Source organism: Zootoca vivipara, chromosome 2 (genome assembly GCF_965207765.1).
Source record: "Zootoca vivipara chromosome 2, rZooViv2.hap1.1, whole genome shotgun sequence".
In the NCBI taxonomy this organism is placed as follows: domain Eukaryota; kingdom Metazoa; phylum Chordata; class Lepidosauria; order Squamata; family Lacertidae; genus Zootoca; species Zootoca vivipara.
Window position 1 is genome coordinate 31,836,501 of NC_142584.1, and position 574,837 is coordinate 32,411,337.

Below are 574,837 nucleotides of genomic sequence, written 5' to 3' on the forward strand. Positions count from 1 at the left end.
GAAAGCTTAGCAATTTCTCTAAAACTTGGATATCTGACTCTCTAAATGTGATTTCGGGCATAGATGGGTATAAACAAACAAGCCTGCCTTTATGTTGTCCTTATTTTATCCTTCTTTTCTGCGTGCCCAGTGCTGTCAAAGGTACAGGAACAGGGCTAGTTAAAAAAACCAAAACCCAAAGGGGTCATGCTATGATATCCCTTTTCAGAAGTTCCTGATTATGTATTGTTCAAATCATGTGAGTTTTGCTGTTCTGGCTTAGCTGCCACACAGAGAGACACGCCTTGCATGTCTTGTATGGCCCCAACATCAACATGTTGTTGACATGGATGTTCACATGTACAGCTGTAAGCATGAAGACGTCCATGGTATTGGGAGCTCTGCATGATTGGAGTTCCTGGGAATCTTTGCTAACAGGCGAGGCTGGGGCTGTGTTCACCCAAACCTATAAAACACATCTCAAGCACATTCTTTCCATTCAAAGAATTCTGGGCACTGTAGTCAAGCCCACAGAGTTTCAGTTCCTAGCAACCCTTAACAAACTACTGTGCCTAGAATTCTTTGAGGGGGGGGGGAAATGTGGTTTGAATGTGCTTTAAAAGTATAGTGCGTGCACAGCCATAAACACAAACACAATGGTGGGTGAATGGAAAGTGCAATGATGGCACAGCAAATGTTCAAAATCAATCAGTGTTTGAGTTTGAAGACAAAATGGCTACTATCTCAATGAAAAATACAGTGATAGGAATGTTTTCTTTGAAAATTATTGTTGTTGACCCCTTTGAAGAATCTTAAGAGTTTTGAAGACTGATGCTTTTAAGCCAATACAAACCTGGATATTTGATTCCTACTGCAACTGGCAGTGATACATTTTGCTTTTTGTGGTTATGCATTTTTTTTATTTGCATAGTATATGATCTGCCATCTGCTTTCCAATGTTGTCAGATTATTGAAAGCTTATGAGGAATGGTTAAGGGATTACTTTGGAATAATAATTACTTCTTCTTCTAGAATATATCCCCCCCTTCTTTTTTAAGCTCATAGAGAACACTGCCCAGATGTTGATTTTCTTTTCTTGCACATTTCTAGTCTGTCCAGTTAGGCTGAGCATTTTTAATTGTAGTCTAATGGATTTGGCCAGAGTCAATTATTCTGAAGTTATCCTATGGACTTTTAGAGCTGCTCCAGAGCTAGGACAATTTTGCAAAAGCAGCTCCCCCATATCACACAGTGTGTGACATGAAATGCATGTCTAAGGCTGCACCGGGGAGTTAGCCCATTGAGGTCAATGTAACATACTTCTGAGTAGACAAGTATAGCATTGCACTGAAAAAGGTGCTCTTCTGGTAACAACTCACCAATGAATTACACACAAGGAATGGGACATATTACAATATATGATTCTGCAAGTTATTGGAAATTTCCATTAATGGGCTTTTCGTGTGTTGTGTGTGTGTGTGTGTGTGTGTGTGTGTGTGTAAATCACTGCTTCAGACATGGTATTTGTAATTTGAGAATTGGCAGCCTGCATATAGCTGGAAGTAAATTCAGCAATGTTATGTAAGGTAACCCTGCCAGTGGGGAATTCTGGGACATTTGCCATTGACTTTTATGGAGGCATGATATACTTACGGAGCAAAGTATACTTTGCTACAAAAATGGTTCAGCTCTTCTAAATCTTTCTCATGCTAAAGGCCTAGCTCTGAGTGGCCTTAAAGAACCTTTTGGTTATTAAACACACAAATAACACAAGCAGATGCACAATCCCCAGTTGTGGGTTGTAGAGAGAATATTGATAGCGCTGCTTTTTCGCACCTGTGGCTTCACGGGATTATTTTCAAACTTTCGCCATACAGCGGCTTGTGTGGTAGATGCATTACAACAGCCACTGCCAATATATTACAGCCTGAGACCCTAATTGTACTCTAACTTGCTTAGGTGTATCTCCTTCCCATATCCCTTTGCTAAAAGGATCCAGCCTATGGTGTGTTTGTGCTGGTTGTGTATGAACAAGAACCACACTAGCCCTGACATGCGTTTGATGTTTCAGTGTCAATGCTGTCTGCATTGCCATTTTAAAAGAGCAGAAACATGTCCTGAAGTGCTGAGACGTGCATGATCCTTTTCACTGACGGAATACTGTTGAGATGCAGCACTTCAAAAGAGGAAAAATCTAAAAGCATCCTGCTGACAATGGCTAACAGATGTGGCTGGCTTTCATGAGCACCCCCTTCACAGAATATAATGGATGTCCCATATGCCAGAACACTACAGCTCTGCAAAGCATTACCAGTTGTACACCTGGCAGGGTACTTGCACCTTTTGTGGCTTTCAGAGGGGCATCCAAAACAGCAGAGAGACCCATCGGACCTGAGAGAATGACAAATGCATCCAGAATCAAGATAAGGTTTTTATCCCTGCAATCAATTAGCTTACCCACGCACAGTATGTGTGTGTTCTCATCAAAACGACTTTGCAAATGGACAATGTATTTATTTAAGCTTTTAGCACATATCCTGCATTTCATTTTCTTCTCACCTCACTGCTAACATTTTCTCATTTGCACACACCTGGCAATTAGGATAATGGGGCGAGATGCAAAAGTGGACAGGGGTCTTGCATCTTTTAAGAGGGAGTTGAGAATCATAGAATTGTAGGATTGGAAGGGACCTCAATGGTCAAGTCCAAACTATCTGAAAGACTGTATTCTCTCATACAAAACTGCCTGGGTTTTGAAATCATTGGGGGACGCCCTTCTCTTGGTCCCACCAACCTCACAGGCACATATGGTGGGGAAGTGGTACAGAGCCTTCTTGGTGGCTGCTCCCAGACTCCAGAGCTCCCTCCCTGGCAAAATTAGTAGACTGGCTCCCTCTGTGTCGTCCTTCCGCTTTCTTGTTCCAACAGGTTTTGGGAAACTGACTGCTTTTAATGAAAGGGTTGGTGCTGTGCTCTTTATTTTCCCTTTATTTTTTCAGCGCCCATCACATTTATTGTCACCAAAAAATAGGATATGAGACAATGATTAAAATCATGATTCAAGGCTCAGGTCAATTCTGAATTTATTGGATGGCTTTAGGCTATGCTTAGCTTGAAACCTCAGTGTGTACCATGGGATAATAATGCTAGCCTATCTTATAAAGCTGTTGTAAAGATTCCTCTGATAAGATACCTGGAGGGGTTTAAGCAGGCATCCCCAAACTTCAGCCCTCCAGATGTTTTGGACTACAATTCCCATCATCCCTGACCACTGGTCCTGTTAGCTAGGGATCATGGGAGTTATAGGCCAAAACATCTGGAGGGCTGAGTTTGGGGATGCCTGGTTTACTAGAAAGCGGTGGGTGGAACCAATCAAAATCTACCGTAAGTTTCCCCCTCAGATGCTGCAGTTCTGCAGTTCACCACATGGGGCAGCGGTTAGCACTGAGACCAACACCTTGCAACGTTCGTTTCCAATTCACAGGTACGCTGTCTCTGAACATGGATGCTCCATTGAACATCATATCCGATAGCCAGTGTGTATATATGGGTGGTACTGGAGCCGAACAGGAGGCAGGATATATGGTTGGGTGGAGCTAGAGACAGAGCAGGGTGACATGCTGGAATGGACTTTTTAGTAAGTACACTCGCCTTCCTTGGAGGTTTTTAGTCGAGGTTGGATGACCATCTGTTATGGATGCATTAGTTGTGATTCTTCCCTTTCCAGGGGGTTGGACTAGATGACCCTCGGGGTACTTCCAATTCCACAATTCTGTGGTTCTATTATGTGCAGGGCCAGATTTAGGTTTGATGAGGCCCTAAGCTACTGAAGGTAATGGGGCCCTTTATATGTCCAGTTGTCCTTTGTCCACAACAAATTGTCACTGTTTTTTGTGTTGAATATATGCTATATATAATAATATAATTATTATTTGTACCCCCACCCATGTGGCTGAGTCTCCCCAGCCACTCTGGGAGGCTCCCAATGAGTATTAAAACAATACAGCATTAAATATTACCGGTAAAAGCTGCCTTCAGATGTCTTTTAAAAATAGAATAGCTGCTTATTTCCTTGACATTTGATGGAAGGGCGTTCCACAGGGCGGGTGCCACTACCGAGAAGGCCCTCTGTCTGGTGAGTTATGAACCTAATAGGCCCATACACAACACAAAACACTGTTGCTATATGTAGGTTTTATTTTATTTGTTTTTATCTTATATTTTGAAAATATACATCCAGTGGTTTTTTCCCCTTTATTTTTTTTTTTGGGGGGGGGGTCCTCCAGGGGAATGGGACCACAAGCTATAGCTTGTTTAGCTTATACAGTACGTAAATCCAGCACTGATGTGTATTGAAGGGAAAAAAAGCAACGTCTCCCCACAGCATCCCGATCCAGATCTGGAGTGGACCTTTGACGGTCTCCTGTTAAAAATGCACCTGCCCCGGCCCCTCCCCACCCAAAAGATGTTGCGTGTGCGTATGTGCCCCAGCCCCCCCCCCCACCGCAGTCTTGTGTGAGCATCATTGTTCCCACGCCGGTTTGGAGAATCCGGAGGAGAAGCATCGTTGCTTCGCTAGAAACCTTTCCGGCGCTAGGACCCAGGGAAGGAGAGCGGGGAAGAGTCGGCGGGCCCAAGTGGGCGGAGCGAGTGGAATCCATGGATGCTGAGCTACGTCTTGCTGAGGGTCGCCGTTTGCTCAGGTAAGCCGGGCCAGGTGCGTGGCGGGGCGGGGGGGGGTGCGTGCGAACTTATAGGGGCCGCCTAGCGCCCGGCCGGGGCTCCCTCTTTCCCCGGCGTGAACGGCCACGTGGGCGCGCCGGCCTGCGGCTCGGGCGGAGGCGGAAGTGGGAGGCTGCAGCCAGGAGAGTTATAAGCCGATGCTATGAAAACAGCGACACATGAATGCATGCAACTTTAGGTGGCAGGAGACACGATCGCGGGAGCAAGGGGTTCCTCCCTGTCCTCCTGGTCAGTCTGCCCTGGACTCTATATTCTGGGGGCCCCTCCCTTTTTAAGAAGGAGCTCCGCTGCAGAAAGTAAACGAGGCGTATCGCGGTGGCAGGAAGCGAATTCCTAAGCCTTTACTGGTATATCCGCCTGAAAGTTATTAAATCATTCAGATGTGGGAAGTGCTCATATTTTACGTTGGCTTCAGTCTTTTGGAACTGCATTGGGGAACACCTTTCCGGTTTCCCAAGGTTTAATCTTTTTAGTTGTGTGGCTCTCTTTTTTTAGTGATTTTGTGCAGTGCTGAGTGGACTGGCTCTACTAATTTTGTATGACTGGCATCTTAGAAAGTTATTCCAGAAAATGGGAGATCTTCTGGCAAAAATATGTTAACTTGTCCCCTAGGTCTGAGGTTTGTAATGGCAATTTTTTAAAAGGGGGCCTGGGAAATTGCAGGCTGGTTAGCATAACTTCAGGTAAACTGTTAAAAAGCACTTTTGAAGTTAGCAAGCATATGGAAGTCACAAGTCTCACTGAAGCAGTGTGGCTTCTGCAAATATAAGTCCTGCCTCGTTAATTGTATGGAGTAAGTTGAGAGTGTAGGCAAGTGGATAGAGGTGATCCAGTAGACCCGGCCTTTATCAACCTGGAGCCCTCCAGATGTAGAATCATAGAGTTGGAAGAGACCACAAGTCCAAACCCCTGCCAAGCAGGAAACACTACCAAAGCATTCCTGACAGATGGCCTCTACTTAAAGACCTCCAAAGAAGGAGACTCCACCACACTCCTTGGCAGCAAATTCCACTGTCGAACAGCTCTTACTGTCAGGAAGTTCTTCCTAATGTTTAGGTGGAATCTTCTTTCTTGTAGTTTGAATCCATTGCTCTGTGTCCGCTTCTCTGGAGCAGCAGAAAACAACCTTTCTCCCTCCTCTATATGACATCCTTTTATATATTTGAACATGGCTATCATATCACCCCTTAACCTTCTCTTCTCCAGGCTAAACATACCCAGCTCCCTAAGCCGTTCCTCGTAAGGCATCGTTTCCAGGCCTTTGACCATTTTGGTTGCCCTCCTCTGGACACGTTCCAGCTTTTTAATATCCCTCTTGAACTGTGGTGCCCAGAACTGGACACAGTACTCCAGGTGAGGTCTGACCAGAGCGGAATACAGTGGTACTATTACTTCCCTTGATCTAGATGCTATACTCCTATTGATGCAGCCCAGAATTGCATTGGCTTTTTTAGCTGCTGCATCACACTGTTGACTCATGTCAAGTTTGTGGTCTACCAAGACTAGATCCATAGCTGCCAAGTTTTCCCTTTTCTCGCGAGGAAGCCTATTCAGCATAAGGGAAAATCCCTTAAAAAAGGGGATAACTTGGCAGCTATGACTAGATCCTCTTCACATGTACTGCTCTCAAACAGCACTGCTCTCATGTACTGTTTTGGACTTCTGGATGGGAGTTGGAGCCCAAAATATCTGGAGGGCTCCAGATTGCCCTTGTATTATGCTCTGTGGTTTTCCCATAACTGGCCACTGTAGGAAACAGAATGCTAGACCAGAGGGGGCCCTGTCCTGATGCTGCAAGGCTCTTTTGTGTTGATAGCACTGGGGTATTGAGTGGTTGCCCTTCTTTAATTTTGCTTCTCTTTACAGCCCAGCAGAGCTGCTGTCTGCTCGCACACGTGATCACAAGGTCCCTCAGCGCTCGCATGGCCAGAAGGATTTCCTCCCCGATGGATCGGAAGAGCAAGAGGAGAGGCTGCGCCAGTGCCGGGAAGAACACTGGCAGCTTTTGGAGGAAGAGCGTGTGGAGCGTTTGTACGTAGTGTAATGGCGCAATAAAACATAACAATAACAAGCAACAATTAAAACTGTCATTTTTTAAAAAAAGCATTCAGACATCAGGGAGAGATTAAACCACATTGTGCACGCATGTGTGTAAGCCTAAAAACCGCAAGAGAATGGGCTACACAAACCCATCTAGGGAGGTTGTTTCAGAGCCAGGGTTACTGCAATGGAAAATGTTCTGTCCCATGTCTCAGCCAATGATAAGTTTGAAGGACATGGAACAAGGCATTGGATGATGAGCTTTGTATGGTGTGCAGGTCCAAGGAGGCAAAGGCAGTCTGTCAGATTGCATGGTTTCAAACTGTTTAGGCTGCTGGCCTGACTTAGAGGGTAAAGAAGCTATAGGGAAGTATAGTGCTGCCTCTGTGACTGAGCACTGTCAGCCCTATTCTGCAGATTGAGAGACGGAAGCGTGTATACAGTGAAATAACTGAATGTGTTAAAAAAAATTGACTCACAGTGCCTGCTTTCTATGCAAGGCAATTTGAAGCTGGATACAGGAGAAGCAGTTTTTACATAAGGATTTTACATGACAAGAGTTGCCCCTTGATCTATTTTCAAAAGGTTGTGCTTCCAGCTAAGACTAAAATGGTTTCTTAACCCCTTTTCAGTTAAGGTAACAAGATGTAGTTTTATTTAAACTTCTTTTGTAGGGGAAGTCTGGTGACAGCTGAGTGGAAGCCCCAGGAAGGTATTGTCGAGCTGAAAACCCCTGCTGTAAGTCTCACTGTTCATCTTTATGCTATTGTTTCCCGCTCACACAGGGTTGAGTTTGGATTGGGGTCTAGGCCTTGCCTGGTATGGCTTTTCCTTCTAGCACAGCTCGGTGTGGAAGCTGCTTTTGCAGTGTTCAGCTTGGGAGCAGCCATGGCAGAGGGCTGGGTTGGTTTTGGAACCTGCTACTCTCCCTGGAGAGCGGCTACTCTGATGGGGCTGGCCAGTGCAGCGCTTAAATGATGAGGGGGTGGCGGGTGGCTTCATGAAATCTACATGCTTCACCCCCAGTTCCTCCCAGTTTCATCCACTTTTTGCTTCCCTGTGGCATTCTAAGCAAAAGATAAGGCAGGAAGGCAGCCACTGTAATTGAAGTATGGGACATGGAGAGAGAGAGCCTGAGTAAGTAATATAGAGCTGCACAGCTACAAGAACGTCGTGCAGAGATCTAGATGGGGGAAGCTGTGGGTATCCTTAAATAGAGAGTTGGAAGGTAGAGGATCCAGCCTTTCTGGGCTTGCCTCGCCTTGCAGAAAACCATTTTGAAGGCTTGTGTATCTGTCTAGAGCTAATCCTAACAGCTGACATTTTCTTTTCTTGCCAGGGGAAATTCTGGCATACCATGGGGTTTGCAGAGCACGGAAAGCAATGCTTGCATCCAGAAGAAGCCCTGTATCTCCTGGAATGCGTAAGTAGACTGGGCTTGCAGGCTTAAGAAATTTTGATTTCATGTTTTTTTTATCAAGTGCTGAGTGGGATTTTGCACGGGCAACTGCCTTCCCCTCCTCATTTGCCCTGCAGCACCTCGCAGAAAGGTCTCAAGCTCTATGAAGCCACCTGTCGCGGAATAAATGATGATCGTTTGCAAATATGCACATTTATCTGGGGAGCACAGGAGTAGGATGGGGACAGAGGGGGAGGGAGAGTGCAGAATGCACACAGGGGTAATTGTGCACTGCTAAGAGGAATTGATGTAACAAACCATGCCTCGTATTAATGCCGTATTCCACCCTAGCTGAAGTAAGGAGAGGATGATACCGTGTGCTTAGAAAATAGCTGGCATTGCCCCTTTGTTTTTATGGTGCTCTAAGAGAAGGGGTCAATATACCCTTGCTGCAGTTTGCTCCATTGTTTTCTGCTGCTTCCGTTGCCCGGTTACCTCTTCTTGGCACAGACTGAGAGCAGACTCTGTTACACTAGTGTCACCTTCCCCAGTTGACTCCCAGCTCTCATCACTTCTAGCCAGCATGGTCAGTGGTCAGGGATGAAGGGGGTTGTCATCCCAACAACATCTGGTTGGGAAAAGCTGCCCTCGTTCTTTGTAAAGTGTTGGCAGTGTATACCTGTGCATATGGATCTGTAAGCACCTGGGTGCATGTGTTGGGATTGGACCAGGTCCCCAAAACCTTCTTGCAATAGATGTTAAGGATCCTATTCAGCCCAAATGGGACACACCCTCTGCTCTCCACCTCAGTACATGCTGTTGCCCTAAATCCACAAGAAGGAAGGTTAAAGAAAAAAAGCAATGTACTTCTGAGTTAAAATGGGCTGGCTGGCTCCTGAGACCACAGAATATGGTCCCCACATTAATGCAGGCTTTAATTCCTAAATGTTATGCTCCTGTCTTCTAGGGATCCATTCAGCTGTTCTACAGAGGCCTGCCTATGTCAGTTCAGGAAGCCTATGAGAATCTGCTATCCCAGAAGACAGTGAGTCTGCTGAAGTACCAGGTACGTCTCCGGATTTGGGTTCGGCTGCAGGTATTCAAACTTGTGGACGAAGCCCAAGCTCACACGTACGGCACTGAATCGGAATGAATGAAAATGGCGAGAGTTCTCCAGAAAGCACAGAACCACATTTGGAGACGTATCAACCTGTGTTGGCGAAGTATTTAGTTTCGGAGTGATGGCAGGAGTTTCTCTCATTCCCCGGGGACTGGGAGTTGCGTGGAGGTTCAAAGCAAACAGCCCTGTGCCAAACAGGTTACCGCAATATAGTTAGCAGATGCATTTACTCTGGCAGCTAAGGATGTGTGTCAATATGCTACCAGTGTTTTGGGCTTTCGGTTAAGTAACGTAAGAGACTTAAAATATTTTTCATGCTTCAATATTCTATAAAAGCATAAACAATAATCTGCTGTGGTATCTGAAAGCTCTATAGTCCTTTTATTTTTTTAATTACTTTTTATAAAAGTGTAAGAGAGAGAGAGAGTATACACCTCCTCTTTTTCATAATGGGAAGTTAAGATCTGTGAGTCTGGCGATATATGTTGGCATAAGGGCTCTTCAGCTGCTGCGTGGCATTCTCCACAAGGGTGAATGGTGCCTGTGATTATGTTTGGAAGAGAAGTATAAGCCTCTCTGGCGTCTTACCAGGTGCTGCAGCACAGGCTGTGAGCTACTCTCCTTATAAATAACTAGTGTATTTCAGCCCGTTCAATAACGGGCTCTAGAAAATCCTGGGGTTCGGAGAAGCGCTTGCGCAGCGCTTCTCCGAACCCTGGGACCTGTCATTGCTGTCGGCGGCAGGGGGACAGGAACGGAGGAGCGCTTTCTCCTCCTTCCTTCCTCTCCCCCAGCCGCCGACAGGAAGGACGCGTGCACTCTCTCCCCCCCCCGCCTCCTCCAACCGCCGCTCCTCTCACGGGCCAGGGAGGGTTGTGAGGAGGCCTTCGCCGGCCTCCACCCTCGCTTCCCTGACGTGCCCTGCAGTGAGGCAGTGTCCGGCGGGAGCGGCGGTTGGAGGAGGCAGAGGGGGGGAAGAGTGCGCGCGCGCAGTCTCTGCTGTCCAATCCCTGTATCCCTGGGGCACATGCGCAGTACCCCAGGGACACACGGGACAACTGGACGCAGGGACACAGGGACATTATTATATAGGATAATAATAATAAGAAGAAGAAGAATAAGTGCTTTGGGGTGGCAAAGCATTAACATGCAAAGCAAAATGAGTCACGATCACTCTGCAAATACTGTTTTTGTTTTGTAACGTGTTTTGGAAAAGCTTATATGATAAATGTGCGTTTGGCGGCGGATCTGATACAGATTTTTATTGTTGCTATTTTACTTCATAAAATTTATACACCGCTTGATTCTAAAAACAACAACACCTCAAAGCAGTTAACACAAAGATAAGGCGATAAAATCAAGCAAAATTACAACCCAACTTCAAAACATACTAAAATTAAAATACTAAAAACTGCTGAAAATCACCTCAACTTTCTAAGCATCTGGGTAGGCTTGTCAAAACAAGAATGTTTTTAGCAGGTGCAGAAAGGGGTGAAGGTGCCTGCCTGCTTGGTCTCAATAGGTAGGGAGTTTCAAACTGTTGGTGCTGCCAGACACACACACACACACACACACACACCCCTACACACCTCTGCTGGAGAGGCAATAGCAGCAGCTGAGCAGAATGGCTTTCCGTAATGGATAACGTTGATCCAAAAGTCAGACTTCATTTTCATCCCCGTTTTAAGGTATTCAGCCACTTGAAGAGACTGGGTTACATCGTTCTGAGATTCCGTCCCAGGTAATTGTTTGATGGTGGTCTTTCTCCCTCCCTTAGAACACCCTTCTCAAGGTTTTCCCTTAGGCACCCCCTTAGCATTGCATGTTGGTTCCTTCTGTCTCTTTCCCACTCCCTCCCTTTCGGCATCCCAACCTCCCAAGGTTGATGCATACCTTCCCCATCCTTTGGGTCAGTCATGAGACCTGTATGGATTTTGCCTCCCACTTCTTCCTTCGATTTCAAATGAGTCTGTGGATTAATCAGCTAAAGAACTGATAACCAAGAAGAAGGGAGGTTTCCTATTGCCATTTCTGCATTGCTAAAAAGGCTTTTGCAGCTAAGAGTGAATGGCATGTCCTGGTTTCCATTCTCTGGTACCCCCTTTTTATATAATAGTTTTTATTAAATTTTCTGTTTTGCAAGTTCGAATAAACATTGTACAAACTTTAAAATATCCAATGACTTCTCTTCTTCTCCTTCCATGGTTCATTTTACATATCTTACATCCCTGCATATTTTACAATAACCATTCAAATCAATTTCCCACTATTAAATCCATCAAGAATGTAAGAATTTATTTTAATACTGCCAGCATTTTCAGCTGTACACAGTTATTTTCCATATACAGTACTCAATAAACATTTTCCAATCTTCTTTAAACGTATGTTCTCCTTGCTCTCTTATTCCAAATGTTAAACCTGCAAATTGTGCATATTCTGTCAACTTGAGTTGCCAATCCTCTTTAGCTGGGACCTCATTCACTTTCCATTTTGGGGCTAAAGAAACACAGTTGTTGCATACATGAATAACCTTTTCTGACGCCTGGGGATTTCAGTCTGGGTTATCCCCAGCAGAAAGGACTCTGTGTTTTTTTTGGGGGGGGGGAAGTAATTTTAAACATTTTCCCCAGTTAATCATAGATAATTTCCCAATACTCTTTACCTTTGTACATGTCCACCACATGTGAAAGAATGTTCCCGCCACCTCTTTACACTTCCAGCACTTATCTGATTCTGTCTTGTAAATCTTAGCCAACCTGCTCAGAGTTTAACAGCATCTTCTGATTCCCCTTTTAACTCCACAGCACTGTTCCAACGCCATATGAGAGGCAGCTGAATCTGGATAGCCATGGCCGGGGCACAGAGAGAAGCCGCAGCAAGAGGCGGAGGAGCTCCAGCCCTCGGTAAAACCATACAGATGCTGGGAGTGGTGCCCTTGACTGGCTAGCCCTAGGTGGGCATGTTACAGCATATCATGAAAAGTATCAGTTCTGTTTCTGTCCCGGCCCCCAGCAGTTTTCATGTTTGCCACTTGCCACAATGTAGGGGTAGCCAATGAGGGTGCTGGACTCCAGCTCCTATCATCACTGATCATTGGCCATGCTGGCTGTGGCAGATGGGAGTTTGGTATCCCAACATCATCTAGAAGGTTGCAGGTTCCCAAAGGGTAGATGAAGGTAAAGGGATCCCTGACCATTAGGTCCAGTCGTGACCAACTCTGAGGTTGCGGCGCTCATATTGCGTTATTGGCCGAGGGAGCTGGCGTACATCTTCCAGGTCATGTGGTCAGCATGACAAAGCCGCTTCTGGCAAACCAGAGCAGTGCACGGAAACATCGTTTAACTTCCCGCCGGAGCGGTACCTATTTATCTACTTGCACTTTGATGTGCTTTCGAACTGCTAGGTTGGCAGGAGCAGGGACCGAACAATGGGAGCTCACCCCGTCGCGGGGATTCGAACCACCGACCTTCTGATCGCCAAGCCCTAGGCTCTGTGGTTTAACCCACAGCGCCACCCGCATCCCAAATACTTCAGTGTAAAGAGTCAAGAACACAATAATAGCAGTTATTGCTTTAGGTAACAGGTGGGGCCTAATGGATTCCTTTGAATAATGTGTCCTTGCTAGTTTGTGATGGTAAAGGAGCATGCCCATGTTTTATTTGTCTGCTGCCTTCATTATACATCTTTAGGTGCCAGGCGAGAATGTTGTAAGGGAAGATAGTAATTAGTTCTCCCAGCACACCAGATCTGAAACTACAATGTATATGAAGGGCTACACACATGAAATGGATTTTATATTTATAAGATGTAACAGAGGCACTGTTTGTAAGGAGGAAAAAGGTCAGCTGCAAGAATGGACTAACAACTAGTGAAGGATGATGACTGTACATTAAATAGTTGATGCAGCTACGGGAGGAAATGGATCAATATATGTTTGCAACAGGAGCGGGAAACCTGATTTTAAGAAATTGTATTAAATTAAAGTACTGTATTTTTCCATGTATAAGACTAGTTTCCCCCCTAAAAAAAAATGTAAACAATTAGGGGGCGGATACATCTCCCCCCGTTTTCTTAAATCTGAGTCCCCAAAAATACATGGGTGTGTCTTATAGACCGGAAAATACAGTGATTTGGTTTGATTTGTAGTAATTTGGAAATAATTTTTTGAAAAATAATTAAAGAAAAAGAAAACGTTCCTCTTCAACCATGTCTTTGGCTGATTAATATTCTATGGCCTTTTAAATGTGTTTGTGGGAGGGGCATTTTTGTTTTGTTTTTGTTTTGTGTTAATTTTGTGCTTCTATCCTTTTTTTAAAATCTTGTGAACCACCCTGAGATCTTCAGATGAAGGGTGGCATATACTACTACTACTACTACTACTACTAATAATAATAATAATAATAATATAATTTTTCCCCTTTTTCATTTGGTTAGGTTGTCACAAGACAAGCAACCCAAAGCATCAGAGAAGTCTCAGGAGTGCAGAGAGTCGCCCCAAAAGACCAGGAGGTATCACGAGAGTTCCAGGCACCCAACATCTGATGATTCATCCAAGGAAAGCGCGAAGGCTTCAGATCCTAAAACTGCAGTTGTGGAGCCAGCCCCATCTTGTAGCGTCCCAAGAGAATCTCCAGCTCGTGCTCAAGACGACAAGGAGAGGTCTAGCAAGACCTTTCGTGGGGACCGCAGCGACGTTGTACCTTCCCGCTGGGATTACACCACCATTGCTTTCCCCAACATGGGTGCCGATTGCCCGCAGACCCTCCTGGCGGAGCCTGATAAGAGGCTCCTTCCAGAGAATGTAACGGCCCGGGAGGTTGATGCGACCCGTTGGCGCAGGAAGCTCAACCGGAAGCACGAGAGGCTGACCCGCAAGGAGCGGGAGCAGCTGAAGTGGGAGAGCAGGTACAAAAGCAGCGTCAACGAGGATAGAGAAGTCCGGCGCTGCTCCACGTGGCAAGAGTATAAGGCGCTTCTGAAAGAGAGGAGGCGGTGGGAGGAACGGAACCGCCCTGCACACCTCTGGGAGCAGGCAGTCACCCCGCTTGTGAAGCCAGACCAAGAACTTTCAACAGGTATTGTTGAAAAGAGGCTTTGTTCCCTTTTGCGGTAGGGTGACCGGCTAGAATTCAGGTTTCCCCAGAGGCTCCTGAAAGGCAGTTCTTACATCAGTCCTCTGGACGGAGCAAATCCTTCAGAGGGATGACATTCCCAAACAGGCCAAGGACCAGGCCAAGAAACTATCCATTGCATGCACCCTTCAAGCTGATGCCTCCACAGATGCGATGAACATCCAGAACCATTGGGGCTTGGTAACCTAGTTCATCATTTCCCCGTTTAGATTGCCTTCACCACATCTTTTTCTGTGCCTTCCCCCACTGCCAGGCTACTATTTATTTTATTTATATATTTATTTTAATGATCATAAATTAATAAGAATAAAAATGCACCCCACCCCGAGACCATTCCATTGTAACTATCCAACCTCCCAAAATATCAACACCTCTTGTGATGGTTTGACCCCCTTTCCATTTTAACAGTACAAATTATACAAACACCCTCCATATCGCCTCAAAAAAGTACATATGTACACCCCGACCACGTGTGAACATAATTCCCGGTTTCCTGGCATCCCCTCCTGCCCAGCTACAGTGATACCTCAACTTACGAAGACGATCCGTTCTGCGGTTGTCTTCGTAAGTCGAAGTGCCGCTACAGCGCATGTGCGAAGCACAATTTCACGCTTCTGTGCATGCGCCAACCGCACATGTTGGGCGCGCATGGCTAAAAGACTTCCAGAGGCTTTGACTTTGGAAGTCGAAGCCTTCGGAAGTCGAGGCATGACTGTACTTCAATTGGAAAACCTTCTTGTACTTTGAGAAAATCAGTACATGCTTGCCTACCCTCTTTCTATTCACCGAATTTGCATTTTATTGCTGCGTAGACTTCATTCTCTTTGCATAGATCTCATCCACAGATCCTCTGGGCAGAAGGAGAGGAAGGTGCATATAACTTGGTTGGAGTGGGGTGTGGTGGGGTGGTCAGAATGATGAGAATGCCTAATTGGGGCAGATAAGATCTTGCCCCTAATCCAGACCTCTCTTGTGTTCTCCCCACAAGCGAGTGTGCTCCAACAGATCAGCGTGTTCCAGCCCTCCCATATCCTGGATGAGGCATCTCTGTAAGTATCAAAACTAGAAAGCTGGCCAAATGCTTTTTAATCTCTCTCAGTGGTTCTAGGTGTTAGCAGCTATTCTACACTTTATGTACTGACTTTAAAACATTTCACTCCTGATTTGAAATTGAAACATAGCTCAGTTGGTTAGACTCACAGGGGTCAGCAAACGTTTTCAGCAGGGGGCCGGTCCACAGTCCCTCAGACCTTGTGGGGGGCTGGACTATATTTTGAAAAAAAAATATGAACGAATTCCTATGCCCCACAAATAACCCAGAGATGCATTTTAAATAAAAGCACACATTCTACTCATGTAAAAACATGCTGATTCCCGGACCATCCATGGGCCGGATTTAGAAGGCGATTGGGCCAGATCCAGCCTCTGGGCCTTTGTTTGCCTACCCATGGGTTAGAGCAGGGGTAAGCAACCTAAGGCCCGTGGGCCGGATGCCTCAATCCGGCCCGCAGATGGTCCGGGAATTTCCCCCCCTCAAAATATAGTCCGGCCCACCACATGGTCTGAGGGACGGTGGACCAGCCCACGGCTGAAAAAGGTTGCTGCTGACTCCTGTGTTAGAGCATGGTGCCGATAACACCAAAGTTGCAGGTTTGATCCTTGTATGGGATAGCTGCCAATCCCTGCATTGCAGCGGGTTGGACTAAATGATCCTCGGGGTCTCTTCCAACTCTCCAGTTCTGTGATTCTGTGGCAGCTCACAAACTTTGAATGCTGTTTTATATTATGTGCCAGACACATGCTTACCAAAGGACTAACATCCAAGCAAACTAATCATCATGGGCAAAGTGCAGTGTGTATTATTATTATCATTAGTAGTAGTAGTAGTAGTAGTAGTACCCCGCCCATCTGGCTGGGTTTCCCCAGCTACTCTGGGTGGCTTCCAACAAAAATTTAAAATACATTAAAATGTCCCTGCTTCTTCTGGTCATAGAAATGGGAGGATATCAGTTGCAAGTCCAGTTCAGATTTATCTGCTTGCCATTCATCCTTGTCAGTAGAGAACATCCTCTGTGAGACGCTCTCGCTCATGAGTTTCAGGTGGTGGCAATGCTTGGAATATTGAAATCCAGATCCTGTGGTTCCGTATCTCATAGGGAAGCTTTGTAATTCTGGGTTGTGTAACGACTGCATAAATCAAGTTAGAGGCTTGTTTGCTGTTAATGGAGAGTGTGCAAATGAAATCTGCTATGTGTGGTGGTTGGGGAGGTGGATTTCAGAGCCCCGAGGAAACACAACTGTCTGTTTAAAAGCTAATGTCTAACCTACTTAGCAGTGGAATTAATCTGGATATCTGTTAAAAGTATCAGAAACTGGAAGACCAGAGTGTGGCTTTGTTATCCTGCTGAGTTCCCTGGCCTCATTATGATGCCCACTCTCAACCCCCTCTCCCCACCAACTCTTTTAACACTTTAATAAGTTATGGGTTCCCCTTCACTAAATTCCACTCTAGATCCTACCAAAATATGCTGTAGCTAAAGATGTGCTTTCCTGTTTTTCCCTCCTCTGGTACTTCTCTGTGGGTACAGGAGACCTTTCAAGCTTTGTACTGATAACTAACCTCCTCAACAGACTGCAGAACGATACCAGGGATATGAAGATTGATTTTGATGTGTATCAAGCAGATGTGGCCTCCAGCTTCAAGAAGAATGACCCTGGGAAGCCCTACGCCCGGATGTGTGTCCGGAGGTACTAGGCGCTCATAAGTTTATTGATCGGCAAGCTTACAGTTTTGTCATGGAGAGAGCCTAAGCCTTCCTTCAAAAAAGTGGAAGTTTTACCGGTAGCTCTAATGGGTTGCATTAACAATTGATTTTTAGAGGACTGTAGTTGAATGGTTTGAAGTCCTTAAAAGCAACGTGCATGCTGAGAAAGTGGAGCTCTTCCGCAGTCAGTCACCAAGGATGCCTGCATTTAGAGGGGAGATCATGCCAGCTGGGCAGCTTCCTGCTGCAGTCCAGGTGCGGGTGTGAGTGGGTGTAAGTATAAGAGAGTCTTCCACCAACCCAGGAGACACACAAGGACTGTCTTGTTAGTAGTGCTCTTTGATTTGGGGCAGGAGCCTGGTTGTGGAGGCCATGTGAGGACTCTGAATCCCAGCTGCCGAATTCCCTAGCCCCCTCTATACTTTCTGGTTCTGTGGCCAATCTTTTAGCCCAGAGGTTTTCAGTCCTTTTGAGTCCACGGCTCCCTTGACCAACTACATTCTTTCTGCGGCACCCCTGTGGGGCTCAGGAGCCCAGTTACGTCACCCCTTGCTTGCAGAGCTGGCAGCCTCTCACCCTTTTTTGAACACCCTCCCTTGTGGGGTGTTCCCTCAGGCTCCTCTCCTCTCCCCTCTCCTTGGGAGTCCTCCAGGAGACCTCTGCTGCCACCCCTGGTCTCTGAGCTGCCCCCTCTGCCCAAAAGAGAAGTGCCTCCTCACACTGCCCCACAGGGGCCTGAGACTTACCTGTCCATTTCCAACAGCAAGGGCTGGCTGGCTGGCTGGCTGGGCTCCTTACCTGCTTGCTTGGTTACTCCAAGGCCACCTCAGCTCCTGGCCACCAGCACCCCCTGGCCAGCCCCCAGCAGCAGAGCGTATACCCACACTGCCATGGCACACTGGTTGAAAACCATTGCTTTAGCCAATACTTAAACCCCTAATCATGAGGACTTGAAATTCCCTGCCCCCCACTGAATACTAGATTCCCAGGAATTTACATATGTCACCAGACAGCTAGATCATGGCAATACCAATTTCACAACCTGCTCCAAGTTAGATTATCCAGGACAGGCACCCCCAAACTTCGGGCCTCCAGATGTTTTGGACTACAACACCCATCACCCCTGACCACTGATTCTGTTAGCTAGGGATCATGGGAGTTGTAGGCCAAAACATCTGGAGGGCCGAAGTTTGGGGATGCCTGATCCAGGATGTCTTTTTTTAGAAAATCAAGCATGCATGTTTGATAAGCATTCCTCCCTCCCTCCCTCCCTCTCATAGGTTTGATGAGCCGATCCCATCCCTGAGGGCAGTGAAGCAGCTTGCTTGCCAAAGTGGAGATGTCACAGTGGTCTTTGCGCTAGTAGACAATGGAGACATCGCTTTCTACTCTTTCAAGGAATTCAAGCTGCCTGTGGACATTCATCCCTGATGTTCCTGCTGTCACATCGGGAAACATCTTTGGAACTGGTGTGCGCTTTATACAAAATATTACTCAGGACTATATAGAATTTAATAGCTACCTACCTTGTGTCGCCGGTAGATGCATTTTTTAATGCAGCAAGGACCTGCCCATTTCATAAAAGCAAAGACTAGTTCAAACAAAACAAACATTTCTGGACAGAAACGCACAAATGTATTTTGTTTTTGCCTGGACATGGCATAGTGGTTCTGCCAATCTGGAATGATTTTCTAGTTATTCGATGCCAGGGAAGTGTTTCCATGATAAATAATGTAGCTTGTACCACCTGGAAGCCTTGGCAAACATAAACTCTAGAAGCCAACATTCAGTATCAGTGATTCAGTGAGTGACGCGGAGCAAGCTATTCTTGCAGGGATAGCCAATGTTGTTGGACTGCAACTCCCATCATCCCTGACCATTCACCTTGCAGGCTCTGGCTGATGGGAATTGTAATCTAACATCTGGAGGACCATATTGTCTTTCCCTGTGTTATTGCATGGTTTTCTTTCTAGTCACAGAACAGCCAGTGAAAACCTGAAAATAGTCTTCTGTGGTTGGGCAGATAGATGATTCTTCAAGTGCTTTCCCCACCCTCTTCAACAGCAATGATCTTCCAGAGGAAAGGAAACTACAAAACATGGAGATCTTGCAGAGAGTCCATGGAAAAATGCACCACCAGTGTGTGTGTTATTTCCATAAAGTTAGTGAACCTTGAATTATTCAGAGCTGGAGTCATTATTACTGGGCTGCCATACTTCTGCTTTCCAGCTGACCTCCTGGATGCAAATTGATATTTCCTGTTGAGAATTAGCTGTCTGTATTACGAAGTTTATTTACAACCCTTGCTGCTATGGAGTTTCTTCTTCTTCTCCAGATACCAAATTTCTGCCTCTTTCTTCCCTATGAACTTGCTACAGTAGTTGAAGCCAGAAAGCAGTTCTCAAAAATAAAGGGCTTGTGTGTTTTTTTCCTAAGAAATTTTACAAGTCATTTTGTTTATGAAGGTTGGGGTGATTGCCAAGTGTGGAGGCTAAAGCAATAAAATAACAATTAGGTTTGCATTAATACGGTGTCTTGTGGTCCTTTTAGGGTGCCTTCATATAGTGCATTTCTCCTAGGCAAGATATGATTGACAGCAGTTAATGCTTTCTGGTCAAATACTTCAGGGCTTTCTTGCTTGGCAGTGGTTTGCTGTTTGCTACTGCCAGCATTTGCTAACAAGTGGATTCCCAAATGATCTCCCAGAATGCACTGCGTTTCTTTTGTGCCCAAGACAGAGAGAAGCAACCAAAAATTGTTAGCAGTTTTGCCTACTCAGTCATAGTTACCTGGAAGAAGAGACAGTATCTGTATGATCAGAGCTGTCCTAGTGTTTCAGTTAACTTGGGACGTGGGTATTTCCTACAACAAGTATAAGGGGAAACAGAGACCAAAGTTTTCATGCAGAAAACCAGTAGTCATCCCAACACAACCCAAATACCATCATGTTTATATGATGTCAACATTAAGCAGCAAGCCTTGCCCTCTATTCTCATAAAGTGTATTTGTTCCACCCATTTGGATGGATGGCTGAAAATGAGTTCTTTCTGGAGCAGCTCTTCTGACATGGCTGATATGTGGCTATCACCTTGTCTGGATTATGCGGGTTGAGCTGTCAGAGGGCGGAACACCCTGGTTTCCTATAGAAGACTGGGCATCATCATAATTATTTATTTCATTTCTATACTACTTTATATGTTTAAGAAAAAAATCTCAAAGTGGTTTGCAACACACTAAAACCGCAAATAAAACAGTCCAGAATAAAGCATTACTGAAGAAAGTCAAATGTAAATTATACATTCAAACATAATGAACAGGCAACTAAAATAGTACAGTATTGTAAACATTTTAAAAGGCTACATTACAAAGGAAATCAACAATGGTATGTACATTTAATGCGGCAAAGTTAACCAAAATAACCTTAAAACATTTCAAAAGAAAACATTGCTAAAGGAAGTCAAATATAAAATGCAGATTTAAAACAGAATAGTGAACAAGAGAATAAAATATTGTCTTAAGAATAGAACATATCTGCTTCTGTTGCTGCCAATCCTGCCAAAGCTGGTTTGTGATGGAGGTGGCTGTGGAAGCTCAGGGTCGAAGACCTGGGACTGCCCTAAGAGACAGCCAAGATGGTCTCTGGCTTCTTTGGCAGCCTCATCTTTTGTAGCTGGAGTCAATTCCAGGGCCTTTGCCTCCCAGGCCAGGTGGGGAAAGGCCTGCAAGGCAGGAAGCAGGTCTTCCAGGACTCCGACTTCATTTAGAAGTATGCCTCAATGAATTCGTGGGAGATTTTTCTGGCTTTTGTTTCCTGATCTGGTACCAAACCACTGCAGGGGGAGAACTTGTGGAAAGAAACGAGAACTTTCGACTATGATGCTGTGTTGCAGTTCACAATTCTCAAAGGTGGCTTTCTGAAATCTGAAGACCCTAATGGGGAAACTAGTCAATCCCTGCCCTGGACTCCAGGATAGTACATCACAAATCACAGCAGTTTTGTTTCCATAGGTAACTGATGGATAATAGCACTCCAGCCACCTCTAATGGTCTACTACTCCGCACATGCACAAGGTTGTCGAACAATGTCCCAAACTTAATTTTTTTATGCCAGTAGAGGGTTTTATACAAAATTGTTGGGAGACAATAAACACTACATTTCTGCCACTCATCCAGTCTATTTTCATTACTTTATCCCTATCTGAGAACCACCCATTATAGTTGGCTGATCAGGGGATGATTTCCTGACAGTACAGTATGAAAATACAAAATAAAATACGCCAGAAGGACTGCCATTTCTTGCAGCCAGTCCAGCAGGAGCCACTAACATCATTGTGTCTTACCAACCCAAATGCAACCCCATTCTGTTTTGGTGACAGAATGACATTTGCTTGCCTTCAGCGATATATGGACCAAAATTCTGATGAAACCAGGAAACAAAAAGGGGGGGGGGGGGAATAAGTAGCAATTCTGGAGCTTCCAGTTACTTGCTGCTTAAGAATCTGTTGTTATCTGAACTGTGTCACAAAAAGGTGAGTGTGGTAAGGTGACTCTCGGCTTAGTTTCAGCCTTCCTTGTAGCCAGGCTTCACAGTACCAGAGTTGTTTGCTGGAGGGGGGAAACCAAGATGAAAGATACAGAAAATCCCCTGAGGCTGAATTCACAATCTTTGTCATTCAGCTGAAACGAAATCTGTTCACTTTTTTTTTTTTTCTGCTGTTTAGCCCTAGTTTTAATGATGCACAGGGCGGCTTCCAGTCTCTGATTTGTGGCATCATAACTCAATCACAAGCCAATTGGCTTGGGCAATTCAAAACAATGAACAAAAGCAATTTGATTGCTGCAGCGTGGCTTTTGGGTTTCTTGTTTGTGTTAATGGTGAATAATATTTGAAAGTTGAGTGTTTCATTGTGGGCAGAAAGACTATGAACTACAAATGAAAAAGATCACTTTCACAACTGCTAGATCTGAAAGCTGTATGGGATGCAATCTAAAAAACGATAAAATGATCTCAATATCCAGTGGAAGTGATGATATTCCAGCTGAACTATTTAAAATTTTAGAAGATGATGCTGTTAGGGTTCTACACTCAATGTGCCAGCAAGTTTGGAAAACTCAGCAGTGGCCAGAGGATTGGAGAAGATCAGTCTACATCCCAATCCTAAAGAAGGGCAGTGCCAAAGAATGCTCCAACTATCGCACAATTGCGCTCATTTCACACGCTAGCAAGGTTATGCTTAAAATTCTACAAGGCAGGCTTAAGCAGTATGTGGACCAAGAACTCCCAGAAGGGCAAGCTGATTTTCGAAGGGACAGAGGAACCAGAGACCAAATTGCAAACATGCGCTGGATTATGGAGAAAGCTAGAGAGTTATAGAAAAACATCTACTTCTGCTTCATTGACTATGCAAAAGCACTTGACTGTGTCGACCACAGCAAACTATGGCAAGTTCTTAAAGAAATGGGAGTGCCTGATCACCTCATCTGTCTCCTGAGAAATCTTTATGTGGGACAAGAAGCTACAGTTAGAACTGGATATGGAATAGCTAATTGGTTCAAAATTGGGAAAGGAGTATGACAAGGCTGTACATTGTCTCCCTACTTATTTAACTTATATGCAGAATTTGTCATGTGAAAGGCTGGACTGGATGAATCCCAAGCCGAAATTAAGATTGCCAGAAGAAATATCAACAGCCTCAGATATGCTGATGACACAACCTTGATGGCAGAAAGTGAGGAGGAATTAAAGAACCTTTGAATGAGTGTGAAAGAGGAGAGCGCAAAATATGGTCTGAAGCTCAACATCAAAAAAACTAAGATCATGGCCACTGGTCCCATCACCTCCTGGCAACGGAAAGGGGAAGAAATGGAAGCAGTGAGAGATTTTACTTTCTTGGGTTCCATGATCACCGCAGATGGTGACAGCAGTCAGGAAATGAAAAGATGCCTGCTTCTTGGGAGAAAAGTAATGACAAACCTAGACAGCATCTTAAAAAGCAGAGACCTCACCTTGCCGACAAAGGTCTGTATAGTTAAAGCTATGGTTTTCCCTGTAGTGATGTATGTAAGTGAGAGCGGGACCATAAAGAAGGCTGATTTCCGAAGAATTGATGCTTTTGAATTATGGTGCTGGAGGAGACTCTTGAGAGAGTCCCATGGACTGCAAGAAGATCAAACCTATTCATTCTTAAGGAAATCAGCCCTGAGTGCTCACTGGAAGGACAGATCCTGAAGCCGAGGCCCCAATACTTTGGCCACCTCATGAGAAGAGAAGACTCCCTGGAAAAGTCCCTGATGCTGGGAAAGTTTGAGGGCACAAGGAGAAGGGGACGACAGAGGATGAGATGGTTCGACAGTGTTCTCGAAGCCACCAACATGAGTTTGACCAAACTGCGGGAGGCAGTGGAAAACAGGAGTGCCTGGCGTGTTGTGGTCCATGGGGTCACGAAGAGTCGGACACGACTAAACGTCTAAACAACAACAACAACATCTCTTTCCTGAATGGAATATGAATCCATCCGCTCTTGTCTCTCCCTCACCTGCTCCAGAGCAACACACAAGAAAACGCAGTCAAGATTGGAGGAAATGCAATCTGGGAGTGCAACGTTCGAGTTTTTGTTCTTCGCAAGAGCTCCTACTTGCTCTGAATCAAGGGAGCAGCCCTAATAACGAACTAGCACCAGGAAAGGAGCACCCGCCGGAATCCTATCTTTGCTCATGCCCTTTGTACCCCTGCTTGCACACCGCCGCCTCCTCCACCGGAAAAAAGAAAGATAGGTGCGCCCAGAACCCGGCGGATATGGGGCGTGACCACGACGTCTTAAGAAGCCACGATAGTCATACTGGAATTAGCCTACTTTGATCTCGACCCCCACCCCACCCCCCGCGCCAATTTCTATTGGCCGGATGCAAAGTGAGAAGAATGCAGGCAGAGGTTTGCTGATTCCCGATTGGCTAGGCGGGTAGCGGTGAACGCGATGAATTATTCACGAGCGGCAGAGTTGGGGTGGGGGGAGAAAGGGAGGCACCACGCCTCCTTTGTGATTTGCATATCCGGCGGGCACGCCCCCCTGCTGGAGGTATCCAGGAAGGAGAGGTGGCGCCGGCGCCGGCGCAAGGAGGAGCTGGGGCGCGTCGGGGGACATTGCACGGTAAGGCTCAGCCTGGCTCCTCTGCACGCGGCCCTCCGCCCCGGTGAGCGAGGGGCCTAGGGGACGGGGAAGGGGCGGGGCTGAGGCGGCAAAGAAAGCGGGGCGGGGACGCCAGGTAAAAGGGGGCTTTCCGGGGTGGGGGAGAGGGAGAAGCTCCCTTGGACGGGCGTTGGGTGGAGTTGAGGCTTGGACTCCATGCTGGAAGGTGAGCTGGGTGAGCAAATATGAGACTGCTCTGAGCTTTGTCATGGATCCTGGAAAGAATGGGCAAGGCTGGTCGGGGAGTGCCTTGCAGGGCGGGCATCGGAGGAATTCTTTGGTATGATGGTTAGGGGGCGTGAAAGCTGGTCGGGTTGGTGGAAGGGTGCCCTCGATGGGCTGAGAAAACGTGTAGGGGGCATCCCTTTGGGTGCGCTTGGCCTTGAGAATTATGTGGGCGGGTGTCTGCCAGAAGTGTGGGGAGGAGGGTCTCTGTGGGTAGTAGATGAAGTCTGGACTTTACCTTGGCCGAGTTAGTTGTGGGTTGTTGTTTTTGAGGGGGGGGAGGTGAGGTTGCCAGCATTGAAATCTGGCACTGGGGAGTCAGGTACTGTAATAGGTGTTTGTTTTTTGTTTTTAATTTTTTACCGGTGAAGCAAGCAGTAAGTTGTTAGGACTTCTGTTGTTCTTCTGATGACCCTGGTTAGCATTGCCTTGCCATGTCGGTTGTTGGCTGGAGGTATTTCAGAAAGGTTTGCTTTTGTTCAAGTACTGTACTTGATACTTTTTGGCAGGCTGTGCTGTTTGCACAGGTGCTCGGGGACTACAGTATGGCAGGCTGGCAAACCTCTGTGAGGGGGCTTGATTTCCCCCCTGACTATTGTTGATTCCAAATGGCTTTTTATTTCTTTGGTAGCAGGTTTGCTTGTCATTTCCTTTTCTTTGAAGGTCAATATGTCTCTGTTGACTGAAATTCAGTATAATAAGCTCTAGGAGGTATAGGCCAGTAATTGGCATCTTGGCGCCTATTAGTTGTCTGAACCACTCCATTAGCCTGTATAGGGTTAGTAGGGAAAATGTGTTGGGCTCTGACTTCTATCAGCCCCAAGCATAGTCAGTGGTTAGGAAGGATGTGAGTTGTAGTCCAATAGGGTTTGGTGGACAACATGCTCTCTATCCCTGGCGTAGGCCAAAGGTTGGCTCTGGAATTTCATTGAGGAAATCCAAGATGGCAGATCCTCTCTTACAGAGCAATGTGGTATGTGTGCTTTGGGGCATTTGGTGTTAGCCTTGGGCAAGTATGATAGTATCAGCCCACATTGATGGAAACCTGTCCTTCATTGTGTTAGATAACAGTTTGTGGTACTGAAATTACCACATGAACTGAGCCAAATTTACCCCTGTTCCCAAAACACTGCTGACATCTGAGGTAATGAATGCCCCTGCAGATAAGCCTGAGGCAAACTGAAATCTCCATGCAGTCTTCAGCAATATGAGTGGACACCACACCCTAACTAGTAAAGGTACATATTTGTCAAGTATCACAACTGAGAATAGCCTTGTTGTGTTCCCCAAAGGCCAGTCACATGAGTAACAGATCAGTTTAGGCTTCTATTGCTGAGAAACTCCCCTCCTGCCCTATTCCCCCTCCCAGTTTAATTTGGACTCCATGTGTAACTTCTAAGACAAGCTGGATTCTTCAAACAATGAAGCATTGCTAGTTGTTCAACCTGAAATAGTAACTGCTTTGGAGGCTGGGAAAACTTACCGGGTCTCATTAAATCTGAGTTGTTTCAGTGGAAATTGGAGCCCTTTGAAATAATTTCATTGTTAAATAAATCTCTTTGAGGTTGCCTTATTAATGGTCTTTCAGCAGGTTTTCATTTGAAGCTCAGACAATGGTGTATTATTGCAGAAAAAAATGGCTTTCTACCCCCGCTCTGCACCTTTTGCTGTGCTGAAGTGAAACATGTCATCTTTACCTTGGAGGTGGGACAGGTGACCCTGTAGGTGTTCATGCCTATTGTATTGTTGAAACTGGAACCCCGGGGGGAGGGGGTTCCTTGAAGTTACCTGTCTGCTGTTCATGGTTGAAAATTGTGTTGATATTCAGAGTCTAGAGTCACCTATACAGCATAATGTTTCATGAGCGGCAGCAAGTTTGAGCTGTTAAAGCTGTTTACATTTTCAAGGTCTGTATAGGAAGCAACTATGTATTGTTGATGCTTCTGTTAAAATATTTTTTGCCACAGGTGTGTGTTTCACCTTAAATGAGAGCTTGTAGTCCAGAGTGTGCACAATTTTAATAATGTTTATTCTGCTCCTATGTGATCTTTTGTGTGGTTTATTGTTGAGGTCTGCTCTTGCTTTGCTGCGGCATCAGGTGTTCCCAGACCATCCCTGGTTCCCTTGAGCGTACGCAATTACAATAATGGGATTGCCTTCTGAGTAAACATGTTTAGGGTCTGTGTAGTAGGGTATACTTCCAGAAGGGAAAATCAGCAATTATTGCACTTGACAAACCTGTAGGATGAATGGCAACTAGTATTGGTATACTGTACAACCAAATGTAAACGGAGAGCCACTTTTTACAGTCTTTCAGCAGAGTTGGGGAACTTCACTTGTAACTTCCGTCATCCTGACCATTGACCATGCTGACTGGTAGGTTGAGAAACACCTGAAAAGCAGCATCCCTGACTTACAGGCATTATATATGTGGTATGACAGCAATGGAAACTACTTGCCATTGCTTCATCAGAGGCATGTGAGCAGTCTCCGTCACAGAAGACTCTCCATGTAGTATCACACTTAAAAATATCTCTGACTCTTTGCTATGGAAATACTTCTCACAGAAATTAACACCGAAGCTGTATCACTGGTGCATATACTGTAGTACAGCATTTCCAACTCCCAGGAGTCTGTGATCTACTCCCAGTATATATATATAAAAAACTGGCAGTGATCTACCCATTGTCATTGGAGGGAGGAGGAGTGTGTGGGGTGGGTGGATTGCCCAGTTGTTGAGCTTTTTTATTTTAGGAGTGAAGTGCCTAGAGTTGTTAAGCTTTTGGGGAGAAGGATTGCACAGAGTTTTTTAGCTTTCCCTCCACAACTTTTTGTACACGATAAGGATCCTGTGATCTACCAGGATCAGCCGGTAGATACCACGATCTACTGGTAGATCACGACTGGTTGGACATCGCTGAGTGTAGAATATTTTAAATGGACAATCTTTTTTCCAAGTAAGTTGGGTGATTAAAAGGAAAGATAGCCCTACCTCCTTTTGCAGGATTATGGGAACATTTTTGTGTGATATGTGGTATTTTCTATCTCAAACATGAATCAACTATCATGGAATGTCCTTGCCATCAAATAAAGTGGAAAATGGAAAATACTGACCTGTCTATTATATCACTCAAAGGATTAATTAAGTGATCTTAAGAATGTTCACTGCCACTGTTGCCTTTTTCATGTATATTCTCTGCAGTAACTTATGTGTGGTATAACTTCCATAGTTTAAATGTGGTGTTGTGGAATTATCCAGAGTGTGATTTTTACTGGTGTCTCGTATAGCACAACTATGAATTGAGAAGTTCGCTTCTGGCAATAAAATGACTTGGTGGTGCATGTATAGTAATAAATTTAGTAAGCAACACAAAGTTTTTATTGCTGTTGTTTTTGTTCTTACAGACATCATAAATGCCATTGGTATTTGGAGTGGAGTTTCAGATTTTGGGATAATCTTGATTCTGTATGGAATACAGATGTGCTTCAGTGGTATGCTCTGCTGCAGAGATGGGAAATATGTAGCCCTCTAGCTCAGGGGTCAGCAAACTTTTTCAGCAGGGAGCCGGTCCACTGTCCCTCAGACCTTGTGGCGGGCCAGACTATATTCTGAAGGGAAAAAAAGAACAGATTCCTATGCCCCACAAATAACCCTGAGATGCATTTTAAATAAAAGGGCACATTCTACTCATTTAAAAACACGCTGATTCCTGTACCATCTGCGGGCCGAATTTAGAAGGCGATTGGGCCGAATCCGGGCCCCCAGGCCTTAGTTTGCCTACCCATGCTCTAGATCAGGCATGTCAAACCTGCGGCCCTCCAAATGTTTTGGACTACAATTCCCATCTTCCCCAACCACTGGTCCTGCTAGCTAGGGATCATGGGAGTTGTAGGCCAAAACATCTGGAGGGCCGCAGGTTTGACATGCCTGCTCTAGATGTTGATGGAATATAACTCTTATCATTATGACCATGCTGGTTGAGACTGTCTGGAGCTGAAGTCCAACATCATCTGGTCATCTTGCTATGAGGGTTGTAAAGAAGGTGGCTTGTGTGAACTCTAAATGCTGCTGTTCGCTTGCACAACAGACTGCTTCTTGTGCAATGGAATGTCCCTTTGCTCTGCTGTTGCCTGCAGGCCTCTCCCACACCCACAAATCTGCTTCAGAGTGTCAAGGGTCCCTCGATCAGTTTTTGGAAGCATGCAGGGAGAAGAAAGGGGAAGCTCCATTGTGGGAGTGGAATGCTGTTCATGCAGCGCTGGATACAAGTCTTATTTTGGATCAGGCATAGGCAAACTCGGCCCTGCGGCTGTTTTGGGACTACAACTCCCATTATCCCTAGCTAATAGGACCAGTGGTCAGGAATGATGGGAGTTGTAGTCCCAAAACATCTGGAGGGCCGAGTTTGCCTATGCCTCTTCTGGATCCTGTCCTATGACCTGGCCATCTACTTGGCTGTTTAGTTTGTCACATTTGCAGCAAGGTCTGACTGAGGCCTTATTGAAATGTTGATCAGTTAATCTGAAATATTGCTGCTTTGTGATTAGTCTCCTATAAAATTTGCGTTGAGTAGTGTGTTATTTCTCCAGATCTTACATCTGATCTTTTCAGATCTCACAATACAGATTGAAAATTCAAGGGTTACCTGTAAAAGGGAAAGAAACCCTGTGTTGATTGTGCATCTTCTAACTCAGTCCTAAAAAGGCTTACTCCAGAAGAAAATCACACCAAGTTTGGAACTTGCCTTCTGGACATTCCATGTTTAGAAATGCAAGCCTTATTCCTCATAGCAGTGAATGGAAACCGTCTCTGTGCTGTAGAACATACACCAAATGTTCTCGGATATGACCAGGGCTTTTTTTCCAGCTGGAACTAGCTGGAACTCAGTTCCAACACTTCTCAGGTGGGTGCCATTATAAGAGAACAAGGAAGATGTTCATGGCGAGTTTCGGCAGCTCTTTTTCTAGAAAAATATTGCTGGGTTTGATGCTTTTCAGTGTTCCTGATTATGTGTAGACATATGATTATAATTTTAAATGTGATTTTGCCTAGTTTTCTCAAAATTAACTAAAGTGGAAACAAATTTTGGAGAGTTCTCAAGTATGCATGGATAAACCCACTTTTCAAAAGCTGCTCTGAGTTCCTGAATACTTTACCACTGCAACATTTTATTCAAACATTATGTTTAAATTCTACTTGGAATAATTGGCTTAACTTGTCATCTTGTCAGTCTGTATTAATTTCTGTTTGACTTTTTGCCAACTGCACATATCTCTGTTCTTCTCAAATTTGATTGTGGGCTCTTTAGTTTAGAGGCAGGAAACTTGTTAACTGCAATACCTCAGGATCAGAGGTTAGTTAAGAGCAGGGGTCGGCAAGGTTTACCTTGCCTGGGCCGGTTCATCCGTGGGCCGGATTGCGTGTGTGTGTGTGAGCGTTTGTGCAGATGCAATTTCCGGCGCTGTGGAAGCAAGTCCCCGTGCCGCGCTGCACCGGTTTAGTGCAGCACGCGGGGAATAACTGAGCGGGTGGCTCAGTTCGGAGGCGGCTCATGGGCCGCTTAAACGACCCCCGTGAGCCGCTTGTGGCCCATGGGCCTTAGGTTGCCTTCCCCTGGTTAGAGGCTACAAAATATGGAGTATTTTAGTCTTGTCACTGCAGGGAAGTTCAGTGATGACCTTTAAAATAATATTCACAGTTCTCCCTTATTGGCCAAAAGCAAGCCTGGTGGGTTGGGGATGGCACAGAACAAAAGTCATAAACATGCAGATTACCCTTCCATTTAAGACAGGATAAACCACTTCCCAACTGAAGAGTCTTGCATATGGTATCAATCAGAGACCTGCTTTAATGAAAGTGATAGGATAACAACCTTTGCTCTTGTTATGAGAACTGATTAACACATTCTCTGGTCTTCATGTTGAATAGGTCTGTTGTAAGCCTGCATTGCTTTCTGAATACCATAGCTGCAGGGAGGGACATAAGTCTCTCTCTTGATCACTTGTCAAGCCTGTATCTCTGCTACCAGCAACTGGGCTACTCGACATGCATGGCTGACTGAGTGCTTCAGATTCTGGGTGCCATAATGAAATTTCTTATGCATCTGTGGCCCAAACCAGACACATTCTGCTTTATCTTCTCCCTTTCTGCCTAATCCTCAGATTGAGAGCAGGGCTGTGTGGGAAAGGAGTTTGTTGGGGATGCAGAAATGGTGGAAAGGGTTAATCAGCTCCTTTTCCTGCTGCTCTTCAATTTCTGATGCTGGAAAAATGCAACCTGTGCTGTTGATAAAGATAGTGCAACCCGTACAGCACGTTGGCGACAAATATTCACACAGTTCAAAAATAATTTTACACCGTTTATCAAATTTGTGATAAAGAGACAATTACTTACAAAGTGCCATGAAAACTTACAAACTACCTAAAATAAGGTGAACTTGCAATATCAGATTTTACTAGGTTCTTACAAATTCTTGACTCAGTTTTTCATTTTTTTCTTGTTTTTTTTTAAAAATAAGTTCAAGAAGAAGGTAAGTTTTGTTCCCGGTAGCTGTGAGGTGCAGATGAACCCACGTATGAGGTTGTAAAGAAGACAGGGTGCCAGCGTTCTATCCCCGTTTCACCCTAGCAGTCCATACAATTGAGAGGCTGCTGTTTCGCCCCTGGAGGGGCCGATTTGTTGGGGTTGGCGGATAGCACACTCCCTGAGCACAGTTTTCGGGGCTTCTTCAGTAGTCTCGTGCCGTTAATGCGTCTACTAGTGATAGTTGAAGAGACAATTTATTGGCTTAAGCATAAAAGACTGAATAGCTTAGCACTTCAATTTCTGATGGCAACCTCAGTTGTTGTTTTTTTAAAGGAACCCACAACCATGTAACATGTAATTTGGCCCTGAGATATACCTGGCACCTGGGTTTCATTTCCTTCGTTTCAGTACAGCCATGGTAAAAAAAACAAAAAAAAAACACACTAGCAAATACACCTGAAACTTATAGATAAGACTGTGGACCAAAATGAAAAGAGCATCTTTGCAATTTGATGGGTTACTATTCTTCCTATATCTTTCCTGTTGTTGAGATTTTTGGAGACAGCATTTATCGAAAGTTACTAAAGAAAGAAAGAAATAAATAAAGAGAAAGAAAGAAAGAAAGAAAAGAAAGAAAAGCATGCCATGATGTCTGTCTGTTTCTTTTTTTCATACACACTGAACCACTGCTGTTGACTGTCTTTATAACTTGTCACGTGGGTGACAATAGCTACGTAGTAAGAAGAGGGCCAGGGCTGTTCCATCATAGGATTATTTTCCAAATTAAACCTTTAGAAGTAATGTACTTAAATTGTTGAAGTTGGCTGAGCTTTAATCATCATCCCTAATGTTCTACGTCCCTTTAATCAAAACAGCCTTGAAAACACTCACATCTTTATATCCTTCTAAGAGGCCTCAGAGGAAAAAAACAACACTTGAACATACTTGTTCTGTGATGGTGTAGTGCTCTTTCATCCATTTGAGTCAGCAGTGTGAAATTATACATTTCTCGAAACCTATTGGCCACTTCAGCTGTGTCAAGTAAGTATTTGGCAGCTTTGCAGTACTTTGGATGCTTAGGCTGCTGCCACAAAAGATTTTCAGGGATAAAGTTATGCATCCTTTGAAGAAAGTGGGTGGAGAGGGGGTTGTTCCCCTCCCCCAGCTCCATCTCTCATAGCAGTAGAACCCAGGGTCATCTATTTATGCTAAATATTGGAAGATTCAGGTAACAGCATATTAAATGATTGTGGCCACTCCCACATTATATAATAGTGGCCACCAACTGTGATGGCTTTAAAAGAGCCAACAGATGAATTGTTCAAACTGTGTGTGCCCTGAATTGTGCTCTGTGGAACTGAGGAAGCAAAGAAATTGGTTGGGATCCAGTATGTTGGAGTTTCTCCACCACTGAAGACTTTTCCAAAATGTATATGTTGTTTTCTATGCATTGGTTTCATCCTCAGGCTATCACAGCCCTATTCCATCCACAGCTGATAAAGAAATGGAAGTTGATTTTGTGGATATTGTGTGTGTTGTAGCTTCAATGTTTGTAAAAAACGTTTTAAATCAAAAGGAAGTTGGGTGCAGTCTTCTGCATTAACTTTCAGTTTTGTAGTGGGTGTATTGGAGGGTAAATCATTTCACAAGACTGGAACAAGAAATCTAGTTGTTCATTCATTTTAGCATTATGTTGAAAGCACCACATTTCTCTCCTGTCTTTTTGCGACAATGGAGGTTAAGTGTAATTTGACCACATAAACCACATTTATGAGCATCTTACTTTATTTACTACTTCCTTCCCTCTTTTCCTCTCTCTGTTGTTTTCCTTCTTGCAAAAGTTTCCATGGCAGACAACTGGGCACTCTTTCCTTCACACCTGTTTTTGCTAATCGTCTTTACCAAGTGCTCCTTGCCCTGTCAAGTTAACGCACCAGATAGTTGCAGTTTTTGCTCCTGTTGGTATCTCAATACTTGAAGAGGTTAAGAAGCCACAAAATGGATTGTGAAGTCTCAGTGAAATAATTTGCTCAGGGCCTGAGGGTTACTTTACTGAAGTGGAAAGTACGTACAACTCCCAGCTTGGAGGAAGTGGAAAGTGAAAAGAACTCATGAAAATTATACCATACATTTCTGCCCAGCGGCTTCTAGGTGGTTGGTTTTTCAAGCAGCATTGGGCTATTGTTGAGGGACATATTGAATAGTCATGCCTGATACTGCATTCTGTAGCAATTGGTTGCTGCCAGACTTATCAGGGTCAGTATGTGCAAGGCAGTACTGTATCAGAAACAAAGTCGTTGTCATGCTTAGTCTCCATGCTAGGAAGCGCTCCCTCTTCCATGAGGCATTTCCTTCATTCTTTTGCTGGTTGTTGGAAGAGCTGCCATTTTGAAAGCAGCCTTGGAAATTATCAAATGGATTGCTTATGGGTGGCATCCCAGTGTCTGAATATTTGGATTGTTGGTTGGTTATACATGGGAAAGGTTATGATGAAATAGTTACTTGCCCAAGATAAGATCTTCATGGCTGAGGTGGGATCTAACTTGGGTTTCCCAAGTCCTAGTCTAACATATTAACCATTACAGCTTGCTAGATAGGTGATCGTTTTCACTCCCATCTGCTGAACGGTCCTGCTTTGATGCCTACCCGCTTCTACAAGCTTCTACAAAAGAAGCCTTCTAAATTAGGGATGGGAAATCTGTGGACCTGCAGATATTGGTGGACTCAACTTCCAGCAGCTCCATGGCTGGTGGTGAGAGTTGTCGTCCAACAACATCTGGAGAGCCATAAGTTCTCCCTCCCTGTCCTAAATTCTTCTGTCACAGTAAAATGCGTGAATGTACTGTTCTCTCCACAGATGAGTATGGAGTATTGGGTGTTAATACTTTAGGAGAAGAAAGCTTACTCAGTCTCTGTGCACTAAACTGGTACACATCGGCTGCACAACACCCTAACATCACTGCTTGTGTATGGAGACGTTGAAGAATTTGTTACAAGAAGGGGAAATAGATCCAGTTGTATGTGGTTTTACTAATTTGTTCTTTTTTGTACAGTCTAGAGCAGCCTTTCTCAACCTTGGGTCCCCAGATGTTTTTGGACTACAACTCCCATCATCCCTGACTACAGGTCCTCCTAGCTTGGAAGGAAGGGAGTTGTAGTTCAACAACATCGGGAGACCTAAGGTTCAGAAGGGCTGGTCTAGACAGTAAGAAGTGCAGCTGCGTGGCAAATACTGAATTAGCTGGAATTGGTAGTTTTCTACATGGGAAGCTGCCTGTGTACCAAATCAGACCATTGGTCTATCTAACTCTGTATACAGCAGCTGTCCAGGGTTTCAGGCACAAATCTTTCCCAACCATACCTGGAGATGCCAGGAATTAAACGTTGGACCCCTTTCCGTGCTACTGAGCTGCATCCCTTCTGCTAGTTGGGTGTAAAATATGTTCATCTTGCAACTTCTGTCCCTTAATTTGGCTGTCTATCCTTCACTCTTGCGTGGTGGCAAAACTCATGAAGGAATAGTTTGATTTATGACATGCTGGGGGGCGACCTCATTACTGGTTGGAATGCAGAGAGAATGAGCCCACTTGTTTATATAAGCATAAAGTAATAGAAACATCCCCAGCTGCTGTAGTCCAAGAATTTCATATTGGAGTGTGTGTGATAAGTGGCCTCCCCAGGGTAGCAACCTTTATGGTGCTCCTCAGTACAAAATAGTAGTAAATTGTTTTCTGCTTCTAAGTTGTACTGTAAGTAATATAGCTACGTTTGCAAATATATGGGACTCATTTCTAAAACTAAACATTCCATGCTTGTCAGAATACTGTGCTGATTTATGAGAATCCTTGTATTTTCACATTGCCCTGCTTGGCTAAATTAACTGGTACCAAAGCAGCATATTTAGAGGCAACTTACTTGTTCTGGCTTTAAGCCTTTATGGTCCACCTTTCCACCCAAAATTCAAAACTGTCTTACAATCCAAAGTTGGACAACTATTAGATGCATCTGCAGGGGTAAACTGGAAATTCTTACCTGTGGTCTGCCACAGAATACTGTTCCAGTTGATTTGCTCCTTGGCAGACCACCATATTTTATTATGTCATTGCTTTTATGTGGGGTGAACAGTCCTGAGATCTTCAGATGAATGGTGATATAAATTCAATAAATAATAAAGTAATAATAATAAGGAGGGTCTTAGGTTCCAGTCCCAGTTAATGACATGGCTGTCCAAACAGATCTCTTGATAATCTTGACTCTTATTAGAAAGCAGCTTTGTATGTTCAGCATTAAAAAAACCCCAAACCCTCCTTAATTCACATCCAATGGTTGCTAGTAATAATGGCTATGTTCTCCTCCTACTGTCGGAAACATTATGCTTCTGAATAGGTAAAAAAAGGTAAAGGACCCCTGGACGGTTAAGTCCAGTAAAAGGCGACTTAGGGGTTGCGGTGCTCATCTCGCTCTCAGGCCGAGGGAGCCGGCGTTTGTCCACAGACAGCTTTCTGGGTCATGTGGCTAGAATGACTAAACTGCTACTGGCGCATGGAGGTCTGTGACGAGTGCCAGAGCGCACGGAAACATCGTTTACCTTCCCGCTGCAGCGATACCTATTTATCTACTTGCACTGGCATACTTTTGAACTGCTAGGTTGGCAGGAGCTAGGACAGAGCAACGGGAGCTCACCCTGTTGTGGGGATTCGAACCGCCGATCTTCTGATTGGCAAGCCCAAGAGGCTCAGTGGTTTAGACCACAGTGCCACCCGCGTCCCTTATACTTCTGAATACTACTTGCTGAAACCGCAGAGTCGGGGAGAGTATGGTTGTGCCTCAAGTCCTGGTCTGCTTCCCATAAGGCATCAGGTTGTTGGCCACTGTAAAAACAGGCTGCTGGACTAGATGGGCCACTGGCCTGATTCAGCAGGGTCTTTTTCATGTTCTCACTCCAGCCTAAAGAACACTATGTGGTTTGATAGAACTGGGGAAAACTTATCCAATATGCGTTGCACATAGAAAACATGTCCCTGCAATGATTGTCCACAGCAGCAGTGGTAAAACTTTCTTCTGTTGGGGGCCACATGGGCTTATTGCTGTGACTGAGAGCCTTAAAGATGTTATTATTTGCTATTGTGAGATACAAAGGTGGTCCACAAACAGCTCAAGAATAATTGGATACAGCTGCTATAAATGACAAGATGGGTGGTGTGCCAGCCATCGTTTGTTTGCAAACTTTTCTAAGTGGGCTGTGTGAACTGCAGATTTTCTTCTGCTCTACTGGATCTTCCTTTTCCTTCCCTCAAACTCCCCCCCAAAAAAACCCCCAACATTTCCCTAAAACATGTCTGTTCATCTTGGATTTCTCCAACTTCCCAGGCCTTGCCCTTCTTAAACTGCTTTCTTCCAAGGCTTAATGTTTTTCATACCTTGTTTTGTGAGTGAAGGTAGTTGAACACTTGGCTTTGCATTTCCTGCTCCAATTGCTATTGTTTGTCCAGTTGCTTTGGGAAATTCCTGTATTTAATATTTTATTAGCTTTTGCAGGGACGTGGGTGGCGCTGTGGTCTAAACCACTGAGCCTAGGGCTTGCCAATCAGAAGATCGGCGGTTCGAATCCCCGCAACGGAGTGAGCTCCCATTGTTCAGTCCCAGCTCCTGCCAACCTAGCATTTTGAAAGCATGTCAAAGTGCAAGTAGATAAAAGGTACCACTACAGCGGGAAGGTAAACAGCGTTTCCTTGCTCGCCAGAAGTGGCTTAGTCATGCTGGCCACATGACCTGGAAGCTATACGCCGGCTTCCTCGGTCATTAAAGTGAAATGAGCACCACAACCCCAGAGTCGTCCGCGACTGGACTTAATGGTCAGGGGTCCCTTTACCTTTATTAGCTTTTGCAGAGGCATCAAGCAGCTAGGTATCTGCAGAGGTGCCAAATACCTTAAGGCTGTTGCATCTTCCATGGCAGTTGCTGATTTTTGTAGAAACAGATTAACAATTAACCTGTCTCCACACCAGATCTTGATGCATCAACCAAGGACCGCTGAATATTTTTCACAGCGCTGTAAACACCAGGTAGACTCCTACTTGCAACCGCTGTAGAAAGCATCAGTGTAATATGTAGAACTGCATGAACGATTGTGTGTTCCCAGGAATATGGCAGAGTGGCTCCTTTCATGAAAGCCTTGCTTTCCATTTGCTTTACCGTATTTTTAATAAAGGCTTCAATCCTCCATGCAGCAACAGATTATTTCACTGGAACCTAAGTGCCTGTTTTGAATTAGAATTTCAGCTAAAACCTCTAGGCTTTCATAGTGTCAGGGATTAATACAACCCCTTTGAAGAGATCAAAAGAGAGAATTGGTGTCTCTTGAACAGAGCATAGTCTCTTACTGGTGGTGCCTTATGTGCCACAGCCCCTAGCCTCACCTACACCTTCCTCTAATCACCCGAAATATTCTGTGAAAATGCAGATATTCTAGCCAGATACCAAAGTAAGTCTCTGAGCACAGGTTGCGCATAGTCAACATCACAAAATTCTAGGTAGTTGTGTTGGTGCACCAGGGAGAAAAAAATAAGAAGTTACAATAAGCTATTGGTTTTTATTAGTACCTCCAAAATTTGACAAGATAGTGAGCAAGCTTTCAAGTTCTCCAGAACTCTTCTGGGCACGATGTTGGAAGTCCCAAAGTATGCAGTTCTCACGAATGTTATTCTTTATATATTTAACAAAACAGTCGGTGTAGATAAAGCTGGGTGATGTTTTCTGTCCCTCAGGGAAGGGGAACTTTTTTCAACTTGAGGGGTCTCCCTCGCTCCTGGGCAACCAGTGGTGGCCAGATGCAAAAGTAGTGGAGCAATGCAGGTGGATGTTACTTTAATATACTAGTAGGCTACATACAGAACATTGGTGGCTCTGTGGCCTAAACCACAGAGCCTAGCCCTAAGGCTTGCCGATCAGAAGGTTGGTGGATCAAATCCCCGCAACGGGGTGAGCTCCCGTTGTTCGGTCCCTGCTTCTACCCACCTAGCAGTTCGAAAGCACATCAAAGTCAAGTAGATAAATAGGCGGGAAGGTAAACAGCATTTTCCGTGCGCTGCTTTGGTTCACCAGAAGCGGCTTTGTCATGCTGGCCACATGACCCGGAAGCTGTCTGCGGACAAATGCCGGTTCCCTCGGCCAGTAAAGCGAGATGAGTGCCGCAACCCCAGAGTCGTCCGTGACTGGACCTAATGGTCAGGGGTACCTTTACCTTTACCTTTTACATTCCACCCATGCAGATGCAAGAGGCTTCTGCATGCACCCACATCTCTTCAACCCTGGTTCATATTCCAGTCACATGCAACCACTTAAGGAGGTCGTGAAGCAGACTCAGTAATAGAATAGAATAATAGAATAGAATAATAATTTATTGGCCAAGTACTAATATACAGTACAGTACAGTACTTGGAATTTTGTTTCGGCTACATTGCAATGTAAAAGTACTTTATAAAAAGTGTGCAGAACACTATTTCAAGATCACCAGCAGAGTGACTTCAGAACAGGTTGAGGTGGTTGTCAGTGCCTCTGGCGCCAACTGAATGGAACTACCGGTAGTTGATAATGCTTGACTTTCGAACCTACTATAAAATTGATTCAGGGCTGTGGTTTGGCTGTGGCTGGGAGAGAGTCCCAAGCACTAGACTGGGCCCCTGGGTTTTCGGTTCCTCACTCCTTTCCTACCTTTTTCACTTGCTGCTTACAGGTTGAGTGTGGATCCTAATCCTGGTTTATATACCCTGGTTGGCCACTGTGACAACAGGATGCTGGACTGGATGGCTTGATCTGGCAGGTTGTTCTTATGCTTAGCGATTTGTATGTACCAGGATGGTGCAGCTTCGGAATAAGTAACGCTGAACAACATAATGTTGTATTCCTGTGCATGTGGCGTTACTGTTTCTTGTGACACAGAATAAGCTTAATTCTATTTAGTCTCATGAGAATAATTGAACTCCCTCTTCCTCTGTCCCTCTCATTCATTTAATATGAGACTGGTGTGAAAACAGATCCCAGTCAGGGTTGCCAACCAATCTGGGAAGTTGGGAGAGTCTCTAGAATTGATCTTTTAAAATGCTTATCTGCTGTGTTGTTGCTCAACTGTAGCCTGACTTCTGGTGCGTTCTCTTTTCTGCTTCTAGTCAGAGAAAATCGACCTGAAAGATGTAAGTTATTTCAGTTTTCCTCATGTGGAATGTTCTAGGTCATGCGTAGGTAAACTAAGGCCCAGGGGCCGGATCCGGCCCAATCGCCTTCTAAATCCGGCCCGCGGACAGTCCAGGAATCAGTGTGTTTTTACATGAGTAGAATGTGTCCTTTTATTTAAAATGCATCTCTTATTTGTGGGGCATAGGAATTAGTTCATCCCCCCCCCAAAAAATAGTCTGGGCCGCCACAAGGTCTGAGGGGCAGTGGACTGGCCCCCTGCTGAAAAAGTTTGCAGACCCCTGTTCTAGGTAGGTTGCACACAATCCTTATCAAATCTTCTTGTTCTTCCTTAGGTTTAGGGGCCAAGCGGTTAAAGAGGAAAATGAGAAGATTTTTGAGACCTGGACATGACCCAATAAGAGAGAGGCTCAAGCGTGACCTTTTCCAATTTAACAAGGTAAGTTTTGGACGTGAGTGCAGCCTAAGCGGAAACTAGTATGAACGCTTTTAAAGAGCAGCCTTCCTAGGCAAGCTGGAAGGTGTGGGATCACTTGTAGTTGTGTGGGACAATCCTTCTTCGGCCTTCAGGTTAGCTAAACAAATATTTGGTAAACTGGCGCAGGGCTTGCCAACAATGTGCTTTTTATGTATGTATGTGCCTTAAGCTAACGAATTATTTCCTGAGTTCCAGATGGACGGTCAGATCTTGTGACTTTTATTTATTTATTTCTTAAGGCAGAGGGGGCCTTTATCTCTTGTTTAGCAGTATTTTCTCCTTTGAGGAGTTAAACGGGAGCTATTTTGGTTTGGCTATAGCACTGCTGTTAAATAAACATGTATGGGGCGGTGTACAATTCTCGGGCTTACATGCACTTCCGTATGCTTGGATGTGGTTGGGAGGAGTGTTAGAATATGCTTCTTTTAAAAGCTTAAAAGCAGTCTCTGTGTGCTGCTGATCGCCGAGGTTAAGAACTGTGGGAAAAGTGCTGTATGTTGTGTTCTTCCTTTGGCAGCAGGTGTGTTATGAGCCAGCGCATTAATTGCTAAACCACGGTAACGGTAAATGGATCTCTCTTAGGATGTACAGAAGCTTGACCTTCAGCTAACATTTTGCTGCTTCTAATCTTCCATCGCAAAATGGTGTAACTATCAGCTCGGATGTAGTAAAACATTTATAGAATTTGTGTGGTGTATATTGTATCCTGCAAACTCTTTTACGTGAGTGTGTGTGTGTGTGTGTGTTTTGCAAGTGCTCAAGTAGTAATTTCCACAGCTTGATGTTCATGAAAAGGAGTGTCATGTGGATAAAAGGATGGTGTTGGGGAAAAAAACAGGAGGAAAGGTATGTAGGGCTTTGGTTGCCATGTTTAGCAGTGGCAACCGTAGCTGGACATGATTGCTGCATGTATTTTGTAAATGCTGGGGAGAGCTAAGATGATTTGATTGCTCAGTTGGATGCCACACCAAAGCACTCCTATCTTTTAAGAGGTTGAAGCTTTGCTTTTGTTCCATTTTGGGAACGATAACTTGAGACACCTCTGTGTTGGAGTGTGTGTGGTTTTTTTCATGCGTTGAAGCTATACAGTGGTATCTCGGGTTACAGACGTTTCAGGTTACAGACTCCGCTAACCCAGAAATAGTACCTCGGGTTAAGAAATTTACTTCAGGATGAGAACAGAAATTGCACGGCGGCGGCAACGCAGCGGCAGCGGGAGCGGGAGGCCCCATTAGCTAAAGTGGTACCTCAGGTTAAGAACAGTTTCAGGTTAAGAACGGACCTCCGGAACAAATTAAGTTCTTAACCCAAGGTACCACTGTAATCTAAATAACACCCATGGAAATAACACCTAGGAAACCCTGGACAGTAACCAAGTGCCAGAGTCAGCACATTGAAAGGTTCACTGTTGACATCTGAACCCAATTTGCTATTATCCTAGGAGCGCATTTCATACTTTGATCTGCTAAAGTGTGAACTAGGTGTATAGGAAGTGTGCCTGTTTAGACCCCTTTTTCATATTGCTCTACTGTATGGGTAGGCAAACTACGGCCCAGGGACCGGATCCAGCCCAATTGCCTTTTAAATCCGGCCCACGGACAGTCTGGGAATCAGCATGTTTTTACATGAGTAGAATGTGTCCCTTTATTTAAAATACATCTCTGGGTTATTTGTGGGGCATAGGAATTCGTTCATTCCCCCCCCCCAAAAAAATAGTCCGCCCCACCACAAGGTCTGAGTGAGGGACACTATACTGGCCCCCTGCTGAAAAAGTTTGCTGACCCCTGCTCTACTGCTTAAACTGAAATCTGCAAACGTTACATTTTCATCAGGTGTCCTGTTAATCTATTCTCAATTTCTCTGGTGTATGTTGTGTATATTCGTCAAAGCAGTAAGATTTGGTGGCAGGGAAAGCAGACAGCTTGCTTAAAAAAAAAAAAAGCCAGATGCTTGCAATTCATGTACAACTTGAACATATCCCCTTTTAAAATCTGTGCACGAGATAGGGAGAGGGAACAATTTATAACGGTGTCATTCGCCTGTGATAGGCTTTCCAGTGTTTTTCAAGGTAAGATTAAATACTTCGCAGTGCTGGAGTGCCTTGCATACCCTGTTTCTCATATTTTAAGACATACCCATAAAATAAGACATAGCAGGATTTTTAAGCATTCAAGGAATATAAGCCATACCCTGAAAATAAGACATAGTGATAGGCGCAGCAGCAATGCTGGCCGCAGCAGGAGGAGGAGGAAAAAAATAAGACATCCCTTGAAAATAAGCCATAGTGTGTTTTTTTGAGGAAAAAATAAATATAAGACATGTCTTATAATATGAGAAACACGGTAGTTAACCATTGACTCAGTCCCATATCTACAGAGCAGTACTAACTTACCTGTTCTTAATTAACTATTTGTGTTCCATATGGGAAAGTGTTTTTCTCGGTGGTGTGCTGCCTAAGTGGAATGTTTGCTTTTCCCGTGTGAAGGACCCTTGTAAGTAGTGTAAAACTGTCAGATTAATTGACATTTTCATGGGGGAAATTCCAGAACCTGGTAATTTAAAGCATGTTGAATCTAATATTCAAATTTTCAGCGTCTTAGTGAAGGTGGTAGAAAAGCTCATTAACTACAATCTTAGGGATATGTTCAGCTCGCTGTGTGGAGTAATGCGGTAGTGACTCAGTAGAATGCCACTTTTCTCAATGAGTTTATCAAACCTCCTTGGTGATGAGAAACCGCTATTTCCATTTTTAATTGGCAGGTTTTGTGTGTGCGTGCACATACACTTTGCTTAGAAACCTTTTTCTTGTCTCACCCCCCCCCCCCCTTTTACTATAGGTTTTATTCAGCTAACTTTTACCTAGAGTTAACACATGGAAACTAATGTACAAATGGGAGGTTGAGGTATAATTAGGGATGTTTACTTTGGGGTGCATAGTTCATGTGTGGGGCTTTTAAATCAGGAAATGGTGCCTTTTATAATTAAACCAACCATTTCTAAGGCTTGTGCCTCTTCCTGCACCAGCGTAAGTCTATCGTACTGTAATGATAGAAACCTTCTATCCGAAACTGGTGGAATGCTCTGTCTACCTCGCCTTTGCTGTGAAATCTCATCCACCCAAGTACCGTAGCACAGCCAAATTCATGGCATTTCTAAGTCAAATCCATGCCCTTGATGACTCATTAGTAGTGACACAATGCTGGCAACTTTTCTATGCGTGCATGTACATCGTCTAAGCAGTTCTGTCCTTGCTCAGTTCTATAATTATTATTTTTTTCCAGGTTGGCTGGGAAGCCGGTATAAAATCTTGGCTGGTATGGAAACACTGGATTCCCGCTGCACCTGCAAAGGCTGAACTTGTAGATGTGGCTGTCAGTGCAGTGTGTGGTTATAGCCACAAGCTGTTCTTAATTGTTTCTGGGATTTTCCACACACCCCCACCCCCACCCTTTCTGGGACTTTTGTTCATGCAGTACATAAAAAGCAGTTTCTCTGTCTGTGTATATTGAATAGCATGACAAGGGAAGTGATAACTTACTGAGTGCAATTTCGGCTTCTTAAAAAAGAAGAAGTTGCCAGACTCTACGGCATGTTTGTCTACAGAACAGAATGGAAAACAGAACTTCCTGATTGTAGATTCTGCTTTTCAGCTATAGCCCCTCAAAGTGGCTCCTGCGGAGGGAGACAATTCAGCTGGAACAGAAGCCAGGTGTCTTCTGGTGGTGGTGTCTTTGCCTCCTTCCCTCTCCTCTGCATCCCTTGTGGCTGGGTAGTCTGTTGGTTGTTCACCCTGTGTCAGGGGAAGAGGACATATTATTGGTAACCCTTGGCTTCTGAACGGAGAGACGAAAACTTCTTGGAATTTTCCCTTGCGCAGCGCTTAACTGTTGGGCGGTTCAACAGTACAGTACAACAAATCCAGCATTGCAGGGGTCAGGCAACCTGGCTTGGCATATCCCGAGAATAAAATCCCCAGTATTTCAGCAGTTCCTTCTTGCAAGGTGTCTGCTCTCTGGCTACAATTTTAAGTGCCACCCATGCTGGATTAGGCACTCCGCCCTGGTTTTGAAATAGTGTAATAATAGAATTGTGGAGGAAAAGAAAGAGGTGATGCATAGCACAAAGTTTGCAGAGGGACTGGGGATGAGAAATCCTGAGCAATTCTCCTTATATCATTATTTCACAGAGACGCTCTTCTAGTGGTGTCTTCTCTCTTATTTCAACCCCCTCTGCTTTTTTATATTTTTAACCCCCCTCCTGCTGGACAGTAGATAGACAGTGCAAAAACAAAACTATGCCGTGATAAATCCCTGAAACGAGATATTGATAAGGTGAATAATATTAAAACTCAACTAATGGTTACTCAAAGAAACACAATAGGTTTCAATTTCCCAAAAGAAACTAGGATATAGAAAAGACATGAAAATCTCAAAATAACCTCTAAATAAAGTAAACCTTGACGAGGTGCTGGCATAGCTGCCAAGTTATCCCTTTTTTAAAGGGAAATTCCATTATGCTGAATAGGCTTCCTCGCGAGAAAAGGGAAAACTTGGCAGCTATGGGTGCCGGCTAAGTGACTTGTTTCACTGGAAAATCTCTATCTGTTTCCTCAGCGGGAAAATGTTAAGGGGCTGAGGTTTCCTTCTAATCAAAACTCAACAGGAGCTGTAAGCTCTGAAAAGAATTGAAAATTAGATAGCAGTCAGGGATAAACTTCCCCAACATAAGGCTATAGTTGTTTAAACTAAAGGTTAGCTAACCTATGGGACAATTCAACTAATGAATATCATTGCTCTTAGAAAAGATTAAGTAAAGGGCTGGGAAAGCTCTCCTAGTTGTGATGGTGTGACGCCATTGTTCAGACTGCCTTTTTGGACATTAGATAGAGGCTGTGCAATAAGGACTGGGGTTTATGATGGCAGCAAGGGAGCTATGACACCCACAGTCAATAACGTTTGGGGTGGATGTGCGGGTGCTCCAAGAGACTGAGCTGTGAATCAGAAAGTCCCCAGTCCAAATCTTGCCTCTGCTAGGAACTCATAAAGTGGCTTTAGGCAAGCTGCTCTCTTGGCTTCAGTCCCTGCCTCTGCAATACAGGGGATAATAATACTGACATGTAGAGTCGTCGTTTTTTGGTTGAGTTTCAAAACTGGATCATGCCCGCAAAGCGCTTCAAACACTTAAGACTTTGTATTGTTTAAGTATCACGTGGGAAGAAGCTCTTGGTGGTTTTCAGCAGATGCACAGTGTAATGTTGAGCCTCCAAGCCTTACAAATTGCATCAGATCCAAGGGTTAGGATTGGTGGGTTCTCTGACTGCAGTTCCCATGTATTACTACTGCAGCAGGGAAAGAATGCTTTGAAACTGAACCTTCCCCCCCCTCCCACCCCAAATGGCATGACCTCTTGCCCTTCCAGCTGCAACTGTTGAGCATTTCCCACTTCTAACCAAAATCTAGCCCCTCCAACATTCTTTGCCTTTTTTTTTTTGCTATTCTAAAGACAAGTCTTAAAACCTGCTGACTTTCAGGTGGTCTTTAAAAAATAAAAGAGACATATTAAACGCCCTGTTAATGCAGCTCCTAAAAGCCAGCATTTTATTTTCATACACTTGCAGTGCTGGCAATCTGGAGTGCTGTCCAGCCTTCATTTAAAACAGGCACCCCCAAACTCGGCCCTCCAGATGTTTTGGGACTACAATTCCCATCATCCCTGACCACTGGTCCTGTTAGCTAGGGATGGTGGGAGTTGCAGTCCCAAAACATCTGGAGGGCTGAGTTTCAGGGTGCCTGATTTAAAATGTCCATCAATTATTGTGAAGGTTCCTTTTTAAACTAGGATTTAAACCTGCCCATTTCGTTCTTTGTTTTAAGGATTTCCCAAAGCAGCCAGCGCTTCCAAGACTCTTGTCTGGATGTTGCAACATGCTTTTTTAACAACAGCAATTCCTGAAAATTGGAGGGAATGCTCCAGTTTGGATCCCTGTTCGACCCTGGAAGGTTTTGTTCTCATGGCTGTTCTTTCCTTCTGATTGTCTCTGTAGGTTCCTGTGTGTCCTTGCTTGGCTCTCCACATTGCAAGAAGCCCAGCAGAAGCAGCCTGCAAGTATTGTGCTCCAGGCTGGAGTCTAGGCTGAGGTGCTTAGTCATAGGTTTCTGCTGCTAGGTAAGGCAGCATCACACACACACTACTTGAGAGGCAGGCTGGAGTCTTTGCAGCTTTATTAAAGCTCTTTCCAGGTTGATATATTTTGACGTTCCTGCAGATAAAAGCAAAGCAAAAATTAAAGCAGATGTGAGCACTTGCAAAGAAGCCATATATGATGCTTGGTTTTACTTAGAGTAGTTCCATTGAACCTAATGAGCATGACTGAGTTAGATGCATTCATGTCAGTAGGTCTGCTTTGTGTAAAACACAGTGGAATACCACCCAATGGCTTTTGAGTTGAGGTTGAATTTTATAGGTCTATAAATATTTGCCAGAGTAAATGCCAGCATGTACCAATTTTAAAAACAAGGCTCTGAGCCCACCTTACTTCTCTGAACATACTGGCCTTTAATGGCTTCTTATCTTGAGTTGCTTGCTAGGTACTTCTGTGTTTAGTTTCCTCCCTTTAAATTGTGTCCACGTTACGGGTGGGCAGACAAATTTATTGAAACAGTTTTATATTGATCTCTTTTTCTGTTGAGCTGGACAGCTCTGTTGGTAGAGCACGAGTCTCTTAATCTCGGGGTTGTGGGTTCAAGCATCATGTTGGGCAATTCCCAATAAATAAATTGCTCTATTAGAAGGGACTTGCCAAAAGTGTTTACTTTCAATGCCAGGCTGAAGTCCTGAATATCCTTTGGTGGGAAGATACTAGCCAGTGTGCTGCCTGAAGAGCAGTTCTGTTTGGCTCTGTTGTCCTGTTTACAATGGCATGTTTGCTGAGAGCAGTATTCCTCTGCCATTCAGACCATTACAAGGAACATTGAGGCAAGTGAGTGCCTTGCAGGAATCTTCTGTTAGACGGATGGGGAGGTTTAGGATGAAACTCTTCAAGGAAAAGAAAGGAGTGGTACCTCCCTCTTAGTTTGGCTCATGTAAAAGCTCTTTGGGGCAAGCATGTCTCAACTGGCGGTGTTAAGTTCGCTGATTGGCAAAGCTCAGCTACCAGACAGGCTGGTTCACCTGTGTTTTACCTAACTGGAAGCATTCCACTTAATTCATACCTAAGAGGGGTTCCTTGCTTTTTCCAATGTCTCCTAACCTGCCCCGTTAATTGATGTAAACACAGGCTGTGTCTCATTGACTAAGCAGTTGTGAAAATCTGATTCACCACTGGCTAGACTTCTGCTCAACGCTCTCTCCCTTTCTAAAGGAGAATTCTGCAAAGCAGCTGTTCTCCTCGCAGTTGTAAAGAAAAACCCAACAACAATGGCAGAAGTGAGTGAAACAGCTGCCAATGTAAATCCTTTCAGTTTTGTGCTGGAGTTGGCCTGCTGGTTTACCACTGCTGCTTATTGCAGGCAGAACTCCCAAGCAAAAAGTGGATTTCTGTGTTTTATATTTTCCACCTGAATTGAAAAGGAAACAAAAACGCTCTTAAAAAGTGAAGGTTGCTGCTGATCACCTTCTGAGGTTTCTCTCTCTCTCTCTCTCTCTCTCTCTCTCTCTCTCTCTCTCTGTGCTAAGGCAGTATTACAAGAAGTCCATTGTTCTATCTTCTTCCCTTCCCCCACCCCCTTTCAAGGTACACCTGCTCCTCTGGTCTCTTGGTGCATGTGATGTAAAATAGAGCCAGGCATGCAGTTTCTGTCTGTCTCTCCTTTTAAAATCTGAAATGAATGCATGTAAGTGCAAGCTAAAATGTGCAAATAAATCTTGGTAATTGGCCTCATTCATTATAATCAGTAATCACACCTGCTACGCTATAAATAGCTGGAAAGCTGTGGTCAATGTTCATGGAACTAAGAAATAAGTAGTGTTAGATGGAATGTAATGAAGGTAAAGGGACCCCTGATCGCGGACGACTCTGGGGTTGCGCCGCTCATCTCGCTTTACTGGCCGAGGGAGCCGGCGTTTGTCCGCAGACAGCTTCCGGGTCATGTGGCCAGCATGACTAAGCTGCTTCTGGCGAACCAGAGCAGCACACGGAAATGCCGTTTACCTTCCCGCTGGAGCGGTACCTATTTATCTACTTGCACTTTGACTTGCTTTCGAACTGCTAGGTTGGCAGGAGCTGGGACCGAACAACTGGAGCTCATCCCATCACAGGGATTCAAACCGCCGACCTTCTGATCGGCAAGCCCTAGGCTTTGTGGTTACAATAACACAAATATTGTTTGTGTAGCTGAAGCCATTACAGAAGATTGGGGGGGGTAGATAGTCTCTCAAATGGGGTGTGAATGATGCAGCACTGGGAGGAGAGGGGAAACTGGGGGACAGGGGACGCTTTGTGCAAGCAGAGGAGCCTTCCATTTATGTGGCATGCTGTTTGGATCCAAGCCATTTTTCCTATTTAATGGCCTTCCCCAAATCTGGAGGCAAAGGGGCAGTTAAGAACTGTCTTTATGAATCCATGTTCCTTAAAGGACATGGATAGAAATAGTTTTTTTAATTAAAAAAACTGGATTTTAAATGGTTGTTTTTAACTATGTTTACTATTATCACCACCATCACATAGAAAGCACCTAGTATTTTGTAACCACTGTAGAGGGATTAAAAGATAAGGTGCTCCCTGCCCGTAGGCTCAATCTAGTTGATATGACACAGAAGGAAACAAGGAGCTGGGTGGGAAGAGGAAAGCTAGCAAACTGAGGCGCCAGTTATTGAAGCTGCATAGTTGCAGCAGCAGCATCTGATGTGGTCAGTTGGGCCTTCCTGCCTTTAAGTACAGAGACATAATACCTGCAGCTCTCTGCCACCCAGTTGATGGCAGAAGCTAGAGTATGTGACCCTCTGCAGCCTGCAACTGGCATTTGGAGCCAAGTGTTCTTTTCTGGTGGTTGGGTAGGGGCGAACCAGGTTTCCTGTAGCTTCTGCTGCTACAGCCAAATTATGAGGCTAGTCTTGTTGTGTTTTCTTTCTAAAACTCTGATTTAAAGTGTCATCTATATTGAACCTTTTAAATTGAAGCCAATAGATTGTGTTTTCCTGTTAAAAACAAAAATGGAGGGGGAAATAATCTGATACAGTCAAGTACAGTATTGCAAATATGGCCTATTCTCATTGTAAGTTTTTTTTCTGCTGGGCCCATGTTTTGACATATCATCATCATTATTTATTTCTATACCGCTTTTTATTCAAATAAATACCAAAGTGGCTTCCAAACAAAAGATAAAAATAACATAATGGAACATCACAAATACAGCATAAATTGTATAGAGTACTTTACAAATCATTAGTGAAACAATCACAAATCACAAACAAAAAACAACTACCATCTATATAACACTATTAACAAAACAACTAAGAAATAAGCTAAACATCACAGTTACACCAAAAATCATACTATAGGATTCACAAAGGTACTACAGCATTCATATCTATGAAACAATATTAACAACATTAACAAAATAGCAACAAAACAAACAAAGCCCTGTTGAATTTGTACGCATACTTGCCCCACCACCATGACTCATAAACTTTCATTCTATTCAATGCATCAAAATACACTTGCACATAATGTTCCTGGCAGCAATTCCCTTCTGAAGGGTTCTTGCGATGGAGGTAGTCAGCACAAAGACACACTCCCCTCACATCCTTTCTGCCACTATGACACTTCTATCTTCATAACAGAAAAATGGAATACCAGAATAAGACCAGGCTGCAATTTGGAGGTTAGGTGATACTCGTGACGTGTGTTCAACTATGATTAAAAATATCATCAGTTAACATATCTACATGATCTGTGTGGGAATGATAACATACTTGTAATATCACATTAAACCCTTGAAACCCGTTTCCAGTTTTCTTAGGGAAAACGCCTTAAAATTATTACATTATCATCACAGGCACTAGCTTCTCTAGAGCCTTGGAGATAGCAAGCGTGTATTTCACCAAGATCGTTTTGCTGAATCTACCTTTTTATGCCTTAAAATTACCAAAACTCTGCAGTGTGTAAATTCCTTAGATTATTAATATTTATGACTCTACCAACCCTGTATTGACATTTACTTCCATGGCGTAGCACTTACGGGAAGTTCTGGGCTCTTGGGCTGCAATCCGAAAAGTCCTATTGAGTAGACATGTATAGGATTGCTCTGTAAGTCCTTAAATCTTGCTTAATGCATAAATACAAATAATCCCTTACAGTCACAACTGCCCGTTTTTCAGTAAGCATACATAATTCTGTACTGTGATAAACATGTGATTAAAGACACAGACTTTAATTTGTTACTCTAATAATAAAATCTTTAATAAATATGTGAACTACAAAATAAGCAACTTTGAAAGATTAAGAAATTAGAGCACTTCAGTATCTCAGGACTCTGAAGACTTTTCAGATCCGCACTGTATTATTCTCTTCCTCCAACAATAAAATCCTTGAAAGACAGACTACAGTGTGAAATTCCTGAAGTATAATTGTTATCAGCTAGTTTGAGCCCTGAATGAATACAACCAGGATAAGGATTTTCATGAACGTAACAAAGCTAGGAAGATCTATTGTCACAAATAGCTGCAATTCTGTATGGTTACTGTGCTTGTTCTGTTCAGAGATGAGCTTTGTACGGAGACACTGCAAACTCTACACATGATCTTTTGACCTCACTATTTATGTTTTTCTGCCTCTCTAAGCCAACAGAGGATAACACTTCATGCAACTAACCATGTAAGTGGGCTCTAGTCTCCAAAACCTTAAGGCACCGTGAATCTCTAAAGGGTCACAAGACTCTTGCAGATCAGCTTGCTGCAGCAAACTAGCATGCCTAGTAGCCCTCTAGATAGAATATGCTGTGGGATTATCTCACTTCTGAGTCACTGCCTTCCTCTTTCCAGCTGAACTTCAACATTTCCCCCCTTTTAAAGGGAAGCCAGGGTTTTACAGGCCATGCACAACAAGTACAGTACTTGGGGAAGGGATTGGCAGTTGTGCTTGCTTGCTTCTTTGTCTATAAACTAGCATGTGGATATATGAACAATCAGAATATTACACGTTTTTTTCTGTACTGCTAAAGCTGTCTTTTAATTGTCACAGATGACAATATTCTTGCACCTTTAAAATCTGTTCAGGGCTTTCTTGTGTGTGAATCTAAAGCAAGGCCGAGGAGATCAGGAAACCAGAACGGGGGCCTGAAGCACATTGCTGCTCTTGAACTGTGACAAAAGTACAACAGAGATGTTAGAGCGTAGGTCCTCCGTAGCGATGAGGCATTCCTCCAGTCCACATTCCCAAGCCCTTCTTAAGGTACCCAGTGCCAGCTCTACGGTCAGGCTGGGTGGCGCAGCTGCTCCCGCCCGCCCACTGCCCGCTCCGCCACGCAGCACTAAGCGCTGCGCGCTAAGCCCGCCCACCGTGGAGCAGCACCCTCAGCGGCCGCGCTGCGCGCTGATCCCGGCCGCCTGCCCGTCACGCTAGAAAACGGGGGGGCGGGGGCGGCGGAGGGATCAGTCGCACCATGGCACCAGGGTGCCAAAGGTGCCTAAGACGGCCCTGAAGGTACCGGTAGCATCCTTGGCTACAGTACTGGGAACAGCCTATTGAAGAAGGCAATGAGGTGAAAATGGACTCTTCCCAACTGGCATAGTTGTGCTCGGGCTTGGCTTAGACTGCTCAGGTGGTATATGGGAAACTGAAATGGAACCAGTGCCCCTCTTAGGCGCTGGAGATGGAGAATTTGCTGTCCCTCCAGATAATGTTGTTTGACTCCCATCAGCCCCAGCAGTCATGGTCAGTTGTCAAGGGTGTTGGGAGTTGCAGTCCAACAGCGTTTGGAGGACTCTGGGTTCCCCACCTCTGCCTTTGATACTCAAGGCCTCCGCCTTCGCTAGCAACTCCCATCAGCCCCAGCCAGTACGGAATGATGGGTGTGCAGGTTCCTCATCCCTGCACACAGGGATGATCTGTCAAACCTCTGCCTTGTAGTTTCCTGTAGTGATCCTGAATGAAAACCGCTGGGTCAGTTTCTCTTCAAGTCTACAGTGCTTGCTCAGCTACTCCTCTCCTGTACCAGGCTGACATTTTTACTGAGGAAATGTTGACTTTATTCTGGCACTCAAATAGCTGCTGTCCCTCAGGCGTGGTCTTAGTGTTTGGCTGCCTTGTGGCCTTTGGGCTCCTTTTGAGAAACGAAGGGAAGAAACACTGCATGTGTTTTATTGGTGGCTTCTCAGAAATGCCATGCCGGGTGAGGTCATAGTTCTGTGGTGAAGCATGTCTTTGGAGGCCACAATCTGGGGTTCAGTTCTTGCTGTCTCTGGTTAGAGGACTTTTGGCAGCAGGGAAGACAGAGCTTTTGAAGCACCAAGCGGCAAAGAAGAGTGTGGCAATATTCAGAAGGCCAGCTGCTTCTGTTTACATTGAAAGGACCGCTTCCTCAGAAGGAGACCCTCACGGTGCTTCTGAAATAAAACATAATGTTTGTTCCTACGCAGCTGGATCTTTGTGTGCTTGTTTTGTTGTCTTGAGACATTGCAATTATGGGGTGCTGTTGTCAAGGAAGGCTTGACTGGGCTATGTGGGTTATTGATCTGACTCTGTGTAAGATGGCAACGGCAGACCTTCCAACAAATAGGTGTCAGCTTTTGTGGCTAGCTGTGTTTACAGAGCAGAGGAAGTGCCATGTAAGGTGGTTGCGGCTTTGTTTTATCAAATAATGCAGACTCTCTTCTGCCTGAGAAGATGGATTCACATAAACAAAGCGAAAATGAGAGTACAGGAAATAGCTCTAAGTTACTTGGAAACCAATCTCTCTCCTGCTCATGCTGAAGCCGTGGTGGTTGGATTGCAACCTTTGAAAGTCTGTACCGTTCAGCACACCTTTTAAAAACTGGTTTAAAATGGGTTCCCTAAAACTAGAGGTAAAAATTCTTGGTGTAAACCCCTTCTGATTCTGCCAAACTTAATCCGAAAAGGTACCTTATCTTGACTATAATTGTCTGACTTCACGATTGAGGTACAGGTGAAACTCAGAAAATTAGAATATCATCGAAAAGTGCATTTATTTCAGTAATGTAACTTATTATTTTCTATTTTTCTTTTAATTTTTACAAATGCTTTCTTTTGGAAATTCCACAGTAATAAAACAAATAGTTACAATAATACAAAAAATAAAAATAAACATCGCCATTACATTTCATTAATTACATTCCATTTATAATTGACCCGCCTAACGACAAATAATTATAATTACAACAAATAAAGGCTTGACATACGTATGTTGCTTTGCATGTCATGCATCTATCTCATATATTGGTTTCACCTTTTAAGTTGCATTACTGAAATAAATGCACATTTTGACGGTATTCTAATTTTCCGAGTTTCACTGTATATTAATGATGGAAGGAAAATAGTGATTGCTCCGATGCAAGTAAGTATTATTTGGCCTCAGCTGCTTTTTTGTCTGCAGTAAATGTCTTTTGTGCTTCCATTCCCAACAGACTGTTGAACATGGCTTCCCGCACCAGCCCAGCGCACTGGGCTACAGCTCTTTCCTCCATCTCATGGCTATCGGGACCCGATCAGGAGCCATCAAAGTGTATCCTTTTCATTCATTTCTGAGCTGCATAATGGCTTTTCAGCAGCAGTAGGTATGCCAAAATGTGTGTAGTATTTATGTGGTGCTTCCTTCAAAGGGCTTTGCATTTGTAAAATCAGTAATCCTAACAATCACATTATCCCCATATTCCTTTCTTTTCTCAGACTACCTAGTAGGTTGTCGTTAATGTAAGTTTTGAACCTAGATAATCCGTTCAATTGCATCTCTGATAATGAGGGCCTCTGGTGATCAGCTCTTGTGAAATGTACTAAAATCGTTGTGGAAGCTACTCTTGAGCTAATCTGGTCTAGTGGAAAGTGGTGCCTGTAGATAAATAGCTTTATCACCCACATTCCAAGTCTGTTTTAAATATCCTGACGCAGAGGAAGAGTTCATTTTTAGCACAGTGCAATATTTGTGGTTTGAATTTTGAGTCATAAATAAATCTTTGGCTTTCCTGTCTAGGTAGTCCTAAAATACTGGGCTAAGCAACAAAGTGCTTTGAAGGTGCTTTCCTTTTATCCAGCTTCAGTACAGAATATACATCAACACAAATCTAATTCTAGTGGCGCTGAGCCAGCTAGGGTAGGGGAAGTGAACTGTTCCTCCTTCACTGAGGGACAATCTGAATGCTTTCCAATGACACTGCCATTTTCCGGCAACACTTCTCTCTGGAAGACTCTTGCAAGCAAGCATTGGGCCATCTGTCTCCTGATGATGGATTTAAATGGAATTGCAGCACCCGGAAGACAAGAATAGATGGGCTCCTGTCACTCCATCTTGCACAACTTCCAAAAGTGCTGCATAAGCAGGCTCTCCCAACTTTTCAATTTAAAATCAAGTAGATGTCTGTCTGTGATACAGTAATCGGCTAATGAATTTCAGAATGGGTTCCCGGACAACTCTTGTCTCCTTATCTGTTACTAGCAAATGTTTCAGCAAGCCTTTGTTGCGTGGTACACTTGCCTCTTAGTCTATGCCAGGCTTCCTCAACCTCAGCCCTCCAGATGTTTTGAGACTACAATTCCCATCATCCCTGACCACTGTTCCTGCCAGCTAGGGATCATGGGATTTGTAGGTCAAAAACATCTGGAGGGCCAAGGTTGAGGAAGCCTGGTCTATGCCAACAGTAAATGGTTGTCTTCACTCGATTTGCTTATTATTCATTTATTAAATTTCTATACTGCCCTTCATCCGAGGATCATAGGGTGGTTTACAATATAAAAACATAAAATACATAGCATACTAACAAATGAAACAATAGCCCTCATGGTTTAAAAGGCCATAGATCATTTAATTAGCCAAAGGCCTAGGAGAAGAGGAATGGTTTTTTCCCTTGCTCCTAAAGATATGCAACGAAGGCGCCAGATGAGCCTCCCTGGGGAGAGCATTCCACAAATGGGGAGCCCACCCCAGAAAAGGCCTGTTCTCGTGTTGCCACCCTCCAGACCTCTTGTGGAAGGGGGCACATGAAGAAGGGCCTCAGGTGATGATTGCAGGGTCCAGGTCAGTTCATATGTGGTGAGTCAGTCCCGAGCCATTTAAGGCACTTTGAATTGGGCCTGGAAAATAATTGGCAGCCAGTGCAGTTGGGCCACTGCAGTTAGTGTAATATGCTCAAGCCATCTTGCCCCAGTGAGCATCCTGACCACTGAATTTTGCACCATCTGAATTTTCCAAACTCTATGCAGAGGCAGCCCCAGATATAATGTATTGCAATAGATGTTACTAGAGCATAGGCAACAGAAGATAGGTGTCTGCTTCTTCTAAGCAGTGATGATGGAAATTACCAGGGGTAACTTGAGCCTAATACTAGTGCTTTATGGGGAGACATCACAATTATTCTAGGATAGAACTAATTTGCCACAAAGCGAAGGCAGCAAAAATTAATGTACACATAAATGCTATTGACCTCAATCAGTCATCCAGCTATGGCGCTCCAGGGGTTGAGTTCATGGGCTTGCACGAAGAGACCAACACTGTCATGCAAATACATTTCATTCCTGGCCAGGTGAGTAGAATTCTAAATTCTGTGCTTCATACATCAGATATGTTTTCAACTTTCTGGGGTCTGTTCTAGGGTTTCGGGGACTGAGATGGACTTCACTCACTAGCCCTCTGTAATGTGAAAACATGATAGATGCCATGATGTTTTTGGCAAAGGGATCCAAAACTACTAAACATTTTAATTCTTGTTCCTACTTTTGAGCACCTTGGCAAACTCTTGAATGTGTAGATGTAATTGCAAATGGAGGATAGAAGCCCACCTCCCCCAACAGCCTGCAGTTCCTTACCCAATTCCTCAATATCCAAGGGCAAAAGCTGTTTATGCCTCCTGTCTCAGCACTGATAAGAACCTGGCCGAATCAGACCAGTGGCATCGTGAGCTGTGTGCAGGTGGCGTGTCGCTTGTTGGATCAACGTCTTAGCAGTGCTTACAACTTTGCCACCCATGACCCTTATTTGGGCGCTGTATTGAATTCCTAAAGGAAGCCTTTAAATAACCTTGCCGTAGTGAAGGTTCGAATCCTGTGTCTGACGAGGGGAGCCTGGACAAACGAACTTTGAGAAGCTGTTTGTCATTTTAGCCAGCCTTCAGGGTGCCATCTCCGATCTGCAGCAGTCCTAGAATAAAAGGCAGAAGAAAAACGATGTTGGAGCCAGGGAACTGCTGTGCACAATTCAACCAGCATCCTTTATGATAAATGCAATTATTGTGGCATAAGCTTTTGTTGGCCAGAGTGTAGGTTCATGCAGGAATAAATGTGTTCTTTAAAGTATTATAGGACTCGGTTGTTTTCCCTACAATATACTTTAATAGACTCTGCCTCTACCATGTGGCATTGCTTGTAGATTGAAGATCGTTTTTGTGTTCATTTTAAAAACTGGATATACTTGAAGGGGCAAACATCTCGAGGGAGGAGAGCACATCAACTAGCCCTGCACTTAGCAGCCTCAAACCTGATTTTGGTTCTAGACCACTGGGAGTAGTCTGAATATATTTCAAGAATGCTGCTGTGTCACTCTTGCTCATAAAAATAAGCCCCAAATCCTACTGCGGCCAGACAGCTTTTAATTATGCTGGAGAGGATTTGAAATTTGGTTACTGCTTTGGCATTTGTCCTGCATGCACTTTTGTACAGAGAGATGGCTCTCCATTTAGGACAAGTGGATGTGAGTATAAAGGGACCCCTTCTACTTTATTAACAAAGTAATTTCATAAAAGTTGTAACTCAGCTGGCTGACTCTCCCCGAAACTGATGTTTAGGAAGCACATTTTCATGAGTACAAACTCCCAATTACCCTGCAATGTTAGAAGAACCTTCAAATTATTTAAAAGGGTTTTGCCTCTAAGATTAGGAAGGAAGAATTCTGTGTTTGTGAGCATTTTTATTTTAGCATGCTGCCTTATTCATTTGCCAAGCCTGGGCTGATCTTCATGCCTTAATGGAATCGCAGAAAGAGAGGACATTTTGAATGAGCAATAACGCAGAATACTCATGGGAACTGTTACCTGCTCTACTAGGTGTAGCTTCAGCAGACAGTGCTTGATTTTAAATACTTAAATATTGGCCAGGGTTGGGCTTGTAACAAATATTCTGGGGCACCACTCCTTTAGGATGAAGTCAGGTGAAAAGAATGCAAGGTGAGAAAGAGAGTCACAGAATAGGAGCCACTCGCTCCTAAACAGGGTGGGGATGTGTTTTTCACTCAGCGCTACAAGGAGTTCAAATTATTAGCCCAGCAAAGCTGACAATTGAACAGGTACTTCAGACACTTCAGAACAGGTACTTCAGAAATTGCCAGCAAAGCTGACAATTGAACAGGTACTCCTCTGGGACGTGAAGTGCAGAATTTTAACAGGACAAAAGAGCACAGAAATGATTGAGTCTCTACATAGAGCACTTGACTCTGTGTTAAGTGAACAAAATAGAAAGAGAGGGCAGGGCCAACTGAAAGATTTTGGTGCTCTTCAAGCACAGCATCCTCAGTACTCCCTCTCCCTGACCTAAAAGAAGCAAGACATGGAAACAGAATTCCCAAACTGCATTGGATCTGCTTCTTTACTCTGTGGAAAGTAGTAACGATGGTCTCTTGGGCCCTGGCAGATGCCCAGCCTTGCCACTGCCTGGAGTTTGCTCTGGGGAACAGGAGGTTGATTTAAATAGCGGCCAAGGTGTGTGAGAGTCATGGAAAGTAGTGGCTGATTGTATTGTGGCTCAGGAAAGCTTTTACTAAAGTGGAGTTGGAGAGGCGCTAAAGGAGTGACTTAAATATAAGAGATGGAGGTAGTATTTCCAAACATAGAGAATCAGCACAGATGAAGGCATAAAGGTCCTGATTGGAGAAGGTGGAATAGGCCAATTGCTGATGAAGTAGTGCATTACAAAGAGACTCATTTTCAACTAGAATAAGCAATTAAGTATACATGTTCAGTTGATTTGTATGATTGTGATATTTATTGGGGCTTAAATTAGTCGCCTCCCCTGTCCTTCTCGTCAGTTCTCCTCTGAAAATTCTCACATCAAATATGTGCTGGATGTTCAGAGGAAATTCACTATATCAGCATCTGAAATTGATTTTGCAATAGCATCCAACATTCAGTTAAAGCATCCTCTTGAATGGACAGAAGGAGATACCAGTTGCACTTTCATGTCACACAGGGTTCTGAAGTAATATTTTAAATAATTTTATTTAAACAATATTTAAGCATACAACAATCTAAGCATATAACTTACCAGTATAGGACATATAAATAATATAATTTACAAAGTTACATAAAAACCTGAAACCTCTATGCCAAATGTCTGGATATGATTTTGACATTAGAATCCAAACTGCAAAAATATTGAAGATTGTTTTGACATTTTGATTTAGCTTTGCTTGCAAGGTGCTGTCTTACCGTAGAGTCCCTCCATAAGGACCTTACCCTATATAGGGGTTTAATATCTCCTGGTCCTGTGCTGAAATGGGCTACCTGTTTCTATTGATTCCCTATTGAGTCTCTTGAAGCAAAAAACCACCGGAGCTCTGTAGCATCAGTTTTGTGGTCTCATGCTTACTTTGTCAGATGTGTTTATTTCTATCAAATACCTTCACATTAATAGGACTAGTACAAACTCTTCTGACAGCTAAAACTTCATTCTTGAAGTGGCTTAATAAACATAACTACTGCATAATGTGCCTCTTGAAATGTTGCTGCACTCTGTACTGCTCAGATGCTTGCTCATTCCTCCTTTTGTGTGTCTAACTTTCAGTGCCGCTTGTTGACATTGCTAGATGATAACAGCCTGCATTTATGGACCCTGAAACAGTCCCACAGCAATATGTCTGAGCTGCAGGAAGAAAGACATTTCACACTCCGAGGACCTCCTGGGTAACTGGGATACTTATTTCTCCATCAGAATTGGGCCAGGAGATGCATTCTGATGAACACAGCTTTTTGTTTTGTTTTTATTGTTTAAGCAAATGCCTGCTTTGTTACAAGTTCTGTGCGCTCTGGAAAGCCTGTTTCTCATTTCTAGTTTGGGAAGAAAGGTTGCGTGCGTGTGTGTTACATGGCTTTCTACAAACTAAGGGTTTATTCAGAAGTAATATTCTCCATCCTTCATGTTGTGCAGGGATTAGGAATGTAGATTTGTGCTTTCCTCTGACTTAATGGAACTGAGTTCTTCCATACATCTTTGAGCAAGCCATAGTTTGCTGTTACATCTGAACCAAGCAACTATAGTTTGGTTCAATTAAGGGAGGGAGAGAATCTTGAGTGAGCAAAGGGCAAAGAGACGTCTGATCCTAGCCAGGGGTTTGTGTGCTTGGTGAAAAGGTTCAATGCCATTGAAAAAAATGGGGGGGGGGATTGCTGCATATTTTGTTGCACAAAATTATTCGCTGGTTAGCTTGAAGTTTGAGTGTGCACTTATAAAATGTTTAGTACACAACCTGTTCATTTGTTTTCCCTTTAAACCCTGCTTAAAATATTCTATTGATTGATTAAATTGAATAAATTGTTTGCTCCTGTAGAGCTGTGGGACAGCTTACTAGCAAGTTTCTGTTCCCACACTAATAGTATGCATTAGCCCTTTTTGTATCATATGTCCTCCCCCCCCCCCCCCGAGAATTGTGGGATGAGAATTTATTCTTAAATATCTGGTCTTGAGTAATGATTTCCGAAGCCCTTACAAGCAGCTGTTGGATCAAGTATCTGCTTTGTATTACAGTATATACAAGCTGCCTGGGCAACTAATTTCACTAAGCTGTAATTTACCAGGATCTCTTTTCCCTTCCACTTACAGTTCCCCTCCAAGTGCTACCCAGGTAACAGCAATCCTCGCACACTCCTCGCAGGAACTTCTTTATCTTGGCACTGAGAGTGGCAATGTCTTTGTGGTGGAGATCCCATCTTTCAGAGTGCTAGAAGACCGGACCATCAGTCCAGATGTTGTGCTGCAACGGTAAAATGAGACACTGGAGTTGCGCTCCTTAGTGGTGATTTTGGGGTGTTGTGTTATACATAGAGATGTAAAATTTCTGGAAATTTTGAAGCTCGGAAAATTTCTGGAAATTTTGAAGCTCGGGGGGAAATGGAAATTTTCGGAAAAATTGTAAAAAATGCTACATTAGCACTGCTTTTTTCTTTTCCAGTTTGAAAGTCATTTTGTTACTTTAGAAACATAAAATATAACTATGGACAATTTTAATGGGCATAAAATTATCACAACTAGCGTATTAAAAATATAGTGTATCCAAACAGGAACTGAAATTTAACGTGCCATTCATCACTGTTTGCTATGCAACATGCTTACTCTACCTCCCATGTTTTGCCCATGAGACCTCACACTGATGTGCGTGGTCTGTTAACCACTTTAGCTACTACTATATGCTTAAATTGGTTTATTTCACTTTTTAAAGACTGTTTTACAGCATTTAATGTTTAAAATATTTTCATTTCTTTTTTTCTTTCATAACACTTCTCTGTTTGCCACGACAGCACATATACTTTCAGACCCTTTTTGTTGCTCTATATTTTCTTCCAGTGCTTTGAGGCCCAGTGAAGAGGAACAGAACCAATGCATACCACATGTATGCAAAAACAAAACTGAAACCTTTTTCTTTTCTGGTGACAACAGCACCTCCTAAAGGAAGAAATGTTCTTGCATTGGAGAGCTCACTTTTTTAACCTAGGACATGCTTGTCCTCACAGAAATTAGAATAATCTGATACCATACATATTTTTAAAAAATGATTTATAAAATATTTGAACCCCTTATCTTAAAATATTTTATTCATCGTGTTAAAATAAAACATTCCATAATCTATTTTTTTCTTTCTTTTTTTGGAAAAAAACAAAACAGGCTTCAGGAAAAAACCCCGTTTCCCCCCTGAATTTTTCCGGATTTTTTTCCGGGCCGTCACATCTCTAGTTATGCATATGTTACCATGAGGGTAAAAATCCTGCAAGACCTTTGAACGCTGGTTATCTTAACATATTAACCTGAAGTAGTAGTCTTAGTGCCACCTCCATGGTTGCTCTGGAAATGTATTCAAGTTCCTGCCTACATGGTCTGACTCGAACTCTTTCTTGTTCCTGGGACTTGCATGTCGTTTTGGTTACACGGCAGTAGCTCAATTCCAGTGTTCTATGCTGGTTTGTTGGTGTGGATGAGCACGTCTCTTTCTCCTGGCAGACTGAGCTTCATAGGTAACCAGGAGCTGTACTCAGCCCTTCCCCCCCCAGTGGTTTGAGGGCATTTTTTAAAATTTCCCACTGTGGGTGTGGCGCCAGGAGGGGAGTGTAAAAGTCCAAGTAAGGTTGAGGAGCTTGTTTTTGTTTTCAGTATTTTCAGGATTCAGCTTTCACCCTTTAATAATTTAAATACAGTGGTACCTTGTCTCCGTTGACGAACGTTTCAGAACTTGAACGCTGTAAACCCAGAAGTAAATGCTTCAGTTTTCGAATGTGCCTTGGAATTTGAACATGTCACGTGGCTTCCGTATTGAGTTTTCCGTACTGAGGCTTCCATATTGAGTTTTCGGTTTTCAAACGTTTCAGAACTCAAACAGTCTTCCGGAACGGATTACGTTCGAAAACCGAGGTACCACTGTACATTAGTTGTGACTGCCTTTTAAATACTTCATAATAATTGTGGTACCCTTCCCCAACCTAGTGCTGTCCAAATGTTGCGGTCTGCAACTCCCATAATCTCTGACCGTTGGCAATACTGGCTAAGGATGTTGGGAGTTTGGAGTCCGACACCACCAGGAAAGTACCAGGTTGAGCTACAGCAGTGTTGTCCGTATAAGTCAAATTGACACTTCTGTCGCTTAAGGAAAAAACCAGAATGAATAGAATTATTTAATTGTAACAACAGTGACTCAGGACATGGGAAACAATTGCATTGACTGGAGATTTCGGTGCTTCTATGGAAGAATCACAAGGAACGAGGAGTTGGTCGGAAATGGCATCAAGATCTTTTATGGGAAGCAGTTAATAAATGGAATAAAAAATGAATTCTCAGGTGCCACTGGGCTGCAGTGGCACATATAGAGGTTAGGGCAGCATAGTTAGGGTGGAGGCTATGAATCTTCAAGCAGGTGGTTTTAGCCAGGCTATTTTCCAGGATGTCCAAATTGACCCCTGACATGATAGTGCAAAGGAGAATTCCCAACTGTTTCTATCCTTCCATATATTGGTGGCTTCATTGGCATTCATAATAGTTCATAACCTTTTTTTCTCCGCATTTCTTCGCAGTGTGCCAGAGGAGTACCTCAACAGAAGGTCCCTTGAATTGGTGGAAGCCATACGGGAACATCCCCAGAACCCCAATCAGATATTGATTGGCTACAGCAAGGGCCTCATTGTCCTCTGGGACTTGATAAATAACAAAGCGACACACCATTTCCTTGGCAATCAGGTACAGTACTAATACCTTCTGGGGCTGTGAGTTGCAGCCAGGAAAGCTTTTCACTCCTGGAATAAACAGCAAGGTGCAGGGGGAATTCCGTATAGGAAAACAGAACAGGGAAGCTTACTTGAGCAATTAATTATGTCTTCTATGTAGCATGTTGTAATGGGCTCCTGGAACCATTTTTTAATGCTGGTGTGGAAGAGACATACCCGGGACGTGGATGCTTAACCCTGCAGGGTTCATTTACACAAAGTCACCCTGAGCTGATACACATGAAGTTAGCCCCTAGGCTACGGATCTTTAGTCCTCAGAATAAGATTGCATCCATAACTGTGTATAAACTGCACATACCACCCCTCTCCAAATCCAGTTCTATGTTTGGAATAAGCTTTAAGTCAGGCTTGCCAGAGGCCACCTTTTAGTTTCTGACCCTTCATCAGGGTACTGTAAGCACAGGTTTTTCATTTGTTCCCTTGTAACCACGAGGGCTAAGAAACTTATTTCCATTCTCTGAGACTTGCATGCAATCCCATCCTCATGATGGTCAGGTGCTCGAAATCTGTGACTAGCAGAACACACACAGTTCTTGGTGGGGTGTTTCTTCTGAATTGGACCGCAGTGGTGATGAGACCTTTGAACTTTTGTTTGCTGTTTCTCCCTAGCAACTGGAAAACCTCTTCTGGCAGAGGAACGGCCGCCATATCATCAGCTGCCATTATGACGGGAGTTATGCCCAGTGGCCTGTCTCAAGTGATGATAGGCAGCCAGAGCCCATAGAAAGCAAAGTGCCTTACGGTCAGTATGGGTAGGGGCTGGCAGTTTATGTCTTCGGAACCGTACATGATTTGACGTGCGTTCCGAGCAGCAAGTCTTTACAACACCCACCAAGCTGAATGCCGCCCGCTTGAGGCTCAGACATCTGAATTGTGCCTGCCTGAGGCGGCAAAAACAAGAGAATTGTTATGCATTTGGGCAGGCCACAATATATGCCAATATTTTGTGTAGGCCTTAATTAGAGCTCCACTGAATTGGAGCAGTGCCCTGGGTGGGTGATGGCATCTGAGGATCAAAGTCTTGCTAAAGTGGTGGTGGCTTTCCAAACATTGGAGCTGCAGGAGCCAGTGGGAAATAGTTGGCTTTCTACTGTTAGGGCTGTCTTTAGTGAGTGACTGGTGTGTTTTTAGTACAAGTAGTTTCTCTAGCGTTTGATTCAAAGAAGAAGAAGAAGTTTGGATTTGATATCCCACTTTATCACTACCCTAAGGAGTCTCCAAGCGGCTAACATTCTCCTTTCCCTTCCTCTCCCACAACAAACACTCTATGAGGTGAGTGGGGCTGGGAGACTTTAGAGAAGTGTGACTAGCCCATGGTCACCCAGCAGCTGCATGTGGAGGAGTGGAGACGCGAGCCCGGTTCACCAGAATATGAGTCCACCGCTCTTAACCACTACACCACACTGGCTCTCTAAACATAAAAACATAAACAACTTGCATTACATGGGTATTCATGGTGCTTCTGATTGCACTGTCTTTGTGGATAGCAAGACGAGGTTGTCAGGATAAAGTTATGTAATGAACACCTTCTCCTTTATTTGGGAAAATCAGGGGCGTGCTGTCATGCCATGTCAGGTTAAATGATAAAACTAAAAGATTCTCCAGCTACTTTCAGTCATGTGGATTTTTGACTAAAATAATTGTCTTGGATTTGAAACGGTTTTTATATGTGCAATTGTTTTTATATCTGTTTATTGCATTGTGAAATTGCTTTGCGGTGCTTCACAGGTAGCGATATCTAAAGAAATAATAAATGGACAACAGTATAATAAAATAATAAGCATGTATTTAAAACATGGCATCTTCTTTAAAAATCTGCCCTTCTAGGTCCTTTTCCTTGCAAGGCCATCTGCAAGATTTACTGGCAAACAACGAAGAACGGGTAGGTACTTTGGCAGATATTACAATGCTGCCCATTCTCCTGAGATTCTAGAGTGACCTTTTAGTAACAAGAGCTGAGCTGCTGCTTGCTAGAAATTCTGCAGCTGACTGAGGTGTCAGCAAAAGTCCTCTCTTTATAATCTGAACACTGAAAGCTGATCCACATAATGGAAGGGAGGTTAGAAATTGCTTGCTCTTTTCAATCCACTCAGAAATAATACTGCCATAGTTTTTTTATATAAAAAATTTAGGATTTATATCTTGCATTTTACCATGAATTCCTTCCTAGGTGGCTTACAAACAAATAATCCTAAAACAATAACATTCTATATCTATATATCTATATAATTAAAAAGGAGATAAAAGCAGCAAATAAAAGCAGCTAAAAAGCAAACACAGTAATATTAAATATTATGAGAGAACAGGTGAACTTCTTGAGGCATCTAAAAATGATGTACTGTATTTGGTTCTAAGTGATCCCGCTGAAGGAGACTGTTCCACAGATTGGGTGCCACCTTGGAGAAGGCCCTCACTCTGGTGACCACGGTTCTGGCTTTTTGAAAGAGGGAAGGGGGGCACACAGAGAAAGGTGCTTGACAATGTTAATTGGTGGGTAGTGAAAGTTGGCCTTGAGATCCCGTGCCCAGGCCACTTAGGACTTTAAAGCAGCAAATTTGTGCTTCTCTGATGGCTAGAGACTTAAGAGAAATTCTAAAGATTCAGGGGGATGTATTTTGCCACAAGAGAGAACGATTCTGTCTCTGCAGTGGTTTGGTTAGCTTGTAGCATGAAATGCTTTTAAGTTGGAGGAAGGTACCTAAATTGTATATCTGTTACATTTTCTTTTTCTCTAAGGCTTCCTTACATTATATTTCAAGGAGGGATGCCACGGGCCAGCTATGGTGACAGGCATAGCATTTCTGTCGTTTATGGCAATCAGCAAACTGCCTTTGACTTTACATCGCGGGTGATAGACTTCTTTGTTATTGCCAACGCAGATCCACTTGCAGGTATGTGGCGGATTTTGATTTCTCGGGGAGCTTTAGTTGGAACTACATTTTACTTTGAGGGTTCAGATTCTGGGTGTTGCTTGGAGTTGAAATACCCAATGTGTTGTTATTAGTGCCTAGATTTGGGTGGTCATTGTGGAATGCTAGTTGTGTGTTGGATTTTTTTGTTTTGTTTTACAGTATTTTACTTTTTGGTAAACTATTAAATGGAATGATGTTTTGTATTCATAGGCTCCGTCTTTTGGGAGCTAAAAACGTAACGCATTTTGATAGGGATATAGAGAACCTTGGTAGCAATTACAGCTTTCAGCTGTGAAAATGACCATTGGAAATCTTTCATGGGGGTAGGATGCTGTTTCATAGTGCTAGAGCAAGTAGATGCTACTGAACTACAACCCTATAACCCATATAATTTAAGCAGGAATATAAAACAGGTGTAAAACCATATATCCATTATAAACACAGCAACCCTAAGTCTAAACTCCAACCAGCACCATAATATTCCCTATAAGTTGGAAGTTCAGCAACATCTAGAGGACCACAGATTACCCACCACTACACTAGAGATTCTTCATAGATTGCATTTGCAGTGCTGCCCTTAATTACACTCCGAGATGTGTATCAATTTCTTGAAATTATTTATACACTGTCTGTTATGAAAAGTGCTCAATGTGGTTAACTGTAAAATCCATTAAATACATCAATAGAATCCAGCGGCATTAAAAGTCAGCACAAAGCTTAACTAAACAGATTGGGACAAACGGCTGGCATCCATAGCAAACACTTCAGTAAACAGGTACGTTTTCCATGTGTGCTGAAACTACACCACTGTAGGCATATGTCTCATTTAGTTTTACAAGGAGAAGGAAGTCAGCCCAGTTCTCCTTGTCCATGAAAATAGACTTTTAAGGTGAAAGGACAATATTTTACCTTCCTGCCGCTGCGGTACCTGTTTATCTACTTGCACTGGCATGCTTTCAAACAGCTAGGTTGGCAGCAGCTGGGACAGAGCAATGGGAGCTCACTGGGATTCGAACCACCCACCTTCTGATCGGCAAGCCCAAGATTGCTTCCGGGCAAGAGGAGTGGTGTTAGGTGGAGTTCCTCAGCATTTGGGGTCTGAGTGATTGTCTCCCAACTTCTTGTTGCACAGCTGCTCACACTGGCCATGTGTGCAACAGGGCATACAGGAACTGAAGAAGGAAGTGCTACAACTGCTGCATGCTTAGCCCAGGAAGTTGTTCAGTCATCTGAGGTTTCTGTGGTTGGCCAGCTTCCCTGTAACTGACCGCGTAAGCCTAATGGGAATCTGCCTTGGCTCACCTCACACGCTCCTTCCTTCGCTCAGCAGAGTGTGAGAGTGGGCCACTCATTGTGCACCAAATCCACTTAGGTTAATGTGTAATGCTTACGTAATGGCTCTGGTGGTGTTGGGAAGCTATTCTTTCACTTACCGAGTGTCCGTGCTGCTGGGCAGGATGCTTTCAGAGCTGATCATTGTGGGGGCGACTTCTTACAATGCGTTATGTAACTGGAGGTGGAGTACAGAAGTGCTTTGTATCGTGTCAGTTGTGAAGGGTGCATGGGTGTGTAAATGGCTGCTTTTCCTGTCCTCTTCATTACACAAGAGCAGGGCTTCTATCTTTTCCAATAAGTGGGGCTGGAAGGGCAGAAAGCAGTCCTTTTTTTTGCAATTGGTTTGCTACTATAAGTGGAGTACAATGTATGCCTGGTGTCTCTGCCTCAGTACTAAATGCACCATTAGAAACAACCCTTTGAGATTGCTTAATGCTGCTACTTGGCAACTTCCAATGAAAGGATACAAGATCAACAACGCTCAGCAAAGATGACTTTGCTGGCAACATCAACTTTCAAAGCACTTGGTGCTTGGGAATTTTGCAAGCAAGGGGTTCCAAATAAGTTGTCTTAAGCTTTTATCCCTCCCTATGCTGAAATGTGAAAACTGTGGGCAGTATCCAACTAATCCGTTCTGTCAGCACAAGGGTTTCTGCTTTACAATATAGGTACATACATCAAAAGAGGCATTCTGTCCTACCAGTATGTGCTTTTCTTAACATAGTGGTTCATTGGCACGCTGTATAAATACCTCTTTTAATGTATATAATCTGCTGTGAGGTAAGTGGGACCATTTTTTTAAAAGTCTTATCAGAAGATATTAGTTGCTTTAAACCATGCAGTCCTACTCCCTTAAAACCTACATGTGGTTTTAAAATGACAAATACTGAAATGATAAAACATAAAGGGAAGTTGTTTAGGGAAGTTTTTTAATGTTTGATGTTCTATCGTGTTTTTAATATTCTGTTGGGAGCCGCCCAAAGTGGCTGGGGAAACCCAGCCAGATGGGCGGGGTATAAATAAAAAATTATTACCGGTAGTTACAGGTAAGTAGCCGTGTTGGTCTGAGTCGAAACAAAATAAAAAAATTCCTTCAGTAGCACCTTAAAGACCAACTAAGTTTATATATATATATATATGAAAGCTCATACCAAAATAAAAACTTAGTTGGTCTTTAAGGTGCTACTGAAGGAATTTTTTTATTTTGTTAAACAATTGTTGTTGTTGTTGTTGTTGTTGTTGTTGTTGTTAAAGGTAGATTTAGGAGGGGGCTTTTTGTTTCGTTTCACAGAACAGCCTTCTGGAAGCACAACACACCCAACAGTATGCATTAACTTGATGCAGACAAGCGCTTTCCGAACTGCCTCTATCCATTTTAAATTGCTGTAATATTTCAATTAGTTTAAAATGAACCCTGACCTTTTGTTGTTGTTGTTGCAAAGGTGCTGTGCACCTCTATTTTGGAGGAGCCACCTTTTGCCATGTTCATTTATAACAGAGAACAATATAACATGTGATTCTGTGACACATTGTGCATTTTGCTTTCCAAAAGCAGAGCAGTGATGAGTTTCTGGAGCGGCTGCAGAAGCGGCTTTCCATTTGTAATGAAATTCTTCTTGTTCTCAAACGGATCAACCGCTCTCAGAACCAGCAACGCTGCTACATTTTAAGCAGCTTACTTTGCTGGGATTGGCCTAAGTTCCTAGAAATGGTCTAACGTACAACTAACTGGGTCACTGCTGAGCATGCACAATGCAGCCTGTCTTCAACCCGTTAAAGGATAGCAGGTGAAAAGAGCCACATAGCCCACCTGCTTGCATTGGGTCATTGATTTCCAATTCTCGGTCATTTCACGTGACATTTTTTACTCCATAGATAATCTTGGATAAAGCACATAAATGGCCTATTAGGGGTGTCGGCGATTTCACCACAGGAACTTGGATTGGGCAGAAAAATAAGACGTGAAGTCTGCTTCAGAGACATGCACTTTGTTGTTGTTTTGGATGAATTTATACCCTGCCCTTCAGCAGGTTTCCAGGCAACTTTCAAAGGGAACATTTCAATACAGCAAAGATGAAAGCAGACATGAAAACACCGTAATATAAAAGAGCAGCATAAAGGAAGCGGGAGTAAAAACAAAAATTCAAAGCAGCTTAAAAACAAAGCACAGATGATTGCAGGGTGGGGAGCCCATCGGCTAAGTTTGACACAGAGTAAAACCCACTGGAATTAATAAACATGCCGAAGTTAACGAATTTCAGTGGCTCTGAGTAAAGCTTTTGAAACTACTTTTTGGCTGGGAAAATATTTTTGCCTACTGCCAAAATGACTCCAGATTAAGCTCTAGTCGGGCCTCCCTTCAGAGCCAGATTTAGGGCAGTGCGCAGTTGGTTTCCCCGCACTGGGCACCGAGCCGAGGGGTGTGCTGTAACTATGATGCAGTGCATGCGCAGAATGGAAGGCGAAAGGTAGGGACACCGAATTTTGGTCTCACACAGTGCACCACTAAAATTTGAAAGACTGCCCTTGCTCCCTTGAAGAGAGTATTCTGCAACTGGGGTGAACCACTGAGCAGACCCGTCTGTTTCCCCCTTCATGTGGCCGCACATGAAAGCAAATTGTTCTGGTGAAGGGCTTTGAAGGCCGAAAACCAACACTTTGACTTGAGCCCTGAAACAAATGGGGGCGGCGGTACAATTGACGAAGCGCAGACATAATGTGCTTTTGCAAAGATTTTATTTTGTATGTTCTTAATCCGCTTAAAGTGTTTTACAGGCGAAACTCGGAAAATTAGAATATCGTCGAAAAGTGCATTTATTTCAGTAATGCAACTTATTACTGTATTTATTTTTCTTTAAATTTTTACAAATGCTTTCTTTTGGAAATTCCTGTACATACATTTCTTTCTTTTTTATTGTATTGTTTTGCTGCTTGGTTATTTACCTCCATTGGGAGAAAGGAAAAGATAGAAATTCAATAAATGAAATGTCTATAGTACCATTTCTAGATTTTCTTCTTTGCCAGGAGCAGGTCTGACTGGTTTCTTTTCCAGGGGACTTGCGGTCTAAACTAAACCTATGGAAGCAATGGAGGAAGGATGAAAATGGAGACAAGGGTAGAGAGGGGGAGGAATTGCGTGATTATTTCAAGATCATTATTGTAACTAATATTGCTGCTTAATTGTGTCCACTGATGAAAGTACTTCACAGTCGTTTTCTCCCTGCTGCCTCTCCCCCAGTTAAATGATGGCTATTTATTGATTCCTTTTCCTGCAGAATTTGATGACCCATCTGCCATGGTGGTGCTAGCAGAGGAAGAGCTAGTAGTCATAGACTTGATGTCTCCAGGCTGGCCATCGGTGCAACCCCCGTACCTGGCATCTCTTCACTGTTCAGCCATCACATGTTCCCATCATGTCTCCAACATCCCTCTCAAGTTATGGGAAAGGATCATCAGTGCCGGGAGTAAACAGAACTCCCAGTTCTCTAATATGGTATGACTTGCCTGCATGAACGTTGGAACGGAATGAACGAGTCCTTTTCACATTAATACTGGATTTCACACTGCATCTGAAGTCCCGCTTGAGAGAGGGGGGGGGGACAAGCAAAGGATGAGGCCATTTCAGCGATGTAATCTTGCATTCCAGCCTGAGTACTCAAAGATAATCATGGCCCCCAGACCCAAATCTGTTTGTTAACCTGCATTTATAATCCTGCCTATCTCTCCAAGAAGATCAGATTGGCATACGTGGCTCTTCTCCCCTATTATCTTTGTAACGAACCCTGTGAGATAAGTTAGGCTGTGAGAGACTAGCCTAATTTCACCCTGTGAGCTTCATGACTGAGTGGGAATTTGAACCCGATCTCCCAGGTCCCAGTTCAGCACGCTAACCATTACACCACACTGGCTCTCTTGTCCAAGGGCACTGTCAGAGGTTCTTGTGGCTACTCTTGAGTAACAACACTCCACACCTCCTTGTCTTTAAGGTGTTTTTATTGTGCATATTATTTACAGTGCAAAGAGTCTGGAAAACATGTCTGTTTAGTCAGAGTCAGAACCTCACAATGGCTTCTTTCTGTTTTGCGCCCAACATAACAGCTTGGGAACCCCAAACGCCTCCCTCTCGCCCTACGGGGTGCCGTGCGCCTCAATTCAGGCGTGGGGGGGGGAGGGCCTTCCTTCTGAGTGCTCTCCCATGGCCAATCCCGTCATTTCCTCCCCAGCTGCTTCCTTCTCTACTCGGTGTTGAGGCTCTCTCATGCTGTCAGAGCCTCTCTCCTCCCTCTCTACTTCCTGATTCTTGTAATCTGATCTGCTACTGGACTTGCTGCTCTGCGAAGAACTCGACCTGATTTTTTTTGGGGGGGGCTGTTCCCTATAAGCCCTCCCCCTTACAGGCACTGTAGGAATAATGCATTTTATAAACTCTCTGCCTTCCTTGGGGAGCAAGGCCTTCTCTGTACATCGACTCCAGAGGTCCTGGGGTGCTCCGGCGAGATCTCGCAGGTCCTTCCAAGTTCCCACGACATCTTGAACAGGAGCATCTCAGACCTGGTGCTTGGAGAGGGCCTTGCTTCCCAAGCAAGACAAAGAGCTTAAATGCTCCTTTTGTGCTAGGAAAACGCACCACAAAAAGCTCTCTGCTTTGCTTGCTTTTAACTTGCGGGATTGCAACCAGCAGCCTTCAACAGCATACGTTTGAAATTGCTTTAAGTTAAACATGTGTACAATGCAGTGCACTGCACAAGAAAACATGCCGAATTATATTGTAAGTTTGCCTGCGCAACTTGTCACAGAATTCAGGAATTTAATAACTTTAATTTGGGGGGAGTTTTTGGCTCAGGGATCAAGGACCTGTTTTGCATGCAGAAGTTCCCAGGTTCAGTCTTTGGCATCTCCTGGTAAGACTGAAAAAGGTCCTTCTCTGAAACACTGAGAGCCACTGCAAGACAGTGTAGCTAGAAGAACCAACCTTCTGACCTCTGTTTTAAGACAGCTTCTATGCACCCCACCCTAATCTAGATTTCTGGTTCCCTCCGTTGCAACAGACTCTGGCTCTGAGCTCACATCTAGATGCAGACAAGCAAATTGTGCACATTTTGTACACTACTGAGAGATCAGAACACTTGAAGACAATATTCTGCACCCTCACAAAGTTGCAGTTGCTATGGGTTTGGTTTCAGAAAGCCCCAGTAGTTACCGTTTGCAAATATTTACAAGCTTTCCGCAGCAGCAGCAGCTGCTTACAGAAAAAAATGTAGGTTAATGGATTCCTCCCCATCTTATATTAAACCTTAAAGGTAAAGGTAAAGGGACCCCTGACCATTAGGTCCAGTCGTGTCCGACTCTGGGGTTGCGCGCTCATCTCGCATTATTGGCCGAGGGAGCCGGCGTATAGCTTCCGGTCATGTGGCCAGCATGACAAAGCTACTTCTGGCAAACCAGAGCAGCACATGGAAACACCGTTTACCTTCCCGCTGTAGCGGTTCCTATTTATCTACTTGCATTTTGACGTGCTTTCGAACTGCTAGGTTGGCAGGAGCTGGGACCGAGCAACGGGAGCTCACTCCGTCACAGGGATTCGAACCGCCGACCTTCTGATCAGCAAGCCCTAGGCTCAGTGGTTTAACCACAGCGCCACCTCTTAGCATAAGGAAATTGGCTAGTAAAACCTTAAGAATGTATGCCTTAATCCAAACAAAGCTTAATCTGCATAGATTAGGTGTTCAATGCTTTCTTGCTCCCTCTGTGTCTTCATTGCATATGTACGTCCAACTTTGCATCCATTCTGTCCCAATTTCTGTTTTCCTAGCAATGGCCAATTAATGGAGGCACCAGCAAGGCTCCAGATCCTCCCCAGAGAGACTTGCTGCTTACTGGGTAGGTATGAAAACAGACGTTCTTCCTCTGGTTACCATTCTGGAGGTTCTGATCTCACGTTTTGTTTCCACCTCTGCTTAGTCACTCCAAGGCAGCGTGAGGATCATCATTCGTGCAAAAGCCGTTAAACTGATTACCATTTTGAACTTGGATATTTAACGCTTCAGTGGTAATGAACTCTTTTAAAGGCAGAAAGTTCCAAAACATTACCTGTTTGTGTGCGCACATGTGTGCAAAAAGTCTCGCATCAAGTGGATGGGATGGATCAACCGTTTTGTTTTGCCCCTCCACGTGTCTTTCTCAGTATGCTAAATAGGTCTACGTTGCTGCTTTTCATCTGGAATTTAAAATGTATGTATCCTTAATACTCCTGCAAGGACGAAAGAGGTTTCCTGTCAAGATCCCTGATAAGATTCTCCCAATTAATGGTCCCAGGCATCCTGCCAGCCATGCTAAAAGGATAACTTTAGCATACAGGAGCTAGAATACTCGGTGTCCCTGAGAACCGAATGTACTGATGCTCCGGAGAGAGGATTAAACGTAAGAGCCCGTCACCAGACTTTGTAAAACCCAGTGGGATACAAGCTAATTTTTGGAATGTCGCTTGGTGTATTGCAAGCAGCAGTGATGCGGGGGCGGGGTGGGGGCGTTATGGGTTATTCACGTTGATTCACCCAAGCAAGCTTGGTGCGGCAGCATGATGTCTGTGTTACTTATTTAACACTTTGTATACCACCCCGCAAGTTAACTTGGTTTTACAGTTTCGGAATAATGTCTGAGGATCTAAGAGGCATGATACAATAGAGCAGTGTTTCCCAACCTTGTGCCTCCAGCTGTTTTCGGACTACAATTCCCATCATTCCTGACCACTGGTCTTGCTAGCTAGGGATGATGGGAGTTGTAGTCCCAAAACATCTGGAGTCACAAGGTTAGGAAACACTGCAATAGAGGACAGAGGTGCCAGCTTGCCCCGCAAACTGATGGAGGAGGCAGAGTGCTCTGGAGGAGCCAGCCACTGGAACTGCGACACATAAGTCGTCACACATTGTGCACAGGGCCACCTCAAGATCGAGAGGGCCTGTTCCCCTTAAAACAAATACTGAGGGAGCCGAGGTGCCCCCCCCCCCCGTTGGTGTTCCTGATAGGCAAATGGTGGGAGGAGGGAAACCAGCTCAGGTGCCAGCCGTTTAACACTGTTAAAGAATGACCAGGCCGAAAAGATACCACAGAAGTTTGTTGTTTGAGGAGAGGGGAGGAGCCCAAATGGCAGCTGGTCCCAGCTGAGCTGATGGAGTGCTCCTTGCTGTCGACTTGCCACTGATGGGAGACAACGTGGATCTAATTAGGCTGCTGCGAACGCATTTCTGTGGCATGTCCATCAGTTTATTCCTGTCAGATTTATTTTAAATGCTCGCTGCAATGCATGTATGTTCCTAGGGTTGCCAGACTCAACAGAGGACAGGACTTCTGTGCCTTTAATCGCCCTGTTCTCTTTTGAGTCTGGAAACCTTAAAGAGAAACCAGCAGACCCTTTGTTTAATTTCCAAGCAAAGGGTCTGCTGGTTTCTCTTTAAGGTTTCCAGACTCAAAAGAGAGCAGGGCAATTAAAGGCACAGGAGTCCTGTCCTCTATGGAGTCTGGCAACCCTACATGTTCCTTAAGTTGACTTCACTAAGCTGGATGACCCAACAAGAGCCCTTTTAGAGCGGTAGCCACAAGGAACAAAAGCTCTTCCAGCCTGACAAAATTATTAATAGCTTACATTTGTGTGGAAACATATATGGAGAACAATTAACTGCCTTGGGTGGTAGCCTTCAAACTGTTCCAGGAAACTCTAGTAGATAATAGTAGTAGTCGTTGTCGTCGTTGTCATCATCATCATAATTTATCTGTACCTTGCTCATATGGCTGTGTTTTCCCAGCAACTCTAGGCTGCTCCCAACAGAATATTAAAATCACGATAAAACATCAAAAAATTAAAACTTCCCTAAACAGGGCTGCCTTCAGGTGTCTTCTAAAAGTCTAGGCTTCCCCAGTGGGCTTGGAATCATTGGCATTTCAGCTTCCCTGAAAGACCCTTTGCCCACCCTTGCAGGTATTTCCTTGCAATGTGCAGACACATGGGTGTGGTTCTGGGTATATAGCCTTCCTTTGCACTGGGCCTCATTGAGGTTCTGTATATGTGAGTTGGCTATTCACCCCACCGGAATCCTCTTTGGTGTGCATCAGTTCTCCAGCAGTCAAGTCAGCGTAGAAAGGGGATCGCGAAGGTGGGAAGTTTTGTAGCGGTCTGGGCTATCTATATTTAAAGAATTAGTCCAGAAGGATTTCACTGGCTCATGTGTCAGATGTTCAGTGTGTTCCCTTACCTGGAAAGTAAGCTGTGCTGCTGGTGTAATCTGCTTGGCCCCTTCATTTCTTCTTTCTCCCAATCAGGCATGAGGATGGCACAGTACGATTCTGGAACGCGTCCGGCGTTTGTCTGAACCTCCTGTATAAACTGAGCACGGTGAGGGTGTTCCTCACGGATGCTGATCCCAATGAGAATCTGAACCAGATGGGGGAGGATGAATGGCCTCCGCTGCGCAAGGTGAGGAGTCCGTGGCCCAGCTTAAACCCTCCGAAGCCAAGGCCTGCTGAACTGAGCAGCAGAGAAGCTGCCCCACAGAAAACCTTGCTTTGTGTTGATATGATATTTTCTTTCTTGCCTGTCTGCCCTGCTAGGTTGGCTCCTTTGACCCTTACAGCGATGACCCCAGACTTGGGATCCAGAAGATCTTCTTGTGCAAATACAGTAGCTACTTGGCCGTGGCAGGAACAGCAGGGCAGGTACTGAAATGCGCTTGGACAGGCTGTTGGACACACTGCATCCAGTAGCACAGACCTTACTTTTATCTTTTGCCCCCATCAATTGGGAAATGCAGGAGTTTAAACTCCCCTACACGTTACGCCCTTTGTTCTACATTAACTTTTCTCCAATCCTAGTGATTTGCGGAGTGTAGGAAGCATTCTGTACATGTTCAGATACCGTCGTGTGCAAATATTTCCGCCGTGTATTTTGTACAATCTACACCGTTGTAACTGCCAGCTGTGCAGCCGATCACCAGTTAAGCTGTTGTTCTGGCTTGTTCATCTTTGGGTTTTCAGTTACAATTTGTTCGCTCTCTAAATTATTGTGTTGTTTTGGCCAGCTGGATCCTGGTGGTATATATAGTAGGAATGTGTGTATATATGTCTGTATATGCGGCAATGTCTGTATACCAGAACAAGTAGGGAAGATTAAGTCGCTAAGTTGATACTAGGCAAACCATTCCACTAGTCAGTGGGCTGTGTTGACAATGCAAACTTTCTGGGCTAGTTTCCAGCTTGCTACTTAATTTTTTTTCTATCTCTGCTCTTTAATTCCCTGTCAGAGAGCACCAAGGAGAATCCTTAGTTTTGAATTACTGATATGGGATATAGTAGCCCTTTCCATGGAAGACGTTTTGACAATTCCTGCCTCAACACCACTGACCTATTGAAAGCCTTTGTTGCTGTTTAGACTGTGGAAGGCCAGGGCATAGACAGTGTTCACAGATGCTCTACCCCATATAATTAGATAAAGAAGTTCATCTATGTTAACCGGGGGTGGGGGACACACAAATATGCACGTCTTCTACTGTGAAATGCAGAGCTTTTCAAAGAGCATTAATTCAGGTTATAAGATAGTTACAACTTGCCCTTGGGCTCTCAGCTGTGATGCGCCCACTCCTCTTCTTTTTGGCTTACTTAACTTTGAACTAGGGACGCGGGTGGCGCTGTGGTCTAAACCACAGAGCCTAGGGCTTGCCAATCAGAAAGTCGGCGGTTCGAATCCCCGTTACGGGGTGAGCTCCTGTTGCTTGGTCCCTGCTCCTTCCAACCTAGCAGTTTGAAAGCACGGCAAAATGCAAGTAGATAAATAGGTACCGCTGCTCTGGTTCGCCAGAAGCGGCTTAATCATGCTGGCCACATGACCTGGAAGTTGTCTGTGGACGAACGCCGGCTCCCTCGGCCAGTAAAGCGAGATGAGCGCCGCAACCCCAGAGTCCTCCACAACTGGACTTAGTAGTCAGGGGCCCCTTTACCTTTACTAACTTTGAACTGTATCAGATCACTTTCAAGGTTGCATTTTTAAATTGCTGCGACCTGTTCTGGAACCTTAAGGTCAGGGCAGGTAATAAATCAAAATAAATAATAATAATATACACCGGCTCTTGGCATCCGAAACATACTCTTCAGAGTAGATTCCCACTGCACTTGTGGGAGTCAAGCTGCTCTTTCAAAAAACCAAAACAACACGCCTGCTTGAGTCATGTGGGCATTGGCCGCAAACGTCAGTTCACATTGGATTGCCAAACAAGCTGCTTTGCCTCAGGGCTAGCAACTTGCCCAACCCACCTGTGATGAGAAAGGAGCAGCATGTAGTTTTCTTACTCTTCTACTGCTCTTTAAATAGACTTCGAATGGGTGAGTGCAGATCACGATGAACCAAATGGGTAACTCAGTCTGTTGTGCATATAACTGCTAGGCCTCTCAAGCAAAATGTCCTGCCAATGCTGTGGGCAGAGAATCTTGTCCACATTAGGTCAGAAATAAATGAAAGCAGTGGACAGATTTAGCATTGCTGCAGGGCAGAAACATAAGACTATTTTTGCCAGATAGTTAAGTATGATATTCCTGAATGGTGGTTGTTACTGTTGTTTTTCTTAAGTGGTGTTGTTCTTACATTCCATTGTATTTGGGTTTTGATGCTGCTTTTGATCATATGTTGTGCCTATCACTTTCAAAAGCTGCCTTGAAAGTATCTGAAAAGGTGGCGTATGAATAAATTGAAATTAGACTGCTAATGCGTCTTAGATTCCACAGTGTGCTTACAAGAGCCACTTGGTAAATGACTGCCTCTGTTGCATAATTACATTAGCCTACAACCTCTTTTGTTTTGTTTTACTTCAAAGTACATTACGCTGCAGGAGGGTGTTAATACACTTAATCAGAAAGTGAATTGAGTTAGCTAGAACTCCCCTGCCGCTGACGTGATGTTGAAAAACCAGCAAGGAAGGATATAGGTGAAATGCAAAAATACTCCTCAATGCTTTCGAGGGTAAAGGCCCAGAGGTGGAAATGCATTTGTCCTGGCCTTCGTTCTTGCACAAACTCTGTGGATTTTGCAATGCTAAGGTTTCAAAACACAGTTCTGAATGACCTTCTCCCTTTTCCCTACCCTGCCCCATCCAGGTACTCGTAATGGAGCTAAATGACGAGGAAGCAGAGCAGGTGGTTGACCATTCAGAGGCGGACCTCCTCCAAGATCAGGAAGGCTATAGGTGGAAAGGTCACGAGCGGCTCAAAACTAAAGATGGGCCTGTTCGGTTTGAGCCAGGCTTCCAGCCCTTTGTCTTGGTCCAGTGTCAGCCGCCAGCTGTGGTCACTTCGCTGGCCCTTCACTCGGAATGGAAACTCGTAGCCTTTGGCACAAGCCACGGTTTTGGGCTCTTTGATCATCAGCAGAAGCGGCTGGTCTTTGTCAAGTAAGGGGGTTACTTCCATATTTAAATTGTATTCCTGACACAGTGTAGGGTTTAGGTGAAAGTCTTGCATTGAATGCCCTGCCATTTTCAAAAGCCATGTGCTTAAACAGGCCAGACTGGTGAGGCGTAGTGCTAAGGGTTCAATCAGTGAACTGGAAGTCCTAGATAAAAATCTCAGTTCGGGCAGGAAATTACTTAGGCAAAGCATTTTCCTCCCAGCCTTAGGCTTAGATCTGCAATAGCTTCTCCTGATTGTTTAAGCGGGTTCTCACAGTGGCCCACCAGATGCCATGGGAAGCTTGAACACAGCAACGCTCTCTCCGCCTGCAGTCTCCTGAAAAGTGGCATTCAAAAGCATACTGCCTCCGACAGAGGAAGCAGAGCATAGCTGTCATGGCTAGTAGCCACAGACAGCTTTATCCCTCTCCTTGAATTTATCTAATCCTCTTTTAAAGCTATCCAAGTTGGTGGCCCTCATGGCCTCTTGCCAGAGCAAGTTGCATATTTTTAAGTACGCACTGTGTTAAGAAGTTGTTTTGTCTGTCCTAGATCTTCCAGGATTCAGCCTCTCTGGATGTCCTTGAGTTCTAGTGTTATAGGAGACAGAGAGGAAAAACTTCCTCATCCACTTTTTCTATACGGATACCATGCATCATGTTGTACGCTTCTATCATATTGGCTCTTTCCTGACTTTTCTCTCAAGCTACAAATCCCCACTTGTGTGGGGGTGGGTAGGCAGCAGGTACCCACAAAATATTCAGGAATTGGGGAGTTGGAGAGAACTCTGCCTTCCTCCTAGCCCCCACAAAATGCTGAGCTCCATCTCTGGCGGCAGAGGATTGTTTAGTCGTTTAGTCGTGTCCGACTCTTCGTGACCCCATGGACCATAGCACGCCAGGCACTCCTGTCTTGCACTGCCTCCCGCAATTTGGTCAAACTCATGTTCGTAGCTTCGAGAACACTGTCCAACCATCTTGTCCTCTGTCGTCCCCTTCTCCTAGTGCCCTCAATCTTTCCCAACATCAGGGTCTTTTCCAAGGATTCTTCTCTTCTCATGAGGTGGCCAAAGTATTGGAGCCTCAGCTTCACGATCTGTCCTTCCAGGGAGCACTCAGGGCTGATTTCCTTAAGAATGGATAGGTTTGATCTTCTTGCAGTCCATGGGACTCTCAAGAGTCTCCTCCAGCACCATAATTCAAAAGCATCAATTCTTCGGCGATCAGCCTTCTTTATGGTCCAGCTCTCACTTCCATACATCACTACTGGGAAAACCATAGCTTTAACTATACGGACCTTTGTAGGCAAGGTGATGTCTCTGCTTTTTAAGATGCTGTCTAGGTTTGTCATTGCTTTTCTCCCAAGAAGCAGGCGTCTTTTAATTTCGTGACTGCTGTCACCATCTGCAGTGATCAAGGAGCCCAAGAAAGTAAAATCTCTCACTGCCTCCATTTCTTCCCCTTCTATTTGCCAGGAGGTGATGGGACCAGTGGCCATGATCTTGGTTTTTTTGATGTTGAGCTTCAGACCATATTTTGCGCTCTCCTCTTTCACCCTCATTAAAAGGTTCTTTAATTCCTCCTCGCTTTCTGCCATCAAGGTTGTGTCATCTGCATATCTGAGGTTGTTGATATTTCTTCCGGCAATCTTAATTCCGGCTTGGGATTCATCTAGTCCAGCCTTTCGCATGATGAATTCTGCATATAAGTTAAATAAGCAGGGAGACAATATTTAGGCGCAGGATTACTATACTCCAAAGCAGGAAGTTGTTTCCTGACCACAGCTTAGTCAACACTATTAGGCTCAGGCAGGAGTGCTCTCTTGAAGTCCAAAGGTCTTCTCTTCCCCCTTTTGTTGCCTTGGGGACAAAGGGAGGCTGAGCCCTCCCTTCCTCCTGATCATTATGGGGAGAAGGTTTTCCCCACAAATGTTACAGGGCGGAGTACGCTTCCGCAAAATTAATACTGGTGTGTCCTACAGAGTGATAAAGATCATCAAAGCAATGCATTTAAAGTGCTACGTAAATCCTAAATAGTATAATCCTTGTGGAATGTAAGGGCAAGGCAGCGTGAAATCTTACATGTAGCTCTGTTTTGGAAATGGAAAACAAAAACACACCATCAGATTTACTTTGAATCCTCATGGCTCTTGAGGAACACTGAAATGGATTTTACTGATGGAATACCTTTAGAGCCTTCTAGGAAAACTTTAGTAATTGCCAACATTCCACAAAAGCAAATACTGTGAACAATATAAAGTGTGCAGTTTAGATTAGTTCTGGTTTTCTGAATGCTCTCTTGCCTGGTTTGAGAACTCCAGGCAAAAAGCAGCGGCATTGTCCCATGTTGCTTTACATCTGGGGTAGCCACCTCAGATGTTGTTGGGCTCCCAAGTCCCATCAGCCATAGCCTATGGGCAGGGATTATGAGACCTGCAGTCCAACAAGCATTTGCAGGACTACAGTTTCTTACCCCTGATGCAAAGCAACGAAAGGCCTTGCCTGTGCATGGTATTTCAGACCTCTCTGCTGCAAAATGCGGTAACTCTCTAACTGGGCTTCCAATGTGTGGCTGCAGCTTGACCAAAAACAGTTTGGTTTAAAAAGGGAAACTGAACCAGCCCTGTTGGTTTCCTCCTAGGTGTACCCTGCATCCCAGTGACCAGCTGGCCTTGGAGGGCCCTCTTTCCAGGGTGAAATCCTTAAAAAAGTCCCTTCGCCAGTCCTTCCGACGGATGCGAAGGAGCAGGGTGTCTAACAGAAAGCGACGAACTGCGGAGGTGAGGGGCTGTGCTGTCTTGGCTTCACGTATTCAGCAAAGCCACGCATGACTTTAGAAAAAGCTCCCTTGTACAGTATTGGATCTCAGGCTTGCCACTCATGGCATTGATATGTCATATGAGGAGGAGATTTGGGCAGCTATAGGCTGTTGGAGGAGAATTGTGCTGGTTTCCTTGAGTAAGGTGAACTTAGTCTTCTGCCATCATAAAGAGGTGCAAAAGGATTCATTACATGGCCTTAAAGCAGTCTCTTTTTCAAAAATAGTTTCTCTTCTTCAAAGCAAGCATCCCTATAAGAAACGGCTTTTTTTGGAACTGGCTTGACTTCTTTTTAATAAAACCACCTGACGCCAGCTAACATGCATATTACCATATAACACACACACACACACACACACACCACGTATAAGACAACCCACAATTTTGAACATCATTTTTAAATTAAAAACCAACAACCCTAGTCTTATACACGGAAAAGTATGTTATATATAATGCCACTTTATCATTATAATCTCATTATCGGCCCACTTGAGAGATGCTAAATTGAATCGGGCCTTTAGTGTGGTGGCCTCTACACTTTGGAATGGTCTCCCTTACGTATTAGGCAATGTCCTCTGTTGTCTTATTGGCACCTACTGCAGACCTTCCTCTTCTGGCCTTTAAAGCCTTTGAAGCACAGATCTTTATCTCAGCCTGTGCCTATATTGGAACTATTTTAACTGCTGTTTGCATTTTCTGTATGGATGGTTTCCATTTTCTGTATGGAATGGTTTCCATTTTCTGTATGGAATGGTTTTTATCTGTTTCATGGCTGTAACTGTTTTATTTGCTTTTATAAACGTATATTTTTTTTCTGTTGCAACCTGCCCTGAGACCTTACGGTAAAGGGCAGGTATGAAATCTAATAAAACAAATGAAAAGGGGTTGTTTGCTTAGTTCTCATTTTTGTTTTGCGGGCAGGTCCAAGAGGGAATTTCCAGGCATGATCACGATGCATTGCAGGAGATAGAGCTAGCTCCTGTCCAGCGGAAGATTGAAGCGCGGTCAGCAGAGGATTCTTTCACTGGCTTCGTTCGCACCTTGTATTTTGCCGACACCTTCTTAAGAGACAGTGAGTAAGACCAGCTTCTATGTGATTGAACAATATATTACACCCACAAAGTTATGTACATGGATAGATAAAACCAGCAAAGTCCGGCATGGGGGGGGGGTATAAGGAATGGTCTTGCTTGCTTTCCCTTGGTGATATGTGAAACTTTGGCTTATGGGCTTTGTTATCTCTGGTCCAGGTTCCCGGCACTGCCCCTCCTTATGGGCAGGCACCAATGGGGGCACGGTCTATGCCTTCTGTCTGCGTGTTCCTCCAGCTGAGAGAAGAATGGATGAGCCTGTTCGAGCAGAGCAGGGTGAGTGAAAAGATGACTTTCGATTTAGATGAAATAGCTGCCCCCCAGATTTAGGATTGAAGGTACCTTTGTAAAATGCCCTGGTGATAAAACCACGGAGACTCCAGATGTTTCTAGACTCCAACTCCCATCATCCTCTGCCTGTTGGCCATGCTGGACCGGGGCTGATGGGAGTTGGAGTCCAACAACATCCAGAAGGCTACATGCTTCCCACAACCTGACTCCTGAGAAGCCTTAGTGCTGAATGTGGAGTGGGGTGTCAGAATCTGTGTGTGCATTCTGGAAGAGCAAAACAAGACACATTTCACTGCAGGACTGTAGCAGCCCCCAGGTATGTGCACTGATTATTTTAGGAGGAGCATTTTTTGGTAAATAATGTGTTGTTCTGAAGGAAATGGTCCTGTACACACACACCTACCGAGAAATGTTGTGAGCTTTGGCAGCAGTTTTGACTTGATTTTAGCCTCTGTACTTTCTTGGAAAAGTCCTTAAGACACCATAAAACAAGCCCAAGTGCTGTTTGTAAATGTTTCTCTCTGGTCACAAAAATCTGGAAAATCCTTCTCCCAGATAGGATAGGTGTTTAATAGCAGACACATGAGATGGAATTCATTTCCGTAACCATGTCTATAGGATGGTTATGTGTATTTTCCTTACGGATCTAAGGAAGCTTTCCCCTTTGGCATCATGTGCCATTAATCACAATTTATCCTCCAATACAGGGGTAGGCAAAGCACAGAGCTGCTTTGTCTTTTACAGAAACCCACCAAGCAGAGCAAAGTGTAAAAGACATGAAGGGTTAAAACACGAAACAAAATAGGGCTTCTTTGAGCACATTCTCAGCCTAGGAACCTGTTTTTAGTGCTGGAATGGAACTGAGCTCTCAGCGGTGTCACAAAAAATGTCTCCTGGTTTGGTTTTCTGCATTTCACAGACTTATTTAGCTGGAAATAGCCGTTTTATGTTTGCTGTGAAGCAACTGGGAGCCAGGAACTCTTGTTTATCACCGCTAATCATCTAGAGATCTACTACTAGACTCTGACCTTCATTTTGCCTCCCCTACCCCACTCTAATACCTACAGGTAAAACTCGGAAAATTAGAATATCGTCGAAAAGTGCATTTATTTCAGTAATGCAACTTAAAAGGTGAAACCAATATATGAGATAGATGCATGACATGCAAAGCAAGATATGTCAAGCCTTTATTTGTTGTTGTTTTTTTTAAATATATTTTTATTAATTTTCCAATTAAAACCAATTATATCACATTCATTATTTCAAATTATACACATATATATCAATCAAACCGAATGTTATGCCAAATCATATAGAAATTTTTTTTTTGGGTTCCCATGCTTCAAGAAATTGGGGATTCCTCGCAACCGTCCACTGCCATCTTTTTTCTAAAGTTCAAATCGTCTCTCCGAGTTCATAATAATCCAGATCTTTCCCTTACAGTCACATAGATGTTTTCCTCTTTCAACCGATTATTTCCCAGCTGCTGAGATAAATGTCAAACAAAGTTTCACAAATGTTCTTTCTCCTGTGTGAGTTAATCAGTCCAGCCTCCCCATAAATCTTCTTGGTCTGGAGCGTCCCTATTGCGTCGACTCTCAACACGAAGCAGCGCCATCTTAAAAAAAAACTCAAATCACTTTCGTTTTCTCTCATAGATTAACGATCTTTATAAAATTTACAGCTTTCCAGGCAGAAGAACCAGACCTCACACCATGCATAGACTCTTGGTAAATTAATGGATCTCCTTGCCCTATAGCTGAACTTAGCTTCAGGTCGCTGCTCCAATTCAAAGTGCGTCACAACTCATAAATCCTCCGAACGCGTCCAGGCACTCCTCCATCCAACTAGAGGGGGGCTTTTCTCGTCAGCAACTCCTCATCTTCAAAAAATATACTCAATAACAACAGTTTATAAAGTTCAACTCACACAGTCTTTTGCTTCTCTTTCACTCCAAACAAGCCAGGACATCACGTCTGGGAAGGTACGAAGTAACTCATATGAAAAAAATAAAAAAGAAAGACTCGCTTCCCTTATCGCTCCGTCCCCATCAATCCTTCTTCCAGATGAAATACAGCCTTTAACTCCTCACCCTCAGCAGCATAGATTTCTCGGCAGTAAACAGCGCTTCTGCCCCTCCTTCTGAAGTATGTCCATAGATTTAAGCCTAATTATCTTCTTTAATCATGGAAATCCCCGCCATGCAGATTAGCGTCCAGGAGTCCTGGCCCTCGTAAGTGCTTCAGCCCAAGCTCCCCCCACTCCATAAACAGTCGGAGTGGGTCTGGGGGCATCGCGGGCCAGCGGCCCCTCTCCGTAACCCCCGGAGAGGGTAGGGGGTTGCCATTTACTCCCCTAGCAACCGCCAAATTCCTTACGAAGGTCAGAGGGATGGAAAACAGGTCCGCCATTCCTGCAGGCGGAAACCGGAACCAAGCCTTTATTTGTTGTAATTGTAATTATTTGTCGTTAGGCAGGTCAATTATAAATGGAGTGTAATTAATGAAATGTAATAGCGATGTTTATTTTTGTTTGTTTTTGTATTATTGTAACTATTTGTTTTATTACTGTGGAATTTCCAAAAGAAAGCATTTGTAAAAAAGAAAAGAAAAAGAAAAAATAATAAGTTGCATTACTGAAATAAATGCACTTTTCGACGATATTCTAATTTTCCGAGTTTCACCTGTATACTTGCCTTCATACAGTGTAAAAATTTGCTTTTTGACTGCACCCAAAGAAATAATTATGCAGTTTCCATGCGGCATCACCGCTTAAATACTTGTTCTCATTCTCTTCTAAACTCAATCACTTTTTAATGCTTATTTATGTATTGTATTTGCATCCCACCCTTCTTCCAATGAGCTTGTGGTAGCATATTGCCACAACCACCCTGTGTGGTAGGCTAAACTGAGAAGTAGTGACAGGCCCCAAGGCAGCCGATGAGCTTCATGGCTGAGTAGGAATTTAAGCCTGGGTCTCCCCACTCTTAATTTGAATCTCTAACCACAATGGATTGTGTCCAGTGCTGTCATGCAACACTGGGTTCAGCCCGATATTTCTTCTCCGCTGTCCGTTGTATGTCCAACATGGTAGCTGGGTTCTGCGAGAAAGAAGTGTGCCTTGTCGGAACACTTTGCTTCTCCCTGGACCAAACCTCTTGCCTCATTTGGCGTGTGCTTTCTGCTGTCTCTCCAGCCAAAGAGATCCAGCTCATGCACAGAGCTCCTGTCATCGGGATCGTTGTTCTGGATGGCCAGAGCACTCCCCTTCCAGAGCCGCTGGAAGTAGCCCATGACCTTTCCAAGAGCCCCAACATGCAAGGGAGCCACCAGCTTCTCGTGGTGTCGGAAGAGCAGCTTAAGGTAACACAATAGAGTGCTTGTGTATATGCATGCTCTTTGCTTATTGGAGTAGAGCAGCCAGAGAAATTATGGGAATTCATTTCCTCTTGCAGATCCTTACTGGAACTTGCTTGTTTGGTAATGGTACTCGGTTTTCACCTCAGCTGAAGGGCATGTTCAGATTTGGAGAGGTGGAAAAGCATACTATACGCTTGGAAGTTTGCAAAGATTCCTACCTTCCCTGCCACCTGAGCAGGTCATGGAGTAATGTGCATTACTAACCCTATGTCTGATATACTTTCCCTACTCCTGAATTTGATATTCTGCCCATAGATGCTTCTATAGAAAGAGGCAGAGTTGGGCTAAGGAAAAAAAAGATTCTGTTCAGGGTTGTTGACTGCAAACCAGCTCTCTGCTTATTTTTTTATTTTATTTTTCGTATCTGAGGATAGATATTTGCAAGCCCTGATAATCGGACTTGATAAAACCTAGACATGTGAGAGAACCTAACTGCTCGCACATCCCCTAATATACAGCAGCAAGCACCAGCAAAGTTTAGCTACTCTCTCCCTTGCTGTTGTTTGCTTGTTTGCTGCTGAAGGAGGGAGAGAGAGACTACGCAGCTCCTTTTTGGCAGCTAGACTTAAGCATGCTGCCTTGCTGCACACCAGCAGGAAATTCATTACGCATCAGCTGGAGATTGGATGGGGTGGCTCTTGCATGAATGAAGGGTTTATTATGTAGCTTGTTTACGTTGGCAGGTTTTCACGTTGCCCAAAGTCAGCGCCAAACTGAAACTGAAATTGACGGCCCTGGAAGGCTGCCGGGTCCGGAAGGTGTCAGTGGCCAACTTTGCCAGCTGCAAGAGTGAGCACAGTGAGAATGACCTGGCTGTTCTGACGAACCTGGGAGACATCCAGATTATCTCCCTGCCTGCACTCAAGATACAAGTGCGCTACCCCTGTATCCGCAAGGAGGATGTGAGTGGCATTGCCTCCTGTGTCTTCACCAGATACGGGCAAGGTAACAACATGGTCATCCGCAGGTTACCAAGCTCCACTGTGTTAGGTCTTGGAAGCCTTTCTGTCTATTGTCCAAAATAGATAAATGTGGGGTGGGGGGAGTTATTTTGTTCTTCTATCCATAATACTGGGAAAGCAAGCATGAAAAATATTAGTTGGGATAGTTTTATCTGCTTTTTATTAATTATAATAATTAAATTTGTATACCACCCTTCATTCAAAGATCCCAGGATGGCTCACAACATCAAAATGAGAATACATAATACAGTGGTACCTTGGTTCTCGAATGGAATCCGTTCCGGAAATCCGTTCGACTTCTGAAAGCATTCGAAAACTAAGTCGCTGCTTCCGATTGGCTTCCTGCACTCAAGTGGAAGCAGCGTCGGATGTTCAGCTTCCAAAAAAACAAATGCAAACCGGAACAATCACTTCTGGGTTTGCAGTGTTCAGCAGCCAAAACATTTGAGTTGCAAGGCATTCCAGAACCAAGGTACGGTTGTAAAATGAAAACAAACCAATAACCCCCCCTCCCACAAACACATAAAAAACCATAGAATGTTAAATCAGCCAAATGCATGGTTGAAGAGGAACGTTTTTGCTTGGTGCCTAAAGATATGCAATGAAGATGCCAGGTGAGCCTCCACAAATGGGGAGCCACTGCAGAAAAGGCCCGTCCCCATGCTGCCACCTTCTGGACCTCACGCTGAGGAGGCACATGCAGAAAGGCCTGAGATTATGAATGCAGGGTCTGGTTCAGTTCATATAGGAAGAGGCAGTCCTTGAGGTATTGCAGTCATGAGCTGTTTAAGGTTTTGTAGGTCAAATCCAGCACTTTGAATTGGGCCTGGAAACTACTGGGCAGCCACTGCAGTCAGGCCAAGATTGGTGTTATATGTTCCAAACCATCTTGCCCCACTGAGCAACCTGGCCCCTGAATTCTGCACCAGCTGAAACTTCTGAACCCTATTCAGAGGCAGCCCTATGTATAATGCATTGCAGTAATCTAACCTAGAGCATATTAAGTTTACATAGGTGTCTGAAAGTATGTGCATGAGAGAACACTGCATGAGAATTAGGCAAACAGATACATACAGTATTTGGATCTTTCCATGCACAGGAGTCCCAGAGATCCAGCTGAGAAATATTAAATAGTAACATAGGATCTCTTTAAAAAGTGTGTCACGAGCACCAAGCATGACTTTGGAAAGTGCTCACGCAGCTGAGCCTTTGTATGTTTATGCTAAAGTTAATTCCAGCCCCCCTCCCCCAATTGCCCTTGCTCCAAAATAAGTGTGTGTGTGTGTGTGTTTGCAGCTTTAAGCTTAGTCTTCTGAGTAAGATTTGTAAAAATGTATTTTGGGAAACTCTTGTGGGACCCTTTCTGCATCTGTGCATGCACAACTTGCAATTTCTCCATCTTTTCTCCTCTGCAGGGTTCTATCTCATCTCCCCGTCAGAGTTTGAGAGGTTTTCACTTTCCCCAAAGTGGCTGGTTGAACCACGATGCTTAGTAAAAGTACCTGAAAACACAGGCAACAGCCATGTGCACAACACACCTGGTGTGGAGAAGGCTTCAAGGATATCAAAGTATGAATGATAGTGGCATTTTCGTTTTGTGTATTGTGTGGATGATAGAAAGGGTGCAACATTCTACTTTGTATTGCTGGTTTTGTGTGCGGAATATGACACACTTCACCATGGGAACTGCAACAAAGGAGGCCCATGGTCACTCTGGAAAGGGGTGAAGGTTGCTGTCCTGCCACCATATGCATCTACATGATCTGACAATGCCTCTGCTCTTCCCCTAATGCAGGCATAGGGAAACTTGGCCATCCAGATGTTTTGGGACTACAACTCCCATGATCCCTAGCTAACAGGACCAATAGTCAGGGATGATGGGAATTGTAGTCCCAAAACATCTGGAGGGCCGAGTTTGCCTATGCCTGCCCTAATGCCATCCCAGTGTTTGCTTGTCTGCCACCCACCATTCATTGGGCTTATTGAAAAGAGAAGTGGTTTTAAAAATGCTGAGGTTGTATATTGCTGGTGCTGAGGTTCTACCACCTGTGGAATGACTCTGAACAAAACAAAGCCTTCTGAGCTGGGTACAACACACAGTCCCCAGGCTATGTAATCATTTTTTGTGTGCACTAGGTGGGATGGTTAAAGGGTAGCAGCAAAAGATGTCAGAACTGGTACAGGTCAGTTCTAGCTAACCACCTAACCATCTCTTAGTTGCCATAAGAGGATACGCCTCTGCCTAGACTGCTGGTGGGGGTTCACATGAGGGAATATATATCTCCCTATTGGTCTGTTCCTTGGTGTAGAAAATCGATCAATCGTTTTATTTGTATGACATGTTTCCAAAGCTAAAGCCATGCTCAAGGCAGAATACAACATGTACAAAATTTACAAGCATAACAAAAGTAGTCTTAAAGAAAAAAAATCAAAACATAGAGAAAGGTTCCTGTTGTTTTGCTTGCTCTTCTTCTTGATACATTAGTCTTCAATATGCAGGGGAATTTTATAAGGATGAGCATTCAGTCATGTGAACCCACACACAAATTTTGAAGTGACTTAAAAGCTGAAGGTTTTTTAAGAGGCAGTATGTACCTGTCAAAGTAGTGCAGTGTAAACCAAGGGTGCATGACTTTCTGTGGGCCTATGATGATTGCATCTGACTTGCAATGTCTAGGGGGTTGGAATTGGTTTATGATCTTGTCTAATTGACTCTTCTTTTTATCTTCTGCAGTAGCAAGGAATCGGGATGGAGTGCCGGTGATCCGGGTGCAGATGGTAAGAAAAATGTGAATGTACAGAGAGAAATTGCTGGTCCAGTGCTGCTTGCTTAGTAATGTAACGTAACACCCAGTTTGGATTACTCCAGTAGTGCAGACAGGAAACGCCCCATGAAGGCAGGTCAGAAACTCAGATTGGCTTAGGATCTAGCTCAAAGGCTATGTGTTGACTCGTTTCAATAGGAGGGATAATGTCTTAAGAGCTTCATGGACTACCAGCTTGTTTCTGAACACAATACAAAGTGCTGGTTGTGACTTGTAAAGCCTTCAGCCTGGGACTTGGGGTACTTATGTCCCATGTCAACCTACAAAGTTAAGTTCTTCAATTGGAGGCCCAGTCTTCTGAGAGTTTCTGCTTGTTTCCTTTTCAAGGTGGGGAACTTTAAAAAATGGGAGAAGGCATTCTGTGCCACAGGAGCATGGGTTGGTGGAAGTATATTTGGTACAGCTGCTTGTATGTTGGCTTCAAATTCTAAAATAGGCTCTTAAAGAAAAGACCAGATCATGATTTTCATCACTCAGAGGAGTAATAGATTGTCAGAATCATGTTAACTTGGCATTTTAAGAACTTCAGAGGGTGGATATGCTAAGTGTAATGGGTTGTCTTCAGCTATGTTTTACCCAGAGTAGAACCACTGAAATGAATGGCCCTAAGTTAGTCATGTCTATTTATTTTATTTTATTTTACTTTATTTTTTTAAACATCTCTTTATTATTTTAAAAACAAAGCGAAAATACGATGATATACATAAACATACATATATTTAAAGAAATTAATACATAATATCCAAACTGAAAATAACAAACTTAGCTTGATCTATACCATTTATATAGCCGTCCATGAAATAATTTAAAACCTGAAAAGAAATGGGTTAAAAATGACTTCGTTAATCTTACTGTGTTTTGCCTAGTCATAATCTTTTACCGCACAGTTACATCTTTCATATATAATTTCTTTGAGTATTCTATTTATTTTAATGGCTCTACTCTGAATACAACCCAATAGATGTAATGAATTTTTGGGGGGGGGGGGCATTGTGAGTTTCTTTGTACCGTGGGAATTGACCACCTCTACATTTGTCTGATTTGCCTTTCAGAGGGGACACATGGCAGATTGATGGAGCATGCCCTGCTCAATGATGAGAGTGAGCCAGACATAATTTCTTTCGTGCTATAGGGGTGGTGGAATGGGCATTCTGTGGAAATTGGTTTGAACCACTTTATTCACTTGCTTCTGCTTATTGATTCTTCCCCCCCCCCCACCTCAATACCAGCAGCCATACAACATTAGGTAGATTTCTCTTTGGGATGTTGTCTTCATGGGTTTGCCTCAATTAGGCGGGCAGTTTACCAGCAACATACCTGAACATGTCTATATTTGTGTACAACTGCCCACTGGCATCTCATACTTGCTCTTTGGTGCTTAGCACTTTAGTATCCAGCAGACATTCGGAGTTCTGTGGCTATTGCACTAGGAGGACCTGATCTACACATTGGGCAAATGGCTATCCCAACATCATGTCCACATCTGTAAAATGGGAATAAATTGTGACCTATCTCGCACGGTTTTTCGTGAGGGTGAACACAAAGCTTTCAGAAGCATTTTGCCATTTTAAAACTGATACATTTAATAGTGAGTAAACTTGCTATGTGTTGTTATGTTGTTGGGTGCTTCCAGAGCTGGCAGCTCCCAATCATTGCTGTTCTGCTTTAAGGTGGAAGTGGGATAGCAGATTTCTAAACACTCTATAGCCAAGTGGTCAGTCCCTCTTTCCCCAAATGTTGGAAAGGAGCAATTTACATTGGGATCTTTGTATGTATAGGAAGAGTTAAATAGCCCACTGCACCTCTGCTGCAATGGGAGATAATAACCAGAATAGTAGCTTAATAGCAGCTATATTGACTATAAGTAGGTTGGATTTGGGGGGGAAGGAAGTAGAAGCCTAATGGGGAAAATATGAGAGGGGGTGTTTCAATCATAGTATCATGCCAATGCCCTGTAAAAAGCGACTGAACAAAATGTGGTTATTCCACAGTAAATGTCTAGTGTGGAAGCAGCAAGTGTTTCAGTGTTTAATTCAGCCATGAGTGTAGGGTCTGTGGAGAAACTGCCCCAAATAGAGATACCAGAAATGCTATTATTTGTGTACATGGTTGCCAAAAGAAACATCCTACGCATGTTGGCTTCAGCTGGGGTGAACCATTTTGTGCACATCTGCCACTCTGCACCAGTTTTCCTTTTGGAGATGGCACTACAAATGCTGGCATCCAACTTTAAAGACTTTGTTTGGCGAAATTATGGATTTAAAGAAAAACCTAAACTCGAGACCTAAGCGACTTTGAGAAATACAAAGTATACACATCCTTTTCTTTTTTGAATGCTAGCTGCAAGCTTTTATGCCGCATAGTATTCTTTCTGAAGTGCAACTGAGGAAGCTAAAATAATATCGGTATGTCTGTGTTTGGTATCCTTCTTGGCACATTGGTTGTGATAGGCTGGCAATTGTTTAGCGCAACAGGATTTAAATATATTCAGTTACCCTGAATCTAAACAAAGTTATTGCCCAACTTTTAATCAAATACATTCCAGGCATAGATCTGTTATATTAGACAGTAAGTTGAACCCAACAACATCAACTAGATGTCATCCTTCCTTAAGGATAAAATATGAATGTTACATCAGCTCTGTAGGAATGGTTAAAGTTTGTTTATTTATTAATGGTACTTATCTGCTGCCCAGTAGCAAAGTTATCTGGACAGCGTAATAGCCATGAAAGCATTAAAATATAAACCGCAATAAGCGAAAATAAAATGAATTCTGCATGAAAATTCCAGCAAGAGAGAAGGAAATCAATAATTGAAAAATTTATCTTTTAAAAGTCCTGTCGGCTCAATCTTTGGAAGATGGGGCTTAAAAAAAAAAACAACTGTTCCAACAGTGGAAGTTGAACTGCTTCTTGAATACTAGAGATTGAAGAATATACTGTATGCACTTAATTCACATGAATGTTTCCCCCCCCCTTCCCTTTTCAGAAGTTCTAAAAGAGATCCAAAGCACTCTGGAGGGTGGAAAAGGGTGAGTGTCCATGGTTTCTTTTAGAACTTGGGAAGTTGAACTGTTGTCCTTGTAATAGAAGGGAAGTGACATAGTGAACATGTATTTAGCAACCCTGAAACCTGGTGGCTTCCTTCACATTCTCAAATATTTAACCTTCTATTACCGGTAAGTCTGCTGCCAACATTGAACAGATTTTGTACTTCTCTGTACGTTCCGATATGAGGGTGGTTGTTGTTTTGCTTTCTAATTAAGATATTTTCACCCAACTTGAGAGTTAAGATACCTACTATCCCAATCTTGTGAATAGCTCAGGGCAGACTTAAGTCAGCTGGTGTCGAAGAGGAGGGTGTATGAATTGGGTCCCATGTTTTTACTTCCTGGCACTGGGGAGGCAATTCTTCTTTTGCAAAAGGAGAACCAGTAGAATACTGGTTGTCACATAAGACTTACTTTTAGGATTTGACCAGGGTGTGTGTGTGTGTGTGTGGAAGTGGGAGAGAAAGCGCCGCTATCTACAGGCATATGGAGATTTTGGTGTTGAGAACCAGAATGGTACAAGTTGTCGTGTCACAGTTTCCATATGGTGATTTTGTCTTTGCAGGAGTTTTAGTGACAGAAACTCAAGGAGAATTCAAGTAGGACACAGACTAAGCAATGGAGGAGGTATGTGGGTATATATGCTATAGGTGTATTTAGAGAAAACAGTATGGTTTGTTATAAAAATACATCTTTATGTAGCTTCCTTATGCAAAAACTGGTGTCTTATGAACCATGAACAGAAAACCTGAAGCTTCTGCTCATGGTTTGTAACAGATCAGTTTTTCATTTTGTCTGAATATGGGAAACAGTAGCTTCCACAAATAATACTTTGTTCAACAAACAGATATTTGACCTCAATGCCGGGCTGGGCCTCCTTTGCTGTCTTCACGCAGTTTTGTTCTTGAGATGATGGCTGCTGATGTCTTCGAGAGTATTTTTATAAGTCTCTCCCATTCCAATTCACCACTGCAAAAAAGTACTTGACAAAAAGGAGGAAGTAACTTCTCACTTTTCTCCCAGTTTCTGCAATTTTCATCCTTAAAGGTAGACTGCAGCTGGGAACCTGGCCAGAGTTCACTCTATAAACCAACATTACTTAAAGCAGAACTTGATGCCCCCCAGCTTGGGCAGCATGTAGACTGTTCCTCAGCCAGCCCCCACCAATGATAGGGAGATAGGGACATTGCAGAAATTACCGTATATGCAGCCATCAAATGTTGGCTGAATGCCTTGCTGTTGTGAGACTGGCATTTTCGAAACATTAGTTTGTGTCCAATTATATATATAAGTCCTACCAGGCTGGGACGGACACACACACACACTCTTCACCAAAAACATGCCCATGCAGTTTCACAAAAGTGCACTATGCATTAGACAATGCACAATAAAGCAACAGCCTCTTCAGGTTGTGTAAAATAATTCTGCCCTTTTCTCTTCTTAGCAGAATGATTGGGCTCCTGCAGTGTCTCCGTGATGTCTGACGTTTGGAAAGAGTGCCATAACACTACTGACTACAGGCCCACTGTCCACTGGAAGAGACATCCACTGACCATGGCCTTGGATTCAAATGCAGGGCTGAGTCTTGCCTGGCTACTCACCTGCTTGTCATCCTCTTCACTGTGCCTCACCTGAAGCCCTCATTTTCTCTTTGAGATGCCAGCCTTGCACCGAGGCTGGAATGATTCCCTTGGCCTGTTTCCCTTCATGCCTCTGGATATGTTTTTGCAATTCTTCAATTGTTTGCACAATTTCTTTTTTTAAAAAAAATTCTACTGGGATGGGTTTTAAATTATAAATATTACTGCCTTGGGTGCAGAGATTTTTTAAAAAATAAATACTGTTACCTCTGACTAAGATTATTTTTTGTACATTTTTAAAAAAAATCATACTGGGTGTTTGTTCAATAGATATATTTTAGAAGAGTTCTTTTTTTAAAAAAAATCTTGAATGAAATAATATATGTCACTTTAGATTCCTGTGGCTGCTGTAACTTTTTTCTTCTTCAAATGAGAAAATTGCAAGGGTTTTGTTTTTTTGTCATGTTACTGTTAAGTAGTTTTGCAGACTCAGGTAGATTATTTTTGTAGCTGATCAGATCTGGAAAAATTAATCAAATTTAACTTGATTTGTGTGTGGACACTACATTGAACTGTTGTGAAATAAACCCATACTTTTAACATGCTTTTTAATTTGACCAAGAAGCTCTCTGTTGCCTCATTTTGATGCCCTCTGAAATGTTTAAGAGCCTTGCAACTGCAGCACGGGAAGTGACCCTCTTCACTTACATGTCTATAGTGCTTTCCATGGTCACATGAAACTACTTCTGTAAGGCACGAGTTCCCCACATTCTGTGAAAGGCAGACACCTGGACGGGGATATTATCAGCATAATTGCCTAATGCCTTTCTAGGTTGTTTTCCAGTGGATTTTACCAATTTCCTCAATCTAGTCCAGTTTAGGCGGAATCCCAACTGTTTCTTAACCTTCCGAAGATAACAGAGCATATTAATTTAGGTTTGATTTCTATGCACCAATCAACAACACAGTGTAACACCCAGAGAATGAAGTGTGTGATAATGACAAAAATTATCCTTACTAAACCAACAAACAATCTGCTTTGCTACAAGGCAAGGTAAAAAAAATGCCTTGTAGTCAAATGAATCTTGTTTTTTAAAAAATATTCCTCCATATATGAAGAATTACAATAGCTGATGAAGGGGCCTGTATAGTACTGCTAGGGAGACTAGAGCTAGGTTTAGATTCTGCAGGCAGGGGACTAAGAAAATCTTGGGAAGATAATTGATCAGTTCCCATTTTGGGAATAGCAGCATGAACCACCAAGAACTTGCTCTTTAGTATGTGTGGAGAGACGAAAATGACGAAAAGGCACCAGGAAGTAAATATACAAACATTAAAAAGAGTTTATTTGAAAAGTACAAAATTAACTTACTTTATTAAATACCTCAGTTAGGGACTATGCTAATATATATACTGTATACATATACATATGGGGAAGGAAAATCCTCCCCAATTTAAAAACCCTGTGTACTGGCTGCTCCTAATACACTGCCAATATTGCAGCATCTGTCCCTAGAAGCAGCCTTGGGTGTACCGTTTCTTTGGCGGAAGGTGGCCGTTTTGAAAAGAGTCCACAGACCGTTTGGTCGCCACCGTGAGCTCAGACAGGGGAGCACCCCTCTTCAGGCTCAGCTTCCGGTGTTGTGTGTATCTCATCCTGGTGGTTCTTCTGGCACCCTGTTGGCAGGAAACAGCTTCTGTGGCCCTGGGAGGTATCCGGCACTCTGCCTGTGGGAGAAGCTGCCCGGCCCTCCTGGAAGATCCTTGCCGTTTCTGCCTGAGAATGAAACTCCGATAAAACAATTCTACCTCTGCAAGGTCTGCCGGATTAGTCATCTCTATGGTATCGAGCAGATGGCTGTACTCCAGGGGGACAGGACTTCTCTGGCACTCCTGCAGTGGGGGCGAGTCCTGCCTCTTCAACACCTCCACGTGCATCTTCCGATTAGGCGGCAGCAGCCGTGGCCTCTTCCTCTCTGCGGACTTGAGCAACAAATCCGAAGCGCAGATCTGCAGGAATTCCTCTTCGGGATTTGCTTCCGGATCCAAGGGGCTGCTTGCCAGCTCTTGGGCCACATGATGAAAGTCTCTTTGCCGGGGGCACTGTGCCGTTGTCCAGCTACTTGCGTACAATTGCGCCTGAGGGGGAGGCACCACCATCAGGTAGTAAATGGCGTGTGGCAAGGATGTGTCCCTTGTCCAATTCTCCTGGCTTGGAGCACAAACTGGTGACCCACACCCTGACACCTGAGATGACACGGTGGGGGTGTGTGTCTGGGGTTTCAGCTTTTCATACCATGCTTGAAGAAACTTCTCCCTGCTTGATTTGGGCCCTCCTGCGTCACCTGGGCGCATGGCTTTCTCCCCTGGAATGGCTGCCGTTTCCATGTTAAGGACCTGAGATTTCAAAGAGCGAGACGGAACAAAAAATAAGCGAAAGAACTTTCCGGCGTGCAATTTAATAAAGGGGGTGATAAAATGGGAGTGCTGCTTCTCCCCCTTTTGGGTCTCTAATTGACCTGCAAGGAATAGCTGTAGCGTTGCCAGGCAACCCCACACATTCTAGATCTCACCAGTCTCAAACAAGCTTCTTGGCCTAAGCCATCACAGCAATAGCAGTTGGGACAAGAGGGATCAGGCTTCCCGATGTCATAAGCACTCTGATGTCAGTAACTTGGATAGTTGCTCACAACTGTTCACAAACCTACGGTGTACTATTTATGTGACCTGACCACTTGCCAAAGCTGCAGCTGGCAAGTCTTGACTACAGAGTGTTAGTGGGTGGCTGGAGTCTTGGAGGCGTGGCCAATGAAGTCACAGGGGCATGACCAGTTGTTCTGGTTTTCTCCCCATCCTGCCTTTTCAAAGATTCTGTGGATACTTAAGCATTGTAGTTGTACAAATACTTCGCACCTAACTAAACCGACAATTGTCTTACAGGAATGCAAAACCTCCATACTTATCACAAACCCTACAGTTGCAGTAACACACAACTGCTGAAAGTTGCAACACACAGAGAGAAGACACCCACTTCCAATCCTCTTACCCATTCACATGGAAAATAGATATTACAAAGACACACACTGTCCACCATTGCTCTCAACAAATATTAATTTAAAAGCAAGCTGCTCAAACTAGTAACCACACACATTCTTCCTGGATAGCTATGAAGAATGTGTTTTGAGGTGTGGCTTTCAAGAAAACCGTTCTGAGCAGGGTGGATAGAAATTAATGATTTTTTTTTAAAAAAAACAACAACTCGGATTTTTAAAATAAAAGGCTTTTGGAGGAAACATCTTTCTAAAGATAGTTTTCTATTTAAGTTACATTGTAATCCAAAGGCTATTCATCAGGAAATAAGGATTTGTTTTAAGTTTTTCATATGTGCTAAAACTCAGTCTAAGTTTTTTTTTTAACCGTTTAACCACATCAGTTAACAAACATGGATACATATGCTATGTTATTGTTTTAGTTAAATAAATTGTTATTAAGGAAATGATTATCTTTCTCCTTCCAATAAAGTACAGCATAAAAGTTGTCCAAATATAAGCAATAATCTCATAATCACCTGTCCTTGTATTTCTAATAGTATAACCAAATCAGTAATTGTTGATATAAGTAGTAAAAACTACTCTGAATTTTTTTTATTCCTAAAATGAAATCTTCATCTGGTTGTAAATATTAAGATTAAACCAGCAAGAATGAGTCTTTCAGTAAAAAAATGATTTAAATCAAGCCTTACTGACTAGGGATTTAAATTGATTTGATTTAAATCAGGCATCCCCAAACTGCGGCCCTCCAGATTTTTTTGGCCTACAACTCCCATGATCCCTAGCTAAGAGGACCAGTGGTCAGGGATGATGGGAATTGTAGTCCAAAACATCTGGAGGGCCGAAGTTTGGGGATGCCTGATTTAAATCAAATCCTCCCTGGTTCTGAGCATGCTTGGACCACCCTTCAAGGCAACCTTACTAGGCCAATACTGATAATGCTGGTCAACCCTCACACAAAAAGATGGGGCAGTCACCTTCTCTGCAAGGGCTGGAGAAGAGGCAGTTCCCCTTAGTAATTCCAGTATCAGTCACCGTGGGGACTTTTTAAAAACATAGCTACACTTTTGGATTAGCGGTGGCTGAGTGCTGCAAGAGACCAGAGAACAGTATTTATTTACCGGTATTTGTTTACAATTTATACACCACAATTTTTGGGGGGTGGGTAGGTGGGATCAAAGCAGCTTACAAAAAGAGTAAGAATAAAATTATCAGTAAAAAGTTAACAATGTTTGAAGAGCTGCTCTGAGTTAAAATGAAAATACAAAATGTGTCTGGGACAGGAAAGGTGATGGTTTTGAGATTGGGGAGGGATTTTTATTTTTTTAAACATTGCTTGCCATTCGTCTCAGGAGGAAGGGCTGTGCCGCACTGACCAGCCTCCACTGCCCAATGTGTGTTTATAGTAGCAATACTGATTCTGGATGCATAATTTTATCTGGCGCCAACAGCTTTCATAAGCGAAGAGAGTATCGTAAAATAATGGGTATGCACCGCTTCTGTTTACAGTCACTAGGTAAGTCTCTCCGCGCCCCCCCCCAAAAAAGAACTCAAGGCCATTGCAAGTTTTCCAAACTCCTTTTGGATAAGATGTCCCCCCCTTCTAGCGTTTAGTGATAGAATAAGCATTATATATTTCCGCTGCTTGTCACATCCCCTTGTCTGTGTGCCACCGTTACATTAGGCCCCAGGCTGAAGAGGATCCGATTTGATACCCTTGCATTGTGCTGTTGTTAGATTTGGCCTTGGTGGTTGTAATCCTATCTCTCCTTATTTGGGAGTAATTCAATTGGCTCTGCTTCTCAGGACTAAGCTCTCGTGCGCTCCCAACCCACCGCAATCCCCGTTTCCATTTCCTGCAATCTTGTCCTATGAAGTGTGCGCGTTTACCTATGGCACTGTGCCAGCCCCCTTCCACACTATTTGAGCGGATGTTCTTGATGCAGATCTAGGAGGCAGGAGAGAGCCCAACCGAGCCACTCAAACAGCAGCGCTGCAGGCTTGTGTCTTCTAATTACATCAGTGAAGAAGTGTTGTAGGCAAATAACTCCTCTAGTAGCGGAGCGTTGCAGTTTAATGTGCAACATGAGCTCCTAACCCTCAGGCAAAACAACACTTCAGCCAAGTTGGCCGGCCCTATGACCTTGGCTGTGTTGTGGGTGGGAGGGAGAGACATGGCTCTCATTACAGCAGGATTACTCCCTTGAACCTTACAGAGCAGCTGACAATTAGGCAACAAAGAGCAAGTGAAATATTTAGAGGAGGACTTTTTCCAACCTGTGTTGCTTAATTGGTTTGGTTTTCTTTCCCTGGACATGAATATTTTATCATCCCACCTCAGGTTTCCTTTGAGGAACAAGTGACTAAGTGACTAGAACCTTCTCTCTCTCTCTCTCTTTCTGAGTAGCATTATTACCCTAGTAGCTGCAGGAATTTTTTTTGGGGGGGGAGGGCAGGGCAAGCATGTTTCTTACACAAATATGGGAGGAATAGTGCCTGAACATTTTGTCAGGTATCTCACGCCCTACAGATGCTAGAATCATAGGATTGTAGAGTTGGAAGGGACTATGAGGGTCATCCAGACCAACCCACTGCAATGCAGGAATCTTTTGCCCAACATGGGACTTGAACCCACAACCCTGAGAGTAAGAGTCTCATGCTCTACCGACTGAGCTACCAAAGATACTCCTTTTAAATGAAAGCTGGGAATCTGGTGATTATCATAGCTGCCAAGTTATCCCTTTTTTACAGGGTTTTTCCCTTATGCTGAATAGGCTTCCTCGCGAGAAAAGGGAAAACTTGGCAGCTATGGTGATTATGCCACCCCCAATGGATGGTCATGCCTGAACCTGAGAAGTAAATCCATTCTGAGCGATGAGGCTCCTATGCCTTTAACTTCACAGCAAGCATAAACTCAACAGAAGGGGGAAGTCATGTGTTCCGAATGTGCATTAAACTTATGGTGTGGATTTCTCCACCCCCACCCCCACCCCTCCTTTTCTATAACTGCATCTTGATGGCAGAAGTAACAAACAAAGCTTTCTCCACTCCTAATAACACCAGTCAGAGGTAAGGAAGGATTTCTCTGCCCAGACCTGGTTTTAATAACTCTGAGAGGCATTTAAACACTCTGCTTATATTCAGAGGCACTCTTTTTAGCAGTGTTCAAAACTCCCATTGCTCTAGACCAGGCATCCCCAAACTGCGGCCCTCCAGATGTTTTGGCCTACAACTCCCATGATCCCTAGCTAATAGGCCCAGTGGTCAGGGAAGATGGGAATTGTAGTCCAAAACATCTGGAGGGCCGAAGTTTGGGGATGCCCGCTCTAGACACATTTTGCGACGGAATTTCATTAATGCGAGCAGTTTCTGAGCTCTGGGTGCAGTACTGCGCTTTCATATCTCAAGTTTCTAACACAGATATGAATAAGTACTGTATTGGGAACTTTGGGCTCCCCAGATGTTGCTGAACTTCAACTTCCCATCAGCCCCAGCAAGCACGGGCAATGGCCAAGGATGACGAGAGTAGTAGTTTAGAAATATCTGCAGGGCCAAATATCCCCTCCACCTGTTCTGGAGGCAGCCTGAAGGAAGCACAGATTAAGGCAGTCATAAAATGTATATGACAAGCAGGCGCACAATTTTAAAATGTTTACGGAGAAGGAAAATTATGATGAATGGAAGAAAATTGTTATTCTAGTTGATGGAGCCCAGTGAACAAGGGGACCCAGGGAAGGCTGCTGATTTCTTGCAACAAGACTGCTTCCAAATAATTGCCTGCTTGTTTCTTTTGGGGGCAGAGGATACACTGAGGCTTGTTTCCATCCCCATCTCCCCCAAAATTGGGCCTGACAAGAGTTTTGAGTACAGTAATATTTTCTAGCTAGGACACTGTTCAACACTGATCTTAAACCTTGTCATTTACTTATTTGCCACCTGCCCTTCATCCTAAGGTCCCAGGGTGGGTTACAGAATTAAAAACAATATTAAAAGTCAATTTAAAACATCTTATATGTTTAACAGAATTTACAGCTGTTAAGTTTTATTTGGATAAGTATCCCTCATCATTTAAATCTAGCCTAGGGTTGGGGAGTTTTAGAGAATTCATTTTAGCAGATTTTGTCGATATGGGTGTCTGCATAAATAAAGTGCGTATCACAGACTCGGTGGGTAGCATGGGCCTAGCGGGTGGCGGGGGGGGCAGACAGTTGCCTCCCCCCCCAGATCAAGTAAACCAATAGAAATACTTAACTAACTGAACAATCATGTCAGTTCTGCCCCCCCCCCCCAATGCTGGCTACACCCATGGTGGATAGCTTTGGAAAAGCCAACTTTTCCTCCTAGACAGGGCTATAGATTTAGGTTTGATGAGGCCCTAAGCTACTGAAGGTAATGGGGCCCTTTATATGGCCAGCTGTCCTTTGTCAACAATAAATTGTAGCTGTACTATGTGTTGAATATATGCCGTATGTTAATTTATGGACCTAACATGTATCTAAAGTCATTTGCATATGTTGCCATGCAACCAGTCCATGAAGAATATATACAGTATAGAAATGAGCAAACCAGTGGTATTTTAGGGAGCAGACTAGCAGACGGGGCCCATTACTTACATCATAGGAGCCTACACGACACAAAACACTGTTGCTGTATGTAGGTTTTATTTTGTTTTTTATCTTAAATTTTGGAAAGGTACATCCAATTTTTCTTCCCTTTAAATTTTTTTTGGGGGGCCCTAAGCTATAGCTTGTTTAGCTTATACTGTACATAAATCCGGCACTGCTCTTAACCTCAGTTTCCTTATCTGTTAAAAGAAACCACAGCGACTTGAACCTGCCCTTACACACCCAGGACCCAACTGTGTGCCGCTGTTAGAAAAACTCCTAGAGCTGCGTGGGTTTGACAAAGGTCCCAGGATTTCCTTATTATCATACAGTACTTCTTTCGGAAAACTGAAGCGGAGAAACCTTGGTTGATGGGATGCGACTGGCTCAAGGTCATCCCAGGAGCTTCAAGGTTAAACATAGCTTTGAACCGCTGCTGGCCTCTTCGGAAAACCCCTTATCAGACCTTATCAGCTGGGAAGCGCGAGATGCTACTCAACCACCCCCCTCTCTTTCCCCTCTATGTCCGCGTACTTTATTTGCAGGTGGGTTCCAGGCATTGCACTGGAGAAAGCGAGAAGGCGCTGTGGAAACCCCCAGCGGCCCCCCCCCCACTCTCTTCAGACCTCCCATCGAGTTGTATGGAGGTTGGGAGCGACGGCAGCCTCGGTGTAATCCTGTTCCCCCCCCCCCACCTCAGTGAGAAAACGGTGGAGGGTGAATCATTTCTACCGATATTAAAGGAAAGCAAAAGCCCGACTCCATTCTGGCTCCGTGGCCAAAGCTGCCACGTTTGCTTTAGGATGGGGCCCGGGTAAAGTTCTTTTTGCTCCCTTTTTTTAAAACTGGGCCCAGTTTAAACTCGTCTGGTGTTTTTTTATGTGCAAACCGCATTCGTGTTTTGGTTTAGGGTTTTATTTGGGGGGAGGGGTGTCTTTTAAATGGTAGGAATAAAATAGGAGCTGGAGCCCAGGCCTCTCCGAAGGCCTCTCGAGAGGGAAAGTTTGCAACGAAGCGTAGCCAATCTGTTATCTTAAGGCGGTGCGGACGAGGCGCAAAACCCCCGATAAGGGGTGGGGGTGGGGGACAAAAAACACCCCTTACTATGACGGCGGCGGCATAACGCCGTTCTGGTTCCTGCTCGGTTATATTTATTTATTTATTTATTACCCTTCCTTGATCTGATTATGTTGCTCCAGCCGCTCTGGGCGGCTTCCAACGCTTATAAAAACCATCTCAAAAGATGGAGAATCGCAACATGCCTGGGAGGAGGATTGTATATGTTGCGTGTTTTCTCCTTGGTCGGACTAGGTGGACAAAAAGCCCTACTACGCTTACTCTCCACTGTCTCCCCTATAGAGAAGCTCCTCTTCAAGGGTGCGCTTTTGCTACAAGGCGGCGCCTTGGCTCTCCCTCTTCTGCCCCTTCCTGCACTTCCTGCGCCCACCAGTCTTAACACGGATAACAAATCTTGCTGGACAGCAGCGATTGCCGCAGCGAGATTCTGCACAACTTCGAATTTTAGTGCTTGTAAAACCGCAGCAAGGCGATGTCTTAAAACAAAGGCACACCCGCCGCCAACCCCACTTCTAATGAATGCGCAAAAGGGTGTGCAAGATAATATTTCCAAGTTCAGTTATAAAATGAAGATGACTCGGGTGGTGTGTGGAGAGGAAGCCAAGGCTCGCTGAGTTCAATGGGGCTTGTTACTCCCAGGTAATTGAGTATATAGAATTGCAAGCTTCACATGCTAGCTGTCCCGTCACAGTCCACACACCCCTTCAAATCGATTTGGAAAAAATATCCCGCTGGGCCAAATCAATAATTTGGCCTACGGGAAAAGGGAGAAGGGGGACTTATTATTTCGGACGAATTAGCCACCCGCCTTTAAGTATAGTGGGACATGCAAACAAACAAACACAAATCAAATGGGATAGTGAACTAACCTGTTTCTTCTCAGCTACCCGTTGTGTGATCCCACCTCTCCTGACTGGAAAGAGTCGGCAGGTAAAATGCAAGTCTGGCTTTTTTCCTTTCTCTTTTAAAGATTCCCTCTAAGCGGAGGTTGGCTAAGGAACCTTGTTGGGCAGAAATACCGGCCCCACCCCACCCCACCTAAAGTAGGTCATGCCTATGAAAGCCTTATCTTAACGACCCTAATGATCATTTTGGGGAGGGGTGGTGGCTATCCTGCTTGACCTTTTAAAAACAAAAGTTAGCTCCGCCTAAGGTTATTTCCTATTTACCCCTTTTCCCTCCCCCTAGCAAGTAGACAAGTTACTTTGAGAAAGGAGCTAACTCCTGAAAAAAGACCAAAGTACTGTAGTTAAGGATGTACAGTATGTTAAGCAAGACGGATGGGCTTGACAACTTGGCCCCTATTAACTTACTGGACACAGACATGGCATGATTACCTCTAAAAAGGTGCCACCATCTGGGATATTCTAGTACAAAGAAACAGAATCATCCCTATTTGAGGTGGAAACTTTGCCCCAAGGAACAGAACTTCTACTCTATTGAATCTTTTCAGTTCCCCAAATGGAAAGGCCAAGAGGGAAAGAGCAACATTTTGTTTTGAATGAAAACAGTTTGGATTTTGCTTTTCCAGTCAGGATTTAGCTATCTGTCCTTTTCATAAACCAGAATAAATAAAATGTCACTCTGAAAGTCTGCAGGATTCAGGATCCCCTTAGTAAGCAAGCATGAGGAGAGAGGAGAGACTCATGCTTCCTGGTAGGGCCTGAAACAGCAAGGCCGCCTTTCAAAGCAAGCAATTGGTCTACTTTGTAATATTTTCTCAGACAGTTAGCTATATTATACAAATGCTCCCATTGTATAATCTGCCAGAAAGACTACAATGCACAACTTTTTTTTTTACTGTTGCTTTAAGCATAAGCCAGGGGTGTAATATCTCCTGTAGTGCATGTATGTCCCCGGCCTAGGCAGTAAGACTATCATCTATCCATTTAGCAGGGACACAATATTTTAATTTTGGGGACCAGTGTTCACATCTTCCTGTTGATTTCCAGAGAGAAAGCCATGCTAATCTCTTGCAGCAAAACCAGCAAAAACCTTTATGGTATCTTTAAGGATTCGCACGTTTGTCATGCCACAGTCTAGTGTCCATAAAAGTTTATGCTATAATAAATTTGTTGTATTTATAGTGCTACTAAATTATTTGTTTTTATGCTACTGGTAAAATTGTTGAGGCAGTGGAAGACAGGAGTGCCTGGCGTGCTATGGTCCATGGGGTCACGAAGAGTCAGATACGACTAAACAACAACAAAAATGTTGAAGCTTCCCTCCCCCTAATCTGGAATGTCCAATACAGCAGTAACAGCTGAAACAAAAACATTTCTCTATTTTTAAAAAATGCATTAAGGTCCCTATAGTTCAACTGACAACTTTAACAATGCCCCAGTAATGATGTTGTTAGCTTGGAATTCATATGTAGATTTGACACTATCAGACTGAGCAGAAAGAAGATGATTGAATTTGTACCTCCACAAGTGCTTCAGGTTCTTTTCCTAATTAATTACCAGCTGGGCTCACTTTAATTGGATCTTATTCTCCATTTGAATGGCCATTGTTTGCAATAGTAATGGATCACATGACCTTTTTTTTTTTTGCTTTCTAGCCTTCCTTTCTTCTGTCTCCTGAGGATTTCACTTTATCTGCAATCTACAAGCTACTATTGTAGTTACACTGATTTACACTTCACTCCCAGTAAGTAATACATGTGTCTTTCAGAGCTTCATGTTTTGCTATTGTGTCTGACTCTAGCACATGCTTTACTCAGGCAAAGACCGTTGTCTCGGTTTTCCCAATGCCACTGCTAACCATCTGCTGCCATCATTGGTTGAAAAGTTCAGCCATGCCATTGGGAATCTTGAATTATTGATGCCATCTTTCCTTCATACTCCCTGTTCCCTCATGGCATAGGTATCCTGGCTGAACCCAAGTTTGCTATGAAAGTGGATGTACTGGAAATATCAAGAAGGGCTTCTACAGGCTGTTGAAGAAGAAAGGAGCACGCTTATTAAAGCATTAGGCTGCACAGAACAGTGACTTCTGATCTCATCACTGCTAATCCCATTGTTGGAATTGGGAGGGAGGAGACTGGTAAGTTGGATAAGGACATTTAGACTAAACTGAAAATGTAAACAAATTGGCTGACTTTGAAATGGAAACTTGAAAAAGTATTCTTAAAAGTAGCGCCTCTAAAATATTGAAAGCTGCTTTATATTTAGAGCCCACATAATTGCTGTGTTAACCTCTAGCTATAAAGGATGCAAAACAAAATAATGTATTTTATTGGACCAAGTTACATTAACATAAGATTAACATAGGCAAGTGTTTTTAGAAGATTTGCGCTGCACCCATTCAGACAAGATTAAGGCAGTGTCTGAGCCTTAGTATTCAGTCTAGGTAACATGTTATATTGCAGAATTTTGAGTCATTGGACTCAAAAGCCAACATATTGCAGTCCTGTTTTCTTAGGAGCTCAAGTTCCTTCTCTCTTTTCCCCCTTAATTTAATTTCCCCCACAAATAATTTTGAGGCCACTGCCTTTTCTACATAAAAAGGGTAAAATGAAACAAATCACTCTATAAATAATAAATCAGTATAAATTCTATCCATTAAATGTTTTCTGATGTTAAATCTTCTTCTATTCCTAACAATCCTTAATAAGCTTCCTCATATCTGGCATGCTGGAACAGAATCTGATATTGAGTTATGCTGGGTGCACAATAGTGCTTCTATGAGTTTGGAACACAAATAGTACTTCCCAGTATTCCTCTTATCTTTGTAGACATTTTGCTGCTTCCCAAACTAACTATGATTTGTGGAAAACACTGAAAGCACATGAGAAGTAGTTGACAATGGTCTACTGGAAATTTGTGTCTGAATACTAACTTCAAAGCTATGGGAGTATAGAAGTCTATTTTTCTGTATCGGCTAAACCAAGTGAGTCTCAAATTTCCTTAATTGTTTGAAATATATTTGCACAGTGATGTAAATATATCCCACAATGCATGGTATATAAATTAAGGCACATGGTAGAGTTTATGTGCCCAATTTGTATTGTATGCCTTATTTAACAAGAACAGAAACTGCATTTTTGGATGCCATCAGAGTTTTCTCAATGTGAGCTGAGCAGAGGTGTGCAAAGTTTTGTCTTTCTTAGATAATCAGAAAGGTGGATAATCAGGCTGTAAATGTGGTAAAATCAGAGGTGGCTAAGCTGTGGCCTTCCAGATGTTAGACTACAACTCTCACTGTCTATAAACATTGGCCATGCTGTCTGGGGCTGATGGGAGGTGGAGTCCAACAACATCAGGAGGAACACAGCTTAGCCATCTCTGATATTACCACATTTGATTATCCATCCCCCATGGAGTTCAGGGTAGGTTGGTGCTGACCTTTAAAGCCCTAAATGGCCTCGGTCCAGTATACCTGAAGGAGCGTCTCCACCTCCATCGCTCTGCCCGGACATTGAGGTCCAGTGCCGAGGGCCTTCTGGCGGTTCCCTTGCTGCGAGAAGCCAAGTTACAGGGAACCAGGCAGAGGGCCTTCTCGGTAGTGGCACCCGCCCTGTGGAACGCCCTCCCACCAGATGTCAAAAAGAAAAATAACTACCAGACTTTTAGAGGACATCTGAAGGCAGCCCTGTTTAGGGAGGCTTTTAATGTTTAATCAACTATTTTATTTTATTTTTCAGTTGGAAGCCACCCAGAGTGGCTGGGGAAGAAATAATAATAATAATAATAATAATAATAATAATAATAATAATAATAATAATAATAATTGGAGATGAAAGCCCCCCACCCCCAAACAAGGAGTGGCAAAAGTTTTGTATGCAGCTTCACCTGGAATGGAAATGCAGTGGTACCTTGGTTCTCAAACTTAATCCATTGAGGATTCCGTTCCAAAACCAAAGCGTTCCAAAACCAAGGCACGCTTTCCCATAGAAAGTAATGCAAAATGGATTAATCCGTTCCAGACTTTTAAAAACAACCCTTAAAACAGCAAGTTAACATGAATTTTGCTATCTAACAAGACCATTGATCCATAAAATGAAAGCAATAAACAGTGTACTGCAGTCACACAATCAATCAAGCAGTAGGCTGAACTGGGTTCCACACAGTCACAAAAATAAAAAAAGAGCCGCAGTGCCGCAAAATAAATAGCAAAAACAGACAGACCTCAGCGTAACACTCAAATCGGAAGCGTCTCAAGACGGAGTACATTCAGCTTCTGAAAAAAGTTTGCAAACCAGAACACTTACTCCTGGGTTTGCGGTGTTTCGGTTCCAAGTTGTTTGAGTACCAAGGCGTTTGAGAACCAAGGTACCACTGTAAATTTGTGTGCATGTGAGAGAAGTTCCATACTTTTGTGTAACATTTCCGTGTCAGTTTTGTTTGTGATGCCATAAGCATGTCTGAGGAGTTCCATAATTGTGGTGTCCTTACTGCTATGTGACATCTGTTTTGCTATCAAGCTGCCCACATCAGCAAAGGGGTGTGACAAAATACAGATTCAGGTCTTAAACCAGGCATCCCCAAACTTCGGCCCTCCAGATATTTTGGACTACAATTCCCATCTTCCCTGACCACTGGTTCTGTTAGCTAGGGATCGTGGGAGTTGTAGGCCAAAACATCTGGAGGGCCGCAGTTTGGGGATGCCTGTCTTAGACCATTGGAGAATAGAGAATAAGAAATCCAGAGAATAAGAAATTGGCCACCCCTTCTGCAGGTGATTTGTGGATTAAAAAAAATTACTTGCACATTCATTGCACATAGAATATGACATCTTTCCTCTTAATAGATGATGTGCTTACATATATAGGAAGAATGGCACCTTCTCGGTCTAAAGCAGAGCGCAAAACATCCAGAGAACAGAAAGCTGAGCATGGCAGCCAGGAAATAACAGCACATGTTTCCCGAAAAAAGAAAAAGCATGTTGAAGAATCAAAGAGCCAGGACAGAAGGCTGAAGAAAAGAAGGAGCAATGAGAGAACTAATTCTGAAGATTCATCCTCTGATGAGGATGGGGTTCCTGTTGTCTCAGTGCAGGGCCCAGCAAAGGGCAAGGGAGAGGTGAGAAGGCTGAAGGAAGGAAGGAAGAGTAGCTGCAAGAAAGAAGGAAAAGAAAAGAAATGTTCCAAGGTAAGAGAATGTCATTCTGATAGAAGATATGGGGAGCAGTTAATGTGCAAGGGAGAGAAGAATGGAAGAAGGGTGGTGAGGCATGATGATCAGATTTCAGGACAATGGCCCAATGCCAACGCGAAAAGCTGTGAATCAAAGGACACTGAAGACAATGAGAAACACAACTTGAAAAGGAAACGTAAGAAGCAACCAAGCAAGAGAAAGAATATTGCTGATACTGAGTCCCTCACACTAGAAAATGAAGAAGGTTCCCCTTGGAAGAAGCAAGAGTCATACCAGAGAAGTCATACTGAAAGCAAGGAACAATATAAGAGGAAGCCTCGCTATAAGGCTAGTGGTAAGACTACCAGAGAAAAAAATGAAGGGCACAAGAAGACACATACTAGGAAGTCAGCTAGAATACTTTCCAAAGCAAATCCTGAGGATTCAGAAGGTTCATCATCATCATCTTCAGACTCCCAAGATAAATACAGTTTGAACCAAAGAAGGGGAGTTAAAGAGACTGGAAAGGACAAATTCAAAGCCAGAGAGTGTAGACAGAACTCTTTGGAAGGTGATAATGAAGAGCTCTGTTCTAAGAAATTGTTACCCGCTATCGGGGAAGATCAACCTGCAGGCAAAACTAGTGACTGCCGAGAACGTCAGGAAAAAAACAGTGAAAGTGAAGGAAATTCAGAGATTATAGTAACAAGACAAGAGGCTGAGAATGAAGAGAGTCACTCTGAGATAGATGAGAAAATAAAAGGGAGTGATAAAAGATATGTGGCAAGAACAGTTACAGCAAGTGATAATGATGAGCAAAGTGGTGACTCAGACAATTGTAGTAGTAGCCCTACAGAGGAAGAGAGCAATGATGCGGAGCATGAAAATCTTTCAGAAAAGGGGAGTGGCAAAGAAGCCTCTGACTATGAGCAGAGTATACTTGGAAGTGAAGAGGAGGAAAGTGAGACGAGCAGCTTTGCAAAAAGAAAAAGTAGAAACAAGAATAGATCAAAGCTCCTCAAGTTTGGCTCAAACAAAATTCCTCAAGAGAACCACCAGACGGAAGAGAACCTGAGTGTCAGTGGCAAAACAATCACGTCATCGCTACAACTAATAAAGCACAAAAGTGAGTATCGTGGTAAGACTGACCCATCCAAACAAGGCATGCATTTAGAAGAGCAAACAAGCCGAGATGCATGTTCAAGAGTAGATGCAGTGGCCTTGCTCGAAAAGAGATATAGCCACCTGACTTCACAATCCCAAATTCTGCTAAGCCTAAAAAGCAGGCATAAGGATGCTAAAGCCAAACTACTGACAAGTGGCGGCAAACTTTGTCCTAAGGCAGCAGAAATTGGCTCTGATTTGAAGAAGGCTAGAAGCATTCATCCGAAGAAGAGTACCAAAAGAAATGACAAATTGGTTTCTAGAGCCAAGGAGATTAAAGAATCAAGTCTCTCTACTGCTTCAAGCTCAAATGTTAACACTAGGAAGCTTTCTGTTGAGAAGAAAAAGAAAATTGGAAAAGTAACTGGAAATGTCAAAGTGGCTTCAAATCAGGCCCTGGAGACAAGAGAGGAAGAGGAGCTAGTGGAGGAACAAACTGTTGAAGATGCTGCCGGAAAAGGCATAATCTCTTCTAAGCAAACGAGATCCAAATCTCTACAAACCCTTTCAGCGTTTAAGAAAGTAACCCATTGGCTTAGCCATAAGCCTCCCAAGAAAGCAAGCTTGAAAGATCGCTTCTTACGCGTGGCACGTGCAGTTGGCCTCTCTGAATGGCTCTTCAAGAAGTTTGGCAAGAAGAAGAGGAGCAACAAATCATTTGGATTCAGGAGAAGAATGGCCATCCGGATTGTTGGCAGTGTTGGGCTGGCCAAGAGATGTGGCAGGACCTTCCATGACTCAACGGGGGAGCAAATGAAGAAACACTTGTGTAAAAAAGGGTCTTCCTGTTCCTTGTTAGAATGTGATCAAACCGGAGATGAAGATACATGCGTGAACAAAGAACTGGAGGAAGGGGCAAGGTCTTCAAGGAATTTCCCCTGTAATGAAGGCAACTTAAAACCTCTGCGGATGAATCCCAGTGGACAGCCCGAGGAAGAGAAAAGCAGTATCACGGATGCCAAGTTTGCCGTTGTGTTCCCCAGGGTTCATCAGTTGGTGAAGTCCAAAAATGCTTCTCTTGAAATTGACTGTAGTGGACCACAGCTGCAGTCATGTGATCAAGCAATCAGGAAAACAGTAATATCTGTCCAGCCAGAAGCTAAATTGCAACATGAATATTCTAAGCCAAATGGCCAAAGGAATAGTCAAGTGCTTCTTTGCAGGCCTCAAGCTGATGTATCTATACCAGGTATGTAAAATCAAGCTAATCCTAAAGTAAAGGTAAAGGAACCCCTGACCATTAGGTCCAATCGTGACCGACTCTGGGGTTGCGGCGCTCATCTCGCGTTATTGGCCGAGCGGCGTACAGCTTCCAGGTCATGTGGCCAGCATGACAAAGCCGCTTCTGGCGAACCAGAGCAGCCCACGGAAACGCCGTTTACCTTCCCGCCGGAAGCAGTACCTATTTATCTACTTGCAGTTTGACGTGCTTTCGAACTGCTAGGTTGGCAGGAGCTGGGACCGAGCAAGCCCTAGGCTCAGTGGTTTAACCCACAGTGCCACCCACGTCCCAATCCTAAAGTAGAAGAGTGAAAAAGAGCCATTAAGTTGCTCATGCCAAATAATAAAGACTCTTTAAGAAAAAGATAAAGGCAGGTCTTTAATTATGGTCCATTTCCCCCAAATATAGTCCTCCATGTACCTTCCTCTCAGCTTTCCTGCAGTACCTTTTTCCAGTCAATGGCCTTGTCTATTCTATAACTTCAGTTTGTAATCCAGGAAATGGGCCATTAGCTCTCTCTTACTCAGCCTTACCCTATATATCCCCCCACTTCATTTCTCTCATTTCATAAAACCATACAATTTAAAAAGGGGGAGAAATCCTTTGGGCATTTGTAATAATGATTTTGAATGTTCTTCTGATTTTTTTCTTTTAACTCTAGCTGTGGTAAGAGCTGTTACCACTACATCAGGAGGCAAGCATTGCTCTTTGCCATGCTGCCATTTTGAAATCCCATCCAGTATGCTTTTACTGTTGAGCTGCAATTCTTGAGGGGGAATGGTGGGTCAAAACAGTGCTTTTGGTTTTCATTAGTATACATTAGTGAAGTTTTTAATATTTGAAGTTTTATCCTGTTTTTAGTGTTCTGTTGGGAGCCGCCCAGAGTGGCTGGGGAAACCCAGCCAGATGGGCGGGGCATAAATAATAAAGTTATTAAACTTATTATTATTACTGTGATGTTCCTCTAGTGATGTGCCCTTGATCCAAGAGGAAAGCAACATCTGGTTCCTTGGATAAGAGTGAAGCATTCATTTGCAAACGTCAGACTTGGATACCTTCAAATACAACTAGAAATGGTTGATGCAACATGTAACCTGCTCTCTCTTTTTTCTAAGTTGAAGGAAGAGTGTTACAAGACTCTGTACCTTCCAGCTTGGGAGAAGATGACAAGGCAGGCCTCACCCAGAGGAGCATGCCAGAAACCATGGATCAAGTCCACTGGACTCAGCATCAGGCTTTTACATGCGACCCTACCGCTTGGCTGAATTCTGAAATGCTGCTCCCACGGCTCACCGTTGAGAACTTGAGCAAGTGGACTTTCTATAAAGAGCAGGATCTGGCCAAGTCTCCTAGGTCAAAAAAAGCATTGCAGGGAAGGTGGGAGGCAGAAGATGTCACTGAAGATGTCCTTGAGATGGACATGATGCAAAAGCAGGTTGGTGTATTCTGTGCTAGAGACCATCGTGTGGGGATGTGGTTGAACTGATGTTATGTATCTCTTTGAAATGCCATTGTCATATACCTTCCAGATGTATAAAGATGATGATTGCTGCATGGAATTTGAAAAAGTGGAGGACCTTTCCAGGTTGGAGTAAGTATGGTGCAAGGCGTTTTCTGATAGAAGTATACGAGGAAACCCAGTATCATCAGGGTCGAATGCAGGATTCAAAGTGTAGTTATGTATTGATTTACTTCCAACATCAGTCGTAAACATTTCTTCAAATTAGCTGCCAAATTTTGTTTTTTTGGGGTAGAAAAATAGGTATGTTATCAAATCAAAACCCTCAAATAATATTTCTCTTCCCTCCCTGTGGGATGCAAAGGGTTAAGTGCAGTCAAGTCACAACAATCCCTAGATAGTCCACTTGGAGGACTGAGGAGGAGGATATGACTAAGCGTAGTTTCCTCTTCCTTCACATGCAAATGAGTTGAGGAAGTGGCAGATAAATCCTGAAGGAAACAGCCATTTTCCCTCTCTTGGACCAGACCTCTTGGACTACACACATCTTAGTGAGTCTCTCCCTCAAGGCCTCCAGCCTAGAGAGAGAGATGAGATGGAGTCTCACTTCTTATAAGTGAACTTCACAATGTATATATTACCTTTTAACTAAGCAAGTCTACCTCTTGAGTGTGCTGTACCTCGAGATGCTTGTAAGTAAACATCTTTTATACTTTTAAGAGCATTGTGTTGTGTCTTTTCTTTTAAGAGGGAAAAAGGGGAAATACCAGGAAAATACACTTTATTTTAGTGGCTTAAATCAAGCCTGCGCAAACGTTCTTCTGCTGTGTATTTTGCAAAAGGGGAATGTTTTACTCTGCTAAAGTTTTGTGCTTGCTAGCGCAAGCGGGGATAGGATATATTAAACAATATCTCCTCATCCACATTCCTGAACATTCCCACATAGGGTTATTGCGGCCCAGAGTTGCGTATTTTGTGTATTTTTGAAGGATTGATTTGGATTGTGATTTTGAACTCTGTAGGATTTTTCCAGTTAAGATTTCCTGGTTGAGCACATGGTCTCTTTGTTCTGCAGTGTGCTTGGGGGATTAACTACCCCTCCCCTCCCTCAGAGTTTACAGCACTGAGAAAGCTCAGAGGTAGTGAAGATATTTTTGAGATTTTGAATTTGATTTTTGAAAGATTTTTGAATTTTGGAAATTTTTGAAGTTTTAAGATGGCAAGCTCCAGTTTTGATAGTGAGGCAAGACCAAGTTTTATGCTGCTGGATGACAATAATTTTGTGCAGTGGAAGCAGCGCGTTTTAGTTTATCTTGCTGCTAGGCGTGTTCTGCAGGCCATTAAGGAAGAAAAGCCTACAGGAACCGATGCAGAAGCTTTAGCTAAGATAGAAGCTTGGAGTATTAAAAATGATGAAGCCAAGCACATAATTTTGAGCAGTTTGAGGAATGAGCATCTATCAATGATAAATTTTGAAGATGATGCATCTAAGATCCTAGAGGACATTGAACGCATTTATGCACAATCTACAGAGAGTTCCTATAGATACTTGCTGGATAAGTTACTCAAGTTGAAGATGAATTCTAGAGAAGAGTTTACAGAGCATTTTAAGAATTTTTCTGAGATTGTTCAAAGAATTGCCCTTACTCCCAGAGCCTTTGATGATGTGACTAAAGTAACGTTTATGCTTGCATCATTGGGACCTACGTTTGCTCCATTTAAAAGTATAATGGATCACACAAAGGATTTAACTTTTAATGAGCTTATCAACCATTTAAGAGAGGAATGCAGAGATAGCCTTGATTCTCAAGAAAGGAATCCAAGGAGGAAGGATAGCAGCTATGCATCCAAGCATTTTGGAAAGTCCAGACAGACATCTAGAGAAATAATTTGTTTTAAATGCAATGGGAAAAACCACATAGCAAGGAACTGCAAGAGTCAAAATGGGGATAAAGTTGAATCCCACCCCTCAAAACCACAAGGTGTTAAGAAGGGGAGTCATGAGCAAACCATGTTGATGCAGGAGAGGAGTTTAGCTGTCCAGGATTGTGAAAATAAGCGCAATAAGTGGATTCTTGACAGTGGAGCGAGTTCTCATTTCTGTTATGAAAAGGAGTATTTTAATGAGATTAATGGGGATGAAACCTCTGAAATTGAGATTGCTGATGGCAACATTGTAAAGGCAATTGGTTCAGGAACTGTGAATTTGAAATTCAACGTAGATCATGAAACAATTAATACTAAGATAACTGAAGTTAAGTTTGCACCAAAGCTTAATTGCAACTTACTCAGCGTGTCCAGTTTGGACAGGAAAGGTTTTAAAATTACATTTGAAAAAGGACAATGTATTGTGACTAAGCATGATGAAGTTTATGTTCAAGGCACACTAAAGGATGGTGTATATGAGCTTAATGTTTCAGAGAACCAGCAGAACCAGTCTGCAAAGGTGGCGCAACCAAGTCAAAAGGACGAAGGAAGTCTGGAACTCTGGCACAAGAGACTTGGACACAGAGACACCAACGTTATTCTGGAACTACAGAAAGGTGATCTTGTGAGAGGTCTGCAGGTAAAGCAAAGCAACACAAATACACCAACATCAAAATGTATAACTTGTGTTAGTGAGAAAGCAACTAAACCTTCTTTCCCACGTTGTGCAGAGAAGAGAAGCACTAAAGTATTGGACATTGTCCATACAGATCTATGTGGACCAATGAATGTGTCTTCTCTAGGAGGTAATAAATATATTTTGATATTTTTGGACGATTTCTCGAGATTCTGCGTAGCCTACTTTATCAAGGAGAAGAGTGAGACAGTGGAATTGTTCAGGGACTATCTTAACATGGTCAAGAACAAGTTCCAGCGAGCCCCTTCCATTTTAATGTCCGATAATGGTGGGGAATTTTGTTCACATGAGATGCAGGCCGTCATGGCTAGAGAAGGCATATCACACGTGACCACAGTTGCCTACACACCCCAACAAAACTCAATTGCAGAGAGGAAATTTAGATCCATTTTGGAAATGACAAGGTGCATGCTAAAGGAAGCTAACTTGTCACACAGGCTGTGGGGTGAAGCGGCTCGTTGCTCAGTCTATCTTCAGAACAGACTGCCCACAAAAGGCGCAGAGCGCACACCATTTGAACTTTGGCATGGAAAAGCCCCAAATTTGTCACATATACGTGTATTTGGAAGTTTGTGCTACTATCATGTGCCCAAGGAGCACAGACACAAACTTGATTCCAGAGCGAAGGCAGGGATCCTAGTTGGGTACGCTTCTGGAGGAAAAGGATATAGAGTCTTGGATCCGCAAACTGGCAAGACAAGTTCGCAGCATGTAATTTACTTCGATGAGCAAGGCAAAGTTGATACAAAGGACACTGCCATTGATTGTTCCAAGGAGCCACAGGATGAGGAATTTGTGATTTTTCCTTTTGAACCAATACAAAGTACTAATCCAACTTCTAGTGTCGTAGCACCCCCTATAGGTGACACCCGAGAAGACGTGGAGGTCCAGGCCCCTGGCAGCACCAGAGACGAAGATGATGACGAGCAGCTGTATGGGGATATGCCACTGCTGGAGGAGGATGAGGAAGCTGATGCGGTCGAAAGACCAGAGGTCAGACGCTCATCCAGAACCAACAGAGGTGTTCCACCATTACGGCTGTCCTACCTTACAAGGTCGGCGTCTCCACAGGAACCTTCCAAATGGGAAGAGATAGAGAGGATGCCACCAGATGAAGCCAGTCTCTGGAGGAAAGCTGCTCAGGAGGAGATAGATGCACTTCATCGGAACAGGACCTGGACACTCACAGAACTACCTCCTGGTAAGGAAGCAATTGGAAGTAAATGGGTGTTCAAGGTTAAAAAGGGTTCAGAAGGGGAGGTGCAACGCTACAAAGCTAGGCTTGTGGCACAAGGTTTTTCCCAGAAGTATGGAGAGGATTACGATCAAGTGTTTGCACCGACAGTTCGATACAGCAGTGTCAGACTACTTTTAAGTATTGCAGCATCTAAGCAAATGTCAGTTTACCATATTGACATTGCGACAGCCTTTCTTCACGGCGAAATTTCTGAGCAGATTTATATGAAGCAGCCCAAAGGTTTCATTAAACCAAATGAGGCACATCTAGTGTGCAAGCTGCAGAAAGGACTTTATGGTTTGAAGCAAGCAGCGAGGGCTTGGAACCAGAAACTCCATGAAATGCTGGTGCAGCTTGGGTACAAGCAAGGGACTGCTGATAAGTGCTTGTACACCAAACAAAGGAATGGACAGTTTTCGTACATTTTAGCCTTTGTTGACGACCTTTTAATTTCTACGTCAAATGAGAAAGACTATAAAGACATAGTCAAACACCTCAACAGGGAAGTAGAGGTCAAGGAACTTGGAAAAGTGAAATACTACTTGGGAATTCAAGTTGAGAGAGAAGAGGATGGATCGTTCTTACTCAGCCAAAGGCAAAAGATAACTGAACTGATTGAAAGCATGCAGATGCAGGACGCACACCCAGTTGCGACACCGATGGCCACAGACTTCTTGAAGAATCAACAAGGTTCGAAGTTGCTGCCAAACAACACGCAATACAGGTCAGCGATTGGCAAACTTTTGTATTTGGTTACCACATGCAGACCTGACCTGGCAAGTGCAGTGGGGATCCTAAGTAGGAAAGTAAGTTGTCCCACTGAGCATGATTGGGCTGGAGTTAAGAGGGTTGTTCGTTATCTAAAGGGAACCATGGACTGTAAATTAAAACTGCCAGCTGTCAGAGACCCTAAACTGCTTGGGTACACTGATGCGGATTGGGCTGGGGACAATAAGGATTATAAATCCACAAGTGGCTATGTTTTTATGTATGGGGACGGAGCTATTGCATGGGGCAGCTATAAACAGAAATGTGTAGCTTTATCGTCCACAGAATCTGAGTACATTGCGGCTTCGGAAGCTTGCAGAGAGATCCCCTGGCTGGATCAGCTCCTGAAGGACTTTGGCGTGCCAAGAACGGGACCTGTCAGCTTGATGGAGGACAATCAGAGCAGTATGAAGCTGACACAAAGTGAAAAGTTCCTTGCACGCACCAAACACATTGGGGTCAGGTACCACTACATACGCCAGGTGATCGAGGATGGACTTGTTGAAATGTGTTACTGCAACACTGACCAGATGACTGCAGATGTCCTAACAAAGCCCCTGCCAAGAGAGAAGTTCCAGGATCTTCGTGGCAAGCTGGGACTCTTGGGTGGTTGATTAAAGTTATTTATGTATGTTTTTGTGTATGTTGTGAATTGCCTGAGAAGGGGTTTGTGGGATGCAAAGGGTTAAGTGCAGTCAAGTCACAACAATCCCTAGATAGTCCACTTGGAGGACTGAGGAGGAGGATATGACTAAGCGTAGTTTCCTCTTCCTTCACATGCAAATGAGTTGAGGAAGTGGCAGATAAATCCTGAAGGAAACAGCCATTTTCCCTCTCTTGGACCAGACCTCTTGGACTACACACATCTTAGTGAGTCTCTCCCTCAAGGCCTCCAGCCTAGAGAGAGAGATGAGATGGAGTCTCACTTCTTATAAGTGAACTTCACAATGTATATATTACCTTTTAACTAAGCAAGTCTACCTCTTGAGTGTGCTGTACCTCGAGATGCTTGTAAGTAAACATCTTTTATACTTTTAAGAGCATTGTGTTGTGTCTTTTCTTTTAAGAGGGAAAAAGGGGAAATACCAGGAAAATACACTTTATTTTAGTGGCTTAAATCAAGCCTGCGCAAACGTTCTTCTGCTGTGTATTTTGCAAAAGGGGAATGTTTTACTCTGCTAAAGTTTTGTGCTTGCTAGCGCAAGCGGGGATAGGATATATTAAACAATATCTCCTCATCCACATTCCTGAACATTCCCACACTCCCCAGGGAAGTCAGCGAAAGCTCCATGCTGCTGTGCCTGAAAAAGAGATTCCATCGCAACTTTATTTATGTATGGATATTACTTTCTTAATCTCTGTAGTTGATTGTCATAAGGAGTAAGTGCATGTGTGTAAGAATGTTGAGGATGGGAGACACCGATTTCTCACATGGGGACGAATCCGCAATGGAACCCTCTGTGACTCAGTAACGGTGCCATTTTCTTAGTGTAGAACAGGGGTTGGGAACATTTTTCAGCCAGAGAGCCACGTCTTTATCTCTCCCTCTGCTGGTGGGCCAACCTAGGCAGGTGGGCAGAGCTGGGTACTGTACTTGTCTCTCACCTGACATCGTAGTAAGACCAGGGAATGCTTCCTGTTTAAGCCCTAATGGTTGCAAAGCAAACCATGGGGCTTTCAAACAGCCCTTCATAATTGCAGTGAGAGCTGACAGGCAGGTGGGAGTGAGCCTCGCTTGATAAAGGAAGAACTATGAGCTGTTTGATGTCGGGTGTGCGGCAGGTGGATGAAAATGGCCTCATGAGCCAGTTGGGGAGGCCTGGAGGGCCATGTTAGGCCTGCAGGCTGGAGATTCTCCACCCCTGTTCTTTACAAGAGTTAAGGGAGGGGACTTGTGTTTGAAACTCCTACCCTTGCTCTTGAGCAGGGGTGTCAAACTCAAATTCATCGGGGGCCGCATCAGCAGTTTGGTCACCCTCAAAGGGCCGGTTGTGTCTGTAGGACTATGTGTCCACTCTTTATTATCATAAATTATTGTCACTGCATTTAATTATTCTTTTTTATGTAATAATGTAAGCTCATTCCCACCCCCACGCGGATCACATTCCTGCGTCATGGCGCGCGTGTGGGAGGGGATGTAAACGAGGGAATTTTGAACAAAAGGTGGGGATCGACGGCTTGCGGGGGAGGGGCTCAACTAAACCTTCGGCAGGAAGGAGAAAGCCACTGCTGGGATTAAAAACCTGCAGATGGCTTCCCTCTCCCGCCCTGCGCACACCCAAACCCCGCTAGGCAGGATGCCACACGCTGCAGTGCAACCCACCCTATGCTTTGGAGAGGGGCAGGAACATGCAGTGCAGCGCCAACTCCCTGCTTTGCTTTTGCATCCTCCCTCCTCAGCGCCAGAGTCCCTTCCCCTCGCGCTGAGGGAGGGCAGCGGATTTCCCGAGGAGGAAGGCGGCGGCAGCCCCAGCGGACGTGCATATTCGCCTCAGAGCTGCTCTTCCCCCCACCCGCGCTGTTGTCGTCTTCGCCGCCGCCTCTCCCTACCGGGACTGCAGGCAGAGGAGGCTTGAAAACCTCCCCCCCCAAAAAAATTCCCCTCCCACCTACTCAAACCGCGAGGCGACTCCATCTGGAGCCCTACATCACGAGGGGCTGAGAGGAGGCGGCGGCAGAGCGGGAAGAGCAGGAACCCGTGCCGTCGTCGCCGCCTCCCTCCCGGCCGCCCCCCGGGGAGCAGCTCCGCCGGAACTGAGAAGCCAAAGGGCGGCTCGGGGTTGGGGGGCAGAGCAAAAGCCAGGCACCCTCCCGAGTGTCTATGAGGAGAAAACGGGGGAAGAGGGAAGAGAAACCCAGCTCCATCAAGAGAGCGGCTGTTGCGCTTCACCTACTTCCCCCTCAGGCTCACTCTGCGTCCCTTTCGCCCGCTCGCTCGCCCACCTCCCGGATGCAGCCGAGGAGAGGAAGGGAAGCGGCGGGCGGCGGCTCCCCAGTGCCGCCTCACTCGCTCTCGGAGACAACAGCAAAGCCCGCCAAAAAAAAATCCAGCGCTGCTCCGTCCCGGCACCAACTTTGCCAGCGGCGCCTGTAGGGCTTTCCTACCTCCTCGGCGGGCTTCCTCCTCCTCCTCCTGCATCTCACTTCCCCGTCTGGCCACTGTGCCACCGCCTCCCTCAGCCTCATTTGAAATTGAAATTCCCTGGCCAAGGCCGTCAGCGCGGCTCCAGCGACCCGGCCTCCGCCTGCAGCCCCGCCCCTGGTTTTGACCCTCGGCCAATCGCAGGCTCCAGAACTACTGTCAGCGGCTGCTGGCGGCGGCTACGCGGGCCACATGATGAGGTCTGGAGGGCCGGATTAGGCCCCCGGGCCTTGTGTTTGACACCCGTGCTCTTGAGGATAAGTAAATGCTGTGCTTCTTCCTAGACCTACATCGGGCATATCTTGATCTGCATCAATCCTTTCAAGCCACTCAGCCTTTTTTCAGAAGATGTGGTGGTTCAGTACCAGAATGGCCTGCTCTCCAGAAATGCACCGTATGTCTGCATTGTGTTTTCTCCTTGCCTTATTCTGATAATCTTATTCATGCTGCATACAAAATCCTGGCTTTCATTTGCAATCTTGGGCTCACTTGGCCGAAGTGATTGTGCCTCTCTTTGGAATTTAGGAATATGGCACAATTCTTCCACTCATTTCAGTGACAATGTCACTATTGGATTTTATATATGCACACACAACGTTCATCATCTCACTCAGATCGACAGTGTAATTTGCTTATGTATTTGTTTTAGATTTCTGGGACTTGGGCAGCAAATTACTGATTTTTGTCATAGGTCACACACAATAAGAGTGTTCTAGAAACAAAGAACTTTACAAAGTGCTGCTAACCCATTGTGGGTTTAAATTCCCACCCAAACCTTTGATCATGTTTAGCAATGCTCATGCTAGGGTTTTTATCATAGAATACTGGTATTATTTTGAAATAAAGCTGATGTCTTTCTTTTCTTTTTTTAAAGAGTTTTCTGAACTCCATAATGGGAAGCCTGAGTGATCAATTTAACACACACCTTACAAAAAGTTGGACTAGGAAAAGTTATCCTTGCCAAGCTGACTTTAAATGCCAGCATGTTGTTGGTTTTTTAAAAAAGATATTCCATAGCCACTCCACAAATATTCTAATTTGTAAATACTTTGCCAAAGCAGAAATTACTGAAATAAGGTGTTTGGGTGCTGACCTTTGCACCTGAGCAGCTTCTCTAGCCAGCTGTGGCTTTATCTCTTATGCCCTAATGACCCTATGAAGGGTAGTCCCTCCTTTCCTTAATTCAATCAGGGGAAAGAAAGGGGAAAGAAAGGGGAACTGATTGTTTTCACAACACTGTGTGCTTGCCTTGGGGGGGTTGCAGTACACATAGAAAATAAAACAAAAGACAAAAGATTCCCAACACCCAATATATTTATGGTAATAGGTTACTGTAAACTAGGTTGACTTTGAGATAGTAATGGTCAGCCTCATTTTCAATGAGTATACGGTTGTTTGTGTTGGTAAAATCATAAACTAGAAGGTGACCAGAGATCTACAGCAAAAAGCAGCCTCTATTCAGTAGCTCTGTGTGGTAGACAGGCATTAAGGTTGTAGTGGCTTGAACTGAAATAATTTCCATTAACAGTAAAAAGAGTCTTTAAGAACTTCTTTAATTTTTAGATGTAACTCTTTTATTTATCCCTTCACAACAACATTGCTATAAGGTAGAGAGGTTTTAAAATTGCAATGGCCAGACTCATATTAAATCAACAGGGTCTGGCTTATATATTTCCCATTGGGGAGATTTTTTGTAAAAATAATGAAACAGTTCTTCACAATAACCCTCTAGGGTAGGCAACCTTTAAGCAATCTCTGGTTTCAAACAATAATCCTAGGGCAAAAATAGAAAAAATCATGGTTTCTGATTGCTTATGGAAAGGAATATGTAAGTGTGCTGCTGATTTAATCTGAGGCTGGCTATTACAGTCTGAAAGGCCTGCCATGCAGGGTTGGTGTGAAGGGTTGCAGCTAAGAACTAGAAAAATCTACATGTTCAAATGCCAATATAATGGTTTGATCTGAGACTTGCTTGAACCTTAGAACAACAACAAAAGCTGTGTGAGACTCATTTTGCTATGAATACAAATCTATTCTGATCACTCCAGTTTTAAATACCTTCTTATCTCACATGTCTGTGTTATGCTAAAGTGCTCAGGTTTGGGGTTTCCTGCCAACCAAAGTACTTAATTACGGTAGCTTGTGGAGGACTAAGTATAATGTGGGAAAGTTTTTTAACCCTCCTGGCATGCATTCCACTAAATCTAATATCGCTAGGATACTCAAGCGGGTCAATTCCCTCCCAACCTCTCTCCCAATTTCATTCTTTAACTAAAACTTTCCATGGCTCAAGCACTCTCAACCCTAGACTTAATGGCTAGAGTCACAGTGTCTGCACAATTTGGTTCTGTTAGGTCATGGGTGGGCAAGCTGTGGTATAATTTTTTGCAGTTCTTGGATACAACAATCCAGAGAAAGTTAAGCACAATTAAGTTCTACAGAAATATTGCATTTATTGGAATAAGCTGCTCTGGTTTCTTTCTTTTTTTCGAAGGAGTGTGAGGTATGAAATGTTAATAAACATGGTCCAGTTTCAGGAGCTGCAACCCAATGTGGTCCCTTCTGCCTCAGGAATTTCCTTTCCTCCCTTACCTTACTGCCCTGCCAACGCTGCTGCCTAAATGTTTCAATGTGTTTGTACAAAACGTAGCTGTTGATATAGGTGTTGTGTCGATCTCTGTACAAATAAGCTTGAACTAATTTTGATGCAACTGGAATTTAGGTGGCTAAGTAATAACATGGGTCTTCTTCTTTCTCTCCCCCCCCCCCAATTTCTTTTGGTCCCCTTCCAGACATATATTTGGCATCACAGAAATGGCATATGCCTTCTCTCAGAGCTCGGAGAAAGAGCAGTGCATTGTCCTCAGGTAAGAGGTAGATAGCTTGGGACGCGGGTGGCGCTGTGGGTTAAACCACAGAGCCTAGGGCTTGCTGATCAGAAGGTCAGCGGTTCGAATCCCCATGACGGGGTGAGCTCCCGTTGTTTGGTCCCTGCTCCTGCCAACCTAGCAGTTCGAAAACGTCAAAGTGCAAGTAGATAAATAGGTACCGCTCCAAGCGGGAAGGTAAACGGCGTTTCCGTGTGCTGCTCTGGTTCGCCAGAAGTGGCTTAGTCATGCTGGCCACATGACCCAGAAGCTGTATGCCGGCTCCCTTGGCCAGTAAAGCGAGATGAGCGCCACAACCCCAGAGTCGTCCGCGACTGGACCTAATGGTCAGGGGTCCCTTTACCTAAGAGGTAGATAAAGGCACCTTTCCTAAGATGGTATGAGATTTATTCTCCGTCTCCCTATTGCTTCTTCCACAAAGATGCAAAAGAGGCTCAAGTGTTATTAGGGGCACTATTTGGGCCATGTTTGTTGGGTGCTTTCCTGGAAGTAAGCAATTCCATTCAGTGGAACTTACTTCTGAGTAGAAATATGTAGCATTGTGTTGTTGAGATTTCTCTTCAGGATTCTGCTGCTTCTGCAGCTAATCTGCAGCCATGTAATACAGAGGGCAAATAGACAAGCCACCTGCGTGGCCTTGTGAGTCCACCTAGCACGGGGGTCAGCAAACTTTTTCAGCAGGGGGCCAGTCTACTGTCCCTCAGACCTTGTTGGGGGCCGAACTACGGTAATTTTTTTGGGGGGGGGAGGGGGGAAATGAACGAATTCCTATGTCCCACCAATAACCCAGAGATTTAAAAAGCACACATTCTACACATGTAAAAGCACGCTGATTCCCGGACCGTCCGCAAGCTGGATTGAGAAGGTGATTGGGCTGAATCCAGGCCCCAGGCCTTAGTTTGCCTACCCACAGGGCCGTCTCAAGCTGGTCGGGCCACCGAGACTACCCCTAGAGCTGGGCCTGCCTACCCATGATCTAGCACAGGCACCCCAAAACTTTGGCCCTCCAGATCTTTTGGACTACAATTCCCATCATCCCTGACCACTGGTCCTGTTAGCTAAAGATCATGGGAGTTGTAGGCCAAAACATCTGGAGGGTCGCAGTTTGGGGGGTGCCTGATCTAGCACATTCTTTTATTGGGACAGGAGGGAAGGATTTAGTGCTTTGGATATGACTTGCCAGCATTGGGTGTGTTCAGGAGCATCATACCAATCTTTCAAATATGCATCTCATGTTAGGACAGTATGTGGGAATCTTGGTGCATGGAGAAAAAAATCTGCCACAGTTGGTTTTCTGCATGGCTTTTTTTATGGACGAACTGCTTGCCCCTTATGACCAAACCTATTGATTTGGGTGGCCATTAACACCACCGAGGTTTCTCTTGAGCTTCCAACAGTCTTTTCAGACCTGGCACCCACCTTTAGCCAGAACATGTGTTTGGGGGACCCCCTATTAATTTTTTTCACCATATATTTGTGTAATGCTATTGCCATTGATGTGATCCACCTTCTGTCAGGCACCAAACCAGGAGTGGGTAATAACCCTCAAGTCAAAGCCCATGGGAAATCAAAACGTTTTGCTGAAAATACTTAACATTTGAAACCCCAGTTACTTTGAAACATGGTAATATATTGGTGGTTATATTGCCATGAAAGTTGTTGTTTTTACCTTTTTGGCTGAGAAATGATCTTCTTCTTTGTTGCTATTTATAATAAGCAACGGACGATGAGATCTCAATTGCATTTTTTTCCCCAAAAAAGAAAAGGGGGAAAAAAACCAGTTCAACTGGTGATAAACTGCACAGGTGGAGAATGTGATCCAGCAACCTAAATAACAATGCTGGTCTTTGCATTACATCTCCCTTCTTTTTAATGTTTTCTAGTGGACACAGTGGCTCGGGAAAGAGCGAAACTGCCAAAGCGATCATCCTCTATTTGTCCAGGCTATACCAAAGGCAAGAAAGCCATGGGATAAAGCAAGTATGTGTACTATTATTTAACATTTATTTAGCGACAGTAAGATGTTCAGAAGTTAGATTGTCATTGAGCACAATTAGTGCATGTTGCAACCTGAATACTAAATGCTTGGTCTGAAAACAAACCTTAGTGAAATCTGTGGATCATGCTTCCATACAAATACATACAAAAATGTAATGAATTAATTAGAATTTTATATCCGCTTACCCTGGGAATAACCACCATTGAACTCAATGGGACCCGTAGGATTGTACTAAAAGTAATGTTATGTTATTGACTGATTAAGAAAATAATAATGAGGCAGCTTTAATATTAATATTGTCCTTGTCCTCAAAGCTTTCTGATGTGTTACCCATCCTGGAAAGTTTTGGAAATGCAAAGACCATCTTAAATGACAACTCTAGCCGCTTTGGAAAGTTCTTGCATGTCCACCTGAGACAGTAAGTAAAAAAACAAGAAATTAATATTCCTGTTTGAAACAGAAAAAGCATAGATGGGAGGGGGCATGGGATGGAAAATCAACAGTAAGATAATAACTTTATTAGGGATAACATATTTTTAAAAACTTACTGAATGTGTAAAGCTAGTGGATGTGTTAATGGAGGATATAGCCTTATGATTCCTGTTGGCTCATGTTCACATGCTTGGGATAGATTCCAAGGGTTTCCAGTCAGCTTCTCTTTGCTGTTTGAGGATGATTGTATGCTCTTAAGAACCGTCTTGAGCACAGCCTGCCTCTGTTGCAGGAGATGCTGTTCTCAGAATTGTTTCCAGTGAGAGACTGGTTCTCTTGGGCTCCACCCAAAGCAAGGGAAAGGAGACAGATTCCCTTCCAGCAGCAGGAGGCTGATATGGCTTACCTCAGGAATGGCAAAACTCTTGGCCCTCCAGATGATGTTAGACTCCGGTTCCCATCATCCCTGGCCTTTGGATGTTCTGGCTGGGGTAGATGGGAATCCAATGACAACAGGAGGGCCAGATGTTCACCATTTCTGACTTAATGTAAATCCGTGAAGAAATAGTGTGCAAATCAGCTCTGGTCTACAAGCTGGTGCCTCTTGGGAGATGACAGTACTTCTTAATTTATTATATAAAAGAGACTGGTGCAGTAACACCAGATTCATCTTTAGTTTTTCTCACATGAAATCTACCGTGTGCCTTCATTTGTATGTCATGCATTCATTGACCGGGTCTCACTGTGCATTTCAAACAATTAGAGGGATTTGAGAGTCAGCTGGTTTGGTTGATATAGAATAGGGAGCTCTAAACTCCCACAGCTTTGAAATTCCAAACTAGTATCCAGGCGCCAGTTGTTGGTGTGCCTCAGCTTTTATTTGAATCAAAAGACCACTGTCAGATACTTTTCCATGGGATTTCAGTGTTTTCCACAAATCACCGTTTGGGGAGCAGGAGCCTGTGTTTTAAGAATGCTGCTAAACGTCTAAATGCCTTATTTCTTCAATGGTGGGTGTTCAAAAAATTGCCTTGCATTACTGAGCAAGACCTCCCATTCCATAAAGTCTATAGTCAGGGTAGAAAATAAAATGACTCGTCTTACAGGAGTCTCTTCCTCATAGCGGATTTACGGTGGGTACATCCATCTCTCAGTACCTTTTGGAGAAGTCCAGAGTTGTTTTTCAGGTAAGGACAAAAGTGTTCTTGCATGTCAGGTGGCCAATAAATTCCCTGTGTGCATGAGACACACAATTCTATATTAAGTAATCCCACTTCCATGTGTGACCTGCAAACCCACATAGGGAAGAGTTTTTTGGGGTAAAAGGAAATGGGATGGGGGACAGGATTTGTTGAGACCTGAGTTTGTGCTAGTTGTTTGTAGATGCTTTTGATATTTCTCCTTTACCCTGGCCTTTGATGTAAAATTGAGATGTAAAATTTTAGGACCCGCCCTATTCTTGTGATTGCAATTGTTGTACACTGGTACCTCTACTTACGAATAACTCTACTTACGAATGTTTCTACTTACGAACGGAGCTCCATCCGGCATCTTGGATGCTGTTTAGATAGGATTTTTTCTACTTACGAATTTTTAAATAGGGTTGCTTCGACTTACAATTTTTTTCAACTTACAAATGTGCATTCGGAACGCATTAAATTAATAAGTAGAGGTACCACTGTATTTTAAATGGCTGTGATCCACTCTGGGATGGTGATGATTATGATACCAGATGTGGGAAGTCACATCCTCTTGAGCAAAAGCTGCAGCTCCATGTGGGAAGGTAACTAGACTACAGAATCACCTTGCAAATTCTGAAGCTTGAACATGGCAAACTAAGAGATTTTTTTTGGGGGGGGGGGTTCCTGTAAATGTGGGTTATCAGTGAAGTTAGACATCAGTCAGTAGTATCCTACAATCACTGTGTCCACCATCTGTACTGTTCATTTTAAAATCTCAGAAAACTGCTGGCAGTCAGCAACTTTTTTTCTCCCAAGTAGTATATTCCTGTTAAAGAGAACGGCGCTGATCCACACCATACACTGATGGCACATCCATGACTTCCCCTAAAGAATCCTGAGAAGTGTAGTTTGTTAAAGTGGCTGTAGTAGTAGTAGTAGTAGTAGTAGTAAAGGTAAAGGAACCCATGACCATTAGGTCCAGTCGTGACCGACTCTGGGGTTGCGCGCTCATCTCGCATTATTGGCCGAGGGAGCCGGTGTATAGCTTCCAGGTCATGTGGCCAGCATGACAAAGCTGCTTCTGGCAAAGCAGAGCAGCACATGGAAACGCCGTTTACCTTCCCGCTGTAGCGGTTCCTATTCATCTACTTGCATTTTGGCGTGCTTTCGAACTGCTAGGTTGGCAGGAGCTGGGACCAAGCAACGGGAGCTCACCCCGTCACAGGGATTCGAATAATAATAATAATAATAATACTTTATTATTTATACCCCACCCATCTGACTGGGTTTCCCCAGCCACTCTGGGTGGCTCTCAATAGAATATTAAAAACATGATAAAACATCAAACATTAACAAAATCTTCCCTAAACAGGGTTGCCTTCTCAAAGTCAGATAGTTGTTTATTTCCTTGACATCTGATAGGAGGGCGTTCCATAGGGTGAGCCTGGAGAGGTCAGGGCAGTAAGGCCCGCCCTATCGGTGGCCACAGGCCACAGGAGGAGTTTCGGTAGATGTACATCACTGGGCTCCTTACTGGTGGTTAATTTCTCCCAGACGCCAACACACGGGTTGGAGTCAGATATAGCCGGATAGGTTCCAATGCCTAAGCCAATACCGCTCAGCATCCGTAACCCACTTTTAAACTTACCATTTGTGTCTTGTGTCTTAATTTCACAGGGAGGGAGGGACATTGCCACACAAAGCCCTCTGCTTGGTTCCCTGTCTAGGGATTGGTCCTCCAGGAAGGGAAAGTTGCTTTTCCCAGGACTCTTCAGGGCTGAGCCACATGCTTTAAATGTGTGTTGGATGTGCTTTAAATGTATGGGGTGGGATTCATCTCGAGTCCTGGTAACTAGCACAATGGGGCTTCCACCCCCTCCCCTTGTGCACCCCTGATATTGACTCATTGTAGTCAGAAGAACCTCCAAAAAAGTGCAGGGGGGAGGTGAAGGAAGATTGTTCTGTCTGGCAAGCGAAAAAGCCTGAGATGACAGAACAATTGCAATTGTTGTTGTTGTTTAGTCGTTTAGTCATGTCCGACTCTTCGTGACCCCATGGACCATAGCACGCCAGGCACTCCTGTCTTGCACTCCTCCCATGGTGTGGATCTGCAAGGGCTACCTCTTTGTTTTTTAGGGCCAAGGTGAAAGGAGCTTTCATGTGTTTTATGAGCTGCTGTGTGGTCTTCCAGTAGGACAAAAAGAGGAACTTTACCTGCAAGAGGCAGAGACTTATTTTTATCTAAACCAGGCAAGTAAATAGATGGTTTTAGAAACTCAGCTGAACCACAGCAGTGCTTGCCTTGCTTTACAGAAATAGCTTGACTCTGATGCATTTTCCCCACTCCCCAATTCTGCAGGGCTAACCCTTTTATAAGGATTTTAAAGGTTTTATAGGGGGTGAAATTATTGAACTTGAAAAAGAAATCTTGCACTCTGAACTAAAATAACTAAGTGACCCATATAATCTCATGGGCAGGCTGACCCATTCATATCGATGCAATTTCATTTAACCTGCCTCTTTCCGAGGGCTTGCGGAAGTAATAGCGTGGTGTTGTTGTTGTTGTTAAAAATCTCCATACCCGCCCTTCATCCGAGGATCACAGGGCAGCTGAAACAAAATGCGTACAAAAGTAACAAACCAAAACAACTCCCCCAAGAAATTCGCTCTATACCCACATAATCCTGGCTGTGGAACGGCATCCAAAAGAAGACAGTTTTTAGCTCTTTCAGAATGCAGAAGCTTTAACAGACCAGAAGAGGAAGGATGTGGAATAGTTGTATACCCATTGTACAATATGCCACTTATACACCCAGTAAGTCAACACAGTCTGTGGGAGAACCAAAGAGCTCAGAAGCTCCAAAGTAACATGAAGCAGGGCTTTAGGGTGGCTGCTCCCGCTCTTGCACTTCCTGGAAACAACTGAAGACATTGTTGTTCCAACAACCCTTCCCAGGTGGATGAATAGGTCTCTGCCATTGGCGCCTTACCTGTGTGGAAGGCGTTTAAATGTGAGGTGCTCTCATTATGTGAGAACAAAATCTGCTGCTTGGGCTAAAGTTAAGTGGACTTGGAAACCCTTCAATGGGTCTAGTTCACATTGTGGAATATGTTGGCAACCCAGGTCTAACCTCACATGTACATTGAAAATAGCCCCTCATTCACAAAAATCCAGAGTCTATGGGCTTCCTACCAGGAAGCATAAGTATTCCCAATGCAAGTTCATTCCTAACTATGCAAACCTGTGTTGACTCTCCCAGGGCCGAGTGTGTGAGCTTCCAGGAAAGCGGGATGGTCAGGATTTTCTGATATTGATTAAGGCTCTCCAGACGATAGGTCTCTCCAGTGACCAGCTGAACTCCATCTGGGCAGTGCTCGCTGGCATACTGCAGTTGGGAAACATCTGCTTTACATCCTGTGAGGTATGTCACATCTTTGCAAATTCAAGGTGTCATTAGTAATACCACCTGAGCCAAGGGGAAATGGCCCTGGGACATTTTTTTTTTTCATTTAGGGTGCCTCTGAACAGTCAGTATTTTGTGTGTGGCAGCGGGGGGATTCTAGAGCTAACCCAGACCTTAGGTTTGCACAGTTTAAAGTGCATTGAAGGGCTCTAGTGCAACAAATCCACTTTTTTTAAAAAAAAAAAAAAGAAACATACTTTTTGCAGATAGGAAACTGACGAGGAAATGTACTGAAAAGTGTGGGATTAAATAATTGTTAACCACAGGAAGATACATAATGCCTGCAGATCAAGACAGATGCTTATTGTCATCTAACCACCCCACAGACAAACTGGAATGAATGCTCAAAAAAGACCAAATGTGTTGTAATCTCCAGTTAGGCATTTGCAAGAGAAGATGATGAGTGTGGTGTAGTGGTTAAGAGCAGTGGACTCGTAATCTGGTGAACCGGGTTCGATTCCCTGCTCCTCCACATGCAGCTGCTGGGTGACCTTGGGCTAGTCACACTTCTCTGAAGTCTCTCAGCCTCACTCACCTCAGAGTGTTTGTTGTGGGGGAGGAAGGGAAAGGAGAATGTTAGCTGCTTTGAGACTCCTTAGGGTAGTGATAAAGCGGGATATCACATCCAAACTCCTCCTCCTCTTCTAATCCAAAACTAAAGAAGATCTTAAGAGTTTTAGGAATACTGACACTGCACAGTGCTGTCTGTGTTCTTGGATGTCTTAAGGATTGAAATTTTGGTGTAAATAATGTCCTCATTTCATACCTTCCTCTCGCTTTGTATATATGGCCATCTAGAAAGAATCCTCTGAGTTTGCACTCATCCCCAGTGAAACGGAAATCCAGATTGTTGCCAGTTTGCTGCATATTTCAGCAGATCTTCTTCAAAGGGCCATCACCCACCGAGTCACTGTGAGCATCTCTTTTTCTTGTTGGCATGTCTTACGTCTTCTCACCATGCTTTTCACAGAGGAGGATTTTGTGGTTAAGTGACGTGGATTGTGTTGTGCTGCCTTGTTAAGAGTGGGAACAAGATACAAGTACCTATTTGCCTGCCTTCCCTGTTTTTTATCTGCAGTGGGATTAGAAAATAATGTCTACTGGTAGCTGGCTCCACTGTGCCATCTATTGTACATTCCTAGGACTGTCCTATCTTGCAAGCGCTGTTTTTTATATGTCAATGTAAATGTCTTTAGGAAAACAAAGAAACTCCTTGATTTTTCCTAGCTGGAGCAGAATCAAACAGTCAAATTGGAATTTTGGTTTGGTTCAGGTTTAAGCCTTTAGTCGCATTAAGCATGTTTAATTTGGTTCTAGCCAATAAAGCAAAATAACATGAAAAGCACTTGCTAGATTCGATGGTGCATTAGACTCAAGTAAATATGGTATTTTCAAAACAAGGTGAAAAGAAATGCATGCTTTTCATCTTGGTGCAGATTATATCAGTTTATGGGTACAAACATGAGTCCCTACAGATGAGAAGAATGAACAAAGATGCAGAGTCATATTAGAGCTTTTGTAATCCAAAGACTCCTGAGCAGAAACCTTTATTATACAAAGTGATTGAAATTGCCCCAAAGCTCTCCTACTTTGAGACATTAAAATGCCACGAGTCTCCATATCTAACATTTATCTCTCCCCAGGAAACATGTTATGACCGGATATTCACTCCATTGTCAGTAGAAAGTGCTATAGATGCCAGGTAACCTTCACTGTTTTTATCTGTCTGGTGCCTGTCTGCTAGCTTTTCATCCAAATAATATTTTCTGTGGTTTTTTCCCCTTTAAAAATAATATTGCTCTCTCTCCACTTCTTCAGGGATGCAGTCGCCAAAGTTTTGTATTCGCTGCTCTTTGAGTGGCTGCTGACGAAAATCAATGAGTGGCTGGCCCCCTTGGAAATGGACAGCACCATTGGCATTGTTGACATATATGGCTTTGAGGTCATTTCCTGTGTTTACGGTGTCTTTGAGGGCAGCTTTGTGTTTTTGCCCTGTGCTGCTGTGTATGCATGAATGCTGACGACAAGTCTTCTTGAAGTTGCTTGTGGGAAATATGTTGGCAAGTGCTTTTCCATGCAGTCTCCCTTGACATTTGCTATGTAGGATCAGTTAGCAGGTGGGCATTGGAATCGTCTGCAAAGCAGCCGCACGAAATTGGGAGCATTGGCAGTTTGCCTGTATTGAAGGTCTGGGACACAGTGGGCAGCACTTCCAGAGATCTGGTTATGATTGGTTGAATGAGCACTCATGAAGGCTTGTCTCTGGCCACTATGCGGCATACTCTCCCCACAAGTATTTAGGTCAGAGCAGTTTTGCTTCTCCCTCTCCACACCTCTATAGTTCTAAAATAGTACTGGTGAATGGTTCCTTTTGCTACAAATGCACGTATGATATCTATCCCTTTCTCTCTATTTGTCTCTCTGTCTCCTCACTTTGTCAAATATGGAAAATTCAAATGCCCACCAGAAAGAACAGTGCAGTGGAGAGGAGGTGCATATGGACTGTCTCTTAGATCCATAAACTTGTAGTATTTCCAGGGCAAAACTACTGTAACAGCCAGCAGGTTCTGGGCAAGAGTCTCGGCCATTAAAAGTCTCAGCCATTAAAATTGGTTAGCTCTACAGATGAAACTCGGAAAATTAGAATATCGTCGAAAAGTGCATTTATTTCAGTAATGCAACTTACTGTTATTTATTTTTGTTTTTATTTTTACAAATGCTTTCTTTTGGAAATTCCACAGTAATAAAACAAATAGTTACGATAATACAAAAATAAACAAGAATAAACATTGCTATTAAAGGTAAAGGTAAAGGGACCCTTGACCATTAGGTCCAGTCATGACCGACTCTGGGGTTGCGCGCTCATCTTGCATTATTGGCCAGCGTATAGCTTCCAGGTCATGTGGCCAGCATGACAAAGCCGCTTCTGGCGAACCAGAGCAGCGGACGGAAACGCCGTTTACCTATTTATCTACTTGCACTTTGACGTGCTTTTGAACTGCTAGGTTGGCAGGAGCTGGGACTGAGCAACAGGGGCTCACCCCGTCGTGGGGATTTGAACCGCCGACCTTCTGATCGGCAAGCCCTAGGCTCTGTGGTTTAACCCACAGCGCCACCTGCGTCCCTAAATGTAACTGTGTCCCTAAATGTAACATTGCTATTACATTTCATTAATTACATTCCATTTATAACTGACCCGCCTAACGACAAATAATGACAATTACCACAAATAAAGGCTTGACATATTTTGCTTTGCATGTCATGCATCTATCTCATATATTGGTTTCACCTTTTAAGTTGAATTACTGAAATAAATGCACTTTTCGACGATATTCTAATTTTCCGAGTTTCACCTGTATATGCTGAGACCATCAGGGTCTGTTGCCATTTTCCTCTTCTTCATGCAAGGTGCCACCTGCCGCTTTCCTTGTGGACTTTGTGTACCAGAAGCAAAAGAGGTCCGTGTCTTTCTTTGTATCCACAGGATCTCGGGGTGAACAGCCTGGAACAGCTGTGCATCAACTTTGCCAATGAACACCTCCAGCACTTCTTCAGCAGAATAGTCGTCACCCAAGAGGAGGTAAAATATAAAGCTAGGTACATGTAGGTAGGTGTACAACTTGTCCAGGAGCAAAAGAGGGAACCATTGCATTGCACAGAGGCAGCTTTGTGTTATTGCTCTTCAGCTTTGAAAAGACAAGTTGATAAAGAAAAAATTCACAATACATTCGCGGGTCTGAATCCTTCACCTGTTTGCATGATTCATTGTGGCTGGTTGGGGCCAATTTCATGCATAGATCTTGTCTTTTAGTTTGTGAGCACTCGGAATAAAGGCACAAAGACTTGATATGTATACAGGTGGCTCTAACCAGCATCATTGAATCATGAAAACAGAGTCCTCCTTATCAACCTGTCTTCTCATAGCTTCCTACCTCTCATGCAAATGTTTTATACAAAGGGTGTGTTTTTGTATGTATTGTGGGGAAAAGATAGCCGAACCATAGATTAGGAAATATTTACAGCAGAGCTTGCCAAACTTTTAATGTTGGTGACACACTTTTTAGAAATGCATCATTTTGCGACAAAGTAATCCAGTTTTACTAGCAAATCGGAGGCCGAACTAACCCCTTTCCAGCCCCAGGAGGAGCGTGGAGAGTGTTCATGCGACACACCTGCACACTGTAGCCGACGCACTAATGTGTCGCGGCACACAGTTTGGAACGCTCTGGTTTACAGAATGACACATTTGATATTATGGATGCAGGCTTCGTTTGAATTTCCTTTGACCATTAGGAGGAGTATGCAGAAGAAGACCTCATCTGGAGTCCTGTGTCCAAGATACCTAGCGAGTCCTGCTTAGATCTGATAGCTGCAAAGCCCCATGGGATTATGCGCATCCTGGACGATCAGACTTTACTATCGCAGGTCAGGAGTTTTTAGATATCCCTTTCATATTTGCATGTTGGGTCCAGGGGTATTTTTGTTCATAGAGAAGTAGCAAAATGGGTGCTCTCAAAGAGGGTTCATGAGTGCCTCTTCCTCAGAATGTTATTTTTTCTTACACTGGATTTTGTTGAAGTGTTACAGGAGGTAGGTTATACCTAAATCTGGTGAGCAACACACACAAGGAGAGAGAAAGTTTGACAAGAGTATTTAATCAGATTCGCTGCATGTACGTGGGTGACACATGGGTGCCTGTAAAGGTAAAGGACCCCTGAAAGCTCATACCTAAGACAAACTTAGTTGGTCTCTAAGGTGCTGCTGGAAAGAATTTTTTTATTTTGTTTCAACATTAAAAAAAAGCAAGCATTACAACCACAGGCCAGTCAAAACAGCTTCAAACAGCAGCACAGACCTGTCAGCATAAAAAAGCCTTGAAGAGATGCCTGAAATTCAAAAGCAAGGATACCTGCCAAATCTCAGCTCGTCGACAGTTCCACATCATGGGGTTGGTGACACAATAGCTGCATATGCACTATACATTTAAAGTACATGCCGACTCTGTGAGGGCTACATTGCATTGCCAAGCATTCTTTCTTTTTGGTGGTGGTGGTGGTGGGGTTGTTCTTCCAAATGTGCTTGAAAGGTATAGCATGCACACAGCCTAAATGCCCAACTTCTAGTTGTTATTTTGCTGTGTGTGAAGAGTTTTGTCTCCTATCCAGGCCACAGACCACACCTTCTTGCAGAAGTGCCATTACCATCATGCCAACAGTCCTTGGTATGTCAAGCCAAAGCTGCCTTTGCCTGTCTTCACTGTGCAGCATTATGCAGGACCAGTTACCTACCAGGTATATAGGAGCCTGCTTCCCTCCAACATTCCCTGCTTTCCCTGTTTAACCTGCACTTGTTTGCCTAGCTCAGGGGTCTCCAAACCTACCCGGCTTTGGGCCAGATGCCCGCCGCGCCGATTGCGTGGTGGGCCGGAGGGTGGGGGAGCGCGCAGCTGTGTGCGCCCATGTGCAAACGCTATTTCTGGCACACTCCCGACCTGGAGAGCGCCGGAAATAGTTTGTGCGCATGTGCAGAAGCCTCCAACCCGGAAGTACATCGGAAATGACGCTTGTGCGTGCACACAAGCTATTTCCGTTGCTTTTCTGGGTCGGAAGTCAGCAGCTCACCGCACCGGTAAGAGCGAGTGGCAGGGGTCCCTGGGGGCTGCATAAAAGAGCCTCGGGGGCTGTATGTGGCCCCCGGGCCCTAGTCTGGGGACCCCTGGCCTAGCTCAAGCAACACATAGGCAAACTCCGGCCCTCCAGATGTTTGGGACTACTATTCCTATCCTCCCTGACCATTGGTCCTGTTAGCTAGGGATGATGGGAATTGTAGTCCCAAACATCTGGAGGGCCGGAGTTTGCCTGTGCCTGAAGTAGGATATGTTAATTTGCTGGAGAGTGCAAATCTGGAGAGGTTCTGGATGGCAGCATAAACAAGTGCCACTTTACTGCTAGTAATCCAATCTTCCAATCTTCTGTCCTCTTCCAATCTGTTATCTAGAGTAGAATTCTATGTAGCGCTAAATGGGGTATGCATACACCGAATGAGGTCCACTCGCTCAATAAGACTCCCCCTGTCTTATTTCCTTAAATCTGTTCTTGGTTTTTCTCCAACCCTCCAGAGCAGATTTACTGGAAAATAGAGGGAGAAGTCCCATTGTGAGAGTAGTCCCCGTTTCAGGTATGCAACAACTTACTTGAACACTGTCCAGTGTATTGAATGGTTCTTTAGAAAAAGAAGGGCTAGACAACTTTTTTTGGGGGGGTGGGAAAATAGAACTGAAATTATGACTTTGATTATTATTACTTGATTCGGGTTGGGGAAAATTGTTTATTAGACTGGATAGTGGAGCTCCAGCTTCGCAGGCAGCTATCCTGTTTTCCAATCTGCAAAAACAAGTCAAGAGTTGGGGCTGAAAGGGGAGCCATATCACAAACGAACAACCACGTCCTAGGCCAGGGGTCAGCAAACTTTTTCAGCAGGGGGCCGGTCCACTGTCCCTCAGACCTTGTGGGGGGGCCGGACTATATTTTTTTGGGGGGGGGGAATGAACGAATTCCTATGCCCCACAAATAACCCAGAGATGCATTTTAAATAAAAGGACACATTCTACTCATGTAAAAACACCAGGGAGACCCCACAAATAACCCAGAGATGCATTTTTTTAAAAAAGGACACATTCTACTCATGTAAAAACATGCTGATTACCGGACCGTCCGTGGGCCGGATTTAGACGGCAATTGGGCCGCATCCGGCCCCCGGGCCTTAGTTTGCGGACCCCTGTCCTAGGCCCACCCGCAACCTCTTTCACCACCAAAGGAACACAAGCGAATAGCAGTGAACCTGCACAAGTGACGCTGACACAAAACCCCACACATATATTAAGTAAAATAGAAACATCGCCACCTGACCCCACCCCCCACTTGCCTTTCCCCCCTCCAGCTCTCTCCCCCTTTTCTTCCTAATGTAACACTAATGTCTCAACAAATGAATCCGTTCTGTGAAAATCTTCCTTGGAAAATAATAATAATAATAATAATAATAATAATAATAATAATAATAATAATAATAATGAGTTGGGGAAAAGGCTGGAAATCAGGATTGTGAGTAAACTAAGAACTATACTGATAGGAGATTCACAGTGCACTCCTGAACTTGTCTACGAAGAAGTCCCATTGATGGACTTTAGTTTAGTTTACTCCTAGGTAAGTGAGTAGTTTTTAAATGTAGTTAATGTAGTTTTTAAAAACAAATGAGAGTGATGTGGAATTTGGCTTTACAGGTCCACAAGTTTCTGAATAAAAACCACGATCTGTTACGCCCAGAGGTCCTGGAGATATTTTCCCACAGCCACCACAAGGTACAGTCAAATACTTTGGGTTAATTATTATGCTTCTGCAGTGTAGACTATTCCTATGATCTTACATTCAAGAAATGTAGAGCTCTGTCTGGTGCTGATTTCTTTGTGCTGTGGTACTGCTAGACATCAAGAGACACTTAATTGTATGCCAGTTTCCTGGTGAATAGAAAAATCACTCCTGAGGTGTATATGCTTTCACATGACACTCCCTTGTTCCAAGATAGCTCTGTTTTGTTTGTTTGTTTTAGAGAGGAGTTGGTTTATTTTTAGATTTATTTTATAACTGGTGCAAACATCTGCAGCTATGGTTCCATCTTCTGCATAAGGAGCACTCACTGATAAAACTTTTATATATAAAGGATACTGTGCAATTGTAGAACCTCACCTTGCTGACAAAGGTCCGTATAATTAAAGCTATGGTTTTCCCAGTAGTGATGTATGGAAGTGAGAGCTGGACCATAAAGAAGGCTGATCGCTGAAGAATTGATGCTTTTGAATTATGGTGCTGGAGGAGACTCTTGAGAGTCCCATGGACTGCAAGAAGATCAAACCTATCCATCCTGAAGGAAATCAGCCCTGAGTGCTCACTGGAAGGACAGATCCTGAAGCTGAGGCTCCAATACTTGGGCCACCTTATGAGAAGAGAAGACTCCCTGGAAAAGACGCTGATGTTGGGAAAGATTGAGGGCACAAGGAGCAGAGGACGACTGAAGACGAGATGGTTGGACAGTGTTCTCGAAGCTACCAACATGAGTTTGACCAAACTGCGGGAGGCAGTGGAAGACAGGAGTGCCTGGCATGCTCTGGTCCATGGGGTCACAAAGAGTCGGACATGACTAAACAACAACAACAACAACAACAACATGAAAAGGACATCTGTTCTAAGAGGCTATAATAAAATTTTATTTGTTGGTCTATTGTACTGTTTGAAAACTGCCCTTTGCTTTTTTCATTGGCGGAGTATGGAGGGAGCTGTTCCTTCTCCATGCTAACGTTTCAACTAAAGGTTCTAAGTTTATTTTGAAGCTTTGATTTCTTTTTTCCACCTCTCCAAAGCTGGTGTCCCACCTTTTTGAGAAAATAAAAGAACAGCAGATGAACCAAAGAGAACCGGGAAGTGGAACTAGAGTCCAAGGGTCGCCGCATCAAGCTTCTACATTAGTGTCTAGATTCCAGCACTCCTTGCAAGATCTCACAGCTAAACTAGAGAGGTGAGTGGCCTCCCCCCCCTCAATTTGTGTTGCCACCTCACAGCACAGAGCATGAGCCTGTGGGAAGGCGGGACCAAATAGTGAGCTGCTGATCACCCATTCAGTGGGCTGTGGTTCTCAAGATGGAGAATTAGTTTGGAGCCACATCCCATGCTATTTTAAAATGGACACACTTTACTTCTTTTCCCTCTTATCTTACAGGAGCCACGTTTTCTTTGTTCGGTGCATCAAGCCTAATTCCAAAAAGGTAAGACTTGGTCTTTGCAGGGCTGGGACTGAGGCTGTCTTTGAGATGCTACCAAGACAATGCCCCGGCTAAGTTTTGCAAATCAATGAAAAGTTCTTCCATACACATGCTCAAGGATAGCTCAGTCGGTAGAGCATGGGACTCTTAATCTCATGGTAATGGGTTCAAGCCTCACGTTGGGCGAAAGAGTCCTGAATTGCAGGGGGTTGAGCTAAATGCCCCCCGTGGTCCTTTCCACCTCCACAATTCTATGATTCTGTGAAAACATGCTCTAACTCCAGATGTTGCTGAACTACAGCATCCATCAACTTTTGCCACTGGCAGTTCCATGGATACTTGTCCAGTGGCTAGAAGGTCTGCTCCTGAGCACAGTAATGTTTTGGCAGCCCACCCCACGTATTCTGATGGCTAGAAACAAGCTAGAAACTTTCTGCAAGGACGCTTTAGATTTCCATCTAATTCCTCTGCTAGAAACCGTGTCAAATTACATATATTTGGAAACTAGATGAGAAACTGTTTTGCTCATTGGAGGTCTTGTACCAATATTCCCTCTCGTATATCCAAAATCTCAGCCACCCCGTAAATAGTAATCATATGGACTATAACACCTAAGAAGGGCTGGTGTCTTACTCTGCATAGTCTTAGGTTGGCCTGGCACAAGCCATCTAGGGGCCCATGGATTTGCATTAGCCTGTTCCCCCTTTAATGCAGAGGTGTCCATATGATGTCCTCCCCGCCCCTGTGTTGTCCTTGACCTCCCCCACCCTTTAACTAGGGCCAGGGCCTTTTCAGTATTGGCCCCGACTTGGTGGAACGCTCTCTCACAGGAGACCAGGGCCCTGCGGGATTTGACATCTTTCCGCAGAGCCTGCAAGATGGAGCTGTTCCGCCTGGCCTTTGGGTTTTGATTTGGGCCATTTTAAAATGAGGCTGCATTTTAAAACAATTTTTAAATCTAATTTGTATTTTAATCTGCATTTTAATCAATTGTTTTTCTTTCTTTTATGTTTAATTGTAACTTTATTGATGTCAGTCACCCTGAGCCCGGCTCTCACTAGGGAGGGCGGGGTATAAATAAAATATTATTATTATTATTATTATTATTATTATTATTATTATTAAATGTGTTTTTTCTTTAAGATCTTTGGACAGTTGAAATTGGGAAAATACTCCCAATTAAAGGGGGGAAAGGTCCAGGGCAGCACAGGAATATCCACATGTTGTTCCGATGTGGACAAGCCCTGGGATCACAGGTGTAATTTGCGGGGGGAGGTGGCAAGGCACTGGTTCTTTCCAGCGGTCTTTCTGTGTCTTGTTCTTGTCCCCTTCTTTATTTGGCTCATTGAGACCATTCCCTTTAAACTTCAGGTGCCAAACATCTTTGATACTGAATACGTTGCTTCTCAGCTAAGGCATTCTGGGATCTTGGAGGCCATATGCATCAGGAAAGAAGGCTATCCCATCCGCATTCCATTCCACCATTTCCTAATCAGGTAAGCCTGTCACTTGTCCCTCCTCCTATTTTAACACAACATTGTAAAAGAAAGGCACACCAATAACATAATAACAGTTTAAGATGCAATAATGATAGTAGATCAAGCATGCCAAACCAAACAGTTGGAGCAATAAAATGCAGTAACTGTCGCAGCCAACTTTAAAAGTTTTAGAATACTAATTGGAAAAGACTTCCAGGATCAAAATCGGGTGTTATTCCAGACTATAGGAGCCATACTCAAAAGGTACAGCATTTGATCCTACATTTGGACATTCTCTGCAGACTTTTCATCTGACCTTAGGGAGTTGGAGGGGTGGGAGGGAGGTTTCCAAAAGCCTGGAAATTTGTGGTAAGGAAAAATGCACTGGAAAGCCTGGGATAAAGGCGGCGTAGAACAACTTCATAGAATCGCCATGCAAACAAATCAGAATGAATGCTCAATAGACAGGTTGTCCCTGGTTCCTGAAGTGCTGGGATTTGCTTCCTTTCTCTGTAACACCCTGGGCTTGAAGAAGTTTTAGCAGATGGTTCTGTCTCCTTTCTGCTCATCAGGTATGGAGTCCTGGCTGGCCGAGGGCAGAACTCCTTGCAGGAGAGAGATGGCTGCGCCGTAGTGCTTTCACAGGTGGTGGGAGATCTCTCGCAGCTCTATCAGATTGGAGTCACCAAGGTGGTGTGCCTTAGCACTTCTCTTCCCCGCAACTTATGAAAGGCCATGTGCATTCTGTTGGTTTCATAGGGGGTTGCATTCTCTTGGTAACCTCATGACTCTTATCACTGCCATGTGCTCTACACAGGGCTACCCTTGCCCTGGTGCAAAATGCTGTGGGTAGACAGTTGATAGAGACAACAACTCCAGCATGTCACTCCAGTGCTTGAAAGCTTTCACTGGCCATTCACATGCCACCGGGCCGGGTTCTTATATTGATTTACAAGGTCCTTAACAACTTGGGTCCAGGGCATCTCAAGGACTGTCTAATCCAGGCATCCCCAAACTTCGGCCCTCCAGATGTTTTGGACTACAATTCCCATCTTCCCGACCACTGGTCCTGTTAGCTAGGGATCATGGGAGTTGTAGGCCAAAACATCTGGAGGGCCGCAGTTTGGGGATGCCTAGCCTGATCCCTTATATGGCCAAGTGGGGATTTGAACCCTGGTCTCCCAGGTCCTGGTCTAACACTCTGGCCACTACATTACAAAGGCTCTTGATTCCAAAGGGGCAACTGGATTAGAATCCGCTTAAAGCAGACTTGGGGAATCACCAGGCTTGGGGACCAATTTTGGCCCTCCAGGACACTCTATCAGATCATACCCTTCACTGACCCAAATGTTTTTGCCAGTAATGTGTCCTTACACTCTGATAGTGGCTCTTACTTATCTGAATGGAGGATAGAGGGTGTGTGTTGGAACTAACTGTACAGAGATAAAATGAAAATTTGTTGCTTTACCCACTTTCACCACTGGCTCTGCCCACTGGCTCTGCATGTAGTGCTTTTGAAGTTGCCCAAAAGGGATGCTGCCCTTAGGCTGGAAAAGGTGGTTAGCATAAATGGGCTCTTTTAGTTGCTATCTGGTAAAATAAAGATTTGGGTATAAATCAAATATATACACTGACAGCCTCAGCAACATTTCATGCTCGACTGGAGAAAGAAAGTAAATACCGGTATGAAATAAATGCCCACTAGATGCATTTAATTGCATAGTCTTTGACAAATTGGTCACTGAAGACTTGGGCGTAGGTAATATTAGGGCTGTTCACTTGCAAATAACAATACGTTTATTGCCGCCTTTCCCTGCCCAGGTGTTCTTGAAGGAGAAAGCGAGGCAGATGCTTGAGAGAAGATGGAATCAAAAGCTGAGCTGGGCGATTGTTACCCTTCAACGCAATCTCAGAGGCCTCATCAACCGTAGGCGGTTCCAGGTCTTCAAGGAGAAGGCCTTGGTCATCCAGGCTCATTTCCGGGGCTACCTGGCAAGGTCAGAAAGTGCAAAGGTTGTAGTGCTGTTGGAAGGCCTGAAGGCCACAGAACTGAACTGTTTTTAGCATTAAATGAAAGGCCAAACTCTATTCAGTCCTGGTGCAATCATGTGTATTGATTTCAGTGGGACTGGCTAGAAAGTTTCAGTAGAGGTTTCCCACCACCACATTCCCACAGCTGTCTCTTGTTTCCTGACTTCTCCTTTCCTTTGTGATCTCCAGGAAACGGTACCAAAGATTGAAGAAAACCCTGATGCGGTTTGGGGTGGCTATGCTCGTCTCTAAACCACTGGCTCATAAGAGGAGGCAATACCAGGTAATAGGGTTACTGACAATTGGCAATGCAATAGGTAATAAACTTTTCTGCTGTAAGATTTTATTGGAGGGATTGTGTGTGGCATGGGGATTCTCGGCACGTACGTTTTAGACAAGGGTCCCAACAACAGAAAGCAAGGCAAGTTAGCAAGTTAATGCTTGCAACAGTGAATGATAGTAGAGATGGCCGTACTTCGAAGTTTTCCGGAGGTCCAGCAGAAGATATAGAAAAGAGAAGCAGCTTCTCTGTGTGGGCTATCCACATGCTGTTCAAGCACTTCAGGGCATTCTGTTATTGGAAGTAGGACTAGTGGAAGGGGGGGGCAGAGGTGCTGAAACTCACCATGAACACCTCCCTTGTTCTGTTATAATGACAATAGTGCCCACCTGAGAGGTACCAGAACTGAGTTCCAGCGAGTTCTGGCTGGAAAAAAGCCCTGATTGTAACCATTATATACACAGGGCAGAATGATGTGGTCGATTTGAGTGGTAGAAATCTCTTTAGGAGTCATATGGAGTCATTTATTTATTTATTTGAAACTCTATGCATGTAGAAAGTTGTGCATCAGATTGGAATGTTGAATGAAGACCTCTTCCTGATATGCTAAGATCAAGAACAGGCATAGGCAAACTCGGCCCACCAGATGTTTTGGGACTACAATTCCCATCATCCCTGACCACTGTTCCTGTTAGCTAGAGATGATGGGAGTTGTAGTCCCAAAACTTCTGGAGAGCCGAGTTTGCCTATGCCTGGTCAAGAAGCTTTTTTTAATTGAGGAAGCAACTAGCTATGGGCAGGAAATGAAAAACAATCCAAGGTGGCATTTTTAGTGGGGACTGTAGATTGGAGTAAGAGTCCCTGTCATGCATTTCCAAAAACTTGCCTAGGTAGTAGCCCAGTTCGGCCCTGTGTCACCCACATCAGGCTACTGGAATTATCAGGTGTCTCAATCTTTGTGTGAGGTTGGTCCAGACTCCAGAATAATGTGTGCCCAACTCCCAGAACGGCTGTGAGCACTAATCATGTGTATATCTTTTGAGAAACACCCCGAACACACGTCTGCTGTGCTCTGACAACTTCATTTATATCTCCAAAATATTTGTTACCAGTGCCAGGGTATTACTATACTAGAAAATTTCAGCGTTTTCACCAGCAGTCATGACTTGGGAGAAGATGAAACTTGGAAAAGAAACCGAGGCTAGCGCTCATTATCGTTGTTGTTTTTTTCTAATCATGTATATTCTGGCTAAAAAGCAACCCCCCCCACCCCATGGCTTTTAATTTGGGGAGCACCTTCTAACGATAGCTTTGTTTTGGGCACCGGCAAATGAGGACTGCTTTTCAATCCGGGAGCAGTCATGGTAACCCCGTGATAGCCTCATTCTATTGGTGGGTGAGGATGGATGGAGGCAAAAGTGGGTGGAGCAACAGATGTGACTATCACTTTCGTATAGCCAGCTGCATTCCGTCCAGAGGTTTCGATGCATACACTAGGGCGGCGTGTGGACGCTAACAGGTTCACAGCACAAAAACGTCCACTTTTTGCAATCAATCATCCTCATCCTAAACATGCTGCTTTCTGCGTAAATTGAACCGGGATTCTGCCATCCACAGGGACGGGTATGGTTATTGGATACGTGTTTGAAAAAAACCTTCCCTTTGATTAGGTTATTTGGAACCTTTTGTTTGTTGTACATGCCCCAGGTGAATGGAGATGGAAGTGGCCAATGTGAATGTGGTAATATATGCCTACCCACAATGTCACTGAGCGTGTGTGGATACACCTCCCCACCAGAGCTGCCTACATCTGTTGCAAGGGAGCAGGTGGCACTGAACTTCTTGGGCTTGCTGATCAGAAGGTCGGAGGTTCGAATCCCTGTGACGGGGTGAGCTCCCGTTGCTCTGTCCCAGCTCCTCCCAACCTAGCAGTTCGAAAGCACACCAGTGCAGGTAGATAAATAGGTACCGCTGCGACAAGAAGGTAAACAGCGTTTCCGTGCACTCTGGCTTCTCTCACGGTGTTCTCTTGCGCCAGAAGCGGTTTAGTCCTGCTGCCCACATGACCCGGAAAGCTGTCTTTGGACAAACGCCTGCTCTCTCAGCCTGCAAAGCGAGATGAGTGCCACACCCCATGGTCACCTTTGACTGGTCTTAACTGTCCAGTGGTCCTTTACCTTTACATCTTTTGTAAAATGGACTCACTACGAGGTAATGCAGCGTGGATCTGCAATGAGCTTTTGTTTTTGGAATGAAGCCACTTTCTCAGTGATGATTTTTAGGGAAGAAAAATATGAAATAGGCATAGATTGTGTGAGGGCTACATAGAAAATACAAGTACAGTCATACTTTGGTTGTCGAACGGAATCTATTCCAGAAGTCCGTTCAGCTTCCGAAAAAGTTCACTGACCAAGGTTTGGCTTCTGATTGGCTGCAGGAGCTTCCTGCACTCAATTGGAAGCCGCGGAAGTTCAGCCTCCCAAAAACATTCACAAACCAGAACACTTATTTCCGGGTTTGCAGCATTCAGGAGCCAAAACAGACGAGTACCAAGGCATTCGACAACCAAGGTACAACTGTACTCTGTATCCATTGATTCTAAAATAAAATGCTAAGTGTGTACAGCCACTGCACTTTCTTTATCTTAGAAAGTAAGAGGCATTATCACACTCCAGGCAAGAGCAGGGCCAGTGAAGATTGTGGTTTGGGAAGGGACTTGGGAGAGTCTTAAGGGCTGTATAGAAAGGCCTGAGGACCATATTCAGTGTCTCAGCCTGAGGTTCTCCACTCCTGATTGTAAATGAGACTGGTCAGGTGTCTGACATGCAAAGCACAGGCAACCTTATCTCCAGGAACTACGGAGAACCCTGGCTTATTCAAATGTGATGCAATTGATATGGGGAAAGGTACAAGGTCAACATGAGAAACTCTGACACATCTTTCCACCTGTTCTCCGGGACTCCCAGATAAGCAGAGAACATCCTGGTGTACCATCCAACACTACTGGCTAAATTGCTTTTTGACTCGCCCTGAGAAAAGAAAGCTCAGGGGGCCAAAAGCCACGGCTAGGATTGCCTCTGAAAGTACCAGGAAAATGGCCGCCAGATGTGTGATGCTAAGTCCTGGGAGGCTCTGTGATATGCATACACTTAAGGCTTCCTGCTGTTCTGCCTAAGTTGGGCATGTGCTGTGCACCTGTGCTTCCCAGGTGCACCTGAATAGTTCCCGGCTCTTCTTTCCTAAGAACCACAACAAAGCTGTGCTTTGGCTTCATCATTCCTGCTTTCAGTGTTTACTTTATGAATACACTCGGCACTTAGGAAAGAAAACGCAACAGTGTAAGGTCTCAAAGTTCACTGTTGAGACTTGCAGAACCTCCCTCTCCTTGTCATTCCGCACTGGGAGGACTTTAGCCCTCTTCAGCCTTAACCGGGGCTGTGCCCCCTTATAGCTCCTTTTAGCTGTTCACTGGCAACAGCCACACAACTGCGCTCATTGGGGAGGAAGAGAAAGGATACTCCATAGATCACGGAAGAGCAGGCAAGTGCCATTGTACAGGGCTCAGCAAATGTTTCATTTACATATGGGAAAGACAAAGCCAGATAGGAGATTATGATTCTGCCACTCTATATGTCGCCCTGGGGAGAAACACTCAGCTGTGAACCTTCCAGGGCTGGTTTAAAATTGCATTCTCCAGCAGCTGGAAGGACAGGGGGAGAGGTGATTAAAATTTCCAAGCACAGTACTGTATATTTTTGCTGGGAGCAGTTGTATAGGACGTTTGTAATGTTAAATGCTAATGTAGCTTAGAGTTAAACAACTGGGACTAAATAGCATTGTATAGGGAATTCCATTACCCTCTCCCTTTCCATGCTGTTAAAACTTCCTGAAGCATCTGATTTTAGCCACAGTTGGAGACAGTATACTGGATTTGATGAACCATGGGTACAGGGCCCACCTGAAAATAAAGCTGTGTGTGTCCTACCAAGGACGTTGCTATAAAGTCATTGGTTCATATTCTGGTTAAAAATCTGTGGATAATTGTATTGCAGGCATAAAAGAGTTACCGTATTTTGCCGTGCATAAGACAGTGTTTTTTTGCTAAAAACAAATTGGGGGTCGTCTTATACATGGATGGTGAATGCACAGGGGTGAAAGAAAACACTACTTACATTCCCGTGGCTGCTGTGAACAAGCTGCCGGAACCGCCAGAGCCACTGTCCCTCCTGGGTGCCAGGCTTGGGTGATCTCTCAAAAAACACTCAACAACTTTGGCCGATCTTAGTTCCTGGTGGGGCATGCTACCCCAGGTTGCTACGCCAGTGCCAGTGCTTTGAATATTTACTAAAATATCAAAGTTGTTCTGTTTGATGTTTAAAATATTGATTTCTTAATTTTGGGTTCAAAAAAAATGGGGTCATCTTATACCTGGGGGGTGTCTTATACACGGGAAAATACGGTATCTCCTGCCCTGACATTACAATAGTGATGATGTGGTGTGTGCAGGGTACCGATTGTAGCGAGGGGTTTAACAGGGTTACAAGAACGGTCTGGGGAACAAACCAGAAAGGAGGGCAAAGTGAAAGAATGTTAAAGAGCTCAGCCTGCCTTGGCTTCCAGAGATGGGAGTTGCTATACCCTTCAGTGAGGGTACCCAGTGTGGTGCCCTCTAGATATTCTGAGCTACGACTCCCTTTATCCCTGATTGTTCACCATGCTGGCTTGGGCTAAAAACATCTGGAGGATGCCATATTGGCTACAGCTGCTGCTCTACAGTAGGGAGATTTGCATAATCTAGATCAGGCATCCCCAAACTGTGGCCCTCCAGATGTTTTGGCCTACAACTCCCATGATCCCTACCTAAGAGGACCAGTGGTCAGGGATGATGGGAATTGTAGTCCAAAACATCTGGAAGGCCGAAGTTTGGGGATGCCTGATCTAGATCAGGCACCCCGAAACTTCGGCCCTCCAGATGTTTTGGACTACAGTTCCCATCATCCCTGACCACTGGTCCTGTTAGCTAGGGATCATGGGAGTTGTAGGCCAAAACATCTGGAGGGCACACAGTTTGGGGATGCCTGGTCTAGATTGGCGAGAGAATTCAGATCCCCCTGTCATAAGGAGAACATAAGAAGGGCCTGTTGGATCAAGCCAATTGTGGTGCATCTAGTAGTGCAGTACCCTGTTTTTACAGTGGCCAACCAGATGCCTATGGAAAGCCCCAAAAAGAAGGACATGAGAGACGGGTGCCACAGCACTCTGCTCATCTGTGATTCCCATCAGCTGGTATTCAGGAGCATACTTTTCTAACCTTGCCCCTCCGTATCATGTCTCCTCTTACCTTTTCATTTAAACTAAAAAGGCCAACCTTTCCTCATCGAGGAGTTACACCACCCCTTTGATGATTTTTCTGAACCGTCTCCAGCTATACAATATCCATTTTCAGGTGACTAGAACCGCACACAGTACCCCAAGTGTGGTTGCAGCATACATTTGCATAATATCAATACAATACGTGGCAATTTTATTTTAAATTCCTTCCATTAGCATGGAATTTACCTTGCCTCGCTCGGGTTCATCTTCATCAAGCTATTAGGTACGACACACACACACACCCCAGGTCGCATTCCTGGTCAATCATCTCCACTTCAGACCCCTTTTACCCTTGTTTTCATGGAATTGCATTTCCCGTTTTGCTGCCCATTCGTTCAGTTCAGAGAGATAATAATAATAATAATAATAATAATAATAATAATAATAATAATAACAATAATAATAAAATTTATTATTTATACCCCGCCCATCTGGCTTTCCCCAGCCACTATGGGCGGCTTCCAACAGAAATATTAAAATACACTAATTTCTTAAAGATTAAAAGCTTCCCTAAACAGGGCTGCCTTCAGATGTCCTCTAAAAGTCTGGTAGTTGTTTTTCTCTTTGACATCTGGTAGGAGGGCATTCCACAGGGCAGGTGCCACTACCGAGAAGGCCCTCTGCCTGGTTCCCTGTAACTTGGCCTCTCGCAGCGAGGGAACCGCCAGAAGGCCCTCGGCACTGGACCTTAGTGTCCGGGCAGAGCCTTTTTGTTTTAACCAGCCCAAACAATTTAGTATCATCGGCAAACTTGACTACCTCACTGCTCACCCCAAACTCTTAAATCATTTACGAACAAGCTAAAAAGCACAGCCCCTAGCAGCAATCCTTGGGTAATGCTGAATTTTCTTTTGCACAAACAATATATTGTCAGTGAACACACCTTGCAAGCATGCATGATTTTTTTTTATCCTGTCCCGATTACAGAGGAACGAGTCACTGGGCAAAGGTGCCGAGGAACATAGGAGGTGTCTCAAAAATGGTATGTCAATAAAATACAGAGTATAATCTGGCAAAGCCTGATACACATTGGCAAAACCAAAGCTTGTTTCAGAGTTTCATGCTGACACCCCCGGTTTGCATGGGGAAGAACTACCATTCACTTCAATGGGAGATGTTTTCCCCTATGTCAATCTCCAGGATGGAGGCCTCAGACCAGATCGAGACCATAGTGGGGTGAGGTCCTCACATAAGGCCACTAAGGATGAGGTCTAATTCCAACACTGCAGGCTGAAAGTGTGTGATTTAAAAATTGCATGTTCTTAAGGACACGGTTACAGAGCTGACATATTGTCTAGTTTAACCCTTGGTGTCTGAGCTGTGTCAGAGATAGTGTTGGCTGCAGGTTGCCCTGTGCTGTGTCGACTTTCTTGAAATTGGTGCCTGCAATTATAAGATGGATCATGCAGTTACAGTGCCGATACACTAATGCCAAAATATATAGGTGTTTAAGGTGCTGCACGACTCTTTGTGCTTAGTCTGTCCCTCATAGCTGCCAAGTTATCCCTTTTTTAAAGGGATTTTCCCTTATGCTGAATAGGCTTCCTCGCGAGAAAAGGGAAAACTTGGCAGCTATGCTGTCCCTACCAAAGACTGTCTGTCTATCCCTCTGGAATACTGGCACAGCTGTGTGTGTACAGATTTAGCAAGCACAAAGCACAGTTATTTGATGTCCATGCATGCCCAGGTTCTGGCAACGCCCTAATACCCTGAGCATTTGGGCAGATACAAATTGAAAATTCTGGCGTTTCTCTCGCAGTTAATAGGGCCCTGCCACAAAAGTCAACATGGCAAAGCAACCTTCTCCAGGTGGCAGCAGAACTCTGGAAGGGAGGGTAGATGAGGGCAGAGATTGGGGTCTGAATGCTGCAAGAAGACTTCTTAAAACGTTGGCCCTATTGTTGGGGTGTGTGTGCTATTTGAGCTCCACTTTAGGCAGCAAAACCTCTTGGCATTGCCAAGCTCTGGTATTGTCAGGTGACTTTAATCAATGATCTTTCCACTCTGTGGTGATTGATTTAGTGTGATTGTTAATCATTGGTTTAAAGTGATTCACATGATGTCACTCAAGGTAGTGCTTTTGTTAAGGCAATTATCACATTTTGTTGATGCCCATTACATGAAACCTGTGGCACATGAGATGCAACTTCTGCCAGATGCATATGCCTGTTTGTTTTGAAGGTCAGCATTTTAGTAGATATGCTTTTTACATTGTTTTAATCCCACAGATAGCTTCATAGCTAAAAACATATGAAAGCTTGTTGTTTAAAAATTATGTGTGTGTTTTATCTGTATTCATTTTGGGTTTTTTTTATGAGCCCCCTTGAGTCCTGGTTTCAGAGAAAAGGTGGAGTATAAACAAACAAATAATCTTGTCACTGAGAGTGATTCCACTTGGCAGGTTTTTGAGGACCCCCCCCCCCAAAAATGTGTTATGCTGCTGTTGCCAAACAGCTGCCATGTTTCACTCCAGCCACTTGCTGTGTTGGACTGATGCATTAATTTAGTCATTCTTCTGAGCAATCTTTATGTAGTTCATAAAAGAGAGACACCATGAAAGTGAGATTATGGAATTTGTTTGCAACTTTATGGTGTTAACAGCATGTATTAACATCGTAGATGTACATCGATCTTTGCTGACCCTTTCCTTTCCCCCTAATCTGACGTGTGAACACCTTTTGTAATGCCTCTGCTATTTTATGCAACTGCAAGGAATAGGAAGGTGGACCAGGGATGATTGCAAGGACACACAGAAGCAGACTGGGAACTGCAATGATAGGGTTAATTGAAATCTGGGTGGAAGGTATGGCTATGCTAGAGATTTCTGGGATGTGTTCTTTGCAAAAAATCTCTGCCATAATGGGGCAATTGATACCCTATTAGCATTGGCCCTGTGTTGGTTAAGCTGTCAGAATAGTTCACTGGGTGAGTAGTTAGATGAGTAATTACAAAAAAAGGGCTCATATGTTCTTCAGGAGGCCTTCCTGTGACAATTTATTAAAAGGTAATTAAAATCTTGGTTTTTCCATTAAAATCTTATCTTTACATTGTAAAGAACATGTCAAACTTACTGGCACTGAATGTTGTAATGGGCAATAGTTGGGGAGATGTGTAAAATGTGTGCAGAGGTAAGGGTGCCATCTGTGTAGAATCTTTACTGTACGTTCTTGAATTTGATCAGATGCTGTAGCGATTGTAGGTTTGCTTCCCAAACTTCATCTTCAAATTCTTTATTCAAATCCGTTTCCCATACTTATTTTGAGGCCTGACATATCCCCTCAATCTATATCTAGCAAGACCGAGCAGGTAGCAGAGACTATGCCTTTGTTAAGCCCCTTTCATTGATGAGGCATCACTGTCCGGGTATTATTATTATTTTGCAAATATAGTTGCCACTCGGGTCACGATGGGTCATCACACTGTCTTTCTTTATCACACAACTCTGCACCCCACATCACTAATCAGCCGTTAACTGCATGGGAAGTGTTTGAAAATCACATGTTTGGATTTTGTCACACACGCACACCGGCAGGTGCAGTCCTTTGTACATAGAACCTGGTATGTCTTTTCCCGCTTTTCTTTTCCTTAAAGGTGAATTCATACACCAATGCATAAGTATTAAATATGTAAGTTTTTATCAGGTGGAAACAACTATCTTCTGCTTTTAATAACAACGCTTTGGGTGTGCTCAGTGAAGCACCCTGTTGTTTCATTCTAACTGCATGACTTTTGTACCTGGCCCTGGATTCTAGATCTTGGGGTTCTGGGGGCGGGGAGGAGCTCATACAAGTCTACCCACCCACTTACCCTAGTTTATTAAGTTGTTTATGGAAGGGATAGATTGCTGTTGTATTCTTTCTTTAAAAAACAAATGCTAATTTTTAAAAGGGGGAAAAGTTATTCAATCAAACAATCAATCAATAAACCATCCCTTCGATTCTTTTCCTCTGTAGGATGTTCGACGGCTGGAAATCCCTGCTGAGCTTGCTGCCCTACTGCGTTTGGCTGAAGGTGAGCAGAGAGCCTTCAAAGTCCATACCATTGACATGTGTTATGCCAGGCATCCCCAAACTTCGGCCCTCCAGATGTTTTTGACTACAATTCCCATCTTCCCCGACCACTGGTCCTGTTAGCTAGGGATCATGGGAGTTGTAGGCCAAAACATCTTGAGGGCCGCAGTTTGGGGATGCCTGTGTTATGCTTTACAGTAGAACTGAAATAACACCCCCCTCTTGTAAACTTACATTGGGTGTCCTTACATAATGTCCTGCTGCTTGTGGGCTTCCCAGTGGCATCCGGTTGGTTCCTCTTGGAACAAAATGCTGGCCTGGCTAGGTCTTTGGTCTGATCTAGCAGGGCTCTTTGTATAAATATTGTTCCGGCAGTTTGGTTGCTTAAGTAATCACTAGCCAGGAATGTTTGATTTCAATATTAGATATTGACAGACAGTGCTTGACAATTTGTGGTCGCTAATACATGCAGTGGTCTTCCAGGCTTCCACCCTTTGGGGAGATATTTTTGCCATTGATTTGTTTGCCGAAGGACTTGAGTATCTGCCATGGAACCACTGCTTGTCACAAAGGATTCTGGGCATGAACACTGCCGGGCCTCACCATGAACCTTTGTGAACTGAGAATGTGCTAGTCTAGAACCCACCCACCCAGCATTTGCTTCTGGCTATCTGGTTGGCCACTGTTAGAACAGGATGCTGGATAGGCCATTGACCTGATACAGCAGGCAAGCAGGCACTTCTTATGTTCTCTCCCCCACCCCCACCCCCACCCCGTAGCTACAATTGTGGTTATTGCTTTCGCTTAGTGTTGTTTGGACAACCAAAAAAATCCCTGTTGATCTCAGTAGCCACATAAAAGAAGCAAGGGTGTGCCTCACCAACTGAGCTAATATTATTAGTATTTTCCTGTCTTGCAGGTCACCACCATGCCCAAATTAACCAGGTCACAGAAGTCTCCCCTCCGGAAGTTAAAGCAAAGGCTGATCTCTCTCTGCCTCCTGACATCAATAGCTTTCCATTCTCTGCGTTCATAAGGTCGCATTTCCAGGTAGGAGGTTGTCTCGGAAAGTTGGCGTTCTCTAGAAAAGCCAGTGGCCATCACTGCCTCTTCCACTCACTTCATAGAATGTTAAGAGTTGGAAAGGACTTGGGATGCCATCTAGTCCAATCCTAGGTGCAGAATGTAACTACAGCACCCATGGCTGTCTAGCCTCTGCTTAAGTGCCTTAAGGAAAGGAGAGCCTGCCATATTTCAAGGCAGTCTAATTCATTGTCAAACAGTTCTCAATTCTGTTTATTTCCCTGTAGTAAAAGTCCATCTATTTGGTGGGCATCATATGTGTGTTTTGTGGGAAGAAAGGCTCTAGATCAGTGTTTCCTAAACACTGGGTCTCCAGCTGTTATTCGGAGTAAAGGGACCCCTGACCATTAGGTCCAGTCGTGACCGACTCTGGGGTTGCGGCACTCATCTCACGTTATTGGCCGAGGGAGCTGGCCTACAGCTTCCAGGTCATGTGGCCAGCATGACAGAGCCGCTTCTGGCGAACCAGAGCAGCACAAGGAAACACCGTTTACCTTCCCGCTGCAGCAGTACCTATTTATCTACTTGAACTTTGACGTGCTTTCGAACTGCTAGGTTGGCAGGAGCTGGGACCGAGCAACGGGAGCTCACCCTGTCGAGGGGATTCGAACTGCCGACCTTCTGATCGGCAAGCCCTAGGCTCTGTGGTTTAACCCACAGCGCGACCCGCGTCCCGTTTTTTGGAGTAGACCTCCCATTATCCCCAACTAGCAAGACCAGCGGTCAGGAATGATGAGAATTGTAGTCCAAACGCAGCTGGAGACCCAGTGTTTGGGAAACACTGATCTAGGTCTTTCCTCCTTGCACCTGTAGCCCCCCAGTCCACTGGGCTTCTTCACCCTTCCTCTTTACTTTGGCTGTCAACTCTGCTGCTGCCACATGGGAGAAGTGATTGGGGGAAAACAAAAGGCCCTTTGCTTTGCCCTACCTGAACAGTGGTGGCTCTGAGAGCGATGCACATTGCAGTGTGTTCACTTTGCTTAACATTAGTAATGCTGCTTATGAACTCAGCACTTCTGTTCCTCGTCCATTTTAGGAAGAGGGTTTCCCTGTCCTTGGGCAGCCCCTGCAACAGCCTTTGACCAGACTGGATGGTGAGCAGAGGCAAAGTGCTCTGCAGCTCAACAAAGTGGTAAGGAAAAGAAAAAATATGAGCAAGCAGCTAAGTAGCTAGGCCTCGCTGGAGGCAGGAGACGGTCCCGTTCCCCCACTCAAGGGGGAACTCAAGGGGGTGCTTTGAAGGAGGGGATCACTGCCCATGGTGTGTACAGCCATACTGATTTCCCTCCGGTGAACAAGTTTTGCAAAGTTTTAGTATGGCTTCGGAAGCCTGCAAAATCTCTGTGACTCAGACACAAAGATGACCTGTTGCAGTGCTGGGGGTTGGGGTGAGGGGTTGTGTTTCTACACTGTGGTGCTTCCAGTCGGGGGCTTAATTGCCAACGGGTTGTTCTGATATCACAAAGGAGTGGTTGACAGCTTTTTCAGATGGGGGACTGAGAGATGCCAAGAAAACTCCTCCACAAGTCAGAGAGCTTCCTTTGCATTTGTGTGACTTACTGAGAAACCCAGAACAGGAAAATGCTGAGCAATTGAGAAAAGAGGGGAGAAAGGGATTGTACCTGAGGCCCACCCCACCTTTGTTCTCCATTCAACAGAAGCTCTGGGAGATTAAATGGAGACACAGGCTTGGGTATCACTTTTTCTGGAGATGGGGGTGGGAAACTTTGGGGGGGGGGCTGTCAAGGCTCCCATTCTCTTAGGGGTCCCATTTAGTTAGGGGTCACATGCCAGATATGGATTAGGCCAGAGCCACCCCACACTCCTTGGCTGAATACTATACACATTCTGAGCCTGTTTTCCCCCTCAAAGCATTTTGTAGTTTACTAAGGGTTGCTAGGAATTGTAACTCTGTGCGAGGAGTAAACTACAGTGCCCAAAATACATTGCAGGGTGGGATGTGTGTGTGGAATGAGCTTTCCATGCATCGTAAAGGTGCAGTGTTTATGCAGCCTTTCTCTCTTAAGATCATCGCCCCACATTCGTTCTCTGTCCCCCCCCCCTCTGTCACACACATGACAGAGAGAGAAGGGAGACACCAAGTCAAATACCGAAGCATTTTTGCTGTAAATGCAAGGTAGCAGAATGGGTGCTCCTAGACAGGCACAATCTTTCCCTCCCACATACACGAAGGACCCCATACTGGGAGTGGCCAGGAGAAGTGTTTGGGGCCTCCCCCTACTCTGCTTCCTCCTCGCACTTCCACCTGCAGGATGTTGCTATTGAGAAGCAACAAACGAAAAGCTGCAAAGTGAGGGTTGCGGCACTGCTCCTTTCTCAGACCCTGTAAAGGGGAGAAGAATGTAGACTTGGCACTTGGAGCATCTCTGGGTGGTGGCAGGGAGGCGAAAGGGAGGTGGCAAATTATTAACCAAATGTCGCAGGTAGATATCTGGAGTAAGGTGTCTTGCTCCCACAGGCATTGTGGCTTTGTTGATGGACCTTCGCCCCCTCTCACACAAAGATACACAGCCTAACTCCTCCCCACTAACCCCACTAGGGCCACCTGTGCAGTCCCCTTCTCCCCCACCACAGGCCACACTGTTGTCATGCACAACAGTGGAGTTGACGGCATCGGCTTCACAACGAAAGGATGTAAGCTGCTTGCCAGCCTTCCCTATTTCTCACTCTGTGTGCAGAGTCACTGGTGTAAAGGAGTGGGGAAACAGAGGGGGTGAGATGTCCCCAAAACTCAGAGGAAAAGAATGAGCCTATTTCTCCCTCTGCCCTCCAGTCTCTCTGGCTTCCTCCTGCACACTCTCGCCTCTCTCCTGCTTTCACAATGTTCTGTGTCTTCCCTCTCGAATCCTCTTGTCGGGAAGACCGCCGAGCGATTAATATGTTACTTGATGTCTGTTAGCGTGCAGTTGCTCAGGACTTGCAACTCTTATGTTCGGAATCGTTCGGAAGCCTTTGTGTTGGGAAGGCAGAAGCAGGAAGTGACCACAACTGACCGCATGTTTTGCAAATCAGTTCTGGTAACTGGCTTTAGACAGAGGATGCACACTGCCTTCCAGTTAGTCCTTAACGGTCCACCAGTTTCCATTCTTATTTATAGGTTCTGAGAACTGGAAGGGACTGAGCAGTAGGTGGATTATTTTTGTGGCTTTGCTGTGATCACGAAGAGAAGCTATTCTTAGGGAGGAGGCTGAGGGGGGACCAGGGCTATGGAGATAAGAATAAGTTGGACTCATACAATGTGTATGTACTACTAAACCCCTTCACACATTGCTACTTATTTAACAATTCTTAAAGGAAGGCGCTTTTCTTTTTAATTAATCATCTATGGGAAGATAGTGGCTTTTAAGTAACTCTTTTTTTAACAGGGTTTCGTCGTAATAAGAAAAAAAGAAAACCACCATTTAATCCGGCTTGCACATTGTGTGTATCTGCACCATACATTTAAAGCACATGACTTCCCCCCCCCCCAAGAATCCTCAGAAATGTAGTTTCTCCTTGCAAAGCTATAATTCCTCTTAACAAACCACAGTTCCCAGGGATCTTTGGGGAAAAGAAATGTGTTTTAAAATATGCATTGAATGAGTTCTAAATGTATGGCATGGAATGAGAAAGGACGAGGGCAGACTAACACTCAGGGTCCAAGCAACTGAACAAGAATTCCTCCACTCCTAGCCTGGACATATTGAGGGGCTTTTCTGCACAGTGGGCAAAATGTTCTCCCAGCATGTAGCTCGGCAGCAGTGGAGCACATGGAGGCTGAGTGCAATCTAGATCTCATGCGTATTTTTTGCCCCTGAAAAGCACAGATTGAGAAACTAGTTTTGTTCCCAAAAATAAATGCTCATTGCACATTGATTCTGCATTACACTACAATGTGTCCATTTGAAAACAGTTGTAGGTGGTCCTAGAAACTGGAGGTGCGTCCACATTGTGACATTGTGGGTTGGGGTATCCCAAGATCACAATCGCCGCTCCCTCCTCCATTCACCTGGGGCATGTGCAGGGATGATAACCTAATCAAGGGGAGGGTTTCCAAATGCAGATCAAGTAACCACTCCACCCCCTTGTTTAGGGCTGAATCTAGACTAAATCTAGACTGAAAGCAGGATGTTGAAGATGAAGATGAATGACTCCATATATTTTTTAAACACTACATTTTTGTGTGTGCAGCAAAAGCAAAGTAATCTGCTTTGGGCACAGTTCTGCTGCAAGAGCCAACTGCCTCTGTTCCTACCTGCCACTGAAAAGCAATGGTTCTCCAAGAAGGTGATGAATGTGGGAAAGACATGGCGGCTTGATCTTATCGCTTGAGGTCTGCTGCCTGACTCGATCACACCTTTACTGGTTCCCTTACAGATCCTGCGGTTCATCAATGACAAGGACCTGCAGGACTGGCAAGAAAAGCTCCTGGGGAACTATATAGCAAGTCGAGGGCTGGCCAGCCTCTCCCTGCGCAATGAGCTGTTGAGCCAGGTAGCCAGTCAGATGTGGAAGAACCCAGACCTGGAGCAAGGCCAACGAGGTTGTGTGTTGATGGCTGCCCTCCTGGGCACTTTTGCCCCTTCTCCAGCTCTGGAGAAGCCCCTGCTGAAGTAAGAAAAAGTCTCCACACTCCACTTTTTAAAACACCACTCATAAAATGGAGCCGTTTATGGAAGGATTCTGCTCTTTTGGCTTACAGGTTTGTGTCTGACCATGGCCTGGACGGATATAACGGTGTTTGCCAGCGTAAACTCCTGATGTCAATGAAGCAGATGGAAAGCGATCCAGAAGTGTCCCGTAGCTTTCCTCCCACCCAGCTGGAGTGGACTGCCAATCAGAGGAAAGGCAAGATGGTGTTGGATGTTTACACCTACAAAGGTAATAGCGAACACTTAGCGTACTCACAAGGGCAGAATATGCCACCCTGTGTTGGAAGCCACAGCCCTTGTGGCACCAACTTAAGCCAGACTCTGGGAAGGAGGTACAAGGCCCTCCCACCTCCTTCCCAAACCCCAGTAAGCGCTTGGCCAGCTTTAGGAGCGAGGCAGGAGGACTCTAGGACCCTTTTGGAGCCCTACACCTCTTCCTGAAGCAGGGCAAGCGCTTTTGAGAAGGTACCCTCCTTGGCTTTGCGCTTGATGCGACTGCATCACTCACACTGCCCTAAATCCGCCCTTGATACTCATCGGAATTGTTGGGAACAAATAGTATTTCCGGACTGGGCCCTCCTTGATGTTGCAGTTTGCAATTGTAAGGCTTTTTTTTAGTATTCTGTCTTGTTTTTTTTCTGGCTTAGAGGAGAGGCTTTCAGCTGAAGTGGAGTCCTGGACAACAGGAGAGCAATATGCAGGCTGGATCCTGAGTTCAAGGTACACGCAGAAGCAAAAGGAGTAGGTTTTGATCTGACAGTTTCTGTTGTCAGAGCAATTGAACTTTGAGGTCAGCAAAGGCTCAGGCTGTTATCAGCGTGTTCTGCAGCAGCATGAGAAGGGCTCTTTGGGTAAATAATTATGTAAGGACCAACCCCAGGCGGTGTTATTACTTCCTCATCCCAGGCTGTTGGAGTTTGCCTTTAGTCATAAAAATGCATGCTTGAGCTCCCACCCTCCCCCCTTTTTTATTATTGCTGGAAATCCATTTCACGCTTTGGAGAAGTCAGACTGTCTTTGGAGAGAGGAGTGGTATTCATGGGCCTGAGTTCAGCTCTTTGTCTCCAAAGAGCAGCGGCCTCACCCCAACCTCATGTGCCCTCCAAGTGTTTTGGAACGCAATTCTCATCATCCCCAGCCAGCATGGGCAAAAGCAGACGGCTTTTGTTTTCCCCTCTCTGCCCCACACCTTCTTTCTCACCTTGTCTTCTGCCCCCCTGCACTTCCTCTCTATGTCACAATGTCCCCTCCTTCTGCTGATTTCAGGGGCCTGGATACAGTACCTCGCGGCTGGTCTGTGTCCATGTTCACAGGCAAGGCGTGGCAGGATTTGCCAGGTTGTGACTTTGTGCTGGATCTCATTGGAGAAATAGAGGAAGGCAACTGGCCCTCTGAATCCTCCCCTGACTATCCTATAACCCCGGAGTGGGATGAGAGCTATTCCCATCAGAGCTCTTCAGATAGGTAAGTGACCTCCTTCCTCGCCACTTGTCCCCAGCTACAGCCTCGATCGTATTCCCATAAACGTCTGCTTCTGTGACCTCACTGGCTTTCCCCCCCTGGCAGGATGCCCTTGGACATCCCCCCTGCACCAGGCATTCGGGCACCTTCATTCCCCCCACCCTCCCTGCCTCCAAACTTTGACAACATCGCTCATCCAGGTGAGCCCCAATCTCAGGGCAGCGATTGTCCTAAATTCAAAGGCGGCTGGACACCACCAAGGAGTGTGTGAACCTGAGTCTCTGGTTTCCAGGCCTTGAAGCAATGTGGGCTCTGTGTGTGTTCAGTGAGTGTGGGAGACTTAAAGAGAAAATGCTGAGGCTGTGGAATTAGCATGGGGAAGCACAAATGGTGCTAAGAGAGTAGGGAGGAGCTTGCCCTGATTTGTTTCCATCCCCCAACAGAGTCGAGCCCCAGAGGTAGCTCAAGATCCACTGGAGGGCTGGATCACTTTGTGGACGGTCTCTTCATGCCTCTGCTGCATCATGGGACCAGGAGTCAGAAGCCAGTAAGTCTGCTCATTTCTCATCTGTTCAGTTGTTTGGTGCTCCTTTTCTCGCGCACTGTCCTTCCAACAAGTCTGCCTTTCTGTTTCATTTGTTAGCATTTAGATCTGTAGTGACCATTCATGTAATTCATAGTGAATTACTACCCTGTCCTACGTTCAGCTGTCTGATCTCAAAGACCAAATGAGGTAGATAAGCTGTGTACTAAGTGTTGGGCTCTCTCTTGCTTCTCCTGCAGGATATGGAGAGTGAAGGGAATCTGACCGGACGCATGAAAGGAGGTGGAAAAATTGGGCCCACTCACCATGGAGCCTTCTCAGGTGCGACTCAAGCGGGAAAGATCCAGCATTTGTACATTATGGGAAAGGGAGCTCAGGGTTTAGTCCTTCAGGGATAGTGACTGTTCTTTTAGCAAGCATTAAGCTATACATGATCTAAGACAGGGATAGGCAACCTAAGGCCCAGGGGCCGGATGCGGCCCAATCACATTCTCAGTCCGGCCTGTGGACGGTCCAAGAATCAGCGTGTTTTTACATGAGTAGGATGTGTCCTTTTATTTAAAATGCACCTCTAGGTTATTTGTGGGGGCCTGCCTCGTGTTTTTACAAGAGTAGAATGTGTGCTTTTATTTAAAATGCATCTCTGGGTTATTCGTGGGGCATAGGAATTCGTTGTGGGGCATAGGAATCCCCCCCCCAAAAATATAGCCAGGCCAAGCACATGGTCTGAGGGATGGTGGACTGGCCCACGGCTGAAAAAGGTTGCTGACCCCTGATCTAAGATGTGTGTGGAATTATGCTTGTATACATGGCACACACTTCATGCTGTTGGGTGTGAATAACGAGATTCTAGACATGCACACTTTGGACATGTGTAAGCCCTAGGAAGTTCAAGGGTTTGAAATTCTGTCAGGCCTACAAGATCAGGCAGGGACCTGCTTCCACAACCTGCAAAGGTTGCCGTACCCAGAATGCCCAGCAGCACCCTCACTTTTGGGCCAACTACACCAAGGTTATATCAGTGCAACTCCAAGGAGATATAAATGTTTTCAGGGTTTTGCCATGAATGTCCTCCCCCCCCCCCCAAAAAAATAAATAAATAAGCATTCGGGTCCTCCATTTTCTCCATGCCATCATATTTTTATGTGTGGTGAAATAATTGCCTTCCTTAGAGCCAAATGGTAGTAGGCTCCTACTCTGTGGTGGTATTGGCTGCCTAAAGACTAGGGAGAAATTTGGCTTTGTTCATGTTTTAATGCAAACCTGCTTAATTCACACTTCCTGAAACGATATGAAATGACTTCCTGAAACCAAAATCTGTACTTTTCTGACCTTTGGAATGTTGTCCCCCAACAAAACAGTGTCCAGAAATGTGTTTATTGGGGGGTGAGGGTGCATTGTGTAAAAATGAATACATTAATTAAAGTAACATACAAAAATGCATTATTTTAGGGGATATTACATGCAATGATGTGCCTAGCAGGAGAGATAGGAGGCGGAGAGATACACACGAAAAAGTTGACTTTTCATGATGACTTAAGAAAAAAAACTGATATGAAAATGTGATTGAAAAAATGGAGAAACTAAAAGAAGGATGTTGCATTTTGGGCAGGAATTTAAAATTCCTCTTTACCGCTCTCTTCCAGCCTTCCCAGCCTTCTCTAGTTATTCAAGGGGTTTGTACGTCTCTTGTGGTGGTTTGTGTGCATTGTGTACGGTGGTGTTTGCTTGCTTGTTCTGACTTGGGAAGATACTTAGCAGGGCACCCCAAGGATGGAGCCAGCAGCCTCTAGGTTTGCTCCAAAGGTATGGAGTGTGTGAAGATTAGTAGTTAATGGAAACTTGGGGGGCTCACAGTGCACGTGAGCAGGACCATCAGAAAGTTTGGCTGTTTGACTTGGTGGTAACTTTCACACGAGACACAGCAAGCCAGTCTTTCCTTCTTCCATTAGGCTATTCAGGAATGATGAGCATGCCGTCTTACCAACCCATGCCCGTCATGGGCGGCATGATGCCAGCCACCATGCCAATGATGCCAACTCTTGGTGGAATGGGAACAATGCCAGGTAAGAATAATACAGAAAATGTGGCAAGGGTCAAAACAGGTTGAAATGCAGGAGATTTTGAGGGGGGGGGGAAGGCTGTCATTCATCCTTTGCACAGTAGAGCACTGTGTCACTTTTCTTACTGTCTAAACTGGCTTGCTAAAACTGGCTGAGAAAAAAATGTGCAAGTTTTAAAAAAAGTCTTCCTGCCTCAATGCGTTACAAATGACGTAAAAGCATGTGGAATGTACTCTGCAATTTGACACTGTACTTCTGTTTCATGCTTTAACAGTTTTCCAAGCTTTTTAGGATTCACTGAATATAGTAAATATAGTATTGGAAAGAGGAGAGTTAGTATGGAATTGTGTTGAATTTTGCAGTCCTGTCCCCTGATAATATTATCCCCATCTGGGAGGAAGAGCCTCTGGTTGCTGTGCATTCAACAGGAAGTAACCACATACTGTGTGGATCTCGGACTTTAGCTTTATGAGCCTTCATAGATGTCTCTTTCTTTCACTCAGCTATGGCTATGCCTCAGCCCCAGCCCATTATGCCATCAATGGATCCAAACCAGATAGCTGCACAGCAACAAGCCTTCATCAACCAGCAGGCCTTGCTTATGGTAAGTGAAAGGGTTTAGAACAATGGGTGATGAGCAAGTGGGTACAAGGCGCTTTGAAAACATAACTATGCTGTTGCCTTTTGTCATGAATCATGTCTCACTTGCCTGCTTGCCAGTGTTTATTATGCACCACAAGTGTCCAGTTGTTAGGTTTTTAATTCCTCTTTCAAATGTTGCTTTTGTGTTCCTAACTGTTTTTAATTATTTTATGTATAATTCGCCTTGGGATGGCAGTTTAGAAGTCAGTTAATAAATTAACTGTAATAACAAACAAACAAACAAACAAACAAACAAACAAACATATAAGTGGTCTCAGTAGCTTCATCCCTTCTCTTTCCTCCAATATATATCTACTAGTCTCAAAATCCCCCGGGTCGAAAGCCTGAAACTGTCAAGTTGGTCAGGCCAAGGCTCCTGAAATATTGGATTTCATGTTTCAGGCTCAGCAGATGACTCTTCAAGCCATGACAATCTCCCAGCAGCAGCAGCAAAAGGAGCAACAGCGCCAGCAAAAAGACAGGTCTCCTGAGCTTTCAAGGCCAAGACAAACATCACCACAGAGGAGGTCACTTGAGCTTTCAAGGCCAAGTCGAGCATCAGAACAGGAGCGATCGCCTGAATCTTCAAGGCCAAGACGAGCGTCTCCTCCTCCACATCTGCCAGCTCCAACTGCTAAACCCAAGAGCCTCAAAAGCGCCACCAACCAAGATGCATCAGTGCCTGACCTACAAGAATATCCATCTCCACCACCAGCACCGGTACTGGGGTGTCCAGCAAGTATTCCTCTGTAGAATTGCCCGCACAACTTCTGCATCATACCATGGTTTCTGCAAAACCACAAACCTTAAAGCATTGGTCTTCCAGATGCTGCTGATTTGCAACTCCTGTCAGCCCCAGCAAGCAAGGCTAGTTGCCTGGGGTGATGAGAGTTGTAGTTCAGCAACAAAGGTTCCCCCACAGCTGACTTTAAAGGGAGAAAGAACTGAACTCTGGTCTCACTGCTTTCTGATTTTACGCTCCGCTATTAACTTGTTAGAACTCAGACCTGATTCTCACAAACAGCATATAACATGGTAAACCTGTGTCCAAATAGGGGCTCACATGTCTGAATGCTATTCAATACAAAAGAAAGGTTCTCTTTATATAGAAAAGACGTCAAGGTGAAAGCTAGAATGCTTTCCCTGACATCTAGTTTTGTTGGGTTTTTCTTTTTTTAAAAAAACCTTAATGGGGAAGCCTTTAGTCATGTGAGCTCCCACCTGCAGCTTCCAGCGTTAAAGCCCAGGCACGGGTTTTTTAAAAACTAGGTTTGAGTTGGGCATGACTGAGCTGCCACAAAATGCTATATATGGGGTGGGGAGATGGCTCCTCATTTTTTCAGACATCCCTGACTGGGCTCAGTCAGTGAGGCCTAACTGAGGAACATACAGTGGTACCTCGGTTTATGAACACAATTGGTTCCGGAAGTCTGTTCATAAACTGAAGCGTTCATAAACTGAAGCGAACTTTCCCATTGAAAGTAATGGAAAGTGGATTAATCCGTTCCAGACGGTCCGCGGAGTAACCATTCATAAACTGAAGCGAACTTTTCCATTGAAAGTAATGGAAAGTGGATTAATCCGTTCCAGACGGGTCCGCGAAGTACTTAAACTGAAGCGTTCATAAACTGAAACATGGGTGTAATTGGTTCCGGAAGTCTGTTCATAAACTGAAGCGTTCATAAACTGAAGCGAACTTTCCCATTAAAAGTAATGGAAAGTGAATTAATCCGTTCCAGATGGGTCCGCGGCGTTCATAAACCGAAAATTCATAAACCGAGGTGTTCATAAACCGAGGTTCCACTGTACTGGGTTATGTCTTCTAGATCACCCTCCTCCACGGAAACCAGTCCTCAGACATCAGAGAGGACCCCATCTCTCGAGAGTCGTTCCAGAAGAAAGTTGAGTTCTTCCAGAAAATGGGTGAGCCACATCATGCTGTTGCTCTGGGCTTCATCCCAGATGGGGCATCATTCCATTTTTACACATCAGTATGTCTTCATGCTCCACACTTAAACAAATTGCTATAATTATTAACTGCTTTGTGGTACTAATTCATTCCTGAGGAAAGTGCCAGTGTTTTGTAAGAACCCGAGTGCATTCCTGGGGAATAAACATTGTTTTGAGTTCTGCCAAGAAAAGATAAGTATCTCTAGGTGAATGGGAGGCAAGGTGAGGACCTCTATTGACAGGTCAGTTTTGTGCTTCTATGGTTCAACTTTTTGGGTTGAGGAGGAAAATGCCCCTCTTGGTAAATAATAATAATAATAATAATAATAATAATAATAATAATAAAATTAATAAATTACTAAATTTATTATTTCTATCCTGCCCATCTGTGCAGCTCCCAAAATAATAATAATAATAATAATAATAATAATAATAATAATAATAATAATGCAATAAAACACCAGACATTAAAAACTTCACTGAACAGGCCTACTAGGAACATTTCTTCACCACCATCTTTAGCAGCCTTCCTCAACCTTGTGCCCTGTGGATATTGTCCCATCTGCCCCAGCCAGCATGGCCAAAGTCAGGGAGGATGGGAGCTATAGTCCAAAACACCTGTGAACACCAGATTAAGAAGGTTGATCTATATCCGTGTGTATTTTACTAAACTCTCACCTTGTCCAATAGCCATCTAAGGTATGACACGTTTTTATGTCTCTTCTGTTGTGCTTGTGGCACACTATCACTGCAAATAAAGAAATACAGTCGTACCTTGGTTTTGGAACAGCTTAGTTTCCCAACATTTTGGCTCCTGAACGACGCAAACCCAAAAGTGGGTGTTCCGGTTTGCGAACGTTCTTTTGGAACCCGAACGTCCAATGGGGCTTCTGGTTGGCTGCAGAAAGCGCCTGCAGCCAACCAGAAGCCCCGTCGGACGTTCGGGTTCCAAAAGAACGTTCGCAAACCGGAACGCTCACTTTCTGCAGCCAATCAGAAACCGGAACGCTCGCTTTCTGCAGCCAATCAGAAGCCGTGCTTTGGTTTCCAAACGTTTTGGAAGTCGAACAGTCTTCCAGAACGGATTCTGTTCGACTTCCAAGGCTTGTAATGTAAAAAAAACATTAAAGGAGGATGCACAGTCGGCTTAGGGAAAAGGGGTGTTGCTTGGGAACATCCTATGGCCCAGGCAGAGAAGCCAGGAGGGGCTCATTGAGTCCCCAGGCCTGATGTAAGCTGATCTGCTAGTATGGGGCTGAGCTACAAGTTCCTTCCAACCAGCACTTGCTTGTGTTTGGTATTCTAACTGGACTGATGCTGCCAGACCAGACTTAAGAAATTGTTGGCACTTGATTGCCCCTGCTTCTCTACACAGGGCAGCAGAAAAGTCATGTGAAGGAAGCAACTCCTTCTCCAAAAAGGTGGACACCTCCAAGTAAACCACCATCAGAAGACCAAGAGACTAGCCCACAACCAAATTCAGGTAAGTTCTGGTCATGAATATAGTCTCCGCACAGCCTTTTTATTCCTTGCTGGCTGCCTCACTTGCCCATTCTAGCTTCAGTAACGGAGACAGAATGCAGCTAAATAAGGAAGTAGCAAAATACTTATGCATGAGATTGGGAAGGCGCCAAGTAGAAAGAGATAGGCAGGGGTAGAGAAGTTCATAAGGAAGAAACAAGACAAAATCATTTTGCTTACAGTATTTAGAAAACAAGCGCACACACCTTTTCTCTTAATCCTCTGCTGCAGGTTCGCCGCACTCTACGCAGGCAGAAAATGACCAACATTCTCAACCAACCCAGGAGATACGGAGCATCATCAAAACTCACAAGGCTCAGCCTGTCCCACCACCAAAACCCATCACCCCATTTAGGTGAGGAATGGACCTTGGCCTGGTCACCAGGAATTAGAACTCCTTTTAGATATTTGTGCCTGCAGAAGCTTCCATGGTTGCCCCCATGCCAATCAAAGAACATCTAAAGGTTTGGTAGGTTGCCACAATGTTGGGCTTGTCCGCATGTCACATTAAAGCCATAAGTGATGCTTAGTTTATGAAGCTTGGTTAAAGAGGATGTTCGATTGGATTAACCTTGGTTTGTTATGCCGCAGCTGAGTTTATTGGAGTTAATCTCAGTGCCACCCAGTGGCATGTGGTAAAAATTTTCGTAGGAGAACAGTTAGGGCCAGAGGAGCCAGCTTGCAGGGGCGATGGGGGAGAGGGTGTTGTGTGTGTGAGCATCATGCCCCCCTCCCTGTCGTAGCATTGCACCTCCCTCCCTAGAAGAGAAGAGGTTGGATTTGATATCCCTAAGCCAGGCAGAAGCTTCCCAGGCTTTGGAAGGAGGCACCAGGCATTAATACTCTAATTTACCGTGAACATTTAGGAGACTAGCCTAATTCTTCAAGTACACTGACCGCACACCATTGGTGCCACCTTCTCCGTGACTCCAACTTGTTATCAAAGGCCCTTGTGGCACCCTTTCCCTGGCAATGCCTCACTGTGACAGTGGTATCACCAACTTGCTTGCTATTATTGGCTGGTTTGACAGACGCAATGGGCCCAGCCAGGCCAATGTGGTTAGCTGCTTCGCAGACCATGAACTTCCCAAGGGGCTGGATGTTGCCTGTACATGAACCATCTTGTCATAGCAACCCAACATGGGCAGAAGCCTCTAGCTGTTCTTTGGCCAACATGGGAGGAACGGCAGAGTTGTCCAGTTGCATTTGTAAGAGAATGTCTGAAGAAGGGTCTCTGAGGACAGGCATTTTGTTGACTTTTACTGTTGGCCCATACAGCTAACTCACCAGAGCTGGTTTTAAGTTTTTCTTTTCCTATTTGACTTACAGAAACGTCTCTAAACCTTTCGCGAAGAAGAATGACCCAAAGGAGGAAGCTCTGGCAAAGCTGGGGATTGTGGGACACTCGCAGGTGAGTAATAACTTGTCACTTCCAGATGGTTTCCATTGTGACACACCTAGAAAAAACCAATGTGGTCAGTGGCCAAAGTCCTGTTGGGATTCTCCAATTAGCTGTCACGGTGGCAAAAAAAATGAGAGGAATCCATATAAGCCACTACATGCTCCTCAGAGAGAAAAAGTAGGATGCAAGTAGGACAAATAAAAAACAACAAATATATGTACCAAGTGTGACTGGATATCAGAAGGCTCCAGACTTTTATCGATACAGACTTTCTGTACCACCATCACCCCTCTGTCTGCATCTCTGCTTTTGGAGCAGTCTCATGAGAGCCATCTGGTTGAAGCTTATTTGGCTTTTAGAAAGGTGATTGAAATGAGGAAAGTGTCACAATTTCCATTCACCACTAACTCTGATCCCGATGTCCTTAGAAGGCAAGCGACACTGATGCCTCTTGTCTCCTGCAGTTTACGAGATTACTGCCAGCAAGCTTTTCTAAGTGGGTTAAATTAAGCAGTTTGTTTGCTCATCAGCCTTCCATGTTGCTACTCTAGGACTGCAGGTGTGACCCGTGGCCATGTTTAAAATGCTTCTCCTCCGCCTTGCTTTTTCTTTACGCAAACAGCTGTCCTCTGCATCACCGGAGAGGAGCCCCCAAGCATCTCCTCCTCCACTGCCACCACCTGGCAAGTTGTCCAGCTCCATCAAAGAAAAGCAGCTGCCCCTCATGAACCTATTTGCTCGGCCGCCACCAACCTCCCCTCCTAACCCGGTGCTTCCTCCTCCCCCACTGCAACCTCCACCACCCCTTCCTTCGGACTACGCTTCAGAAGAAACTGGCATGAGAGGTATGCGGAGGAGCTTAGATTCTGCAGCCTTGACTTTGTGATGAGTGAGGTGATCTTCTCATCCCCTGTGCCTGCTGATTATCTGTGGCTCATCTTTAGGGTGCAGAGCTATGTGCTCACTGTCCATTCAAAGCACTGACTCCCGGTGGAGCACAGGGTCAGATTTAAGGTGCTGGTTTTGACCCTTTAAGCCCTTCATGGCCTAGGACCCTCGTACCTACAGGACCGCCTCTCCCAGTATGCCCCGTGGACGACCTTAAGGTCCATAAATAGCAACACCTTAGAGATCCCAGGCCCTAAGGAAGTCAGATTAGCCTCAACCAGAGCCAGGGCCTTTTCAACATTGGCTCCGGCCTGGTGGAACACTCTTGTCTCATGAGACAAGGGCCCTGCGGGATTTGATTTCTTTCCGCAGGGCCTGTAAGACAGAGTTGGCCTGGAATCAACTTGATCCCCTCCCCCTTTTTCTGATGAGGCTGCATTTTAATTTTAATGTTGTATTTAATCTTGTTTTAAAGCTGTATTTTAATTGTTTTGTGTTCGGTGTTAGCCGCCCTGAGCCCGGTCTTGGCTGGGGAGGGTGGGGTATAAATAAAAATTTATTATTATTATTTCCTGTCCTCAAAGAATCCCGGGCACTGTGGTTTTCTATTAAGGGTTGCTGGAAATCATAACTCTCTGAAGGTTAAACTGCAGTTCCCATAATTCTCTGGTGGAAAGGATGTGATTTGAATGTATTTTAAATGTATGTACAGTAGTGTGTATGCACCTTGGGGCAGCCTTCCCTGGGTCTGGTGGGAGTTGCAGTCGAAGCATCCGCAGGGCCACCAGGTTGGGGAAGACTGGTATGGGCCACAATTCAAAGTGCTGGTCATTATCGATAAGAGGCCTGTTAGAAATAGTGTCTTCTTCCACATGTCTCTGCCAAAACCCTTCTTTTCATCGCAACGGCCGCCGTTTTTATTATTGTGTGTATCATTATTCTTTATAAAACCCTTAATAAACATTATTATCCAAGGCCATTGTTTGAGTCTCTCAACACCTAAAGTTAGACAAGTGGAGACCAAGGAGAGTTTTCTCAATCCATAGTGCCCAACATATGAATCATCTTCCCCTGAGAAGCTGACATGACATCTACCTTGATATCTATTTGACATCAGGCAGTGGTTCTGGCTTGGACTTTTAGCTGGTCATAAATGTCTTCTTCAGGATATTGTTGACTTTGCTTACTCTGTGTCTTTAGCTTCTGTGTATTATTGTTTTATTCAGTTTCTTGTGTTCGTTTTTATTATTTTAAATCGTACACAGCCCGGGGAGCCTTGTAATATAGGGCAGTTTATAAAATCACCCAACCAGCAAAAACACTTCCCTTTTAGCAAGTTTTTGTTTCAGAAAGGTTTTTACCTACCTTATGGATACAGTCTATAAACCTGAACAATTCAACAAATAATCTACAACAATCTTTACTGAAACCCCTAACGGGAGTTAGGTGCATGATGCTTTATTATTTTGGGGAGAACACGACTGTGGATAGTGAAGATCTTGGCAGTACCACAATATATTGATTTGTAAGCCCCTTTGAGGGCCCCTTTGGTGGAAAAGTGACATATAAATGGTGAAGCAACCGTAATAATAATAAAATCCCTTCTTTTGACATCCCTTTTGTTACACTTAGACTCAGCTCAGACAGTGGTGGAAGACGGCGGGATCAGAACCCAGCTCTTAGGACACTCCGCTAGTGTCACTTTCTCCTATACCAACCCTACTTGGAAGCTCTTCCTGCGCAAGGAGGTATGTCAAGGTCCTTTGTATCCCAGCACTGCTTTCTGGAAGTGGGAGAACTGGCTAATCCAGCTTTGCGATGGGAACATCTCGCAAGAGCTGGGAATCCTGGCCAGGTGACCTGTCACGGACACTGCTCTGCTTTGTTATGCTTTGGGTCCTGTCTTCAAACTGAGCTTGAACCATCTCAGTGTGTTCCCTCGTTCTAGGAAGCGCAACAAAACAAGTGTTGTGGTAAAGACATGCGATGGTACGGCCTCATGGTCTCTCCCACCGTGATAAATTCTGCAGGTTTGGGAGTAGGAATAATCCTGGGAATGGTAAAGGAGGAAAATAAATTCTGAATAGGTGTGATGACCACAAGGCCCGGGGCAGATATAAATCCACACACTGTAATAGGGATTGACTTGGACTCTGTATGTCACGTTTGCATGCCTTGCGCTGAGGAGGACAGGAGATGAAGAGCAAGAATGGGACTGCTCTCTCTCTCTATGCCAAGTGTGTTGGACGGGCGAGTTGTGTAAAGAATCAGCTGTTCTTCTTCTTTGAACTTTAGTCAAAACTGTGTCCTTAAAAAACTAACTCACACCAGTGCACTGGATCACTGGTTGGCTTGGATGGAGAGATAAATGGTTACATGTTTTGAAGACAGCTTTGTGTTTGTTTCCCAACAGGTTTTTTACCCCAAGGAAAACTTCAGTCATCCTTATTGCTTAAATTTGTTATGTGACCAGGTGAGCAGCATTTGGGGGGGGGGGGACTCACTTTCCTTCTTCTTGGTCCATTAACATCTGCACATGTCTTTCTTTCCCCTTTTCCCTCTCCTGGGGTTTTTTGTGCCTTCTTAAATCCACGCACCTGCTTTCTGCTTTGAGCTTCAAAGCTCTTGGACTGACGTTTCCAGTAAGACGTATGTGAGTCCAATCAAAGTCAATCTTCTTTGCTCCCTCTCAGATCATGACAGACACTTATTCGGAGTCATGCATTCGGATCTCCAAAGAGGAGAAGCGTAAGATGAAAGACCTGTTGGGTAAGCAGCCCCCTCTCCAACCACTTGACCCTAACCCATGCCCCATATATCTTGGGGACATACAGCTTCTTCCTGGAATTAAAAGGCTCCTTGGATGCCTCTGTCACAGGCTGTGCATTAGGGATATGTGGACTGTCATGTGCAAATCCTGTCCATAGCAGACTTTGCCTGTGCTCTCTCGGTACTTAATTAACTTATCACAAAACCACCTAAGATTCCTCTTGGTTCCACAAGTATGATTCAACAGATGTTAGAGTTGCCTATGCATTCCTGCAGATATAGTCTTATTACTAAAATCCCAGGATGAGTTACAAACATTTAAAATGCAACATTTAAACAGGTTTTTTTTTATTAAAAAAAAGCTTTTACTGATTTTCACGGATAACAGAGGTACATATAACATCTTTGTCTTCAATCACATTTGGTGTGAAACATTGCTATCATAGGCATTGTGAGGTTTAGTGACGGGGGGATGGAGAGGTGAGAGAAAGAAGTGGAGTGACGATTTTGCTATCAGAATATCAGATTCCTGCTTCTAGAATTTTGCTTCCTTGCTTGAAACATTTGGGGTTTGGTGCTGCTTAACTAAGGGGGCTGACTAAAAATACAGGCCCATTTCTCCAGCAGAGTTAGCGCAGCTTAACTCTGTTAAGACTACTAATGACAAATTGGAACCATTTCCTGCCTCTGCTGATTAAACATTTTCCTTTCTGCATCCTTGCCAGTGGAGTTCCAGGTGGGCATGGATGCCAGCTCCATTCTAGATGATGGGATAAAGAAGAGGATTGTGGTAGCTGCTCGTGATAACTGGGCTAACTATTTTTCCCGCCTTTTCCCAGTTAAGGTAAGCCAGGCTAGCTGTTGCTTGAGGGACCTGGGACCTTATCTCCTGTAGGGGGGAGAGAGAGACTCTCTTGGGTTTTGCTTGCGAGTTGGGTGGGTGATTTGTTTGTGTCTCTCACCCTTTTATTATCTACTTCTCAACCTTGGTGCTGACCCTGCCTAGGTTGCTACTTGGAATGTTTTAAACAGTTAAACATATAATAATTAATAATAATAATAATAATAATAATAATAATAATAATAATAATTTATTATTTATACCCCGCCCATCTGGCTGCGTTTCCCCAGCCACTCTGGGAGGCTTCCAACAGAAATATTAAAATACACTAATTTCTTAAAGATTAAAAGTTTCCCTAAACAAGGCTGCCTTCAGATGTCCTCTAAAAGTCCGGTAGTTGTTTTTCTCTTTGACATCTGATGGGAGGGCGTTCCACAGGGCGGGTGCCACTACCGAGAAGGCCTTCTGCCTGGTTCCCTGTAACTTGGCTTCTCGCAGTGAGGGAACCGCCAGAAGGCCCTCGGCACTGGACCTCAGTGTCCGGGCAAAGCAATGAAGGTGGAGACGCTCCTTCAGGTATCCTGGACCGAGGCCGTTTAGGGCTTTAAAGGTCAGCACCAACACTTTGAATTGTGCTCGGAAACGTACTGGGAGCCAATGCAGGTCTTTCAAGACCGGTGTTATGTGGTCTCGGCGGCTGCTCCCAGTCACCAGTCTGGCTGCCGCATTCTGGATTAATTGTAGTTTCCGGGTCACCTTCAAAGGTAGCCCCACATAGAGTGCATTGCAGTAGTCCAAGCGAGAGATAACTAGAGCATGCACCACTCTGGCGAGACAGTCCGCGGGCAGGTAGGGTTTCAGCCTGCGTACCAGATAACAACAACAACAAAACAACTTTTATTTATACCCCGCCCTCCCCAGCCAAAGTCGGGCTCAGGGCGGCTAACATCAGATATATAACATTAGTATAAAATCAAACAATAATTAAATTGCCTCCTAAAAACAGGTCAAAATCAAATTAAAGTCTAATTAGATGGCTTTCCGCAGGGTTAGGGTTGGGAACAGTAAGTGCTCATCGGCCCAACAGTGAAGCTACAAGCTTCAAGTTAAAGCTCATCCCATCCGTTACCTGATTGTATGGTGTCTTAGGCAAACCATTATCCCCTCAGCATCCTATCTTGAAGCAGTTGGGGATAAGGGTTGGATATGGAGTAAAAAAATAGTACCTCACAGGGCTAATGTAATAAGGAAATAATTGATGTGACTATCTCAGAACGCTTGAAGTGCTCTGTATGTATAGAAGGCAGAAACTATTAAAGCAGGCCTAACACATCCTCAAAGCCAAATCAAATGCATTCAGAATAATCCAATGTATGTGGAGGAGACTCTTGAGAGTCCCATGGACTGCAAGAAGATCAAACCTATCCATTCTTAAGGAAATCAGCCCTGAGTGCTCCCTGGAAGGACAGATCCTGAAGCTGAGGCTCCAATACTTTGGCCACCTCATGAGAAGAGAAGAATCCTTGGAAAAGACCCTGATGTTGGGAAAGATTGAGGGCACTAGGAGAAGGGGACGACAGAGGACGAGATGGTTGGACAGTGTTCTCGAAGCTACGAACATGAGTTTGACCAAACTGCGGGAGGCAGTGCAAGACAGGAGTGCCTGGCGTGCTTTGGTCCATGGGGTCACGAAGAGTCGGACATGACTAAACAACAACAACAATGTGTGTGAAACTTGTTGTACCTTTACAACTTAATGCTGCAGTTCGGAGGTTGCATATTTGAAAGCTAGCCAATGTGTGTATTGAGAGGGGGAGACTCCCTGCACTTAGGAAATGACCTCATTGGCGAGGAGATACTGTCGTGTAGCCCTTTCCCTAGTGAGTAAGTTCTCCAGCCCAGTTTAATCAACAGCTAGTTGAGTGACAATAACTTATCTGCTCAGCATTTCATGCTGCTCCGATTCCTTATTGAGGAACATAGAAAGCGGCCTTAATGGTTGCTCAAACTATATATATCCGCTTGGCCCAGTGTACTGATTAGTGGCAGATCTCCAGGGTCTCAAGTAGAGAAGGGCCTTTTCCAGCATCCACTTACAGTATCCTTTTCTTAAATGTGAGCTGTTGTGGATTGAATATTGGACCATCTGCTTGCACTCCACCACTGGAATCACCAAGGCCAGCAGCTGTTAGGTGTGGAGTGTTAAGCATGACAAGTTGTCTGGGCCATACTTCCACCCACACCAGCATGCCAATGCTATTCACACAAAGTGATGTGACCTGGTTTTAATGAGACATAGGACACCTGGAACACACCACCCACAAAGTTACGTTTTCCTTATACGCCTCCCCTTATGTTTAAATGAGGCTCCCCACCCCCTTTGCAGTGCTCTGTTTCATTATGCTTGAGCATAATGGCTTCTCTCTTTATCCCTCCATCCCATTTGGTCTGGCCTCCAATGGACACATCTCAGAGATGTTTGCTCTGCAGGATTTTCTGACACTTCTTGCTACCTCTGCACTAAAGGTGCCCCTCATGCCACCGCAAGACATTCTCTCAGTCTTCCCCCACCCCCACTTCTCTTTATTAAAGGGAGAAAACGGGAGTGATGTTCAGATTCTGGCCGTTTCTCACCGGGGGCTCAAGCTGCTGAAGAGAGCAAAAGCATCCGGCTTCAATGCTGAGCAGCTGAAAACCCTTTGCAGTTACAGGTAAGAGGCAATAAAATCCAGCTTTAAGGAGGTGGTGGTGGGTTCTGGGTTCATGAGTTTGCTGAGAAGCTGCAACAAGTTGACCCAAACCTGATCCCTTTGTGGTTGAATGCATAATCTAGATCTAAGAAGTTGGCTGCATGGTGGAATGAATCCAAATTTATTAAAAAATGTATACTGCCCTATACCTATAGATCTCAGGGTGGTTCACAAAATGGCACAGCTCTGTAGGAAAATCTATTTGGGCAGAGTTTTGATGGCACTCAAGTTCCCAGTAGGATTCAGAACATGTGTTGGTCTTTATGGCTATAGCAAAACATATCTACCCTTCCTTTGGTATGCCCACTTCCCTTTACGCTGTTGGATTGTAAGTCTGTGTTCAGGGCCTGTCTTGTGTACATTAACTCCTGTGCAGCACCTGAGATCTTTGGTATAGTTATATCTCATTATTCTCTCTCACAAGATCAACTGATTCCCCCCCCATGGCATTTATGTACCAGTCTTAACAATATTTATCCCAAGGCAGTTTACAATGCATATTAATAAAGCAAAAATAAGAATTAGAGATGCAGTGAAACAATTAAATTCAGTAATCAAATAATACATTTAGAGTGTAATTAGAAAATATGAAACATGGCTTGGTTCAGTTGCTTGATTCATCTGGAGCTATTAACTCTACAAACACACTGATTGTGGCACACTGGAGTCTGGATTGGATGAATGGGTCTGTGTGGGAATCATGGAGGGGTGGTCTAAGCAAGGGAATGGGGCAGGATGGCCTTTCCCTCTTCTTTTCCTGTTCTTTGCATCTTCCCTCCTTGCCCATGTCTTGGCACCTTTTCTGCTTGCTATTATATGTGCACCAACCTCGAATTTCTATCGAGAGGTATCAAGACAAGGAAGGTCCCAGGGGTCTTAGTGAGGTGCAGCCACTGAACTTAGGCAGGTATAAAGGCCAATTATGAACCATATTCTTTGGGTTTTTTTCAGTTATTCAGATGTGCTGTCCTTAGAGCTGATGGACCGCAGTACCCTTCAGTTCTCTCTGAAGGATGAGCAGCTCATCCTTCACTCTCGAAAGGCTCGGCAGATTAAGACCATGGTCGAACTCTTCCTGCTTGAACTGAAAAAGGTGAGAGAAAGCGCCTTTGAAACACCTTGACTCTTTGCTTAAGAAAAGTAGAGGACTCGCTGCCACCACCTCCAGAATAACCACAACACCTTAATTGTGCTTTTCCTTCCTCTCTCCGCTCCTCCCCACCAAAAGGACTCCAACTACGTCATAGCTTTGCGCAGCTATGTAACAGATGACAAGAGCCTCTTGAGCTTCAAGAAAGGCGACTTCATCCAACTACTGCGCATGGAGGGACTGGAGCCAGGTGAGAGGGTCTGGCCGTGAAAGACCACATTGTTGTTCAAAGGTTCCTTCCACATTTCCAGGTCCTTAGCAACTTGCATGCCTGCTACAGACATAGTACTTGGTCAGTTGAAACATCCAGATACCAATGATTTGAGCAGAGAGCCCACTGTAGAAATGCACTTAACCAGCTGCTCAATCTTACTCTTAAGCAGGCATCCCCAAACTGCGGCCCTCCAGATGTTTTGGCCTACAACTCCCATGATCCCTAGCTAACAGGACCAGTGGTCAGGGAAGATGGGAATTGTAGTCCAAAACATCTGGAGGGCCGAAGTTTTGGGATGCCTGCTCTTAAGGATCAGGCTCCAAGGAATCCTGGCCTTTCCATTTGCAGCCAGAGTGAGCTGTGCACAGCATGGATTGGCTAATCCCTGTGTTTCATCTCCATTCTGCTTCAGATTTCATAAAATGTTCGTAGGTTGGTTTGTTTTCAAAAGGAGGTTAGAAGCCAGCACTCACTTGAATGACTCTGCAGTGCTGGGCTTAAAAAAAAACAATCTAAAACTTCCCCCCAAAAGGCAGACATTCCCCTAATTCCCCCCCCCCTGAAAACGCCAGGCAGTGGGGGTGGGGGGGGGAATTAGTGGAGAAAACAAGACAACAGATTGAATCCAGATTATTGATTGTAAAAAAACAGAACAAAGGAAAAGGAAGCCAGAATTGTCCTGCTGATACCAAATTCAATTACTGGGTGCTTTTATTTATTTTTGTTCATCTGTGTGCATGCATTCATAACAATATATTAAACATATGTGAGAAGTGTAGGGTTTCATAAGAAAATACAGGCTCGGAAGCAACGTAGCTGGAAGCTGGGCATAGAAAGGGAGGCCTCACAAGCAGCCCCATCCCCAAATGTCCAGGTGTGAATTTCAGGCTCTTTTCCCCACAGGCTGGCAGTTTGGCTCCGTTGGCGGTCGCTCCGGCCTTTTCCCTTCCAGCATGGTGCAGCCGGCGGCAGCTCCCACTTACCACAGTCTCCATCCAAACCGTACAAACCGCCAGGAAGCCATCAGGAAGAGCCTAAGGAGAGAAACACAGCTGGAGAGAAACATTAGCAAGGAGGTGAGGCAGGCTGTGAGGAGGCGGCGGCGGTGGCAAATGATTCTACAGTTTCTCTCATGGGTGGGGGGAAATGCTCTGACAGGGAGTAGGGCCTGTGGATTTGAGAGGTCTGTGAGGAAATACAGAGATCCAAAACAGGTCTGCAGTGGGAGAGAAAGGTTGTTTTGGGCGTTGTTGTTTTTTGCTGTTGGAAGCATTTGTAGACTGCTGTTAATTCTAATTATTTACTTATAAAAATGGGACGTGGGTGGCGCTGTGGGTTAAACCACAGAGCCTAGGGCTTGCCGATCAGAAGGTCGGGGGTTTGAATCCCCGCGACGGGGTGAGCTCCCGTTGTTTGGTCCCTGCTCCTGCCAACCTAGCAGTTCGAAAGTACGTCAAAGTGCAAGTTGATAAATAGGGAGCCCACCCACCATTGCCTTTAGCTCTGCCTGCTATGGCGGGAAGGTAAACACCGTTTCCATATGCAGCTCTGGTTTGCCATATGCGGCTTATTCATACTGGCCACATGACCTGGAAGCTGTACGCTGGCTCCCTCGGCCAATAAAGCGAGATGAGCGCCGCAACCCCAGAGTCGGTCACAACTGGACCTAATGGTCAGGGGCCCCTTTACCTTATGATTTGCTTAGTTATAAAATAATTATTTATGTACTGCTATTCATTAAATAAAAAAACCAGAGCAGTTTTTCCAACAGTTATACATAAACCTGAAGTGATGTCTATATGAAGGTTTTCCCTCCTTGCCCCATCAGAACTTGAGCTCCAGCCTGGAGTCAGAAGTCAATAATACAAGAGCCAGCACTCCTCCTTGCAACTATACTATGACGGAGTTTGCCGCAACACACTTCCAGGAAGCCCAGTCCGCGTGAGTAATATGTACCAGAGAGTCTTAATTATTGTGGTGGGTGCTTCCAGATTGGTATTTGTTATGGGATGGGTGCTCCTCATGTATGTAGCTTTTTCACAGTAGCTATACAACATGGTTGGCATCAAAACACCAGCCAGGAATTCCCCATCCCATTTAATTATATTTTTCTTAAAGATGGGATTCGGATATTTTAAATGAATAACACTCTGCTGACCTCTTCTCTTCCTATTTCCTTTATACAAGAGGTAGGGCACCTTCTTTCCTGCGAAGGACCTTTGACCAATGGGAAAAGTCAGTTGTAGGTCGCAGCCAATAGCAGACGGACCTAAAGGCAATGGTGGGTGGGCTCCCAGATGAAAGTGGGTGGGAAGAGGGCCAAAATTGAGTAGAATTTGCAGCAACACTGCAAGATGTTGTAGCTTTGCTGACTCTTTCAATCTGCCACTCCATCTCTGAGGGCTGCCTGACATTAGGCTGCAGACCACAGGCTCCTTACCCCTCCAGCTTTATGCCATATTTTTTGTCCCACTTCCACATAGGAAGTTGTATGCAAAAGGGTTCCCAAGGAGGGCATGTCTTTTGGCAAGGTCTTTGCCCCCACCCACCCCAAATTTCTTTGGGGACAGATATTCTTCCCCTCCCCTCCTGCCAACCTTCTCTGTACCCACTTATTTTAGGTTACTAATATTTCAGAATATGTAGGCAGGCATGTGGAATGATTTGAGTTTGCAGTATAGTAAGCACACAACTTAGACAGGGGTTACATTCCAGGGATTGCCCCTAAAGCCAAAATCATAGAATTGTAGAGTTTTTTTGCCCACAGCCCTGAGATTAAGAGTCTCATGCTCCTATACCTGCGGGTATAGGCCGGTATACAAATGTAATAAATAATGAAATAATAATGCTCTGCCAACTGAGCTATCCTAGGAGCAATCGTGTATAGTCAAAACATATTGGGTGCAATGGCGGGTGGGATAGCCAAAGTCTTTTTCCCTCTAGACTTCTGCCTCCTTTTAAAAAAAAAAGTTTTCCAAGCACGTAAAGCTGAACACGCACATTAAACACACATAAGTTGCGTGCTTACTGTATTGCCCTAGGGCCCTTGAAACAAGAAATGTACTGTTTCTAGTGACAGCACACACACAAAAGTGGAAAAACATTGATGAGAGTAGGAGAGTCACTGGAAAAAAGAAACTTCAAAGGTAAGAATACTCTAGAACCTTCTTTTTCACGCAGATAACCCGAAGAAAGCTGAGCCTGCTCTTCTCCCTCTATATCACTACATGCTTTTTAAACCAACTTCATGTCAAATTGGCAGCCGAACACTCACTTGTGTCTCTGGAGATATCCATGGAACAGCTACCCTATCAGCAACGAATATTATAACAGCCATAAATAATATCCTCTGAACACCCCTTCTGTAAGAGAGCCACTCTTACATTTGTGTTTGGGAGCTGGACTACTTGGAGAAGAGTCTGGAAGATAATGACTGCATTGCCCATATGAGAATCCACTTGCTACGCTGTCAAAATGAACACAAAGAAGCTACCATATGATGCTTTTCAGCTGATGGTATATAACCTCTCAACTCCTGTGAATACTTCCAAACTCTAACAAACACTTTTGGAAAGAATGTGGACAAATAGGCACCTACTTCCACCTTTGGTGGGAATGCCCTCCTTCAATAAAATGGTTTTGGAATGTCTGACAGAACAGTTGCTCTCCCAGCCATGTGGATGCTAATGAATTGTTTTGAACACAGTCATTCTGGTTGTTTGGATAGAGACTTCCATAAACAACTGTACATGACATCCATCCAGATTTCCCCGGACATATCCAGAATACTGCATTCGGCAGCAGTGTCCGGGCGGAAATCGGGAAGACAAAATCGGGGGAAATCCAGACGTATGGCAGCGTATGCTGTTTTTGCCGTTTCCCCCTTAAAAATAGCTCGAAAATCCTAGTCAGCAACCTTCCCAGAAAAAATATATTGATAAGATATGGAAAATACTGGCTACATGCTAAATTACCCATCCATTCATGTAGCAAGGAATATCACTCAAAAGAAGAGTGCTATGAACCCATGGTTTCGTTTACGTTTCCTTTGCTGAGTCCTTACTAGGCCATGAGCACATTCCCTTAAAATACTTAATATTTAATTTGATGTATTCCATAGAATTTATCATGCCGCATCTTACTGGAATTCTCAACAAAATCCCAGGAATCGTGCAAATTCCTTACTATTCAATTTCTATTTCTTCGCTCCATTTTGTTTACTGAAATCCCTCTTGATGTGCTGTAATGATGTGCTTAATTTTTTTGTGAGTTCAGTAAACCTAAATAAAATATAGTTTAAATTGTTTTTCTTGGAATATAATCAAATTTTACAGATAGCATTTGATCTGCCTTTTGTATATTTCCACACACATGTCAATAAAATCATGTTTAAAGATTCTTCCAACTTTTCTAACTTGCCTGCATTTGTGTTACTATGATGAGGCGGTACCAAGATCTAAAGGAGTTGTGCTAAGATAGCATTACATTTTCTGATGACAAAATTTCCCTGGGTGGGACCTGTCTTGACATTATCTTTCATACCACTTCATAGGAAAGTATGGGCATCATGGGATATTAAGAGGGGAGAAGTTCATCCACATGACTTGACATGTACCTCAAGTGTTGGCCAGACCAAGAGGAAAGGATTTGGAGTTACTTTGGAATCCCCCACTTCCAGAGCTGACGTTGATTAATTGATATGCATCTAAGTTATGCAACATCTACCCTCTTCCTAGAAAGGGCTCTCTTTTCTCTTCATGCCATCTGTTTATTATTGTAGACTGGGAAACTGTGAAGTTTCCACCACAGCAAACAAAAAACCTTCAACTCACTCTTCTTGTTTTTTATCGTTGTTTCCCAGACCATGGACTGCAGCTTATGAATCACTGTTAGAAACAGATAAAGCTGCTCATTACCATTTCAGGGTCTGTCCTTCTAACAAAAGACTGTCAATATCTGGAGCAGGGAACCTCAGGCCTTGTGAGGGGGCAAGTGAGTGGCCCTCCAGGACCAATTCTCAAGGCTCTCCCTGGGCCATTCTCCTCTGCTTCACATCCCAAGTGTCTTTGCCTGGCTGAAATGTGTCGTTGAACTCAGAAAAATTGGGTGAAGGATTCAGAGAGGGGTGTGTGTGTGTAGAACCTAGCCTGCTGTAAAATTTCCATTCATTCCTCCACCCACTTTTGCCTTCAGCCTCATCGACTAATGGCATGTGATGTGGCCCTTGGAAAGTTGCCCAAAACGGAATGTGGCCCTCAGGCTGAAAAGGGTTCCTCACTTCTATATTCACCTGTTCCAGGTCTCCAGGGTCACCTGACACCAAATCTAGGAGATGCCAGGGATTGAACCTGCAACCCGCATGTGCTTTGCCACTGAGCTATGACTGCAAAGCAGCTGGAGAGTAGGGCATATGTCAGACCAGATTCTGGAATGTTTTTTTTTTCCTCCTGGGTAATACCCTGATCTTCTGTCTCTGCTAGGCTGGGATGGAAGGGGATGAGTGCTGAACAGAAGGACCCAGCTCTCATGGTTCAGCATACTAAGGTAAATCAGAGGGAGAGGGGAGTCCTTTCTGGGTAGTTTCTTTATCACTTGGAAAGTGGATAAGTTGAAAGATGCCTGATAGACGGGCAGCTTGCCTTTTGGAACTCAGTGCTGAAGTATCCGATGGTGCTTGTTACATGGGTCACCAGGCAGAGGGCCTTCTCGGTAGTGGCGCCCGCCCTGTGGAACACCCTCCCACCAGAGATCAAGGAAATAAACAACTAACTCAGGGGTCCCCAAACTACGGCCCCCGGGCCGGATGCGGCCCAATCGGCCTTCCAATCCGGCCCGCGACGACCCCCGCCGCCCGCTGCCGCCGCCCGCTCTCACGGCGCGCGGCGCAGCGGCGATCTGAAAAATCGGCAAAAAATCGCCGAAAATCCTTTGTGCGCATGCGTACGGGCCTCTCCCGACCCGGAAGAGGTCATTTCTGGTGCACTTCCGGGTCGGGGGAGGCCCATACGCATGCGCACAAGCGATTTTCGCCGATTTTTTTCCGCCCGTGTGCGTGTGCGCATGCGCACGGGCGCGCACTCCCCCGCCCTCCGGCCCGCTGCGCGCGCACTCCCCTGCAGTCCGGCCCACCGCGCGGTCGGCGCGGCGGGCACCGGCCCGCCGCTCGGTAAGTCTGGGGACCCCTGAACTAACTGTTAGAAGACATCTGAAGGCAGCCCTGTTTAGGGAAGTTTTTTTGTGTTGGATGTTTTATCGTGTTTTTAATAATCTGTTGGGAGCCGCCCAGAGTGGCTGGGGAAACCCAGCCAGATGGGCAGGATAGAAATAAAAAATTATTATTTTTATGGGTGTGCATGCGGGTGGCACTGTGGGTTAAGCCACAGAGCCTAGGGCTTGCCGATCAGAAGGTCAGTGGTTCGAATCCCTGTGACGGGGTGAGCTCCCGTTGCTCGGTCCCAGCTCCTGCCAACCTAGCAGTTCGCAAGCACGCCAAAGTGCAAGTAGATAAATAGGTACTGCTCTGGCGGGAAGGTAAACGGCGTTTCCGTGTGTTGCTCTGGTTCGCCAGAAGCGGCTTTGTCATGCTGGCCACATGACCTGGAAGCTGTACGCCGGCTCCCTCGGCCAATAACGCGAGATGAGCGCGCAACCCCAGAGTCAGTCACGACTGGACCTAATGGTCAGGGGTCCCTTTACCTTTACACTTCTCCTAGACCCACTTGAACTTTGCACTGAGGGTATCAGCTGCCCTCTTGGGCTTTGCCGCCTCTTCTTGACTGTTTGTATTCCGACCTCACAGGAACCAATCAAGGAATCGCTCCTCTTCTACTCTGATGGCAAGATGAATGAGCTGGCTACGAAAAGTTTTTTGAGTAGGTGATTTTTCCTTGTGCTAGCTAGGCAATGGGGGAGGTAGCAGTCGCTGTGTTTCCAGAGCTCTGGGATAGGTCTCACTTATGCAGTTCTGGCACCAGGGGAATGGCATGAGAGCATTTCTGCTTCTCCCCTAATAGGAGAATCCATTATCCAGACATTTTACTTTCCCCCTTAGTTTGCCAAAATTGGCAGAAACAGAGACGACAATTTTCTTAATTTCACTATTCCTAGTGCCTTTTTTTTTTTTACTTTTCCAGTTTTGAAGTAGGAGCAGAGATTAATGCTAGCTCCTGTTTTGCAGCTCTGATGAGATTCATGGGAGACCAGCCAGGCCTCAAGAGCAAAGATGAGGTTGATTATGTCTATGAAATTCTCCAGGTTTGTGGCTCTTTTTTTTAAAAAAATTAATTTTTATTAGTTTTCGCATACCACATATTCCATTATCAAACATTTGGGCTCATTACATTCATTATCTTTACAAATTCTCTATAATTCTCAAATAAAAATACAACTTAGTATAGTAATAATAACAACAACTCTTAAAGTTCAAACCTAAAGTTACAAAAATTTCCGATGTGGCTCTTTTTTTATGATGGGCTTGCGTGGGTGATGGCGACCAGAATGGGCTTATGTTTGGGGAAGGGAAGATCACAATCTCTCCTAAGTGATGCTCGACTCCTATGAGGATGGGAAGTAAATAATCTATCGATTTTTTTAAATGAGATTTTTATCCCCATGGGGCCCCTACATCATTAATTTTTTTAAAAAGAACCCTCAGAGATAAAGCAATTTAAAATACACAATATGGGAAGACGAAACAGAACAGTATCAGGGAAAAAAGTAAATAAAAGGAAAGTGTTGTTGCATCCAATTCCTGCTTGTGGGCTTCACATAGGCATTTGGTTGACCACTGAGAGAACAGGATGCTGGGCCATTGGCCTGACCCAGCAAGCAATTTTTAATTCTTATGTCTGGCCAAATATCTGCTGATGAAAGAGAAGGAAAAGCTGGAAGATACCAAATGCAGGTGAGTGTCAGAGGGACCTTTTAGATGCACGAACGTGCTTATTGAGCCAAATTATTTTCGAATATTCTGGTTTACGGGGTGCTATCTTAAGTACAGCCCAAGCAAATCTTTGGACTCCAAACCGCTGCAAAATTATTCTGACCATCGTCATCTTAGACCAGTCAAGCTAGAGGCATCCCCTGGGACAGCGAGTTCCACATCCTTTGCACTGCATCAGAGAAGGCCCTTTACTCCTATGTTCCTACCAACCACAACTTCATGGGACACACAGAACAGCCTTCTTCACTGACCTCAGAGGGTGGGCGGGATTGCCTGGGAGGAGTTGGGTAATAATATGAATCCACTGATGGCTGCCTTGGGGAGGAAGAGGTGCCAAGTAGGGGTCAGCTTGAAAAAGACGGGCCCTCATTATGCTCCCTTAACCATCGTCCCCCTCTGTTGACCTCTGCATTGCCCAATCCCATGCAAGATAATAAGTCAGGAAGCAGCATGGAGATCTTTGTAAGTTAAAGACGTTCGGAAATGTACCTGCTTTCCCTCTTATGCTTCCCTGCCTTGTACAGCTGTGCAAAGAGAAGGAGAATCTGTGTGACGAGGTTTACTGCCAGGTCATCAAGCAGATCACACGGAACCCCAGTCAGTAAGTACCTCTGCATGTGTGTTTGTGGGCGGTGGAAGCTCTGAAATTGAAGGAATAGGGCAACATGGGTGGGGATAATTGGGATGTCGGTGTGAAGTGTTATGTAAGGGAGCCTCTATTAGAAAAGAGGAGGTGTAGGTGTTATTTGAGTGAAAATTTTCATCATTAGAAAATCAAGATCTTTTGGTGTGTGGGTGGGAGTGAACCCTAATGATGCAATTTTTACATTGATTTAACTGCCTGTTGGCTCCAATCTATTTAATTTTTTGCCAAATTGGAGTGATTGAAGAAAAGCAGCGCTCTGAGTAATGGATTACTGACGAGCCCCAGAGCTAAGGCTCTGGGAATGAACTGGGTGTTGGATTTTAAAGAATTTGTTTCTGTATATTGCAATCCTCGCCCCGCCTTTCCTCAAAGAACCTCAAGTTGGGTCCTTGGGTGTCCCCCCCCCTCACTTTATCCTTACAACAGCCATGTGTAGTTAGTCAGTCTGAGATATAGGGACTGGCCCATTGTCTAAGCACCATAGCCTAGCTACTACAGCACACTAGCTTCAAAAAGTAATAATAATGAAAATGTTCTAAACCAGAAGTGCAGGGAGTCCTTTCCAAATATTATCTGGCTTCTATACCTGTAGTACTACACTTTCAGAAAACTCTAGCTCTCATCAGCCTAAGTCAGGCATGTCCAAAGTCTGTTTTGGGAGCCTAATCCGGCCTGCCAGTTGGTTTAATGCGACCCCTCTGGCAGTTTTATTTCCTGAGGTAAAATCCTTTAAAAAAGCTCAACTTCAATCCTATAAAAAGGTCAACAACTTTGGTTGGCCCTTTGGTTGGCCCTCACGGCCCTTCACTTCATCAAATCTGGCCCTTTTGGGGGAAAAGTTTGGACATCACTGGCCTAAGTCAACAGGACCAGCAACATCTGGAGAGCCAGAGGTCCCCCCTTTCATGGAACTTTGTTGGTTTTCTCTGTCACCCTATTTGGGCTTTTTTTGAAAACATCACCACAAATACTGAGGATTCCACAAATTCAGCACTAGCCCGCCAGGTTCCCAGGCATTGTGGCCACCCATTCAGCTGCACTACAGAAATGTCAGGGTTACGTAGCTCTCATTTATGGCCTGTTATAAATCAGGACTGATCCCATTCATGTGAAGGGAGGAGTCAATGAGAAAGCAGTCTAGCCTCAGATATCAAGTTGGGACTACGGTGCACCCTCCCGTCCCTCTGCTGTCTTCCCCGCTGTCAATCATGGACTGCATGTTCATCTGCTGAGGACTGTAGCTGTGGGCTTGAATAAAGGGAATTGTAATGTTGAAGTCAGGGCTTAAAGGGAATTTATTTATTTATTAAACTGCAAACTGCCCTTCATCTGTAGACCTCAGGGTGGTTCACAAGTTAAAACACAAAATACACACTCAAAACAATAACCTCCCCATGTGTTGATACGGTGGCTTTTGTGCCTTCCAGCTGCTGTGAAGCTGTCATTGCCCCTTAGGATCTTTGTATTGAATCATAGCCTCTGAAACTCAAGGATTTGAAAGTGAACTCTGTGCTGTAAACACCTGCAACTTATTTGGAGCAGCTTCAGACTCTTTGCTCTTCCTCAGGGAAGATGCATTTCTTATGAACTGAGCAGTACATGGAGTACCTTAGACACACATAATCCCCCCCCCCCCCGCTCCTTGGAGCTTCTCATTTCCCCACCTTTCCCTTCCAACTTTTCTCTTTTCTCTCCCCCTCAGTCTTCCTTTCTTCCTGGATCCCCTGCAGCCAACCAGAAGTTGTCTTTTGTATAATCCTGCTCTGTGCTCTGCCCAAGGGAACTATGCCCCATGTTTTTTTCTGTCCTGGCAGAGACAGCTGCCACCGTGGCTGGAGGCTCCTGGGCCTCTTGACTGGATACTTCCTCCCTTCCAGCATCTTGATGCCATATGCCACCAAGTATTTGCAGCAGGCCAGCTCTGATACCAGTTCCAGCACAGGTATTGTCTGCCTCCCACCCTTTGGAGCATATGTGCTGACTTCATTCAGCACCAAGGAGAGTGTGAGAGAGAGCAAGAAGTGGCTGTTACTTCACTCCTGCGGTGGTGGTCCTGGGAGGGATTTTGCTGACTTGAACTGAGGTCACACCACCTGCAGGATTCCATAATTCAACAGGATTCCATACATATGGCTGTTGTCTACACAATGTCTCCTCAAGTTATGATAGCCAGGAACTCCAAACTCTCCTTCAGTAGATTACATAAGCAGTAGGCCCTAGGCCTTGAGGCTCGGCTGGTAGGGATATGAGCATAAGAATAGTCTAGTACTCAGAGTGGCCAACCAGATGCTTGTGGAAACCAGGGAGGAGGAGGAGGAGGAGGAGGAGGAGGAGGAGGAGGAGGAGGAGGAGGAGGAGGAGGAGGAGAGTTTATCTCGTTTTATCACTACCCGAAGGAGTCTCAAAGCAGCTAACATTCTCTTTTCCCTTCCTCCCCCACAACAAACACTCTGTGATGTGAGTGGGGCTGAGAGACTTCAGAGAAGTGTGACTAGCCCAAGGTCACCCAGCAGCTGCATGTGGAGGAGTGGAGACGCAAACCCGGTTCACCAGATTACGAGACTCTTAACCACTGCACCACACTGGGAGCAGAATATGAACACAAGAACACTCTAGCCTACCATGGTTTCCAGCAACTAGTATTTGGGAGCCTTATTAAATCCAACTGTGGAGGCATAGCATAGCCGCCATGACTAGTAGCCATTGATAGCCCTCTCCTCCATGAATGTGTCTGATCCTCTTTTAAAGCCATCATCCTCAGGATACTACCTTCCCAATTGAAAATTGGGCGGGTAAGGGCTAGACTAGGAGGCTGTAACAACCATAATGGACTTGGAGTAACCATCCCAAGAAGTATGGAAATAATCCACTGACCTTCTTTGGTCTGTGATAAGTTAATGAGGTTGGCTGTGGAAGAAGCAACTCAAAGCTTCATTGAATTTAGCTGAGGGGTTTGGTGGGATCTTCCCAGTGCTGGGCACAGTATCACCGACTGCCCCACTCCCGTGTGGTTCTTTGGACTTCCCTCCATTGTCACAAGGCAAGAGATATCCTGTAGGGTTGTTGGGGCTCCAGTCTTCACACCAAATCGGGGGCTAAATTCAGAATCCCAACTGAGCAGAGTTCTCTAGCTTGTAGTACTCGTAAGGCAACACTTGTAAGACTCATGAGGTGACAAGCTCAGCCCTTTGCCCTTTCTCAACTGCAGAAATAGCCAGGATTTGCCAGAGCAACCTGAGGAAAATGGTTATGTATGGAGGCCGTCGACACTTGCCGTTCCGTGTGGAGACTGAAGCGCTTCTGGTAACCGTGTGAAATATGGTTGCAGGGGGTCGGGTGTTGAAGGGGATATTCTACCATTTGGGTTGCTAAGGCAAGTCCCTGAGTCAGTCAATATTTGGGGCTAGGAGGTTCCTTTCCGAGCAACAATTCAAAGTGTTGGTGCTGACCTTTAAAGCCCTAAACGGCCTCGGTCCAGTATACCTGAAGGAGCGTCTCCACCTCCATCATTCTGCCCGGACACTGAGGTCCAGTGTTGAGGGCCTTCTGGCGGTTCCCTCACTGCGAGAAGCCAAGTTACAGGGAACCAGGCAGAGGGCCTTCTCGATAGTGACACCCGCCCTGTGGAACACCCTCCCATCAGATGTTGAAGAGATAAACAACTACCTGACATTTAGAAAACACCAGAAGGCAGCCCTGTTTAGGGAAGCTTGTAATGTTTAATAAATTATTGTATTTTAATATATCTGTTGGAAGCCACCCAGTGTGGCTGGGGAGGCCTGGCCATATGGGCGGGGTATAAATAATAAATAATAATAATAATAATTATTATTATTATTATTATTATTAATATTATTAAATTTGCCTGGGAAGGGGACAAAGATGTCTGTACTGGATTCTCTCAAACCCTGAGTCCTTTCCCATTGGCAGAAGGGACGTGGCTCGCGTCATATATCGGTCAACCTACCTGGAGGTATGAGATACAACACGAAAATCAAGACATTCACGGTGAGTCCCTCTTTGGCATGTTCATCAGTGTCGTGGGGTGGGGGGACTTGTGAGGACAGTGCTGGCCATGACCATTCTCAGGTGAATGAGACTGACTTTTGAAATATTTATGTATTTTGATTTTCATCTCACCTTACTGAGATGACTCAGAGTAGGTGACACAGAGATCAAGAGAGCAAGTTCTGCACCTTCTGCCATTGAAACAGCCTCTTTCTATTGCAGGGGCCTGTGGTCGGTCTCATCACACATCTGAGCCAAGGCTGCTTTGCTTGTGCTATTATTTTCTCTTATTTCCAGGGGTGGAGGCAGAGTTGAGTGTTAGAGGAGCTGCTTTGCACACAGAAAGTCCCAGTCTCCAGATTCATTCCCTGTCACCTCCAGTTAAAAAAAGATTAAAGGACCCCTGACCATTAGGTCCAGTCGTGACCGACTCTGAGGTTGCGCGCTCATCTCGCATTATTGGCCGAGGGAGCCGGCGTATAGCTTCCAGGTCATGTGGCCAGCATGACAAAGCCGCTTCTGGCAAACCAGAGCAGCACATGGAAACGCCGTTTACCTTCCCGCTGTAGCGGTTCCTATTTATCTACTTGCATTTTGACGTGCTTTCGAACTGCTAGGTTGGCAGGAGCTGGGACCAAGCAACGGGAGCTCACCCCGTCACAGGGATTCGAACCACCGACCTTCTGATCAGCAAGCCCTAGGCTCAGTGGTTTAACCACAGCGCCACCTGGGTCCCCCAACTAATATATTTGGTAAAATATTTATTTTACCAAAATAAAAACTTAGTAGGTCTTTAAGGTGCTACTGAAGGAATTTTTTAATTTTGTTTCGACTCAGACCAACACGGCTACCTACCTGTAACTATTTCAATGGGAAAGTTCGCTTCAGTTTATGAACACTTCAGTTTATGAACAGACTTCCGGAACCCATTGTGTTCATAAACCGAGGTACCACTGTAATGAATTTTAGACAGCCAGCAGCAGGGTAAGGACTAAAAGTATTCCTTTCCCATTTTGGTTGTAGGTTGCTGGAGACATGATGAAAGAAATCGCGGAGCAGATGGGGGTCACTGAGCCAGAAGAGATTCAGGAATTTGCCATCCTGGCCAACAAAGATAACGGTAAAGTGCGCCCATAGCAGTGGCGAATGGTCAGCTGCAGGATACTTTCTTATATGATGAAATGTACTAAAGATGACTGCCCAACAGCAGGAGGAGGGTAGATGAGTAAATGGCAACCGAATCAAGACAAGATGGGGCTATTTCTGTGGGTAGTTTGTTGACTAGCATGACCTGGGTAGACTCGCATCCCTACAAAGACTAGCAAGTGCCCACCAGCCCAGGAATGCCAGTATGCAGAGAGGCAGTGTGAATAACTTCTCAGACTGCATACCTGGCCCAAGGTAAGGGGTGGCCTACTGAGGCTGTACTGATGGATGGCTTTCAAACTCCTTCATATGGTGGCGCCACTAAATGAGAGTGAATTTAGATCTTTTATTGTCATCTTAAAAAACACCACCACCAAACCCTTCAAGGTTCTAATGGGGACAGATGGAGACGTAGGTCCAGATTGTGTGAATGAAATGTAGTAGCCGTTGTTGACCAGTCCGTTTCACGTGAAATCGCCTTGTGCAGGAATGTGCAACATGGTGCTGTTAGGGCTGAATCCTGGGGAATAAGGTACCTTTGATTTGATGGGGGAGAGGATGACTTGAAGCGCCACATCTGCTTTACTTTGAAGTGAAGGTTATGTTCAGGTGAGCAGGGTTGTGTCTCTTGTTTTGCCATGCAGGTAAGTTTGTACGTCCCTTGCGCCAGACTGAGTACATCCATGATTATTTGCTTGAGGGAAGTTCGGTAGAGCTGGAGTTCTGCAGAATCACCTGGAGGACACCCTTGCACTTTGAGAATGACATGTATATTAACCTTCACTTCAACCAGGTAAGCTTAAGGAGGCTCCTTTCTTCCTTCTGTGTGTTTTAAATTACAGTTGTAAATCTTTTAGTGGTAACGCTATTATCTTTTTTTTTTAACCGCTTTGAGTTTTTTCTGCAGTCTGTAAAATTTATGTAAAATTCTGTAAATTTTATAAATAAATACATAGTAACAGGATTTCAATGGGAAACAAAGCCATATGTCTGTCCAAAATTTTTCGAAGGCACACACAGTGCTGAAATCAGAACTGCAAATGATCGTTCCAATGCCATTATGAGCAGAAATCACAGTGAATGCACAATAAAAAGGGTGCCTGGAGGAGCCCTTTGCAAAAGGCTGGGGATTCCTCTGAAGATGCTGCACACATTGCCTGTGAGCGTGTGGTGACATCTTGTTCCCATTAGGCTAAATTTGCTGTGACCTGTTTGGGAGACTTTCAGGGCATCAGCTGCCAGAATTTGCTGAATATCTAGAGGTAAAGGTAAAGGTACCCCTGACTGTTAAGTCCAGTCATGGACGACTCTGGGGTTGCGCGCTCATCTCGCTCTATAGGCCGAGGGAGAAGGCGTTTGTCTGCAAACAGCTTCCAGGTCATGTGGCCAGCATGACTACGCCGCTTTTGGCGAACCAGAGCAGCGCACGGAAACGCCGTTTACCTTCCCGCCGGAGTGGTGCCTATTTATCTACTTGCACTTGACGTGCTTTCGAACTGCTAGGTGGGCAGAAGCTGGGACCGAGCAACGGGAGCTCACCCCATCGCGGGGATTCGAACCGCCGACCTTCCGATCGGCAAGCCCTAGGCTCTGTGGTTTAGACCACAGCGCCACAGAGTTACGTAGCCATTAATAGGACTGTGTTGTTCAACCAGCAAAATGCTTCCCTGCTGGTTCCTGCTCAAGGGATTGTAGGCAAAGAGTGAAGTACGATGCAATGCTCTCTTGTGGGTTGTTCCTAGGTGCTGCAGAATTATATGAAAGGGAAGCTGTTGCTGCCAGTCACCAGGGAGCTAGAGAAGCTGGTGTGTGCCTTGGCTCTGCTCCAGCACTGGGCCAAGGGAGCTGGATCAATCCCTTCCATGTAAGTCTCCTGTTCATAGCCTTGGGTGGCTTGTGTGGGCCAGAACCTGATGCTTGGCAGAGACATTTCCCTACATGTGTCAAGAAGACTCATCTTTCAGGGAGGGTGAAGATGTATTCACAAAGCCCAACCATCCTTTAATATAGGCAAGATGAGGGCCCTCATTATTCACATATCTCTCCCCAAGCCATTCTTCTTGTGTTCCTCAGAGCATGTCAGGCTCCTAGTCTACATGCTCATAAGAGCTACTTGACTCCTCCCTGCCATTTGGGGGGTTTAGCCAATGTTGTTTAGAGGCAGAGCAGATACAATGTTTTTCATACTTCTTTGCTAATGGTAACTGTTCCAAGCAAAGAAAGTGGTAACAGGGCCAGTCCGCCTATTAGCCTCAGTGAGGTAGTCGCCTCAGGCGGCTGGTTGGAGACAGCTAGGATCCAGGTGCCTGAGAAATGTGCTGTTTGCCGCCACCTGTGCTTGTAGCCCATGGCCATTGCCTGGGAAGAGTGGATCCACTATTGCCACCTGCTCCTCTCTAGCCTCCTTTCCCTCCACCCCTCCAGTTGCCTCAGGCGGCAGAGGCAGGAAGGACAATGGTGACAGAGGGACACCATTCTCTGTTTTGCCTTAAGTGGCAAAATGTCTTGGGCCGGCGCTGGTGATAAGGGGACTAGGCTCTGTCACTCACTATAGGTTGTGGATGATTCTGTACTCTTACCCACTTTTGCATGCTAAATTCCATCCCCATTATGGTTTACTTCAGGGGTGGTGAACAAGTGGCCTTCCAGATATTGAAGTTCCATATCCCATCGGTCCCGGTCAGTATGGCCAGAGCTGAGGGAGTGATCGGAATTTTAGACTAGCAATATCTGAATGGCTGCAGGTTCACCATTCTTGATTTACATGATCCGTGTACCCTGGAGGTGAGAGAAATGATGCAAGGCGTCTTGCTTACTAGTTTATTTCCTCTCACATTCTCTAATTAATCTACTGAAAGTTAAATGAATCGGAGGCTGAAGTCAGGACCAAACTTGGAGGCACCATTCACACAATCTGAGTACAGAGGTACATTGGTTCTCGAACTTAATCCGTTCCAGAAGTCAGTTCGACTCCTGAAACAGTTTGAAAACCAAGGTGCGGCTTCCGATTGGCTGCAGGAGCTTCCTGCACTCAAGTGGAAGCCGCGTTGGATGTTCGGCTTCCAGAAAACACTTGAAAACTGGAACACTTCCGGGTTTTCGCTGTTCGGGAGCCGATTTCTTCGACAACTAAGCCGTTCGAGAACCAAGGTAAGCGTATTTCTTACTTGGGGCCCTGTGGCAGCAGAGTAATTTCTACTAAACCCAGCCTGAGGGACGAGGAAGTAGTAGTATTCTTGAATTGTTGTTCAAATATTTCTTTCCATGGAGCATAGCTATGCGTCCTAACCATACCGTTATTTTCTGATCACCTAAATAGAGAGGAACTAGTAAGTTACATCCCTGATCACGTTGCACGCCTCATCAACCCAGTCATTGTTCAAAGTTCTGTCACCCATCAGCTGAAAACCACAAACCAACTTGAGCGACAGGAGGCAAAAATCAGTTTCATTGGTAAGTTCAAGTGGGCAATACGGTTGGAGCTGGTATAATCTTATTATTCTGTAATCCCAAACTTTCTGCCCGTTTCCTGTTGCCACATGGTACACCCCCCAAACATCAAGGCATGGAATCCAGGAGCATACTGACATGTTTATTTTGCATTCTCCAAAGAACCCAAGGCAATTCACATGGGGTTACCTTATTTCATTCTTCAACCTAATTGTTATGAAGTACATTACTTACTCACAGGTTACCCAGTGCTTGACTTTCAGTGAGATCTTCCCTGAGTCTGGCTTTTTTATTTTAATTTTTATAAAATTTAATCTTTATTGATTTCAAAAAATGCTTTTTTCTTTTATGTACGTGTACACCACTATTTCTTGAGGGAAAATACATACATATTGCAAAATGTGCTTTCCATTAAGGGCAAGCATCTACAAATCATAGCTGTAAAATAGATTGAGGCATTTATTTATAGTATGTCTTAGTACTTGTGACACTTGTTTTTCCTTTGGCACAGCAAGATCACCTCTAGGTTCCTAGAGGATGGTCACAGGTTGTTCCTAGTTCTCCTTTATGACTGTTCAAGTAATTCTAAGGATATTTTTGTAAATCTGGGGATTATCACTCTTCTGGTCTCTGTTGGGAAAACGCTCTTGGGGAGACAGGGACCCCTCCAGGACCCCTGAGCTTCTCCCGGTAGGCACGTCTCTGGAATGGCATGTCCCTTCATCTCCAGAGTGCCTCTCTGTCACACTTTTCATTTGAAAAGTGCACACAAGTCTTCTAGCATCATACAGCAAGGAGAAACATCCATAGATCTAAACTACATTTTATTTACATTCTGTACAGAAAATCCATAATCACATCTGTGTTCTCTAAGCTCTGGCAGAACAACTGTTGCATACTGCAAAAGTGAAAGTACCCTTACAATAACACGCTCAGACAGAAGATATAAGAGAGTCTTCCGTTCCCATACTCTTCTCAGACATCTCATGTGATTTATACTAATCACACCACCATTGGATGAATAAAAATCTTAACAGTCTCATCAATCGCCTTTTTTGAAACGCACAATAGCCATTCTGATCAGGACACTGGTCTGTGGGGTAGGGGAAATGTGAGTGCAAAATGTTCACGTTTTTATGTAGCGGGACTCTTGGTGTCAGCAAAACGCAACATGAGAAGCATATCTTACCTACAAAGAATGCCCAATCCTTCAAAAACATGATCACCATCTGCAGGATCCTTCCAGCTGAATGTAGAAATGTAGTCCCCAATGTTGACACTTTGCAAACAGCCTTCTTTGCTGCATCAGCTGCACTATAACTTCCAAATAATGAAAATAGGTGGCATCCAATACACTCGTCCCCTTAGATTTACCCTTGTGCAATGGTATTTTCATCCCGTACCTTCCCCAGAAGAGATGGGGTGGGGTGGGAGCAAAATCCTATGCTAACAGAACAAGGGACTTGCGTTCTATACCGGATACAAGCCAATGTGTGTGACTGTAGAACTGTACTGCATTATCAATAATGTGACAAATCACTGCTTCTGTAGTTTTTGGATATGCAGAGTAGTTGTGCCCTATGGCTATGGCAGCCTTGGGAATACCAGGCATGGCACAAAGAGTCTTGCCTTTTAGCCATATTCTTTTTAGGAGATGGGGCAACCCCACTTCTACTGGAAATAGTCGACAGCAGCAATCCAGTGGTTTGGCTTGGCTTGTGGGGTTTGACATCATGACCGCTTCCTTCTCTTGTCCCAGAGCATGTGATCCAGCTGCCGCTTTTTGGCTACAACGTTTACACTGTGGAGAAGATCAGCACACTTGGGGTCCCCACGCCTTGCTTTGTAGGAGTGAATCAGGAACAGATCATTGTAGTGAATGCGAAGTCCCAGGTATGGCTTTAGTAGAAATCCTGGCGTATTGGCAGCTTACTTTATTTTTAGAGTAAGTAGAAGGTGCAGGGTGCCTAATCCAGATCAGGACCCCACCCCCCACCCCCGTCTGCTATCCTTACCTGGATCAGGGAGGCATTAATGCATTTGCATTAAGAGGAAAACTCACATTGGTGTCACCTATAAATCACAAGTGTGGTGGACTAACATGGATTGGGACCTTAAAATAGGGAGCCTAATAGCCATTTGCACAGAAAAAGAAAATTCATACAGTTGTACTGTATCTAGTTTTAACTTTTCTGAAATGTCCATCTGTTTCATAAACTTAACAGTAAGAACCCTTTATGTATCTCATAACGTGGGCTCTGGTCCATGAAAACTTCTTTTAACTTCTTCAGCTTTCAAGATGGCACAATAATCCTCATTTTTAAACAAATCAGTGAGTTTCCATGTGATTGGGCTGAATATAGTAATCAGCATGTAAATGTCATAGCCACCCACGTTGAGTGTTACCCAAGTGTGCTTTGGCGGGCTTCGTACAGCTTCTGAATTAACCTCATTATTTTAATAGTACTTACAATAATTTCAATAACGAATAATTGTGGAGAATGATGGAGCAGAGTAATTTCCACAAAATGTTAAAGTTCTTATTTTTTATTACTATTCCTGCAGCTGCATAATGGAATATCATGAAATGGGTGTATAGAGTGGTTTACATTTTGAGAAAAGAATGTCCCTGAAAAGGCAGTTTCAGGGGGAGGGAGACACTTCTATGAATATTTGCTCAGTTCAGAGGACTGCTGTTGAATTAGAACTCCTCAAAGGCAATTTGAAACATGCATTAAATACTGTGAAAGCTCGTATGGACAAAAACACAGGAATTAACTTCTCATATGATTGGCTACTTATGAGAACAGGATGCTGCAAAAGATGAGCCACTGGCCCTGATCCAGAAGGTGTTCTTAATAGTTATGTGGTGCTTTTGATCCTCCACTGCAATAAACCTGTCCTAATGGCAGTTTCCCTCCACCCTACACCCAGAAACTTCATGGCCTCATTCCACTGGCGACGATACAGAGAATGCGGACTTTGCGCCCCCTGAATGAATCTGGGCTTCCTGGCCTGGAAATTAACTACGGCTCAGCAGCAGATCCCGAAACGATTTGGTTTGAATTTAAGCAGGTAATATTTGTGGTCGTCGCCTCTTAAGTTAAAAGATCCAGATGTAATTTGAGCTTTGTACATCTTGGACCATAACCAAGTTTACAAAAACAGACACAGTTGGGAGATCCAAATCTTACTAGGGTTTAGCAGTATTCTACGGCCTTAAATAACAGTAGTCTTATTTCTGGTGGGGTTTGTGGCATTCTGCTAGTGCAATACACCATAATAAAAGACCGCTCTTTCTACAACCAGTCATTCAGGGCTCTTGGCAGAACTTATTTCTAGAGGTTAAAATCAAGTGAATTTCTAGATACCCCAAGGCATTGACTGGTATGCTACAAAGAGGTATGTTCTGCTGCTAGAAGGCAGCAACTCACAGGATTCAAGGCAGGAAGCCTGTTCTGCAGCATCCCCTTTCATGCTGTATGCTTGGGGATAAGGTACATCTCTGGCCTGCAGGAAAAGAGCATAAAGGAGCATAGTGAGGAGTCCTTTGTCTGGAACTAGACCCACTGTTCCTGCACGCGGTTCCCTGGAGGTGCTACTGCCCACCTGCCTCAGAAACCCGTGTAGCTGAACCACATCTGGCCACAGGACCAGGAAGTTAGATTTGGGTTCTAAAGCACAGGGCAACGTTGCTTTTGAAGCAGGAGAAAGACCGCCATAAGGAAAAACAAGTTAACTACAAGACTTTTGACTACTGCATGTTTCTTTGTTAAAAAAAATTACTGGCACAAGGCACACCAAGCTCTAGTAAGCGAAAGCTCCCTCAGGATCTCACTTTAAATTATTATTTTTAGTTGCTGTGGGCTTCCTTTTGGAAAATTAAAGTAGAGGTGCAAGCACAAAATGAATTGATTTCTCAAAATGAGGGGGAAGTAGAGGTGGCAGATGAGGGACTTTGTTTCATTGAAGTTTCTATCTTGACAGGCTAAAGCATTGTACCACACGATTGCCATCATCCTAGAAGAAACCGAATCTGAGGCTTAGTGGCAGAAATGCCTTTATTGAACTCTGAAATCATAAAGCTTCATGCAAATTCTGTTCATCGCAAGCATCTGAAGTAAGCATTGTTACCTTGGTTCTTGCTGTGCCTCCTATGCCAACCTCACTGCAGCAGATTTTCCCTCTAATCTTTATTTAGGTGCTTTTTTTTTTTAAAAAAAAAGCATGTTTACCCTTTCAGTTCCAGAGAGCAAAACTGGCTTAACAGATCTAGACATGCTTCTTATTACATGTAATGAAGTTCAAGGAAGGACACAGGTATTTACAGTTTGTTTTTGCTAAAAGCAGATCCAGGTTTACCAAAGCATTGCTGACTTTCACTGTTACTGGCGCTGACACACACTATCTAGATGTTCAGGTATTATTAAAGCACTGACATTCTGCCTTTACTGTCCTCAATGGCTGTTGTGACTCTCCTTGATGCTTGTTTAATTGTGGTTCATATATGTGCTCTGAGCAGCCTCAGTACAAATATTCCTTTGAGATTAAGTCTGCATCCCTGCCCTGATACAGAGCATTCAAAAATGCTGACAAAGGGGCAGTTATTGTAGATATCATTCATGTGTGGATCTGAAAACTGGAATATGTCCCTCCCTACAGACAACAGGTGCAGAATGCCCTACCAAGAGACACTAATGTCGCCCTTGAGGGGTGGCAAACTGTTGGCTGATGCTTATGGTGTGATAGATTTTGTAATGGTTTTGACAGCTAGAGTTAGGTGCTACTGCGATTCATTGTCTGAAACTGGTATGGTGTTCATATCGCAGCTCCTGAGCTGCTGTCAGAATGCAAAGGCAGACGCACAGAGCCTGAGAACATGCTTCTCAGGCTCCATGCACTTGGCTGCTGCTCGCCTTTGCCCAAGCAGACAAAGGCAGGCAGGTGCCTTTGAAGGAGCCTGGCTTATGCGAACTGGAGGGGGAGGCGCTTGATGAGCTGTGGGAGGGGGGCAGGAAGCTTGCTTCTCAGCTGATCAACCCCCCTACCACTCTTTCTTGCGAGAGCCAGAGCAGTATGGGACTGGGTGATGTATCTTGGCTGCTGCTTCCTCTCCCAAGGTGGGTAGGAAGATCGATCCTTTGTATATGAGCTACTGTCCTGGCCCCTGTGTGTGATTTCCAGTGGTAAAAATAATGAGATTAAGCTGTATAAGCTCTTTAACATTCATTTTATTAGCAGCGCACCACGAACCTTTTAAAGTAACAAACCCCTAGCTCCCAAGTGCAAGTTATTAAGAAGGGGGGTCCCTCTGCCAGGCCCACCTTTGTCTAGGAGTTCCCACTAAAGGAAAAGGTTAATGCTTCTCTATGGCCCGAGTCTAAGGCACAGATGAACATAATCCCAGCAGGGAATCTACAGTCTATGCCGAACTTGAACAATACATAAATAAAGCAGCATCTTCCTACTAAAACCCCTGGGCAATTTTGTCACAGTAGTCTGGTAAGATGACATTACAGGCACAATGCAGCAATATGGCTTTAAGTGAATACTTGCACAGCCCTCATACCAAGGACTCTGCACAGCAGACTCACCTCTGCCCAGTCAACTGTGATATTTGGAAGGCTGGTTCTCTTAACATCCTGATGGACAATACAAAGTGGCTAATACAAATGGCTACATCTCATATTATAACCTGTAAAGTATTTTGCATATACACCCGAAAAACATAGTTCTGCACATGCAACACACTCATGTTTTCTGCAGGTGCAAATGTCCAGGGCTCCTTACCGTGCATCAAACGCGCCTGTCATCACAGAGCTTGTGAAGCAGCCCTAACATGAACCTACCTGGAATCATATGTCAGTAATAACCTATTTGCAAAGGTCTCTGATTTCTTTAGACTTACTCCATATGCACAAAGAAAAATGCAATTATACATTGCAATGGCAACAACTTTCCTGAAATATGTATTAGGCCTTTCCATCAGAAGGAGGTGCTCCTGGATACAACTGTTTACTGCAAACAAAAAACAGAATATAAACACTGGTAGCCACCAAATAGAATTTGGCAGGGATGGAAGGGTTGCCCCATGGCCTCTATCTATTCCTGAGGTTTCACAAAATATAAAACTCTCCCTCCTAAAGCTGTACACATTTACAAATTAGAGAAACTGCACATTTCAACTTACGTTAAGCAAGGACATGCCCTCAAGCCTTGAAGAAGGCTGTTCTCTCCTGAAAATACATGCATTTGTATGTAACACAACTATGGGGAGCATAGAAGTTGGCAAACATGTATTTTGCAACTTCATGTGCGAGTGGAGTCATTTGGGATAACACAGCTGGCAGGAACTGCCACCAATAACCTCCCCTGCCCTGCTGGTGTTACAAAATCACCCACTTCCCATAGCAGCTTCTCTCTGTTTAAAGAGGTAGCTTTCTGGGTTTTATTATACTGTACATGGATTTCATGCAACCTAAATTTACTTTACTCAAGTCTACACTGAAGAGTCTGTCAGAGATCATTTCTCATTCTTATTGCAATATGCACAGTTTAAAAAATAATTACTCTAGTGCAAGGAGACACTTTTCAGCACAAACAACACAAATCAAAAGGGACCTGGGCAAAGCAGCTCTGCTAGACTCCCTTCCACTGTTATCAAAACGAGAAAGCCTTCCTTAAAGCAAATGTATTCCATGACAACTCTGAGTGAGGCTGCTGCTGCTAATTAAAAAAACATAGTAATGGACTGGGGGTTGAGGGGGGAAATCTTGGGTAGCAGCAAGATTCCTAGTCAGAGAAAGAATCAATTACAGTCTCATGGTATGTCTAAAACAAGCAAAGTTGACTGTATCACAGGGCAGCATTGTAACTTAAAATTGGTGACTTCATCTGCACAACAGACTTTTCCTAGCTAGGATAACACTCTCAAAGGCCTTTTCCCCTGGGCGGTGCTTAACTGGGTCCACCACCCCCCTCCCATAGCTACGATGATTCCTTTCAGTGCTTGGGGTCCAGCACCCACAGGAAGCAGACAAAACCAGTGCCTTTCAGGTGTCATGTTTCCAAGCTGGTTAGCTCCTGCCAGTCTGTCTCATTTTCACACTTGTCACGGGTTTTGAAAAATTCCTTGATCAGTCTCTGTGCTTCTTCTTTTACTACAAACAGAAAGTAACACACAAGACACTGATGTCCAGCCTTGTTCACCACTGTTAACTATAGTATCATTTAACTTTGTCTCCAAGCCATCAACATGTCTACGAAGAAAAGAATCTGCATAAACCTCCCTTTCCAATACACACAAGCAAAATTAGATTAGTTTGCTACTACAGCTCTCTCATGCACATTTGCACAAATGCTCTGAACCATGAAACTATTCCAGTGGCAAATGCTGTTTAAAGAATAGGGGACTTGGGGAGAATGAAATGCCAGCAGTACGGATCCACCACCGAAACACCGAGGAGATACCATGCTAAGGAATGAAAACTATGTGCTGACAACACCAGTCTCATAACATTCCACATACACCACTTGCATATTTCAAATATTTTCTTCAATTACACATATTAGATTATTTTACCCTAACCCCCCAGCCACCTTACACAGCAGGCTGCCTGATCATTTTGTACTGGTGTTAGACAGATCCAGTATCTACTGGTACAAGGCACTAGACATTCCTCCCCAGCCATCACCTGATAACTCACCTGTCTTACGGAGAGGACTCTTGTCTGCAGCCAGTAAGTGAGAGAGGTGCCGGGCAAACCCTTTAAACAAATCCTGCCAATTAGGGACAAAGAAACAGAATGAGCATAACAGGGTTCTCACCCTCACTGACATAGGAGTGCTTTTGTGTACTCTCTGGGACATCTTGGTACTCCTATAACGTTTCCCATATTATAATGACTAGGTGCTGAGACCAACATGTTAGGACCGAGCATCTTCCAGTTGTGCAGCACCCAGGACATGTATCTGACCTAATGAACTAATCACTTAGAATTTTTTTAAAAAACCATCAATGTCTTATATAAGTTAAACTTGTTGTTCTGCTAGAGCAGGCACCCCCAAACTGCAGCCCTCCAGATGCTTTGGCCTACAACTCCCATGATCCCTAGCTAGCAGGTCCAGTGGTCAGGGATGATGGGAATTGTAGTCCAAAACATCTGGAGGGCCAAAGTTTGGGGATGCCTGTGCTAGACGTTCCTAAGGAACAAAAATCACAATTTAAGTACCGTGTTTCTCCTAAAATAAGACACGTCTTAAATTTATTTTTCCTCCAAAAAAACACACCACGGCTTATTTTCAGGGGATGTCTTATTTTTTATTAAGTATTTTTTATTAACCATGCATTTTGTAAAGTGGGCAAGGCAAGAAAAGAAAGTAGGGTACTGTACCGGTAGTGTTTTGAAACTGGGCTTTGGGGCTCGGCATGGTGCGCTGCACACTGTGGCTCTTGCCGTCGGGGCTTGGCGTTGCACACGCTGCGGCTGTTGCCGGCTCCCGCTCGGTTGGGGCTCGGCTCTGTGATTGCTGCGCCTCTTGCCGGCTCCCCTCGGTCGGGGCTCGGCTCCGCGAGCGCTGCACCGCTTGCCGGCTTTTGCTGCGTCGGGGTGGGCTGTTGCTGGCTCTCACCGGGTCCCAATGGTCTCCTGCTCAGTCGGGGCGGGCTGTTGCTGGCTCTCACCGGGTCCCGGGTCTCACCGGCTCTCACCTCGGGGAGGCGCGCTGTTCAGGCTCCCGCTGGGTTGGAGCTCGGCGAGTGCTGCGCCTCTTGCCGGCTCCCGCTCAGTAGGGGCACGGCGCAGCGCGCTGTTGCCGGCTCCTGCTCAGTCAGGGCTCGGTGCGGCGTGTGCTGCACCTCTCACTGGGTCCTGCTGTGTCGGGGGTCGGCGTAGCGCGCTGTTGCAGGCTCCTGCTGAGTCGGGGCTCGGCGAGCGCTGCACCTCTTCCCTGCTCCCGCTCAATCGGGGCTTCGTGCGGCTCGCGCTACAGCTCTCGCCGGATCCCACTGGGTTGCGGATCGGCACGGCGCGCTGTTGTCGACTCTCCCGGGTCGGCCCTCGTGGGGTCCTGCTTGGTCGGGGCTTGGCGCGCTGTACTGCCGGGACCTGCGGCTCTCGCGGGGTCCTGCTGGTCGGCTCCCGGGGAGTCCTGCTGCAGCTCTTGCCGGCTCCTGGTCAGTCGTGACTCCACATGGGACATGCTGCTGGGTGATTTGGCGGGGCAGCAACATCCATTTCAGGGCGCCGACAGGAAACTTCCTTTTCCTCTTCCTCTTCCTTGGCGCCATCCAGACCCGCTCCCCCCCCACCTTATTTTCGGGGTATGTCTTATATTTATTCTACCCTTGAAAAGCCTGCCATGGCTTATTTTTGAGGCCCGTCTTATTTTAGGAGAAACATGGTATTTAAGCTCTCATTACCACCACACACGGTTTAAAAACGAACACAGAATAAGAGTGCTGCTGTCCCACCAGCATTTTTTTCCTGATATTGTCCATCTAGCTCACTGAACATTGGCAATGGGAAAGGGTAATATACCCTGCTCTTTCCAGACATGGTTTACCCTCACCCTACAAGGGAACCAAGACACTGGCCAATACAGTGGAAATGGTCTCTCCATGCTGCCAGTTAGATAGGACAGACAACAATATTTCTAGGCACCCCTTCAAGAGGAGGAAAAAACAACATGGCTCATAACCAACCTTGGAAGCAAATTTGCCACCTTTGTAGAAAGGGGTCAAGTATTTTACAACAATGTCTGCCGTTTCCTTAAGTGACAATGCCTTTGTCGTTGGCTGGATGATTCTGGTAGTTCCTTCTTTATCAACCTGCGACAGATTGGGATCAAACGTGACTTTCTTTTTCATCAGCCCATCAGCTTTCCCCTCTGACTGCAATGTGATGGAAGACTTAGTCATCATCCGTAGCCTCTTTCCAGAAGGGCTCCCCAGATCCTTGAGAGAGAGAGCAAGAGAGGAACAAAAGCTCATGAAATGAATGTCGTGAGAAACAGGGAACACACAGCCTCTGCCAGCAATCTACCAGAGTTTTCTGACTTACATTTCTTTGTGCCTTCCTAATGTCAAGGGACGGGGTAAAGATCCTTTCCAAACACTTTAAACCTTCAAGGGAAAAGCACCAAAGGCAGCAAACTAGATGGTTGTCTCACTGACCCCAAGAAACAACTGCCTATTAATCAACACAAATAGCTTGTATGTGTGCACAGTTGAACCAACAGCCATGTAGTACTAGTAAAAAGGGGGAAATAGGGTAGAATGTCTCGGCTGACAAAAAATGGGGCTATAATGTGGCAGTGCAGAACACTCACACCCTTAGTAAGGCCTGCCTTCCTGGAATAATCACAGTTCAGATACTAATCTGTATATCCAACTTTTTCATTTTCCTATAAGAGAAGTTCCCTTGGACATTTACTGGGAATGCCTCCATGACATCAAAATAGTAGCTTAAAGAGTTTCCACAAAAACTGTCTGTGATGGGAGACCAAGAGACCCTTGGCACACAGCTTTGTAACTAATAAAAGGTGATGGTGTGGCACAAATCACTGCAATGCTCAAGGGGTCCTCCACCATCCAGTGGCTTTGCATCCAAACTACACAGGAAGCGACACTAAAAAGGTCTCACAGATAAACTTGCAGTGTCTGCTCTCTATATATTTAGTGACTCTCCTTGACCTGAGATACACCATTGACCTCTTTGCTACCTGAACCAGACTTGTACAACCTGGTGCCCTCCAGATGTTTTTAACTACAATTCCCCTGTTTGGAGAAGTTTTTTATGTTTGAAATTTTATTCTTTTTTTTTTTTTAGTGTTCTGTTGGTAGCCGTCCAGAGTGGCTGGGGAAACCCAGCCAGGTGGGCAGGGTATAATTATTATAATTATTATTATTATTATTATTATTATTACATCATTATTATTATCATTCCTGAACATTGGCACCAGGCTGGCTGGGGCTGATGGAAGTTTTAGTTCAAAACAGCTATAGGGTAACCAGGTTTGGGGAAGACTGATTTCGACAATGCAAAGGAGACTCCCTCCAGAACGTAAATGATGATTGGCATCTCACTGACTACTATACTATTGACCTGCCATTCAAAGCACACTGTCTTATAACCAAGCCTTATCACAGATCAAGTCCTTTCAACAGAGCCAATTTCAACAATTACTTACATCAGGCACTCTTAAAATTACACTCACCTGGGGAAGTAGAGAAACAGATCAGTAAGGACAGATGGGTCCCTAGGACTCACCTACCATACGGCAGGTTCAGCAGAGACAGTAACAGAATGCCATCCGTCACTTACAACTCTCAGCTAACACTTCTCAAGTATTAGCATCAAGGATCTACAGCACATGCTGGGAAATGGTCTTTTCCTCACAAGCGATACGTGAAAGCTTACAGTCGGGCCCTTCGTCCCCCTATTGAAGCACGCAACAATGGTTTGCCGAACAGATATACAAAACCAGGAATTGGCCACTACAAGAAACTATGGTGCCAACTCTGTCCCCAAAGCCTACTCAATCAATCATATAATCCAGGGTTGGAACATCTTCTAATGTGGTATGTGTCATCTGCCATCAATGTCCTCCTGCTATTTATATATAAGTCAGATAAGTCCATTGCTATGTATGCAAGAGAATGAATGGAAGCAATTAATAAAATACCAGTAGTACTATTCAAGGCAGAGGATTTCCATTCCCCGAAATTAAAAGAGAGTGTGAAGCTGCCAAGCTGGAATTTATCAGAAAAAACAACATTGCAGAACTCAGACTTAGAAACAAGAGTGTGGCTAGCTCACTTAAGAAAGTAAATGTCCCTCTTTGGGTATTTGTGCATAATTGATCTTGCTATGCCTATTCATTAACAGTGGTCCACCTAGTTGGGAGCAGGTCACATCCATACTGATTGAATCTTTACCCCCTTTGTGCTCTGTGTATAAATAGGCTTCTGCATAGTCTTTTCATCTCATTAAAAAAACAAAAAACCTTTCATCTCTTAATACTTGGAATGTAGTTGACCGCTTCATTCATCTACTGCCTCCAGCTCACAAAATCTGATGCCATAATATACTTGTTAGTCTTTAAGCTGACACAACATTCTTTACAACAAAGTAAATCAGTTTCTTGTACAGTGGTACCTCGCAAGATGAATGCCTCACACAACGAAAAACTCGCAAGACGAAAAAGTTTTGTGTTGCGCGAGGGACTCGCAAGACAGCAAGGTTTTCTATGGCCACCGCTTCGTCTTACGAAGCGCAGCCATAGAATGTAGCGCGGGAAGGCGGCAAAGGAAGATCAGCTGTCAGCGCAGGAAGCTGACAGCTGATCTTCCTTTGCCAGGGGGCGACAAAAGCAAAGCACGGCGGTGCAGTGGCTGCCCCTGCCTGTCTTCCCCTTGGCTCGGGGAAGACAGGCGGGGGCAGCCACCGCACAGCCGGCATGGGACAGGACTTTGGAAAAGCGCTGCGCCTTCTCCGAAGCCCCGTCCCATGCTGCCGCCAGTCCCCTGGAGCCCATAGGAACGCATTGATTAAGTAACAATGCATTCCTATGGGAAACCGCAACTTGCAAGACTAATTTTTCGTAGGATGCATTGAGTCCTGGAACGAATTAAATTCATCTTGCGAGGCACCACTGTACAACAAACAAACAAACATGTCTGGCCTCCTGAGATTTGCCCCACACATGCCAAATGGGGACCACTCTTCCTGCTACCCCAGTAATATTAACCACGCATGCATATTCCAATGGCCACACCTTAGTCCCATCCTAAGGACTGTGTGAGCTTTCCCACCATAAGTTCCTGCAAAGCATGCTTCGCCTGTCTCTCAGGGATGTTTTTGTGTGCGCTCCTATGCAAGAGAGAGACGGGGATTTAACAATAGTAATGAAGTATCACCTCAGCTGACGCTGGTCTCTTTCCATTATGGTTTCCGCAACTGTTTGTCATTCCATCTTCAACGAAAAGCTTAACTCTGTGGGGGGATAGGAACAATCAGATACTTTGTTCAAGGATGGTGTATTTATGGTATTCAAAGGAAGCAGTAAAAACAACAGTCTTGACATGTGGTTTTCAACAGGTGAGCTACGGGGGGAGGGGAATAGAGTTGGGGCCCTAATTTTAAAACACACAAATTCTATTAGCAGCTCCTGCAACAGACACAGATGCCATCCACAAAACATCTGTAACCACTTGAATTTTAAAAGCACAGCCTAATAAATATTTGAAATATATTTTAAAGACTGATTCAGCTGAGAATCTTGTGAATTTAAGCAACCCAAGCATACTTATCATCCCTTTGCTGTTCAGAAAGATTTTACTCGAATAGCAATATTAATTATTATTGTGGAAATTAGTTACAGATAGTTAACACCCATGCCTGCTTCTGCAACTCCAAACTCAGTTCTAACCATCATCCTGATTTACAGCTCACTTTGCTTCTGTTCTAAAAGCCTTTGCCAACGGTCCAGATCAGAGGTATGTCAATTCAACGGCTGCCTTCAGCCTGAGTCTTAAATACAATTGTGAAGGCACCGCTTACGAATCATCACTTTTCTTCTAACCTACCAATTGGGTGAGTATCAGTTGGGAGGCTGGGGAAGAGCAACAACAAGGAAAGATACCCCTCACCTCGGTTTTCCAAAGGTTGATCCTGAACATGAGGATTCTGTTCCTGAGCTAGGAATTCTAACAGTCAGACCTTCTGCTGCTTTTTCTGATTCTTCCTCTTCCACATGAGATGAGCTAGCTGTTTCTTCTTTGGAGACCATTTCAGTTTCCTGAAATTCTGCTTTCTCGTCACACATTCTTTGGGAAGGAAACTGAGGTAGTTCATCATGGTAGCAGTTGTTCTCTTCTGCCAAATCAAGCTCTGATGCCAAGGACCCTGCTTTGGGGATGGAGAAGAATTTTGCTATCTTCTGAGAGTCTTTCTTAGCTGCTTCTGCCAGTAGCAGCTGTTTCTTACTGGGTTTGCCCTTCTTGGTGGGACTAACTCCCAAGCAGGCTATAGCATCAGAGGTGCTTTGCTGCCCCTTCTTCTGAGGAACCTCCATGACATTTTGGCAAACTTCTTCAGCCACTTCCGCCTCTCTCTCAAGTGTGCCATTAATGTCCATATGCTTAGGGTCACAGTGGTGGCTTCTCTCCTGGCTAATGTCCTCCTTCAGAGGCTTAACTCCATCATCTCCCTTAGCACCCAGAACTTCTGAAGCTGACTGGAATACATCAGATGATTTCCGAAATCCAATCCCCACCCTCTTGGGTTTGAACTGCATTAGAAAGAAATGAGATGAGATGAGAGGTAGCTAGAGGGCTAGTTTTTGCCTACCTGCCTTCTGTCTTGGAAATCAAATCCTAGTCCAGGCAAACGGTAGATGCGCCTTAAACTCAAAGACCACCTCACACCTTAATGTTTTCCATAGAGAAAAAATTAAAAGCAATGGGACAGGAAAAGGAAGACTGCTGGAAGCCCACATAAAAAGAAATTATGAAAATGGAAACCTCATAGACACCAGGACACAGGTTGCTGCTGCAAAATCACTTAGAGAGAGAATGCTATTTAAGGTTCTAATATTGCCTATTTGCACTTACCGTATTGACCTTGGATGCGGGGATGAAGCCATCATCAGCTGTTGCCACTGGTTCAGTCTTCAACTTGGAACTGCCATTGACTCCGAGGGTGGAATACAGCTCCCCATCTTTGGAAGCTTTGTTAATTTCGGTGACCTTTATGTAACAAGAAAGGGGAAAGTTGTCTTGATAAGCTCTCTCACGCACAGCATTTTTTTGCAACACAAAGCAAGCACAGGGTTCACAAATTCTGCTCTTCTTCTCCAAACTAATTAATGCGGAATTCGCACCACCCTTAATTCTCTCAGTGACCAGTAATGCCTTAATACAGCATAGGGTCCATTCTTGTAACATTCTAAGCTTGGATGAACTTCAGTTATTTACTTCAGCTACTTGCTTCTCATTTGCACTTACAGGCCTGGCTCGCATGTCACACTAAGCCAAACCACACCTTTGCAGGACTTGCACAAGAGGAGCTGGCAGGCGCTTTGTTCCTTCCTGGTACTTTTCGCTGCTGCACTAAGCTAAGCCAAAGTTTGGCTTAGCGTTTGATCCAAACCGGGGCTGTAGTTAAGCTCTCTCTTCACTAAGCATGAGCTGCAGCCAAAGTTTGTTGACTCACAGGAGGTGGAGGGAATGGTAGAGCCAGGCCGCCAGAACCAGATCCTCACTCTGGCACTAAGTTGATTGATTACCGTATTTTTTTCTGTATAACATGCCCCCTATTTTGGGGGGCTCAAAATTAAGAAAATGAGGGGAGATTGTCCCCATGTATAAGACTACCCCCACCTTTTTAACATTATTTTTTAGTAAAACAAAACAAAACTCTAGTCTTAAACACGAAAAAATATGGTAATTTCTATACTGCTTAATGTATTTTAAAATATCTCTAAGTGGTGTACAAAAAACTGCTCCAGGTGTTAGCTGAGCACTGCCAAGACAAGGCAGAAGTGACTGTATATTAGGCAGTTGGAGCAATGGACTTTTCTGTAATGCTTAAAGCCACTCAAAGTATGGATTTATACATCTGGAAGGTCAAGACAATAACTCAAGTGGTTTAGAATTACCACCTCAGTGACCATCAGTGGAAAGCAGGCTATGAATTAGAGCCCATTTGTATTTCTTGAGAAGCAACACAGAATTACACGGAGCCTGCAGAACCATATAGTTTCAAAACCCACTGCTCATTAAAAAACAAACAAAATGCTTTCAGAATGATGTCTTGTCAAAACTGTTGGCCTATTCTCCAAAGTACGCAACTGAGCCTTGCTTGAGTTGAGTTCTACTAACAAATATACCCACTACGTAACTGGCTGTGTTTGACTATATAAATTCTTTCTACATCATATAAACATAACTCACACAACTCTTTTCACATTATCTACTTGAGTAGAAACAATCATATAAATTATGTTTATATGATGTATAAAGAATGTATATAGTCAAACACAGCCAGTTACATTGTTGGTATATTTGTTAGTTGAATTTACGTGACTATTGGTTTGATAGCATTGCATGAGTTGAGTTCTAGCCTGCGGAAATTAAGGGTCTGCCCAAACACCCTCTTCTAAGACAGCAATGGGAAAAGATGGAGTAAGCAGTGTTTTCTCCATAGTACACACACAGAAAATGCCTAGCCACTTTCCCTAGCAGAGTTGCATATTTGAGAAACCAACACATCAGGGAGATCAAATGAAGCCCACTTAGCCCATTAAAACTACCAACTATTTCTTACCTTCTTTAAAACAGTCGCCTTGTACAGGTTTGCCATTTTACTGGCCTGGAAAGCTTCATACTCCATTTCCACGGCATGTATTAGAACATCTGAGCTGAAACACACAGTTTGATCAATTGCAGTGAGACATATTTCTCCAATAACAGAGGAAGTTCTCCAACTCCTGTCAGGTTCATTACTATGGAAGAAAGACTGGAGCACTAACAATTAAAATCTGGGTGCAGAACTATTGGTGGAAACTTATGGTTAATGCGGTGTTTGTGTGTGCAGTTGGGAGGTAGGGCACAAGACAGCGGTCTAAGAGCATATTTCCCCCCTCTGGATTACTTTTACTCTATTATGAAGGTATTTCTACAGTTATCAATGAAGTATCACAACCTCCTCTGTGGTTTCAAAATAATAAGTTGGGTGGTATATTACTACCCTCTAGCAGGAACTAAAGAGAACTGCAAGCTTCACAGAAAAATAGGGTTGTAGCTGTTAAGATTCATTTATGCAACCCCACCTCAACCTATTCAGAAAATATTGCAGAAATGATTTTTGGATTCTAATTTAAAGTATGACATTTAACTTGAAGTGCTCAACTTGCTTTAAGTTTTGATCTACAAGTTTCAAGCAGCTTCCCCATGAACCTGAAGTTATTTATAGCCCCCCTTCCAAAACAAAAACAAAACAAAAAACCTTTCCCAGTGCAACTTTAGAACATATACAGGGTGAGTCCTTTAAAAGAGGCCCCGTGGATACAGAGTACACATGTTCCACGGGGCCTCTTTTAAAAGACTCACCCTGTAGAAACACATTAATAGAACACAACTAATAAAATGACAGAAAATTGTTCTTTTAAAAACTACCTTAAAACAACAGAAGCGTTTCTCATGCTCCCAAAAGCAGTGAGAGGGAATGAGATGTTAAAATGTTGGAACCTGCAGCACAATATTACTGCTGGGTGAGAAAGTATTTCAAACCACAACACTGCATTTTGCAAATGACTGTGACGTATAAAATTAGGTTAAGGTATATAACTTGATCCAGCACTGGCGCAGTGCCTGCATATGCAGGAGCCCTCTTTTCCTTGCTTCCCATCACTACCACTGTATGTGCACAAGTATGCACATGGAAAGCACATGAGCCACTGCAGAGAATGGGAGGCTTGCACAGCTCATGAAGGGAGGGCTGGATGACACATGAGCCCCGAGTGCCACGCACTGGCTTGCATAAATGCCCACTGCTTGCCCTACGGAGATCTATGGGGCTGCTCTCAGACTAGATAATAACTTCCTACCCATCTCTTGTTAGTGCTGCTTCCTGGTTGTTGCTCAGTGCTTCTTTCAGCATGTTTAGACAGTGTTCTCTAGCCTAAAATTGAAAGAGAAGAGATGGGAGCCAATTTCAGATTGCAGAAGGAAAGTGAAGCATCATCTATTCTAACCAGCAGTTCTGGGACAGTACAAATAATGTAAAGTATTCTCAATATAATTTTTTTGTATTGTTATTTTTTGTTGTGAATCTCCCTGAGATCTTCGGAGGTAGGGAGGTATACAAATTTTAAAAATAATAATAATCAAACTTTCTTTCACGACTATATGGACATGAGTAATCTTTTCCCAGCTGCTCTATAATATCTGCTGTTGTCTCTGCATCCTCTCCAATTTATTTGCCTTCCTAAAACCTGCCAACTGAAACTGGACAATATACCCCCGTTACATTCCTATGCTACAATCTAATATAGATCAAGATGCCATCCTTCTCTTAAGGCATTCCACCACACCACACTTTCATGCCTTCATCCCATTTTCATCAGTGCTATTTTCTTGCCAGTTATTTCTCACGCCCATGTCGTAATCCAGGTGGGGAGGGGAAAGGAGCTTCGTTTAAGTAATCTTGTTCTTGCCAAATCACAGCCCCTTCTTACCTTCACTGTGATTTTAGCTATTTTTCTGCTGGCTGCATCCTTCAAGGGACAATCAGCATCTACAATGAGACAGATACACAAACATTTTCTGACATGTTGCCTTACCTATTGCGGTAAATGAGTTGGTACAAGAAGGATATAGCCATTAAAAATAATAAATTAGACAAGTATCCAATGTGGTGATAGTATTTTTTAGAAGAGGTTTTTTAAAAACATGTTTTAGTAGTACTGTATCTCCAAAATCCTAAATACCAGATTTTCTGAAGTATTATTCAAGGACAGGTGCTATCCATGCCATCATTTAGAGCTTTTGTGTGTTTTTCTACTATAAATTCTATTAAGGAGTCAGAGAATGTTTAATTTATCCCCGTATAAGATAAGATTCCTGGTCAACCTTTAGACACCCTTGTGAGAATCTTCTTGAAGGGAGGTCTAATAAACCCACTACTGAGCAGGTGGCAATGTATTTGATGGGCATGTAACTGGTGATGGGTCAGCCAGGGTATTTGAGTGTCCTCTAGTTTGTCCTGTGTTTCCCATACTGATCTAGGGTTGCCATTTTTGTAAATGGTGTGAGGGCAATCTGGCTGCGACATCTATCGCCCCATTGATTGCCAGGGTTGATTCGGCTGATCTGGCTGGCTAGGCGGGTGTCTCCTCCCTCCCTCCCTCCCTGTGCATCAGTGGAAGCTGACAACCGTCTCATACAGAAGGAGTGTACCATTCTTTGGTCAAGGGTATACAATAGCTGCGCTCCTCTGCCAGAACCTCCAAACAAGCTCAAGGTCTTTTTTGCTAAAATTGGTTAGGCGGTATAGGCCTTTGGCTTGCCAGGTCTGTACTTGGATGCTTTGAGATGCATAGTGGAATAGTGGTTGTTGGGCCAGGGGGATTATAGTGGAGGTGAGGTTGGGGACAGTTTCCCAACTTTTCCCTTCTATCCTTTAGCATGGACTGTGTGAACCTGTTTAGTGTCCTGGGGATTTTCCTCAGTTTGTTTTGAAGGAATGGATATGCTGTAGTGGGAGTCTTCCTGATTTCCAATACCATTATAAATAAATATGAGACTCCATCTTGAACTCCTTGAAAAAGACCCAGTGATTGAGGAGTTTGAGATCCAACACTGGCCTCCACTTCTTGTGGCCTTTTTTTTTTAAACCACAAAGAAGATTGAGTAAAGTCCTTGAAATGTCTCCCAGAGTTCTTTGCTCTCCTGCCACCGTCATGTGAAGAGGGTCATAAACCAACCCATCTGATCGCAACCAATTTCGTTAATCAACAACCGCCTGAAATATGTAAATTAACTGCAGCTATTGGGTTTGATACACCCATAATTTTCATGTGCAATGGGAAACAGAAGTAAGAAATTGATTTGGGCAGATAGCAACCTCTCCAACTATTTTTGCTAGAGTCAAGTTTAAGCCCAATTTTTCTGGCAATAAGCTCATCATTGTGGGCCACACTTAACTTTGAGTCAAGCATGAACTCCTAAGCTCTTTAGCTTCATATACAGATAGTGCTATACTGTATAGATTGTAACTTTAGTCACTGTAAAATCCCCAGAAAGAACCATAAAGGTTTTGTCTGAAGCATCTAATCTATGAAGTAAATGCAGAAATTTACCTGGAGGGACAAAGTTGTCTTTTTCAGGTTCCTGGCCCTGAAAGAAATGTAAGAGAGAAAAATCAATGACATAAACCAGGAAAAATGTATCTAAAAGTATAGGCTGGAACACAAGACTAGATTCAGAATCTGAGTTTTTTACACAAAAGACCTTCCACATTTACGCAACAATTTTTAGTCTGAGCCAAAGCTTGCTAAGGCTTTGTTAAATGGTGCGAGTCAATAATAAATTGAAACAACCTAAGTAAGCATTGGAAACATTATAAAAGGAATGGGGGACTTTCACCACATACAGTGGGAATATCATTTCTCAAAAAATATTAAGAACTCAATAACAGGAATTACAATGATATCCCAACGGATCCGGAATTTTGTTTTTCATTGAATTATATGAAAAGTACAGTTAAAAAAAACCCAACAACAATAAATTTAGTCTCATACATGCTGAAAGCAGCAAGAATATTATAAGCTAGTACATAACGACTGCCAACAATAGAAGAATGGATTAATAGAACCTGGGCATTTGCCTTAATGGCAAAATTAACCTGATTTACAAGAAAAAAAGACAGTGGGAAGGTAATTTTAAGAAGTGGAATTCATTTACTGACTATTGTAGGAGAAACACAATACCTCCCTGTTCAGCAGGTGGTTTCACACTGTTTTGAGATGTAAGATCAGATTTATAGTAATGGCTTATTTTATGACATTTCTCATAGTTGTAGACTGAATAAATAAAATTGCTACCTTCTTTTAACAACTGGACTAATCAAAAGGGAATAAAGCAAAAAATATGTGGGGCAGCATGAGAGGAAGGGTGTGTAAGTCTGTATGTGTATGTGTGCACATATATTGATTGCATGGGTGGGCTGCATACATATACTGTATGCACCTTGCATTTTAAAGACATAAAAGCAGAAACAAAATGAATCCATGGGATAAAACATTGGGTCATTCATTTTCTTCCCTGCTGGTTTGAGCAAATAATTAGAGTTGTCTCTATTAATTGCCTCATCTATATGTTTTCTTCTACAATAAAGTGCAATTTTACAATTTTTGTATTTAAAAATGCCGTTTTATAATTTGCAGCTGCAATGCATACCTTTTTGTATGAAAAGGAATAGTTGGCTTTTAAAAATTACTAGTTAAGTCTTAGAAGGATCCTTCAAAGGATTAAGCAGTAATTTAGCCCAGGAGTTCTCTTTTTCTGTGCGAAAATAAGACACCAAGAATAGCCATCCACTTTCCATCCCAAAGTCCCCAATCTGCACATATGGGGTTTGGTTTCAAGATTGAATGGGACTGTATTCTAGTCACATAGGAAGGTTTGTGAATTCAACCAAGAAAATGCTTGGAGACAGAAAGAAAGCACACACAGAGATATGCAAAAAGGGCCACTTTAAGAGCTCTCCTCATTAAGCACCCTATAGTAAAGCATCATAAAAATTGAAAGAAAAAGGTACTATTCTCTAACTAACAAAGAAATGTCAGAACAAGGTAAGTTCTTTAATGTGTGAATGATTTCTCACATATTAACATAAGAACACAATAAAGACCTCATGGCTTGCATCAGTAACACTTAGGCTAGGAGTAAGCATGGACCAATGGTACCAAACAGTATGGGAAACAGCCTTTCTAGAAAAATTAACCAATAAGTTGAAACTGACATGGGGACAAATAGAAGAAGACACCTTCACCTTCACGGTATGGCTCCCCTTTATCACATGCACAGCCCAAACAGACAATGACAAAAATCCACCAACAGCATACAAATCAATATGGCTAACCTGATCCAAAACACTCACCCACCCCACTCACCCACAAAACAAAGACCACCACAGCCAACCACAAATGAACAACCATACCCTAGGCCAACCCCAACATCTCTCATCACTAAAGGAACACAAGCGAACAGCAGAGAACCTACACAAGCGACGCTGACAAAAAAAACCCCACATATATTAAGCAAAATAGAAACATCGTCACCCCACCCCACCCCTCCCCCATCTACCTCTTTTCCCCTTTTCTTCCCAATGTCTCAACAAATGAAAATGATTTGCAAAAATGTTACGAGAGACATTGCACATATTTCTGTAAATCAAGAAAATCTTTAAATTTTTTATTTTTTTTAAAGTAACACTTAGGCTGCAATCCTATACCCGCTTACCTGTGAATAAGTCACGGTGAACTCAGTGAGACTTACTTCTGAATAAGCACATATGGGATTGCGCTGTTACCTACCCTTTCCCCACCTGTCAAGATAGCACCCGTCTCCCGAGAGGAAGTTACCAACATACCTTGCGCAGACTCATCTGCCTCTTATAGAAGTTGTTCCATTCCCTTTTCTGATGGTCCTCATTCGTTTCAGCCACACTCCCACCGTCTTCATCATATCTGAACAATAACCCGGAAACAATTGGAAACTGAACAGGAAGGTTACCCAGAATTACTTCAAACATTAAACTGGCATCAAGGAAATTCGATCTAGCAAATAAGAGTCATACCTCGGGTTACAGGCGCTTCAGGTTGCGCGTTTTTGGGTTGCGTACCACGCCGAACCCAGAGGTACCGGAATGGGTTACTTCCGGGTTTCGGCACTCGTGCATGCGCAGAAGTGCTAAATCGTGCTTTGCACATGCGCAGAAGCGACCCGCACATGCGCAGACGCGGTGCTGCGGGTTGTGAATGCTGCGGGTTGTCAATGTGCCTTCCGCACGGATCATGTTCGCAACCCGAGCGTCCACTGTACATCACAATATCCCAGAGGATTGTGGGCCCGAGTCCCAGTCAGATTTCATTCCAGGGCGAGACTGCCACATTTCCAGGTTTTCTCTCAAATAAATCAATCCATAACTGATCATTTCCTCATAACCGACACGGACTTCTATGTTCCTCTTGCCATGTGTCTTATCGGTTGAATTCAGAGAAGATTGAGTTGAACTCACTTGGACAATAGGGTCTTCCCAGCTCCCCACTACTGTCTCCTGTGCCCCCCAAAATTTGCTCCTGAAGGCCAGAAGACCCTCTCTGGTCTGGCATGAGAAGGGGCAGAAGAGCTACAATGGGACAGGGAAATCAGAGGAATTTGACAGGGCAGAAGTGTTTTTTCCACTCATGCAAACCCTCTCTAGACTGAAGCTGCTTCATTTATGAATTGTTAGCATCAGAAACGTATGTGTTAAATAATAAGTCACTTTTAAAGTTCTGAAGCTTTTAACTACTTAAAAGCGATCACTTTCCTTTAAAGACAACCCTGCATAAGAAGAATAAATTTACAGATGAGTTTATGCAAGATATGCAAGTCAAGTAGAGCAGAAAATTAAATTACAAAAGGTGAAATATATGGCTGCTTTATCTTTGTTTCATAAGAAGTACAGATGTTAAGCGCATGCAATGATCAGGGGATAACAAAAGATAAAAAAAATATAGTGCAAACTTTTTCATTTAACCGGGAAGTAAAAGAAAAACTGCAACTTAACATTTGGTTTTGATCTTTCTGCTGCATACCAGAACAAAACGCAGGTCATGAAACAGAACAAAGTCCAATCTAGCCAAAATTAAGCACTCTCAGATCTTCTTGTTCACAATGGGAAAGTGGTGCTGTACATACACTTAACTTTCCCATTGAAATCAGTGAATCGTTTGCTTACGGTCACTAGTCAAATTCTTCTGAAAACCCCCCCGTCATGCTGCTGTGAGCACTTTCTGGAGGATACCGTAATCAGAGGCAACAGGGCAAGAGATGAATGTCCGGGGCACTTGGAAGCTAAAGAGGACAGTGACCTGCTTCTTACAGCATGGGCGATCTTTCTCTTTCTCTTCCCGGGGTGCCCCCATCCCTCCTTTAAGAGGGATTAGAAAGCACAACATTTAGCCAGAAGCTACTGCTCTCTGTTGTATCAATACAGAACAGGGAGGAACGGCTGAAAACACCAAGGTCTAATTTCACACTTTTCTGCTGTCCATGAGAAGCATGGACAAGCAGTCTCATGGACAATCTCCCTGACCATGCTGAGATGAGAGCCTGGCTTTGATAAGCGAGACAAGTCTGAGGCTTCCCCCGAACCTAGTGCTAAAGGACAGAATGGGTGAACCCTGCTTTCTTCCAGTCCTAATATTCAGCCAAAGCCTTGGATTTGTTTTGGCTCTGTGCTTGCCAGGAGAGGCACGAGTGATTTGGCTTGCTCTTCCATCAAGCCCATAGGAAGAGGAAGGCTCTGTCGTTGCACCTCCCCTCTCCCTGCTGCCAAACCTTCAGCCATCAACTGCATTCTGACCTTCTTCTCCAACTTCATTGCTGGAGAAAGAGGAGATTTCCTCCTGCCTCCGTTTGGAGACAAAACATGAGGTCAGATACAAGACCTTGCTGCTTGAGGGTGAGCCTGCAACAACAAATTGTTGGCTGGCCAGTAAGAACAACATTTGTTGACCCCTGGCTGCATCATGGCATAAAGGCATCTATGCCGCATTTTTAACCAGCATCTTCTTTTTAACCTATTTTCTGTCGGTTCTACTAAGCCCAGCTATCAACTCCCAGGCTCAGCTACACTTCAAGGAGTTATCTACTCCTCTGGCTGATTCGTGAAGTCACAGTGGCTGCTGAGGTCATGGCGCCTGGCTTAGTTTGTAAGCAGCAGGGAGGGGTTCGGGACTTCTCCGCCATAGGGGAGAAAAGTGGAGAAATCCTTATTATTGTCAACAGAACTCACTTCTGCTGGAGTCAGAAGCAAACCCATACCTGCTGAAGCCACCCATGCCTCTTCTGCCTCCTTCATACAGGTCTGGGTCGAAGGCATTCCAAGAGGAAGCAGAGGGTCCAATGCAGGTTCTATTCCAGCCGCTGCCGGTGTGTTCAAGTGCCTCTACGTGCTTTTTCACTGCTGCTGGATTCTTACAGTAATCACAGCACTTGTTGCACTGGGGGACGGCATCTCCAAAATAGTTGGCTATAGCGGCATGACGACAACTAAGAGGCAAAAACAGAATATTATTATTTTGAGGGAAAGGGGCAGCAAAGAGACTTTGCCTTAGATGGTTAAGCAAGCCTAGATAGGTGTCATAACGGTGGTCAAATGAAAAATAACTTCATAATCAAGGCACGCTGCCACAATGGGAATCATTCAGAAAGCAAAGTTTCTAGGTTACTGGAATTTGGTTTTTAATTTTAGAATATTTAAGCACATGGCTTCGTAACCACAAATGGTTTCTTGACGGTCTCTCCTACTCGCTTTTAAACAGAAGGTATGTTAGCAGTTATGACGCTCCAAAATACCAGCAACATTTAAAAGAACAACAAAGAAAACTTTGTTTCAGGGCTGGTTTATACTGCCCTCCACACAACCAGTTGCAAACATAGTCAAGGTACACACTCAAGCTGAAAAATATTGTGGTTCACACTTCACGATCTTCATGTGAGGGCAACAAACAAGTGGCTGAAAATGCATTGAACTCCTTGCAGTATGAAGCAGCTCTTGTGTTGCTTGGGCAATAGTATTCCTCTGGGGAAAGGCTGAGCCATGTTTGCCAAAAACAGACGCAAAATACCAGCTAATCGTCACTTTTCCCTTTCATGCTCACCTTTAGCTCACATTCTTCAAAGATGGCAAACTTTCCATGTGTACTGAAATATCCTGTTCCAGTGTGTTAATTTCCAGGCTCTACTAAATATCACAACAGCTACAGAGTTACCTACAGCAACCAGTTCTTGCATGAACAGGATGACTTGGTTGGATAAAATCCAAAATATTTAGGGCCCAGCTCCATCAAAACACTGCTTGAAAATGCTCCTTCTTGACACCACAGTTTCTAGCAGTGCCCATTTATGTACACCCTAAAGTTCATCTATAGCATAGTAATGACAGATCACTAATTTTTAAAAAAGCAATTTGCCAAGCTTTCCACTCTTGTTGGAATCTTCACTGTGGAATGAAAATGCACAATATTGATGGGAAAACATATTCACCAAGGTCCATTTGCATTCCCTTTTCATATCTGAAGGAAAAACTCCAAAGCTATAAATGACCCCATGTATATATGTTTTTGAATAGGCTATAACTAAATGGAGGTTCAAATGCTCCCAGCAGTTTAAAACTAACACCCCCCCCCCAATTTGAACACAAGCTTGGGTGGGGGGTGGGAGCAACACTGAATCCCAGTGAAGTTTAGAATTCCAGCAAAGCACTTTGGTGGTACAGTATTTAAAATCAGCATGTGAAATGTTTCCTACCACCCTGGCAAAGGGGCAGGGGGCGGGGAGGTGTCAAACATAACTTTCCTGGAACTGGCAGCTTTTGAGACACCACCAGACAAAATTAAGAACTCACTGTGCTAAAACAGGAAGGGATGGTACCCTGGCTCAGGTAGAGAGAGAACTGAGCCAGTGTCAGCCACTGCATGGAGAAACGAGAAAGATGCGACAAAGCTATCTTTATAACCCTTGCAAAATGGCACGGACTCACGCCGACTCTTGAGCCTAAAAGAAAGCCCTCTTTTCACAGCCTCTGAAAGGCTATCGTGTGTAATTCCCCCCCCTATACCCCTCCAAAATCTTGCTAACTCTATCCAGCTGGAAATGCCAAGAGTCTTTGGCAAGTCAATCCTTTGTTTTCCAGAACACGAGAAAGGCAAAACATAATTCCGTCATGCTAGGAGGATAATTTCTGTGTTTCAGTTAACAGGAACACGAACACACACAAATGAATACTCATTCTTCCATTCCCCCAACACTGCTTGCAGAAGAACAGCTCCTCCAAAAACCCATACTGTAGTGGCAAAAAACAAAACAAAACTACTGGCGAGTCAAAGGATATGTAATGTTTCTAACTGGTGTTGAGGGCGAAGGGTATATCTTAAGCTTACAGACTCCTTTATGAAAGGATCTCTGCCAGAGATGATAGGAAAATGTTGGTCTGCCAGAATTACTGTCTGGTCACTTGGCTAGATTGCACCATTGTTCTGACTTGGCATATGGGGAAATCCAGAGCTTTTTGCTTATGACATAAAGGGGAACAATCTCCCTCTAAAGTGGGATATTCATACAGAGACTTAAATAGAAGAAGACAGGGCAGGAGAGGGTAGACACTCTGCACCTGCAGAAAAATAGCAGAGGATTACCACCCCAAATATCCTTCATGGAGAATGAACATGCAGGTTTCCTTCATGACATCAAATATCACCTGCAGCAGAGACAAGCACATAGGGCTTAACCAACACAATCCCTTTGGAAGTGCTTACTCTGGGGAGAATGTCAGGATGTCATCCCCTGCCAAGAACTTTCAAGCAGCTGTCTCGGCTTCCATGGAGTCTTCCTGCCCCTGGTTCTTTCAGAGGCAAGCAAAGCTGTATGTAGCCTCTGGCATACTGGGCTGTATCCAACAAAGTCCTCCCTTAGCACAAGGAATTTCATCTGCACAACACAACTCTCTCTTCTCCCCCCCCCCAATCTGTTCTGGAGTTTCTTTCCCAAACCCCATGGAACAGATTTGGGGCGAGGAAGTCTTCTTGCACAGGCCAAAGTTCTTGCACTAACAGAACAACTTTGTTGGGTGCAACCCAATGTCTCTTAGCCTAGCTCCTCCTTCTCTAACCCTAACCTTCATTCAGCACAAATGTTTTTAGCTCAGTTGGTAAGAGTATGGTGCTGATAATGCCACGGTTGCATATTTGATCTCCGTCCGGGGCACTTGCATATTCCTGCATTGCAGAGGGTTGGACTAGATGATCCTCAGGGTGCCTTCCAACTCTTTGATATGATTCTATGATTATTTAATTAGGTGTTCCCAAAGGCCATCAGATACCCACTCCAGCTTAAAACAGCCTTTCAGGTGATAAGATATTACCTGTTTAAAGAAAAGCCAACAAACAGTCGCTGTCCACAAATTCAATTTAAGACCATTTAGAACACTGACTTTAATGTGAATTAGACGTATTGAAAAATCCAAAGTTATTTTGTCTTTTTGAAGAGACACACTAGGAAAAGCGTAGGAGTTCAAATGTTTCCACATATTTTATGTCCAAGAGGCGCTGCAAGTTCTCGTATTCCTTATCATTGGCTTCTTTACAGAATAGCTGTAGATTTTTTACTGGGAGCTAATAAAGAACTTAGTAGCCTGCAGAAAAGCAAATCACTTTAATATACAGGCAGATAAAGGGAAAGGAGCTCCCTCAACACTCACCCAGGCTGCATGGAAAGAGGTCTAATAAAAATAAGAGAAGAAACTTTATGCACAATCAAGAGTTACACAATGAACGTGTAACAAGTGTTGGTTTCAGGAGCTCTGCACTGGGGAGTTTGTGCTAACTGCAAGTCTCCGTCAGTGATCCTCCCCTCCTTGGTGCACATGTAATATGAAACTTCACATCTCCAGGACGACCAACAACAAAAAAAAGAGAGAGAGAGGGTGAAAGAGAAAGCGCAGGCACAGAGCAGCTGGCTGTCAGCAGCAGGGAAAAGAGGAGTTGAGGGAGGAAAGAGATAGGAAGCAGAGAGGGTGAAAAAATGTGGGGGGGGGGAGCTGACATGAAATGACAACAGAAAGAAAAACACGGAGGACAAAGGGACGGCTGGTTCTGCAACACTACTAGGGTAAGGCTGACTTTTACCTCTTCTCATGCTCACTTCAGCATCTTGGTAAGGGACAATTGGTTTGTTCAACTTAAGCCTGTGCCAAGATTTCATGGTAAACGTTGCAACGTGGGATGTCAGAGGAAAGTGTGTCAGGAGGACGTGTCGGGTGTGAGAACGTGAGACAGGGAGACAAAACGGTTTGTAAGCAGAGTTTTTGAAGTTGCACTGCATTAAGGAGAATGTCAATAGATTCGAGTTCTTTCATCTTCACTTGGATTCTGCTTCCCCTCTGAATCAGGCACAAACACAGTTAGAAACAACAACCTGAAAAGTAAAATTCTAGCAATTCTTTTTTTAACTTCTGCAAATATGATAGCCAGTTGCAGGATAAATTCCATACAATTTTTAAATGCATACAATCCTAGTTGGTTTGGAATGTGTTCGTGTGTTCACTTTAAACAAAATTCCAACAGCTAAATTGCAGATTAGCCATGGGGCGATTTAGGCTATCTTCCCAGGAACTGGCCATTGTCCCAACACTGGGCCTGGCATTTTCCGACTGTCAGCTACATCCTGAAGGAATTCTACGGAAGATGCCAAATTATGTGACATTCACTCAATTTTGTAGCACATTTCCCCAGACAGTTAAAGCCTTTCCTTGAGCAACAGAGCTCTACTGCTGCTGCTGCTGCTGCTGCACACAAATAAGAGTTTGTCTCAAGATTCTGGACTTTGTGCCAGTTAGGAACTATTCAACATTTGTATGCCGGCAATTGGCTCTCCAGCAGAGTTAGAAAGCAACAGCTGCAGAAATAAGGCTCAGGTTTTAATGGAGTATGTTATCAAAGAATTCTGTGTTGATCATATGTATTTGTATTTTTAACCAATTACTAGCAGTGTTGCAGTCAATGGTTTTGGTTCAGAGTACTATTTTAATAGAACATGACATTTTGCCAAGCACAGCATGCTCTAACCATTGGGAAACGCTGACCAGAGTAGAGCACTAAAGCGTTCTTTGAAATCGTTTTATTATAAGCAGAAATGGGCCACTTAATGGAGACAGAAAATAAGGAACAAACCAGGTGCCAACTCTGTGCCTTTTCTCTATGCTGATAACACTACCATCAAGAGCTTGTTTACCTGAACCTCTTCTAAAGCGAAATATATTAACACCAGTTATGCAGGACCGTCCTTATGCAAGAGGCTTAATGGAAACAAACCATATGTTTGCAAAACTAGGAAACCAGTGGGGGAGCTTTTTAATCTCTTTGAACATTCTGTAGCATACACTAAAGTCACCAAACTCCACCCAAGTAGATTCAAAAGAAGTCTCTGGCGTGAAGCTGCTGAGCTAGAATCCACACATTTTACACTGTGACATTTGGTCTGAGCAAGCCCTGGGAACGGATACCTTACTACAGAAAACAGTTGTCCCAACCCTGATTTTTTACTTTTTACGACTCACCTTGTTATACCTGTTCACCACCAGCAGCCTGTATTTGGGAGTGGGGCACACTCATACCAACTGGCTTCACTGAATGTAATAAAAATTATAAGAGAAGTGCTCTTACTTTCTTTGTTCAGGGATATTCACATAGACTTTATGGATACCTATTGGGCCTTAGCCCCTGTGTGCTTATACTACACAATGCTTTCATTACTCTTCAAAGACTCTTCATTGTTTTTGCTGCAACTAACTGTGACATATTACAAAGGCTCAACAAGGAGATCTTGCTAAGCAGCTTTAGGCAGGGATAGTGAGAAGATGAGAGAGTTCCTGTTCCAAAACAGAGGTTCCTGGTTGTTGTTCTTTTTATTTAAAAAAAAAACCAAATCATTTGTTAATGGGGAACATGAACCCAACCAATACCTTGTGCTACTCTGTCTCTAGCAAGTACACACTCACCTATTGAAGATTTACTCTCAGTTTACTTGCCCTACTGACCTCTTGTTGAGGAATGTCATATTTTTCCATGTGCCCAAAATTTAGGAAATGGGCATATGCACTATCTGTGTATAAAACGCCCCCAAATTTTTAACCTTATTATAAAGTTTTTTTAAAAAAAACCTAGTCTTTTACATGGAAAAGTATGGTATGTTGCAACAAAAAGTAATCCACAGCTATGGCAAAGGTCTAGATCAGGCATCCCCAAACTGCGGCCCTCCAGATGTTTTGGCCTACAACTCCCATGATCCCTAGCTAACAGGACCAGTGGTCAGGGATGATGGGAATTGTAGTCCAAAACATCTGGAGGGCCAAAGTTTGGGGAAGCCTGGTCTAGATCTATTAAATCTGAAGCCCACTTTTGAGAGGTGCTTTAAAGCAGTTTTCAAGTCTACCTACCTGTTTGTGTGTGTGTGTGTGCGTGTGTGCGCGCGCACGCACATATGCACACACCACCCATGAAAGAATACCAACCTAATAAGTGCTTCAACAGTGATAAAACCAAAAGCCTAAAGCCCAACATTAACCTCCAAAAGGTCAGCTGTAAAAAGGGTACTCCCTTTAGAGCAGGCATGTCTAAAATCCGTTTGGGGGGCCTAATCCGGCCCCTGTGGCAGTTGATTTCCTGGGGTAAAATCCTTAAAAAAAACCTCAACAACTTCAATCCTAAAAAAGGTCAACAAAGGTCGGCCCTTTGGTCAGCCCTCACAGCCCTTCACGTCATCAAATCTGGCCCTCTTTGAAAAAAGTTAGGACACCACTGCTTTGGAGGAAGCTCTACAAAGATAGGTGCCACAACCAAGAAATTCAGGAGGTGGGCAATGCACTTGCAAACACCAGAGAGAAAGCCAGTTTTATTGCTACCTATCAAGGCTTTCTACTACCAAAATATCTTTCCTCACTTGTTACCAAATAGAAAACTCAGGGATTCCCCCCCTTTTTTATTTGCAAATAAAGCCAATTCAGCCTAATTACTTCCATAATGGTTCTGCAGCCATTTTTGGATTGGTACCCCAGTAAACATTTTCAAACAAGTCTATTGTTTTTTGCCTGCAAACTCCCGGAAAGCCGAAACAGCCCTGAGCCAATTTCGCCTATAAAATAGATTTCTTTCTACCACTCCCCACTTCATGCAATGTGCCTTCATGGAAATCTGTAAATTTGCTTTGGATCTTGCTAACTTGTAAGAGCTTGCATATTCTGACAAACTGGTTGTATAAAGAAATTAGAATATTTATATGGAAGGCCACAATAATTGAACACACCACCCTTCTTCCTGGCAGAAACCTGAATTCCAAAGTTCCTGTTATAACACTTCTACCCCTTTTTTGAGAGAACGGCTGCTTCTGTTATTTGATGATGGAAGAAAAAGTTAAATAAAAAGGAAAAAAAAGCAAGCAGAAGAGTACAGGAGAAAAACAGACCAATGTTTTCTGGAAAAAGAAAAAAAATGCTGTAGCGTTTGGCAGGAGTCTTATGCTGCAGCTATGGGGAAACATGCAATTTGAAACACATGTCTAGGAATAAGAAGTCAGAGCCCTGGTTTGTGTTACCAGCTGTCATACGCTAAAGAGGCCTCTCAGTCTCCATAAAGTACAACTGCTCAAGAGCATTTGCCAGAGACTCTACATTGCATACAGTGAATTTGTGTACTAGCCACTCTTACATTAGGAAACACAGACTGTGTGATATTCTGGAGAAACTGTAACACACAGCTCCAAGTCAAAATTTTGTTTTTAACTTGGTTCTATTTGTTTCCCCACACAGTTCTGGTGGATTTTTGTGCTATTTGCAAACCACTTATTGGCAGGCAAATTCAATTAAAAGGCCTGTTTCAACCTATTTGTTTGTCCTTGCATTTCCGGCTCAATTTTGCTGGCCACCACCAGTTTTTCTATTGGGGGGAAAAGTGGGAAATAATAAATAAAGTAAATACTAACTTGCTCAGACAAATTCAGTAAGTAGGTGAGGTGGTACAGATCGTATTAGAAAAGGCAGGTCACGTGGCAACCTGTCATGTGACAAAGACACATGGGAGGAGAGGCAGCAAGGCAGGCTGTAACTGTCAAATCCCAACTGCCATAAGTGTAACTGTCAACTGCCATTCTAGGCTTGAGACTTTTTGTCCAGTTACTGTAACCTGACAGTCTCTGTGTTTCTGTAACTGAGTATGTTTCTGAAACGATATTTTATGAAGAACAATGTTTTAATAAAGCTTTTGTTATTTAAACAAAAAACTCTGCTAAAATAATTACCGCTGCGAGTCACAACCACTGTGTCTTTATGCAAGTTGTTAAAAAGCATATCCAGTGTGCACAGAGGCTTTGATAAAGAACGTTTTGTATTGCACCCTGAAAATGCTGTTGGAGGCCCCATGGAGGCACATTTGGAAGAGCATGCAGCTAATGAGACAATCTGCACATGAATGCAACTGGAAAAAATTTCCTCCAAAAACTGACTATATAAACACAGTACCAAAACATATTGCTTCCCCAAGCAACATGTAAAAATTCCTTTGTTTCTGTTAGGCCTCTGTAAGACCTAAATATTAATCATTTTTATTGTAAATAAAGTTGGAATAAACTGGTGGTTTAGAGGAAGGAACAACTTTCTTTGGGGAAAATAAATTACTGGAATTATCCAACTTGGATCACTCCATGATCATCGTTTGAGAGGTTTGTTTCTCTGCAATGATTAATGCTAATTCCTTTCAACAGAGTCCCATTTCACAGGACACACACATGCCAGGTCACAAAACCAAAGACAAACCTTCAAAGAGATATACAGAGTACACTAGCTTTAATGACTTGCAACAGTCAATGCTTGCAGAGCAAACATCTGCTTAATTTGAAGGTAAACCATGGCTCTCTGTCATGTGGATGAGGTTTGAAAGCCAAATAACCAACTATTTTCTCAAAGTACAGAGAAATGATAGACTGGTGTTCCAATTCTAAATCTGGAAGCTCTATTATGGTTTACAGATGGATGTTCTACATGTCCCATCAAAAGGTGTAGTTAAAAGTGCAATAAGAAGCGCTTTACAGATCTCCTATATCACAAATGCCTTTGGTCACCATTCTTTACATTTTATGGATTGGGGATCTTCTCCACAGCCTCATGGGTAAACTGTGGATATTTATATCCAGTTCACTTCAGGCCAGGATCAACATTTTGTCCAGTGAATCATACTGGCTGTGGTATTTTAACAGACACTGTGAACAGTGACTGAATATTAGTTGGTAGTCTTGGTACATCCGTCTGACGATAGAAAAAGTGTTCAGCAACATAATATTCTCATTAGTGTGTTTCCAACATACTTGTTTGCCTGCAAGAAAGTTTGGTCTTGCACAGAACAGTCAAACCAACAATTACTTCCAGTATTCAACTTCCACTAAGAGACAGACGCAAGTACTTGCACATATCAATTTAGTCTCATTTGTCAAGCCTGAAAGCACTAAGTAAGTGGCCATGTTTGTCTGTTGCAGCAAAAACAAGAGAATCCTGTAGCACCAGGCACCTTAAAGACTAAAAGCATATATATTGTGACATATGTTCTCAAAGACCAGAGTGTACTTTGTGAGATGAAATGATCTAATCATCTGATGAAATGGACTCTGGTCCACAAAAGCTTTGCCATAATAAATTTGTTAGTATTTAATGTGTCTGGTGCCACAAACTGAATTTATTTGGCATGTAACTAGTCTGCTTTGCTCACTCCTTACCGTAGGCTTACCAAAAAAGCAAACTATCTACTCAACTAGCCATTGATTTCCTATGGGCCTGAAAATAATGATAATCAGATGTCACACAAAAAATGGTTGATTGTGAAGGGAATTAGCCAAGTCTTCCTGCCTCCCCAAGGGTACAGCTGTGAGATTAGATGTTCACTTCAGATTTCAATTAACCAGAGTTTAGCATGTTGTCTGAACTCTAACCTCTGGTTCACTTTGTCAAAGCAAGCCAGTTTCATAAACCACAGTTTGAACTTTGCTTGTTTCCAACAAACCATAGTTAACCACAGTTTATCAGGTTCAGACACAATAAGTGGATGCTAACTGTAATCTGAAGCAAAAGCTTCCAAGTTCCTTCTTGCAGCTGTGCCAGAGGAAGCAAGAGTGTGTGAGACCACTGGGAGGTTAGGATTGTTCCTGTCTTCATGATAACTCATATATTCTTATTAAGTTGGAAAACAGTTACTGAATATCTCGGACACGTAATTGAAAATTCAGTGACTGGATCTCAAAACTACTTCAGGCAGGACTGTGTGGAAATGGAGGCAGAGCAGCTATGAGCCTGACTATTAATGGGCACAAACTCAGCCCATCCAAAGCAGTTCAACAGCTGTCAAGTGCCAGTGGTCTCCTGCCACAGAACATATCTCCTGGGTAAAGTGATAAGAATTTCCTTCTGCGGAGCTTTTTCCTTAGAGGAAGGTGTCTGCTATGCAGTCAGGACTCAGAAAGAAGCCTTTATTTAGCCATCTGCAATTCATCACCAGCTGACAGAGCTGCATACAGGAAAGGCAGGTATGCATCCACAGCTATACCTAAATGCTGACACGGCTCTGAACTGTAACAAGCTTTCACAAGAGCTCAAGTGTTATAGCAGGGATGGGAAACATATGGCCCTCCAGATGTTGTTGGATCCCAACTCCTATCAGCTCCAGCTAGCAAATGCAAGGATGATGAGAGCTGTTGTCCAGCAATATCTGAAGGCCCATGGGTACCCATCCTTGTGCTATAGGATTTGGGTGGGGAGGAGATTATTCAGAGGAACAGCTTGGGCAAGACCATTCGGAACAAGGAAATGGCAGAAGCTAAACTGGAGAACTCAAATGATCAACAGGCATTCTCTTAAGTCAAGGGGAATATATGGCCCCCTGCTGAAAAAGTCTGCTGACCCCTGTGTTAGACCTTTTAGAACAGATGACAAAGCAGCCGGCGTCCAAGCAGCTCTAGAACAAAAGCAAAAGTGGAATAGAACTGAGAATATGGAATGCTACAGCTTTATGCACTTCATGTGGAACCCAGGCCTTGCAACGGTCACTTTCTTCTGAAGGTGAAAGGAGTAGAGACGTAAACCGTTTCTTCTTCCATGGAAGATCAAGAAAAACTTTGCTATAAACTTTGATAATTATTATGGACAAAATAGTTATGGACAAGTCTGTGCAGAAGGCTTACTTATTTACTTTCTCTCTCTCTCTCTCTCTCTCTCTCTCTCTCTCTCTCTCTCTCTCTCTCTCACACACACACACACACACACACTCTTGTAGTGTTTAGCTACTTTAATATAGCAAGAGAGATACAGAATTGCATCCGGCATCTTGCTTAGCCAAAAGAGAAAGTGTACAGAGTACAGTGAAAAACATCATGTGAGCATAGGGAGATAAGGACATCCTTTCTCCTGGGAACAAACCAAATAACTACATTAGCCCGGCTCAAGCTCGCCAGTGCATAGGAATCCTAACAGAAAGATGGAATATACATATTTTTAAAAAATACCTGACATGGACAAATATTTCTGTGGGGGAAGTAATTATTCAGGAAGAGCAAGATTATTGCTGTAACCTCTGAAATGATGAGAGTCAGAATTAGGTAAATCAATTTCTGATGTACATTCTGTTTGGATGTGTCTAATAAGCCTCCTTCTGAACTGCTGTGCACATGACTAGAAAATCAAGGGCAGAGCCCTGCTAAACTTGTTCTGCTGGTGATCTCAATTTAGTTAGCACCACAAAACAGGCAGTTCCTTCTTGGTGTTCAGTTTCTGAAAGTTAACAGTAGAAACTCTGACAAATTATCTCTTTTGTTCTCCCCCCCCCGCCGCCCTGTCCCCCAGTGTTACAAAACGTGGGTTAACCCAAGCAGGATGTCTTTCAAGGAATTTCAGAATGAACTCTATGCTCTTGGTAGCAAGCTATGGCTCAAGCTCACGGAACTACCCAAGGCTGAACCTTTGGAGATTGTGTTCTTCTTCATCATCATCTTATTCATTGGTAAGTATGGATCATGCTTGCAACTTTCTGGGCTCATCAGATGGGTCTATTTTGTCATTCAGGAGCTATGAATAATGTATTCTTCTTTTGAGCTTTTCTTGGTTTCTGATTCCGAAGCAATTGTGATGTTCAGGACAGGCTTTAAGTAAACGTTTGTAAGAATTCAGTGCAGATCTATGCTGCTAAGTTTCACCATGCAATATAAATGCTGTTTATGTATATGAATATTTGTGTGGCAAATTCAGGACTGGCAGCCATCCCCTAGGTTCTATAGCACTTAAAGTTTCAATCTGAACTTTATCATCTGAATGGCATGGGAGCCAACATTTACAGAAAAAGTTAACTCTGGGTCAAATGGTAGTGTTGCTTTGGGCTCCCGTACTACAAGATTACGCAGGAGGTAGCTACAATTTAGAGCTAGCAGCGGAATCTCCCAGCATAAAGAGAACGAGGGCCAATTCACACGTAACTTCTCATCACTTGCATTCTCAGATGAAAGTGTGCACATCCATTGCAAAGCAGTATATCCAAAGCAGTATGAAAGCTCCGTCTGTGATAGATGTTCAAATATGAAACAGTCATCAAGTGATTAACATACATGTGTCCAAAGATACACCAGGTGGCATGGAGCAGTTCCTGAAACAAGTGACAGGGTAATTAACAACCATAGATACCGAAGAATGTTGGTAGATATAAAAGCAACTGTATGTTTTCTTCTGTTGAATTCCAAAAGAAGAAAAGCCTGCTTGTGTACTGCAACAAATCCTCCCCCTGTTGGAATTGGGAAAAAGCCAGATGAGCCTAACCTTCTTTCAGCTTTAACTCTGGGCTAGCCTGAACTAAAGCTTTTTGACTAAACATGTTGAAGATTATTTCCTTTGCCCTTCACCTGCTGGTACTCCAGTTCTTTACATTAGAAATCAGCTGTACCTTTAAGAACAGCTATTACTACGACTCATATTCCGTTTGATTTGCAAAGGGGTTTACAATCATTGTGCCGCTCACACCATCCTTTGAGAACTGTCAATATTATTTCTGTCTCGCTGATGTGCTAAACAGTGGCTTGTACAAGGCTCACAACAAGTTCATGAGAGAGGTGTATGATTTGAATCCAGAGATTCCCAGTTCCAGCGCTCAGTGCCACTCTAGTGTAGGCATGATGTAAAAGAAACAGGGAACACAACCACACACTTTGTGCTCTTTCACCATATAGACAAAAGCCATTAATAGTAATAGTCATTGTACAGCAGAGTGGGTTAATGTTCCTAAGTTTGGAAGCCATGCAAAATCCTTCTCCAACCCATTACAAGAATTTCCTTTCCCAGTCTCCACTATAGCCCAAGTGTTGTTTATGTCCTTTATCCATTCCACTTTCCAGGCCCCAGAGAATCAGCTGCTGCTTCCTTTCACTCCCTCCCCCTGCCTGTATTTTTTAGGAACCCATTACCTTGACAGTGATCATGACTGCCTACTCTCCACTCCAAGCCTGGGTGCGGCTGGGAGAGCAGGAAAGTGCAGATTACTCTTTTTTTGGTAGGTGCCAAAAGCAAAACAATTAAAAACAGTGAGCATAGTTTGGGCATGCTTTTTCTAGAGCTCTTGTTGTTAGCAACTCTTGTGCTCTCTAGTAATTCCAGAGGACACAAGACAAATGTAAAAGCCACAAATGTCCCTTTCTGGTGAGTCTATTCATTGTATTAGCAGGTTGGGTTGTTCTGGCTAGCAAATACAGAAGCTAATATTCTCTCTCTCTCTCTCTCTCTCTCTCTCTCTGCTTTTCAGTCACGGTACTTTCAATGATGATCATAGCTTGCAGTGTTTGCTGTGCCGGCTGCTGTAATGAAGCACCTGTTCACAAGGCTAGGAGGATCCAAGTTCGGCCAGCAGACTGTGTATAAGAATGCATTAAGAAAAGGGTGTGGAGGTACTGAGGAATGTGTGCAGACTGCTGCCAGCTGGCACCACAATACTCTTCTACAAGATAGTAGATGAGAGCACTAAGGAAGAGCAGTGAGAAGGAAACCTCGTCCTGCCCAGGGTTTTATGCCATGGTCACTGTGGGGCACAGATGAAGTGATGGAGTTCAGTATTTCTCTCTATGCCCCTTTGCAGACTGTTTACTATCAAGACAAATATAACTGCATCACGGCTAGCCAGTGAGATAATCCAAAAAAGTGTGCAAAAATGTGATAAGCAAGTTAGCAGGGCTAAGACTGTTTATACGTCTCTAGCTGGAGGAGTTCCAGGAAGACGTTGAATACAAGCAGTTTCCACTGAACTTTGAGCCACGTGCAATGGCTCAGCAGAACAAACGACAACATGAGCAGTGTTTCCTCCTCGCTGTCCAACTGTCTGCAGCCAAGAATACAAGCACAACAATACAAACAATTTTACCATACTAAAGAACTGCTTTGCAACATGGAAACAAGAAAGACTTTTTGAATGAGAAAGAAAACACCCAAATGTGTAATATATATTTTGAAAGAGGAAAACATTCACTTTAAGGTAGGCAAGCAAAACGACATAGTATTGTGGGGGCTCGGCATCCTTTTGTTTTCATCCTTTCACAGAAGATGGCTCGTTGTCTGTTTGCTCTCTTTGGCAGTTTCCTTTTGTCCTGAATGGATGACTTGATCAGACATCACATGCTCTTGTATTCTTGGCACAACAATGAACCAAAAACAAACCCCTGTGTTGCAATAAAAACCAATCACAACACACAGGGGTTAGTTTTTGGTTCGTTGTTGTGCCAAGAATACAAGATGTCTGATCAAGGTAATGCAACATTCAGTTGGCATATGAGTTCAGAGACTGTGAAGAAGAGCATCAGTAACAACTCCCCCCCCCCAAATTCCTCACTGCCTCCATCAAGGAAGGAAAACTGCCAAAGAGAGCAAACAGACAAGGAGCAATAATCTGTAAAAGGATGAAAACAAAAGGATGCTGAGCCCCCACAACACTATGTCGTTTTTGCTTGCCTGCCTTAAAGTGAATATTTTCCTCTTTCAAAATATATATTACACATTTGGGTGTTTTCTTTCATTCAAAAAGCCTGCCTTGTTTCCATGTTACAAAGCAGTTCTTTAGTATGGTGAAAGGGGAACAACATATTGTTTATATGCTTGGGGTTTATAGTAAAATGCATTCTCTTAAATATATGTGATATGAATAGTTTATATTTATAGTTTATAATACATCTTATTTAAGGCAGTTGTGCTGGGAGATCTTACAAAAAGAGGGACAAGGATAAACCCTCCACTTTTAGAGTATTACTTTAGAGTTATTTGTGGAAAGAACATAATAAAAAAGGTTAAATTCTTCTATCCATTCATTAGTCTCTGTAGCTTAAAGTGTGCTTGTACGCAGAGCTAATAAGATACAGCGAGGGCTGGTTTATTTCAGGAAATGTGTGCAGCAGCTGGGCAAGCTAAAGCACAGCCAAGAATGAACTGAAAGGAAACCCATTTCCACAAAGGCAGACCTTGTGGACATTTGGTTTACACTCTAATGAACTTCAAAAGAGTTACATGTGTACAAGGCAAAAGGAATGGAACCAACCACGTGCAAAAGGGGGAGGATTATTGCCACAATGCAATGAACTACACAGGTGTCATTCCTAAAAGATATAAATGTCATCTATAGCAAAGCCCCTACATTTAGGAGATGCACTTATTCAAAAGATCAGATTAGCCCAAGTCGTCAAGACCATGACCATGCACCACCAGAAGCGAACAAAGAATTATGTGAAGGATCTGACAGGTTTCTGCAAGTCTTACAGTGTACTCTTATTCACAACTACTCATTAAGTTCAATAGGAGCTACCCACAGGTAAACAAGTATGAGATTACAGCATAAATAATGCATACCTTCATTTTTGAAAGGGGAAACATTTAATCATTACAAACCTGCACAGCTGTATAAAAGTCACAGTGATTATTAAGCGAGGGACGGTGAAGCTCACAGCGACAAATTAAGCAGAAAGTAGTGGCCGTGTATTATTTAACCATTACTGTATCTAATGTGTGCAGCCTGAAGTGCAATGGCTATATAGGTTCCAAGAGTAGCAAGGGGGAACTGAAGCAGGTCTCTTGCCATTATATTTCAAAAAGAAGAAGCAATAGTGAAGTAAGGGCCCACAGCAAAATGGCAGAGCATTTGCTTTGCACCTAGAAAGTCCCTGGATCAATCTTCAGGTAGGGCTAGGGCTGATTCCTGCCTGAAACCATGGAGAGCTGCTGCCAGTCAGTGTAGACAACACTGAACTAGATGGATCAATGGTCCAACTCAGTAGAAGGCAATTAATTCCCTATGTTGCTCCTGCCAATCTTTTGTGACAGATCTACCTGCTTCCACACAATTGCTGGATCAAGCTCAGTTGTTTCTTTTTTCAACTTATCAGCTGATGCAACTGAGAATTAGACAATTTGTGTGTTTCTACCCTTTCCCACCAAGATAAAGGCCACTTGCCAGATTCTGATTCCTGGGAAGTCTTGCATAAATGTACCTCCCTCGGCTTTTGCAAGACTGAAGATTCTTGACCAACATTTTAGACTTCATTGCATATACGTTTCTGCAGTTGAAACCGCAGACGGAACACTAGCTGAAGTCAGAAAGGCAATACAGTACAGTACTAGCAACTAAAAAGCCAGAAAGCAAGACAATTTTTAGATCTGTGAAGTTTACATTTAGTTTCAGCTAAATTGTAAACCATAGGTGTTAAAGATCTGTTCCTGTCTCTTTGGGTGATGAAGCTTAAGGGCTTACATGTTATGCTAAAAATGCAAAAGGAAAGGAAAGGCAAAAGACAATGAAAAGGTTGATAAAAAAAGGAAAGGAAAGGAAAGATAGGAATTATTTCTTAGCTTTTTTTAAAATGTGAGAACACAGAACAGTATATGTTTCAGCACAGTTTCCCTTGTCTGTTACATTAGTAAAGAGTGTTAAGACCAGGAAAAACGTTTGTAGATTCAAATACAAATCAATGTGAGAGTGTGATTACTCCCAACATAAAAAAAATTCCTTCAGTAGCACCTTAAAGACCAACTAAGTTTTTATTTTGGTATGAGCTTTCGTGTGCATGCACACTTCTTCAGATACTCCCAACATGCAACTCTATGGGCCTATTTGTATGTCCTTTGCAGGTTCTGCTAATGTGACTGACATGGTTACTTCCCATTCACAACACAGACAATCTCATACATGCCTACTGATACTATGTTATAGGTTCCACATGCTTGTCTGGAATAAGTTAAAATATATTGGATGTTCTGGTTCAACGGCTTAACAGGTGGCATTTTTATACTATAATATCTAAGCCAGGACTGCACAACATTGGACCTACCAAGCTGAATGAAGTCCACCAGCCCTGTAGGCGCAGCCAGCAAGGTGCTCACCTCCTAACACATTCTTGCAGTCCCATGAAGGCTGCAAAACCAGATTTAACAAGCCCCAGCTAAGGTCACTAGTTTTGCAGCCCTGTTTTAACCAACAAACAACTTGTTCCTAAAGACTAACTGCTTTCCCATAGATGCACACAGAAAGTCATTTTGTTTGTTTTGATTTTTTAAATGACAGGCTGCAATTAAAAGTCATCGACATATTAATTCCACGTGTGCTCTGTTTCAGGAGGCACTTCCTTGTGGGGAGGGGCCAGGTTGGGAAAGCAGAACCAGCAATCATGCCGGCACAAAGTAAGATTGACTTCAAACACAGCTGCTTCTTTAAAGTAGCAATCCAATACAGTGATATAATCATACTTTGCTTTCTACGATTCAGCATTTTTGTGTCCTAAATCTGTACAGATTCATTCAAGTTATTAGGGTAAAACTTGATAGAACATGGGAGATCAGAAATAGCAAACATCAAAAACAATTCACATGACTTACAATTACAAAAAAATAAAAATGCAATCATGGAAACGGGGTGGGACCTTTGTAACACACAGCAGGTGGGATTCAACATAGCACTAAGTGAAGAATGCATGCACGAAACAAGTTCCACCTGCGGGACAAGAGTTTCCTGGCTTTCCTCCCTCCACGAGCCCCCTAAAATGTTCTGGGGGTTCCCGCCAGTTAGGCTCCTGCCCAGCAAATGTAGTTAAGTAATGTATAGTCAAAGACCAGAAAGAAGAAACAGTTTTAGCCTGCATATGCTCCCATGTGCCTTCTCCAACTAAGCAAATATTACTGAGCTTTGGAGGTGGATCAATCCATAATAGTACAACATGGATAAAATGAAGCCTGATTGTATAATTTAGGCTTTCAGATAAGCCTCACCCTCCCCTGGCTGTGTTAATAATTTGCTAAAGTACAAACAGATATTAGACATTACACACTTTCTCTTTGCACAATTAAGGAGGTCTTCCCAGCCGACAGGTTCTAAAAAGGCAACTACATACAGCTTCAGGTGAGCAGAGAGTTCTTCTCTATTCATACTTTTCAAAAAAATTACTAGAATCATCTGTAGTGGTCTGTTCTCTCTGAACAGACTGCCATGATTATTAAATTATTCTTGTGCCACAATTACTTTAGTCATTTTATGGGAAATGGGTTATTATATGGGTCCTCCAGATTACAGATGAAATTTGTACAAAGTCCATTGCTGTTTCTACTTTTATTAATCTTGCTAAAGCAAACTTTTTTTATTCCAACAAGGAAGCATTATCCAAATATTTTTGCTGTTGGTGCAGACAACTGACAACTGAAGCGTGCTTGAGAGATTCAAACTGAGCATGGCTTTGTGTGGGAGAAATGTTACATTCCCCCTTAATCCCGCCTTGTTTCATGCAGCATGTAGGCAAAAAAAGAGAAAACAACAAAAACCCGGAAAGCAATGATACGAATGCAGCGAAATTTAGCTGATGTTTCATTCTTTCTGCTCTCCAATTACTCCAATCTTTCTGCACAGCAGCAAATGTGAAGCGAGGGAATAATCCACATGGCCTTTTCAATGAGAACAGAACGTAGCAGGGGAATTAAAAGTACAAGCTGCTTCCAAAGAGATGTCAGGCTGCATTTAGATGTCACAACAATAGGCCTGTAAGTACTCCAATCTGAAAGGTGATTGGATAGATCAGTCCTCTACAATTCTAAGAGGCTTTTAAGTGGGCGAGATATTTTTTTCAGCCACAGTTGCTTTGGGACTTTCTATTGGAATCTTCTAAGAACAAACAAACAAACAACCGTAACATATGAAGCATTTGACACTTTGCAGGATGCAAGTCTTTTTGAATGGATGTATGTCATCAACTGAAATGATAATAGAGGCATAGGCAAACTTGGCCCTCCATATGTTTGGGGACTACAACTCCCATCATCCCTACTAACAGAACCAGTGGTCAGGGATGGTGGGAATTGTAGTCTCAAAACATCTGGAGGGCTGAGTTTGCCTATGCCTGTGCTAATATGTGAAATTTCATGGTGAGCTCCAAAAAGAAAGGAACTGTATAGAAATTTTCAAGAAACCTAAGGGCAATTCTGTTTAGCACCACCATTTGGTCACAATAAATTAACAATAATGACAGCTGGGGGGGGGGGAGTCCATCCAGTCTGCCTTCAGTAGAAACCATTTCTGGATGCGATAGGGTAAAAGTGCAGGAACTCTAAGGAGGAGTGGAGTGCTGCTTCCTGTTGATTCTATCCTCTATTAATTTCTTTACTTCATTTCAACATTTATTCTAGCGGCTGCTACATTATACAGTCGGGTACCAAGTTCTGCAGATCTGTTTACAGATAACAAGTCTGAACATACTTAATGTGGAATTCAAGCCCTGTATTCACTTCTATTTCCGGTGACTTAAGACTCACATTTTGAAAACGTTATTTGAGCAGACACCTAGATTTCTCATCATACACATCCATATTAAAGTAAACCCCCATCCTCTTAAATGGAATGGCACTTTAGCTAGAATAATAATAATAATTTATTATTTGTACCCTGCCCATCTGGCTGGGTTTCCCCAGCCACTCTGGGCGGCTTCCAACAAAAACTTTAAAATACATTAAAATGTCACACATTAAAAACCTCCCTGAACAGGGCTGCCTTCAGATGACTTCTAAATGTCAGGTAGTTATTTATCTCTTTGACATCTGATAGGAGAGCTTTCCACAGGGTGGGAATCAAAGAATTGCAGGACGGAACCTGAGGGTCATCTAGTCCAACCCTATGTCAGTGCCTTTTCTGTTTCAGCATCTTTTTATGTACAGAATGCAATGGAAGCTGAGGACTCCCAGTAACGGCACCCAGCTGTTAACAGCAGCAGAATCAGCAGGAACAGCTGCAAATGCAGCAAGGTGCAGATGAGCAAACAATTGAAAATAACCTTGCAGAAAGCATTATAATTCTATATATATTTATGGTCACTAATTCCTGTATCTGTGAATTGATGTAAAAGTCAATTATGTTTCTACAAGGTAAAGGATAGAAGGGTGTGTTTCTGTATCTCTCAGAAAACAATAGCAGCAATATACAACAAGTTGAAACTTGAATCTCTCCATGCCAGGCAAAGGTATTTTTCTTTCCCTAGACACCTTAACCTCTAGTAAGCATATTCAAATATAGGCGAGCCCTTAATAAAACCCACCAACCCTGACTCATGGAAATTAGGCCAAAGGCGGCCCCTGAAGCCTTTTAAAAAGAGAAGCTAAGGGAACCAGGCACCTCTGCTCGCAATGGAAGTTGACACGGTCCTAGTGATGCTGGTCCTATTCCAGTGGTCTATGTACTAAATGCACATATTGTTTTAATTCTCCAGGGCCTGGCAACGATGTCCACTTCAATACAAACTGCTTCTCAAGGCATTCTAAAACATCTGAAAACTCGGATTCTGTCAGATGACTGGGCTCTTGGGGGACTGGTAGTAATAGCTTCATTCGTCATGGTTATCATTGCACTCCTGTTGTTTGCTGCCATCTTTGGCTGCTGCTCAACTCCAAGGAATAAATCAGGCCCCATATAAAACAGCAAGAGCAGCTTTGTCTGCGGAATTTGAAGAATGCTGAAGTGGGACCAAGAAGGGGGAAGTATAGTTGCTTCTTGACACCCCTGTTTCACATGTACAAGTGAACATTCTACAGCGGAAATTTGGCACTGTTCAAAGGCACACGGCCAGATTCCACACGAGGCCTGACACCAACTGAAATCAGCATTAAAGAAGCATGTGCCTGAGCAGGTCTGATTCACAACTAACTACTTCTAGCAAAGGAAGTGACAAAAAAAATGTTTAAGAAATAGCTGGCATGTAAGAATTTGAAAATTCAAAGAATGTTCAGTTTTCCTTGAAATTATACATTTGTCTTTCTTCTTTTGCAACCAGTATAAGCATAGATAACCTAATCAATAGTTAAACTAAATGAGACTAAATGAGCTGTATTTTTAAAATGCATCCACATGAATCCCTTCCCCTAATTCTTATTTTATTTCCATAATCTTCCAAAGGCAGCTGGCTGATAGAGCTGAGCCAAAGGGTGGAGGAATAATGCCCATTTCATTAAAATCTTCAATATAATTGATGATCCTCTTTCTTTTAGAGATGTTTCAGGCTTTCAGAAGGGTTGAAAAATCACTTTGCTTGTTAGTAATTCTTGAATGGAAAGGATGACCAGTATAGAACACATTGCTCTCTCTAAATGAGATTCATCTGTCACTAGAGAGTTTAGCACCTAGCCCACCCAGGCATAGGCAAACTTGGCCCTCCAGATGTTTTGGGACTACAACTCCCATCATCCCTAGCTAACAGGACCAGTGGTCAGGGATGATGGGAATTGTAGTCCCAAAACATCTGGAGGGCCGAGTTTGCCTATGCCTGACTTAGCCGAATCTGATTGGCTACTTAGCATTGTACTATCAGCACATGAACCCTAAACAGCTAGAATATGTCAAGGTTGGGAGGAGTGACCTTGCAGCAACAGTAGAAAGGGAAAACAGTAGCTATTATCATCCAACACTCTCATATGAATTCAGGCAGCCACCACCAAAAACTCTAAGAACTGAACTCAAGGACTGTATTATAAACAACTTGATATAAATAGTTTAGGGATATTTTGTTTCAACGAACACACAATTATTTCAAAATTTTAGACCAGGGACGTCCAAATTCTCATACCACGTGAGCCACAAGAGTACTCTGGCACGGAACCCACGGGCCGCACCCTGCCTTGTCGCACAGGGTGGGGTGGGGTGGGAGGCCAAATTTTGACACCCCGCCAACCCTTGCACTGTCTTCCCAAAGCCCAGCACCTCACTTACCTAGCTTTGGGAAAGCAGCGTGAGGGCCTGGGGGGGGGCATCAAATGTTGTTGAGTGCCGCCAGGTGCTTCAACACCCTGTTTTAGACCATGCATAAGTAAAAAAAAGGTAACCTTACTTTAGAAATGCCTGACCAATTTGTCTTCAAAATTACTGAATACATATTCTATGCTGGGAGAGCTCAGTTGGTAGAGCATCAGACTCTTAATCTCAGAGCCATGGGCTTGAACCCCCCCCCCCCTAAATTCACATTATGAGATTCAGACTATGGAACCAAGAGATAACAGTTATACAGGATAAGAAAATCAAAATAAGGAACTCTGGCCTTCTACCTGTTCCCTTATTCTATTTTAATAGCAAGTTACACAACAGCAGTCTGCATCATAAGAAAGCTATCAAGCATTTTTATTTGCTCCTACCATATGGCCATACCTTTAGTAGGGCATCTGTGTTAGATTATGGGCCTAGAGTTAGCTAAATATATATCACGCTTTTTCTCTCCAAAAATAAGCCACCGACAGCTTCAGCATAGCATTTTGTTTCAAGTACAGAGTTCTCAATTTAGTACAGGTTGCAATTTGTGTAGTGGTTACTTGTCTGTAATTAGGGCCCCCTGCTGGATATGTGCATATTGGGCTGGAGTCAACTAAATAGTTTCACTAGCAGGAGCCGATGCAGTGAGACTCCCCGTCCTCCCCATATCTCTCTGGGAGGTTGGGAGAAACCCCAGAAGAGTGCACAGGGATGGGAGAGGAAATTGTTCCATCTGGCAAGCAGGAAAGCTTGCACTTATGGAACGACCATAATAGTACTGCAATGAATTCCATCTAAAATACCCAATTCTCCAAAGGGCTGACCATTCCAAACTTCTACACAGTTTTTCACAACCAATGGACCACCATACATCACAGGAAAGAACTTTATGACTAAACAATATTCAATTTAAATTATTTCCACATCAAGCCATTAGGTTTCATATTGCTTTGCTTTTCAAAGAAGTTAAAGCTAGAGAGAGGTTCCAAAAATATACCGTAGTAATATGTAGAATAGATTTCCTACCAGACCTTTAGCAGAAAACTGGTAAAGGTAATACAACATGGGCCCTTTGTGCTACCACATACATATAATTCCCCATTATGAGATCAGTCTATCATGTTGCATTTCCACATCATAAAAAGCAAAGCCCTCAAGATTCCAACCACTGGAAAATAAATATATGTTTCTCCAATCTATCAACTATTAGGATAAACCTACCCCAGTTCTTCAGAGAAGGCCACCATAGCATCAAAGTCTTTCAGCATAGCTTTACTGGATTCTTTCCGACTGGAGCCTTGCTTTTCCTGAAGAAAGGTAAAGCCAAATAAGCAAAACCACTTATTTTTAGAATCACTGCGTTCAAAAGCATTCTTTCAGAACTACACCTCTTTCCTCTAGTTACATTTTGACACTATAACCAACTATTCATTCAACTCTGTAGGAGTGCTACACTTAGGTAAAACCACAAACTTTGCAGGTGCACCTTTTGTGCACCTCAGTGCAACCAAACCTTAATGTTATATTTTCATCCTAATGTTGCCTCCAGTACTTCTCTAATGCAGCAACAAATGACTCCATATGTAGCCCCTCTGAAGTGACAGTAGGGAAATCTAAAGGTCTCTATACTGCCATGTATTTAGTAAAATGTATACAGTATCTTGCCCTCTTAATTATCATGTGCAAGGACCTCACAAAATTAAAATTACATACAATTACACTACATCCATGCAAGAGCATAATATATAGTTCATTGTAATCAAAGGACTATTAGCTAAGGCATGTGAGCTGCATTGAACAATGTCACACAAGGCTCTCACCTGCAACGTAGCAAGTTCCTTCTTGATTAGGAAGCTGATTTGATCCCTGTCTTCCCGTGAGTAATAGAGGCGACAGCTGGATGGCTTTCCATCTCTCCCAGCCCTTCCGGACTCCTGGTAATACCCAGCTATAGATTGTGCAAGATTCCAATGTGCAACAAATCTGCATGGTGTAAGACAATTAAGCTATTACTTTCAAATCCCTATCTGAACAAAACTAGAACTGCATACAAATCCAAGACCAACCTAAGCATACAAAAATAAAATAAAAAATAGATCACTCTGTGAGAAGCCCAATTTTTGCTGTTAATTACACCCTTCAATTAAGAGGGGCAGGCAAGGAAATAAAGTGGTATACCAGGTTCTTCCAGATGTTGAGCAAATGTATAAGGAGCAAACAGTATGCATCGGCCATTTGGGATGACTTCACACACCTGACATTAGCTTTGTCAACTCCCATTCCAAAACTGATAGTAGCAACAATAACTGGAACCTTCTCCTCCATCCACTCATTCTGAACCGATGTTCTCTCTGCTACTTTCAGTCCTGAGAAGAAGCAAAAGACAAGAGTGCAATACCAGCAGGAAGAACCTCTGCTCCTACCGTCATCACCAAGGGGCAAACCACAACAATCTTTCAGTCATTAGGTGTCTTTGAATCCATCTACCTGCCTACTTCTCCTATCCTGTTTTGCCAGCATGTGTGAGGAGAATCCAAGACTTAAAACAGAATTCTCATGGTCTGAGGATGGAGTCTAACTCCATAAGCTCCCAAGACTATGTGTCCTCAGATCCCCAAACCTTCTTCAGACACAGAAGGGAATAAAAATGTGTCCATAAAGCACTGTGATTAGCAGGGAAGCAATGAGGCTTCCAGTTTGGCCAGGCAGAAGAATTAGAAGTCCTGCTGGGGTCAACAGAGCAACACCTATGACCTGTGACACTCCAGGACCCAACTCCTGGTGGCAGGGAGCATGTGTTGGAGAATACATTCCAGTTCCTTGTATAGCTGCTTATGATCCCAACCTAGTACTGACAAGAAGTATCATCGAAAAAGCAGTAAGGAACAAGTATAGAACCCAAGTACGAGACTTTTTCCCCCTATGAACTCGTGTGTGGGGAAACTAAAGCAAAGCTGAGTGCAAAGGGCTTCAGGGAAAGTCAATACACCAGTAGTACTCAATTTAGCCACACTTTTGGCATTAATTCAGTTGCAAGCCAAATAAAAGGGGGAAAGAGAAGGTGGTAGCGGATAGAGATAAGCATTCAGAAATGGCAGAAGAAACAGGAGGACTTGGAAGGGAAGAGTGGGAGAGTCATGAGGCAAAGAAAAGCAAGCTGGAGCAGGAGAGGTTTGGGGGAGGTCCAGGAAAGGAGGAATTACAATAAGCACATAGAGAAAAGGGACTAGGAAAAGGGAGCTGGGTTAAAGTTAACTAGGAATAGAAAGGAATGCTGGGGTATGGCAATCATTCATATAGTGATTCTCACATTTTAAGACACTGTCTTATATTTATTTTACTCAAGAAAACAAGCCTATGGCTTATTTTCGGGGGTGTCTTATTCGGGGGCTGGATCATAACAGGGAAATGATTTTTATATGAATTTTACAGATGCTGTACAATTGGCTGTGTTTATTTCTCTATTTAGAAATCACGGTTTCTGTCTCTCAGGACTGATTAGCCAGATGCTACCTGAGATCACAATTGGCTTTACCAAACAGCTGTTAAGTACTTTCCTTTGATGCCCAGATCTCATGGCTATCATATGGTTTCTACCTTTCAGGACAAAGGCAAGGTGATAATAGGAAGTTGTCTTTATCTATCTCCTTAATCTCCTCTTTCATATGCATATCCTTTGAAGCTTAGGAATGCAAGTTGTCTGGGTCTCTCGGCAAAACGAGAGGGGAGGGGATGTCAGTTTTTAAAAAACCGCACGTGTGTCTGCGAGAGCTCTGCACTTTCCTAGCTGCAGTTTTAATTTCAGTTTGCCTGCCTCGCTCTCTGTCTTGGCCATCAAGAGGAAATCAACAGGCAACTCATGGCTGGGCACATAGAATGGAAGGGGGAAAAGGTGAATGGAAGGGAAAGGTGGGCTGTGTGTGTGAGGGGCAGAAAGAGAGAGACGCATAGGGGGAGAGGGGGAGAGGGAGAGAGAGAGAGAGACGCGCACACGGAGGTCATTCACGAGGCAGCGTCTTTAATCGCCCCTCTTTTCTTCTTCGTGCCTTCCTCTCCTCCCCACCGCAAATGCCACTTTTGCCCTCTTCACCAAGTAGAGTTCACATAGCTTGGCTAAAATATATATTTTTGAATCCTTTTATTTTAAAAAAAATGCTCTCAGAAACGGGGAGGGGAAATCACGAGGCTTCGGCAGCCAGCAGCTACGTCTCTTCGGTGCATCTTTACAAGCTTTTCTGTGGAGCGACAGCAAAATGGGGGGAGATTTTTAAGGGGGGGGAGTGAGCTAGCGGGAGGGGGGTTATTGCTACCGGTAGTGGATGAAGGGCCTTTCACTATATCTTATTTTCGGGGTATGACTTATATCGCGCAATTGCCTAGAAATCCTGCTATGGCTTATATTATGGCTACGTCTGAAAATGTGAGAAACACGGTACACATCAGCCTCCCCAAACCCTGTGCCTCCCAGGTGTTATGTATTACAATCCCCATCATATCTAACCATTGGCCATGCTGAAGAGAAGTGCAGTCTAGAACAGATGTAGGACTTTGCCACTCCCTCTGGCCCTGAATTTTGAGTGATCTGAAATCTTACCCCAGACACAATGATCTGGCAGGATAATCAGGCTCCTGTGCTTTGGAAAGGGCTCTATTCAGCAAGGTCATATCAGTATGGTACTGAATTTACTTTCTAAAGAACATATCAAAGAAAAACAAGTCACGACCAGGTTTTGCAACCACACACTGACTGGACCCTGAGGCTAAAATAAAGAACTCTTTTGCATACTTAAAAAATGCTTACGGATCAAAGTAACACAGTTTTTTTCTACCTGCATGATATGCCTTGGAGTTGACTCCTCTGTAGCTAAGTTCAATAGCCACTTGTTCACATACTTCTCTCTTCCTGCAGTAGACAATTCCGCAGCCTGAGTAGCGCTACACAGGGGGAGAAAGAGTAGGCAACATAAATCAAAGTGTCATAAGGAAACCTATTAATGGTATTAAGTGCTGGTATAGATCCAAGGTATCATGAAGAACAAAACAACGGGTGGTATTCAACAGCCACATCCCTGCCAGCAAAAGGATTTCTACTTGTGCAACAGGACTTTCCCTCTCTTCCACACAAACATCCTACACAAACAGAAATCCTTGTGCTGACAGAACAAGAGATTTAGTGCTGTGTTGGATTCCAGCCAGTAGTAATAGCCTTTCATATGCATTTCATATATCATATTTTATGTATGAATTTCGTAGAAGGGAACATGCAATCCAATGAAATCAACTCTCTTGAGAATCTCAGATTTAACTCTTCCTCCTCTCCCTTAAAAAAAAAGTTATTGGGAAATGCTTTAAAAATGTATGAACTACGATAAAAACTAAATCCACAGAAGGGCTTCTGGTTCTTAAATTCTATGAATGACTCTTGACAGATCTCTCAATCCCTCCTTCACGGTGAATGACAGCTTTGCTTTACAAGCGAAGCCTCTGGTCCTTGGGATACCAGGCTGCCAAATCTGTGAGGAATTCTGAAGAGATTAACACTTATCCAGTGGGTGCCCTTACAATGCTTGCTGGCTGGAAATGGAGGCTAGGGCACATTGGACAAAGTTGCTTCAACTCCCCTGTGCAAGGTGTCCATGAGCCCTTGCTGAGGAACATTATTAAAAAATTTGGCCTGCTAGTCCAGTGGCAGAGTTTGGAGCTGGGCTGCCAGGAGAGGTGATGGCATCCTTCTCTGAAGCACCTCAGTGACTGCTAAGCGAGAGAGCATGGTGAGTGCTGCACATGCCCAGTGTGGTGCCCCGTCCCACCCCCGTTGCCACTCCCTTTGCTGGTGAGCAGCTATCTCCCTCTCTTGATGGGGGATGCAAGGGGCTCAGGGAGATCGTTTGCCACCCTGGGCAGCTGTCCCCTCTCAGCTGGTGGAGGATCATACAGCGCTGGGCACCATCACAACGCCCAATGCTCTAAAAGCATTATAATCTCTCCCTGTCCCTGTATACGCCTAAGGTCTATAAAATTAAGTTTTAGGAAATATATTCTAATCCACTTAAAATGAAAGCTGCCTAGAGTCAGATAGGCAGGGGAGAAAACTTTAAAAACAAAATGTTTCCTGCAGATTTCGCTCACCCCGGAGTCATTCCTCTGCCCAAGACACTTCAGACAGAAATCCTTCAGATTTTCATATGGATTCGTTAAGACATCTTTATACTGCACATCATAGAACAGGTTGGACCTGAAGCAAGGTGTTTTGAAGGTGGCGACAGGCCTCTTTAGCTTAAGCGATGCTACAATATCATCTTGGACCTGTTTAGTGGCTGTGGCAGTCAGGGCTATGCATGGAGTGTTGGGGATTTGACCGCGCAAAGAGCCAAGTCTCAAGTAGTCTGGTCGGAAGTCATGCCCCCACTGAGAAACACAGTGAGCCTCATCAACTATTAGGTAGGAGAGAAGGTTTCGAGACACTAGAACCTTCAGGGTGGGCTGAAAGGAAGAAGAAGCTGCCATCTCTGGTGTGATGTAGAGGAGCTTTATCTGAGGCTTGTCACACATCAAGTCAGCTAAGATGGCCTTTTTCTCCTGAGCAGAAATCTTGGAGTTAAGAGAGCAGGCTTTCACTCTAAGCAAGAGCAAATGGTCCACTTGGTCCTGTGAAAGAAAAAAGAGCAAGGTGCTTAGAGGAAAGCATCCTCCTACCAAAATAGCTGTCATACAGATATATTCCTAATCAATCAGGCTTTACCACCAGCCCTGTAGTTTCCAAAACACATCTCTGTGTTATATTTATTTCAAAGACTTAAAATATTGTTCTTTTACAGAAACTGGTTGTAATTAGGCAGTCCAACATAATCAAATGACAAGACTATCAGTCTCTATTTAATTAGCAATGATAATTTCACAATGTCTGGCAATCAATTTGTGTCTCTGAAGTGGTAAAATTCAAGAAACCATATTAGTTTACTTTAGAGAACAGGGGATTGTGTCAATATCTTGCATTTTTAATTGCATACCAGTCAATCCTACAGATACATTTTTTTAAAAACCAGGATAACCTTCTTCACTCAAACATCCAATACATTAAGACTATTAGGAATTATTATAAAAAGGATTATTTCTAACAGGTTATAGCACACCACTGAATTATACAAGAACATAACTATGATCTGTATTTGGTCAACCAGACACCACAGATGAGGTGGATTCAGCTAAAATGGTACCTATTCTATTTCAATCATCTCAGATTTTACTTTTTTGACCATAAGAAAGACGCAAGAGGTTCTTCAAGATTCCTTTCTTTCTTACAAAAAGAGGTATTACCTGAATCAGTGAAATTAAAGGTGAAATGACAATAGTGATTCCTGTTGCCAGGACTGCGGGAAGCTGGTAGCACAGGGATTTCCCTGCGCCAGTGGGCATGCATACAAAGACATCCTTCTCCCCTGCAAAGGCAACAATGAAGCAATCAAGGCTTTTTAAACACAAATATATTTATCTGCATTTCTGGGCTGGGGGCGTGGACACTAAGTGTTTTGGGGAAATATGATAACACTTACAAAATCTCTATATAAACACTGTGCTGGCAAGACAATAAAGTGATTCTTAACAGAAAAATAGAACACTTGTTACACAGAATCATAGATTGTAGAGTTGGAAGGGACTCTGTGGGTCACCTAGTCCAACACCCTGAAATGCTGGAATCTCAACTAAAGCATCCATAACAGATGGCGATTCAACCTCTGCTTAAAAACCAGGAGAGTCCACCACCTTCTGAGAGAGTCCATTCCACTGTCAAACAGCTCTTCCTTGCCAGAATGTTATTTCTGATGTTGAGTCAGAATCTCATTTCTTGTAACTTGAAGCTATTGGTTCAGATCCTACCGTCTAGCTTGCTCCAGAAAGCCCTGCACTAGAAAAATGCAATGGGTACCCCACTTCTGTTCATAGCCAATACGACTGTGAAGGCCAAGAAATATAGGGATGGGAAATGTCCCCTTTCTCAATTTTTCTAGGTTTCCATATCTCTAATGGCCAAGCAGGGGCATATGCCAGCTATCAAATGACAACACAAAACCCAGCTTTGTGTAGACTATGCCTCAATGCACAGCCATACAAATAATGGCCAAATGAAATGGCCAAAATCTGAATGTGGAATGTCTCTTGACTGCCTTTCAACTCCCAGCTGGATAGCACGACACCTGCATGGTATCTTTGGCGGCTTCTACTTCTCAAGTACCAATGCCAGTGTCACACAGTGGATCATGCTTTAAGTTTGGGTGCAACTGTTCCAGGTTTAAAGATTTGCTCAGCTTAAAGCAACTCACTTTCAGACAACATACTGCAAACATAAACACAATTGACAGTAAATGTCAGTGAACAGAATGAGGCTTACTTCCCAGCAAGCACATTTAGCACCATGCTGCAAACCTAATAACCCAAAAAATACAGGAATTGCCATAACCAAAGAACTAGATTAGGACACAGTGAATTTAAAGAGACTGAGAGTGCAAACCATGTTTGCTTGGAAGTATACCTCACTGTTCAATAGAGCTTATTCCCTTGGGCAGCAGCCTTGGCCAAGCATTCACTTGCTCCCTATAAGAGACATCTCACTGAGGAATTTATAATGGATTGTAAGTCCTATGCTCCTTTGGGAAGAAGAGGATATAAATTTAATAAATAAATTAGGGCTGGCTAACTTGTGGCCCCACGGGAGCTGCTGGATTTGCAGCTTCCATCAGTAACACCTGGAGGGCCACAGGTCAGCCACCCCTGCCTAAAATTTGACCAGAGCAGCTTCAGCTATAGGGGAAATATATTTATACAAATTGTATAGCCTTTGTGCCATATAGTGTAATTAATGCAAACTCAAAAGCAGAAATCTAATTTCTGTAAGTATCATTTGTCATCATGTTTTTACATTTAGCAGAAATGAAGGAACTGTGGTGTTTTGAATAGTACGTAGAAAAGAAAGAGACCAAATTATTCAACCCTACTACATATTGCAAAAACAGGTATTTGCAATTTACCTTTCACAACAGTTCTGGTTGCACTTTCCTGCAATGAGGTCTTGAAAGTGTCAAATCCAAACACTTTTTTCAGAGTTCGCTGAACTCTATCTTCTAGTCTTGAGGAAGAGCAGTTACTCATCTTATAAGGAGATACTGGAGATAATTCAAAATAGAGATAAGGAGAGGATCTTTGTGCAATTACCGTATGTTCATCTGCTACAATCCATCATTTAGCCACAAGGGGCTTCTCAGGGCAGGCAGAGTGGAACAGCCCCATTTAGATATCCAGTAAAGATAAAGGGACCCCTGACTCTGGGGTTGTGGCGCTCATCTCGTGTTATTGGCCGAGGGAGCTGGCGTACAGCTTCCAGGTGATGTGGCCAGCATGGCAAAGCCGCTTCTGGCAAACCAGAGCAGCATACAGACGTGCTTTCAAACTGCTAGGTTGGTAGGAGCTGGGAACGAGCAACGGGAGCTCACCCCGTCGCAGGGATTCGAACCGCCGACCTTCTGATCGGCAAGCCCTGGGCTCTATGGTTTAACCCACAGCGCCACCTGCGTCCCTCATTTAGATATACCCAAACTTATTTATGTCCACACTTTCCTTTTGGCACAAACATCTACATTCAGCTATGTTCTCTAATCCAATAAAACAGAGAGAGTTCTCGAAATGCCTGCGCCATCTGAAAAGCCAAATTAGAGAATGCTACCTGAAAACAAAAATACCCCTCATATCAGAACATACTGCTTCTCATTAGCTGCTGCGAGTCACTTTGGGGCTGGTTTTCTTCGCTCCTACTAATCCTACAGCTGCTTTTTAAGTTACGTTACTTCCTCTGAAGCCTGACCTCAAACCTATTTATACATTCTTTTAACCCAACTCATATGCCAGCTCTTTCAGGGGAAAGAAACTGAAACAATTCCTAAGCACTAAGGTAAATTAGCCCCCAACCTTACTGTGTAGCAGAACACTACGATTCTTAACGACCCTCTTCCTTCTGAATTTTACTAGAGTTCCAAGGCCTTCCCTGACCAGTCTCCGTTTCCTTCTTCCCAAATAATGTCCAGCTGCCCAGTAGAACTACCACAGATAAAGCGGGAGAGGGAAAGAGCAGGAGCTACGTGGAGAGCCTCAGCCCGGCTTTCGGCTAGTCTAGGGGGGTAAAAAGTAGCAGAAGCAGACAAGTCTTCGCGCGCACTCCAGTACCCTCCGTCTCAGAGAAGGCAGGCCACTGGCTCCCAGCTACGCCTCTGTCAGGGCGAATGTTTTAAGTTTTACAACATCGTCCAACTACACTCCGGGGCCCTTCCGAGTCGCCGCTTACCGCCCACCCGCCACCCGCGCGCTCAGGCAGTTTCCGGCAACGGCACGGATTTGGCGCGCGTCGAGATGACGTCCGCGACTGCTTCCGTTCGGGAGGATATAAGAGCGGTTGCTGCGGCAACAGCATTTCCCCAGCAGCCCGCGTCGTGCGTCACTCGTGCGCGCCGGAAGGCAATTCGCTCGCGAAGCTCGGATAGAAGAAAATGGCGGCGGCGAAGAAAAGCGTCCTCTCTTCTTTGGCCGTTTATGCTGAGGATTCCGAGCCCGAATCCGATAGTGAGGCCGGTGGAGCGGCCAGCGAGCGAGGAACAGGAACGACGGGTGAGGCCTTGGTGGGACTATGGCGGGGGGCATTAAGGAACGACGGGTGTTCGGGGGTGTCTTTTTTTACGCCGGGGCCTCCACGGCAAGCTTGGGGTCTGTGATGGGAGGATATTACCCGCCCCGCCGCTGTTCGGTAAAAGGGGGAAATAATCACGCTTCTCTGGGATGATGGAAGAAGACGTGGCGTTTCGCCAAGCAGCATCTTCTGCCTAGCGTTACTTGTGTTTAGGGCGCATAGTGAGGCTACGAATTCACCTAGAATTTATCTGCCGGATTTACGTATAAGCTAAACAAGCTTAGGGCCCCACACTCTTGGGGGGCCCCAAAAAAATTAAAGGAAAAAAACCTGGATGTACATTTCCAAAATATATGATAAAAAACAAAATAATACCTGCATACAGCAACAGTGTTTTGTGTTGTGTAGGCTCTTATTTGTTATGTGCAAATGGCTTTTGAGACCTATTAGGTCCATAAATTACCATATAGCATATATTCAACACACAAAAAGTGACTATTTGTTGTTGACAAAGGACAGCTGAACATATAAAGGGTCCCATTACCTTTAGTAGCTTAGGGCCTCCTCAAACCTAAATCCGGCCCTGACCTAAATTATTGTTATTCGCTGCTGTATTGTGGCTGGCAGCGCATCCCAAAGGCCTGGGCCGTTGGCTCTTCCTCGACATTAGTGCTTGATATCCTTTTAAAAGGAGATGCCTGACATTGGGCATTCTACTTATAAAGCATATGTTGTGCCACTGATTTATTTCCCCATCCCAAGCCTACCCAGCCCCCACACATGATGTCTGCCTTCCAGCCGGTTTTCTTTCTCAGAGGTGTATTTCAAATGCCTGTGATTCAAAACTAGCTTCTGATGTGCAGCCACACTGGAACCTTTATATGTAAAATGTGCTGTTAACTTCTTAACAACAACAACAACAACCGTAATATGCAGCTGCAGTGTTTGGTTTTATGAAAGCTGTGAATTGTGTGCCCAAATTTGTAATTATCAGGGCCATCACACAATTTTAAGGACACTTTGCAGTTGTTTATGTGTGTGTTAATTGTTATAAGAATTCTAATGTCTCAAATATAGAATAAATGTTCATAAATGCACAAGGTAACCACACATACATAAGTATATAAACCACATGTCTAAAATAGTACAGGAGAGCAATCCTGAAGCCATTTTGACCCTCCCAAAAGGGCCTCAAATATTTATCTGCAGTTGGAGGAAGTTTTCCAATTGTCTTTTCACCTCCAAATCCAGTTAATAAAACTACCTGTAATGTAGGGGCTTACATCTCTCGGCAGGTCCAGTCTGGCAAGTATCTGTTAAGGTTTACAGACTATCAATAGAGATTCAGGAACTATAGTATTTACCAACTCAAAAGGTAATGCAATCAGAAAGAAAAGGTAATGCAATCAGAAAACCCAGGCAATGCAATCAGAAAGATGTTATCAGGTACCTTAATACAAGATTCAGGAACTATAGTATTTACCAACTCAAAAGGAGTGGCCTGGCTACCCAGGCAATGCAATCAGAAAGATGTTATCAGGTACCTTAATACAGGAGAGAAGTTGCATTCAAATTTCTGCTGGAAGACTGCCTCCTTCTGTGATGTATGTATGATGTTTTGGGGGTGGTCTTGGGCTAAGGGGTGTGCAATTTCAAAAGTCTTTATAGGAGCTTTCTTATCTTCGTTCTGGATCTCTCTCACCTCCTTGCAAGTGTGTGCGTGGGGGAACTCTGTTGCAACAGATAATAAAAGATACTCTTTGCTTTCACTGGATCCTTGCCTCCATCCATTCATCTCTGACCGATCATGGATTTAGGGGACTCAGTCCCTTGGGGAGTTGGGCAGCAAAAGCCAACCCCCCCTATTTTTTTAATAACAACACATACTATTGTTAAATCAGTATCAATCTCTTGCATATGTTTCCATTGGAATGCCAAATGATCACTAACTTGATTTTTATTTTTCCTTGTTTTGGATGAGGTAGAAGAGAAAGGAGGTCTGGTGTCAGAAGGCTACGGAGAGGATGATTTCAGTAAAATGGAGGGAGAGGAGGATGGTTATGATGACGATGAAGATGAAAATAGTAGACAATCGGTAGGTATATAATTATATTAATGCTGAGTCTATACAAACTTCTTTTGTGCCTTCCACTTTGTAATAGATTCGCCTGGCTCCCCACCTCTTATTTCTTTCCCTTATTGTTATGTATGTGCTTATGGAGTTTTAGCTTAAAATGTAAGAGAAGTAAATCTTAACACATCTGGAAGTATGACTTTTCATAGAACTGTAGAGTTGGAAGGGACAACTGGGGTAATGTCCAACCCCTAGCAAGGCAGGAATCCTTTACCCAAAGTGGTGCTTGAACCCACAACCCTGAGATTGAGTCTCCTGCTCTACCAACAAGCCATCCCTTCAGTTTTATAGTGGGCTCTTTGGCATCCACTTGTTACAGTAACATTCTCTATGGCTCCTATTAAGTGGTCTGTACCCTAGATAAGTTGTAAAAATCTTTGTTGTATTTCCTTCCTTCCAATTTTAAGGAACAACATTATCTCAAATGAGCTGTTAAAATGTATGAAGAAAGATGTCTGAGAAGGGTCTATGTAGTCCCTGTATTCCGAGATATGCTGGAGAGGGTGTTTTTTACACCATATATTTCATTAGGGTAGTAAATTCCATTTCCTGTGTTGTGTGAGAAATGTCTAGTACACAATAAGATAAAGGCGCGCGGGGGGGGGATCTACAGTACACTTTTATATTAAAATAGTTGCTTGTTGATGTTGGCAATATTAACATGACAGACATTTGAAATTTAGTTTCCCTGCTGCTTTGTCATATACCTGGTTTGTGTGTGTCTGGTTGTAACTGTATAAATTTCATCCTGTAGTATAACCTGTCGGATGGAGAGGACAATTTGCTCCAGTTGTTTTGCAGTAACAGTTTCTTGCTGGGTTAAGATTGGTCTCCCAATTTTTAGCATTGTGCTTATCATTATCTGTAAAATTGCTAGAGCAGACACTAAGATCACATTTTCTAAGAGGTTACTGTGATGAACATTTCTCCAAACTTTTTTTTCATTTTATAATAATAATTAATAATAATTTATTATTTTTACCCTGCCCACCTGGCTGGGTTTCCCCAGCCACTCTGGGCGGCTTCCAAGAAAGATTTAAAATACATTAACATGTCACAGATTAAAAACTTCCCTGAACAGGGCTGCCATCAGATGTCTTCTGAGTGTCAGGTAGTTAGTTATCTCTCTGACATCTGATGGGAGGGCTTTCCACAGGGCGGGCGCCACTACCGAGAAGGCCCTCTGCCTGGTTCCCTGTAGCTTTGCTTCTCGCAGTGAGGGAACCGCCAGAAGGCCCTTGGCGCTGGACCTCAGTGTCCGGGCAGAATGATGGGGGAGGAGACGCTCCTTCAGGTATACTGGGCCGAGGCCCTTTAGGGCTTTAAAGGTCAACCCCAAAACTTTGATTTGTGCTCGGAAATGTACTGGGAGCCAATGTAGGTCTTTCAGGACAGGTGTTATATGGTCTCGGCAGCCGCCCCCAGTCACCAGTCTAGCTGCCGCATTCTGGCTTAGTTGTAGTTATAGTACTCTTATCACCTTTCACAGCTTTTTTCAACAGAAGTAATGTGCATTTCTGTATGTTTTTACTAGTTTGCAAGAAGCAAAGTACTACTGCAGTATATGTGGCTTCCTGTCTGCATGTGTGTTCCTTTTGTCTGGTGACAACTTTGCATATGTATATTGTTCAGAAATAAAAATTAACAACATCCTTAGAACCAAACACATTAAAAAGTAGATAACTTGAGGACAGTTTTTCAGACTACGGTCTAATTCCCTATTTTTCTGTATGGTATTCACTTTAGCTTGAATAACAGTGCCTATAATTGGTATTATTTTAACTGAGAACAAAACAGGTTTGTATTGAGTGGAATTATTATTTAATGTTCTACATAATACAGTAGCTAAGCTTTTGTTCTTGTTAAAACTTAGGCAATCCTTTTTATTGAGAATGGGGTGAGGGAGAACTACCTTTTTATAGTCTTGGTTGATTTTTATTTTGGAGTCTGTGAAATGTCAATTGTTCAGTATACAAGTCTCATAGAGAACCTGCTAGGTCTTTATCAGATGTAAAAAGATGCACAAAATGGGTGCGGTAATAATTTTGGTGTCTGCTGCTGAAAGGGAATGGAAACTTTGGGACTTCATTGAATTGTTCTTTAGCAATCATCAGAACCCACAGATTGGTAATGTAACTTCAAGGCAATACTTGTATGCTGATCTTCTTAAATACTGTCTTCCCCATTCCCACATTGATTTCAACTTTGCCAACAATTTGGGTTGTCTTCTTCAGAGGTGTGGATTTTGTTGGTTTAAGACAGTGATGGCGAACCTATGACACGCGTGTCAGACGTGAAACGCAGAGCCCTCACTGCTGGCACAGGCCCCATCGGCCCATTCGCGCTGTTGTTGTTGTGTCGCCCCCCCCCAATTTGTTCTCCCGCTCCTTGTCTCCGCTACAGCTTGTCAACCCTTTCTGTGCTGTTTTTTCTGGCGCTTTGGCAGACTATTATTGGGTGTAACAGCGTTAGTTTTTTAACCCGTTCTGTGCTGGTTTTTTGGCGCTTTGGCAGACTATGTCGGTGCTGTGTGTTAGTTCTAGCGAAGGTATTATTCGTCATTTATTTTTGTTCTCTTCCCCCCAAAAAAAGCGCAGCATCTATGGGGCATCTCCCCCCAAAAAGCAAAGCAACTTTTGCACCCCCCAAAAAAACCTCCAAAGGTTAGCAGCTTCCCCAAAAAAGCTCAGCAACTCTGGGCACTTTATGATAAATAAGTGGTCTTTGGTTTGGTTGAATAATTAGTTTTTGGTTTCTTAATTACAGTTATATATTGCAATTATCCATTTTTGTTATTTAAACTATAAATATCGTGAAATTATGGTTTTTTTCTTGAAGTGACACACCACCAGTTATGCTCGGGTTTTTTGGCCAATTTTGACACACCGAGCTCAAAAGGTTGCCTGTCACTGGTTTAAGAGCATAAGAAGAGCCTGCTGGAATGGGCCAAAGGACCATCTTGTCCAACACAGTGGGCAACTAGATGCCTATAGGAAGCCCACTATCAGAACCTGAGTGCAACAGCACTCTCCTAACCTGAGATTCCTCCGAACTGGTATTCAGAGGCCTACTGCATCTGACACTGGAGGTAGAACATAGCCTTATCCTCCATGAATTTGTCTAATTTTCTAAAGCCATCCAAACTGGTAGCTATCACTGGGGATGTGGGAGTGAGTTCCATTGTTTAGGTATGCACTGTGTGAAGAAGTATTGTCCTGACTCTTCCAAAATTCAGCTTCATCCATGAGTGTCATAAGAGAGGGCAAAAAACTTCTCTGCACCCACTTTTTCCATACTATGCATCATTTTATCAACTTCTAATTCACCTTTTCTCTAGACTAAAAAGTCCCATATGTTGTAACCTTTCCTCCATTCCCTTGGTGATGTGTCTCCCCCCCCTTTCTGAACCTTTCTAATGTCTTTTTTGAGATAACACAACCAGAACAGTACACTGGTTTCTCAGCGTGGTTGTACCATATAATGAATGGCATTTTGATACTGGCAGTTCCGTGTTCAGTCCCTTTACTAATGATTCCTAACATAGTATTCATCATCTTCTCAGCTGTCACACACTGGATTGATGTTTTCACCAAGGTATCCACTACATTCCCAATGTTTCGCTAATGGTCAGTCACTGCCAGTTCAGACTCAGTGAGCATACACTGTGTTTTGGAGGTCACAAAATCCGAGAGGTGTTAATAATTGCTAGTTTGTTTAGATCTCATGTTTGTTTGCTCTTTATGAACAGTCTTGGTATAAAAGAGTGGCATTGAATAATTTCCACTTGACACAAATTTCTTTTCCTATCTGTGCTGGCCTTTTTGTTGTCTGTTTTTCGACAAATGTTATATGGGCATTTGGAATCTACACCGACACCTGTTTGATTAGATGTAGATTAGATGTTAATGTCATATTTTATCTGAATTGATGTTATCAGAGGAAGGGAAAAGCATTGCAAGAACAGCTCAGCTGAATGCAAACGTGAAGCTGGGCTATTTAATGCAAGTCCCTTGCTACACATGCAAGAACTTGCTGAGCCCACTCTTTAAAGCTTAATCCTGTAAATTCTTTGTCTTATAGGAAGATGACGATTCAGAGACTGAAAAACCTGAGGCTGATGACCTAAAGGTATTTGGAAGAGTGTTATGATGGGAATACAGTGTAAATGGCATGATTAGTTCATCATTTGCCTCTCATATTGTTGACAAGCTGGTGCAAAATCTTGTTGTGGGGTCTGGGGGAAGAAACTCTTGAAATACTTAGAAATAGCCCAGATTTTGAAAGGCTACTAAAATGACTTTCCAGAACAAATTAGGTAACTCACTACATTATGAAATATTTTGCATGGGTTCTGAATGATCAGATTAGTTCTTGCCATGTGCAAGCATATTTTGCTAAGAGTACATGTGTACTTATTTGAATCTATACAGTGTTTAATACTGCCTTGTGTTTAATAATACTGGAGTATGTGGTGAGCCAAATGCCCACTAGCACGCTATGTATATAACATGAGCCATGCTGCCCAGAAAGTTCTCATGTTGCCAACCTCCAGACCTAATGTGGAGGAACCACATGAAGATGGGCCTCAAATGATGAATGCAGATTCCGGGATGGTTTATATGGGGGAGAGGTGGTCCTTCAGGTATTGCAGTCCTGAGCTCTTTAAGACTTTATAGATCAAAACCAGCAGTTCAGATTGGGCCCAAAAAATAATCGGCAGCCAGTGCAGTTGGGCCAGGATTGGTGTACTATGTTCAAACTGTCTCATCCCAGTGAGTGACACGGGATTTGGTCTAGCAACTGATTTTTGGTGCAGGGGTGGGGAGTTGTGGTAAATAATTATGTGCTGCAGAGTAGACTAAGAGGGTGACACTGGCGTGAGTCCCCCCTTCCTCCTCTCACATGTATGAATTTGCTTATCTTTTCCAATTTTGCCCCAAGTGTAGCATTGCAGTATGTACTGATGCCAAGCAAAGTTCAGAGATGATTTGCAGACCCTGATACAAGCCTGCTGGTTTGTACTAACCTTGGTGAAAATAAAAAAAATCCTTCAGTAGCACCTTAAAGACCAACTAAGTTTTTATTTTGGTATGAGCTTTCGTGTGCATGCACACTTCGTCAGATACACTGAAACAGAATCCGCCAAACCCTTATGTATATTCAGAGGGTGGGGGTGGGGGTGATGGGAATGGGTGATGGGCTGATGGGAGTGGTAAACCTGTAGATGGCTGTTAACAACTGCTCTTAAAGACATTGGATTCTTATCTCATTATCTCAAGCTTTCTTTAGCGCCTCAGCCCTTGCTCTCCCCCCCAGGACCAATTGCAGTCATCAGCAGTCGTTAACAGCTATCTACAGGTTTACCACTCCCATCACCCATCCCCATCACCCCCACCCCCACCCTCTGAATATACATAAGGGTTTGGTGGATTCTGTTTCAGTGTATCTGATTAAGTGTGCATGCACACGAAAGCTCATACCAAAATAAAAACTTAGTTGGTCTTTAAGGTGCTACTGAAGGAATTTTTTTATTTTGCTTCGACTCAGACCAACACTGCTACCTACCTGTAACTTGGTGAAAATGTTAGCGCAAACCAAGGAAAGGAAAAGCAGGAGCAGTTTCACAGTATGCTTCCTGTCTTCTGACCATCATTTAGCAGTGTCTGTGCTGTGTCAGTGTGATCAGCAGCTATCGTTGTATGTTGAATTGTGCTGTGGCCAGAATCTTGGGCATTCATTGCATTGACATGCTAAACTTTATGCTGACTAGGTAAACTATGGTATACTGATGTTACACTAATGTAATCTTTTCCACATAAACTCTTAAGTTTATTTTGTGAATTTTTTTATATAAAGCTGCTCATTTACATAATAGTCTAGTATGGTGTTGTCTGCTCTGTCAGTAGTTCTCCAGAACCTTGGGCAAGCTTCTTTCCCGCTATCCACTAATTTAAGTTGGGTTTTTCATTTTTTTCTGGAGGGGCAGGAATAGAACCTGGGACCTTTTGCATGACAAGGATGTGCTGCACTACATGTACCATATAGATATTACATTGACTGTATGGAAGCATCAAAGTTATGCCATACTAGCAGTGTTAGAAACTCAGATATATAAGCTAGGCGCCAAATGGCTCTTTAAACCAGGGTTACAGTCGCCAAAAGGGAATGCCTAGTGGCCATTTGGGGGCCTGGTGGCTCAAAAGTCGCCCCCCCAATACAACTTTCTTGGTCCCTGAATTTCATTCTGATTGTGCAGATAAAATATAACGAATAGAATTATACAGAATGTGTTGCTAGTGTATGAAAGCAATCAAGATCCAAGGATCCCCAGGGATGCACCTCCAGGTGGTGATTTCAGGTGCCATCCTGGCACCTAGGAATCTTCACTTGGTCGCAAGTGGCCAATAGCCAAGGCCAAAATGTGCCTAGCCAATATCAAATGCTGTGTACCAATTTCCAAAACTACTTCTTGTTTGGCCTCCTACATTCTGTGTAATGTGATGGTGCAATCCTGTTTTTATCTTCCTGTCATAGCCCCTCCCTGAATCAAATGCCACTCAGGTCTCCCACCCACCCAATCTTCAGGAGCTGGTTTTTATAGTTTGTGCATGTGGAGCACTGTGTATGGCCTTTGAGTTCCTTCCTGTCTTGTAGTTACATCGTAACACTTTCTGGGCTGGTTACCTGATTATCTGTTATGCAGTTCAACTTAAATCTCTTAACTGGTTAGAGAGCCCTTCCTTTATTCAAAATCACGTTACCTATTCAATAGTACACCAGAAGGTGTCACTGTTTTTCCAGGTGGATTTATCAAAGTTAAGCTACTATAGTTGTGTTAAGCTGCTGTGTGTTCATAAAAGGCTACCACAGTATTCTTCCATTTTTGGGACTTGTGCTGCTCGATGTTGCTATAGATAATATAGTTGAAACTTGTGCTGCTCGATGTTGCTATAGATAATATAGTTGAAACTTAACAGAAGACTTTACAGCCACATTGCATATGTGAACAGCATGTTCCAGTAAGCTTTTCAAGTTCAGACATTGATGTCAAGCAGTGATTTCCTCTTAACCCTCAGGGCAAGGCTAGTTAAAGTAGGCCAGAGTCTTTAAAAAGGAGGCTCTGGATAGAGCAGAAAGATGTCACAATTCCGTTGACAATATTACCTTGATACAGTAAAAAATTATAAATGCAGCAGTAATAAACTGCAATCGCTGTATAGCATCTATTATGTCTATCTGGGGGTGTTATAGAACCATCTTCTCCCTAGATATTTCTTTAATGTAATCTATTTTCAACTATGGGCAAAGAAATTGAGATAATATTTCAACAAGCACTAATACTGAGATATGTTAAATGCAGTGTAGAGAGCATGTTCTTGAATATAAAAGAAAATTATAAACTGCTTTGTTAGTGGCATATACCGTATTTTCCCATGTATAAGACTAGGATTTCCCCCTTAAAAATATGTCAAAAATTAGGGGGTGTCTTATACATGGCTAGTGCTGAGGGTGGGTTTTCTTAAATCCGAGTCCCCCAAAATAGGGGGTGTCTTATACATGGGGGCGTCTTATACACAGAAAAATATGGTAACTCCATATTGGCTAAATCTGCCCAGATAAGGGTAGTAAGTGTTGGATGTATGGCCAGTAATGGGGCTGACTTTATGGTGGAAATGCCCAATTATCAATCTTTTCAGGAAAAAAATGCATATGTAATTTCTCTCATAATTCATAAGAAGAGTCCTGCTGAATCAGACCAAAGGCCCATCTGGTTTCTAAATGTTCTCACAGTGGCCAAATCCCTATGACAAAATGCTATGATATGCTCCCTGGTTCCCCTTTCCCTGTGGCCTTACCTCCCCCAGAATAGCAGTGACGATGACCTGTCATTCGGAACTCCAGACCGAATTAAGTTCTTAACCCGAGGTACCACTGTAAAAATCTGAAAAGGTAATTGCAGAATATGCACCTTAAAGTGTGTGTCTTGCAGAGGACTCTCCTGAAGAATTCTGGTTCTAAGTTTGAATATAGGTAAACTACAAGAGGTAACAAGTGAGACCATTCCTTCTGCTTAAGTCATCCAGGTAATGTTCACAGGAATAATTACCTTTGCCCATGATTACTAATCTGACTATGCTGATATGAGCAAGTTAATACACAGTGCCCTGCCCTTTTCAAGTGAGCCTTCGACACTTGCTTGTGTGCATTAAAACACTTAAAATCCTTTGAGGAGCTCCTTCTCTTCATACCCCTTTCCGGATTTGGTTAGAATGCTGCCATTTACAATTCTAAATTGAAGCAGTATTGAATTTGCAACACCAAAATACTTTCCCCTGAACATTACTTCAATGGATAGTCTAAGAAGCCATGTTGACGTCTCACTGTAACTTTAGTATTTGGTTTTAGCACTGGTGGGAGTTCAGTGTAAGATTTGAAAGATCAGATTGTTGCCATCCCCTCCCTCTCTCTTCACCGCCCATTTCCAATTGCATGCTGCTTTTGTATAGTATAGTCATGATCTTTGACAAAAAGGCAGAGTAGTTTGAACTGTCTCTTGCCCTTTGGAAAGAGCGAAGATTCTCTAGAATCCTTTATTCTGTTGTCAGGTGCTGTGCCAAGGACTAAAGTCTGCAAATAATGGATCATAAATTGCCACCCCTGGTCTTTAACAGGAAGAGGTATTCAGATGGTTACTTAAAATGCCAAGAGGAATGAGGGGCACAGTGTGAGTCATGCACTGTCTATTGTGAGTCAAGGTTAGAAAACCACTGATAGGCTATAGGGATCACCAACTGCCAGTGTCTGAGTCAAATTATCCTACCAGCTACCAACCCAGATGCAAGAGGAGTACAGTATAGGTGGAAATGGTAGTTGTACTAGTAGAACTTTCTAGCAGGTCATTTCTGGGAGTAGGGATACCACCTTGGCACAACCATTTGCTTCTCAAAGTTACCCTCTTAGCAAAAACTAGTTGGTGTCTGGTCTAGAAAGTAACACATGGTTGTCCCTCATGCATCTAAGCCTAATGTTAATGGTTAATCCAAACAGGAGCAAAAAAAAAAAGGAAACCCAGAATAAAGTCTCGTGTCTCCTCCATTACTACTTTCTGCCCAGTTATTTATACTGTACTATAAAAGTGAATGAGGGAATGAAACTTCCTAGGACCTTTGTAGAACAGCTTTGGTTAGCTGTTTGGAAGATGAGACATGTCCATTACGTGTCTGCTTGTTCTTCCCACAGCAGGAGTGCAAGCTGCAACAAACCCCCGACTCCCTCAAGTGTTGAATACCACAGATTGTTCACATGGGTGTGGTGTGGCTTTCAAAGAGGAGAGAAGGGTATTTTAGATTGTGTTAGCTGCCAGGGAAAAAAGCTACCCTTCCCAAATGCCCCTTGCTGAGAGACCTGATGACTTGAGCGCTGTTCTTTCCTTGCGATTTCTTGACTGTTGACATTCTTGCATTAAAAACAACAACCCCATTTTGTATATTAAGCATGTCAAAGCCTAGCTTAGGACCCAGGTTAAAAGTGAACACTGCATCTAGTCAGTTTCCACATCTCACGTCATCAAAAAAAGTTACCGTACCTCTCTGCAGGAAATGGCTGTCCCCCGGGCTAATTGAGACTTGTCAGACCGTGAGTGTGTTCATCCACATGCCACTAAGCAAAAGTACCATAGAGGTGAGTGCCTCTTGTAAGAAAAGGTCTTGGGGTGAATTCAGTTGTTTTTTAATCCAAAGATGCTCTCTAGTGCTTCCTAAGGAGAGGTGCTTTTCCTTTTCTGTTTAAGCCAGCCACTAGTAGCTATTCAAATACTGCACATTACAGTGATACCTCGGTTTAAGTACACAATTGGTTCTGGAAGTCTGTACTTAATCTGAAGTTTACTTAACCCGAAGCAAACTTTCCCATTGAAAGTAATGGAAAGTGGATTAATCCGTTCCAGACGGGTCCGCGGACTACTCAACCTGAAGCATGCTTAACCCGAAGTATGAGTGTAATTGGTTCTGGAAGTCCGTACTTAACCTGAAGCGTACTTAACCTGACAGGTCTGCGGAGTACTTAAACTGAAAGTACTCAAACCGAGGCATACTTAAACAGAGGTATGACTGTACTAGTGAGTGGGATTTCTGTTCAAGTTATGGAGAGCATGCTGCATGAAGCATTGATAGCAACTAGCTGAAAATTGAGAAACCCTGGGAAGCTGTAGTGTCGGCACCCTGTCTAAAACAGAACTGTGGTACCTCTGGTTATGAACTTAATTCGTTCTGGAGGTCCGTTCTTAACCTGAAACCATTCTTAACCTGGGGTACCACTTTAGCTAATGGGGCCTCCCGCTGCCGCCACCACGCGATTTCTGTTTTCATCCTGAGGTAAAGTTCTTAACCCAAGATACCACTTCCAGGTTAGCAGAGTCTGTAACCCGAAGTGTTTGTAACCCGAGGGACCACTGTAAAAGCCTACAATTCTTAATTATGAATGTTCCTAAACATATTTTACAAAATTCAATTGTAGCATACCATTTTCTGACTAAAAGTCAGAAAGTATCTCATAGAATCTTACGAGTTGGAAGGGACCCTGAAGATCATGTAGTCCAACCCCCTGCAATACAGGAATGTGCAGCTCGTCCCTTACAAGGGATCAAACCTGCAACCTTGGTATTGTTAGCACCACACTCTAACCAACTGAGGTATCCAAGCAGTGGGCTGGCAAATAAACGCTCCCTTAGTCTAGACGTTGAACACGACAAACAAATCAAGCAGGGTACAGGGATAGGATGTTGTTGGTAATTGTATAGTTAGAAACTCCATATGCAACTTATTTAGAAAATCTTAATAAAATTTTCATTGGGGGACGGAAACGATGAGCCACAATTTTTGCAGCTGCTTTCAGCTCTGCCATACTGATGAGCTTCCCTCTAGTTCAGGCATGTCCAAAGTCCGTTTGGGGGGGGCCTAATCCAGCCCGGTGGTCGATTTAATCTGGCTCCCGTGGCAGGTGTAAAATCCTTTAAAAAGCCCAACTTCAATCCTAAAAAAGCTTAACAACTTTGGGGTTAAATGCAAAGAAAAGCTAGTAGTTGATGACAGGTCCCTGGACCTGACATTCAGTGTTAGGGTATTTAAGGACTCTCGTGGGTTTAAAAACACTTTCATGATTCAGTTGACTTCTGGTTTGCCAAATGTTGTTTGTTTGGGTGTCTGCCATAGTAGTTCAGTGGATTTATACAGTGTTAATATAGCTTAAAAGTAAAAGGCAAAATTAAAGACATCTGCTTTCTGTTATGTTAAGATCGAAAAGATTACAATCTGAGGAGTTGACTCTTCATAAATTGATGTTCCTTCCTGTTTGCAGCTGGGATAATATTTTTTTTGTTCTCGCCTCTGCAAAATAAATATAGTTGTCATGCAGGAATCTGGAAAAAGGGATTTATTTACAGAGGTATACATGAATTTCTCCCTTTACCTTTAGCAGAATCCACAGTGTAACCTGCTGAGCTTCCTAATATTTCCCCCCAGAAAAAAATTTGTTTCTCATCTTATGTTTGGCATTTGTCCTACGGGCTGGTCACGAAGCTGGCAAACAGGATACATCCATGGGAAGTGTGGTTTGTTTTGGGCCTTCTCCCAGTATTTTCCCTCCCACCCTCATTGTTGGACAGGAAAACTTCCTGCTTTTACTCTCCCACAGCTCCATGCAGACTGAAATTGGGACAATGTATTGAAGTTAATGTATGCCATATAATTTTCAATACTGTAGATGAAAATAGTTTGTCATGCAATTCTCACCCTGCATGTTTGTTTCCTGAATTCTGATGGATGTCTAGATTGGGTTGGGGGTTCTTGCCCTTCCTCTGAAGTAATAATCTGTTATTAAATTGTATATATGCAAAGCAATTTACATATAGACTAAAGCCAAGAAGTCTGACAGGTTGAGAATATTAGCTACTTACAGGGCTTTATATATGTTCCTCATCTTGTACAGATGTTGCCTTTTAATCAGTCAAGTTCTGAATGTGTAGATTATACAGTACTTTTTAGCATTTTTGATTATCACTTGCTGGCATATCTTCCTTTTTAATAGCAAATTTGCTGGATAGTCTGAAGAACAGCTGCTGGTAACTTAGCAAAGAACTATGTAAACGATAAATATTGCCATTAATAAAGCATCATATCTAGAACTCCTATCCTGTTTCTCCTGTTCATGTGGGATAGTGCAGAAAGCTGTACAACTCCCCGTGGGCCACACTTGATAGGTTGGTGAGGCCACCTACTTCTCAATCACCTATTGTCATAATTTCAGGTGATAGATATCTGTCCATGTTCTAAAGCAGTTGCTGTAACTACTGATCCTTTGAAGACATGTTTTCAGTGCCAGTCAGCTAATTGGTGCTTGGAGCTTGCCTTTAAAGGAGTTCACTGTAACAACCAACCAGCTGTTTGTTGGTTATAGGGAGCCCTTCTTCAGAGAAAGCTGTTTAAATCCCAAACAATGGAGGATGTGGCTTTGAGTCCAAGCCTTTTCCCTCAGCCCTCTCAGCTTCATAAATATAGCTAGCTTAAAAATGAAAAAAAAACCACTAAGTGTTTCAGAAATGATAGTATTAATATGTTGTGATAGCTTGAATTTATAGCTCAGTTATAGATTTGGTACTGTCAGGTGCATAATAAATTCATTTGTCTAGAATTACTGTTATGGACTACCATGCAAATGTCCTGCACACGTGCTCTATAACTTGAATTTGCAGGCGATATTTAACTTACTGGGAATCAGTGTATTTAAAAGTTGTTGTGATAGCTCATGATTGCAAAGAGAAACTTAAACTGCCATTCTGTGACAAGTGGCATTTTTCAGTAACTCCAATATCCTAAAGATGAGATAGTCAAGGCTGACTATGAAGAAGGAAATGATCCAGGTTGCAAGAGCTGAAACAAGTCCAAGCAGTGCAGTGCTGCAGGCTCCCACCCTCCTCTCCTCCTGCACTTCTGGAACATTTGGCTTCACTTTCCATGAATCTTGGCTTGTCCTTGACTACAAAGCAGAGTTTAGTGATTTAAAACAAATCCAGGTTAGTTTTGAAATAAACCAGATTCATAATCCATAGTTTGAAGTTGCCTCTTTGCTTCATACGTTGGGACAAGCCAGGAAGTGAAACAAAATAATACAAGAGGAAAAGCAGGTGGAGGATAGGATTGGGACTTTGGTCATGATAGGGCTAAACCATGATTTAGTGTTAATGTGAACCAGACCATTATTGAGATGTTCGTGTTTGGGGGAGGTGTTTTGGTTGCTTTCCAGTAGCAAACATATAGTAGGAGCACACAACTTCAAACTTGAACCATTTGACCTAAGACTTGCAATGACTCACCACTACCAATATCCTAGAAATCTTGGGCAGCGTGCACAACCTGTACTTACCTGTTTCTGTAAGGTCCTGTCATCTAAAGTGCAAAGCAGCTTTTATTGATTGCTCTGGCCTTGCTGTCATGCCATATCAGTTATCAGATAGGACAGAAGTGCTATGATTGACCTTGGTTTACAAAAGTGCAAAAGGTTGACTGTTCTTACTGTCTGTTTGGGGGTATTTTCCTGATGATGCAAGGTAGCCAGTGGCTGAATAACCCAGCCTTTATTTGCAAACTGATTTGATTAGAGTGGTTGACAGCACAGCTTATTTAGAAGACGTATAGGTTTAACTTGACCCGTTCCCTTCTGCCGCCCCGTCAGACACCCACAACATTCCAGAGCTCAAGGTTATGATAACAAAAGATTGTCTTGTTCTGTACTGCTCCTGAGTGAGATCCAAAGATGACTGATGACATCCTAACATTTGTATGACCTTTCATTATGCTGAGGGTGCTCATGTATATCTGTGGGTTCCATTTGTATCCCTAGGTTTGTGATACCTCTATCTCAGAGAAATTTGGAAATTTGAAAGTACCGGTAGTAATTTAAAAACCTTCCTCTTCTGATATTCGCTGTAGTCATTTTAATGGCATTCTCAGTCCTACTCTGCACTAATACCCTCTCATATTTTGTACCTCTGAATAAGGCAGTGCTTTCCCTTTTTATATGACAGATCAACCTTTATACCGAAAAATCTGAGCCAAGTCTGGGGAAAGTGCTGTTTAAGTATTTCACATTATAATATCTGCACCTTGTGAAGTCCATAGAATCATAGAACTGTAGAGTTGGAAAGGGACCACAAGGGTCATCTAGTCCAACCCTCTGCAATGTAGGAATCTTCTGTACAATGTGGGGCTTGAACCCACAACCCTGAGATTAAGACTCTCATACTCTACTGACAGAGCTATCCCATGATTCATAGGATCATTCATTTCTGCTGCTGCCAGACACTATGTACAATAGTATTTATTATTCCATGTTTTACATAAATTTTGATAGTCTTATTTGGCCCAGGGATACAGGTTTCATGAGGCTTGAAGCCTAGGAGACTTAGCTTTATGCTAGAGCCACGTGTGAGTAAAAAGGAAAAACACTCTTGCCTTGATGAAGGCACCACTTGATTCTGCTGCAAGTGCCCCAGAGTTGGATGATACATTGCAACAGTCTAGATTTGACTGTCCACTCATTTAACAGGGAATCAGTGTATACAGCTCCGGTCCACACATCTTAGGAAAGCTATTGTAGAACTGAAAGAGATGCAGGAAACAGCAACCAAAGTGACTAGGGGCCTGGAACAACTTCTTTGTGAAGAAAAGTTTGGAGCTTTTAAATTCATTGGGAGGGGTGAATAAGGGGAGCATAATAGAAGTTCTCATTTGCTTAATAGTGGGAGATTCAGGAAGTAACGCTTCACACAGCATATACCGTAGCTAAACTATGGCATTTACTTCTGCAAAATTTAGCAATGGCCACCAACTTAGGTGGCAATAAAAATGGATTTGGCAGATTCATGGAGCATAAGGGTATCTAGCTGCTAGTTTTGATGGTTAAATACTACCTCCAGGACAAGAGACACCATGGCTCTGATTTACTGTGATTTACTTAATGTTCTAAAATGATTCCATGTAGTAATGAGAGGCATGAAAACAGCATTGAGCTAGTTCAGTCATGAAGCATTGGGCACACCTCACTCTGCAGTAAGCAGGATTCATATCCTCTGGGCAAAGTGAGCACTTGATGGTTGATTACTCAGCAGGGCCTGTTTACTTCATTGTGACGAGTGCCTCAGATATACCCCAAGGCCCTGAAGTCTACAGCTGCGCACAAACTATACGTTCAAAGCATATGACTTCCCCCAAAGAATCATGGGAACTGTAGTTTAAGGGTGCTGCAAATTGTAGCCCTCTGAGGGGTGAACTACAACTTCCAGGATTCTCATAATGTCCCATTCATTGGTGAAAGTCTTCCTTTAAAACAAGGATTTTGAAGTCTTGGTAGGCACTTATGAAGTTGGTCTACTGGAAAACCATATAACTTTCCAAAATCACACACACAGATACCTATGTATCTGTGTTTTCCTAATATTGCATACTTCTCTGTTTGGACATTTGGTACTTTCCTATCATTTTGGTGCTTCAAACTGAAGCCAAAAGCAAAAGTGCAGGCAGGACACAAGTTTCCATTTTTCCATCAGAAATATTAACTTAAGAGTGTATATGTACAGTACTAAAAAGAGTTCTCTGTGTTAGTGAACTAAAATCTTACCATTAATTAATTAAAACACCTTTACCCATGTTGCAGCCGTATTCCAAAGGCAGCCTGGAGATGTCAGATGGTTCTCTGACATGCAGTTTTCCCCCTAACTTGATCACCTCTTTAAAGTTCAACATCATTATGAACCCACCTCTTCCATCCTATATTCATCACCCCTTTACTTTACTACCATGCCTACTAGCTACAACGGTTATGCTTACCTCCACTCTCCTAGGCAGTATGCCTTTGAATGTCAGTTGCCGCTCAACAAAAGTGGAGAGAGTGATGTTGCGCTCAGGTTCTGCTTTTCGACTTCCCACGGGCATCTGGTTGGCTGTTGTGAGAACAGGGATGCTGAACTAGATGCACCACAGGCCTGATCCAGCAGGCTCGTCTTATGTTCTGGATTTAAATAAACCTTTTGGCAGAAGCCATTCTAATTATTCATCAGTTCATTGTGCATAAGTTTCCACATGGCAAGCTATTTTGAAGAATGCCTTCTCAGCCTTAGGAAGAAATAACAGCCCAGTTCACTGCACTTTTGCAAACAAAAAAACAAACAAAAAAATCTAGACTTGAGAGTTTTATGACCTCAGCATTCTTGTAGCTACACAGTGTTCTTTAGCAAAGGGGCTGTAAAAACCCCTTCACTGTTGCTAGTGATACAAATAAAAACACTAACTTGTAATCCCCTAGAGCTGGCCTAGGGACACTATGGGCATTTAGAAATGTGTATATTGCCATCTTGGATTTGGCAGAGCAGGTTTCCAAACTAGCTAACTGAACCTTGGCTTCCCCAAAGGCCATTACTTTTGCCCACTTAAAATTGAAAAGGGAACTATAGTAGCACAGTTGCATTGCTAGCCAACAGGCAGGCAGCATTTGTCCACTTGAATGAATAGCATCAGTGTTTAAGGACCTGTGGGCATTCAGGCAGAGTCTTGGCAAATTACGAAAGACTTGTTCGATGAAGAGAGGATGGAGCTCCCAATGTCTGCTTCTTTTGGTTTAAGGTTAATTTAATAGGAACTTGTGTTTCTTGATGCTTGCCCTTTCTTTTTGTTTGCCTTGCATCCCTCATCCTGACACTTCTGGCTTCTCATAATCTGCACTGACTTAATTTATCAGGAGTATCCTGGGTATAAAACCTCCCCTTTCAAGACCCCCTTGGTCTGCCACACTATGTAAATGTGAAGGTGCAGTTCTTGTGGGAGTCCCTTTGACTTTGTATTAAAGGAGCCAAATTAATTGGTCTTGAAACCTACCTTTTCCTCTTAGTTCACTTCCAGGTTCACTGTTTTGACTAATTACTGTTTTACCAACAAGAATATGCACATAAAGTTGTATCCAATCAAGTTTTCCCACTGGCAGAGATACCTCTGCAGATGCAACAACACTTCTGTCCTTTCTGCATGCCCCCACAATCTAATCTAATAATTCTGTCACTATTTTGGATAGAAACGGAGGACATCCAATATTTAAATGATGGAAGATTTGGGTGAAGGCAGCCACCTACTTGAAAATACATTGTATTAACTTCAGCCACGTTTCTGACAATATAGTGACATGAGGGCTCTAACCACAATTGTCTTGGAGTAAAAATAGTTCTCTGGAATCATAGGTATTGATTGCTATGAGAGGTGCAGTAGCTAGATATTGGGTTGGCACATACATAATAAGCCAAAATACTTTGAAAGTGAAATGAAACATTAGTGAAGGTGCTTCTTCCATCCCTCAAGAGAGCAGAGGGGGAGCATGCAGGTCCAAGGCAGGCTGTCTCTGGCTCATGGACATAGCATTAAAACATGCTTTTACAATGTGTGTGAACCAGCCCAATGTGCCTTGTTTTGTGACCCAATTTGAAATTGAGTTATAGCATATTGGCAATTCAGTTGAAGTATATAGTGCTCTTCTCAAAGTTTGTTTTTCAGTTGTGTCTTTGTGACACATGCATAATATAAATGTCTTCGTATAATGTAAGTGTGAGGGACAAGGGATACAGGGAAGTCCCTCCCATCTTAAGTTCCAGCCCATCCCCAAGCGCTGGAGAGAGTAGGGAGAGCTCTGCCTCTAGCGGAGAGTCAGGAAGTGGGGTCCGAGGCTCAGGCAAGGTTGCGGAGCCCATGCACCAGGTGGGACAGGAAGTGGGGGGCCCGGGGGGAAGGCCAATCCCCCCAATTCCCGAATTGCGACGCAAACGTAGGGGGAAGAGGTTGGGTCTCCCAAAGCTTCTGTGCTGGAAGAAAACGCGCCAATCGCCATTCGGAGGTTCTGACACCTCACCTTAAGGATGCATATTTACCGCTCTGAACACTGTAAATAATCAGCACTTAATAAAAGACTAAAAAGACCATGCTGGAGTCGTTACTCTAGAGTAGCCATATCAGGCCCCCTGACAGTAAGTATTTAAAGCATGTTCATAGCAGTGGTGGGGAGCTTGTAACCTTTGAAATGTGGTTGGACTCTAATTCCCACCAGTCCCAGTCAAAATGGTCATTGGTCAGGGATGATGGGAGAACGTTGTTCTGAAGAGCCACTGGTTCCCCGCCTGTAATTTGTAGGGTAAGATTGGCTAGTACATACCTGTTTTAAAGGGGCTTATTGTACTTACAACTTTTGCTTTTCTTTTTGTTTAGGACTTTTCAGAACTGGAGAAAAGAGATCCCCAAGAACTAGTTGGTGAGTATGAACAAGCTCTAGCATGCCGGTTCTCATCTATGCTTCCTCGCCCTTCCTGCTCTTCTTGGTTGGCATATGATACAGTATTGGGGATATGCTGAATTTTTGTGAGGTTGCCAGAAGTTACCATTTTGAGAAGAGTAGACCATGGTCTGCTGCTGCTTAGGTTTTGGAGCAGGGGAAAGAGGGAAACCACCCGCCATTGTCAGGCCAAGGAACCTTTGCTTTGGGATGCATGTCCCTTGGAAAGTGCTGCAGCTAAAAGGGAAGGCTTCAGCTTTTGTATGCAGATACCAATCCTCTGTACTGCAATACTTTACTTAAGTGCAAAGCAGTTTCACATTCTTTGGAAATTTGTTAAATGAGGCTCATTTCCCAAGGGGTAAAAATTTCCCAGCAACTTCATTTATGCTCAGCACTCTATAGTACAATCGAACCTTGGTTCTCGAACGCCTTGGTATTCAGATGTTTTGGCTCCCGAACGCCACAAACCCGGAAGTGAGTGTTCCGGTTTGCAATCATTTTCTGGAAGCTGAACGTCCGATGTGGCTTCCACAGCTTCCAACTGAGTGCAGGAAGCTTCTGCAGCCAATCGGAAGCAGCGCCTTGGTTTTCAAACTGTTTTGGGAGTCGAATGGACTCCCGGAACGAATTAAGTTCAACAACCAAGGTATGACTGTATAGGCACATATTGAATTGGTCACATTTGTTAACCTTTTATTCCCATTCATAGGAAATGCTACCTGTATAAACTGTGGTTCTGATACTAGTGGCTGCATCTTGCTTCTTTGAAGGATTTTCTGATGCAGCAACTAAATGTACCTTAAAGCAGGGACTCCCAAACTCTGATGTGTGAGATTCAGGTGTCCCAGAGCATGTCAGTAAAAATGCAATTAAAAATCATACTTAGGCAGCACATAGGACAGCACATTACAATTTCTACAGCTGGCAGAAAAATCATTAGGCGGTCGCCCATGACCCCCAGCAATTTGCAAGTAGTCAGGTGTCTTAGAGCATTATGTCTCAGTGTCTTAGACTTAGAGCATCACATGGTTCATTCTTCACACTACATATGGGTCCTGCTTTACTAATGTTCACTTATCCAAATATGAGGAATTAGTACCCAAACCTTGCTATACACACCACAGATTCAGATATCTGAACAAATTGCATTTTTTTTTACTTCTTTGTTTGCCTTTTGCTGGTTGGCTAAAGATGGAGGGGGAGTGATAAGATTTTTCCGGGGGTGTGTGTGGCTTTTGAGTGTCAAAAATCCTTGTTCGGGAACGGATTAAATTTTTTGCCATAGGAATCAATGGAAATTGTTGGTTCATTATGCAAATGCTCACTTAACAAATGATTTCCCGGGAATTCGTTGTATTTGGTAAGCGGGACCTGTGCATATATGCAAACAAAATTGTATAGCAGTTTTTCAGTTTACAGTGGTACCTCGGTTTACGAACACCTCGGGTTACGAACTTTCGGTTTACGAACGATCGAAACCCGGAAGTAAGTAACCCAAGGTTTCCGAGGCCACGGAAGCGCTCCGGTCTTACCTCGCGGGTAGAAAAGGGCTCCCAGCAGCAGCAGCAACAGCGGCTGCAGAGGAGGAGGCAGGTGGAGACCCCTGCTGCAGCTCCCGCAGCCCCTGCATGACACAGCCTCTCCCCTGCTTGGCAAGCGGCGAGAGGCTTGTTGAGTCGTTTCACTGCGCCGCGGCGGCGGCCGCGGATCTCCGTCTCTCTCGCTCCGCGGTGCCGGTGGGCGACCTTCCTCCTTCTCAGAGCAGCCGCCGCCACCACCAGGCGCCAGGACTGGCCGGGGTGGCTCGCGGTGGCTCGCGGGGTGGCTCGTCGTCGGCTGCTTCTCTTGACCCTGTGCCGACGTCTGTCTCCACCCCGCAGGGGCGCGACTGCGAAGGCCCGGCTTCGCTTCTCTCAACCCCTCCGCGAGGCTGGGCCTTCGCCGTCGCGCTCCTGCGACGTCTCTCCACCTTCTCTGTCGCGTTCCTGGACGGCGCGAAGGTGGAGAGACGTCGCAGGAGCGCGACTGCGAAGTCCCGGCCTCGCGGAGGGGTTGAGAGAAGCGAAGCCGGGCCTTCGCAGTCGCGCTCCTGCGACGTCTCTCCACCTTCGCCGTTGCGCTCCTGGAGGTCGCACCGTCCAGCAACGCGACGGAGAAGGTGGAGAGACGTCGCAGGAGCGCGACGGCGAAGTCCCGGCCTCGCGGAGGGATTGAGAGAAGCGAAGCCGGGCCTTCGCAGTCGCGCTCCTGCGACGTCTCTCCACCTTCTCCGTCGCGTTCCTGGACGGCGCGACCTCCAGGAGCGCAACGGCGAAGGTGGAGAGACATCGCAGGGGCGCGACTGCGAAGGCCCGGCTTCGCTTCTCTCAAGCCCTCCGCGAGGCCGGGACTTCGCAGTCGCGCTCCTGCGACGTCTCTCCACCTTCGCGCCGTCCAGGAACGCGACAGAGAAGGTGGAGAGACGTCGCAGGAGCGCGACGGCGAAGGCCCAGCCTCGCGGAGGGGTTGAGAGAAGCGAAGCCGGGCCTTCGCAGTCGCGCCCCTGCGGGGTGGAGACAGACGTCGGCACAGGGTCAAGAGAAGCAGCCGACGACGAGCCACCCCGCGAGCCACCGCGAGCCACCCCGGCCAGTCCTGGCGCCTGGCGGCGGCGGCGGCTGCAGCTGCTCTGAGAAGGAGGAAGGTCGCCCGCCGGCACCGCGGAGCGAGAGGGACGGAGAGCCGCCGCCGCCGCGCAATGAAACGACTCAACAAGCCTCTTGCCGCTTGCTAAGCAGGGGAGAGGCTGTGTCATGCAGGGGCTGCGGGAGCTGCAGCAGGGGTCTCCACTATGAAGCGGCTCGGGAGTCTCCACCTGCCTCCTCCGCAGCCGCTGTTGCTGCTGCTGCTGGGAGCCCTTTTCTACCCGCGAGGTAAGAGCTTCCGAAGGGAACCCCCCCCCCCCCGGTTTTCAGCCTCCTTAAATGAGGACAGCGCAGCGTTTCCCATTGTCAGGAACGGATTAATCCACTTTCCATGACTTTCAATGGGAAAGTTTGCTTCGGTTTATGAACACTTCGGTTTATGAACAGACTTCCGGAACCAATTGTGTTCGTAAACCGAGGTTCCACTGTATATGAAAGTGTACGCAGTACTCTAGAGCTTGTATACAAGAGTTGCAAATGTATCAGATTAGAAAAGATCAGAATGTGCTGATCTTGTTTTGCATTCTTGAACCCACAAACAGAAGTCAGTAACTGTAGTGGCCTTTCAAAATTGGATGACTCAGTGGCATATTGATGCCTCATATACTGCCCTACAATTCTATTGTTAGTTGCCAGGAAATAACGAACACCCTCTCTCCCAGGCATGAAGTTACAGATGGCCCAACCCATTTGAGACTGAAGAGGATTTAAGTATATAAATGATGCTTCCTTTTGGGTTAGCATGGGGGGGGATGTCTCAGGGTGATTCTCCAGACTTGGCTGCAGTTCAGCAGCTGGCTGTAAATGTGTAAAATAATTTAAAAGCACTATTTATTTGCAGGGTTTATTATTTAATAATAATAATAATAATAATAATAATAATAATAATAAACAAATTTTATTTATACCCCGCCCTCCCCAGCCAAGGCCGGGCTCAGAGCGGCTAACACCAAATATCAAACAACTAGTTAAAATACAATTCAACAACAAGACTAAATACATTAAAATTAAAATTTAAAAAATAAAAATGCAACCTAATTCAAAAGGGAAAAGAAAGGGAAAATGGGGGAGGGGATCAGGTTGGCTCCAGGCCAAATGCCAGGCGTAAAAACTCTGTCTTACAGGCCCTGCGGAAAGAAATCGGGTCCCGCAGGGCCCTGGTCTCAGGAGACAGAGCGTTCCACCAGGTTGGGGCCAGTGCTGAGAAGGCCCTGGTTCTAGTTGAGGCTAATCTGATTTCCTTTGGGCCCAGGACCTAAGGTGTTACTATGCAAGATCAATTGCAGAATGTGTTATTTAATGAAGAACAAAGTTGACCCTCTCTCTATACAGATACTCTATAGAAGATTTATAACTACGTAAGTGGCGAACCTGCAGTAAAATGTGATGTGGTGCTCCTCTTCAAGATAATATTCTATTTCCCATCCTTCAGTTTCCCCACTCCCAATGGTCAGCATTCCATACCCACTGAGCAGACTCAGTTCTTACTGCATTGTTGGTGGGATCTGTCCATCTCTGCTTAAACTTTATTCTAAAAATACTTAAGCAAACCTTGGGGTTCCCCCAGCCTGTTGTTACCTCCCCTTTATGGGTAGGAGATGCTGCTTAGTCTAATGGCAACTAATTATAACCAATTAATAAAAGCAACCTAGTATCAATCTAGTGTCACTTTAATCTATTTAATACTACAGTGGCACCTTGGTTTTCAAACGTCTCTGTTGACTAATGTTTCGGTTTTCGATCACTATAAACCTGGAAGTAAATGCTTCAGTTTTCAAACACTTTTCGGAAGTTGAACGTGTCACTTGGCTTCCGTATTGAGGCTTCCATATTGAGTTTTCGGTTTTCAAACGTTTCAGAACTTGAATGATCTTCTGGAATGGATTGCGTTCGAAAACCGAGGTACCACTGTATTCCAGTCCACGATCTAAAATAGCCCTTAAGAGTGGTGTGAATTACTGGTAATAGTAGGTAAGCTTATGGCTGTCTTAATTCCAAACCCTTGACCTGGCTTATAAAACTAGCTTTGTTCAGTTCCTCTTGTAGCCTGTTGGCAAAAGCATAAACTTCAAAGGAGTTCTCCAATATTGTTGTGGAGACTTCTTCCATTATTCTTCCCTTCAGAAATCCATTGGGATAATAAAAGTAATTGAGAAGCATAATGATAGAATTAGATGAGCTAGTTCCTTCCTTATTTCTTACTGCAGATCTTTGTCTTGTTTTGGTATGCTGGAGGTACTAGCTAAAATTTGTAGACCTTGTTCGGGTCCTTTGCAGTCTATAATCAAGCAAGGAACTTCTGCATTTGTCCTCAAGGCCGACCAGCAGCTTAAATTGCTGCAGCACCTTAGCTGGAGTCAGTCATCCATATTCATGGCATGTCAAATAGCCAACTGTGGACAGTTGTACAATCCCAGTTTTTATTTTCATAACCATGGGCTCAGGACACCTATGGTGTCAAAAGCCTCCCTGCTACACATTTAGACATGATGGATTTGGGCAGCCAAGTGGCCACTAGGACACTTTAAATCTGATCATATGGGATCAATTCCCCATGGTGGGTAATTGTTTGTATCAACCCAATGCAAAGCTTCTGGTCTTCACAGCATGCATGGTTTGGCGTACAAGAGGCATTAAAGGCTGTATTTTGAGGAAGGATTTTAAAGGCAGAAGGATTCCAAGAAAATGTTCGTGTTTTGTGAGGCAGCAAAGAGGAACTGTAAATCTTTTTTAATTGAGAGAAAAACCTGGCCCTGTTGATGGACGGGGAAGTAAGACAATAAAAGTTTTTGGCTGGCCACAAGATGAAAGAACCGGGAGGTGATGTAGTACTATAGAATCCCTTGACGTGGCCAGTAGATTACTACAAAAGGAGAAGGATGCCTGTCCGATTTGTGGGTAAAAAGCCAACCGGGCAGATCAGGTTCCTTATATATACGGCTTGTATTCTAGCAATACAATTCCAGTTGTAGTTTTAGCCCCAGCTTATTGGTATATGTTCCCTGTGACTTCCATTGCCTTAGCCAAGCCCTTAGTCAAACCATAGCTTCAAGGTATGAATAATTATTTACTTCACAAGCCAGAGGTTGGGTGTGCCTATAATGGTGAATCATGCTGATATTCAGCTTCCTGCATTCCCCTTGCAGTACGCCTTAGGCTGGAAGCCAGCGGGCGCACACACCCAGTCAAACGGTACAGCCAATGTCAGGTCACCACACCTGACTGGCACAAAAGTGGATTTGATCTTTGGGGGAAATGACAGGGTGTAGAACGCACAAAATGTCCGAAACATACATTCCTCAGGGGCGTAGGAAGAGGGGGGCAATGAGAGCACGCCGCCCCCGGCAGCGCGATCCCAGTAGGGTGCCATTGCGGATGCCCCCCCCCCGTGCGCCACCCCCACCCCGGCTCTGCCCCGGGGGCCGGAGCATGAAGCTCCACCGCTGACATTCCTTTCCATTTATTGCGGAATTAAGGTGAAGGCAGCAGGTGTAATGTTGTGCATTTCACACTGTAACAAAATTTATTCCTGAGAATACCTCCTTGATTTCAGCATATTGATAAACAGTTGGTTTGTTGTTATCTTTCTGTGTCACTCAGGAGATTATATAGGGGCTCCCCCCCCCCCTTGGGGCACTTTTTATAGCTACTTGATAGCTTTTGTTGCCGTTATTGTAAGAAGCGCCTGACGCACATGTCTATCAACCATTTCCTCTTGGGTGCAGATTGGCATGCGGAGAGAAGGTGGCACATAATCTTACAGTAGAAAAGAGCGAGGCTGAGAATGGGGAGTGGGGTAGTGAAAAGTCCGAATTCTGAAACAAACCTTCAGCCATATAAAAAGCTAAGTCTCAAGAGAATGCTTCCTAGTTCCCTTACACCCTGAGCTCTGGTGTAGTCGATCATAGGAGAGCGACCAAATTTCAGATGTTAAAATATTAACCTATTCGCCACCAAAGAAGCTCATTAAACAGATTAAATTTATTTAGAAAGCACGTGCAAGGATGCAATAAAATCACAAACCAAATTATTAAAGGAAAACATATATAGATGAAACTAACAGTATTTGCTGCCTAGTTGTAAATGCCATCTCTCTAGCAGGCCGCTTCTGGCACTGTTTATTCTGTGCCATTCCCTGAGCTCCCGTCAGTGTCTTCTGTAGAACAGTATTAAATCCTTTTCCTGCCTAACAAGGACCCTCAAGAAAACACAAAAGCCTAATACCTAGCTAGCTTGAAATTGCACATGAGGTTTGGGTATCTGACTTCATGAATCCCACTTTTAAAAATGGTGTTTCACCTTTTTCCTCAGATGTCTGGTCTCTGTTGTAATGAAACATCGGTACCACCACCACTTGGTACTTGTGACATTCTTAATTAAAAAATAAGCACACCCCTCACATCACTGGCTTTGTAACCTCTAACAAGTCCGTAGCTTGTTGTCAAGGGGCTCTGGAGCCAGACTGTGTTCCTCTGGGGATGTTGGCAAGATTTCTATCCTTCACAGAAGCACATTCTCTGGAAATGCCAAAGGACATTTCTTTGTTACTTGTGACTGCTAGCGAATTTAACCCTAAATAGCATCCTAATGGAAGAGCTTGGTGCTGGAGAGGAGGGCATGGAAGATGCCCAAATTGCAGAATCCTGAAGGCAGAACTATAATTTTAAACTGAGGCCTGGATGTTTGTTTGCCTTTGATTACAGTGGATACAAACATGACAAGACACCAGTGGTAAAAAGCTAGAAGCAGATGCACGACTAAGTCTTCAGACTATATGCTCATGTTTGTAGAGCCGTCCTGTCTACAAAAGGCTCAGAGCAGATAAAAGTAATAGGAATATAGCAGAATATTTTGCCCCTCCATCCTTTGATGGACATAAGAGTCATCAGTCCTTCAGTTAATATTAACTGGAAGCAAGTAGTGTAATACAGTTGCTTGTGAACTATAATGCCTGCCTGCAACTGGGGAAATCTTTCTGCCGACACATGCTGTTTGCGATGTAAACATTGCTGCCCTGAAAGTAGGAAAGTTCTAATCATGTTTTTATTATATTGTTTAAAAAATGGAAAAATGCAGTGGAAAAGGGATTTCCAGGATGAATGCCCCCACCCTGCCCACTTTTTAAGTAGTAGCCTGTTTTCAAGCTCAGAGTAAAGCATTTGTTCACAAACGGCATATTGTCTGAGCTTTTCAGGCCAAGACTGAAGGCAGAGCCTGATGCCAAGGAAAGGGACAAGAGTGTGGTACACAGTGTCGCCTTGGAATAATGTCCTTTTGAAGAGCAGCCTTTTTCCTGTACTTGTAGAAACATTGTGTCTAATTCTCTCTATCACCAACAGCCCACATGCATTTAAGAACAAAACCCGGACGCTGCTGCATGTTGGTCAGGTTATGCCCCTGTTTTGGCAGTTGTGATACATTTTAAACCAGAAATGTTCAGCATTTGACCTGTATCTTGTTCCAGTTCTCTCTAAACAATTCTCTACTGCATTCAGTTCTTTGATAAACTTCAGGCTTTCACTTATCCCTTTTAAAAACTGATTTGCCCACATAATTTTAGAACCATCATATTTTGAGATGCAGATTTTGGAAATAATTGCAATGCCAAAATTCTCAGTCATCAATGTTGAGTGAAATATTTAACTGTCAAGAGGCACTGATCACACTTCTCGATGCTCCCGGTGGTGGTTCTTAAACTGAATTGCCAGGAATTACTTGATGCATTTGTAGTTGAAAGTAGCTCTCGGAGAAGATGTATTATTCCCAGGGCAACACTGCAGTCAATTTAAGAAAGTTTAAACAGTAATTGTCTGTGGCTACAATTTGCTTTAAGAATAATCAGCAGTTGTTTTGTTGCTCTTATTGGGTACTGTGCCTTGCATATGAACCAGTTGTCACCCTGGTCTAAACCAATACTAATAATATAAGATGGTAAATATGAAAAACACTTTCCCCCAAAAAATTAAAGCTGAAGAATTGGGTTAAAGATAGAAGCATTAAACTTCCAATTTCCTGCATGTCTGCCAATGCACTTGCTTCTCAATCTTCAGAAACCACTGACAAAAAGGGGATTGTTTCTTTTTTAGATCAGTACAGGAACTTAACATGCTTAAATCTCTTTAATGCTCTTTGCTATTCTAATGGCCTTCTTTCTATTTCTAGCTTCCTTCTCTGAGCGAGTAAGAAACATGTCTCCTGATGAGATCAAAATTCCTCCAGAACCCCCTGGCAGATGTTCCAACCACTTACAGGTCAGCTTCTTAACTTTCCATTTTTCAAATCCTATTTCTGTAAACCATCTCATATATTGTATCTTGTTGAGGTTTTGACTGTAACTCAAAATTCCACAAAGGTTGCTAGTGTTCTTAACCACCTTTTTGTTTCAGCCAGCCTGGCAAATAATTATTGAATTTGCACATTCTCGCTCACCGCTGAGCAAGGCCTTCCTACCTTTGCCTTCCTACTTCAAGCCCCACCCACCCCCCTGAAAAGCCACTCATGAAGGTCAAGGAACCTTCTGGAATGGTGTACAATGTGGTATGGAGAACTGAAATGGGCATGAGACTTAGTGGGAATCTGGTCCTCCTCTGCCTTTGAGCTAGGGCACTGTCAGTGGGCAGTTCCCTAAACCGGATGGATGGAAGGTTGCCTGCTCCTGATGGGGTTACACTCCCTCTGAATGAGTGGGTATGCAGCTTCTGGATCCATTGCTGTCACCTGAGGCTCAGGTGGCAGAGTGCCTTCCATCAGCTTCGGCCAGTGCAGAATTCAGCAGCCAGGTTGCTCCCCGGGGCAAGATAGTTTGAGCATATAACCCCAATCCTGGCCCAACTGCATTGGCCGCCAATTAGCTTCTCAGCCTAATTCAAGAGGAATATAAAGCCACTATCCGTGTATAGGATGACCCCAGGTTTTTTACATGATTTTTGAGTCAAAAAACCTCGTCTAATGCACGAAAAAATGCAGTATTTTTGTGTTTCTAAATGGTAAAGTGCCGTGTGATCCTCAGATGAAGGGCAATATAGAAATTTCATAAATAACAACAACAACATAAGCAACAATCCAGATAAAGGTGTGTATATTGCTTTTAAGTGTAAAAGAACTCTTTTGGGGCGAGGAGAGTGTGCCATTTAACTTCTCTTTCAATACATGTGTGTTTGCTGTGCAGCATTCTGGAATATTGCCACTGCTTTGTATTGATTCTATGACTCTTTTCTATGTAGGACAAGATACAAAAGCTGTATGAGAGGAAGATAAAAGAGGGCATGGACATGAACTATATCATTCAAAGGAAGAAAGAGTTCCGCAACCCAAGGTAAGACTGTCTGGTTGCATCTAAAGGGTTCCACAAGCTACATATAATCCTCTTCTGATTTTGTAACCTCTTCAGTGAGAAGAGGGCCTGGTTAGAAATGAATAAAGATGTGCAACGCTGAAAAAAATAATGTATTTTATTGTTTATTTCAGCATCTATGAGAAGTTGATCCAGTTCTGTGCGATTGATGAGCTTGGCACAAATTACCCCAAGGTGAGTGGAACAAATAACTTGGGTGGGGAGGGGGGATGTTAGATGGGATTCATGATGTCTGTGAGAATAGGCTCCTATTCTCCAGGTTTTTAGACAGGTAGATGAAACAGTCCATTGAATGCAAGCAGTTTCCTGTCTTGTAACCTAGAAAAATGAGTGACCCAAAGAGGCAGTGTGGCCATATCCCTATTTAGACTTTAATACCTCACACCATTAGAATTGATGAGGGGGAGAGCAGGGCCATACTCGCTGGTCCCGTCCCCTCCCATCATCCAGCTCTGTCAGTATATGCATTTGAAGATAAACACGTGGGTTTGGAACTTTGCATGATTTAGGATCCTAGCCATGATGAAGATGCAATAGAGGGGATGGGGCGAGTGAACACAACCCCACTCTCACTTCACACAGTTCTGGCTAAATACCCTCTGCACAGAATTCAGTACAGTCTCAACGTTCTGCTGTTACTGAGTTACTCTTCCCCATAGTTGTGCCAAAGTACATGACCTGATCAAGGCATTTAAGGGATGAACGATCTGTGACAGCTAATCCCCTGGCCATCATTCTCTGTCCTTTAGCACCATCTTTCTTTCCCACTTGGATTCTAGCTGTCAGGATAATGTTGTGAGGTCTATAAACTTTTATATATTGACTCTTTTTTTGAAGGAAATAAAACTGGAATGCAGAATTAAGAGCTTTGTCTTCTAACTTTATATATTGTATATCTTAAAATTCGTATTTACATAACTTTTCTCTCTCTTCTCTTTTAGGACATGTTTGATCCTCACGGGTGGTCTGAGGACTCTTATTATGAGGCACTAGGTATTGCATCCAGCTTTTGTTTCAATACCCTCTCTAGTGTTTGTGAATGATTCTGGAGCTTTAGAGATGGTTTAATTGAACCTATTTATCTGTACGGTGCCTTTTCTTTAAGGAGCTCAAAGCACTGTACATGGGGATCTATACCATTCCCCCCCCCCTTTATCTGAATGGGAAGAAACTAGTTGCTTGTTGACTGTGTCCTGGGGAGCATATTTTTATTGGAAAGGGCTCTACACCGAAAATATTATTTTGGGAAGCAGGCACACTTAAGAATCAATGCTATCAGTTTCTTCTTAAATGTTGTAGTCCTGTTGATCCTCCTGGCATGGGAAGCTCTAATGGGGATTCAGAATTGCTTTGCGTTGTTGAATCTATTGAGTGTGCTCACTGTTCTGTGGTTCTATTTCCAGCAAAAGCACAGAAAATTGAAATGGACAAGCTGGAAAAGGCCAAGAAGGAGCGAACTAAGGTACCAGATTATAACTTCAGAATATAGAGAGATTGTTTTGATCAATGCTCGTTCTACTGATATTAATCCAACTGCTTAACCACCCAGTCATAAAAATTTCTAGTAGTCACACTGAGCAAATCAGAAATTTGCTTTTTATATGGGTTACCAGTATTCTTGAACGTGAGCATGAGATGTTATTTGTGATATTCATCTGTGCATTCATCCAGAGCCACCCCATTGCTATCCATCATAAAACAGAGCAGACTTATAGGAGAGGCCTGAATTTGTGTACATTACCCAAATAGTTAGCAAGACATGCACACCTCAATAGTAGTTGAGAGTTTCCTGGCAGCAGACATTTCTGTGGCTAACTTCTTTGTCTTAGTCACTCAGTTTGCCCCTTTTGTTTTACTTCCTGTAATAAGTGTCCAGCTCTGTGATTTTCTTTTCTCCCATGATCATAGACTTGTAGACATGTGCTCAGACTGTGGTTTCTCTGGTTGCTGGATTGTCATCTGTAACGCAGACTATATAAGTCATGCATGTAGAGACATGAATTGCAGAAGCCTAAATTGTACAGTGAAGGAACTTGAGATTCCAACTTCGTTTTTCGAAGTATCTTATGGGATTAGAGGACTAGAATTTGTCCCTCCAAAATGGCTCCATCTGAGTCTGAAGATGAAATTGGTCCCCTTGTCGGGTGTGTGTGCGCACACACACACACACACAAATATTTTATTAACTACTAGCAGCTAGTTATATCTGTTTTCATTTATTGAATCTCTAACAATTTATACAGTTGTGTGTCTTCCTCAGTCCCAAAAGATGTCCTGCTCATAAACCCTTTTTTGCCATGTTCCTAATGCCAACAAATCGGTATCATAAACACAGAATATGACTTGCTTCCACTTCTTTTCTAGATTGAGTTTGTAACAGGCACTAAGAAAGGAACAACAAACGCTCCCTCTACAACCACCACAACAGCCAGCACTGCAGGTGGTGGTAAGTTAAACATCCTGACTTTGCATTTTAAATTTGGAATCTTAATTCTGGAACACACAAAAGCCATGGAATCTTCATCACATGTCTCTTCCTTTTGGCATTTACTGTGAGAGAGCAAATAAACTGCAAATTATGCAGCCCATACAAATTGAGTAACTTAGAACAGAGTTCATGAAACTGTAAAATTAAGTATCTTATGTAATCCTATCTGCAGAAGTTGAGCATTCTTACCAGAACAAGCATGCTGATAGACACTGATAGAAGTATTTGGGGAAAACAAATTGCATTTTATGTCATACTGTGGAAATGGTCTAATTACGTAGGAATTGTGATGCTCTGCAGGATCTTGCTTATAGGACAGTGGTATTTACTTTTGGCAGAGAGACTGACAGCTGTATTTCTAGGGGGACTGTAGAACAGGGATGGAACACTTTCAGTGGCATATTACAGATTTTCAAAACATAAAGCAGTATATAATTTAGACTGTTTTGCAGGAGGTAGGGTAGAACCACCATAATTAAATAGATGTAATTCTTTGGGGGTTTTCGGTGCTTTTAGGCTGCCTTCTGTCAAAATCTGTGTTCTTATGCAGACTGTCCCACTTCAGAATGGTGGTGGAAGAAACTGCATGTTTAAAAAGTTCCCACACAGAAGATCAGGAGGGAAAATGGATAGACTAGTAGAATCCTTCTCCCTGCTGAACTAGACTCTCACTAATAGGGGGTTACTGATATGAAGAAATTATTCAGATGCATTCTGAATATGAATTCTGCTACCAGAATTCTAAATTGGGACAGTCATAGGAGGACTGTGCTTTCTGGAGCATGTAAGTTGGTTCTGTCGGCATGAAATGGCTGAAAACCTTATCATTTAATGGTTGCTCTTCAATGAATCGTGACAAAAAGCATCTTGTCTGATCAGGGCCATTGAAATTAATGCTTGCTTGTTACATATCACAGATGCACAGAAGAGGAAAAGCAAGTGGGATTCTGCCATTCCTGTGACAACAATAGCTCAACCCACCATTCTCACTACTACTGCAACACTGCCAGCTGTTGTAACCGTCACAACCAGTGCAAGCGGCTCCAAAACAACAGTGATCTCTGCAGTTGGCACCATAGTGAAAAAGGCAAAGCAATGACAAGTGCAGTGAAGAGACTTGACTATAAAGTTTTCCGCCCCCAGACTGATTCATGCCAAAAGCACCACTTGCAGAAGTCAAAAGCGTAGGAGGTACTCTTCTTCTGGTGCAAAAACGAAAGGCTGTTTAAAAAATGGACACACAAGAGGAGGAGGTGGCTATGCATAATCACAACAGATACCTATGCGTGAAGAAGCTCTCTTTGTTGGAGGAGCTGCCCCTTACCGAGTTGCGTGCAATGAAATGTCAGTGTGTAAATATTAGTTCACTAAATGTTGTATTATAATTGTGACTGTCTTAGGATCCTTTGAACTCTGTGAAATGAGAACTTGAGCAAGAAACTACTGAAGTCAATCAGTTGCACTGTGAACCATTTAATACTGAGTAACATTTACTTGCTCTCACTTCTCATCTCTGCCTCCAGCAATTATAGGCAGGGGTGCCTTATTCAGTTTTCCTGCAGATAACTGTAAGAGTCAAAAATAATTGATTGTATATAGGCTCAATTTCATGCAAACCATGATAGAGACTTGTGTGGATTGCCCTTATGTCACCCATTTAGTTTCATTCATCTGGGGGCTTGAAAGACTGGACATTTGAAACTGCAAATCAACATTGATGTGTATGTCTAGCCGTTTGAGAACCATTGCGCATAATTTGGACTCTACTGAGGAGAAGGAGCTTGTGAAACAAAAAGAAGCACCAAATAGTTTCTACAGATGTAAGCTGGTGTTAGCTCTCATTTGCGCCCTTTAAATGTCAGTGTGCATGTTAGTGACATGGGTACCAAACTGTATAATTGCAATAATGCTGCCATTTTCACCATTCTAATGACAAAGATGCTGTTGATTTGTATAAGCTTTCTTACCTGTGTAACTGAACTTTGGAATATAAAAACAATTTTTTTATTTAAAAAAATGTATTTTTTTTTTGCTGCTGGTGTTTAATCTGCCTTCCATTCTAACTGGTAAAAGAATGTGTAACACAGGTGGAGGGGAGAATGCTAGGGGTGCTGTTGCTATACTTTTAACTCATAGAGTCAAATACAGTGGTACCTTGGTTTAAGAAGAGTTTAGTTTATGAACAACTTGGATTAAGAACGCTGCAAACCCGGAAGTAGGTGTTTTGGTTTGTGAACTTTGCCTTGAAAGCAGAATATATCCCGCTTCCTGTCGAGTGTGTTCCATTTGTAAATTGAGTCCCCCGCTGCTACGCGAAAGCACGCCCTGGTTTAAGAACGCTTTGGTTTATGAACAGACTTCCGGAACGGGTTAAGTTCATAAACCAAGGTACCACTGTACTCAGTCATTTCTATTAACATAGCTGACTAACGTCTAAAAATTGGACATAAGAGCCCTGTTCCCACACAGTGGCCAACCAGACTTTGAGGAGGAAGTCCACAAGCAGCATTCTCCTGCTCATGATTCCCAGCAGCTAATATTCAGAGGTATCAAGGCTAGCAGATTTAATTTGTCTGCAACCCCCTTTTAAAATGATCCAAGTTGATGGCCATCTATGGAAAGTGACAATGCAAAAGCTCCAAACTTCAGCTCTCCAGATATTTTGGACTACAGTTCCCATCATCCCTGACCCCTGGTCCTGTTAGCTAGGGATCATGGGAGTTGTAGGCCAAAACATCTGGAGGGCTGCAGTTCGGGGGTGCCTGGCTTAGGCCTAAAAGCACAAGAAAGGTGGTGCATACTGGGAAGTATGTACTGCAAAGGGCACCAAGGGGAGGCTTCAGATGGTCAGAATGCAGCCTCTCAAGTCTTCTTGTGCACTACCTTGTTTTTATCCAGAGATGGTTCATGCTACTGGTTTGAATATGTGAATGGCGTAAGCCTTTATACCTCAGCTAGCCTCTCCCCCATATATGTTAACATCAACAAAATGCCTTTGAAGATTACATCTGTGCACTGTTGGCACAGAAGCTCCTTACTAGTGGAATGAGTTCTCTAGGCATGTCTACCTGTATTCAACCCTGCAGTCTTTTCAGAAGATTCTAAACCAAAACTCTCCTTGTCCCAATAGTCTTTAAAAGCGTCCAATTTATTGCAATCCTCTGCACACTTGCCTTTGAGTAAGCCACAGCTATGCCTAAGAATGAATAATCAGTCCTCTGCTGCTGTCAGTCTTCCGTATTAACTTAGCTGCTCCTCGACCCGGGGTGGAGTTGACTTTTTAAATTTGTTTTTTAATACTTGGTTTTATTATATTGATTTTGTAAATTGCTTTGAGCTAAGAAGAAAGCTTGGCATGGTTTGTTTTTTAAAATAATACAGGTCAACATTCTTGCCTTTGAGCTTATCAAAACAGGAGTGAAAATATAAAAATATGGAGATTTTGTAAAGGCTCAGAAGGGCATGCTCTGGATTGCTTTCCTTTCCACACCCTCCTTCTGAAAAATGATGCTGTTTGTGAGAGATCGTTCTGTTGAGCTTTATCATCTACCCTCTGACAACTCCCTCACTCCCCTCAAAATGAGTCAGAACTGCTGCTGCTGCTGCTCCTGAGTCTCCTGGAGGAGACACTTTATAGTCAGATACAGCTGCTTTCTTGCAGCTGACTAGCTGTTCCTAGTTTTCATATTGGGGTGGTATTCAACTCACAGTGCACCCACTGAAAGGAACATTTCTAAGATCCATGTGCTAAGTCTACTTGGAATAAAACTTAGTTGAATACCACCTTTTGTTATGGTTTTACCTGCTTTTAAATCTTGGGTGCAACTCTGGCTATTTTCATTGCATGCCCACAGTGAGTATGAAACTAATAGCAATTTGCTAGTATTTGCTAAGATGCTGTGGCAAAGTTCCTCCCTGCCCTTGCTACCCCTCCAAGTCTGTTCCAGATTATCAACTTGATGCCATGCTCTCCATGATGAAGGGAACCCTCTGGAAAGAGACCACACCTGCTGTACAATGTAAGAAGTAGGTCCTAAGACCCTTAATCCCGATCCTTAAAATACAATCTGAACAAAATTGGTGAAGCAGCAAAGAGTTTATTGAATACTGTACATACATTCTTGCAACAATGGGTGTCCAAAGTAGGAACACCCAAAACTGACAAAGCATAAGCTTATACCCTATACCCGAAGTGCAACTTCCCTTCCTTGTCTCCCCATGAGCTGGGTACTACAAGGTTTACAGCCTATCACGACCGCCTAATTTTCCTACTAACATTCCTGCCCTTGTTGACATCTCCTGTTCCTCAGATTTCGACCACCACCACTCCTGTTTACCGTATTCCTTATTTGTTCTGTGTTTCTATGCATTTACATACTGACGCAGGCGACAGAGCCACATCCCGACCACTAGTTGTCCCAGTTGCAGGTATATGCGAGTTCTATACCTGCTGAAGCCTACAGACAAACCATTGTTCCAGCTGCAAGCTGTTCTATTTACAAGCATTCTAACCACAAGCTGTTTTCAGGTCCAGCATTGTGGCTTATGTGAAAAAGCAAAATCCTCATTCCTCACACCTACATTCCTTGTAGGCATGTTCTAAGCCTGGCACCCCCAAACTGCGGCCCTCCAGATGTTTTGGCCTACAACTCCCATGATTGCTAGCTAACAGGACCAGTGGTCAGGGATGATGGGAACTGTAGTCCAAAACATCTGGAGGGCCGAAGTTTGGGGATGCCTGTTCTAAGCCTAGTGAGCTATTGGGGGAGGTCTATTGATCATTTAAACTACATGCTTCACAGGCAAAATGGCTCAGATTCTATCTCCGACATCTCCAGGTAGTGGGAAATTTCCTGTCTGAAAACCCTGGAGAGCTGCTGTCAGTCAGAGTTGACGATACTGAGCTAGAGAGGCCAAAAGTCTTGACTTTGTGTAAGGCAGCTTTCACTGTTTCTGTAAGTCAGAGCAAACTAATACCAAAGGAACTGCCTCTCCCTACTGCTGTTTACTCCTGACATGTATTGTTTTCAGCCTTCTGTAAGCTAGGGTTATACGGTATATTCAACTAACTTTTACAGAGAAGTTGAAATAAATGGTCATGGCTAATTTAGGTCTATTAGCTTCAACGGGCCTACTCTGAGTAAAGGTAGTTGAATACAACCTTTAGTGTCTGAACCATCCTTTCCTCTAGAAACACCCTTCCTTGGCATGCTAGAACAGCTCCCATGCACTGCAGCTCTCAAAGCTACACAGTGGAAGCAGCAGCAGCAGGACACACCCATAGCCTCTAGGTTCACCATTTGGAGCTTGTAAGGTGGGGTTGGTAAAGTTTGTTATGTTTACCTCAGCAAGAAGTCCACCTGTGAAGGCTCAAGGTAAAGTCTAAAGGCTTCCTGTGAGGCATGAAACTGCTAAATGGAAACCAAGTTGTCGCTCAGTGACATCAATGGCACTAATCAAACCATTCCTGTGATGTGCATTAAAAAAAAGCACATTGCATTGGTCCTCTTGCTGGCAGGAAAAAGACTGCAGTTTCCCAGCAATAAAGCCATTTTAAGTACAGTAGTGGGATAATGCGATGTCCCTGAATCTCTTTGAAAGCAGAGATCATTCCTATGTGACAAATTGGCCAAAACAGTGTTTATTATTACAACCTGCAAAGGTTTTTAGGTTAAGTGCATCTTGGTTCTTAGGAAAAGCAATCTACACAAGTTCAAAGGCATTCTCTTTATCATGACTCTGCATATCATTTAGCGCAGGCATAGGCAAACTCGGCCCTCCAGGTGTTTTGGAACCACAACTCCCATCATCCCTAGGTAACAGGACCAGTGGTCAGGGATGATGGGAATTGTAGTCTCAAAAACATCTGGAGGGCTGGGTTTGCCTATGCCTGATTTAGCAGAACCCTATCATTAAAGAAAAGAAAAGCTTTGGGACAAAATAACCCTTGACTCAGTTTCAGCCCACCTGTGGAATACAAGAAGTGTTCAGTATGGGGTACTTTTTGCAAGGGAGGGAGAACATTTGCTACTGGGATCAGAAAGCGCTTCTACAGCAAAATGTGGCCAACATCCATTCCCATTTTATTAGTGGGACTGAGTCTCCAAAGCAGCTGTTCAACCAAATCTCATGTGTGTGAGAGCCATTCTTTTACTTATTGGATATTATTTATTAAAAATATTTTCACCGCACCTTTCAATAAAATATTTTCAAGGTGACTTCAACATGTCAATAAACAGTAAAACAGATGATGATGAAACAGCAGCAGCTGAAAGCACTTCAAGTCTCTAAGGGTATGCGCACATCAGAGACTTAAAATACAGCATTGTTGTTTTCACCCCCTATGTTTCAAGTCACACTAGCTCTGCATACCAGATTGCTCTACACACCCCATGGACACTGCATGATTCCCCCCCTGTACCTGGAACACCCCGAGCTCCTATTCAAGGAAGCTGTCATTTGCACATGTGCAGCAGCTGCTGTCTGAACTGTACACACCTCAGCTTAACCACTGCTTGTGTTTTCAAATCAGGGGAAACACAATGAACAGGAGTATTTCTCGAGAAACTACAAGATACAGATAGACTATGGCTTCAAAGACCAGTGGTGGGAATGCACTGGAACCAGAATAAATGATAATGTGCACGTATTCTAAGGCCGTCCAGTTCTATACACACTTATGGGGAGAAAGTTTCAGACCCTATGAAAATAATGTCATACCTATGCCTAAAAAAAGGCTGATCTGGAATAAGGGGTTATGACCCTAAGAAGGGCTGAGGTGCCCCTCTCCTCCCCGGCACACACACGCAAGATTGCAACCTAGGTGCCTGCTTCAGGTAAATGAATAAAAATTAACTTCAGCCCGATAACTACCTGTGATAAGACATCAGGTGTAGTTTCTGTCTCTTGACTGCTGTCCCCAAAGGTAAGGGATCTTTTCCTACGCTCAAATGGAATCATGAACATTGGCAATGCTTATGGAAGCCAGCACTTCAACAGAGATTTCCAACAAAGGCACTCCAGAAATCCACAATGTTCAGAATTACCTGATGCAAATACTGGTAATGCTGGGGTTTCTGTATTCCAGCCGTGTGCACAGCTGTTTTCTAAAGTGGTGGTTCCTAAAAGGTCTACTAAACCTAGCAGTGAGATTTCGTGTTTCCTCAAGGACCCTCCTTTTGGTTCTACCCTCTCCAGCATCCCTTTCTGATGTGCAATACTTGCTATTTCTGCTGCCCTTTGACAAGACTCTCCTGCCAATAGGTCCATGACCACAGTGAGGTTCAAACTCAAGCTTCCTAGATCCCTTTCTGTTGCACTGTTCTGTGAGTGCAAGGATTGTCAGTTGTGCAACACCTCACACCCTCCCCAAATCTGCACCGGAGGGCTGAGATTGGGTTGGGTGGGGGAGTTCCTGCCGGTCATTGCCTTTTATCGCGTACACTGAAAATAAATCCAGCGAAATTAAGTTAGGAGTCTTAATAAATAGATCACCTTGACACATGTATGTTAAAATAAAAATTCCCTGTGGATGTTCTGCCTTATTAATTGGTGCAAGCAGTTTCACTGTCACTAAATCCAGAGGAATATGGTGAGGTGAAGGGTTATTCATTTTGAGGTGGTCAGCCATCTGGTAGCGCATGTTTTGTTTTGTTTTTGAAAATTCTATTAAAGATTTTATTACGTTACAAAAGTACGTGCATTGTCTCTCTTGGTGTGTGATTTTTCAGAGCTTTTTCTACAGATCAGTTACATTCGGTGTGAGGCATTCGTGTTGCAATAACACGATACGGTTGGGGGAGAGGAGAGGTGGGAGAGAAGGAGAGAGGTGTACATTCTCTTACTTAGTGTATGTGTGGGGGTTTTGTAAGGCATGCTTTTAACGTTAAGCTCCCACCCTGGTTATCAGTGTGATGGATCCTAACAATGGGTTGGCAATGGCATCCTCTATTATTTACATTTGCATTGTCTAGAGCAGGAGTGAGCAGACTTCAAGCTTGTGAATCTACTTTGTGGTGTGTTTTTTTTTTCTTGGATGGGAGAGAAATTTGCCTGTTTTAAAAACTTACCTAATTCACTTTCTCCAAAACAATATGTGAACTGAAACACAGCCATCCTTCAAAGTCCACACACCTAATTTCACAGTGCAGTTCTCTAGCCAGGTAATAATGTGTACAGAAATATGTATATACCAGGCTAATGTGCAACATGATGGCTTAGAAATACTGTAGTGGTGGACAAACATTAAGGCTAAGGAAGAAGACACCTCTGAGTTTATCCCAGCTATTTTCATTAGCAGAAGTGAGTTCACTGACCTTTTACACAAAAATCAATTCCTGGTTCCCTCTAAGTTTTGTTCATTTCAGCATCTCAGTTTGGGGTGGGTGGGGGGTGGGAGTTGTTCCTATTGTTAAGCCACCTGGAGTCAAAAATATCTTGCTTATCCACTGCAAATTACCTTGAGATCTACAGGTAGATACTGATCTAGATTCTGTTCACCCTAAACCTTTGGAACTTGGAGCACAGTTTGGCATGTGAAATACATCTATGTGGCCTTCTGGTCTTGAAAAACCCATAGGGCACACAGCTAGGAACCAGCCTACTGATTAAATAAGTGCATAGTTTAAAAGCCTTTTAAATGCTTCCTAAATTAAAAGACGCACATAGCAGCAGCTGGGGGAAAGTACAAAGCAGCCTCTCTCCCTTAATTCCCAACCATAGCTGCATCTTTGTTTACACATCGCAAATTAGCCTGGGGTGGACTTTTATTAGGGCAAATCACAGGACATAAAAAAAAGATGACCACTTCTTGCATGATCCCCACTTAAACACATCTCGTGGCTTAGCGCTTGTACGGACCAATTGCACAAACAGGATTGTGCTTTCAAGTCACCAGTTAGCCGTTTTAGGCTTCCTAAGACTTGAGAAGCTTGTGGGCTTTAGTCTGGGGGTACTTAATCCAGAGATGGTGGGGTCCAATTGTTCTTTCACCTATTTGAGGCACAAACAGAGGATGCCGGTCATTAAGCTTTTGTCTGGCAGCGAAGGAAATAGGGAGCTGGAGCTTGTTGATATTGCAGGAACTTTACTGACCTTTTCTCAGGGGGCTGCGCAGGGCTCAAATACCAAAACACAATGCTCTCTTGACTTCCACAGCATAGGACCTATGGAAGGCCAAGCTCTAAAGAGACAGAAAACTGGGTTGGGGGGGGGAAGGGACTTCAAAGCAGCAATCCAGCCAATTTTCTTTCGTGTGTGTGCGTGGATGAAACACTGAAGGACTGGAGCGAATTGTCTTGTGGCACCATAAAGCTTATCAGATTTGTTTTCCTTCCCCTGCTATCTAACAACCCCTTTTGCAAATCCTCATTGCAGACGTACAGTTGGGTTGGGCTCTGTCTCACTCCTAGCGTCAAACCCTTTTTCCTGTGGGTGGGAGTATATTTTTTTTTCTTCCCTCGAGAAAAGAGCATGTGTTTGGGAAGAAAGGAGTGCAGGCTTGGCTGCCCGAGCTGTTCTTGCCCATACAGGTGTGCGTAACTCACAGGCATGCCAGACAGACCTGAGTCACGGGCAGCCACCCCTCCTCCCCTCTGTGCGCACACCTGACCTGAAATAAAACAGTCTCTTCAGACTCCACTTGCCTGAGAGCTGTTCCCATTACTGCTCTGCAACTCTTCCATATGCTCTTGGTGAAAGAAAGGCAGCCAGAGGGTGCTAAAAAGCAGCAGTAAAGAGAGAGGGGAGAGAGAAGGTAGAATTCAACAGCATTTGATCCGAAGGAACCAGGATCCCTGCAAAGGTATGTCACATCCACCAGCTCCTTCTTCCTGCCTTCCTTCCTGAGGATTTCCCTTTGGCATCTAAAACAAAAACAGGAGTTGGGGGAGCTAGGCGGCGGGGGAAGAGTCAGGAAAAACCCACCACTTTCATTTGGAAATTGCAATGAAGCAGTGAAGTCCTCCCTCGGCACCCCACACAACTCTTGCCTCTAGAGGAATTTCTTGGCTTGGTGTGTGGGTGCCTGCTATTTGGATTGTTGCACAGGATTTGGACTTTGAATCAGACCCAGCACTAATGAGGTTCGTGGAATTAATTTATGTCTGTTCTCAGCCACTGAGCTTCCTTTATTTTATTTTTTTGCCTATCGATTAACCAGAGAGACGTTAAATGAAGCGTGGGGCTTCTCACCCAGGTAGGCACCAGGCAAATTAGGACATCGTGTGTTCATGTATACTTTTGAAAAGTTTGTAATGTGCTTTCTCTTCTCTTTGCGCCGCTTGAACCTGGCACAAGTTGTTGATCAGCCAGTTTGATGTTGCAGAGCCAGGCAAGTTTTTTCCTTCTTCCTGGAGATTCGTTTGTTTGAACAACAACCATACAAAAAAGCTGTACTGTATCTGTAATTCATTCACACATGCCACCAGCACTGGTATGCAACTAGTATTATGAAATAATGGACAGTTTCTAGGCTGATGTTCAGTTTGTGGATACAATCCTGGCATTTTGATACAAATGATTGAAGAGGCTTAACCTGTTTAATGCCTACCTGTCATGCAACTATTAAATTTGTTAAAGGCATAGGAGCCCTTATAGGGCGGGGCGGGGGAGATGACAGATAGAAGCTGTGGTTTTGTAAGATTATTAAAGTGCTTTTGTAAAATTATTAAAGTCTGGGACGATGGACACATACTCAAGCTTCTTATCTAGATAGGAGTTTGTATTTCAGACTAAGAATGTTTAGTAGCACCTTAAAGACCAACTAAGTTTTTATTTTGGTATGAGCTTTCGTGTGCATGCACACTTCTTCAGAAGTGTATCTGAAGTGTATCTGAAGTGTATCTGAAGAAGTGTGCATGCACACAAAAGCTCATACCAAAATAAAAACTTAGTTGGTCTTTAAGGTGCTACTGAAGGAATTTTTTTTATTTTGCTTCGACTCAGACCAACACGGCTACCTACCTGTAATAAGAATGTTTAAACAGTGTTGTGATGTGATTTCTGTTTAACTGAAAATAAAACATTTGTCCTGATTGCAGATTCTGATGTAGCGTGTCTGGGAAAGGAAGGCAAATGTGAGGGATGGAATAAGGCAGGGAAATAGTGTGCATGAGGTTTCATGAATGCGAGAGACAGCTCGGAACAGAATAAGCGGGAAGCGTGATAGAAGGACAAATAAGATGGGGATTATATGTGATGACAGGAGAGTAGAGTGGATGTCAGAGAATGGGTTACAGCGTAATTTAGAGGTCAGGCCACGCTTCACTGAAGCTCAGCCCCGCAGACCCTTATTCAGTGTGAAGGCTCAGCAGTTACACCTGCAAAGTAGCAATAAACAGAATGCCTCTGAGCATGTCCAATGAATCATAGTCAGAAGGGATCTTAGAGGTCCTCCAGTCCACTCCCTGCTCAAAGCAGGATCTGCCGTGCAAGATGCATTTACAGCATCCCTGGCAATCCTGTGCTTAAACAACAACCCCCCCCCCCGAAGGACGGCCTACCACCCTGCTGTGAGGCAGACAGTTCTCCTACGATTTTGCCAAGATCTGCTCCCCTGCAATTTCCACTCATTCGTTTTAGTCCCGCCTTCTGGAGCCACAGAGAACAAGCCTGCTCTACTAAAGACCCCACAGCACTCCAAGATTAGTGAGCCTGGCATGCAGGCTGGGGATCCATTTTAAATCTCCAAAGAGGGCCGAGCAAGATCCAGCAGGGTCCAAATGATTGTTCCTGGTTAGATTTGTCTTTCTTTCTTCTTTTTAAAGGGCAAATAGGCACTGTTTTATTTCCTCTTTTTTTTTTTTTTTTGGTTTAAAAATTTTTATTTCAGAATTTTTAAAATTACATATTAAAGGAACAAGAAAAAAAATAAATACAGAGAAAAAAAAACCAACAAAAAATCACAAAATGAAAAAGGAAAAAGAAAAAAAAGGGGGGATTCAATGCTCCCTCCTTCACGAGTTTACATAAATCATAACTTGTTATAATCATGCATACAGAGCCAATACTTCCACACATATAAAATAATCAAATCATAATCAAATCAAATCATAATAACCAAGGATATATATATGTATGTATATATATATACTAAATCAAAATTCCAAACATTCACCACCTAATTCATAAACATAATTTATAAGGCATAAACACAAAACGAAAAAAGTAATAACAAAAAATACCTGCAAAAATAATAATACAAAAGATAAAAATGCAAAAAAAAGAAAAAAAAATAATAATAAAAAAAAGAAAAGAAAGAAGAAAAATGTAGAAGTACTTCCGATTGTCTGTCCACTGTTATCTTACAGTATACTCTTCCTCTTACTTGTTACATTCCCACTTTCCTTTCCGGCTAATTCCGGATGGTTTTCCCTTACTTTAACCTAACATATATTATCTCTTTGTACGGATCTTAATTTAAACATATCACCAATTCGGAATTTAATCCCTCTTTTATTAAATAATCATCTAATAATTTCCACTCGCTTTGGATTTTTTGTTTCGGGGTATTTCTTATATACGCTGTCATCTTTGCTAAATTCATATACTCTATTACTTTGTTTTGCCACTCACAAACCGTCGGTGTCTCCTCTCTTTTCCATTTCTGTGCTATAAGGGTCCTTGCTGCTACCACCGCATATAATAAAATATTCCTTCTATCCTTGGGTATGTCTTTGGGGACCATACTCAGTAAGAACAGCTCTGGGGATTTCCCAAATGTACACTTTAACATCCTCTTTAACTTCTCATAGATTATGTTCCAGAACCCTTGTATTTTTTTACACTGCCACCAACAATGCATGTACGTTCCAATTTGTTCGTGGCATTTCCAACACTTATTTGAGCCTTCTTTATATATCTTCCTTAATTTCTCTGGTGTCAGGTGCCACCTATATACCATCTTCATTGTGTTTTCCTTAATTGCTGTGCAAGCTGTAAATCTCATACTTTCTAGCCACAAATTCTCCCATTTTATACACTCAATAGTCCTACCGAAATCTTGTGCCCATTTTACCATAACATCTTTAACTAATTCGTCCTTTAGATTCCACTCCAACAAAAATTTATATATTGCTGCCAATTGTTTCCCCTCATTTTCAATTAACAATTCTTGTAATTTTGATTTATTTTTCTGAAAACCGACTTCCCTATGCTTCTTAAATAAGCTTTGTATTTGAGTATATTGTAACCAGCTTGCACAGCAATTTTTCACCTCCTCATATGGTGTCAATGTGTACTGCTTGTCTACCTCCTTTATCAGGTCCTGGTACGTTAGCCACTTTTCCTTATTTCTTCCTCCCCCCCCCCAGGGCCGTTATTTCAAAGGGTGATGCCCACCACGGTGTCTTTGGTTCTAATAATTTCCTAAATTCCAACCATATCCTGAATATCGAATTTTTGATTACGTGGTCGGTAAATTCCTTATATATCTTTTCATTTTCTTGCAGAAGGTATGCGTGCCACCCAAGAGAATTTCTAAATCCCTCCAGATCTAAAATTTCCCTATTGTCTAACACAATCCATTCTTTTAACCAGCACAAATTTGCCGCTGCATAATATAATTTTAAATCCGGTACACCCCAACCTCCCCTCTCCTTGCTATCCGTTAATAATTTAAACTGTATTCTAGGTTTCTTTTTACCCCAAATAAATCTACTTAAAATTCTCTTCCAATTATTAAAAATCTCTAATTTCCCGATAATTGGCGAGAATTGACGCTGCCCCCCCCTCTCGCTTAGCTCTTGGCCGCTTGGATTTCTACGGTCACGGAGCTCTTTCCAAGCGTGTCTCTCCGCCAGCGCGCCTCGACCGGAAGTCGGCACTGTTTTATTTCCCACCGAAGAAAAGGGATTTCTGCATTTGCCATGGATATCATCTAATGCACAGGCCCACTTAGCTTTTAACAGCAGAGTTTGAGCAAACCAGTGAATTGCTTGCCTGTGGGCAAGAATACAAGGCAAGAGAGAACTGGCCTCTCGCCTCTGTAAATGGCAACCAACACCTCCCTTTGTATGTTAAAACATATCTTTCACGTGGGGCTCTGTGCACCCCATACAGCCCACTGCAAGATGTTTTCTAGCCAACGTGTACCCTGTGACTTCATTTGTGATAGGAAGGCTAAGTCGTGAGAGTGTAATCACCTGGAAGGAGTGAAAAAGAGAGCTATCAGATGGAAATGACATTCATGAAGTGGTGCTACAGGACCAAACAAGTTAGCTGAGCACTGGGCAAAGGGAACAAGGACAATGGTGTTAAACTGAGCTGAATCCTCAGGTGTTCAGGTTTTCTGCTGTGTATATTACAAGAGGAAGAAAGAGGCTTACCTCCTAAGTATCCTTCATTGTGCTGGTTGTTCCCCACGGGTTCTTCCATTTTATCAAGATTTCCTGCCATCCATTGTTGGCAATACTGCCTGTCCATGCTTCCTCAAGCAGGCTGGTCTTTGCCAAATGTGCCGTGTGTGTCGCTAACTGATGGGGTGAGGCTGAAGCACAGAATTCCCCCCCTGAAAGAGATCAAACCATGGAGAGGCAGCAAGAATTTAGTGAAAAGGTTGCAACCGCTCCAAATAATAGCTTGCCTGGCAGAACCTTTTGTAGCAGGCACTAAGAATGGAAACAGAAAGCAGAGATTTGCTCCAGGTAAAGAATGTCTTTTCAAGGCCCAAACAGCTTTATCGTTTGCTTCAGAGACCACTGGTCTCAATTCTGGTCTATGCTATCTCCTCTTAGTGCTTCAAATGTATACAATGCTCTGGTGCCATAAAACTACTGCTATTGTAGTTCTGTTTGGGGTGGAGTATTAGCACATGTTTGTAGAGTTCCTTGCACAGGTGTCTCTCTCTGCAAGAAACTTATGGGGATGTGGCTACACCCTGCAGCCCCATTCAGAAAGATGGCAGAGGGTGGTAGCAAAGTATCTACTAACGATACCTGTTACACATATCTCTTTACAGTTGTGTACTTAAAATTATACCTTATATTTGAAGATATCCTCTATCGGCCTATCCCAATTTTTTGCATCTTTCTTTTAAGATTTTATTATGAATTATTATCAAAGTGGAAGTAAAATAAAAAAATTCCTTCAGTAGCACCTTAAAGACCAACTAAGTTTTTATTTGGTATGAGCTTTCGTGTGCATGCACACTTCTTCAGATACAGTGAAGTGTATTCTTCAGATACAGTGAATTCACTGTATCTGAAGAAGTGTGCATGCACACGAAAGCTCATACGAAAATAAAAACTTAGTTGGTCTTTAAGGTGCTACTGAAGGAATTTTTTTATTTTACTTCGACCCAGACCAACACGGCTACCTACCTGTTATCAAAGTGGAAATCATTCAGTTTGGTTCTGGGATGTTTTATGTTTGTATGTTTATGTTGTTATGTTTGTAACGATGTGAATCTTGTCATGTTGTAATTTTTTAATTGTGTGGAAAGGTGGCATACAGATTAAATGAAGGTGATCCTGCCTGGTGCCCTCCAGATGTTTTGAACTAGCACTCCCATCAGTCCCAACCGGTACAAGCAGTAGTCAGGGATGATGGGAGTTGTAGTCCAACAACATTGGGAGGGTACCAAGTTGGGGGAGGCTGCTTGACATGTATCTACTATGGCGACAAAAGCTTATTCTTCTTCTTTAGCATCTTCTTTAGCGTCACTTCAAACTATTCCACAAAAATAGGCTGAGAATTGAACTTCTGCAAAACGACTCACACCATAAATTAGAAATTAAGTTCTGGAATAATTGACTGTCCTTAAGTAGACAAGACTTCTGGTTCCCCCAACTGACTGTTCTCCCTTCTGATCTTAGAATTGTTTAGTATAGTAAATGAAGTTCTCCTCCATGAATGCCCAAATTCTTCTCCATGTGTTCAGATGAAGCCAACTGGACCCAGAGTTCAACTTGGAGTCCAACAACTTCTAAAGGGTCACAGGTGCCTCACTACTTTTTTACAAGGAGGTTGTGTAAGGGCTGAACTTCTACTGAGTCAGACAATACATATTTGTGTGAAGGGTGACCGTGTAAAGATTTGATGTGATGAATGAGAGGCCTGTTTTGTTTTTTGTCTCTGGTGGGAGGGAATAACCAGGAACCAGCTTGTCTGCGACTCAGCCAAAAGTTGTGATATTGACCATTTGGGCTATCTGACATGCCTTCCGTTTTGCTGTCTGTATGCCTGCAGTCTTTCTATCACTATCTCTCAAGCTGCTCCCTTCTCCTCCTCTAAGCCAAATTCTTTCAGGAAACCTTTCTTTCCTGGGTCATTATAACCCCAGTTTCCCCCATCCCTCCCTACCCAGTACTTCCTCATATTGGTTAATCCTTCTCTTCTCCTCTGATTGAAGCTCTGTCCTTTTTCTCACCTTTGCAACATTGCTTAGATCTCATGCTTTGTCTCCAGAGGTGTTTTGTCTTATAAAGCAGTACCAAATAGATGTACAAATGTCTCATCGTCACACCTTTTGGGCTTCTGCTTCCATGTCCAAAGTGGAATTGTACATTTGGGGTGGGCATGTATAGGCTATGTGTCTCTTTCTGTATTCTGCACGGTGCCAGTAAAGTAGGCCATGTGAAATGAAAGGCAATAAGGGTTGAAGAAAGCAGTCAAAAAACATGAAGGCAGTTTCTGCCTCAAGGCTTAGAAACCAGCACAGCTTTTTTGGATACATGACAAGATAACTACCGGTACTCTCAACACAGGTCCATCCCCATTGTCCTAGTTATACATTTATTCTACTGTCATCCTCTCTCTCTCTCTCTCTCTCTCTCTCTCTCTCTCTCTCTCACACACACACACACACACACATTCTGTAAATACATTAACTTTTCTCCCAAAGTTGCTTGCAGAACAAATTTGGAGTTGGACAAACGTTGACATTTTTGCGAACGAACGAACACACACACACACACACACAGAAATAGCAGCTAGATCAAAGTATAAAGGTAAACAGAGATACACCTGGGTTGCCACCCACTGGAGATGCTGGTGCACAAAGGCAAACAGCTCAGAAATAAGACAGATGAGGAAAATCCACGATGGGATTAAGCCTGACCCACCACACACTTGCATTTCCCCCGCTTTAAAGAAATGGTATGTGGGAAAGGGATAAACTCTCTCTCCAACAGCCTAATCCTAGTCCAAATAAGACCCATATCTCACAGCAGTTTATAAGCAAAGAAAAAAAAGATGTTGGATCATGGACCTCCAATATCACATTTAGTTGGATGCTTTGCTGTCCTCAACGTATGTATTGCTTCTGCAACAATTGGCCAAGATGCTACTTCAAAGTTCAAGTGTTGGAGGTGTTCCCAAAATACACATAGAAACCCATGGGTGTAGCCAGGATTGGGGGGGGGGCAGCCAAAGTTGTTAAGCTTTTTTTACTAAAAAGGTGGAGCTGTGGGTTAAACCACAGAGCTGCCGATCAGAAGGTCGGCGGTTTAAATCCCCACGACGGGGTGAGCTCCCGTTGCTCGGTCCCAGCTCCTGCCCACTTAGCAGTTCGAAAGCACATCAAAGTGCAAGTAGATAAATACGGTAGGTACTGCTACAGTGGGAAGGTAAATGGCATTTCCGTGTGTTGCTCTGGTTCACCAGAAGCGGCTTTGTCATGCTGGCCACATGACCTGGAAAATGTACGCCGGCTCCCTCGGCCAATAACGCGAGATGAGCGCCGGAGCCCCATAGTCGGACCCCTTAAAATGTCCTTAAAAAGAGGACATTACGGGGTGCAGCCTTTTTCAATGCTTTTCAATTATTTTCGTGGTGACTACACCCATGTAGGCAGCCACCACTGTGTGTAGAGGGAGGTAAGCCAAATGGGCAGGCTGGTACCTTTATTGGGCCGACGTCTGTTGATGTAAACATGTGCAATCTTCCACATTTCACAAAGCATCTACCTCTGCATTCTACTTGAGAGAAAGCTTTGTGTAAGCCCTGAAATCTTGCATTATTCTTTCACCAACTATCAAAGGGGGTTGGGGGGACCATATCTGTTTTGATTTTTACATATTTGCTTATAGCCTCTCCTGTCACGAGGTTTCAGGATCATGGGTTGTCTGAAACGGCCAATCAGAGAGAGTTAGGAAGTTGATATTAGCATTACATCAGACTCAAGGTGCTGGACCAAAAGGTTGAGAGAACTTGCATTCCACCAGTTCTGTGCTTTGTACCTGAGCTTTCAGGGATGAAGAGGAAGGTTTGTGGGCCTTGCGAAAACAGGATTCTGGAAGGGTGTGTAAAAAAAAAATCCACCACAGAGACAGAAAGCAGCCCACAGACAGACAGAGAGGGGAGGGGAGCAAACACACAGAGTCCTTTCATATATTCTGGGATTTGGGTATAACAAAAGAGCTGTTGTATCATTTGCTTGTGGTAGCACTGGATGATTCTTGCAGGGCACAAGAAAGAGTTCATCTTCCAGTATCACACAAGCTTAAGGGCTGCCATCAAGGGACAAAAACCTAGACATAGGACCCTCCTGAATGTACAAGTGTGGGGGTGGGGAAAAGAGGAAGCACTCACTTCTTCCCTCCACCACCCCACTTTCTCCTTTCCCCCAGTCTTTTAGCATTGTGTGTCAGAGGTTTCACCAAAACAATTGTTTGTTTGTTGCATTTTTATATTGCTCTTCTTACTACATGCAGCTTAGGGTAATGTTCAGTAATGCATCCAGTCTATTGAAATGCATGCATAAAAATATGTTAGAAAATCCTCCAATGAACATAGCATGAAATCTCAGCATCACCAAATACATAGGCAGGTGCTGAACACCATTATCCCACAAAAGCTAGGGTGAAGAAGTAAGTCTTCAGTTGATGCCTGGACTTTAAAATCAGAGAGGAGAACTGGAGTTTCAAGGGAAGGGAGTTTCACAGTAAGGGTGCCACCACAAAGAAGGCTCTGTCTTGTGTCCGCAAACAATAAACCTTAGCAGGAACTTTACATAAATGTAAATGCAACCTGATGATGTCACAGACTCCAGACTCAAATATGAACTTCCTCATTTTAGCCTAGCCTAGCCTAGCCTAGCCTATGAAGCGGCCTTTGTGGACCACACTTATCCACCTAGCTCAGTATTGTTATACACTAAGTAGAGGTGTTTTCTGGCCTTACCTGGATATGCCGGAAATGGAATTTAGGACTTTTGGTATGCAAAGTGTGTGCTTTACTAGTAAGCTATGGCCCCTGTCTCCTGGATGGTGGTATTTTCTCTTTAACTACAGAATGAGTGCCGACAGGAAGGAGCCTGCACTTTGGACTCTTGCAAAAGCCTCGCCCTGGTCTCCCGGAAGAAGTGAAAGTTATTAAGGAAAGCTACATGTCTAGTGTTTTATTGTTCTCTAATCTCAATTATGTTCCTTAACTCATTATGGCTCAGTTGGGTAGCGCAGGGGCTTACAAACCTTTTCAGTGTCCTTAAAAACAAAACAAAAAAAATGTCTAAGCCAGAGGTACACCCGCAAACTGGAGTAACTGTTGTGGGTGCCACACACACAAATTAACTTACCCCTCCCCAGTTGTACCCTTTCCCACCTTGCAATTGTCTCCTTCACCGCAGGAGCCTTCTATTATTTTCATGGACAGCTTCTTTCAAGCCTAATTTCAGCAGGTGGCAGGGAAAGGGAAAGGGACACTGTGGGCATCAAGGAAGGCCTCTCTGCCCCCATGAGCACCCATTGTCAATTCATGGTTTAGGTTAACTAAACAGAATTTACTCTTTCACATTCTGTCTGGAATATTAGGTGAGGAATGTCAAGATTCTAAAGCTGCGCTCAGTGACAACCATAATAAATTACCTAGCCCAAGCTTAGACTGGTGGGGAAAAATCTAATGAACCCTTTCAAGCAGAAGCCCTCCACAAGGGCTTCCACTTTTGTAACGGGGCTTTCTTCCTGCACCACCAAGAACAGCACATAGGGAGGGGAGGGAAATTGTTCTGTCCAGCAAGCTGATGTGCTTGCGCAAGCGGAATATGTAGCATAGCCCAATGTTGAATTCCACCCCTTGTTAGTACCCATTTGATCTTTCAAGATGCGTACCTATGCTAGTGGCAAGCAATTTCTTTAAAGAGTTTTCTTATTCTTATGGAGTATTTAGAACAGACCCACAGCCTGAGAGAAAGCATGACAAAAACAGAATTCAAAACATTCCTTAGATGGAATTGCTCTTCCTTATTAAACTTCTGCCTTCCTCTTTTCTTGTCTTTTAGCCCTGAGGCTGACAGGTGATTTGAACTTCCAAGTATATTGTTGGATTTGTAACTAAACAGCTGAAATCATTCTTGAAATGCTCAGAGTATTTTTCCTGTTGACCGTAGACGTTCTCCCCAGCACAAGGATCATAGCTGTCAAGTTCTCCTTTTTTTAAGGGAAATTCCCTTATGCTGAATAGGCTTCCTCGCGAGAAAAGGGAAAACTTGATAGCTATGACAAGGATGCAATTTTAAATCGTGAAAACTGTGGCATATACAGTACAGCCAAGAACTCTACAGCTGTTTGTGAGAAGGATACAATATATGGGGGGGGGGCGGCGCCTGGAAAATGCACCTCTCAATTGCATAACCCAATATTGTAGGCAACTGCCCTTGAGGAGTCATGCTTTCATATGCCATATTAGGGGCTTTTTCTTTTGTTTGTTTTACCCAGAGGAGGGAGTGATATTGAAACCATCACTATGAGTAAAACTTGACAGCAGCAGAACAGCAGGAGGTGAGGGCCATACAAGAGATGTTGTAAACACAAGGTAGCCACACAGAGAGCCATTGTCCTGAACAATTTGCAGTTCAAGAATGAGAGATTGTTACGCCACGCACTCAAGCTTCCAACGGTTCTGTTGTGCAGCAAGGCAAACATTTATTCAGTATTGCTGATCACTTACATCCCCTGAAAGCAAAATTCACACACACAAACTTTGTACGATTTGGCATTCATCCAAGGCATTAAATAACTCATTCTCTCCTCTAACGGTTGCTTCCTCTCTTTCCCCGTGAACAATCTGGGACACCTTCATTCCTCTGCCGTTTCCAAGCACATAAATATCCAGAGAGCTTCAGGAATGGCCTTAGTGATTTGTTTTCTTTCGTTTCCCAAGATTAAAAAAATAAAAGAAGCAAAGTTGCTCCCTCACACTGATTTAATCACCTTCTCCTAAACTCCATGCCAACTCCAGACTCCTGCTCCTGGTTTCCCTCCTTCTCCAGTAGTGAGGTAATGTCTCCAAGGTGACACTGGATTTGCATACTGAGTGCAGGCTTCTTGTGTTAGAGTCCCAGAGTTAATAATATAGGTTTAGGGTTAGAATAACTGTTGTGGGGAAACTGCAAGGTGTCAAAGAACAGCACTGTGTGTGCCAGGTGGCCTACCCTGTGCCCCCTAAACTAGCCTGCTGTCCTCAAGGAGCAGCAAAGGACGCTGTCCAGTAGACAGCAGCAAAATAAGATTCAACTTGTCCTTCACCTCAGGCAACAAAGTACCTTGGGCCAGCGCTACTGCACACAGCACAGGCTTTGGGAAGAAAGCTGGAGGACTCTAGGTCCCTGTCACAGCCTTCCCGCCTCCTTCTCAAAGTCCAGTGCCTCCTTACCCGGCTTTGGGTAGGCAGTGTAAGGGCTGCAGTGAGGAGGTTGTCAGATGTTGCCAAGGGCCACCCAAAAAAAGCCTTGAGGGCCGCATGCTGCCTTTGGGCCATGTGGTGGACTGCTGTGTGCTAGGCTCTACAAGATGAAGCAGAGTTGTGCCCAGTTGCTGTGTAATTTCTCACATTCTTGAATCAACACCTGGCCCTATCGTTAGGTAGAGTGAGGTGGTTGCCTCAGACATAAAAGGCCATAAATTGTTTTGTGTGTCATAAAAGGCCATAAATTGTAATAATAATAATAATAATAATAATAATAATAATAATAATAATAATGTTATTATGACTGTCATTTTACACTTAAAGAGAGAGACCCTTTGGGGATTTTCTGTTGCAGATGCCAAACTTAGTCAGCCTCGAGTCTGATGCAAATGTTCTGCAAGGCACTATTTGTTGTTCCAACTCAGGCAGCAAAAAGTTGTAGATTGGCCTTGCTGAATCCCCAAGAACTGCAAAGTTCTCAGCCTGATGGTAGTCAAGTTGATGGCTTTGCTGGATTATAAAGTACATTTCGGTATATTTTCCCCATTTCCCAAAACAGCTATCATGTTTATGAGGTGGCGGGACAGACATCACAGGGATATTATCTGAGAGGTTATATGAGGAGTTGATGCCCAGGGCTTTGATAGGGACAGCGTGAGGCTTGGAGCCAAAACTCTGTTTACATCTGGCATTACAATCTTTTCAGTAGGAGATTAAAGACCTTCCTTGTTGACCAGGCCTTCCATATGAAATGTTAAGTTACAACTGTATTCTCTGTTCCTTAGTTTATTGTTTTTAGCCCGCCTTTTATTATGCTAGTTGCTATTTTAATATTGTACTTCTATGCTGTGCCAATTGTTTTCATACTTTTAAACGCAACCCTGAAATTGTTTGATGGGAGGTTAAGAAATATTTTAGCTAATTAAATAACAGTGAGGGTTCCTCCAGGCATTTGCACAGAGCCTTTCATTTCTCAGTTATTATTATCTTTACTGAAGAAAGTCAAAGCTAGCCCAAGATGATCATTCAGCTACATAGAATTAATACTGTAGGTATTTAAAATCAGTTTTGAAGAACACTTAACAAGATAGTACAGTAAATCATTTTAAATGTATGCATAGCACAGATTTGTAGAAGTAAAATACGGTCATATTTGGAAGTCGAACGGAATCCGTTCTGGAAATCCGTTCAACTTCCAAAACGTTCGAAAACCAAAGCACAGCTTCTGATTGGCTGCAGGAAGCTCCTGCAGCCAATCAGAAGTCGCGGAAGCCCTGTCGTATGTTTGGGTTTGCAAACCAGAACAATCACTTCCGGGTTTGCAGTGTTTGGGAGCCAAAACATCCGAGTTCCAAGGCGTTCGGGATCCAAGGTACGATTGTACAGCTGTTTCATACATATGTAACCCAGGCTGTGAGTAGAGTCCAGTGGCATTAGAGGCAATTGTTTTGGGAAAATAGTAAGGCACAGGTTTTTTTAATCCGGGCTGCCAGCGGGAAACGGCTGGAAAAACGGGGGTTTCCCGGGGAATACGGGAGACTTGGCAGCTATGGTTCTCACCCTGGCCAACAGGTATAAAGTATATAGTTTTCACTCAGGTCCACGTCAGTTAATTTAGGCGGGAAACCCTGGGCTGCTGTTGTTGTTACAATGTTGTCAGCCAGCTGCCTATAAAAGCAGGCCAGCTGAGCTGTTCAGTCAGTTCTGTTCCAGCTTACTAATAAAGAGCTGCTTGGAGAATTCACTGTGTTGTCTGCTATGTTTACCCACTATTTAATAGGTTGTATATTCCTAGGTTTGATCCCTGACATCTCTATTTAAACAAAAAATGGGGAGCTGAGGTGGGGAGGAGACCATGAGAGAGCCACTGCCAGAAAGGGCCTTGGTATATGGCAAGCCCACACATTTTCAACACAGTGGCAATTTGATGATTTTATTCAGAGTTGCACACTGAATGAGCTCATTAGCTGTTATCACAAAAATCCTTGTTGGTACTGACAGGACCCAGGGAGTGGGAGAGCTTACATATGATACATGTTGGCTTGAAAATTAAGGGGGACAGATAAGGTATTTGAAAAAATAAAGGGTGCTGGGAACGCAGGCTCTTCTCACCAGCCCTGAGTCCCCCTACAAATGAGAATAAATGATTATGCACCATGACATAATATTTGAGGGCAAATCAGTGAGAAATTACGCCTGCGTTTGAGGGGGAAGAAGTGGGCTGAAAATGGGCTGAAAACTTTCAATCTTCTGAGAGCTCCCACACAATACCAATTGGAGTCAAAGGAAGCAAAATACAAATGCCCCCAAATTACAAAACATACAGATGGTCCAGTAAGGGTAGCAAGGAATGTTTCTTCGTATGCATGTTATATATTATTCAGGGTTGTATCAATGTTTCTCCATGTTGCAGTTGTGAATAATTTCACAACCAATAACACTTCATGCTTATGGCACTGAAATACCCTCCAATTGCAATGGACAGCAAAAAAGAAGTCAGTGGGAAATGAAACACAACATTGTGGCTGCCTATTATGCAGCTTGCTTGTGTATACTGTAATAGGTACATCTTGAGATTTACCATTATAATTGCAGAACAGTCTTGCTGATGTGCAAAAATTATAATTATAGTTTACCTTCTCTCCTTTTCATACCTTCCCTAGGTCTCCAGGAGAAAGGGAGTGATCCATTCAAAGTCAAGCACTTTTTAGCCCCATTGATTTCAACGGCAGAAGCAGAGTTAATTCTTTCATTGGAATAAATGGGGTAGAACTTGACTAGATTAATAATAATAATAATAATAATAATAATAATAAAAATAATAATAATAATGTATTATTTATACCCTGCCCATCTGGCCGGGTCCTCCCTGCCACTCTGGGCGGCTTCCAACACACATTAAAATACATTGTACTCATTGTAGATTGTACTCATTAAAATACATTAAAAGATTGCACTCATACTGTTTTCAGGTCTCCTGCTTGGGGGATAACCTATCCTCTAGAGCAGTGAGCTAACCTCTGCACACTAATAAAACAAATTAAAATAGACACAGGGCTGGAGTGAAGGGAGAGGTGTAAACCTCTCTATCCAGTCCAGAATACTAATGGGGACGTAATCTGCCCTCTCCTTGGTCATGAGATTGATCATTTGGTAAGTGTGGAGTGGGTAATAACACTGGTCTTCAGCTGGTCTCTGTCCTGTGTGTGCATATGCACTCTATATGTGCACATGTGAGAATTGAGGGAGGGGGCAGGATGAGGCAGGATGCTACAAAGTGAATTAATCCTGAAGCACCTTATGGCATCCAGTGAGCTTCATGGTCGAATCTGAGGAAAAATCAATAAGGCCAGTGTGCTTATGGTGAACAGCAAACAGAGGCTTCGGGGGCCATATACTGCCTCTTCTAAGTACCAGTCACCTCCTATCAACACCCCCCCCCTCAAATTACAGTACTCTATATGTGAACAGGAAAGGTGGCTGCCCTGTTAAACCTATATTGGCTCTCACAAGCAGTAGAACTAAACCTATTTAATTGGCAGTAGGGCATCATCAGTGGGCAAATTTATGCTTCCATTCTTGGCAATCCCATTCTTCCACAAGTGGCTGCTGCAAGGATTAGCACAAGAAGCAAAGGCAACTGGAATACACATCCTTTTTTGTGCGTAAAAGTGCTCCGTAACAAAGCATACATCGCAATCACATATGAAAAAGCACCTACACAGATTTGAGTTCCTCCTGTGTTTTTGTCTTTCTCTTTTTCTTTATGGGTGGTAATTTCCATTTTGGAACGTTCCACAACATATGTTGATATTATTGAATGATCAGATAAACACTGTCAAGGCATGTGTATGCCACAGGGGAGCTTGGTCCTTTGCGGTGCCAACGTTTTACAGCCAGCATTACCCCACAGAGTTACAAAGGGTGTGTAGACTTCCTCGACAAAAGAGGCCTGTGAGAACGTGAGCCTTATTATTCCAGAGCCTGTTGCTGACCCAAAGCAGGGCTTCCTATGGAAGCCTGGCATTTTCCACTGCCCCACCCAACATTCTTTTGTTGGCTGGTGCCATTCTGGAAATTATTAGCACAATGGGAAATGGCTGACAGGAGGGGTTTGTTTTGAAACTTACCTTGTTTTTCTTCTCTCAGTTCTTTGATTAGTCCAGTAGGCCCTAAACGCAGGAAAAAGGAGGTGCTTGTTTTGGCTGTGACTCACGTATGCTGAGAGACGCCTGCCTTAAACTAGCAGGGATCCGACTTACTGCAGAACCACAAGCCTGATGGATTGCGTATATACAGTGATAGGAAGTCCCACAGTGTTATGCTTTGGGGTTATTTCTCTTCTTTGAGTAGGCATGGGGAGCAAAACGATTGAGCATGTTAATGTATTATCAGGCTGAGTCTTTTTAGCTACTTCGAGAAGTTCGCTCCTGATTTTGAGGCATGAGTTTGCCTCTCTCATGTTCGCTTTCCTTGTCTGCTCAAGTTACAGAAGTTAATGTGCTTCGCTGAGGTGTCCTAAATGATGTCGTTAAGATAAGGTTTGCATAATGTCGGGCGTGCTACATCGAGTAAAAAAAAAAATACATTCCTCTGCACCGCTGCAAGGTATGAATAATAATCGTTAGTAAATTTGGCCTGTTAGACTGCTTCTTGCGAAAGAAAAAGAATCTTCTGCATCAAACATTGCAAACCTTGAGCTGCTAGATTTAAGCAGACCTCCCTTTAAACACAAGCTGGAATCAGTTCATTATACCAGTGGTTTTCAACCAGTGTGCCTTGAATCACAATAACAATAACAATAACAATAACAATAATAATAAATAATTTATTATTTATACCCCGCCCATCCGGCTGGGTTTCCCAGACACTCTGGGCGGCTTCCAACAGAATATTAAAATACAATAATCTATTAAACATTAAAAAGCTTCCCTAAACAGGGCTGCCTTCAGATGTCTTCTAAAAGTCTGGTACAGTTGTTTTTCTCTTTGACATCTGGTGGGAGGGCGTTCCACAGGGCGGGTGCCACTACCAAGAATGATGGTCAGGGGTGCTGCAGGCAACATTGGCCTCTGTCCCTCTTTCCTCCCCTCCCCTTTTGATGCCCTCTTGCATCTATTTCCCAAAGCCCTGGCTACAAGGTCCGCAGGGGAATGGTGCCCCCTGGGGCTGGCCAGGGGGTGCTGGTTGCCAGGAGCTGAGGCGGCCTTGGAGTAAGCAAGCAAGTGGGCGAGGGAACCCAGCCAGCCGGTCTGCCAGCCCTTGCTTTTGGGAATGGACAGACATGTCCTCGGTCCCTGTGGGCAGTGTGAGGAGGCACCTCTCTTTGGGGTAGGGGTGGGGGCAGCTCAGAAATCTGGGGTGGCTGTGGCGGCTGACCGGAGGACTCCCAAGGAGAGGGCAGAGGAGAGGAGGCTGAGGGAACACTCCACAAGGGAGGGTGTTCGAAAAAGGGTGAGGGGCTGCCAGTTCCGCAGGAAAGGGGTGGCATAACTGGGCTCCTGAGCCCAGCAGGGGTGCCTCAGGAAGAATGTAGTTGGTCAAGGGAGCCATAGACTCAAAAAGGTTGAAAACCTCTGGATTATACTATAAGCAGTACCAGGTAGCAACACACTAGGCCACCCTTTTGGGGTTGCACGCACAGGATTTGTGTGTTTTAATACCACCACCCCCGGCATGAATGAAACTTGTCCACATAAAAACAGCATGTCAAGGAGATGAGTTCAGCATTTTCCCTGAGATGCTATGTTTCTGTGCGAAGAGCAGGATGCTTTTTTTTTTTGGTGGTACAGTTCAGGAAGGCTTTACTGTGATTCCGCTGATTGTATAATCTGACTCTTACAGACATGTCAGAAACAGAAAAGTGCTTACAGAGAAGCCAGCCAACAGAAAGGATGAATTATCAGTGTCTTTATTTTGGGTTGCTTTTGAAGCTTCTTTTAGCTCTCCTAGAGCCATGCCAGCTTCCTACAAGCCAGCTTGGCTGTGCCTCTTTGGTCTAGTAGTAGCTGTGATGGAAGTGAGCAAAGACAGATGGGGTTCTAACCAAACATGGAGCATCAGCAAAATATTTCATCAACATTCAGTACTGAGCTTAGAGTAAAATATGAGCCTTCCAGGAGCGGGGGAGGTAATTTACTTTAATTACTACATAGTAAACTCTTGGTATTAGCATTGACTGATATTTCAGTAGCTTCATAATCAAGTGCCACCGCTTCTTTGCATAACGACTGATGATTAGGGCGTGTCATTTAAGGACGGATTTATTTTATTTTTTTGCGAATTTGCTCAATGAGGGGTTCTAAAAATATGTTATTGCACATGAGGAATCCAAATCTGCAATTATTTTTATGATTGGTTGATGATTAGCTCGGTAAATTGAGATCTGTTTGAAATACACTAAAAAAAGCAAATAACTCGCATTTTGAAGCGGTTAAAGTTTTTAATCATTTTATACAAGCGAAAATATAAAGAAATTTTGTTTCCAGCTGTAACAACATATCATTACTTTATCTTATAACGTCCTATTATTGTAAAAAAAGAAAAAAGAAAAATAAATGAACAACTTCAAGGGCTGGTGTCACATGTATCTGCTGAGGGCCCACATCTGAGCAGGAGAGCCACTGGCAGAAGCCCCCTGGACCATGCTCTTCAAAAGAAGTGTACACTGTTAAAATTTGATTCCTGTAGAATCTAAAGGCCTGCTCTTGATCCTCACAAAGATGGTGTCAGACTTAGAGAAACCATATTCCATGCAGGTCAAGACTTCTGTTCATTTAAGGGTTCTGAAGCAGAATATATAGTATTTCCATCCTTCCATCACTGTGATAGAAGGCTTACCATAATGCTTATTATCCAAGCTACTATTGAAGGAACTAAAATCTTGCCTTTCTTAAAATGTGGCATTCCTTCTCTTAAGATTGGGTGCCTGTCCCAGAACAATTTATTTTCATCTTGCAAGGTACCACTGTATCTTGTAATCAATTTTAGGCACTTATCAACATCTGTTTTCATGAAAATTGGGGAATAACTTAGACGTTTAAATAACAGAAAAATTTTAAAAAATGTTAACAAGTAGGAACTTTTCACATAGATATTTACCAAGCAAGACCTAAATATTTACAAGTAACCAAAATAGATTTCAAATTACCTAATCATACCACAACTTTTTAACACCCCTCAAATCAGGATTTTTAAAGATTGAAAATTCAACACGCCCTACTGATGATGCTTTTCTAAAATTTGGAGTAGTTTATAAGAACAGTAAGCTAAAGCAAAAACAACAAAGATAACATTAAAAACAAAAGGATTATGTAAAATAGCATTATTAGCAGCAATTGAACTTCAAAGCAGCAATTGCAAAAGCAAGAATCACAAAATCTGTTAGAGGGCTACCATATGGAATTTCCCGGAAATTTGGCCATCGGAAACAGTGTCCAGGTGGAAATCGCTGAAAATTGGCAACCCTTAAAAATAGCTCCAAAACTACTTTTTTTATAAAAAAAGTTTTTTGCAAAAAAGCTCAACAACCAGATTTTCACTTTTTGAAATATGGCAACCCTATTTGTCTATGGTAGTCTTCAGGTGTTAGTGCTACATAGGCCTTCGCAATCACCTTAAACCACTCCTTTTTAAAGTATTATCCCCACTGCAGAAGTCTTAACCATTCCCCCATACAACTTCCATGTGGACACTCTGATATTAGCACTTTTCTTGCAAGTCTGAGATAATCACATGGACAGTATGATTCATGTGAACTGGCCCCGTGATTATGTAGTCTCACTGTCCCATGTGCACCATTTTGTATTGGGCCTGGAACCCACCCTTTTATTTCATTTAAAAAGAAGAGCAAGTTTCTAGCCCTTAACACCTGTGAAAAGAGGTTTGCAAGTAAGCAATGCTTTGGGGGGATTTATAGCATAATAAATTATGGAAGATTAGATATAGATATAAAATATGTGCAGGTAAGATAATTCAAGTGATACTTATTTGGCATACACATATATAGTTAGATGAAAGACAGCCTTGCAGACACCTGTGGTTGTTGACTCAAGGTTCTTAAAGGGATTCCATGCTGCTTCAACCGTACACCCATGCTGACTATCTCAGGTTATTCCCAAGTCAATTGTGTTTGTAGCAGGGAATAATGCTCTCTAGACGCCTCCAGACATACCAGTAGTATTAATCCGGCTAGTCTTTGGCATAATCAATTGTGAGAAGGAGGTGAGTCAAACACAGATTTTACCAGTCCCATCCCCCCCACTTTGAACCCACATTGCTTGATTATTGAACACCTACAACAATCATAGACTAAGGTTGTAAAAGGAACACAATGACTCTTGTTGTATCAGACCAAAGGTCAATCTACTCCAGCATCCTGTTTCCAAAAGTGGCCACCCAGATGTTTCTTGGAAGCTCAGAAACAGGGCATGAAGGCAGCAGCTCTCTGCTGTTGTTTACATGTAACACTAAGCCAAACCATTACTTAACACAAATGCTTGAGCATGGAGGCTCCTGGAGAGGAGATTGCAGTTGATTGCAGCCACTTTGCTCCTCCTCTGTTCCTACAGCTGCTTCCCTGCAGTGAGCTAAGCCATAATTTGACATGGCACGTCATCCAAATCCAAGTTTGTCTCTGTAGGAGACAAACCATGAGCAATAAGGCATAGAACAAGCCTTCATCTATACATAGAAACTGTCCTGTGCAAATGTTAAAGAAATATGTGTCCTATATTGCCCTCTATTTTGTCAATACATCCCCTATTTTTCTGGCGGTGCCTAAATGACCAGCTCACCTATAGATAGACCTCCTATCCTCCATGAAGGTATCTAACACTTTTTGAAGTCATCCAAGCTAGATGACTTGTTAGGCTAGTGAATTTTGCAGATGTAAAAAAGTAATTTATTTAGGAATGTTGCTAAAATATTTATGGATAATTTGCCTGTAGTCAGAGGTAGTATTCAACTAAGTTTAACTCGGAGCAGATTCATTAGAATAAATGAACATGACTAAGTTAGTTCCATTAATTTCAACAGGTTTACTCTGATTAAAACATAGTTGAATAGGGAACAGGGACACAGAAATTATTGGCTGGGACTAGGCTTGCTTAGCTCTCATGCTGGTGATTGTGACTCTGACTCTGTTGACTATTGAATTTCAGGAATAAAAGAATGGACAAGGTACTACAAAGGACTTTGCTTCGGCTGTTGCTGTTATCACTGCTTCATACCTTGAGCCAAGGAAACAGAAGTAAGTTCCATATATATTATAGATTTCCCTCTACTGCCAAACAGTATTACTGTTTTCAAACCACTGAGATATAGACAAATTGGTGACATTTTGTGGGATGTGTCTTGATGCTCTGCAAGAAAGATGGTGGAAATATATATTATTGTCTTCCTGAGCAACACTGAGTAGGCATAGTATATCTCATTGCAATGCAGAATAATTACCCTAAACAACAAAATATACACGAGTGGTCTTAATAGATGGTGCAGACAGTACAGGGCAGTGGCTAAAAGTCTATTTTTGGCATTGTATGTAAGGCATTAACCCAGCCTTCCCCAACCTGGCACCTTCCATAAGGTTTGGGCTCCAAATCCATCATCCCGACTCAGCATGGCCAACGGTTGTAATCCAGAACATCTGAAGGGCACTAGGACAGGGAAGGCTGGTACCTATGATTTAGATCAGGCATCCCCAAACTGCAGCCCTCCAGATGTGTTGGCCTACAACTCCCATGATCCCTAGCTAACAGGACCAGTGGTCGGGGAAGATGGAAGTTGTAGTCCAAAACATCTGGAGGGCTGAAGTTTGAAGATGCCTGATTTAGATCCACAGTTGCAAAATGAAACAAGCTTATTCCTGCAGGTGAAATTGATATCTGTATTCTCCTTGTATTACATTTCTCACCTGAAATTCTTCGTATCTGTACCAAAGCCCTGAGAAACTGTATTCACATTGGCCCAGTTCACATATAATACTAAGCCGAACTATGCTAAATGTGAATGAGGGAGTCTGCAAGTGCATGGAGCAAACATCTTGGCCATCTCACTCCTGTCCCATTTCTCCTGCTTCCATGGTACCTGGAGTTAAGTCATGGTTTGGCTTAGCATTACATCTGAACCTGGGCTCATGGTTTGTCTCACTGCTAACAAACCACGAGCTGTAATTAAGATTTGGTCTTGACTAACACTTTGTGTGTCCTGCAAAGGAAATGAGAATAGCACCAGAATGGGACCAGGACAGAGTCCCCTTCTTTCTCCATTGCTTGAGCAGTCTGGTTTCCTGTGTTTCTAACTTGTTGCTCTTGTCTCCTAGATAATCGTTGTGTGGCTTCCAGGGCAAAAAGCTGCACTGAGTGTATCCAAGCAAGCAAGGACTGCTCTTTTTGCAGTGATGAGGTAGGAGCTTTTTATAACTGTTGGATTGTTGTCTTGATGCGTACACATCTCAAAGCTCCAAATTTCACCTGAGTTTTGGCCACAATCTCACAACCTCCATTGCTGCATTCCTGGGCAATTATCAACCCTGATTACACAGGTGATGTGTGTTGAGCCTCTGCTCTTATGGTCCTGCCCACTCTAACATACCTGTATGCTTTGGATGGGGATGCATTTAACCTTTAGTTTCATTCCTCTCACTTCTAAACAGATTATTGCTCAAGGAGTCCTTGACATGTGCATGCTTATCATTTGATAACTACTACAACAAGTACTGATTTCTATGTGTGTATGAGCAAACAGAAGTTTCATATCACTTCAAACACAATTCTCTTCAGTGGGCCAAAAATCTCACATTAAGGCTGCAGTCATAACCACCATACTTAACCTGAGAGTAAGCCTTATCAGATTCAGGGGGACTTATTTCTGAGTACACATGATTTTGGATTACAGCCTAAACTGCTAGTCCTCAAATGTTACAACTTCAATGCAGAGCTAGTTCATACAACGTGTGTAAATTACTTGTGTGTAGTCTTCCCCAGTGTCCAGCACCCCCCAGCCAGCAGGATCAAGGGTTAAGGTTGATGTGGATTGTATTCCAACAACATTTGAAGATCAAAGGTTGGGGAAGACTGATTAGTGCATCAGAGATTAGTAGCTGAATTGCTTCTCCCCCCCCCCATTTAAAAGCACTGTGTGAGAGAGATGGTGTGAGCTTTCCAGCTTTGATGTTCCAGGTTGTAGCCAGGTGGTATGTTAGTGTCATATAGAGTAAGGATGGAGAGCAAGAACTTGGATTTACAGTCATACCTTGGATCTCAAACGCCTTGGCTCCTGATCGAAACCTGGAAGTGAGTGTTCCGGTTTTCAAACAATTTTTGGAAGCTGAACATCTGGAGCAGCTTCCATGGCTTCCAATTGGCTGCAGGACACTCCTGCAGCCAATCAGAAGCCACGCCTTTGTTTTTGAAGGGTTCCGGGAATCGAATGGACTCCCAGCACGCCTTCTGTTCGAGAACCAAGGTACAATTATACTCTCTTCACGCTGTTGCAAACCTACCTCTCTTAAGTTGCAGTTACAGGTAGACATACAAATTTCTCATGGGACTACCACATCCTACCCTCAGTCTAACATGGAGGGAGATAGTAAAGTAAATACTTAAAAATAGATAATAGCATGTATTTTCTCAATGTGTGTGTCATTGTTATACATTTTCCTTTGCCCTAGAACTTCAAAGAGTACCGCTGTGATTTCAAAGACAACTTATTAAGATACGGCTGCAGTGAGGCCAGCATAGTCTTCATGGAAGGAGAGATGCTAACAAAATCGGTGAGTGGAGAGGAAGGAAATCATGTAAAGATGGGATTTGTTGTTGTTGTTTAATCATTTAGTCGTGCCCCTTCTCTTCATGACCCCATGGACCAGAACACGCCAGACACTCCTGTCTTCCACTGCCTCCTGCAGTTTGGTCAAACTCATGTTAGTAGCTTCAAGAACACTGTCCAACCATCTCATCCTCTGTCATCCCCTTCTCCTTGTGCCCTCCATCTTTCCCAACACCAGGGTCTTTTCCAGGGAGTCTTCTCTTCTCATGAGGTGGCCAAAGTATTGGAGCCTCAGCTTCAGGATATGTCCTTCCAGTGAGCACTCAGGGCTGATTTCCTTAAGGATGGATAGGTTTGATCTTCTTGCAGTCCATGGGACTCTCAAGAGTCTCTCACCACCACCATAATTCAAAAGCATCAATTCTTGGGCGGTCAGCCTTCTTTATGGTCCAGCTCTCACTTCCATACATCACTACTGGGAAAACCATAGCTTTAACTATACAGACCTTTATCGGCTAGGTGATGGGATACAGACATAATAAAACAATTCCACGCACCTGAATCACTGTCTAGAATTGCCCAAAGCCAAGTTTGCTTGGACAGCTTCCCTAGCTTATTTTTTTAAGTCAATAGGCTTAAGGAGAGGGTTACATAAATGGTCCAGACATCTTTTACATACATATAAACGGTGTTTCTGTACGCTCTGGCTTCCGTCACGGCATTCCATTGCGCCAGAAGCAGTTTAGTCGTGCTGGCCACATGACCCGGAAAGATGTCTGTGAACAGACACCGGCTTCCTCAACCTGAAGCAAGACAAGTGCCACACCTCACAGTCACCTTTGCCTGGACTTAACCATCCAGGGGTTCTTTACCTTTACCTTTTTTACATACTTATAGGGTAGAGGCATTGTAAATTTAGTTAATCTCTTATTTGTCATGAATCAGTTCTCTCCCTCTCTGATCTGCTGTTAAAACAAAAAATGCAACATGACTGCTAAATCTTCTGAGGATTACTGGTGTCTCCTCTGGCAGGAATTTAAGATTGATACATCTCTGAAGAAAACACAAGTATCCCCGCAGAACATAGCATTGAAGTTGAGAGCTGGCGAGGAAGCTAGCTTTGACCTGGATGTGTTTGAGCCCAGTGAATCTCCTGTGGACCTCTACATTCTCATGGACTTTTCCTATTCCATGCGTGACGACTTGGACAACCTTAAAACAATGGGCCAACAACTGGGTGAGAATTAAAAACTTATAAGCTGTGGGAAACAGCAGTCTGCAAGGTCTGAGTACACATGGCAAAAGACAGGTCTGGCCCTACCATTAGGCTGAATGAGGCAACCATCTCAGGTAGCAGATCCTAAGGAGGGGGGCATCCTTTTCCCTTTGTTGGAGGACACAGGTGTGCACACACACACCATACAACCTCTTTTGAAGCCCCAAACTAGCCTGCTGCCCTCAGGTGCAATGGAAGTGTATTATGCAATCAGACTATGTTGTGGAAAAGTATGTTTCAAACAAAGGACTAAGGCTGCAATTCTAACCCCACTTACCTGGGAGCAACCCCCATCTAATTCAACAGGATTTATTTCTGAGCAGACATGGTTAGGGCTGCAGCTTTAATCTAAGTGTTCCAGGACATCTTCACTTACTTGCTCCTTTCCCACTTTCTTCCTGCCAGCAAATTTTTTGACTCAGCTAACCAGTGATTATACTATTGGCTTTGGCAAGTTTGTGGATAAAGTTTCTGCCCCACAGACAGATATGAGGCCTGAGAGGTAAGTGAAGGTGGTGCACCCAGGGGATATATTTGTGAACTAACTATTTAGGATCCATAGCTGCCTTCTTCGTTGTTTTTAGTGGGTGGGCGTGAAAGATAAAAAATGAATAAGCCTTGTAGCTTAAGCTAGCCTGTTTCTAATACCTAGGATTATGCCCCTTATCCAAACCGTGCTGCCTTACTTCATCATATCCATTCATGACTGAATCTTGTGTAGGTCAGTTGACTGAGTCATGATGAATATCTGTTTTTAATACATGTTCTTTCATTTTTAAACTTATTTTGCAAAACAGTTGTGCACCCCAAATATAAATGAAGGGGATTACATTTATATCCCATCTTTCCTCCAGAACGAAGGAAAGCAGTCAGTGTCTTCCTGCATCTGATGAAATAAACTTATGCCTAAGAACATGCTGGTCAAAACTCATTTGTTAATCTTTATTTTATTTTTATTTTTTTTGCTGTTTCAGATCACAGCACATGACTGTTCTTCTATAATTAATTTTATTAAACTGTATGGCAGATGACGGAGGTCCTTCCATACAAGATAGAGGTGGTGTTTCTGATATCAACTTGCTGGTAGTTGATTATAAAGGCCTTGCTATTTTTTTTACATTCAGACTCCGTGAGCCTTGGACTGGTGCTGACCCACCCTTCTCCTTTAAGAATGTCATCCGCCTAACCCATGATATCAATAAATTCAGCCAAGAGTTAATGACGGAGCAAATATCAGGGAACTTGGATTCCCCAGAAGGTGGATTTGATGCCATATTACAAACGGCTGTTTGCAAGGTGAGCCAAGAGGTCGCTGAAGAAGGCATAGAATAGATAAAGCAATTAACTGAGTGTAGGATGGACCCAGGTGGCGCTGTGGGTTAAACCACAGAGTCTAGGGCTTGCTGATCAGAAGGTCGGCGGTTCGAATCCCTGCAACGGGGTGAGCTCCCGTTGCTCGGTCCCAGCTCCTGCCCACCTAGCAGTTCGAAAGCACATCAAAGTGCAAGTACATAAATAGGTACCGCTACAGTGGGAAGGTAAACGGCGTTTCCATGTGCTGCTCTGGTTCTCCAGAAGCAGCTTTGTCATGCTGGCCTCATGACCCGGAAGCTGTCTGCGGACAAACGCCGGCTCCCTCGGCCTATAGAGCGAGATGAGCGCCGTAACCCCAGAGTCGCACACGACTGGACCTGATGGTCAGGGGCCCCTTTACCTTTACCTTTAGGATGGATATACCAGGTAGGACCTCTTAGCCCCTCATCAAACTGTGAGATCAATGAGAATATTTACGCCAAAGCTTTGCTTTAATGGTAATACTTGTGTTTTGCGAGAACCTGGTTGAGTTTTAGAACTGATTAGCTGTTATCAAGCCATAGCTGGAGTTAGAACATTACAATTTAAATAAACTCCAAAATTTGTAGTTCAACTGGAGCTTGATTGGAACCCACAAAAGTGTGGCAAGTTCTCTAGAAGGCAGTGAGAGATGAATGAGGAAAAATGAAAAACCAAAACCTATAAAAATTAGACTGATGAAGGTCAGCTTGTAGACTCTTTTTCCAGGATAGAGAATGCAGGCTGAATAAGTTCCTCCCAGGTGTAACAGATATCAGGTTGCACACCTGGGATTCTGGGTGTATTTTATGTTTAATTTTCTGGAAGTGTTTTGAAGATATAATTTTTAAAAAATGGTTAATTATTGCTTAACAATAATTATTAAATAATTGTTAATAATAATTGTTATTAAATAATTACTATTGATTTGTTAATTAAAATTTGTTTTAATTATGTACTATGGTTATTGTTTTTCAACTGCTATTCTGTTGTAAACCACTTTAAATACAAACTTGTAAGAAATGTGCTCTTTGCATAAAGATGGAGATAACGGTTTGATTTGCAGCTGAAAGACATATGAAGGTTAAAAAGAAATAAATACCAGAAGTGCCTTAGAATGGAAGCAGAACACATGGTTGAATTCAGGGAGCTATACCTTGTCAATAGTTAAGAGATAAGAGCTGAGGAGACAAGATAAGAGAGAAGTGACCAGACACTGTCAACATCAGCACAAAAACAATTGATGAAGTTTCCAGACCTCTCAGCTAACCTTGGGCTGGTCTGCAGTTGGAAGTGACACCCAGCGGCTGCAAGCTTTATTGACATAGCTAGAGAAGGGGTTGACACAGAAACTTTTGCCATGGTGTGAATGGCTACAGCACTCTCCTCAACCTGCTTCTGGCCAACCTGCTTCATCTTTCGGAGTAAATTAAATCCCTCCACAATTGAATCTACACCCTTTTGTTTTTCTCTTGGCCCACAGGAGCAGATTGGCTGGCGGGAAGAGAGCACTCATCTCCTGGTGTTCTCCACCGAGTCCGCCTTCCATTACGAAGCTGACGGTGCCAATGTCCTTGCAGGAATTATGAGAAGGAATGATGGTCACTGCCACATGAACAGGACAGGAAGTTACACCTTTGACACCAAGCAGGATTACCCCTCCGTCCCCGCACTTGTGAAACTGCTGAGGCAGAGCAACATCATCCCCATATTTGCTGTCACCAACTACTCTTACGATTACTATGAGGTGAAAAATGGCAGTGGGCAGACAGTGGGTGTTGGGTACTTGGATGGTGTTAGAGAAACGGAGAGGTGTGTTTTTAAGCTACTGGCAGTTGACACTGGCCACCATTGCCTGCAGACAATGACCTTACAAGGAAGCCAGTTTAGGCATTTACTGCTGGACAAAAAAACTCCAGCCGCAAAAGGGCTACATGATCTGACTATGGAGAGGAGGCCATCAGTCATTGTTGTTTGGGAAATACAATTTGAAAGTTATCAAAGACTGCTTCAGCAGATGAGCTTTTCTCATTTTTTCAGCATCTCCTTTGTTTCCACATTGAAGTGGAGATATTGAGGGTTTTCACACACTTCTCTAGTATACCGTGTTTCTCATATTATAAGACATGTCTTATATTTATTTTTTCCTCAAAAAAAAAACACTATGGCTTATTTTCAAGGGATGTCTTATTTTTTTCCTCCTCCTGCTGCTGCGGCCGGCATTGCTGCTGCGCCTATCACTATGTCTTATTTTCGGGGTATGGCTTATATTCATTGAATGCTTAAAAATCCTGCTATGGCTTATTTTATGGGTATGTCTTAAAATATGAGAAACAGGGTATGTCCAAATGTGCTTGGTGTGTTTTCCTTCATGTGTTCCTTATCCTAGAAATGTTATTCTGCTGTTCACCTTGTTCTCTGTGAAACACTACAATATGTTCCCACAGGACTACAGTGGTGCCTCGCTTAACGAATGCCCTGCTTAACGAAATTTCTGCTTAACGAAATGATTTTTCGAGCGGAGGTTGCCTCGCTAGACGAATTCGTTTTATGAAAAATTCGTCTAGCGAATCGCGGTTTCCCATAGGAATGCATTGAAATTCAATTAATGCGTTCCTATGGGCAAAAAAAAATTCAATGCATTCCTATGGGATTCACTAGACAAATTTTTTGTTTTAAGAAAAGACCCGTGGAACGAATTAAATTAGTCTAGCAAGGCACCACTGTATATGGGTAGTGTGACTCAGCGCACAGGTGTAGGAATCAGATTACCTTCAGGTACTGCATATCCTCTCACCCAACAACTTGGTAACAGCAGATAACAAGAACACAGCCTATCTCAAAGCAGCTGTGCAATCTATTTTTGTAATGCACTGGGGACACCCAGTGGATAGTTGGAGAATCCCAGTCAGGAATTAGACCAGGATATCTTTTGTTTCACACAACAGATTTCCATCGGCAAATGGACCAAGCTACGTGTTACTCTGAGAAATCCATGACTGATTATCTGATAAGGTTTTTTTAAAAAAGAATGTAGAACAAGCCTTACTGGATCAGACCTAAGGTCCATCTTAGCTAGCATCATGTTTCCTTCAGTGATCAGCCAGATGTTTCCAGGAAGCTAACCTGCAGGGCAAAAAGACAATAGAGCAGGCGTGGAGAACACTTGCTCCTCCCAGAAGTTCCTAAACTATAACTCCATGATCCCTACCCATTGGCCATGATTGCTGGTTGCTAGGGCTGGTGGGAGTTATAGTTCAGCAATATCTGGAGGGGCTTTAAGTTTCCCCACCCCTGCAATAGAGTGAACAAATGCTTTATCTTAAATCTAAGTCCTAGAGGGATAGGGGTTTGAGCGCCAAACCAGACATGTCATCTTTGCAAAGGAGATTAACTTGCATGCTGATTGTTATGAAAATAGCAGTCTTGGGAAAGGCTATGAGGATGGAGAGGAGAGGGTTTAAATATTTCTCTCTCTGCCATGATCCTGGCAAAAATAGCCTCTCCAAAGCTGCTATTTTCACTTCAAAGCAAGTTCCCATTGGTCCCACTGAAATGCGCACTGCAGTTTCCAAGAGACGGTTTTGAGGATTGTGGCAAGAACAGAAAGAGTTAAACTTTCCCTTTCTCCCCAGCCATCATAGTCTTGAGACTGCTCAGGCTCCTCCTCAAGCTACTAATTCCATAATAAAAAGCTGATACCGGTACTTTAATTGCATTCATGCAATTAACATCACAGTTAGCTTGGCCCTAAGAATATTTTTTCTCTATCTACTTTCTGAAGTATCTGGCATCTGAAGAAGTGTGCATGCACACGAAAGCTCATACCAAAATAAAAACTTAGTTGGTCTTTAAGGTGCTACTGAAGGAATTTTTTTATTTTACTTTCTCTATGCCATGGATAATTTAAGTATTTTAAAATTAAAGATGCATAGAGAATGAGGGTATTTTAACTCCTTCCTTTCAGGCCATGTTCCCAATCCAAAGCCCCTGCTAAGCTGCTATTTGTTCAATGGGAGGAAATTTCAGGTGTGTGATACAGATTTGTGTTTTCCTCTTGAAAAGCAACTCACAGCTTGAGGGTGTTGGACAGGGGATAGGGTTTAATGTCCCAGCCTCCACACCACTTTCCTAATCAAATTAGCACATGCACACACTGCTGTGTGTCTGTTTAAAAGACCAATGGGAGAGGAGTCCTGGATCCTCATGGCATAATGTCTGCTTTGGCCCTAAGATTCTCAACCTTCATTGGATCTAGCACTGAGTGTTGGCTTGACCTACTGGCATGAGGCTCCCCAGGATAATCGCTAAGATGCTGCAGCTAAAAGGATTCATTGGCCAGTGTTCAGTTGGTGTTATGACAATTGCACTGGCTGCCTACTAGCTTCCATGCTTGCTTCATGGTACTGGTGTTGACTGATAAAGCCTTCCGTGTCCTATCCCAAACAACTAGCCTCTGCCCACAAAGCCCCTTCTCTCCACCTGTTCATTAATATCAGCTAGGGAGGGCGTTAATGGCCTCTTTGAGACGGGTTAGAATGGGGACAGGACAGAATCATCCCTTCACAACAAGAGGTTTTGCTACTGTCTTTGAAATGCACATTCCATTGTAGAGACTCAACCCAGTGAAAATTAACCATAACTGCATCCTGTTGAAATAAATGGGAAAACACCACAGCTAATATTTGCTGTGTTGTTGTGACCTGTGTGTAGTGTTTCTCAGCAGCGAAAATTCAACTACAGTAGTAAGATAAAGGTATATTCTCAGTTACTGTGTATAACAAGGTACTTAACTATGTTGCTTTCTCTGTTGCCTATTTAAGGTTGTAACAGAACTTAAATATTTAACTAATTCACTGCTTTTTCTTTTTTAATAGAAACTGCACACGTATTTCCCAATTTCTGAAATTGGGAGGCTGCAAGAAGATTCCTCTAATATTGTAGACTTGCTTCGTATGGCTTACAGGGTAAGAAGCAACATCAGGAATCTGTCCTATCTAGGAATGGAAAAGAAATTCAATTTTTTGTGCATTTTAATGAGAAGCTGCATAATTTTCACTTCTCAAACCAATATGTGAACCAAAACACAGCTAGCCTTTGACATTTGTACTTTGTACTGAATTTTGCGGTGAAAATACAACTCAAGGAGCAAATTAATAGAGCCATCCTCTGTGGACATGGTTGGATGTTATAACGTGCAAATCCTATTATTATAATCTAGGGGGAACCTCTGAATTTGGTATGTTTCAGTTCTATTCATTTATTCCCTCCCTGCCTTTCCCAGCGTATTAGTTCCAAGATGGACATTCGAGCTTTTGGCACCCCAAAAGCCATGAAAACAGAAATAACATCTGAGAAGTATGAAAAGACAGAGTCTGGCTCATTCAATGTTGTCCGTGGTGAAGTGGTAAGCCCTACTGCCCCTTTGTCTTCCTCATTCACTCACTCTTGACAGGGACAGGGCCGGCCCAGCCATTAGCCTGGTGGTGAAGTGACAACAGCATTGGCACCAATTTTGAGCGTGATCTCCCCCCAAATTGGCAAGAATTCACATGAAAGCCATGCTGATGCCAGCACTGCTTCTCTGCCAGTAGCAGCAGTGGTAGGGTGGGTGGAGCAGGTGTAAGCAGCAGCAAGTATGGCAGTGTTGGTGGCGGCGGCAGCAGAGCACTTCCTGTTTTGCCTCAAGTGGCAAAATGCGATGCACCATCCCTGACCTGGGCATTCAGATGATGCCACTGAGTCCAATTATTTCCAGAAGAAGGGAAGAGTAGAGCAATCTCCATAGATGCAAATGGCTTTAGAGCTACTACAGTGGTGCCTCGCTAGACGAAATTAATTCGTTCCACGGGTCTTTTCTTATAGCGAAAATTTTGTCTAGCGAATCCTATAGGAATGTATTGAATTTTTTTGAATTTTTTTTTGCCCATAGGAACGCATTAATTGAATTTTAATGCATTCCTATGGGAAACCGCGATTTGCTAGACGAATTTTTCGTAAAACGCATTCGTCTAGCGAGGTAACCTCCGCTCGAAAAATCCTTTCGTTAAGCAGAAATTTCGTTAAGCAGAGCATTTGCTAAGCGAGGCACCACTGTAATTGTTTGTAAATGGTGGAGTTTTGACATGGACGGAACACATATTCAACACATATTCATCATAAGTGGTTGCCGCCATTTTATGACCCTATTTATGTGTGTTTTATTAAATCAAACTTTTAATTAGCACTAAAATACTTTCCTTTTTTAAAATGGAGAAGTATAGCTGTACAATATTATAATGTCATGATGGTATCTATCCATCCCTTTCTGGTAACCATCATTAACCAGGTTGCTAAAAATCTGCTGCTGCTGCTTTGACAATCACTCATAGCTGAGTAAGATGGTTTTCAATGAACATGGTCTTCACAGTGAGTCCGTATGTGACTGTGGAGGCCAATTCTGGATCCACACGTCCTTCCACAGTGGGGACATAGGTTTTCGGGTGTGAGTTGATCATGGTGAGGGTTTGCCAAATGTGCCTTCCTCTTAGCAGGTTTCTCTCTCTTTCGTCGTGAGTTTGAGCGTCTTCAAAGTCCACAACACCTTTGGTAAAGGCTGTTCTCCAGTTGGAGCGCTCACAGGGCAGTGTTTCCCAGTAGTCAGTGTTTATACTACATTTTTTAAGATTTGCCTTGAGAGTCTTTAAACCTCTTTTGTTGACCACCAGCATTACGCTTTTCATTTTAAAGTTCGGAATAGAAATTGCATAATTGCATTGTACTGTTATAGCACTGTAAGACAAGCAGCAACAGCAGCAACATAGCACGGCTGTGTTAAGAGTTGTTCCTCCATTTCAGAAAGTGTTTTACTGCTAATAAAAAGACTGATTTTAAAAACAGGGTTGAAGAAAAAGGCACTCACCACAAGCTGCCCTGGTTCCCTCAGGAGGAAGGGCAGGATATAAACTGAATGAATGAATAAATAGCGAATGTGTGTTGCTGACCTTCAAATGGGCCACGTCACACCTGATAGGATGGGCAGGACAAAGTAGGACTCACACAGAAGCACAATACTCCTACTAGTGTGGAAAATCAATTGCAATTCACTTTTAGTTCAGAACTTGAGAGCAATGATTAGGTAGCACCACCTGGAAGCAGCCATTAACAATAACTGTTCAGGACAGGAAAAGCAGGGCTCCATATCCCAGACTACATTGTGTAGGTTTTCGGGTTGTATCTCCATTCCACAGCTACTTATACATGGGAGGGGGGGCATGCTGCCAGCCAGTGTGGTGCAGCACCAGGAACATACGCTTCATATCCACCTCGGAAGCAAGTTAGCAATATCCGTTTCCTTGTTTCTACGTGTTCAGCTTTGTACCTAGCCGTTCACCTTCCAGATTGCTGTTTAAAGTGGCATATCTCTCTTGTCTTTCTCTCTTTGGATCAATGCAGCAAATGAACAGGACTTCTCTCTTCCATCTAGGGCAGGTTCAAAGTCCGTGTGAAAGCTCATGAGCAAGTGGGTGACAAGCATGTCTGCAGTCTCCCGGAGAAAGATCGGGATGGCATTTTCCACATTAAGCCCTCCTCTTTCGGTAACAACGTGGAGATAGCCGCCTCAGTCATTTGCGACGCCTGCCCCTGTGAAATGGTACTTCTTTGTTCTCCCCTTTGGTTGTCCTGCCCCAAGAATGGCTCCAGATATTAATGTTATAGGAAGCCTGAGTTTTCATACGCCCATGTTCAGCCCGCGTCTTCAGCTGCGCCTGCATGGGCTGGGTGATGGGAGCACTTTCTCCAACCTTCTGATCACAGGAATGCAGGAACAGCAACATAGCATTCCCAAGGAATAGGTCCTGGTGCTGTGGACTCACAATTGCTCATGTGAGCACCTCAAATGCAGCAGAGTAACGGAAACAAAGCTGTGGAAGTTTGTAGCATACCTGAAGGGTATTTCTACTGATTAAACAAATAAAAGAACATAACAAACATGTACGAGAGAAACAGCTCTCATACTGCCATCCTGGCTCTAGACCGATCAAAGAGAAAGGTCCTCAGTACTGGAGGCGGAAGTCTGGAATAATAGCTTCTGCCCCCTCCTTTCTCACAGGCAGAAAGTAAAACAAACATGATCTGGTGGTCCTTGCAATGGGAGGGATGAAAATACTGACAATGAGCTCTTTAGGTTTGCATATCCTGTAGAAGCAAAACTAGAGGCTACCATTATTTATTCTCTAAAGGACATGTGATTAAATCTGATCCCCTAGAATAAAGTTCAGTAACATCTCTTCTCTTGTACTTTGCAGCAACAGGAAGTCCTATCACCTAGGTGCAATTTCAGGGGGAACTTCGCCTGTGGAGAATGTGTTTGCAATGCAGGCTGGTAAATACCTCATCCTTATTTTTTATTAAGTGGGGTGCGTATTTTCTATTTCCTTCAGCAGAAAATATCAGTTGATTGATTGATTTGCGCCCTGCCCTTCCTCCAATCTGGAACAGAGTGCAGCTTCGAATAGTAAGCATACGGACAACTGTATAAAATAAAACACAAAAACATCAGATATCAATAAAATGCAGCAGTGCAGCAGCAGCAAAAAAATAATATCCGTGGGACCAGCAACTTAACCCAAACAATTCATCCTCCAAACTACCGTTAATCCTCTTGGTTAACGGTAACCATGGTTCAACGTTACGTGTAAACCTACCCAGTATGTTCACTGCTTATTGCATACAGAGACAGACCTGATTGACTGATTATGTGGTAACTGGTGCCTTAGGATTATCCTGTTCAGGAAACCACTTCAAAATATTTTGGTTATTGAAAATGTTCACATTTTTCTACTTATTATACTATATTTCTGGACAATACTCCCACTTTTAGTATTAATCTTTATTAGAGTGGCTCCTTTCCCCCCTGCCCCATGGATGCCCTGGGAGTCCACAAAGGGAGCAGTATAGGGCAGGAGAGGTTCCCTACTGATGTTAGACACCCACACCCCACTTAGTTGTAAAATGTGGGGTTGCTGAATAACCTACCACCCTCAAACTCCAGCAATCTAGCAAGGGACGTGGTTATCACGTGCAACCTTGCTTCTGCTGCTGGGAGTATCCCTGGGAGCAGAGGGCAACACAAGGAGCCCTCCCTTTCCCTCCCCTGTGAAGTAGGCAAAAACTGTGTGCCCAAATCCCACCTCTCGGGTGTCACTTTCCTGGCCCCTCTCTTCATCTTCCAAATCCACTATGAATAAGGGGCAGGAAATTTTTAGACTCAAATATATGTTGGACTCATGCTGTCTACTTTTCTGTGAGCCAAAATATCGCCTTTCAATAGTCACCCCATGGGCAAAGAAAGGTTGAGCTGTGGGCCACGTATTGTCATTTCTTTGCACCATGCCTTCTAAGCACAGTGTACCAAAGAAACACAAAGACAGGACCCTGTCCCCCTTGCAGTCACACAGTCTCTACATTTTGTCCATTGGGGTCCTTTCAGCTCTCCAAGATGTCAGACCTCCGAGGCCTTTCTCAGTCTTTGTCTTGACTTCCTTTCTCCATGACAGGCGGGGAGCTACCTGTAACTGCTCTACCACCTCCTCTACTGATGATGCGGCCTGCATACGGCCAGGGGATACAGAGCCCTGCTCAGGGCAAGGTGAATGCCTCTGTGGGCTATGCGAGTGCTATTCTGACGGTCGGACCCAGCGTTTTGAGGGCCGCTTTTGTGAATTTGACAATTTGCAGTGTCCCCGCAGTTCCGGATTCCTCTGCAACGGTGAGTGAGGCCTTCTGGAGCCAGTGGCCAGGCTTCAGGTCTGCCCTCAGGTGGTTACAACTTTCTGCTGCAGGCTAAGGCTACACACCTGGATCCATTTACCTCAGCCTCCTTGAATCTAATAGGCCTTAGTAGGCACAGTTAGCATTGCACCGGTAAACTCTCGTTCTCAGATGCTTTTGAAGTCACACCACAAATTAGATAATAGATTATAGAGGATTCACTATTGTGTTAATGACTGAATGGAAGAGCCTCCCCAAACCTATTGCCCCAGTTATAAAGCTTATGGTGTTTTGAGTTTTTCTGCAGGCTTCCTCATATTCTTTGCCTTTGAATCCCCCTAGGCCTGTACAGCTGATGCCGATAAAAAACCTTTAATGGTTGATCATAGATCTGTCATCTTCTCTTTGAAAGCCTCTAGAGAGGGCATCAGTTACACTCTCAAGTGAAGGGAAAACAAAAGGTGTTTTCGTGATCCATTTCTGTAGAGATTAGCCCAGTGACACAGTGTGCAAAATACTGTGTTTTAAACAGATTCCCTGCATTCACTGTTTCTGGCTGCAGCCAAGGTCAGATTGATGTTGACCTGGGCATTAAGGTAAAAGGGACCCTGACCATCAGGTCCAGTCGTGTCCGACTCTGGGGTTGCGGCGCTCATCTCGCTCTATAGGCCGAGGGAGCCAGCGTTTGTCCGCAGACAGCTTCCAAGTCATGTGGCCAGCATGACAAAGCTGCTTCTGGCAAACCAGAGCAGCGCACGGAAACGCCGTTTACCTTCCCGCCAGAGCAGTCCCTATTTATCTACATAAATAGTCCCAGCTCCTGCCCCCCGAACTGCAAGGTGGGCAGGAGCTGGGACTGAGCAACGGGAGCTCACCCCATTGCAGGGATTCGAACCACCGACCTTCTGATCAGCAAGCCCTAGACTCTGTGGTTTAACCCACAGCGCCACCTGGGCCCCTTAGGACCTGGGCATTAGTGGTTTCCTAAAAACTATGTCTGAATGCCAAGTACTCTGAAGTTAAGCCCCAAGTATGTGTGGTTAGGACTGCAGTGTAAATAGAAACATACTATGGATTCTCTATGGATTCTCTGGTTCCCCTTACCAGGACTTGGCCTTTCTTATTGCAGCAAACAAGACCATGTTGTTGTCTTTGTACATCAACCTTTATAAAATGTAGGAGGCATATTCGATGATTCCATCAAGTAGAAAACACAGTAGCCTAACATTACCCACTTCTTCATCTTGATTACAGTCATTTAAAGCTTCTGAATGGTTTGCGCTTCTACCACATTTGGATAACGGCAGCCTTAAATGCTTCACGACACAGATTTTCTCTACCCCTGTTGTATATACATCTTCCATGGCCTTGTTGTATAGCTGTTTTTCAACAGTACTCACTTAATGACTGACCCAAAATTGTGATCCTTCGATAGATAAAAATGTTAGGACTTCCTCCATAATTTCACATTACAGTACAGTACATACCTTTATCTGACGTCAACATTTGTTTCCCCCTTATAATGCTCCTGCAGCCACAGCGTGAGATGGTCTTATATTTATTGCAATATGTTTTATTGTTTTAATCTTATTCATAATTTTTAAAATTGAGATTGAATCCTGACAAGACAGAAGTACTGTTTGTGGGGGACAGGAGGCGGGCAGGTGTGGAGAACTCCCTGGTCCTAAATGAGGTAACTGTGCCCCTGAAAGACCAGGTGCGCAGCCTGCGAGTCATTTTGGACTCACAGCTGTCCATGGAGGCGCAGGTCAATTCTGTGTCCAGGGCAGCTGTCTATCAGCTCCATCTGGTACGCAGGCTGAGACCCTACCTGCCTGCGGACTGCCTCGCTAAAGTGGTGCATGCTCTGGTTATGTCTCGCTTGGATTACTGCAATGCCCTCTATGTGGGGCTACCTTTGAAGGTGACCCGGAATCTACAACTAATCCAGAATGCGGCAGCTAGACTGGTGACTGGGAGCGGCCGCCGAGACCACATTGAAAGACCTACATTGGCTCCCAGTACGTTTCTGAGCACAATTCAAAGTGTTGGTGCTGACCTTTAAAGCCCTAAACGGCCTCGGTCCAGTATATCTGAAGGAGCGTCTCCACCCCCATCGTTCTGCCCGGACACTGAGGTCCAGCACCGAGTTCCCTCACTCCGAGAAGCAAAGCTAGGCAGAGGGCCTTCTCTGGAACTAGGCAGAGGGCCTTCTCGGTAGTGGCAGCCGCCCTGTGGAACACCCTCCCATCAGAGGTCAGAGAGATAAACAACTACCTGACATTTAGAAAATACCTAAAGGCAGCCCTGTTTAGGGAAGTTTTTAATCTGTGATATTTGATGTATTTTAATGTTTGTTGGAAGCCGCCCAGAGTGGCAGGGGAAGCCCAGCCAGATGGGCGGGGTATAAATAAATTATTATTATTATTATTATTATTATTATTATTATTATTATTATTATTATTATAGCACAAAATATCTAAGATACAAAACAACAACAACACAACGACAAACCCCCAAAAGCTCCTGACATAACTATGGGCATTGTGGCACTTTGCCAAAGATGTGAATCTTGAGCTATATCAGCCATGTAAGTGTAGGCTGCATTCTGTGAAACCGTATCCTTGTTTCCTTCCTCTATGTAGATCGGGGGCGCTGCTACATGGGTGAGTGTGCATGTGAAAGTGGTTGGGAAGGCCCTGGCTGTGAGTGTCCCACAAGCAACGAAACCTGTATCTCCAGCAGTGGGGTAAGTTATTCCCCCCTGCCCTTCTTAGAAAGATAAACAAATGGGACATGAAGCTGTATTCTTTCATGCACAACAGCCTGAAGATCAGAGAGAGTTCTGCTTAAAGAGACAGCTGGGTGACTTCAAAGTTGATGTAGTAGGGCTCATGCATTGCATTTGGATGTTCCCAAATTCAAGTCCTCCGGGCTCTCGGGAAAGTTCTTTCCGAGACCCTGGGCAAGGTGTTGCCAGAGTAGACAATAATGGACTTGAGCTGGTAGACTGATTAATGGATTTAAAGCATCTTCAGAGAGGGGGGGGGGCGGACACACAGAAAACTCCCTTATGCTGAGTCAGACCTATGACTTTCTACATGCAAATGCTCTACCACTGAGCTACGACCCTTCCAGGGTTTTGTTTTTTGCTCAGCATTATGCTGTATAGAAGAGGCAGCGGAAAAGTTTAGCCACAAATGTCCAGACACGGGTGGGAGGTGAGCATGCCTCACTCCCTCACTTTTGATAACCCAGTTTACTCACAGAACAGCCATCTTCTGTGGCTTGGCTTGTTCACCAAACTCCCAGGGAATTGTATCTACCCTGCAAAACTGCATGAAATTGCACCATTCAGTTGCCTCTTTACATCCACCCTCCATCTGCTGATTTGCCCACTAAGGGCATTTCCTACTCTACTTTTGTGCTCTGAGAACTATGAGAACTCAACTAATAAGGGAGATGTAAGGCATGGGTATGAAGTCTGTTTTTAGCTTATTTTGTCAGTATTTGCAGCAGTTGTTAAGCCAGAGATAGTGTTCAGAATATGCAACCTGCTTGTTTTACACACATGAGGAATACGAAGACATTTTAGTTCAAACTCTGATCTGCCATTTTGAGTAATCTAGGCCACCACGTAGATATTATGAATTGTTTGCTTGAGTCCACCTTCTTCCCAAGATACTGACAACTACGTAGAGTATTACCATTTGCCCGCTTTCGAAAATCCTTATCAACTCTTAAGAGATGTAAGGAAAGAGCCCCTTGATTATCCAAAGGGTTCTTTCCCCCATGTTTAACTTTCCTCTTGGCTGTGGGGGGAGGGAAATATCCTCAACTGAATTTGGGTAAGGTTTTGCCATTTCAGAATAGAAGATGATGTATCGCCTGAAAATGGACTTTCAGTACTTGCCCTTGTCCCTTGCAGATTCTTTGTAATGGGCGCGGGAGATGTGAATGCGGCAGATGCATCTGTAGTAACCCCAAGCTCTACATTGAACCCACCTGCGAAACCAGTTATGTCCTGGTAAGCTCTTAGATGAAGCCAGTGACTTTAGGGGGTCAGCATGCTTAGAGTGTTGTGTATCCGATGACCACGACTTTGGGTCAATTCTTATGCTATATTTGAAAGATTATTATTTGTGCGTTTAAAACTCTTTAAAACCGCATTTACTCTTCCTTATGCCTCTCGTGCATATTTGACAAATAAAGATCACTGCAAATGTAGCCACATATGGACCATAGATGTCAAGTTCTCCCTTTTTTTAAGGGAAATTCCCTTATGCTGAATAGGCTTCCTCGCAAGAAAAGGGAAAACTTGACAGCTATGATATGGACACTCCCTTGCTCCTGCTTTCCCCTGTTAATATGAACTTCCCTGGCAGCCCTTACTCAGGATGTCTCAATTACAAGCCAGACCAAGCAAAAGATGGGCACACTCTATCTACAACAGCAAATTTCTCTCTTTTTCCTACTTTTTATTTATGATTTTCAATTTTATACATTTCAATAATTTAACAATCATTTTAACATTTTGAAACTCGACTTCCTTCCCCCTCTTTCTGCGGTTGAAAAAAAAATATTTTCCTCATATTCCAAATTAACTGAACTTGAATCACTTACTCATCTACTTTAAATGTATATAGTCATACCTTGGTTGACAACCGCCTTAGCAGTTGAACGTTTTGGCTCCCGAACGCCACAAACGCAGAAGTGAGTGTTGCGTTTTGCGAACGTTCTTTTGGAAACCGAACATCCAGTGGGGCTTCCATGGCTTCCGATTGGCTGAAGGAAGCTCCTGCAGCCAATCAGAAGCCGCACTTTGGAAGTCGAACAGACTTCCGGAACGGCTTCCGTTTGGCTTCCAAGGTACGACTGTACTCTCATAAAACTGCAGGTTATTACAACAATCCTGCCAATGTTCTTTATCTGTTTACAGTTTATTTGTAAATTTTCAATAAACCATTTCCATTCTTTTATAAAAAAAGTTTGTTATCTTGATTTCTTATTTTTCTGGCAAGTTTTGCCATTTCTGCGTATTCCATTATTTTTTGCATCCATTCTTCGTTCGTCGGGACTGCAACAGGGAATTTCTCGATTATTTATTTGCCACAGTAACGGCTCCTTTCACAAGAGAGTTCTCTGCAACTCACAACACAGTGATTAATCTAGCCCTGTGTGTCTTACGTATTCCACGCAACAACTTGTTCCTTCTCTCCTTCCTGTTCTCTGATGAGATAAATATATGTGTTGCTTTCAAATGCTCTTCCAAAAGTGAAATGTTCCACCTCTGCTGGTCTTTCACTCTGTCTCTGCAATACTTCTATAGACTGATGTCCTCTCTCTGGTGAACAGGGCTACCGGCATGTGTGTGGAGAAGATGTCCGAACCTGTGTTCAGTGCCAGGCTTGGGGGACTGGAGAGAAGAAGGGAAAGAAATGTGACAAATGCCCTTACAAGATCCGAGTAGTGGATGAACTGGAGCAAGGTACCATGATTTCCTTGATGTTCAGCTATAGGCCAAAGAGCATGAGTGGTCAACTTGTGGCTATCCATATGTTCCTGGACTACAACTCCCATCCTCCCTAGCCATAAGGTTTGCTGGCTGGGGTTGATGGGAGCTGGAGTCCAGCAACAACTGGAGGGCCATAGGTTCCCTATCACTGCCATGGATAGCAGTCCTCCTGTTACAGTGTGCTGGTGGAAACAAAATTGTGTTCAGTGTAAGAGATAGCAAACATTAGAGGCATATGCTCCAACAGTCCCAAAGACTTTCACTGTTTTTTGTTACCTTCTCGGGCAAAACCACTCTCCCTATTTTGGTCTTTGGGGGATTTCTTTTTAAAATGTTGTTAGTGTAAATGGCTAGAGTTGACATTCTTCAGGGGTTCAGCTCCCCTGCACCAGAATCTTTAGAAGTAAAATTTCCTCTGTGTGTATGTGCATCTCAAGTGCATGTACATTTAGATGCTTGGGCACAAACACTGAAACACCAGGCAATGGACAGTCTGCTACTTCACACACTGCAAGTATGTTTTGAATCATTAAAATCATGCAATTATATTTTTTGAATATATCATTTTCTTAACCAAAAAGCAGGTGCCATTCTGTCTTTTAAAGCAGTAGAAGGCAGACTATTGCAGAGCAAATTAATACAGTGCAAAATAGACAGACTAAAGCATTACAGCTGAAGCTGAGAGATTGGGAAGTGGTCTTTGGTATGAGACAAATGGGGCATTTCCCCATATTAGCATCCGTGAAATTTCTACAGAGTATTAAACTGTAGCCTTAGAGCGGTGTTGTGTTCATCACAGGGGAACTGCATGATGGCTTAATGTAATGACTCACACATCAGCTGTCCTGAACAGAGCTTCCTTATCAACTGAACCCGCTACTTATTTCAGGAGACATATTGATCAGTGTTCACCAGCTTGTGTATTGCTGAGTCTTGCAGAAGCAACTGTAGGCCATTTCATCGCAAAGTGTAGTAGAGTAACCATGGAATGAGCACAGGGCCATGCAACAACAACACACACTAGTTGGCCTCCTCCTGCCCCATCTTGCACTCACGTCTAAACATGGTGAACACGCTTGCATCACTACCTATGTATGAATAATACACATTATGCTTCCTCCACCTATTTTCAAAGGATAAATGTGTACACAGTTGCACATTGGGGTGTACACACGTTTCACCATATTAATATGGTACATCAAACCAAGTGTGTGTCTTGGTTCCAAGGAATAGCCTTCAGTTCATACGGTTCACCGATAGCGTGAACAGGCAAACCTTAACCGTAGAGAACAGTTGCCTTGTTAAAGGCAGTGCACTGTATCACATCTCTAACTAAGCTACTGCCTTCTGGACAGTGGAACCTCAGGCTGCTGTTTCTCACTGCGTCAAAGACTGGTGTAAGAGTTCAATGAAGCCCTGCCTGATGTGGCTCCCAAAGTCTTCAGAAGAATGTTTTTTCTTCGCTCCTGCGTTGGTGGCAATAAAGATTATCTCAGGAATGTTGAAGATGTTTCGGTAGCATTTTGTAATTTTTCTTTGTCTCTGCAGGGGAAGATCTAAATACAATTTGTTCATACCAAGATGAAGAGGATGACTGCAGGTACCACTACCGCATGGAAGAGGATTCCAACCCAGAGTTTAATGGCACCATTATTGTGCAAAGGAAGAAAGGTAAGGAATGATGTTCTAGGGAGAGATGCAAGAGTGAGGCAGCGCTTTTCTCTCTTTCCGGAATCGTAGTCAGAGTTGCACACTTGCATAGTCTGAGATCTTCTGAGGCATGTTTTAATAATGAAGGCTTAACTAACTCCATTATGCTGATTTCTAGACAAAGTCAAATCTGTGAACCTGATTTCTGATCATAACAGGATCTTCTGCCCCTTAGAAAGCTATCTTAGGCATTTGGTCCATCTAACTTGACTGGCAGTGGGTCTCTGGGGTGTCAGACAGAAGTCTTTCCTAGCTCTTCCCGAAGATCCCAGATCCTGTGAACCTCTGCATGGGAAGTAGGAGCTCAGTCTCAGAGCTTATCTTCCCATCATCTTGCCCCCTCACCTGCAGAGACAGCCCTATGCTTAGGTAAAACTAGGCGGCAGATACTGGAGAGAGGCAGTGAGATTCTGGAGGACACAGCTTTCTGCCTTCAAGCACGATGGAGGACATTGCCTTTTCTTTGTTGTTGAAGTAAGATTAATTTGCCAGTCTAATTGGATTCCGGAAGTGGAGTGGGGGACAATCTTACCCTTTGCCTCAGGCAGAAAATTTCTTAGGCCACCCCTGCCATAAGGAAGGGCCGTAATTGAGTGGTAGAGTATCTGCTTTGCATGCAGAAGGTCCAAGAGAGCCTCTGGGTAGACAGTACTGAGCTAGATTGGCCAATGGTCTCACTCAGTATAAGGAAGCTTCCTCTGTTCTTCATCTGTTTCCCCTGCTGTGCCCAAATTCTGTTGGTTTCCCAGCTATCCCTGCCTAACCATGAAGGTTTTCCTGTTGTTACAGAGTGCCCATCAGGAAGCTTCCTTTGGCTTATCCCATTAGTCATTTTACTGATGCTCCTCCTGGGGCTGCTTCTTCTGCTGTGCTGGAAGTTCTGTGCTTGTTGCAAGGTAAGACCCAAGACTTCCACCCTGTGATGAGAAGGGGGAACTTCAGATGGAGTAATTGGTGGCATGGGTGTGATCTATCTAGCCAAGGGTGGCGAATGAGAGAGAACTTGCCTAATGTAGAGTTCTGGGGAAGTGGAAGCATGTGCTAGGCAAGAGTCTAGAGACGCCAGTGCAGATACAGTTCAGGACGCAGGAAGGAAAGGCAGGTCAAGCAACAGTCAGGTTCCAGCAAGGCAGTGTCAGAACATAGGGGAAGTTCAGGTAGAACAAGAAAAGCTGAGGGCCAAAGGACAAGTAGGCTGAAAATCAGACCAGGCAGGCTTGAATGTTGCTGTGTAGCTTCCTCTGAGTTGCAAGCCCCATCCCTGATCCTCTGGTCTCAACTACCCCAGGGGAAGATGTTTGTCCTCCTACCCATAGTTTTGTTTTTCATCGTCACGTTAAAGAGAACCCCCTCTCTAACTATTGCTGGTTTTCTTTTCACCACTTAGGGTTGCCTGGCTCTGCTGCCCTGTTGTGCACGAGGTACCTTCTTTTGAACTTATATGTGGTCTTTGGGGTGGGTGAAGCATTGCATGGGGACTGGGAGAGAAAGGCCTAGATACTGTAAGGTTGGCAGCTGAGTTAGCCGCTTGTTTTATCTGCCCCTGAACACTGCTAGGCAACCGCTGTCCGGGGTCTTAAGGCAAGCAAGGAGTTTCTAAGCCCATTACCAGATGCCCTTTGGTTTTGGAGATGTGAAGTATTGCTATCTGAAGCCTGACATCATCAAAGCACACACATGGCACTGAATCATGTGATTCCCTAGATAGTAAAAGATAAGGCCTGGGGCAAAATTCTGAAGCCTGTCCTTGTTAGGCAGAACAGAGCCAGGACCACTACTGGAGCTCTGATTACAGTGTCCTGGAACATGGCAGAGAAGCCTCTGTCACACAAGAAGCTACATCAACAATAACCTCAGTTTAAGCCGTTTGTGTGCCGTTTTATTTTAGGGGCTTGCTACACACTAATCTCTTAGCAGGCAAGCTTGTAGAATTTTCTTTCTCTCAGTCATGTTGCATGATGGACACAGGGGAGGGGAGGATGGGCTCTCCATTCATCCCCTGGAAACCAAGCAGCCAGACTTGACTGACATTTGTGTCAGGAAAATATTCCCATATGAGAGTATATACTGTAGGAAACCATGGTCAGTCAGGAGTGCTCTTTACCATGTACCCATATTACCACCCTGAGATCTACAGGTGAAAGGTGGTATACAAATAAATAAATAAATAACTAAATACTTCAATAACTAACTAAATAAAATAAAATCCAGTGTGTGTGTGTGTTTTAAAAAGTATCTCAGTACACCAAATGTTTAGTTTCTGGCATATATAATATGGGTACATGCTAAAAATGTAACATGTGAATCAAACAAAAGGCGTGGAAACAAGGACTATTGTTATGTGAGCATAGAGACCCACAGGTCAAAGGAGGGCAGGTGATTGGCAGCAGTATACAATAATACAGCCTGTAGCCGGCAACCTGAATTTCATTTACCCAACTAGAAGTGGCTCTCATCTAGGAAAAATCCTGGGGAAACCTTGGTAGGTAGGTGACAAGTTGTTTCTGCTTTTGAAGTGAGGCCCTCTTATTCCACTTACTCTTGTGTATGGGAAAGATGTAAAGCTTGAACAGGGCCGTTGGCATTTCTATGTTCTAAGTCCTTTTCTTTCTCCGAAGGCCGCACTGTTGGTTTCAAGGAGGACCACTACCTGCTCAGGAAAAGCCTCATGACCTCGGACCACCTAGACACTCCCATGGTTCGCAGTGGCAACCTGAAAGGCAGAGACACAGTTCACTGGAAGATCAACAACAATGTGCATAAGGAAGGCTTCTCTTCCTTAGCTCTCAATCCCAAGGACCTGAGTAAGTGCCAGTTTTGCAAGATGGAGAAGGGGCTAACTGGAGCCAAAGATGGTGGTGGTGGGGAGTGGTCCCTCTGTCCTCTCAGAATCTGATCCTAAGCTGATTCGAACATGCACATTCCTCTCACATGAAGGCATGTGGGAAATTACTTCTTAGAACACTTCCCCATGTCATAATCTCTCTCCAGTTAGGTAAGCTGTCTGTGTAGCTTGAAACCTTATCCCTGGGGGCTTGAAGCCTCTTCCCCAATGGCTTTCCACTTGAAAAGGGATTTGACACTGGAGCTTCTTCAAACAATGGGCATTCCCTCACCCCTGGCTTCCTTTTTGAGATGATACAGCCATACAAGAGAACAGTATCATTATGTGCAACTGTGCTGATAATTTATCTGTTAGAGATCCCTAGGTCTCTCATGCAACTACAGTTGACTGATGGGAAGGAAACAGGATAACTATTAAATCAGATTATGTGTGTTTGACAGACATGTCCTAAATCAGATTCTAGCCTTTGATTTCAAAATTCAGCTAATAATAATAAAATGGCTCTACTGCTTCTGCCCGCCCACCCCCATTGCTACATCTCATGTCTCCATATGCATGCTATTTGCTAGTAGTGTTTCTTGCTGATTGATTTATTTCCTTGAATCCAGTTCCATACGGAGTGTCTCTGAGACTGGCCCGGCTCTTCACCCAAAACCTTGCAAAACCAGATAGCCGTGAGCATGAGCAACTGCAAAAGGATGTGGAGGAGAATGTAAGGAGCAGGAATAATGTTGCCTACTGGGTTTGCTACCGAGGAATGGGTGGGCAGGGGGAATACATTCAAGCCAATGTAAGCTTCCTTTTATTGGATTTGAGTTAAGAGACAGCATATGGTTGTTGTCTGCTCAACATAAGGAGCCAGCCCCCATCATCCTAACGTCCACCTCATCAAGTACAGAGAGCACCAGTGGTTCTAAAGCAGCCAGAGGGGGGGAGACTCAGAGAGGGAGAGGAATCAGAGTGAAGGACAATGGGAAAGCTCGGAGGCGGAGGGAGGGAGGCAGACGCTGGCAGAGCCAGGGAATCGACTGCTGAGGGAGGAAACTGAAAGGGCACCACTCCTTCCGGCGCCAGAAATGAGGAGAGCACCGCAACGCAGGTCAAGGGGGCGGCGTTTTGGGGTGCCCAGACTACTTTGCTGGCATAGGAACAGACGTACGCTATTGCCGGATTCTGATTCAGAATGAGAGGTCATGTTTTTAAACTGTCTCTACACTGTAAATAATTAGCACAATAAACGTATTTGAAGACAGATTGGACTCAAGCGGAGTTACTCTAGAGTAGCCACGACGACCCTCTGACAGAAATCAAGTAGAATTATCTAAACCCCTTAATCTGAACATTGGGCCAGACACCAGGAAATCTGAGTTAGTGACACTTTCTCTTGCTCTTCACAGCTCAATGAGGTTTACAGGATTATCCCTGGTGCCCACAAATTTCAGCAGACAAAATTCAGGTGAGTTACTTTGGGAGGGGGCAACTGGCATGTAGAGAAGCAGTGAGATCTCTTCCAGTGGGTGCTCCTTTTAAAGATGAGAATGGGTAAAACATGGCTGAACGTCCGGTGTGATTAAGTCTAGGGGGCATCCTTGGAAGAATATAGGGAATATAAAGTAGTAGGATTAGAACTCTTGCCCCGGCAGCTTTCCCCAGGTCAGAGTGTGCAGCAAGAAGTGTATGAAGCTTGAAAGGCCAAACCAGGAAAGCTCTGCATTTCTCCTTGGATTGTGATTAAAATTATGCATATTGTCTGTTTACTCTCCAGGCTGCAGCCAAATGCTGGGAAAAGGTAAGGAATTCATTTCTTGGTTTCCATCTAGGTGTAAATGTGTGGATACTTTCCATTGCTGTGCTTCTTCTGTGAGAGTTTTCACCCACCGCTCAGAAACTGTGATGTCTTCTTAGTACAACTGTATCATTAGCATGGTTGCTTTCTGCACTGCAGAGATCACCGTCTTCTTTGCCAGTTAACTTCACACTGCTTGTGGGATGGGAAGTAGGTCGATGTTAGCCTTTCCTAAGCAGAACTAAGAGTTGCATTCAAACTGCCCCTGCTGTGTGAGCAGAAATTGTTGTTCTGTGGTCCCCTCCCATGCCTTTGGAGTTTTTGATTTGATGTCATGTTTGTATCCCAACAACAATGCTGAACTCAAAGCAGCTCACAATTATAATTTGTCTACCATGTTTCCCTGTGACGAACGATGTAGCAGAGGAAGGGGATCCACATACACCAGGGAACTGTGACTGGCCAATAGTTTTTGCAGACCTGTGTTACCCCTTCAGTGTTGTAGTAGTGTTTATTATATGGATAAGCTGCAAGCACTCCCTATTTGAGTGGTGTCAAGTAGCCTTCATCTGGCCCCATTGCTGTGGAAAGAGTCTTCACACTGACGCTTGTTCCAGATCAGTGGCTGAAAATCATTGTGTGTGCGAGTATGTGAGCAGTGACCTTACATTGCTAATAGCCTAGGTAAACAGATCCTGATCTTCCTCCCCCCATCCCACCCTGCCTTCTTCAGACAGGACCACACAATCGTGGACACAGTGCTCCCTGCTCCCCGCTCAGCCAAGAATGAGATTGTGAAAGTAACAGAGAAGCATGTCTCACAAGAGGCTTTCAACGATCTGAAAGTGTCCCCTGGTTACTACACTGTAATCTCTGACCAAGGTAGGTGATGATGAATGTTACATGTTGTCCTTGTTCTCACCAAGGTTGTAAACCTCTGCCTGGACTTTATCATGTCATACAGCAGGTGGGGGCTCATAAGATGTTAAGTTCTTCTGTACAAAACATTCCCTCCACATATAAAACCAGAAGAGTCTACTCTAGCCTTCTCACTGACATATTGTGCAGGGATTTGTTTATTTTTATTGAGAAGCAGTCAACAAGGTGGGATTCCACCTGCAGTCGGAACTAAGGCCGCCTAGACACAGGTTTACGACCAGCTGGTGGCTAGGTCTCCAATGAAAGCCAAGAGTTGCATGCTTTTCTAAAGAACTCCTTCCCCTCTAAAAGTGCTTTTTTCTTTTTTCTTCCATCCCAACCCAAGATGCTCACGGCATGGTAGAGTTTCAGGAAGGAGTGGAGCAGGTGGATGTCCGGGTTCCCCTCTTCATCAGGGAAGAAGATGATGATGAAAAGCAGCTGCAAGTGGAGGCCACTGATGTCCCTGTGGGAACTGCAGAAATTGGGCGCCGGCTTGTCAACATCACCATTATTAAAGAGCAAGGTAAGTGTGTCTGTAGGCCAATCAGGTAATGACGGCACATTCAACTCAGGCAACATTCTCAGAGAATGTCTCTGGGCAGTCTGAAAACTCCTTGGTCCCCAACAGGATTCCTGTAAAGCAGCAGTAAGCTAACTTCTCGCCCTCCAGATGTTTCTAGACTGCAACTCCCATCATCTCTAACCATTGGGTATGTTGCCTGGGACTGATAGGAGCTATTGTCCAACAACAACATCTGGGTGAGGCACAGGTTCTCCATACCTCTTGTGCAGCCATATATAGAGACAGACATCACTTTCTATGTCCTGCAGATGAACATGGTGACCTTTTGTGGATTGAATTTTAGATATAGTTCATACATACATGCCAATAATAGAGTGGGTCTCTTGAGAGGATACCATGGCAGTGCACTGACTACCTTTCTAGGTTCTAGGGTGATTAATTGTTGTATTGGAACTAGTTAGCCACCGAATGTTAGGAAACAAGTTAGGGCAATATTGAAGTGTGGGTTTTGTTCTATGAGTTGTGGCACTTAGTAGACACGATATCACCATCATCACTGTCTCTATTTCCCTTTAGCAAACAGCATCATTCGCTTCCAGGAGCCAGCTTATTCATACAGCCGCTTCGACCAGGTGGCTAAGATCCCCGTACTTCGTGACATACTGGACAATGGGAAGTCTCAGATAACATACAGGACACGGGACCTCACTGCCCAGGAAGGCAAAGTAAGCACTACAGAGCTGACTAATATGGGGAGGGGGGAGCCTTGATAGCCACGGTTATAGGAAGACCCTTTCATGGTTGTGCAGCCATAATATGATCTTATACACTCAGGGAAGGTATCGGCACACACCACTTGAAAAAGTTAAATGCTGCAGCAATTATTAGAACTGTGGGCTCATTCACACTGTAGTTTACTGCATGTTTCCAGCTGTTTGTGTTCCCATTTAAGTGGTTACCCTCAAACAACACCAATCTCGAGACTTTCCCCTTGTAAATTTGGGTTTGCTCAAAACTGGGATAACACAATAAGTTGGGGAATTCAGGCTCCAAACTGCTCCACCTGCAGGTGATTTGTTTAAGGGTTTTGGGTGAATCAATGGACACTTTTTGCCGCTCCCCTTTCCATGCCCACTACTTCTTCAGTGCTTTAGTTTCTTTTCCACCTGTAATGATTTGTACTCTGCTTCTGAAGGGAGATTCTTTTTACTTTGGAGCCTCAGATTTGCACAAAACCAGAAAACTGCACGTGCAGATTTACCATAGCCTGACTGTTCTTTTACACACTTTGTGAGTAGGGTTTTCTTTAAAACAAAAACAAAAAAACAAAAAGGTGCATGTGCAGCTATTTGTGCGCATAATAGAACTGACATAATAGAATCAATAAATTAGAAGGCAGGAACAAGCACAAAAGGGAATGCCTACTGGTATGGATGGTATGCATATTCGAAGACATCTAATTTGAATGTTCGGGGAATGAATTAACAGCTAAATAATACTCAGATGTGGACAAGCCCCAAGGTGCTGCTGCTAATGCATGGAGCTCTTGCATGGAATCCTGCAACTTTCTGTGAAGGGGTAATTTCCAGCATTTCCAAGCTGCAGGATGGAGGATAACACCTCTTCTTCTCTTTGTGATGCGGAAGGCAGAGCTTTTGGTCCTGCTGACAAGCAGAATTATGCCTCAAGGCAACTTAACAAACTTCCATAAATTCCTGCCAGACATTTTTTTTCCCTATTAAAGACCATGCCCTCTTTTTAAAAAATAATAATAAAAAAAACCTGGCCACCTTTACCAATAACGTTTTTCACGTGATAAGTGCTCCTCCCTCTAACCAAAAAATATGTGCAGAGACTACACTGCTCATGGTGACATGGTTCAGAAATAATGGTCGCATCTAAAAGGTTGTGAATTTTTACACATGCTACCCACCTGTCTTGCCTAGACTATTTTTCACTATGGGATTAAACTCAACTAGATCATGCATGCTAGACTCTTCATTTAAGCAGTATGAGCTGTCTCTTGAGTTGGCAGGGATGCACTTTAAAAAATGCACTTTTGTTGCATATTCGGAATAAATAAATAGATGATTGCACAGCTGAAAAGAATTAAACAGTATTTTTCATATAGGTGCCCTAAAAGAGGCACCCGGTTTTTCTCCTGATTGGAATCGTTTGCTACTCTTTAGAACAGGGCACAAAAAATAAGCAGTGTCCTCCCAGCAGAATCTTCCTCTTGTCTATGAATCAGATTTTCAAATGCTTCAATAATTATATGTTGTAAAAGAAAGAGGCAGTGAAGATTGAAGAAATTGTGCTTTTTTACTTAACTGATATAATTGTGCACCACTTTGTTATGACACTTTTATTACTTTTGGTGACTGGAGGTAGAGAGAAGTAATGGGATAATTAAGTTGCTGAAAGTGGTGGTGGTGGGGCAGCAAAAGGACACAAGAGCCCATAAAGGGTGCCTGCTTAAAACTTAACTTGCTCATTCTTTCTCTGAGTGGTGATGCAGCTATGTTGATTCACTATTCTGAACTATTGTTTTGTGGCTTGTTCTGTACTTGCTTTCAGGGCCGGCTCTAGGGGTAGTCTGGGCATACCTGCCAAGTTCCGGACGTAAAGATCCGGGATCGGCAGCGCGCGCATGACCGGGAGTTGCGTGATGCAACTTCCGGTGGCGCTTCGCCCTTCTATGGGCACCAGAAAATGGCGGCGCCAGCGCCGGAAGTCGCTTCCGCGCATGACCGGAAACACGTAAAAGCGACTTCCGGCGCCGCCATTTTCTGATGCCCATAGAAGGGCAAACCGCAATCGGAAGTCACGTCATGCAACTACCGGTCATGTGCGGAAGCGACTTCCGGCGCCGGCGCCGCCATTTTCTGGTGCCCATAGAAGGGCAAAGCGGCACCAGAAAAATGGCCGCCGGGCCGAAGCTGATTTAAGGGACAATACCGGGATTTTAACCTAAACGGGAGACCGCCGGGAAACGGTAAGAAAAAAGGGGTTTTCCTGGCGGATACGGGATACTTGGCAGCTATGAGTCTGGGTGGCGCGGGGCGGCAGGGCGCCGGCCCGGTAGGCTGCCCACCAGCCACGGCAAGAAACGGAGCGGGGCGGGGGCGCCGGAGCGATCTCCGCACTATGGCGCCAGGGCGCCCGACGTGCTTGAGACGGCCCTGCTTGCTTTGTTGATGTAATTTTATTGTTAATGTTACGTTGTTTGCCAGCATGATTTTTTAAAGGGTTTTGTTTGTTTGTTTTTGCAAATAAATATATTTAAGCTTGCACTGTGTGGCTAAAAAAGGAGGAAGAAGTAGTTATGGTGCTGCTTCCAGCCTACTGTCAAACAGACTAGCCCACCATAGGACATTTTATATACCCAGGTATTTTTGTCATCCCAGTGGATGACAGTGGATTGCTCTCACCCTCCCAAAGCATTTTCATTGGTGAAATGCAGATTCTCACCATCAGAAAGTCATAAAGAAAGTGGTTGGCATGTGCAGACATCCTTCTCACTAGAGGGCAGTTGGAGCGATGTAGAAAATATTTGTGTCGCATCAATACACTGTTCAGCGAGTTGTTTCTCTCTCTTCCCAAGGATTATGTTTTTGCGGAGGGTGATATAGTCTTCCAGCCTGGGGAAAAGCGGAAAGAGGTGCAGGTGAAATTGCTGGAACTGACTGAGATAGACGCCCTTCTTCGCAATCAGCAGTTGAAGCAGTTTGCGGTGGATCTCATCAACCCCAGGTTCGGTGCAAAGGTTGGCAAATACCCTCAAACCATTGTGACAATTGCCGATCCAGGTGAGCTTCAGCAATTTCTGAGGACAAGCACCTTCTTGATTTCTGTTTATCTGCCAATTTGTTGTTCTGTTTTGTATAAAAGCTTTAACTTGTCAGACAAACATCACTGCCGAGACTTCAGCAAAAAAGCTGATGCATAAGGGACACCAAATCTAGATTCTCATATCTGAGCTGCCAAGGTAGTCCAGTGAACAGAGAGCACTGGAGTCCTGGGTTCAAGCCTCCCCTCTACTGTGTTGCTGTCCACTTCAGTGGGATATGCCTTACCATGGCTGGCCAATGATATATTTTGAATGTTCTAGTTCTGCATAATGCATGTGTAACAAGGCAGTGAAGTCCAGTAACCAGATGTGTTTGGTCAAAGACTCAACACTGCTTTCTTGCAGTAATGAATTAGGTGGTTGCTAATATTCTACTGCTTCTCTAACTTCTTCTACACTACTCTTCTCATCAAGTCCCCTAAGGAGAAATTTTGTATGAGGAAATTTGGTAGTTTTGCCCCTTGGCTTAGTATTTCAGCTCTGATTTCCTCCTGCAATCTGTATTGGGAGAACTTCCCATCAGACCAGGCAAACAATGGCTCATGTGATGTTCTAAGAATTAATGGCTGTAAACAGGGTAGCATCTTTTTAGACAAGGACAAAGGCAGACTTGTAAACGTCAATCTACCTGCAGAAATCAATTAAGCTCTGAAAATGCTGTGGTTGTGCTAATCCACATTAGGGGGTGAATTAAATGTTGTGCTCTACCAGTTGTTCTGTGATTGCAAGCACTTCAGTTAGCATAGTGGAGCAACCTCCCCTCTTATCCATCTGCCGCTGTCCTAGGGGGTCTCCTAACTCCCAGCATTGATATGGGGGGGGAGCAGAGGGAGGAGAGGAGGCAAAGTCCCATGGCTTTAACAGGACTCATTGCGCTGCCTCTAAATTGTTGTCTGCATGCAAAAGGTTTCATTTATTTGGACTCATGATAGACTCTGAAGGAGCAACCTCAGCTGCTTTGTAAAATAATAATAAAATGCTAAATTTAGTCTGAAAGGCTACTTTTTAAAATCACATAACCTCCACTTGGATACACTTAAGGTGATTTCAGAAGTGCATCCTAATATGTTTATTATTAGAGTGGCTTTCCCCCTTCTCCTCCCTCCACCCCTATCCCCAAATTGGCTGGGGGGGGATCAGGAGAATCCCCAGAACATTGTGGGTTGGGAGAGGGGGGATAATGTGCCTTAGCACAACATTGAAGTCCTCTCTTCATCTCCTCTGCACTGTACACAACTCTTTATTAATAGGTAAGAGTGCTTCTATGAAAAGTAAACAGCAACAAAGTGGTAAATATTTCACAAACCACAGAAAATAGTAAACAATGAGTTTGATCCAGATATACAGTAGATGAGTGGAACTCACACTCACACAACTGACTTTTCTGGACTTCTTCTACATTAGCCCAAGGACTCTGGTAGCCAGTGATTGATTCCAGCTATCTATTTTTGTCTAATGTTCTGTTCAAGTTTATATACTAGATGGGTGAGTTGGGGGCAGCCATGGTGGTATGAGTTGACAGAGTCACACCTGTGGTACTTGAACCCACAACCTTTAAGGGATGCTTTCAAGCGCCTTTACCATTCAGCCCACATGCCTCTCTCTTGGGACGTAGTTAAAGAGAGAAATGAAGCCGTTCTGCTTTCTTTCTCTTGCAGAAGCTGTGGATGGCTTAGCATCAGCAAAGCTCCTAGGCCAGCAACCGCAGCCTCCCAGAGGCATACTTGGAGCTCCCCTTAATCCAAATGCACAGGCACTAACCTCTAGGAAGATCCGATTCAACTGGTTGCCACCTCCTGGCAAACCTGCAGGGTACAAGGTAACGGACCTGTCAAGCAATAAACCTGATTATTATGAATGAGGGGAGGTTGGTGGGATAGCTAAATCGGTAGAGCATGAGACTCTTGATCTCAGGATCGTGGGTTCAAGCCCACAGAGCAGGCAAAAGATTCCTGGGCAAAAGAACCCACGGGGTTGTAGGTTCGAGCCCCATGCGAGGCAAACGATTCCTGCATTGTAGGGGGTTGGACTAGATGACCCTCGTGGTCCCTTCCAGCTCTACAATGCTGTGATTCTATGAAATTATGAATGAAGGGGGTACAATCTTGCTTGACACTTGCACTGAGTTCAGGGCCTAGAGTGGCTTCCCTGCAGGTCAGTGTAGTCCTGCCCTCCTATGTCATGCCAGCCCAGCATTGATTGCTGCTGCTGCTCTCCTTTCTCATGATACATCACATCAAGCATAGCACTCTGGAGGCATTCAGTATCTCCCAAGGTTTATGAAGATGTGGATGTTCTAAAATGGGGGGCAGTCATGAATTCTGTTCTGTGGATGTCATGTTTTAGAATGGGGGCTTTCCTTAACTGATTACATGATGGTTAATTATTCTTGATGATGCAAGCAAGAGTTCGAAAGCAAATGGGATTCTCTTTGGCCTGCAGGTGAAATACTGGATCCAAGGGGACCCTGAGTCAGAAGCTCGCCTGCTTGATTCGAAGGTGCCATCGGCGGAGTTGACTAACCTGTATCCCTACTGTGATTACGAGATGCAGTCCTGTGCCTACAACGATATGGGCGAGGGGCTTTACTCCGAAGTGGTCCACTGCCGCACACTTGAGGACCGTAAGTAGGCATATTCCATGGCAGACAAGGAGGGAGGAATTAAACATCACACTAAGGTGCTCATTCTGTCGGGCAAGCATTTCAGCTTGCCAGATGAGGCAAAGTGTTTGTTTTAAATGTGGTTTAAATTTTGACTGTATACACACACCATGCATCTAAAGCACATTTGAAACATCCCCTAAATCATCCTGGGACCTGTAGCTTGTTAAGGGTGCTGGGAATGTTAGCTCTGTGAGGGGTAAACTACAGCCACCAGAATTCTTTGGGGGAAAGCAATGTTCTTTAAATGCAGTGCTTTTTTTCCTTTAAAAAATGTTTAGGGGGTACTCTCATTTTGACTCAAGAAAATCACCATTTTATAGTTCAAATCGGGGGGGGGGGGAATAAATACAGTAAATGGACAAAGGTACAAAGATTCACAAAATGTTTAGGGGTATGCATACCTCTGCGTATCGCCAGAAAAAAGCACTGTTTAAATGTATGATGTGACACAGCCCTGCTTTAAATCTATGATGTGAATGTGACCATGGAGCCTTGGGCAGTCTAGGCAAGACACTACACAACAAATGCTGTGTTTATAAAGAAAGGAAGCATGAAAATAAGTGAAATATTCAACATATCAAAGTTAGTCTGCATGTCAACTTCATTCTGAGCTTTCTGGTCCCTGATGCTAAGGGTAACATTGATGAATGAATACTAAGAAACAGGTTCAGTAAGAAAGACTTAGACTGCAATCCTGTACACACTTACCTTTCTCTCATTGAATTCAATGGAACTTGCTTCTGAGTAGAAATATATAGAATTGCACTGTTAGTGATATAAAGTCTCGTTGCTGTGATCAATGTTATCCTAGAATCATGGAAAAGGGACCCTGGTAATCATTTAATCTGATCTCAGTATAGAATCTACAGGGCTGGGTGATGCAAATGCAGCATCCCTGGCAAATGGCCACCTGGAGATAGCTCAGTCTGTAGAGCATGAGACTCTTAATCTCAGGGTTGTGGGTTTGAACCCCACGTTGGGCAAAAGATTCCTGCATTGCAGGGGGTTGGACTAGATGACTCTCATGGTCCTTTCCAACTCTACAATTCTATGAATCTATGAAATACTGTTAAATAAAGCAGGCTTGTTCTCTGTTGCTCTAGAGGGCAGTACTAGAATAAATTGGTGAAGATTGCAGGAAAACAGATTTTGTCTAAACTTGAGGTTGTCAACCATTTTCACTAGTGGAATTTTGAGAAAGTGCCCTGACTGTCAGTCACAAAATGTCTATTGTGAAGGTATGGCATGGCACATCAAAAAGAACAGAAAAGGGGACAGGATCACAAAATACTGCAGGCCACTTCTTAGTCCCCCCATCAATGGGAGAAAGGCTCCTACGTCAGCCACTCATTCATAGAGAGAAGCTCTTTGTACCTCCCCTCTGATGAGAACAGAAGGGAGGATAGATGTCCAAATCCTGGCATCCATTGAAATGTGGGCATGTTCAAGGGGGCGTGTTCAATGCAGGAGAGACCAAGCCAGTGCAAACTGAGCTGGAAGAGCACAGCTTCTTGATCATTGTGGATTTATGAGGACATATTTGCTAAGACCTTTCATGGGCACCAGAGGAGATATTGGTGGGCACAGTGATGACCACAGACACCATGTTGGTGATCCCTGGGCTAAACGCTAGGAAAATGGTAAGAGAGTGGTTCAACAGTGGACTAGACCACCTAGGAAGCAATAGATTTTATGGGATTTGTTTTAAAATAACTGTACTGTATGTAGTTTAAGTTGAGATGTTACTGACCTCATCCGGTGGGGCAATGAATGTTGTTCACATTCCATTAACTGCATGAAGTGTACCCAACTGTTCCCATGTTCTTGCCTTTCTTTCAACTTCACAGTTCCTAGCGAGCCTGGGCGCTTGGCTTTCAATGTAGTCTCTTCCACTGTGACACAACTGAGCTGGGCTGAGCCTGCCGAGACTAACGGAGTTATCACAGCCTACGAAGTCAGCTATGGACTTGTCAACGAAGTCAACAGTAAGCGTGGATTCTGTTTGCTACCCTTATCACGCTACAACCTTGCAAGCTATCCTTCTGGGCTGAACTAGTCAGCATCTTTCTGGCAATTATTCAGTTGTGTGCATTTAGAGAATGCCAACAGTCTCTGCCATTATCGAATCTCATGGTGGTAGAGCTGCAGACAAGGGCGTACCCACCACGGGGCAAATTAGGGCAGCTGCCCTACTCTAGAAGCAGGGCTGGTGGACAGAGGCGGAGCACATTCCCGCCGCGCCGCACCGCACCGCACCCTCCCTCCAGCTCCCCGCCGCGCCCTCAGGCAAGGCCAAGCACGGCGGGGAACCAGGGAGCGCGGCGCGGTGGGCGGGAACGCCAAACTCGCGCTCCGCTGGGCTGGGCTCCGCCTCCGCCCACCAGCCCTGCTTCTAGGGAGGGGCACAGCCCGCCGGAGCGCGAGTTCGCCGTTCCCGCCCGCCGCGCTGCGCCCTCCCTCCAGCTCCCCGTCGCGCCCTCTGGCAAGGCCAAGCGCGGCGGGGAACCAGAGAGCGTGGCGCGGTGGGCGGGAATGCCAAACTCGCGCTCCGCTGGGCTGGGCTCCGCCTCCGCCCACCAGCCCTGCTTCTAGGGAGGGGCACAGCCCGCCGGAGCGCGAGTTCGCCGTTCCCGCCCGCCGCGCTGCGCCCTCCCTCCAGCTCCCCGTCGCGCCCTCTGGCAAGGCCAAGCGCGGCGGGGAACCAGAGAGCGTGGCGCGGTGGGCGGGAATGCCAAACTCGCGCTCCGCTGGGCTGGGCTCCGCCTCCGCCCACCAGCCCTGCTTCTAGGGAGGGGCACAGCCCGGCGGAGCACGAGTTCGTCGTTCCCGCCCACTTTGTGGCCCCTCCCCTTCTGTGCCTTGGCCCCTCCCCTTGCCCCCCCCCTAGTTTTGATCCTGGGTACGCCCATGGCTGCAGACAAACCCCAAATCATGGAGATTAGAAGCAAAACATAGATCTACTCCCCAGCCCCATTTTATCCTCACAACACACCCCAGGGAGGTTGGCCCAAAATCATCCAGTGAGCTTCATAAGCAAAGTGGAATGAGAAGCTTCTAAGGAGGACATGACTACAGCAGTAGCAGTCTTCCCACTTGTGATTCCTGGATGCTAGTAAACCTTGAACTGTTCAAGTCACCTGTGTGCACTCTATGGCATAGATACCCGGTATCTCCCTTTGTTTTGAGTTTTACCCTCAAAAATATCACAACGCTGTTTCAATGGGGTCATCATAAGGCTGGGGGAAAAGCATACTGTCTTTAGCATAAATCAAAGATGGTCAACATGGAACGAGGCAAAAACAGCAATTGAATGGGGAAAGGTATTTACATATACATTCTGTTTACAGGACCCGTTGGGCCCGTAAAGAAAGTCATGGTGGAGGGCGCCAAGAAGCGAATGGTTCTGATTGAAAACTTAAGGGAATCGCAACCCTATCGCTATACAGTGAAGGCCAAAAATGGAGCTGGATGGGGTCGTGAACGAGAAGCTACTATTAACTTGGCCACACAACCCAAGCGCCCTATGTCCAGTGAGTTATCACTATAGCAGTCTGTTTGCATATAGCCAAGCTTGTGCCATGCAGATCTTGTTTTTCACTTGGAATGATTCTCATTTATTCAGCATGCTTGATATGTCCACCACAGAAATTGCATTTGTGTGTGTGTGTGTGTGTGTGTGTGTTGCATGATATATTTTGTTCTGGGGGGGGGGGAGCATGTCCCGTAGAATGTAGTTGCACAGGTGTCATGGACAACTTTTGACTGTTGCATCGTGATGACATTTGGTAACGAGCATCAAACTATTTATGAACTTTTTAAAGTGTGTGCATTAATTAGCAGCTGTCTTACCCTGTCATGCAACCCTAGTGCTGTTGCACACATCCCTTTTTTTAAATAGTTGGCTGTTATCCATCCATTCCTCTCCTCTACCACAATGAAACTATCCCCTGTCACTCAATCTGAAATATCACAGGAACTAGATTTAAGCTTATGCTGCTATCACTTTAAAAATAAAATGTGTTTGGGGTAAAGGTAAAGGGACCCCTGGCCGTTAGGTCCAGTCGCAAACGACTCTGGGGTTGTGGCGCTCATCTCGCTTTACTGATCGAGGGAGCCGGCGTACAGCTTCTGAGTCATGTGGCTAGCATGACGAACCAGAGCAGCGCATGGAAACGCCATTTACCTTCCCGCCGGAGCGGTACCTATTTATCTACTTGCACTTTGATGTGCTTTGAACTGCTAGGTTGGCAGGAGCAGGGACTGAGCAACAGGAGCTCACCCCGTCACAGGGATTCAAACTGCTGACCTTCTGATCGGCAAGCCCTAGGCTCTGTGGTTTACCCCCCCAGCGCCACCCGCGTCCCTTGTGTTTGGGGTACATTAGTTTAAAATGTATAGAAAGCCATTAGTATATAAATGCTTTCTGTTTTCTTGCAGTTCCCATCATCCCTGATGTGCCAATAATTGATGCTGAAGGAAGAGAAGACTACGATAGCTACCTGATGTACAGCGCAGATGTCATGCGCTCACCAGCTGGTAGCAAACACCCCAGCATCTCAGATGATTCTGGTACAGTGCATTGCTGAAGTTTGCAAAAATGCTTTGTTTTGTTTCTTGGAGCCTTAGATGTCTAGAGAATGTAAAACAAAAAAACATATTACCAAGCAATTTTCTAGCCGGAAGTCAAATAGGTTTTCCTATTTCGAGGCAGAGAAACCCCTACTTGTGGAAACTTAAGATGTGCTTCACATCTTCTGCTTCTTCGAGCACATTTGGATTCACTAGGGACTTGTATCGAAGTGCCATCCCATGACATCTGTGAATGCAATGCAGCGGCTTCTGTAGACTGCAGCACTTAAGGGAATGCTGTGATGAGTACCATCCGCTGCCATGTGGCTTGGTTAAGTGCAGAGCATAGATGCACTCGCAGAACCTTATGATGATCAAGTATTAGGCTACGTGAATGCGTTGCAAACAAATAACAGGACTGATTAAGATGTGCCGTTAGTGCACCTCTGCTGAGGAGCACGTTCTATGCAATAAACTCAGAAGGCTCAATGTGAGGCTCAAGGCTCACAGGGAGGGACAAAAAACAGGAACACTTCACCAGCCAACAGGTCCTGTGGGCAGAAGCGGGGGGCGGGGGTGGTCCGCCCTGGGCACTGCCCTGGAGGGGGTGTCACTCGGGGCCCCGCCCCCGCCCCTTTCCTCTGCACGGCAGTCTGGGGGGGGGGCTGCAGGCGTGCCAGCCGAGCGATTGGGCGCCGCATGGGTGCCTGCTGGAGGGGGGTGGCACTCGCGCCGCAATTGGCGCCTAAGCCTGGACACTCCGTTTAGAAGTTACAGGGGGGGTGCGATCCCCCTCTACCTAGCACGCATGTGCAGCATCCGTCGTTACGTAGCAACGCCGCGCCCCCTGGGGGCATGACAATTTGCCACCCTGGGTGTCGTGGCACCTCGCTACGCCCCTGCCCGTGGGAGAGCTACCTTTCTGACATGGAATATGGGGCACTGGTTAACAGAGTCTGTCGTCCAAACTCCATAAAGAAATATATGCAATGTTTCAGCTGCAGTGCACATTTATGTATAAAGTTTGTACCCCCTCCCCACCTTTAGCACTGTTGCTCCCAGCAAATGTATGAGAAAATGCTAAAATGAGAGGAGAATGTTTAAAGTTGCTACTGTCCGGGTGGAGAACAGCTGGCAGGCTGCAGTCCATCAAAGAATCTGGCACACAAAAAGCCCATGGAATCAATGGGCTGACATATGTATCTAAGTTTGTGTTGGACTATGTGCATAGCATGTAATGCCCAGGAGAACTATTACCGACAGGAATTAGAGGCAGCAAGCATCTGAATATCAGTCGCTGTGGGGGGGGGTGCAGGCAGGGCGCTTCTGTACTTACATTTTGCATGACGGCTTCTGTAGGCATCTGGTTGGCTACTGTGTGAGATGGGATGCAGGACTAGATAGGCCTTTGGTCAGATCCAGCAGGGATTTTCTTTTGTTCTTATGAATGATAACTGTATTCAACAATGTGTAATGAACCAGAGAGCTATAGCCTGCTAGTTATAACCTGGATATAATTTTAAGGAAGCTTTCTTAAACCGATGGCAATCACAGCAACTCTGTTGGAACAGCTTTGCCATTCGTTTCACTGCAATGAAGGACATGCACACAAATTTGTGCGTACGTGGTGGATCTCTGGTTCAAGGCTTCTATTCCTCCTGCTCTTTAAATTGACCAAAGCTTCTGGTTGACACCAGCTGCAGTTACTTCACTGAAACCATTCATCTTTGACTATGCTGCGTTACCTTTTCCTTTTTCTTAGTAAACAATGCTTTCAGAAGCTGAGGATGTTGTAGTGAAAAGCCCACTAATATTGCCCATCATAATTGCAAAATACTTGCTTTTTTTCCTGCAGAGGTTAGGCTATATAAACAAAAACAGAAACGACAGCTACTTTTGGAGTCTTGAAAGACTTGTGTACAGTGGTACCTCTACTTACAAATAACTCTACTTACGAATGTTTCTACTTACGAACGGAGCTCCATCCGCCATCTTGGATGCGGTTTAGATAGGATTTTTTCTACTTATGAATTTTTAGATAGGGCTGCTTCGACTTACGAATTTTTTTCTCCCAATGCATTCCTATGGGATTCGACTTACAATTTTTTTCGACTTACGAATGTGCGTTCGGAACGCATTAAATTCGTAAGTAGAGGGACCACTGTACTTGGATGGTTGATTTTTACGAAGAAAGGTTCTGGGCCTAACTTTCTGCTGCACTTTCTGGTCTTGAAACCTTGTCCCTTAATCCTAGACATGTGGGGGTGGGGAGGGGTGTCTGTAGCTATCCAGTGCTTCACATGCTCAAATGCCTTCTATTTAAAATCACATTTATTTATTTATTTATTTTATTTGAAACCGTTTTTATACTGCTTTATATATAAAATGTCCAAAGCAGTGTACAACCGTAAGACATAACAACAATCAAAAGAACATTCTTAAGATAGTCATATTAAAACAGTTTCCAATAAGCGGTAGCATGTGCAATTAATATCAAGTATCATGAAACATCAGATAAGTTTCCAACATCCGTTGCAAACACAGTATATACGTAGATGCTGCATGCTGTGTTCTGTAAGGAGGCTGCTCCTGCTCCTAGTCAATGGTTGCTCCTAGTCAATGGTTTTATTATTATTATTTTGCTGTTGGTTTGGAGATGGATTTCCAAAGCCTGTGGTACTGAACTCAGTGGGACTTGCTTTATAAAAAGGAAACCTGCATAGGATATTGGCATTCTGTACAAACAGGTAGTGCCCAGGTGCGGGCTGCTTAAATGGGCAAGGGGCAGATCCGAGGGAAGCCTACCTCCTCTGTCGGTTCCGCCCCCGGCACAGCCCAAGTCCCCAGCCTACATCCCTATTAGCCAAAGCTGGGTACAGGCTAGGATCCAGTTCCTGATAGGTGGAAGGGGCTTAAGCCCCCACCACCTATCAAGAAGGGCATCACTGTTCCAGTTCCCTCGTTGGGGCCCCAGTGAAGCCTCTGTTGTCCTGCAACGCGGCCACACCAAGAGGGGTAAGCGGTCTTCTTGCATCACTGGAGTGAAGGGGGGGAAGCAGAGGGAAGCCACCCCCTTTATCTTTTGTGACAGCCCCCTTAGCTACTGTTTTGAAAGTGTGTGTGTGTGTGCGGGTGTGTGTGCGGGTGCGCTGCTGTGCAACATAATATGACTAAACTTGGGAGAGTGGGGCTTGTGGATTTCACTAAGAAACCTAACCTCCATATTCTGAGCACTAGTTTAGCTGGTGCAGTACATGAGTGAGGTAGGCCACATACTTGCCTGGCGAGGCAAATGCTGCTGTTGATGAGCTCTGTGCTGTCCCCATAAGTCAGCGCTAGGACTAGGTGAATAACGAAGGGCTGCAGCGGGTAGCTTGCAGGCGGCGGGCTGCCTGCTTTTATTGCGCCCTTCTGACTATGCCAACACAAGTGCTTGACTTGTTCCAAAAGGCTCTCGTTGGAAATATGTGCAGCTGCTAGGGGAGGAGCTGGACCTTCGACGCGTCGCCTGGAGGCTCCCAGCAGAATTGATCCCTCGTTACTCGGACAGCAGCTGCTTTTCCTCGGACACAGAGGGTCTCCTCCATGAGGATAGCACCCCCTCTGAGCTAGTGGACAGTGATGCAGCCAGCCGCAGTCTACCAAGGAGTGGGACTCCCCAGCCCCAACCAGGTGAAGGACGACTGCCTTCTTCCCTCCCTCCCAGTAACTGTTGTGTCTCGTCCTCCTCCAAGGGCCTAGAACCAGATTTTAGCCTTCCCATCGCTACAGTAGATATGTGTTGGTGTTGGTGCTGGAGTAATATATTTGGCCACCTGTAACAGTCTGCTTGCATAATGTTGTTGTGATCTGTCTGTGTATAGTACGCATTGTGCAGTGCCAAGGTCGTCACCTACCCTAGGTATGACTTGGGAAAGTGCTAAGAGGCTGCGCCTGCAAATGGCATGGATCCTTTCAACCAGTGTTATTTTTCTAGAAAAGGAGGTGCCAGAACTCACCATGAACACTTCCCTCGCTCTCTTAGAATGGCAATGGTGCCTGCCTGAGAGGTGCCGGAACTGAGTTCCAGTGAGTTCTGGCTTAAAAAAGCCCTGCATACAGCATAGCAGATTTTTTTTAAAAAAGAGTGTTGTTTACAGCCACCCTCTGAAAGAGCTTGGGGGGGGGGGTTAGCAGTGGTAGTTTGTGAGTTTACCCGCTTTCAACCCGATGACTAAATGGGAAAGGTTTTCCACAGAACAACCCAATTATGGAATGCAGAACCGTCTTTGTTGTTCAAAAAAGTTATTTTAATGCTAAGTAACATTCTGTTGAACTTTGCCGATCTTCTCGCTAACTCCTCATGGTAAGAATCAGTTTCTAATGAGAACAGGAATTATTTCGTTGTTTTGCACAGGGCCACTGGGTGTACCCAGAAACTTATTAGTCAGTATAAGGCAACAGCTCCTCCTAGTTTCGTGAGGGTATTTCAGCATCCCCCAATTTTTTTTAAAAAATAATAATTTTCTTCTAAAACAAAGGTCCATGTAGGGGATGGTACACTGTGTAGTCTATCACTCACCTTGAGTTTAATACATTCCAATGGTCGTTCAGAAATTCTGTTAATTTGTATAGCCATTTGGAAGGAGCCAATGCTTTCTAGTTTTCATTTTCATTTTAGTAAGTTCCTCTATCTAGTCTTGCATTCTGTTTCTGATGGTGGCCAGCCAGATACCACTGAAGAGCTCACAAGCAGGGCACAAGGGTGATGACCACCCTCAGTTGTTTATCCCACAGGTACAATGCCTCTGAAATCAGAGGCTCCATTTAGCTGTTATGGCTGATAGGTATATTTGCCTTAAATGAACTTATCATATTAATGTCATGTTTCTAACCAGCTGCCTGTGGTCATGTCTCGTCTTTTACCAAGGGTCTGAAACTAGGCTTTAACCTGTGGTTGGTTGGTTGTAAAATGGATTAAAATCATGCTAATAGTTTCCTTTGCAGGGTTTCCCACGCAAAGTCAATTCGGTACTAAAATATATGGTGTCACTTCCTTACCCAGGCACCCCCTTTTCTGATTTTAATTGCCTTCTGGGGAAGTCTGTTTAGTTCTTAACAAAATATTGACATGGCTGAGTACTGGAGCTCCCTTTGGCACTGTAGTTTTAAGTGATGTGGTAGCCAGTGTGTGTGTGTGTGTGTGCTGCATTTTGGCTTTTCATGAGGCTGACAATAGTTGATGTGAAGCCACAAAATGACTTGCAGCTAAAGATCGGAATAAAGCCCAGGCACTGGGAACGTTCTGACAGATCTTTTTTTCATGGCCTCTGTTTGGCTTAATTAGCTTGGTCTACATACCCACTGATACTGATCATGAACATTGTTAACTTTAGTGAATGGAATCTTTTCCAGAACACATGAATGGCCGGATGGATTTCGGCTTCCCTGGCAGCGTTGGAAGCCTGACCCGGAATGTGACAACAAGTTACAACCATCTAAGTCCACACATATACCACGAGAGAAGGATAATAGGAAACTCGTCTCAGACAAGGGAGTATGCCACAGTGGCGTCTGGGCATGGTGAGTGTTGGGCTGAACACCATCCCCTAATCAGCTAATCTACTTGTGATATGAAGTTCCCTCCTGTCCTCCACTAGAAGTAGCAAACTGGTTAATGAGGAAACTTTGGCTGCGCACACATTAGTGTTTACTCTGGCTCCAGTGCGCTCCCATTCCTGGTGTTTGAATACGCATGGCATTAGCTGCAATCCATATGCATCCTATAGTTTATTGAGAGTTGCTCCCTATTCGGTGCACTTTCCTTCAAACCAGCTTCCACCTGATTTGAAAATGCAAGCCATGGTTAAGCTGAGATGCATACAGTGCAGACAGATATTGCGCACATGCAGATAACAACACATGTGTAGACGACAACTTCATCGAAGAGGAGTTGCATGGCCAGGGAAACAAACCAAGCAATGCACACCCCCTCTCTGGTGACTTCTCTGTGTTTTAAGCCACTAATGTGTACATAGCCTTTGACAAGATTCAAGGTTTTCGTATCCACATCAGCAAGATTGATTGTCACCTGGCCATCATAGTGTGTGTGAAAAGCCCACTGCAAAACTTATGTCTCTCTGTCTCTTCTACCTGGGCATAGTGGTGGTTCAGGACTTATCCCATGGTGCTAGCACCACAAGAGAAAGGTTGCCCTTGTCTCTCCCCCCCCCCCCCACACACACTATTTCTTACGCTGAGGAGTTTTCTCAGTCTCAACAAATTCCCTGTGCTTCCTCTCTTCCTTACTTGGTGGGCTTGCTATCTGCGACTTTGTCTGTAGCCTCCATGGCTACCTTCTGCCTTGAAATACCCCTAGTGCTAGTTCAGCAGTGGGGTATTTCCTCTGGCTCTGCGCCAGACACTGGTGCTGCAATCCCCTTTGGTGTCTTCAATGGTGCTTGTTTCTTTCTCTCTGTTTTGCCCTACCTTGTAGACCAGTCCAGGAGGATATTCCCTCCCATACATGAAGATGCTGGGAGGATGGTCCTGATGCCTCAGGATGAGGGCTTCAGGAGGGCAAAGGTGAAGGGTTACTATGGCGATAGTGATGCTCGGGATTCTATAGCCATGGCTGACGGGCCCTCTTGGATTTCCAAATACCTAGGTATCGCGAACGACATAGCATGGCTCATTGTCTTCCTGGTTGTTTTCCCTACCTGAAGTGACTCATCCTATAACCAGCTAATCTATCCATGTTATGAAATTTCCCAACAGTCTTCCACCAGCTTTGTGTGCATGTGTGTGCATGCAGCAATTCAGTCTGCTCCCCACACCCAAACTTTCCTGCTTCTTCACCATGACCACTTCCATTTGCAGCCTGCATCACTTCAGTGACTACAGCTATCTAAGCTGAGTAACACACGTGACTTTGTGTGGCGTCCTCAGCAGCACCCTGTGTTTTCCACCCTTGGCAAACCTATTGTTTTATGTCTGTGTCTGTATCCACAGGCCTTTAATTGAGAAGCTGCAGGAAGAACAACAGTGCACAATGTCCCTCTTGAAATTTACTCTCATAGATCAAGGTTCAAGTTTAATTGGATGGCACAACTCTGGATCAGGCTCTGCATACCCTTGAGATACCCTGAAAACCTTATTTTTTCATCTGAAAGTTGTCACCAGTTGCTTAGTTAACCCTCTCTGCAACATTTGCCCATAATTCTTTTGTTGAGCTAGATAAGGGATTCCCAAGGCATGCCCAAGCCTTTGTGTTGATAGCACCGATTTTGTTTCTCTGTGCAGGCATGTCAGGGCAAGGCACACAGTCCAGGGTACATTATGCTGTCCCCCAGAAGGCCAGGGGCCGCACTCACTCCGAAGATGTCCGTGAGGCACTGAGCAACCTGGACACAGTGCTTCAGGGTGAGTGAGCTTAACCTGGCCTCTGCACGGGACCTTGCTGTGCCTGCGGGGATCCAGGTTTTTTTGGGGGGGGGCAGGAGAAAATCGGATCTCCTTCCCTCTTTTTTTCTGCTTCATGAAATCAACTTCATTCTTTGACAGAGGGCCTTCAAGCTACAGCTTCCCCCTTCCCCACAAAAATAAGAATCTTGGAAACTGATTTCTTAAGGGTGCTGGAAATTGTAGTTCTATATAGTGTAAACTACAATTATTTGAGGGGGAAAGTGCTTCAAATCTATGGTGTGTGCATAGCCTTATTCTTCCGCTCAGCTAGCTGCTTACCTCAGCACCTGAAGTCCTTCTAGCCAGATTCTCAATAGGCCTAACTACTAGCCCTTTATTTGATGAGGGGACATTCTGCTTCTTCTCCTGGGACACGTAAGGAGCTTTTCCCATTTGTGGGCAAGGCCTTTTCCTGCCTTCAGATCCAAACCTGTGATTTTTCTGCCTCAGATTCCAGGATGCAGCTGGGTGTTCCAGACACACCTACACGCTTAGTCTTCTCCGCCCTGGGGCCTACCTCCCTGAAGGTCAGCTGGCAGGAGCCACAATGCGATAAAGAAGTGCAAGGATACAGCGTACAGTACCAGCTCCTCAATGGAGGTCAGTGAAGGCCCCTCTGCTGATCATGCAGGGCTGAGTTGCGTGTGTGTGATTCATTCATAAGATCATATTATCAGGTGATCAGTGCACAAGAATGTTCCTTGGAATTAAAAAGCAAAAATATGTTATTCCCTCCTCAGTGTGAAGAAACAACTCGCCATTTTCATGCTCCTTGTTTTTTTGGCTACAGCCTTCCCCAACTGGGGCCTTCCAAATGTTGTAGGACTACAACTCCCATCCTCCTTGACAACTTGCCATGCTGGCTGGGAGTTGTAGTCAACAACACCGCCTAGTGTTATTTCTGCCCGGCAAAGAGCACTCGGCTGTATGACATCCAATAATCCATTGGCAGGACGTGCAGTTTAAGAGCCCATCCTGATTATTTTTTTTGTCCTGTGGATGTGCTGCAAGAGCAGAGAGTTTGCTATGCCCTTTCCCCCCATATCTACAGGAGGCCCCCTCTGCAGCATGGGCTACCGTTCATCTTCATGGTCTTCCCTACACCAGAAAAATTAATGCCTTCTAACAGATCACTCAAAATCTTGCTTGGCTGGAACAAGGGACATCATGTAGATTCTGCCTCTGATGAAGAACACTCAGTTCAAAATAAATAGGGCACTTTTGATTCGCAGTCAAAAAGCAAACAAACTGGCAGCACCCATGGCTTTTATTTTTCCATGATGTCATACAGATGAATGGACAGCCCTTCAGCAGAGCAGACATGTGCATGTTCATCCTGTACAAAGAACGTCACGTGGGAGGCCTCTCACAATTTCCACACAGAAGTTACTTGCAGGCAAGGAGTGCATCTTCTGGGTAGCAGCCCTCACTAGTGTGACCTCAAGGGGACTGCCTTTCCCGCAGCAGTTATCAATTTGCCAGTGGAAACTGCAGGTTTTGGCACAGCAGATGGTGATAAGTGACTGTGGTGTCTTCCTGTCCCCTAGGAGAGATCCAGAGACTTACTATTCCCAACCCTCACCAGAACTCCATAGTGGTGGATGACCTACTGCCAAACCACTCCTATGTCTTCAAAGTGAAGGCGCAAAGTGATGAAGGATGGGGTCCAGAGAGGGAAGGCGTGATAACTATTGAGTCACAAGTGGATCCGCACAGCCCTCTGAGTCCTGTCCCAGGTAACGTGGCCTTCATGGCTTACTAACCATGATGAAATGAGCTCACACAGCTTTTATGAGTTGCTAGTATACAAAACTGCCCCTACATAAATTTTGGTTTTCTTTTGACATTGGTTTTGAGCTAAGAAGAATTGTACTTCTCATGGAAACTATGCATTATGGTCCTTCACTTTCCAAAAACTTAAGGTCTCGTGGGGTTTTTGGTTTTTGTTTTAATTAGGGGCATAAATCAAATGTTAAGATTGCACGTGTGTCAGTCTTTGCCTGCTCGTTCGCTTTGCTTTCTCCTGTGGGATGGTGACCATTTATTTGTTTTGTTCTTGCGGTTGTAGGATCACCGTTCACTCTGAGCACACCCAGTGCCCCGGGGCCTCTGGTGTTCACAGCCCTGAGTCCAGACTCTCTTCAGCTGAGCTGGGACAGACCCCGCCAACCCAATGGGTTAATTCTGGGCTATATGGTCACCTGCGAGATGCTGCATGGTGGAGGTATGTGAAAGTTCCGATGGGGGGAGGAATGCAGTTCAGTTGTGGAACTCCCACTGCATTTCCTGACTCACAGAAGAGGGCAGCCCCTGCAGCAGGGGTGCAGGGGCTACTGAAATAAGGCTACCAGCATGACAAAGGAGCAGATAAGGCAGATAGGTGCCTTCTGATAGGAACTTTTACTACTTATTCTCTAGGTTCTACCTGTTCTTCTTGTTTCTGGTCACACAGGGGAACCCAGGAATATCTACGTGGAGGGAGACAACTTAGAGACCACGCTGACAGTGCCTTACCTGAGTGAAAATGTTCCATATAAGTTTAAAGTCCAAGCAAAGACCACACAAGGCTTTGGGCCTGAAAGGGAAGGAATTATCACTATTGAATCTCAAGATGCAGGTACGCACCCCCAACCCCCGGATACAGTAATAACTTAAGTTGTAACTGGGGGAGGAAGGGCAGGATTTTAGAATTTTAATAAACAATGTTAAATAAACAAGAATCAGTTATACTTTGTGCCACATCTGAGCATGGAGAGACTGGTGCAGTCATGAAAAGGAATGGGTCAGAAAGAGCATTCCTGCACATAGGCCATGCTGAGCAGAGCATTGGAGGTTCTGCTGAGGCCCCTCCATGTAAATTATTGCACAGAAAACAGCTCAAGGGAAGAAACCAAGAGAGATAAACTTGATGAATGATGTGGCTCGTGTGTGTACACACATGTGTGTACATGTGTTGTGCAGTGTGATGTGCAATGCTGTGCCAATGTGGTTAGTGTGTCAGACTAGCACCTGGGGGATGGGGACGGGACAAGAGTTCATATCCCCACTTAGCTGTAAATCTCACTGGGTAACCTTGGGCCAAACAATGTCTCCTAGCCTAACCTCTACCTCACCGGGTTGATATGTGGATAAATTCGGGGTCTCTGGGAGTAGCATATATCTTGAGCTCTTGGGTGGGAAAGGTTGGGATATAACTGTACAAACAAAAAGGTATTTGTGTAGGATGAGGTAAATTTTAAAATGCTTGCGACACTAGAGCTGTCATCTCACTTGCCCCCTGAATACCCCAGTGTGAACATAAGCAGTCTTATAATTTCCTTTCTGGTTTGGTCAAGGAGGTGGTGTGTATGTGTTAGCCTCTCTGGTGCCTTGTATTTAAATTAAAAGGTACAAAGAATTTCCACTTACTAAGCAGACCCTGCGATACAAGTAAACTAATATACCCTTTCTGTGTTCAGGTGCCTTTTCTCAGTTTGGAACACAGCAATTCACCAGAGAGGAGGTCTACAATCTCCCCACAGAATACAGTACCCAAACCAGCATCACTCACTCCCCACTGGATCCTTTATACGCAGGTAAGAAAGAAGCACTATGGGAATAGGGGCCGGTTTGGATCTCAACAAATTCTGTGGGGTAACATAAATGGGCAGCAATCCGGGGTCCATTTGAGAGCAGGCAAAACCTGCATTGGAAATGATCTCTGCTTTGCTTGAAGTCCCTCGTTCAATCTCTGGCATCTCCAGGTGTGGTGCGTGTTGTAGAGAATCCACTCCTGCCAGTCATCTGTGCACAGTACAGGAATAGCTCTGTCTATATTTAAGCCCCATAGAAACACTTAGTTGGTCTTGGTTCATGTGAATGCAGCTAGGACTACCTTCTCAGTAAAGGTAAAGGGACCCCTGACCATTAGGTCCAGTCGTGACCGACTCTGGGGTTGCGCGCTCATCTCGCATTATTGGCCGAGGGAGCCGGCGTATAGCTTCCAGGTCATGTGGCCAGCATGACAAAGCCGCTTCTGGCAAACCAGAGCAGCACATGGAAACGCCGTTTACCTTCCCGCTGTAGCGGTTCCTATTTATCTACTTGCATTTTTGACGTGCTTTCGAACTGCTAGGTTGGCAGGAGCTGGGACCGAGCAACGGGAGCTCACCCCGTCACAGGGATTCGAACCGCCGACCTTCTGATCAGCAAGCCCTAGGCTCAGTGGTTTAACCACAGCGCCACCTGGGTCCCACACCTTCTCAGTACAAGAGGCCAAAAAGGATGCCTGACTGAAATCAACCACATTTAAATCTCATTCCATTCTGACATCAGGCTGTTTGCAGAACCTTTCCGTGGCAGTTGGGGCAAGCCCTACCATTAGGCAAAGTGGGGCAGGTGTCTCAGGTTAGGCAGCAGCAGTATCCCCCTTCTCCTTAGCACCTCCTCAGCTAGTATGCTTCCCTCAGGTATGTTGAAGATTGTTGTCCCATCAGCGGTGCTGAAGCAAGATTCAACTGCCCACCCAGTCAGATTCGGGGGTGGGGTGGGTGTCATCTTGTATTTCATCTCAGGTGGCAAAACATCTGCCCAGGTGGCAATTGCAGCTTCAGAATTCCCAGCTTCTGGCCCAAAACACACAAGCGTCCCTGTATGAGCCCACACTCCACTGAGCGCTGCACCTCTAACCTTGCTAAACAGATTTTGTCTCTACAGGTCTGTTCATAAGTGAGGGCACATGTCACATGTTCCCTTGAGCTGCTGACACAATCTTTGCTTTGTCCCTTTGTTCCAGATGGCATGCTGATGACCACTCAGCGAGTGGAGAGTGGCAGCACCCTCACCAAGCAGGTCACCAATGAATTTGTCACCAGAACCATGATGTCTAACAGCAGTGGGACATTCTCCAGACAGACAGAGAGGCAGTTCTATGAAGCTTGAGTCAGGAAGCAAACTGCCCAAGGGACACTTGGATTTCAATAGCTGGTGACCTCAAGCAGGCCTGCTCTGTGATCAGTTCCTGGACTGAGGCTCATGGTGCCCACTGCATTGCTTCAACTCCAATCAAAGTACTGGGTGCTGCTTTGAGATACCCACGAGTGGAGACTGCATGCATTCCAGGTGGCACCCTAAAGACATTACGAAAAGAGTTTTTTTTTAGCAAGATGCTTGGCTGTGAAGTGTGAAGGGCTATTGGTTAGTTCCATTTTGAGTCGAGCTCCTGACTCTTTTCATGCTTTGCTTGGCTGCTTCCCGATATCACGCACTGGGAGATTTAACTACACACAACTGAATTTGCTTTTTAAATCCCCACGTCTCACCAAACCTTTTTCACTTTTGCTGCTTGTTTCATTTTGATCTGTTCCTAAGCCAGTCTCTCCCCACCCTCCCACCCCATCAACAAATGGCATGCCAGACCTCCAGGGGAGGAACAGAATTGCAACTTTGTCCTCCTCCTTTGTAAGTGCAGAGCAGCAGAAGAGGAATTGTCCTTATTCCTCCTACATTGGTGTGTAGACACCTCTGCTGCTTAGGTGTGGTCCTGTAGGAACTGCTTAGTACCTTAAGTTGCATAGCATCACCGACAATTCAATGCTCCTTAAAATATGATGTGCACTCTTACTTAAAATATTATAGGACTATTTTTTGTCCTACAAAGGCTCCTTTATCCTAGATGTAATAAGGAGCCAAAATCCAGGTGCTAATCCTCTGCTCCTTACTATAGAAAATAAATATTTGGCATGGCTTTATAATCCATTAATGCCTTTGCTGGAAGAACCCCCTGGAATGATACCATTTCATATTGAATAACAAAAACCAACAACATTAAGAGTTGTTGCTGAGTTCCACCTTCAGTCCTCCCTCACTCCCCATTTTGGCAGTGGTAGTTCACTGGCCCATATCAGTAGCCCAAGCGTAGCATGTTGATTTACACCAGGCATCCCCAAAGTTCGGCCCTCCAGATGTTTTGGACTTCAATTCTCATCTTCCCTGACCACTGGTCCTGTTAGCTAGGGATCATGGGAGTTGTAGGCCAAAACATCTGGAGGGCCGCAGTTTGGGGGTGCCTGATTTACATCATTGGCCCATTTCGGACATAGCAAACTTCAGTGATTTCAGATTGCCCTTAGAATCAGGGTTGGAAGGTTAATTAGCCCAGTCCACTGCAGCTACCCTTCCTACCTCTTCGCCAGTGGCCAGGTTTTAATTACAGTGTGCATGCAATTAATCCTTCAGGCCCTGTATAACACAGGCATCACATATTTTTGCACCATGTACTTTCATTCAGCCACATTGCATTGATACTATACAGTGGTGCCTCGACTTACGAATTTAATCCATTCCGAAGGCACCTTCTTAAGTCGAAAAATTTGTAAGTCGAAAAACGTCATTGGAAACAGAAAAATTCGCAAGTCGAAGCAACCCTATCAAAATTCGTAAGTCGAAAAATCCCTATCTAAAACCGCCGCGGTTTTCTTTTGGATGTTGAGACATTCGTAAGCGCGTGGCTATTACCCCCATTCGTAAATTGAAAAATTCGGTTGTCGAGTCGTTCGTAAGTAGAGGTACCACTGTAGTCAAAAACACTACAGTATCCACAAGGCAGTGCAACTGTGATGGTGCTACCACTACCTTTTGCTGCATGTGTAGGCACAGCTTGAGTTGTAGAAGCAGTGGCTTTTGCAGAATTACCTGAGGGTATATCAACAGGGTTGGGGGATGACTACCAGTAGGTAACTAAAGGCAGAATCAAGGTAGGAACTGAATACATGGAATTCTGACTAGAGACACAAGCTGTATGACCACCGACCTGCCTTTGTTTACCTCACTTCACCTTCCTTAGAAAGGGGTGGGAGTGAAAGCTTTTTGCTTGTTTGTAGGTCTTTATTTATGCATATGCAGATTTAACAAAGAAGGCAGACAACTCTCACAATCTGATTGTACCAATTTTGTACCAACATTTTACTCCTTGCTAAAAAGGCATGAAGAAGCTGGAGAGAAATGACTTGAGCAGGCAAGTTACTTTGATTCCTATCAGGGTGATGATTTCTCACACTGTGTGTGTTTAGCATCATTGGAAGAGTATCAATCAACCTAACACCATTATTTGACATTTTGCATGGTTGCCCCCACAATGCTGTGGTTGTCAAACCATGTTCCAGGAAACCGCCAGAAGTCTACCCAGGGATTCTTCAGTGAAAATATCAGTCATGCAGGCAAGTCTCCCTAAAAGACAGCCAGCTCACTTGATAGTGCCGGTTCTCACACAAGGCGACCAGCATTGCCAGTGTGCACCAAACCAACAACATGCCTCAGAATCTTTTGCAATGTGTTATGGTTCTATGGAGGATGTATGTTGTTTGCCACACTGACTTGTTTGCTCACAAAATTGCCTGAAGGCAGGAAGTTTGTAAACCATTGATTTGTGAGTTTCATCACAGCGAGAACAGGTAGCTCTTGCCCTTTGCGTCTATTTTGGCCAGCCTTGCCCCAGGACCCTAGACTCAGCTAGCAGCAGAGGATCAACTGCAGATAATTTTTTACTTAGTTAAACAAGAGAGAACACAAAAAGAATTCAGGGCTGCAGCAGCATAGTTTTAGAAGCTCAGGTAGCTGGCACCTTCAACTTTCTGTCCCAATATACCAAGTCAGGTCCCTTGTAATCTAATGTTGGGTTTTCCTACTGACCCATTCACCGCAACAGGTGAGTTGCTAAAGCTCACTGGACCTTCTTCCCCAAAAGGGATTTCTTTTCATGGGATGCTAGAGAACTCGGCCAATAAAATGTGCTGTTTCGTGGCTTCTTTGTATTCAGACCCGAGCACAGTGTGTTATTAGAAATGGCTGTGTCTCTAGCTCTTGCATTACATCGTTTTGCAAAGTCACTTTGGTCACAGGCTCTTGTAGCTTCTGAAGAGTTCTTTTCACTGAGAGAGCACCACAGGCTTTAATATTAACCAAAGAGTCCATTAAAGGTGTTTGATGGGCCATATTTCAGCAGCACAGTAATTCTAACACAAGTTTTGAAAGGGATTGCATGCTTTCACTTACCTAACAGAAGAACCACAATAGAATGTAAATTATATTTCATAGCCACATTATGGCTTGCAGGGGTTGGTGGCACTTAATACATATGCAGTGTTTTGACGACTGGCATTCAGGACCAGGTGGCTTTCTATTGCACTTATTAAACATTTTCCCTCTACGATTGCAGAAGGCTTTTTTATTTCCAAGTGTGTCTGATGTGAAAGTGGCTAGCAGCTGTGGGTGTTAATGAGAGCGTAGGGCTGCACTCCTATATAAAATTAGGCAGGCCTACACACATTAATTTCAAAAGGATCAGGCTCAAGAAGCAAAATATTGCATAAAATTCTAGCATAGTTTAAAAAAAACAAAAACCAGTTAAATGCTGAAAAGGTCTAAGAATGGAAGACTTGAGCCAAAGGGCACAGGTTTAAAAGCTAATTTGATAACAGCCTATAAAATCAGAGCCCACTGGGAAAGGTCACATTTTTGCTTCAGGGAAAAACAACAACCCTCCCCCGTTTTGCAACTGCAATACATGTTATAGATTCATTACGAAAAGATTCTGACAGTCCCACCTACATGTCCTTGATGTGAAGTTTTGATGCAGCTTAAATGACAGTGGGTGTTTTTGGAATCATGAGGGATAATGCTATGGCAGGAGAGGGAACTGGCCATAGATGGAATGGCATTGCATATAGCTGTTCCCATTCCTATGGACAGCCAAAGCAGTTAGTGGGCCCTAACTCCTGTTGAACCCTACTGGGCAGCTGAACTGTGCCATGTGACAGAGTTCTTTGTTCTCCAAGATCACTATAGAATGCACCGAGTTCTAGAACCCACAAAGTTCTAAAAGTATAATTAGTCTGGGCACTTTTACTGTACTATAGTACCTTGGTTGACGAACACCTTGCGACTCGAATGTTTTGACTCCTGAACGTCGCAAACCCGGTTTATGTTCCGGTTTGTGAACGTTCTTTGGAACCCAAACATCTGACACGGCCTCCGATTGGCTGCAGGGGCTTCCTTGCCTTGCTTTCCAAATGTTTTGGAAGTCGAACGGACTTCCGGAACGGATTCCGTAGCCACTGAGCCTCCATCAAGTCAGTGGGACTTAATTCTGAGAAGACATGCAGAGGATTGCAGAGTTTCTAATAATTAAGGCAGCTCATCCTTGTAGTAAAATCGTAGGTAACTTCAAGAAAAACACATAATCATAAATTTGCTCATGCAACACTGGATTCCATCTGTGGTATTTAGGTTGGAATATGAATAACTTGCCACATTGTGAGGTGTAAATGAAGGACTCTTGTCCTTGAAGCTTCTTATATTACTTTAGTTTACAAAGAAGAGGCTGAACGAACTACCTACCAACCAACCAATCATCAGGGAAATTCAGTTAATCATTTGTTGTTGTTTAGTCGTTTAGTCGTGTCCAACTCTTCGTGACCCCATGGACCAGAGCACGCCAGGCACTCCTGTCTTCCACTGCCTCCCGCAGTGTGGTCAAACTCATGTTTGTAGCTTCGAGAACACTGTCAGTTAATCATACTACAGTATTTGCTTTATGTCAGGAACCAGAAGTAGAGGAAGGGCGATGGCTGTAAAAAAGTGCCATGCATGACTATCCTCAACTCATTTCCAACACAAAACAGCACAGCAAAATACGCCTGTTCTGGCCTCACATGAAGAACAGATTCCCCACCACAAATTGTAATGTAAAACAGTCAGGAGAAGAGACCTTTGTTCAGTAGAGCAGACTGGAAGGAAGGTTCTACATGTAAAAACCAGATTTAAAAGAGAGAGACAAGAAAGAGTTCAAGTTTTTATCAGAATTTGAAAGTCTTTGACTGGAGTCTCAAGCACATGGATCAGGGAAGCTGGCTCTGACCTTTGCAGTGCTCTGTGTCATTGGTACCAGAGCAACAGAAAACCCTTGCTCTGAAGCGGTTGGGATTGGGAGCTGGCTCATTGCAGAGGATGTACTCTGGCTCCATCAGAAGGCTGTGTCAAATAGAAGGTGGCTGTCCTGCTGTATTTTTCCTAATTGATTAAAAAAAACCCAGAAAGGTTAGAAGTTGCAACTGTCTGAAATAAGCAGTGAGTACAAAATACGTCAAAACAAAAAGTCCTCAAGGGCAGGTGGTGGTATGGAACTGTATAATGATGCAATTCCACAGCTTTTCATAAGACTACAGCATAGTCAAAGGGCAGTTGTATGTTTTTGGCCACAGAAGTGCCCTTATGGTAAAGAAAGAAGGTGTGGGCTAGAGGCCAAGTTTTAACAAACAAAAAGATGTGCAGATGAGGGGTGGGGGAGAGGATCAAATGGCACACACAGAAACTAACCAGTTTAGCAATTGAACCTAACTTCAACACTAGTGAAAGGTCAGCATCCTCCACCATCCCAGAGTACAGCATGCTAACTTAGGGGACACTGCCACCTACCTGACACAAGACCCCTCAACCTGTCTAATGGTAGGGCCGGCCCTGCACACAAAGTGACTTCCAGTATTTAAGCTCAGCCAAGGGGGGGGGGAGTGCTTTAAGAGAAACAACTGTGGGAAGATTGGCACTATTCACCAGCATATTCCACCCCTTAAAAACAAATTAAGTTGCATATCTTTTTTTTTAACCGTTAAAGGCACACACCACCCTATATTTGGTGCAGTTCTGTCTTTTTCAATACATGACAACTGTTACCATCACAATTACTTTTGACTATACAGTCGTACCTCGGGTTACGAACACCTCGGGTTACGAACAACTCGGGTTACGAACTGCGCAAACCCGTAAGTATTTTCGCTGCACGTGCGTGCGCAGAAGCAGCGTGCGCATTTGCGCATGCGCAAAGCGCGAAAATAGCACTTTGCGCATGCGCAAAATGGCAGTTCGGGTCGCGTTCGGGTTACGAACTGCGACCCGGAACGGATCATGTTCGTAACCCGAGGTATTACTGTATATGGAATGCAGCACTAAGAAGCTTCTCTCTCTCATTACGTTGTGCTTAACTGTGGAACCGACACAATTGCAAGGGTAACTGCAGTCCAGCTCAAAGGCACTCCCAGGTCAGATCAAAGATAGGCAGAAAATACAGATGAGGCTTATCATACTACAGGCTTCAGGAAGCACTTGTCTGTATTTTGTAGATAAGGGCAGAGCAGCACAGGGATCTGTTGGCAGATCTCTAGGCAACATGCAATACATCAGCAAGACTCCAAATGGTTTACTAACAGCGACAACAAAGAGCTCTCCTTCCCCTAAATTAGACGGCTGAACTGCTTGCAGGAAAACAAAGCAGGTTGTTGTTGTTTTTCCAGTGAATTCTACGTCAGTCCCACTGAGACATTGTTTTGCATGCCAGCGTTCTAGGAGCTCTGATCAGCCTGAAGACTGCTCACCCCATTACAGTCATACCTCCTCATGTTACGTCCGCTGTGGGTTACATCTTTTCAGGTTGCGTCCCGCGGCGACCCAGAAGTACCGGAAGGGGTTACTTCTGGGTTTTGCCACTCGCGCATGCGCAGTAGCGCAAAATCGTGCTTTGCGCATGTGCACAAGTGCTAAATCGTACCACGCACCTGCACAGATACGGCGCTTCAGATTGTGGGTTTTTCATGCTGCGAATGGGCCTCCGGAACGGATCCCGTTCGCAACCAGAGGTACCACTGTATGATAAACACTGTTCTGTGTCTATGTCACATACCTTGATATGCTTCTGGACTTTTTCTGCTACACCAGATTCAAGCAGAGTAACAGTGCAGCCTCCGAATCCCCCACCAGTCATTCTGCTGCCATAAACTCCAGGGATCTCCAAAGCAGCAGAAACAAGTTCATCTAATTCTGGGCAGCTGACGTCATAGTCATCTCTAAGGGGAAAAACAGTGAGTCAGCTCCCCTTAGATGTGAAGGCTATTATTGCAAAACAAAAGTGTGTGTTTGGGGGGGGGTGATTGTTGGAACCTGGGTGGACATCCGTGGGCAGCATTCTTCCAAAGAAATACTGAAATAAGTGTGTGGGGGGGAATTACAGGTCATACTTCAAAAATGGTTTTAAAATGACACGCTGGGCAGGAAGCTAGGCTGTTCATCTTCAGTGACGTCACAGGCGCTGTTCAATCGGTGCTTGCTAATGCATGACATAGTAGACAACTCTCCAAATCAGAGCCCTTTCCCCTATGATATGTGGCTGTGAGCCTGGGTTTGTCATGAAGTGTATGGTTGTCCACAGGCTATGGCTACTCTTTGCTCCATATACGATACAGGTGTCTGATGGTGGTAGTGTTGTATTAGGAGTACACCGAAACAAGGTTCTGCATGAAGCAAAATTCCAATGCCGTTTACGTACAGAAAAAAATGCAACATTCTCCAAGCAGAGGTACTCTACTGACGAACGGATCCTGAATCAATTGTCTGGAATGGCCTTAAGATGCAGCGGCTTTCCCCAGGCCAGCTGGTGAGCTTCGCGGCTCAGTAGGGTTACAGAATCAGGTTTCACAACACTACAGTCATTATACGTAGTTGCAAGGGTGACACCACTTCGCACACAGTAAAATTCCTACACAGAAGTCCCTTCCATGTAGGACCAATCTACACACATTGATATCGCTGGGTGCACTTGGCATGCATGTGCCAGGTAGCTGGAGTCATTTGTGGCTTGTAGGCATGTGTGTGTAATGGGAAAGTGCATGTCTGCAGGACACAGACCTACATGCTGGAATCTAGGATCATGTTTGAAATGGCTCTTGGATTCTGTAATTTTTATTTTTGAAAAATCAATAATCCTAAAATGAACATAAGAACAGCCCTGCCGCATCAGGCCCAAGGCAGTCTGTTATCACAGTGGTCCACCAGGGAAACCCACAAGAGAACCTGAGCACAACGGGGGGAGCCTTTGTGTAATCTTTGGGGGTAATAGCCTACCGCAAGGAATTGTGACTCTCCACCATCAGTTGCCCAAATCTCTTATAGTCCTTGGACTGCAGTGCCTCTGCAGCTCGGGAGGTGCGTTCGATTTCCCCAATGACATGCCTGGCTCGCCGGTACACCAACTCACTTAGCAAGGCCTTAGAAGCTGCAAAAATGGGGAGGGGGAAAATATCAATGTTCAAACAGGTTGGAGAATTGGAAGCAAAGTTTCCGACCATTCAATGCTTCAACAAAGCAGCACGGGAATTAACACTGTTAATAAGCAATCCGTATTACATTTGGGATGAAGAAAAATCTTTAAAAAGTGAGGAGGCGATGGGTTTTATGTTCATGGCAGTGGGACTCATAATCATACATTCCTAGAAAACCCTGGGAAATGCCGAAATAGAGATGCAGTGCAAAAACTCTGGTTTCATGCAGTGTTTGAAAAGATAACAGAAAGTTCCTTTTAGCCGGGGAACAAAGCAAATAATAATTTTCTATGTGGAATTGCTAGATATATAACACATATAAACTACAAAGATATGAGCCCCAACAAAATATTTGAGAATGTGGAAAATCTGAAAGTCACCATCCTCTCTCTTTTTTTGAGAATATTTTAGTATTTAAAGAAACTATGAGTTACACACATCTTAAATATACAATTATTCTTAATTACATTGCAATTTATGAAAATTTATACTTTCTCCTCCATCTGTCTTTTAATAAGAAAAACAGCAGCTTGGTGAAAAATCCAACAAAGTTGTTGAACGAGTGGAACAACTTCTACTTGTGCAATGGAACTTTCCCGCTTTTTTTTTGTTTCTGCACTGCCCAAATCTGCTCCAAACCATTGGGGGAACCCCCAGAACAGATCTGGGGCGAGTTGGGGTTTCAGGAGAGGTAGGGGAAGTTCTGCTGTGCCAGCAAAAGTTGTTCTGTTTGCACCATTATTTTCCTGGATACAACTCAAAAATTCTGCCTGACTATGTTCTCAAGGACCTATCAAGATCACTGTCCCTCTGTTGCCCATTCCCCTTTGCTCAGGGATAGAGAGGTGTTATTTCAATAAATTTTGAAGGCAGGGACCCATTATGTCTCCTACACACACACACACACACACACACACACACACACACACACACACAGAGAGAGAGAGAGAGAGAGAGAGAGAGAGAGAGAGAGAGAGAGAGAGAGAGAGAGAGAGACTTCTGTATTTTAACAACAAAGGTAAAGGTGACACCTGACCATTAGGTCCAGTTGCAGATGACTCTGGGGTTGCGGCGCTCATCTCGCTTTACTGGCCGAGGGAGCCGGCGTACAGCTTCCAGGTCATGTGGCCAGCATGACTAAGACACTTCTGGCGAACCAGAGCAGTGCACGGAAACGCTGTTTACCTTCCCGCTGTAGCAGTACCTATTTATCTACTTGCACTTTGACGTGCTTTCAAACTGCTAGGTTGGCAGGAGCTGGGACCGAGCAATGGGAGCTCACCCCATCGCCGGGATTCGAACCGCCGATCTTCTGATCGGCAAGCCCTAGGCTCTGTGGTTTAACCCACAGGACCACCTGCTGTGGGTTAAACCACAGCGTATTTAACAATACGTACCCTCTAAGTCTGCCATAGTGGCTTCTCTCAGGCTTTCCTTGCCAAGCACCTTCGCTGCCTCTTCACACTGGCGCCGACGGGTGGGGTATTCACTGCCCGTCAAGGTGTGCCGCACATTGGAGTTGGTGATGAGTACAACTACATCTGGGTCAGCCAAAGGCAACAGGGAAGTCTCCAGTGACCTGAAAATCAGACAGCACAACAAGGTAAAAGATGCAGGGAGCTTTTTAAACCTGCATCCTGCATTTCAAAGCTACTATGTGTGTGTGTGAATGTTTTTACAGCTCACTGCATTCCAGGGGAACACTCTTTCTTCTTTTAGCTTTCCATCACACAGGAAAGTTTTAGGTTACACACACTTTAGGGCAGAGACCCCTCTTGAAAGCAGAGCATCTCTTTTTCTGAGTATTTTGCGCCTAAACTAGACAAGACAGCAAAAGATCCATGGCTGGTTCTCCCATCCCTTTACAATATAGAAAATAGCAGCTTTGGGGGTGTCCCCATTCAGATAAGGACCACAGCGCCAGAATGGGGTTAACTCTTCCCACCACTCACCATGCCCTAGCATGTCACCATCCCAGGTTGACTCATACACTATATGCTTTGTTGTTGTTGCCATCTGTCTGTCAGGAAGATTTTGGGTATCACATGGCAGGAAAGAGAGATATATGCTTACACTAGCTGGCCCTGCCACGCGTTGCTGTGGCTCAGTCTGTTAAATGGAGCCTCAGAGTCCCCCTTCAGACTCCCCTCACCTTCAGAGTCCCCGTTTTACCCATGTTCTGTTTACACAGGTGCATCCCTGTGACTCCCACCACCCTGTCCCAACCCATGACCCATCCTGGCCCCTCCTCCCCCCACCCCAGCTCATCTCTATGATTGGCCCCACCCTGTCCTAACCCACGACCTATCCCACCCCTCCCCCCACCCCCCCAAGCGAGCCCCCACCTCCACTCAGCCCAGTCTGGAAAGCCAAGCCGAGATGCTGTGGAGATGGAAGTTTTCCTAGGTGCAGTACCAGTGTAGCTGTCGCTAGAGGGCGCTGTTTTGCAACCTCTCCTGTGCTCCCAGCATGCACTTTGTCTGATTTGTGAGTTCTGGAACACATTTTGGGTTTTTTTTTTACCTGGCCCAGGTGTGACATCTGTCTTTGAAAATGGTATGGGCTTGCTCTCGTAGTCATATTTGACTTTGTGTCAAAATTTGAATGCAATTGGTTAAGCGGTTTCGTTGAACATTGGAGATGAACAGACACACCCAGTTTACATTCATATATATATAGATTTTCTCTAGCGCTATTGCAATGTCCTGACCTGCAGTCTATCAGCAAGGCATGGCCCTCCTTCCCCATCACAGAGATGAACTGGTCCATGATACCACAAGGCATCATTGCGAAGGTGTGCTCCGCTTTCTGGCATACTAATGCCTTAGTTACAGGATCCCCATCATCTGTGTTAACGAAAAGGAGAGACATTCACAGGCAGATTAGTACTTCTGTGCAATGGACAGAGCGCCGACTTTTGGCATCATGTCAGGGCTGGGGGACCTGCAGCCCTTCAAATGTTGTTGGAATACAAATCCCATCATCCTTAACCACTGGCCAACCTAGCTGGAATGATGGGAGTTGGAGTCCAATGACACCTGGAGGTCCACAGGCTCCGTATTACTGCTTTAGGTTATTCCTAAACTACGCTTAACTTCCAGAACTGGATGCAAAACAAAGGCTAGAGTCTAACCAGATTAAACCAAATGTTGAACTAATTCATCATTTCCCAACAGTGGCAAAAGAGATGTGTGAAATAAGGAACATAGCAAGTTGCCTGTTACAAGTTCAGACTGCTTGTCTGTATGGCTGACTTCAGGATCCCAGGGACCGGACCAAAGACATTCTGCATGCGAAGCCTGTGTTCTATCACTGAGCTATGTTCCACTATGCTCCAACTACCAGTAGTTCCCCTTAGCTAACATGGTAGATAGTAAAAGACCCTGGATTTTTTGTGTTTAAGTTCTAGACTAAAACCAGTATTGTTTCCTACCTGGACACAACTCCTGCAGAAATGTGTAAGTAGCCACTTCCAAGGAAGCTGAACTTGACAGACCGCCACCGAGCGGAACATTGCTGGCTATGACTGCATTGAAGCCTGGGAGAGGGCCAGCTATAAAGGGATAGCAAAGCAACAGGGAGAGAACAAAATATTTTAAAACAAGACGGCACACAAAACATTTTAGAATAGTTCAGTTAGGCATACCGGTAGATACTCAAATTACAGGCCTGACCGTGATGTGCCACTTTGAAGAACTGGATTTAAGCAGTTTAAGTAGAGGCGCGATCCAAGAGACATCCTCTTGGTTCGCATTCTCCATCTCCCACCCTCGCTCCCTATTTGCAGGTTTAGTCTTTAATGGTCTTGCTATGGACCTCGGTTGGTCGCCATTGAGGGGGCTGGTAGGAAATTTTCCACTTGGCAAATTGGCTCAGGCCATTTGGTTTTCGCCTACCTTGTAGCAAACGTCACAACTTTGTACGGTTTTGTGGTTAGGCATTGGGTGACCTTCTGATGGGGGAGGGAAGGCCTGGCCATTGCCTGCCCCTCCATGCTTAGGTGTATTCCATTAAAGGAATCTGGGGGTGTGGATCTTGTCCGAAGCCCGGGGTGGGGCTAGGGCCATGCCACAGCTCTTCTGAGAACCCAGGGGGGAGCTCGAGTTGGTTTGCATCGATGGGGCTCCTCTTACCAGTGGTTTACCCTACCAGACTTCCTGCGCAGCGGGCAGGAGTCAAATATAGCCTGGTCTACTCAATGCCTTAGCCTATACCGCTCACATTCTGTAACCAATAAAGTTGTGGCCTAAATTTGCCCAATAACATTAACCTTATATCACGTGCCCTAGTGTTTTTATTCCTCCCTGAGGGGGTGGTTGCGGGGTCTCGACACGCAAATGCATGATTCGGTTCCCATCCGCACTACACATTTAAGGGGATTGTGAGTCACTAGGAGACCCCATCCCCCTAGCAGAGCTGTGATTCCTAGAGTTCCCTGGGAAGAGGGAATGACTCTTTGAGAATTGTAGCTCTGTGAGCGGAATAGGGGTTTCCTAACCACTCTCAGTACCCTTAACATTTTCACAGCATTTTTATATGTGTGTAGATTCCACCTCACTCTCATCATCACTGACACATCTACCATCCACATGTTGTTGTGGTTGGCTTTTTGGGGTGGGGGATTCTTTTCATCTCCAGCAGGTGACGTCATTGGTTGTCTCCATCCCAAACAGCACACCCGCCTCAATTGCTAGCTGAGTCTAGATCTTACCCTGATAATGCTGAATCACCCCTTTGACATAGTTTGCCCAGCGAGGTTCTCCTGGCTCCAAGCTGGCACCTTCCACGGGAACTGGAAATGTCACCTTTTTAGGCTCATCTGCTCCCTGTGCGGTTGTGACTATGGATATGATTCCATCTTCTCTCGGGCTCCCAACCACCATGGTTCCCATCTGCAAGGCCTGAAGGAAGAGTCAATGACTGAATCTCTCATGATACCAAACAGGAACAAGGGCTATGCAAACCACCTACCAAATGGTGTTTTGTATGGTTGGAAATGAGTACAGATAACAGGGAGCAGATGGAAGACATAGCTGTCAAGTCTCCCGCTGAAAAATGCGGGATCAGCAGCATCGCGGCACCGGAAGTAGCTTCTACGCATGTCTGACAGATGAACCAGGCTGGCTGCTCTTGCAGGGGTTTTTAAAAGCCATTTTTTAGCCAACAAATCAAGTCAGAGTTGTGACTGAATAGTGATTTGTTTCAACATTAGGAGTTAGAAATCCCTGGGTCCTAAAGAGCTGCTATTTCCCCCCTTCCTTTAATGCACTTTCTTCTACCTCATTTCCTAGTCCACGGAATCTCTGCAGTTTGTCCAGGCTAGGTCCAGCAGCAGCGGTCAGTCAGGTCAGAGGAAAACTATGTACATTTGCAATTAATACAGTACAGCCTTATTCATCCTCTATGTTCTGGAGATCTCTCACACACATAACACAGCAATCTATTTCAACGGGGATAATGTTTGGAGGTTTGGGGATAGGAAGTGATTTATAGTGCTCTGCATGAACAAAGTTAAGAGTTTGGCTACATATAATCTGAATAGAGGTAGATGTTGCACGTTAAGGTATGTGCTTGATTTCTGGGCAAAGTGACAGTGCTGAAGTGTGTGGAAAAGAGGCAGCTGATTTTAAAACATTTAAGGTTCCCCCCCCTTATTACTGACCATAAGCTGCTCTGGAAGACTTTGAGGCTGAAATGTGGGAGGGGGATGCTTATTCTCTCTCTCTCTCTCTCTCTCTCTCTCTCGGCTGTGTAGTATGTAAAATACTACATGTTGTGTGGATGCCTGATGATCGTCTTCCAAAGCAACTACTCTATTCTGAACTTAAAAATGGAAAGCGTAATGCTGGTGGTCAACAAAAGAGGTTTAAAGACTGTCTCAAGGCAAATCTTTAAAAATGTAGTATATAAACACTGACAACTGGGAAACACTGGCCTGCAAGCGCTCCAGTTGGAGAACAGCCTTTACCAAAGGTGTCATGGGCTTTGAAGACACTCGATCTCAGGACGCAAGGGAGAAACATGCTAAGAGGAAGGTGCGCTTGGCAAATCCACACCGTGATCAACTCCCGCCTGGAAACCAATGTCCCCACTGTGGAAGGACATGTGGATCCAGAATTGGCCTCCACAGTCACTTACGGACCCATTGTTGAAACCATGTTTATGGAAGACAATCTTACTCGGATACGAGTGATCGCCAAAGAAGAAGAAGGTGGTGTAAAATAAAAATATTGCTGCTTCAGAATAGTTGGGATTGTTTCAGTTCTTCAAGAAATGAGGTTTACAGGTTGGTAATTTTTTTGTAGGGGGCAAACTGGAAATAAACAATATTTTCTTTAAAAGGCACACGAGAGGTCCCTTTGAACATAAGAGGAACCAAACTGGGGAGAAACCAAAGGTCCATCTACTGTAGTGCAGCATCCTACTTCTCACAACAGCAGCCAGATAAACCCATAAACAAAAGTCTATCTGAGGCCAATTACCCTTTTTCTGCTGTTTGTCTCTCCTCCCTCAGTATATTCAGAGGCACATTGCTTCCCCATGATGGGATGCCGACTCCAAGGTCATTCCTAGAAGGGCTTGCAATTGGAGCCAAAATGACTTGCAGTGCAGCTTGAGTCTCTACTCCAATACTGTATAACTTCCCTTGCAGTAGAGCTCAGGGAGTGAAGATCACAGACTGGTATCCATCTTCCAATAAATGTATTTTTGCCTCTAAATTTAACTTATCCTATGGGTTGTATTCCATGCATTGGTCTTACTCACAGCAGACCAAGTGTATAGTGAAGGAACAGGTACTGTACTGAAGCAAAACTTCATATGTTTGTTTCTTGCTTTTTTGGCTGAATTTGCGTACCTTTGGGCCGTGGCTTCAGAGAGCCATCTCAACCCACGCTCAAACTGTGATTAATTAATGGGATCAAACATGCGGACGCAGCCAGGATTTTTGACGCGGGGTGGGGACGAACAGGACTTTCGTTAGGGGGGGGGCAGAACCGATGTGATTGATCAATTAAGTATTTCTATTGTTTTACAGCTGCCCCCCCGGCTACGCCCATGGGGATCAAACATATTTTGGAGAGGTTGTATTGGGGGCCTCTGCAAACGGGTCCAACAACTGCACCTGCCAGCTAACAAAAATGCTGTACCGGGCAGGCGAGGCAACTTCGTCAGTCCCGTGTCAAGGAAGGCTACTGCTGCCTGCAGCGTTGCTTTCAGAAAACGACGGCTCTCCTCTCCTCCGCTTCCGCCGAATTGTGACTAGCGAAAGCCGGGATTTGTAGGATTCAAGAAAGAACAGCCGGGCACAGTACCTGCCCCTTTCTTTCTGTCTGTCTTTCCTTCTGCACGCCACCCTCTCTTACCATAGGCAGCACGAACCCCTGGTTGTAATCCGTGTGCTCCCCAATCAAGTTCACCCTTCCCGGAGCCGACACCGCGATCTGGGGATCCACCCCTCCGAAAAAGGTCCTGTAAGCCCCCCGGGCGGCCGCCAGCAGCGAGCCCTGCTCGGGTCCACTTGGACTTTCCATGCTCTCGGGGGCCAGATTCCGAAGTGCCTCCGCTTGAGGGCAAAGGATCAGGAGGGAGCGGGTCTCTCCGCCTCCTAAACCGGGAGGAAGAAGAGCAAAGATTGCAACATTGCACAACAGGACGATCTCCGCATAGCCCGCGCGTCCGCCTGTCTCTTCTCCGGGTCGCCTCTCGCTTCCTGTTCTGGGGAAATGGAGCCCGCTGCTCCGCCCATGGACGGCCGCAACTGACCTCCAGGGGGCGCCAGGCCTCTTGCCGGCTCTGCCTCTGCAAATTATTCGCCTTTCTCCCGCGCTTGCGACGGGGCTGCTACTCACAATGAGGAACTTCTGAGTTGTTACACCGGCTCCTCCTGCAGCTACCCCAATATTCCTGACATTCACGGAGGAGTACCAACATGTAAGCGAGCAAAAGAAAAAGAATTCGCGGCCAGCGACGCGAAGGAAATGCCTTCCTGGGGCTTTGGTTTTTTGTTTTGAAGAGATGGGTTTCATCATCATGTGGTTCCTCAAACACCCCTCCTGATTCTGAGGCCTTCCTCTAATGCCAGAGCGCCTTTTTTCTCTCCCTTTCTACTCTAGGGAGATAATGCTCCCGACATATTCTCATGCGCTGTTGTTACTACACAAGCAACTCTAAATTTAGGAGGCAGTTACCTCAGGGTGATAGTGCCTGAAGTAAAAATTGCATATAATCAAAATGCATTAGGTTCGATGGCAGATGGGATTAGGTCTCCCCCCCCCTCCAGCACACCCACCCCTTTCTCAATTTTTAAAAATTAAGTTAGGGTCTGAAAATACGGAGCATCTCACCAACGGTGTCTATAATTTGATAACCTTGGGGAGTGGATATTTGCGTTATGAACCAGTCCAGAATTGTTCAGTTTGTTTATTTAGTTTTTGGGGTAAAAATGTAATTGAAACTTAAAATCACATTCTGTCCTTCAAATACTGTACATAATGGTGGTTTACTGCAAAAATATATTAAAAACACCTTAAAATAACCAAGGTTGGAATCCTGTAGCCCAGGGCCAGAATATGTGTGGTCCTCAGGATGCTGCTGGACTCCAACTCCCATCATCCCTGACCAATAGCTATGCTAGCTGGGGTTGATTGCGATTGTACAACAGCATTTGCGGGTTCACAGATTTACCACCCCTCCTTTGCACACTAAACTGGAAGGCAGCTTCATTGAAAGCCAGTATTCTTCAGAGTATGCCTTGGAGTGCATTGTTGCATGCTTATAACATTGAATCTTGTTTTTGTTTTGTTTTTTCCTTGTAGAGATGTGATCCCAAAGCAAAAGGGTAAAGGAATATCTGTTCACTAGTAACAGTGTACATAGAGTTGGATTCAGAATGAATTTCTAAATCTGAATCCAACCTGTGCTCTGAAGCTGTTAAGCAGAGGCTTGCCAAACCTGATAAGCAACTTATGCTGTGTACACAGTTTAAAACCCAGTGAGGTCATTTCCCGTCTGTGTTTCAAACCTGATTTACACATTGTAGACATCAATATGGTTGGAAAGGGAGCATGGATGCCTTCATATGGCTTAGGTTTTTTAATTGAAGCTGGTTTGGAGGAAAATGCATCAAAACACTGTATTTCTGAAGAAACTGCAGGATAGATATGGATTGTGACTGTCATTGTGTGAAATCCAAGCTTTCACAAACCAGGGGTAGGAGTGCATTGGATGCAAAGTAAACAAAATAATAATAATAATAATAATAATAATAATAATAATATTTATTTATACCCCACCCACCCCAGCCAGGGCCGGGCTCAGGGCGGCTAACACCAAATATAAATTACAATAAAATTTAGTAGAAAACAACAAGAAACAAACAGTTAATTAAAATATGGCTTAAAATGCAGCCTCATTTTAGTAGTAGCCCATAAATCAAGACCATAAAGGGCGGAAACATCAGATATTTACCCGAGCCAGCTATACATGCTAGTCCTACATGGGCCAGCAAAAAAGTAAAGGGAAAATTTATATACCAAATCTCATATAAGGGGTCAGAGTGAGTCTAAGCCAAAGGCCAGGTGGAACACCTCTGTCTTACAGGCCCTGCGGAAAGATGTCAAATCCCGCAAGGCCGTGGTCTCTTGTGACAAGAGTGTTCCACCAAGTCAGGGCCAGTGCTGAAAAGGCCCTGGGCCTAGTTGAGACCAATCTAACCTCCTTGAGGCTCGGGGCCTCTAAAGTGTTGTTATTTATGGACCTTAAGGTCCTCCGCAGGGCATACCAAGAGAGGCGGTCCCGTAGGTATGAGGGTCCTAGGTACAGCCTTATTCTGACCACTGGTTGCTTGGGAATCCTGTGACCTTCCATATGTTGTTAGAGTACAACCATCCGTGGCCGTAGGCCATGCTGGCTGAGGCCAATGGGAGTTGGGAGTCTGCTCAGCACCTGAAGGGCCACACTTTCCCCATCCCTGCTGCAGCAGAACATTTGTTTCAAGAATTCGTTCCTTGCTAGGGATTGCGCTTATAAATGGGAAACGGTTGGCCTAAGCAAAGAGCTGTTTGGCAAAAATTTGGGAGAGTGAGAGCAGATATTAAGGGACCAGTGGCAGTACTAACGTGGCAGTATACGTGGCAGAAAACGACCCTCGTCTCCACGGCTGGATTTAGGTTTGATGAGGCCTTAAGCTACTGAAGGTAATAGAGCCCTTTATATGTCCAGCTGTCCTTTGTCAACAACAAATTGTCACTGTTTTTTTGTGTTGAATATATGCTATATGGTAATTTATGGGTATCTAATGCAGAATGTGGGGTGTGGGTGACACTCTGGGTTAAACCACTGAGCCTAGGGCTTGCTGATCAAAAGGTCGGTGGTTCGAATCCCCGCGACGGGGTGAGCTCCCGTTGCTTGGTCCCAGCTCCTGCCAACCTAGCAGTTTGAAAGCACTTCATAGTGCAAGCAGATAAATAGGTACCGCTACAGCGGGAAGGTAAACGGTGTTTCCGTGTGCTGCTCTGGGTCACCAGAAGCGGCTTTGTCATGCTGGGCACATGACCTGGAAACTGTACGCCGGCTCCCTCGACCAATAACATGAGATGAGCGCCGCAACACCAGAGTCGGTCATGACTGGACCTAATGGTCAGGGGTCCCTTTACCTTATCTAATGCAGAATGCAGGCACCCTATATATAAAAAAGAGCAAACCAGTGATATTTTAGGGAGCAGGCTAGCAGGCAGGGTCCATTACTTACACCATGGAGCCTATATGATATAGGCTCGGTCCAGTGATGATGGCTTCGGTCCAGTATACCTGAAGGAGCGTCTCCACCCCCATTGTTCTGCCCGGATACTGAAGTCCAGTGCTGAGGGCCTTCTGGCGGTTCCTTCACCACGAGAATCCAAGTTACAGGGAACCAGGCAGAGGGCCTTCTCGGTAGTGGCATTCCACCCTGTGGAACGCCCTCCCACCAGATGTCAAAAAGAAAAACAACTACCAGACTTTTAGAAGACACCTGAAGGCAGCCCTGTTTAGGGAAACTTTTAATGTTTAATAGATTATTGCATTCTATTGTTCTGTTCTTTTGGAAGCTGCCCAGAGTGGCTTATTATTATTATTATTATTATTATTATTATTATTTTATTACACAACACAAAGCACTGATGCTGTATGTAGGTTTTATTTTATTTGTTTTTTATCTTATATTTTGGAAATGTACACCCAGTTTTTTTTTCTTCAATTTTTTTGGGGGCCCCCAAGAGTGTGGGGCCCTAGCTATAGCTTGTTTAGCTTATAGGTAAATCCGGCAGTGCCCGTTTCCTTCAGCTAAACGTAAACCCACTGAAAGCGAACACTGAGTTTCAGGCAGCTAAAGTCTTTGCTCTCCGGTTCGGGACTTGTTGCGGGTGAAGTATCAACGTTCCAAAACTGGCGGAATGGCCTAAATGGGGGAGAAGGGCGAGCAATTGCCAGTATTTAATCATTATTCCGGGGGCTAGGTAAAATATTCATAACAACTGCAAAACCTGCCGATGTGTTCCTCCCCCGTTGATTCCCGCCCATCAAGCCTCAACATGTTCACTTCTTCCTGCTCGTTGTATTTTTCCTCTCTCGCCCCCCCCCCCCCTTACAGGGATAATGGCCTCTCCCAGAACGCTGCCTTGTGTTTGCGGAAGGGGCTGCTTCAGGTCGGTTTCCACGGGGTGGAGACACTAGCGGCGGTTCCCTAGAAGCTGCTCCAAGTTAACATCTGCTGAAGGTTGGGGAGGGCGAGGGGGGCAGCATGAGTGCCAAAGAACCGCTGCTGGGAACCCTAAAAGGTGAGGGGACGAAGCGGGGAGGCGCAGAGAGAGGGGGGCGGTTTTGGAGGGGGCGGGGTGCTTGATTTTGGCTGAATGAAAAGAAGTGCGAGAACCGTACACGCATCTTTCAGTCAGAGTATATACAGGTGTGTAGTTACTACCACAGGATTCTTCATAGGGATGGGGAGTCAGGTAGAGTTATGTTCTTATTTTGTCCCTGGTTGCCATGGGGAACAAATGTGTTTTTAAAAAAGTGTCAGAGCTGAGAGATCAGTACTCAAGTGTAAAAACTCCCCATCCTAAACGTGTTTATTGATTGAGAAGCTCAAGTGATTTCAGTGGATCTTAACCTAACTTAGTCTATTTAAGTTTGGCTTTATTATTGTGCTCACCTTAACTTTATGGGGCATCACAGAAATGGGAACTAGAAGCTCGAGAGCTGTGAGGTAACTGTCCTGGGAGCAAATGCTTACAAAGAGTTTTATTTACTTACTTCTTCATTTCATTTTTTAAAAAAATTATACACTTGATTGTTAGGGAAAAACCTCCCTCAAACAGTGATATCACCTAGTGATATACAGTATGCTGCTTAGATGCTATTGTGACAGATGTCAAGTTATGTTCCAGAAGGCAGTTTGGGGTAATCCCCTTTTTTGTGTTGGAGAAAAATTATAGCTAAGTGGCAGGGTATCTGTTTTGCATACAGGATAGTCTCAGGTTCAATCCCCAGCATCTTTGGGGTGTGCAAGAAAAGACCTCTGCTTGAAACCTTGGGGAGCAGCTGCCAGCCAGTGTTGACAATATTGGGCTAGAGGGACTAATGTTATAAGGCAGCTTCTTATGTTCCATTTTTATATTAGGAGGGTCCTCAGCATGCAACTAAGAAATATCTCCTCACTCGCCACCTTTGAATCCTTTCGACTTTGCCACGCTTTGGAAAAAATATTTAGTACCTGTATCTGGTCAGTTCATTTAAAGCCCCATCTGAAGTTGTGACGATTTTTGATTCCAGAAAAAGAGGCAAACATATAACTAAGGGACACCTGCCTTCCTTCCTTATTGCCATGTTTGTTCTAGAATCTAGATAGTGAAATTATACTATTATGGGGACAACTCACTGGGGGGGGGGGAGAGTGTGCAGTCACTGGAGCTCCACATAGCACTTTTTCTGCAGAGGGAAAATGCTAAAAAGGAGCTATAACAGAACACACTCCTATGCATGTTTACTCAAAAGTCCCACAATGTTCAGCGGGGCTTGATCCAGGTAAGCATGCATATGATTGCAGCTTACATTTCTGCAAAAATAAGGTAGATTATTTTTCTCTGTGGATGTAGCATTTTACATTGAGATACAGGACAATCCTGTATTATACAGGACAGGTGACAACCCTAACTCCTAACGTTGCCGCCTCTTGCTTTATTTTACTCCATTATATACAGCTGGGTGCACATCCTCCTCTCCATTCAAATAGTTTAGCATAAACTGATATCTCCAAAATAAACTTTAGAGGAATGGCCAGTGTCATGTAATGGTTAGAGCATTAGACTGGGATTCTGGAGTCCAGGGTTCAAATCCTCTGTTGCCTGTGCAGTACACGCAATGACCTTGGGTTATTCTCTGCACAGGGTTGTTGTGATAAAATGGAGGGGGTGCTGAATCACATATAGCACCTGAAGCTCTTTAGAGGTAGGGTGGAATATAAGTAGAAGGGGGGGGGGAATTGGCCTAAGCATCATATTATGGGCTGGGTGGTGCTGGTGGTGGAGAAGTATTGGATCCACTGCACTGATAATCCAACAAGTAAAAGAGAAGCTTTGTTGAAAGGGAACATCTTTCTCAAATTTGCCTCAAGTGGAATGAATGGGTGGAGTACAGTAGTCTTAAAGAACAGTCAATATTTGCCTAAGCTGGCTCTTGGTTCAGGACTTCCATCACATTTAATTATTTATTTGTTTAAAATAGTTCTTTATAGCCCTTCGGCTCCAACAGTACTAGAAGTGGGTTACAGACATAAAATAAAACATGGCATGCACTGTGTGCACTGGGAGGTTTTTCTGAAATGGATGAGAGCTGCCTTTCGTTTCAGATGGGATTGCTCAGGAGAACATCCTGGGGCTAACTGTGCTGTAAGGACCTCTCCAAACTGAGTGAATGGGTGGCAAAATGGCAAATACAATTCAGTGCAAACAAGTGTAAAGTGGGGCAAAAAAGGGGCTTAATTTCACATGGGGCTCATGGGATCTAAAGTGGCAGTAATGCACCAAGACAAGAGAATTTGGGGTACTAGTGCATAGCTCAATGAAGACATCAGTCCAGTGTGCAGCAGACTTGAAAAGGGCAAATTCCATGCCACAGATCACCAGGAAAGGAATTGAAAATAAAACTGATGCTATAATCCCACAAATATGTGGTACAACTGCATTTGGAATGCTGTGTACAGTTCTGGTTACCTCGTCTCAAAAAGGATATTTTAGAGTTGGAAAAGGTCAAGAAAAGGACAACCAAAACGATCAAGGGGGTGGAGCCACAGCCCTTGAAGAAAAGTTGCAACATTTGGGACTATTTTTTATTAAAAAAATTATAGAAAGGCAAGTAAGAGATGATAGAACTTTATAAAATTATGCGTGTCGTGGAGAAAGTGGATAGAGAAAAGTTTTTTCTTTCTCATAAGACTGGAACTCATGGACATCCAGTGAAGTCGAATGCTGGAAGATTCAGGGCAGAGAGAAGAAAGTCTTTATGTAGTACATAGTTAAAAACTATGGAATCTGTTAGTCTTCAAGGTGCCACAAACCTTTTCCTGTTTATGCTGCTACAGATGGATAAGGAAGGCTATCTCTCTGTATAAATAGGGACAGTACCTCCCAGTTTTCAAATTATTTGAAATATACCCCCCCGCTCCCTGAAAGTTCTGAGAACTGGCAAAAGGAAAAGAGATTTATCAAGGTGGTTGCATCATGTGGCTCGGAGGACCATGCCTTGGCACCCAAAGTTGTGTTCTCGGAGATTCTGTACATGCCATGATCAGGGAAGGAGTAGCCTTGTGGTTTCTGATTCGCAGAAGTCAGCAACCAGGTGGCCCTGGACTAATTCGGCTGTGTGGGGTACACCATCTAGTCCCTCCCCTTCAATTGCCAACCCAGAGGCGAAGGAGAGCTGGGAAGTTGGTGACTTCTGTAGCATCAGGGCATGATAGCTTGCTTTGGAGGGTGGGATTGGGGAATTGCCCTTCTTAAAGTTACCTTCCCGAGCTCTGTCTTATCGATTAGGGCTTTGGTATCTTAACCGGGACATGGGTGGCGCTGTGTGTTAAACCACTGAGCCTAAGGCTTGCCGATCAAAAGGTCGGCAGTTTGAATCCCTACGATGGGGTGAGCTCCCATTGCTCGGTCCCAGCTCCTGCCCACCTAGCAGTTCACGTCAAAGTGCAAGTAGATAAATAGGTACCACTACAGCGGGAAGGTAAATGGCGTTTCCTTGTGCTGCTCTGGTTCGCCAGAAGCGGCTTTGTCATGCTGGCCACATGACCTGGAAGCTGTACGCCGGCTCCCTCGGCCAATAACGTGAGATGAGCGCCGCAATCCCAGAGTCAGTCACAACTGGACCTAATGGTCAGGGGTCCCTTTACCTTTACCTTTATATTAACAGAAGAAAAGTATAGCAAAAATACAAATATTAGGTTTTAACTCATTCTATTGCCAGTCTGTATTTGAAACCCCCCCCCTCTCTCTCCTTGCAGTATGTATCCTCAACCTTCAGGGGAGCAGCAGCCCTTACACAGACACCTCCCCACACTTACAGTCCTTTTGTGAGGTCCTAGAAATGATCCTTCGCAAAGGAATAAAACGTGAGTGGCTTTTCTGTACCAAAGATGGACAGTGTTTTGAGTACTGTGCATGGAGATTTTCCTTTGCGGGGAGCAGGTTGCACTGTAGTTGGGGGCAATAGTGGGACAGGACCAGCCTTGAACTATACAAGGAAAGGTGGGGGAGAAGTATTTTTAATAATAATAATAATAATAATAATAATAATAATAATAATAATAATTTGTTGTTGTTGTTTAGTCGTTTAGTCGTGTCCGACTCTTCGTGACCCCATGGACCATAGCACGCCAGGCACTCCTGTCTTGCACTGCCTCCCGCAGTTTGGTCAAACTCATGTTCGTAGCTTCGAGAACACTGTCCAACCATCTTGTCCTCTGTCGTCCCCTTCTCCTAGTGCCCTCAATCTTTCCCAACATCAGGGTCTTTTCCAAGGATTCTTCTCTTCTCATGAGGTGGCCAAAGTATTGGAGCCTCAGCTTCACGATCTGTCCTTCCAGGGAGCACTCAGGGCTGATTTCCTTAAGAATGGATAGGTTTGATCTTCTAGCAGTCCATGGGACTCTCAAGAGTCTCCTCCAGCACCATAATTCAAAAGCATCAATTCTTCGACGATCAGCCTTCTTTATGGTCCAGCTCTCACTTCCATACATCACTACTGGGAAAACCATAGCTTTAACTATACGGACCTTTGTCGGCAAAGTGATGTCTCTGCTTTTTAAGATGCTGTCTAGGTTTGTCATTGCTTTTCTCCCAAGAAGCAGGCGTCTTTTAATTTCGTGACTGCTGTCACCATCTGCAGTGATCAAGGAGCCCAAGAAAGTAAAATCTCTTACTGCCTCCATTTCTTCCCCTTCTATTTGCCAGGAGGTGATGGGACCAGTGGCCATGATCTTGGTTTTTTTGATGTTGAGCTTCAGACCATATTTTGCGCTCTCCGCTTTCACCCTCATTAAAAGGTTCTTTAATTCCTCCTCGCTTTCTGCCATCAAGGTTGTGTCATCTGCATATCTGAGGTTGTTGATATTTCTTCCGGCAATCTTAATTCCGGCTTGGGATTCATCTAGTCCAGCCTTTCGCATGATGAATTCTGCATATAAGTTAAATAAGCAGGGAGACAATATACAACCTTGTCGTACTCCTTTCCCAATTTTGAACCAATCAGTTGTTCCATATCCAGTTCTAACTGTAGCTTCTTGTCCCACATAGAGATTTCTCAGGAGACAGATGAGGTGATCAGGCACTCCCATTTCTTTAAGAACTTGCCATAGTTTGCTGTGGTCGACACAGTCAAAGGCTTTTGCATAGTCAATGAAGCAGAAGTAGACGTTTTTCTGGAACTCTCTAGCTTTCTCCATAATCCAGCGCATGTTTGCTATTTGGTCTCTGGTTCCTCTGCCCTTTCGAAATCCAGCTTGCACTTCTGGGAGTTCTCGGTCCACATACTGCCTAAGCCTGCCTTGTAGAATTTTAAGCATAACCTTGCTAGCGTGTGAAATGAGCGCAATTGTGCGGTAGTTGGAGCATTCTTTGGCACTGCCCTTCTTTGGAATTGGGATGTAGACTGATCTTCTCCAATCCTCTGGCCATTGCTGAGTTTTCCAAACTTGCTGGCATATTGGGTGTAGCACCTTAACAGCATCATCTTTTAAAATTTTAAATAGTTCAGCTGGAATATCATCACTTCCACTGGCCTTGTTATTAGCAATGCTTTCTAAGGCCCATTTGACTTCACTCTCCAAGATGTCTGGCTCAAGGTCAGCAACCACACTACCTGGGGTGTATGAGACCTCCATATCTTTCTGGTATAATTCCTCTGTGTATTCTTGCCACCTCTTCTTGATGTCTTCTGCTTCTGTTAGGTCCTTACCACTTTTGTCCTTGATTATGGTAATCTTTGTACGAAATGTTCCTTTCATATCTCCAATTTTCTTGAACAGATCTCTGGTTTTCCCCATTCTATTGTTTTCCTCTATTTCTTTGCATTGCTCATTTAAGAAGACCCTCTTGTCTCTCCTTGCTGTTTTTTGGAAATCTGCATTCAGTTTCCTGTATCTTTCCCTATCTCCCTTGCATTTTGCTTGCCTCCTCTCCTCCGCTATTTGTAAGGCCTCGTTGGATAGCCATTTTGCTTTCTTACATTTCCTTTTCCTTGGGATGGTTTTCGTTGCTGCCTCCTGTATAATGTTACGAGCCTCCATCCATAGTTCTTCAGGCACTCTGTCCACCAAATCTAAATACTTAAACCTGTTCCTCACTTCCACTGTGTATTCATAAGGGATTTGATTCAGATTGTATCTTACTGGCCCAGTGGTTTTTCCTACTTTTTTCAGTTTAAGCTGGAATTTTGCTATAAGAAGCTGATGATCTGAGTTACAGTCAGCTCCAGGTCTTGTTTTTGCTGACTGTATAGAGCTTCTCCATCTTTGGCTGCAGAGAATATAATCAATCTGATTTCGATGCTGCCCATTTGGTGATATCCATGTGTAGAGTCGTCTCTTGTGTTGTTGGAAGAGAGTGTTTGTGATGACCAGCTTGTTCTCTTGACAGAACTCTATTAGCCTTTGCCCTGCTTCATTTTGAACTCCAAGGCCAAACTTGCCAGTTGTTCCTTTTATCTCTTGATTCCCTACTTTAGCATTCCAATCCCCTGTAATGAGAAGAACATCCTTATTTGGTGTCATTTCTAGAAGTTGTTGTAGGTCTTCATAGAATTGGTCAATTTCACTTTCTTCAGCACCGGTAGTTGGTGCATAAACTTGGATTACTGTGATGTTAAAAGGTCTGCCTTGGATTCGTATCGAGATCATTCTGTCATTTTTGAGATTGCATCCCATTACAGCTTTTGCCACTCTTTTGTTGACTATGAGGGCCACTCCATTTCTGCTACAGGATTCTTGCCCACAGTAGTAGATATGATAGTCACCCGAACTGAATTCGCCCATTCCCTTCCATTTTAGTTCACTGATGCCCAGGATGTCGATATTTATTCTTGTCATCTCATTTTTGACCACATCCAGCTTACCTCCACTCATGGTTCTTACATTCCAGGTTCCTATGCAATATTTTTCTTTACAGCATCGGACTTTCCTTTCGCTTCCAGGCATATCCGCAACTGAGTGTCCTTTCGGCTTTGGCCCAGCCGCTTCATCAGCTCTGAATCTACTTGTACTTGTCCTCCGCTCTTCCTCAGTAGCATGTTGGACGCCTTCCGACCTGAGGGGCTCATCTTCCAGCGTCATAACTTTTATATGCCTGTTGTCTTTGTCCATGGAGTTTTCTTGGCAGGGATACTGGAGTGGCTTGCCAGTTCCTTCTCCAGGTGGATCACGTTTAGTCAAAACTCTCCACTATGACCTGTCCATCTTGGGTGGCCCTGCATGGCATAGCTCATAGCTTCTCTGAGTTATTCAAGCCCCTTCGCCACGACAAGGCATTGATCCATGAAGGGGATCATATAATAATTTAATAATAATAATATTTCCTGCGTATAAGACTACTTTTTAACCCAGGAAAATCTTCTCAAAAGTCATGGATCGTCTTATATGCCAGGCCATATTTCTCATACGGCAAGTATATCCCAAACTCTATATTTTAACTGGAAAAGTTGGGGGTCGTCTTATATGCCCGGTTGCTTATACGCCGGAATATACAGCAATAATAATCCCTGAAAGTTCACCTCCTCCTATATGTATCTCCCTGGAGTTTGATTTCAGAGGCCCTAGCCCTGTGAAGTTGATCTCACTGCCAGGTAAGGTGCAGCCATTGCCATCTTTGCTGGTGGGGGCCCCAGGGCAAGACTCCCTCCCCCTGTCTATCCGCCCCTCCCTGCCGTTGTTGCCAGCTGCTCTTGCCTCCTGTGCCTCATCATTGCCACTACCTGGTTACATGGGAAACAGACCCAGTGAGCAAGCAGGCAGTGGCAGCTCCTCCTCCTTCTCACCACCACCTTTAAAAAAAAAAAATTCCAGCCCTTTTAATACCACTAATCTCATGAATCTATTATTGTACAGTCACACCTCAGTTTCCGATCGTCTCCATTAGCCGTACATTTCGGCTCCCAAACGTCAACGGAAGTAAGTGTTCTGGTTTTCAAACCTTCCTCGGAAGCCAAACGTCCGACACAGCAGACAAGCAGCTTCCGATTGGCTCTTCTGATTGCAAGAGCCAATCAGAAGCCTGGGAAATCGAACGTTTCAGAAGTCAATTGTTTTTCTGGAACAGATTGCGTTCAACTTCCAAGGTTTGACTGTACTTTTTATTTTCCCCAAAGAACTCTGACCACTGCAATTTTTATATTTCAGAGGCCTTAGTACCCTTCCAGAACTAAGGTTTCCAGGGTTATTTCCATCAATGCTGTTTAAAATTGTTGACGATTGAAGGGTTGATCAGGCATCTCCCATGAGGGAGCAGTGGTGATGTAGACCAGTGTTTCCCAACCAGTGTGCCTCCAGATGTTTTGGGACTACAACTCCCATCATTCCTGACCACTGGTCTTGCTAGCTAGGGATGGTGGGGGTTGTAGTCCCAAAACATCTGGAGGCACACTGGTTGGGAAACACTGATGTAGACGACCACTGCAGTACGGTGACTGACGTGGGAGAGGGATTCATGTCTTGCTGCAGAAATCAGAAATTTACATAAGTTGCAAAATCTAATTGCAGTTTCTGCTGATACAAAGGCGTTTGGTGTGTTTGTGGAGGGGGGGGGTTGCAGTAGAAAACTTCACACTTGCACAGAGCATGGCCGGCCTTTCACCATGCGCAGATTGTTGATGTGTGCTCAGAGTGAACCAGACCCTTCCTGGCAGCACCCTGAACCCCCAAGGAATGCGTCCAATGTAAATGTGCTCTAACTGAGCACCTTCTGGTGCTAAGGAAATGGTGTGTGTAATCTTTGGTAGTGCAATGCAGCACTTTGCTGTGCTGCTTTTCTTCCTAAAGAAAAGTTATCTTGTCTTCCTCAGAGCCCGTTCTGGGGTTCAAAAGAAAGGACTATTGGCACTGGCTGGAACAGATTCCACAAGTAACCCCTCCCAGGTGGGTGACCTGTAGTAGCACTTTATGATACTGCAAATGTAAGAGGAACTTGATTTTCTGCTTTCCCTTTTTCTATATAAGCACTAGCTGGCCCGGTCAACTTTGCTGTGGCTCAGTCTGTTAAATGGACCCTCAGAGTCCCCCTTCAGACTTCCCTAACCTTCAGAGTCCCCTTTCATTTTGTTGAAATGTTTTACGCGTGTTCTGTTTACACAGGGTCATCCCTGTGGCTCCCCCCACCCTGTCCCGACCCATGACCTATCCCGCCCCCTCCTCCCCCCTCCCCCACCCAGGCGAGCCCCCACCTCCACTCGGCCCAGTCTGGAAATGCAAGCCAAGGTGTTGTGGAGAGGGCAGGTTTCCTAGGTGCAGTACCAGTGTAGGCGTCACTAGAAGGCTCTCGTTTGCAACCTCTCCTGTGCTCCCAGCATGCACTTTCGTCTGAGTTGTGAGTTCTGGAACACGGGGTTTAGGGGGTTTTTTACGTGGCCCAGGTGTGACATCTGTCTACGCAAACGGTTTTTGCTTCCTCTCGTATTCACGTGTGACATTGTGTCAAAATTTGAACACAACCGGTCAAGCGGTTTTGGAGAAATGTGGAGACAAACAAACATGCCCCTTTTACATTTTTATATATATTGAAGATGATTACACCTACAGCCAGCCAGATCCAGTCCCTCACCTGTGCTTCCCAGGGGAGTCACAATTCCCAGAATCCTTCATGCTCACTTTTGAGGGGTATCAAGGAAAGGATGGCAGGGGGCGCATAATTTTTTCACCCTGGAATATAACCATCTCCATTTTAAGTGACTTGAATGTGGCTTCTGTTTCTGTACCCCATGATAACAAGGTCTTTTCTTCCTATAGCATGACCCTCCTGTCATTGATGATTGAGAAAACTAATTCCTGTGAGAAGGTGCTGACAGCACAAGGACGAGGGCGGTACTTCCTGCGCCTGGCTTTGAATAAGAAGTTACTAGCTGTTGCTGTTAAGCAGTTGATCAGATCTTCCAGGCTGCTTGAGGTGGGAACATGACGTAGTTCAGAGCAATTAGAAGGAGAAGTTATTTTGAATAATAAGAGTACTCAGACACCTGTCTTTGTTATGTTCTTTTCTTGGGGCCTCTGTTGGGTGGACACATAAGTTAGTGGGTGTGCTTCGCTAAACACCTGGTCCGCGGGATATTCCTGTATTCGCCACGCTTATAATCTTGAAACCAGTGCTGTTTTTTAAATGTACTGAGTCCAGGGCTAATGTTCTTTAACTGCTTCAATTTAACAGAAAGAATCTGCAATTTTCCATTATAACTTGGTAATTAAACCTATGGCCCCATTTGGGGAAGAGCCGTAACTCAGCGGCAGAGCATCTGCTTTACTTGCAGAACATCTCAAGTTCCACCTGCAGGTAGATGTGGCATATTCCTTCCTGAGCCCCTGGAGAGCCAATTGCTAGTCAGTGTGAATAGTACTGATTGAGGTGGACCAATGGCCTGGGCTTAGTGTTGGGCAGCTTCCTGTGATCCTGCTAGTGGTAATACTTAGCTCCTAAACTTGGGGCGGGGGGACCCTAAAATCCCAAACCTAAATTAATGCTCCTTTCTAGATATTAGGATGGTTAATAATTGTTTCCTGTTCCTGATGCGTATGTACCTTTGTGGTCAACTTATTTAAATTATTATAATTATTCAGAGTTGTTTTTATTTCAGTGGTATGATCCAATGACCTCCATCCTAGGCAATGAAGATTTAGCTGGTAAGAGTCATCTCTGTCCACTCATTGCATTGTGCAAGAGAGCAGGACGTCACACTGATGAAGTGGACTCTTATTCTCCAAAAGCTTGTGCCGTATTAAATGTATTAGTCCTTAAGGTGCTAGAAGACTCCTTGTTGCTTGGCTGCAAAATGCATTAACAGGGCTGCTTCTGGAAGTTATGACAAGTGCCCTGAGAGTCATTTTGCATTCTGTTGTAGCGCAGTATGTTATTGAAATTTATCGTGCCTTGCTTTATAACAGTCTTGCTTTTGAATTACTGGGTTCTGCACTGTATAAAGTTGAAAAGGTACCAGAGCTCAATGGCAGCATTTTCGATGTCTAAATTTATTCTGCACTGGTGTTAAGGGCCCATCTGCACCATACATCTAAAACAGGGGTGTCCTAACACAGTACCAGAGCATCCTAACATGTCTAAATGCCCTTAGCCTAAAGTGGTATGAAACTGCTTTAATTGTATAGGGCAAATGATGCCCATGTAAGGGGCAGAGTAAGTGTAGCACTTTAAATTGCCCCCTCCAGTTTTTATAAGGAATCGGGAAACTTTCTGACACAGAAGTCTGTTGGCAACATGTCTAGTTTGCCCAGTGATGTGTTGCATATTGGCTACATAATAACCGAATTTTATTATTAAAAGGATGCAATTAATGTTGTTTGTTTGTTTGTTTAAATACCCTAGCATCCCCAGGGTTGCTAATTATAAAGTTGTGAATGGGCATATTTGTTTCAATAAAGTACAGTGATGCTCAAAATGGCTTCGTATACATTCCCCCTCCCCCAAAGTTGAATGGGCAGCTTGAAGGGGACTATAGATGTTCATTCCTTGGTGTCTGTATTCCTTGGTTTGCAGAACGGGGTTTTTCAGCAGCCTATTTTTAAGATAATATTTTAGTTTTCTGTTAATTATGTTGCTTTGACTATATACTCTATATTTGACTTTCTTCAGAAATGTTTGATTCTGGATTGTTTTATTGATGTTTTAATATGCTGCAAACTGCTCTGAGATTTTTTAAAATATATATATAAAGCGGTATAGAAATGAAATTAATAAATTAATAATAATAATAATAATATTTACAGAAGGGTTGCTTGGAAATTATGTTCCAAATGGTGATGCACATATAGATTTTTATAACCAGGTTATTATCAGGACCCCTTCTTCAAGGGCTTCTGCCTCTTCAGGAAGCATTGTATTTATTTGGGCAGGGATGTGGGTGGTGCTGTGGTCTAAACCACAGAGCCTAGGGTTTGCCAGTCAGAAGGTCGGCGGTTCAAATCCCTGTGACGGGGTGAGCTCCGGTTGCTTGGTCCCTGCTCCTGCCCACCTAGCAGTTTGAAAGCCCGTCAAAGTGCAAGTAGATAAATAGGTACCGCTCTGGCGGGAAGGTAAACAGCGTTTCCATGTGCTGCTCTGGTTCGCCAGAAGCGGCTTAGTCATCCTGGCCACATGACGCGGAAGCTGTACGCTGGCTCACTAAAGCGAGATGAGCACTGCAACCCCAGAGTCGTCCGCGACTGGACCTAACAGTCAGGGGTCCCTTTACCCTTTTTAAGTCAACAATATGCTAGCTATTCTATCATCTGTGTGGGCCGAGAACATGTCCTGCCTTGGTTGGTTTATAGCTTGAATCCGTATGAGTATTCCAGGTCGATTATAAAGATTGTATGTAGTGGAGCAGAGGGGTGGAGGCAGATTCTTACGCATGCTGGGCCCACATTGTTTAGGACTCCCTACCACAACGTGGGATTTTTTTCATTGATGTTGAGGATTTGTCTGCTCATTTGGCTCCCTTGCATGCTTGTGCTATGGATAGGCACGCTGCAGGACCAATGTAGATACGATATTCTGCACAGCCCCGCTGTGGAATCTCATCCAACAACAATGCTAGGTGATAAGGTGGTTAAGGCAGTAGACTTGAGTTCTTTGTGTGCCCTGTTAAGCTGTGGCCTCCAGGATGCTGCTGAGGCCCTCTACCTGTGAAAAGGCATGCAGGCTCTGGTAGCTCCAGCTCTCCCTTGCCAGTGAGTTCTGCTGTGTCCTCCCTCCACATCAGTGGCTGGTTTTTGCCTTTCTCATTGCGACACCCTCCTTTCTGGGCTCACAGATTGTCAGGTCCTTTTAAAAGCTTTGCAGGCAAGGCAGTTGCAGGCAAGGCAGATGCACTGCTTCATGATTGCCTTGGAGGCACTATCTGTGTGGTATGTAACAACATCTGTTTGGAGCTCTGGGGTTATTAAAATCATCCTTAACCTCCAGCTAGTCAATGTATTATATAGGTTTCTGAAGTGCCAGACGTGTCGAGATTGTGCCATTGCTGTCTGGAAGCCTAAAAAAAAAGGATGAAAGCCTTCATGCAGTTTATAAGCTCACATTTCTTACCCCAGAAATCGAGTTTGTGTGTGTGTGTGTGTGTGTGTGTGTGTGTGTGAAGTAACACCGGAATTTTCCCATAATGAGCCTTTCAAAATGCAAGCAACTGGATCTTCTTCAGGACTCAATAAAACTGTGGCTCCTTATTATTTGTTACTTCATTAAGGGTGATCAGTTACAGGATTCTGCTGTTTTGAGTTTTATGTTACTCCCTTTTGTCTTGTTTCCACATTTTCTTTCCGTTACTCCTCTTCTCAGCTTTTTCCTCATTCATGTTGTTGTAAATAGTAAACGTAAGTGCTCTGTAGTATTGCAGAGGATTGATCTGTGACTTTTCCCAGCCCCTTCACCCTTCTGTTTCCCTCTCCCACCAAGAATTGTCCATGTGCAGCAGCAAAGAAGTCTGCTTCACACACTGCCATGTTCAATTAGGTCATTTTATTTACAGCCCTCCAAAGAGGTCAAGGTCTCTAATGTATGTGTTTAAACCTTTGTGTGTGTGACAAACACACATTTCCAACAGCTCTGATGTTCTAAGCACCCAGGGAGCTGGGAATAGCCATGGGTCTCTACCATGCGCGCACACAATAGTGGTAAACATGTGTTTGCCTTCATTACATGGGAAGCAGATCTCAGTGGCACCAGGAAGCATGAAGGTGAGGGCAACTGCAGTTTGGCTCATAGCCAAGGTTGCAGTGTCCTTATTGGGAACGGGAGAAAAAAAGAGCCATACTTCCTTTGAGTGCTTTTCTCTGGGGAAGGGTAATGTGTTGTAGATTAAAGTGCAGAAAAGGGCATTTCCTTACCTGTTTTCTATTAGAATATCATCCCAAAAGCTATTTGTATGGTGCTTTTAGTGACTTTTTCCTCATCACTGTTGTGGGATCAGCTACTGGGTCAGGCTTAATTTAACAACTTCACCTGGAAGGCAGTTGAATTCTGGACACCAAATTCCCCACAATCTGGTTTAAGGAGATGAATGCTAAGTGGCCATGAAACTTTATTGCTGTGGTTCCTGGGTGTGAGGCAGGCTTCCCTGAGGAGAGGCAGGTAATTGCTTGGGGAAATGCAAGTCCCACACAGCCCCTGCCTCAACTCATATTTAAAAAAAATTATTTAAATCTATGGAGATTCATATGGTTCAGAGCAGCACAGTTGTCACTTACAAGCTGACAGTGTGACATGTATAGCTTCATAGGAAGGTGACTGCCTGAAGCTTCCAGCTATGTGCTTAGATCCAAAGTCACCACCAATCTGCTTCTTTAGATTCCCAGAGTAGCTATGGAGGGATTGCAGATCTCTATACAATTCTAACTGCCAGGCAGTGTAAGCAGCTGCTGAATCCTTCTCGTGTATACGGCTTGATTGAGCCTGTGGGCAAAGTTCCCATCTCGCCTTCTCAACCTGTTGGTGCAACCTGAGTGACCTCACACACCTGCCCACCAAGGCATGATGCAGATGATCTGTGGGAACCACCTTTACTATTTGTAAATATTTTATTTTCTGGTACGTTTGCCCGTTCAATCTGCGTGAGCTACAAGTGAGTGGCACCAGCTGAGAAACTTGCCTTTGTTCGGTGTTGGTTACATATTTTTGAAAGGATCAAATATTATTTTAGGGAGACTTGCTTCCATTGCAAGTTTGAGATTTCTTGGTTCGTGTTCTCAGTGTGTCCCTTGACCTACTGATAAATGAATATATAAAGTTGGTCGGAAACCTGGCAGCAATTTTTGATTCTCGATTTCCTCCTTCCAGAGCCTTTCCTCTCTCTGATGCTGGTGGTGACAGAAATGAATTTCTCCCTAGATTTGCAGGTACAGTAGTTGATGATTTGGGGACATAAGTTTCATGCAGCTTCCACTGCTTAATACCCTCCAGATGTTTTGATTTACAACTCCCAGCACCTCCTGGGAGTACATCCTGGCTGGTTCTGACGAGACATGTAGTCCGAACAAGGCTGGCAAAGGCTGGCTTAATAGCTGTATTTTCCCATCTTTCCTTTTAACCTCTGACTTGACTTCTCATAGTTTGCCATTCTTTCTGTTTGTAGAATTCCAGTTTCTTGGATGAAAGCTGGCAACTTCCGGTAAGAAGCTTTCGTCCTCTCTCTCAATACCCCCTTTCATGATATTCCTCCCATCTTGCTGTTTATAGATAGAGACGGCACCATCTGTTTCACACCTGCAGCAACAGGCCAAAAATGGTGCCTCTACTCTGGACTGGAACTTTATGTTTATGTGGTGGTTTTTTCCTATTTACATTTTAATGTCTCACAAGCATGGAGGTTTGAGGCAGGGAAATGGTAACACTTCTGGGATCTCCCTCCTTGATTAAATCACTTTGTGGCTCTGTTTGTGAGCTTTTAAAGTTCTTTATGGGTCTTTCATTCAACCTTTTACCAAAGTCCTATTTGAGAAACTTGAACCCTATGTCTCTCTGAACCAAGTCTGAACCTGAGTCCATTGACAGCTACACTTAGAATTTTAAATCATTGTACTTTGACAACTTCAGCTATACTGAAATGTTGTAGGGCTCTGGCTTCAGCTGGGCCACAGAACAAGGATTCCAGTTTGCATCAATCTAAGCTGTTTTTAAATGTGTGTGCATCTTGCCGTTTGTGGTATTTGGGGTAGGGGAAGTTATTTAAAGTACTTCTGCACTGCCAAAATCAGCCTCAGGTTGACCTCATGAAGCGATGGGGACTCTGTGACACTCCAAGTATTGGTGGACTTCAACTCCCATTATTCCTGTTTATTGGCAGTAATGACGGGGGACTGATGGGAGTTGGAGTCTTTACTGCATCTGGAGAATCACAAATTCTCCATCCTTGGCTTTGTGACACTGGCCTGTGGCTGATTTTATTTTTAGTATTTTGCTGTGTGTTATCAGTAAAGACAGGGCAAGACTATGCTTGGTCTGCTTGTCTGGGTCTAGCATCTCTGGGCTTTGATTATTTGCTCTGCAGATTAGGGATCGTTTAATTTAAGATGTGGTGATATCTAAAAGTGGATTGCACTAGAAGCCTCTAACCCTGAAGTCACACAGTATAGCATCACAACAGCATAGCTGCCAAGTTATCCCTTTTTTACAGGGATTTTCCCTTATGCTGAATAGGCTTCCTCGCGAGAAAAGCGAAAACTTGGCAGCTATGCAACAGTGTTTCATCCCAATGAGCCTTTTGCGAATAAATGGAGAACTTGAGGCTTCAGGGCCTTCCACAGCCTTCCTTTAAAGTCAACTCCCCTATAAGAAGCAAAATTTGTCATCTACACCAAGGCTCTGAAGGAGGATTTATTCAAGCTTGCTGGATACCACACTGATAAATACTGCTTTCTAGGTGTGCTTGACCTACGAAACTGTCCCCTGCAGGGAGCTGGGAATGGTGCTCAGGTAAAATGTAATCCTTACATTGCTTTGATCTTCCTCTGCACAAAATCCATTGTTTTAAATAAATACCCGGGTGTGGATCTGTAAGATAAAGCCCACAGGGAACAATGAGAGTTGGTCATTGAAACGAATGTCAGCCTGATACAATTTTGTGGAGTGTATTTCGCTTGTGCTAAAGGCATGGAGCTGGCAAGGGGCAGGGCCTCTCCCAGGCCTGGAAATTCCATTCATCTCCATGCCCGACTTCTGAGATTTCACCAGCCATTGCCCACATTCATCCAGACTAATCATAGAATGGTAGAGTTGGAAGCGACCCAGAGGGTCTTCTAGTACAGCCCCCTGCAATATAATCTCAACACGCAGTCCCCTATCCTATTCGAAACCATATCGGATACGGATTAACTTTGCAAATGTGCTAGTCTTTGCAGCCATAAAATGATACAAAGGGAAACTGCTATGGTTTGATAGTTGGACTATAAAACGCTGGAGATTCAAGTGCAAATGCACATTCAGCTGCAAGGTTTGCTGGGCAGACTTGGGGCACTCACTATGTCTCAGCCTGAACTACCTTGCAGGGTTATTGTGAGGAGGGAGGGAGGGAACCATGCATTCTCTGCAAAGCTCTTTGGAGGGAAAATGTAACCATAAACTTGGATTTTAAAAACAAAGCCTGTCATTTTTAATATGCTGAATTCAGTACCCAGTAGCAAATTCTATGCTCGTACAGAATGACTGAGTGCCCTCGCCCCTGGTTATTTGTAACTTAAGAGCATAGGCTTTGACAAACCGTGACCTGAGCCTGTGCCTAGCAATAAAGATTAGTGCTTTGTGAAGGTAGAAATCCTAGTGTTGACAAGGGAGTTCAGCCTACTGCTGTGCAACATGTAGTTCTCAGGCTGTACATAGCCTTTAGAGCACTTCTGAGAGCAGCTTGTAAACCCAAGAATCCCAATCTACAGTGTTGCAGAAGGAAATCTTGAAAATCAGATGGGAAAAAGTACAAACGCCACAGAAACCAGCAAAGAAGAGTTCCAATAATTATTTAAATTTTTAAAATCATTTTTATTATTTAGTAACAAATGCTTCATAAAAAGGAACATACAAAGAAAGAACAGTGGTGTACAATCGATTGCTGGGAGGCTTACACAGTAACATCTAGCAGTTCATTATTTTTGAGCAGCCAGCTCCAAGTTTTGTTTTGTTTTGTTCATTCATGTTTGAGACTCATATCCCCACGAGGCTTAAGCATTTCATAAAAGGATGTCTCCCAAGAATGGTAATGTGTCTGCCAGTTTTGGCATCCATCAAGCCTATGCAATTACCTTGATGGTACACAACAGATGTGCAAATTAGCTGCAGCGCTCTGGCTTGCGAAGGATTTCCGTTGTGCCTTGTCTTTGTGCAACCTACCGCTGGTTTTAAATGCCATGGGCTATCCGAGCCAAATAGTCTTTTTGCCGTAATAATTTTGCAGAAGTAGAAAAGTCACAGTGCCAATGATTCAGTACATATTTTTACCACCAACATATGAGCCTCTAATGAAGGGGGCTTTGGTGAAGCCTGACCCACAAAATGCTACACCCATTTTTCATGTTTGCCAAAGACACCGTTTGCATAAGCAACCGATCATGTGGGTGGTTTCTTCTAGTGCAGCTGAGTGGACAAGAAATCCACAAAGCAAGCTGCTTGTGTGAGGGTTTCCTTGCACAGTTTGGGTTGATCTTAACCATGCCATTTGCAGCCCTTCATTCTCAGAGAGCTTGTGTTAGTCTGGTTAACATTAAAGGTTGTTGTTGTTGGAAACCACGTTGAAAAGAGAAACCCTGAAAGTCAGCCTATAGGTGCAGAAAATAAGAATGTATGAATGAATAGTAGATGGTGAACTCTGTGGCCCTCCAATTGGTGTTGGACTCAAACTCCCACCAGCCCCAGCAAACATCGCCATTGATCTCGGGGATGATGGGAGTTGAAGTCTAATAACATGAGGAAGGCCACCAGTTCCCTATCCCTGGTGTGGAATCTATTATTTTCCCATCATTCTGATCAAAAGAAAGAAAGAAATCTCTTTTAAGAGAGTCACCATTTCTTTCTCCCCTGTGATCTTCCTTCCTTTGCCCAAGTATGTGGTTTCTCAACTCTTCAATGCAAGCTCTTGCCTTGTCTCTCTCCACCCCTTCCTCCCCCTCTTCTCGCCACAGATATTTGGATGGACGGATTTTCATCGTAAATGTGCTCCCCCAAAGCCAGGCTGCAGTGGATGAGGTGGTGCTGGTTGGAGATGTTATTGATGAGATAAATGGATCTTCACTGAGGAATGCATGCAATGGACAGGTGTGAAAGGGAGCGCTCTGATCTCGGGGGACTAAGGCTGGTGTGTTGCCTGAGATCCTGAGAAAGGAGCAGAAGAGATGGCTGTGTGGTGTTGCTATGGGAACTGTGCAGAGCTAAAGCTCTGGTGTTTGACCTGGAGATCTTGATGAAGAATTGAGGGTGTGGGAAAGATTGGGAAACAAAATGTCTTTCTCTTTCTTTCTTTCAAGTATAGAGATTTGCACTGCAGGAATGAAAAGAATTACTATAATTACTTTATTATAATACCAGTGGTTTGCTTGCTTTTAAAGTTTTATTTTACAATGTTTATAGGTATGAGAAATGTGGGGACCAGCACAACTATTGGGGATTCCTAGGAATCTGCTTGAAACTACGGCAAGCTATAGACTCCTTATCTACTGCAGCTGGTGGGGAAACCACAGCTTAATATTATAAACAAATTGCCCAGACTTGCTTGAACCTCAGTATTGTGATGGAGCTAGTAATTAATTAGGTTTTTTAAAAAACAAAAAACAAACACCTAAATATTTCAGCATTTTTTTGGATCAAGAGAATTTTTTTACTGTGCTTCCTCTGAGTATCTGTATAGCGAAGCTGAACAAATCAAGCTGTTTCCTTACATGGGGCAGAATATCTTATCCCAGGAGCTTTGTTCATGCTTTCCATGTAAGTGTCAGGATCTAGCTTGCCTGACAGATGGAAATTAATGACTGTGCAATCCCATACAGGTCTAGTCAGGCTGGGTGGACGCCATATATTTTAAGCACAGAATTCTATTCACTGTAATATACCCCTCGCAGAGTTACAACTTCCACTTTGCCAAGGCAATCTCTTCTAGTGACAAACTGCTTGTGTTGTCAGGAAGTTCTTTCTGGTACTTAGTACCTGAATCCTTTTTCTTGTAATTTGAAGCCACTGGTTTGAGCCTTTCTAGATCACCAGAAAAGAACTTTCCTTCATCATCAATGTGATGTGGCGATCCTCCAGATATTTGAAGGTGGCTATCATACTGCCTCTAAATTGTGTCTTTTCCAGACTGAACACATGTGGGTCCAGAATTGGCCTCCATAGTCACTTACGTTAAAACCGTGTTTATGGAAGACAATCTTACTCGACTATGAGTGATCGCCAAAGAAGAAGACCAGTCCCTCTATTGGACCCATTCCTCCTTATGGGAGAAAAAATATGGAGATGTGCTCCTTTATGTACAGTGGTACCTTGGTTCTCTACCTTAATCCATTCCGGAAGTCCGTTCCAAAACCAAAGCATTCCAAAACCAAGGTGTGCTTTCCCATAGAAAGTAAGGCAAAATGGATTAATCCATTCCAGACTTTTAAAAACAAACCCTAAAACAGCAATTTAACATGAATTTTACTATCTAATGAGACCATTGATCCATAAAATGAAAGTGATAAACAATTTACTGCAGTCAATCAATCAATCAGTAGCTGAACTGGGTTCCACACGGTCACAAAAAAAGACCCGCAAAAACAAAAATGCAGAATAAATAGCAAAAACAGACAGACCTCAGCATAACACTCAAAATGGAAGTGTGGCGCTCAAATCGGAAGCGTAACACTAAAATCGGAAGCATAACACTCAAAACGGAGCACGTTCAGCTGAAAAAGCTTAGCAAACCGGAACATTTTGGGTTCCAAGTTGTTTGAATACCAAGGCATTTGAGAACCAAGGTACCACTGTATTGTGGGAACAGCACAGAAGAAAGCTTGTAACCTCTATAATTGGGATTAGTGCCAGGTGAGCAGTTCTAGAAATTCTTGCCCATGCTCTCAACCTGTCTGTTTCTCTTCAGGCTGGGACAGTGCTACAGAGGTACAAGGGCAAGCCTCTGAGCTTCCGCCTGATCCGCTGGAAGTGGCACGATGGAGGGATGTACAAGCCGCTTCTCCCCTACCTGAAAATCCTCCAGGAGAAAATCCCCAGCTTCCAGCTCCAGCATGAACACACGCACAAGGAAAAGAAAGAGGACCGGTGCTTGCGGGGGGGCAGGTAGGGGCTGCCAGGGGAACAGAGCGGCAGCAAAATGGTTGCAGGCTCCAGCTTTTGGCAATCAGTAACAATAAAGGTAGTCAGCATGGATTCGTTCTGAATGCAGCCTGTAATTGAGGTGGGAACGTTATGGTCCTTGGGCTGTTTTCCACCTGCTACACAGCTCTAAGCTGATCACCACATGGTTCGTGAGAGAGACACAACAGCAGCAAAACAGTGTTTATGTTTACGACTGGGGGTGCTTTTGAGTCACCTAGGGGCATGAAGGGACATGAAAGTAAAATCCCGCGCCAAACTGGGAGGAAGATTTGGAAGGTCCATATTACCAGTGCTATTTTTCTAGAAAAATAGGTGCCAGAACTCGCCATGAACGCCTCCCTTGTTCTCTTATATTGGCAACGGCGCCCACCTGAAAGGTGCCGGTACTGAGTTCTAGTGTGTTCCAGCTGGAAAAAAGTCCTGCATATTACCAAAGAGAGACTAGCTCCCCACACCATTGGATGAGGAGGACTGAAAGGGGAAGGCCCAAAAGCTTTCAGTGAAAGTTGAGGTGAGCGGGGAGTGAGGTAAAGCAGTTTCTAAGGTCAAGCCAACTTAGGAATTTCACTTCAGTTGTTGTGCACGTATTTAGAGACTGTTCTCGTGGCAAAGACCTCTTGCTCAGAGCCAGTAGTTATTGTGGAGAGCCAGCGGGGCCAACTAAGATGTTACGTTTTTACACTCCAGTATGGTTAAACAATATATATCTCAATTGTGACAAGTGCGTGCATGTTTAAATGGGCACTTTTCTCATTATATACCCAGAAGGAGGAGATCCATTTTTGTGTGTGCAATCACCGCTTGATTATTGTGGAGAAAAGCAGACACATAAGCCTGCACACGCCAGTCACAATTGTTGCACACCATGTACATCTTGCTCTGGTATCGTCCCGTTTCGTTGTGTGGCTTGAACTCCCATCCCCTCCCCCTGGTCTAAACGAATGAGCTACTTATAGACACCGTGGACTAATTATTTTGACCATTTTCTCCTCAGGCTGCTGTACAACCTGCGGTACTTAGGCCACGTCAATGTAGGAAAGGTGAGACTGGGTCTTGGACAGAGAAGGGAGGATTGTTTAGCTTTCCTTGTTGTTGGTTTATGCCTTTTATTTTTGTTACACCTTTCCGATTCTTATTTTCAGTATGGAAGCAAAGAGGTGTTAGACCAAGGCATACCTATGGTTTTAGAGAAACATTTCCCACGACAGGTACGTTTCCTGCTTTAACAGTCCAAAATGTGGAGACTGGCACACAAATAGGGCTTGCAGTTGTGAGATGCATTCTTGTATATTTCTACCTTTGCAAACTGGTCTGGTTTCCTCTCAATTTTGTTTGTTTTTTACATTTTAAGAAGACTGGAGTTTGACCACAATAACCCTTTGCCCATTCTTTCTTTGCGAGGAATTGCTAAATCAGATTGTCAGTTATAAGGGCAAAATTATTGATAGGTGGGAGTGTCAAACCTTCCTAAGTGCAACTATACAGTAGCACTGAATGTATGTGCTACCACATTGAGTCGGGGGAAATTTTGAGGAGCACCTTTTTTATTTCATTCATTCTTCCCCTATCTTTCCTCAAGTAAGCCCAAGGCAGTGTACAATGTTCTGTTCTCTCCTCCACCCGCCAGACTTTTATCTTCTCAATAACCCTTTGTGATACGTTACTGGCCCAAATCCACCCATTGAAGTTCGTGACTGAGGTGAGATTTGAACCTGGATCTCTAGCCCTAGTCCAGCAAACTAACCAAATTTTAACTAGGTCTCTCAAAGGAAAGGACGCTTTTGCCTGGCAGCCAAAAGCCCTCCAATTTGGGATGTATGCAAAAATTATTGAGCTTCTCCAGTCAAGAACACAAGATGAGAGACAGGCCCAACTTTTGTACTCCTATAGCCTGTGAGGAAAAAATAAAGAATCTACTTGGAACTGAAGGAGTATTTCTTTTCTTCCTCCTTTGATCAAATGCCTTGCGACAACTAATAAGTAATCATCGTTGTGGAAGGGAAAGAAACAAAATTGCAGCAAGCAGATAATTGCTTTTGACAAGTACCATTCACAAAAAAACGTGAATCTGGGAAACTATTAAATAGTGAAACTTTAGTTGTATTCGCTGAATTTGTGCAGTATAATGATGACAATTCTGGTAGATCTTTTGGAGAAAGAATACTCTGCATACCCCCTTCTACAAGTCTAGGAATTAAAATTTCATATGAAAGCTGCCATTTCTTAAGAGATGCTTGACGAAAGCAAACTATTATTCCTGTCTTACCGTTCGGCAACTGAACCCAGAGGTCATGATTTGTTTCCCTCAAACATTCCACAAACCATGACCTGTTGCCAAAGTTTGGCCTTGGCTTACGGATTGTGGTTTGTTGGAGCAAAACAAAAACTGCAAACGATGGTTCAGGAGTAAGGCTGGTTCAGGGAATGCAAGAGTGAGGAGGAGCGGAGCAACCTAGCTAGGCAAATTCACCGCAAACAATTCATTATGGTTCCCCCCCCCCCAACTTGCTGTCCTGAAAACTTCACACTCCCAATCAGCCTCTGCCTGTACGGGCTAATTTACCTCAAGGCTTTACTTCTTCGGGCATTGAGTCCTGCATGTTAACAGTTCCCATGATGCCTTTGGTGCTCTGGTTGCACATTTCTTTAGAAATAGCTCCGAGAACCCTCCCAAATCATGTGCATGAGGAAAGAGAGCTGACTATCTCAGGTTTTTTATAATTCCTGAGTTATCTTTGTGTGATATGTAAATTCTTAAAATTCTGGGGTTTTTAAAAAATGCAGCCCACCACCAAAATGTGTCTAATGTATGCCCTCTTCCTCTACCTTACCACACTGTCAGCTACCACCAGGCCTAGTCCTGGCCTTGATGAGCATAAAACTGCTGTCCCAGATTGGATATGAGACCTGAGTGAACTTTTCTTAACCAGTCACTTAATTGCAGCAGCCAGAAGTCACCACTTCAAACAACACTGCAGCAAGTCACTAAACGTACATAAACTGAAGCTAGCAGAGCCTACAAAATCGACAGAGAGATCCAAGTGGTGGCTATATCTCTAGTTGCAGACCTTTATAAGTCTACCAACAGGTCAGGTTTTGGAGAGAAAGCACACATTCCTCAACATCCTTTACAGCCTGGCTCCTTAAACAACCTCCTCCTTTTTTCCTGTCAGGTTGGCATGCAATTTGTGAGGAGTGAGAGACCTGAGTTCTAATGCGCTACCTTCTAAAGAGATCCTTTCCCCCCCTGCCATATTTTTTAGAAGAATGGTATAGAGCTGCTCGTGGTTCTCCTACTCTCCCAAGACCATTGCATTTTTGCCCGTTTGCACCTTGATTGTAGATAAATAGGTACTGCTCTGGCGGGAAGGTAAACGGCGTTTCCGTGCGCTGCTCTGGTTCACCAGAAGCGGCTTAGTCATGCTAGCCACATGACCCGGGAGCTGTTTGCAGACAAATGCCTTCTCCCTTGGCCTATAGAGTGAGGTGAGCGCACAACCTGTGTCGTCCACGACTGGACCTAACGGTCAGGGGTACCTTTACCTTTAGAAATGCAGGTAAATAAAAATTCAAGATTATAGTTCATTAAACACACACAGGATAGATTTCCCTCTCTCCTGCATGTGTGGGAGGATGAAGCTGTCAAAAAAGAAGGGGGGGCTTAATCAGACAATCACCCCAACTTACAGACTTTACTCTTAAAACTGCTTGAAGCTGATGTTTGCAGTTTACTACTTGCTCACGAGTCCTTGCCATTTAAATATGGACATAAAGGTTTGAAGTTGTGTCACCATCTTAGTGAAAACATACAGGGCCCCAGCCTCTTCTCTCTGTACAATTTGGTTCTAGACTCATCCAGTGGCCAACAACTCACCTACTGTGGGTTTCCGAGGCTGAGCTTTTCTAAAAACAACGCCTGATCCCACCAGCAAACAAGTGATGGAGGTGGTTTGAAACGACCACAACACTGAGACCTTATTACAAGCCACAGTAGTATGCACTGCAGCAATGCAAGAGCAGCTGCGCTCTTCCAGTTGTTCCATCAGCGTTTCAGATTGCCCTATGGAACCATTTTCCATAGGGAGAGAAGAGGAGGGAAGGCCCCATTGCTTAGTGGGACTTATGCTAGCACACTAACTTAGCTGAATCCGGCCCGTTGTACCTGCAAGATGCCACCACCATCGGATGCGCCATTGCACCATCCCAGGAAACGCTTACAAAACATGAATGGATCAAAGGGAGATTAATCGACTGCATGGTCCCTTTCTGCTACCAGAGGCCTATGCAGCTCAGGATGCCCAAGCGTTTCCCTCTTAAAGATGAGGTGGAAACGCAGCTTTGTAAATAAATAAGGCCTTTTGTTCTGCTGACCCTTTCACCCTACTGCCAGAGTGAGCTGGCATAGCATGCGACTTGTGTTTCCCCAGTGCTGGAGAAAGCCAATTGCTGTTCCAGTGTAGGCACACAAGCCTGCTGCTGGTTTGTTCTCTAAGTAGCTCATATGTACGGTAGCAGCTTACTTGCATGTGCATCTTTATTCGACTCAGGTGAGTGCCTCATATCAGGAACATAATTTAAAGCAGTGGGTTTAAATTATTCTTTCCTCCCATAAGCTCACGGCTTGTGTACATTGTTGTTTTCTCCCCTACCCCCAAACTTTATCCTCACAATAACCCTGTGGGGTAGGTTAGACTAAGCTTAAATTACTATTTTTTGAATACATTAATACATGAAACATATATATTGTTAGAACTATTTTGTGTTTTTTTTATTTTAAAAAATCCATATAGTTACAAATTCAGTGCTGTAAACTACAACGGGCCATATCTGAGAGTGTCAATTTACACCAACTATTTTTGGCTGATGCACATCAAAATGCTTATATTGGCAATTTTGTGAAAATTATGCAGTCTGTTAAGTGATCAGTTTGAGGCTATTACTGATTATTTCTACCCCAAATCACACCAAAGTTGAAGGAAGCAAAAACTCTTGAGGAAAAGACTTGAAATCACAGCAAAATGCTCAGGCCTTATCTGTTAATTTTCTGTCGCAGGCGTTTTGACGATTAACTGCATTTTATGTACCTATTATTGTTTCGAACATTTTGAATATATTTTTGCAGGAGGTTTTATTTGATGTCAAAGAAACTGAAGTCCTTGTTCAAGAGAAAGCTGCTTCAAAGGTTAGAGTACTTTTCTTTTTTTACTGTTTGTGCTTGTCCTGACTATATTTAAACATTTTATGTCAAAATTATCCATGGAATGCAATCCACTGAATTTAGCTGCTTTCTGCTAGGCAGAAGTTGCCTATAGTGTGTGTCTTATTGGAATATAGGTTGCATGTAGAGGAGCTATTTGTTTAAATCTACAACAAAATCTCTATTTGATTGTGTGGATCATGGTCCATGCACACACATTTAGAAAACAAAGAGCATAAAATTGTAAGCAATCAGTTCTAGGCCACTGCCTTATCAGATCACTCAATGTTGTTGCCAGGTTCTGTTTCGTTACTCTTATACAGACATTTCCTGTGTGGGACGACGTCTGGACAGCAACAATCTCTTCGCCTTCTGCTGTGTGTGAGTTAAAAATAACCACCCACATACCTAGAGATACACTACACCAGGATTCTATTATCCCTGGCTGCGTAACTGCATGTGGCAGCAATGCATTTAGAGCAGGCTGAAGTTCAAGTTGATCTTTTCAAAGTTCAGTTTTCCCTGCCAACAATTCTGCTGAAATCCCTTACCATACACTCTGAGCATATGTAAATCATGCTTTTGAGCACCTATTCTATTGTACGTCTGCCTATCATTTTGATAAAATCATCCATCCTATGGTATTTGGAAGAATACCCCAAGGCACCTTGGGTTGTCGGGGGCGGGGAATTCACCCTGGCCTAGTTTAGCCATCTATCAATGGCCTTTCAGCTGGTGGGTTGAAACCAGCTACCCAGGCACTGCCTAATCTTAGGCGCATCCCAACAGTAGTACTACAACTATGCCCCCCAATGCAGTGTTTGGGGGTAAAGGTTGGTGCCATCTCTGAAAAGGCTGAAGAATATAATCTTCCACTGGTAGATCAGGCTTTGCTTATGCACCAATGCATTAGCACAATGGTGGCGCTTTTCTAAAACTGAAGAAAGAAAAATAAATTAATAAATAAACCCAAAGATTTGCCACTGGGGTCTGTAGCCTTACCTCAGGTGCATCACAACAGCAGCCCTTTCACAATGAAATATGCCCACAAGTTTATTTTTGGATGAAGAGCTAGGCCCCAGGTCCTGTAAAGGTCAGAAGCATTGATGCTTGCCAGTGTGCTTAAAAGGATTAGTGTTAAATTTAAGGTGGGGCAGAATGAACAAAGGTTTGCAGTTTGCCACATGCAGATAAATTTTATTGCCCATAGTGTTGTCATCAGAACCTCAGTATGGAATTCCCTCCCTTTGCCAATCTGACTAGCCCCGATTCTTACATGCTTTCAGTCAGCTGAATTTATTCGCCCCGTCTTTTGTGCTGTCACTTTGCTATTTTACCCTGCTGACTGCTGTTTTAAGGCTCTTCCAGATGTTCTTTTCTTGTGCATTCATTTGTACTCATGTTGGTTATCAAGCTGGCTATATATGATCCTGCCTTCAATGCTGTGCACAGGCCATGGCGTCCTTCTGAAATCTGTGACTTCATTATCACAAATATTTTCTGCAAAATCCTCATAGGCCCTGAATGTGTATTTCAGTGCATGCTGTTCTGATTGATTTGGCAATGCAGGCAGTAATTTTAAATACATTATATAGGGTTTCACCTGAGTCTTCAGAACAAAGCACCTTCGACTGTCTTGTATTTGAATCAAACTCTGAAGATGAAAGTGAGGAAATAATCAGAAGAATTGGTAAGAATATTTGTTCTTTGGTGTACAACTAAAAAGTAGCAAGGCCTCTAATAACCTATTAATGAAGCATACTTAAGTGTACTTGCAAGCTAGTAAGTCCAAGACTTAGAAAGCTAATAAGATTAGGCTTCACAGTAATTGTATATCTGAATTTCTAATTATGTTCAAGGACTTGGCTCAGTATGAAATAAAGTAGGAAAATCTTCTGTTTGATCTATGATTATTTCCAGAGGTCAGTATCCCAATCACCTAATATCTAGCATGCTAATGGTCAGGAGACAAATTCTGTTCTTTAGAAACCATGGCTAGAGCAGCAAGTACTGCCAACTTCAGGAATATTATTTTAAGATTAATGACCATTTGTTTCTTTAGCTGCTGGATTCAAACACACAGAATGGTTTGTCTGATTGAGATGTATGATGCTCTGCTTCTGGGCTTCTGCCAGTGACCTACTTTTGGAGCTGAACTGGCATGCAAAAGGGCCTAGTTTCAGTCACTGATACCCCAGGCTTGCTCTTGGATTAAGGCTACCTCCTACAACAGAAGACTGAGTTTTTACAAGCCTTTTCTTTTCATGTTTATACGGACGTTTTCAAAATTTGGAATAAAATCAAGCTGAAGCCATGGATTTGCATACTATTTGTATTAACCAAAGTTTCTACATTTAAAAATGAGACATATTCAAGGTAATGAGTCAAGCATAACTTACCATGACAGTTCAGTTTTTCAGTGTGTAGCGTTACTAGTTTTGTGCTTACATTGTTTAAAGAAATCAGAAATGAGAATCTGAAGAACACTGTAATACACTTTTGGGTACACCCCCTTTACTCCTTTGATTAACACTTATTTGCTGCCAGGGGCTGTTGACTAGCAGCTTGGGTGAAGAACCAACTCCACTCCAAAAAATAACAGCCTGATCGTCTGCTTTTGTTACAGAAATGTAAGCTGCATTTCAAAATATAAATGGCAAGATCACTCAAATTGGTTCAAAACAAACCCAAAAGTGTAAGAGAAAAAGGGTACATGAAGAAACCAACCAAGGCAGCAAGGATAGGGTATTAATTCTCAAGACCAAGTTTATACCACTTGAGTACTTTGATCACTAAAAGTAGGCCTAAAAACACCAAGTCTGACAGTGTTCAATTCATTTAATAAGTTAGAAGTGGGCAAAACTGGGCAAAACTATTTTCCAAATTAGCATTTACTCACTCTAGGTTACATAAGTACAGCAAGCTTCTGCTGTAATTGCATACCAAGCAAGGAACAGGCTTAACTTGATTTGAGCAGGGATAGTGTAAGACAAAATAGTAATACTACTTTCCCCACAACAATGACAAGGACTCCTTGGGTGAATGTAAAACATTTAATTTAAAAATGTTGACACTACAATATATAAAATAGCTATTATAAATGCACATAGTGTATTCTATAGCTGCCAGGTTTACGTTTTTAGGAAACTGTAAGTTACACTGTGGTTAAGACTTGTAGTTTTACCCTTCTGAAAGTCCACATTCTATCACAGTGATGTATGGTCAGACTTAACAGCCCCAATTGTTAAACGCTTGGATCAAGTTATAACCAGTTTTATTGCAAAAAGACCCTGTACACATTTATATCAATTCTAGTACCTTACAATTTTAGCTACCCAACAAGTCATTAACATACAGAAACATGCATGAAAAGCAAGAAAGATCACCCATCCCTTCTGCATATTAGCAACTTGTCACTGTTGAGCAACAAAGCTCACATCACTGAGTTTTTATGTGAACAGTCACTTTTAGCATTCATCCTGAGTGAAAGATGGAATGACTTAAGTACAAATGTAACATATTATAAACAATTCCATACAAAAAAAAGTCACAAATTGAAACCAAAGTATTTTACAGAATTTACTACAAAACACCATAAAAACTGCCTCCTCTTAAGCCCTCTCCCCCCGTATCCTACGAGCCAATTGGATGTCTTTGGGCATGATGGTGACTCTCTTGGCATGGATGGCACACAGGTTCGTATCTTCAAAGAGACCCACCAGATATGCTTCACTAGCCTCCTATTTTAAAAACAAGACAGTGTTAGAAACCATGAACTAGTACATGTAATTGGCCCTTTCCCCCACAGCATACTTGGTTAAAAGTAACTATTAACACAATCATACCTGCAGAGCACCAATGGCTGCACTCTGGAACCTCAAGTCTGTCTTGAAGTCTTGAGCAATCTCCCTTACCAGCCTCTGGAACGGAAGCTTGCGAATCAAAAGTTCTGTGGACTTTTGGTAACGACGAATCTCTCGCAGTGCCACAGTACCAGGCCTAAAAAAATTAGTAGAATAGTGTGAACAAGGCCACAAGCTGCGATATCTAAATTCAAATCTTGCCAGCAGAAAAGCATTTCTGAAGACAGCGAAAAGTGTGCTGCAGAGTGGGCAACCACTTTCCTAAACTAGTAGCTGCTTTAAGGTACTGTCAATACACCCCTTGTCATCTTAGTCCGTAGTTATGAACCCTAGCCTGCTTTCCAGAATTCATTGCAGTAATTTAAAAAAAAGCAGACGTTCTTATTTAATTACCTGTAGCGATGAGGTTTCTTGACTCCACCAGTAGAGGGAGCGCTTTTTCGAGCAGCTTTGGTAGCCAGCTGTTTACGTGGAGCTTTGCCACCAGTGGACTTACGGGCTGTCTGCTTTGTACGGGCCATTTCCCTTTACTTTTTTCTAGGAGGAAAAAAAGCAAACGAGGCGTTAGAAACGGAAGTGCTAGCCCCAACACCCTCCCTTCTAACTCTAGTATTTTCCCTACCACTTCGTGCCAGTTTCCACTAACCTCCCCCCCCCCTCGCCCACTCTTCGGAGGAACCGCAGCGCAAGACGAATAGTAGCAGATGTCAGGGCACTGCTCCCTCCGCGACGGCCAACAGCCAACGGAGGACATCCCCCGGGGAATAGGAACGAGGAGTCACGCTGCCTCCCGCCCACGCGCAGTAGTAGTAGAACCGAAGCCACGATTCCGCTCCATTCCACCCCCGCCGGTAGTTAAGTTGCCATGACTACGACTATTAAGACTATCTCATCCCTCCCCCCAACATACACACCGCGGGCGAACCGGAACAAAGCGGCCTTCACCACCCCTCCCCCATCACTCACGAAACACGGCCCAAAATACGAGAAATACGCTTCCACCTTCCCCGTCCCCACCCACCACCACCCTCTCCGGCAGCCCCAAGCCGAAACTCACCACTTTCAGGAACGGATCCTTTAAAAAACACTTCCGCTCCTATCAGCCGCAAGGTACACGTCCTACTCCTTCCCCAACGAACCCGCAACTGTCCCCTCCCTGGCGCGGGGACGCTGTTTTTATAGAGGGAGGGGGCCGAGAACGTCGTGACCTCACAATACAGACACGCAGCGCACGGAGCCATTGGCGCCTACCTCCGTTGGCGCCGTGACGTTAACTGACACAAAGGCCGTTTCCCCAAATCTCGGCCGTGATTGGATGAAACCTCGACAGCCGATTGGTTGCTAAATGTGCACTCCGATTGGACATCGTGAGCTGAAGCAAACCAATTGGAATTGGTGCGCAGGAAAAGGTTGTGATTGGCCGGCAGAAAACATAGTTTGGATCCTACTTTTTGTTGCAAAGCTCCACAATGGAAAGTCAATGGGAAAGAAAAGCTGTCCGTTTGGAGTGTCCCAGACTGAATGAGGCGGGTAAACAGGAGGAAATACAGCCACATAAATTATTGTAGGAGGGAAAATGGTAAAGCCAGGTAGCAAGGTTGCAGTCGTATTTGAATATATCTGACTGTTTAGCGTCAGACCAAGTGATAGGAATAAAGGAAACTTCAAATATAAGTCAATAATTATTTTCTAAACAATATTGTACACAACACGGATTATTTATTAAACAATATTGCACAGAACACGGATTAAAAAGCCCATTTAAAATACCCTTCACATAATCATAACTCAAATATACTAAGGTTACAAATTTTATATTTTTTTCAATTTAACAGTATATAGAAAACAAATATTTCTTATTCAAATTTAGTGGGTAAAATACAAATACTTTGGTAGGAAAACTATTACTCTATTTAGTACTCTAGCTGGCTTGCATGATCAAATAAATACCTGCAATAAGTAACATACATATTTACAAAACATTTAAAATATGAAAAGTTCCTATTTAGCAAATAGACATTATGTTAAGTGATTTTAGCTTCTTTATACAAACCCTGCAGCTTCTAGGATGAAGGCCTAATACTGCAGTCTGGTGTGAAACGCAACAAGAAGTGCAGACTACTGATATGTACAAAACTATTGACATATTTTCTTATACATCTTATATATGAAATGCATCCTAAGTAAAAGCAGTATACCTGATTCTATTAAAGCACAGGTACTACATTCTCTAAATTCATGTATTACTGATCACACAATAGCTAATTATTATATTAATTAAACCTACAGTTCTAGTATTTAACAGGATGCAAATTTGACAAGTCTATTATTCTTTCTAATCATAGTGTTCTAAAGGTAATAGAACCAAAGAAGACAGACTGTGTTGGTAAGGTTTGAAAACGGCTTCAGATCCAGCAAAACCAATTACAGTACATAATCTCTACTACCCTGAGCATTTCTGTTGAAAGGAAGACACATCTCAAAATTGTTTCACACTCAGTGCGGAAATTACATTGTATGTGCAATCAAGACGAAATTCAAGATACAAACAATGGGACATATACTGCACACCTTATGAAATCCTGCTCCTCCACTGGCTCACAGAAATTTTATTACCGTGATAAAGATTACTAATACATGTGGCATGAAGATGCACAACATTTGCATTTCCAAACAGGTGTAAACAGATGTGACCAAATGCTGTTCATTATAAGCACTATATTTTGTTACTGAACATCAAACATAGAAAATAGTTGTATTTTATTTGTACTTATTTAGTTGCAGTGTACTATAATCACTTTCTTGGGAGTAAACACTATTGAACTTTGTGGGACTTCTGAGTAAACATATATGTTACTGTGGTGTTAGAACACCCAAGTTTCACAGAACAGATACCACGGCACTGCCACACCCCATTAGAAAAAAGGTCTAAATGCTTATAAATTGATTGCACAATCAAATACAAATTATTGTTATATTGAATACCTTTAACTTTCCTCCTTTTTTTCTGCCATGGTATACTTATTTGGTCAGGCTACAATGAGACAAACTGGACACATAGGTATATCCCCCTTAATGATAATAACAATGCGATAAATGATTTACTAGGTTCCTCATAGCATCGCACAAGGGCAATATTTCACTCAAATAGCACTATCATTCATCACTGCTGCTTACATTCAAAGAAGCATAGCCCTTACCAATAACATAAGCATTATAACATGGGGGAGAGAGCCAATCAATTCCTTGTATCCCACCAGTCCAGGATATCTTTGGCTTCTAACTCCATTACAGCTTTGCCCTGATTAAGAACTAATTCAAAGCAATTTCCCATTTGCTTTTAAGGGCAAGCACCTTTCCGTCCTAGTTGATTTCCACACTAGCACAGTTTGCATTGCTTTGTGTAAATGTGTAAGTTCCTGGAGGGGATTGGGGCTGCTGTGCTGCTTTCCTGGTCATCCTCCTGCCATACTACCATCAGCTAAGCCATGGTTTGGCTTACAATGTCTGAACCTGGGCTCATGGTTTGTCTTGCTGTAGACCAGACATCCCCAAACTTCGGCCCTCCAGATGTTTTGGACTACAATCCCCATGTTCCCTGACCACTGGTCCTGTTAGCTAGGGATCATGGGAGTTGTAGGCCAAAACATCTGGAGGGCCGCAGTTTGGGGATGCCTGCTCTAGACAAACCGTGGTTCTGGCTTTGGAGGACACCCCTAGGCCACACAATGGCTAAGCCCGGAGCAACAGGAGGACCAGGGAATAATGTAGCACCTGCAATCTCTGGGAACTCACATGTTGTGGTGTCAGGCTGTGCTTGCATCACAATCAACGGTGTCTCCGAAAATTTTTACACATCACTTGGGAAGAGAGGCGAACTAATATCAGTGTACTGGAAGAAGCAAAGATCACCAGTGTTGAAGCAATGATTCTTCGTTGGACTGGTCATGTTGTGTGGATGCCTGATGATCGTCTTCCAAAGCAACTACAGTACCGTACTCTATTCCGAACTTACAAATGGAAAGCGTAATGCTGGTGGTCAACAAAAGAGGTTTAAAGAATGTCTCAAGGCAAATCTTTAAAAATGTAGTATAAACACTGACAACTGGGAAACACTGGCCTGCGAGCGCTCCAGTTGGAGAACAGCCTTTACCAAAGGTCTCATGGGCTTTGAAGACACTCAAACTTAGGACGCAAGGGAGAAATGTGCTAGGAGGAAGGCATGCTTGGCAAATCCACACCTTGATCAACTTCCGCCCGGAAACCAATGCCCCAATCGTGGAAGGACGTGTGGATCCAGATTTGGCCTCCACAGTCACTTACGGACTCATTGTTAAAACTGTGTTTATGGAAGACAATCTTACTCGGCTACGAGTGATCGCTAAAGAAGAAGAAGAGCATCACAAATACAATAGGAGATAGGATTAAGCTGTACAGTAACTAGTTTCAAACTGGGCAAGAATCTGAGTATTCCACTCCTCATGTTCACTCCTTGACTTCAGATGTTAAAGGATAAGCAAGACGAAAGCCTACCCTCACCAACATATGTAACACTAACAGGATGCAACATTGCACCTGAAATATTGTCATAAAGAGGCTACAAGTGTGTGGTGGCAAGTCTTACTCCAACCCTTCTAAAGAAAGTTTAAAAGGCCTGTTCAGCCCAAAAGTTTACTTAGAAATAAGTCCAAATGGCTTCATTTCTGAATAAACATTGTAAAATTCTGGGAGCACAAGACTTCAGTCCTAGGCAACCTTAAAGCCGCACTAAACAGTGTATGGATCACTTTCAAGCAAACATACATAGCAGTGTGCTGCGTAGAAACCAGCATAATATACCTAATTAGGGAGATACTCAGTCCTGTATATGATTTGACCCATGCCAACTACACAAGTGAAAAAGGAATTATAAAGCACCTTGTCTTCTGAAATGTTCTATGTAAATATATTTATGTGCAATAAAGTCATTGCATTAACAAAGGCTATACCTATCTAGTTATTACTGTAAAGGTTTAACCATTTTATAGGTAAGTGGCATAGTTTATGACAAACTATTATATTTATTAAGACACCTCACAACAGCAGACAATAGCTCATCATGTTCTAATGACAGCAAAACATTATTCTATGAGGATTTCGTCTAATCAACTGTTTTAAAGCCCCGATTTTCTTTCACTATACAGTAGAAGTTGCCGTTGTCAATCAGCATTGCATACAGTACAGTACTGATTTGCCATCTTAAAACTACCGTATATAAACATCCTACAGTTCTTTACCAGAAGACGAGTGCACAAACTTCTACATCTGCACTCCTTTATGCGCCTGCTGACATTTGCTTCCAAGTAAACATCGTTTGGATAGGGCTGTATCAGTTTTACGTGCGGCTAAATTGTTCAAAACGCTTTGAGGCTTGCATAGAGCTGCTCCTACTTAAATCCGCTTGATGGCAATCCATGGAGGAACTCATCCGAACTACAACTCCTATGAAACCCCGCGCTGTTGCACAATCCGGGGCAGCGAGCGCAGGGAACCCCTGGAAGTTGTAGTTTCATTGGCCGGAAGCCCAGTAGAAGAAAAGGGGGACTTTCCGCCACCACCGGGACTACAAGCCCCAGCATGCTTTGGGTAACCCGGGGCGGTAATGGCGGCGGCAGCGCCTGCGCATTGCGGTCTCCGTGCGGACCGCGCAGAGTGAATAATAAAGCTCTCCTCCTCGGTGGTAGCGGGCGGCGGCGGAGGGAGTGGAAGGCAGGAGCATGTCGAAGGGCCCGGTAGCGACCGGGCCTCCCGCGACCGGGCCGGTGGCGCCCGCCAGCGCGCTCCAGGCGCAGCCCGAGAAGCCGCAGCACTACACGTACGTAACGAGAACACCCGCAGCCGCCACTTACTGCTGCTGCGACCGCCGCCGCCGCCGCACCCCTCCGCCCGGCACCCGCCCGCGCGCCACACACGCCTGACGTCAGCGGGCAGCGTGCGGCTCGCGCGCAGGGAAGCCAACCGCCCGCCCGGAACCGGCTGAAACCGGTCGTGGCCGGCCTGGGCCGGTGGAATTTCGCCTGAGTGGGAGGGGGCGGGGCAGGAGCTGGCACCCCCCCCCCGCCGCGCGTTTTCCCGTTCCCGCGCGCGAGTGCGCGCGCAAGAACAACCCCACATACATAATACACACACCCCACAGGCTGAGGCGCGCGATACCCATGATGCGTTGCGGCTCGCGCACCCCATGCCATGGCTCCCTTTACGTTGACTTTAGGGGGGTAGTGGGTACCGCTTGTAATCTTCCTCACCCCCTTTCCCCAAATCATCTGTTTTGTGCTTGGTAGTCTCTCTCTCCCCCCCCCCTCTCGGCTCTGCCTTCTTCCGCCTAGTAAAACGGTAATGCGTTTTTCCATGTCATCAAGTAGGACGGTTGTGAAGTCAAATGTTGGAAAAACAAGTGGTTTAGTTTACTATGTTTTTATATAATCTTCGCTTTCTCAAGTACTAACCTCGTGTTAATGGCCGTGGGCTTGTGGTAAACACATATAAGGGCATCCCTTATCTTATTTGCAGCTGTCCTTTCTAGAGTAAAGGGACCATCCCATAAAATCTAAGCTGTTCTTTGCCAAAGCTGTGACTTTCTTTGCTGTTCTTCCTTGTCACTGGGTTAGTTTGCCTTTCTCTCAGGAGATGCCCTGTTAAAATTTCAAGAATAAGGGGAGCTCTGGTGTGTGTTCTGTGAAGTAAAGGATGCCAGGCCCAGGAGAAACGTTATGCAGAGTAAATTGCTATAATTCGGGGGGGGGGGGGTGTTGTAACAAAAAAGAGAGAGCATAAAATAGTGTTTTTTCTCAGTCGTCATAGAAAAATGTCAAAGGGATACTGTACTGGTTTATGAAATAAATGGCCTGTTAGTGTTCTATGGCAATTGTGTGAGGAAAGTATTGTTTTCACTCCATTCAGAAACCCTGGTAAATTCTCTTGTGACCTAATTCTGTGAATAACTGTCTAAGCAAATGCAGGTATTTTGGACCAGACAGTGAATTATGTGCCACTGGTGACATCACCAACCTCTAACATTGCACTGCAGGTGCAAATCCACAAAGGATGTTAGTACCTTGGCATAGTGTTGTCGGACAGTGGTAGTATGCTAGAAACAGCCTCCATTTCTGCATGTGTATTGTGGTATAATGCAAAGCTAATATATGGCACAGAATTGGTCAGTAATGAAGTACAGTCAGGTTAGAACTGAGAAAGTGCAACCCTTCATGTATCTTAGGCTGCAGTCCTATACAGTCATACCTTTGGTTACAGAAGCTTCAGGTTGCGTCCCGCGCTGAACCCGGAAGTACCCGAATGGGTTATTTCCGGGTTTCGGCGCATGCGCAGAAGCACTAAAATCACACTTTGCGCATGCACAGAAGCGCCGAATTGTGCAGGTTGTGAATGCTGCGGGTTGCGAATGTGCTTCCCGCACGGATCACGTCCGCAACCCGAGCGTCCACTGTACAGTGGTACCTTGGTTTAAGAACAGTCCTGTTTAAGAATGATTCGGTTTACGAACTCCGCAAAACCGGAAATAGTGTACCGGATTGAGAACTTTACCTCGGTCTAAGAACGGAATCCGAACAATGGAAGGGCACCGGCGGGGGGGAGGCCTGATTAGGGAAAGCACGCTTCTGTTTAAGAATGGTTTCGGTTTAAGAACAGACTTCCAGAACGGATTAAGTTAATAAATAGAGGTACCACTGTACCTACATTCCTTGGACTAAACCTATTGAACTCAATAGGGCATACTTCTGATAGGACATGTGAATTGTCTCAAGGATATGGAGAAGTGGAATAAAAATGTTGTAAATGAGTAAAATGCTTCAGAGCTAGTAATACTGCTATAAGCAGTCCACTGCATTTTAACTGATTACAGTAAGATAATAAATGTTAGTGCAGATTTGTCTTACTTGTAACACAGAAGATCCTGCTGCTATAGTTTACACTTGTATACCTGCTCCATGCAAATGCTCATTTATTTAATAAGTTTTGAAATTAATGACTTCCCAGCCAGAATGTGTTACACTGCTTCAGGAGGCAAAGTTGAACAATAAAATAAATTGGATACATACCGGTAACTGTTGTGCAAAATTGCTTGGGTATTTGTTCTTCTGGTCAATTGGGACTCAACCGATTTTAATTTGAAGCCTAGTTTACAAGTGTGTCTGTAACACACACACAAAATCAAATGGTGAAATAAATGATACCAGGAATACAGTTCATAGGTAGTTACAGGTAGGTAGCCGTGTTGGTCTGACTAGGGTCCCATTCCCACCACCCTTCTGAGTAATACCCCTCCCCACCCTCTGACTATACATACCGGTAGGGTCTGGTGACCTCTCTTTCAGTGTATCTGAAGAAGTGTGCATGCACATGAAAGCTCATACCTATGACAAACTTAGTTGGTCTCTAAGGTGCTACTGGAAGGATTTTTATTTATTTTTTGACAGTTCATAGGTGTGGTTTTTTTTTTCCATTTTTGCCTTGTGGGTACATTTTGATTATTTTCAAAACCTCATCTGTGAGGTTTAAAAATCAGTTTTCTTGTAAAAATTTGCTCAGACAAATCTTGCTGGTAGACTTTGCAAATTGATGTTTCAAATGCAGTCTGTTCTTTGCATGATCACACATATTTTACTATAGTAATCAGGGCTTATGCTGAAGTAAGTGTGAGTTTACCTAGGAGTAAGTGGGGTTAAGATTGCAGCCTTAGTGCAGCAAACACATTTGTGTTCACAGAATTGTAATGGTTGGCATTTATTGACATTTATTTGCTTATATTTTTTGTATTTTTTGCTTATTTTTTTGCAATGAGAGAAACATGTGTCTTCTGGTTCTGCTGACTGTAATCTGTCCTCCTTGATCCCTTCTCTCAAAAAGTTACTAAAGTATGCTGAATGTACTGAAGTTATTAATAAGTTAACGTCTGCTTATAAGGGTGAGGAATTTCTTGCTGGACTGTTTCTTACGTGCGTATTTATGAAGTAATTAGTAATATGTGTATTTAATAGTGTGTTATGACTTCATCTACTGTGAGGAATTGAACAGTTGACTTTGCAAAGTAAAAACTTTGAGAACTGAGATAATAGTTACTATACAGGTTGCTGATGACTGTAGATATCTCTCTGAAGAAACATTACTGTTCCTTGAATCTGCCTTCCCCAGACAAAAACTGACAGCCACTTTTCACCAGTGTTAGAAACTGAGATATGAAAGCTAGGAGCTAAATGGCACCTTAAACCTAGGTTATGGATGCAACAATGGAATATCTAGGCACACTTTTTAATAACAAGAATACAAAACTGAAAATGAATGAACTGCAGCTAAAATATTATGTTCATTTTTCACATGGTCTAGTCCTTCCCCTGCCCACCCCCCTAATATTCTTAAGTGTTGGTGTTAAAAGGATTTCAGTGAGATTTCTAAGTACTGTAATGCTTTTTTGGAATTTTGCATCTTGATTTTGGCAACATGTTTCCTTCTATGAACACAGAACTCATGACTACCTACAGCAGACCGATTCAGGTGTAGTTTCTGTACCAAACTGAGCAAAACTTACTCCATTGCTGGATGTGGTTTTCCTTTTGCAATGTAGCAGCCTGTTATTACACATGGTCAAGCTGATTAACTTGTTGGTTAATAGGGAAACCTGTTTGGGGCAGTTCCCTGAAAATTCTATTGATTTTAGCAATTATTTTTTTCCCAAAGAAGCGTTTTTGGTTTCATTTTCAGTCAAAGTACTTTAGCTTAACTCTGTTATGAATCTGTCACACTAGGGCTGCAGTATCTAATTAAGTCAATGGGATTTTTCAGGAGTTGGCTGCAGGCTACAAGCTTTATACCAGGCGTCGGCAACCTTTTCTTCCCGTGGGCCGGAGGATTCCCACGGACTATCATCTGTGGGCCAGACATGAGCCGCACAGGCGCAGAAGCCATTTCTGGTGGCGCTGCAGACATTTTGGAAATGGGCAGCCAGCACCGGAAATCGCTTCTGTGCATGTCCGCGGCTGCGCAGAAGCGTTTTCTGGTGCTGGCTGCCCATTTCCAAAATATCTTCAGTGCCAGAAATCGCTTCTGCGGCTGCGCAGAAGCAATTTCCAGCGCTGCTCGGCGAGTCGCCGCGCCGGTTTACCGCAGCGCGCGGGGGACTTGCCGAGCGGGCGGCTCGGTTCACGGGGCCCGTGGGCTGGATAAATGGCCTCCATGGGTTGCCGATGCCTGCTTTATACTAAGCCAAAATAGCTCACATACAGTACTTCCATGTTCCTGAAGTTGAGGTGACACCTGGAATCTTTTTACAGAGTTTTGGCTGTAGCATTGGGAAGCATTCTTCAGTATTCTGCTGCAAATAAATATAAGGACATGCTTATTTTGAATTGCAATTTTATAATTGCACTAAGAATAGTTCTTGAAATGTGTTATTGGCTCTCAAGACCTCAGAAACATGGTCATATGAAACATTTTACAATTTTGTGCTCTGTGGTGTTTTTTTTGTGTGTGTGTGTGTGTGTGTGTGTGTGTGTGTGTGTGTTTATGTGTTTTCCCAGGGTTGGGTGGGGATAGAGAATCAAGAAATGTTACGAAATAACAGAATGTCATGGCAGTTGTTACATATGACAGCAGTTAGATGAGAGATTTATACATTTGTGGCATTGTGTGAACATCTTACTGAATGTTTTAATCTTCTGTTTAGCTACTTTCCTTAATTTTTGTAAATGAGTTATTAAAGGCACTAATCAGTGTCATTATTAATGCCAATACTCCCCCCCCCCAAAAAAAACCCGGAAGTAGAGTCACTGAGAGTTTGATTGCAGTTTGACATGTTCCCTGAAGTGAAGATGTTATAGTGCAATGCATTTCTTAATAGTTGTCTATTAGGTAAAGGTAAAGGGACCACTGACCATTAGGGGTTGCGGCGCTCATCTCGCTCTATTGGCCGAGGGAGCTGGCGTACAGCTTCCAGGTCATGTGGCCAGCATGACAAAGCCGCTTCTGGCAAACCAGAGCAGCACACATTAAGTTGTCTATTAATGTTCCTTATTTATTGGAAATGTCAATATTCTGATCCTTGGTTTGGATACCAGCAAAACCAATGTTTATATACAGTAGTTTGACAATGGAAGTACTGTAATATTCTATGTAATTATTCCAGATTCCTCTCTTGCTTTCCCCTTGTTATTTTAATATTTCAGAATATTTTGCTATAGATCCCCAATACCAGTGAGTTTGACATGATTTGAATGTTAAACCCAACAATCATTGGATTTTCACCTGTGTGTGGAAATCATACCTTGGAATATGTTAGACCAGGCATCCCCAAACTGCGGCCCTCCAGATGTTTTGGCCTACAATTCCCATGATCCCTAGCTAACAGGACCAGTGGTCAGGGATGATGGGAATTGTAGTCCAAAACATCTGGAGGGCCGAAGTTTGGGGATGCCTGTGTTAGACTGAAGCAAAATAAGCATTTCTTATGACCAGTTGACAAAGCTGTATTCAAAGGAAGTGAAAGCAAGTGATCAGGTGTGTTAGGAAAGAAAATATTCATTTAAAAACATGACTGGTTGTGCCAGAATGTTAACGGAGGTGCACATTCAAAAGCAGTCCCATTGAAAATGATCCACTTGGATTTATTCACTTGGATGCAAGCAGCATTGACACCTAGCCTAGTGCATATTTAAATGCATTCTGCTTTCAGGACACCACAGATGAAAAATCCCTCTCCTGTGTTGACATCTGCTCATCTCTCCTAGTAGGGGCACTCTACAGAGGGCACTGGAGTCGAAAGATCTTAACAATCAGACACATTGTTTCAGGAGCAGGGAGCCCTTGGTACTGTACCTGAGTTACAAGCTGTCAGGGGCTTTAAAGTTCAAAACCAGTACAGTATCTTGAACTGGACTTAGAAATGTATCAATAGTCACTGAAAATCTTTTAAAAGAGGCAGGATACATTCCCAGTGAGCCATAGTTGGCTGTTAATGATGCCAAGTACATTAGTTTTCCTGTTAGTTAAGTTGATGATACTTTAACAGTTAGTTTGAATGCCAAATTGTTATTTATTTAATTGGTAACATTTGCTTCTCATATTTCTGCCAGAAAGGCACCCAAGGAGACCATCTTTAAGGAGTCAAACAATATAAGGGCCAAGTTAACAGAGCAATCCCATGCATTTTTGTTCAGAAATGAGTTCTCACTGTGTATAGAGCTGTGTATAGAGCTTATTGCTAGGTTAGTGTGCATAGATTTGTAACCTTAAATCTTCAATAAATATTTAAATGATACTGACAGATTGCATTTCTTGAATATTTGTAAATGCTTCCTTAAAAAGAGGCAAAACTTATTACAGTCTCCTTATTTGCAGACATGGTTTTCTTTTGTTTGGGTGTATACAATTTTTACACTAGTATCATGTGCACAGCACCAATCTAGTGAAACTTTGTTATGGTTTTCACTGTTACCAGAGGTACAGCTGTCCTCCAGTTTATATACTTCCTCATGGTCCTGGGCTTGTAGAAATCCCTGTCATTGGGAGATGTGTCAGATCTGAAATCTTGGACTATGCAGACAGGCAGTTTATGCCTTTAAGTTTAGGTGAGCATTTGATCTTTAATTTGATCTTTTTTCCTTTCTGCTGTATTTATTGTTTTATAGAACATAGTCTGCGTATACAAAGGTTGCAGAAGCAATTGCAGTGCAGCCTATCTTTCCTTCTCCCCTACACCCACCCAAAAAGCCAGGGTGTCCAGGGACTTTCCTGAATAGCACAATGTGTCCACCTGAATTTGGATAGTTTCCCGTCCAACTGTAGCTCCCACCCCCCACCCCCCATGACAAAGCTCACATTATTTTGGGAAGCTCCTTGGCCACCCACATTTCTTAGTGTTTTATAATTTTACCTGTATTGTACTCTGCTTTGAGAACTGCTTGTTACACACCAAACCATAGTTAACCTTACCCAGTGTCCTGATCAGGACCCAGCATTTCATTCAGATTTCTTATGAGGAGAGGAAATTGATGCAAGGACTGCCACCTCCCCTAAAATAAATGGGCAACCCATCCATAACACAGCTCTTTCTGTAAGTGAGCATGCAAGGAGCCCTAGGACCAGATACTGGTGTGGACATACTGGAATATTGTCATTTGTATGGACAGGCGCTAAATGACATCCTGCCTAGCAAGTGTTAAAACGAAGCATTCCCAAAAGGAAAAGCTAAGTAACCAGACTTGTGTGGGCTGATCATGCTTTCTCAGAGGTGAATTAATGGTACTATCATTCTGATTGTGGATTTCCTGGCTGTAGGAGTATGATATTGAAAATGTGTTTGCGCGCTAAGTTCTCCTGAGCTCTAGTTCATATTAAGTCTTACATGTGCCAGTATCTTTCAAATGAACTTGTTTTATAAGAAATTAATATGGTATTTTATTCATGTAAGAGTTCTTTCAAACTGTTTATTCTTTTCTAATCTTGTAAAGCTGTTATAAATATATCCCTGTTTGTAGATTCAAACCTATTCACAGTATGTTACATACTCTCTATTCATTGAAGGGGAGCAAGTTTCTCAAATGGTTGAGAATCCTTGAAAGGAAGTACACCTGCCTCTTTTAGTTTAAAAAGTAAATCTGTAATTCTAAATAATCAAATTCAGGATTAAGCTGCAAGAAATATGAATGATGACAAAATATAAGATGCATAGTGTATGAGTGCAAGGCAATGAATGTAGAATTTAAAGTGTGTGTCTATTTTGTGAAGCTTGGCTAGGTAGGTAATACTGTACTTGCTGGTAAAAAATTATTATACTTGTAAAAGGGCCCTGTATTACTGAGAGTTTCTTTCTTTCAAGTATCAGCTTCTTAGTCATTAGTAGGAACTTCATAGCCCCAAGCTTCTTTTAATACCCAAACCAACAAAATCTGGACCAAATAAGCATTCAAAGCTGCCCTCTGTAGGCCATACTAGAGGCTGCATAGCAGATCAGCTCCTATTAGCTGACATGAGGTTCCACAAATAAATGTAATGATCCCTTGAGCCTTGACCTTTAAAAAGAAAAAAATTAAAAGTAGCCACAAAAGATTGTGAGGAGGAATAGTTTGGGGAAAGGTGCTGGCTTAAACCTTTTACCTTCAACACTCCCTCTGCTATTTTTCTCTGGGGGGGTGGGGAACAGAACTCTTCCACTCAAGTTCACAACTTCCTACAGCTGCTTCTCATTACGAAACTATCATCAGATTGTTACATGTATCTGCCATGTAATTTCTAGTTTGGTCTCAATTCCGTTTTGTAACATTGTATTGTGATTTGGCTAGATGTCATGGCTGTTATTTCGATGTTTCCAGAAATCTCTTAGGATCAAGAATTCCATTTTAAGTTCTTGAAATAATTCCATGGCAAGGGTCATTATCTTTTTTTTAACTTGTGTTTCTCGATCAGTAGTGAAATGAACTCTAGTGACTTGGTGATCAGATTTAATGCCTCCTTGAAGTTAGGACAGGAATTTAATTTAGTGCAGCATTACATTTACATTGTCACAATACTTATAAGATTGTTGCAATACATCAGTTACAGGGCTTATAATTAAGTTAATTTTGCAGCAATAACAGATCACCAGTAAAGTGGATGAATGCTGCACACAGTATAATGATAATTTAACTTAAGATGATGCTTAAATATGTGATGATCTGTGGGAGAATTTTCATGTCAAGCAAATAAATAGCTGTTGGTCAATATCTTCTCCTTTGGGTTGATTCCTTTGACAAGGATGTCCTTAGGGACATAGGCACTGATTCTATTTTAGAAGTGTTGGAGTACTGAAAGGCAGAAAAAATCTCTGGGGTGGGGGTGTATCAGGTCCTGTATCAAGCTAGCCACTGACGTTCTTCCCAGCATAAGTATGCAGCAGGGCAACCAAGGCTGCTTCTGTGTAAAAAAACCAAACAAAAAACTTAACAGGTATGAAGCTAGCTTAGAAATGAATCCATTCAGGCTCTTCCAAGATTAACTGCCACCACTCATTTGGACATCATGCCTAGCAGGGAATGTTATCATTACAGTAACTACATTCTTTGGATATATAAGATGTTTCACTTGTCCTATTTCACAAAACATTTTAAAAAACATGTTAAACATCTCGGTCAGAGAGTTTAAAAAAACCCTGATATTTTACCTTCCCACGCTATTTTGCCCTTTTACAATCTTTAGTTGTATTAAGTGGGAGAGCTGTTAACATACCCCAGGCAACCCCCCATTTCCGCATGTTTAATATGTGTGCAACTGTGTTCAGCATCGCACCAAACCTGGAAGTGACCTGGAAACATCATAAAGATGTAACTGAAACATCACTATAAGGGTGGGGTGGAGGAGGAATAGGGGTAGAGTGGGGCGGGGTAGGGTCTTTGCATGCCTTTTGAATGGGTTTCAATAATACACTGCCTGTATATGTTTTATTCCTGTAGGTGTTTTTGTTTTTAAGTGGCAAAGATACATAGCCATTCTTGACAGATAACGTGTTGCAGTAAATATTTCTAGAGCCTACCAGTGCTGTGTTTACAATTAATAGGTATAAAGTAAATCTCTTCAACTTTAACCTCTTTGAAATCATACTAATAGTATGGTAAGAGCTGAATAAAAATAAGAGGCTTAAAATTGTGGGCAAGACTTACCTGAATGATCTTTTCTGTACTAATTAGTTGATATTTATTTAGGTGTTAAAGATTATTTCAAGGCATGCCAGAACGGTCATCTTGACAGATGTACATTTATTGAAACACTTTCCCTTTCATCTATTTGCCACACCCCTTCATTCCCAATTTCATTTGTTTCCACAAAATTTGTGTTGTCTTGAGCAGCTTAAATGGTGGTTGATCTTTGCAAGGCTTGCAAAATTATGTCTTGCTGGTGAGAGGGAGATAATGGAATGGGAATCAGTGTTGTATTCAGAAAAGAGACATATTTGTCTTTTTATGCCAGGAGGTGTCTTGAGAAATTAGCATCCAGCTATTTATTAGATGGTGCCAACCAATTTACTTTGGATTGCTAATACAGAAAATTCAAAAATTTAGTTGGATGTTACAATGTAGGAGAATCTTAAGATAGAAGCATGTGTATATTCTCATGAAGTGATGTTTTAAAGGGGGTGGGCTGTAGTTCAGCAATGGTTTGCATGCAAAGCTGCTAGGTTCAACATTAGGAAGCCACCTTTTACTGTTACATACCATTATTCTACCTAGTTCAGTATTGCCTACACAGACTCAGAGATTCTTCAAGGTTTCAGATAGAGGCCTGGAGACTCCAGAAATTGGAGAAGAGCTATGACACTGTAATGCAGGGCATGTTTTCAGTGTAGGAGTTCCCAGCTTCAATCACCAGCATCTGTAGTGTGGGAAAATGGAGGGTGAGAGGGAGCACTTGGAAAGCCTCTTGTTTAAAATCCCAGTGAATGTGAATGAGTCTTCTTCAACCTCGTGTCTTCCCATTGTTGAGCTTCAACTTCCATCATCCCTGATCATCGGCTGTGCTGCTGGCAGTTGGTCCAACAACTGCCAATGACACCAGATTGGGGAAGACTGTGTAAACAATGCTGAGCTAGATGAATGTATTTTCTGGCTCTGTATAAGGTAGTTTTCTATTGCTGCTGGTTATGAGTCTCATGTTCGCACAAATGAACAAACAACATGTTTCGTATTTGATGCAGGAATGCCTTATAAAGAAGAAAGAAAGTAAACTGGTGCTTAGCCTAAATCTATAGTCTCTTGCTCATAACAAAGATTTTTAGGTATCTGGTGGAAAGAGGTTTTGTGAGAACAATTTGCTTTCTGATATGTAATGCTTTCTGATATGTAATGCTTTCTGATATGTAATGCTTTCTGATATGTAATGCATTCAGCCTGACTTTCTTAGCAGCTGTACATATCCAGGCATTCCAGAATTCCATTTTGCAATATCTAGCATGCTTTGGTAAGCATTGTAGGTCCCATCTGCTTCCATTGTCTAGCAGCTACTGTTCATTCTAGATATCTCACCATGAGGTTTTAGCATATCCCATTTGCTACTCCATGCATACAGTATGGTTTATTGTCTTAGCTAGCTAGAAATCTTTGACATTTGGGCAGTTGATTCTGCTTTACAGAGCAGGTGAAAGTTATTGATAAAATTAAATTTGGCCAAGGTGTTGATTCTTCAGCATCAGCAGCTACAAGCCAAACTTTGGAAGAGTTGGCAAGCACTGGCATTTCCACTTAACTGAGACACTGGATAATCAAATATGCACAAGCAGATGGTTAGCTTCATGTTAATTACAGAACACATTTGAGCCAAATTCAGACAGATATTCGTGGTGATTTGCATACTGCAGACTTAAGATTCCTTTTTTCCAATGGAAAAGCCCTTGAATGAATGACTTATGCAGCCTACTGGATATTTCTGATAAGGCCATCAGTTCAGAACCAATTAACACTTGGAATAACTTCCTATCACAGGGTTCTAGGCAGCATTTTATATTTTATTGAGATAAGCAGAGGACTACAACATGTGACTTTGCAATTGCTGTAGGTAGGTATGTGTAGTGCAAATTAACATTCTGTTAAACTTTTATTTCTCTGGAGAAAGTATCATATACAAAAAAGCACATTTACTTAAACCCTACTTCCAGCTGCCCTTATTTATGATCATGCAAATGTTCCCTACATAAGCAATCTTACCTGCAGGTGAGTGTTCTTGGAGCAGTCTGTCTATTGTGGGTTATGTTCCTGATTTTCAAAGCTGGAGAAACAGTTATTGAACTGAGGTAACAGAGAGTTTTTGTAGCCCATGAGTGACTAATTTAGCAACTAAGGGAAAATAAAAGAATAAAAAAATGTGGTGCTGTCTATAAATGGAATTCTTACATACGTTTAAAAATAGAGCTTCTTTGGGTTGCTTTTGAGGAAGTAGCATAATTATGGAATAATGTGCCTCTCATATTTGGTTAAGTTTCTGACGTATTAAAGTAGTATCAGAAAGAAGTTGTATCAGAAAAAAAAAGTATCAGAAAGAAGTTCAGGGAAAAGGTCCTGCCATGATTAAGACAATATGCAGTGCTTTAAAACCATCTGAACCCCTGCTGGTTGGCTTGTACCTGCCATTTCTACCTGCTTGACTCATTGAGTAAAGATATGTTGAAATTGGGCTAGCTAGTTCAATTTGAGGTTATCCACAGTAAAGCCTAGGAACTGATTACTTTCTTTGAAGTGAAAATATTAGGATGCATGTTGGGGTAGAAACAATGTACTTATTTCCTTAGGATCCTGACTCTGTGTGATCCCCATTGTATTTTGGCGATAACAGGGGCATGGTCTGAGATATTAAGAAGACAGATCTCCAAGTTGTGGACCTAAGATATAAGACCTTAGACTCAGTAGGGAAAGCGCACATTGGTTTAAGAACGCTTTGGTTTAAGAATGGACTTTCAGAACGAATTAAGTTCTTAGACCGAGGTACCACTGTATCTAGAATTCTGAAGTTGTGTGGCAAACCCTTTCTTTTCTTTTTTTAAAGTATTTTTTATTAAAGATTTCTTGGTTTACAAAAGTATGTGCAATGTCTCTTTTTCAAGTTACATTTTCTACAGATCAGTTTCCTTTGTTGAGACATTAGTGTTAGATTAGGAAGAAAAGGGGGAAAGAGGTGGAGGGGGGGAATGGTGAGTGGGGGTGGAGGTGGGGTGGCAATGTTTCTATTTTACTTAATGTGTGTGGGGGGGTTGTGTCAGCGTCACTTGTGCAGGTTCTCTTTGCTATTTGCTTGTGTTCTTTGGTGGTGAGAGAGGTTGGGGTTGGTCTAGGGCAGGGGTAGGCAACCTAAGGCCCGTGGGCCGGATGCAGCCCAATCGCCGCCTCAATCCGGCCTGCGAATCATTGTGTTTTTACATGAGTAGAATGTGTGCTTTTATTTAAAATGCATCTCTGGGTTATTTGTGGGGCATAGGAATTCGTTCATTTATAGTTCATTTATAGTCCGAATATATAGTCCGGCCCACCACATGGTCTGAGGGACGGTGGACCGGCCCACGACTGAAAAAGGTTGCTGACCCCTGGTCTAGGCCAGGGTGTGGTTGTTCGTTTGTGATTGGCTGTGGTGAACTTTGTTTTCATGTGTGAGTGGGGTGGGTGGATGTTTTTGATCAGGTTAGCCATATTGATTTGTATGCTGTTGGTGGATTCTTCTCGTTGTCTTGTTGGGCTGTGTATGTGATAAAGGGGAGCCATACCGGGGTGAAGTCGTCGTCTTTTTGTCCCTGTGTCAGTTTCAGTTTATTGGTTAATTTTTCTAGTAAGGCTGTTTCCAATGCTATTTGGTACCATTGGTCCATGCTTACTCCTAACAGGTATCTCCAGTGTCTGGTTATGTTGTTTCTGGCTGCTGAGAGTAGGTGGGTTAAGAGTTCTTTGTGTTGTGTGGGCATTATTGTCTTGGAAGATGCAGACCCTTTCTTCATACCCTGCTTGAAATTTATTCAAGTTTCTGAGCTCTGTTTGCTGGCTGTGTGTTTTTATTAAAAAATTGTTTGTATTATTTGGAAGAAGTTGCTAATGAAAGAATTCTGTGTTTGCAAAAAGACTGGCATGTAGCTCAGTATAATGTGTGGCATAGTGCGCCCTAGCAGCTGTTGCACCATAAACTTAAATATGCTTACCCATTGAAGGCCTAGGGGTATTCTGTATGCTTTTATCGGCATAAGAGTTGATACCTTTAGGGGTCATGCTAAAATAAAATTATTTATAGTCAATAGTGAATGTTTAATAATATCATTTCTGGTGCAGACCCAAACATTCAAGAAGAAATCTGCTGCCTTGTTCTCAGCAGATTTTTCTAGCTGCAGTTGAAGTACCATTGGTTCTGACAGTAATCTTTTAGTGCTAGTAATCACATACTGCAAGCTAACGGTTTTTATAGTAATACGGTAGCCAATGCTTGAGAATCCAAAAGTAATGATTCAACTGAAATAGTGGAAATGGATTAAATGCTTTCAATTCTTTCATGTGAATAATTTCAGGCATTCATTCAGCAGTGAAGGCATGTCTGCTTAAGGGGTTTGAGGGTTTCTGTTTGTGTGTTCCTTTGTTTTGTAACTGCCCAGTATTTTCTTAGGAGAGTTCAAGTACATTTAGCTATAGAAGCACATGTGTATGCACGTGCTCGCATAAGAATTGGATAGGAATGTATCTAAAAATACTGTCATCTTATTTAATATTTAACCAGTTTTCTAAACATGCAGGCAGCCCTTTTCCCAATAGGTTAGAAAATGAAACTGAACTGATTGTGGTGGCTACATTTTTAGTGTTTTCTTCTGTAATCCAAGTTTTAAAGAAATGGCTTTGGTTACTTTTATCTCAGTGCCTTAGAGAAATCAGCAGCTTCTGGATTTCAGTTTTTTTATGGTAAGTGGTTTTGGAAGTTGAACGGAATCTGTTCTGGAAGTCCGTTTGACTTCCAAAACGTTCGGAAACCAAAGCATGGCTTCTGATTAGCTGCAAGAAGCTCCTGCAGCCAATCGGGGGCCGCAGAAGCCCTGTTGGACATTCGGGTTCTAAAGAACGTTCACAAACCGGAACACTCACTTCCAGGTTTGCAACGTTCAGGAGCCAAAACGTCAAAGTACCAAGGCACTCAGGATCCAAGGTATGACGGTATAGCCAGGAAGGTAGCATACATAAAGTGTGCTGTGCATCAGAGGAATAACAGAGTTCTAATATGGGTTATCAGACTTAAGGGTTTGCTTCCCCCACACAGTCATTTAGCAGGGGCAAAACTAAACTTTATTTTGCCTGGCTCAAAGACGCAGTTTAGCACCCCATGCGGATTTGTGTGTGTACACACACAGGTTGGGAGCCTCGATGGTGCCTCTCGGAGGCTTCACCTGGGGCAAAAAAACTGGCTACCCCCCCCCCCCCCAAGCTACGGCTCTGTCTTAAATTGGGTCCAATTAGTACTCTTTCTTGTTCTCCATCAACTCCCATTTTCTCCTTGTGGCCTCTCATTTTGAGTTAGAGCAGATCCATCCAATACCAGTGTGGTGTGTTCAAGTCCAATGCCACTGTGATAACAGCAAGAGGAGTGTTAAAATTTCTGTAGAAACACCAAAGTTGAAAAAGCTTGTGTTCTGCTTCCCCCGGCCCCTCTACTCACACACATCACACATCTTTGGATTCAAGCCATAGTGAGTTCAGGCTGCAGGAGAGGTTTGTCATGCATCTACAAAGGAGAGGGGCTTTTTGCTGGTGGCACCCAGGCTTTGGAACACCCTCCTGAAGTAAGTAAGGCTGGTGCTAACACAATCCTCATCCCAGGGAAACTATTGAACTCCTGAATCCCTGCGTTGAGGCTGTTTTGAACAACTGAGGGGGAGCAAGATAAACCTTAATCCGGATAAAACAGAGGTCCTGTGGAAGGAAAAACATATGCTTTTGTATTGAGGTTTGTAACTGATTCTAGAAGGATTTGCACTTCATCTGAACAATCAACTTCACATTTTGTGAACACTGCTAGAATCCATGCTAAATGGGGATGATGAGGTGGCAGCCGTTGCCAGGGGTGCTTTTTCCAGTTTTGGCTGGTTTGTTAGCTGAAACTCTACCTGGAGAGTATGGATGTTGCCTCATTTATCTATGCACAAGTGAGTATCTAGGCTGGACAACTGCAATGTACATGAGGCTGCTTTTAAAAGTGGTTAAGAACCTTCAACTGGAACAAATATAAGTTGGTTGGGGCTGGGTGGTTAAAGCGCTTTACACCTACATTATACCAGCTGCACTGTCCCAAGGTGTTTCTGAACCCAAATTAAAGTGCTGGTGATAATCTTAAAAGCCCTAATCAGTTTGGGACTGGGTTACCTACAGGACTGTGCATGGGATGGAACTTCTGAATCTACCTTGTGGGCTCTGCTCAGGCCAGTTTCTTTCTTTTTACAGATACCTGAAGGAATTCCGCACAGAGCAGTGCCCACTCTTTGTGCAGCACAAGTGTACTCAGCATAGGCCCTATACATGCTTCCACTGGCACTTTGTCAACCAGCGTCGCCGCCGGTCTATCCGACGTCGGGATGGCACCTTTAACTACAGTCCTGACATTTACTGCACCAAATATGATGAGACCACAGGGATCTGTCCAGAAGGAGATGAGTAAGTTACTCAAGGCTGCATCTAACTTGACCAGATGGAGGTTCCAGCCTGCACTTACAGAGAGGAGAGAATTCAACAAACCAGCTTTTTAAAAATCATGCAGAAGAACCCATGAAGAAATGTGGAAACGCTGCAGTAGAAACTTGAACAACAAATTAATTATGATTGCACCACACCTATATATTCCCCCCATTCCCCAAATGAAGGCTGCAATTCAAAGGTTTTTTGCTCTGGAATAATCCTAGAGAAAGTAGTGAGGTTTATTTTAAAATTAATGGCCTGAGGATCGTTTCCTCATTTTATATCCTTATTTTACAAAGGATACAAATGGGAAAAAAGTGCTGGATTTGACAACCGTGAGGACTAAAAAGAATTTCTTGTTGGGCAGCATGTTTCAGCCTTTGAGTTTCTACGAGCTCTCTTTTCCCCCCCTCCCCTGTAGGTGTCCATTCCTGCATAGAACTACTGGTGACACAGAACGTAGATATCACCTGCGCTACTACAAAACTGGAATCTGCATCCATGAGACTGATTCGAAAGGAAACTGCACCAAGAACGGTCTCCACTGTGCTTTTGCTCATGGGCCCCATGACCTCCGCTCTCCAGTTTATGATATCAGGTTAGTAGAGGATGAAGTTCCTTGTCTGTAGAAGTATGCTTGCTAAGCCAAAATGGAACAGATCAGAGTACAAAATGCTGCTGAATGTGTAGTGTTTAGCATCAGAAGTATGATGGTGTTCTGTTTTCTCTCTTCCTCCACCCCTGCCCCCCACCCCGCACAAAAGAATATATTATATACAATCCTTTAAGGCCATTTGCTGTGACTTTTTATGCATCACAAGGTGACTTGGGCAAGTATCTTGGTGCCAGGAACCCCATTATTATGAATGGGTTTAATATAAGCCAGACTCTTGCTAAGCCTCAACCATTGCACTCATTAGGTATAAGATAGAAAGGTGGCTAGGAAGAGGTTAAATCTGCCCCCCTCCAACTAGCCCCCCCGGGGCATATCCACCACCAGATGACTGTCAAAAATCACCTATCAGTTTAAAGAAAGGGATGCTATGACTTTAATTTTTTAGAACAAGATTTGTATAGACACAAGCAGCCTAAGTGTTTGTAAGATTGGGTGAAATTGGACATTGCTGCCACTGGGCTAGGAATTCTGGTCACCCCAATACATCTGTGAAGCAGAGGGAGAGGACATGATTCGCAGGGAAGATGCTACGGTACGGGAATATGCTCTGAGAAAAAACCTTTTTTCTATCCACATTTCCCCATAGTCTACAACCAGTTTATCTGTTCCATCCCACAATGCAGCAGATGTATATCTGAGTCCCATGACTAGAGAGGGAGTTGCAGTGGGAGAGTGGCAGTAGGGGAAGGATTAATTACCCTTCCCCTGCCTGCTGCTTCTTCCCTGCAGATCACCCCCACCCCCAGCTGATGTGTAGTTGTGTGTTACTGACTGGGGTTCCCAGCCCTGAGTCTGCAACCAAGTGTCTCTTTCAGCCATTAGAGGTAAATATCATTTCATTAAGTATATGGGAGAGCATGTTTAAAGAGATGTTAACATTAGACCTAAGGTATTCTTTCCAATAGTTCTGTAAGATGAAAATACTTAAGTTCAGGAAATATATAGACATTGTATTTGTTTGTTCTATCTATGTTATGGCTATCAAAAGGGAATATGTGAAGCATGCTAGGAGTTGGGTTTGTTTTGGGAGGTGGGGAAGATGAATTATGCTATATTAACTTGCTGGAGACACACCAGTTGAGATTCAACCAGGATCTTATTTTACCTTCTTCATGAAGCACCATGCCCCTGCTTGCAAATAAATGTGTGTGTTTTATAGGCGATTAATAGAACAACAGTGGAAAATGGGGTGCAATATGTATTGTAGGAGTTTTCTCCAAAATAGCAGGAGGACAGAGTGCTCATACAAATCCTGAATCTCTAAAAGTGGGCTTAGCAAAAAAGAAAGAAAGAATAAATGTATGGGTATTCCTGCATTGTGGCAACTTCTATCTGGTAGACACACATCTCTTTCTCTGAATCTTCTCTGCCTGCCTATTGTTCATTTAACTCTGTTCCCTAAGGGAGCTTCAGGCCATGGAAGCTTTGCAGAATGGTCAGACTACATCAGAGGGTGGCATAGAGGGTCAGTCTGCAGTTGCCGCTAGCCATGCTATGATAGAGAAAATACTCAGTGAAGAGCCAAGGTGGCAAGGTGAGTTCCTTAGGGTCTTACATAGGGCTGTCCATTGTTCTTGGACTGCCCGCTCCTCCTATCACAAGGTTCTTCATGTAGGAAGCAATATGCTTGTGACCGCAAATTAACCAGCCACACCTGTCTTCACAGACACAACATATGTTTTGGGAAACTACAAAACAGAACAATGTAAGAAGCCCCCACGTCTCTGTCGCCAGGGTTATGCCTGCCCTTACTACCATAATAGCAAAGATAGAAGAAGGAGCCCCAGGAAACACAAATACAGGTACAGTGCCTTAAGATCTGGTGTTTTGGGAGGGACCAGTAGTTTCGAGTTTTCTTTAAACCTGTTGAATCCATTTATGTGATTGCTTCCTTTGTTAAGACACAGATTGTAAAACAAATGGTTCTGTTTGTTATAGGTGGGTCCCAATCAAATACTACTGTGTGTTCTAGGTTGCAGTTGTCAAGTCCAGGGGGGAGAACTGCAGGCCCAAGCACCAAATGTGACCCTCCAGGCCTCTCTGTCCCAACCCTCAGGACTCTCCCTGTTACCCAGGGCACCCCTCAATGGCCCTGCTTTGCACCTTCCTTGAGTGCTTTTGCCTGCTGGAATGTGTCCTAGGGCTGTGATAATGCCTCCTGCTTGCATAGATTGAGAAATGCATGTAGGTGTGTAGCCATCCTTTTGCATAGCTGTAATATAGCCTACTGCACAAGGTAAGTCATATCCATTGAACTAGCCATTTTTTGCTTCTGCCTACACAACTAGCATGGAAACCTCAGAAAGTTGCCCAGGAGGAAATGCAGCTGGAAAAGACTGGAAAAGGTTCCCCACCCCTGCATTAGTCCAATTGAGAGCAATACATTCCCTTCGAAGTTAAGCTCTTAAGGATTGGTTCAAATATTGTTTTTGAGAGGAATAAGGGCTGCTGGGTTGTATGTATACTTCTGACAACTGTTAATACTGAAAGTGATCCTAATTTTTATATTTAAGAAAATGTTTTGGGGCAGTTTCTTAACACTGGTTACTTGTTTTTATGCAACTTCTGAGTGTTCAGAATGGGTGGTGGTGAGAACACCCTTAATTTTTGTAGCTGGGGTAAGCTATTTTGCCATTTCTCACTGTCTGTTCAAGCATCTAGATACTAAAAATGTGGGTTATAAGCCTATAATATAATATAATATAATATAATATAATATAATATAATATAATATAATATAATATAATGGGTGATGAGAGCACTTTTTAATATTCTACTTAGAAAGTTTTGCCCTTTTATTTTTCTCTGTTGTGATTTTCCTGTCTTATATTGTTTTGTTTGATTTATCGCCTTTTATCATACTTCATTTTATGTTGTATTAATATGCCATTCACCACTTTGGAGCAAGTTACTGTTGTTGTTATTAATATTAATAGCAGTAGTACTTAAAGGTAGTACTTAATAATTGTTAAGATGATATAACTTCAAAAATTGGTGCTGGAATTCTACTGCTGTTCTCTTCCTCCCTTTTACCTTATGTATCATGTCTATTAGACTCTGTATCTTTTAATCTCTGTGCAACCCCTAGAATTTGCTTTATAGCAACATAGTGCTAGCACAGTTTTCAGAGTGGGAATCTCTAGTTTTAAAGTCCGTCCTTGTGAAAATTGTGTTACAGGTTGAGACTTAATACTTCAAATAGAAAGGCCACGTGAAAAGGTATCTCTCTGAGATCACAGGTTTCCATTAAACTCCCACACTTCATCTTCAAACTATATTTCAAGCGTTGGTCAGTTTGTTACCTTGTCTCCTGCTGTTGTGTGCTTTCCTCTTCTGTGGGGGACGAAGAAAATTGTCCTCTTGAAACCCACCAGCTTCTGTCCTAATTCAATGTGACCTGAGATAATGTGACTCTGCATAATGAAGTAAAACCTTTCACTGCCTTGGGAAAAGCTATATTGCAGGTAGCTAAGGTACTCAATATGCAGAAGTAAGTGGCAGGGATATCTGGAAGCAGTAGACTGGGCATCCCTGTTTGGGACAATGAGATAAGTTTATTTGATGGTACCGAGTTGGAATTGGGTTACTTATCCTATACCATTGCCTCCTTCTTTATGCAGGTCATCCCCATGCCCCAGTGTGAAACATGGAGATGAGTGGGGAGATCCCAGTAAGTGTGACAATGGAGATGCATGCCAGTACTGTCACACCCGCACAGAACAACAATTTCATCCAGAGGTACAGTGAGCAACCCTTCCTGTTGGCTGCCTGGCTAGATAAATGGAGGGGCTCCAGGGTTTATATGTGCTGTTAAACAGTAACACTTCTAATAAAAAACACTTCTGATAAAAAAATAAGAACACTGGAAGAGAAAGAATCCAAGGGGTCCTGAGGAGCTGAAATTGCTTGAGATCTTGGATTCTTCACCCATAAGTGCTCCTATTGCCATCTAGACATGCTGGGAAGAATGTTTCCTTGGACATTGAGAGTACAGCTGGCAGGGGCTGCAGGAACCAAGGTGAGGGGCCAAATGGGGCTTGATGTTTGGATGTAGGAGAGTGAGAAAATATGGACTATGGCACATGCGGAAGCCTAGAAGACACAGACAAGAGGCTGAGGGATGTGCATGAGCTCTAGGTAGTACCCTGAAGGGTTAGGCTGATTCCTTGTCTTGTTTTTCTGAATTTGAGACATAATTCGCCCAAAATGCAAAAAAAGAGGTTTTTACTGTTTTATAAGGTATTCAGAACAATGATGGGGAACTACTGTAAATGTCATGACGGCTTTCAAAGTTGGAACAGAAGGTGTGATGAGTTTGGAAACTGACACCTTCCTCCTGTGCATACAAGGACAGCAGAATTAGTCTTGGTGTACACAACCCTTATCATAAGAAGACCACGTTTTTTTCCTAACAACATTTGATGTTACTGTTGGGACATGGCTGCCCTGTCTGTCAGCAGAATCCTTTCAAACTCTAGTTAAACATAGTTGAAGCAGTTCAACTATGGTTCCTTTCCTCTTTCCCCAAAGACTGCTGTTCCGGCAGCATTGGGTGGTAGGGGCTTTGGGAGTGATTCCCATGGATGCATATCACATAGAAACACTTCTCTTGAATGGATACTATACACTTCTTTTGCTCAAATGTTTTCATGTGATCTGATTCTGGATCCTTAGATAGAGCCAGTGTATGCACAGGACCATCATTCAGTAAGTTGCAAAAGTGATTAAAGCTGCAGTCCTATACACACTTATATGGGAGTAAGTCCAGCCAAACTTTTGAGTAGATGTGCAAAATATTGTGATGAAGTTCTAATCAACTGTATTAATGTGTATTATCAATTGTAATAATGCTAAAAGTAATTCTGTGAATGTCAGATATAATTTGAGATCAGAGTTATATGTAAAGCATACCTGAGGCACATCAAACTCGGTTGCATTTCTTGGCAGAGTTCTCCCTTCTATTTTTTTTATCATTATAGATAACTGTGCTCACTTGCATCACATTTTGTATTTTTTTTTTACCAGATCTACAAATCAACAAAATGTAATGACATGCAACAGTCTGGCAGCTGCCCCCGAGGACCCTTCTGTGCCTTTGCACATGTAGAACGTAGGTGGCCTTATCTTTATCTAGCAATAAAGTGTAAGCTGCAGGAGAAGTGTCATCCTGGGTTCAAAGTGGGACTTCATTTGCTGGATCAAGCAAAATTCAAAACAAATTACCCCCCTCCCCTCAGCAAGTCATGGGAAAGAATTCAAAAATAAATATTCCAGTGGATTTTATTTTGTGTGTTGTATCTTTTACTTTGGAAAAGACTCTTTAGGCACCAGATGGTGCGTGCTCTAATTGCATTTCCTCAAAATTAAGTGACACCCAGTGGCCACTCAGGGTATTGTACAGTTTTAAGTTTTGCTGTGGACATTTTGGGCTGCAGGTTTGTAATTTGCCTGCCTGAGGCTGTGAACACACAATTTCTTTCTGCGGAGCAAAGGAAAGAACTCATCTGCTGTAGTATTTGACCTGATCCTTTCATTAAGGAGTTTTCTGCTTTGAGATTTCTTTTTAAGAAGCCAGATTAATGTGGCACAGATTACTTGGTGGATTCTTAGAAATGATGGGCAAGAATTTTTGGAGAGAAGATTTTTCTTTTCAGCAAGTCACTGGTGAGTATGGATGGGGGGATCTGTGACTCCCCAGGTGCTGTTGGACTGCAACTCCCAGCCTGGTCAGTGGTTGTGAATGATGGGAGTTGTTATTCAACCACATCTAGTGAGGCACAGATTCACCACCCCTGTTGTAGCTCAACACTGGCATTAAAAGTAAAATAAACAGGGTCTTGCCCTAACCTGAAGTACAGTATGTAAGAAGAAAGCTGAAATGGTTTTTGAAGTGCCCACCCCCTGCAAATCACTGGAGAATGAAGGCGAAGCCATTTCCACAAATCCAGTCCGATTTGGTGAAGGTCCTCTCCATTCAACCCACCCAGATCTTGTCTGCTGAGCTGAAGACTGGATCTACTTCATATTCTTTCCCTTCCAGGTGCCCCAGACATTTCAGGGTGGGCTTGCCACGCAGATTCAGAACAACTGTTATAGCTCTTGTTTCTCCATACATAACCTATTCTGCCATATGAATTGTCTAGATTGCTCTATTGGGAACGTGGGATCTTTCCATACATAAAAAAAATCAATACTAGCATTCTGAAATAAAATGAGTGTTTCACACTCAATTCTAAGGTCTTAAGGTCTTTCTGTCTCCATTACAAAATGGAGGGATAACAACAGGCATCACATCATGGGCGTAGCCAGGATTTATTTCAGACTTTATTTTGCCGGGGGGGGGGGGCAGAACCAAGTTATCTGCAACACAATTTTTTTAAATTTTTTTTACCTAATTTGGGTGGGACAGCTCCCCCTCCCCCCAGCCCCCTGGCTACCGCCATGCCTCACACCTGGGCTTTCCAGAAGCATATGGTTGGACATAGTTGGAAATAGAATGCTGTACCGTATAGACAGTTGGTCTGATCCAAGAGGGTTGTTGTTATAGTCTTACATTCCTTAGGCTATGATTCTAAGCAAGCATACGGAAGAAAACATCATTGAAATTGTAAGCTTGCTTACCTAGTAAATATGCTTAGAATTGGAGTGTCAATCATCACCGTCAAGGTATTCTTAGTCATCATTAGAGATGGAAACCCTGATTCACCTGATTCAGCACGTCTTTTGAATGAATAGTTACATCTGTCAATGCTTTAAGAGTAATTTATAACTTTAGGAAAAGCTAAGACACTCAAAGCAACAAACCAAACATTTATCAGCTTTTTCTTATGAAAACTTTCTGTTACTTCTGTGCTGGTATGAGGATTGCTGCAAATAGATATGGATCTATGGAACCTCTGCACTTAGGAGAGCCATACGATTCATTTTCATTTTTCTGCATATATTGTGTCATGTTTTTGTTTTGCATTTCTTACAGAACCTCCACTTAATGAAGAGTTACAATCAACATCCTCTGTTTCCAGTCCTACACAAACAGGCCCTGTAATGTATATGCCCTCGGCAGCAGGCGATTCTGTTCCCGTCAGCCCTTCTAGTCCACAAGCCCCAGACCTTAGCAATGTACGTAGAAATTTTGAAAGTTCTTCACTTTGTAGGTTTTTACTGCAGACTTCTCTAAATATGAATGCCTTCTAGAGGAAGAAGCTGCCCCCTTGGTCTCAAAATATGTTTCATTAAGGAAATGGTGCCTATATTTTTTCCATAAAATTTACTTTGAATTTGTGGGGGTTGGCAGAGCATTGGGATGCAAAACAGGTTTCCATCTGTGAGCTGAGATTTTGAAGGAACATAGTGGCATGGGTTTAAATCACAACTGCCACTTTCAAACTGGATTAGACAAGCTGAGCTGCTTTAAATTTACTTGGAAGTCATTTTCGAACTGCCATATGGAGCAGCCCAAGGCTTTTCTGTGAAATTTAATACTGTTGTAATGTTCCCTGCTTAGAATTTGTCCCATTTGGGAAGTGCTCTTTCTTCATCTGAAAATGACTGCTTCTAGAACACCTATTCAAATCATTAAAATGTTTGCATGGTTTTGCTTTTCTCCTCTTGAATAAAGTGCTCCAAGCATAAAAGGGAAAGTGCAATCTCTTTTTGTGGGTGCTGAGCTCTATTATATAGGTCTCATCTGAATTGCTTACCTTGTGAATAGTGGCAGCTGCTCCTAACTAAATGTTTGGTAATGCAGCCTTGGAGCTTGTGTGCTATGATATGTTTGAAGAATTTAACCTGGTGTAGTTGCCCTCTGACCAAACTGCGGGAGGCAGTGGAAGACAGAAGTGCCTGGCGTGCTCTGGTCCATAGGGTCACGAAGAGTCGGACACGACTAAATGACTAAACAGCAACAACAAGTTGCCCTCTGTTTTCATGTTAAGCTAAAATTAAGCTGTAGTTATCCCTTGGGAGAGTCTTGCATATTTCTAGTGAATCATATCAAGTCACTGTTTAGAAGTAGACATCCTGCTCACGCTCTCACCTTTTGGCGAGCAAATTGTAATGTCTCCTTCCAAGTCCACCTGCTTTTGTCATACTGAAGCACTCTTTGTCTGTTGTTACTTCACCCTGATCAGCTGTGTATGTAGGCTGCAAGCAGAGCGAATGATGTTTTAATTATGCCTATGACTGATTAAAGCTAAATAAATTGCTCATCCCACATATTCTGTGTTATGTCTTTGTCTTTGACTGCAGGTATGGAATAAACCAGGAACTCTGCCAACTAGCCCCACTTCTACTACAGTAAGTATCCACTCTAACTGGGGAGAGAGAATTACACAACCTGTGCTGGTTGAATGAAAATTGTCATTGTCAGAGGCTCCCAACAGTCCCCTCTTCCTTAATTCAAGCCTCATCTGTTTTACATTTCGAAACAGTTGCTATGTATGCCACAGTTTGCAGATCAGTAGCTACTAGCCAACATGGCTTGTTATACCTCCATGGTTGGGAGGCAGTATGCCTCTGAATACCAGTTGCTGGGAATTGCTGATAGGCAGAGTACTGTTGTGCTCATACCCTGCTTGCAGGCTTCCCACAGGCATCTGGTTGCCCACTGTGAGAGCAGGATGTTGTGCCAAATGGACCATTGACCTGATCCAGCTGGCTGTTCCAATGTCCTTACGGTCAGAGTATGGTGTTGGGCACATAATTTAGATTCCCTAAAAGTTTCTAGTCCTTATGATTATCAATATGCACATAAAAACGTCCTAGCAACTCTTAAGTACAGAATTCCTGACAAAGCACTCAGCTATTAAACATTTTGTCCTGAAGATACACTCCTTTTCTTTTGTCCATGGTTCTTTAGCAAAGCAACCTTGAATGACTGCATATGTAAAAAAAAGCAAAGCTGAGTAGCTTCTGATAATTTGGAAGTTCTCTGTCCCAGTTGTGCATAAATACTAAAGAACTCTCATTTTTCTCATTGCTGTGATGGGTCCAATAACCATAGTTATTTATGACAGGGAAGGATGGGAAGCCCCCAATAAGAGTGATGCAATCAAACATTTTTTTAAAAAGTTTTTAGATACTTTAAATTCTGTACTTGTAAGCTGCCTTAAGCTGCCTTATCAGTTTAGGTCAAGGAAGAATGGAACACGTGGTTCATATGGGGCTGTAAATATGTAGGAAAACTGATACAAAGAATTTGGGTTATGGGAATAAGAGTAAGAAGCTGCACTGGGTGAAAATATTCAGCACTATGATCACTATAAACCACTTCCCATCCACCTCTGTTTTCTGAAGCACGGACTGACTTCACATTTTTTATACTTTTTTCTTTTAAACTTGAAGCATAGAATTGTAGGATTCTGAAGAAGCAACAAGGTTTTGCACTAGAAATATGTATTCTGCTATGGGATTATGTTGACTGTGCTGGTTTCTAAATCTCACTTGAGAGCATGAAGAACTTGTCAGCTGAGTGAGAAGAATATGAGATTGTCTCTGGCATCAAGATACGGTTGTGCATTTCTGAGACACTAAAGCACAAAAACTTGTGATTTATGTACCCAGTTGACTTAGCTGAATCTAACAACTTAGTTATCTGGAGGTTTTTCCATCGAAGCCATCTGCAGTAGTGCAAGACAGAATGTTACAATCCTAGGAATCTGTAACTGCGCACTATACGAGTTCCTCTCATGTTGTGACCTGTGCTGTTTTTTCTTCTTCCATTAGATTCTCTGTAGAAATAGCAGTCTTGGAAGCCCATCTAATATATGTGGGTCTCCTCCTGGTGCCATTGGAAAACCCCATAGTTTGGAAAGCATTGGCTTTCCCACAGATTCAGTAACTGCAGCCAGCAGCTACAAGAAGGCACCAGGATTTGAGCGGGAAGACTTGGTTGGAGCAGAGTACCTAAAGAATTTCAAATGCCAGGTAGGTGGGGGGAATACAGGGAAAGGGGACCTAAGGGTTTCATATTTGCTTTGGAGCCAACTGCCAAAACCACTGAAATATGTTGATGAAACATCTTGGTACTTCCCTAAGCTACGAAATTGGCGCTAGACAAGCACGGCACAAGGGCTCCTGGTATTGTGATACATAATCAAGTAATCCAAATAAAGGATCTGAAGCAAACTTTACATATTTTTTACATACCACAATATCAGCCACCTGAAACTTTCTATTGGGCTAGTCTAGAGAAACATTTCTCGGAACTTTTTTCCCAGGCAAGAACCCGAGTAAGAGTTCCTTGGCATAAAGAAAGTTAACATCCTTGCTATCCATGTTATTGCACTTATCACAGTATATTTTTAGGGATTCTTTTTCTCCCTGAAGAAGTGTACATGCACACAAAAGCTTATACCCAGAACAAACTTTGTTGGTCTCTCAGGTGCTACTGGACTATTTTATTTATTTATTTTGACTGTGTCAGACCAACACTGCTACCTTCCTGAATCCCTGAAAAAATGCATTTAGAATATAATTGCAGTGATACTTAAAATGGACATATCTGAATATTTTCATGAAAATATAAAATAAACTCATGCTTGCAGAGAAGCCACTGGGAATTTAACAGCAACAACAAACTATTACAGTTGCAGACCAGCATAACTGGGACTTTAGCATTTATTCTGAAGTATTTATGGAGTAAGATTTTTCTTACCAGCTTTTTCTTAAATACCCATTTTTTCCTTACCAGGCATAGACTAAGAAAACATTCCGCACTTTCTTTTCATTGTTAATCTCACCACATGAGTACAGAACGATCACAGTGGAGTACGAAGATTAAAGGGCAATCATATGCATGTTTAAGACTTGGAAAGTTTATTTCATTTATTTCAATTGGATTTACATCCAAGTTATCAGTACCATGTGTGCAGGGAATCCCCACTACCACCACCATTTATTGTCTAATACTTTTTTCCTTATTTAATGTGCTCTGAACTTTCTGGGAGCAGCCAAATAGAGGAAGTTTTGTTAGAATCCCATAGCCCTCTCAAATGCTTGAAGTCAGCAATTTCACATTGGTATACTCCCCCTCCATTCGTCTTTCTTTTTATTATGTTTACTGCAGCAGGCAAAGATTAAATCCCATTCCTTGGAACACAGAACCCAAGAACAGCCTCTGTTACAACCAAAACAGGTATGTTACCCCAAATTGGCCCTAGACCAGGGGTCAGCAAACTTTTTCAGCAGGGGGCCAGTCCACTGTCCCTCAGACCTTGTGGGGGGCCGGACTATATTTTGAAAAATATATATGAAAGAATTCCTATGCCCCACAAATAACCCAGAGATGCATTTTAAATAAAAGGACACATTCTACTCATGTAAAAGCATGCTGATTCCCGGACCGCCTGCGGGTCAGATTTAGAAGGCGATTGGGCCGCATCCGGCCCGCGGGCCTTAGTTTGGGGACCCTGCCCTAGACCATTCCTGTGTGTTTATGCCATCTCATCCAAGCCTACTAGTGGATGCTGGATGAAGCATGGGTGGATGGTGGTATTTTTCTAAGAGTTTTTTTTAAAAAAAAAGTCCCTAACAAATGTATATTCAGGTATGTACAAATGCTGAGGCTGTGCGTATAGATGAGCATCCAAATTAGAAATTTCAATATGAATTGGGCTGCAGAGATAATTAAAGAGAGGGTTTAGTACAGCTCATTGAACCTTGTTCTGATAAGATTGTACACAATTATGATTATATGATGCAGCTGATAATGTATGAGAAGTGTTCTAAAAGAATCAAAGTTGTCCTTCATAACAGTAGGATACATTTGTTTTGGCATTGCGTTGTATATTAAAACTACTGTGAACTGCCCTGAATGTATGTTGATATAGAAGTCTGTGGTATAAATTATATATGGAGAGAGAGAGAGACTTCTCTTTCCCAAGGGAAATGAGGAAGAGAGCCTGTTATGTGCTTTTCAAAGCTCAGATTCTACTCTGAGCCTTGAAAAGTAGATAGAGCTGGAAGAGAAAGTGGGAAAGAGTGTCATTCTTTCAACTTCCTCCTTCAGAACTCCTTCAGCAAAAATTACCACCCTCTCCACCTAGGGTTGCCAGACTCAATAGAGGACAGGACTTCTGTGCCTTTAATTGCCCTGCTCTCTTTTGAGTCTGGAAACCTTAAAGAGAAACCAGCAGACCCTTTGTTTAATTTCCAAGCAAAGGGTCTGCTGGTTTCCAGACTCAAAAGAGAGTGGGGCAATTAAAGGCACAGAAGTCCTGTCCTCTATTGAGTCTGGCAACCCTATCTCCACCTCATGATGGAAGGGTAAGTGGAAGAGGAGGCTTTGTGGGTGCCAGGGGAAGTCCTCAAGAGTTCTGTTGTGTACATGAGCACCATGTTGGCAGCCCCAGAGCTAGGGACTTGCTCATACAGTTTTTAAATTGCATGCTGAGAATGAATTATCCAGTGTTTAAATATATGTCTTCCTCTTTCAGGATATATTGGGGATTCTTCCTGTTGGCAGCCCACTGACATCTAGCATCTCTTCTAGTATCACTTCTAGTTTGGCAGCAACACCGCCAAGTCCAGCAGGCACAAGCAGTGTCCCTGGCATGAATGCAAATGCCCTTCCATTCTACCCAACCAGTGACACAGTGGAGTCTGTGATAGGTAATACTGCCTATACTCATGGGGGGCAGCTCTGAAAGGGAATATAATCAGCCTAGGAAATAGGAGCATGTTGTAGATCTAGATACCTGGGGAGTTTTTGCAGAATCCCATCTTTCTTTTAGAGGCAGCTAATATGACATACACAGTCTTCCATGCATCATAATTTCAGCTCTGAATTATATAATAATGTGTCAATATGGTGAATTGGAGATTATCATTGCTCTGAATTTTTTGTGAAGAGAAATTGATGTCTTGTTTGCTATCGTTCATCTTACTCTATGCTTGCTAAATTTACAAATCACAAATTTGGCCCAAAGTGCTACTGTATTGGGCCAGTTCAGGACTCTATTTAATTCATGTGACAGGTGTAATTTGTGGTTGAGCAAGTGTTTTCATAAATATTACAAGGATGAAACTCTGATCTGTACACATCAAGCAGAAGTCCATAGCCAGTCTGTGCCTTAGGTGAAGATTTAAAAGGACCTTGTTTATGCTTCCCTTCAAAGGTGTGGTATGTCACCGTGTTTTAATCTCCTGATTTCCCAAGGAGATTAATAGCACATATTGTGCAGAGCAGGCATTTCCCTTTTTATTTTCTCCTCAGGCACAACTTTATTTACAATTTTTAATTACTTCTAAACGGAGGATATATAGTGTTGCTTCATGTTGGCCTCTCATTGTCCAGATATCTTATTATGATTACTAATGGTTAATGTTCTCTAACAGTGCTGTGCCACCACCCTCCCAGGAGGAGCACCATTGCTGCTTACTGGGAAGGTGCAGGGGCAGCGTGGAGGCAGGATCAGGGCTCAGATTGGCTCAGCCAGTTCACCTTTCCAACCCCAACCTCACTGCTACCGTGCCCATCCCAGAAGGCAACACTGACGTTGCTCCCAGAAGGGCAGCAGAGTGACCCCGCCCCAGCCACTTCTGCCTGGAATGATTTAAAAAAACCAAAAGAGAATTCCTGGCTTTGAAATGAAGAGTTTGCAGTAGTGTGGTGGAGGACAGGAAGGGCAACTTCTTCAGCCCCAAACAGGCTCTTGTTACACATTTTAATAGGCATCCTGTGGGGAATTGCAGTCTTTTTTGTGAAAGGCTTCGAAAAGCAACCTTTTGGAAAAACACCAAACCACAATACAGGCTTTGGAGAAAAAGGGGCTGGGGAGCAACCATTTCAATACAGAAAACTGTGATCTATTTTATGGTCCACATTTCTGAAGTAACATGAATATCAGGAATCTAACACAAGCCATACTATTTTTTGAGAGACAACATTAATGGGGCATATTTGCTGGACACAGTAAATTGGCTAGAAATGACACTTGGGAAGAACCTGTGGAGGCTTGCTTCATCTCATCCCAACTGGCAATGCCCATGCTATATATCACTGATCCATTGTTGGGACACTGCTGGCTACAGCCTGCTTCCTAGGGTATGCTAACACATCCCCTTTCCCCGATGCCCCTCATCTGACTGCTGCACTCAACCCCCTTCTTTCCACTGCCATACCTGCACCTCATTCCTACTGCCCATCTCCTCCTCCACTGAATTGCAACCCAAGTCACTGCTCCACTGTGGAATTCCTAAAAGAGGGAAATTCCAATCACCATGCATCATGGATACCCAGGTTACTAGGTGACTGGGATGGGCAACCTTCATTAAAGCTGTCCTTGGATGTATTTCTTCCCAAAGTCAAGCTGTACAGCAGGTGTCACTGGATGATCTGTTTTGCATTGCTGTTTATTTCTGGTGTCAATCTGTGGGAAAGAACCTGATGCTGAAAGCTTTTAGGGCTCAAAAACAATAGAAAGTGATATGAAAAGCTGCCTTGTTTAGACAACTGTTGACTAATGGCAGTATTGTACAGTGGGGAGCAGGGCCCTATAGATCCTCCTGTCCAGAGCAGTGTCATCTCTGCATGTAGGCTCTTTGGGCTTCCCTATCCCTTGAAGTTGTTGGTCCTTTTTGTATTATATAATTGGTGCCTCTGTCTGGCAGAGTCTGCCTTGGATGACCTGGACCTGAACGAATTCGGAGTGGCTGCCCTGGAGAAGACATTTGACAGCAGCTCGGTGCCCCACACGAGTGGCATCATGATAGGTACATGAAAGCAACAGAGCTTTCTTTGATCTTCTGCCAAGCAGGGTTCGCCCCATCAGCTGGCTGAAGCAGCCTAACAAGCTCTCAAAACCAGTCCTAACATTATATGTTGGTTTGCAGCCAATGGGAGACCTTGGAGCAAAAGGGCTCTCATTGACTAGCAGATTGGAAATTTATTCCACTGGTTTCAGATGTCCCAGTTATGTTTATGAAATTGACATGGCTTATTTGACACACTAAACATGTTTATGAAATTATGACATGAATATTTCATGGGGGGGGAGTCATTTTAAAATAATGAGAAACAAATTGGATTGTTTTCACTGTTCTGCTGTCACAGGACCATGGCAAGACATTATCGCCACACATTGACAAACTACCGCATATGTATCTCATCATTTGTATGTGGTCATTTCAAACCAGCGTCCCATTTTGTGTGTGTGTCTGGTTGGTCAGGTGAAAATAGTCCTTACAACCTTGGTCCCCTATTGTAAGAATCCCATAATGCATTTACACAGGTGTTTGTGTTTGTGTGTGTGTGTGTGAACTAAGCCACATGCAAATTGGTAGGTGCCTGACTCACTATTTCCGCTCATGCTGTCTGAACTCTGTCTCTGAATGGCATAGCCATCAGCTTAAACCTGGTCTTCCATGGTGCCAGATGTTGTATGTTGCAGACCATTGCAGAATGCTCTGCAATGGCCTTCCATCAATACACAATTCTATTTCACCACATCCTGCCCTCAATATTGGTTCAGATTTGAGCAGTAGCACAAATCTGAATGATTTTCCACGTACCCAAGTGATCAAGTCTGCTTTCACAAAAACCAAAGGTAGAATTCAGCATCAGACAATTCTGCACTGGTATCATGCCTATGCTTATTCTGGCTAAAACAATTTGGAAGTGGGTCCTGTTTACGGTGCAGACATCACAATTCAAGATAGGAGTCAAAATAGGGCCCAAATAATGCTTTTCATGTAACGTAGACATGGTTACCGTGAAGGTAACTGCCCTTTTAATGATGGTTGCAAAGACTGCTCCTCAGATTATCAGTAAACTGATTGAGGACTCTAGTTTTGTGAGCAGTACCTTGTATTACGTTCCTCCTGAGTTGACTTAGAATAACATGTTGGTTACTTCTATTGTAACTCTGTCTAGGTTAGAAGAAGGATGGAGAGTTCTATGGCATGTAAGAGTCCCTCCCCAGGCCATCCTAGAAACACTCTAATTTCTGAATCTAGTTTCTGAACAGGTGCTGCTGTGCATTTTCAAGCTTTATAAACATGAGGGGTAAAAACTGAGTTTTCAAAGAATGAAACCTGAGATTCTTATTATTCTGACAACATTAGCAAATCCCATGCTACTGAGTTTGATTCCTCTGAGCTCCTCTGTTGTTCAAATTGGGAGGTGATTTCCCCCATTCTCTTTCCTGTAGATCTAGCAGAAATAATTATGGTGTTGAAATTTAATGATCTGATCTTCTCAGACATCTTTTTACTGAAGGGTATAGTTTTTTACAGGTGTATTAAAAATGAAGGTTGTAATTTGCCCCATTGAATTTGTGGCTTCTCCCTTGACTTTGAATATTGAGAAACGGCCCCATTTGCTGTTGCTTAAGTGATGCTAAGAAAGTAACTTTCATCCCTAATATTGGGTTGGAGGGATTTGAATTTACAGAAATATTTTTGGCAGGATATGTAATGTGATGGGGAAATATATTTTTAACTAGTACAATAGCCTTGGAAATGTAGTTGCTTAATCCATGTGATATGATGGACATCTGTTTTCTTGTTCTGGGAAAAGAGTCTTAGAGATGCCCATTATCACCTTCGCTGGCCACTTCTTTGTTTTAGAGAAATGCAGCCTCTTGCACTAATAAACAATGGAGATAGTGCAAAAGCAATTTAGTTTAAACATGCATAATATGAATTAGTGTATTGTCACTGTGGAGAGACAGATGAAAAAAGCTGTCTAAATGTCTCTCGTGACAGTCCCTTAAACTCTTAAATGACCCTCTTGTATGTTGGAGTACAGTTGACACTGTCCATATGTCCTATTTTGCACAGTTAACACTCAAGAACGTTGCTACTGTACCTTCCTCGGCCAGAGGAACAGTTCTCATAATGCTCTTTCTGAAGGTAAAGAGGGATGGAAAGTGGAGGAAACACCGGACTCCCCCGTCCTTTACTGGTGCAGAGAGTGAAGCAAACACCTGCTGTTCAAATTCCTGTGCTGTGCTTCCACTCATAACTCATGGCTTCTACATTCCCATCCTTTCTGTGTGTTCTTTGTCCAGGTGGGAGTTTGCTGCAAAGTTCTGCTCCTGTAAATATCCCTGGGTCCCTTGGAAGTTCTGCCTCCTTTCACTCTGCCTCTCCTTCTCCACCGGTCAGCTTATCATCGCATTTCCTCCATCAGCCCCAGGGACACTTAAGCCAATCAGAAAACACATTCCTGGGGACATCAGCTTCTCATGGATCATTAGGTAAATGCCCAGTGCGTATGTGAGAGAGTGCATGTGAACATGTACATACCTGTCTATACCATGTAAGTATTTTCCTTTTATCTTAGCTTTCATTTGAATGTCCTCATTTTGTGTTGCCACCTAACATATCTTGTGCCCAATGCCTGTCAGAAGAATTCACTAAGCCTAAGGACATCCCAGAAAGAATTTCCCTGTACAAAATAACCAAACAATGGCTGAGTTAAAATAGTTTGGGATATCCATACAACAAAGAGCAAATGTAGCAAAACACATTAGGAAAAGTTAAGCAAATTCCAAATGTGTAAGGATGACCCAAGAGTTAAATTCACAGAAGGTAGACTTTCTGCAGCTAAGAGAAGGAGGCAGATAGTCTCAACAGTAGCTCAGTAGATGGATGAGCATCTATTAACCACAGCAGTAGTGTCCCATCAGCAGAGTTGCTGGTGTTTACCAGGAGAGGGAAGGGTAGAGGTGAAGTGGTGAAGTCAGAGCTGTGTGAACACACCAGCAGGAGCACTGGTTTGGCCCAACCAGTTTGTCGGCACAAACCTTACTACCACCTCGCTTCTCTTGGCAAACAGCAGTGACTCTGCTGCTCAGAGGCTGCTGTGGCTCCATCCCACTGGGCAAGACACTCCTGCGTTATAGAGTATCAACAATCATAGAATCATAGAAAAAGGTTCAAATATATGATACCATTAGCAATTAGCTTCTGATGCACTTGGAATAGTTGACTTTTCAGGTTTAGACCTGTTATTCATACCTACTCAGTTATAGCTAACAGGCATGAGCTCTGAAAATCAGATACTTGCAAGCCTATCAGAAGCTAAATATTTTATCTCTTCCTAAACAGTTTCCAAAGGAATCCTGGGGTTATATCCAAAACATTTCCCATTGTACGACTTCTCCTCACCACCCCCTTTGCTCCCTAAATCTGTTCTAGGGGTTTCCTCAACCCTCCAGAGTAGATTTAGGGAGCAGAGTGGCAGGCAGGACAGGGAGACAGGGGACGTCTCATTGCGTAAGCAGAAATCCTTGCACTGACGGGATGTGTTGGTTGGACGTCACCCTTGTTATTCAAAGTATAGCAAGGGCTCAGTATTCCATGTGTAACATACCTAACTTGAATGATGCTCCTTTAGATCATGAAAGCTGTGCAGTGATGGGAATACCTTTGAGTTTGCTCAGAGTTCCTTCCATTGCCATTACACAGCCCTACAACCGGATCTCTCACTGCAAAGATTAGTCAGACTGGGTTCCAGGAATACTTGCCATTTGCAAGACAATCCACCCCATACTGTCTGTTTAAAGGAACATTTGGCCTGCTTTAGAACCAGGGGTGGTGTGTTTCATTTAACTGTTTGAGGGAAGTATCACTTTGCCCTGCTGTCGCCCCCACCACTACCACTTACTTGCTCCTGCTGCGGCCATGTGCCCTGCCATTTCTGCCTTTGGCAGAAAAATGGCACCACCATTGGTGCTGATTTGGGGCAAGATCACGCCCATTTCAGTGTTGATAGCCACAGAGGCAACAGGGCAGGCCACCTAGGGGGCTTCTGCCACCTGAAGCAGCAGCCTCGTCTTGACTAATGGCTCATCCAGCTCTGTTTAGAACAATCGCATCAAATTTTGCCATGGTGGTAGGAAGGCAAGAGCAGAAGCATTCCTTTATTGTTACTTAGAATGTTCCTGGGCTGGATTCTGGCATAAAAATCAGGTTCAAAGGTTAAGCATTGGCCCCGGTTAAGAATACATGATTATACAAATGAATCTTTACAGCCTGGGGGGGTAGCACCTCAGAAAATTCAACACTTGGCATTTGCTGAATGTCCTATGGACAGTACAGCATAGAAGTGTGCCTGTCTCTGGTAAAGAGGCTTAAAGTCTAGGCAGGACACACAGGAGAGAAGTGGAGAGAGAAGGTAAATGACAAAGCGGTGTGCAGGAAGTATGTGGGAAGAATAAGAACTAGGTACTTGTTTTTATGTGTTTAATCACGTCTTGTCTATCATCTGTATAACCACCCGCTTGGTGCAAAAGAAATCCATGGTCCATACACTGGAACCTTCTAAGACTCATTTTGAGTGCTTCAAGAGTACAGTTTATACACTTATCAGTTAGGGATACTGTCAACAGGGTGGTGAAGCAGGCACATGCACGTCACTGGTATCTTTTTTGGGAGAGAGAAAGAATGCGGTATTGATTACCTAAATGTATGAATTATATTGCAAGGGGTAAATGTGTACATGTTTGATTTTATTTACCCTGTCCTTCAACTACTATCAAGAGTAGCTTACAAAGAATTAAAATTACACTAATTTTACAATAAGCATCTTGTGGCCTAATCAGATAGTGGCCTAATTGTAAACCAAACCACGGGCACCTGCATTATTGACGCTCATTAGGCTGGCTATCAGTCGAAATGTGTTTTCAGTAAGCAGTTTTGCTATATATTTTTTACTCGTGTATTAAAATGTATTCCTGCATAAAAATAGCATGCATACATAGAAAACAGTAACACAGTAGGAAGCCAGGGTCTTTAAATAAAGCAAAACATATCACATTTTAAGAAGCAGAGTTAGCTTTTATAAGTGATATAGCATTTTATTGTTTATATCATCTTCTGCAGTAGCATGTGCCCTTGACCTGGTTCCTCTGCTGCGACCTAATTTATAACACGGCTATGACTGGAATCAGGATGAGCTCACACTAGCCATGCTGCTTAATAAATCAGTGTGGTGAGCAGTGCCTTAGTTCCACAGGGAAAACTAAACTGTGATGGAAATTCAGTGTGAAGAAGATAGCTTTAATAAAAACACATAGAATAGTATTACAATTTTTTACTGCATTTTTTTTGTAAGAAATACACTTTATTTTATCTATTTTGCCATTTGACATGCCATTTGATTGCAGTAAGGCCTCTAAGTGGTTTACAAGAATACATAATTTGTTATGACAGAATAAGAGCAGCAGTAGTGGTCTGTCAGGTGGGGTGGAGCTGCAAAGGCACACTTCTGGCACCAATGTTGCTGCCTGTGAGGTGCTGGGGTAGGGTGGCAGTGAGGTTGAGGCTGTGCAGGCACACCAGCAGGAGCACTCAACTGGCTTCGCCGGTGCTCCCACGCAGCCTGACTTCAGCTCTATCCAAGAGGAACAGCTCCCCAGCTCCACCCCATCACATGGAGCACTATTGGAGAGCACTCTCTGTTGCTCCACAGACTTTGTGGATCTATTTGCAACAGATCCACAAAAAAACAGCAGCAGAAGAAACTGTATCCAATTGATTCCCACCTGGTTTGGGATGGCGAGCCATTTTGCATTATTTGGAGCAGAAAAAGCAGTTTTGCCTTCAGGTGTAGACTCAGCTGGGAACCTCAGCCAATCACTGCCCCTGGTGTTATACAGGTGTTTTTGCAAGCACATGTTCGTTGCACAGTACATTTTTAAGCATCTCATAAAAATGTAAACTCTGCAGTGAGCTTTATTTCCCTTGGTATTAAACTCTGCCTTATTCTAAAAAAATAAAATAAATCTGAGGGCCAGTTGTTCTGATGCAAAGTGAGCTGGTTCCTCAGATGAACTTCTGAGCAAGATCAGCAAAGGCAGAGATTAGGACACTAAAATGGCTTAGTGCTGGTTTGTACTGAAGAACTTCACGTGGTTAATAGATCTTAAGTATTGTAATTGTAGATTCTTATACTAAACTATTCAAATCACATAACGGTTTGGTTTGTTATAAGTTCTAATTCTGATCAAAATGAAATGCTGTAATGTTAGAGACAAATCTGAGTGGCTTTCAAAAGTAGAAGTGTGAATTTCAACAATGTTTGGGATAAGATCTAATTAGATTGACTAATGAAGTCACAAGATTAATGGCTAAGGGCTTTCTTAAAACAGTCCACACATAGGTTTTGCTGCTTAACCAGGCCTCTGCTTATACTGTCAGTTGCTAGCATATCTGTTTTAGTTGTGCTTTGACCAGTGTCTCACGTGGAGATCTTCCCTGTGTGGTGCATCTAAGCCTGTATCTCTCTGCACAGCAGTTATAGGTTAGATGCGGTACAAAGTGCTCAGGAGCAGTCTTGGAACCAGCATGCCATGTGTCATATTTTTTAAACATAGAGAATATTTACCGTGTTGCCATTTCTTCTGTGTAAGCCTGAGTGACAAACAGTAACTCTGCAGGGACATGAATGTCCCTCCCCAGAATCCCCAAATGAATCAATGCCCTGTGAAATATTGACCCATTTCATTCCCTTTCCAAAACAGTGCCGGGCAAGGAAAGGGGTAATCCAGGGATATATGTGACGTATAATTTCCCCCCTTCCTGTCTGCATGAAACAGGTTTAAACGGGATGAACAGCAGCATATGGGAGCACTTTGCTTCTGGAAGTTTTTCACCCAGTACCTCGCCTGCATTTCTGTCGGGTCCAGGTGCTGCTGAGCTGGCCAGGCTGCGGCAGGAATTGGATGAAGCTAACAGCACAATAAAGCAGTGGGAAGAATCTTGGAAACAAGCCAAACAGGTAGCGTCTGCTGGGAGGGGTGGGTGAGAGTGGTTTGCCAGGATACTACTAATGGGCAAAAGTGTCCACCTAACAGCTGAATAAATAGATTGAGGGTCCAAAAATAATATACAAAGTCAGATTTGGTATGTGTTGTACTGTAACATAGTTCCTTCACAGCAGACATGGGGGTTTTGTTTGGTTTTTTTTAGCTCTATCAATGGAGAAAGAAACCAATTGATACCTTAGATATGCTGAGGAGTAGGTTGCAAATTGTAATAGGATTTGAAAATGTTCATGCCAAGGTTGCTAGTGTTCCTCTAGGAATATTGGCTTTTTCCAGTTGTTTCTGAGCAGACCTTTCCAATTGTCCCAAGCTTTTTGATTTATGTATCACCTGAAAATTGACATGCTCCTCACCTTTTTGTAGTGACGCTCTACTGTAATTATTTTGAGGTTAGTAGCTGTGCACTGAAAGAATGGTAAGCCCCTCCTTCTGCATTCAATATGCTTTGTAAATGTTCTCCCTCTGGGGATGTAAGTTTCTACCCCGCTCTGGCCAGGTTGGCTAACAAGACTAGGGTGGTTGTGAATATATGCTTTTTGCTAAACTATTCCCTTAACTAGATTGAGACAGACGGATTGCATTTAGTAAATTGTTCCCCGAGCTCTAGGATGGTGTCTGAGCCTCCGTGCCTCTCCAGTTCGGTAGTCAGGGAAGTTTCACTGCTAGAACCTTCCCTGACAGCTGCCTTTCAAGCTTCAGGGGAACACAACTACTACTACTTTATTTTAACTGCTTTATTATGCTTACAATAATAAAATACCAATTCCTCGCCCATCACCACCAAAATAGATACATGGTACCTTCTTGCCATGTGAATATATTTTTGAGATGATGAACACTCTAGGATCCAATGTGTGTGCACACCTCTTGCCAGTACTGTGCCCACAATGTTTGCTTGGAAAATTTGCCATATTTTGTCTCACGTTGATTCTGGAGTTTGTATAGATACAAGAAATCTGCTCCATATACAAAGCCTTTAAATAGAATGCTGGGGAAACTATTCAAACTGTGGAGTGAAGCCAAGTGAGGAGATGAGATAACTCACTTCACATCCTCCTCTCCCACCCCACCCCCACACTGTTTCCCAAATTACAAATGACTTTTCCTTTGGGATACACAGGCTTGTGATGCTTGGAAAAAGGAAGCTGAGGAGGCTAATGACCGTGCCAACACGGCAACCATAGAATGTGAGCTAGCCCGGGAGCAGAGGGAGGCCTTGGAGCTGCAAGTGAAGAAACTCCAGGAGGAAGTGGAGAGGATCCACACTGGCCAGGACCCCCAGTTCCTGCGTTCGCTCTCTGATGTAGAGTCCCTCTCCCTCTCCACACTTTATAACCTCCAAAAACAGCTGCGTGCCAACCTGGAAAGAGTTGATAAGGTAGGTCTGACTGAGAAGTCTTGTCCCACAATTAACTTAGCTTCCTTTTTGAATCCTTAATAAAAGCCACAACTGTGAAGTTTGCATTTTTAATCCATGGTATATTTTGAACCCCATAGACCATGAAATGTCCCATTCTTTCTTGGAGGGGGTGCCGTTTTATACTAGAATGCTCTTAGCTAGCAGGCAAGGCTTATATCATGATAATAGGAAAGGGAGTTTCCCTCTGGATCAGAGTATGGTATGTCTGGTACCTGAAAGCAAAACCCACATTGGGCTCCCATGTAATGACTTGGGCCTGTGGAATGTGCTGAAATGGCACACATTTCCAGGTGGTTGAAGGAAGGTGGAAAGGGATTTTATTTGGTAGTAAGTAACTTGACACTGCCTTAAAAAACATTTACAGCCCCATAGAATTGATCTTGGGGGTGGTGGGTGGAGGGAGAGAGTCAAAGTGTCATCTTGTCGTTGTCCCTCAAAAAAACCTATACTGCACAAGAGCTGCATTTACACATTTCCCTGTGAGATGGGGGTGGGTGGGATTGAATTCACTGTGGGAATGAACACAGACAATTTAGTGGGGGGGGGGGTCCTCTTGCCCACATGTTCCATAGAGCTGCTTGCTAGGCAAGAGGAGTAACAGCTGTATCCTATGCATCTTGGGTCCTGGCTGCAGCCTAAGCCACTTTCTTCCTTCAGTGACTTAACAGAGCAGCAGGCTGGAGGAGTCACTGCCAGGAGTTAGATATATGTGAAGTTCATGAGGCATGGCTGCCATCTATGTCATTTTGCATGCTGTCTGCCCAAAGGAACTCTCAGAACAGGTAACGGGAAAAAGAGAGAGGGATGTGGGGAGGTAAGCCAGGTCAGGCATAGGAACAGGGAGGCGGTTGCAGAAAGAGAAGCAAAGGACTCCTCCACCTCTTTTGTACTCCAGTTTCTTCCACCATCCTCCTGAAAATGTCTGTGGGTTCTCACTTGTCCATTCCTTAAAGCTTGTGAATATCTCTGACCCTTTAATGGCTGTCTCCTGAGTGTATCAGGGCTCTGCTTTGTTTTGCTGACAACCCACTTTGCTTCTCTCCCCTCCCCCCCCCTTTCATTTCTTTCCAGGCAGTGTTTCAGATGCAGTCGGTGAAATGCCTCAAGTGCCAGGAAGAGAACCGGGTGGTACTCCCGTGCCAACACACTGTGCTGTGTGAAACATGTGCTGAGGAGGGCGAATGCCCCATCTGCCATCCCAACAGGCCACACACTCTCCAGTCGTGACCCTACTAGGACATTTGGTTTAGCATATCACACATAGAACTTTTTAACTTTATATATATATATATATAAATATAATATGAATATATATATGAATATATATATATATATACATAAAAACAAAAATTAGTTGCAGAGCACTTTTTAATACTTTGCATCTCCCATTTAAAGGTTCCCCCACCCACCCAGTCCTGCTAAGTCTAACTCCTTAGGGACTTTTATGGCTGTTTTTATGTAGATCAAAGGGCAGTTTGCAGAGTTTGTTTCCTCTCTCTCTCTCCCCCCCCCCTTTCCTATTTAGGATGTAGCCCTTTTTTAGTCTTTTTCTGAATAAAGATTTAGAGGGAAGGGGAAGAGGGGCTTGCAAGTGCTTTCCAGGGTGAGGACTGGATCTGTGGGGAGAAGAGACATGGAAATCAAATTTCTGATCATGTCCTCGTCCTCCTTCTCTTGGCTCTTACTTCATCATCATTTTCATCTTTTAAAAGCAGCTGTCATGCTCTTAGCCTAACAACAAGAGAATCCCCTTTGCAGTTTTTCCCCGCTGAGAGCTTCAGGCATTCAGAACTCTTGTTGGCCTTCAGTATAGGTGAGGATCTTTGGATATCTGTTTGAGAAACAAGCATTCAATTTTTAAAAGTCTTTTTACACACTTGTAGGTTTCTACCAAAGCAACAAAAGGAGCAAAATTTCAAACAAACCAGTGATGGTAGGCCAGTAGTCACAATAGTTTTACTCAAAAGCATTACTTATCAGTGGAACTTCGTAAAGAGGAAAAGTCAGAGTTGGTGGTCTGTATTCTCTTGGCAATTAGGATGTGCTTCAGAGGTGTGGGTAATGCAAATGGAAGGCATTCTAGGTGGCAGGTAGAGGTGGAAGTGTGAAATGATGAAGGCCCTCTTTGGAATAGCCTGTGTCTTTTCTTGCTGCTTGCTGGGGGTTGGGGCGGGGGTATACTTCCTAGGCTTTGTTTTCATTGATAATTAAATGAACCTTCTAAACTTTTTTTAGTCTGCCTAATACAGGCCTGCATAACTTGTGACCCACCAGTTAGGTAGGGTGGCCCTTTGGGACTAAATCAGTTTCCTGTTTTTGTCTGCCTGCCTGGGACTGCAGAAACGGGATATTGGTCAAGTATCTGGCTAGAGGGTACAATGTTCAGTTGGTCCACATTTGGTCAGCTGATGCCATGTTACTCACCCCAAACCTAATACTTGGTACTTCCTGATGGGTAGAAACAATATGTCTCTTTCCCTGCTGTTCCCATACCACAAATGGTACTGTTACCAGCATCACAGTGTAGCATATCCACCCTATAGTTCAGACAAGGGTTGGTTTTTTGCTTTGAGTGTTAAGAAAAAATCATTCAGGTTTTTTTTTACAGAGCAAGCTCATCTGTTTGCCCTGAACAGCACTTTGTGTTGCTGGCATCCAGTAAGTTGTGGTGCACCACCATGAACTTGGGGGATGTAGAATGTGATAGAGGAGGAGGGGGACATTTTCAGAAGTTAACACTGTGTGTTTCTATCTTGCTGCCAAAAATTTGGAGTTGCATACTGAATTGAAGCATGGATTCCCTTCAGATGTAATTTCTGCAAAGTAATAGCAGACATATTGTGAGGAAGAAATAATCTTAAATTTACAGCCACGGGACAACCACAGAATTTTGCAAATGTTCAGGGGCCCCAATATGAAAATGTTTCCAGTGGCAAGAAATAGATTCACAAAATGCAGAACTGGGAGCAGGCAAACAGAGAATCCAAGATATGAAATATTAGTTAGCTGCTTAGATGTCAAGTGGAGTTACGTTCCTAATCCACTTCACATTCTTCTGAAAGATTTATAGTGAATGCCACAAGGCCATACTTAAAGCTTTGTTTGTAGGCAAGAAAAGATGGGGTTGCCCAGAGTCCACAGTGTTTCACTTCTCAAATACATTCCTTTTCCTTCTGACTAGGGAAACCTTCTTACTCTTCTATCTTACTCCTTACTAGTTTAGGTTTCAGGTGAACCTTGCCTGTCTTCTTTGCAAGAGGATATGTTTGGTTGTGCTCCCTGTTTAGCTATAGATCATCTGGGGACACCCAAGGCTTTCTATAGTCTTAGGCAGCGCCGTCTTAAGCACTCCCGGCGCCGTGGTGTGCCAGATCCTCTGGCGCCCTCCCGCCCCGTTCCGGCGCCCTCCCACCCCGTTTCCCAGCGCGGTGGGCGGGTGGGCACAGCGCGCAGCACGGGTGCAACAGGCGCTGCTGCGCGGCGGGTGGGCAGGCGCAGCTGCGCGGCGGAGCGGTCGGCCAGCGGGTGGGCGCAGCTCGCGGCGCCCTCCTGGCGGGCCGGCGCCATGGTGCCCTGCGCCACCCAGCCTGCATGTAGAGCCGGGCCTGGTCTTAGGCTGCATCTGGGATCAGTTGTGTTTGGTCCATTTGAATTGTGTGCAGTCCAATCTTTGTAGCCCAGAGGCTTGGGAGTGGTCCCCAACAGATGGGAACATTCATCAGGCATGTATGTGATACACTGTTTGCACAGTCCAGAGAGTAATTCTGGAGTTGGTGGGGACCTGACCCTCCTGCCCTTCTGCTTTGGCATTAAAAGCACCAAGCTGAAAATGAAAGACGCTCCCATGCAGACGTGCCCTTTCTACTGCTCTGCTCATTCTTAGAAAAGATATTCTAGTTGTCCCTTTGGGTTAGCATCTCTGTTAACTCTGGGTCACCTTAGTGTAGCTGCAAATGCCCTTATTTGGCTGGGTACCTGTAGACAACTTCCATGAAGATGAAGAACATTCTCCCAAAACGATCATAAAGCCTGAGTCTATAAATGCATTCCTCCTTAATATTGGGGTGTGCACTTGCTAGAGAACTACGTGCACCAGAACCATTTGTCATGGACAGCATTGACTACTATTTATATTGCCCATCTCTTACTGGGCACAGTGCATATAGCCTTGAGGGATACATTTCATAGGTTAGGCTTTTTTAAAAGATAGACAGAAATTTCTTTGGGTCCCAAGCAACCATCAACTTGATTATCAGAGCAATCATTAATTTATTTCTTGTGCTTTAGTGGGCCAGAATGAATAAAGTTTCCAAGCTCTGAGCAGAACTTAACTACACCTATTAAAAAAGAAACTTACAGTGCAATCCTAAGCATGTTTACTCAGAAGTAAGCACCATTGAATGCAATGGGGTTTGCCCCCTAGTAAATGTGTTTAGGATTGCAGCCTCCACTAGTAACTTCCATTGAGATTAAATTTGCACTCTTCCCAGAGTGCTTTACAAATGGTGTTACTGATTATGTGTTAACCTTTGATTATGTGTGGTAGGCTTCCAGGAATATATATTGGGGCCTAAATCCAACTGACTTTCATTGAAATTTGTGGTTTGGAATATTTTTTGTGTTAAGCTTGTATCCAGTAAACGTGTCGTCCTGCAGTTCCGAGTGGTAGAACTCCCACTGCAGTTTGTTTTGACTTGTTCAGACATTGCAACAGCCTGTAGGCAACAAAAAGCAACGGTCCAGTCCAGAAGGACTCTAATCTGTCATTTTGAACTGGGGAGTTTGTTTAACATGTAAAAGTGTAATATTTAGATTTATAATCTCACTCCCTTGCTCACCAGTCTCTGCTTCATTTGCAGTAGTTGACCCACCTTTCCCCAACCTGGAAAAGCACTGGAAACTCTTAAGTTATCATTCTTTTTCATAAGGGTAATCCAGCAACTCACTGTCAGGTTTTTCCTCTGGAGTTTTTCCATATTTAATGCAAGTACATCATTAGATTTGCTTCCACAATTCCACCCTCCCATATTTGGGGGGCTAATATGCATTCCCAGATGATCTCAAAGTGCAGCTCTGTTTAGGGTTTTGTTTTTTTAATTAACTTTTATGTTTGGTAAAACTGCTTTTTTTCAGTGTGTATATTGTACTAGTATCTGTTGTGTTTTTTTAAAAAAGAACACCTAATTGGCTTTTCTTTTTTGTATGGAGAGACGCTGCTGGCTGACTCTTGTGGTTGTGTTTGTTTTTGGTTGTAGCCTTTGAATGTCTGTGCCATGGGGCTTACCTGGTCTCCAAGGCCAGCAAATATGCCTCAGTCTTAAGGAAAGCTTGTTTGTTTAAAATATGTGAACATTTTTAAAACATACACACAAAAATTTAAATTATGGGGGAGTAATAATACTCTGCTGGAAATAAAATGTACTAAACTATTTTGGTAACTAACTTAAAGATCATAGGAAATAAACTCTTTGAATCGGGTCTACAGTGTTTATACAGAATTGCAGCCATTTTCAGGCTCTTTGGTGGTAACTGGTTTGTAACACTTAGTTTTGTAAACATTGTGTTTTATTGCTTCCTCTGCCTTTCTATGTGATTGTCCATAGTGAGACGATGATTTTGTGGGGAGCGATTTGTTTAGTCCTGAATTGCCACAACTTTGTGTAACTCCAACAGAATCCTACAGAGGGTGTTAGATGTGTCACTGGTCTCGAGCGTAACTTAGAGGTAGTTTCTTTGTCCTGTTTTTAAGACCTGGCAACTCTATAGAATCTTGCTGGTTATCAGATTCCTCTTTCCCACTCCTCACAACACCCCCTAGGCAAATTGCTTTGCTGGTGCGATGCAGGGGAGAAATTATACCAGAGGCAAAAGCCTGTTTACATTTAGTGCCACAACCCAATCTGTCTGTTTTATTGTGAAGGACCAAAGAATCCAAAATGGGATTTAAAAAATAAATAAATCTCCCAACCCCACAAATTCCGGACTGCTCCCTATCCAATTATTCTTTTTCCTCTACCTCGTCTCTGTCAGTATAATGCATGGGCACGAGGACATAGCAGCAGGCTGGTTTTATCCACATCTGGGAATCGTAGAAGCCCACGCTTCTCTATCCCATTCTTTAGCTCTTTTAAGACACTTTTTTTAGAAAAAAGAAAGCCTAGATTTCTATGAATTTTAATATTGAAATGAAATACCTGAAATGTGAATGCGTTCGTTAGGTACCAAATGGAAAAGCAAAACCAATCTGTTTTGTAACTTTGGGTTAGGTTTCTGCATAGGAATTTTTTGTTTACCGGGATAGGGTGGGATGAACCATGAATGAGAGGAAATATGCAAAAAAATTTTAACCAAAAGCAAATCTTGATTGAGCTAGTAGTTGCTGAGCACTGGGGTTTTTTTTTTTAGGCCAAAGGGATTCTGTGATTGGGTTTTGCCTGATGCTAAAGCTATTATTTGGTGCTAGAGTAAATCATCCTAAATGGACAGCCCAAGGAGATGTGCTTGGATTATGAAAGTTTTCACACTTCTGAGCAGAATGCCTCTTGTATTCCCGCTCTGGCCTCTATGCCAAGGCCTAATTAGGGGGGGGGGTCATTCCAAAGGTTTGGGGAGGACCTGCTAATATGACTAATTTTACCAGACAAGGGAATATTGTGGTTGCAAAAACCAGAGTATTCAAAAAGGCTGGTAGGATGAGCAGTAGAGAACTATCAGGTAGCTGAAGAATTAGTAGAGAAGTAAGTGTTAAGAATTAACCTGTATATGCTTCTTTTAAAATGATTGGCTTTGTGGGGCTGAGGAATTTCCACACATTGGGGCAGATGGCTGAGTTAATCATACAGCTCAGAGGTGCTGGGCTTCACTTCTCTACTGCCCTACTTCAGCAGAGGGGGAAATGGCACCTAACATAATTTAGTGTGGGGAATTGCCTGTACACAGCACACAGGGCCTGTGTTTGCACAGAACACTTAAGTGATGGCTCAGTGTTAGAAGGCTAAGCTGCAGCCCTGCAGTCTCTGGTGCATTCACACCGAGGACTTTGCAAGCTTTCATTTCCATTTTAGACTAACCACAGATTCTTGTGACACTTGAATCTGGATAATCTGCATTTAGTCTTAACTGCAGATAGTGAAAGCAACTTCAAACCGTGGTTTATAAAGCTGCCTCCCCACTCCCCAATAACCATAGTTACAATTAACCTCAGTTTACGGTTTGGCTGTAATGTTCATGCAAAAGCTTCCAGTTCCTCCTCATTGCAGTGCTGGAGGTGGCAAGCAGAGCATACACACCCAAGGTTTCCTTTAGCTTGTCCTTCTAATGCTAAACCATCACTTAGCATCACATTGTAAACAGAGCCAGAGACCCCACACAGAATTCTTCACAGGGAAATTCCTTTTTCTTTTAAACTTTCCATAAGTCTCCAAGCTTAACCTGAGCCACTTCAGGGGCTACACAGCTCAGACAAATGAAGAGAATTTCCTTCCTTAGCATGGAAGGACATAAAGGACTCAACAGTTTAGTGCTGTCCCACTAGACAGATAGGACTTTCCCATATTGTTTCCTTCCCTGAAAAGGAAAAGTATTTATTACCAGTGTGGGGTTTTTCCCTCATTTTCCCCCCTCCTTTTGATTCCCCTCCGGGATTATATCAGCCTTTAGAGCAATGCAACCAGAAAGTAGATGTTGCTGACGAAAAGTATTATAAGTGAAGTATTCTTGCAAACTGGTTACTGTGGATCAAAAGATCTCTATGGGGCTTCCCCACTCTGTAGCTTCCAATGTTTGAAAGGAAAAAATATATAAATACATTCTATATAAATTCTTAAAATTACACACTACAGTATTTATGGTGGCAATTCTGAACCAGTCTCCTTGGATTTTCCTAGGCAGTGGAGGGTGGCTGGGACAGAGAGCCACTCAAGTCTGTGTAGAAGTCAGCCAAAAGGCAATAGGTGGTGTGTACAATGTGGTGTTTGATTCCATTATTATAGACTGTAATGCGGAACTGTGATTTCAGCTGTTGTTCTTTCTCGTATTCTGTATATATGTGTGTTTGGCTGTCCAGAAACCTGGTTTTAGACACTCTTTCTTGGCAAAGTGGATTTGCATGTGGAGCTTAAAAAAATGCAATCTTGTGTCACAATTTCCAAGGGCAGGATGGATTTTCTAGAAGACAATAAATTTTTTTATTTTTTTGCTAAGAAAAAAAGGCAGCACTTTTGTGTGTGCATATGTATGTGTGTTTTAGAGTGTATATGTGGTGTCCATGTGAGTTTTCTTGGTGCCTTTGATCTCTACTTGAAAGCTAGAGAGGTTTGGGGGGGGGCGATGACCTGCCTAACATTCCACTAGGAAGGTCTCCTGTTCAGGTATATGAAGCAGCTGCACCATAGTAAAATGAACACGATCCCTTTGCTCTCATGGAGCTTGTGCCAGAAGTGATTATTTGTAGATTGTAGGCCAGGAATGCTGCACAATCACATTTTTTTCACCTTCCAGTTGGTTATATAGAAACAGTAGCTAGTAGCCTGTGAAGAGGACTGCAAAGATAGAACCCACTCAATTTACTGTACAGTATTTTATATAAATATATCCCTCATACTGCTCAAGATATAATACAATTTCAGGGTTTTGTGAAAGATCCTTTAAGCTATAAAGACAGTGCTTAAAAGAAAGTCCTTATTCTCAACCACTAAGTATCTCGGAATAGCTCCCAACACACCACCTGCAACAGCATCTTGGATTCTGGGGGGAATCTGCTTTTGAATGGGAACTTTTCCCCAGTTGGCTTTTTAAATACCCAGCTGGAAATGGGGAAAGCTTATCTCCTTACTTAGAACTCCCAACCAAGAGATCTCCGTATACTCTTCTCACTTCAAAATTTGTGTGCAGCAGTGTCTTGTCTCTTTCTTTCCATTAACATGAGAGAGAGAGAGAGAGAGACAAAGACATTTGTAATTGGCCTCCCAAAATCTTGAATCCAGAATAAAGTGAGCGAATTTGAGAATTCTGGGTTTGGACCATGGGAAACTCCTTTTTTTGGTGGAAATTTAATAATGCTAATCCAGCAATTTAGTGAGCCTTAAGACCCATTGAAATCAGCAAGACATATTATTGATTGAATTGAGACCCAGTGGTTGCTTGGCCCAAATTGCCCCATTGATTTCAGTGGAAGGGTTTGCATGATTAACTGTCTGAATTAGTATGTAGCTATCCCATTTGTAGTGGTAGCAAACTTGGTGCCCTCCAATTCATATCGACCCCAGTCAACATGACCAGTAGTAAGGGATGGTTCAGCAACCTCTGTAAGTCACCATATTGACCCCCCCCCTAGCATAATGGTACCTGTGTTTCCTATCTGTCCAAGTTGTCTTGTTTTTGTAATTGTGTCTCCATAGTGATTCTATCCCATCCCCTGTGCTCACTAACTAGTATTCTCCTTTGGCTGGGTAAACACAGCCCCAAAGTGTGAATGATTAGGAATAAGTAATGGGTGGCCAATTTGGATGCCAGAGCATTCACTTTGTGCTACTTTCTAAAGCATATGGAGCAGCAGGCTGGAGAGAGATGGGACAGACAAACAGCTTCTCAGTGCTAGAATGTAGGTTGTTTGGTCAATCATTGAACTAGAAAAGTAGTTCCCACAGGCAAGCCTTTCTGGAGAAATAAAGATTCAACCGGAGACTCAACTCATCTTAATCAGATGAGGCAGAAGGATCAATCTACACTTCATGAAATCACTACAAAGAAGCTGCTGCAGCGGAGGCTAGCTAGTGACTTATTTACTTGTAAGACCAGCACATGCTGTGATCTACACATATGTTAATTACTATGCACATGTGCTTTCTATGTCTAGTCTCTGTAACAGGGATGAAGAACCATTTTCAGTCTGAGGACTGTCATTCCCTTCTCGGGGTGACGATAAACACTAAATAGAGGGTGGGGCAGCTTATAAATTATAAATTATATCTTTGCACTGTAAATTATTTTTACACACACTCCTCTCTGTGACCCTCCAGGTGTCACTGGAATACAACTCCCATCATCCCTGACTGTTGGCAATACAGCCAGGGACTAATGGGGAGTTAAGAGTCAAGCAGAAGCTGATGGCCACAAGTTCCCCAACCCTGATGTAGAACAAGATGCTTTATATAGGTAGCACAAGCATGGCTTGTACAAGTTGAAGTCTTGCTTCCCTAATGTTTTAAGAAGCATCTGAGGGTTAAACAAATAAGTAGAGAAGTGATCTTATAGGCATTGTTTACTTTTGGTGACATAACTTCCCTAAGGCCTCTGCCTGAACTTAGTTGTCTTGGGATAAAATGACAGATCCTCTTTTGGATCAAGATTTGGTTGACGAACAGGACTCTGCAGGTAGAAAGAAGAGACTGTTATCTCAGGAGGAGAAGGAGGTAAGTACTATGCCATGCTAAAGACCTGTGATGGGAGTGCTGCTACTTCATTTAGTCATAAGTGTTCTGGAGGTCAAGTCTGTGGAAGATAACAATTTTGCAAGCAGGTGACAAGTGTGAGATGCCCCAAACTGGCCTTTCTACTGCGTATGTCAGAACCAACAGAATGGCACATGAAATCAAAAGGAAATGTAAGGTAGTGCACAATGAGGCAAAAAATAACTTCACATATATACTGATAAGAATTCTAAACTGACCTGGGACTCAAACTTGCCGTCATGATGGATGGCACAATAAAAATGACATTGCTGTGTAGAAATGAAGGCAGATTCCATGCTGGGCCCAGTTAGGAAAGGGACAGAAAATGATCAATATAATAATGTCCTTCTTAAAACCAAGGGGCAACCACCTCTAGACTACTACATCAACAAAGACATCACAAAACTAGAAAAGAGGCAGAGAAGTGCAATCAATATGATCAAGCAATTAAAATGCCTTCCCAATTAGGAAAGGCTAAAGTGTTTGGGGTTACTAAGGAAAGAGATGACATGGGAAAAATAGGATATCAAAGGGTGCAATAGGTAGAAGGTTAGAGTGAGCATTTCCTCCCCTCTCCCTTTCATACTGTACTGGAGCTCAGGTTCACCCACTGAAACTGATAAGAAATAGATTCACAACAGCCAAAAGGACTTCCTACAGCTCGGCCAACCTAGCAGTTCGAAAGCACGAAGTGCAAGTAGATAAATAGGTACCTGTCTGGCGGGAAGGTAAACGGCGTTTCCGTGTGCTGCTCTGGTTCGCCAGAAGCGGCTTTGTCATGCTGGCCACATGACCCAGAAGCTGTACGCTGGCTCCCTTGGCCAATAAAGCGAGATGAGCGCCGCAACCTCAGTCATCCGCGACTGGACCTAATGGTCAGGGGTCCCTTTACCTTTACAGCTAGGCCTGGGCGATATATGAGAAGCAGACCATGATGTCGGTTTCACTCAATGGTATATCGCTGGTGAAACCACCACTGCTCCTGAGTCCCTCTGCTAGCAGCGTCTGCTGCAGGGAGTCAAGAGTTCCTCCAGCGGGCGCTGCTTAGCAGAGGGATTCGGGAGTGGTGGCGGTTTCACCAGCGATATACCACTGAGTGGAACCACCATTGTACTCTGCCCTCATACGATGCAGATGGAGAAACAAGCTGTATTGGCGAGGTGCCAATACAGCTTGCTCCTCCCTCTGCATCTTTAAACTGCTCAACTGAGGAGTGTACAGCTGCCCTTGCCTCAGCCGAGCAGTTAAAGGAGCCCCCATGCTCTGCCTGTTCACCTGTGAGCGGCAGGAGCGCCTGGGTGAAACCGCATTAGTTCCCGAGGTGAGAGCTGGGGCAGTTTCACCAGGTGCCTCACGGGCAGAGGCCAATGCAGCTTGCTTTTTCAACATCTCGGTATATCACCACAGTGTTTGGCGGGCAAAAAGCTGACATCACCCAGCCCACCTACAGCGCATGATTTATGGCACTTGAGCCACAAAATGTGCTGACCCTTTCTTTGGTTGAATCATTTTAATGCAGGCCTAGTCAAATTTATGGAGGCCATGTTTAGCAGCGGGGACTGTAGTCATGATGTCTGTGACGTCTAAACAAAACTCCCAGGTTCAGAAGTAGTATACTGTCCTCTCAGTTTTTTTATTCATACAGTCACAAACCTGCACAATCTCCATGAAATAGGGATTTGGCGACACACACCGAAAAGGAAACCTGATTATCCAGGTTATTCAATTGCTGGTTCCACCCTGAGTAATTATTTTAAATGTTCCCAGTGACAGAAGTGAGAGCAGCCCATGTAAATCAATGGGAAGACCACAGCATTCCAAGACTGGAATTGGGCACAAGTGTATCCACCACCACCACCACACCAACAACACTCCAAATGCAGGGTGGATCCAATACCGGCCAATGAAGGCTGAGCATGTTCCAGTGGGCTTGAAATGGTTTTAAAAGAGGGAATGGAGTAACTGGAACACTGAACAGAAGTGCCACATTTTGTTGCACTGCCACACTTCTTAGTTACACTTCCATTTGCAGAATTGGAGGGGGATGCAAACAGTAAAGGACAGGGTTGGTGGTGCTGTTGCTTTCACACCCTGCTGTGGGCTGTGCAAAACATCTGGTTGGCCATTTGTGGTACCAGGATGCTTAAAGGAGGACGCTCTTGCTTTGAATCAATGCAGGACTTATGCTACATCCCTTCCTCCTGCAACTACTCTATCTGCCTCTGCAGAGGTTGCTTTCTACAGGCCTTTACAAAAGGAAATGAGATGATTTCATACTCACTTTCCCTCCCTACTACGAGTGCCACTGAATGCTACTGTCCCCTTATTACACTGTTTTCACCAATTTAAACTGGAACACATTATAGAATAAGTGATGGGGGGTTAGTAGATAAGACACCCAGCAGCTGTACTCTATATAGAGGATGCTCTCGGGTTTTCTCTCCTCTGCAAAGATCGTGTAGTAAGTGAAAGGCATTAAAGCACTACATATTTAAGATGCTCAAAAATGCCTCCATTCAGCTCTACCCACAGGAATGTATGCACATACACACAGTTGTAAAATAGGAAACGCTTCTGCTTGCTCAGAGCTCACCCCGCCCAAACTAAACGAGAGCCTGGCTTGGTTTCTTTCACAGCCTTTAGCTGCCAATGTGACAGAAATAGCATGCCTTAGCCTCACATAATCCTTTAGTTGTCCTTTTCACTTACAGGAAAGCAATTCCTCTTGATGGGAGAGGAAACCAGCTGAGAACTACAGTCTACTGAGTAAGTTCCCCCTTGCACAGAAACCTCGGCTAAATCTACCACCACCACACTGACAACGATCTGCTCTAGGAAAAACAGCAAAACTTAAGTTGTAGAGCAGGAGTGGGGATGGAACCTGTAGCCCTCCAGATGTCAGACTCCCAACTTGCAGCCAGCATGGCCAATGCTATGGATGATGGGAGGTGGGGGGTCCAGGTTCCCCATCCTTGCTGTAAAGACCTGGCCTCACTGGCAGCAGAAACACCTGGCTGCAAAGGAGTGGGGTGGGAGTAACAAGATGGGAATGCTTCCTGCAGTGCTATGATCAAAGCTTACGCTAGGCTGTCCCTAGATTTACCTGGAGGTCAGGGTTCACAGTAACACTTCACAAGCCTTACGGTACTGCCGAAATGGAGGTGAAATTCTAACCGTGGTGGTGGTGATTGCAGCAGTCTTATGCTCCCATCAATTCCTCAAAGCCAAGCACAGCTTACAGGTAATAAGCAACAACAGCACTGTTCATAGAAGATTCGGCTTTTCTTTTCAATTAAATCCTCTCTTGCTTTAAATCGCAAGAGTTTCCACTCCCCAGCAACATCTGTGCCTTCTTTGTGATAATCAGAATTGTGCCCTGGAGATGAGTGGGCATAGAATCCATTGCAGCGTACAGCCAGCGGCTCTTTCATTTAATTCCTTTTTAAGTCAGTGATGCTTAAATCAGAAGGAAGTGCCAGTTCCTGTAGTAGAGATTAGTGATCACAGGTCTGGGGTGGTTTGTTTGTTTTTTAACTCACCAAAATCTGCTCCCCCACCCCACCCCACCCTTTGGCTTTCTGGTGTACCAGGCTGCCTGCTTTCCATGCCATCTGGCGAACAGAGTAAAGCATTTCCTGGAGGAAATCCACAAGGGGCACATTACAAGCTTTGCGGGCCAGGCAGGCTCTTCCTCAGTTCTCGTGTGCATGCATGCGTGCCAACTGTGCGCATGTGTTTGCTCACAGCATCCCTTAGCCTGCAGTATGAGCATCAAATAGTACCACGTTTTCCATTTTTCTCAAAATAAAATAAGGGAAGTCCTTACTGCAGATGAAGAATGGATGAAAGGGGCCGGGAGTGGGTAACACAACCCTTTCCTGTCGCCTCTTGAATGGAAACAGATCAAACATTCATCCAGACACAGCTTGCTCTTCAGCATGCACTGACAAAAGAGCCCCAGGGTCTGCTGTGGCCAAGCTAAAATGCTGCATGTCCCTCTGGCATCCAACGCACCAGCAGAAAAAGCTGGAGTGGAAGAAGGGCTTCCTGCTCTCCATGGTGTGGTTTGCTGTCACTATGGCAGCACAGGCCCTGCCTGCTGCACCTTTTCAGCTCGGTCCATTCTGTTGCAGCCCCTATTGTTGCTCCTGCTGTTGCTCAGACTCCTTGGATTGCTTTGCTCGTTGTCTGCGGAGCTTCACAAATGCCTGGGCTTCCTTGTCTCCTTTGCGGGTCTCCAGCAGCTTCAGGATTTCAGCACCTGGGGCAGAGTGGGAGAGGTAACATGGAATCAGGGAGCTGTGGAATCAAGTAGACTGCTCCTACAATTAAGAGTGGTCTTGTGACGTTAAAACGTAAACCCAGTTTCCTGCATTTTAAAAAACCTGCTGCTTATTGCCCTGTTGTCAGGGAAGAAAATCCTAGTTCCTTGACGTAAGCCAGGTGTCAGCAAACTAAGGCCCGGGGGCCAAATGCGGCTCATCGGGTTCAATCTGGCTTGCGAGCCTTGCAGACCCTGCTGCCCGCTCGGTCAGTGTGCGCTAAACCAGTGTGGCGCGGAGGCCTCGCTGCGCAGGGACTGACTTGCGTGATGCTGGCGCTGCTTTGGATTGGCTGCAAGAAGCTCCTGCAGCCAATCCAAAGCCACAGACGCCTCTGGGCGATGCCCCTTCCATCCTGCTCAGGCGGCCGCATATGGCCAAGAGCTGAGTGGGAGGAAGCGGTGGCAGACAGTGGACCGGCCCCCTCTTGAAAAAGTTTGCTGACCCCTGACATAAGCTGTGCGGACAGACATCACAAAAGCTAGGCAACAACTAAGACTTAAGCTTCTTCTAGGCCAGGCATCCCCAAACTTCGGCCCTCCAGATGTTTTGGACTACAATTCCCATCATCCCTGACCACTGGTCCTGCTAGCTAGGGATCATGGGAGTTGTAGGCCAAAACATCTGGAAGGCCACAGTTTGGGAATGCCGGTTCTAGGCCAAAGCCAAGAACCCTGGCCCCTCAAAAAGTTACCTATTGCATATATCTCAAAACATCCTAAGCAGAGAATCCCAGAGGTACCCGGTGGAAAACTGCAGGACATCGCCAAAGGGTAACAAGTTACGGGGCGGTAGATGTAGCTAAGGGATACTATGCGACTGATGCGTGTGCCCCATGAAGAACAAGGCTAATTGAAAAACAGCTGTTTCCATTTCCTGTTCTAGCCCCAAGCACCTCTTCTAACTCCCTTTAGTGAGTTAAAATGCTCTTCCTGCTGGAGGTTGCTATGGAAGCAGCTTTCCAAGCAGTGAGGAAAAGGGAATCTTATTAAAAGGAGAATAGAGTTTGGGTCGGGGGGGGGGGGGGGTTGTGTTACTGTCCATCGCCTTTTGAGCTGTTGGAAGTAAAAAGCAGGAGATCTCTAGTTAAGAGTCTACTGCTAAAGCTGCTCCTATGATGCTCAGGTAAATCCAGCAGAGAAGCCTGGAAGACTCATCAGCTGCATTGGCTTGAATTTAAATTGGCTTCATTAGACTAGTTGTACATAATAACTGTGTTTGTGCAGATATAATTTACCACAAACTCGACAGCAAAGGACAGCATGCCTGTCAGTGGAAGGATTTCCACTTGCACAATGGGACTTCTCCTGCCCCTCTCGCCCCACCTCCCAGCAAACTCCCTGTTGAAGGAAGCCGCAGAATAGAGTTAGGAGGCACTTCACAGAATGTTAACTTAGCACTACGCAGGATACAAGCCAAAATCACAGGACTAAAATGCTGAGCATTTCAATATACAGCCTAGTACCGGTACTTGGTCTGGAACAAAAGAACATTCTCCCCCCCCCACCTGTATTTTCCAGGGGTGTGTGCCTGGAAGCCCATATCCCGCCTGCTAAGAGACTACAGGTTTAGCCGGCCAAAAAGGAGGACGGACAAGTGAAGCTGGGAATGTACAAGTAACGAGCTTACCAGCAGTTCCAGGATGAGTCAAGGACAATCGGGTCTGTGGCACTCTGGAAGGGTTGATGGTTTCCTCGTCCTCACTCAGCCCCAACACCTTGCAGAGGGGGAAGAAGGCTTCTCCCTCCAGATCATTGGCTCCTAAGGTGTCGTAGTCAAACACGGTGAGCAACAGGCACGCCCCATCCTGTTGGCATTTTTCTGGAGGGACCAAACTGTAAAAGGAAATGAGCACGGGGGAGGCCTGAGTTGAGTGACCCTGGTCTGCAGGCACCTCAAATGGAGGGGAAGAAGCACCACCTCTGAGCGCACAAAAAGTACCAGACAAAGGATTCCTCTGTGTTTCAAACTAGACCAACCAGTGGGAAAGCATGAACAGAAATATTTGGTAACACTCGTGGGGCAGTAGTGGCTGGAGTCCAGAGGGACGGTTAGAGCAGAAGGCGGAACAGCCAACAGTAGGGGGAGATAGAGACAAGGCCAAGCTGACTTAATTTCAGCGTTGTTCCCCCACCCACCCACCTGCTGCGTTCTGCAAGGGCAAAACTGAGGCTCAGGAGGAGGAAGCTGACAGCCAGGGCCTCCACTCCCCGGATTGGTTGTAAGTAGGGAGATCAGCAAGTGGACGCTGGCCTTCACTATCTCATGCTACTTATCAAGCTGTGTCAACCCTGGCAAGGGCTGAGCCATCTTAGCCCAGCGGTTCCATTGACCAATGCATTGCTTGAATCCCACAATCGCTTCCAGTGGTTTAAGACCCATGGGCGCTGCCTGGCTTTTAAAAAACCCTACCATGGCAAAGATCTGCAGGGCAGGAAAGGAGGGTAGCTATTTTTATTTTATTTTGTGGTTTTATATTTTGATTTTAGTCTGTGAATCACCCTGAGATCTCTGGGCATAGGGCAGTATATAAATTCAATAAATAACAATAATACATACAATTCAAATACTTCATCAAAGAGAGGGTGGAGATTGTTCTTTATGCACTGGGTCGTCCGTGTCATAACCTCGGGGAACTCGTGCCGTGGCTCCAGGGTCAGTTGGATGAAGGGGTCGCTTAAGCCTGGGGGTGAGGGGGATTGGAAGAAGTAAATCATCAGCAAACAGCAAGTCTGTCCTGGGGCATCTGTTCCTCTAACACACACCCAAGCATAAGTTGCATTCACTTGGCACCTGGTGGTGTCCTGCAATTTTAAGAGTCTTTATCTTGGTTCACCCCATTCCCCCACCAGAGAATGTTTGTTAGCACTTTCTTTTGATAAATTGTGAACGGAAGCCAAGTACATTACTGACCCATCAAAGACCTTCTAGCAAGCAAACCCCTATGGCTGCTGAGAGTTAAGTTTCAGCCTTCTAGGTTGAAAATGGGAAACTGCCTTTTTACTGAGTCAGTGCTTTGGGTCTACCTAGTGGCCCAATGCTGTGGAGTCTGATGGGGCAGTGGTGGCTCTCCAATGTCTAAGACTTGGCGTCTTTCCTAGCCTGCTAATATTTTTCAGCTGTCTGGAGGTACCAGAGATTGAACCTGGGATCTTCTGCATAAAAGGCTTAGTCTCTGCCACTAAGCAAAGGGCGCCTTCCTGATGCAGCAACTCTCTGGAGCAGGTCCATCCATTTTTCCCCCCTTGGCTCACTTTTACTAAAATCTTTATTTACCAATTCCAGGTCCCAAGCATGCAGAACTCACGCTGTGTTCTTAAAAGAGCCAAGTGTGTAAACGCTCAAATGTTCTCCGCTGTGATTTTTGCACAAGGAGTCAAGTGCACTTAAGTGAGACAACAACCACCTCTTCTGGAAATGTGAATGAACTGCACTGTAGTTCCTACAGACTGCTCAGCCCCTTCTCCCTTCAGATATTAAAGCTGTATTTATCCAAACCACCAGCAATTGCAATTGCCTTTCAGATTTGAATGGGACTCCCAGATGGGACCAGTGCTGCTCACACATGAATGTTTTCTGCAACATCTATACTCTACCGTTGTAACCAAAACACCAACCTGTATTTTCCAGTTTTCTAGTTCGGCATTCTGTTCTCACAGTGGCTGAACAGTTGCCCATGGGAACATGAGCGCAAGAGCACTCTCCCCTCCCGTGGTTTCCAGCAACTGCTATTCAGAAGCCTTGCTACCTCCAACAGTGAAGGCAGAGCATAGCCATTGTGATCACATTTTCTCTAAACTTAAAACTCCCAAATGTTGCAACTTTGCTTCATAAGGGAAGTGATTCACTCTCCCTTGTCATCATCATTCTGATCGACCGTTTCTGAACTTTTTCCAACTCCTTTTTGAGACGAGGCAACCAGAACCGTATACAGCATTCCAGGATCATGCGCCTGCACTAATAAGGAGATGAGACACGTTCCTTTGGCTCAAGGGCTCTCTCACCATTGGAGTCCAGGGGAAGGAGGTTGACAGCGTTGAGCACCTCGACGCGCAGCTTTTGTTCCGAGTGGCGGTAGAGGGCCTTGATGGTCACAGCCCCGTATTTTTCAGGGCTAGCCTCTGTCTAATAAGAACAACCAGAGAAGTCAGGATGCATTTCAAATGCCCCAGTTTGCTTGCCAGCAATTAATGGTCCTGGTCTCCCTATACCATAGTTGTAAACGGTGATAAACATCACTTCAAGTTCCATCTGGGAAATTAGGGATGGGGGAATCTGTGGCCCCTACATATGTTTTTGGAGTGTGACCCATCAGCCCCAGACAGCAAATAATCAGGTAGTATGGGAGCTGTGATCTAATAAGAACTGTTGGGCCACAAAATGTAAGAGCCTGCTAGATCAGGCTATTGCCCCATCTAGGCCAGCATCCTGTCCTCACAGGGGGCAATCAAGGGTCGATGAGAAGTTGGACCTGAGCACAACAACTCCCTCCCCTCCTACTCTTTTCGAGCCACTAGTATTCAGAGGTGTACTGCCTCCAACAGTACGAGCGGAATATAACCTAACTCTCCATCAATTCGTCTATAAGAACACAGGTCTCACATCCCTGCTGTAAATCAACAGTGATGATCTTAGCCACAAATAACGCAAGCAAATAAGACGTAACAATATCATTCAGCACAAGGAAGAGCGAACAAGGAGATGCAATCTTCTTCGTAAACAGGAGCCAGAGCCCACTGAAGTCACACACCTGCTGCTGGATTCGGGCACTGAAGTACTTCTGGATAAGATTTCTGCTGGTGGAAGAGCAGAGGTCCAGTTCTTCTTCCAGAGCCTAGGAGACAAGTGGGTTTGAGCAGAAATTGTACTAGTGGGATATTAAGCCATTTTTTAAAAAACAAAACCAACCCCCCAAATTGACAGATTATGCAAGACAAATTAAATTTGAAACAGGTAATCTAAGCAGCAAGTAAGACTGGAGGCCCACTTGTTCTAAGGATCACTGGTGATCAGCAATTACACCATTCTTAGGTGATGTTTTGTGCATGCCTAGGGTGGATCTATATAGGTGTTTTTTTTAAGTGCTATAGAAAAACACGTTATAAAAGCTCTTAATGGAAAATCCCATTGCTCTACAGCGCCATCTGGTGTCACATTTTTATAACGCAATTATAACGATTTAATTGACAAGTGTAGCCGAGTCCCATTGGCTTGTTCATGGTGGAGGGATCCCTCACCCCGCTCCCAATGCTCCAGAGAGCCCAATTGGGCTTGTAACATCTTACTGTAAATGTTGCAGTGTGGAGGGTATCCTCTGGCAGACCACAGCCATCTCCATGAAAACACCGCTCCAAGTTCTATGGAATGAGAGGGGTTGGGGGGAGGGGGGAGAGAAGAAATAAAAGGACTGAATGCTCCATTGTTAAAGCCCAACAAAGAAAGTCAGGTGCTCCGTCCTACATTCTATTCCACATGTCTAAGTACCTTGAGGGCAAACTGCAATTTCTTGAAGTACGCCAAGTTGCCAAGTTGCTGTTTTGCAGCCCCTTTCAGCATGTCCAGAGTGTGAATCCACAGCAGCTCCAAGAGGCTGTTTGGAGGGGAGAGAAAGCAGAGATGGAAACTAGGTTGCCACTGGATACCAGCAGAATCCGTTAGACTCTGGGATGGACGAGAAAGAAAGCCAGGGGCAGCTTACTAGCTCCCTTATTCCCAGAGGTTTCATTTATCAACTTTAAACTAAATTCTGTGGGTGAGGTGAACTATGGGTGAAGGGGGGATTTTATTTTTTTAAATGCACAACAGTAGACTCATCATAGGCGGTCCTAGACCCAGAAGTAAATTGGTAAAATAAAGGTTTTTTAAACATAGCATTGGAGAGTCCCGCTAGCATTCAAAGGAGCTCCAATATTTCATTTTATTTACGTAAGAATATTTATGCACCTCTTTTCAACCATAACGGTTTCCAAAAACAGTTCAGAAGAACAAGACAGTTGGGAGGCCTCTAAAGGACCCTGTGTCTGTTTGATCCCTTCTCAAACATCTTGCCAATTTGCTAGGGATTCAACACTGGGGCCCAAGGAAGTCGAAATAAGTAAAGAATGGAATGCCTCTGAGCATGTGCAGAGTGGCTACCATCCCCAAATAGCCGTAACTAGTAAATCTGCATTTGGAGAGCTTCAAAACCCAGCAGGGAAACACTGGGATTATGTGCTGCAGAATTTCTGGGAGGGAGAAGATCCTTCTACTGGACATAGGGCCACAGACTACTACTATACAATGTAATTGCTACTATAAAATGATGATTGGAGAAAAAAATATATCGTAACAATGTCAGGCTTCTGGCTCACCTGTTGAAGTTCTCTTGGACCAGGTTCGCACTTAGATACTGGAACTCGCATTCCAAAAATATCATTAAAGGGGTGATGCACTAGAGCAGCAGGGAGAAAAAAGATCAGAGAAAATAGAGAGAAAGGGAAGAGTACTGTGGAGTCTATACTGAACATTTCAGAGGCCTCCATACAAGGTATGTAAAATGCCTTCCTCTGCTGCTGCTCAACATGGCCAGCAAAACATTTTTGAAGGCTTTTTACCCTATGTGCTAGCTGGTCAACACTCTTATGCACACAGTCTCTGTGTGCCAGTGTAGCCGCCACCTGAAATATACAATGCTAACACATGTACATTGCATGAATAAGAGGCAACATGTAGGGTAAAAAAAAATGTGCTTTTTGAAAATTACACTCCTCTTGTGTGTCGTACTGATGGCACTTTTAATATCCTCTGTATGTGGTTTATAACATAGAGGCAAAAGATTGTTGGACTCCCTCTCCAACCTAGCCTAGTCCAAAGCAGGTAAGATAAAAGACAAAATGGGGGGATGATGCCCCTGCAGTTTGGACCACACACCCCTCTGAGATTCATGAAGTGCCTTCAGTTACCTGCATTACGTGTTGCCTGAAAATGTATCTCTTTGCTCAGGCCTTTCCTAACTCTTAAGACTGGATTCTGCACCCCTGCATTGTCCTAATATTGTATTTTATTGTGTTTTTATGATCTTAGTAATTTTATGCTATTTTTTTACTATAGATATGCACATCAATAGGATTCCCCACCCCACCCCAACATTAAGCCGTCTAGCAATTTTATCAAAGAAATAAAACGTGTTGTGGTAATGATCCTCCAGTCAGTGCATATTGCAACACTGCAGAGGAGTTCACCCTACAAACTGAGCAGAGGAAAATATAGGACAGATTTCTGTCTCCGGTAGAATTCACAGCAACCTATTTATGACTGGATTTTTTTTAACAAAAACAACAACAAGAAAGCAACAAATCATAAAGGATAATATCAACGTCCCAATAATGGAATACTGAAAGGTATCGTTTTTGTAAAATATGTAGGGATTTATGATATGTAAAATGAACCATGGAAAGAGAAGGGAAGTCCTTGATATCTTAGGGATGTAAAAATGAATATTTTAAATTGGAAAACAGAAAAATTAATAAAAATTATACACACAAAAAGGACTTTAGATAGTCCTGGAAGATGATAAAAAAAAGAAAAAGAGAGAAAGTGTCAACTTCTCTTAGCTCTGTGGAGGAATTCTCAAAGCTAATTCTATATTGTTACCGGTATTAGTAGTTATTAGTAGTAAAAGTAAAGATAAAGGGAACCCTGACCATTAGGTCCCGTTGCGGACGACTCATCTCACTTTATTGGCCGAGGGAGCCGCCGTTTGTCTGCAGACAGCTTTCGGGTCATGTGGCCAGCATGACAAAGCCGCTTTTGGTGAACCAGAGCAGCACTCGGAAACGCCGTTTACCTTCCCGCCAGAGCCGTACCTATTTATCTACTTGCACTTTGATGTGCTTTCAAACTGCTAGGTGGGCAGGAGCTGGACCGAGCAACGGGAGTTCACCCCGTCACAGGGATTCGAACCACCGACCTTCTGATCGGCAAGCCCTAGGCTCTGTGGTTTAACCCACAGCGCCACCTGCGCCCCTGTTATTAGTAGTCGGAACACAATAGTAGTGACAATAAAGTGACGGTAGTAACAGCTGTGGAACAAGGTGGGTGTCGCCATGATTGCTTGCCTTTTTTTACATGAACTTACATACTCCCATTCTTCTCAGTAAGTTCAGACGTGACTCAAGCCGCCCTATTTCCACCTTCTTTGTGGCTCCTGAACACCTCCCTGCACCACCTCTACAGAGATCTAACATATTGCTCCAAAAATGCCAAACTATTTGCTGAAAAGTCATACAGCCCTATGCTCCAGAAGGCATAGATCTTACAGTTCAAGGCCGAGAGTTAAAACCAGGGGCATGAGTATTGTACATTACTAGTTTCGGTTGTGGCTTCTTTTGAATGTAGGACTAGCCAAGACATGGATAGGGCAAAAGAGCCAAGAAGCACATTTAGCACAACAACATGTAGCCTAAAAAAATGATTTATTTCGGCATTCCAAGACTCACATCTTCTGGGTTCCTGGAAGCACTGCAGGTGTACAACTCCTGGATGTGCCTGGCAATTCCAGCATGCAGCTGCCAAATAAAAACGCATGTGCTTAATATTACCTATCAAAATATGCTTTCTAAGTGCTCAAAACAGTTCACATACATTATCTTAGTAATCACTGCATTAGTCAGGTATGGAAGGCTGCCATTACATGCCAATATAAAATACCTCTGCCAATGGTGTGTCTATTTCCTAGTTTTTACAACGTTTCTGCTGCTTTAGACAAGGAACGCGGGGGGGGGGGGGGACTGAAGGGCAAAACTCACTGGCAAAGCATTTGCTTTGCATGAATAAAAAGTCCAAGTGGGAAATGCTGGATAGCTGCTGCTAGTTAATGTAAACAATCTTGAACAAGATAGGCTATTTGGTCTGAGTCTCCTATAAAGGCAGCTTCCTATGAAGATTCCCCCCCCTCCTCTTCTGCTTTGGCTTCTGAAATTTCACACAGAACAGTGTGAGAAATTTTCATAAGAATTATTTTAAAAATGTTAATGTTTTCATACAAATCTTGGGTTTCTTGAGATGCTGAATTGTATGCAAAATCCCGCATGCTCAGTATGGCTCTTGTACAGAAATGCAGAATACACACAGCTTTATCTCAGGGAGCCGTAACCACGGGTTGCAAAACATGGGCGATCTCGTGTTGGCCCCATTCTGCCATTTCCAGCCATGCCCCTCCCAGACCTTTCCCTGCCAGACTGAGCTTATCAAGAGGAATGCCAAGGCTGCCGGGTTACTTTGCTTGCCAGGGTCTGCACCACGCCACGGATCTCGTTGTTGAGGCAAGTGACGGTAGCCTGAAGCTGGTGATGCAAGGTGTGCTGGATCTGCTCTGGCGCAATGACTGCTCCCGTCTTCTGCTCCAGGCGTGCCCAGTCCAGCTGGGACGGCAGCTTCAGGATCATCATGCGGAGCTGCTCGATGTTGTTCACCACAACGCAGAGCTGGCGGGGGGGGGGGGGAGAGAAATAAAGCAAGAAACCTATGCATTCCACCTGCTGTGAAGCAGAATGTCAGAATTCTGTAGCCTCAAGAGTTGGTGGGACTTTCCCACCTCCCAAACGCCTACTTGAACAGCGCCCTTTGTCAGAAACTGGCTCCATCGCTCACCCTGTTTGCAGCTTCTCCCTCTTTGTGTTTCTTTGATGACAATTCCTCTGCCCTTGTCTTGATCAGCCGGCAGTACATCAGAGCAATTTTACATATGTCCTAAGAAGTCAAAAAAAAAAAAAAGAAGGAAGAAGCTTGAGGATGTTGTGCTCTATGGAGGTAAAGACTCCCAGTGCATCAGTTCACCGCATGGATTTCACTGCTTCCTACAAGGATGTGGGAAGGCCTAGGCAGAGGAGATTCCTTCATCAGGCAATAAGAGCATCGTAAGAATGAAATACATCTGGTCTGGGGGGTAATTTGGGTAATTAGGGACCAAAGGGGTGGCAAGTGGGCAAGAAATATCTTTAAGAAATAATAATAATAATTAACAAATAAATATTCCTATCCTCTATCCCAAATTAAGGTGGGTTCTTTTTTTCTACTGGAAGAATGTAATACTTCTTTTCTAGTACTACTTCTCAGAGTATAATGAAAGAGCAGGTGTAAAAAACTGTGAGACCAGGTGCAAGCACAAAGCACTGGGCTTTTTGTTGTTTCAGCTGCTGTTGACCTGCTTGATTGTTTTTGGGTCTCATCTGTATGCCTCTTTGAGGACTATAGGTTCTCAGCTGGCACCCTTGTTTCCAGCATCTTAAAAGTTTCAAGTGCCAGGTTCATGTACGAAGTTGTGTACAGTGGGGTGGATCTTCCCCAACATTCGTAGGATTTGTTTCTGTGCATCACACGGAATCTCAGTGTTACTAAATTGGAACATCTTCCTCTATACTACACCTCCAGGGCTAATGTGAAGATCCATCAGCTCTTGCACTTCCTGAATGTTATGACAAGTTCTCCAATCGAAAAGCTGTATCAAAATATATTTAGATGTATGTACAGTACATTGAAAGGGACCCAGGTGGCGCTGTGGTTAAACCACTGAGCCTAGGGCTTGCTGATCAGAAGGTCGGCGGTTCGAATCCCTGTGACGGGGTGAGCTCCCGTTGCTCGGTCCCAGCTCCTGCCAACCTAGCAGTTCGAAAGCATGTCAAAGTGCAAGTAGATAAATAGGAACCGCTACAGCGGGAAGGTAAACGGCGTTTCCATGTGCTGCTCTGGTTTGCCAGAAGTGGCTTTGTCATGCTGGCCACATGACCTGGAAGCTATACGCCGGCTCCCTCGGCCAATAAGGGAGATGAGCGCGCAACCCCAGAGTCGGTCACGACTGGACCTAATGGTCAGGGGTACCTTTACCTTTACCTTTTACAGTACATTGAAAAAGTGCATTTAAATTTTTTTGAAATATACGTTTAATATATATATATATATATATATATATATATATATATATATATATATACAGTGGGACCTCGGTTTATGAACACCTCAGTTTATGAATTTTCGGTTTACGAACACCACGGACCCATTTGGAACGGATTAATTCACTTTCCATTACTTTCCATGGGAAAGTTCGCTTCAGTTTATGAACGCTTCAGTTTATGAACAGACTTCCGGAACCAATTGTGTTCATAAACCGAGGTACCACTGTATGGGTATTTAAATGCTATTTTTGGTATGGATTTCTGCACAAATTCACAGATTAATGTGGAAACAAGAGCGAAAAGACTTATGAGTGGATCACAGATGAAAATGGAACACAGCCCATCCTTACTGTATACGCACCTCAACAAATTTCACCATGATCATGAAGGCCTCTTCAGGATCCGGCCAGTCCAGTTGCTGCCAGGTCTTTACCATCTGAGCATAGCAAGTTGATAAGTCCACCGTGGATGTGCTGTGCTTATTCAGCTCTCCTAGTGGTGTCAGCTGAAGAGAAACAAAAGAAGGGAAACGGCATAAATAATCAAGGGCAGATTTGTTGAGTGCTTCAGTTAATTTGGAGCCTGGATCTCTAGGAACAAAAGGGGATTTTCACACCTGGCTGGCTGTTCGTCTGATCACTTAATTTAGAATGCTCCACTTACTTCAGTGATGTTGGTCCAGTGGAAGTAGCTATTAAGACTTTGGAGGGGGTATTAAAATTAAAAAATGCTTACTTAAATGCACTGGGGTTTTTTTTCTGTGGGGGGATGACGCAGGGGTATGCATACCTCTAAACATTTTGTGAATCTAAGTTTGGCCTCATTGAGGGGTAGTATTTCAATATGAGTAGGAAAATTAGAGTACCTCTCTCCTTTTTTGAGGGGGGGAAAGCACTGATTAAATGTGTCTTCAACCTAACAATGATGATGATGATTTTGCACACATTGTTCCTTTTGGGATTTAATCCCGCTTTGCATCTCACCAGAACGGTCACCATGTCTATTGGCAAAAGTCACCTGTTAATACAGGAGCCTCTATATGTGAATGCCATAAGGCTGTAAGCAATAAGAATTGACCCTTCCCTGGATGGGGATCCATTCATTACCTGGTCTACCTGGATAGCTCTCTGAGTCCTTTCTAAGGCTATGGTGTATGCCTTCTGGAGCCACTTGGGGATGGCTTCCTTGAACCACTGGTGGTAATTTGTCAGTTCAAGAGGACCTTCCCTGGAAAGAAAAGATACAAAACCAGAACCTACGTACTTAACCCAGAAGATTCAATAACTGAGACTAAGTCATCTAACTTGTGCTAAATTTCTGCCTGAATTGGCTCCACGGATTAGTCATCCCGGCCAGGGGCAACAATAGCAAGTCTGTCCCAACAGGCCCTTCCTTGTGCATTGTTGCACACCACTCCCAATCTTCAAGCAATGCAGGATTCTAGGGGTTCCAGGGTTCATGTTCCCTTTTGAAACCATACTGGACCCTGCATAGCTTGGCAAATGTGCTGGCAGCTTTATTGCTGCAATACTATCATGTTAATGAGGCACAGCAGAGACTGGTTTCTTTATGATCTATGGTTTATTTGCACATATATACAACCCGAGCCTATGATGGAGGAGGGGTTTGCAGCATTAATGCCCCAAAAGGATCTTGTTTCTCCCATAGCTACAAGCCTTGGATTCAAACAGAAATCAAACACTGCTCAAGTGCTGCTCTAACTCCCTGTCCAGCTTTTTTGCTTTGCTTCTAGGTCACATCACTGCCACTTTCAACTCTAAACTCAGGCTTTGTCCTTCTAACTATCTCTGAGTTGAGGGAGGGGCTCCACCCATTTGCTATTTTGCTATCTCACATAGAGCCCCCTTTCCTTTGTTTCCCTTAATAGCCCATCACCCAATCACTTCTACACAAAATAAGATAGCCTGGCTTATTTATTTATTTTAACACTTGCTGGATTCAGGGGTTAGAAGGGCCTCACATGCAGCCTGCTCCCAACCCCAAACTCATAACACTATAAGCACACGCACACACAGAAATGCCCACACACTAGTGAAACGGATAAGGAGCCTCCATGTGGTGGCCATAAGAACAGATCCAAGGCTGAAAGCAAAAGCTTTGACCTTCAAAGAGGTCAGCACCTGTTGCACACAAGGTCCTTCATGCGATATAGTTCCTGCAGGCTGAGATAGAGCTGGAAAAGACTCTCTGCTGTGAGCTGGGACATGCCACTGTCAATCTTTCTCAGCTGCTCCTTGACATAATGGGAAACCTAGAATGGCAACAAAAACTAGAGTGGGCCAATGAGAACCAGTGAACATACAGCAGGCCCTGCAATCCAGAGGGCAGACAGCCATTCCTATTGACTCAGGGAAGACTCATTTGATAAGCTGTGCTTTGGGTAGCCTTTGAATACTATTATTTTAAAAATTCAGCTGGCCTACAACACAACTGGTCAGATATTGGAAAATCCCGGCCCTAAGCACCAGGCTTCCTCAAACTCTGCCCTCCAGATGTTTTTGGCCTACAACTCCCATGGTCCCTAGCTAGCAGGACCAGTGGTCAGGGATGATGGGAATTGTAGTCTCAAAACATCTGGAGGGCTGAGTTTGAGGAAGCCTGGTCAGGACTGTCACAATTTGCATCCTGCTCAGATGCAAGCCCTGCATGGTTTGCTATTATTGTAGCTATTGCTCCTCTGCCGACCATCACCTGCCTGGAAATTAAGGCCATCACTGCCAGGTAAGTGAGGGTGGCAAGGACGGAGACATACTGGGGCTTGTGTTTCTCTCCCCACATTTTCCAACCTCTACTATGCAGAAAATTGGGTCCGTAATGGCTAGGGTTCTCAGTCTAACAAAGAGGAAGTATGTATGCCTTCTTCTTTAATTGATGCCATTGTTCCAAACATGCAAAAGGGCTCTTTCATAGACTAACCAGGACACTCCACCCAAGGCCCTGAACCTTCGATAAGCACATGAACCAAAAGGAAAACCACAGAGCATTTCCACCTGAAGGATTGCAAACATCTGTGGCACATTAATCCTGAATGGATCTGCCACATAACCTGCGTCACAGGTCTTATTTGAAAAAAGGGTTTACATTAAGAACACACACCCTGCCAAAAAAAAGAAAAAAACCCACCCCATTTTGGATCAGTGTGTAATGACTGATGGTGTTCCCAGAGCATCTGCAACAGCAAAACATTCAAGAAGAAGCTATGCCCAGAAACTCACAATCAGGGTCTCTTAGCACCTGAGCTGGACTGCATGTACTCACAGGGCTGGTTGGCACACACACTGATTCAAAAAACAAGATGAAATGGACCTATGAACCAGTTCCGAGATTAAACATGAACATAGCTGGTTCAGGGTAAGTGAAGCTTCATCGCAAATGAGACTCAGGTTAATCTTACCACCCACTGGGACTAGCAGACGAAGCCCAGAGTTCTTGCTTATGACAAAAAATAAAAATAAAAATTGAGGCAGTCACTGCTTCATCCTTTCCCCAGCCTCTTCCACCACTGCTGTGGCACATAAAAGAACTGGAGTCCTTCTTTGCAACAGATCCACAAAGCAAGCTACTCACCTGCTTCTGCATTTCAAGATATGCAATTGAGAAGAGGTCCACTCTGACAGTGCTACACAGGAGGGGGAGGGGAAAGAAACAGGTGGTCAGAAATGTGCCAAGAAGACACTGTATTACTGAATCCTTTCAGGCCCGGTAATAAGGAATCTGCAGCTAGAGGCCCAAAGCCAGATCCAGTCCCTTTCAGTACCAATCAAGCTGGGCCCCCAGAAATGTCAACCAAAAGGCAAACGGGTTGCACAGAGTAATTCATCGCTGCCATGCTGGGACTTGCCAACAGTTGCTGGAACCTGGGAAAGGGGCTGGGAGAGTGTTCTTGTGCTTGGGTCCTGCTTGTGTGATTCCTACAGGCATCTGCTCAGTTGCTGTGAGAACAGGATGCTGGGCTTGATGGGCCATTGGCCTGATCCAGCAGGCTCTTCTTATATTCCTATGTCCATTTTGAGGAAGGATAAGGAGAGACCCTGGTCCTCTGAGGCCCTGTCCTCAAAAGTGTCCATCCCATAAAAATAGTACGTAGCTAAAAATGTCAGAAATATCTGAGGAATTCCAGATGGGAGAGATTTAAACAGCATGAAAAGAATAAATTTCTAGGCAGGGGAATGGTACAAAAGAAGTCAAATTGAATGTGTGTTTTTAAGTAAAGTAATATTTAAAATAAACAAGTGTTAATTCTCCTGGGAAGAACTAGCAACTATAACACACTGGGGTAAGATTCTGCTATGCTTGGTCTCAACCGCTTGGACCTTCTGTTGCTAAAGAAAGATTTTGGGACATATTTCTTCAGCGGAGAGAGTGAGCAGGGAACAGAAAAATGTCTTCCAGAGACTTACTTGGTGAAATATTTGTTATAAGTTTTGTGGCTCCGCTGGAGATCCGCATTCACCTCCAGAAGAAGAGTGACCAGGGCCTTCCCACACTCCTCCATAGTCTGCAGAAGGAATGGAGAAGATAACAGGCAGTAAGTGCCAGTATGCCATATGGTCACCTCTCCTCCCCCCCCCTCTCACCTCTGCCACTTACCAGCTGATGATTAAGGAAGGCGCTGGTGGCCTTATCCGAAATTGCCTGGATTACATTTAACTACAAATGAGCGCTCATTTGGGTCTATCCATATGGACAAGAAATGCAATGTGTGAAGCATTGCCTACTTTCATCCATCCCAGAATCTATGAGATGCAGAATTCAACAACCCAGCAACATGCTCTCAGTGTAAGCTCTGTCCAACTAAAACAAACAAACACACACACACACTTACCTTTACCATCGGCTTCAGGTGTTGCTTCTTCATCTGAAACCACTCTGCTGTTCCAGTCTGAGAAAACAGGGCAAGGAATGAAGAGTACTACAGTCACGTTCCACCACATGCTTCCAAGCCCATTAAAAATCCACATTCAGATGTGAAGACAGGGATTAATCACATCTGAACAATGTATTAACTAGGGCCATGGCCGGAAGCTACATTGTGCTAGATACTCAAAGATCACACAAGACAGGGGAAAAGTTTCTGGGGTCTTAGACTGATCTTTTGAGCCTTCTAGCAAATGCTACTTGCTCAACAGACTCTCTGAAGAAAAGCTGAAGCATGGATTTCTCTAGGGTGGCAGTCATGGACAACCCAAAGACCAGCACTGGTGGTCAGTTTTGGAAAACAGGATTAGACTAACCATTTTCTAGCTCCAGCTCCACACTGAAGGAAGGAATATAGAAGCCCTCAATATCTCAATGTGAGCTTGGGGGGGGGGAGGCCCAGTGGCCATGTACCTTCAGTGCCTCTGTCACCATTTCCTGAAGGTCGGGGGTCTCTGTACAAAGTTCTCTGAAGGCTTTCATTTTACACATCTGCACCAAGACTCTGTGTGACAATGAGAAGAAGCATTGATGAAGTTTAATGCTATTTGAATAAACATTTGGAATTCATTTTTCCTATGGCCTAGAACCCTCATACGTATGGGACCGCCTCTCCTGGTATGTCCCACGGAGGACCTTACGGTCTTCAAATAAAAACATCTTGGAGATCCCAGGCCACTGGGAGGTTAGGCTGGCCTCAACCAGAGCCAGGGCTTTTTCAGCCATGGCCCTGATCTGGTGGAACGCTCTGTCACAAGAGACTAGGGCCCTGCGGGACTTGACATCTTTTCCACAGGGCCTGCAAGATGGAGCTGTTCCGCCAGGCTTTTGGCCAAGGCACAGTCTGACCCCCTCTTTCCTTCTATAATCCTCACAGAACTCTAATCCAATGGTTGCCATTAATTTGATTCTGAACTGAATTTAGAATGTATTTTAATTAATTGACTGTGTGATTTTATGCACATTGTGCTATTTTTACTTGTTGTTATCCACTCTGAGCCTGGGTTTGGCTGGGGAGGGTGGGATACAAATAAAATTGTTGTTGTTGTTGTTGTTATCACACATGAGTTGTGATCTCTCTTCTAGCAGGGCTCCTAATGGCTTTCCACACCATCAACCCTAGTACCCTTCAAGACCACCTTTGGTTAGGAGTTTGACGAATGGGGTTACGGTGGTGCTGGTCCCTTCTGGAAGGGCGATTCCAGAAGTTGACACTGGGTAATCTGTTACACTCCATCCTTTTGGTCCTTCAGTGTTCTATCTTATCCCTCAAGGTTATTACCATCCATACAGATGCAAAAGGAGAAATCCTCTGTAGGCTTGGACTGACGTGTCATCAGTATGCAGATATGACACACAGCTTTGCCTCTTTATTCCTAAGTCGAGGTGTGGGGAGGGCTGATTGTGGTCCCTTTTCATAGGGAAGCTTTGTGACAGCTCACCTGAGCAGTGATTGTAGCTTCTTTGTAGAATTAGGAGCAGAAAGCGGAAAGACAATCTGGTACTTCCGGATGAGAGAAATCCCATAGGCCAGCAAGGACTGAAAAGAGTCAGCCAGTTCTACATTCTAAGGAAAGCAACAAATATTTGTTTGTTTACATACATACATATATATATATATAGCAGACCTAGTGAGAAGTACCTTTTGAGAAAAGTGACCCACCCCCTCAGTCACCCAAGGAGGATCAAAGGCTGTGATAAGAAAAGAAAGCACTCGGGATTGATTAATCTAAATAATGTTATTATTTACACCCCACCCATCAACTCTGGGTGGCTTCCAGAAAAATATAAAAAGATATTAAAATGTCAGACATTTAACACTCCTCAAAGCAGTTAAGAAACCTGAAAGCAGTCTACATCCCGAAGCTGGTTTCACCCCAACCCTTCCTCCTCATCTATTGGTAACAGCCATACAGATCTTCCAAAATGACCCAAAAGCAGAACAAAAAACAAGAGAAAGTAGAAAAACCTGGTAAAGGGCAACCACAGCACTGAGAGGTGCCAAGTAGTGGCCATTTTTGCATACTTAAGTATTCACGTGCATAAGTGTTTCTGCATCAGTCCACATGGGGGGACTCAGCAGGAACTCCTTTTAGGTTAAACATGGTTCAGAGGCTGTCTCCTGCTGGACGGCATATTCTACTCTACTAGCACTTGCAATTCCAGGTTTCTTTTTACCTGCTCCTGTCTTAATCGACCTTCCACCCACTGGTACTCTATGCTGGTAATCTGGTGGAGCAAGCAGCTGCTATCAAACTCCAAGTTCTGGTAGAGCTTGCTGTAAGCCAGCCAGTGCCTGTGTCAAGGAGGGAGAAGTCACACAATAAGCACTGAAACGATGAGGATAAATGTCCCACAAAATTAGTAGGAAGGAACAATAGTCACTTCAAAAGGAATAGGAATATCAAAAATCAACCCAACAAAGAACTGCAGATTCTGCAATTTAAAACCCCCCACAAATGCTCACATTCATTAGCCAGGATGAAATTGTGCAGGTTACGTCTCTTTGCAGAAAACTGGGGCTAGGTTTTCTTAATGTATCTCGGGGGGGGGGGGATTTAGATTTTTGTAGAATTATCATACAGTTGGAAGGGATCCTGAGGGTCATCTAGTCCAACCCCCTGCAATGCAGGAATCCTGTCCATAGCTGTCCCTGAGTGGACTTGAACCATCAACCTTCTGGTTGACAGCCACAAGCACTGACCCATTGCGCCACCTACAGGGTGAAGAAGCTGAAACTGGTTATTGGAGATTGCTAAGCAATTCCACTTCCTGGAAAAGACCCTGATGTTGGGAAAGATTGAGGGCACTAGGAGAAGGGGACGACAGAGGACGAGATGGTTGGACAGTGTTCTCGAAGCTACGAACATGAGTTTGACCAAACTGCGGGAGGCAGTGGAAGACAGGAGTGCCTGGCGTGCTCTGGTCCATGGGGTCACGAAGAGTCGGACACGACTAAACAACTAAACAACAAAGCAATGGAAGAGAAGAGGGCTCTTCTGTCAATAGCTCTGGAAAGATCTGTTCAAAGGGGGTGCTTCACAATGTGGGCATAGTATATGGAAATGAATCAAACTCATGAATGGGATTCTAGGATTGACAGAGGAATCAGCAGAAGGCATCTGTGACTAAGGGAGCTACCAGATGACTTCTTTTATTGAGCATCCACCCCAATTTGTTTGCAGAGAGATTAGATGACATTGGCTACTTAAGGAGCATTTGTTCTGGTTTGTTTGTGAAGGTTGCATCAATGCCAGTATTATCCACACCATCCAGCGCATTTCCCTATCACTTGGCCCACATCAGGGGAAAAAATCCAATCTTTTGGGGGAAGCAGACTTGTTAAGCAAAACCTCCCAACCAACTACAACCTGAATTTGCTGGAATGCGATTGAATCCCACCTCCTAAAAATAGCGACAGTCTGTAAGCTCCCTAACTCCAAATGCCACTTGATTGCTGAAGTAACTTCCACATGGCAATATGCTGCTGCCTCGGGTGGAAGGGTGCAGGAGATACTCACGCCATAACCTGGTGGAAGTCTGAAATATCTTTTTGTGTAGCATGCAGATACAAGACTGTACTGGCATGTCTGCTCAACTCTCCATTCCAGGAAGTGCTGCCCACCTGCAAGGGAAAGGAAGGAGGCTGTAGCAGTCCTGTTGACATCACGACTGCTTTGAGAAGCTCTAGCAACCAGTTGCTCTGTGAAAGTCTTGCTTTGTGCTTCTTTCCACTGAAGCTCAGTTTCCATTTAGCGCCATTTACCTAGACTAGTGGGACGCGGGTGGCGCTGTGGTCTAAACCACAGAGCCTAAGGCTTGCCGATCAGAAGGTCGGCGGTTCGAATCCCCGCGACGGGGTGAGCTCCCATTGCTCTGTCCCAGCTCCTGCCAACCTAGCAGTTCGAAAGCATGTCAAAGTGCAAGTAGATAAATAGGTACCACTCTGGCGGGAAGGTAAACAGCGTTTCCGTGCGCTGCTCTGGTTTGCCAGAAGTGGCTTTGTCATGCTAGCCACATGATCTGGAAGCTGTATGCCGGCTCCCTCGGCCAATAACGCAAGATGAGCGCCGCAACCCCAGGGTCGGTCATGACTGGACCTAATGGTCAGGGGTCCCTTTACCTTTTTACCTAGACTAGATTATTGAACTAGAAGGAAGGAAACAGGGAGTAACCGAGTAAAGTCCATCATTTACCTGGTGCTGAAGAAGCTCATAAGAAACCATCTGCTGAAGAAGGTGCCGGTGGACTGTGTAGCTCGGTTGTGTCTTGCTGGCTGAGGTGGCTCTCTAGAAAGGAAACAATGCCAGGCACCCAGCTTTTAGAAAGCGCTAGAAGAGGATGTTCTCAGCATACGTAACCTCAGACTGGAATCAACTAACTGGGCCCCACCAGTGGAAACCCACACAAAGACTTCTGCTAGCGAAATGAGGGCTTCCCTCCTCTCTCCATCCTATATGCCTTCTGCCTCCCTCAATTGACTGGAGGGGGTTCAGAATAACCCCTGAAACAGCACATGGTGGGGGAAGATTGTTCCTCCAGGCAAGCATTATGTTTAAAGCACATGGTTTCCCCAAAATAATCCTGGGAATTGTAGTTTTCCCCTCACAGAGGGCAGTAAAAAAATACATTACTAAATTCAATAAATAACCATTTGCTGCCCTTTCATGACACCAAAAATCAGCTGCCTGAGGCAGGCACCTTACTCTGCCTAATGACAGAGCCGGCCCTACATACATGCTCAGTTGCACACAACCAAGGCAGGGTAGAAATATATGAGACAAAGCCCATACTAGTAAAAGACCAATTCCCAATAGAGCTATAATAAGCCATAGCAGCAAAACAGCGCAGTTTTAGTACATCTGGATATCATTTCAAAGGGTAAAGTATTTACCACCTTTGGGAAGGTAACCAAAGACTGGGTCAAGCAAACCTCCAGCAGGAGGTGACAACACAGGAGAAAAAGCCTTGCACTTTGATGCCACGCCAACCTAACCGTCAAAGACCGCAGCACATAGTTCAGAGCCCACTCCCCAGCTGACTTCATATCGCCCTCTAAGTGGTAAGGGGCCACTCCCTTACCTTCTTATGCATAAAAAGGAACTGCAGGTGGCAATGTCCTCTGTTGGGGTAGGTTTCTGTGCGAGGTTCCAGCCTGCACCAGCGGTCGTCTCTGCCATGCAGGTCCTGTCCAAACAAAGGGAGAAAACAATGGGCAGATGCTGAAAAGAGAGTTTAGGATAGTTCCGCCTCTCCTGGTATGCCCCACGGAGGACCTTAAGGTCTGCAAATAATAACACCCTGAAGATCCTAGGCCCCAGGGAGATTAGACTGGCCTCGACCAGAGACAGGGCCTTTATGACCGTGACCCCGGCCTGCTGGAACGCTCTCTCACAAGAGACTAGGGCCCTGCAGGATTTGACATCTTTCCGCAGGGCCTGCAAGGCAGAGCTGTTCCACCAGGACTTTGGTTGGGGTTCAGTCTGATTCTTTTCTTTCTGTATAAGAATAAGCATTAAAGAGGCCTCCTAGCCCGCTCACAGGTCCTTTATAAGACCAATGGTAACAGTTGCCCCTGGATAATATTAACCACTCTCAATTTTCCCCGTGGACTGCCATTTGTCCAGATTTTAATTTGCTCTGAACTAATTTTAAGATGTATTTTAACTTGATTGCCTGGTTTTATGTTCTTTGTATACTGTCTTAGTTTCATGATGTTAGCTGCCCTGAGCCCGGCTCCGGCCGGGGAGGGCGGGGTATAAATTAAGATATGATGATGATGATGATGATGATGATGATGATGATGATGATGATGATGATGATGATGGCGGCAGGTGAATTAGAGGCACCAGCCCTCAATTGTGTTAGGCTGCCATCCAAACCCTGGTAAACTGCTGCTGCACCAGCCTGAAATTGGCACAGGGATTGGGCCAAGATTGGGCACAATGCCCTCATGGGAGAGCAGTAGGGTCAGCTCAGGATCCAGTAGATCCCAGACTGGCTCAACTACTCACCCTCCATTTCAGAGCTTGCTGCAGGACGTTGTGGCAGGGACCCTGCCAGTGGCATTTCTGCCCACAGGTTGGGTGGGTGAAACAGGGAGCTGTCACTCTATGGACAGAAGCCAGCAGTGGCAGAAGCCAACACATACATCCCATGCCCAGATCAAAGGGGTTTGGGATACATTTGATACATTGTGAAAAATTAAATAAATGCATTTTTAAAAAACACAACAAACCAATTCTGATTGCAGAACATGTTACAGTTTGGTAAATTACAGATTTGAATCTGCTCCCTAATGAATCAGTGAGGTTGGAAAGACAACAAAAAATGAACTCTGGAATCTGGATCTCTTTTAGTGGCACATACCATGCCAGCTGCCACACAGGTCCCACCTTCCCTGGACCACACTGGATTTAAAAAATATGAACCAAGATGGCTTTCTTTATCTAAAGCAGGAATAGTTAAACTTCTTTGATTGATGGCCACACTCATCCTTAATCAACCCTGTGGAGGCCACATGCCAAACAATCTCACATGCACATTTGCAGGAGACACATACAGAATCCCACTCCCCTAACTCAAACTTATGACCTGGGAATTATGAGGCCATGACAAATTTTGTGAGGGTTAACCATGGGCTCAAGGAAGACCAGGATGCCGACAGGTAAAACGTTGCCATGACAATTCGCTCCTCCCTTCCTCACCTGCAGGCGAAGTACCACATTCCCTAGAAAGTCATCCTGCCCTTTGTCCTTGCGAGCTTCCTTAAAAATCCTGGAGAGGAAAAAGCAAACCAAAGAGGGTGAAATTGGGCGGGGGGGACTTCTCTTGTGCAGATGAACACAGAATATTGGTCCATTTTGTTCTTTAAATGCCTTTTCTTGCTTGTCTAATAACCTCTCTGGGTAACCCTGCATGAACGTGAAAAGGCCCATGGTCAGTACAAACCTCTTCAGGCCATGGAGGTCTGTTAACTCTCCCAGTTTGTGGCGCACAGTTTCGACATCATCATCTGAGTCCCTACAAGAAACAGATTTAAAGATGTACAAGCGAAACAGAGAGAGAGAGATGGAAACAAAATGAGAAGAGTAGCAGCCAAAACGCAATTTAGTATTCTGGATGGATGGACTGACATTAGCAGAGTGGTATATTTCTGCCAACCTAGCAGTTCAAAAGCACGTCTAAGTGCAAGTAGATGAATAGGTACTACTACAGCAGGAAGGTAAACCTGGAAGCTGTACGCCAGGTCCATCGGCCAATAACACGAGATGAGCGCCGCAACCCAAGTTGGTCACGACTGGACCTAATGGTCAGGGGTCCCTTTACCTTTTTATATTTCTGTGAGGGTGCAACTCCACAGAGATCTTTGAAGGCATACAATTCAAATGTCACAGGGGGAACAAGTGCTGTGAGGAATAACACCTAACCCTACTTACCACATGTCTAGATGTAACCAGGCGTTCTCTATATCTTTAAACTCCCTGGAAAGTGAAATTGGAACATTTTATTAATGCAATAAATATGCAGGTGAAAATTCACTCCATTTTTATCCCAGCTTTCCTCCAAGAAACCGAAAAGTGGCCCATATATATAACTAAAAATAAATAATGTTGCAATTAAAGCAAATTATGATTACAGCTAACAATATACCAAAGAATAAGCAGCTGCATGGGCAAAAGAGCTTCTATCAGCCAGTAATGCAAATGAAGGACTTGGGCGCATTTCCTTCTGGAGAATGTGGTGTTGTCACTCTTCCCAAGGATGCCAGATAATTAAATAGATGGGATGTAAAAGGATAATTTAAGTCCAGTGTTTCCCAAACATCAGTCTCTAGCTGTTTTGGGACTATAGTTCCTATCAGTTCCTGACCACTGGTCCTGCTAGCTAGGGATGATGGGAGTTGTGGTCCAAAAACAGCTGGAAACATCGTTTAGGAAACATCGATTTAGTCAAAGAGAACTTTCAACCAGGGTTCTGTCTTCCCATACAATTAAGCAACACAGTGTAATATGTAACATTATTTATATTTTGATATATGTGCTCTTAAAGAGTTCAATACAGCACTGCTTTCATATTTTTGGTCTTGTTGCTGTTTATGCATTGCTAATTTTCCACCAGAAGCTAAAGAGGTACCTGTTTCCCCATAACTTTGGGAAGTGCTGATGTTGGGAACCACTCTGATAATTTTAATCGCCTGCTTTTATACCCTGCTGATGTTTCGTTTTATTCTTTTGACATTTTATAGCGTTCACTGTTTATTTTACTATTTTTATGTGATGCATTTCTGCCCTGTGAACATATGGCGAAGGGCACACTATGCATAAGGATTTATTTATATATTAGGCTTGTTAGCCACTTGCTACCTGAACGTCTCCATGCAAACCTACATAACACATCTGAAAACATGAATATAAATACATTACACTATGAAAGCAAAACAACCCCCATAACAGCCATATGTAAACAAGCCTACCTCATTATGACAACCAGGCATTATTTTTAGAATTGTCCTGGATTTGCAGACAGCTATATATATTCATCTATATGAGTCACCCTCAACCCAAACAGCAGCAGATCTTCTCATAGGGCAACAAACCACTTTCTCTGGGTTTTCCACCCTGCTGAATATTAGTCAGGAGCTCATGGCAGTGGCCTGAAACCATGGGTGCAAAACGTCAAATTACTAGAGAATCACTTCTCCAAGAAGGATAACCTGCATACTACTCCTTTCATGGGTGATGCTTACACACACAGGAGAGGCAGATTTGGAGATCTGGTTCTTGCCTGTGGTTCCTGCAAAGAGGGGGGATAGGAAGCACCCCAAATTGTCAGAAGCAAAACACACACTCTTAAGGAAGCAAGACGTACAGGATAAAGGTTTCATTCCACACAGGATTTAGAGTCTGACTGATGATTTGGGTGCGGTGAGTCTGGTCTTCAGGGAGCAGATTCTTCACCACAGCCTTTGATCGCTTTTTGTTCTCTTGACGGGAGCCAACACTGGTAGAAGAATCCCGAGTTTTCTCTTCTATCCCTAGGAGGCAGTATGGGTCGCTGAATCCTGCAAGCACAGAAGTAGCTATTGAAACGTACAGGGATTGCTTTATATGTTAAGGCCCCATCACCACCAGCAGGATGGGAGTTGGAATATGTTCTCATGTTCTCAGTGGAAGGATGTGTGGATCCAGAATTGGCCTCCACAGTCACTTAGGGACTCATTATTAAAACCGTGTTTATGGAAGACAATCTTACTCGGCTATGAGTGATCGCCAAGGAAGAAGAAGTAGTTTTACAGGAAGAAGCCCATCCCGAGCTGAAGTAGGAACCATATTTTTAGGTTCAAAAGTCCCTTTGAGTTGTCCACTCACCACTGACATCTTTTCCCAGAATGCCCCTGGCTTGCTTCACAGTTGCCTTAAGACAAAAAATTGGTTTCTGGAGAAGAAATAGAAAGAATACATTTAACTTGCGAGTCATTCAATCCTTCAAAAAACAGCACAGAACAGATCCACAGTGCAAATCCTGGGAGCTTGCGAACAGACCTCGCAAACAGAGACAAGGATTGCTGGAGGAGACTGAAGAGAGTGAGCTTGTGTCTTTTGGAGCCCAAGGGGTGTGTGTGTGGCTGATGGCTCTGTGGGAACACAGGATCTGAGGGGGAGGAGTTACAACTGAGAGGAAGCCAGGCTGAGGGAGGAGTTAGCAGCCAAACTTCGCTCATTGCAGATCCTGGGAACTCTCGACAAGACCTCACAAACAGGGGAATTTGCAAGGGCATTTAGCGGGGTAGTTTAAGGGGGAGGCCCAGAGTTCTGTCTCTTGGTGTGCATAGGATCAGAGACATGGGGGGGGGGGGCAAGGGAGCTGCTGCAGTGACCTGTAACACCTGTGCCATGTTTGTCATTCTGCCAGAGAACAAGCAAGTGCAAGTAGTTAGAAAAAACACTCGTGGTATGTGTGAAGCAGAGCTGGTGAGGGGCATGGCTAGGGAGAAGGTGTGGTCTGGAGAGAGTTATGAGGCCCAGGTAAAGGTCTGAGTTCCCCTTCCCTTAGACTTTACCTCTAGCTCTTTGACCCTCTGTAGTAGAATATCATGCTCTTCTGGATCCATATTGAAGGCCTGGTTGAGATATTGGAAAGGAAATAATTAGAGACCTACTTGGTTTTATAATACTGCATGAAGTGGGGCAAGTTCCATCACCTAGAGCTCAGTGAAAGGAGGCAGCACCGAGCAGGCATGCTAAGAGTAGTCCCTTATAGCCTTGACATGGGTTATTTTAGATTACACATATAATGGCTTAAATAGAGATGAGCACAATTCCCATCACCCCTGACAACTGGTGATGCTGGCAGGAGCTGATAGGAACTAGAGTCCCGACAATAACTGGAGGGCCACAGGTTCCCCATGCTTGGCTTAGAAGAAGAACTATTTGTTACAGTTCTTAGGGCTTCTGTTTTCATTGCCCCTTGATGTCTCAGGATAGCTGCTTGCACATTCTCTTTCCTGATCATTGGATCAGCACGCTATTTGGGTCAGCTTTAGAGGCTGCCTTTCAAACAGCATTAATTCTGTGCCCAGACAGACACCCATCCCAGTGGAGACCAAATTGCTTGCTTGAATATCACTTTCATTGCAAAACATAAGGGGGACCATAACCCTCTGTGGGAGTGGGAAGTAGCAAGGAATTGTGAAAGCGGCCTTGAAAAGGGGTGGGTAGCCACAATGTCAAATTATGAAATTAAAAGGGAGAGAGGAGAAAGAAACCCTGATGGTCAGAGAGGCAATAAATACCCAGATATAGAAAAGGGATGCAGAGGAAAGGTTAGCACATCTTTCAAATGGCACCTACTTTAAATTAATATTAACAGGGGCTGGGTCAGGACACAGAATATGGTGCAGACAGAACATTTTTCTGCTGCTTTTTTTCTAGGGCAAGTTGTACCAAAATCATCTACTGCAGAATATCCTAAGCCTAGCCACCAGCTTTCTGGAAAAGGCAATTTCAGGTGGCCTCTCAAACATCAGGCCTTCTTAAGGAATGAAGCCACCTAGTAATTAAGTTCTGTCTGTTAGCTTCTGCCGTCACCATTACTTGCCTGCAGTTCTTCTCTGACAAATGGACTCCACATAGCAGAGAATAAACACTTTCCTCAAGATGTCCTTTGGGATGTCTTGTGGGTGTGATGGTGGTGGGGATATTAACAAAACCGAGACAGTCATTTCTTGCAGTGGGAGGCAAAGAAATGGGCAAGGCAAGAACACAACCCCAAACAGAGATGGATGCCAGACTTTAGACTTAATATTAATGAGACAAGATGGACTTGGCTTTCATCTGACCTTCTGCACATATGTGTACAGCTCATCTGGATCAGCAACGTGGGTAAGTTCTGGTTTGCCCAAGCGATGGAGAATGGTGTAGAGGACCTCTTCATATAGCAGGGTGCGCTGCAACAGCACGATAGAAACAGATCAAAACAAAGCCAAAGTCTTCTGGGTTACTGTCCCTGCATTCTTACTTTATTGTGGATTGGTTAACCAAAGGGAACCTTGAACAGAATAAGGTTGTTGTTCATGAGGGAAGGGTTTTTCATACTAATAATCCATTTTAACATATCTCATTGGAAGGACAGATCCTGAAGCTGAGGCTCCAATACTTTGGCCACCTCATGAGGTGGAAAAGACCCTGATGCTGGGAAAGATTGAGGGCACAAGGAGAAGGGGACGACAGAGGACAAGATGGACAGCGTTCTCGAAGCCACCAACATGAGTTTGACCAAACTGCGGGAGGCAGTGGAAGACAGGAATGCCTGGCATGCTCTGGTCCATGGGGTCATGAAGAGTCGGACACGACTAAACGACAACAGGGCTGGATTTCATGATGCAGAACCAGAGAGGTGGAAGTAGCCAGAAGGCCATCTGATTCAAACCAATTATCACATGGCAGATGGCAGAACCCCCTTCCAACCTGCCATGACCAACTCCCTCCCTTTTAGACTAACGCAACACTTTGACTTCAGCCCTAGAGGTGCGCCTATTGTGTCTCAAAGCAGACGGATGCCAACAGGACCTTGGAGGAGGGAGATTCCAATAGTGCCCCTAGCACCTATGGAGATCATCACCCAGAAAGGTGCCCCTGTCAGAAAGAACCTAATACACCATGACTGGCCCTACTCTCCAATGCTTAATCCTCAAAATCCCCCAGGAGCAGAAACAGCAGCAGATCTGAGTAGAGAACCAGAAGTAGAATCAGCTACAGAGCTGCCCAGCTGGTGCACAGCAGTTGCTGTGACTCATGTTCCGTCTGTTGTCTGTGATGGGAGCTGTCCAGCTACAGAGACTCCGGACAGCTCCCCTGCTGCTTTGGATGACTTTCTTCCTGAGCTCTGGGCTTGCCAAGAAGATGGGAAGATGAGCAAAGCAGCAACGATGATCAGGAGTTACAGCCACACTAACCAACCTAACACAGTGAAGTTGACAGTCTGCCACAACAAACTAGGAGCAGGTACATCACAAAGGCACCTGCACAGGAAACAGCTCCAGGTAAACAATAGCTAAATGCAGAAATCTCATGTAATCATGGGGTGGTTAAAAAGTTGAATTCATTATAGAAAAGTCAACAACTGATCAACATCTTGTTTTCAGGACCAGTCCCACCAGCTTAGGGATATGGAACAGGGCAGCACCCCTACAGAGGCACATAACAAGTAGCTTTCAGAAAAGTTCTATCCCCATGGCTGATGCAATTTTTGGCTCAGTTCAGCAAGCTATTTTGCCAGTTTCAGGGAAAGAGGAAGTAGAGTTGGAATTGCTAGACAACCTAAGGGTATGATTTCTATTTTTTTTAAAAAAACACCTCTATGTTAACCACAGAGATGGTGCAGTTGGGGTCATAGAGTTGTGAGAAGCAGAGGAAAGGGAGATGGTCAGGACGGCTGCAGTGGGGGCAGCATAGAGCTTGGCCTGTTTAGGACACTAGTAATACCTGCTGCCTTCACCTTCACTAACTTTAATCTACCAAATTGTTAATGGAAGCCTTCATACTGAATGGTTGTTTTTGTAACAGATGTTTGTCATGCGTATGGCATGGTGTGGGTGTGTTTCACACAGGGTGGATAAAAATTAAAGATCTTTTTTTAAAAAAATTAAAAAACCAGATTTTTTTCTTTAAACCAGATTTTTTTCTTTAAACCAGATTTTTTTATTTAAATCAGATTTTTAAAATAAAATGCTTCTGGAGGGAAAATCTTTCTAAAGATAGCTTTCTATTTAAGTTACATTATAGTCCAAAGGCTATTCATCAGGATATAAGGATTTGTTTTAAGTTTTTCATGTGTGCTAAAACTCAGTCTAAGGTCTGGTTTTTTTAAAAAAACATTGTTTAACCACATCAGTTAACAAACATGGATACATATGCTATAATGTTATTGTTTTAGTTAAATAAATTGTTTAAATTATTATTAATGAAATGATTATTTTTCTCCTTCCAATAAAGTACAGCAGAAAAGTTGTCCAAATGTAAACAGTTAACTTATTAAATCTCACAATAATTTCATAATTATCTGTCAATTTATTTCTAATAGTATAACCAAATCAGTAATTTTTGATATAACTGTAAAAACTACTCTGAAAATTATTCCAAAAATGAAACCTTCATATGGTTGTAAATATTAAGATTATACCAGCAAAAAATGATTTAAATCAAGCCTTACTGACTAGTGATTTAAATCAAGTCTTACTGACTAGTGATTTAAATCATGATTTAAATTGTTATTTAAATTGATTTGATTTAAATCACATCCACCCTGGTTTCATGCTTTATTTCATGCTGAAATGCACCTCTTCACCTCTGCTTCTGACACCTGAGATATACATTTTTAGGACCCATCCATCTTTTTGTATTATTATTTTTTTGTAAGTTTTTAACCTGAAGAGGAGGAGGAGGAGGAGGAGGAAGAAGAAGAAGTTCACAATAGCTAGATACCTGTGCATAATGATTGGAGATAACAAATCTGTCCCTTTTTCTAAAAACAGTACATAGTATTCAAGCTCACCCACTGAATCTGGCTGTATAACCCAGACGCACACGCAAAAAAGGGAAAGTACTATTTCACAGAATGCATCATTACCTTATGGAATTCACTGCCTGAAGATGCGGAGGCAGTCAATGAACTAAATGGCCTTAAAAGGGATTAGACAAATTCATGGAGGAAAACATGTTAATGGCTAGAAGCTGTGATGGCTAAATGAAGCTTCTACCGTGTTTCCCCTTTTTTAATCCGTAGTCAGAAAGTAAGCCATAGCAGGCTTTTAAAGCATTTGTTCAATATTAAACACCCCCTGAAAATAAGCCATACCTTCACGCAGCAGCGCCGCTCGCCTTGAGGCAGCGGGACCCAGCAGCAGCGCTGTCCTTGTCCTCCCGCTGCTGTTGCTGTTGCTGCTGCTGCTGGGCCAGGCGGAGGCGAGGCCGCTGCTCGCCCCTGGGGGCTGCATGGCCCAAGGCTGAGCGGCGGCGGGAGGCCCGCGGGCGCTTCTGCACGGCTGGAGTGACGGGCGGCGGCAGGAGCGCTGCTGGCCCCTTCCGCGCCACCGGAGCGTCGTGGGCTGCATGGCCCAAGGCAGAGCGGTGTTGCGCCACCAGGGCAACAGGCGGCGGCGGGAGCACTGCTGGCCCCTCCTGCGCCGCCGGAGCACCCGGCGAGGAGGCCTGCCTCCCCAGCGCCCGGTACCGGCGGCTGCAGAGCGGAGCGCTCTGCCGCGCCGAGCGCTTGGAGCGCCCAGCAGCGCCTTGCAGAGCGCCGAACGCTCAGAGCGCCGCAGCAGCCTGGCCTCTTCCTGCCTGCCACCCCACCGCCCGGAACCGGCAAGGAGGAGGAGAAAGGGGCGCCTGGGAAGGAGTCGGGAGGGCCCTTGCTGCATGATCCATGGGCACCCGGCTCCTTCCAAGCGCAGTGAACGCCGCGCCTCGCTTTGAGCAAGAGGCATGAAAGGGATGTGGCGGCGAGGGTGATGGCTGCGCGGGCGGCGGCTGCGTCACGTCTCCCGGTGGCCGTGGGGGCTCTCGGTGCTGCCTTGCCCGGGCCCCGCATTCCCCGGAGGCCGGCCTCATGCGGTGGGTGGAAGGCGCGCCGGTGGCCTGCCTAAGGCCGGGCGGGATCCCTCAGCCCTCCTCATCCTCATGCGTTTATTTCGCGAAACACGCCCCCCCCCAAATAAAGCAGCAGGAACCTCGGAGCGGTTGGCAGGGGGTGGGGTGGGATTAAAAAAACCACGACAAAGGCATCACCGGGCGGAGCGCCGAGCCAGCGGCCTGGCCTCTTCCTGGCCATGCCGAGGAGGCCTGCCGCCCCACTGCCCGGAACCATAGGTACCATAAAAACATAATAAAACTAAGACATCCCCTGAAAATAAGACACCATGTGGTTTTTTGAGGGGAAAAAGTTATAAGACGGTGTCTTAAAAGGGGGGAAACACGGTAGGTTCAGAGCAGAGGCAATATGGCTCTGAACAGCAGGTGTCAGGATACCTTCAAACCCTTTTTTGTATGTTTTCCAAAGGCATGTACATATGGACCATACTTTTAAAGCACATTCCTCCGGCCAAAGAACCTTGGAAACTAGTTTCCATTTCACAGAGCTACAATTCCCAGCAACTTAAACAAACTACAGTTACCAGGATTCTTTGGGGGAAGTAATGCACTTAAAATGCATGGTGTGTGCGAAGTCCCCTGGCTGGCCATTGTTGAAAATAAGGATGCTGGACTAGTGGCCTTTTGGCATGATCCATCAGAGCTCTTTGATTATACAGTATACGGTACTATTAGGAATGAATATTAGATTCTTACCTCTCTCTTAGAGAATTTATGGGACAGGTCCATCTGGGAAAAATAAAAGAAAAATACTTTCATTGACAAGCTGTAATCAGTGGTGCTGTCAAAGAAAGACTTTGGGGCAGGAATGTAGGGTCTTACTCAGCAGAATGGATCAGGAGGGGTCTCAAAATGGGGCAAATGCATTACCACAAAGGCTTACCACATTGTAACTTTAAAACACAACACAAAAACAATCATCAAAATCAGCAATATATACATAAGCAAAAGCAAGTTTTAAAAAATCATTATGCCATATTTAAAAGTCTTCTACCTTCTCAAATAAATCTTATTTTCAATAAAGACAAAATAAAAAAAATTCCTTCCAGTAGCACCTTATAAACCAGATAAGTTTGTCATTGGTATGAGCTTTCGTGTGCATGCACACTTCTTCAGGTACCTGAAGTATCTGAAGAAGTGTGCATGCACACGAAAGCTCATATCAATGACAAACTTAGTTGGTCTCTAAGGTGCTACTGGAAGGAATTTTTTTATTTTGTTTCGACTACGTCAGACCAACACAGCTACCTACCTGTCAATAAAGACAGAGAGGGAAGAAAAGCAGAATGCAATCATTCTCCTTTTTAACACTCAAGCAATGCTAAATAATTACAAAACATTCTCTAGAGATGTGGGTGCCTTAAAGTACAAGTGGAGATCCTTTCCCCAACACCAAGTACACAGAGCATTTCCCAAAATCTGGAGCAAGCTGGCAGGGCATCTACGTTCTCAGGTAGACATACATCTCAGAAACTTTTAGAAGAAAACAACAGCCAGTAACAATTTGGCTGTTTATTTTTCTCGTGAATTACGGGCAGCATGCAATGAAGCAGTTCCATTCGAACACAGACTTCTGGATGCACAATGGAACTTTCCTTCCCTCTCCTCATGCGCCCCTTTAAGCTGTTCTGGGTTTTCCCCCAGCCCTCTGGAGCAGCTATGGGGAGGGTGCAGGGGCTATGCAGGGAAAAGTCTTTGCGTTGATGGAACAACTTCATTGGATACCACCCTAAATGTTTACATTTTCTTGTGAAAAACAGCTCTACTCCTCTGTAATATTTACATGATTCCACTGTAAACAACAACCAAAACTACAACAACCCTTTCTTTATTAAACACAATGGGTTATAAGCATTAATGTTTATTTCAAGCAATCTTACAGGGATTGGGCACAACAGAAGAAAACGTGGAGCAACCTTAACTACTGAGACATTGCTATGGTAAAAAGACTGGAAACAGTAGCTTGAAAATGAAATGATTTCCTTTTATAGGTCTGCTGTGTACTTTACACAAGGGACAGAAAACTGAAGAAGAGGCTTTTCTGACTGTTTGCCCAGCAAATGTACTGCACAAAAAAAAACTGCTGGGAGGTTGTCCTCAGCCTGAGGAATCACCAGCTGGAGAAAGTGAGCAATAAATGCTGGCGTCATATATGTGGATTCTTAAGAGCCCAGACAAGTTAATGAGGAGTATTAAGACGCACTAGTACAGTAAGTCTGTGAACCTGGTTTGAAAAGCAAGAGGACACAATACTCCCAACGTGTGTTCCAGGAGGGAAATGATTTGGCTGCCTTGACAAATCATCGCTACTAACTACAGCTAATAGCTACTCACCCTCCCAGTTTGTAGATAACACTGCAGGTACTATATGTATAGAATAATGGCCCTGAGCAAGGAAAGTGGAAAGAAACCAATTCCACACACACCCATTACTCCCACAATACAGTAGTCTGTAGCTAACATAAGCATGCTAGCTTCACTAGAGTTGTCAGGAGAAAAATGCTTCACAGGGAAGGATGAAGGTCAGGTAAAACTTAGTGTAGCGGAGAATGTGGTGCATACCCTTCCCCAAATGCCCACCCACCCACCCCATTTGCAGCTTGTGGTTGGTTGCAATCTATACCCCCTCAACACAAAATCAGCTCATCATGAGCACTGCCCTGGAAGGCAATAAGGACATATGTCAATGCTTCTTCCTAATTCTGTCCTGTATGTCCACCCACCATGAGTGATCATGACCTTCCATTTGTTTTTTTAAACTTTATTACAACTTTAAACCTAACACAACACACACAAAATCATTATCAAAGTCAGCAACATATACATAAGCAAAAAACCAAGCATTTTTTCATATATCATTCTGCTTTATTAGGAAGATCTAATACCTTCCCTAATTAATCTTTTTTTTTCAATAAATCCAAAGAAGAAGAAAAGAGAGAGTTGATAGCAATGGCTTTCAAAAAATGCTACATAATTACGAAACATTCTAAAGAGATGTGGATGCCTTGACTTCCGCTTCTGGTCTTAGAGGCAGAGAGGTATGTGTGTTATTTTTAGCAGCTTTGCTGTGTGCTCTCTCCATTTTCCAGGTTTGAGTGTTCGTTTGGTTTTTTAAAAATATGGATTTATTTATTTTAAGATGCCCATCAGACATTTCCCACATTGTAAAAACAAACACCACTATAACAAGGGTTGTGAGTTGCTGCTTGCTGACTCTCAAGTTGTGCTTGCTTTCTTTCTTTCTTTTAGAAATAAGAGAACCACACCATGCCATAACCACAGCCGTAACTGGTTAGTGCAGGGGGGTGAGGAGGTGGAAAGGAGTTTTACGGCACAGCAAGAACAAGACTTGCTCTGATGAGTCTTTGTTTTCTGATTAGGAATTTAAAAGGCGGGTTTGCATCAATAGTATTCTCTTCCCGATTCCTAACTTGCAAGGCAGCAGAAATGACCACAGGAGGGAAAGGATACTGGATCAGATCAACTGCTTGATGAACAGATGTCATAAACTGCTTGATGAACAGAGACTACTGTAGCTACTTGTTAAGCCCTGGGTAGCTACTGCAAGAAAATGTGACATGATTGTCTATGGAGTGGAGATATTATTTGTCAAGGCCATTCCTTCATCAAGTAATCCACTTTGAGGAATCCACCACCAGGAAGTATTTAACACTAGCTGATTTTGCACATGCAAAATTAACAAGTTACTCCAAATGGTATGCAAGGACTTGACAAATATCAGGAAGCAAAAAGCCCTTAGATGTTCCTTCACGCTCTTGCTCATGTGGTTTGCACACTATTCTTTTCCAAGACTGCAACTGCCAGGGCATCTCATCCCCTGCCCTGCAAAAGTTAGGTCAAAGCTAGACCTTAACATAAGGCCCAGTAGCTAGAGTACTGGGCTTGATATAACAAATCCAGGTCCAAAATCCACATTAAGTAGCTCATGGCCTCTCAGCCTAACCTACCCTGCAGGGTGGTTGTGCATATAAAATGCTCTTTAGAAGAAATATATTAAGAAATTTAAGAATGGGATCTAAAGCAACCTCAAAGGTTTCAGTATCTCAGCAGGTTGAAGCAGAACATGAAAGGGAGGAGATTGAAAAGCAAGAGCTGTAACTTGCCGCTAAATAACATTCTAAAGTGAAAGAAAAGACTACATACTTTTTTGTTGTCTTTCCCAGGGGATTCCCCCACCGGGTTCTTTCTGTCAGCCTCCATACTTGGCTGGTCTAGGGAAGGCCTGAGCAATAGGGAAAGCCTGAGCAAGTGTAGGACGATGCCACCGGCAGAATGTATATACTCTTCAGAGGCTGAACCCTGAATTCAGAAGCCTGTCCCTGCCAGCACAGTGTTCCCATCAGCTCTCACATGCTTAAGAGGAAACCACACTCTTTTATCACACTCTGACCATTGTGACAGCAAACGGAAATGTACCCGGCCCTCTTTCACAGTTACCGAGTTGTCATTTCTCTAGAGCATGTGGAGACCTCTATTGCACTGGTGGCTGATCCAAAACAAATTTACAGTATCGCCCTTTCTTTGATTTGCTTCTCTGTATGTATTTGCATTCAGCTGCCTTGAGAGTTACACTGATAGGGGTGTGACATAAATCCTCTGCACAAATAAAACAAATTCATATTCATGTTGGAAATTAGTACTGCATATCTCCATGTGCTAAGCTAAGGACAGTCTCAGACCTCTGAGGAAGCCCTCTCAGATCCCAAACAGAGCACATATCATTTAGTCCTCCTGTTAAGAACAGACTGAACCATTCATCAGGAACTTTCTCCCATCCTCCCACCTGCCTTAATGCTATGAGAAGCTGCCTTCCCCTCCTTATTTTACCCCCACACCTGTGATGTATGCAAAGGTCTTGCACTCCTACAGGGCTAAGAAAATATCCCTAGGTAAGCAAGCTCAGTAAATGACGCTTGCTATCATGTTCAGGTTTAACTGCAAAGAATTTCCCTTCACCAGTTCACCGTGTGGCTCCCACACCTTCACCGTGTGGGTCACAGAGATCTGACTCTTCTGTGCTTTTGCACACATTTGTCAACACACTAGCAAATTAACTACATCCCCATGATTCCCATCCACACGAGTGAGTGGTACTTGATGGGATGTATTTGCACTGTGTCTTGTGCACACGGCCAAGTTTTCTGAGATAGAAGTTTCCTATATACCAGGCTTGCAGAAAACAGTGGGTCAAAAATACCACACACACACCTGTGTGTCATGTCAGCCCCACCAGCAGCCCACAAAGGAGCACCTGAGTAGCAGAAGCAGGATGTGTCATGATAGATGGCACCCAGCAAAACATCACCACACGTTTTTTAAAAACCACACAATGTGCTCCAGTATTTCCACAGTTGGGTAACTTGAAATTTTAAGTTGGATGCATCCCCCACTGCCTGTTCCTTCATCTGGAAAATCCAAACTGAACGGGGGTGGGAAGTGCAGGCTGTCGTTTGCATAAGGACAACACTGTGTGGATGATGTGAAAAACTTGTATATATAAGATGCCTAAATTCCACTTCAAACTGCCTTCTGCACACAACCACAGTACCTGCTTTCTGAGTTGTGATGAGTAAGTAACCTTTCGGTCTCTGCCTCCATTTCCTCCCATGCCACAGTAGGAAGCATAGAAAGACAGACACTCAGTTTCATTCTGTGTGAAGAATCTAATGTATGAAGTTTCCCCCCACACACACATCCACCAATAAGAACTGTGTCTGCTGTTGTTACTTAAGAACAGACACAAGCTCTTACGATCTAAGAAAGTATGTGGTTTCAAAGCCAGCGTGGCCTCACTGAAACAGGCAGGAAGAAATATGCATTATCTGCGTCAAACAAGCAGAAACTTCCACTTTACTCTTTTTAAGCACTGAAGCTCAGCTGTGCGGTACATCAAGAACTAAAATCGGACCTTATAGTTGTTTCAGTTTTCTAAAAAGGACAAAGGAGAATATATCTGGAACTCTACTTGACAAAGAGCAGCAAGTCTTTTCTCTGGTTTATCATGACTGGGGCAATGTCTTTCTTTTCACTGATGGGAAACAGGAAGATATATTATTCACATAAATGGCACTTTGATCAGATTGTAGTCCATCATATAACTGCATGTTATTATCAGTTGCCAGCATCAACTGCCATCCTAAAAGCTCACTATCAAGGCTGGAGACCTCAGTTCTTCTTCGTTTGAAGTATCATAAAGAGGAGAGAAAGGAAGATTAAATGACTTGGCATATACGGTAGCAGCGATACTTCCACTGAATTCAGCGTCAAATTTAGACTTGGCATGTTTCTAGTCCTCATCAACACCCCATTTTATTTTTTTAGCGTATTGTAAAAAAATATTTATGAACCACGCTTTGGGCAAAAATGGGCCCCCAAGACAACAATTAATTAAGCAATATAATTTATATACCGCTCTATGCACAAGGCACAGGTTGGTTTACAATGAGCAAATGTATATTTTATAAATCCATAAAACAACACAATAACAAATCACTAAAATAGTTACTAACAGCAGCACAGCAATCAGGTCTGTCCTCCTCCAAATACCTGCCTAAAAAGCTTTGTCTTCAGTAACCACCTAAAACTATAAAGAAATGGGGCCAGACATACCACAGTAGGGAGGGAGTTCCATACATGAGGAGCCACCACTGAAAAGGCCCTTTTCTTGGGGGGGGGGGGACAAATCATGTACCTCATCCTGAGGAGGAACCATCAGGAGGGCCTCATCTACTGATCTTAAAGCAGGAGCTGTTTAATATGGAAGACGGTGACTTAGATTTATAAACTTTTACCTCAAAACTTTAAAGCAGTAATATAACAAACATTAAAAAACCCCAGAAAAGTTGATTATATTTATAATAATCTGAAAGCCATGTGGTACCAAGAAGTTTTAATGGCTTTCTGAAAACTAAATGAAGATGAAGCTAGTCTTGTCTCGCCTTCCGAGTGAGGGAATTCCATAATGGGATGCTGCCCAAAGGACCTGTCCAATTTCCCCACAAGCCTAGCTTCTCTTGGAGATAGGACATACAATGGGGCCTATGAATCTGATCTTACATTACAGGCAGGTTCATATGGAGGAAGCAGTCTTTCAGATACCCTGGCCACAGAAAACTAAGGAACTTTGAGGTAACAAACAGCACCTTGCATTGTACCTAGAAACAAACTGAAAGCCAGAGTTGTTGGTGCAAGACCTGATACATTTTGGAAATCCAGCCTGGCAATTCCTCATATTTAATTAAATGAAAAATTAGTCTGCACCCTTTAAAATATGGCTTCAAATAATTTGTTTTTCCAAAAGCTTCTATTTGCTTTGGCAGCTCTGGCTATAAATGCCAGTGTGTTTTCCACTGCAGTTGCTGAGGTTACTTGCTGTCAACCAACCACAAATCCCATAGAGAAAATTAGTCATTCACATAGCCTGACATGCCACCTTCATGTGTTCCTGCTAGTGCAGTACTAGCAAATTTTAAAAGAGACCTTTATTGTTAAAATTTCAGAAGCAAAGTTCCAGGGCAATATCTTACATCACTCAAGTTGATGCAACCTTCCTCTCTTCCCCTGCAGCCCACGTGGCCCCCATTTTGTTCCAGGGGGTCCCCTAACACCATTTGTGTGAATGGACATCTGCTACAGAAACAGGATATAGGGATGCGGGTGGCACTGTGGTCTAAACCACTGAGCCTCTTGGGCTTGCCGATCAGAAGGTCGGAGGTTCGAATCCTCACAACAGAGTGAGCTCCCGTTGCTCCGTCCCAGCTCCTGCCAACCTAGCAGTTCGAAAGCACGCCAGTGGAAGTAGATAAACAGGTCCTGCTGCACCAGGAAGGTAAACAGAGTTTCCATGCACTCTGGTTTCCATCATGGTGTTCCGTGTGCCAGTAGCGGTTTAGTCATGCTGACCACATGACCCGGAAAGTTGTCTGTGGAGAAACGCAGGTTCCATCGGCCTGAAAGTAAGATGAGTGCCACAACCCCATAGTCGCCTTTGACACATAGCTGCCAAGTCTCCCGTTTTTCACGGGAAACCCCTGTATTTTGTTACCGTTCCCCCGCTGTTATCCCGAATTGATTATATCCCGTAAATATCCCATAAAGCTCCTGCCGTCGGCCATGTCCCGGCTCACGGCTGTCTGCGCATGTCTGGACATGCGCAGAAGCGATTTCTGGACATGCGCAGAAGCGATTTCTGGTGCCCAGACATGCAAACACGGGCAGCCTGGCACCGGAAGTCGCTTCTACGCATGTCTGGAAATGCGTAGAAGCGACTTCCGGCGCTGCGCCGCCCATGTCTGGGCACCGGAAATCAGGTAGCACTGACACTGGAAGTTGCTTCTACGCATGTCTGGACATGCGTAGAAGCAACTTCTGCTGCCGCGTAGAAGCGACTTCCGGTGCTGCACCACCGCTGATCCCGGATTTTTCAATCCAGGAGTTGGAAGGTATGAGACTTAACCATCCGGGGTCCTTTACCCTTTTTTTTTTTACCTCAACATAAACGGGATGCCAGACACCCTAATTTTAGCTATTACTTCCAAAAACAAAAAAGGTAGAAGAGGAACCTTGTCTAGGCAATACGCAGCAGCCAGAATAAAGCTAGGTCACTGAAATTCATAGCATTGTGTAATAGCTGTCTTTGTCCTAGCGTCTCTGTCCTGCTGTCCCTACCATTAGACGGAGTGGGGCAGCTTTGGAGGATGCTGCCTAACTGCCCAAATAGAAGTAAGATTGAACCATCACTCTGGCTGTCTTTGGGACATGGAATGGAGGGGCGCCATTTAGTCCTTTGCTTAAGGCAAAATATCTTGAGCCGGCCTTGTGTAGAAGCCTCCAGAAATCCTCTCACAGCTATGCAGTCATTATATGCTGAGGGTTCACAAAGCCCCACTCTACTGGGTTCTTTTACTTCCTCATCGCTCATGTCTTATGTTTTCGTTACTCAAATTATTCCCCTCCAGCAGTAGCTTGTTTAAATTGGGAGTTCCTTCAAACTATAAGTAGCAATGTTGGAGGAACTGCATTAGGAAACACTGGTGTTGAAAGAAGTTTCATTTCTTCTTTTGTCTCACAAGGAAAAAGGCTAGTCACTGAATACATGTATTAGGACAGTTTCCTCTCACACGAGCTAAGCTGCCAGTCTGAGAACTTGCTCTTCCACATCCAGCCGCAAACAACCACCTCTGGCACACGTTTCATAAACAGAATTGCAGAGACCACTGCATGTGCTAATTCTACCAATCAGAAAATCTTAATATAGCTGAAAGAAACAAACAAAAATCAATCCTACAAGTCACGAATTAGATTTGTCACATTTTTTTCCTGGCAAAGTTCCTGCACTTCATCACTTTTTGACAGACATTTAGGGTTGTATCCAATGAAGCCATCCCATTTGTGCAAGGACTTCCACTTGTGCAATGGAACTTCCTCTCGCTATCCCCCTATGCCCCCAAATCTATTTCTGTTGGCTCCCCAAACTCTCGGGAGCAAATAGGGGACAAGAAGAGTGGCAGTGACTTGTGTAAGGACACCCAGGGAATTTTATGGTTGAGTGGGGATTGATTGCCTATCCTAGTCTTATACTCTAACCTGGGGATGTTGCTAGGTGACAGCTCCCCTCATCCTTGACTTTTGGCGATACGAGCTATGCCTGATGGGAATTGGAACCCAACAATACTTGGAGGGTCTCGTGTTCCCCATCCCTGTTCTAAACAACCCACATATCACTGGTTCTCAATGGGGGAAACTTTTAATTTAGTAGGAAAAGTACTTTCTGTCATGTTATTACAGTTAAGAGAAAAGTTGTGTCATTCAACAGTTGCATAACAGGCAGTGATTCAAGATACTGAAGGGCTGATAAGAAAACAAAAAGTGTCTATATTCCTTACACACACACACACACACACACAAACAGTCACCCAGGTGTTAAATTCCACAGCAGCAGCAACCTTCTCTCTGGAAAACCACATTTGCTCGTTGGTGCTAAGAGCCACAGTCTTGTGCGAAATGTGGCAATATTGTAAGTTACTGCTCTCTCAAATAACAACCACAGCCTCTAAATATTTTACTATGACAAAAGAAACTCAAGTTCAGCCAATTTTGGAGTTCCGAATCTGCTTTCGCAGTAACATTCATCCTAAATGTTGTAAATGAAGCAACAGAGAAAGCAAACTGTACTTAAAACAGGGCTAAAAGTTGGATCCTATGCAACTCAGAAACAAGTCCCACTGAGTTCAACAGGGCTTACTCCCAGATAAGTGTGAAGGACTGCAACTGCGCAGTACAATCTTATACATGTCTTCTACTCATTAGCAGGTCCCAAGATTTTGTCCCTGGTGTCTCAAGGTTTGGCAGGAAAAGATGCCGACCTAAAACCCTGGAGAGTCACTGCCTGTCAGTGTAGATAATACTGAACTGGATTGACCAATGGTCTGTCTTAGTATAAGGCAGCTTAATATGTGCTTACCTCTTGTGTTGGTTGTCTTGTAGTTCTGCCCTTCCTTTGATTTTATTGTGAATTGCGACCTAGAAAATAAATGAACAGAATTTTACACACAAAGACAAAAGGGGGTTTCAATGCGGTTCACTCCTTCTTTTAAGCCTGGTCTGGGGAAAGTTTGGTCAAACGATTATTGTGCAAAACTGTAGTATTTCATTAACACTTCACTCTGGGGAAAACCTAATTTGCAGCGTGATGAAACTGAAAACTGTAATCACTCAGTTTCATAAACTTGTTGTAACAGCACATCTGTACTTGAGATTGTAAAAAATTGTATAACAACATAGTGAGAGACCACATACCTATATAGCACTATACTCCCTCCTTACTGGCAGCAGCCTCCAACTTAATGAAAACTATATTCTTAATCATCACCACCAATTACCACATTTATATCCCACCATTCCTATAAGGCGTGCATTTGAACCAATAAGACTTGTAAGTGTCTAGCTTTGGACGGATCGTGTCTATATAGCAAACTGAGAGTAAGAGCAAAATAATGACTAATAGATATCCACAACTTGGGTGATATTAATATTGGCTGAACTGTGTCTGTATATATATATATTTTTCTTTGCAAAGAAACAGAGCTATGTTGCGTCTGCATGTAACTGCATGTTGAAATTGAGGCAAGCTAGAAGCTGCTAACTATTTGGCAATTCCACTTAAGTGAGGACTACATATTTCAATAGGGACCCAGGTGGCTCTGTGGGTTAAACCACTGAGCCTAGGGCTTGCTGATCAGCAGGTCGGCGGTTCGAATCCCTGTGACGGGCTGAGCTCCCGTTGCTTGGTCCCAGCTCCTGCCAACCTAGCAGTTCGAAAGCACGTCAAAATGCAAGTAGATAAATAGGAACCGACCGCTACAGCGGGAAGGTAAACGGCGTTTCCATGTGCTGCTCTGGTTTGCCAGAAGCGGCTTTGTCATGCTGGCCACATGACCTGGAAGCTATACGCCGGCTCCCTCGGCCAATAATGCGAGATGAGCGCGCAACCCCAGAGTCGGTCACGACTGAACCTAATGGTCAGGGGTCCCTTTACCTTTACCTTACATATTTCAATAACCTAGTAGTTACTCCTATGCTGAAACAATTCAGTGTAATACTGAAATGAATATGTGCACTCACAGTGGTGTTTATAAAGAGATGAGAGGATGGTGACCAAGGTCTTTACTTACGTCAATCACCTACAAATCATCCTAGACCAATGAGATTTTCCACTGGGTAGTTTTTGAGTTAATGTAACTGAAATTACTGTTCCCAATAAAGGACAGTTTGAACTAGACACTTGTCCTTCCGAAGTTCACAGAAATCAAGTAGTTTCCCAATGACAATGAACACATTTCTTTCTTGAGAACACTGTGTGCAGAGTCTTTTTTGTGTATGCACCTAGGAAACGCTGGAGACATCATTTCTACGCTGTTTTCTGGCTGGAATTAAATAATACCTTATTCTTACTGTGCACTTGAATGCAATGAGCACACAGGAAAGAGTGGGCACCAACCTTCCACTTCATCTAGTAGAGAGAGACACATGGTGGGCTTCTTCCTTTGTTGACCCCCTTGTCAACAAGAAGATAGGAAATGAGAATCTCTTGACTGCCCGTTTTCATTTACAAAGAAAACAGAGCTGGCAAAGAATCACCAATTGAAGTGGGTGCACTGTCATGGACAGAGTGATGCAAGTTTGTAGGTGAGTTGGCTTGTATGACAGGAGTGTGGGACAACTTTAGGGTCCATTGGTGGGTTTAAAATTTATGGCGCGAGAGAGCCGACTCACGGTCTGTTAATATATAAAGTATAACTAAATCATAAAGTAATCCTAAGTATGCACCCATGTTCTTGCATAAGAAGTGCTTTATTGAATCAGAATGATGGTCTTTCTAGTCCTGCATTCTTTGCAAGAATCTCACCAGGCACTATAATCCATCTTCTGCTTACCACTGTTAAGATTAAAAGTAAAATAATCTTTAGCATTTGCAGCCCATGGACCCTGCAAGTGGGGAGGAGAGGAAAGAAGCCCCACTCTCCCACAAGGTGATCAGGCTAAACAAAAAATAAAATAAATCACCCTCCTGTTGTAATCATGGCTAATTGGTGTTCTATAATTTTTTACTTTGCTCTGTTACCAGTTCTTAGATGCTTCTTTTTATTCAAGATGTAGAATTGCACCTGAAAAGCAGGCAACATTCACCACAACCTGACCCCTTTGAGCCCATTCCTCAACCTTACAGCACACTTCCAGGGGCCTCTTTATACCCCAGACAACATGGCCCTCCTCTGACGCAGCTGTTGTCAGTGCTGTGGTAGGAAGTCTGCCAACAGAAATGCAGAGCAGAATGCTTAAAGTGTGACTGATGGACACATATCTGAAAAACAGAGCATGTTCCACTATGATATCTAAGAACTGTATTTGTTGGGAAAAGGCCTGCAAGGCAGGGAGAAGATCTTCCAGGACTCACAACCGAGATGGTCTATATGCACTGCCATTCCTTCCCCTCCTGTCACCAGAAGCAAGAGTGACAGCTGAAGCTTCCTATAATATACTCCAGTCCTGATATTCCTTGGAGATGGGAAAATTGCTACTGACTGCGGACACATCGACTCTCCACATATCCTAGAATAGAACCACCCTGTGGAACACCCTCCCATCAGATGTCAAAGAAATAAACAACTATCTGACTTTTAGAAGACATCTGAAGGCAGCCCTGTTTAGGGAAGTTTTTAATGTTTGATGTTTTATCGTGTTTTTAATATTCTGTTTGGAGCCACCCAAAGTGGCCTGGGAAACCCAGCCAGATGGGTGGGGTATAAATTATTATTATTATTACTATTACTACCGGTACTACTACTATAATAGTCTGAGTCCTCTCCTGCCAGCCTCATAACATACTAAAACTCCAAGCGAATTCCTTGTACAAAGACAAACTAACCTTATAACTAGCAATTAATATAACAAAGCAATTAATATTTAATATTTCTTTTATCCTTTTGGCACAGTTCCCATCAACTGTCACTACTCTGTTCATAGACCAATATTTATTCTGAATGACCATCCCTGAAGAACAACTGGTGGGGTTTCAAACCTTGCAAATAAGGATGATGATAATTCCAGCACAAGATAGTCATTTCACCTATTCTTTATTAGTTCAACTTCAAAACAACCCTTTCCAATATAAATAGAATGGAATACTTACCACCACCCATAACTGGCTCTCGCACACAGTCTTGAATGAACCAGAGGTACAAAAGTCCTGAAAAGCAGTCAATGAAACAGGGATGAGGTAGGAAAATACAGCATCTGCTACCACCCAAGGAGTACTCTTCTCACAGTCAGTTACCAAGGGGCCACATTGCTGAGAATATTAGTCAAGGTCCAGGCCAGACAAACCATACAGAAGACAGCAGCGGACCAGCCACCAAATCTTTACAAAGCAAGTTCACACAGGAAAGAGCATTCAACCTTTCCCCTGCTCGTGTTTCTCCTCAGAAGCCGTTTCCTTCTGGGTTTTTTCTTTCTTTCTTTCTTCCAGTGGGGCTCCAAGACCAGAAGCCTCGAACACACAAGCTGAAGGTTTTTTAGGAATGTAAGATTTCCCAGACTAGATCAGTCAACTTGTTTAACTTGTTTCGTCTGACCAGCAACGCTTGCTTCAATTGCAGCTACAATGCTGGACAGCTTGCTGTTTGTCCATGATGATCAATTGCTAGGGACAAAGAATGCCTGCCTTGTCTTCCTTCCCTGGAAGCTATTGGTAAAAATCCCAGCAGCATTCACAGGGAGGATGTTGAGTCTTAGGTCCCATCGGCACATTTAAAGCAGTATCATACCGCTTTAAACAGGCATGGCTTCCCTCAAAGAATCCTGGTAGCTGCAGTTTGTTAAAGCAGTGTTTCTCAACCTTTTTTGGGCCAAGGCACACTTGTTCCATGAAAAAAATCACGAGGCACACCACCATTAAAAAAGTTTAAAAAATTAACTCTGTGCCGCCCTATATTGACTATATAATTATGACTGTAAGAAACACTTGCCAATTGCTGTGTTGGTTGCAATCTCCTGTAATAAGGCTTCACAAGCCGCTGATTTCTCTGCCAGCACAATCCTTTGCTCAGCAAGTTTCAGGTTGAGCTCATCCAGCCAGCTTCTTTAAGTTTGTCTAAATTTTAGTTTGTCTAAATTTTGCCGCGACGTGCAGCGACGAGAAGGGCGATTTGCATTGTCACGTGCCTGGCGGCCGCCAATACAAAACACTGACCCACCGGAAAGGAAGCCGGCCGGGTCACGACGCGGAACAGCGGTTGAGAAACGCTGTGTTAAAGGCATCAATCGTTGGTCGGAGGCCCCAGTTCCCCTCACAGACTTACAATCTCCAGAATTCCTTGGGACTGACTGTTCAGCCACTCTGAGAATTGTAGCTCCGTGAGGGGAATAGGGGTCTCCTCACAACTTTCTGCACCCTTAACAAACTACAGCTCCCGGGATCCTTTGAGGGGAACCATGACTGTTTAAAGTGGCCCGATACTGTTTAAAATGTATAATGCAAAGGCGGCCCTTAAATCAGATTTTGCACTGAAGGGCAAATATAAAATCGACATTCCCTGGACTGTACAATTTGAAAACGACTCGCGTTCTCTATTCCAGTGTTTCCCAACCTTGTGCCTCCAGATGTTTTGAGACTACAATTCCCATCATCCCTAGCTAGCAAGACCAGTGGTCAGGAATGATGGGAATTGTAGTCCGAAAACAGCTGGAGGCACAAGGTTGGGAAACATTGCTCTATTCCACACAATCCCCACATGTACACAGCCCAGCACCTGAAGCCGACTACACCACTCAGATAGGAAAATACCTTCTCCTCATACTGGGTCTTTGCCTTTAACAGCTACTGGGCCGGCAAAGTCCACAGCTGTAGCTTATCCATGACTGCATCAATATAATTCCTGCCCTAAAAAGCTGCCTGGTCATATATATGTGCCTAAGTTCACTGAAAGCAACATACTAACTTTTCACATAAGATTCTAAGTTGGCAGAGCTAGCTAGGTGAACGCCGCCCAATGAACCTAAGTTAGGCATGTCCATTAACTTCAGTAGGTCTAGTCTGAGTAGCAGTAGCATTAAATACCACCCATTATGCCTGGGTATCAGTGCCCCAGTACTGGTGATTGATTCTGCATACCAGCTGTTTCAGTTAATAGAGAGCTCTCAGACCTGTGTTCCCCTTATTTCTTCCAGAGACAAAGGAAAAGAAGAGACAGTGGGCTACCAAGGGCACTGAAAAGCAGTGGAAACACCTGCTTAGATTACTATGTTTTAAATACATGTTTTTGTTTTTATTTTCTGATTTTGTTTTTGTTTTATTGTTTTTGTTAACCACCCTGAGGTTTTTTTTTCTTCCAGTCAAGCCATGTATAATTTTTATGGAAAAAACAAACAAATACGATATGTGGTAGGTAGACCAAAACTTATTCTGGGGTTCAGGAACACAGAATCCTTATCTTTTAAACTTTTCTGACTTGAGCTGTGTTTGGAAGGTTCACGCAAGGAAGGAATGAGGAACCAACTTCAGCGCAGTGTTGCCTTCTAGCTGTTCAGAGTATTATTTCAAAGGGTCAAGGCGGGAAAGGAAGAGGCAGCTTCAAATAGGGAAGTTTACTTTGCTTTGCAGCCCAACAAGAAGGCGGAACATTCTTTTGTCTCTTTTAAAACAGAGTATGCAGGAAATAGAGCTCCCATTCCAAATTCCAAATCAAGTATCCAAGAGCAGGGGGAGTGTTTATCATAGCTGTCAAGTTCTCCCCTTTTTAAAGGAAATTCCCTTATGCTGAATAGGCTTCCTCGTGAGAAAAGGGAAAACTTGACAGCTATGGTCTTTATGGCCAACAGAACATAATAATCACCATTACTGCTGCAGAGTTAGATCAGCAGCTCTAATAGAAAGCTGCAGAGTTCCTGTGCCCGTTCTCCCATTGCATCACCTTTTGTTTCAACAAGCATGTCTTTCTCATCAAGGATGCAGAACATAACCGGAAAGCAGGTTTGCTGAAGATTCAGAATGAAAGCAAAAGAGATCTGGAAGAACAGGGCATCTCTTCTGGTCCTTAACACACTCATTCTAACCCTATCACCGTGTGTCTTATGTTCCATCTCTCTCTCTTTCACTTCTACTTCTTCATTCCCTTAAAGACACACACACACACAAGAAATTCCATGGAACTAACAAAATAACGTAACCAACAAATGGGGTCATTTTATATTATCGCTATTGCATTTGGTGCAGCCAAGCTGCACAATTTTAAGGGGTATTGTTGTTGTTTAGTCGTTTAGTCGTGTCCGACTCTTCGTGACCCCATGGACCATAGCACGCCAGGCACTCCTGTCTTGCACTGCCTACCGCAGTTTGGTGAAACTCATGTTCGTAGCTTCGAGAACACTGTCGAATAGACTTGTATAGACAAGTCTTTTTAAAGGGTAACGGAAGGTGCTTCAGCAAGAACATGCCTTGAAATGCAGCAAGTTTTTTCAAGTATTTGTTACCACACTTAGGGTGGATCTAGACACAGGGGGAGGGGAATGCTATAAATAAGTCAGAAATTAGATTGTTACACCGAAAGAAAAATTCTCTATGGAAAATTGTCTTTTAAAATTTCCTGCTCTCTGGCACCATCTGGTGTTGCATGCTTATAGAGCATTCAAATCACTGTTTCTTTACTAATGTAGCTGAGTCTCTAGAACAGGCTTCCTCAACCTTGGCCCTCCTGATGTTTTTGGCCTACAACTCCCATGATCCTTAGCTAGCAGGACCAGTGGTCAGGGATGATGGGAATTGTAGTCTCAAAACATATGGAGGGTCGAGGTTGAGGAAGCCTGCTCTAGAATGCCTGTCATCACCGAGTTATTTTGATGGCAGAATATCATGGTAAATCATATAATAAATAAATCCTGCATATTGCATCAGAATTAAATTATGAAATTTTGTTCCTATACAAATATTATTATTTATTATTAAGATCACAGGGTGGTTTTCAATATTAAAACAAAAAAAATACATCTCATGACAACAAACAAAAACAATAACCCCACAGTTTAAAAGGCCAAAGGCCTGAGATAATATATAGATTAAGGCTACAATCCCATGCATAATTAACCTGGAAGAAAGCTCCACTGAACATACTGAGACTTAACTCTTAATAAATATGCATTGGATTGTCCTGTTAGTATTCACTTAATTCTGATTTCAAAAGGATTAGTGTTTATAGTCTTAACGGTGTTTTTCTTAAGACAAGTAAAAGCATGTTATAAACATAAATTACTAACTGTAGTTACTGATAGAGTGGAGAGATCATGATGTGTACAATATCAGGAATACATTTTTCATGAGCAACTCTTCCCCCACCTCCAATTGTCTCCTATATATCCCATGTTCAGAGGCCTCAAGCTATACCTCCAGTGGTATTTGGAGGTTTGCCCATTGAGTTAAAAATAGCCAAATCAATATTCTAATACACTGGAAGACATACCACAAGGGTGCATGAAAAAGGGCTGTTCCACAATATTCTATGGAGCTGTAGCAGCATCCCATAATTTATTTCAAGGAGACATGGCACACCTGCAAATTCTAACTCAGCTCTACACAAATAGCACATGATGATCACTGAATGCATAAGTTATCTCTTTTACACCTTTAGACCATTGGACTTCACTCCTAAGTACACTTACTAAGGAATAAACCTCATGCACAGTGGGACTTGCTTCCAAGTAAACATGCACAGGGTCACTCTCTAAGCCACACGCCCACATTCATCATAACCAAAATGATTAACAGTGGTAAAAGATGGGTGTGTGGGAAGGGGTCCCTCTGAAAGCATTTTCATGATAAAATCACTAGAATTCTTTAATAGTGACCAAGTACACAAGATGCACATAGTAGTCAAGTTCAGATTAGTTGATGCATTTCATGAGTGTGTGATCTTATCTGTGTGGCACAGAAAATAGATCTATTATCACAAACATTGCAAGACAAAGTCTCTTTCAATATTGAAATCCTCAGAAACTTCCAAGCTACTATAAGACGTCCTAAGATGCACCCACATCAACACTTACCTAGTTTGTTTTCATTTTGCTCTTTACACACCAGTGCTCCACCCGGCTACTGCCCTGTCTGATATGCCAAACTGAACTTTGCCGCCAGCTGTTCTATTCCTTGAAGGATTCTGTTCCCTCAATAGTAATAGCACCCTGCAGATCATACAATCCCATGCCGCCTCAGAGCAGAAACGTAAATCAGTTTCTTATTGCATTATCCATTGATTATAGTCAAGCAGACAATAACCCCGTCATTGTTGACAGGAAGTATGCACTTAGGGCCTTTAACAACAGGCAGCTGGTAAGGCCAGAGTAAGGTCTTGCTCTGGTCTAATTGGCTGCACTGGCCCCCAAAAATGAATTAATACAAATCGCTCTATTTGTTTTTGGTCTTCCATGGAGTCCTAATAAGCAGAATGGTAGAAAAGCCTGTGTTGTGAGCTCAGCGTGACTGTTGTTCAAACCATTCGGGTCTGGCTGGCTTCCAGTATATATTCAATCTCTTTGGGGGAGACAGAGAATTTTGCAAGTCACCCTTCCAAGTTAAAAAACAAGACCCTGTGAAAGGAGAAACCCTTTGGCTGCAATCTCATGATCAAAACCAAGCAGGTGCTTGTTTACTTAGCACCAAGAATATACAGGAGTGGTCCTTGATTTCACTGTGTGAATACCCTTTAGTTTTTTACACACAGAGAGAGGAACATACTTATTTCCCATCAGGTGGCTCATTTGTACTGTAGCCACATCAGGTCCTTGTTCTACTTCTGAAAGGTGATGCCTCTTATTGTAGAGTACAGAAAGTGATAGCATGAACTGCCAACAAAGAAAACTGTGTTCTACCTGGTAAATAGTATCGGAATCTGAATAGCAAGTAAAACCCAGATTGTTTCTGGGCACCGTAGTTTGTTATGGGTTGCTGGGAACTGTAACTGTGAGAGGTAAACCACAGTGCCCAAAATTACAGTATTTACCCGAATCTAAGGTTCAATTATATTGTGAAAATTAAGGTGTGCATTAGATTCGATGACACATTTACATTCGCCAGCAAATACCTTTTTTTTGTTTCAAGGTTCTGAACGTTGGTTTCAAGGTTCTGAATGGTGCATAAGACTTGAGTAAATACTGCATTTGAAGGAAATAACGATCTCCTAGTTGACGTGGATGCCATTGAATGCGCATGCGTACTCCGTGCACTTCCCTCTCTCCCACGCCTCCCCCCCCCAGGGCACTGGCAACCCATGCTACGTCACTGTCTGGGTGTACAATCTTGGGCATCTCCAGTTAAAAAGGATCTGGTAACTGGTGACAGGAAGGACTCTCATTTTTAAAACCATGCAGAGCTACTGCCTGTCAGAAGTAGAGTAACCAATAGTGAGCTAGATGGATAAACAGCTTGATCTTTAGACATTTAACACAGATGATAACGCTCCTCTCCATGCCATGAGAAACCTCACCTGCTGATTTCTGCACATCTAGTGTATATTGGCACAAGAGCAGATCAGGCGGAGAACATTAGAAGTTCTCAAGTGGCCACTCAGATACCTGCTGGAAACCCGCAACCAGAACCAGAGCACATGACCACTCTCCCCACCTGCAGTTTCCAGCAACAGGTACTCAGAAGTATTACTGCCACGGACTGTGAAGGTAGAGAATACAGTAGTCATAATGCCTAGTAGCCATTGATAGGTTTATTCCCCAGAAATTTGTCAAATCCTCTTTTAAAGTCACCCAAGTGATTGTGGCCATCAATGTGGAGTGAGTTCCACAGTTTAACTATGCACAGGCTAGTTTTCTGGACCACTGGCAAACATATATATGAGAGCTGTGGTTTTTATTCATGATTTGAAGGGCTAATGATGTGACCTTTAGACTACTTCTCAAACAGCAGCCTGACACACACATTTTCAAGAAGGGTTCTTTGTCTTTCTACCTGTAAGGAAGCTGTTATAGGCACAAAGCCTCTGTCAGGAAATATAAAGATGTCAACTGTAATGACAGTGGCCCTTGGGTATAACCCGGTTTTGTAGAAAAACACTAGCCAAGAAGAAATGTCACATCGAAGAGAAAAAATACAGTCTGTAAATACGCGGTCTCTGTGTGTAACAATCAGACATTCCTAACTCAACACTTCAATATGAAGAATGAATAGTCACACCAGAAACTGAACTATTTACTAGGCCATGTCTAACAAATAGTAGCAGAGAGAAGGCTGGTTTGTACAAAAGTGGGTGTATTATATTTTTCAAGGTTTGGATTGGTGAAATCCACTAGACAGATCATTTAGTTGAGCAAATAATTGTACTTGGGATATTCCATAACCACCAACTCCACCTAAAATTTGAATAGAACCATTGAATTGTAAATTTGGAAGAGACCCCAAGTGTCATCTAGTCCAACCCCCTGCAATGCAGGAATCTCAACTAAAGCATCCATGACAGAGGGCCATCCAACCTCTGCTTAGAAACCTTCAAGGAACAAGAATCCACCACCTCCCGAAGGAGACAGTTCAACTGTTGAACAGCTCTTACTGTCAGAAAGTTATTCTGTGATGTTTAGTCTGAATCTCCTTTCTTGTAACTTGAATGCATTGGTTTAGGTCCTACCCGCCAGAGCAGAAAAAAAAAAAGGTTGTTCCATCTTCCATGTGACAGCCCTTGAGATATCTGAAGATGGCTATCATATCTTTTCTGAGTCTCCTCTTTTCCAGGCTAAACATACCCAACTCCCTCAACCATAAGGCTTGGTATTCAGACCCTTAACATCATGGTCACCCTCCTCTGCAACTTTGGGCCGGGTGCCTGGGACAAAGATTTGACCAGTAAAAACTCAGTAACAGTCCATTAAGGTACTCATCCGCAAAACAAATTCTGTAATGAGCCTGTTTTGCAGCACTCTAGCCTGAATTGCACAGCTAATTTCTGCTGACTAGATCTCTATAAAATGGCATCTTGTTGAAAGCTAAATTGCTAGCAAAATAAGATAGCAAATAGCAAAACTTGGAGTTCCATGAAAGGCCGGTAGGTTGTAATTAATTTATCATAATATTATTACTAAAATAATATTTTCTCCCTCAGGCAGTTATTTGGGGTGCCATTGCTAGTGGAACTCTTACAGCACAATCTGAAATACAACCCTCAAGCCGAAGCTTGCCCCACCCTGCTCTGCCTTGAATTCTTTCCTGCAAGTAGCATTTTCCCTTGTAACATCTCTCAGACTTATCAATGCATTCCTTGGTTGGGAGAGAGCTCACCGGCAAATGCCGAACCAGATAAAGACCAGGTGGGTGGGCTTGCAACAGTGCTACGGGGAGGCCATTAACTCACCTCGGTCAGCACACGGATTCTTCTGCCAGGTGTGCCTTTGCTTCTCATGCAGGAAACTGCTTTAAGAGCTGACACACTGAACTGACTCATTGCATTGTAAACCAATGGGCAAGACAGCACTGGGCAGGAACGCAGGCAGCAGTACAGCGCTGATAAATCCCCGGAGGTTGTTGATGGAGTGGACACAGCAATATGTAGCAGTAGCAGCAGCAGGCACCCACTAGACCAGGTGGGGCTGCTAGGAGGTCATGGGGGGCGTGGTCGGTGAGTGGTCATAGGTGTGGTGTGACCAAGTTGTTCTGGTTTTCTCCCCATCCCCTTCCATTGCAAAGCTACTGTGGGAGCTTATGCATTGCAATTTTACAAACAGCACCTAACCAAACTAAAAGTGTATTACTTTGGTTCAGAAGAGTTCTCTGCTGTCCCAATTTTGAGTGTGCGCTCATGCCAACGAAGCTGTATATTAATCAGGAGTAAACCCCACTGAATTCCCTGATAAGTAGGAACAGGATTGCAACCTGAATTTGTTGACCTTAAAGGTGCCACACAGGACTGTAAACAAAGAACCCCTTAATTTTTCTCTGAACTATGAGAAACCATTATTCCCCTGCCATGGTTGTAGCCAGGGGTGGCTGTTGGGGGTGGGCAGGAATTTGGTTGGGGGGTGGTGGTGGCAGAATCGAGCTATCTGTGATACAATTGGTCAGTTAATTATTTTTATTTATTTACTTGATGGGGGGTAGCTACCCCCCCAAACACACACACCCCTGGCTATGCCCATATATCCCCTGCTTATCTACTTCTGTATCTTTTCCCCCCCAGAATGTGGAATAAGGTGGAGGGAATTTAAGTGAATTAGACCAGGGTTAAAATTGGCCATGAAACTCAGTGTGTGACCTTGGCCCAGTTGCTGTCTCTCACAGGGTTGCTTTGAGGATAACATGGGGAAAGAGGAGACCCATGAATGTCACCTTCAGCCTCTTGGAGGAAAGGATATAAATGTAATACTGATAAACAAACAAAATAAATGTCTCCCTCTAGCTTGCCTGCTCCTTCTTTTGAAATGGTGGAGAGGGGGCTAGCTTGCAAACACAGAATCATAGAATTGGAGAGTTTGAATGGACCCAAACCCCCTGCAATGCGGGAATCTCAGCTAGAGCATCCGTGACAGGTAGCCATCCAACCTCTGCTTAAAAACCTCCAAGGAAGTAAAGTCTACCACAGACTTGTGTGAGTCTGTTCCACTGTCGAACAGCTCTTAGTAAAAATGCGGGGGAGAGAATATGGGACACACATTAAGGATATTCAGGTCTACAAACATTGGACTTTACATGTAAATCTGTGGCAAGTCCAGTGTGTGGCTGTCTGCTAAGAAAAGCTAGTCTCTGTGAGGTGTATGGGCAGGATGCAATTGATAATTCTGTACTACATAAAGATGCTGCACGACGAGTTCTCGTCTGACCCATCTTCTGCACCGCCATACTTTTCTGAATTCCATTTTCAGTTTGCCAGTTTCAGCAAAAACAACAAAAACAGTACAGTACTAGCACCATGGGACCCAGGTGGAGCTGTGGTTAAACCACTGAGCCTAGGGCTTGCTGATCAGAAGGTCGGCGGTTCGAATCCCTGTGACAGGGTGAGCTCCTGTTGCTTGGTCCCAGCTCCTGCCAACCTAGCAGTTCGAAAGCACGTCAAAATGCAAGTAGATAAATAGGAACCGCTACAGCGGGAAGGTAAACGGCGTTTCCATGTGCTGCTCTGGTTTGCCAGAAGCGGCTTTGTCATGCTGGCCACATGACCTGGAAGCTATACGCCGGCTCCCTCGGCCAATAATGCGAGATGAGCGCGCAACCCCAGAGTCAGTCACGACTGGACCTAATGGTCAGGGGTCCCTTTACCTTTACTAGCACCTTAAAGACTAACAAATTCATTATGGCATAAGCTCTTGGAGGCTAAAACCCACTTTGTCATATGCATCATTCTCAGTAATCTCTGAAATCTTATAGAATAATATTTACTTGTCTCTGAAGTGCTTCTTGACTATGTTTCATTTCATGGCTGGTTGACTAGCCCTTTAAATGAAAGAATGCAAGATTAATGTTCTCAGCACCACACGATGAGCGAGTGACAGAAAGGGGGATTTTTATGTTAAGTCTCCAGATCCTCTGGTGCACTTATTTTTTAAAGGTATGCAAATAGGGAGGCTCTTGCCAATTGGCTATACAGTACTGAGAAGGAAAATGTGCAGGCAGTATTCTACCCGATCAGGGTGTGATGCAGACTAAGGGCTTGACTATTAGCACTACCAACTCCTCCTAGCAAACCTTAGCACAGGATATAGGATTAGGCCTAAAGGATATAAGCCTCAAAATAAATAGTGTGAGCATGCACAGAGTGCACCTGCCTCACCACTAAGGAACTTCCATCCGTATTTAATAAGGCAATTCCACAAGCAACCTTTATATACGCAATATATTGCATGATCGCCACGGTAGAATTTCCTGCTGAATATCCTATCTGGTCCAGCACCCTGTTCTCACAGTAGACCACCACACAGCATGTTTGAATGCAAAACTCTATACTTCTCTCAAATCTAGAGACACACCCGGAAACCTTATTGTCCCAACAACACGCAGTGTTGAAGGTTGCAACACGCACAGAAACCACCCACCATTTCTCCTCCCATTCACATAAATGAAAGCAAATTATTTAAGAATGGATATTAATGAAATATACTTACACACACTGTTCACCTCATTTAAAAAGCTGCTCAAGCCAGCAACCATACCCTTCTGGTGAACTACGAAAAATGTGCTTTGAGGCATAGCTTTCAAGAAAGCAGCTCTGAGCATGCTCAGACTGTTCTTCAAGGCAGCCCTAATAGGTCAGTACTGTTACAGATGCTGGTTAGGCCTCATAACAGGAGGAGTGGAAGCCTTCATTTGAGGCCTGCCTCGAAGGGCTGTCTGATCACTTGTAGAGTTTTCCTGCTTAAATACATGGGAAAGACTTATTTGCTACAGCTGTGTTTTGGGATTAGGCTGAGTGCTGCAGAGACGGTGACCTGACTGGCAGAAATGTTTGCAGAACTTCTGTGAGAAGTAAAAAAAATGTATGCAAGACAGGAAATTGTGGCTTTCAGATTTTGGGGGGCTTTTTAATTGCTTGGCATTCTCCTGGGAGGATTATGCCTTAGTGGACCAGCCTCCACTGGCAGCTTGTGCATGTGTGTGTGTGTGTGTGTGTAAAAAACAGTTCCGGAATTGTGCAAATTATCAAATTATCTTTGACATAGACCACTATGTCGTCTTCCAGCCATACATCGTTGAACAATAGACCCCAGAAATGCAGACATCGCCACCAATGCCATCACTGCATTAAATCACCTAACTCTTTATATCCCTCCCTGATCATGGAGGTCTTTGGGCCAGTCACTGTTAGTAGCCTTACCCACCTGGCGCTGTGTGTTTAGTGTTGCAAGTCCAATTTTACAAAATTCCTTTCTAGCTGAAATCAGACAGGACCCTGCCCTACTGAATTTTTAGCTCCTGCTGAAGATTTCTTTATTGCATCAGGCATTTTAAGTGAAGTCTGATTATATACTTTCGATTTTTACTTTTTGTATTGTACCCTTGTAATTTGCTTAGAGACAATTGTGGTTAATGGCATATAAACTGTTTCAACGAATGAATGCAATATCAAGCGGATGTCCATCTCTTCAGGTGTGGCACTGCTTACTCCATCTACCTGAGGGCGAAGGTGATGAGAGGTGAGAGCAGACTTCATGGATTCCTTGAACTTGCTTCAGGGATAAACAGTCTGGAGTCGCCAGCACTAGTATGGTAGGTTGCAAGTCGCCTTCATTTCTGGATATTGGAGTGCCACAAGGTGCCTCCTACCAGGAGGAGCAAAAGGTGTGCTAGAGATTCTACTCTAGATTTTTCATGCAAGAGCTTCATGGGCCAAATTGTGCATTTTTTTCATGAGGGATTAACAGGAACTCTTGCCTTCCTCTGAAGGGAACTTGAAGGTCATTTCATAACCGCCACCACAGAGCTGCCACATGGAAGTGTTACCGGCAACTCCCATGGGGTGGCTGTTGTAGAATTTGAAGCAGTCAGGAGTGTTTCCCCTCTGTAGCATGTAGTAAAACCTGCCCATGCCCCGTCATCCTTTTTTTGTGAATTTACCTACCACTATCTGCCAGTGACACAGAGCAGTAGTGGTACAGTACAATGACACAGTACAATGACACTGGACACATTATGTGTGTTTATTTGGGGGACTGCCACTGAAAATAGCAGCGCCATATTTATTTTAAGGTGTAGTCTGTCCACCTCTCGTATGAACAACAGGTTACAAATGTAATAAAGCATTTCACAGAAAGGTTTGGAGAGTGAGGAAGGTGGCAACTTCAAGGTCCATTTTGATCCACCACTCTCTCTTCTGCCTTTCCTCTCTCCTCCCCCCCATATCTGTTCCTTTGAACCTCTGTTGTGGTTTGCATCAATCTTCTGGTGGAGGAGTGAAGTAAACACACATAAGGGCACAAGAACCATCTGATTCAGAACAGGAGTGTTCAGGGAGAAGAGTACTCTGTGTGCTGAGAGACTTTGACAGGGGAGTAACTGGGGAGTGCTCGATATCTCTATGGTAGAAGGTTGTTGATAGTCCAAGTTAAAAGACACCCAGCGAAATAGTTAAGCAAATCCAGAAAAAAATTATACAATTTATTGTGTTCCACTTGAGTCGTGAATACATTTATGCAGATTCTTTTTTAGCTTGCTTCTGCAAGAATATCTAAAACCATGCAATTTATTTAAACAAGGTCTGATGGAATTAACTGACTCCGCTTCAGTTGTGATAGAAATCAGTGGAAGACACAGAAAGAGAATCACTCTGCACAAGCATCCCGAGCTTTATTTGTAGAATGACTCTTCCATCTGAAAGCCTGTGAAGGCCATTTCACCACAGCAAAACAGCTGCCCACCCAAATATGCAGTCACAATGAGCCACATAGAGTCAATGTAAGTTATCTTTACTTCACAGTCTTGAGCAAATCAAAAGTCAGCCTTGCATTCAGAAGACCCACTTCACATCCATAAGGTATCGATAGAACTTCCCCAAAATACAATTCTTTAAATAATCATTTCTTTACATCACTGCAGTTTAAATACCAATTCTAGAAAAAAGTCAGTGCATTAGATGGGGAGGGGGTGTGCACACACATTAACATCACTTGTCAGCTAGAAAGCGTTTGAAAATTCAAACCAAGGACCACAGAAAGGGGCTTTGCCTATCTGGGGCATCACACACCTAGTATCTCAGCAAGCTTCATTAGTACAGGGTGTTTTTTGAGCTCCTGCAGGAAACACCTTCCCCACTATTCGAAAAAGCACACAAACTAAATTTAATTCCTGCAGAAACTCAAGATTCTCATCCACTTGGCTGTCACTCAATTTTGCAGCATAGTGCAGTAACTGCTACTGCAGTCAATGCAAATAGGGACATTTTAAAGAATAAACAAGTTTGCACTTCCACCCCTGGCATAAATCACAAGGTCAGGAATGTTATTCAAAATGAAACAGACAGCTAAGTCAGGGGAGCACAACTCAAGCACTGCAGAGGCATGCAGTTAAGCCATTCTACTTTGCCATGATTTTGGCCACAGATACTACCTGTGTTTTCCCTTGGGACATCTCTGCAGCAACGACAACAGGAAGCAGTTGGTATCCCTTGCTAAGTGGAACAGTGTTGCAATGTGCACAAAGCTGGAGTTAACTAGGGTGGTCTCAAACACTGCCGGATACCCAGGACCAAAGCAATTGTGAACAGATGCCCCAGGTTTTCTGCATGGGCTCAGTTAGCATTTGAGGGAGCCATGATTTGACGCACTTGCTCTGCGTCACAGATTACAGGGAAAGAGGACATTTTTTTACAAATCAGATTTTGATTTTATTCCGGTGTAAATCACAAGTGATGCTAATGAAATAGATTTCTGGTATCCCATGCATGCTAGGTTATACAGCTCTGTCAGTATAAACCAAAATCCAAATATTCCAGTAAATGGGTTTCTGAGATCTTTGGGAGTCTGCTATGCTCTGTGCATCAAAGGGCTACTGCTATTCAAAACCAATTGCTAATATTCTGCCTCATAGAGGAAACAGAAGATGCAGAAAACTCCAAGAGGCTATTCTTATTTCCCCATCTGTCAGTTTAGACATCATCTACGTTATCCCAACTCCAGAAGGTGATCTTTCTCTACCTCTTTGAGTAGGATTAATGGCTTTTGAGCATAAACAAGGGGAAATGCTTTGCCTCAGATTATGACATGCTCAGAATGCTAGGGATAAAAAACAAATAAATAAAATCAAACAAAACTAATTAAATAAATAGATCAAAATATGAGCCATCTTCTTCGCTAGAAATGCTTTCAGCTGCTAAGATGGAATTAGTGTTTAGGTAACTGATCAAACCGCATGGTCAAATTTTTTTACCAAGTTTACCATAGAGGTATGATGTTTTACTGCCAGAACTTTGCAGCCAATGTTTTGCTGTTGTTGTATGAAAGAAAAGGACCAAGATGCATAAGTGACTCAACAGGAATGTTCAAAATTAAAAGACGATGTATAAATTCCACCATACATGCATCTTGCGGAAGAAATGGCAAAAGAGTCCAATGTCCAAATAGAACCAGATGATCTTGTCAAGAGATCAGTGCGCTTCCTTGGTCGCAACACAGTGGGGGTTCATGCAACTAAGGATTGTCTGGTAGATCACAAAGTTGATTTTCTTCCGAAGTGTCACCATGAAAGAGCTGGTCAACACCGTCAGGGTGTCAACACCTATCTAATTCAATAGCTGTTGGTTAGGTTTTCGGTTTAAGTGGTCTTTGTTCAGGAAGGAACATTCTCCAGGACAGTTGAAAGATGGGATGGGAGAGGAGGAACAAAACTCTTCCTCCATTATATCATCAACATGGAGAAAGAAGCATACAGAAGAAAACAATATATATTTTAGTTCTATATGTGACAATCCAGGAAAATGTTAGATCTCTTTTCTAATGCTGCACGTATCTGCCACTGCTGCTTGTGGGAGTTGCGTGTACGAGAGGGAGGTTAAATGGTCCTTACCATTGTCATATCCCTAATCAACATTTAGCCAAATGGCAAAAATGAAGCAGTGTATGGTGGCTGTTTACTGGGTTTTCTTGTCCTCTGGAGGAAAGTAAGGAGGAGGAGGAGGCTGGTCCTAAAATGAGAGAGAGAGAGAGAGAGAGAGAGAGAGAGAGAGAGAGAGAGAGAGAGAGAGAGAGAGAGAGAGAGAGAGATTGTGTGAATTAACTTCAGTTCATTACCTCATAAACAATGCCAACCGTGAAGGAGCAATCCAATTTACTACTTCAGAACACTTAAACATGTAAATCAAGACTGGTAAACTTGTGGTCTGAGGGCTGTATGTGGCCAAATTTTATTAGGATGCAGGGGGTGGAACTGAAACAGACTGCATAAAAGAAGGAAGGGGGGGGAGCCGCCTGTAAGCAATCAGGTCAGATCTCTGGCAACAACAATCTGTCTCTCCCCTGGTACTCGCCTTTGGCTGTAGCTCCATTCACCACTGGCATGTGCCCCCCCCCAAGTTTCCCAGCCCTGGGGTAAATAAACATTGTCAAGCTTACAAACTCCAAAACAACCTCTGCTCTACAATAAATTCACTAAGGAGTGCTATGAAGACATCAAAGTGCTTTTTGCATCAAGGGTTATGAGAATATATTAAAGAGTTATGAGAATATATGAAACGTGTTCTTGAATTTACATGGACATTTATTGTTTTAAACCAAAGAACCTTCGCCAACCTAGCACCTTCCAGGTGATGCTGGACTACTGCATCAGCCACAGCCAGGATTAATGGTAATTGGTGATGCGAGTTGCCGTCCGAAACAGCTGGAGGGAACCACATCAGAGAAGGCTGCCCTACGGTGGGAAACAAGTCCCGCTCATTTTTGCCACCAGGATCTATTTCACAAAATCCACAATGCGCCCCTTGCCCTCTCCTGCTCTTTGACTGCTGCACCCACATTAATTTGTCTTATTTACCTACAGTATAATATGGCTGGAAGAGATGTTGAGAGCAAGATGGAATACTATGTGCCCAAGCTTCCCTCCCTTTCTAAGACTGCAATGACATGCAGGGCAAGATGCAAAGCCTACCATTGGCATGTAGACATTGTGTGGGTTGCCTGGGTTGTAATAAGCACTTGCAGCAGCTTCTGCAGCCTTGGCTTCAGCTGGAAGAAAAACATATCATGGGTTAGGTAGGATCAGCATTTGCAATTGCAGCATCTCAGGTGAGGATCCCTGTCTACTGATGTCAGCCAGGCACCTTCACTTCCTCTTTTCAGTGCCTGATAGAAACATTTTTTGTTTAGATATGCCTAGCCATCTATATAGAATGCTGGTGCTTGTTTAATCTGTTTTTAGTTTGCCATTCATTGATTTTTATTTTTTAATGTTTTAAATATTTGTTTTTAACCGCTCCAAACTTATCATCTTATTGTTTGACTCTTTTTGTAAACTGCTTTTTTTTTATAAATTACCGATTGCCTATCATCAAACTCAGACCCACTGTAGGAATCTGCTGCAAGATCTGTGAGTGTATAACAGCAGTTCTGTCCTAAGAGCCAAATGAGAAATCTGTGACAGATTCCAGTTTGGAAAGTTGAATCATTGCCAAGCAGCTGCAAAGTGGCAGAAGGAGGGTGCAATTTGAAGTAGAGGAGTGGCAGGCCAGAAGTGCAGTGCTAAATTCTTCCCCCAACAACCTTGTTTCCCAGAGTGGATTCTGAAGCATTTGTCAGGAGATGGAAGTGTTGGTGGAGGAGGGAGAAAGAGGGATTACAGGGATGAACACAGTGGAAAAGAAAACGTTTAAGTAACTGCTTCCCACCTGTCACTGTAAATTAAGCGCTCCCTGCCATTTTGCAACTCTTCAGTGGTGACACAGATCTGCATCTATTTCAGCCCTCAGAAATCCCTACAAAACCTTCTCTCTGTGTGTGTAGTTCTTGTTTAATCTGTATTGCACAGTGACACCAAATAAGCAAAACTTGTGCTGTTATTATATCCATGTTATTCTGTGTCGTTGCTATGGTAAACAAAGTTCAACCCTTGCCTGGCTCGTCTGATGGAGCAACTGCTGTGTTTTTATCCCTTTCCTGATGACCCACAATGTAGAAGAAAACCTCCATTTTCCCTTATTGCATTAATTGCATTTGCAAAGTTGGCAGCGAGGAAACAATCATTTCTTTGTAAACAGATTGTGCTAGCTCTGGAGTTAGAACATGATGTTTAACATGAAACCTCAACTGTGCCATTTTTAGAAAGGTGCCCTTTAAAGTTTTGCTTCTCCATGCAATGCTCTCCAAAACACCTCCTTGAAAAAAGGAGGTTTGCAAGGAGAAGCTAAATAAACACTATTCAGGCTGCTTTAAAGTCTAATGAATCCTGCTGAATCCAGGCTTGGCGGCCCTTTACAGAAATGTCACTGTTCAGAGGACATGTGATGTGGCCATCCTGGCACCTCTCTTACCTGCTGGAGTGGAGGGAACGTCTGGACCACTGACAGGCGGTTCCATGGGCCCTGGATAGGGAGGGGGAGGAAGCTGCATGTATGCCATGGCTTCATCCATTGGGGGACCAGGATACAATTCTGCTCCAAGGGAGAATAAAATGTTTGCATCACTAAACCACATACCTTCCGGCTGATACAATATATTTTAAAACAATGTCTATATTTGTAAAAACAGGGAATCCGAGAGGAAGAGCGTGTCAGATTCAACCCTGTCATCAGCAAACCATTTTTCTGTATTGTGCCTGGCAAGCTATGGCAGATAAAATGCCAAGTTCAAAGTTACTTCACAGCATGATGACTACCTTATGCCATGATGACTACCTCATGGCATCTGAAGACATTCATCATTATGGGAAGTACTAGGAATAGGCTGAGTTGTCTGCATGAACTCTGTAGTTATTAAAAGTAAGTGCTTTCAAGCAAAACAAAAGTGGCCCACATTTAACAAGGGAGTAGCCAGAAATCAAGACAAAGCAAATGAGCTCTATTCTTTTCTCTCATTTTCCATTTTTAAAAAATAATAATCTAACTACAGAGATTCCCTCTCCCACTTTCAAAACTCACCCGGAGGTGGTGGAGGATATGGATACCCCGCGGGAGAAGGGTACACCCCATTGGCAGCAAGTGGTGGGAAGGTATAGCCCCCATTCGGCATGTATGAGTAACCATAGGCTCCATTGGGGACCTCACCCCTTGAGGCTGCAAAACAAAGGAAAGGAAATTATGATCGCTGTCCCTTTCAAAAACACATCGGCCAAAAACACTATAGGCCACCAACTTCCAACAAATTTGAAACTCGCTACTATAATGTCAAGAAATCTGCAGCGTATGAGAAGAATAAATTATACGGCTTGCCGTATCTTACACCACCACCATGAAATCTTAATTAGTTCAGAGCACACGCTGTACAGAGATCATAGTTGGCATGAGGAGTCTGGTGCACTAGGAAGAGAGGAAATATTTCAAGCAATGTAAATTGTCTGGCCTGATGCCTAGTGTTCATGCACCCATCAGGTGGTGATGGAGCAAAACATGACAAGAATAAATGCTTCACTGAGCAAATAAGCCAAGGAAGGAGACATGGAAATATACCTAGCTCCCATGACTATCAACCATTTGGAAGAATTGGGAAGCAGCAGGAGCGGCTGACTGAAAAAAGATGTTGAGGAGAAAGGCAGCAATGCATATTAGGGAGCTGGAAGGACTTTGGACTGTCCTTTGATAATCAGTGGGTATATGGAACAACAGATCATTAATGACAATGAGCTAGGGTGGAGGAGAGAATTCCTGTTGCAAGGGCTAGGTCAGGTGTGAAAGCATCTATTGTGCCTGCCTAGTGCCACACATAATGGAGTGTCTTTGAGATGCTGAATACCAAGAGTGGTTTTGTTTTTTGCAAATAGGGTCAATGAAAAGCTGCAACTTAGCTTGGTAATTTCACAATGGCTTTCACTTTACTGATTCTGTAGCTACAATAGCTGTTATTTTCACTCCTAGCAGGAGGAGCTTTCAAAGCAAGCTATTCAATCAAAGTACTGTCAAAGTTCAATTTTACCCCAAACCCTTAGAATTTCTCAAATAACTTAAATCACTCAGCTATATTTTAATTTCTCTCTCTCTGCCTTTCTCTCCAACACACACACACACACACACACACACACTCCTCTTCAGCAAAATATATTCAGACTATATTTAGCTGAACTAGCTTCTTTTACCAAAAAACAGTGAGTACCTTGAGATGCTACTTGCAGCATACGCTGTCCAAATTCAATGGCACCTCCTGCGGAAAACGCCATTTTGAAAGTTGTGGATCCTTCCCAACCTCCTAGGGAAAAGGTAAAATAAACTGTAAGAATGGATTGGGAGTATGTTATCAGGCTGTCCTATAAAGCAAGTGTTATTCCGTATCCAAACATGAAAATTTGTTTCTCTTTAATTTGCCTTGAGACAAAGTAATGCACGTCGCTGATGTAAAGAGTTGATATTCTTTTGTATATGAAAGAATGGCTTGTAATATTTGTTTTTATCAAGTTGGAAATTTGCTGGTAATAAAAATGGTTTAAAAGCAAAAATCACCCATCTCTGATTTATGTAATTTATCATAAAAGTAGAGTTGCAATTTTCTGGATGCGAAACGTAACTAGACCTTTCTCTTTTCTTAGGTCCTTAAGAAGGTTGCAAGCTGAGTGGAGTCAAAAGACCGAAAGGTACATGAATTTGAAACACATCCCTTAGAATGTGGTTAAAGGACAACAAAGGACAACAAAATTCTGTCTGGCAACCTTAAATATCAACAAGATTAGATTTATTCTGAGTCAGCAAGGGCAAATTCACTAGCTAGCCACAGATCAGTCTGGAATTATAATCATTTGACAAGAAATTAAATGGTAAGTATATCATAAGGCTCACAAAAGATCCCTTGGTTTAAAGAAATAAAATTAATGATAACAGAACTTGCCATTTTAGAAACAAACAGAGTATAACTAAGTGTCTATTAAACTTGTGACACAAGTATGTGTGGAGGCAATATATTCATGAAAGGGAACTGTTCTGGGGAAGTGTCTTTAGAATTGCCGCCTTTTAATACATTATAAGAATAACAGAAGTCAGAGTGGGATGGAAGATTGCTAATTTAACTTTTGGCAAAAGCCTCTCTCATGCTGTACAGAAGCAAATGCTGCTCAAGTGCTTTTTAGTGAATTAAGTTTGAGGTTTGAAATGAAGAAATAGTTACACAGGCAAAAGAGATAAGGCTAGAGCCAAGATAAAGTTATAGCTCAATCATCTTTCTTAAATCCTCTGGGACCTGGACTGCTGTTGATTGTGAGCCATTCAAGGATGCTAAATACCGTATATTCCGGCGTGTAAGGCGACTGGGCGTATAAGATGACCCCCAACTTTTCCAGTTAAAATATAGAGTTTGGGATATACTCGCTGTATAAGAAATACGACCCCGCGTATAAGACGACCCCCGACTTTTGAAAAGATTTTCCTGGGTTAAAAAGTAGTCTTATCCGCAGGAATATCCTATATAATAAAGTCCCTGTGTCTCTGCGTCCAGATTCCGTGTGTCCCTGGGTTACTGCGCATGTGCCCCAGGGACACAGGGATTGGAGGCAGAGACAACCGACAACCGCCGCTCCGAAGCCCCGTCTCATGCTGGAGGTGCGCTGCGCGGCGGCGGGGGGGAGAAGCGCTCCTCCCCCCCCCCCCCGCCGCCTTGCCACACACCGCCGGCATGGGACAGCGCTTCCTCGGCGAAGGCAAGCAGGCGAGCTGTCTGCCTGCTTGCCGTAGCCGAGGAAGTCGAAGCGGCAGTGGGCAATTCGGCTGGGGGACTGGCTTGGTGGCGGGGGAAAAAAGGGGAGGAATTCCTCCCCTTCTTCCCGCCACTGCCAAGCCAGTCCCGGAGACTAAGTATGGCGCGGCGGGGGTTTTCACCGTTTGCCTCCCCCTGGGGGGAAGGCAAATGGCGAAAAGCCCCCACTGTGGGGTTGCCGGCTCTGTCAGGTGGGGGGAGGGAGAAGCAGAAGATCCAATCGGTCTTCGGCTTCTCCCTCTCCCCGCCCAACAGAGCCGTCATTTGGCTCTGTCAGGCGGGGGAAGGGAGAAGCAGAGGATCAGATTGCTTCTCCCTCCCCCCCCCCGACAGAGCCGGCAACCCGTGCTTTCTGTCGGCAGTGGGGGGGAGAGGAAGGAAGGAGGAGAAAGCAGCCCTTTCTCCTCCTTCGTTCCTGTCCCCCTGCCGCCGACAGCAAGGACAGGTCCCAGGGTTCGGAGAAGCGCTGCGCAAGTGCTTCTCTGAACCCTGGGATGTTCTAGCGCCCATTATTGAATGGGCTGAAATACACTAGTACAGTAGATAAAATAATTTGGCTGATTTAGTTTTATTATCTGCAAAGTGGAGCATGAGCTCATTTTTTCTGTGACATCCTGCTTCATTAGAAGTACAAAGGTAGAGAAGGATGGGACAAAATTTTCCTTACAGTTTTGTTACCAAAAAGAGTTTTAACAAATTGAATTTTGAACTTTCCCGACAATACCTAGTTGAGCTCAACTGCTTGCGAGAAAAGTTAGAAACCATTTCTGCAAAGGTAATCCCAACTCTCTCTAAAGACCCAACTGGACAGATTAAAACAATCAATATTGCAGTTCTGGCATGTACTTCTAGAAATGCAATATTTGGTTTTTCATAGAACTAATATTTTTGGCAAGGACTAGGATAAAGAATGACGAAGAACAGGACAGGAAGAAATGTGTGGGTTCAGTGAATTCTTTACAAGAAGTTCTGAAGGCCGAGGGGAGGGGGTGCTCCTATACAATTATCCACTCTCTTAATACTGCAACTTAGGGTCATCTAATAAAATGCACTGGGCTAACAGAAGGTTCAGGATGCACGCATATTAAGTATCTTTTGACACAGAGCATGACTAATCTTAAGGATTTTACTAGCAAAAGATACTGTAGTGGCTACCCAAGCACCCAACGTTTTTTAAACAGATTTAGAAAAATTCATAGCTAAAAATATAAACCACCATGTTTAAACTGGTGCACGATCATCAGAGCATATGATTGGCCAGTGGTGGAGATGAAAGTTGGAATAAATGCTGTTTGATCAGATCCAGCACTGCAGTTCTTAAGAGAACTTTGTTGTTGGTAATAAAGCCGTCATGTGGTCCATAAGAATCCAAATCCTTTGCTAGTTCTTCACTTTCTAATTCATGTCAGAAACTGAATGCATCACCAAACACAATGGCTTTGGTATGATACCCACCTCCTGCCTCTGCTTTCACTTCCCCCTTGATGTAATTTGCTCCAAAAACTGGTTGTTTAATCTCACATTCTTTCATCAAATAAAAGGGCATCATGAAAGACTGCATTGCATCTTTTCCTTTAGACACAAAGATAACCTGCAGGCAAAAAGAATACATCTCCTTTAAAAGGTACATTTAGCGCCAGAATAAAAAGCCATCTTACTGTTAGAAGCTAAAATCTGAAAAACTAAAGTGGGCTTGCAAAGTGAATACTTTCACAGGTCGTGTATTCATTAGAACAATAGCCAAGCCATTCACTCAACTGATACTATGATGCAGCAATGCATTTCAGAAACACACATAAGCTGCCATTGTTGCTCACCTCTTTCCAGAAACTTTCATAGTAACCGCCAGAAGGTTAATGGATTTATTATGTGAATATGCGTAGCCCTGGAAAAATCCACCTCTCATGGTACTTCCAAGTAACAGGAGCCACTCACCCTCCCCGCCCTGGGACCACGTGGAAAAGGGCAAGTAAGAAATTGAATTTATCATCATCATCATAACCATCCAACCCTCCTACTTCTTCGCATCAATATGCTTGGCTTCACAACTAAAGATACTTCAAATAGCTAGCTGGGATTCAAAACGTCAATTCATCATGGAGCTTCAGAAGAAAAGAAGTGCTGAAGAATCATGTGGTCTGTTTCTATATTCTTCACTCTTCATTTTAGAATTTTACATACCAAATACATGTTTGCTAACTTACTCGATATGGGGTCATGAAGACACTGCCTTTCTTGGTCCCTTTGAATGCATCCGGCATGTGTTCCATATCATGGAATGTTATTTCAATGTGATCGTAGGTCGTCAAGATGCTATAGACACACAAAAAGAGGGGTTTGGTACATGGATTCACTCTTTAGTAATGATTTCTCTATAGGTTAGATAAAGTGGGGTTTGACAAATCTCAGATCATCATCCAGCTTCATTCACCAATGAAACCCATATGCAATGTGTCCATCTTGCTAAACACATGTACAAACATGCTGATTGTCTGTTGGGTTGAACAAAAAGAAATAGGAGAGTGAACACAAAACTGACACAAAATTTAATTAGCACAAGAGGCATAGCAACAGCAAAGCCAGTATCCTTGACTCATATTCAGCTGTTCAGATTGAACACAGGAGGGCTAAGTGTGTGCAGGAGCCCTCGTTGGTACATGTACTGGCCACACTCCCAATGTACTCAGCACATCAGATGTACCCCCCCTTCCACCCCAAAAATAATCATATGGATCTAACCATGTTCATCTGAATGTGGTTAAGAGCTTCCACACAATCAGGATTCCTGATCTCACAGAGACTTCTAACTGCATTCAGCTGAACACACAAATGCCCGCTTCAAACCTTTACACTAAAAAGTCGGCGGGGTGTGTGTGCACCTGGCATGAGGAGAATGTGGGAGGCAGAGTCAGCACACATCCATTGTTCTATACATATTTAGCTCTTCAGTGATCAGGTTGAACTCCTGAACAGGGCCATGACACTGTCAGAACTATTCAACTTACAATGGCAACATTTTGTTCACGCCTTATTTTACATGTCCCAACAGGCAATATCTTATCAAGAAGGGCCTGCATACAGTGTGGGAATTCCACATGGCTTTTTGTGGTGGTGGTGATTTTATGAGCCATTTTGGTGTATCCAGTTTATGCATTGCAATAAGAACACAAAGATTACTTCAGGTCCCAACGGACCCCTACTCATCTACATGACTGTTAAGAAACACTGAGACTATAAAGTTTGAAAGGGGGGGGTACTTTCACTAGCCTTTCCTAACATTGTAGGAACCTGTGAAACTGATGATGGTGTAGTTTATACACCATCGTACAGTATAATCGTACAGTATAATAGGTGAATGCAGGTGAATTTTCACCATCTCATTTCTGCTCTTGCAAATACAGTATGCTCCTGTTCTATCCCTCCATTGCCTTTGGCCACCACCATCTGCAGCACATTTATATACCCTGCAACAAACTCTGCCAACTGTTTCAGGAAGAAAAACATACACAGAGGAAATTGTTGATATACCCATGTGTGTGTGCTGCCATCTCCAGGGTGCAGTGCTGCTCTTCAACCATATTTGTGCTGTGCCAGGCAGTTTCTGCCCCATAGCATTTTGCTACAAATACAGGGAGCAGCAGAAGGTGGAAGGAAAATAACAGTGAGGAGAGGATAGGGAAAACACCCCCTTGAAAATTTATTTGTAATACTATACAGTACAAAGATGGCATCTGTAAGCCTTCCAGTTGCTAGTTTCACTTGTAGCTGTAATCCCTTTATACTATGCCTTAATAATTTAAACCACGGGATTTCTGAAAAATAGATTCACTCCTACAGCAGAAGTGTATGAAGCGCCAATTGTGACGGCTCCTTCTGCAATATTCCCATTACATAAACTGGTACAGTACTAGCAAGAGGCAACAGCAATCTTGGGATTTAATTTCCTACTGTGGAAGATTAGAGCTCAGCATTAATTACTTCCACGTTTGATGCCTGGAGAAGATGAGCAAAGGCTGTGAAATCTTATCTACAGACATGACAAAGTTGTGAAATCCTATATGAGGAGTAACCAAGACACTTAATTACAAAAAGGCTGAACAAAACGAGAGAGTGGTAGAGGGTAGCTCCTTCTGCCAGATGCCCATGAACTCACAGGTAATGTCAACTTTTGAAACAACCAAATATTATGAAACTGCATATTGCCTGGTTCCAGCCCTCCAGCATCCTGGATCTACTACCTGGCCTTGGACACCAGCTACTCATTGGTCCCATTTGCATATGCATTTAAAGCACTATATCACTTTAAATAGTCCTGACTTCCTCAAAAAAAATCCTGAGAACTGAAATTTGTTACCATAAAATGCTGGAAGTTGTTAGGAGACCTTTACAATTCTCAGAGTGGTTTAGCAATTCTCAGAGTGGTTTAGCAATCAATCCCTCTTAGAAGGGAACCTGAATCTTAGAGAGAAACAACTGCAAACCCTCAACTGGGAAACCTAGGAAGGAACATTAATGAACTTGTGAAAATAGAGGGGGGGAAAGTGTTGTCTCTCCTTCCTTCAAAATGCTAAAGGCTCAGGACAGCCAGATTAAGTTGTGGTGTGGTATGTTCAACATAGACAAGAGTAAATATTATTTCATCTAATGCATGGTTAATTTACAGCAAGGATGAGGATGCTACGACCTCCAAATGTTGACAGACTCCCAGCAGTCAGGGACGATGGAAGCTGAAGTGCAACAGAATTTCTAGAGGTTCCCCTACCCCGATTTACAGAAATAGTCGCCACAAATCATTGGGAGCAAAAATGCTTTCAAAACACCATCCTAGACTCCAGTGATTAATATATTTGTGTCAAGGGTGAAATCTCAATATTCAGGCAGTGTGTAGACCTTCAACCAGCAGGTATGCTTTGGAGCAGAGCCAAAACACATCGGGTTAGAGAGCTTCCCAAGGACCCCTCGCTGCCCTGGTTTATGTATTACTCCTTCCCCCGCACTCGTCCAAAGCGGGGGGGGGGGGGGCAGTTGCAAACTTCTCCCTTTAATCCAGAGAGCAGGAGTAAAGGTGCCGTTGGACGAATCCTCCAACAGGATTCAGGGCTATAATCTTCCCAGCGAAAGGAAGAAAAGACGGAAGGGCCGAGCGAAATGAGAAGGTAAACATTTGCTGCCCCGCCCCTGGGCGGGGTGACCCCCCATCAGACGCAGCGCTATGCACGGCATATATATATACATATACACAATGTAGTAAGGAAACAGAAGCGGCCAAGTGCCGTACACAAACACACCGCGCACCCGCTCACCTTTCACTGTTATTGACAATGACGCCGCCCCCCTCGGAATGGTTCCTGTTCAGCGCCATGGCCGCCAAGCAGCTGAGGGACCCCCTAATGTTCCCGCCGGCCTCCGCAGAACGATGTTGTGAAGAAAGCGCTACGCAGGCTCTGTTCACAGCTTCCGGCGTAGCCGCTCTCCGGCCAACGCAGAGACCGGAAGAGGGCGGAAGGAAATGGAGCTTGATGGGAATTGTAGTTCGGCGCTGGACTGTCTCTAGGGAAGAGAGAACGGCCACTGCTGTTGCTGCTGCTGCCGCCGCCGCCGTTTATGAATAAAAACTTTCTTACGAAAATGCAGAGAGAGAAGGCATGTACTTTTGTAAACCAAGAAAATAATTAATAAAAATATTTTTTAAAAATAATAATAATAAAAACACTTTCTGCTGGTCTCGTGGTTGTGAAAAAAAAGGAAAATATTGTTGCAAATATGCTTGAAGTTACAAACTGTGCAGCGCAAATGGCTCGTTTGATGCTAGATTGTTATAAAACCTGAAATGCTGGGAGAGGGAGACATTTGTGGGACTCTGATCCGCATCGCTCAAAGCCAAGGAGGAGTGGAGTTCAGTTCAACGACATCGAGAGCATCGCTAGTCAAGGTGCTGGTCCACCGACTGGTGCTGGTCCACAAGCCGTTAGCGGCTGATTTGCAGCGACTCTCAGCTCAGGTTGGGTGGGATGCTTCGAGGACCAAATATGGTACTGACCCTGACACATTTTGTGAGGTGGGGAATGCCCTTCCCCTGCATCAGATAGTTTGAAAAGCGCTGATCTAGAGGTCCGCAGGCTAGCCTGGAAGCTCTTGAGCCCTGCCATTGGGGGGGGGGAACCCCTCAAATTACAGAAATGTTCTCCTGAGTTGTTTTGCCTAACCAGGGATGGGCAACCTGAAGATGTTCCTGGACTTCAGTTCCCAGCATCCTGTGTCATTTTAATGTAAAGCTTAAATTAAACTGGATAGGGACAGTGGGTTCTGGGCTACAAAAACTTATGGCATAATAAAATGTAAGTCTTTAAAGTGCCACATGGCTTGCCTCTTTTGTGTTTCGCTATAGCAAATGAACTCTGTTGACATTTGTCTTGTCTCCAAATTTGTTTGTTTCTCACTGTGTATAATAAACTGTATTAATTCTATGAAGACCACATAAACAGGAAGCAGCAGTGGTCATATGAATCAAGTACCGTAACTTGATTTCTGGTGTTTCTGCCAAACAGAACAGCTGCAATTCACAGCAGGTATTTAACCTTTTTAAAATATATATATTGGCACTTTAGTGGTTTTATAAGCAATTTTTACTACTATTTTAGTTTGTTGTGGTTTCATGCCATTTTTTTTAAGAGAGAAGTTTCCTGGCTGGCTCAATCACATGGCTAAAACACTCATTTTTCCAGGGCTTTAGTCCAAATTAAGAGGCTGTAAGCGAGAACTGGATGTACATCCATGACTGATCCCTCACTAGCAATTGTGGTAGAGTTGGCAAGCCCTATTCGAGAGAAGACTAGAGTTGCAACAGAATGGAAACTGGATTATTTTTAATTTTTAGCCAGTTTGGCAGAAATAAAATTTGTGATTGGTCATTATGAGAGACCAACAGCTGTAGCTTTTTAGCCTGTCTTAATCCCTTGGTTTCAGAATGATTACAATGTTGTATTTACACATGGGTTCATGTGCTGGGCTCATGCACTTAACATTAGCTAAAGGACCAGGAAATGCTGAAACAAATAAACAAAGCAGACATCTGCTCCTATTCCTAGCCCAGTGCTCTTCCAATAGGGAGAGGTGAGACATCAAGGCTTTCACCATCTGCCAGGCCCAGACTCACAATCTATGGGCCCTCCTCCCCTTACAAAACTGCACCCATTGGCCATTCCATTTGACTGCAGCAGAGAGGTGAAACAGTGAGGGCCGACCCCTTCATCAGCCTGGGTAGACTCAACTACCGGTATGCTCTGGGTTTTCCCAGAACTGAAGCAGTATTGTCTTTTGCAGGGATCATCCCATCCAGTTCATTAACTTCATCATATAACAAGGGAACACTTTTCATCTCAAGGGGATGCACTCAATCCCTGGCATCCTTCAGGGGCCACATGCTAGGGGTGGGCAGGGCCCAAGGCAAAAGTAAGTGGAGACGGGGGCAAAAGTGGGCAGAACAATGGATGCGACTCTACAATAGGTTACATTCCACCCGTACAAAAGCTGGAGGTTTTTGTGTGCATAACAAATCTGTGAGCAATGGAGCTTCCTTCCTCTCCTCCCTTGGCACCCTGCAAAATTGGCTCTGGGGGTGGTTGGAAAAAACCCAGAACAGCACACATAGAGGAGGGAAGACGCCGATATGCTCGCGCAGGTAGAACATTCAACATCGGTCGATGTTGAGTTCCACCCTGTTGAGTTCCACCCTGTACACACATGCACACCTCTCCATTCAGGCAAACAAGCAGCATTATAATAATTCAATGACATGTTTTAGCCAGGCAATAGCAGTCAAGGGTATGGAGAAGGACCATTGAGCAACATTGTCTGGAGAAAGTCCTGAGGGCAGCACAAAGAGATGTGAAGGGCCATATCCAGTCCCCGTGAGGTCCTCCACCCTTGTTACACAACAATATATGCATGTTCTTGGTCAAGTGCTGATTATTTCCCTATTCTCACCATTTTTCTTTTGTACTATTTTGGACAAATTTGCTCCAGAGATCTTCCCCATAGGGAGTCAATTGCTCTGTCTTTGATACTGTACTAAGCTATCATTTTCAACTGTTTGCCACCTTCAGCACTTAGGCAGAAAGTGGGTGGGCAAAATGAAGTAAATAAAGTTAAATCCATACTCCCCAAACCACTTTGCCCTCCCCACAACCACAAATACAACCCCTTAACCTGGGGCCAGACATGCATCTCCTTTACAGCAGAATCCTTTATGTGTCTGCTTAAAAGTTCAATGGGACTTACTTGCTGGGATCATACATATTGGACTGTAGCCTTAGCACCCTATAACCTAATAAAGACTTAACTATTACAAAACCATAAATTTAAAATAGGACACTCAAACCAGATATGGTATATTCTGCTATTTTAATTGTGTTTACGCAGTCTCTACTGCATTTTTATTTTTTATTTTTCTTATCACTTTAATTGACCTTGTTATTGTTTTTTTTTAATACTTATATTTAATGTGTTGTCACGTAAAAAACCAGGATATAATCCGCCCAGAGTCCTAGGAAGGTCACAGGAGGTCATTACTTTCAGTGACGGTTTGTGTTAAGCTCACTGCCTTACAACTTGATCCTAAAACTTGCTTTGTGGCATTATAAACAGCTACCATAGCTGCCAAGTTTTCCCTTTTCTCGCGAGGAAGCCTATTCAGCATAAGGGAAAATCCCTTTAAAAAAGGGATAACTTGGCAGCTATGACAGCTACACCATCAGCACTGTAGCTATGGGAAGTTGCTTGGCTATTGCAGTGAGATTATTCCAGTATCACAGGCAGCAGCCAAAACAAATGAGAAACTGGAGCGTGAAGATTTTTTTACTGCAAAACAATTATATTGCAGAGGCTGTATCCATTCCCATTTTTCATGGAAGGCAGAATCTATATAATGTGGATAATGAAGGTTACTCAGGTTGCGTTACCAGCTGAGCTTGACTTTAGTGAAAATTTTGTAGTGCCATGATGGCACTAGAAAATTTTGTGTTACAGTAATCACAAGTCTCACACTATGATATTTTGTGGTAGAATTTAAAAGTTGCAAGGCATTTTTATGAAATTAATCCAGATTGTTTTCTTCAAAGAGGATGTACATGCTGCATGAATCGAATAAATAAAGCCCTCATTTTATTTAAAAATAAAAGTAGACACATAGGTGTGCAAACTTTATACTGTATAGTTGGCTGCTGCTATCCACAAAAGTGTTATTATTTGCCCATAGTAAACTGGTATTGATTGAAAACATTGCAGAAAGTAAGTTCATTTGTTTGAGGTTAGCAAAGAAAGACAAACAAACCAGGATATGTTTGCATATTCTTTAATGGCAACTAGATTCTTTTAAACTTTTTTCCTTATTATTTCCTCACACATGTTAGATTATACAACTGTGCATTATTAATAATAATAATAAAACAAAGCAGAAAGGTTACCACCACCCAAAATTGGGGTGAACAGCAGCACAGAATTACCTAAGGAAGCAAATATACTGGCTTTATTGTTTTGCTCATGGAGGAACAATTAATACAGCCAATTTTGGTTCAGTGTGAAATTTCCTATTGTTCCAGTTTATCCCCAAAGTGTTTTTAAGAATACAGTAAGAATACAGAAACCACACTATCATTGTGGTATTCTTTCAATAACTAGTTCCAATGGCAATAGGTGAAATTGTAAGGGCTGCATTTATAGGCATATCTACCAGGAAGTAGAGTCTCTTGTTCAACTCAAGTCAAACTAACATATTTAGTATCTGGCTGAAAGATGAAAACGCCAAAACATATGCTGACCAATGATGGTGTGTGTGTGTGTGTGTGTGTGTGTGTGTGTGTGTGTGTGTGTGTGTGTGTGTTGCTATTGTGAGCAATTGCGCTGTAGTTATTTCCATTAGGGGAAGTAGAAAATAACTTTGGTGACCTCACCGTTTCTTGCTGGTAGGCAGGAAGAACTGCATGAGCCCAGACAGCAGGGACGAGTGAACTCATACAATTAACCATCATGTTTCACCAAATTCATAATATTTTTCACCCAGTATGCTGCCATTTATTTTGTAAAAGATCCACCCTTGGCAGATTGGCAACAAACTGAATAACTGGAAGAAAACTCTTGCAGAAAATAACCATAATGCTGAGACCACGGGGCTAATAAAAGACACAAGCATTTCAGCAATTCAGTTAATGTCAGGGAATCCATGAGATAAAAAATAATAATCTTCAAATGGTAAAAATCAGTTCTGTCTCTGAACTAGCTAAGTTTTATTTTTCCATCCTTCCCAATTTATACGAAGAACTGTAATTATCTACTAAAACCAAGATAGCCTAGAAACAGAAGAAGGTCGTCTGTTTCAACTCAACCACCAGCTCCCATCTTAGAGAACAGCAGTTTAAATCAGAAGATTTGGCTCAGTGCCCACAGAAAAATTTGTAACTCCTCACAAGCTGGGCCAGAGGTGGGGTGCCTGTGGCTCGCCAGCTGTTAGGGGACTCCAAATCCCAGCCACCCCTGTCAGTCTGGCCAATAGTTAGGGGTAATGGGACTTGTAGTCCAACAACATCTTGACTCCTGTCTTAAAGTAACACTGATATTTTCCCCGCCACCACCACCCCGGCTAAGAGAGCAGGAAGAAGCCCTAGAATTGATGAGTACAGAATCAGGAAACTGTGTGTGTATGTGTGTGTGTGTGTGTGTGTTAAATACATTGGATTAATACAGAAAATGAAAGTTCAGACTAGAATCAATCCTCTCCAAATCCCCAAACAGCAGGTGAAAGGTAACAAACTTGGTCTTCGAGTTTAAGCTCAGTGTGAACAAACTGTAACTATGACTAAAAATCGAAGAGGTGGCGAGAGAGAGAGAAGACCAACACGGAAAAGGCCCCTTATCTTTAAAGGCACTAGTCAAATGACTCAAAAGGTAGCAGGGACAGATATATGGGTGAAGAGCCTAGTAACCCTGTATCATGGAAGTGACATGCTGTTCTAGGAAAGACCCCGTTTTAAATCTCTTTACCCATTCCTTTCCTGCTCTACCGCACACGGAACGAGTTACCGTCGCTTCAGCACCGAAACACAATCTTTCTTGAGAGGCCCAAGCTGCATGTGGGCATCGACGCTTTCAAGGAAGAAGGCTGGCTTGAGGTTGTGCGTAAAGAGCGCCGGAAACTGGTGGTTGATCTTATTCTGGAAGGGGTCAAAATGGCCCTTCTTGAAGCGAGCCACTTTGAACTGCTGCAAGCACGTCATCTTGGAATCCTTGACTCCATAGAAGGTCAGCACCTTCTCCGAGTACTCCAAGTACACCCCAATCGTATGGAAGAAAGGCTGCTGTATCACGCAGTCAAAGCCACCGAACCAGGCCACGTAGTTCTGCCCGTTCCACTGCAGGCAGCAGGAGTTCTCGTTCCTGCCCAGGCGGCCCCTGTCATAGGACTCCTGCGGGTTGTAGCCTTCCGTGATGACGCCAATGCTCACCCAGCCGTCGATGATCTCCACTTCCCAGTAGTAGTTGCCTCGGTTCATTAAGTTCTCGCCCAGCACCTGCTCGCAGTTGACAAACCTGGTCGAGCTCTCGGGGTACGCGATGGGGTTCAGCACCCGCTTGGCTCCCTTGGTCCCAAACAGCTGGAGGAATTTGTCGGCAGTGTCGCTGTCCAAGTCGATGATGAAGGCAACTGTGGGGAGTGGGGAAAGGCGAGAAGAAGGCGGAGCAAGGAAGTCACACAGTATTAGTTATCGTGTCTTCTTGGACAACAAAACTGAAACATACCATCAATGAGGTTGGTGCTCCTCAGTAATCATTCAGTCTCCTGAACTTATGCACCCTTGGCTTAGGAGTCTTGGGTAGGATCTAACGCTGTACGAGTGATGTTCTGCTTATGCAATGGGACTTCCCCATTCCTCTCTCTGCACCCCACCCTACAAAAAATGCTCCAAAGGGTCCCTTATCATGGCGGGGGACTGCAGGGGAAAGGAGAAAAGGAGGGTAGCAACACAAGAACAGGCCTTCTCTGCAGTGGCTCCCTGCCTGTGGAATGCTCTCCCCAGGGAAGTTCGCCTGGTGCCTTCATTATACACCTTTAGGCGCCAGGCAAAAACGTTCCTTTTTAACCAGGCCTTTGATTGATCTTATTGACACTCTATGCTCTTTTAAAATGTGGCTCTTTTGGGGGGGGGTTGTTATTTTTTAAATTGTTGTTATTTTGATTATATAATATTGTGGTTTTTATGTTGATCTTTTCTGTGAACTGCCCTGAGACCTCCGGGTATAGGTTGGTATATTAACAACAATAACAACAACAACAACAACATAATTGCATTGCACAAGCAGAAAGCTGTTGCATGAGTGGAACAGCAGTGCTGGATACAACCACATGTTCTGAAAACTCCACTGCTGCAACCAACACATATTCTGCAAAAACGGTTGGATTTTTCCTAACTACATTTAAATTTGTGCATACCACTTGTGTGCCGTTTAGCCCTATGACAAACTTTAGCTGGATTGGGTTTCTTTAAAAAAATGTTTTCCTGCACCTTATGTGTGTGTGTGTGTGTGTTTTGGGAAGGTGAAATAGGGAAAGCAGGTGGGAAGATGGGGCATGGAGTGTAATAGTCATTTAGAGGCAGAGAGTGGCAGAGCTATGGAAACAAGGAGCAAAGATGTACCGCACTCTGATTTCAGAGACCCCTTCTGTTTTCTATACTTTCAAGGTTTCTCGTTTCCTCCCCATATAAATGCATTTTAAATACTGATAGCTCAGTTCCCCAGATTTACTTTTTAAAAAATATTTTAAAATCCAGTTTCTAGTCCTTATGATATACAGTATATTTAACGTAAATCTCTTTTTTATGCCATAGCCTTATTTTTCCCCCCTTTCATGCAGTGATAGAACTGAATATGTTTTCCATCTCCTCCAATATGTGCCTCTTTATGACCGGAAAAGGGGGTGGCGTAGCTTTACAGGCATCATAGAATCATGCCGCACAAGGGTACCACAAGGGTCATCTAGTCAAACCCCCTGCAATCCAGGAATCTTTTGCCCATGTGTTTAAGTCCCCATATTTTCAGCTAAACCTAGCTAGCCCAGTAAAGACCAGTAACTGAGACACTGAACGTTTTCTAAAAACAATACTCAAGCCTTTTGTTTTCACTGGACTGTGCTCATAATTAACTTTGTGTGGGCTGACATTTCTGCTGTCTGCAACACATCTGCCGTCTGCCAAAAGTTACACCATCAGCAAAGAAACAAAAGCCAAAGGAGATAAAACATACAATAAAATGGTCTTACATTTGAGAAAATAATCTCGGGACTCCAAACAGGCGGGATTGCTGCTTTTTTCTGGAATCGGGGGCTCAATGGTCACTGTGAGGAGAGGAAATTGTCAAAAATTTACCTCAACAAAAAAAGACAGCAAAAAAGGAAAAGGAAAAAACCAACCCATCACACAAGGAAAAGAGGCTTGTTCATTAGAAAGTATCCTGGCTGATCAGACGCAGGTGTAGTATTCCATACAACCATCTTTTACCTTAAATTCATTTGTCATCAATGGGACTGCTGTGATTAGATTCTTAAACCTATTACAGTCATACCTCGGTTTAAGTACGCCTCGGTTTGAGTATTTTCAGTTTAAGTACTCCACGGACCCGTCTGGAACGGATTAATCCACTTTCCATTACTTTCAATGGGAAAGTTCGCTTCAGGTTAAGTACGCTTCAGGTTAAGTACAGACTTCCGGAACCAATTGTGTTTGTAAACCAAGGTACCACTGTAATCAGACGAGGGAAATCCCACAGGATGTTATCCCACAATCCAAGATCCTAACATGTCCTTGTGCTACTACAAAGCCAGCCAGCAGAGGGCTCTGCTCATAACTGTGTTGTGGTCCTGTGCTCATCCAAAAAACAACAACACAAAACACATTTTACAGAGTTGCTGGACCCTGACAACTTTTTCTTCTGGGTCTGCAAACCCTGATTGCATCTCTACTCTCCTTCCTTCAGCCTCCCCACCACCACATAGGGCTCTGTGTGGTGGTGCCCAGTTATCATAGAATCGTAGAATTGGAAGGGACCCAAGGGTCATCTAGTCCAACCCCCTACAATACAGGAATACAGGATACAGAGCATCTATGGCAGATGGCCACCCAACCTCTGCTTAAAAACCTCCAAGGAAATCCACAACTTCCAGAGGGAGACTGTTCCACTGTTCTCATGGATGTCTTGTTTCTGCCTCTGGCTGGGTCTTTTGGAGATAGTGGCAGCACACTGTGACCAGGAAGCAGTTAGTGCAAACTCCCTGGTAAGTATCTAGGAAGTAAAAGGTAAAGGTAAAGGGACCCCTGACCATTAGGTCCAGTCGCGGTTGACTCTGGGGTTGTGGCGTTCATCTCGCTTTACTGGCCGAAGGAGCCGGCGTTTGTCCGCAGACAGCTTCCGGGTCATGTGGCCAGCATGACTAAGCCACTTCTGGCGAACCAGAGCAGTGCATGGAAATGCCATTTACCTTCCCGCTGGAGTGGTACCTATTTATCTACTTGCACTTTGATGTGCTTTCAAACTGCTAGGTTGGCAGGAGAAGGGACTGAGCAACGGGAACTCACCCCGCTGCGGGGATTCGAACCGCCGACCTTCTGATCGGCAAGCCCTAGGCTCTGTGGTTTAACCCACAGCGCCACCCACATCCCTTATCCAGGAACTACTCCTCCCTGAAACATGGGGCATGTATGGGAGAGGGTGGGGAAGCCCTGAACAGAACAGAGCTGATGCTAGGCTAGTAGTCACATGTTGCAATAGTTTCTTTAGGGAGCAGTTGAACTTGAGGACTAAGCCAGCAAGATCCACTCCAATTCTGGCAGGAGAATGAGCTTCAATTGTATACCTCCCTTGTGTTCTGAAAGACAAGGCTCTGTTTCAAGGAAAAGCCACTTTGGACATCCTCCCCAAACCACTGCTGGCCACACCCGGTGATGTCTGTTTGTTGCCTTCTGATTTATTTGAGTCTTTATGGAAACCTCATTTTAAAAAAAACAACCCCAAGCGGGAGGCACAGGGCCCAGAAACCCAACACCAATTTAAGAGAGTCTTGTTATTATGCAATTTCAAAACAGCTGCACCACTTGCAGTGCTTTGACATGGAGGCTGTAGCCTGAAACATCTTCTTCCTTTGAGACTGCTGGCATTTGACATTCATTTAGGTAAAGGCAAAGGGACCCGTGACCATTAGGTCCAGTTGCGGACGATTCTGGGGTTGCGGTGCTCATCTCGCGTTATTGGCCGAGGGAGCCGGCGTACAGCTTCCAGATCATGTGGCCAGCATGACTAAGCCGCTTCTGGCAAACCAGAGCAGTGCATGGAAATGCTGTTTACCTTCCCGCTGTAGCGGTACCTATTTATCTACTTGAACTTTGACGTGCTTTCGAACTGCTAGGTTGGCAGGAACAGGGACTGAGCAAAAGGAGCTCACCCCGTCACGGGGATTCGATGACCCTTGGGTCCCAAGACTTTGTGGTTTAACCCACAGCGCCACCCGCGTCCCGTTTGACATTAATTTAGGCAGGTACAAATGCCAACATCAAGGGGAAGATGTCAAGCAGAGATGGGGAACCTGTAGCCCTCCAAATGATGCTGCACTCCAGCCCCCATCGGTTCCAACCACCATGGCCAACGGCCAGAGATGATGGCGAAAAAGTCCAACAACATCTGGAGAGCAGCAGGTTCCCACTTCCATGATGTAAATGGTGCCTAATGGGTTCTAATGTCGCAAAGTTTTTACTGCATGTTAAAAGCAGCAAATGTCTACAAGCAAAATTCAACAAGTGAATGGAAGCTGATGCAAGTGTCCTGAATTTGCATAAGGCTGGGTACCCCAGCTGCATATCAAGCTTTGAGAAAAGACTGGGAGAAGGTAAAATACTGAAGCAAAGATCCTGAGAACTGGCAGAAGGCAAGGAAGCAACATGGAGACAGTGGATTCTTAGCATTTGCTGGGCACTAATAATTTCTGCAGAAACCGCATGGTAGCTATCAGAGTCAGCAAAGAATTCCGTAATCAAAACACTGCAGAATGCATAGCGCTCTACATGGAATGCAAGGATAGGATATTCTGTCTGCTACAGACCTTCTGGCATGCCATAAAGAATGGGTCCTTCGTCTCCGTTCCCTGAGAGCTGGTCCCACCGGTTCTTGCAGATGTTCACTAGCATTTCCTTCACAGCGAGCACGGCCTGGCTGGATTTGATGAAGCTCAGCTCTTTGGGGAAACTTGCACATGAGAAGCTTTTCTCTTCGGTGGCTATTTTCAGTGCTTGGAACTCCTGGGCCAAAAAAGGGGGGGAAGAGGGGGGGGATATACAGCAATTGAATGGTGGGAGGACTCATTCCACAGAGCCACCTCTTTCCTGAGCACCAGAGAGCCTATGGCTGCTGTTTGTGACATGGAAACATACCAGAGGGAGGGAGGGGGACAGAGCAGTTACACTGGCAGGAGATGCTGGCATGCTGCTGTTCCAAATGTGGATCCAGGAACATAGAGCTCAGCAGAGCGTCCTCCCTATATAAGGTCCGTTTACCCAGGGCCCTTACACAGCGGATGAGGGCACATTTCCCAGCAGAGATCCAGATAGGACTGAGCCCTGTGACTGCATACTACCCTTCTTCAACCTGGTGCCCACCAGATGTTGCCGGACTACAGTTCCCATCAGCCCCAGCCAGGATGGCCAATGGTCATGGATGATGTGAGTTGTAGTCCAACAACATCTGAAAAAGGCATCAGACTGGGGAAGGCTATCAAAAATCAATGAATGGCCTACAAATTGTGGGGTGAAAAAGACAAATGCCCATTGTGTCCTACCTTCCTGCCCCTGTAGCGTCTGAGCATGCCCACCTTCCTATACAAAAATCACCAGTCTGGAGCCAGAAAAAGCAGCATCTGCCCATAAAAAAATTATGGACAAATTGAATCAGACTCTCCACTTGCAGCTCGCTAGAGAGCACAGCACTTCTCCGAAAATCCTCCCCTTTTTTACTGTTTCCAGAGAGGGGAAATCCCTGCCATACATTGAAAGCACATTACTTTCTGTAAAATGGAGAGGAGTACAGGGTCAGGTTTAAGGTGCTGGTTTTGACCTTTAAAACCCTATGTGGCCTAGGACCCTTGTGCCTACGGGACCCCCTCTCCTGGTATGCCCCACGGAGGACCTTAAGGTCCAGAAATAACAACACTTTGGAGGTCCCGAGCCTCAAGGAGGTTAGACTGGTTTCAACTAGGGCCAGGGCCTTTCCAGCACTGGCCCCAACTTGGTGGAACGCTCTGTCACAAGAGACCAGGGCCCTGCAGGATTTAACATCTTTCCGCAGGGCCTGCAAGATGGAGCTGTTCCGCCTGGCCTTTGGCTTATACTTACTCTGACCCCTTATATGGGATTTGGTATATAAATTTTCCCTTGGCTTTTTTGCTGGCCCATGAGGACCAGCATGGATAGCTGGCTCGGGTGAATATCTGATGTTTCCTCCCTTTATGGTCTTGATTTATGGGCTACTACTAAAATGAGGCTGCATTTTAAGCTGCATTTTAAGCCGTACTTTAATTAACTGTTTGGTGGTTGTTGTTTGTTGTTTTTTCTATTACATTTTATTGTAATTCATATTTGGTGTTAGCTGCCCTGAGCCCAGCCCTGGCCGGGGAGGGCGGGGTATAAATAAAAATTTATTATTACTACTACTACTACTATTAAAATAATCCTGGTCCGGCTGCACTGGCTACCAATTCAAAGTGCTGGTTCCGAGCCCAATTCAAAGTGCTGGTTTGGGCCTATAAAGCCTTAAATGGCTCAGGACCACAATACCAAAAGGACCACCTCTTTCCATATGAACCTACCCACACCCTGATATCATCTTCTGAGGCCCTTCTTTGTGTGCCTCCTCCTTGAGAGGTCCAGAGGGTGGCAACACATAAACGGGCCTTCTCTGCAGTGGCTCCCCGTCTGTGGAATGCTCTCTCCAGGGAAGTCCGCCTGGCAACTTCATTATACACCTTTAGGCGCCAGGCAAAAACGTTCCTTTTTAACCAGGCCTTTGCTTGAACTGATTTACATCCTATGCCCTTTTTAAAAGGTGCTGTGTGGGGTTTTTTTGGGGGGGGGGGCTATTGGGTTGTTGTTTTTATTTTGATTACTGTATATCTTTTGTGGTTTTGTGTTCTGGTTTTGTTCTGTGAGATGTCTGGGTAGAGGGCGGTATATAAATGTCAAGAAATAAAATTGTAGTTTCTTCAGGGCATTGGGAACTGTAGTTCTGTGAGAGGAACTACAGTTCCCAGGATTCCTTTGTGGAAAGTCATGTGCTTTTAATGTCTGTTAGATGAGCTTTCAATGTATGGCGTGGATCTGCCCAGAGGCAAGGAATGAAGCGCTTTTAGGGGTGACTCTCTACTGGAATAACACTCAGGGGCACAGACCTGCAGGAAAGAGATGGTGTCTGTGCTGGGAACCTTCTCCAGGTTCCGCTTGTGTTCGGTCAGTGTGTCACGCCTCTCTTCCTTCTGCCGCAGCTCCTCCGCTGCTCCAATCAGCATTGCTCTTTCCCCATCTTCAATGAAGCCAAGGACTTCCTTCTGAAAGGCTGCAAGGACCCTGGCCGTCTCGGCAAAGAGTTTGCTGACCTTTTCCTTCTCTTTCTGAGCAGTGCCCTAAACGCAACAGAGACAGCTTTATACCAATTAACATCCATGAAGATTGCATATTTTTCCACCCCATCCCCAAAAAACCATGCACAAGTCCAGATCCTCCTTTTAAAGTTGGCCAGGTGGGGGAGGGCAGAAGCAATCAAATCTTCTTCAAGATCTGATTGCTTAAAAATACCCACTTTAAGCCAGACTAGGTATGTTGTTGAATGCAGGAAACATGTCTGGATTATTCCATTTTAAGGCCCTCCAATCTTTATCAGGACCACAACGTGCAAAAAGGCAAACTTTAGGGGGGGGGGAATTCCCATTGCTGCCAAATTCACTAAGCCACTATATGCTCTTCTGTCTTTTATCTGAGTGCCAGAAATGAGGGTATCTCTGCAAGTGGAAATGTAGCATGTCATGGAAATGGCTACCTTGGACATGCTAATTTCTTACAGGCATGGAGTTTCCCCCAGTCTGATGGAACGTTGAAAAATGTGATCCTACACCTGCAGTCTGAAGTGGTACAGCCTAGGAAAAGCACAGTGTGATCCAGTTCTCAGGAAACTTGTATATTTGTGCAACACGAGTGCATCGATGGAAGAGGATTTTTGTTCTTTGCTTACATGTTATCTTTAATTAAAACTCCCAACACTGCAGCAGAATTGGATCAGAATCAGTGGATAAACCACCTCTCGATACCCAGGCCGAGAGACAGCCCAGATCCCCTTGGCACCAGGAGACAATGACATGGAAATATATGAAAAGAACAGGGCACGGTGTGTGTATGTATTTGTGTGATCAACATCCAGACTGAAGCCATCTTACTTTGATGAGGTCCACAGTCCTCCTTGTCTGCGCAATAGTGACTCCAAGTTCATCCAACTGATTCTCAACGCTGTTCAGGATTTTGGGTCTTTGGGCCTTTTGAAGAAAGGGAATCAGAATGTCACCTCGCATTGACAGAAAACAATACATTTCTCTTCCAGTCCTCATGCATGTAGAGAAATATTCACCGTTAAATCTATTTCTAGAAAGCAAGAATGGGGAACTCTGGCTTTCCAGATTTTGTTGGACTCCCAGTCCCCATAAGTCCTGGCCAAGCTAGCTGCGCCTGATGAGAGTTGGGAGTCCAGCAACATTTGGAGAGCCAAGAGTCCCCCACCACCACTCTAAAGATTAAAAAGGACAAGTTCTTTGAAGGTGGTAATGATGAGGCTTCACTTTGCACTGTGCCTGATTGCCCTTGCTCCCCAAAACCCTTATATTCCCTCCTGTCCATTCATTCTGCATAACGTATTGCCCTTATTGTCTCTCCTGCCTATTATATATTTGTTCTTGACAAAGGCTCCGCTAGCCCATAAATCTAAGCCATGGTTTGTTCAACAAACCATGAGTTAACCACCACAGCTTATTTCTCCAACATTTCTCCTTTAAAGCCCTAAATGGCCTCAGCCTTCTAAACATGAAGGAGCATCTCCACCCCATCATTCAGCCCAGACACCGAGGTCCAGCACCGAGGGCCTTCTGGTGATTTCCTCACTGCAAGAAGTGAGGTTACAGGGAACCAGGCAGAGGGCCTTCTCGGTAGTGGCACCCGTCCTGTGGAACGCCCTCCCATCAGATGTCAAGGAGATGATGATGAGGGTGATTAGTTTTGTTTTCCAGCTCATGTTCTCTCATGCCTTTGTAACCTGGTGAACATCCGGGGTGGAGTAACCAAACAAGCCATGATTGAAGAAGGGTGCTGGGTTCACATACTACACACCAAGCCATAGCTAAACTAGTGCTTTTGTGTGTGTGATAGTACTCACAGGTACTGAATACTGTTACACATTTTTTGTGGCTCATGGCAGCCATTTTGTGCTGGCACCCATGGCACTTTTATCAAGATACGAGTAGCAGCACCTTGGTTTTTATTTTTAAAAAAACACTGAGTAAAACAAAGGTTCATAAGTCAACAATAAAACACGGTTTGTTGTCAGTGAACAAATAACAGTTAAATGGCTAGGCAGGTCTCTCACACAATGCTAACAATGTTTTTGATTAAACCATGGCTTAGTGTTATATGTGAACGAGGCCAAAGTAATCTAAACTGAAACAAATCTTTCCCCTGATGATCTATCAAATGTTGACCCCAAACATGAGTTGGTTTGTGTTTGGAAATGTTATTGTAATGTATTATGTGCGTGTGTCTGGTTTTGTTTTGTTTTTGCAAAAGCAACAATCTTTTGTCTACTTTTAAAGACCTGTAAAGGAAGCGGTCTTCCCAACTGTCTGACATTTTAATTTTGACTGGAAACATGCCCAATTCTGGGAAGCTAAAAAGAGCAAAGTGCTACTGTCATGTGGCTCCAAACTCCATTTAAACAATGTGCTGGAGTGAGATAAAGACCAGACTGAGAGGGTTGCAAGGAAAGGAACAATCGTAGCTCTATCAGAGAAAGCAAGAGCCACAGCCCAAATTGCATCAACACCCTCACCCGGACCAGAAAGCAAGGAAATTAAAGTGCCATGGAGAGGGCTTATCTGGTGAAGCCATACTAACCCATTGATCTCTTTAAGCAGACCCAGGGAGAGGGAAGGAAAGGGATTTAACTGAGATGTAGCCAAGATGGTTTAACAAAAAAAATGGCATTATTTTTTCTGGTCATAAAAGCTGCTTCTTTTCCAAAAGCAGGGAATACTTGTTCCTTAGTCGTATGTGCTAATTTATATAAACATATAGAACATAAAATTGCTAGCATTTAGCAGAGCTAGCATCAATAGCCATGAACAATTTGATTTGACACTGGCCAATAAGGTAAAAATTCTATTTCTTTTGGGGCATGTTCAGCACCAATCTGTCTGTGCTGTGTACTAGTTAGGGTGTTGTTAAAGGACCAGGGTTCAAATCTCCTCTCAGCCCCTAAACTAACTGCCCAACCTATGTACTTTTCTCACGAAGATAAAATAGAGGCAGGGGTGGGAAAAACAAGCTACCCTTCCTCGAGGTGGAATATAAATGCAGCAATAAGAATGATTAAGTGCGTTCTGACTAACATACATATATGCATGCGCTCACACATGCAAGGGATATTTTTTTCAGGTGTGCCGCCATGAAAATAAATAAAACTTGCTTAAGCCATCCCAGGCATGGGAATCCTTGACAGCAAGCCAAACCCTATCTATTTTTGCCACACAGGAAAGTCTCTGCCTCTTCCCTTCCACCAGGAGTGATAACATTTTATTCCGGGCGAAGGGGGAGGTAATTAACAGACGGGTTCCCTTCTGTTCATCAGCTACAGACTTGCTCTGGCTCCATAACAGAACTGGGGTCAATTTATGGTTGTCTGGCAGCAGGAGAGAACTTCACTGTCTGGAATTCTGACTTCATACCAGCTCCAGACAATTGGTCCTTCAAACCTAGTAGTGGCTATCCTGACTGGCAGCCATTCTCTGGCATCTTGTGCCAAAGTCTTTCCTGGCCCTGCTACCCGGGAATGCCTTTCAGCTGGAAATGCTGCCGAAGACTGAACCAGAGACCTTTTGTACGCAAAGAGAGTGCTCCCCACAGTGAGCCATGGGACTGTCCAGTGGAGGCTGGTCCATTAGGGGGAAAGGTGAACTACCCACCAACCTCGGCCTGCTCTCTGCCAGCCCCCACCTGCCTGCATCCTTCTTACTTACAGCCAGTTCAGGGGGCAGCATGACTTGCCATCTTGTTCATCCTTGGTCTCATTGTTGCCCTTGTCGACCTCAGCAGGGAGGAGGATGGAGACAAATCTAGACTTAGTTGGCTCTGCCAATCATTGGCTCTTTCTACTGTTGGGCTCCCAATGGGTCCCACCTGCCGCTGGGACTGTTTCTAAAATGTTTTGCTCAAAGCTTATACAGTGGTACCTCTACTTACGAATTTAATGCTTTCCGAACACACATTTGTAAGTAAAAAAAAATTGTAAGTCGAATCCCATAGGAATGCATTGGGAGAAAAAATTCATAAGTCGAAGCAACCCTATCTAAAAATTTGTAAGTAGAAAATATCCTATCTAAACCGCATCCAAGATGGCGGAGAGAGCTCCATTTGTAAGTAGAAAAATTCATAAGTAGAGTTATTCTTAAGTAGAGGTACCACTGTATGCAATATTTCAGATTGCCTTTTCAACCCCTTCAACTAACTCTGTCCTGATTAACTTTATTCCTCCATTGTTACACCATGCTATTAGACTCCTCCCATGATGTGATATATGCTTTAGAGACTGCCCCAAACACCCCACTTCTGTGTCTCTACGACAGCAATGTGGAGGTGGTGCTCCTCCAGCTGCTGTGAGATTCCAACTCCTACCAACCCCTAGCCAGCATGCCCAGTGGTCAGGGATGATGGGAGCTATAGTACAAGATGCGAAGAATTGCTGTAGACCTTCACATCCTGGTCATCACCTGTTTGATTTACTCCCATCCGGACATCGGTACAGGACTCTATATAAAAAAACATCTAGGCACAGGAATAGCTTTTTTCCTTGTGCCATCAAATTGTTGAATCTGTAGTTGTGGGCGGAAGGGAGGCCAGTTGGTGGTATGGGGTCTTCTCGCTGTGCTGTTGTATTGTGAGGGGAATAGTGTTTGTATGAGGTACCGTACGTGTGTTTTTTTGGGTTTTTTTAACATTGCAATGTAGTCAAAGCAAAATTCCAAGTATGGCTGATACTTGGTCAATAAATTATTCTATTCTATTCTACAAGGCCACTGCTTCCCCATCCATGTTCTAAATGTGACCACCTGGCACCCATTTAGGGAGTTTGCACCTATACTTTGAAAGCCACAGCTGTCCTGCCTGTGGCTGATGTAGCTTTAATCCCTTTTGCAGGGTTTATGCTACATGCCAGAGGTACTGGAACAGACTGCAGTATCAGAGTCCTTCCCACGCTAATGAACAGAAAGCAACATTCTCTAAGCAGGCCTTTTCGGGTGTGATCATAGCATCAGTTATGGTACATTACATGTCATTATACCCAGAGGGCTACATCTTTCCTCTGGGCGGCCTTTCAGGGGTCACATGCTGGTGGTAAGCCTTGTCAGATGCCAAAGTAGGAAGAGCAATAAATATGAATTTTAGCTTTGTGCACCTCTTTCTCTTCTGCTCCTCAATCCAGGAAAGCAAGAGTTCAAGGACCCATTCCCAGCCAGGCTGAACAGGGAGGGGGTGTGGCTTGAAGAGAGTCCTGAGGGCCAGACAAAGAGGTTTGAGGGGCCCCATTCAAGCTCCAGGCCTGAGGCTCCCTGAGGCTGGCTTAAAGCATGTTAACAGCCAGTGCTTTGTCTAACTTTTTATGTACTCCCTTCAGAGATCAGGAAGACATACGGTAGACCTCCAAATACGGTACTACTGGACTACAACTCTCATCATTTCTGGCTGCGGCTGGTGGGAGTTGGGAGTCCTAGAACATGAGGGGCAAAAGGTTCCCCACCTCTGGCTTAATGTAATGGGTCGCAAGAGTAGTGTGAACACTGAGGAAAACATTTTCCTGGGCATCCTGAGGTACGAGTAGTGATGTACTGTATCCTCGAGAATATTCTCCAGAGAATATTCTCCCCTCACATCACTAGGTATGAGGCATCTCAGTCGGCCTTGAGACTAGAGAAACAATGGTGTTGTGATGCAATGGGAGCTTGCCTGCTCTGTGTGGTCCCTTGAGAGTTCCCATTTGCGGAAGTATCCTCCACCCTTAAATGCTCCATTTAAGAATAACAACCTTGAAACGAAGTTGTTTTAGGGAGTTGTAAAGTACTGCTTGCAGTGAGCCTTTCCAAGTTTAGCCATCTCTCCCAAAGAGAACACAGAGATGGGGTTTCCCAACTAACCCGGAGCTTTAGGATGAGCTAAACCGAAACTGACAGCTCAATTAAAAACTAGCAAGTGAAAATCTAGGAGATGAGTCAGCGTCAACTGGGAAGGGGAGCGATGGAAAAAATGCCCCGTCTCAACGCAACACAAAGGGCTAACGGAGCAAGGAGCGGAACCTGGGAGATGAGCCAAGTGAAATAAAGAAGCCGGTCTGAGCCACTGTGGGAAAGAGAGGCAAGGGGAAGAAATGAGTCTCTGGTGCAACTGCGCGGCAGTCAGATCAGAAACTGGTTGGGCCCAGTTAACAGGCGCACAGAATTAATCACACCCTCCTCCCACGCAACTTTTGTTTTAGCCTCCTCCCCAAATCCAAAAGCAACAAATTGTTTGCATGTGTGTAATCTGGCAGGCCAGGCTGAAGTTCAGCTAAATGTTTGTCTTTGCATTAGGAACATCTCACTGAGGGTTTGGGAAACACAGGCCCCCTACCCCACCCGCTTTCACTGGAAAGCTCTCTAGGCGTTGGCTGAGCACAGAACAGCACCAGAAGCAGAGATGTGGGTGTGTGACTGGACCCCACCCATAAATTCAGAAATCCAGACACCTTCTTCCAGAACCTCTAGACAACTCTAAGGCTGCAATCCTAACTACGTCGACTCTGAAATAAGCCCTACTGAACTCAGTGTGGCTTACTCCCAAATAACTGGGATTAGGACAGCAGCCCAATTAAATAAAAACCTCTATGGTCTATTAATTTCAGAACATTGCAATTTTAAAAGGAAATGTTCTTCCCTGATCAATTATCTACAATCCTATTACCTACCTCACAACCCCTTCTAGATTCTCGGGCTCTAAGCGCTTAACCATGGCAACAACCAGCTCCCCAAATCCCTTCCCAATGCTCTCCTCTCTGGGTCCTGGCTGCACATAGCATTCACCTGTCTTTCTTGGTAGCTCTTGGCAAAGCCCATCCCCATAAGCCCAAAAATACTAGTTGCAGAATACTGCATAGCTTCAGAGGAGCTGAGCTCACACATGCATGTACCTCACATGACGTATCAAGCATTTGGGGACTTGCAGATCCGTGGAAAATTACTGAACTCCCAGCTGCACAATCAGAAGTGCGGCAATGGATGCAACTGTGCTAGACAGCTGTCAGATGGTTGCTATGTTGATTAGTAAGGGATGTGGGTGGCGCTGTGGTCTAAACCACTGAGCCTCTTGGGCTTGCCGATCAGAAGGTTGGCAGTTCAAATCCACACAACGGGGTGAGCTCCCGTTGCTCTGTCTCAGTTCCTGCCTACCTACCAGTTTGAAAGCACGCTAGTGCAAGCAGATCAATAAGTACCGCTATGGTGGGAAGGTCAACGGCGTTTCTGTGTGCTTTGGTTTCCATCACAGTGTTCCATTGCGCCAGAGGAGGTTTAGTCATGCTGCCCACATGACCCAGAAAGCTGTTTGTGGACAAATGCTGGCTCCCTTGGCCTGAAAGCGAGATGAGCGCCTCAACCCCATAGTTGCCTTTGACTGGACTTAACCCTCCAGGGGTCCTTTACCTTTACCTTTTACCTTATATTGATTAGTCCCCCTTTCCATTATGAATCAGGTTAAAAAGCAGATGCAGCACATCTATATATGCACTCTTACAATGCAATTCTATTTATGCCCGAACCAAAGTAAATGCAATTGAATTCAGTGGGACTCCTTCCAGTCACAGACGACTCTGGGGTTGCATGCTCATCTCGCCTTACTGGCCGAGGGAGCCGGCACATAGCTTCAAGGTCATGTGGACAGCATGACTAAGCCGCTTCTGGTGAACCAGAGCAGCGCACAGAAATGCTGTTTACCTTCCCACCGGAGCGGTACCTATTTATGTACTCGCACGTTGATGTGCTTATGAACTGCTAGGTGGGCAGAAGCAGGCACCGAGCAATGGGAGCTCACCCCATTGCGGGGATTCGAACTGCCGACCTTCTGACTGGCAAGCCGTAGGTTCTATGGTTTAACCCACAGCACCACCCGCGCCCCTACAGCCATGGCAGGGGAGACATAATTAAGTCAGAAACCTGAGCTTAAAACATGTCATGTATACCTGAAACCATCCTGAAACACCCTAAGTAGTAGCACTGTCCATAGAACACATACTCCAGTTACTCACACCCTCCTCCAGATCAACGACCTAGCCTTACAGATTCCTTAGCAATGCCATTCCAAAGATTTCCCAGATAGGGCTGTGCCAGTGCCACTTCAACCCAGGCAGAACAGCAACCCTCCCTCTCCCAGAATTGCAAGATAAGATAAGTACTGTAGTAACCAAGAGCTGGCAACATTATTTTGGTACCCAAGGCACAAACTCCCACAAGTAGAAATACAATACAGGTAGCAGTAAAAATAACCTCAAATGTAACAACCTGCTAACAAAAGTCAGCCGCCTAAGGCAGCTGCCCCACTCGGCCTAATGGTAGGGCCAGCTTAACTGCCGTCTACTGAGTCGGCCTTCTGGTCCATCTGGCTCAGTGCTGTCTACTGGCACCAGCTGCTCAGCATCTCAGGGCAGAAGTTGTTCCTCAGCTGAGCTACTTGGTATTCTTTTCTCCAGAGATGCCAGGGGTTAAGCCCCTGCCTACACACACTTCCACAAAGCTACAGCACCCTAAGAGGCAGTGACTGGTCCAAGCAGGTCACTAAGTCTGCGTCCTGGCTGAGTGAGGATCTGAACCAAATCCAACACATGTTCTCTCTCTCTCTCTCTCCTGTTCATGTATCCTCTTTGCAGACGGTTGTGTGTCTTATTTCACTTACTTCTAATTGTAGTAAGCCAGCCCTTCTGTGTTTGGTGGTGGTGGGGATCTCCTCTCACTCTGTTGAGTTGGACCCTAAACCATTGCCCCAAGGTCCTGCACTGATAGCACTGCTCTGCCTTCCTATCCTCAGAGTAACTACACACTGCTTCAAATTCTGAAAGCTTACAGGGAAGGGTCTTTCAACAAGCTCACACTTCTGAGTCTGAAGCATGGAAAGTGATTTGAATTGTATAATTTGGCAGAAGATTTGGTTTAATTGTTTAATCGATATTTGCATAATTTGCATAATTTGGAATTGGACTGGATATTCAAAGTGGAAAATATAATAAAAATGTTTATTTTAAAAAAGTTCGAGGAGTGTGTTTCTGAGCAGACACAGAGTGCCCTCCCCCTGTGCCAGCTTTTAGGAAATAAGGTGCCTGCTTTTCAGATAACTTGAGGCACCTGACAAACTGCTGTCCCATCCTTCTGGATTCAGGTAGGTAGCCGGGTTGGTCTGACAAAGTGGAAATACAGTAAATAAAAAATTGTCCAGTAGCACCTTAGAGACCAACTAAGTTTATTCTGGGTGTAAGCTTTCGTGTGCATGCACACTTCTTCAGATACACACGTCTCTAAGGTGCTACTGGACATTTTTTATTTATGCTGTCCCATCCAACAGGGACCTGCCAGCCAGTCACTTTGCAGCGGCCTCAGGCAGCTTCTCCCAACCAGTCCCTAGCAAGGCTCCTAAATTTAACACGTCGAGGAGGAGCAGTGGCCGACACCCACCCACCCTCCCACCCTCTTCCAGTTATTCCCGGGCTGGAACTGGTGAGCGAAGTTTGCAGGAATCTCCGCGCACTGCAGCCTAGGGTAGGGGAGTGTCCCCGCCCTCCGCGCCCCTGGAGCGAGGCTGCACAAAGGGCCCCCTTTGTGCCTGGACGGCCGGGCGACCGTCCTACTCACCTCCACGTGCTCCCGCTCCACCTCCACCGCCACCACTTCATGGCCCCGGTGCTCTTGGGCCTTGCACAGCTGGCAGATGCAGCTCCGGTCCGTCCGGCAGAAGCTCTCCAGGGGCTTGAGGTGCAGCTTGCAGAGGCTTTCCTCGATGTGCCGCAAGGGCGGCACCAGCCGGTGGCCTTGGAAAGCGGGGCTTTTGAGATGAGGCTGCAGGTGCGGGGAGCAGAAGGACGCCAGGCACACCAGGCACGACTGCGCCGCCCTGGCGCGCTCCCCGTCGGTGCAGAAGTCGCACAGCACCTCTTCGGGCGGCGCGTCCTCCGACGGCGCGCAAGAGTCGCCGGGCGCGCACGGCTCCGGCGGCTTGTCGGGGGCCATAGCCAGCCCCGGGCTGCTCGGGGCGGGTTGCCGGACCTGCAGCAGCTCGGCCAGGGTGTGGTTCTTCCGGAGCTGGAGGTCGGCCGGGAAAGGTTCCTGGCAGAGCGGACAGCGGGAGTTACTTGGCGCGCCGCTTCCCGCCGCGACGGCCCCCGGGTGGTGCCTGTGCGCCCCGAGGCAGCTCAGGCAGAAGTTGTGGCCGCAAGGGGTGGTGACCGGGTCCTTGAGGGCGTCGAGGCAGATGGGGCAGCTGAAAGGGCCTTCCTGGAGATGGGAGACTGGGCTGATGATGGGGCCAGAGCCCGCATCCATGCTGCTCGACTCCACCGAGAAGGAGGCGAAGAGAGCGCGCCTGGGCTGCTCCCTTTCCCACATCCAGGGCAGGGCAAGGCAGGGCGCGGGAGAGCCAACTCCGCCCATCAGGAACGCGTGTCACCGACGGGCAGCTCCGGCCAGCCCCACAGCGGAGATTGCCGAGTCCAGCCTCCCGCTTAAGGGGGCAGCGTGCGCGTTCCCGTTCCTCCTGGAGGCGCGGCCCCTTCACCGCTCCCACAAAGGTGCGAAGCGGAGGAGGTGAGCCCGCACGCTGAAATTCCACCAAGAAAGGGCAGGGACTTGGCCCCAGTACTTCCTTTGGCGCACCGGCAGGGAGCCACATTAATAACGCCTTTTCTTTTTTGTCCTGGTGTGAATTTCAGTAGCAGACGATCGTGTGAATGCTCCTTGTTGCGTGTTTGGGGCAGAGCGAGGAACGAAGTTGGATAAGACAAATCTTTCATTGATTAAGTGTCCCCTCCGAAAAGGAGGATTTCAGCTTGTCGGTGGAACTCTTTGACCCCGACCCCGGAACATAAAGGGGGCATGTAGCTAATTGTGGTGTGATGCTGTGGCCCTTTTAAGACACTGTCACTACATTGTTTATGGCGGGGGGAGGGGTTATGGTCCGCCAGGTGTTGTTGGACTTCCAAACTCCAGGCAGCATAGCCAATGGTCAGAGTTGTAGTTCAACAACGCCTGGAGAGCCACAGGTCCCCCCTGCCGGATTTATGGTGTCGTGGAAATGATGCACGATACTAAGCGTGCTTTCTCTGAAGTAAAACCCAACGAGTTTCATGAAGGAGGTTTATGCTCCAAACTTTAGCATCTTTAGGCTTGCAGGCAGCCTCATATGAGTTGTGAAAGAATCACTAGATCTCGGAGATCTCTCCTAGCCAGCGCCCTCTAAAGATCATATCCACAAATACAGCAGTGGGTGGGGATGATTATTGCCCTTCAATTTTTTATTTAGTTTTAATTTCCTCTGGTAATCGGGAATGAATTTCTTGATTTGGAGGGGGGGGAGGCACACGGAATTATGAATCTCCCGTACAAGGTGAGTCTAAATTCAGCAGCTATCATAGAGAATACCATCCTTTCATATGTGCTCGCTTTCATATGTTTGCTAACATGGAGACTGAGCAGATTTTCAAGGATATCTTCAAAGATACAATTTTGTTTGCCTAGGATAGGGTCAGAGAAAGGGACAGAAACACACAAAGTTTAGAAAGAGCGCACCTAGCAAATTCAGTGTTCAGATTGTTTGGAATGGAACTGGAAGTAAAATGGCCAGTATCAAAATTCTCTTATTTAAATCAATAGCATAGCTGCACTTGGGATACAGTGCACGGTTCTGCCCACCCTTCTCCAAAAATTCATTGGCATGAAAAAAGGGGGCAGATAAAGCTATCAGAGCACCTTCCCTAATTTAGACAAAAGGCAACAAAGAAGGGGCGTGATAGTGGCTTATGTATTAATAGGATGAGTGAGATAGAAGTGGGTGGAGAGATAACCCAACCCTCCCCTCCCCTGATACAGTATTAGAAATTGAGGGCAACTAATGAAAGGGAAGTACTGTGTTCCGCATCTGCTGTCAGAGGCAGCATACTTTCAAATACCAGTTGCTGGGAATCACAGGTGGGCAGTGTTGCACTCAACTCCTGCTTGCATGCTTCCCTCAGGCTTCTGGTTGGCCACTGTGAGAACAGGTTGCTGGACCAGGTGAGCCATTAGCCTGACCCAGCAGGCTGTTCTTCCGTCCTTATTTCAGAGAACAAATGGTGATGGCCAGTAAAAGTTTGGAATACACAACTTCAGGGATGATAGGTCTATCAATGGCTATTGGTCACTGTGGAACTTTGAAGTCATACACCTCTGATTTTATCTACCGAATCGGATTTTATCAGATGCACAGGAAATCAGAAGCGATTTTGTTTAACCAACCTTCAATTAAGCAAGCAAGATCATACTTTTCTCCAAGGCACAGCTGTGGAACAATGAGAAAAGCTCTTGGACTTGAGGGAATTAATCAGTACACAAAATACAATCAAAAATAGGGGTCACTGAAAGTTAAGTCCAGTCAAAGGTGACTATGGGGTTGCGGCGCTCATCTGGAGTCAGGCCGAGGGAGCCAGCATTTGTCCACAGACAGCTTTCTGGGTCATGTGGCCAGCATGACTAAACCGCTTCTGGCGCAATAGGACACCATGACAGAAACCAGAGTGCACGGAAACGCCGTTTACCTTCCCTCCACAGCAGTACCTATTTATCTACTTGCACTGGCGTGCTTTCGAACTGCTAGGTTGGCAGGAGGTGGGACAGAGGAATGGGAACTCACCCCGTCGCAGGGATTCGAACCACCAACCTTTTGATCAGCAAGACCAAAAGGTTCAGTAGTGTAGGATACCCAGTCCCTGGCAACTGTGAGCTTAAGGTCACCCTACTAAGAACCAGATCAGTTTTGTTTCTTGGATACTCCTCCCTGGGACTATGACAATTTTCTAGCTCACAGCTAGAACAGGGAATTACAATAAAAGAAGAAATTTATTTAGTAAGCTTATTTTTCCTTTTTGCTTAGAAAGCTATTTCTCAATAAAACTTTTTTTTTTAAGCTGAACAATAAAACAGGAACCAACTTGGCAAGTTTTCATTCCCACCATAATCTGCTGATGAGAAAGTGGCAAGAAACACATGAGCAGTTAAGACATGTTGAGCTTGCAGAGAGAAGTAAAATGGAACTCCTTCCGTCATAATTTAAACTCAAACCATAAAATAGTGCGACCTCTCTGAACCAAAAAGTTCAGTTTTCTTGTATGGAAAGCTACACATATGCAGTACATACATAAAGGTAAAGGTAAAGGG

General features: G+C 43.9%; 17 protein-coding genes and 2 long non-coding RNA genes across 55 annotated transcripts in view; 10 read left to right on the plus strand and 9 right to left on the minus strand.

Annotated features, from left to right (window-relative positions):
- The first annotated feature begins 4,553 nt into the window (after positions 1–4,553).
- On the plus strand, positions 4,554–19,704 carry TSEN54 (tRNA splicing endonuclease subunit 54). Of its 2 annotated transcripts, none has more exons than XM_035104463.3 (11): positions 4,554–4,682; positions 6,589–6,753; positions 7,437–7,500; positions 8,102–8,185; positions 9,129–9,227; positions 10,970–11,022; positions 12,086–12,184; positions 13,716–14,356; positions 15,402–15,462; positions 17,045–17,161; positions 18,459–19,704. In XM_035104463.3, exons 1-11 carry the CDS (start codon positions 4,639–4,641, stop codon positions 18,607–18,609), a joined length of 1,578 nt encoding a protein of 525 aa, XP_034960354.2. In that variant the 5' UTR covers positions 4,554–4,638; the 3' UTR covers positions 18,610–19,704. The 2 variants fall into 2 exon arrangements, 1 of the variants encoding a protein (XP_034960354.2); XR_015948031.1 differs by having other exon boundaries at positions 4,578–4,682; positions 17,002–17,161.
- Positions 19,705–24,228: 4,524 nt separating this feature from the next.
- Positions 24,229–94,749, plus strand: LLGL2 (LLGL scribble cell polarity complex component 2). Of its 8 annotated transcripts, none has more exons than XM_035104469.3 (26): positions 24,229–24,326; positions 39,645–39,748; positions 53,369–53,466; positions 55,396–55,477; positions 58,725–58,843; positions 59,760–59,918; positions 62,216–62,378; positions 63,035–63,167; positions 64,253–64,307; positions 65,162–65,316; positions 69,948–70,165; positions 72,485–72,552; positions 74,989–75,142; positions 75,277–75,381; positions 77,809–78,101; positions 80,738–80,876; positions 81,837–81,987; positions 82,166–82,282; positions 85,493–85,659; positions 86,400–86,661; positions 88,094–88,247; positions 89,413–89,456; positions 90,556–90,603; positions 92,492–92,534; positions 93,118–93,179; positions 93,997–94,749. In XM_035104469.3, the coding sequence occupies exons 2-26, from the start codon at positions 39,674–39,676 to the stop codon at positions 94,002–94,004; spliced, it is 3,072 nt and encodes a 1,023-aa protein (XP_034960360.2). In that variant the 5' UTR covers positions 24,229–24,326; positions 39,645–39,673; the 3' UTR covers positions 94,005–94,749. The 8 variants fall into 8 exon arrangements, with proteins under 8 accessions (XP_034960360.2, XP_088517685.1, XP_034960359.2 ...); XM_088661559.1 differs by having other exon boundaries at positions 24,242–24,326; positions 94,000–94,749; XM_035104468.3 differs by having other exon boundaries at positions 24,279–24,369.
- A 709-nt stretch (positions 94,750–95,458) lies between these two features.
- On the minus strand, positions 95,459–97,687 carry LOC148686799 (uncharacterized). Its single transcript, XM_088661560.1, has one exon. It carries the CDS (start codon positions 96,518–96,520, stop codon positions 95,645–95,647), a length of 876 nt encoding a protein of 291 aa, XP_088517686.1. The 5' UTR covers positions 96,521–97,687; the 3' UTR covers positions 95,459–95,644.
- A 10,938-nt stretch (positions 97,688–108,625) lies between these two features.
- LOC132591631 (uncharacterized) lies at positions 108,626–132,533 on the plus strand. The gene is made up of 14 exons (XM_088661176.1): positions 108,626–111,293; positions 112,442–112,761; positions 112,856–112,917; positions 118,684–118,747; positions 120,840–120,949; positions 123,348–123,422; positions 125,327–125,423; positions 125,757–125,860; positions 126,998–127,061; positions 129,192–129,305; positions 130,316–130,477; positions 131,318–131,431; positions 132,163–132,221; positions 132,338–132,533. The coding sequence occupies exons 1-14, from the start codon at positions 108,641–108,643 to the stop codon at positions 132,531–132,533; spliced, it is 4,194 nt and encodes a 1,397-aa protein (XP_088517302.1). The 5' UTR covers positions 108,626–108,640.
- Positions 132,534–132,899: 366 nt separating this feature from the next.
- Positions 132,900–198,067, plus strand: LOC118079835 (unconventional myosin-XVB). Its single transcript, XM_088661178.1, has 51 exons — positions 132,900–132,905; positions 134,004–134,099; positions 134,813–134,944; positions 135,685–135,810; positions 138,918–139,087; positions 139,289–139,334; positions 140,703–140,827; positions 141,382–141,499; positions 142,631–142,806; positions 143,030–143,123; positions 152,447–152,504; positions 153,423–153,553; positions 154,623–154,718; positions 157,964–158,199; positions 158,289–158,467; positions 158,886–158,958; positions 159,505–159,702; positions 159,805–159,899; positions 160,143–160,246; positions 160,483–160,564; positions 162,196–162,309; positions 162,810–162,910; positions 163,351–163,668; positions 164,775–164,871; positions 166,274–166,381; positions 166,651–166,774; positions 167,749–167,830; positions 168,444–168,666; positions 170,342–170,457; positions 171,123–171,182; positions 171,403–171,478; positions 172,204–172,322; positions 174,912–175,030; positions 176,021–176,162; positions 176,298–176,409; positions 177,337–177,509; positions 178,262–178,374; positions 181,914–181,977; positions 183,233–183,305; positions 183,611–183,687; positions 184,900–184,976; positions 186,836–186,963; positions 188,230–188,324; positions 188,952–189,029; positions 190,053–190,149; positions 190,820–190,968; positions 191,918–192,039; positions 193,495–193,628; positions 195,385–195,518; positions 196,560–196,700; positions 197,613–198,067. The coding sequence occupies exons 1-51, from the start codon at positions 132,900–132,902 to the stop codon at positions 197,670–197,672; spliced, it is 5,967 nt and encodes a 1,988-aa protein (XP_088517304.1). The 3' UTR covers positions 197,673–198,067.
- Positions 198,068–198,836: 769 nt separating this feature from the next.
- RECQL5 (RecQ like helicase 5) lies at positions 198,837–250,679 on the minus strand. Of its 7 annotated transcripts, none has more exons than XM_035104476.3 (20): positions 250,603–250,679; positions 249,296–249,430; positions 247,587–247,708; positions 246,399–246,917; positions 245,099–245,204; positions 242,524–242,635; positions 242,090–242,252; positions 241,491–241,576; positions 218,224–218,451; positions 215,783–215,879; positions 213,489–213,525; positions 211,866–211,924; positions 211,236–211,309; positions 209,954–210,047; positions 208,240–208,374; positions 207,277–207,917; positions 206,545–206,620; positions 203,329–203,580; positions 201,332–201,404; positions 198,837–200,785 (listed from the first exon to the last, which is right to left on the minus strand). In XM_035104476.3, the coding sequence occupies exons 2-20, from the start codon at positions 249,414–249,416 to the stop codon at positions 200,685–200,687; spliced, it is 3,096 nt and encodes a 1,031-aa protein (XP_034960367.1). In that variant the 5' UTR covers positions 249,417–249,430; positions 250,603–250,679; the 3' UTR covers positions 198,837–200,684. The 7 variants fall into 7 exon arrangements, with proteins under 7 accessions (XP_034960367.1, XP_088517692.1, XP_034960365.1 ...); XM_088661566.1 differs by having other exon boundaries at positions 246,741–246,917; positions 250,485–250,613; XM_035104474.3 differs by having other exon boundaries at positions 250,485–250,613.
- Positions 221,901–233,312, plus strand: SMIM5 (small integral membrane protein 5). Of its 2 annotated transcripts, none has more exons than XM_088661571.1 (3): positions 221,901–222,069; positions 229,835–229,991; positions 231,774–233,312. In XM_088661571.1, exons 2-3 carry the CDS (start codon positions 229,865–229,867, stop codon positions 231,887–231,889), a joined length of 243 nt encoding a protein of 80 aa, XP_088517697.1. In that variant the 5' UTR covers positions 221,901–222,069; positions 229,835–229,864; the 3' UTR covers positions 231,890–233,312. The 2 variants fall into 2 exon arrangements, with proteins under 2 accessions (XP_088517697.1, XP_088517698.1); XM_088661572.1 differs by lacking the exon at positions 221,901–222,069 and adding an exon at positions 229,451–229,590.
- On the plus strand, positions 236,284–239,272 carry LOC148686800 (uncharacterized). The gene is made up of 2 exons (XR_015948034.1): positions 236,284–236,396; positions 238,744–239,272. It is a non-coding gene; the product is annotated as an uncharacterized LOC148686800 (long non-coding RNA).
- A 100-nt stretch (positions 250,680–250,779) lies between the features above and the next one.
- On the plus strand, positions 250,780–287,329 carry SAP30BP (SAP30 binding protein). 2 transcript variants are annotated; one of them, XM_035104493.3, is made up of 11 exons: positions 250,780–250,922; positions 252,927–253,036; positions 257,156–257,203; positions 271,372–271,414; positions 280,285–280,373; positions 281,346–281,437; positions 281,590–281,650; positions 282,418–282,469; positions 282,880–282,938; positions 283,841–283,922; positions 284,882–287,329. In XM_035104493.3, the coding sequence occupies exons 1-11, from the start codon at positions 250,805–250,807 to the stop codon at positions 285,061–285,063; spliced, it is 936 nt and encodes a 311-aa protein (XP_034960384.1). In that variant the 5' UTR covers positions 250,780–250,804; the 3' UTR covers positions 285,064–287,329. The 2 variants fall into 2 exon arrangements, with proteins under 2 accessions (XP_034960384.1, XP_060127823.1); XM_060271840.2 differs by lacking the exon at positions 257,156–257,203 and having other exon boundaries at positions 284,882–285,981.
- Positions 264,321–298,417, minus strand: LOC148686801 (uncharacterized). The gene is made up of 3 exons (XR_015948035.1): positions 298,289–298,417; positions 268,957–269,069; positions 264,321–264,459 (listed from the first exon to the last, which is right to left on the minus strand). It is a non-coding gene; the product is annotated as an uncharacterized LOC148686801 (long non-coding RNA).
- ITGB4 (integrin subunit beta 4) lies at positions 293,413–369,727 on the plus strand. 13 transcript variants are annotated; one of them, XR_015948032.1, is made up of 43 exons: positions 293,901–294,046; positions 314,747–314,835; positions 315,907–315,989; positions 317,257–317,358; positions 318,387–318,591; positions 319,036–319,132; positions 319,755–319,926; positions 321,446–321,709; positions 324,840–324,929; positions 325,247–325,369; positions 327,428–327,595; positions 328,251–328,327; positions 329,502–329,713; positions 332,361–332,464; positions 333,644–333,742; positions 335,071–335,203; positions 336,779–336,901; positions 337,730–337,836; positions 338,328–338,361; positions 339,559–339,744; positions 340,394–340,497; positions 341,183–341,241; positions 341,551–341,574; positions 342,305–342,453; positions 342,836–343,015; positions 343,592–343,740; positions 346,620–346,824; positions 348,524–348,684; positions 349,308–349,488; positions 351,378–351,515; positions 352,878–353,060; positions 353,968–354,099; positions 357,550–357,771; positions 359,494–359,661; positions 360,575–360,745; positions 361,381–361,500; positions 361,993–362,142; positions 363,090–363,278; positions 363,611–363,766; positions 363,995–364,159; positions 365,001–365,117; positions 366,317–369,419; positions 369,467–369,727. XR_015948032.1 is itself a non-coding variant. In XM_035104485.3 (42 exons), exons 2-42 carry the CDS (start codon positions 314,757–314,759, stop codon positions 366,460–366,462), a joined length of 5,727 nt encoding a protein of 1,908 aa, XP_034960376.2. In that variant the 5' UTR covers positions 293,413–293,766; positions 314,747–314,756; the 3' UTR covers positions 366,463–369,727. The 13 variants fall into 13 exon arrangements, 11 of the variants coding, with proteins under 11 accessions (XP_034960376.2, XP_088517687.1, XP_034960374.2 ...); XM_035104485.3 differs by lacking the exon at positions 293,901–294,046 and adding an exon at positions 293,413–293,766 and having other exon boundaries at positions 366,317–369,727; XM_035104483.3 differs by having other exon boundaries at positions 366,317–369,727.
- A 1,631-nt stretch (positions 369,728–371,358) lies between these two features.
- GALK1 (galactokinase 1) lies at positions 371,359–382,412 on the minus strand. Of its 2 annotated transcripts, none has more exons than XM_035104495.3 (8): positions 382,031–382,412; positions 379,378–379,567; positions 378,100–378,219; positions 377,377–377,512; positions 376,064–376,245; positions 374,470–374,620; positions 373,253–373,415; positions 371,359–371,589 (listed from the first exon to the last, which is right to left on the minus strand). In XM_035104495.3, the coding sequence occupies exons 1-8, from the start codon at positions 382,196–382,198 to the stop codon at positions 371,515–371,517; spliced, it is 1,185 nt and encodes a 394-aa protein (XP_034960386.1). In that variant the 5' UTR covers positions 382,199–382,412; the 3' UTR covers positions 371,359–371,514. The 2 variants fall into 2 exon arrangements, with proteins under 2 accessions (XP_034960386.1, XP_088517696.1); XM_088661570.1 differs by having other exon boundaries at positions 381,815–382,399.
- Positions 382,413–386,353: 3,941 nt separating this feature from the next.
- On the plus strand, positions 386,354–414,744 carry LOC118079844 (uncharacterized). Of its 2 annotated transcripts, XM_035104500.3 has the most exons (16): positions 386,354–386,482; positions 390,205–390,312; positions 395,253–395,325; positions 396,193–396,349; positions 397,032–397,077; positions 401,222–401,280; positions 401,517–401,552; positions 402,804–402,856; positions 405,052–405,184; positions 406,998–407,194; positions 408,228–408,273; positions 408,376–408,441; positions 412,356–412,415; positions 412,729–412,811; positions 414,026–414,120; positions 414,493–414,744. In XM_035104500.3, the coding sequence occupies exons 1-16, from the start codon at positions 386,446–386,448 to the stop codon at positions 414,525–414,527; spliced, it is 1,284 nt and encodes a 427-aa protein (XP_034960391.1). In that variant the 5' UTR covers positions 386,354–386,445; the 3' UTR covers positions 414,528–414,744. The 2 variants fall into 2 exon arrangements, with proteins under 2 accessions (XP_034960391.1, XP_060127822.1); XM_060271839.2 differs by lacking the exon at positions 408,376–408,441.
- A 725-nt stretch (positions 414,745–415,469) lies between these two features.
- On the minus strand, positions 415,470–417,428 carry H3-3B (H3.3 histone B). The gene is made up of 4 exons (XM_035104502.3): positions 417,351–417,428; positions 416,687–416,830; positions 416,276–416,429; positions 415,470–416,170 (listed from the first exon to the last, which is right to left on the minus strand). Exons 2-4 carry the CDS (start codon positions 416,812–416,814, stop codon positions 416,042–416,044), a joined length of 411 nt encoding a protein of 136 aa, XP_034960393.1. The 5' UTR covers positions 416,815–416,830; positions 417,351–417,428; the 3' UTR covers positions 415,470–416,041.
- Positions 417,429–421,913: 4,485 nt separating this feature from the next.
- Positions 421,914–463,732, plus strand: UNK (unk zinc finger). 4 transcript variants are annotated; one of them, XM_035104503.3, is made up of 17 exons: positions 421,914–422,147; positions 438,262–438,471; positions 438,914–439,090; positions 440,572–440,702; positions 440,835–440,970; positions 442,789–442,906; positions 444,194–444,278; positions 446,145–446,287; positions 447,416–447,463; positions 448,892–449,092; positions 450,234–450,302; positions 451,603–451,777; positions 453,779–453,880; positions 456,178–456,366; positions 460,711–460,892; positions 462,059–462,316; positions 463,430–463,732. In XM_035104503.3, the coding sequence occupies exons 1-17, from the start codon at positions 422,050–422,052 to the stop codon at positions 463,583–463,585; spliced, it is 2,478 nt and encodes an 825-aa protein (XP_034960394.1). In that variant the 5' UTR covers positions 421,914–422,049; the 3' UTR covers positions 463,586–463,732. The 4 variants fall into 4 exon arrangements, with proteins under 4 accessions (XP_034960394.1, XP_034960395.1, XP_088517694.1 ...); XM_035104504.3 differs by lacking the exon at positions 453,779–453,880; XM_088661568.1 differs by lacking the exon at positions 440,572–440,702 and having other exon boundaries at positions 421,917–422,147.
- A 10,691-nt stretch (positions 463,733–474,423) lies between these two features.
- On the minus strand, positions 474,424–530,181 carry UNC13D (unc-13 homolog D). Of its 4 annotated transcripts, XM_035104507.3 has the most exons (34): positions 530,073–530,180; positions 521,864–521,920; positions 518,636–518,694; positions 508,849–508,881; positions 504,342–504,449; positions 503,064–503,123; positions 502,372–502,438; positions 501,872–502,064; positions 500,440–500,484; positions 499,952–500,023; positions 499,708–499,777; positions 498,083–498,187; positions 497,197–497,289; positions 496,522–496,625; positions 495,179–495,296; positions 494,443–494,567; positions 493,415–493,505; positions 492,909–492,965; positions 492,484–492,581; positions 491,651–491,702; positions 490,204–490,334; positions 489,169–489,289; positions 488,424–488,567; positions 486,762–486,860; positions 486,389–486,595; positions 485,609–485,677; positions 483,482–483,561; positions 482,616–482,721; positions 482,417–482,488; positions 481,882–481,965; positions 481,136–481,256; positions 479,691–479,814; positions 478,761–478,966; positions 474,424–477,070 (listed from the first exon to the last, which is right to left on the minus strand). In XM_035104507.3, the coding sequence occupies exons 4-34, from the start codon at positions 508,879–508,881 to the stop codon at positions 476,946–476,948; spliced, it is 3,180 nt and encodes a 1,059-aa protein (XP_034960398.1). In that variant the 5' UTR covers positions 518,636–518,694; positions 521,864–521,920; positions 530,073–530,180; the 3' UTR covers positions 474,424–476,945. The 4 variants fall into 4 exon arrangements, with proteins under 4 accessions (XP_034960398.1, XP_034960401.1, XP_034960397.1 ...); XM_035104510.3 differs by lacking the exon at positions 504,342–504,449 and having other exon boundaries at positions 530,073–530,181; XM_035104506.3 differs by lacking the exons at positions 518,636–518,694; positions 521,864–521,920; positions 530,073–530,180 and adding an exon at positions 512,317–512,521.
- Positions 530,182–534,781: 4,600 nt separating this feature from the next.
- Positions 534,782–548,471, minus strand: WBP2 (WW domain binding protein 2). Its single transcript, XM_035104511.3, has 8 exons — positions 548,325–548,471; positions 545,226–545,334; positions 544,477–544,612; positions 541,435–541,527; positions 540,267–540,401; positions 539,661–539,780; positions 538,283–538,359; positions 534,782–537,323 (listed from the first exon to the last, which is right to left on the minus strand). Exons 1-8 carry the CDS (start codon positions 548,381–548,383, stop codon positions 537,270–537,272), a joined length of 783 nt encoding a protein of 260 aa, XP_034960402.1. The 5' UTR covers positions 548,384–548,471; the 3' UTR covers positions 534,782–537,269.
- A 3,886-nt stretch (positions 548,472–552,357) lies between these two features.
- On the minus strand, positions 552,358–572,269 carry TRIM47 (tripartite motif containing 47). Its single transcript, XM_060271837.2, has 6 exons — positions 571,286–572,269; positions 562,538–562,633; positions 561,500–561,730; positions 559,163–559,358; positions 556,334–556,408; positions 552,358–554,719 (listed from the first exon to the last, which is right to left on the minus strand). The coding sequence occupies exons 1-6, from the start codon at positions 572,078–572,080 to the stop codon at positions 554,094–554,096; spliced, it is 2,019 nt and encodes a 672-aa protein (XP_060127820.2). The 5' UTR covers positions 572,081–572,269; the 3' UTR covers positions 552,358–554,093.
- A 2,231-nt stretch (positions 572,270–574,500) lies between these two features.
- Positions 574,501–574,837, minus strand: part of TRIM65 (tripartite motif containing 65) — an 11,663-nt gene continuing 11,326 nt past the window's right edge. The window contains exon 6 of the mRNA XM_060271838.2: positions 574,501–574,837. This exon is cut by the window's right edge and continues 1,445 nt beyond it. The gene's annotated coding sequence lies outside the window, so the exon portion shown is untranslated.

Excerpts from the sequence above, each read along its gene's own strand:
- TSEN54 (XM_035104463.3), top strand. The coding sequence starts at position 4,639 with ATGGATGCTGAGCTACGTCTTGCTGAGGGTCGCCGTTTGCTCAG. Across the intron at positions 6,754-7,436 it reads GAAGAGCGTGTGGAGCGTTT|GGGAAGTCTGGTGACAGCTG; the intron begins GTACGTAGTGTA and ends CTTCTTTTGTAG. Across the intron at positions 7,501-8,101 it reads TCGAGCTGAAAACCCCTGCT|GGGAAATTCTGGCATACCAT; the intron begins GTAAGTCTCACT and ends TTTTCTTGCCAG.
- LLGL2 (XM_035104465.3), top strand. Across the intron at positions 55,478-58,724 it reads TACATTTCATTCCTGGCCAG|TGCCGCTTGTTGACATTGCT; the intron begins GTGAGTAGAATT and ends TCTAACTTTCAG. Across the intron at positions 82,283-85,492 it reads GCCTGTTCGAGCAGAGCAGG|CCAAAGAGATCCAGCTCATG; the intron begins GTGAGTGAAAAG and ends CTGTCTCTCCAG.
- LOC148686799 (XM_088661560.1), bottom strand. The coding sequence starts at position 96,520 with ATGGAAACGGCAGCCATTCCAGGGGAGAAAGCCATGCGCCCAGGTGAC.
- LOC132591631 (XM_088661176.1), top strand. The coding sequence starts at position 108,641 with ATGGCACCTTCTCGGTCTAAAGCAGAGCGCAAAACATCCAGAGAACAG. Across the intron at positions 129,306-130,315 it reads CTTATTTTTATCTAAACCAG|GGCCGAGTGTGTGAGCTTCC; the intron begins GCAAGTAAATAG and ends TGACTCTCCCAG. Across the intron at positions 132,222-132,337 it reads GAAAGTGCTATAGATGCCAG|GGATGCAGTCGCCAAAGTTT; the intron begins GTAACCTTCACT and ends CCACTTCTTCAG.
- LOC118079835 (XM_088661178.1), top strand. Across the intron at positions 176,163-176,297 it reads TCCTGCTTGAACTGAAAAAG|GACTCCAACTACGTCATAGC; the intron begins GTGAGAGAAAGC and ends CCCCACCAAAAG. Across the intron at positions 196,701-197,612 it reads TTTGGTTTGAATTTAAGCAG|GCTAAAGCATTGTACCACAC; the intron begins GTAATATTTGTG and ends CTATCTTGACAG.
- SMIM5 (XM_088661571.1), top strand. The coding sequence starts at position 229,865 with ATGTCTTTCAAGGAATTTCAGAATGAACTCTATGCTCTTGGTAGCAAG. Across the intron at positions 229,992-231,773 it reads CATCATCATCTTATTCATTG|TCACGGTACTTTCAATGATG; the intron begins GTAAGTATGGAT and ends TCTGCTTTTCAG.
- RECQL5 (XM_035104476.3), bottom strand. The coding sequence starts at position 249,416 with ATGAGTAACTGCTCTTCCTCAAGACTAGAAGATAGAGTTCAGCGAACT. Across the intron at positions 206,621-207,276 it reads TCAACCTTTGGAAAACCGAG|AGTTAAGCTTTTCGTTGAAG; the intron begins GTGAGGGGTATC and ends ATCCCCCCACAG. Across the intron at positions 200,786-201,331 it reads GAGTCCTCTCCGTAAGACAG|TAAAAGAAGAAGCACAGAGA; the intron begins GTGAGTTATCAG and ends TTCTGTTTGTAG.
- SAP30BP (XM_035104493.3), top strand. The coding sequence starts at position 250,805 with ATGGCGGCGGCGAAGAAAAGCGTCCTCTCTTCTTTGGCCGTTTATGCT. Across the intron at positions 281,438-281,589 it reads AAAGAGTTCCGCAACCCAAG|CATCTATGAGAAGTTGATCC; the intron begins GTAAGACTGTCT and ends TGTTTATTTCAG. Across the intron at positions 282,470-282,879 it reads CTCTTATTATGAGGCACTAG|CAAAAGCACAGAAAATTGAA; the intron begins GTATTGCATCCA and ends TTCTATTTCCAG.
- ITGB4 (XM_035104483.3), top strand. Across the intron at positions 354,100-357,549 it reads CAGCATCTCAGATGATTCTG|GCTCTCGTTGGAAATATGTG; the intron begins GTACAGTGCATT and ends TTGTTCCAAAAG. Across the intron at positions 359,662-360,574 it reads CACAGTGGCGTCTGGGCATG|ACCAGTCCAGGAGGATATTC; the intron begins GTGAGTGTTGGG and ends CCTACCTTGTAG.
- GALK1 (XM_035104495.3), bottom strand. The coding sequence starts at position 382,198 with ATGGAAAGTCCAAGTGGACCCGAGCAGGGCTCGCTGCTGGCGGCCGCC. Across the intron at positions 374,621-376,063 it reads CACTATGGCAGACTTAGAGG|CTTCTAAGGCCTTGCTAAGT; the intron begins GTACGTATTGTT and ends CCATTTTTGCAG. Across the intron at positions 371,590-373,252 it reads AAGTCCAGAAGCATATCAAG|GAAAAATACAGCAGGACAGC; the intron begins GTATGTGACATA and ends TTAATCAATTAG.
- LOC118079844 (XM_035104500.3), top strand. The coding sequence starts at position 386,446 with ATGAGTGCCAAAGAACCGCTGCTGGGAACCCTAAAAG. Across the intron at positions 395,326-396,192 it reads CCACAAGTAACCCCTCCCAG|CATGACCCTCCTGTCATTGA; the intron begins GTGGGTGACCTG and ends TTCTTCCTATAG. Across the intron at positions 401,553-402,803 it reads ATGAAAGCTGGCAACTTCCG|GTGTGCTTGACCTACGAAAC; the intron begins GTAAGAAGCTTT and ends ACTGCTTTCTAG.
- H3-3B (XM_035104502.3), bottom strand. The coding sequence starts at position 416,814 with ATGGCCCGTACAAAGCAGACAGCCCGTAAGTCCACTGGTGGCAAAGCT. Across the intron at positions 416,430-416,686 it reads AAGAAACCTCATCGCTACAG|GCCTGGTACTGTGGCACTGC; the intron begins GTAATTAAATAA and ends TAATTTTTTTAG. Across the intron at positions 416,171-416,275 it reads CAGCCATTGGTGCTCTGCAG|GAGGCTAGTGAAGCATATCT; the intron begins GTATGATTGTGT and ends TTTTTAAAATAG.
- UNK (XM_035104503.3), top strand. The coding sequence starts at position 422,050 with ATGTCGAAGGGCCCGGTAGCGACCGGGCCTCCCGCGACCGGGCCGGTG. Across the intron at positions 438,472-438,913 it reads ATCTGTCCAGAAGGAGATGA|GTGTCCATTCCTGCATAGAA; the intron begins GTAAGTTACTCA and ends CCTCCCCTGTAG. Across the intron at positions 450,303-451,602 it reads CTCTGTTACAACCAAAACAG|GATATATTGGGGATTCTTCC; the intron begins GTATGTTACCCC and ends TTCCTCTTTCAG.
- UNC13D (XM_035104506.3), bottom strand. The coding sequence starts at position 512,373 with ATGGAGGCTGACAGAAAGAACCCGGTGGGGGAATCCCCTGGGAAAGAC. Across the intron at positions 503,124-504,341 it reads TGTACACATATGTGCAGAAG|GCCTTCAATATGGATCCAGA; the intron begins GTCAGATGAAAG and ends TATCTCAACCAG. Across the intron at positions 502,439-503,063 it reads AGAGGGTCAAAGAGCTAGAG|AAACCAATTTTTTGTCTTAA; the intron begins GTAAAGTCTAAG and ends TTTCTTCTCCAG.
- WBP2 (XM_035104511.3), bottom strand. The coding sequence starts at position 548,383 with ATGGCGCTGAACAGGAACCATTCCGAGGGGGGCGGCGTCATTGTCAAT. Across the intron at positions 545,335-548,324 it reads ATTGTCAATAACAGTGAAAG|CATCTTGACGACCTACGATC; the intron begins GTGAGCGGGTGC and ends GTGTGTCTATAG. Across the intron at positions 538,360-539,660 it reads CGTTCCCTCCACTCCAGCAG|CTGAAGCCAAGGCTGCAGAA; the intron begins GTAAGAGAGGTG and ends TTTTTCTTCCAG.
- TRIM47 (XM_060271837.2), bottom strand. The coding sequence starts at position 572,080 with ATGGGCGGAGTTGGCTCTCCCGCGCCCTGCCTTGCCCTGCCCTGGATG. Across the intron at positions 559,359-561,499 it reads ACACCATCTCTTTCCTGCAG|GAGTTCCAAGCACTGAAAAT; the intron begins GTCTGTGCCCCT and ends TTTTTGGCCCAG. Across the intron at positions 556,409-559,162 it reads TCTTTATGGCATGCCAGAAG|TGACCATTGAGCCCCCGATT; the intron begins GTCTGTAGCAGA and ends CTCTCCTCACAG.